The sequence below is a fragment of the Gasterosteus aculeatus genome, chromosome 1 (assembly GCF_964276395.1).
Source record: "Gasterosteus aculeatus chromosome 1, fGasAcu3.hap1.1, whole genome shotgun sequence".
NCBI lineage: Eukaryota > Metazoa > Chordata > Actinopteri > Perciformes > Gasterosteidae > Gasterosteus > Gasterosteus aculeatus.
Window position 1 is genome coordinate 18,643,057 of NC_135688.1, and position 576,716 is coordinate 19,219,772.

A 576,716-nucleotide genomic window follows, 5' to 3' on the forward strand; every position below is an offset into this window, starting at 1 on the left:
GCCGAGAGTCATATGCTGCCTTTCGTAAATAAACTTTGATTTTGAACGTCGTCTCAGGAGTCGTGCATTTGGGTTCAGGGCTATTGTCCGGTCGTGACACCTTATCCCTACAACCTTATGCTGCATTGACACCAAACGCAAAGCAAATTATTTGCGCAAGTGGATTGCATGCAAAGTTAATGCACAGACGAGAATGGTTGCGTTGCAAGCACATTTTCAGGCGGCGCGGAGGCTGCAAAAGACGCGAAAAAACAAAAGAAGCACATCAAATATTTTTCGCCAAAGTTTAAATATTTAAACAGGTGCTTCGCAGCTGAGATTGAACTCCTGTAAATGAGTTGGTGTCTAACCGAGAGGCGGTGGCAGGCAACAGGTCAGAAAACTGGCTACTGGCCTGAAGTAGGAAGCGGCAGTCATCCAGACGCACTTCCTGGAGCGGCGACAGTTGATGTCATGAACCCAAACACTCCGGCGTTTATGTAATTTCCAAAAACAAATAACGAGCAAAAATAGACGTTATTGCCATGGTGGATAGCGGACTCAGCCGGCTATAATACAGCATTAGCGATCCAAACTTATCTTAAATTGCTATTATAAGTCTGGAAATGAGGGAATAAAATGGTGGAGCAGTAACATGATTTCAAGAAAACCATTTTTCCACTTTGTCCATTATTGTCTATGATGTTCTTCAGAACACCTCGTTATGCATTACAACATAATACATAACTGCCACCTAGTTCTTTTTTTCTTTATTCTAATTCCTCTCTCCACTGTCATTATTCAAATACACAAAGCTGTAAATTACTCTTCTTAGCTTTGACAATAAGTGGTTTTAATGAACCTTTTAAATTCCCTCTTAGTGGTGAGAACGGTTCTCATTATTCAATGAAGGGGGTCAGCTCATTTGGCTAATTGAGTTATTAATCATTAACTTATGTAGACATGCCATCCACCCTTGTGGTAGAAATAAGCGTTGGCCCCAAAATGTAAATTTATTTACAAATGTCTATCTATTCACAAAATAAACAAAAGAAAATAATAATACTTTCGTATTTATAGCGTTTTTCTGGGTACCCAAAGACGCTTTACAATGACAGTCAAGAACAAAACCAGACAAAGAAAAGTAAAAGAAAGGTACAGATAAGAGAAATACAAAAAAAAATAGAACTGGAGAAAACCGGAGAATGACTCATGTAGGGGTTAGCATTTGAAAGCGAGTTTGATGAGGTGGGTTTTGAGGGCTTGTTTGATTGATAAGACGGTGGGAGCCTGGCGTTCCAGGGAGGAGGTGCAGCAGAGAAGGCCCTGTCGCCCCAGGTCCGGCGCTTTGTCCTTACGGTCTTCGGGGTGTTAGCATTGGCGGACCTGAGGCAACGGGTTGGGGCGTGGAGGGAGAGGAGGTCTGAGTGGCAGGTAGGGGCCAAGTTGTTTAGGGCTTTGTAGGTGATGAGTAATGTTTTGAAGTCTATCCTGGATTTTACCAATTGGAGCTAGTGGAGGTTGCATAGGACCGGAAAAAAGACAGATTACCTCTCTTTGTGCTAGGCCAATCCAAATCTGTACACCCTAAGGATTATTGCCCCCTTCCCCCGGAAGTGCGCCGGCCTCCCCTGGTCGCGTCTGAATTATCATGGGTGTGCCATTTTCGGAGCAGAGGCCAAACAACACTCTGGTTGAAAAGGTTTAACCCTGTGCATCAGCACTCTGAACTCGTATCTTATCTCGACCTTCTTTATTCATGACTCTTTTCAATCAAGCAGAAAAAATACCTTCTCCCTAAGCAAAGGTGGAAGGAATTGGTCCTTGGTTAGTGAAACTTTGCAACACTCTCCCTGCCACACGCCTATGTCCACAGTAAACAATGATGAAAGGAAAGCAGCGCTTTCAGGGGGAGTTCCCACTAGACATACAGCATGACTTATCTTGTTGCTGCTTTCTCGGCCAGCTCTCTTTTGAAAAGGGCTTCCTAATCTCAGTTGAGCCCGGCAGCTTAATAAGAAAATAAATGTAATTTCTCTTACCTAGCCTCTTTTCTTCTGCCCTGTACGCTGAATAAAAAACAACAACATTTGTACTCCAATCTTACCTCTCACATCATATTGTGGGACCTCTTAACGTGAATCTGGGTGCTGTCAGACATAAATTTGTTTCCAGCTGTGGGGTAAAGTTTGAGGGTTCATTTTGGGCCCGTAAATCAGGAAATATTGAAGCCAACAGTAAAACCTTTTAAAACTCTCACATGAAAATCTTTCTTTGTTCCTTTTAGCTCTCGCATTGGTAAGTGAATAGTTGTTAATGACTTGGAATTTATAATAGATTGTCTTCCACATAGAGCAGCTGGATTTGTTTTACTACTGCCATGTTTTGAAGCCGACTGGTATGTCAACTTAGCATTAGTGTGGCACTGCAAGAGAGATTTTGTATAGAAATATTCACTTTGTGCTGCCAACGTGTTAGCTTGCTAACATTTGTTTGAGTGAAATTACCCAAATTTAATATTGTTTACAATAGTGAAGACTATTGAAACGCTTTGGATGGGAATGGATCATGGTTGCAGTAATTTGACGATTAAATTAATTAAATAAGTTAAACACATAGTTGTGTTAACAGTGACTTGTGTATCACAAGTCGCCGTTAATTTTGCCCCCACCTGGAGCGAGCCTCCTTAAAAGATAATATTAACTTAAAAAAGTCAGATGTCAGTGGTTTTGAATATCTGCTGATAATATGTTTTCCTACTTGTCTCTGTCTGTCGTTCTGGAGTGAGCTCAAGATTGCTCACGGAAGGTGGGTTTATGAAGCACTTTAGCCAATTGCTGATTAGATAAAACAATGTATGACATACAGTTCAGCCAATATTGGGATAACAGTGATCTTGCCCCACTCTTGCACAGTCTCGTTAAGGCTGTTATCGACAGGCGGATGTCATCCGCCGAAGGAAAGAGCACGGATTTTATTGCCATTCAAACAGATGAAACGACTGACATATATACAGTACATATACTGATTATTATTTGGGATGTATACATATATTTTTAGACTGAATAGCCTTGCTGCGGTGACAAAAATAATATTGTTAAAGTGTTTTACTGCCTTTTTCATGTTGGAATAAATATAAAAATGTAACTGCAACGTTTTGATACCTTAGTTGTTTGGCGATAAATCAACCTTTGAATTTGCTGAAATTGATTCAATTGTCCTACCTAGAACATTTTCCACCAGCCGCCACTGCCTTTTGCTAAATATGAAATTAAATTCAAATTAACTCTTTGTCTGTGTTGATGCTGCTTAGGGGGACTGGCAGAATATGCCAGAAAGCAGTTCACATGTTCTTTGTTTATGACATGTTTAGCTGTAGGATATATCAGTCACCACAATGTCACCAAAAATGGATCCTCATGTGGCCATGTCTGATCTGTTCGGATTTGGGCAAATCAAACTATTTTATTCAAACTATGCATGTGGGGCTGTCATCTGTAATAAATACATTAATAAATCATCAGTACATTTTCCCTTAAAGGAAAGAGGAAGTACAATTACGTTATTCGAACATCAGGATTATTTAAACTGGTTTGACCTGGTGCCAATACATGTTCAGTCAAATGCATCGACCTACTAAAAGACAAGTGATCTGCTGTAGTAATGTAGTTCTTAATTGAATTAAATTTTCTACATTTTGAAAATCTCATTTAAATATTGCATAGAAATGGTTTACACCAGTAAGATGAAAGATAATGTCTAATTTATAAGCGCAACCTTCAAATTTCAGTCACCAAGGGGAATCCTCTTTTAATTACCTAATTAACTAAGAATAGTTGGGTGCCTATATTATGATTCTATATTTTGTCATGCATTGCAGGACATTGCTTTGATGTACATCATGTACATTTCTGTTAACACGTTTGTGCAATATGCACAGTACAATACCAAAGCACATCTGTTCGTTCAGGGTTCTCTAACTTTTTCAGTATATCTTTTGCAAGACGAGTTTCAACATCAGTTTAAAGTTAATGTGTGAATCAGAATCTTTCGACTTCCATCCCGCCTCACAAGGGGGTGATTTTTGCCTGCAGTGTTCAGGAGAGCTGATTGACTTATTGAAAGGGTAATGAATAAAGAACAGAGAGACAGGCCTAGTTGAGCATTCGAGTGTATACAAATCAGCCTTGAGTCAACCTCTATTCACTTGAGGCATTGAAAGTGAACTCCTTGACGTTGTTGTGCTAATGTTCTTCTATCTTTCTGAGGACAGTGTGTTAGACCTTGAGCTGGAGGTCTTAAAAAGTAAGGACATTTTGAAGGGTCTGTACTTTGTCAAAGAAAGTGTTGTGTGGGTTGAATTCTCTAAATTCTGAAATTAAGATCTCCTATGAAATAATAGACACATATTTGCCAGCTTAGCTGTTCACCAGAGAAGACAATTACAAACCACAAATCCCAGCAGGAACCTTGAATAGAAATATCCCCAATGATTCACAAGATATCTCTCACCTAAATTCCTAAAGTTTGTAAACCAGACATTCAGAGTTCTAATCTCTGATGTTGCTAAGGTGCATTGCCCAGAGCGGTTTACTGAGGCTAAATAAATTGAGAGTCTGTCTGAAGTCAACAGAAGTATCTGTGAAGTCTGTTGAGTGTGGTTTTATTTCAATCAGGAAAGACTTCTGAACTATTAACAAAAGCCGTTTAAGTATTAAAAGTGCAAAGTTTGTTGGGGCTTGGACTCCATCCAGCTATACGATAGACAAGGGGCCGGGATACCAAGATAAGATGAGGCATATCCCACATAACCATGTTTATTTTCATGCATGCAAAATAAATCCTTTACTTACGGCCCCTGAAGCGTCCGAGTCGGTGTGTCTTCCTAAGCTTTTGTTAAAGGGCAGAGTTGTTAGGGGAGCATATAGTAGGTGAAGTGAGGTTAACAGTAGGATACAAGTTTAGCAAGAAAAGGATAGAGCAAGGTCTCAATAGACCACAGACAAGGATACAGGGACCAGGAAGACCGCAGGATATAACGAGGGTCTAGCTGGACCACATTAAGGCATGGTGGGATTTCAACAGATCCCGAAGTGAAAGAAAGGGTCTCGAAAGACCGCAGGACGGGATAGGCTGGGTTCGAGGTAGTGTTAGGGTTTCGGAAAGCTCCCAAGGGAGGCCTCACTCCTTTGTTCTCGTCCCGGCCGGAAACGAGGACACGAATGAGTCAATTCGTTTAAATTCAAAAATCAAAAGTTATTTAATAACTGAACAACGTTATAAGGAATGCAATTACAAAGTGAAATACTAAGCGAACAGTGGAATATTTCGCGAAATAGAGAATCCTCTGAGCAAGTCTAAAGTGACTTATCAACGCGGCTGCAGGAGAAATTCTAACAGTCTTTTCCCCGCCATGGTCCTTTGAAAACTCTTGAGGTGTGTCTTCTTTGGTGCATTTGAATGTCATTGGCTTCTTCTTCAGAGTGTCCCCTCCTGGACTGTCCCCTTCACGTCGAGGTGTGAAGCTGCAGCTGTAACCTGAAACCTCTCTGTTCTATCTGTCCCTCACATTCCAATGCCCTCAATGTAGATTCAGTTGGCTTTATGCCTCAATGAGTGAATTTAACAAAGCATACATCGTTTAAGTCTTCATCTTATAACTAGTACACCTTAATTACAACAACCCATCATTAATGATCACCATTCATCACACTTCATCATAAGATCTAAGACAGTTCTTGTGGTTCAATTCTCAAGACATTTGCCTCAGTCGGCTGCCTTACATTAAGTTGTTCATTTATTACCTGACAGGAGAAAAAACTCCCAAAAAACCCTCTTTGGGGATAAAATTGGAAGAAATCCATAAAGAACGGCAATTGGCGTCCGTCCCCAGGTTTTAACATCACATTGTGACAGAATGTTAATGTGTACAGTGTTTATATGATTTAAACGACTATACATTGTGTTTAATTCAAATTGCATTCACTTCATCTAACATGTTAATGTAATAACTAATATCTAACATCACACAACCTATAATTCTAACACTGAACATTATTACACGTACTATAATTTCCTGACTAGGGGTGCACTTCTGGCTTAAATCCCTAACAGTAGACCGCAGACAAGGATAGGTTGTCGTTATTTTAAGCCCGTAGACAAGATAGGTTGTGGTCTTACTAGATGAAGGCTGGAGACTCAACGGAAGGACCTTCTTTTAGAAAAAAAAAGCAACTTATATTACATTTTTGCCCGGGGAGTAATTAGGGTTTAGATGTCTTGCTCAGGGACACTTCGACATGGGGCAGCAGGGGCTCGAACCACCAACCTTGCAGTTCCTGGCGCACCCTCTCTACCCTAATACTCTGGGCTGTACTCTAATAAGGTGTCTTTTTTTTAAGGGGAGAAAATTCCCTTCCGAATAGTGTATGCATCTGAACAAGGATGGGCAGCTGAAGAAATTCAACCTGCCAAAGACAATAATGGTCCACTTCTACACGGGCATCATCGAGTCCATCCTCTGCTCCTCAATCGCCGTCTGGTCATCCGCTCTGCAGAGAGGGTGATCGGCTGCAATCTGCCGTCCCTGCAGGACTTGTTCGCGTCCAGGTCTCTGAAGCGAGCTAAAAAGATCGTAGCCGACCCCTCTCACCCCGGACAAAACCTGTTTGTGCCCCTTCCATCTGGCAGGAGGCTGAGGTCCATCAGGACCAAGACCTCCCGCCACACGAACAGTTTTCCGTCGACAGTCGGGCTCATCAACAGAGCCCGGTCCCCCAGTGACTGACTCTGACATTCCACCGGTCACTCTCTTTCATACTGCACATGTCACTTTACTGTCATTTTTCACTCGTCACTTCGTCATCACTCGTCACTTGTTCGCTAGTGCACTTTATTTTTAAATATTTTTAAACTTTTTAAATATTTTTAATTTTTAACTTAACTTTATTGTCTTATTTTATACTAACCCATAGCCTTATTCTACTAACCCATAGCATTAGCATTTTATTTTATTACTTGTGCACTGCTGTCTTGTCTATCGTTACACTTGTCTACTGTCACGCACGAACCGCCAAGTCAAATTCCTTGTATGTATGACGTATTTTGGCCAAAAATGTTTCCTGATGGGGCGCCTAGCGTCGGGGGGGGGGGGGGGGGGGGGGGGCGTCTCCACCGTCGCTAATGTGCGAGAACAAGCTGGGAATCCCTGATCATCACACCAAATGTTAACTACAAATTTCAGGTGGTTTGAATTCCCTAACATCAGTGCGGTACCATATGAACGCATGCAGTGTTTATGGAAACTGATTTATGCTGAAGGAAACAACAGCCGTGCAAACCTACTCCACGCAAAATGATATGCTTGATAGTAGACCCAGCTAGGCCCTTCCTTATGTGCGGTTTGCTGACTCCATGTAATGCGCTATGTGACCTTGTTTTAAGAAAACGGCAGACCCCTTGATACTTCTCGTGAATGGCATGATAGTCCGTGCCAATGAGCGCCCTCTGTTGATGATGTCCACTACAGCATGGTTGTCGCACATAATGGAGATCCGCTTGCATTTCCCATGCTTACCCCTCAGACGAAGGAGGCAGCTGCCACCAGGGAAAATCTCATACAGCGCTATTTAAGTCTCCAGCTAGCAAAGTAGGCTGGTTAGTACGGTGGCCCTGAAGTGCAAAACATAACGACAAATAGGAAAACACAACGAAATAAACTCCTTACGGAAAGCGTAGGACCTTATAGCAGATAGCAGAGGACGGACCGACTGTCTTTTAACAAGAAATTAGTACAGGGCTCTCAATGCATTGTCAGCTCATTGCAATGCACAGTCATAGGGCTGCAACTAATGATTATTTTGATAATCAATTAATCGGTCGATTATTTCTTCGATTAATCGACGAATCAGATTTTTTTTTAAACGGCATTAAAAAGTTTTAATTTCCAACCCTTTATTCTAAAACAGAACCTCAAATTCGTCAGAACTAGTTCTCTATACTACACTCACAAACACACCCTCATGTTCACTTGAAGCATATTCATTAAATTATTACCATCATTGTAGGGCAAGTTAAGTAAATGCATACAGCTAAAAAACAACCAGGTGCTATGAGATGAATTTAAAATGGCATTTGTAAATAAATGCAGCTTCTTAGTTGATTTAATGGATCACCATGTGTCTCCCTTTACAGGCATAACATCAACTACCATATAACCCACAGTATATGCGCAAGCGCACTGGACTACCATGTATGACAGCATTAAAAAGTACAACACACACAAATATATTTGTCAACAATAACCGATATGGGACAAAGCACAAAATATCAGACAACACATTGAAAAATGAATGGTCCAAAAGAGGCGAGTAAATAAAAACGTGTCTTAGTCTTGTTCTGCTTTACTGCTGTTATTAGCGAGCTAACGCTAGCTTGATCAGCTGGATGACGAGTAAACAGGAGGCTTGTTACGTCCCTCACGTCAAAACAGGACAACGTGGACCGGGACCCCCCACGCTCGCACACCTTAGACGACTAGTCGAACAGACGTCTCTCCCTGCGTCATGTGACTCACAACAACTGCCGGCTGCTCTCTATTTTTATTTTTGCTCTACGCGCATCTCCCCAACTCATTGAGTGAGTAATAATCGCGCGACACAACGAATCGATAATGAAATTCGTTGCCAACGCTTTTAATAATCGATTTTAATTGATTTTATCGGTTCGTTGTTGCAGCCCTACACAGTCACTCATTTCGGTCTCTTGTCACGCACTCCCGCCACACATTCAACTCCTCACGCCAAGGAATCGCGCACAGCTCCACACACGTGCAACCCAACCCACGGCAGCTTGTTACTCCCCTCTAAACGAAGCAGAGGCGCATAACCCTAGAACGTACACCCAGTTAACAGTCAATCAATAACACATTTACATGGTGAGTCAGGTTTATTAATGTGAGAACACGCTGACTCGCTGAACAGGTATTTCCCTAGCGCTGTTCCGATGCTAAACGCTAACACTGTGTTGTCGTCAGTAGCCGCCAGATCCCGTTCTGCAACTCCAGTGAACTTATGCCAATGTACTTAAAGTGACAGTACGCCCTCAGCCTGTAATGCGGGCCATCTAGCAGTCCAAAAACCTTCCTGCCCCCACTTCACCCGGCTACATTTATAACAAAACACCGGTAAAACAGTGGTAGAACACTTTTAAGACACTCGTAAAACGTTGTCATTTCTCTGTAACTTTCTGCTGCAGCTCTCCTGCTGCGCTCACTTCCACCCCTCCCTCACAAGCTCTCGCGCCCTGTTTTATTGATTGCCATAATATCTAGAAAGCGGCATTTCTCAGCTTTCAGAATCCAATTGTGCAAATAGTTTTCGAATCCTCCATGTCAATTTCCGTCGCCGGCGAAAGGCTTCGGATTAAGAGGGTTAAAAGACAGACAGTGCGGCTGTCCAATCAGAAGGGTCCGTCCTCTGCTATCTGCTATAAGGCCCTACCCTTTCCGTAAGAGGTTAATTTTGTTGTCCGTTCCTATTTGTCGTTGTGTTTTGCACTTCAGGGCCACCGTAGGTTAGCCAACCACTGGCCTTGATAGAACCCCCCCCAAAACATACGGATTGAGCGGCATCTGTGAATAGTTGCAGTGAATCGGAGGAATTCACAATGTCGTCGTAAAAGAGCGTTACTCCGTTCCAGTGCTCCAGAGCAGGAGAGCCCAGAACGGTATCCGTCGCTGTTTTTTTTCTTGGCTGCATATTTAGCCAGAGTATACTCTCCACATCGGAAAATGCATACTGAGCTTAACCAGGCCAAGCCTCTAATAACACGTTGCTCTGCTACTTTAAACACCGAAGCACGTTACATCCCGACACTATCTAGCATCACATTGAGGATAGCCGGATAATGCTAAAAGGGCTACAGCTTTGCCTTGACGGGAATGCTGAGCTGCTTCAATCTGCGTGGATGAAGAGGGTTGATTTGCCATGCCGAGTATTAGCCGCGCGAGGTCTGCGATGCTGGGCAATAGCTGGGGAGATGGAAGCCTGGTGCTGGGACCCCACAGCACTCTTCAGTTTATCCAGCCTTCTTCTTGCTGCTGGGGAGTTGCTGCACCTTCTTCTGCAAAGGGCTGCTCGCCGGCTCACGTTGTTAATCTAGCTTCCCTGCGATCGATCGACGTCTCTGAGTGACACGTTGTGTCAGAACCACTAATTCAACATTCACCTTGCGTCTGGTGCTTGCTCAAAATGACAACTGACAGCATTTTGATTTAATGTATTCAGCATCCACGCCCCGAGTGAGGGTACCCAAAAGTGTCTAATACGAACGTCCTGTGTAACCGGCTAGATCTTTTTAAGTTTCTTTCTCGACACTGGTGTAAATTAATCAAAAACAGGATATTTAATGTTTGCAAACAGGAGACAGAGTTGACACACATAGTGTCATGCGCCAAGCCTACTTAAAGGGTTTCATCTTCGGAGCAAGAATATATAGTTGGAAGATAAACATGCTAAAACAGGGAGGGGGTGTGGTAAGCAAGTTGCCTGGAACGAGAGGAAGGTTTATTTTCAAAATAGACCAGGAAATCACGAGACAACCTGATTATATTAAATGAAATGAGCCATCTTTGAGAATCTATCCACCACTGCGAGAACAGTGACGAAGTCCAGCGAGTTCTCAGCCCAGGGTCGACTGGTTGCGGCAGACTCGTCCGTGCATGGGAGGAGGTCTTGTTCCTAGCAGAGACGAGGAATGCCTCCCCATACTCCCAGTCCTTGCTTTCCATGGAAGGCCACCAGAACCTTTGATGGCAAACAAGGTTCTCCTGATCCCTATGAATCACCTGTGTGCGCATAGCAACTGGAAGAAACAGGCGATTAACTGGACAACCACTAGATGTATGGTTCTCACCATCAGCACGCTTCACCTCTGATTCTATCTGCCACATTACCGTTCCTGCCGCACGGTGCAGTGGCAGGATTGGCTCAAGTTTCTTGGCAGTAGGCTCAAGGTCAAACAGACGAGACAGAGCGTCCGGCTTGGTGTTCTGGGACCCCGGCTTTTAAGACAAAATAAAGTCAAAGTGGTTAAAGAACAGAGTACATGTGGCTTGACGAGAGATCAACCTAGCCTTGCGAATATACTCAAGGTTCTTATGGTCAATCCAGACAATAAACGGGTGTTGAGCCCCCTCTAACCTCTGTCTCCACTCTTCTAATGCCAACTTTACAGCGAGCAACTCATGGTTACCAACATCCTAGTTCCGCTCCACCGCTGAAAGTTTCCTGGACAGGACGGCACATGGATGGATCTTGTGGTCTTTGGCAGACCACTGAGAGAGGACCGCCTCCACACAGTTGTTAGAAGCATCCACCTCCACCACAAACTGTCAATTGGGGTCTGGAACCGTGGGGGGCCATGGTAAATATCTCTGTGGTGGTGGGCGTGGTTTTGCTTAGCTGCAGAAGGGACGGAGAAGGGAGAGGTTCGGGGAACGGTGCCAGGAGGAGGCATAATTGGCCTCAGGTGTGTTTAATCAGTGTGTGTGTTTGTCCTGCTTTTAAGTAGGAGAGATCCGGCGACGGCGAGAGAGGGCTTAGCCGACAAGGAAGCCAGAGCCGATCGCGTTACATTTGTTGTAAACGACTGAATAAAATTATACATAATGGACCCAACTGCTGCATGCTTGTCATTCCGAGACCGTAGGACGAACCTGCCACAATCTCCTTGAGCTGAGTGAAAGCCTCCTCTGCTTGGGGAGACCACAGGAACGGAGCTTAAGAGGTGAGAGCATGGAGAGGAGACGCTATGGCGCTGAAGTTTCTGATAAATCGCCTGTAAAAGTTTGCAAAACCCAGGAATGGCTGAACCTTCTTGCAGTTACCAGGTGTAGGCCACAGCACTGACTTTTGCCGGATCCATTTGTATCTTTCCAGGGGCATGACGATGCCCAGAAAAGACACCACATTGACATGAAATTCACTCTCTTCTGCTTTAACATAAAGCTGGTTCTCCGGCAGGCGCTCAGGACCTGGCAGACATGGGTCTTTGTCATGGGAGAAAATCAAGATGTCATCCAGATCGACAAAAACAAACTGGTTAAGAAACTCCCGGAGCACGTCGTTGATCAATGCCTGAAACACCGCAGGAGCGTTGGTTAGGCCGAATGGCATCACAAGGTACTCTTTAATGGCCGGAAGGAGTGTTAAAGCCAGTCTTCCACTCGTCGCCCTTGCTGATGCGACCCAAGTAAGCATTTCGCAGGTCTAGCTTGGTGAAAGTTTTGGCCTGTTGTAGTTGTTCAAAGGCTGACATGAGGGGCAGAGGGTAACGATTCTTAATAGTAATGTAATTTAATGGTCCATAGTCAATACAGGGTCTCAGGAAACCATCCCTTTTCCCCACAAAAAAGAAACCGAAGCCGAAATGTATTCTGTGATAGCTACTTTCTTAGGGCTGAAAATAGAATAAAGTCTCCCCTTTGGAATTGGTGCCCCTGTTAGGGATTTAAGCCAGAAGTGCACCCCTAGTCATGGAATTATAATACATGTAATAATGTTTAGTGTTTGAATTGTAGTTTGTGATGTTAGATATTAGTTATTACATTAACATGTTAGATGAAGTGAATGCAATTTGAATTAAACACAATGTATAGTCGTTTAAATCCTATAAACACTGTACACATTAACATTCTGTCACAATGTGATGTTAAAACCTGGGGACGGATGCTAATTGCCGTCCTTTATGGATATCTCCCAATTTTATCCCCAAAGAGGGTTTTTTGGGAGTTTTTTTCTCCTGTCAGGTAGTAAATGAACAACTTAATGTAAGGCAGCCGACTGAGGCAAATGTCTTGAGAATTGGACCACATGAACTGTCTTAGATCTTCTGATGAAGTGTGATGATCATTAATGATGTGTTGTAATTAAGGTGTACTAGTTATAAGATGAAGACAAACTATGCATGCTTTGTTATATTTACTCATTGAGGCATAAAGCCAAATGTATCTACATTGAATGCATTGGAATGTGAGGGACAGATAGGACAGAGGTTCAGGTTACAGCTGCAGCTTCACACCTCGATGGGAAGGGGACAGTCCAGGAGGGAACACTTTGAAGGAGAAGCCAATGACATTCAAATGCACCAAAGAAGACACACCTCAAGAGTTTTCAAAGGACCAAAGTGGGGAAAGGACTGTTAGAATTTTCCTGCAGCCGCTTTGATAGGTCGCTTTAGACTTGCTCAGAGAATTCTCTATTTCGCAAAATATTTTACTGTTCGCTTTGTATTTCACTTTGTAATTGTATTCCTTATGACGTTGCTTAGTTATCAAATACTTTTTGATTTTTGAATTTAAGCAAGCTGACTTTTGATTCTTCGTTTCCGGCCGGGACGAGAACAAAGGAGTGAGGCCTCCCTCGAGAGCTTTCCGAAACCCTAACACCCCCCGGGGTAAGGTCAATGGGACAGTCGTAAAGGTTGATGGGGTGGTAGAAGTGGCCTTATTCTTGCTGAACACTTCCTTGATCATGATAGAAACTGGGAATGGAGGCGCTGACATGGCTTTGGCCATTTGTCAGCGGCATAATAGCCATCTGCTCAGATGATCAGCTATGATCCAGCACTCATTAAAGATGCTCAAAATAATGGTTTTATCTGATTGCTTAACTTTTGATTCAAACTGAATGATTAGTAATTGACCAGGAGAGACAAGTGACTGATTAGTAATAAACATTTACTAAGAGATGATGTGTTACTGCGTTTCATGAATATTCCTCGATGCTTGAACAGAATAGTGATCAAATGGCCCTGATCAGCAACAATATTTAAATACTTCCAATGAGCCCAGAAACTATTCATTTTTAAAAGCTGAATAGATTTAGCCAGTCTCAATATTTAAATATCTACAGGTGATCTCAAGTGGGCCAGACCATAAAAATCATATAGGGGAGGGTCCTGCTTAGACTGCGACTCCCAATGGACTTTTTAGGAATAGCAGCTACTTTTATAGAAATGCAATACATGTCTTTCTGTAATTCTCACAATAGCAAAGTCATCTGGTGGGCCAGACCCAACCCGCGGGCCTTGACTTTGATACCTGTGTTAAGAGGGAGGGGAAACCTAGTGATCGACCTTACCATTTTCTAAACTCTGACTTTAAACTACCGGTCTACAAGTTTCACACATGGGGCCAAAATTAAAAAACTGGGAATACGTTGAGGGCTGGGGGCCATGCGCATGGGCAGTCCAGTTGCAGTCAAACACGGAGAGGACTGACTGGAGCACGGGCTGCTCAGCAAGAATACCGTGACAGCAACCATCTGTAAGTGCTTTGGGGTGTTCTTTTATGACAGTAACTAGAGAAGGCTACGTGACATGATATTTTCTCGCAGACTGGAGATAATTGTACCAAGGCCAACTCCCACCCGCGGGCCTTGAGTTTGACATGTCTGTGGTAGACAAACCCCACTTGTTATTTTGCATCATATTTAATGTGTGTACGTTAAAACTGTTTTTAGTAAGGAGATATGCATACATGCCACATGTAACATGCTGTCCCAGCAAGGGAATGGAATGGTTTGTTTTTAAATGCTGAAAATAAGTCTAATGCTTCTCCAATACGTCCAGCAAACAAGGGCTCAATGTGACATGGCCTTTACCACATAGAACTTTAATTCAAGGATTTACAAAGACTAGCTGATATATTTAAGTGCCCAAATATATCAGATGAAGCACATTTTACTTTAACAAAGCCATGCTTTTACAAAAAAAAAAAGATTTTGAGATTACAAACAATAATAATTGACCTTCAATATTCTCATGTAATAATTTATTATTTCTAAATGTTTTATTTAATATTCACCTGAAAATTTTTGTTTGCAATGATTTTAATATGTTCATGTTGAGCGAGTGAGAACGATTGACTCTTACACAGGCACTGAGGTTAGCTTTGGGGGCCTTTGGGGAAAAAAGCAGGAAGAATGTTACACTTGACAGTTGACAGACGTTGACAGACACAAAACCAAAAAACCGCTCTCGGCAGACTCGATTTCACCTATACTGAGACTTGGACTATGCCTGAGGTCGACTGGTTGTCCGGCTCTCCCTCTTATACCCTGGTGATTGCAGATCTGGTGCAGGTGCGTGATTACGAGGACAGTGACAGGTGTGTGCAAAGGCCAGCCTTCTCCTGTGTCCAGAGGAGGGAACTCTGACAATAGCTAAATGGCAAACAAAATAAGACCTAAAATGCCAATATGATTTCTACCTCAGAGAAAATAGGTAATATTGTGAGACACTATCTAGTCTTCTATGTCCTTAACATGCCATTGGTGCTCAGGGTTAATTCAGCTCTGATGGTAATTTGATAGAACAAGTTGAAGCTCTGACCTTTACATCTTAATTTGATTTATTTAATTAATCTCGGAGCACTCAAGAAGATTTGCGCGTCATTAGTCGCAGACGTTGACAAATGATGGCGCTCCTAGGCTTTCTTTCACTACTTGTCTTCGTGTCTATCCATCTGTTGTATATCTTTAATTTGTCTTTATCTTCCGGTTTCATTCTTGCTTTCTGATCTTCCACCTTTCTTATCTGAGTGAGTGAGTTTGCTCAGCAAAGGCAAGCACGCAGTCAGTAATTGAGATCTACTGTATAATGCTGCATTCACACCAGAAGAAAAGTAAATTATTTGCGCGATTAAATGCAAAATCAATGCACAAATGGTTGCGGATGAAGCACATTTTCAACTGGCAGCACAAATGACCTGAAAGACGCAAAGCGTAAGACGCGATGCAAATTTGCCTATTCGCCCGCAGTAGCGCTGCAAATTGCAGTCATCCTGACGCACTGTGGAGGAGTCGGTGAAATATTCACCGAGCTGTTTGCAGTGACATATGATGTTATAACCCCAAACACGATGGCATGTGTTGTTCCACAACAAGTACAGGGCAGAAAGTCGTTATTTCTATGGTGGATAGCGGAAATGATAACGGTCTTTACGCAAACAAGCCACTGAGATAAACCACGCCCCCTTTCCGGCACGAATTAAGCGGGACGGTCACAAATGTCTCTCTTGCTTTGGTAAATTTAAAACTATTATCCTGCAACTGCTGTTCTTAAAGAGCAGTTATTGCCCCATAAACATAATGTTTCGCGGGCCTACTGTGTTTATGAGCTTGAAGCACTAAGAGTTGCCCCACAGGAAATTAAATTGACCATCAGTTAATTGCAATAACAATAATTCTGCTAGAATTCTCTTCAAGGTTGTCTGAGAGAAGGGATGAAACCAAATTACAAAATTGTTATTCTTGTTCCTTTAGGTGAATTTGAAGATCTTCCTAATATCTTGTAGAAACTGGGTAACACAATGCACAACTCAAGATCAATGCATGTGTCCATGGCTAATGTGTATGTTTTTGTAAAATTGTTGTGTTTCTCAAGAAAAATCTGATAACAGATAAACCTACCATAATTACAAGGTTAGTGATTTGTAAATACATATCCGGGACCGAGGTCATATCTTATTTGCAACAAAAGGCAATCTGACTAGTATCTTTTTAATATTAAGGAGCAACGATAGTTTTCTCAGAACACAGGATATAAAATGACACCAGATTGCCCTAATTTCTCCATTTAGATTCTCTTTCCCTGGTTTGGTCATCCCCCTCATTCGTATTCTCAGTATGTCTGTCTCTGCTTTTTCTCTCTCAGTTTCTGCCGGCCTCTTTCATTTAGTCTCCTATCTCACTCCATCTACTCACTTCCCTTCATCTTTCCCCATCGCTCTCAGCTTCCCTGATCTCCTCTCTTCTTTCTATCCAACACCTGTTCACTGTCTCTTTCTCCACCATCGTCCCCCAGGTCTTATATTTCCAGCCTCTCTCTATTGTTAAATGTTCTTTCTTTTTGGTCCTTGCTTTTTTGCTCTAATCTCATCTTTTTTTTTAAGTACTTTATTTCCGATGTATTTGTATTATTGTTTTATCTCATCTCATATAGTCCTTGGGTATTTCATGCCATTTGATATCATATTGCTTGTAATTATGTTTCTATTTGCTATTTTAGTCCTGGTTCAACCATTTGTTTTGCAAAGTGCTGATTAAAAAATCTCTTCACATTCAGGAGTAATACCTAATTTCTGTTCACTTTCGTTCCATGACATTTTTTATTACTTTACAGTCCTAATCAAGCTTGCTTTTCGTTCCTATAGTTATATTTGTACGTCGAGTTGTATTTCTTTTCCTGTCTATTTGTGCTAAAGCCTCCACTATCCGTCACACTTTTTTGTTTATCTGTCACAGCTTTCATTATAAATAAGGTTTTAAAATGTATCTGCTTCCTCATTTGTATCAGGTTTGGTGTACACAAAGATTCAATTTGGCTCAAATCTATCAAGAAAGAAAACCCAGAAGGGAATACGACTGCAGCCTGCATCTTCCAGGTGGAAAGGCAATTCATACAGTGTCAATAATTAGGAAAGGTTTCACCTAGGTAAAGGCAGAAAATCATCACCACCAAGCCATGAACAGAAATATATTTTTTTGGTAGATGGGTGGTCAGGAACACTTGCAATAGCTGCTCACAGGCCTAATATTGAACAACTTTATTACTTAATTAATATTACTTAACTTAATTGTATCACGTTTTCTGAATAGCTTAACCGTGGCTCTCCAAACTTTGTTGATCCAACTGATTAGCATCAATAACACCGAGCCCGGGGCAGAGATCTGGCACTCTTCCTCTATTCTTCCAACCAACTATTCATCCTCCATTCTGCCTCTTTTCGCTGGTATCCCTCTTGGACACTTGGCACTACCATCCGTCTTTTCTTCCTTCATCTACAATCTGGCAAAATACATCCTCTCGGTCTTGTCATCCCCTTGTACCCAGATTTTCTCCATAGAGAGAAGTAAAAATGAGAGAGGGAGAGAGAGATACAGAGAAAAAAGAGAAATTAAGCAGATGTCTATTTTCAATTTAGAGAGTAATAAGCGCTTAGAAGCCTCACCACACACACATAGTCTCACTGTGGAGATTTTGCTGCAGGGCCCGTTTCTACAGTGCTAAGAGACAACAACACCGGGCTACCTTTCTGTACAGTATCCCAAATTATCTCTCCCTCTTGTCTTCTCTCATGCCAACCGTGCTCTTTTATTATTCTCTCCTTCCTGCCCCTCCAATGTATTTCTCTAATCTTCTCGATGCATCTTTTGCATTCTCACTTCTTCACAAGTAGATATTTTGGCCCATAGTTCACATTCTGTACCGAGGCGGTATAGACGACAAACATGGCGTTTATAGGAGGAAAGGCATGTTGGAACTATATCTTGACAATAAATAGAGTGAATCCTATTCCTTAAAATAACTTCAAAAAGCGTTAACTTGAAGTACTCTGTATAGTCTGAAGAGGTGTGTATTTAGTTTGTGACGGAAGATGTAACGACTCGGTCCTGAGGGCTATTGGACGAAACCAGGATAAGGGACTACGCCGGGATATTCAAGTTGTCCTGGATGAATGTAGCTTTGACTGCACGAAAGCAGGGTAAAGTAAACCTAGTCAAGTAACCAAGGCGATTTATTCTTTGCAGCTAGCCTGCTCCAGACCAGGCTAGGTAGTTGCGCAGGCTCTCTGTCCGCTGGTGGACGAAACTGCAGTACGCAGTGAACAATTGTAAATGGGCTGAAATGTGCCGCGGACCGCTACCGGCCCGTGGGCCGTGTGGTACCGGGCCGCACCACAGACAGAATTTGTTTTTTTTCTGAAAAATGTTTCATTTTGAAAATTGACCGGCTTTTCTAATTATGTGTGCTAGTCCCTCTGACATATTCACCACGCGTCACCAGGTGTTTGTTTTCACGTTTACAATAGTCCTCTTACTGTGCACGGCAATTTCGCCCACTAGCGAACACAGAACGCGCGACTACTACACCCCCCCCCCCCCCCCCCCCCGTCGGTCGTTCCGCCCGCAACGACTACTACCCCTCCCGTTATTCCGCCGGACCTTCTCGACCGGTCCGTATGGAGTTACTGTATCTTAAATAATTACATCGACACATTTCTTTTTTTTGACCACATGTCTGTCCGGCCACCCCCCCGCCCGTCCATTGTTGCAGCACTAAATGCCAAGCAACAAGTAAACAACAAACTTCTTCTGGTTTTCTATCTGGAGGTAGCGTTGTGAGTCAGACAAACTGGACCAGATCCCCCTGCCTGGTTAAAAACTATAGGACGCCTAAATAGGCCAAAAGGAAAGTGTTGTAGCCGCAACAGTTTAAAGATCCCACTTAACAAAAACAGCTGTCTGCTAGTGACAATTCAGTCGACCTTTTGACCTTATTTACATTACATGTCATTTAGCTGACGCTTTTATCCAAAGCGACTTACATCACATTTTTAACCCGTGGCTTTTTACATTTTTGCCCGGGGAGCAATTGGGGGTTAGGTGTTAGGGGTCATACTTGAAAAGTGCTATACAAGTAAAGTCCATTTACTGTCAGCACGATGATATTGGTTTCCAAAGTGCCGTCCTCACCATCTCGCATCTTTTTTTGTTCACTTCAGAGTGAAACCGGCACACAGTATTGTATACAAATTGTTGGATTACAGGAAAGCATGTCCAGGCTAAAGAAACTAAAAGGGGGGGGGGAACCAATAGGGAGGAGGAGCTGTTTGTATACAAAGGAATATGACAATTAATTGTAGGAGGAAAAGTGAAAGAATTAAGCACTAAGTAAGAAGCTGAGGAGGGGCTAAAATTGATGTGAAAGACAAGGTGAAGACAAAGGAAAGGACAAAGAGCGGCATCAGTGTCATGTTGGGAGGAATAGTCAGGTGCTTATCAGGTTTTATGTAAGCAACAAGAATGCATACACACATAAGACCTATAAATATAGAAAAACAACATCCCACAGAGGGATGCGACCTGTGGATTCAAAACCAGCAGGTTGAGAAAACTACAAAGAGACACAAGGAAGTCCTCCATCAGAAAGAGATCAACACCACGGAGACAAGGGGCGAGGGGTGGTGGGGGGTCGGGGGAAATAGAGGCCAGCAGCTGTCATAACAACCTCTTCTCAAATGCCAACACTTTGGCGATGCTTCTCTGTGCCTGATACTCACACACAAGGGCCTCTCAATCATTAGTATGAGACAAACCATGATTTCAATTAACTCCATTATGAACCCATTTCGATCATGGGAAGGGACATGTGGCAAACAGGTCAAATAATCACAGTACTTGCATGCAGGAGGAAGCACTTATTTTGTCACTGATCAGTGAGTGAAAAGTCACTTTTAATGGCTTAATTTTCAAAGTATAAGTGTGTACAATATCTTAGTGAGGCTGTGACGGTTTTACAGATAGAACGAAAAGGATGCCATATATTTTGAAATAAGTTTCAGACACCCCGAAATTACAAGTGAAAAAATTATGTGGAAAGCTAGACCATTTTGCCAAATTTCTGCAACTCAAAATACTTCAATAGATTGTATGGCCGTCTCGTGCTTTTATGCATGCTCCTAACGAGACGACTGACTGTGTGTTCTGCGATATCCTCCCAGATCTGTCTAATGCTGCGGTCACACCAAAAGTGAAGCGAATTATTCGCGTGAGTAGAATCCATGCAAAGTCAATGCAGAGACACCTGTGGAGGAAGCGATTTTTCAATAGGCGGCAAGGAGGATGCAAAAGACGTGGCACGGGGGACGTGAAAAAGAAATTCACCTGACGCGGTTTTGCAAAAGCCAATCAGCGTTGAGATATTCCACTTGTCATCACCTCTATCCTGCTGCCGTTTATTTCCATGGTGGATAGAGGAAATGATAATTGTCTTTACGGAGATAAGCCACTCCCCCTTTCCGGCGAGAATGACGCAAATTAACTACCGTAAATTCCGGAATATAGAGCGCACCTGAATATAAGATGCACCACCTAAATTTAGAACGAAAAAATGTGTACATATATAAGCCACACCTCTCCACGCGGCAGAAAATTGACTACTGACGCAACACATCTACTCAAACGTCTCACCATTGATTCATTAATGGCAAGTTTACGTACAGCCGCTCTGTTTCGTTCTCTGACAGCCTGATTTGTTGCCCGTAACTTACACCTGACTGCGTTCTTCCTGAAATCTACAACCATCTACACTGTCTTTAGAGCGTTGAGCTCCAGGTTGTCCTGGCTGCACCACGACAACAGATGGTCAGACTCCCACCTGTAGGCGGACTCATCCCCACCGGAGATCAGTCCAATGAGGGTGGTGTCATCCGCAAACTTCAGGAGCTTGATGGACTGGTGACTGGAGGCGCAGGTGTTGGTGTACAGGGAGAAGAGCAGAGTGGAGTGAACGCAGCCTCGGGGGGAGCCGGTGCTGAGCTCCCAACTGGACAAGGACGTGTCAGGTGACCAAAACAACAGATTTTATATACGGAAACCCTGCAAAGAATCATTCTCTTTCCTGCAGACTACGGTCAGCAACTGATTGACACACCATAACTTTAGTCTTAACTTTGCTGGAAGGTCAAAGACTTTATTTTGCTCTCTCTCCCGACCACTGGGGTTTTCCGCTAAGGAGCTTGATTTGCTCAAATAACAGCAAAAACGTCCTGACTGAACCTATCACATAGTACGTTTCTGTGCAGATTATAGAGTGTATTATATGAACTTTAATATGACCAGACGGAACGGCCCTCAACCCAAATGCACAACCCTGAGACGATGTTCAAAATCAAAGTTTATTAACAAAAGGCAGCAAACGAACATCACTCTTGGTAGAGGAAAAAAAAACCTATACTAAATCTAAGAACAAAAAAGGATGTAGAAAATAAACACTTGGCTGATAGAGGAATCAACAAAGCGAGCCTGAACAAGGTAATAAACATAGAAAGACTTGACAGTGGACATTGGTACGCGCATGTTCTCTGTGACGGGGGGGGGGACAAGACGAACTTGCATATACAGGCACAGGTGGAACCAATCGGGGCAGGACGGACAATCGGACCGGCACACTGGGGGGAATGAGCAAGAGGAAGGTTAGTTTTCAAAATGAAACATGATTTTTTTTTTTCTTCCGTGTCATACTACTACTGTCATCCCTGCGCTCGCTAGCCCTTAGTGTGACAGTTGTCACTACAGTTTTCCCCCTTTTGGTATTTTTCCTTAGTTCTCTAGCATCCTCCCCCATTTTCCCCTCTTTAATTCAATCACACACACATAATTGTTTGTTTAGATAGTAGGTTTATAATTGTCATAGGGATTGTTTGTTACAGACTGACCAACAGATTGGTAATTCAATAAACTCTTAATACCTTAAAGAATGTTTTGTGTTTACTTGTAAGGTGATGACAATCGGTGTCTATATAGTCCGGTTCTCTACCTTAAAAGCTTTGAAATCCTCCGTTAGCCAGAGTGGTTCCATGTTATTTATTTTGTGAATTCTTAGAATTTTTAATAATCACTATCAATGTCAAGCTCCACACGTTCCACTCTTGCTATTAACCAAATACTCCTCACCTTAACATTGTTATCGAACTAGTGACAGCTCTAATTCCGTCTACTCCCCTTTTCAGCTAAACGCGCACACACACACACACAGCACTGATTTACTAACCACAGTGAGAGTGGAGAACAATCCATATCTGTCTCATTGTATCAAGTCCTCTATCTGTGACCGAGTGGGCTTCAGGGTGTGTGCAATATAGATGTATAATGTGTGTGTCTCTGCATGAGCAAAGCTCTTGAATTGCCATCTGAAAGGTGACCTCCTTACAGAAAAAAAGTACTACAAACTCGACATAAGAAGATGATTTTTTTTTTTACCCTTCTGAAGATAATTGCATTTATTATAGTTATTAATCACTTAGTATCACTTTTTTGAAGCATCAATTTAAAACTAAAATCTTTGAAATGCATAGCTGTAACCAAGAAAATATTTATGTTTAGTAGGGCTGTCAACATTAACGCGTTTAATGCAATTAATGTGGCCAAGAACAATCTGATATTTTACCTCGGTACACAAAGTTGACCCGGAAAATTAAACCACCGTTAGATTGAAGAAAGCAAGATAGAAACATTAGCGGATGATTTGAGAGAGCTTTTTGCATTGAAGTAAAACAAACTGAGGCACGACGTACAGCGGAGAACTGTGTGGAGGAATTCCTCCATGTGTCAAACAGAAGGGGGGTGAGTGGCAAATGGACTACTTAAAGTGCCGCTATGCTACTTTCCTCTCAACATCTATGTTACCCTGCATGGCCCACAGTCTGCAGAGGATCACTGCTGTGTCCCTAAAAGAAAGTCGTTTGAAAAACGTCCTGGCTAAATGTGGGGAGATTGTCGGCACTTCAACCTACCTCCAGGAACAAATCTACTTTGTGCAAGTCCGTGTAAGGTCCCCCAAAAAATATCCAAAAGGATTACATGACGATTGGGGTTCATAGTTTCATATCAACATTGGTTTTATTACAAGTAAACCCAGTCCAGCCAACAGATTTATACAGAAGTTGCCCTGAATGTACAGCTAATACAGATACCAGATACAAATTGATATAAAAAAAACAACAACAAGCCTCTCATCTGCCGTCTTGCACGGCACCCCCTCCCCCCCGTATCGTCCACTCCACTGTGCAGCCCCCCCGCCATACCGTTCGCGCACCCCGGTCGCCCGCCCCCATGCAACACCCCCCCTCCCCTGCCGGTCGGATCATCATCGCCACCCTTCATATCATTTTAATGGTCTGGCCTGCCTTTGATCAAAGTGGGCAGCATCTGGCCCAAACCTGAAGTGAGTTTGACATCGCTAGTCTACTTAATCCTGTCCATTATCCCATTTGCCTAACTAACTACTCCAAAGATTCACAGCCATTTAAATTCCAAAGCATTAACGTGACACACTGTGGACTTTGATTCTTCTCATCTCTCCAACAAGAGCAGAGCTAACAAAGACCGATGTCGCAGGGAGCACTAACAAATGAACCGTTTGTGTGTGGGTGAGAGAGGGAGCGATTAAGCAGTGTCTTATGTTGTTAGGAGTACTGTGTGAAGGCAAGGTGATTCCTCTTCTCTCTTACCTCATTATTCTCTTGTCTCAGTCAGCCAAATATCTGCCCTGCTCAAACACGGGACACACAGATGAGGTAGGCTAATCCTCTGTTACTCTCACAAACATACACTTGTTGTCGACTTGTCACCCAGGCACACAAAAGAATACACAGCAAATAGTGGTGGTTATTAGTAGTTATAAAATAGTCTCTGCTTGGTTGGATTTTTGTTTTTTACTTAGGTGTCTTATAGGAATCTAACTATTTCATCGTCATGGACATTGACATTTCTAGGCCGTGTTGGGCTGGAGTTAAGGAGGTGAGTTTAGCATGACATGAAACTGAAATGGCTTATCTTTAAAAATAAAAATATTTTGCCAGTATTGATAATAGAATAATGTAGAAATAATAGAATAGAATTTGTGGATTCATGCCAGTGTTCTGATTCTTTGTGTCACTGTTCTCCTATATTGTCCTGATCTATTCATCCTTAAGTGGTGTCCAATTTGCAGATGTATGTTTTGGTTTGATTGTCAAAGCGGGAGTAAAAAAGTATTATGGATGCCGAAATGAATTTAAAAGAATAGCTGAAAATAGGGGGGGGGAGCAGCGGTAGAGCTGAAAGGGAGGGGGAAGGGATAACCTGTCTGAGTTACCACATAATCAACAAGTTGCTCAAAGTTTAAATGATGTCTGTAGCTGGAAGATTTGAAAGTTAAAGAAGTTTTAAGAGGATTTGAAAATAAACTCCATTGGAAAACCCATGTTAAAAATTCATTTAGCTGACTCTTTTATCCAAAGCGACGTTACAATGAGTGCATTCAAACATAGGGATACAAACTCAGAAGAACAAGAAACAACACTGCATGAAAAGTGGGATTTTCGGCAGTATGTGGCACTGTAAATTGTCGTGGAATTTCAGGTTTGCGGCAATTTGCGGGCAACGCCGAAAACTGCCGTAAATTGTGAGAAATTGATGAGGGCAGTTGTCCCCCCCATGACCCCCCTCCTCCTATTTCTAGGGGAGGCTTTGACATGTAAATGAAAATGCTGTGAGCTAAACAAATGCAAATCAGGGTCGCAGAGGGAGTTTTAGCCCAGGTGACATTTTTTTAAAAGGTAAGAAAATCTCTGGTACAAATAGATCAGGCTCAGTAGCCTAATTTTACACTCTTACATTTTGGCTTGAATTGATTTATTTAATTCAAATATGCTAGATTACTGTGTACGCCATTAGCAATGGCAAATGTTATGTAAAAAAGATACACAAAATAACTTCTTTAAAAAATTAGTTTTAATCAAGATAAAATGAGCATTCCATGCAAACAACATTTGAATCAGCATGAGGGGTCTGCAGAGATCACAGTCTCCTAGAGCTCAACTACAGTGCATAGTGGCAGGACTACAGTGACCTTTTCTTTGGTCTTGCTTAAATGCACAGAGGATGTATTAACCACACATCTTCTAGCAATGCGCTCAACTGGCAGAAATGATGCTGGGTATGACGTGTCTGTTCCCTGCAAGCCCCAAACTTCTATTGGCTTTCCATAAAAATGTCTGTCCGGGTGGAGATGAAGCCAGGAAACTTGTGCAAGAACATGTTTCAATGCCGTACCCTTTGACCCAACATTAACAACTATAAACTGCTTTATAATGGCTGGTCGCAGTTCTGCTAGAGGGTCAAGGACGGGTTCCTCAAAACTGTTAGTGTTTCCACACCACTTAGCATGAACATATGCTGACCTTTCTATCGATTAAGTTACATTCATATAGGTTACCCGTTTACATGTCATGGCAAAACATTCAACCTCAGTGACACAAGGGTACATCTGATGATACATTGTCAACATTGCATGTCTGTCAGACTTATCCAAGAGTGTCTGGTGGAATGGAGAAACAGGCACCGCTATACAGTTTTCTAGGGAAAGTCGTTCACTGCTTTACATAAAGCATATCAGCTGTTTCAAAGTCCCAACCATTTGTCTTCCTAAAATACTGGTCCTTCCGTATAACAATAACCTCGTATGTGATTGGAGGACCCTTAGACTCCTCGTCCAATCACGTGTGAGGGCATAGGCATGACTGATACAGCAGTACTTGGAAGACGAGCATACGAACAGACACGTGTGTTACTATATTCAGAAGAACTGTATCTCCAGTTCCTTTGTTTGGTTTTTGCTGGTTCGTGAATAATGGCGGGACGACGTCTCACGTTCAACTCGCCTTCAACTCCTCTCCGCGGTCACCAACTTTCGGCCAGTCCGCAGACAGACGAGAAGAAGCTGCTGAAAGCTCTCAGTGGATCGTCTCGTCAACTCCAACAACAAACTGCCGATATCAACGAGCGGTTCGCTCCACTGGAGCGTTCGGGACTCTGCGGGTTTCTGTCCATGGAGGAGAGGAACCGACTCAAAGAAGAGGAGACGGGCGCACAATCCCACGATAGCGGTAAGAATACGTTCGATGACTGCAAGCTAAGCTAAAAGTAGCGTAGCCTCAAGCTAAGCGTAGCCTAGTAGCCTTACAAGTGAGCAGAAACAGCTTTATTAAAGTCTATTTTCTTTGCCGTGTCGTTTACAGGAAGCGGTGCGCCGTCTTCTCAACTCCGAGACGAATTACAGGCGCTACGGACCGGAGCAAGGGTCAGATTTAAAGAATATGCTTTCATTCTGCGGTATAAGGGAATATATACGTATTGTTACCATAGGATGGATACCGATCATAACTGAACATTTTGTTTTCACAGACTAATCTCGCCTCATAAAGAGGCGGTGACCTCGTATTTCCTCCGGGAAAAGTCCAGATTTTAACGACGTCATTGTGTGTAAGTGACACTGTTTACTGTTTCTCCTTCCTTGTTAAATGTTACTGTGACTTGCGTTTGATTTTTTTTTTGTATTCATACCACACTCATTTAATTGTTTTCCAGCCGCCTGTGAGACGTATTGTGAGACGGGACGCAGGAGCTTCAGGTTTTCCAGCCGGAACACTCAATGCGGAGTTCAGCGCGGAGTCCAGCGAGAAGAAAGAGGGTCAGAGTTTATTTGCTGACTTGTTTCAGGTGCATTGATCGATGTGTTGTGTCCGTACGCATCGCACAGTACTGATTCATTGTTGTTTTTACAGCTGCTGGAATCGAGACAAAGTGTGCTGACTGATGACGAGGTGGAACTCTGGAACTCCGCCACCGTAGAGCTCACGTCGGACGGAGGGGACGGCGTTGTTGGCGGGGTCTCGGGGTGGATTGTACGGTCGCCACACGCACACGAGCCGCCTGCACAAGAGACCTGCCTCGGAAAACACAGCGCCAGTGACTGTCTACAACCCCGAGGAGGCAAACGGACAGTTTACTGAGCTGTAGTTTTTAAACCGCCGTTACCCAAGTGTGGGCAGATCCTCACTTTGTATGTAGTCATTGTTTGTGTGTTGTTAATAAAGCTCTTTCTTTGCATAAACATGTGGCAAATGTTCATTTTCTCTATAAATTCATTGATGTCCTGGTTGGTATCCTAATAATAGTGTAGTAGCCGCATAGGATAACCATGAAATGAATATACAGCATAATGAATATATAAATAAAATGAGGCGGGTGACCAATAGCGACAGATCTGCCAACCAATCACGAGTGATTGAAAGTTGTTTTTATCCAATCATGAACAAGAAAACTCAAGCCTGGTCTGCCCACGTGTGGTTTTGCTGCCAATCACGAGTGATTTTATTTGTTAGTAAGTTGTGGTTTCATCCAATAAGGAGTAAGGATATTCAAGCCCGCTCGGCCACCCGCGGTTTCGCTGCATTCATATGCTAATTCGGGCCATTCGCACCTCCGCCAGCTCTCCGCCTACGTCATGGTTCGTTTCCGACAATTTGTGGCACAGACAAACGCGACGTGCGCGGGTTGCAAATTGTCGGAAATTAGGGAGATTTCCGGGCGTTTACGGGGACGAAAATCTCACTTTTCACGCAGTGCAAGAAAGTGCAATTTCCAATTTTCTATAGATGAGTGGCGTTATAAGTACAATTTAAGGGCTACAATTAGTCTTTTAGTCGAGGTAGAGTCTGAAGACGTGTGTCTTTAGTTTGCGGCGGAAGAAGGATCTCTGCGGTCCTGGTGTCATCAGAGAGCTCGTTCCACCATTTTGGAGCAAGGACAGCAAAGAGACGTGATCTCGTTGAGTGTTTTGCTCTCAGTAAGGGAGGGACAAGCAGTTTTGCAGATGCGGAGAGTGTGGGTCGGGATGTAGGGTTTGACCATGTCCTGGATGTAAGCTCGACCCGAACCATTCACAGCATGGTATGTGAGCAGCAATGTTTTGAACTGGATGCGGGCGGCCACCGGTAGCCAGGGAAGAGAGCGGAGGAGTGGAGTAGTGTGGGAGAATTTTGGAAGGTGAAAGACCAGTCGAGCTGCTGCAGTAGTCCAGGTGGGAGATGACAAGAGCCTGAATCAGTACCTGCTCTTCCTTCTGAGTGAGAAGGGGACGTATTCTCCTGATGTTGTAGAGCGTGTATCAACAGGATCGTGTTGTCACAGTGATGTTGGGAGTCAGGGAAAGTTGGCTGTCGAGTGTGACGCCGAGGTTCCTAGCAGTCAAAGTGGGCGTTAGCACAGAGTTGCAAAAGTTGACCGTCATGTCCTGGGTCGGAGAATCTTTTCCCGGAAAGAGAAGTAGTTCAGTCTTGATGAAAATTTTGATTTGTAAACATGATCACTACAGTAATTTCTTCATGCTGAATCGGACATCCACTGAGAGATGTCAGACAGACAGGCAGAGATCCGTGCCGCCACCTGGGTGTCCGAGTGAGGGAAGGAGAGAATTAGTTGGGTGTCATCGGCATAGCTGGGGTAGGAGAAGCCATGCGAGCAAATGAGAGCGCCGAGAGAGAGTTGGTGTAGAGCAAGAAGAGGAGGGGACCCAGGACAGAACCCTGAGGAACTCATCCTCGACACAGATCCTCGCCAGATTACCCGGTAGGTGCCGGTGTCGAGGTAGGACGAGAGAAGGGAGAGAGCAGAGCCTGTGACACCAAGTTCCTGAAGGGAGGAAATAAGGATCTGGTGGTTGACTGTGTCAAATGCAGCGGAGAGGTCTAGAAGAATTCAATTCAATTCATTTTATTTTGTATAGCCCAAAATCGCAAATTACAAATTTGCCTCAGAGGGCTACAGTCTGTACACATACAACATCGTCTGTCCCGAAACCCACCATCGGCACAGGAAAAACTCCCCAAAAAATTAAAAAACCCTTCCAAGAGGGAAAAAAAGGGAAGAAACCTTAGGGAGGATGTCAGAGGAGGGATCCCACTCCTGGGATGGACAGACTACAATGGATGCCATGTGCACAGAATGAACAATGTATAATACATGCAATTCCTATGACAGAAATAATTCAAGTAATTGTGAGTAGTAAGCCAGGCGCACAGCAGGACCACTGCAGGGGCAATCACCATCAGATAGAACCACCATCTACAGAAGCCTGTGGGGAGGGAGAGCACAGAGACTTTAGGAGAGGGTAATATTGGTTTACGAGTACAGAAATATGATTAATATCTAAAATAATAATGATGATGGCCGCAGTAGGCGTCAGCAGGACCACGGCAGGTGTCAGGACCGGGGTCCAGAAGGAACTACGATCTACAGAGACCTGCTAGGGGAGAAAGCACACAAAAAAAACTCCCGGAAAGAAGCTGAATTAGTCATGTGCATTAATAAAACGTGAATTATGGTAGAACGAGAGCGTGAGAGAGGAGCTTGGTATGTCCTAAGAAGTCTCCCGGCAGTCTAAGAATATAGCAGCTTAACTAAGGGCTGGTCCGGGCTAACCTGAGCCAGCCCTAACTATAGGCAGAATCAAAGAGGAAAGTTTTAAGTTTTACTTTAAAAAAGCTGACCAAATCTGTCCCCCGGACTGAAAGTGGAACCTGGTTCCACAAAAGAGGAGCTTAATAACTGAAGGCTCTGGCCCCCAGCCTACTTTTTAAAACGATAGGTACAACAAGTAACCCAGCATCTATGGAGCGCAGGTGTTACAAGCTCTTTAAGATACGATCAGGTGAGGAGAAGTACCTTAAAATCTATTCTTGATTTAACAGGGAGACAGTGCAGAGAAGTTAATACAGGAGTGATATGATCCCTTTTCCTAGTTCTTGTTAATACACGTGCTGCAGCATTCTGAATCAACTGGAGAGGCTTAAGAGATTTACAAGAGGAGCCCGATAACAAAGAATTACAGTAGTCCAGTCTGGAAGTGACAAACGCACAAACTAATTTTTCTGCATCACTTTGAGACAGGAAGTTCCTGATTTTTGATATGTTACGTAGAAAAAGAATGAGGACAGTGGACAGAGAGGCGGCTCTAGCAGTGTGGAGTTGCTCTGAGACAGCAAGCAGAGCAGTCTCTGGAATGACCTGCCTTGAAGCCTGACTGCTTGGGGTCAAGGAGGTTGTTTAAAGATTGCACGTTCAAGAGTTTTGGACAAAAAGGGAAGAAGAGAGACTGGTCTGTAGTTGTTTTCTTCAGGAGAGGGTTAACTCTTACCTCCTTCAGAGAATTGGGAAAACAGCCAGATAATAGAGTATTGTTGATGAGACAGGTGAGGAACGGAAGAAGGGCAGGAGCGATAGATTGTAGAAGATGCGATGGAATCAAGAGGGCAGGTAGTTGGACGGGCAGACGTTACTAGGGTAAGAATTTGGTTAGGAGACGGGTGTGAAAGAGGAAAGCGAGGTCAATAGAGGTGAAGTCAGTGGGATGCAAGTAGTAGGAGGTGGGTTTGAGAAAGAGGAGCATATGTCAGCTATTTTGTTGGTAAAGTAGTTGACAAAGTCTCCTGAAAGAAGGGTGGAGGGGGAGGAGGACTAGGGGGTTCGAGGAGGTTGGAGAAGATCGAAAAGAGTTTTTTGGCGTTAGAAAATGAAGATTCAATTCTGGATTGGTAGAAAGAGCTTTTGGCAGCAGAGATAGAAGCAGAAAAAGAGGAGAGAAGAGATTGAAATTCAAGCAGGTCATCAGGTTATTTATATTTACGCCATCTCCTTTCTGATGCTCGCATGGTGGCTCTCATGGCACGCACCCGTTGAGACAGCCACAGAGCTGGAGGGGATTTGCCAGTCCGTCGTGTCGTTTATTAATGACATTTATTATTTACCCACATTTATTTCTACCCTGTTCTTTATGGGGTCCTGTCTGTATCTAGCTTTAAGTGATCTCAAGTTAACCTCATACACACACTTGTTTCTAGTCCATCCTTCATGGGGCCCTGCATTTCATTCAAACTTTACAGTGCAGCCAGAAATAGGTTGACTGATAAGAACCGCACCAACTGTTGGCTCCTACCCGGTCATTTACCCCCTTACTCGCCTAATCAGTTTATTCTGTAGACCTGTCACACTCACCTGTCTACTCTACTCACTCCCTTCAGTATCTAAACCCCACTCACTCGCTGCCAGATCGTTCTCTGCACTTATGCCACACCTTCCTGCACTTTCTCTTGGACATAGTTCCCGGTGCCGGCCCTGCCTGTCTTGAAATACCCCGTCTCGCGCCTGCCCCGACCACGACTTTTCCTAGTGACTGTAAACTGTTTGGTTGCAAAAATAAAATACTCTGTTGGGAACTACAACTGCTGTCTGTCGTACTGCATCTGGGTTTGTATCTCATTTAAAATTAACCTCACACACGTTTCTAGTATATCCCTTATGAGGCCCCTATTGTTTTAATCTCAGTTTAAGTTACCTTACATAACCTTTTTTTGGAAACTAAACCCAATTTAATCTTTCACTTTCTGAGTTGTTCTGGTATGTTTAAATTGAGTAATTTGAAATTCCTTATATTTGTTGTAAAATATGTTAGACTTCTAAGATAGAGCCTGCCAATGCACTTCGCTTAAAAGGTATGTGATGGCAGAAAATGTTTTTATATGAGCTAACCTTTATAACAAAACTTCATTAATTACTGCTGTGGCAGTAGAGAGACGTTCCCTTCAGATCTGACTTCACATGAGGGATCCAACTGAGAAAGCCGTAGCGCAGGTAAATGCCTGACACTTTCATCACAGAATGTGTACACTATGTAGTTCTATTCTCACGATAGGATGGTGTCAATGTTTTTTATAACGCAGCTTACTCACAGGGTTACTTGGCTGTCTTCAGATTGAGGAATCCCACTTAATCTGACACACAGATCTTCTCTTTCAGCGATGGAGCAAGTATAAAACACATAAAAACGCTTGTTTCTTGTCAACCCTTATTGGGGCCACATGTTTTATTGAAACTATATAAGTTACTAGATTTACTTATTTTAACAATACATTTCAGATAGAAAGCATAAAACGTATGAAGGCATTTCCTTCTGACTGTTCTAAAGCATTGTGAAAGCTGATTTTCGTTCACGGAAAACACATCTGTGTAAATGGAATTCCGTTGAATTACATTTATTGATATCATTATATATCATGATATTTAGTGGACGATGGAGCATGGATGTAACGTGGCATGTATGTAAAATTTGTACAAAGCTTTTTTTTAAATACTCGTCAGACCGGTAGAGACAGATTCAAAATAACTGAATCTGTGTATCCATGATCTTAACTCTTAAAAAGAAAACGATCAATTCAAACGTTGCATAAATAAGTGCATTATCACTTTGTATAAGTTACAGGGAAAGTCCAGGACTCAAACGCAGACTTCACTAACAAAAAAAAGCCTGAGGGGAAACCGCAAACCAAGAACAAGCACGAACAAAACCTTGCAGATATGGGATATACAGGAAAATAGGCTATGATGAGTATCCAGTTACAATGTGTGTACGGTTACTGTTGCAGCCTGGTGTCATTTACTGGCCATTTAATGAAGGGAAACTGCTCTGGGCTTCAGCGCAGTGTGTCAGAGGTTACCTTGGATTTATCAACGTGTGTTTCCTGCTGTCTTCCGTTCAATCCAGAGACATGACAGATAAAAAACATAATTGTTCATTATTACGAAATTAGGTGGTACAATAAATTCTTCAGAGACTTTGGCAATCAATGGACGTTGTCTGAGAAACATAAGCAGCAACATAAGCCAATTGGCATCAGCTGGATGGAGAGATCATCACTTTGGAAGGGGATGTGACCCTGGGCCATCACAACAGTGATGTCAGAGTGATATTGGTCAATATTGAAGGATGAAAGCACTTTGCAGAAATGTGGTGACGATCCTTGCTAGAGGCTGAGCTGTGGCTTCAAATGCGACGCTTTTTGCTACAAAAAGAGTCTAAAAATACTACTCATTCAGCAATGCTGTGTAGCTGTCATCGTTTTTTCCAAACATCAAGGGGTGTAATGATGTGAGACAAAAAATAACACAAAAGGCTTCTTCAGTGTGAGTGTGCTTGCATATCTGAGCTCCCTTAGCACACAGGCACCTCTCACCTAAGACGACAGCTCCACAAAATGTGGAATAACGGGCAAATTTGAGGCATCTTGGTTCATCCAATCAGATCCAATTTAGCATGAAACACGATTAGCAGCTCAAAACTGCCGATAAGGCTCTGATGATTCAAATGAGAAATGATTCATTGGCATACAAATTTTAAAGGCCAGGGGAAACTGAAAATGTTCTTTGATTTTTATTGCACAAATGTGATGGCATCTTGGCAGTTAAAGATGGTGTGGATTATTGTAGGCAAAAACTAGCAACACATCATTTATTCAAACCAAAAGAAAAACTAGAAGACTTAAAAGGATCCCCTTCAAAACTCTTAAATGACTAACACGACATAGGGTTGTAATGACTTTTAGCAGAGAATCTTCCTCATACATAATCTACACTGTCATTTTTGATATCTAATGCACATTTAGACTCAAAATAATTTTTCGGGCTTTCTTTTTTATAGACCATTATGTTATTCAATCTGTTACCTTTCAAGAGGACTGATATAAGGTCCTTTACATTTCCGTTTAGACTTTTGTCAGGTGTTTCTTTCTAGTGTATAAATATTCTGAAGAAAAAATGTACTTCCATTATTATGTCATAATATAATCAGTGGCATAAAATAATCCAAAAATTACAATAATGATTATTGCATTTAATATTGGTGCAATATATGGCACAACAGAAAATAGTTATTGTGACAGCCCTAATGTCCAATGTTTATATTTTGCCGTAATTTAACCCATTTCTGCATTCGTCATCAATACATTCAGCAATAGCTAAATAGCGAATGTATGATGTAAGACCGCGACCGGAACCTCCGCAAACCGGGCTCCCTATCTGATTCCCTGTTCCCTGCCCTTCACTATTATGGAAGTAATCACTGAAATGCTTTTAAGATTCCATTTTCTTTACAACCTTTATTTTACTTCCATACTCACAGTCACATCTGTTTACAAGAGTGAATGTCACACATGCATACATATGGAAGCCTATTTCCGCCACAAAAAAAGGGTTAGAAAGTCGAAATTATGATGTAAAAAGTAGAACTGTCAATAGATTTAAAAAAAGGACTAATTAATCACACATTTTGATATTCATTAATAGAAATTAATGATGTTGTTGTTGTTTATAATGAATGTTTGTTTTCTTCTAAAGACTAAATCTTAAAAGTAATGAGTGATCACATTTTTTGTTTTTGTTTAATTGTTAATGTCATTAGACACACATTAGATCATCTTGGAGGCAGAATTCCACGAGGTGGAACATGTTAAACTAGGGACTCTTCGTGCTGTCGCACTTTGCTCTCAACTCTCCATCATTTAACAGCTGTGTTTTAACTGCCAACAATCTCCTCACATTGAGCCAGAATGTCTTCAAACCACGGTCTTTTAGGGACACAGAGGTGGGGGATGGAAAAAAAAAATCTTTGAGTAACCCTGGTGCATGACTTGTATATGTGTCAACTCTGTCTCCCTTTTGCAAGCATTAAATATCCTGTTTTGATAATTTTACACCAAATTCTATTTATCTTAGTGTAAGGGACTGTGTAATGTTAAGTGTTTTGCGTTTGAGTACGTCCTTCAGTGTTGGCCATCGTGGGGGTTGAGGAGTGAAGGTGGGCCGTGGGCTGAACGTGTCTGGTCTACTGACTTAGGTCATACATTATCGCATCATCCACAAATCCGGGACGAAGTGTTAAACCGCCTTGTCCAGCGCACGCTCGTTACTAAGCGACAAAAACACGTGACAGGTGGAGGCTTTTGATAAAACTTGAGGAGACCTGCTCAGTGCAAGGCAAGGATGTGGTGCCACATACATGTAGGAAAACAAAAAATAAAAAAAAAATGGTAATGAAATAGATTGTGCAAGTTCTTGCAAGGAGACCAAATGCTGTTTACATGCAGGTATGGGGACTATTTTACTCTAGGCTACTGAAATATATGGTGGCTCTCAGTGCAAATCACAACGGCACATAGGAAAACACATTAACTTCTTACAGAAAGGGTAGAGCCTATCTAGCAGAGGACGGACCCTTCTGATTGGACAGATGCACTGACTATCTTTTAACAGGAAATGACCCAAGTCTCTCAAGTGTCACGCAATTCGGTCTCTCATCACGCACTTCCGCCACACATCCAATTCCTCATTCGGACTCTGATCCCCGAGCCGTGTCGGCCGTAGCGCCCACGGCACACCCGCCCCTTATATTTACAACACCTAAATATAATCAAACAACAAAACACAGGTAAAACATCGCCCTCCGTGACTTTCTGCTGTGGCTCTCCGGCTGCTCTCACTTCCACCCCTCCCTCACAGGCTCTCCCGCCACTGATTTCTTGATTGCCATAATATCTAGAAAGCGTCATTTCTCAGCTTTCAGAATCCGTTAGAATATCGCGGTTGTGCAAATAGTTAAGGAGTCACGGTAATTTGAATCCTCCATGTCACTTTCCGTCGCTGGCGAAAGGCTTCGGACTAAGAGGGTTAAAAGACAGTCAGTCCGTCTGTCCAATCAGAAGGGTCAGTCCTCTGCTAGATAGGCCCTACCCTTTCCGTAAGAAGTTAATGTTGTTATGTTTTCCTATTTGCCGTTATGATTTGCACTTCAGAGCCACCGTAGAAATGCGATGCACAATGCTTCGTGCTAACACTATTTTGTGCCGAAAGGCAGCTATTTACTTACTATTTTATGTAATTATGCTGGCAACCATGTTATAAAAGCAATAAGGTACTTGAGGCAGGACTATATCTTCAATAATGTAGCAGTTCAGGGGTGTTGTTAGGCCCGGCAAATTACATCCTCCTGTACCTTATTACTTTGGGTGAAATACAATTAAAGCTATTCTACCTATCTCATAAACGGGAATAAATGGTGTCCTCATGGATTGGGTGTTCTATTTTCTTAGAGCTTGTGTTACGGGTCTCGGGCACGATGACCACAATAACAAAGAGATTTATCTCTGTAAAATAAAAGGCAGAGTCTGAAGAGCAAGAATCACAGCACCACTGTCTCTTTCTCCAGATGACATCTCTTCAATTTATTCAACACATATACAATTTACAACAACTAGTGCATTTTTGGGTTCATTAAACACGTATTAAGTCACATCAGGAGTCAGGAGCAATACTTGAAGGGAAATACATTAAACTAGCGCTGGCGAACTCTCGCGATAGCAACGTAAACTCACCCGAGACTACGAGCGCAATGTGGCTCGGCTTTCCCGCGTTTACTTTGTCGCGGCTCAATAAACTTTTATAAACTACGTCATAAGACACATAAAGCATCACACTACTACCGTACGTTGCTTACCGAACCAATACGAAGCTTAAGGTTGTCATTTATTGCAAGTTTTAACCACGTACAAACTTGTAAAATAAAAGGCAGAGTCTGAAGAGCAAGAATCACAGCACTTTCTCTTTCTCCAGATGAGATCTAAAGGGGGCAAGAAGTCCGCCCGCAAATAGGCACCTGGGAATGGCCGACTACAGTGCCAAAGGTTCCGCTTAACAATATCTCTGCTTTACTTATCAAAAGTCTCTTACCCATTAATAACAAATGTGGTTACACATATTTGGGTGTACCACACGCTACCCAACAACAAAAGTGGCTCCTGACACTTGTACAGTACTTTTTCAACTGCCTTTTGCTGGTCTGGGCTCAGATGACTTAGGTCGACTGGGGGTAACCAGGACTCAGCAGGGGGATTGGAGGGAGCAGTGGTTTTGCTTACCTCGATTGCAGTCACTGCTATCTGTGGTGGGCTTATTTGCGGATTGCTCCAGCATGTCAGTTTCAATAACTTTGGCCACATGTTGGATGGTACCTAGGGCTGTTCTCTTGGGTAGGATTACCTCGTGCTTTGAGTGGTTGGAAATGTGGATTTTCACAAAGGGTCTTTGGGAGTTGTTTATTTCTAAAATCCCATCTTCTACACTTAGGTGTCTCAAAGCCATGTTCACTTCGGCTGGTTCCTAAAGTACAAGGGGGTCAGCGGGGTCAAAGTTCTGCTGCACTTTGAGCTTGTGTTGGCTTGTGGCGAGTAACTTGGCCCAATCGTCTCTGGTGCTCATTCTCGTCACTGATTATCTTTGTGACCTCACTAAGAATCTCTTCATCTGTGACATTACTGTTCGAGGTGAGGGGTTTTACTCTTTGTCGCAGGTCTGCGTGTTTAACTCCCAGGCCTTGATAGATTGTGTGAAGGAAAACTTCCTGAATAGTTCTTGGGTCATAGGAAATGTCCGTGTTGGCATGCTTTGTCTGAAAGATAAGTTTCTGTTTGAGTCAGAACATGCGATATAAAAACTGCTGGGGTGACTCTTGTTCGGACTGTCTAGCACACATTAACTCCTGGAACATCTCAGTTGTTGCCTTTTCTCCCAGGTGGGATCTCAGAAAGCCCTGAAGTTCGGGAAGAGACAGTTCATCTTTGAGCATGAGCATGTCCCTGAAGGTGCCAGGTTTGACAATTCTTAGCACACCTATCACAATTTCCGCTTGTGTGAATCCTTCTTTTATCCCCTCATTAATCTGCTTTGTGAGACTGTTGCAACTGAGCTCAGAAATGCTGTCTCCAATTTGCCAATTTACTTTGAATTCTCTTCGAGACAGATAAGCAAGGTCTTTGAGGGTGACTGGTCTCTCTGGACACAGTTGTGAAAAACTTTGACGACCTGGTGTAGCTGTATGATCGTGGCGCTATAGTCTCACAGAGTCTTATTCTCTCACCCAGTGTCTCATATGCTTTCCTCAACTCCTCTACTGATTCGGTTTCTGTGTTTACATTAGTTTTCGTCTGACTGTCTAGTTGATTGTCAGTTGTTGATGGGTCTGGTAACATATCAGATGGGTGTGGACTGGGTAGGTTTGGTGTTGCACGTTGTATAATGGGGCCACTTGTTTGGATTACTTGGCTAATCAGATCATCCAGCGTTAGCATTTGACTCATTCCCTCATCTTCGAGTTGCAGCAGAGTTTGGGATTGCAAGTACGAAGTGACATAGTCCATACAGCCCTCTTTATCTCCCTCACTAAACTGTACTGTGTCCCCGTCTTCTGTTGCAAGGTTCTTTGCTAACTCAAAGAGGTCTCTGTGGAAGAGTGTGAACAAGCGTTCTCTGATACTCCATACCACTTCCTTCCGTGTCGACATGTTGCTTGTGTAGTTTGTGGTGTTGAACGTTGTATAATGGCTCTGTAGTGACTGACATGCGCTTTGCTTCACTTACGATAGTGCAGTTCCACTTTGAGACAAAGATCCTTTCGGACTTTGACCTTTCTCCTTGGACACTCACTAGTTGACTTGGCTGACGCAGCGGCCTGGTCACTGTCGCGTTCTGGTATCACTGGATCTTTCCTCAATGACTGAAGAGGAGGGATCCCAGACGAGTCCCCACAGTTTGTTACGGGTCTCGGGTACGATGACCACAATAACAGAGAGATTTATCTCTGTAAAATAAAAGGCAGAGTCTGAAGAGCAAGAATCACAGCACCAATGTCTCTTTCTCCAGATGACATCTAAGGGGGAAGGAAGTCCGTCCGCAAATTGGCACCTGGGAACGGCCGACTACAGTGCCAAAGGTTCTCTTCTTTACTTATCAAAAGTCTCCCATTAATTCCAAATGTGGTTACACATATTTGGGTGTACCACACTTGTCGTTATGTTTTTAGATGAAGCAAAACCAGTACTTTGTAAAAGAGAAATACATGTATACTAATTATATTTGAATACCCAAAACAAGCAGTTCAACGTGGAGTTGAAGAATTCATGTCAACCCTCTACATCCATAATACATATAAACACCATAGACCAGAATGACATGGCAATGAAACAAAAAATGAAATGAGATGCAATCAAGACTTAAGCTTCTTCTCATTTGGAGCGGCAAACTCCTCTGTATCAGCAAGAAAACAGACAGGAAGTATCATACTAGAAATGATGATAGAGAGGGAAAACAAAGCTGAGAATTGATCAGGAAGAGAAAACGATCATTGGGATTATTGGCACCTGCTAAATTAATCTATGAATACCAAAGCTTTGACCATATTTCACTCTTACCCCTCCACACGGTCTGCAGCTGAGCACTGCACAAGCTATTTATGAGTGTGTGACGGAAATGAACGGATCTACTTACAGAGGAGAGGGTTTTGTGACGATGGTGAGAACCACTGCATCTGTCAAACTGGTGACCTATTGAGGGCTGTGTAACTCCCGCTCACGTAGATTGTTCTGATATCAAGTTGGCAGCGATGAGTCAGTGCTTTCCACCTCTTGCTATTCAAGGTCTCGCAAACCACTAAGCGTGGCAGAATTGCTAGCTCTGGTGTAAGGGGCCAACTGACCTATGGAAGGCAGTGGACTTTTGTACATGGAAACCCCTTTTGGTGATCCATCTATGCTTTTTAGAATCATTGTCCTACTCCATTGTTCAAATATCTAGGCTGAGATTTTAGCACTCAGACCAATGTGCTTTAGCTTAGACTCAACAATGAAGAATTACTGGGTTCATCAACTTCAAATATGAAACAACAATTTGTTATATTTTCAAAATGTGTGGGTAAGCTATAACGCTGTTGTTTCCACTGAGGTAAGCTGGTCTGTACAGACAAACAAAGATTGTTACTTTCTACCGTTAATCACACAGGTACACTCCTGAACTCAGGTACAGGTACTCACAGATTTACACATATCATCACACACATACACACGTTTACATCTCTCCGCATGCACACGCTCAATCAGATAACTACAGCTTAAATTTGTTTTTATCTGCGCTTGGAGATGAGAAGGCGGGCAGAGGGATACGGATGGCTGGGCGGCAGCGTGGATGAGAGCAAAGGGAAGAAGGAAAGTGAGGAAAGAACGGGTTGACAGTTGAGTGTATACATTATTCATACGGAAATAAATGCTTCGTTGGTAATCGTGGTGACATCACCATCCATCAGCCTGCCCTCCTCCTCCTATGCATCCGTGTGTGTGCTTATGCCTGTAGTGGTGCGCATATGTGTTTGTTCTGATTTGGCTCCATCAATTGAATCTCATTTTTCTGGAACATTTTTCACTGTCTTCTATCCATTCTATTTATACAATTTACGCAGTAGTCAGAGGGGATCTTAATTCTTGTTTTTTTTGGACTACATGCATTCTTCAGTCCCTTGTTGTTCTTATCTCCAGTTTTTAACGAGGGACCAAATCATCCAATCCATCCATCTGCAGGTCCATCCCTCCAAACGTTTTTCATTTATGAGAGATATCATTTTATTGCCTTTTTATATTTGGCAATTCGTTTCAACCATGAGACCCTCAGTTTCCTTATTGGACTGTTTTATATTTGATATTTCTCCTCTTTTTGTTACAGATACTCACTAATGAAACTAAACACACACTCCATGAAGCCATTGCCTTAAAGGTGCCCGGGGAGCAACCAGGAGTTAAGTGTCTTGCTAAGGCTTGCTTACTTTGACTTTGACATGGAGCAGCCGGAGTTCGAACTGCCTACCCTGCGGTTCCCGGAACACCCTCTCTTTCCACTCCATGCGCCACAGTCCCTCCTGCATCTACATCTTTCAATCTCAGCCATTCTTGTTTTTGCCATGCATATCAGTACTTTGATTCAATATTGCTATTGTAAAGATATTACCTTTTCTTTTAATCAAATTGAAGACCATTACAGATATTACGGTGAATTTGATAACTCTACATCATACACATCCTTTGTAATACACCTGCATCCCTCATAGATTAAGTACATCTGTTCTTGCACTAAGCCCTTGGAATTTCAATTTAAGCTACTTCATTATGTAATTATTTTCTTTACGGTCAAACCGCTTCCTTCCTTCTATATGACCCTCTCATTCTCCCCATCATCCATCCAAACAACTATGGTTATCTTGTTCAAATCTACGCAATTACTGCCCTTCTCATCGTGTAATTTAACCTCTCTCATTGATTCCTTCTTTCCCACTTTATTTCTCCATATAAGATGAATATTGACAGCAGCAGCCCAGTCCTTCCTCCCTGTGAATGAACCGACCTTTAATGGATGTTTCAGGGCCGTGATATTGTCTGGCTCCACTTTATGTCTATTTCTTTCTCCTCTGACACAGTGTAATGTTGCCTCAGTGTCGTATTGGCAGAAATTCTTTCTCTCTGTACGGACAGGCAGACCGGTGATGCAATATGTTGGAATCATCTATTTCCCTTCGCTAAACTGTCCTACACCTTTCTTTGTGGAGGGTGTAACATTGCCTTGGCTGTTGTTTGGTTGCAGATGGATGTACCAAGGTGTTTGTACGAAGCACCTGGATCAGTTTTCCTGAATATCTGTTTTGAGTGGATTATCCTTATCTCAGTGTCTCTAAGTGCCTCAGTTTGCAATGTGGTGGTAGAACAAATTTGGGCCTTTAACGATCAACAAGAAAACAAGGAACCGTGACGAACAGCCCTGTTACAGCTATAGGGTTACACACCTGCAGGGCATGGGTCTTGAAATCCTTCATTTCCCTGTTTTCACATCCTGCAGTCATTTTTACTGTAGCCGGAGTCAAGTGACAGATGACGGACAGAAAGCATTTTTTTTTGTTCAAGTCTAATTTCAAAATGAGATGATATATGTGGCAGCCGTAGTAAATCAATGCAACTTCAGTACAATATATTGTACTATGGACTGTTTCCATTCACATCTAATTTTAAAAAAGAGAATTTGTCTTGTGAATGTGATTTGGAAGTTGGCTTACAAAGGAGATTTTGAAGGGCATCATTTTGAAAATCATCATCAAAATGGCCGGATTCTTTCTGAGTGGCAAATGGAGGTGGCCTGGATTGAACCTGTGAATTTGAACACTGTTGACGCTAGGTGTAAATGTAGCAAAAGGGTTAGGGTTATTATTATTGCATTTAAAATGCTTAGAAAGGACAAAATGTAAAGAAAAGGCATCATGGGTCGACTCCTACATTGTCTGTTTCAATTTCATGCCCCTGCTAAGTTTCCTTCAACAGCCTGACCGTCAAAATATAAAAGTAGATCATTTTCTCTCAGCTCTTATAAGTTATAAAATTACTTTGCATTGGAGTAACCTTACAGCTACTCTTCGTCTTCCATCAGGGACTGAAAATAAATGCATTGAGCTTTAGCAAACCTCCACTTTACTTTCTCTAATTGCCCTTTCCACAGAAGAAAAAATTCTCCGTCTTGTCGCTCCTCTTTCCCTGGCACTCCTGTCTTCTATAATAAGTCTATAAACGTAGGTATATTGTTAAGCCATTGACGCGCTGACATTTTTACTTTAACAAAGCATTTGTGAGTACCTAATTTCCGTCCTGCTCACCTATTGTATACCTGTCCATAAGTAAGTAGTTTATAATGTGTGCACCGACTTACATCTTCTTACACATGTAATGCAAAGTGCTGATGTATTGATGCTGAAAATCTCCCATCATACATCTGTGTGCTGCATTCTTAAACATGTCTTGAATCTAAAAAATAGATTAGAGCCTGCTGTTGAGCAGAAGAGAAAAGCCTCATCGTGTTTTAATTACCTCTAGGCTTCTGCTCCAACAATGGCACACCCATGACAAAAGGTGTAGTAACTCTGGAACTACTTTGTCTGTTATAGAAGATTTTGCACAGACAATCGGTAAATAAGAATAAAGGCTCTGAGTCAAATGTCTTTTTCAGTTTATTACCCTGCAAGGGAAAAAAGGTCTCAACAGCTACGTGCTCAGAAGACTGCCAAGAACCTTTCTCAGTCCACAACAGGGCTAGGCAGTTCTTATACCTACAGGTGGCCTCCAAACCAACTTGTGGTGTCTCTACAGCCAGGAGGCATTTTATCAGTGTGTGACACTCCAGGTCAGTTATTTTTCATGGCCACACCATCCCAGCATTTGCGATCTATAACCTTGTTCGTTCAATGAAACATTTTGAAGGGTTACATACATTTTTGCCATTACATGTCTTTTCATGGTTGTGTTTGGAGCATTTTCAGACCGATAAGTGAATAACGTAGCTAAGTCTAATGACATTACCATGATGTTACAAGAGCTTCCATGTCTCCACATATACATCTAGGCTCCATAAACTTAACTTGTTTGTGTGAGCTGAGGGGGGTGAAGGGCTGCACCATTCAACGCTTCCTGCTGCTTAGTTTAATAAGGTGTCACTGGAGGCAAAAAATCTCATGCATCCATTAAAGCTTCCCCCGCCCCACAGTTGGCCATTAGGTAAACTAGCTTAGTGTGTTTGTTATTACCCTTCCTGAATCAAGTCAAATGACATAGCACAATAAGCCCAGATGCCAACCTCCAGTTCCACCAAACCAATAAGAAAGAGTATTACAATTCTCTCTACTAACCAGCAGTGGCTGAGTCGATCAAAACAGCATGATGTTTATTTAATTAATTGTTCAATGAGAGTCAAATAGACCACAAAGCGTGTTTCTGTCACAAGCTTTCGATGATCAACAAGTCACTGCCGCTGGGGGGCAAGTTTCCATCAGTACCTGGACAAGCCCTGTGTAGCCCTGGAGGCCACAAGGACCTGGACTTAAAAGCCGACTCGATGCAAGGTAGTCAGGTTAAAAAAAGAAAAACTAATTTCCCTGTTAATTTACAGTAATCTATTGGCAGCCACATTTCCTGATAATAATACTGAAAAAACACAGTACAGTGCTGTATAGAAACAGACATTATATATTATTTTACTTTTCCTACCGTGATGCCCATGAACAGTTAATTGCTGTGAATGTTTTACAGTATGGCACTGTTATAATTTAATGATTTAAAAAAACAAAAAACCTTAGAATTGCTAACATGAAAATGACAAACAAGAAATAGCCTTTCAATATTATACTTTTATTAAAGTTAAAGCAATGTTCATTACAACAAATGCAAACATATTCAACAACAAAAAAACAATTGAAACACTGAACACATTCAACAATCTACAACCAAGACAAAGCCTGAACTGAACACAATTTTAAAGTGTTGCCGAGGGAGGAGAGGTAGCACACTGCATCCTGGTGTTCTTTTTTCCAATGTCCTGTGTGGAAATAAGCAGATGGCCACGTAAAGCCCCACTCAAAGTCCAAGAGGGTTTTTTTTATCAGCGTGGCCACATTGGGATTGACAGTTGCTGCCTTCTTCTGGACCAGCTTCTCTGTCCTTTGTCCCTCTTTCTGGGTTCAGCCCAAGGAAGCGCTAAAATGTAATAAAAGCAAAGGCATAATAGGTGTTGTATTTGCACTTAGTACTGAAGCCTTATGAAATACTTTTCATTAAAATGACCTATGTGTCTACTAATGAGAAAATATTATTCTCATCTAACAGAGTCCAGCACTTTGTTACAAGGCGGGGTGGCAGGAAGAAGGACTCAAATGCAGAGTTTTTAACAAGTACTTTCATAATGCAAAATCAAAATTCCTGGTGGCAAGACGCAGCCAGGACAGGGACCAGGAACGACATTCATTGACGCAACCAGGACAAGAGACGCACATTGCTTAAATAGACTGGAAAGGTGCAGTTGATTGTTTCCACCTGTGTCCAATCAGGGACACAGCAGACAATTGCAGGGGATGACGAGGCAGGAAGTGAAGCTAACCCAGGCACACAAGAGGCATGAAAATACAAAATAAAACAGGAAATAAACGCAAACCGTGACAAAACCCACTCCTCAGGGGACAGCCCCAAGATCCAAAAGGGCGGGCGGGACAGTCAGAGAGCAGGGGCGGGAGGGAGAGGGCCAGGGGACGAGGGTCGGGCAGTCCGGGGAACTGTGGCGGACGACCCGGATGGCAACGGGGCGCCGGCCATAGGAGACAGAGCCTTGGAGCCGGGACCGGAGTCGGGGTCAGGCATCGTGGAGCGGGAAGACGCTGCGGGTTCTGAGGGACAAAAAAGTCCTTGTATGGTCGCGTCATTCGGTCACAAGGTGGGGTGCCAGGAAGCTGGACTCAAATGCAAAAAGACTTTGAAAAATCGATCTTGCTTCAATGCAAACTGGTGGGTAAAGCACAGGAGGTTGTGTCATCTCTTTCATTGGAGGAGAGCTTGCAGAATGATGTGCTCAAGGAGGCTATATTGAATATATGAAGCCTACAGACTATGGTTTCGAAGTTCAGGCACCATAAAGACTAGTGAGCAAACTTCGTCAAGGATCATTTTGAGTCCCTTCGACAATGATGCTCTAAGACTTCAAGGTCAAGGGTACTTTACCAGAGAAGGCGTATTCTTAAATAAACAGAAGGTGACGTCTGTGTAAAAAGCGGCAGTCTTAGCTGATGATTTTGTCATCATGCATAAGCATGCACTGCATGAAAAGTGAGATTTTCGTCCCCGTAAACGCCCAGAAATCTCCCTAATTTTCGACAATTTCCGACAATTTGCGACCCGCGCACGTCGCGTTTGTCTGTGCCACAAATTGTCGGAAACGAACCATGACGTAGGTGGAGAGCTGGCGAAGGTGCGAATGGCCCGAATTAGCATATGAATGCAGCGAAACCGCGGGTGGCCGAGCCGAGCGGGCTTAAATATCCTTACTCCTTATTGGATGAAACCACAACTTACTAACTAATAAAGTCACTCGTGATTGGCAGCAAAACCACACGTGGGCTGACCAGGCTCGAGTTTCCTTGTTCATGATTGGATGAAACCACATCTTTCAACCACTCGTGATTGGTTGGCAGATCTGTCGCTATTGGTCACCCGCCTCATTTTATTTATATATATTTATATATTCATATTATGATGTATATTCATTTCATGGTTATCCTATGTAGGCTACTACACTATTATTAGGATACCAACCAGGACATCAATGAATTAATAGGGAAAAAGAACATTTGCCACATGTTTATGCAAAGAAAGAGCTTTATTAACAACACACAAACAATAACTACATACAAAGTGAGGATCTGCCCACACTTGGGTAACGGCGGTTTAAAAACTACAGCTCAGTAAACTGTCCGTTTGCCTCCTCGGGGTTGTAGACCGTCACTGGCACCGTGTTTTCCGAGGCGCCTCGTGTGCGTGTGGCGACCGTACAATCCACCCCGAGACCCCGCCAACAACGCCGTCCCCTCCGTCCGACGTGAGCTCCACGGTGGCGGAGTTCCAGAGTTCTACCTCGTCATCAGCCAGCACTTTGTCTCGATTCCAGCAGCTGTAAAAACAACAATGAATCAGTACTGTGTGATGCGTACGGACACAACACATCGATCAATGCACCTGAAACAAGTCAGCAAATAAACTCTGATCGTCTTTCTTCTCGCTCGACTCCGCGCTGAATCCTTCGCAGCTTCCGCTCGCAATGAGTGTTCCGCCTGAACCTGAAGCTCCTGCGTCCCGCCTCAAAATACGTCTCACAGGCGGCTGGAAAACAATTAAATGAGTGTGGTATGAATTAAAAAAAATCAAACGCAAGTCACAGTAACATTTAACAAGGAAGGATAAACAGTAAACAGTGTCACTTACACACAATGACGTCGTCTAAATCTGGACTTTTCCCAGAGCAAATACGAGGTCACCGCCTCATTATGAGGCGAGATTAGTCTGTGAAAACAAAATGTACAGTTATGATCGGTATCTATACGTATATATTTCCTTATAGCGCAGAATGAAAGCATCTTCTTTAAATCTTACCCTTGCTCCGGTTCGTGGCGCCTGTAATTTGTTTCGGCGTTGTGAAGACGGCGCACCGCTTCCTGTAAACGACACAGCAAAGAAAACACACTTTAATAAAGCGGTTTCTGCTCACTTGTAAGGCTACTAGGCTACTCTTAGCTTAGCTTGAGGCTACGCTACTTTTAGCTTAGCTTGCAGTCATCGAACGTATTCTTACCGCTATCTTGGGATTGTGCGCCCGTCTCCTCTTCTTTGAGTCAGTTCCTCTCCTCTATGGACAGAAACCTGAGAGTCCCGAACCCTCCAGTGGAGCAAACCGCTCGTTGATATCGGCAGTTTGTTGTTGGAGTTGACGAGACGATCCACTGAGAGCATTCAGCAGTTTCTTCTCGTCTGTCTGCGGACTGGCCGAAAGTTGGTGACCGCGGAGAGGAGTTGAAGGCGAGTTGAACGCGAGACGTCGTCCCGCCATTATTCACGAACCAGCAAAAACCAAACAAAGGAACTGGAGATACAGTTCTTCTGAATATAGTAACACACACTGTTTGTATGCTCGTCTTGCAAGTACTGCTGTATCAGTCATGCCTATGACCTCACACGTGATTGGACGAGGAGTCTAAGGGTCCTCCAATCACATACGAGGTTATTGTTATACGGAAGGACCAGTATTTTAGGAAGACAATTGGTTGGGACTTTGTCGTGCAATGAAACAGCTGATATGCTTTATGTAAAGCATTGTTTTGGTGTCAGCAGAACGACTTTCGCTAGAAAACTGTACAGTGGTGCCTCTTTCTCCATTCCACCAGACAATCTTGAGTCTGACATACATGCAATGTTGACAATGTATCATCAGATGTACCCTTGTGTCACTGAGGTTGAATGTTTTGCCATGACATGTAAACGGGTAACATATATGAATGTAACTTACTCAATCGATAGATGCAGAGCATAAAGGTGGTGGAGCATCCAAGTGGTGTGGAAACACTAACAGTTTTGAGGAACCCGTCCTTGACCCTCTAGCAGAACTACGACCAGCCATTATAAAGCAGATTATAGTTGTTAATGTTGGGTCAAAGGGTACGGCATTTAAACATGTTCTTGCACAAGTTTCCTGGCTTCATCCCCACCCGGACAGACATTTTTATGGAAAGCCAATAGAAGTTTGGGGCTTGCAGGGAACAGACACGTCATACCCAGCATCATTTCTGCCAGTTGAGCGTATTGCAAGAAGATGTGTGGTTAATACATCCTCTGTGCATTTAAGCAAGACCAAAGAAAAGGTCACTGTAGTCCTGCCACTATGCACTGTAGTTGAGCTCTAGGAGACTGTGATCTCTGCAGACCCCTCATTCTGATTCAAATGTTGTTTGCATGGAATGCTCATTTTACCTTGATTAAAACTCATCTTTTAACGAAGTTATTTTGTGTATCTTTTTTACATAACATTTGCCATTGCTAATGGCGTACACAGTAATCTAGCATATTTCAATTAAATAAATCAATTCAAGCTTAAATGTAAGCGTCTATAATTAGGCTACTGAGCCTGATCTATTTGTACCAGAGATTTTCTTACCTTTTAAAAAAATGTCACCTGGGCTAAAACTCCCTCTGCGACCCAGATTTGCATTTGTATAGCTCACAGCATTTGCATTTACATGTCAAAGCCTCCCCTAGAATTAGGAGGAGGCGGGTCATGGGGGGACAACTGCCAAGGGAGGCCCACGTCAATTTCTGACAATTTCCGGCAGTTTTCGGCGTTGCCCGCAAATTGCCGTAAACCTGAAATTGAACGACAATTTACAGTGCCGCATACTGCCGAAAATCCCACTTTTCATGCAGTGTTGTCAACTGCGATAGGAGCCATATTTATTACCGGACAGACATAAAAACACATCCATGCGTTCGGTAGAGTCTTGGGTCCCGCACAAGTGTCCTATTTTTTAGATAGCTGTTATAGTTTTGCGCTGGTGGTCATTTGTTTGAGGTGTGGATTCTGTGTAACTCTCTGTGTTGTCTCTGCCCTTTGCAGCAGCTCGTTAATAAGCCCAGGTGCGCCGTTGCCGTGGTTACTCGCACACACATGCTGCAGTATCTCTTTCTGTGACTCACAGCTGCTCCTATGACCTGATTAGTGGAGTCACATGACGCAGCTATGCTTTCTGTCAACAAACTAACATGATAAGGACATTCGCCCCCCCCTCCACCCTGACCTCTTCTCACTGTTAATCATTCACTCAGTCAGTCTCTGTCTAATTCTCCTCCCCTCTCCCTCCGTATCTCTTCCTCACCACCCCTCCCTTCCTCACCCTCTCACCCTCCCTCCCTCTATCTACACCCCCCCACCCCACCCAATCCAATAGGTGCGCCGTTGCCGTGGTTACTGGCACACACGCTGCAGTATCTCTGTTTGTGATTCACAGCTGCTCCTATTACCTCATTAGTGGAGTCACATGACGCAGCTATGCTTTCTGTCAACAGACCAATATGATAAAGAAGCTCGCCTCCCCCACCCTGACCTCTTCTCACTGTTAATCACTCACTCAGTCAGTCTGTCTATTTTCTCCCCCTCTATCTCTTCCTCACCACCCCTCCCTTCCTCACCCTCTCACCCTCCCTCTCTCTATCTACACCCCCCCACCCCACCCAATCCAATAATATCAACAAAAAAAGCCCCATGGAGGGAATTCTTACTGTTTGTGATGAGGCCTATTAATAAAAAACTTCTTAGTTTGAATAACAAACATTCAGTCTCCCAACCCCCCCTCACCCAATTCCATCATTACAAAATAAAAGCCTCAATGATTATCTGTACCTTAACCATGAAGCTCAGAATGAAGCGGTTTCGTTGAAATACGTATTGCTCTTTCAAATACTACAACCACTACGAATATTACTAGTACTTCTAGTACTACAACTGATACTTCTACTACCATACTACTAGTATTTCTACTGCTATTAACACTACAACTACTACTTATGTTATTACAAATACTACTATGGCTAATAGTATTAGTATTCCAGCTGTTTCTACTGCTATTGATACTAAACCGACTTCTACTACTAGTACTACTAATACCACAATTACAACTATAACTAATACTACTACTAATATTACTACAAACAATTTTAAACCTCTTTTTATTCATTACATTACATGTCATTTAGCTGACGCTTTTATCCAAAGCGACGTACAATAAGTGCATTCAACCATTCATCTCAGCTTTTGTTATTTCTGTACTTTTTAAAATTCAATTAAGCTCCTGCAACTTCTGTATTTTTTAGAAAATCTATTGAAATTCAGCTTTCCCACTTCCTGTATTTTCAGCAGTTTTTTAAAATAATTTCTGCTTTTCCTATGCCTCTATTAACAGCAATATTTTAGTTTTCATTTCTGAATTTTCAGCAAATCTATTGGAATTCCTTTCAACTTCTCCCATTTCTGTATTTTCAGCAATTTCAAATTAATTTCAGCTTTTCTAATATCTGTAATTTCAGCGAATGTATTCAAATTCCCGCAATTTCAGCAATTTTCTGCTTTCAGCATTTTGCATTCCAACGCATTTTCAGCAGGAAATGCATTTACTAGTTTTAGTTAGTTTTGTAAAGACACAATACAGTTGTACTGCCTTGAGCAGGGGGACACGTCTGGCACTGCAGGATTTGAGTCCCTGGCAGCGTAGTGTGTTACTGATGGTAGCCTTTGTTACTTTGGTCCCAGTTCTCTGCAGGTCATTCGCTAGGTCCCCCCGTGTGGTTCTGGGATTTTTTCTCACCATTCTTGTGATCATTTTGACCCCACGGGGTGAGATCTTGCGTGGAGCCCCGGCTCGAGGGAGATTATCAGTGGTCTTGTATGTCTTCCATTTTCTTATAATTGCTCCCACAGTTGATTTCTTCACACCAAGCTGTTTACCTATTGCAGATTCAGTCTTCCCAGCCTGGTGCAGGTCTGCAATTTGGTTTCTGGTGTCCTTTGACAGCTCTTTGGTTTTGGCCATAGTGGAGTTTGGACTGTGACTGTTTGAGGTTGTGGACAGGTGTCTTTTATACTGATAATAAGTTCAAACCGGTGCCAATAATACAGGTAACGAGTGGAGGACAGAGGAGCCTCTTAAAGAAGAAGTTACAGGTCTTTGAGAGCCAGACATTTTGCTTGTTTGTAGGTGACCAAATACTTATTTCCCACCATAATTTACCAATAAATTCATTAAAAATCCTACAATGGAATTTTCTGGATTTTTTTTTCTCATTTTGTCTCTTATAGTTGAAGTGTACCTATGATGAAAATTACAGGCCTCTCTCATCTTTTTAAGTGGGAGAACTTGCACAATGGCTTACTAAATACTTTTTGCCCCACTGTACATATATATATAGAAACAAATCAGCAGCTTCCTGCCTCAAAGTGACTGAAAAATGAGTTAATGCGTTTGTTCTAGACTAGATAACTGCAGTTTTTTATTATCGAGCTGTCTTTTGAGCCTTTTCAGTTGATTCAGAATGCTGCAGCATGTGTATTAGCAACTAAGAAAAAGGATCTTATAACTCCTGTATAAGCTATTTTGGACTGGCTCCCTGTTAAATTAAGAATATGATTTAAAGTACTTCTCCTCACCTACAAAGCACTTGCTGGTCAAGCACAGTCTTATCTCAAGGAGCTTTCAATACCAAATTGCCTCACTAGAGAGCTGCTCTCCATAAATGCAGGATTTCTTGTTGTTCCTGGAGTCTTGAAAAGTAGGATGGGAGCCAGACCTGTCAGTTATCAAGCGCCTCTTTTGTTGCACCAGGTTTCACTTTCAGTCCAGGGGGCTGACAGATTTTGCAATTTGATAATGCTTATAGTTAGGGCTGACTCCGGTTTGCCCGCCCTTAGATAAGTTACTATGGGCCAGGACTGCCGCTGAGCTTCTCTTCTCTCTATCCTTCAAAAATAATTCATATGTCATTAACCCACACCACTAATTCAACCTCTTCTCCTGAGTTTTTGTGCTTTCTCGCCTCACAGGTTTCCATGAATCAGCGTTATATTTGATCTGTGGTTCTGCCCCCAGACATTGTAATGTTGACACGTACCGCTTCTGTAATATTATATATTACTGTTATTAATTTCATTACTATTACTGGTGTTTGACGGTGGTTAAATCTCTTGACGGTTACATCTGGATGGTGTTAGCTCCTGCATACATCCTGCCTTACACCTGGCTTACTATCAATATTTGAATCATATACATTGAATGTATTGTACATCTTTTATGCTGGTTATTCTGTACACATGACATGCATTGTCATTGCAGCATATGTATCTTGTTAATACATGTGCTGCAACGTTCTGAATCAACAGGAGGCTTAAGAGACTTAAAATCCCAATATAGTATTTTCCCTTGTTGTTGTGTGAAACTACTGGTAACAAAAACATCTGTTTGAAAAAATGTTATATTAATACATTTGACATATAAAAAGGCGACCATTTAAAGGTGTTGAGGTTAGGGTGAGGGGCAAGGGAACGCCAATAACTGTCCTCACAATGATAGGAGCCCAAGGTTGTGTGTTTTGTCCATATGAGAGAAAGTTGTCCAAATAGACAACGTAGTTCCAGAATTATTACACTTTTTATCGTCAGTGTGCCATTTGTGGAGCAGAGTCTAGTGCGCATAGAGCTGATAAGGTTTAAGTTGGTGCAAGACCTTGGCCACAGACCTGAACATTTTTATAGCTGGCTGCAAGAAAATGGTTCTATTAAAAAGAAAAAGATTACATTGTAAACCACTGAGTGTGGGGTTCTCGACTTCTGCATTGGATTGTTAATCTGCATCCTCGCCCCGACCGGAGACGAACAGTTAAAGAATCAACTGGCCCGAGATTAAAAATCTAAAAAGATTTAATAACTAACAGAAGTAATACAGTTACAAAGTGAAATGCAATGTGAATAGAATCATATTTTGCGAAATAGAGAACTCTTAGTCCAAGTCTAATGCAGCCAATAAAGCTAGCTCCTGAAGAATTCTAACGCTGCTCTTCATGTCTCTGTCTTTTGAAAGCTCCCAGGGTGTGTCCTTTGTGTGCAACCGAATGTGATTGGCTGCACATTCAAACGTGGTTCCTCCCAATTGGTCTCTCTATACCTCTTCAACTGTAATTTGAAACCTCTCTTTCCCTCAACATTCTGACGTTCAATGAATATACCTTTGGCCTAAAGCTTCATTGCGTAAACATAACATGCATAATATTGATATTATTAAAGTGTACTAGCTATTAGATCATAACACATCTTAAATCATCACATTTTAACCATTAGTCCAAAATCAAAATATTTGCCTCACATGGCAGTGCTACATCGTATTGCTCATAAACAGCCTAACAGGAGAAGAAACTTCCAAAAGACCCTCTTTGGAGAGAATATGTGGAAGAAATCCATCAGGGAAGGCTCTAGCGTCTTTCCCCTAAGCTCTAACTTTGGTTTAGCGACAAAATAACATTGTAGCAGGATGTTAGGTGTATAGTAATTCAATTACTATGAATAGTGTTTAATTCAAATTGCAGTTCTAACATACTAATGTAATAACTAATATCTAATAACACACAAACTGCAATTCTAACACTAACAACATTATCACACATATTATAATTTCCACCTGTAGTGGCCATTTCTCCTACAAATCTTTAAATCAAAAGGCCACTGGCTGCACCTACTATTTGTTTTTGTCACGCAGCAAGAGAGTGTGTTGTCCAGGCAATCGGTTCCTTTTGTTCAGATTTTATTTACAAAGAAGGCAACAAACACATACAATTGGCTTGGCTGCCTTCCTATGCAGTGCTCTGCCTCGCTGTCTCACTGGTAAAAAAACTGTCACCCAGGTGCATGCTGGTCCTATACCTGGCTATGCCCTTAAATAACCCCCATGTGCCCACAGTATTATCCAATTAATTACTGATCCAATTACCCAAACAATTAACCAAACTACACATAATTAGTGACAAAATGATTAAACCCAATACAAAAAGCTAACTAAATAGTAGCTCCCACACCACTGCTAAGTATGCTCTTCTGCATAAATTCCTAACATTTTAACACCAGCATTTTTCAAAAACATCTTTATAGTGCAAAAGGAAGGAAGTTACTATTTAGTTCTAGCCCTTTCCCCTTGGGAAGGAAATAATCCTAAGAAAGACATCATACACAACACCAGCAGTAGCTTCATTAGGTCTACATACATATTTGTGATCTGCGTTAAAACGAGGAATCCATGGTGTGCACAGTGATAAACGTATATACACTCCTGTTACAATGCCAGTTCTTGTGATGTAAAAAAACACATGTCAGTGTTTCCCACTGTTTATGTGACCTATAATGTAAACAATAAAAGAAAGAAAAAATCTAAAACTAAAAAGGTGTGCACACCCTCTCATAAATGGGAATGTGGCTGTGTTCAGAATTAATCAATCATATTTAAACTCATGTTAAATAACAGTGAATGCAGATTTTACTAACATTTTCTTGGTTGCATCTTACAGCAAAAGCCATGGTCTGTAGACAGCTTCCAAAGCATCAGATAGATCTCACTGTAGTTTCAAGTGGTTACAAGACTTGGACTTGGATATTCAATGCGGCACAGTTAAGCCAGGCATCATCAAGTGGAGAAAATCTGGCACAATAGTGACATTACCAACAACTGGACATACCTCCAATATTGATGAAAATACAAGAAAACTGGTTAGGGAAGCATCCAAGAGGCCTACAGCAACATTTAAAGGAGGTAGCATGGATTTCTGGCAAGTAATGGCTGTGTAACAATCGCCCGTATCCTTCATAGGTTATAAGAAAAACAACCAAGACGAGCTAAATTTTGCAAACGCATGAGAGAAAATGTGTTATGGTCTGATGAAACCAAGGTTGAACTTTTTGACCATAATTCCAAAAGGTATGGTTGGCGTGAAAACAACACTGCATCAGTGTGAGGGGGCTGTATCATGCTTCAGACTCTTTTTTTCCAGATGGAACCGGGGCCTTAGTCAAGAAGGAGGGGATTATGAATAGATCCAAATATCAGTCCATTTTGCCACAAAACCTTTAGGCTTCCGTTGGAAGTTTGACAGATGAACTTCACTTTTCAGCACAACAACAACCCAAAGCATACATCCAAATCAACAAAAGCATGACTTTACCAGAAGACGTTTAAGACCTGAAACCAATTGAACATCTGTGGGGTGATCTGAGGAGCGGTGTGCGCAGGAGATGCCCTTGCAATCTGACACATTTGGAGGGGAAGAGTGTCAAGATGTGCCATGCGTATAGACTCCTACCCCAAAAGACTGATTGCTGTAATAAAATAAAATAGTGCTTAAAAGAAAAGGTGTGCATATTCATGCAACGAGGTTATTGTAAGTTTTTCATTTTCCCTTACGTTCACATTAAAAGGTGGAAACAGTTCTGACATAATGTCTTGTCTCATTTTTTTTTAAACATCACACAACATGGCAAATTAACCGTGTGTAGATATTTATCCACTGTATATCCATTTCTAATACCATTTTAATAATGTCGATGTAATAATGGGACAAAAAATGTTTTCTTGCCTTGTATATGAATACATTAACATTTTAACCCATAGACACCAGGAAACTGTTAATGATATTTAAGTAGGAGGCCTAACGCCATTGTTCACATTTTATCACGTTATGCCTTTTTTATTACTTTGTTTTTTAATTAAATGAGTTTAATATCACAACTTTGTTTACTTAACATGAAACAGTATTGCATCTACTAAGACGCCCTACATCAATTTGAAGATCAAACTGGTAATGTTGGCAAATAATAATCCATGTGAAAGTGTAAAACAAGCTGCAGTATTGGTTATAGCCTCTTTAGCTTATTTGCTGTCATTACTTATGTTTATTCTTTCTAAGAATAGTAGTTAGTAGTCTATTATGAATGCAAATAATTTCCTACATTTCATAAATTCTGCTGCAGCTCCAATTGAATGATATGTGTGTATTCACATAACAAATCAGTCTTTGCCTCTACGTGACACAGTCAACTGTTCCAAGACCCCCTTTCGGAATGAAATTCACTGAAGCACGCAAAGTATTCTTTTCAGGTTTGCCCCAGCATTTCATCTTTTGAGTACTGAATCTGTCTCTCCTTGTTTTTTATTCTCTCTTCATCCTTTTATCCCTCTGTCATATTTGCTCTTTATTCCCACTTTTTTTGTCTAGCTCTCAGCCAAATTGGAGTTTTATAGAACTGCGGCTTCAACAAAGTATATTATATTTAAAGTTTATTATTAGGTTAACTGAAAGCGCTTTGCTACAGCTTCGTCATTGTTATGAAAAAGTACTACTTTTTAAACTACTTATTGCATGGCTTATAAATATAATTTATGTACTTTGAGAGGGCATTTGTCTGCCAGTATGATGACTTGCATCTTTCAGAACTCAGAACAAGAATTCCAATTGGTACGGCTTTATATTTCTGCTGTTCAATTATTGGCACACATGCTTGGTTTCTGTTGTAGAATGCATTTTTGAACGCTAATAATCTTTTTAAACCAAAATCAAAATCCTTTTGATTAGTCCACTTTAGCTAGTTACGCGTTATTCATTTTTTAAAGTTTTATTGAATCAATTTATTTTGTTGATCCTATAAAGAAAATAATGAAAGATACGGAAAGTCCAGCCTGATCCCCAAAACCTGTGTATGTATACGAAATGTATACGAAAATCTTGAACGTACAAATTCGTAGTGATACATACAAAATAAATACGGACTGCAACTGATGACGATCACCCTATTCAAAGTGAATGGGGACCTGCACCCCGTAAACACACTTTGTGAAGTCTAACGATGTAAAATAAACGTGTTATGATTGCATTTTTAACGAGAAATCAATGTTAAATTGTAAGAATACAATATTAACCCTAACCCCCTCAAAAAATCCAACATGGCGGACAGACGTTCACTCAAGAATCCAACATGGTCCGCCATGTTGTTCACTCAAGGGGCGTGGTTAACCACCGCCAGTTCGTATGTATTGTTACGAATTTGTATGTTCAAGATTTTCGTTTTTACAAATAGGTTTTGGAGATCACGTTGGAAAGTCCCAGTACTTGTAGTGACTCTTGTTCATTCAAGCCTTCTGAACCTCGACAACCGCAGGGGATCTGATTCAAGTCACTGCAGGAAATTAGTCAAGAAAATATAAATTATATATGTATCAGTGCAAGGCAATTGTTTAGCTCAGAGAACAAATTACTAAGTACTTTACAAAAGATGAACCAGCTTAAAATAGAATAAAAGCTGCAGTGCAGTTCATGAAATAATGTAAAAAAACATCCACTTCATTCTGAATCTGGTATAATTAAAAGGTAAAACGAATAAGAAAATGATTTTGTCTTAATTTGAAGCAGCTGAGAGTCTCAGCAGACCTGTAGCTTTCTGGGAGTTTGTTTCAGATATGTGGAGCAGAAAAACAGAATGCTGCTCCGTGTTTGGTTTTCACTCTGGAAACAGAAAAGAGACCCGTCAGAGACGACCTGAGGGGTTGGGATGGTTTGTAATGTCGCCGCAGGACAGATATGTATTTTATTTGTGAGTGTTTTATGAACCAACAGCAGTGTGAGCAATCAGGACTGAGACTCCTCTATTTCAAACGTCATTGAATCGCTCCTCAGAAATAAACCTACATTAGTGACAGTCTACTCTGACAGTCTGTGTGTTAATTCTGTTTAAGGACAATAACGCTTTTCATTTACATGTTTTCATGTCGTCATAACTAAACCAGTATGGCTTTTTTTTTAGCAGTTTATTAGTTTCAGTGTATAATGCGGCATTCACAGCAGTCTGTTCAATGAAGAGACGTCTTCAAGCTTCAATTAACGAGCAGACAATATTGTGAGGACAGCAGAAAACACTTTACAGAGCCAAGACATTCAAATATTGTCTCCACGGAAAGTGACCAGCCACTGTGTCGGTGTCGTTATTGGTTTATCCACCAAAGGAACATTTTATAGAAGCAGATAGAGGGCCAAAGTTAAAGTAAGATGACAGGGAGCGTCAGATAAAGATTGTTTTTCATCTTTGTTATTGATAAACTAATCATGCTGCCTGGCCAAATCAAAGCCTAATTTCAGAGCCTGTTTATTCTTGCCTGTAGGAAATCAATAGCACAATATGATATTCTGTCTCTCTTTCTCCTTCTCATCTATAATAGTGATAATATATCAATCATTGAGCTTCACCCAGTGAATTATCTGTGTTGAATTGTCCTTCTCTTTACGTATGTCCGTTTTTCTCCACTCTCGGGTTCGTCTTCATCACGATATCTTACTTTTTGTTGTGTTTTTCCGTTTCAGCCACACTTTGGATGACAGCTTGGTGGTGTCAGCTTGTCAATATTGGTCCATTACACTGAAAAAAATGTACCATTTACTTAATAAAACCTAGGAAAGTTTTTGCACTTAGAAAGTGAAGTAAATTCTACAAGGACGGTCATCAAGTAAATCATACTTGCAGGATATAAGTTACTTTTACTAGCAAACCTAAGGTAATTTACTGATTATTAATATGGACATTGAATTTTACTCTGTCCTTCTTTGTAAGTTTTACTCAGACTCTGACTGCTTCAAACAGAAAAATCTCACCTAAAAATCAATGGCTTTTCAAGGTTATTTGAAATACCTTTTTTAATTTTTATTTATAGATTATACGTAAGTAACATTTACACAACATTTTACATAATTTTCTGCAGTTTAGATTGCCTAAATTTGTTCTCAATGTTTTTGTGTACTGAAACAATTACTAAAAAAATAAAATTAGGCAATTGTTTAATTCAACACCTTTATTTAAAAAAAATGTATATTTTTCAATAAAATGTTTTCCAAAAGGTTTGCAAACACCAAGACAGCACTCACATCTGTGACCCTTAGACAATGGCCCCACAACCCACCAGTTGAGAACCTTTGGTTTATTTTGGAAATTATTCTTTTCTCCTTCCTTCCTTGACCCGGAGACAGCACGCTTTAATACAGTGCAAGAATATAAATAACCATTAAAACCAGAACATAGACAACTGGCCACATAAACAAATGTGCCATTTTTTTCTTTTAGTGCCCCCTTTGAAAAAAACAACTCTTGGGTCAAACATGCTGTGAGGGGTCAGGACTTCGACTCAGGTGCAGAGCAATAAGGCAACAGAGAATTCTTTCAAGGTTTGGAATCTTTTACTAGGTGAGTAAACTAATGCAAAACAAAGGGGGCACAGGCAAAGGCGGAATCCACACGCTCTTGTAGAAAACAAAAAGGAAGAGAGCCTGGCAACAAAGTAGAAACAAGATTACAAAAACAGCACTGGGAATTTAACAACAAACATGTACCTCTAGGAACGACAAAAGATAACCTGACACAGACAAGTGGGGAACTGAGGCTTAAATACAGGTGGGGGTGATTACAAACTAAACTCAGCTGTGGGGGGAAACTAGATACAGGAAGTGCCGTGGTTACAAAAATAAAACAGGAAGTTAATCTTCAGTCTCTTCGAGTAGTCACAGTACCCCCCCCTCTAGGGGCGTCTCCAGACGACCCAGCGTGCTCGGGAAAGCGTCGATTGAAATCCCTGATGAGGGATGGGTCCATGATGTTGCCCGCCGGTTCCCACGACCTCTCCTCTGGGCCGTACCCCTCCCAGTCCACTAAGTACTGACAGCCCCTACCCCGCCGTCGGACTGCCAACAGTCACTTCACGGTATACACGGGGCCCCCGTCGACGAGTCGGGGGGGCGGAGGGGGTCTGGAGGATGGGACCAGTGGGCTCTCCTTGACTGGCTTGACACGGGAAACATGGAACGTGGGGTGAATTCTCATGGTTCTGGGGAGGCGAAGACGGACGGCTGCCGGGTTGATCACCTTGATTATTGGATAAGGGCCAATGTACTTCTGGGCCAACTTGCGGGACTCCACCCGAAGAGGTAAGTCCTTTGTAGACAGCCAGACCCTTTGTCCAGTTCGGTAACGGGGAGCGGGACTCCGATGCTGGTTTGCCCGCCTCTGGTACTGCGCCGACGCGCGAAGTAGGGCGCACCTCGCTCTTTTCCAGGTGAGGTGGCATCTGCGGACAAGGGCATGGGCCGAGGGAACCGAAACCTCCCCCTCCAGGTTGGGGAAGAGTGGGGGCTGATAGCCATACACGCACTGGAAGGGCGAAAAACCTGTGGCAGAAACGGGTAAAGAGTTATGGGCATATTCAATCCAGATGAGATGCTTACTCCATGCCTTGGGGTTCTGCGAGACTATGCAGCGCAACCCAGTCTCCATCTCCTGGTTGTATCGCTCTGTCTGGCCATTGGACTGGGGGTGATACCCAGATGATAGGCTGGCCGTGGCCCCAACCAGAGAGCAGAACTCCTTCCAAAAGTGCGACGTGAATTGCGGGCCCCGGTCAGAAACAACGTCCTGCGGGAGACCATGTAGCCGAAAAACGTTAGACAGGAGAGCCTCTGCCGTCTCCTTGGCGGAGGGTAATTTTCTCAGGGGGATGAAGTGAGCCATCTTAGAAAACCGGTCAATGACTGAGAGGACGACTGTATTACCTTCAGAGGCTGGGAGACCAGAGACGAAATCAATGGAGATGTGGGACCATGGCCGCCGGGGGGTGGGGAGAGGCCGGAGTAAGCCAGCTGGTGGACGACGTGAGGGTTTGCTCTGGGAGCAGACAGGGCATGCAGCAACATACTCCCTCACCTCCATCATCATGGCAGGCCACCAGAACCGTTGTTGAAGAAAGCTCAGGGTTCGGCCGCTGCCCGGGTGGCAGGTAAGTTGAGAGGTATGTCCCCAGTGAATGACCCGGGACCGCAGGGACTTGGGAACAAATAGGCGGTTAGGTGGGCAACCCTTGGGGACTCTTACCCTCTTGAGAGCTCCCTTAACCTCTTCCTCGACTCCCCATGTCACTGCCCCAACTGTGCAAAAAGGGGGCAAGATGGTGGACGGTGCAGTCAATGGAGCGTCTGGGTCGAATAGTCTTGAAAGGGCATCCGGTTTTGTGTTCTTAGATCCTGGACGGTAAGAAAGAGAGAAGTTGAAACGGGTGAAGAATAAGGCCCACCTGGCTTGTCGGGAGTTGAGTCGCTTAGCTGATCTGATGTACTCCAGGTTCCTGTGGTCGGTCCAGACCAAAAACGGATGTTCTGTCCCCTCGAGCCAGTGCCTCCACTCCTCTAGGGCCAGCTTGATTGCTAGTAGTTCTCGATTGCCCACATCATAGTTTCTCTCTGCGGGCGACAATTTCCTGGAAAAGAACGCACATGGATGAACCTTATTGTCGACCGCAGAGCGTTGGGACAGTACTGCTCCCACCCCAAGATCAGAGGCATCGACTTCGACAATGAATTGAAGCTTGGGGTCAGCATGAGTCAGGATTGGGGCGGAACAGAATAGCTTCTTCAGGCCCTGGAAGGCCTGTTCCGTGGCCGGGGTCCACTGAAAGCTAGTTGCCGTGGACGTGAGAGCATGGAGAGGGGCGGCTATGGAGCTATAATTCCGGATGAAACGTCTATAAAAGTTAGCAAACCCCAGGAATCTCTGCAGTTGCTTGCGGGTTCCGGGCTGGGGCCACTCTGCTACAGCACTAACCTTTGCAGGGTCCATCCGCACACTTCCTGACAACACAATAAAACCCAGGAATGACACCTCTGGGGCATGAAATACACACTTTTCTGCCTTGACAAAGAGCTGATTCTCGAGCAGTCTTTGGAGAACCTGGCGGACGTGTTGAGTATGCTCCTGCTCTGACCTGGAAAAGATCAGAATATCATCCAGGTAGACAAACACAAATCTGTTTAGCAAGTCCCGGAGTACATCGTTCACTAAGGCCTGGAACACCGCAGGGGCATTAGTCAGACCAAAAGGCATGACCAGGTACTCGTAGTGTCCGCTGGTCGTGTTGAATGCAGTCTTCCATTCGTCCCCTTGCCTAATACGCACAAGGTGGTATGCATTCCTGAGGTCGAGTTTGCTGAATATGGTTGCGCCTTGTAACAGCTCAAAAGCAGAGGAAATTAAAGGGAGGGGGTACCTGTTTTTGGTGGTTATTTCATTAAGACCCCTGTAATCTATACAGGGGCGTAGGGATTTGTCCTTCTCAACGAAAAAGAATCCAGCTCCAGCTGGAGAGGACGACGGCCGGATGATGCCGGCAGCCAAGGAGCTCTGGATGTAGGTCTCCATGGCCTCTTGCTCCGGTGCAGACAGGGAGTAGAGACGGCCTCTCGGAGGTGAAGTGCCTGGTAAGAGGTCAATACCACAATCATAGGGACGGTGCGGTGGCAGGGAAGTAGCGCGAGCCTTGTTGAAGACCTCCTTTAAGTCCTCGTAGGCGGGGGGAACAGAAGTAATGTCGGGAAACTCTGAAACAATGTTAATAATAGGTTTCGGAGAGGCTGCAGCAGAGGTTAGGCAGGTGGCATGGCATTGATTTCCCCAACCCAAAATTAACCCAGACGACCAGTCAATATGGGGGTTGTGTTCCTTTAACCAAGGATTACCCAGAATCAGGACAGCTTGCGGTGAATGGATGAGGTGGAATGATATTTGTTCAGAGTGATTACCTGATAGTAGAAGGCCCACAGGCTGGGTGCGGTGAGTAACCCGGAACAGTAGTCTCCCGTCCAGCGCGTTCGCCACCAGAGGGTGAGGAAGGGGCTCTGTAGTCAGCCCTAGTTCCTTTGCCAAACTGTGGTCCATAAAACTAGCGTCAGCCCCAGAGTCTATGAAGGCCGACAGACTTACTGACTGGGTCGCGGTGAACACCCGGGCACGGGTAAGAGGTCTGGATCCAGGAGGTTCGGACGTGGCGAGGCTCACCAGTAACCTCCGGTCTACTGATGAGCCCTGTCTTTTGCTGGGCAATGGGCCAGGATGTGGCCAGGTTGTCCGCAGTAAAAGCAGCTCCCCTCTTTGAACCGGCGCTGTCGCTCGCCCGGAGACAGACGAGTGTGTCCCACCTGCATCGGCTCCACAGAGAGAGCATGCGCTGGCGCACCGCCTCGGGATGCTGTAACCTCGGGGTGGTGTTCTCCTTGGGCAGGGGGATGGACAACGTTAGAGGAGCGTTCCTTGCTTCTCTCCATGAGTCTATTATCCAACCGTACCGCCAGGTCCACAAGGGAGTCCAGGTCCTCTGGGAGGTCCAGAGGGGCTAGCTGATCCTTGATGTTGTCCGCTAGGCCATGGTGGAAGACGTCGGCAAGCGCGTGGTTTTTCCATCTGCTCTCTGCTGCTAAAGTGCGAAACTCAATAGCATAGTCCAGTACTCTTGTCTTGCCCTGCCGAAGACTAAGAAGAGCCCTTGAGCTCTTGCGGCCGGGGGTTCCATGGTCAAAAACCCTTGTAAGGGCTGAAGAAAAATCTGCATAGGACTGGCAGACCGGTGACTGTTTGGTCCATTCGGCCGTGGCCCATTCCCGAGCTCGGCCGGTCAGGTGGGTAATGACCGACGCCACCCTTGCCCTCTCCGTGACGTAGCATGAAGGATTAAGTTCAAACAGTAGCAAGCAATTTGTCAGAAAAGAGCGGCAGGTGCCTGGGTTTCCATCGTACCTCTTGATCTGGATCCCTCTGGGCTCGTGGATGGGAAAGCGCGTCTCAGCGGTCGGCCCCTCCCGTGAAGGTGGGCCCGAGGCGTCGGTTCGCTCTGGGTCAGCAGCCCCTACCACTCCCTGTGCCTGGTGTGAGAGTGAGCTGATCATGTCCTCCAGGGATGACTGGAAACGCCCCTGATTGGCATGAAGCTCCTGCATGGAGGCGGCGAGGGAGTTTAGTAGGTGCTCGTGGTGGTGGAGCCGTTGGCCCTGGTTCTGGATCACGGCTTGAAGTGGCTCTGCTGAGTCTGTCATGGTCAGGTTATGCTGTGAGGGGTCAGGACTTCGACTCAGGTGCAGAGCAATAAGGCAACAGAGAATTCTTTCAAGGTTTGGAATCTTTTACTAGGTGAGTAAACTAATGCAAAACAAAGGGGGCACAGGCAAAGGCGGAATCCACACGCTCTTGTAGAAAACAAAAAGGAAGAGAGCCTGGCAACAAAGTAGAAACAAGATTACAAAAACAGCACTGGGAATTTAACAACAAACATGTACCTCTAGGAACGACAAAAGATAACCTGACACAGACAAGTGGGGAACTGAGGCTTAAATACAGGTGGGGGTGATTACAAACTAAAATCAGCTGTGGGGGGAAACTAGATACAGGAAGTGCCGTGGTTACAAAAATAAAACAGGAAGTTAATCTTCAGTCTCTTCGAGTAGTCACACATGTAGACTCAAGCTATAAGCTTGTTTTGCAGGGACAGGATCTTCGGGGACAGCTTAAGGACATCAAGCTCTAGAAGAAGCTTTTGGAACACTTCAAAAGTGTACTTTATTTTTGGGGGGTAACTCAAGTTCATGGCATAAATGATGGCCATCAGCAGGAGACAGGCCTTTGCAACACTTCCACCGTTGTCAAATAGCTGCCTCTCTACTGATACCCTGTAAAATATATATGGATCCATGTTCAGGTGCATAGTACAGATTATTTTTTTCATTCAAGTTACCAAAAACATCAATATTTCGATAACAGCTGAAGTTTGCTTTTACACTCACAAACTGTAGTAAATCAGGCCTTATGGACATCATGTACCACTCTAGTGATTCCTGAACTTTATTTCCTGCCTCTCATTATTGAAAACACTGAATAATACTGTTGTAAGGGAGAGGAACAACCTCGTGGGAGGGACAAAAAAAGTGATGTAGTTCTGACACTGTATACTTAATAATAATTATAGTATAAAAATAATAAGTATCTATAAGTTTGCAGTTGCATACCTACATCTGACGTTTATAACAAACCAAACCGTTTAAGAATCGGTTAAAAATGTATGGTTATTTAAAAAGTGCATGTTTCACTACGTAAACCAACCAACCAACACAACGTAAAAAAACAAAATAAAAATTGTGACAATTAACCTAATAAATACTACTATACCAAAAAATCATTTTTTTCAGTGTACCTCAATAACTATTGGGTTTAAATTTCAAAATATCCTGTATTTATCCCCAGGGAATTAATCCCAATGTCTTTGGTAAAAACCTGACTTTCTGTAGTGCCACCAGCTGTCAAGATCCCGGAGACAGGAAGACTGAAACGCAGATTTAGCATCAAAAAATACTTTATTACCCTAATCCAAATGCTTAGAGGCAATTGGAGACCAAGAAGAAAATGCAAACCAGACAAACTCTCCAACATGACACACCCACATAGACAAAAAAACTTACAAAGAGACAAGGAATACATGGTTTAAAAACACTAGAAATGTGCTGGTGAACACAGGAGAAAACAATCAGGGACAGGGCAGACAATCACACTCACAGGGTGTCATGTAATATATTATATGAAGCTTAGGCGAAAATTCAGTCAGGAAGACTGGACAGGCTGTGCCGTTCCCTGGTTGCCTTCTCTCTCCCTAGGGGCGCACGGCCAGCTGATTAGGGGCGGGGTCGGGTAGTATCAGACGGGTGTCGTTACCGTAAACCAATCGCATTGGGGCAGGCAACCGTTAAAAACTGTTCTCCTCTCTTGTGCTGTCAGTTGTCATTTCAGCACGCTCCAAAGGTGACCCGCCACCATCCCTGACACCTCCAATCTACAGCAGAACCTGGCATAGCAGGAGAGTTATGCAACTTGGGCTCTACCACCACCACCACCAGTGTCTGGACTCCCAAGGGGAGGGATATGCCTCGTCTCGGCTCGAGATCCCGGCCCCGGGTCTATCCTGCGGCAGGATGGAGTCCAAGCCCCAAACAACTTGTAATATCATATTATACCTGTTATAATAAAGCATTGTTCAAATTTCAACAAGTCTCTCCGGATTGAAATATATTAAGTTCTTTTTTTTCCCTCGGGCATCCATAATGCAACGGTTAACCTGCACTCAACGCCGGGTTTTCTTTGTCCTAAGTAACGTTCATTAATGCATGCACGTTATTCACCACACGGTCTCATGCAAATGTTTAGTCTCATGCCAATCTTTAGTTCTATCAGTATGGTGTGCTATACAACCACTCTCAATTTTTCCTCAAACGATTGAGAATGGTAGTGGAAGATTTTCTCATGCAATCGGGAATCAGTTATAAAGTCTCTAAGTCTATAAAGTTGTATTTTCTGTTTATTTCTTGCAAGGAAGAAGAGGTCTGCAACAGCTATACAATCGATAGGAAGCAGCGAGCTTCTTCTTATTGTTTGAGATCAACACAAATATATTTATACATCGACAGGGTTAACATTTTAGCATAACAAGATTTTGTTAAGCTAAAAGGATGGAGGCAGGCAAGGAGGATGGAGGAAGACCCGAAGGAAGACTCAAGGTGCTTACAACAGACATTATGGTAGTATTATATTTTTACCATTACATTCCACTCTTTTGATTACATAAAAATCACACAATATGCCTAATCTAACACATCATGATTTGTATATCTAGACACCCTTTTTTAAACCTGTACCTGGCACAGAACAGGAATGTGGACGTGTTTATACATACAGGACTATCAAAGTAAAGGCATGTTGAAGAGCGCATAATAGTGTGCTCATCCCTTTTCATCATCATTTATTGCAATAATTGTTTCATCTTTCTAAAGCTGTAGCACAGTAAAAATAATGTTTCCCTCTGAGATGTAGTGGGCAAGAAAGTATAAGTACTTCAGCATTGTTGACACGGGCGTGTGGCGGAGCCAAATGCAGCACAACGGCACGGAGTGTTCGGTTAACGCTTTATTTGAACACGGCCTCACAGCAGACGTTCGGGCACAATGAGAGGCAGAGCAGAGTGCGGTCCTCAGGATCGGGGAGGAGATGCCGGGAGACAGCTGGTGCGATCGCTGGGCCGGTCGGGGATCCGGAGCACAAGGGCAGAAGCGCCGGGCAGTCCAAGGGGCAGGCAACAGAAACCCGAGGCGCTCAGGCAGGACTCGTGGTCGGGGACAGAAGGCTGACGTGCTCACCGGGGCGGAGACAGACGAACGGGTCGGGAACAGGCAGGGTCGAAACCGGGAGATCAGTCCGAGGTAGAGTGCTGGAGAGACTTGCATGACGCGAAGAACAATCTGGCAATGACAGGCTTTTGAGAATCTCAAATGGGCCAGTGAACTTCTGGGCCAGTTTCTTGGAGTCGTCGCGAAGGGGAAGGTCCTGGGTCGATAACAAGACCTTCTGGCCCACCCGGTAAGTGGGCGCAGTGGAGCGTCGGCGGTTAGCAGAGGCGGAGTATCTAGTCACCGACCGCTGGAGGTTGGCCCTGGCGCGCCGACATTGGCGGATGAAGGTCTGTACGGCTGGGCAGGAGACCTCCCTCTCCAGGGCTGGGAACAGGGGTGGTTGGTACCCATGGGCGCACTGGAATGGGGAGAGGCCGGTGGACGATCTGACCAGTGTATTGTGGGCGTACTCCACCCACATTAGTTGTTTGGACCAGGTCGACGGGTGGCTGGAGACCATACACCGGAGAGACACCTCCATCTCCTGGTTCTTCCGCTCCGTCTGGCCATTGGACTGGGGGTGGAACCCCGAGGACAGGCTGGCCGTGGCCCCGATGAGGGTGCAGAACTCTTTCCAAAAGACCGAGGTGAACTGTGGTCCCCGGTCTGAGACCACGTCCACAGGGAGACCATGGAGTCTAAACACGTCGCGAAGGACCACCTCCGCAGTTTCTTTGGCCGACGGCAACTTGGGCAAGGAGATAAAATGCGCCATCTTGCTGAACCGGTCCACCACCGTGAGGATGGCGGTGTGCCCTTGAGATGGTGGTAGGCCGGTTACAAAGTCCAGGGATACGTGGGACCAGGGGCGATGAGGGACGGGAAGCGGGTGCAGGAGTCCAGCCGGAGCCTGGTTGGAGGACTTGTTCCGGTTACAGACGGGGCAGGCTTTTACAAACTCCTGGACGTCTTGGTTCAGGGACTCCCGCCAGAACCAGCGCCGGCGAAATTCTCTGGTTTGCTGGATCCCTGGGTGGCAGGTGAGGTGGGTACTGTGACCCCACTGGAGCACCTCAGACCGGAGTTGCCTTGGGACATAGAGTCGGTTGGGTGGGCAGGCGCTGGGACCCGGCTGCTCCTCCAGAGCTGCCTGGACCCTCTCCTCGACTCCCCAGGTGATGGCAGCCGCCAGGCGAGCCGGGGGAAGGATGGTGTCCGCCTCTGTAGTACCCTCCTCCTCCCCCTTCAGAAATAGGCGAGACAGGGCATCGGGCTTGATGTTGCGGCTACCTGGTCGATAGGAGAGGGTGAAATTGAAACGGGTGAGGAAGAGTGACCAGCGGGCCTGCCTGGAATTTAGTCTTCTGGCCGTCCTGATGTACTCCAGGTTCTTGTGGTCGGTCCACACCAGGAACGGCTGTTTGGCCCCCTCCAGCCAGTGCCGCCACTCCTCCAGAGCCGCCTTCACTGCCAGGAGCTCTCGGTTGCCGATATCGTAGTTTCTTTCTGCGGGGTTCAGACGCCGAGAGAAGAAGGCGCAGGGGTGGAGTTTCTGGTCGTCGGCGGCCCGCTGCGACAGGACGGCCCCTACGCCAACATCCGAGGCATCCACCTCCACTACAAATTGCCTTTCTGGGTCGGGCATGCGCAGGATGGGGGCGGAGGTGAAGCGGCTCTTCAGGGTCTGGAAGGCGGAGTCGGCCGCAGGTGACCATCGGAAAGGGACCTTGGGGGAGGTGAGAGCCGTGAGAGGGGCTGCCACCGTGCTGTACCCTCGGATGAAGCGGCGATAGAAGTTCGCGAACCCCAGGAACCGTTGTAGCTGTTTTCGAGATTCTGGCACCGGCCAGGCAGTGACAGAGGCTACTTTAGCCGGATCCATGCGGATGTCCCCCTGACCGATAATGTACCCAAGGAAGGACACGGAGGGGGCATGGAACTCGCACTTCTCGGCCTTGACGAAGAGCGAGTTTTATAAGAGTCTTCGGAGGACCGCCTGGACGTGGTGGATGTGGTCCTCCATGGATCTGGAAAACACTAGGATGTCGTCCAGGTATACAAAGACAAACTTGTCAAGACAGCTGGGGCGTTGGTGAGGCCAAAGGGCATGACCAGATACTCGTAGTGGCCGGTGGGCGTATTGAAAGCTGTCTTCCACTCGTCCCCTTCTCGGATGCGGACCAGGTGATACGCGTTTCGAAGGTCCAGTTTGGTGAAAACAGTGGCCCCCTCCAGGAGTTCAAACGCTGAGGAGATGAGGGGGAGCTGGTATCGGTTCTTTACCGTGATGTCATTGAGGCCCCGATAGTCTATGCAGGGTCTCAACGTTTTGTCCTTCTTCTGGACAAAAAAGAACCCAGCCCCAGCCGGGGACGAGGAGGGACGGATGATGCCGGCGGACAGAGAGTCGTTGATGTAATCCTCCATTGCCTTTCTCTCTGGGGCCGAGATGGAGTAGAGGCGGCCCCGGGGAGGGCGGCCCCGGGGAGGGCTAGTGCCAGGGAGGAGGTCGTGCCATTGACCTAGTCATATGGCCGGTGCGGAGGCAAGGAGGTAGCCTTTGACTTGCTGAAGACCTCTTTGAAATCGTGGTACTCAGCCGGGACGCCCGCCAGGTCCGGGGCTGAAGTGGGGCAGGATGGGGGCTGGGGGACGAGGGCTTGTTTCAGGCAGACTTGATGACAGGCTGTGCTCCACCCCAGGATGGACCCTGTCGCCCAGTCGATGTGTGGGTTATGACGGCGAAGCCAGGGGAACCCCAGGAGGAGCGGGATCCGAGTTGAGTCCAGGATGTGAAAAGAAAGACTCATGGTGGTTCCCGGAGAGCAGCATCTGGACAGGGACAGTCTGGTGGGTCACCATTCCGAGGGCGTGACCATCCAGGGCATTGGCGGGCACGGGCTGAGGCAGAGGCACTCTCTCAATCCCCAACTGCCGGGCTAACTCGCTATTGATAATGGATACGTCGGCCCCTGAGTCAATGAACACCGCCAGGGTGTGGGAACCCCCTGGCACCAGCAGGCGGCAGCGGCAGATTGGTCTCTTGATGGGGGACAGTTTGGAAGGAGGGCTCACCGGTGCGTCCCCAATCACTGGTGAGCCTTGGCTTTTCCCGGGCACTTGGAGACAAAGTGTCCCTCTCCCCCACAGTACATGCACAGATTCCGTCTGCGCCGGCGCTGGCGCTCCATGGTTGACAGGGTGGTCCGGCTGAGTTGCATGGGTTCCGGGTCCTCCACCAGGGGTCCAGGTTGAAGGGATGAAGCCTGGTGTGGCGGACTGCTGCGGCGGGGTTGGAGGCGTCCAGCCCCTCCCTGCCGCCTCTCCTCCTGCCGGGCAAGGATGCGTCGGTCAACTCGCCGTGTAAGCTCTATGAGCTCATCCAGGGAGGTGGGTAGGTCGAAGGACACCAGCTCGTCCTTTACATAGTCCTCCAGGCCCCGCAGGTAGGCGTCGCACGGTGTTCCACCTGCTCTGGCGGGCTCGGGTGCGAAAATCTATGGCGTAATCTGCCACCGCACGGTCTCCCTGGTGGAGGTTCAGGAGACCGCCGGCGGCATCTGGGCCTAGAGCTGGTGGGCCGAAAACCTTTCGGACCTCGGCGGCGAAGGACTGGAATGACCTGCAGACGGGGGTCTGGCGTTCCCATTCCGCCGTTCCCCACAGACGGGCCTTCCCAGTGAGGTGATTAATGGCGAAGGCCACCCGGGCTTCCTCGGAGGCGAAGGTGTGGGGCTGCAGGGCGAAGAGGATGGAGCAGTTGGTCAGGAAGGGAGAGCAGGTCTCTGGGTCTCCGCCGTAGCGCTCTGGAGCTCCTATCCGGGGTTCGAAGGCGGGGCCGGGTGGAGTCGGCGGAGATACAGCTGCGGGAGGTGCAGCTGGAGGGCTCTGTGATTCCATCTGGGAGATCCTTAGTGTGAGCTGCTGGATCTGGGCGACCAGGGCGGTTAACGTCTGCTCCTGAGCGGCGCTGGCCTGTTGGCTGGCGGCTGTCGCCTGGCGCACCTCAGCCAGGGTGGATGTGAGGAGCGCCTCGTGCTGCACGAGGGCGCCCTCGACTCTCTCCAAGCGCTGCTGTGGTGAACCGGTGTGCGCTGGCTCCATCTTGTGGCCAGATTGTACTGACACGGGCGTGTGGCGGAGCCAAATGCAGCACAACGGCACGGAGTGTTCGGTTAACGCTTTATTTGAACACGGCCTCACAGCAGGCGTTCGGGCACAATGAGAGGCAGAGCAGAGTGCGGTCCTCAGGATCGGGGAGGAGATGCCGGGAGACAGCTGGTGCGATCGCTGGGCCGGTCGGGGATCCGGAGCACAAGGGCAGAAGCGCCGGGCAGTCCAAGGCGCACAGGCAGGACTCGTGGTCGGGGACAGAAGGCTGACGTGCTCACCGGGGCGGAGACAGACGAACGGGTCGGGAACAGGCAGGGTCGAAACCGGGAGATCAGTCCGAGGTAGAGTGCTGGAGAGACTTGCATGACGCGAAGAACAATCTGGCAATGACAGGCTGGGTGTGCAGTGCTTATGTAGCGGGGCTGATTGTGAATGCGAAGCAGGTGTGGAAGGCAGGAGAGTGACTGATTGTGGATGCGGGGCAGGTGTGGACGATCGAGCTGGCAGGTGAGTGTGACAATTGTACATTTCAGCACACTCCATCAATGCTAACTTTGTCAGGAGGTTGGGTGGGGAAAAAGGCACGACTCAAACGCAGAGTTTAGCAGAGAACAAAAAGGGACTTTAGTCAAAAAACTCAAACTCAAAACTCCAAAAAGGCACCAACGAGGTCAGGGAACAGGAGACAGGAACATGGACAAGGACATGGGCTTCTGACAAGTAACAACAAGGAACAATGACGCGACAAGTAACAAGAGACACACATGGCTTAAATACACTAGGGAGGACAGGTGATTGGATACAGTTGGGAACAATCATGACATAACAATCACAGGGAAACACAGGACAAGGCAGGAAGTGACGTGACCCAGGGAGAACAGAGGCACGAAACTACAAAATAAAACCAGACATGAACCCAAACCGTGACAGAACTCCCCCCTCAAGGGCCAAATTCTAGGTGGCCCTAACCTGACAGGAACAGACAAGGGGCGGGAGGGAGGCAAAACAGAGACGAAGGTCGGGCCACCCGGGGGACTCCGGCGGGCTTCTTGCGGGGGGTCAGTCGGCCGGAGAGCCTCTGGGGGTCGGTCCGTTGGGCCGTCAGGAGTCTGGCTCCGGGGCGCCGACTGCGGAGCGCGTGAGGACGCCGGGGTCACCTGCTGGGGGCGCAGGAAGTCTTGGGGCCGGGACTGGCCGAGTCGGGGCCTGGAGTCTTGGGGCCGGAACCGGGGTCGAGGCCTGGAGTCCTGGGGCCAGATCAGGAGGCCGCTGCGGCCCAGCGCGGGACGTGATACGCTGCGGCCCAGCGGGGTCGAGGGATTGCTGCGGCTCAGCGGGGTTGGGAGGTCGCTGCGGCCCAGCGCGGAAGTCTGTGCGCTGCGGCCGATCCGCCAGGAACCCCAGGGAGGACCTTTCCCCCATTACGGGTGGCCCACGGGAGACTGCATCGACCGCCCATAGCCAGACGGGTTCCCCTGAACTCTTCCCGGGGAAAAAACCCTGCTGAGACCTTAAAAGGTTGCGTCATTGTGTCAGGAAGGTATGCTGGGGAAAAAGGCAGGAATCAAACGCAGAGTTTAACAGAGAACAAAAAGGGACTTTATTAGTCCAAAAACTCCAAACTCCAAGATTGCACAAACGAGGTCAGGGAGCAGGAGACAGGAACATGGACAAGGACACGGACATGGGCTTCTGACAAGTAACAACAAGGAACAATGATGCGACAAGTGACAAGAGACACACATGGCTTAAATACACTAGGGAGGTGCAGGTGATTGGACACAGCTGGGAACAATCATGACATGACAGACAATCACAGGGGAAGACAGGACAAGGCAAGATGTGACGTGACCGAGGGAGAACAGAGGCAAGGAACTACAAAATAAAACCAGACATGAACCCAAACCGTAACAAACTTAACGTTCAATCAATGTAAGAATAAGAACAAATAAACAATCCTTATTTTTAGAAACAAGCTAATTTGGCAAGCTTATAGCAGTGACAGGTTAGACAAATACTCTGCATTTTGTATCTGCTTAGGGTTTCTAAGAGGTTAATGTGGCTTAGTTCAAAATGTGATTCATGTTTTTTGTAATATTGGAGTACAATGCTGTGACAAACTGAAGCCTGGGTTGTAAATTGAATAGAGAAGGCGACTTTCCTGTTGCCTCCAGTGGTGCCCAAATCCTCCATGTTCACTCTCACTGTCAGCAGGCAGGCAACCGCAGTGGTTTATCTGTCCATTTCAAGTCCTCACTTCTCCCCTGATTACGTATTACTAATGGGTGGGAAGCAACGTAGCAACTTCTTCTGGTTGGCTGAAAATATAGCCCATAATTAGCATCAACCAATTAGTCTGACTAGTCTTGTGCTATTGACAGACATGATCACAAGCACACTTAGTGCTACTTTGTTTTAATGAGCCTTTCTTTATTAAATAAAATAATTCAATAAACACTGAGGGTTCTTGTTTGCTCTGGAAGTGGGAAGGTAAAAAAGAGAGAGAGCGGCTGCATTAAAAACAGAGCTCTATTCATCATTACTGGAGTGCCGCCTTAACATTGTAAAGCATCCATCAGCAGCCGTCTAATGAGCATTAGGCCACTTCATCAGCTTCACGACAATCTGCCTTCTCATTCATCTCAGAACAGGAGGCCTGTCTGTTAACATCACCTCTGATAAACAACCTCACTCATAGTCACACACGCAAGCACACACGCGCAGACACTAGATTTATCAACACACTCAAACCCAAACTGACAATTAATGATGACACGTATCTCACGTAGTCTCACCAGTTGATGGAATCTGTGAGAATGTCCAGGGAAAATGTTTTATATATTTATTAGGATAATATAAATTTACTTTGACATGAGCTTTGATATAATTAAAATTTACTAATACATACATGACATCTTAAGTTTTTTCATGATTCATTGTTGACAGAGTTCAAGGTATTATATAGGTAGTTTTGTGTTTATCTTTTTATAACTCCATAAATGAGAATAGTCAACAGACTTAAAAATGTGTATATATATATATATATATATATGCCCCGGGTTTTTCACTATGAAACTTTCCTATTTGACTTGATTGTCAAATTGATACAATTTGACAATTATTTTCTGAAAATCTATGTATAAAAATGCACACAAGGTGTTATCTAATAGTAACTTTGTGTGAATGTAGGAGAAATCGATGGACTGTAAAGCAAACAACCAAATATGTAGATGTTTTTCTTTGCGCTAGTCTGAAAGAAGTCATTTCAAGCCAAATCTCCGAAACTTTGACAAATGCATTTAAGATAACATTTTTGGTTTGGTGTTGGTCAGTTCTGATCTCCATAGCTCTACCTGCTGCTACCTCCGCTGTTGCTGTTCAAATCTCACACTGAAAGTCTTTGCTTCCATCCCTCTGTTTCCCTCCTTTTCAGTGCCAGACATTCTGTTAATGTCTCGCTCTCTCACCCTCCCAATTATCCACTGGCCGTCTTTGAGGATCTTTCCTGACGCTACAAATGAGGAATTACCCGTTGCCAAGTAGCCTGCTTAATGTTACCTGGCATCTATACTGCTCAGAAAATGGGGCACCATAGTCCCTTTATCTTCCTATCATCCAGATCAATTACCTTAAGAATGAAGCACGGTTGAGTTATAAAAAACATCCCAATGTCAAGGATGCGTGGGAAGGCAGGACTCAAATGCAGAGTTCTTAAACAAAAGAGACTTTAATAGTCAAAAAGGCAAAACGCAAAAGGCCAAGGGGGAAAAACACACACAGGAACCAGGGGAAAAACTGCAGCCAGGAACTACGAACATCCAGGACCATAGACAATGACGTAAACTAGTGACAAGAGACACATACTGCTTAAATACACTCGGGAGGTGCAGGTGATTGGACACAGGTGGAAACAATCAGACAATCACAGGGGATGACCGGACAAGGCAGGAAGTGAAGTTACCCAGGGAGACAAGAAGCAGAAAACTAAAAAAATAAGACAGGAAATAAAACCACACCGTGACACCCTTTCTACCCGAGTAGAAAGCGTTGTGAACAACTTCCCGCTCCAAATTCAGTGACTGGAGTAGCGAGTCATTTTCAGAAAACTTAAATCATCCGTGAATTAGACTTTTTGTTTTGTAATTCAGATGAATCACAAAAAATATAAACAAATAAAGAAACCCATTTTCTCTGCTTACAAACATAATGTAATGGATCTTCTGCTGTTTTTGTGTCCCTGTTGTGACTAATGGTTTTCCGCCTTCAAACGACCAATTAATCTGAAGAGAAGCTGATAACGTGGGAGACTGAGGGAGTCGGAGAGACTCGTTGTGTTACTGCTACTTAGAGCCACAAGAGACCAGTTAAGTGTGTGTGTGTGTGTGTGTGTGTGTGTGTGTGTGTGTGTGTGCGCGCGCGCATTCATGTGTGGCAATAGTTGACCTATCCTGTTTGAAGCAGAAACGTAGGGACTCCAGACTTCTAGAAAGGACTGCAGAACACACATAGACACACGATGTGGCATGTTGGCAGTAGTACAGAGGATTGAGGATCAGTGTTTGATCCACACTGACCTTTAGTTTGGATCAAAGTTACCTCTCCCCTCCTGCTGATCCATGTATGCATATCCCTCTTCTCCTCGATCCATCAGCATCCTGCTTATCTTGCTCTCATTTCAATCAGTTCAATAAAAGAAGACAGTGATGATTTAGATAATATAATGACTTGGCTGAATTAGCTTTTTCAAAAAACATACATGGGAAAGTTTCCTCAAAATGTTTTTGACATAACATATAACGTGTCCTACGAAGCTTCCCATATTTCTATAGTGAGTTAAGCTTAAAATAAGGACAGCCAGCATACTGCAACCCTGCCAGAGCTGCAGTGATAATGTTCCTCACAGACACTGTGGCAAACCAGGGGATGTGGAGGCAAGATTTCCGAATCAGATAGACAGACACATTAGTCCAATGACAAAAATGATCCTTTTATTTGATAACGTAGGGGAAAGGGTCTAGGGTCGGAAAACAACAAAATACTCCTCCCGGTCGGGGTCTTAGATCCTTAACGAATTGTCTTGGGGAAACCCAGAGATAGGGCCCGAAGGGGCAGAATGCTAGCCCTGGTTTGCCACAGCCCCTTGTTGATGCATTTGTTTGTTTTAAAATATCACAGATCACTGAGAAGCTTCACTTTTCTATGTTCATTGCTGCAGAGATATGTTATGTCTCCTGTACATGCATGTTGGGATTGATAACATTCTATGTAATATTATAAATTCATCAGTCTCAAACCCAAATTATTATTAGTATAGATTTTCAGATGTGTTGAGAAATGAAATAAAGTCTATGTGACCAGAGTTATTCTGGTTGAACATGTGCTTCTGATTGACCCCAGATGGTCAATTCTTGTGCATATGAAGACCTAGGTCCAGCATGCCTTCTGTGTGAACAGCATCATATATGGATGTATGTAGGTCTTGCATGTGTCTGTGTTCTCTCTGAGTAGTCTCTGGACAAATGGACTTGAACAGAGGTTAACATCTGTTTAGCTTAGTCTCCAGGAGGCCAGAGAAGCATCTACAATGCCAGACATTTTGTGTCTGTCTCTCTATAGTACATATTATGCACAAAAGAAACTCACAGCAAGACAGACTTACAGGTGCGCAAACATGCAATTTGCACACACAGAGCAGCCTCCAAACAACCCTGTTAGTAATCAGGGTGTCTCCTTATTTAGTCTTCTGAGACTTTTGATTTACTTAAAATGTGTATTTTAGAATTTGGAACAAAAAGCATTATTAAATAACTTAAATAATAATTTGGTGGATGATACCTCTTTGACAAATTCAACGTGCACAGAGAAAACCTGATAAATTGCCTGCAGAGGAACAGAGGTGGGTCTTTGGGTGAGTGGACAAACAACGAGGCCATTACACACTACTGTCTGACGTGTGCCAGCAATTAATGAGAATTAATGGGAAATATAAGTAGCTGCTTTCAGGGAGTCAGTGTAGGAACAACACATTTTTGTCCAAGGCCCAAACTTCTGTAACAATCTGCTGTGAGACTAAAGAGGGTCAATATCAGTTTTGTTCCAGGTGTAATATCTAATATATAACTATCTTTAGAGTGCAAATCTAGTGCAGTGGTTCATGACATGTTATGCCCCAGACAGCAGTGGACTCCAGGCCGGATCCGCAGTCAGCCCGCCAGATCCAGCCTGGAGTCCGCTCTGGTTTTGGCCATACGCACCGTATCCGCCCCGCCTACTAAAATATCATCGTCAAAGGGGGGACCTGCTGAGGACACGATTTGGGTACAGTTGCATGTGTCCTAGATTTCGGCGGCCTGTTACGGGCCTGCAATATTTGAATTGGGGAAAACGCGGCAGGCACAAAACAGGCAGCCTGGAGGAGCGGGTTTCCCCATGCTTAGTAGATGTAGGGTCTCTTTGTTGTGCGCATTGTGCTGTGCTGAAAGAGGAAGGTAAAGTTGCATGCAGATCTCATTGTGTTGTATGAGTCACTTTGGCTACAGCTATGCTGTGCGTAGGTAAAGCTAACCCTGGCAAGTACTTTGTGTAAGCTTGTCTTCAATGTGTACAACAAGCCCATTTCTGTTTAATCACATTTTACTGCACGCCTCTGTTTTCAAGCACTAAGTTAATTCACATACTCCTGCCAATAGAGCATTGTTAAGTATTGATTTCTAAAGTTAAACAGAAAGTTGTATTTCTGTGACTGACACTGGTCGTTTTTTTCTCTTAATAATTCAGGCTGTTCTACTTTATTGAGTTCATCAGGAACCAAACCGTAGCAGTGGTGCTACAGAGGTGATAGAAGATAGAATGATGGTGACTGACTTTGGCCTTGTTACAGGGGGGACAGAAGAGTGGACAGGGCCTCGTTACAGGGGGGGACCGAAGAATGGATAGGGCTGTCCAAAATGCAGAGGAACTGGCCCTAATTTATCTTGTTTATAATTATGAGGGGAAAAACATTTGAATTTATTCTGTTAAATTCTGTTATTTTGACTTTAGGTCATTACTTCGAAGTAAGACAAAGGATGACAAAATATACAGTATTGCACACATCCACTCTACAGCAGGAAGAGGCAATTCCTAATAAAGAGAAAGCCAAAGCCGGTGTGAGTAAGAGCTGCCCTGTGAGGCGGGGGACTTAAAATCTAATAAAACATAAGATACATTTATAAAAAAAAAGGTACCAGCAACGCCAGAAAAGTTGCAGAGTCTAGGTCTCCATAAAAACAGGTTATTTTTCACCAGAGGAAGAACAGCATGGATCACAAGACTTAAAAGCATGGTTTAAAAGGAGGATTTTATTTTTAACTAAAAACCCATAAATAACTACAATTGTATTAAAAGTCCAGCTGGAACAAAGTGCTAAAAAAGATTAAGGCAGTTTGATGGCATTTTTTTTTTAAACATTCTATTGCATATTAGATATAATATTACTGTTTTTAATCTATTTTAGAGTTCCTCCCTGGAAACCATCAAAGGACATGACACAAATCATGTCACATAGGCTGCTCAGTGGGGATGTTGAGAAGAGCATTGAAGAACAATCCGGTACAGATTCAAGCCGGACATGGGCCGGATCTTCATCTTGGATGCTGATGCATCAAGACTGCCCCAAGCCCATCTGCAGCCATATCATGTCTCACCGACTGACTTAAGGAGATAAAGGCATGGATGAACAACTTTCTCCAGCTAAACAGTTCCAAAACCGAAGCCCTTTTTGTTGGCACTCCACGCCAGTCATCCTCCATCCAAATGACTGTGCAAACATCATTCTATCATCTCAAAAGCATCTTCAAACTCTGCCCCACTTTGACCCCGTCAGATACAGAGAAGCTTGTCCATGCCTTTATCACCTCAAGACTGGACTACTGTTATTCACTTTCAACTGGAATCACTGACAAAAATATCCTGGAACTACAATACATCCAAAACAGCGCTGCCAGGATCCTGATGAGAGTCCAGAAATATGAACACATAGCACTCATCGTAGGATGGACACTCACTACACTGGCTGCCTGTCTCCTTCTGGATTGACAACAAAATTCTACTACTCAGTCATGAATAAAATGTATTATTATGAGCCCGCCCCGGATCCTTTTTGCATATCAGTTCCGGAGTTTATGATACCGCCAGAGCGGCGCGGCTTGCTTTTGCTATCTGGGGTTTCTTTAAGGATGTCTTTAAACAGTTTGGGTTGTTTGTATGTTGTATGTATACAAGCAGGGCTGTAGTGGAGGGTAAACACACGTAAACGCCGTTTACGCACCTCTGGAATTTTGGAAATAGCGTTTAAGCACCTCTAAATAGCGTTTACCCACCTCTAAGTGGCGTTTACGCACCTCAAAGTTACCTGCGCCTTGTATTCTTCCGTTGGAATAAACCGAAATAAACTTGGTGTAATTTTAAAACAGCTAAGACTACGTTTCCTATTGTTGAACATTTAAACGCCGTAGTCTGAATCATTTTCATCTGCGCTGTATTACGGTCTGTGAGCATCCAATCAGTGCCTTGCGGCTGCAGCAGCGACACCAATCAGGATCCAGGAGGTATGTAAACACTTGTGGATTAGCCCAGTGGTCCCCAACCTTTTTTACCTCACGGACCGGTTTCATGTCAGACAATATTTCGCGGACCGGTCGAGAAGGTCCGACGGGGGGGGGGTGTAGTAGTCGTTGCGGGCGGAACGGCCGACGGGGGGGTAGTAGTCGTGCGCTCTGTGTTCGCTGGTCGTGCACGGTAAAAGGACAAGAAAAACGCCAGTGACGCGCGCACATGATTAGGAGAAAATCCGGTCAATTTTCAAAATAAAATATATAAGCTTTCTGTGGTGCGGCCCGGTACCAAACAGCCCACGGACCGGTACCGGTCCGGTGGTTGGGGACCACTGGATTAGCCTGCCTGCCTACCTGTTCGGAATGGATTACCGCAATGGATATCAGGCGATATTTGAAGAGACCATCGAGTGCTCCCACTCCCACAGATGCCCGCAAAAGGCCTCAAGTACAAAGTAAGACTGAAGAAGATGAATTCACGTTTTCAAACGTTGTTTTGGTTCGCACAACATCGCATTAAGACAGGGACAAACGCTATTAATAACATGCTTTCAAATACGATGATGCAGGTAACAAGCCAGCCTTCCCGGTCCCATCTAAATAGGCCTAATAAAATGAGTAATTATCCTCACGCATATTGCTGCAGATTAGGCTAATTCATTGGAAAATTGTCGACAGATTATGTGCAAGACAGTTAGACATAGCTAAGAGAAATGCTAAGTGAAATGTTTTAGTTTAGCTATAGAATCTTCCATTTTCGCGGTCAAGGACAAATATATTAGTTTTTTACTTTCATGATGACAGCCTGCTCTCGCATAAAAAACGTGAGCGGGGAGCAAAACTGTTGCTTCACTGAATAGGCCTATATGCTTAATCAATTATTTGAAGTCATGAAAGGTGTAGAGTAGCCTGTAAGCGAAATAGACTGTAAACATATATTAGAAAACAAGTCAGTTCTCAATGTGAAAAAAAAACATGCTGTATAGGCTATTTATGATGACATAGGTAGTACATGAGTGTTCCTTTAACTTATGTTGTCAGTGTTATTGACAGGCTGCTTAACTGGTGTTCTCAGCCCCACAACTCTTAAATTCAACATATTTTTTCAGGCAGTGATAGGACAGGTAATGATGCAGAGAGCACAGGGAGAGGAGAAACACCAGGTCGAATAGAGAGAGGAGAAGCACAGAGGAGCCATGAACCCCGGCTCCTCTGTGCAAGGCAGGACCTGACGTGGAGGACAAGGAGGCCCTCTGGGCACTACTGTAAAAGGGAGACTCCATATGTAGATAGTTCTTAATCTGCAATTGTCTTGTTGTGTTGTGTTGACATACTTTTCTTTACTGTTTTCTTAAATTTAATAAACTACAAACTACTAACACATTTATTCACTGTCATTGATTGTATATGACTTTTACTGATAAGATAATGCAATATAGCCAGGACAACTTTACAGAGTCGCGACGCTTTGTGTTGCGTTGCTTCGCATCGCGTCGAGGTCTGTATGATCACAAAAGTTTACCCACCTCTAATTTTACCACTACAGCACTGTATACAAGTTATACTAGGGATACCAAAACGGTGGACCCTGGTTTGGGCGAAAAGATATGTTCTTTTTTCCTTTTCTTAAAATAAAGAAACGTTTAGTTCTGATATAATTGATTCTAATCTCTTAAAGAGCCGAGATTGAAATTATTCCCCATCCAGTCGTGTGACGGACACCTAATCCATCTATTTTCATATGAAATAGCAACATTTTGGCTGCCACAATCGGTTACCAGTTTTAACCAAAATGCATCTTCAAAAGCTAAAACATAACATTCAGTGGACAGAACAAACAGTCTAAATCACATATGTCAAACTCGCGAACTTCTGACAGACAAGAGGCTGGTTGTCTTTTTTTTATATCAATTTGTTTTGCACCACACCCTCGTCGGCTGTACCGTTTGCGCCACTGCCACCCCCCGTTGTAACTTCCCCCACAAAGAAAGAGGTTGGATTAAATAAACCTTTAATCAGTGTTGAGGCAAAGTTTTTAATTGTGCACCCTATAACAAAGAGTAGCCTGTGGCGAAGATAGATAGATGCAGTGAGATAGAGGGAGCCAGTGAGACAGAGAGGAAGAATACTGTTTCCTCTGTCTCATCCACATTTTGACATGAATCAGGCTTGGTGGCGGAGATGATTTTTTTCTGAGCCAGGGGTCGGGGTGCTGTGGTGGCTGGACGGACACCAAGATAAGTGTCATGTTGATGTTTATTATGCACATTCCTAAATAAATGTAGTTAAGTTAATAATTACTGTCAGTCCTTCCCTGTCATTTCCACCCCTCACTCCACCTAATCAGTTCATTCTGTAGACCTGCTAGTCACATTCACCCTGTCAGCCCAATCACTTACCTGTCTACTCTACTCACTCCCTTCAGTATCTAAACCCCACTCACTCACTCGCTGCCAGATCGTTCTCTGCACTTATGCCAGACCTTCCTGCATTTTCTCTTGGACATAGTTCCCAGCGGTGTTGGCCCTGCCTGTCTTGGACTACCCCTTCTTGCGCCTGCCCTGGTAATTCCCCCAGTCTTCTGTCCCCGACCACGTCTTTTCCTGGTGACTGTTTGGTTGCATTGAGGAAAATAAAATACTCTGTTGGGAACTACAACTGCTGTCTGCCATATTGCATCTGGGTTCGTTCTTCACCAGTTATAAATTACAGCGCTAAACTACACTTAACAGTCCCTGTAATAAAGTAAAATTATAAATGCAAAATATTATACATTTAAAATACGCACTGCTGAAAGTTTGTAACCCGGCTGGCATGTTTAACTCGGTCGACTCAAAACCAAGCACATCACACCGGCCAGAAGAAACACTCACCATGTCTCACAACACACAAATTGTCAAACGACAACCTATTTCTTGCCTCAAATATATAAAATATATTTTAGGATACTATTGATGTTAAATTGGTCATCCGGTCTCCCTTAGGTTGGCCAAAACAGAGCACCTGCCTGGGAATTCCCTTTTTCCTCTTGACTTAATTACTACAATTTCTTCTTAACTTCCCTGGAGTCAACAAGCGATTAGCGCTTCTCGACAACACTGCAGGCAGCACCTCTGGTGGCCAAGGGATAAGCTCGCACAGAGCGGCCAGGCATTCCTAATGAGCACTACAATGCTGGAGTAGTTACTAGTAACACAGCCTGGTTGTTATTAGTTCTGAGAAATCAATCCGGACTCACATTTTAAGCACAAGATGCATCTTTAATTGCACATGTGTGCTGGGGACTAGAGGTGGATACCCGACCCGAGCCCGTCGGTACCCGTCGGGACCCGATGGGTTGGGCCGGGTCCGGATAAATATTTAGAAAATATAGTCTGGCTCGGACACATCAGCGCGATAAGACATTGAACATTCCATATTTAAAATATCTTAATAAGTAGTGAAGTCAACATCTGCTTCCCATGATGTAGAACCTCGGTTCCCAAACAGCGCTTGTTTGTTTGAGCGAGTATATTTATCTGTTGATGCCGGAGTTTAATAAAGGCAAGCTATTTATAAAAAAAAACCGTTTGTGAATGTGTCATTATTATGAACAGTTGAGGCATCGACTCCGTCGGGCTCAGGTCGTTTTCGGACAAAATAGTTTAAAGGCTGTCGGACTCGGGTCGGACTCGGGCCCAACTCTGTGGGACGCGGGCCGGGCACGGACAGAAAAAGTCGTCCCGATCCATGCTCTACCCGAGACTGATGTACTTTGGCCACATTGTAGTGTGAAAAAACTAAAACATAAAAAGAAATAAAAACCTCATGAATAATTCAGGTCACCTCTTCATGTTATCTTCGTAAAAGTAGCTTACAAAGATATTGTGACTAGATTTAAGTCATAATTCCATCATCCCTGTTTAAAATTCAATGAGCTTCAAAAGTCTTGTAAATTATTTTTAGTTGTTTATAAGAAAACATCATGCTCCTTTTAAATTGGTTAAGCTCTGTGTCCAACTTTAATCCCACAGCTTCCTTTTCCTTCCTTTCTTTCTATTATTTTAAAAGAAAATGCAAAGCTGTTCTACTTGGCCCGTGGGGGAAGGACATCTGTCTTGGAAAAATATCCCCAAATGAATCCCGACTGAGGTGTTCAAGATATAAAAACATTTTGACTGTATACCGATTTTTATCTTGCTGGGGAACGTAGTCCCTTGATTACACAATATATACATATAGTGTAATCAAGGGACTGGCAAACCAGGGGACAAAGGTGACTACACAGCACAGGGGGCGGATCCCCAGGCACAGGTTGGGGGAGGGGATGGAGAGAGTCTTCTCTCCTGTGCAGGTGCTGTAACCACTCGGCACCTGGCACTGGTGACACCTGCAGCTAATTAAAGTGAGCGTTTGTTCACTGAACTGGGAAGCAGAACCTCTCGAGAGGAGCTGTGTCGGATGGGAAGTATTCCAGCGGGCTCACCTCTCTCTTCGGCTCTCCCCACACAGGGGGTAGACATTGATGCCAAAAGTTTTTTTATTTTTATAGTTTGACACCATCCCCCTTCACCCACTTAGAGGATTCCTTTTGTGCCTTGATTACTGAATCTTGCCTCCATGCCCTGGGCCGCTACGGTATGCAAGGCAAGACACAATAGCACCATTGGTAAACTGTCTCTGAGCTATGCAGAATTTGGGCTCTGTTGTGTGATTGATCCAATGTGGCAACAACAATGATGACCAGTGCTTCAAAGTGACAGGGACAGCCAATGTGTTGCCAGCCCTTAGGTCTCTGAGACACACTCTGCGGCTGAGCAAAGGGACCGAGGACCAAACAGAAACACACGAGTGTTTGTGCTGTGTTTTTTTCCTTGAAAAAGGTCCATCATTTCATTTGCACTTATATAGCTATATAAGTGCAAATGAAAAACTATAGTTTAAAATTGTGTCTGTAGGGGGGAACATTTACTCTTCAAGAATCGTGGCACACGGCGCATCATTGCTTTCCACTTTTTGTGAAATGACAAAAAAAAAAAAAAAGTTTTCATTCTTGAACCCTGCATTGACGTATTGTGTCTTTATACATAGTCAGATATTTGCATGGATCATTTTATTATTTGTATTTGATCAAAATCAAGCTGAAATTTAGGTTTTGACCAGAAAACAAGTTTACCTCTTCTCTAATTACTTCAGTAAATGCATTTTATTAGCTTGCAAAGCTCCTTCTGCTGAACTACAGCTACCAGCTGCTGGTGACTGATGTGGAGCCGGATGCCACCTACATGACGGGCTCGTTCCACCAATCACTGGCAACAGATTTTCATTCAGAAAGATTTTTCACTCATAACACACTGACCTAAAAAGTACTAGCAACAGGGAGATTTATGAACTTTCAAAGTTTGAACTAATTTTTACAAACAGTATTTTATTATAGAATAAGATTTGTTATTACATTACAGGTTATTTAGCTGACGCTTTTTATCCAAAACGACTTCCATTACATTTTTAACTCGTGGGTTTTTACATTTATGCCCAGGGAGCAGTTAGGGGTTAGGTGTCTTGCTCAGGGACACTTCAACATGGGACATGGAGCAGCTGCGGCTCAAACCGCCAACCTTGCGGTTCCTGGCGGATAGTGTTAGGAGCCCCCTCTCTACTCCATGCACCACGGTCGTCGCCCTTTGCATTTACTAAAGCATACGTATTTAACAAGAATGAATTAGAAATAATTGGTTTTCTTTGAATATGGTACTTTATATAAAAGAAATCCTAAAATTCCACAACAAAAAGAATAATCAACACGTGTGGTCTAATTACTCATTGTAAAGTCCTTTGAAGGTTCTAGTCCTATCTCTCTTGTATTTGGCCAAACATTCTCATAAACAAACATCACATCAGGGGCCTGTTTCAATAAGGAGGTTCAACCAACTCTGAGTTAAAACTTGAACTCTGAGTTGACTTACCCTGAGATGGGAAACTCTGAGTTTTTGGTTACAGAACAGCTGAAATGAGTTAGTTCAATCAACTCTGAGTTGACCTACTCTGAGTTAAGCGCGTGCACCACAACTATAAAAAGCCATTATCAATGGAGCGCAGATATTACGAGTCACCATGGCAACAGCGCCAGTCAAAAAGAGGTCTTCATATTTTTCACCAGCAGAACTGGATGTGCTTATGCAAGCATATGGAGAGTACGAACATATATTTAAAAAAAAAAGCAACACGGCTGCAGCGGCGAAGGACAGAGAGTTAGCTTGGGAGAAAATAGCTGCTCGAGTCAATGCGTAAGTTTACATTTGAATTACTGTTATACAGTGTTGTGTGTAATTAATTTCTATGTAATCTAAAAACTGTAATTTAATTCCGTAATTTAAAGTAAAATCTGATGTAATTGCATTAAATGCTGCATAAACTATAAAGCAATTCTGTATAAAACAATAGTGGATTTAACATCAAATTTTAAAAGATATATTTTTTCAAGAATAATTCATGCAATTGTATAATGTTTATTTGAAAGCATTAAAAGTGCAGTTTCTTGTCTCTCCTTGTATTGTTCAAGTGGTTGAGGTTGATATGGGATTTAGAAAGTAATTAGTAATAAGTAGACCAATACTTTCTAGAGATAGTCATTATTACATTAATCTAATTACACTGTTGAAGAAGCCAGTTGTAGTTAGTAATATAAGTGACTTGCCCAACTGTTATAATATCAGAAGTGAAACTGGAAGAACAGTGTGTTATTCAACCTAATTTTAATTTTCATGTAGGTGCAATCCTGCAGGCATTAAAAGAACATGGCAGCAGCTGAAAATGAAATATAAAAACATAATTCAATCAGGTAAGGCTTGAACATATCATGGTTGTAGTCTACCTGACTTTACAAACATTTGACATATAAATAACTAAATAGCATCCAGTGTCTAGCAGTGCAGCAGGATTTTTGACATGGGTCTAAATGTTCATTCTCATTTGACTACTCAGCCAACAGAAAGAAGGCAGAGGCTCGCAAAACGGGGGGAGGACCTGCACCACCACCTCTGACAAATGCAGAGGAGATGGCCCTGAGCCTGAATGCTGGAAGGCCAATGGCTGAGGGAATTCCTGGAGGGACTTCATCAGAGCCAGTCACTCCAGAAGATTTAAGTGCCTTCATAAAATGTAAGAGGTCTACCTATGTGTTGTGTTTTTATATAGGCTATTTGTGATATTTCCATTTATTTTACTTTGGGGTGGGTTTTTCGTTGGTCCCAACAGATTCTGATGGTAAAATTAGTCTTTTGGAGCCTCCTGTCCCAACAGAACCACAGGCAGTTGTAAGTAGCCTACTCAATACACCAGAAATTATTACAAATAGTGTTATAAAGTGTACTCAAATGCTCATCTTCACAGGATGATGGGGATGAAGAAACAGTTTCTGCTGCCACAGAGATGCCTACAGAGGTAATGTTAATATTATGTGTCTATCAAAAGATCTACACATTCACATTTCTTCACCTTTTTTATGTGGAGTAGCCTATAGAATCTAAGTTTAAATCTAAGTATAAACAGGTATTTTTATCTCTCCCCAGAGTGTGGAAGAACAGCAAGAGGATGGTCCATCAACTTCTGGTGCACAGATGAACACAGTTCAGTGATTTTTTTTTTTCAGTAAATGCCACAGTTTAATATTGTAGAATTTTAGAACTACATGATGTAACTGTAATCTACTGTATTTTCAGTTGCCAGTTAAGGAGTTATATAGACTTCTTCTTATTAAAAAGATAGAAAAAAACAGCAAAGAACTTGTATACTTGGACCGCCAGATCCAAAAGGCAGATCTGGAAATTGAGATTCTGAAACTAAAGCTAGAGGTGAGTGCATGGTCACAGGTGAATTCTAAGTATTGAAAATATATTAAATTCTATTTTTTTTTTATGTTTAGGAAATAAAGAACACCATATAAATTGCTGTGATTTTGTGTTTATTCATTTTTATTTTATTTTGTGGTTGGTTGGTTGTGGTGGTGGATATAATGTGTATTAATCTGTGAAGACATTTCGGCATATCATATCCCAGACTACCCTTCCCTCCTGGAAATCTGCCGGGTTGATGGGGTCTTCCTCTGGGTCTTGTATTTGTAGGGCAGGGTGTTGCTCCCCTCTAATTATGGCAATATTATGGAGAACAACACATGCCACAATAATGACGCAGGCCCTTTCAGGGGTTACCCTGAGGTGACGTAGGCACTGGAAACGTGCTTTCAACAGGCCTATGGTCATCTCCACCCGGGCTCTCGTCCTGCAGTGTGCCACATTGAAGCGGCGCTGGGGGCCTGGTTCAGGTTCTGGGTAAGGGGTAATTAGTGTTGGTCGGCATGGGTAACCCCTATCTCCCAGCAGAAAGCCATCAATCTCTCCTGTAAGAAAGTTCACATTGCTTTAGAGCTGCATAGAAGTTCCCCAGTAAGTGTGTAGTGCATACATTGAAATACATGCATTTACTTACCAGTTTCCAGTCTGTTGCTCAGCGTTGACTCACGATACATTCGTGAGTCATGAACAGAACCGGGCCACTTGGCCTCCACATTTGTAATGAGATGTGCAGCATCACATATGATCTTGACAATGCAAAGAATGAGACATGTTATAGTATTGTGATGTAGTCTTTGACCATTAGAAACAGTAGGCTTTCAGTGTACCTGCACATTAATACTGTGGATGGACCTCCTGTTGACATAGTCCGCTTCATTTTCGGAAGGTGCAATGATGGGAATATGTGTGCCATCAATGCATCCAACCACATTCGGAAATCCTAAAAGGAATTCTATTATTAGTTTACTTCCAGGGGTCGCAGCAATATGCTCTTAACTGAACGTCATTTATCAGGTTAGCCTCATTTAAACCGATTTATACATCACTGACCTGCAATCCTGTGAAACTCCTCTTTGATGGCTCTCACGGGTTTGTGCCCAGGAAACAGCACAAAAATTCGGAGAAAGCGCTTAAGAGCGAGGCACACTTTCCTTACAACTCTGCAAACAGTAGCCTTACTGATATGTTCTGCATCCCCAATGTTATACATAAAACTACCATTTGCAAAGAAACGTAATGCAACGCAAAGCATCTGCTCGGATGTTAGAGCACGGCCGCGATGGCTGATGTTTCTGATGTAAGGATGGATGAGATTATGGATGTATCTTATTGACTGTAAAGAAAAACGGTACCGCTCAAATAAAAATGAATATGGATATGACAAAAAATCCACTCTGGGTCTCAAAATCCTCTCCCGACGTAAATGCAACTCCCTACGGATTAATGCAGCCTCTTCATCCACAGGATCGTCCATAAAAGGACATGCCATTTTATTCACTTGATTTGATGCGCTCTGCGTGACTGAAATGTGCGCAATGAATGAATACCGAAAGAATGAATGAGGTGATTAAATACCACTTCCTCTTTAAAAAAGGGGAGGAGACGAAATAAACTCTGGGTTTCCCGAAGAAAACCTGCTCCCGACCAGGTTAGGTTCACAGAGTAAGTTGCCATGGTAACTGACTCTGAGTATAAGTTACCTCTCTTTCTGAAACAGGCTTGACTTACTCTGCTTTCTCAGGTTTAACATACCTCCCATTCTGAAACAGAAAACTCAGAGTTTCCCTCATTTCAGGGTTAACACACTCAGAGTTTTCACTTAACCTCCTTTCTGAAACAGGCCCCTGGTCCTCTCTGGCAATGCATCTTATAAAGTATCTTCTAGAATGTGTAATCCAACCCTGGCAGTCTTCAGGCGAAATGTCTCCACACCCTTCTCTCTGTTGGCAGTCGATTATGCAGGTCATTCAAAAAGAATGTAAGAAAAGAAATAAGCCTCTCTGTATTGTAGGGGGGCAATGAGTGGTTTGTGCAACAGCAAACCATCATCTCTGGCCTAGGACATCCATGGTTGCTCTCTGTCCAATCACATTTCTTCTCCTGCGTTGTGTTCTTGCCAAGTTGAATCCAGCTTCATCCACAGAGACAAAGGTAAGTTCAACTGGCTTCCATCTCCATTACCCGAGAAATACATTTTACAGTAATTAGTAACATGCATTATGAATTGTTTTCTTGGGGAAAATAATGAACAGAATAAGACGCTGGTAATGGCAGTCCGGAATCCCAGGTACGGTGCAGGTGCTTAGGATCTGAGAGTGAGGGAACAAGCGTGTTTAGGCGTCCAGGTGAGTGCACAGGGGAACACCAACCACCAGGTGCCTAGACCGCAACAACGGGAAACAGAATGTTGGTACAGTCCAATAAAATACACTAATACTTGCAATAACTGATCGGGACTGGCAGTCACACATACAGAACGGGACGAACAGTCCGTCAGCACAACTCATCCCTGATTGGGAAGGGAGCGCCAGGTGGGAGATGCTGATGGAAAACAGCTGGCTCTCACCGCAGTGCTGACGTCACGCCCCAATGAACGCTGGCTGGTGAACACACAGAAACATCCCACACCCAAAAAAAAAACCTCTCCAGACAGACAAAACCAACCCCTCACGAAGGAGGATACCTGACACACAATGCACAACTGCTTCATCCTTATTTCATTATGGCAACTATATGAAAAGTTACTTTCATTATATTCATCTGTAAAAGATTAAATGACAGGACACCGCAAACAGAGTTAACAGTGATAAAGGGCCACGGGGTACCTATGAGAGGCCATCCTTTAAGCAGCAGACCATTGTCACCACGATACACCATGAATGTCTTTCCACAAGACATCACAGCAATTGGAAGGTAGGTTGCTCGGAAGTGTTGAGGGTGTAGTGTTTCCCTCAAACTGCAGAGAAATTTGTGTTGTCTTAAGGGTCGACAATGAACTCCCGAACTAATCATGACTTTTCCATAAATTACTCTAACAATGGAACAATCAAAACATCTCATTCATTCCCACCACTACCTAAGTACTATTTGTCTGTGGGCAATCTTTGAAAACAGTTTGAAAAAAACATTTACATGCCAATAAAAAAAGAAAATCCCCAGAAGTCCACATAAACTTGCATGCTGTCCAACATCTGCTTATTAAAATGGATTGATTGAGGATTTTATGGATTGCCTGCTTGGCAGTTTCAGATTTGTTAATATTCTTATTTACAATCATTAAATTCGGCAGTTCTCACACTGTTTTTTTTTGGCGTGTTTTTAACAATAGATGTATCTGCTGTAGCTTGCAGACCAGTTGGATTTTCGAAATGTCAGGAGATCCTTTAGTGTCCAGTTATCACAAGGAGTTCCATCTAGTAACCAGCATCAAGCTTGTCTCTTAATAAACTGGAGATTTGATTATACTATTACCTTCTGATCACCTTTATCTAGACTCTAATCTATTTATATTTCTAACCCCTTGTGGTTTAACAAACGGTTGGAGCTTTGAAAGGAGAACCACCTGCGTTTCAAGGTTAGCTTTTTCTGCGTCGCATCACACCCAGTATGCCTGTGTAATCTCTCCATTTTGTGAGAACATGTGTGTGTTTGTGGGGGGGTTATTGTCTGTAGATGTCTGGGGAGCAAGCTTACTAAAAAGACCAAACCCCCCCCAAATTATTCAGGGGGCATCTCAGGGTGACTCACTCTCTCCCCGGTGATCGCCACTCTCTCTTTTCCCCCCAGACGAAGCAGTTAGAGATGAGCTGCTGAAATCTCTCTTTAAACCCTGTTGCTCCCAAACAGCAGAACCACGTATGGGAGAAGACGATACACCGTGAATAACTGCTTTGGGAAACTGTAACCCAGCGTACAATATAGCGACTGACAGCGGAAAGACGTCCTGTGGGAGGCTTTAGTACATTTAGGAAGTAATAAAAACAATACTTCCTGGCGGTCCATTTATGCAGACAGCACAGTATTGACTGAAATAAACACATGCCCGTAAAACTGCTAAGCACATTCCAAACAATGCGAATGTGTGTGTTTTGACCCCAAGCCTGCTGTTGCAGCATTTTCAACTTGCAATTACTTCGCTAATAATGTGTCTTTGGACCGTTCTAAAGCTAAAGCTCCCTCTAGCCGTGTGAGGTGTAGCTGGTCAGAGTGTGCATTGTCTGTGTGTGTGTGTGAGGGGGGGAGGAAATGAATGTTTCTCGAGGGAATGGCAATTTCTCTCTCCTCTGCCGAGTTGGGAGCAGGCCGGCTGTGATTGGTTTTCCGACAGCATACCTTCATCATAATAACAACTTCATCCTCGCGCCTCAGTCACACACTTCCTCTTTTTATCTGACCCGCTCTGCATCACCGGCCCCTCTTTTTATAACTCTTTAAATACACAATCTGCAACACACTGCTTTGTCCTTCATCCACTCGGCCTCCCCTCTTCTCCCTCCCAACCGCCCCCCTCTTTTTGTCATTTTAATACTTGCTCCACGTCTTCCTAGTTCCCTTGTTTCCCCCTTAGATCATCTCTCAATCGTCTCTCAATATTTTCACTCACCCACTCCCTTCTTGTTCCTCTCCTTGCTCCATTTTCTTTCTTCTTTTCTTCCTTTCTCTACTTGCTTGCTGTAGTTTTTCTCCTCGTTTCCTCACCCTCTACTTTTTCTCAATATTATCCTTGTTTCCTTTTCCTGTCCTCATTTCCTTCCTCAGGTCTATCTCTCGTCTCCACTTTTTCCTTTCTTCTTGTTTTCTCTTGTTTCATACCTGTAGCCTCCTGCTGTTTCATTAACTAAAAATTAATTTTATTAACAATTTGGTTCATTTGAGGTTTTAGTGTTGTTTCTGCTTACTAAAAACATTAGAACATTGGTCTAATGACTATCCTTTCCTTTTCATCTTATTCATTAGTTTGCTCCTTTCCTCTGCATCTATTTCATTTAATTTTCCCGGTTCTTTTAACCTTATCTTGATTCCCTCTTCCATGGATTTAACCATTTGACCTCTCTCTCCCTCGATTGCTTTCTAACTTATATTTCAGATGTAATTTTTTTTTGTCTTCTAATTTTCTTGTTTTCCATTGTCTTGACTCTCTAAGCAGGGCATGACATTAGTACCCGCCCACCCAAATACGGGTAAAGAAGTCCATCTCACTAGCAACTTCGGCGGGTGGAATTCTATCTATCGTTTCTTTTTTGTATTGTAGTGAAATGGACTGTCCAATGTTTAGTGTTTTGCGTATGAGATAGTATGTTCCTTCAGTATTACTGTGCAAGCAAAAGGACTTCCCACCCTGGGGGTTAAGGGGTGAAGGTGGTTATTAATGTGTCATGAGGGCAATCTCCACACTTGGTTACAGTGGTGGCAGCAGTGGTTCTTGTGCAACGACTATTTAACTTCCTTAGTATAGTTTAGCTGTCTCAGTTTAGCGAGCAGGCTCAATCCACGGCCCTTCAGAAAGATCCAGTTCCACCGGTTCAAGATGTGCTTGGAAATGAAGAGCCGTTTAACACCAGATTAAGCACAGCTGAGGCTGATTAGACCTCATCCCAGCTCCCCCCTCGCTGGGTTCACCCTCTGCAGCTGAGCAACCCCACCCACCACACTGTTATAGGGGACGTACGAGTAGACAGAGTTGTCGTGGTGTCACCCATCGGTTTGTGAAGTGACTTGGAAGACTTGAGAAGAGAATAACCGTATTCTCTGGTTATCACCCTATTTGGACTGTAGATGAGTGAGACACTGTCTCTGGTTAGCCTAGGCCTGAAGCATACCCAGCTTCAATTTGTTTTTTAATATATCATCATTTACTAAATAAACATGCTGTATTAAAGGGCATTTGACTTGATAATGAGACTATAAACTAAATGTTAACTGTAGTAAAAAAATCTACTCATTATCTCATTGACGTCTTTACAAGCTGACTTATTTTTTCAACATTAGGATTTAACCTGGTCAGTTGATCTAATGCGGGTTTGAGATACTTCTGTTTTATCTTATTGAGACGGATTAGCACCTACTGTTGCCCTCATGAGCAGTACAAGCACCACAATATATGCTACTTTATTCAAGGCTGAAATTAGATAAAATATCTGTATTTGACTACTCAGAATTAATTTAGTAAAGTATTGAGTTTAGAGAACTCTGTCAAGCATCGGTCAAGCAAACACTAGACAGTGAACAAAAACACATTCATAACTCACGTGGCTGTGATCGGAATAATTAAGAAGGCAATCTACTTACTCTACTTTTAATCATCCAAAATATACTATCAAGGAAAGTAACAATTTTCAAAAATTGCTCAAAAAAAGGAAGGAATTGCTCAAATGTGTACATAACAGGTCTATGCATGATACTAGCCATTTTGAGAAAAAACTTTCAGCTTATTTTTTGTCCAACACATTTCAAAACTAGTCAATAAGCAGTTGCTGTCATTGACATTGATGCTGAAGTCAGCCGACTGGGAGTGCTGTTCCGTTTAAAGCTCACAGTGCTAACTACAGATTACAGATACAGACTACTTTTATATAACTTAATATGTTCTTAATGGCAATCCACTTTGCTATATGACTTTCACTACTAAAAGGGGGTGAAATGCGTGTTCCAAGCCTCCCTGTGATGGAAAAGGTCTTCTGGAGAACGGCTGAACAGTAATCTGAGAGGCAGACACACCAGAGATGCATCACAACTCGAAAAACAAGGCATCTGCCAGAGGCTCGCACTCTATCACTGCACTAAACAAGAAATGTATTAATAAAACAGAAACTGTTTGCTGATTCAATCTGTGTGGATCAACTCAAATGAAATAAATGAGTGGCATCCGCTACTTCCTCCAATGTACCCTTGCAGTATTATTACTCAGGGATTTAGCAGATGATGTCCTCCTCTTGAGTGACTTGTAATGAATGAACAAGTAGGTTTGGGGTGTCTTCCCCAAGAACACTCACAGGCAAAACTTTTCCTGTCAGGAAATCCACGGAATCCGTAGTTTGTTCATTGGTGCCTCACAACTGAATTAAATATCCATCATGTCAGAGTCAAAACAAGCCATATGACGGCTTCAAGCACAACCCATATGTTTCCTGGGCATTTAATCAACAAGTATGGCTGCCATAAGAGGGGCTCTCAAGTCATGGTACCCTGCCAGCCAAATAAGTCTTAATATAAATAAAAAGGATTGGGCTCCTTTGGTTATTTTCTTAAAGTGCGTTGCGTGAGCAAAGACCATTTCAGATTATTTAGGGTGGCTAAGGTCATGACAGCCTGACTGAGCCTCGGCCTGTTTAGCTACATACAAAGATATATCATTTTCCCAGATATATCATTTTAAAGATTGGGTCTTCTCCAGTCCTCATTATTTTAACGACCTTGAGCTTTGATTCTGGAAGGTACAACCCTCATCACTGACTCATACTTATCCATACTCTCCTCTGTATTGCTCCGTATCTTTTTTGCTGTCTTTCTGATGCTGCGGGTCTCCCTCTCTCTTTCTCTCTCTCTGTCTCAGACTCTTTGCTGCTCTTGTCGCGACCTCCAGTTTTGGAACCACTGGACTAGAGGACCATTAGTTTTTACTCCCATGTAGTTCTTTCTGGCAGTGAAGTGAAGTTGTCAAGGAACTTCACATTCACCTGGGGCCTCATTTATAAAACCTTGCATAAGATTTGCGCCTTCTGGCGTACGGATGAAACATAGGACGTGCGTACGCACAGAAATATTCAGACTTATAAAACCGTGCGCACGCACCTCCTACACAGTTTTCCCTAAATAAATCACAATCAATTCTAAATGCAGCGCAGTTTTTGCGGCTTCGTGTCACGCCCATAGTTGCCCATATATAGTCTGTGGAACGGCCACAAATTAATATTCATCGATTCGATTGCGAAATCATGACAAACACTGAGAGGAAAACGAAGAAACGTAACTTCACTCAGTGTGAAGTCGAAATGATCATTGGGAGGTGGAAAGGAGAAGTAAAATGTTTTTTGGAGGGCACAGTATGGACATTACTAATGCCAAAAAGGCACTTGAGAGGCGAAAGGTTGCAGAGCAACGCTGCAGCCTCACAACCTCGGACCGTGGCCGAAATAAAGAAAAAATGGTCTGACATCAAAGTGGATGCAAAAAAGCGTTTAGCGCGCCATCGCCAAGGTGTGCACGATTTTGCACACTTTTTCAGGAGTAGACAATAACCTCCCTCCAGTGCAGTCGAGGCAGCAACATCTGCCCTTAAACAAGCCGATGGTGCGCTGCACTACAGCGCGAATCCTTCCATGTGCCACATCTTCTAAGAGCGCAAGATCAGCCATTTCGCGTCATTACGCATTGTGACGGCATCGTGGCATTTTATTACCGTCCGTCTGATTGCATCTGACAAGCAACAGCTGTGTTTTGAGGATGAATTGCATAACAAGCCAATATTATTGCAGAACATATTTCACTGTTCTTTTTGAAAATGTGTTAATTTGTATTTCTGTTTGTTTTATGCTGCAGATCGATCAAACGGGTGTTTGTGTTATTTTTGAGAGGCAGTATTGGCATTTCTCTTACACAACAGTCTAGTTTTACAGTTTCACACACGTTCGCGTGTTTCTTGCATTTGCCGACGGTTCTCATTTCACCCGTTTTTGTGCGTACGCATGGGTCCGAGCTTGCGTGAAGGACCGCACATTTTTCCGTCAAGTTTGCTTTTATAAATACCAATTATTGTGTAGAGAGCGGCGTACGCCTTCTTTTGTGCGTACGCAACGTTTATAAATGAGGCCCCTGGAGAATCACCTCTGAATGCTTTGAAGAACCTCCTTAGATTTTCTTGCTTGCACTTTCCTCTTTACTTGGGTTATATTACTCCATTCATTTCCCTGTTTTTGTTGTACATAATGGGGTAATCCCAAATGAGGTACGTCGGCACCAAATAGCAGTATCACCACAATTACAGGATCACCATCTCAGGCTTTGAGGAAATGTCAAAAAAGTCAAAATTGCCTCTGCTTGAGCTCACCCGGTCGATCAGTGTTGTCAGACCTAAAATTCCTGGTTTAATTTCATTCATTTTGGATGGTTATTGGTAATTTGAATCAAGGGCAAGCTTCTACATAGCTCTCTGCTACCTGACGTGACCCCAGCTGATGAGAAAGGTATAGTGATAGGCCGCAGCCTGCAATATTAGCAACATGGTTAGGTTTGTGCCACTATGAAAACAGTAAATCTACAGTTTGAAAATTATTCCCTAGAATCCAATTATTTTTGTGTATTTTTTCTTTTTAATGTTCCCGCTTTATTTGGCATACTCACTGATCATTGCTGTTACTTTCAGAGGCAGTGGGCAGAATCTTCAGGAATAATTCAATTGTTTATGTGATCAATAAAACCAAAGTCCATTGTATGGGATTGCTTTGCGTCACGGTTTGGGTTTACGTCCTGTCTTATTTTGTAGTTTCATGCGTCTTGTGAACCTGAGTTAGATTCACTTCCTGCCTTGTTGTCCCTTGCGATTGCCCATGATTGTTTCCACCTGTGTCCAATCACCTGCACCTTCCCAGTGTACTTAAGCAATGTGTGTCTCTTGTCACGTCATTGTATGCTGTTTGTGAATGCGTTTCATGAAGTCTTCCAAGTACCTTGTATGTGTTACTCTGAATCCCGCTCCTTTGTTTTGTGAGTTCCGGGTCCCCGTCTTGTCTGCGTCTTGCTCCCAGGCATTTTGGGGATTTTGACTATTAAAGTCCTTTTTTTGGGGGGGGAATTCTGTCTGAGTCCTGTTTCCTGCCACGCCACCCCGCCGTCATGACACTTTACAATTTAAAATAGCCTCCCCATGTTGGAGACACTTAAAATGTTTTTTCTTGGGCAATATTACTTAGGGAAAACAATGTATTTGACGTCTCACACAGAGACACATGGTGTTGGCTAATCAGAATGATTTGTGAGGCAGTATAAGGTTTCTTGGGAACTCATGTTGTGAAGTTTTATTGCTTAGTAAACAAAGTGTTCTCTCCCATCTCCTACAATCATGAATAACAACACTTTCTTTGATGTGAGAAAGGTGACCAGTGGGGAGCTGGTCCCATCCCCGCTTAGTATGCGTGTTATGTAAGACTGTAATTCAAAGCCGAAACCTTAATGCATGAGTTGTGTCAATTCTGCTCCTACTTGCAAGTATTTCATAAATGTCCTGTTTAATAACAATCATTTTATTTATAAGTCATTTTTTTCTAATTTTACCGGTTTCCATGAAGGTATCTCAACCTTTTCATTTAAGGATGCTTTTTACACAACAAACTATTTAGGTTAAACAATTTTAAATCCTTTTTTCACACTTTATTGGTTTGAGACTTTTATGTATTTGTATATTTACCTGAATACAATCAAAGCTGTAAATAGTGTCACACGTGGAAACGTAAATCACTATACTTTAATGACTTGTAGGGACAAACACTGCCTCCAGGGAAAAAATCTAATCGGTTTCTCTTTAAACCTAACAAGTAGAGTTTCAATCTTGTGAAATAAAACGGTTAAAAAAAAGTTAAAGCGGCGTCTACATGCAGGATATCGTGCTTATCATCGCTGCCGTATCTCAATATCATTGATTTATGTTCTGAGACAGCCGACCAGAAGTGTTGATTCACACCATCTGGCTCTGAGTCAGGACGCAAACTGGCTGATTAAAGGACACAATTACCGTAGGGCAGGTTTGGTCGAGTCCCCCGGCGGGGATTGAATGAAGCACCTGGTCAATAGCACACTGGGGAGCTGCCTCGTACAGCCTGACAGGAGGGAGAACGAGTGACAGGTGAAAGATTTCATTTGCTGTAAACCGGAGGATTGACCGAGCCGTGCACTTCACTGAATAAGTGGTGTCTTCCAATGGTGTCACCAATGCAGACATTGTGCAGGAGACGGTTGTTGGTATGAAACGATGCAACGGTATAACAGAGACTTCACCTCCGGGAAAAACATGTAAATGAATCAGAGCTGCTTCAAAACTGTGCGCGCCATTTTGCAGCCACTCAACTCTTCCTGACAATAGATACAATTTACAGCGAAAGAATCACATTGGAGAAAGCAAATGTATTATGTAATGTTTTCATTTTTTATGGTTGTCAGTTTATTCCATAGTGTCTGACTGTGATCTTTTGGATGGGTTTTGTGATGGACTGGATGTAGAAACGAGTAGTAGCACCATTTCACAACCACTTAAAAGTTCCAGAACCGATGCTTTAAACCAGACAATTTGGACTTAGTTCCACATAGGACAAAAACAGCCTACTCTGTGCTTGAACCACCCATCCAACCTAACGCCTCCCTCAGTGGATTTTCTCGCTCTTTATTCTATGCCAGTTACTCTAACCTTCTACAAATGACAGTCTGCCTTCATGTCCCTTAAGTTGAAAGCTTACTCATACAGATGTTTAAGTGTGCCTCTGTGTGTCTACAGCACCCGCTGAGGGGCACTGATAATGCGTCTGTATTTGACGAGCCGGGAGTAAAATGGGTTTGAAGCATTTGCCCACCGAGATGTGCTGGTCTCCACCTTTTTTAATTAAAACAGCAGCAGCTCATCACAGGCGCATCATCCTCCCGTTAAACCGATCAGTCTCTCTGGAAGGATTTAGTCCGGACTTGTTGGTTGCCAGCAGACTGATAACTGACAGTTAAATTGATTTGCTGTCAGTTTGGTTTCTTCAACAAATACACTGCTGGTCTGCCATCTCTAGGTTTTCAAGATACAAACTGTTTTATTTCGCTGCTCTTCCTGAAAGCAACACTCACTCTCTGCTCTGCTTGTCTTCATTACAAATTCATATTTGAAGGTAAATTGCCACCGTAGTTTTCACTATCTGGCTGGTGGGTGAGAGGATTGCGGAGTATAACAGAGGGTACCCTGTTGGTGTGTGTGGCCTCAAAGCAAGCATAGGTCTCTACTAGAGATACAAAACCATGACAACACTGTTGCCCTTACATTTATCACTCCCAGCTGCTGTTTGTTTGTGTGTGTGTGTGTGTTTGGTTTATAACTCTCCCGTTTCCAGTAGCAGGGTGTGTGTGTCTGATAAATTAAACAAAGATTGTCTCAGTCTTTGTTCATCGCCTTTTCACCCTCTCGGTTCCTACGAGGGCCAGCAGATTCAACCTGGGCCTTATTGATACCAACTCTGTCTCTCTGTCTCTGTCCTCCTCCGCGGGACTCACTTTGAGATTAACATCCTTGTTCTCATTCTGCATTACATGTTTTATGTCCACGTCCTTCATGACACAAGAATTTCTTCTGTTTGTTTGTTTATATCATTTTTCTGATTCCATCTGTGATGCAGGAGAAGGTTTTCTAAAGTTTGTCTTGAGCTACTATCAAAATGAAATAGAAGTTAAGAAAGTGAGCTGCAAGCAGTAATAGAAAGCCAGATATATCTGGCACCACGTTGATCATAACTTTTTCTTTCAGACGACAGGAAACAGAACAGGGGATATTTCTGCTGAAGGGACAGACTTTTTAGAAGATGCTGCTAATGGTCTTTGTGATGTAGCCTCTAAACTCACTTACAATATGAAACAGTGTTCTAAAGAAATTCAACATTTTGTATTCACTCAACTCTTCCTGACAATTGGGAAATATTTGCAACCCATGCTTCTCTGATTGCAAACATATACATTTCCTTTTGCAAATATGTAACACTTTTTGATTTAGAAATTTAAATAGAAGCCACAAGGTTTATTTGAAAATACTTTACAGGTTTTCAAATTTGGGCCCACAGAGAGGCACTGCAACAAGCACAAACGCTTAAAAACCCCATGGGAAAGTGAGTTGGGCAAAACAGCTGATGAGCTGGTGTGTGGGCAACCAGGCTGACACATTATTAAACACACACATCAAGCTCTTGCTTCCGTTTCCACTGTTAAATGAAAATTATAATTCCATCATAATTAAGTCTTGCCAGTGTCCATTCCATCCACATTTACCAGCCTAAAAAGTCTGTGGTAGATTAGCTTCATGTGATTGGCAGCATCATTTCTAAATAATTTGAGTGGGGAGGCAACCTGTGTCTTTTCACAAACACACTCGGGAGAAAACAAACATGCAATTTCAATCCTACCCAAGCTGGTCAACATCAGACTTAAAAAGATTACTTAAACGGAATATGGTTAAACTAAATCCTATTGTTACGCTTCAAGCCAAGACTGCATGTTAAATGCAGGAAGGATCTAATGTGAAAGTAATTTGCTGTGTAGCCCCATCCCCTCGAAGGATGTGTCTGTTAGCTTTTGAGGATCAGTGTCACGGTTGATGGAAATTCCTGTCTCCTTTTTTGTTTAAAGTCCATTTTGTTGAACGCCTCATTGGGTTTGTGACATTAATAGCCACACACTGGACATTTTTAGTGACTTGTTTTGCAGAAAACAATAACATCTGATTTACATAAACGTCATTCTGCTGGGTCATAATAATTTATAAGAGGACTATTTCAGCAGAAAGTAGTTCCATTGAAAACTGTCTCAAGTGTGTTCTGCATCTATTATTTAAAGTATTAAAACCAGATCTAACATTAACTTTATACAACTTAAATCTTTGATAATGGATAAATACCACAATAGACAATGTGATTCTATTCTAAACACACTTCAAGCGTCAAGTGAATTGTGCTGAATGATTTCCACCACCGGCAAATTTTTTGTACCTGACATCTCCTCGACTCGTGGTGTTGCCGATTTTGTAGAAAGTGACAGTTCATTTATTGACAGGATGAACAGTTGCTCGGGTGAAAGTTAATGCATTGGTTAACGCTGCTCATGAGTGCACCTTCAAAGATCATGTAAACATTCTATCATCCATTATTAAAGAATGAATTATAGTAACAGTACATTTTTCTGGCTGGTTAGTCGCCATACTTGGGTTTTATATAAATCAGAACGAATTAAATTAAATGAAGAGACTTGACTGGAACTGTATAGATCAATGATCAAAATGACCACGCTATAATGTCCTTATGGCAGGGGGATTGAACTAAGATGTAAAGTTAGAGAAAATTTCTACAAGCAAAGGTCTGGAAGATCTTAATGTGACTCTTTAGTGTGATTTAAAGTTGTATCAATATCTGCATTTAATCCATGCACGACTGATGAATCAAATGAAGTCAGTTCGATTAAAATGGTTCTGCCTTTCAAAATAAATAAAAAGTGGGAATAATAATAAGTACATGTTCAAATACTTCAATTCTGAATTTTTTTATTTTCTGTTTCACATTTGGGCTTGACAGTCTCAGCCAATTAAAAACAATAAATACAAGTAATAAACTAACATAAACCCATACAATTTATAGGCTAGATTATAATATGTCCATTACCCACACATTAGACTCCAACACCTTGTTTATCTCAGAGTTGAAAGCAGGGTAGCTGTCATAATGGACTGACAGCTCCAGTACACAGACACAAGTAGGGGCCACAGGTCTCCTCTGAATACCTTGAATCTGACTGAAGCCAATCATTATTTATTTTCCCAGGAATAGATCTAGTTGTGCAGAACCTGAGGAACAAACACGGATGCTGCTATACTCAAAATATGTGGTTAGGTACTTCTGAATGTCCTTCTGGTGGACATTCAATGTATCTGGGAGAGACTTAACACCCTTTCTCACCGTCAGTTGCAAGGTCCTGACGGAGTACTTTTGCCCATTGTTCAATGACATAGGCAGGCTCTTGTACCAGCCTTTTGTGGGCGAGCTCCTGAATGATTGTATTGCAAGTGCTGGCTGTTAGAATCTTTCTGCAGCTGTGTATATCAAGAATCTCAATTAGTTCTTCTTGATTGACGTTGTCAAAATCTGATTTTCATGATTCAAACACAGTACGCAACGACAGCTTGCTCTAATATGACAGGTGAGATCTTCACAGGTAGAAGACATTTTGTCGCTAGCCCATCCAAAAGCAATTATTCAACCTAAATTCTCCCACTATCGGTGCCCAAAACCATACCTTAGAAAAGGCACTTTAAGAGCATTTCCTATACAGCATTGGCCGTAGAATTTACTCCCGAAAGGCAAAATCTCACAACACCGTCATCATTGTACCCATCTCAGGTGTTCCATCTGGCAGTACAAGCTGGATTTTGATGTCAACATTTTGAAAGTCCAGAAAAATGTGCCACCAGCTCTAGCAGTACATGCCATCTGTGAACAACCAACATTCTTTTCTGTCTCTCACTGGACGGAATGGTTTGTGGTGAAACAGGCAACGTATCTTCTAAAATCCTTATTTTCAGATAAGTCACCTACAAAACCAAGTTGCGGCTCTCAATAACATCCAGGCTACCAACTTGCGAAACATTTTGTACGAATGTCAACTGTCATTGTCCAACTGTAATAACATTGTCAACTATAACCTTTTGATCTAATTCAAACACTAAGGGCCTCACACCATTTCACCTGTCTGGAAAGCGCAGGCCGATTTGCTTCCTGAATCAAATCCCCTTTCTGATCAGCCTTTTGAAAAGTTCCTCATTTGGCTCTCACTTGCTTGCTTGATACTAATGATTTAAATCCACTGCAATTGCAACACAGTTAGCATTAACTGTGATGTATCTACAGTACAAACCTGTCAGTCCATTTTCTGTTACTACAAGAACGTTTTTTAGACAGTACACAGCCTGTTTTCAAAAGTACATTTTGATAGTTACGCTGATTTTTTTACTTTAACGTTTAAATGACTGTATATACAGTACAGGACTTATCATTGTGATTTTCAAAAGGAATTGGTTAATCACTGTAATGTTTGTGAATACACAGTATATTACTGTGAAATAGTTTTAGAGTAGCCTACTACTTACAATCACAGTAAATAACTGGATTTCACAGCAGTTTTACAGTGTAGTTTAAAGTAGCTATCAGCAGCCCTTGGTAAGCACAGATCTGCTTGGCTAACTAGCAAAGCTAACTTAGGTTAGTTGTATTGATGTGTATTATATGTTACATCCATTCACCCATTATCAATTTTGGTATGCCACCAGTTTTTGGAGAGAAACTTGACATGTCAGTTCAGTGAAGACTGCTTTCAGTAATAACGTGTTTGGTATCAAGTACATGTGATTGGATCAGATATCATGGAATGTCACTAGTACGGGTATTGAATACAAAATATCCCTTCCCAGTCACAAATACTCCACAAATATGTACAGTATCTTGCCAGTCAATCCACTCTTGCATTCACACCCATTTTTTCCTTGCTGTCATTGTCTGGTGCTCTGCGAAGTTATTTTATTAGCTGGTCACATCTGTCCAGCAGCGCTGCGACACACCTGCATAGGCCACCGTGCTGCTGTCTCTTTTTAAACATGATTTTCTCTCTGCTTTCAGTATGTTGCTGTTACATGTGGCCCTCCACTTCCCAATCAAGACTTTATTTTATTTTTATTTATTTTATCATGTATATTGCTGCTTCTGCTCAGGAGAGACACTCTTTGATTACTAATCTACTCTGCAGTGCCGTTAGCTCTAGACCTTGCAGTGCCATTCAAGCTCAAGGTTGATCCGAGCGGAGCTTGAGCGCTACAGAAACCCTCTTTTGGCATTCATCACGTGGGCTGTTGCTGAGCAAAAGTGTAGCACAATAGAAATAATCCATGGATGTTTTCCGTTTTTACAGATCACAACCTTATTGTGTTCCTTAATCTGATGGATAGCGGTGTGGCCATACCTTGGGATTGGAAACACATCAAGTACAGATACTTGTCAGTGGTAATAATCTTCAAACTATGCCGCACTAACACACATCTCTGTTTCGGTTGCGTCAGTCTGCGTTTCTACAGGTATCTCAATATTCATACCGTTGATTGTGACAAGACCATCTAAGTTTAATATAGCACGTTTTGCTTAGCTTGTTAATATCCTGTCGTTCTAGAGTTAGTGCACCTGTCCCTCATTTCCCTAATGAGCCGCTCAGTATGTATACGTATCCAAAGAGCTTCTCTCACTTTCCAGAGTATGCGTATGCTACTCAGATAGGGCGTTCCAGCCCTTCTTCTCTTTGCTCACAATTACTACCTGTTTTTTTTATACTTATTTTGCTTATGTAGCTTCAAAATATATATTTTTTACATATAATATTATAAACATATTGGTTATTTCTGAATAAATTAAATTAAATCATCGAATCAAATTTCAATTTATAAACCATTTTAAATTACATTTATTATGACGCTAATACATTTTTTTGTCAGTCACGGTCACTATAGCAGATGCCATAGCAAGCCATGAGCCTCTATACGCTCATATCTTGTCTCTTCATCCAGCGTCTGGGTGGAGGTCTGACTCATGCTTCCATATTTGAGCCTGATTCCAAATTGGAAGATGGTGTTTACCTCCCACATGATGAAGATGGGAGTTGAGAAGTCTCCCGCAGGTGTGAGAGACATCCCCTACTATCTTTAGGAAGCTCCTTTGCATTTAAGGACACCCTGTTGGCTCTCTTCTTTCTTGTGGAATCCATTTCAGTTGTGAGAAGAGAAAGTTCCCTCTGAGATCACTGATAAAACAAAGTCACCCAGATAAACATTTTTCCGAAAAACATTCAATGTTACGTTATGACCTAATTATCTCAAAAGATTTAAAAATTTAGCTTTCTGAAGATGTTTTGTTCAAATTTCCAATCCAATCTGTTTTATTTATAAAGCACAGTTTAAAGGAACACAAAGGTTCCCAAAGTGCTGTACAATAAAATCGAATAAATAAATAAATTGACTGTCCTCCCCAGATAAAATATCTGTGCACATAAAATCAACAACATACCTTGTGTTAAAAGCCAAAGAAAAGAGGTGCGTTTTAAGAAGAGTTTTAAAATTAGACAATGAGGAGGCCTGTCTAATGTGCAGCGGCATTTTGTACAATGGTTTTGGAGCTGCAACAGAAAATGCTCGGTCCCCTCTGAGCTTCAGCCTCGTTTTTGGAACCCTCAGGAGCAGCTGGTCAGCTGACCTGAGAGATCGGCTGGGTGTGTAGGGGTGAAGAAGTTCAGAGAGGTACGACGGGGCAAGACCATTTAGAGATTTAAAGAGCAAATAAAATAAATTCCGGAATGCACGGGTAGCCAGTGGAGGGAAACTAAAATCGCTGAAATGTGCTCAAACTTCCTTGTGCCTTCCCTGTTATAAGGCGTGCAGCTGCATTTTACACCAGTTGAAGACGTGCAATGGAGGACCCGTATAAAGTGTGTTGCAGTAATCCAGCCGAGTGGTCTTTATAAATAACGCTGTGTATATGGTTCGATTTAAATCAAAATATGTTAATTCTATAACAAAACCCAGTGTTGTCACAGTGTGAGTTACAAACAAAAGTATTCAACTGAAGTTTTCCAGTGGCCAAACCCATCAGGCTGGCGTTGCCCAGTCCAGTGTTACATTACATTACAACGTCAGTCAGCAGCGGCAAAACTACAATTTCAGCTTTTATCAAGGCGGATACTTACACACAGTCTTGTTTCAACCACTGCAAATGTCATCATACAGAGAGAGAGAGAGAGATGCATCCTAAATGAAAAGAGGACGTTGCAGGTAATAAGAAGCTATGAGACTTAAGTCAGTAAAACAGAAGAGAAAGAATGAGCAATGAAAGGAGAGGGAAAGCCCAGATAAGCGGAGCGTATCACGAAACCGGCGTAATTACCTATCATCCTCCGCTGTAATGGTTCTCTTATCATCTGACGCTTTGGAGAGGGGGAAACTTTAGAAACTCATCCGTTTTTCTCATTCATATCTTTTCTGCACCCCAGCTCTGTCTGCAGCAGGTCAGGAGAAGGGGGATTAAACTGTTGCGAGGGAAAAAGGAGACTAGTGACCTAAAAGGTCAAGAGGAGGACAGGGAGGAAGTGGCCAAATATGGTCACAGCATGGGAGAATGGAGAACCTGAGGTAGGGACAGAGAGACGGTTAGATGAAGAAATAGAGAGGAAGAGACAATTCGCAGCTTACGGGGTCTTGAAAATGTCAGGAAATTAAAACAGGTGTGCTTTGAAGGACAAACTACAGCCCTGTGGCGCCGCTCTGGAGGATTAAGGAGGCCTTGCCGCACCCCAGGCCCAGATAGACTTTATTGTCCCGAAGGAAATTTGTCCAGGAAACATCGTACCAGGTAGCCCAGATCCGGCTTAAGCTCGGCACACCAACTCGGCTGAGACTCGGGATGAATGACGCCCCAGAATCCGGCGTGCAACACTACCGTCACTGGGCGATAATCGAAAATAACCAGGGCCAGCATCGGCCCAAACCCGCCACTACTAAATAAACGCCTCGGCCCGGGTCCAGTTGTCAACTTTTTCATTGTCCTGTTGTCGACCAACCGTGGGTCCGGTTGCGGACAAGGCTGAGACTCTGTATGAATGACCCCCCAGAATCTACTGAATCTATTCTTTTACTCAAGTTATTAAACAAAAACATTTTGAGCATCCTTGCAACCACAAAGAAACAAATGACAAATACGATACAATAAATATTGTCATAATACATTGTATACAAAACAGACCAATGTTACAGTGAATTTGTAGAAAGGGTTAAATTAAATTAAGACTCAAACTGCCAAACAAGACCAGAGACAAGTTTTTCTTGGTCCAATATTCAGCCTGTACTGATGAGACTTCAGTTTTACTTGTCGTGGTTGGAAAAGTACAGGTGTAAATAATTAACTGCATGAGGGCAGAATATAGCATTTAGCATATAGCATAAGGTTGCTCGCTCACTGTGGGTCTTTCTTAGAAAAATGTTACTCAACACCCGAGTAAAATTATTACGCGGGACCTTGAAAGTAGCAGACAGAATTGACACACATACAAGTGTGCATCAAGGCTACTCAAAGGTTTTCTTCTCCGGTGATAGTTCAAGTAGCACATACACATACTAAAGAAAAGGGAGGTCTGCACAAGATCTTGGACTGGTATTGAAATAGCAAAGAGTCTTCTTAATCACTAGAGGTCACTTTGTTGTGGGAGAATATAAACCTTTACACTATGCGTTCAATGAGACTATCTGGACATTGACACACAAATCACCTTGACCGTTAGTTGAACCCGGAAAAATGTAAAAATATTTTAAATAATGAAACATTATTTAAGATTTTCCAACAGTGGTTCCCAAGAATGCTTCCAGGTTCTAAAGAGACAGGGCCTGACCGTGCCATTGGAGAGTAATAATACTCTAACAATTAAAAACGCATAAAAATCTCTAATTGGTGATCTACAGCCATCCAGCTACCATAGAACATAGACAAAAGATTTAAAAAAAATAACATTCTGAAACAAACTCAATAGAAACACAACAAATGATTCAAGCCATCTTTAACTTTGGTTTGAGGAAAAGGAACCCTAACCCATTTAACTCATAATGCTAGATGTGAAAAAAATGTTATGATCTTCTTGAAGCCACTACTACACCCCATAATGATTAACTGTACTTTTGCCACCAATTAATTCTTCAATCAAAATGAATAGAAAGAAAATCAGAATAATTGGTTATTCTAGCCGATCTGTTCCAACAGTCAACAAATATAGTTTGTTGAAATAAACTCTTAATTAAGAGTGGGAGGAATTTCTCTGATTATCATGTATAAAGTTTGTTAAAATAGCCAATTTCTTCCCCCCTCCAGAAAAACATTTCTGGACTGTTGTGGTAAAAGATGAAGAAGTTATTTATCTTTTAGCATTTAAAGGATTCTTGAAATAAGAAAAGTCCTTTGGCTGGATTTGATGATCCTCCTTGAGGCATCCTTTACATTCAGCAAAAGAAGGATCCTGAGATACACCCTTCCCTACTCAGCTATACTCAGTGTAACTACTAATACCTGTGCCTTTCCTACCATGACACGTCAAAAGGTCTGCTGTGAAAGAGATTGTTTGTGTAGCCGTGACATATGGAGTGGCGTAAATGGAGAGAGATAGTAGAATATGAAAGGAGGGGATAGGAACAAGAGAAAATAGGTAGTAAGGAACAAACAGAGGGAAACAAAAAGAGAGTGAAGGGAATGGAACAAGGCATGTGATACAAATTGGATTAAGTGGATAGTGCTACAGCAGCAGTAATAATAATAATTGGGTTTATATACCGCTTTTCTAAATGTCTCAAAGACGCTTTAACATAGTCGAAGGGGGGATGGTGAGAGGCAGACAGGCAGGAGACAAGACACGAGGGGCGACATATACGGGCCGATCACATACAACTACATAGACTGAAGGGTAGGGGAAGGGAGGGAGGGGGCTACGGGTAAGCAGATGAGAAAACATGTGTTTTGAGGCGGGACTGGAATGTGGTGATGGAGTCGGAGTCTCACTCTGAGAATGGGGAGTGAGTTCCAGAGCTTGGGAGCTGCCCTGGAGAATGCTCTGTCCCCAAAGCCGTGGAGTTTGGATGTGGGGGTGAAAAGTAGTCTGGCCGAGGTGGATCTGAGGGACCGATGAGGTTGGTAGGGGGAAAGGAGTTCAGAGAGATAGGGAGGTGCAAGTTGGTTGAGGGCTTTGTAGGTGAGGGTCAAGATTTTGTAGGAGATCCGGTGGGAGACGGGGAGCCAGTGGAGGTCTTTCAGGACTGGGGTGATATTGTGCCATGATTTGGTGTGGGTGAGTAGTCGTGCAGCTGCATTCTGGACCTGTAATTTATTCATGGATGTGTTGCTGATGCCATAGAGGAGTGAGTTGCAATAGTCAAGACGGGAGGAAATGAAAGCGTGGATGAGTTTCTCTGCTGTAGGGGGTGTGAGAGACGGACGGATTTTTGCGATGTTGCGTAGGTGGAAGAAGGATATTTTGACCAGTTGACGGATGTGTGGCTCAAGGGAGAGGGTGGAGTCGAATATTACGCCAAGGTTGCGTGCCTGGGGGGAGGGGGAAACAGAGATGCCATCGATGTTGAGTGTGAGGTTGTTGGTTTTGGTGAGGGTAGATTTGGAGCCGATGAGGAGGAGTTGTGTTTTGTCGCTGTTGAGTTTGAGAGAGTTCTGTTGCATCCAGGCTTTAATTGCAGAGAGGCAGGCGTTGATGTGGGAGAGTGGTGGGTTGTGAGGGGTGTTGGTGCTGAGGTAGATCTGAGTGTCGTCAGCATAGCAGTGGAAGTCCAGGTTGAAGTGACGAAGGGAATAAGTAGATTATGAACAGGAGTGGACCTTGTACAGAGCCTTGGGGGACACCTTGTGTAACTGTGGATGTGGCAGAGGAGTTTTTGTGAAGGGAGATGAAGTGAGATCTGTTCGTGAGGTATGACTGGAGCCAGCTAAGTGCAGTACCTTCAATACTGATGGCTTGGAGTCTGGTGAACAGGATAGTGTGACTCACGGTGTCGAAGGCTGCACTTAGGTCCAGGAGGATGAGGATGTTGAGGGCTCCGGTGTCTGTAGAGGTGAGGAGGTTATTGAGGACTTGGAGGAGTGCAGTTTCTGTGCTGTGTAGGGGGCGAAAGCCAGATTGAAGGGGTTCAAACAGTTTATTGGAATGTAGGTGGGATTGAAGCTGGGTGGAGACAAGGCGTTCAAGGGTTTTGGAGAGGAAGGGGAGGTTGGAAATAGAGCGGTAGTGATTAAGACAGGAGGGGTCTAGGCCAGGTTTCTTGAGTATGGGGGTGACAGCAGCTTTTTTAAAGGCTGAGGGGACAGTGAGGAGTTAAAGAGGTCGGTGAGGTAGGGGCATAGCACAGGGAGGCAGGACTTCAGCAGGGTGGTGGGGAGGGGGTCCAGGGAGCAGGTGGTGGGCTTGTATGTGCTGATGAGTTTGGCAATGGTTGCCGAGTCAACAGGGTCGAACCGGGAGAGGCGGTGTAGGGGAGGAGGGGACAAGGGGTCCAGCAGGATGGAGAAAAAGGGGCTTGGTGTGGTTGCTGCTGGGTCAGACACAGGGAGCAGTGAATTATTGATCGTGGTGATTTTGTCACTGAAGAACTGAAGAAATGAGTTACATAGATCAGGCGAGGGGTCAGTGAGGGTATTGGCTCGAGCCTTGAGGAGAGTGTTGACAGTGGAGAAGAGTGTTCGGGGGTTGCGGGTGGGGTCATTGATGATGTTGGAGAAGTAGTGAGATTTGGCAGCAGTAATGGCGTCTTTGTAGATGATGAGGTGAGATTTGTAGGCTTCAAGGTGAACGGTGAGTGAAGATTTTCTCCAGAGGCGTTTGAGTTGGCGGCTGGTCTGTTTGAGTTTTCTGAGGTGGGGTTTGAACCAGGGGGAGGAGGTGTTGAATGAAACAGTTTTGGTTCTCAGGGGGGCCAGTGCGTTGAGGGAGGCAGACAGGGTGGCGTTGAGGTGGTTGGTGAGGTCATCGGGCGAGGTGGGGGGTGGGTCCAGGTAGAGGGTAGCAGATAGCAGGTCAGAGAGATGGAGGGGATCAATGGATTTGACGTCGCGGAATGAGATGAATCTGGGGAGTTTCAGACGGGGTGATGGGGAAGGCATCGTGAAATGGATGAGTTTGTGATCAGATAGGGCAAAGGGGGAAGATTGAATGTTCAGAACCGGGACGATGGCAGAACAGACGAGATCCAGAATATGGCCTTTATTATGTGTGGGGAAGGTGATGTGTTGGGTGAGGTTGAAGTTGTCCAGTAGAGCAGAGAAATCCGAGGCATGTTTACAGGTGGGGGAGTCCATGTGGATGTTGAAGTCGCCCACTAGAAGTAGGGGTAGCGGGGAAGATGAAGCTAGGATAAGGAGTTCAGACAGATCGGAGATGAAGGATGAATTTGGTGGCTGGTAAGTGAGAATAACTGTGTTGGAGCGGGTTTTGAAGGCGAGGAATTCGAATTAAGTGACTGTGGGCAAAGTGAGTTCGATGGTCCTGAAGTTTTTGTTGAATATGACAGCGAGGCCCCCCTCCACGCCGGGAGGGGCGGGGTTTGCAGAGATAGCCGAAATTGGGGGGGGATGCTTGGTTGAGGGAGAAGTAGTTGTTGGGTTGTTGCCAGGTTTCAGTGAGCAGGAGGAAGTCCAGTGAATTGTCCAGGATGAGTTCATGGAGAATGGGGGCTTTATTGTTGAGGGATCGGGTGTTGAGGAGGGCAAAGTTGGCATGGCAAGAGGGTGGTAGGATAGGGGCAGGCTGGAGAGATCTGAGGATGTCCAGGTTAGCAGCGCGTGTGGTCGTGGGGTGTCGGGGTGTTGCAGTTGAGCGGGGACAGAAGCAGTGTAGTCCAGTCCGGGTTTTCTGTGCAGCCTGATGGTGCGTTCAGTCCTATGAGAGCCAGTGGGAAGCATTCTGATGACGTGGGACCGGTGTGACAGAGCGTGCAGGTGACCAGATGGATGGAATGAAATGTCCGTGCTGTAAGAAAACAAACTTGTGACGAGAACTTCTGTGGATGTAACGGGGTCGACGTAGAAGTCCGAGTTGTCTGATGATTGGGATGCAGGATGGAATGAAGTAGTTGACGAGTTGGACCAGTTGCAGAGTTGAATATTTGATCATGGTGCCGAGCGAAGGGACTGGAAGCTCCGTGATAGCTAACAGCTAGCCGAAGAGGCGAGAGTCCGGTCGAGGAATCCAGGTGGGTTCGGGAACCAGGAGAGAGGGTGTCCCGAGGTGCAGCGACTGTCCAGTGGTAGTCACATCAAACGCAAACAAACAAACAGACAAGGAAAACGGTAGCAGACGGACGGACGGGCGGAGAAGCGGCGAACAGAACAGCGCCAGCGTCCTCTCCACGCTGTGGATAGCAACACATGCAAACACGTCCACCGTCTCAAACACGGGACAGTAGTTAGCGTGTTCCATTATTCATGTGGTGGTTGGGTCATATTGAGGTTTTCATGAGCACTACTTCTTCTAGACAGGTGGGTTTAATATTGGTCTCCTGGGTACTGCCATCTCTGAAATGTAAAACTTCCATTCAACAATACTGTCAATTCCTGTGTTTTTTCCCCAGGCTGAGAGATTTTTTACACGGTCAGTCCATATGCTTATTCTTTTCCTTTTTTTCGTATCAGAAATCAGTTCAATGTGTCAAGACATGGTAAGGCAATTTTATTTGTATACCATATTTCAACAACAAGGCAATTCAAAGTACTTCATATAAAAACATCTAAGCATAAAGCAAGCAGATTTACAAATAGTTAAGAACATTGATTTAAACATGAAAGAAAGTTGAAACATTTTTTTAAAGGCGTTAAACTAAAAATAGAATAAAATCTGCAGTTCATGAATTTCTGTAAGAATTCCAAAATGCAGAAAGAATGCAGTCAATTAAAAGGCAGCAGCAAGTGAAGGTGGAGGTGCCAAATTATGCAGATTGGCATTCCATCGGTTTCCCTTCTCACCCATTATTTATTGTCAGCAGCTGCTAGTCCTGCACGCCAAACTAACAGGGAAGCCAGAGGAGCCACACGCTAAAGGCAGTATCCTGACGTACTTTGGTTATTTATAAATCTGGGCCTTGTTCTCTTGCCAGCCTCATGTCCTCCGCTCGTCTGTTTGGTTTTGACTTTTGCTCATTCTTCACAAGTACACAAGTACGGGACAACATTCAAGTACACTTGAACTTTCTATTTTAGCTGACAGTGTTTGCGTTTGCCATGGGCTCATCAGAAAGCATTCACTGCAGGCGTTTCCACCCACTTCTCAATACTCGATTTTTACAGTCACTGACACAGACTTCACTCGTAGAGGAATTCAAAGAGGTGTACACCTTCACTTAAAAAGGAGACCGTTGGCGTTTTTGTTACTTGGTAATTGGATCAGTCACTGTAATAATAATGAGTAATCCACTAGCAGTAATCCTGTTAGTTAATTTAGCTTTATTTAATCGGGAACCCTCATTGCGATCTGGTAGCAACCCGTGGCTCGGGAAAGTGAAGCCAATGGGGAAGTGTCCTTCACCTGCATTCCCCCTAATAACCAGCAGTGGGCGAAGAGGGGGTCGAAGTGTGCATTCCTCTACACCTGTTTGCCTGCTGAGGTTCCTTTGGATGTCCTTCTGATTGGACAACACAAACCTCTGTGATGTGTATTAACATTTCTTTCATAACTTTCTTGCTCTTTTCGGGAGTAGGAAACTCACCCTTTTCAGCTGAATTGAGTCATTGAATTCTCTGACTGCTTATGGCTCATGTTTGATGATTTTTGGTATTCTGCTATATGATTTTTCATAATAATGTTAGTTAGTAATAAACACTTCATCACAAACTAGTTTGAAATACTTTTGATTTCTCTCAAGGACATTATCAAAAACGTATAATGCTCAACGTTCAACATTCATAAAACATGAAGCAAGCAGCAAATAATATCCAATGGTATCTGCAAAATAAACAATGTTTCAAGGTATAATTTAGAGATGATATAGACTTCTGTTCCATATAAAAAATGTTTGAACATTGAGATTTAAAAATAATAATAATAATTAATAACAATAATAATAATTTTGCTCTTTTGACAAAAGAGCCCTTTAATGTTAGTAAGGAAAAAAGGGTCCCAGTCGGATTCAGACCAAGCACATTGTGTCTGTTTAGTGATTGAGTGAGGAAGTTCTTAACTCTTCTCATTTCAGGTTGAAATAGGCCACACACAGAATAGCCATATAGAATCTTTTCTGCTGTCTGCCCACTTTAAAGTTCACGAAGGACATGATTGCAAGCTTTCCTGGTGGCCAGTCAGCTTCTATGCCACTTATCCTTTTAACAGGGTCAATCCCAGCCAATACACAGACACGGGGAGAACATGCAGACTTGATAAAGTGTAGGTGATTTTAAGGTTTTCAGTTACTTTTATGTTCTCCCCAATTGAGGCAAACTACACCTACATTTTACTCGTGACGAACCCAGGACCTTTTTGCTGTGAGGCGACAGTGCTAACCATCATACCACCCTGCTGCCCCCTGGATGGTGACGTCATACAAAATTAGAAGATTTTTGTCAGGAAAAACACCAGATATTATTTCACACTAATTGAAGTGGTCACAATTTGTGGATTGTAGATAGTTTAATGAAGAATAACAAGAAAAGGGAAGGAAATAACAAGCTACAAAGTCCAATGAGATGACAACTGCACTGCTTAATTAAAATACATATTTTTTGAAACTTCAAAATAACACTTATTTCCACCATATGGTCACTTTTATTTGGCATCTGTCCTTCAATTCTGCTTGTATTATGCAGCGTGAATGCATTTTAATTAAATTTTACAATCAGCTGGTACGTCATCCTTCCTACCAACAGTGCTGGTCTTCAGGTACTTGAAAGAAACAGATGTTGCATCTTTAAGAACAGAGATCGCACTGAATAAAATGTATTCTTGCTCTGTCAGTCAGATTTAATAGAATATTGTTCTGTTGTAATGGAGGAGCTCGCCTGGCCGATTGTTTGGGAGGCCAGCGTTGGAATGAATGTTCAAGTTAAACATATCAATAACCAGATCAAACTGACACTTGTGATTCCACATTGGTAGCACACGTTCCTGTGAGTTGAGAAATCCACATCCATATGTGTAAAAATAAAAAATAAAAAATTGTACGACACAAAATTAAAGTTGTGGATGTGTAATACCACCAAAAGTCTGAAGAGTACAAAAAAGTGGTGGCCCTTAGAGGGAGAATAAAAAAAGGGCCGACGAGTGTTCCGAGGAATTTAAAGGTTTTCACCCTTTCCACCGTAGTCTCACAATGTAAAGAAGCGTGTGCTGCACTTCTTGCTACTTGGGTCAATGATCATCTCCTTGGTCTTGTCTGTGTTACGGGAGAGCTTATTATTTTGACACCAGTGCCACAAGTTCCCGCACCTCTCTTCGCAGAAAAAAAGGCAACAGGAAACAGTCACATGATGGCGGGGGGGCGCACCCGTGCACTCTGTTCTGGTATCACTCAGAAGGGTAACTTGCCGCTTGCGCAACTAGAAGGCAGGCAGACAGGCTTGACTGTGTGACACCCGTGGCTCGACACAGGAGTTGGTAAGTTCACAGCTGATCTCCGAGGAACGAGGTGGCAGACTTCTTTGGCTAGGTGAAACCAGTGGCTGGACGGCAAGAGTGTAGCAGAGAGAAGACAGGAGCTGGGTTTGTTTAAGGGACAGACTGACAGCTGGGACGAGGAAAGCTGGAGTATTGATGACGGGAGATGAGACAAGGCTGTGCCCCACCAGTGATCATTCCAATGGCCGTAGTATTATCAGCAAACTTGATGATACTAGTGTTTTCCTGGGAGGCCACACAGACGTATTCGAAGAGGGTGTACAGCAGGGGACTCAGTACAGAGCCCTGGAACCATATGCATATGAGAGGTGGCATAGAAGGTATTCGGCTCATCTGCAAGTGTGGGTTGGCCGGTTGTAATGCCCCTCCACTGTTGGTATCCTGTGATGTGTTTCAGGCGTGCAACATGCTCTGTGAATGTCACGTTGTGGTTTTATTTCCTGCCTTATTTTGTAGTTTTCTGCTTCGTGTCTCCCTGGGTAACTTCACTTTCTGCCTGGTCCTGTCATCCCCTGTGATTGTCTGATTGTTTCCACCTGTGTCCAATCACCTGCACCTCCCTAGTGTATTTAAGCAGTGTGTGTCTCTTGTCACTTGTCGTGTCATTGTCTATCGTCCAGGATGTTCCTCGCTCCTGCCTGCCTTTTTGCCCCCTGTTCCTGTGTGTGTTTTTGCCCGTTGGCCTTTTGCTTTTTTGAATTTTGACTATTAAAGTCTTTATTGCTTTAAACTCTGCATTTGAGTCCTGCCTTCCCCGCGTCCCCTGACAGTGAATCTGCAGTGGATTAGAATCCCTCCAGCTTCAGTCTGTATTCTCTCTTAGCTCTTCTGATGGATCACCTCAGGTCATATCTGGTCTTCTTGTAATCACATGTGTCAGTGTTATGTCTACAGAGGCCAAAAAAGATCTGTTTCATCATTGTCAGGTAACTTCATGATGGAATCAGAACTTGCAAGTTATTGATTGAACTGCCATCATTTCCTCCACAACAAAAAAAGTTACTTTTTGAGACTGTTCATTTTAACAAACACGTTTGCCTTTCAGTATCTTAACCCCCAAAACGGCGGATCAGAAAATAATAAAATCATGTCCGTTCAAACAAACAATCAAGTTTGTTTATCCAACTACGGACTACACATTGAAGTGTCATGTGGTTAGATTTTCATTTATTTATAAAAGGAAAAGAGAACTACAGACCTTTTTTCTGTCATTGAGGCAATCCATCTGGGAGCAAGCCAGCAGGAGCTTTTTAATAAGGAAGGCAAGAAAACGGTGTTTAGATTCAGATGGCATCTGTGTGAGATGATTTCTCAGAGGGCGACTGAGGAGATGTCTAAGTCAAATGTATTGCTTGTTAGCCAAATTAGAAATTTGCTGAAGTGCGGGTACTTTAGTTTTACTGGGCTGTCCTCATGGCAGATTACTTGAACTGTAATTAGACAAGTGGAGACGAACAAAGGAAAACAAAATGATATTACTGAGAATCACTTTTCTTGCTATGACAGGGTTCGTATTCGACATTGATATATTATGGTAAAATTGATTAAACGATTGTGGCTTGGTCTGTTAGAGCAAACTATGATGAATTTCATATTAAATTCATCATATTTTGCTCTATCGTAAGATAGGCATCCACTACTGGGTCTGATGTTTCAGTTAGAACTGGCGATCAGAATTCATAAGCCTGACCTCCTGACCTTTTTATTGTTGCCCACATCTGTAGTTTTGTTTAGTTCGTCAAGAGTGGGGGTGCAGGCGAGTCCAACGCTGCTCCAGTTTTGGGTTTTTCTACCTGATTTTTCTACCAAATTCACAATTTAACCTACATTTTAGTTTAATGTAATTACCGTACCATGGCCACCATACATGGACATTGTCATCTCTTTTATTTATTTATACTGCAACGCCTCGCTTTGGTTGCTGTTTACCTGTTGCACCTGCTCTCACCTGCTACCGTCTACTCCCTGGACAACTAGCTGGCTAGCTTTCAGTCTCTCGCTAGCAGGGCGACTACCGACGAGCCAGCAAGCTCCTTGCTGAATACTCTAACTCGCTCTTGCTACTGCTATCCAGGGGGGTTGCCTGGTTAGCCTCTCAGCTGTCCTTGTGCAGTCTGACTGCTGCTTTTCCAGCTAGCTGTTGGCTAACCGCCCTCTGGTCAGCATCTAGCTAACGTTGTCAGCTGACTGAACAGCTTCCATTGATCACCTGTCTGCTGTGGATCATCCTGACGTGCCCGTTTACAATTCCTGTCAACAAATCTGTCGCCAGCGGCAGGCTTACATCCTCCCGGCTGGTATGGTTTTGCAATACTCCACCTCGCAACACCTCAAAGTCAACAACTTCTCTGCTCCTCCCTTCATCTCAGCCATCAAAACACTAGAGTAGAGAGGCTGCGCTGGGAACCACAAGGTTGGTGGTTCAAAACCCCAGCTGTTCCATGTCCCATGTCCCAGCTGCTTACTATTATTAGAATTGTACGATCCTGCTATCGGTTCTTTTGTTGGGAGAATAACAGGAGTCAATCAGGGCCACTGATAGAGCAGGTTGTTATTTTATGGCCAGCTAATTATGGCCTCAATCTTCACATATCATTATTGTTGGAATGCATTTAGCAAAAGTATTGTTCTTCGAATCTTTATTCCGCCTTCTTCTATTTCTTCCGTCGCACCTTTCAACTCCTTCACACTTTCAGCTATTAAAACCGTTCCAATATTAAAATATTCATCTCCTTTCCGGCTTTCCAGCTATGACTTTTCAGCTTTCTACCTCTTAAGCTTGAATTTATATAAATCAGTAATCATGAATATTTCTTCTAATGGTTTTCCAATGGAGATCGTGTTCAAATCCTCTTAAAAGTCTCAACTATTTTATGAAAAAAACTACTTGTTGATATCTATTCTACTTTTTTCATAATCACTGTTGATGTTTCACTAGTTCTTCGCTCCGTTGCGTTTCTTAGAGTGAGACCTGGAGATGCTAGAGTGTGGGGCAGCGTCAGAATCTGGTTAAAAAAATATGGAACTTCGGTCCTCAGAGCCAAAGTATATACTTTTGAGGCTTCATTTTTAGCTTAACATGATGGCATGGTTGTGCTGCTTGTAGTCATGTGGCTATGGAATCCCAGAGTTCTTTAGTTTTGGCCTACGGAGACCAACAGTCACACAACCTCTGCTAAAAGCCACATAGGCTCCAATACAAATCTGCCAACATATCTCTCAAAAAATCCAGAAGGTACACGTTTTGTAAACTGCGACAGGAGCCGTATTTATTACCGGACAGACATAAAAAAAAAACCTCCCTGCGTAACAACGTTGTATTTTTTATATAGCTGTTATAGTTTTGCGCTGGTGGACACTTTCACAGTTTGAGGTGTGGATTCTCGCTGTCCTGTCTCTGCCCTTTGCAGCAGCTCGTTAATGAGCCCAGGTGCGCCATTGCCGTGGTTACTCGCACACACGCTGCAGTATCTCTGTCTGTGACTCACAGCTGCTCCTATTACCTCATTAGTGGAGTCACATGAAGCAGCTATGCTTTCTGTTAACAGACCATGATGATAAAGACACTCGCCCCCCCCTCCACCCTGACCTCTTCTCACTGTTAATCACTCACTCAGTCAGTCTGTCTGTCTAATTCTTCTCCCCTCTCCCTCTCTATCTCTTCCTCACCACCCTTATTTTTTAGATAGCTGTTTTGCGCTAGAGGGCACTTGTTTGAGGTGTGGATTCTGTGTAACTCGCTGTCCTGTCTGTCCTTTTGAGCAGGTGCTCCGTTACCGTGGATACCAGCACACACGCTGCAGTTTGTCAGTTGGTCAGTTTGTGTCACACAGCTGATCCATAATAGTTGATTAGTGGAGTCACAGAACACAGATATGCTTTCCCTCTCTCTTTCTTCCTCCTTCTCTTTCTTTCTCCTCCACTCTTTCCATTTCCCCCCTCTCCCTTCCTCACTATTCCACCCTTCCTCCTACTCTTTTCCCCTCTTTCTTTCTCTCCTTTCTCCCTTCCTCCTCTTTTTCCATTCCTCCCCTCTTTCTTTCCCCCCTCTCCCTTCCTCCCCCTCTTTCCATTCCTCCCTCTCTTCCCCCTCCCTTCCTCAGCCTCTTTCTTTCTCCCCCTTTCTCTTCCTTCCTCCTCCCCTCTTTCTTCCTCATCTTTCTTTCTTCTCTTCTCCTTCCATTCTTCCCTCTCCTTTTCTCACCATTCCACCCTTCCTCACCCTCTTTCCATTCCTCCCTCTTCCTCTCTTTCGTTCTCCTCCTCTTTTCTCTTCCTCCTCTGCTTTCTTTCTCTCCCTCTTTCCCCCCTCTCCCTTCCTTACCCTCTTTTTATCCTCTTTTCATCCCTGCCCTCTTTCTTCCTTCCTCCTCCTCTCTTTTGTTCTCCTATTTCCATTCTTCCCCTCTTTCTTCCTCCTCATTATTTCTTCTTCTCTCCTGCCATCCCCCCCTCTCCTTTTTTTTAACCATTCCACCCTTCCTCACCCTCTCTTTCTCCGTTCCTCCCTCTCCCTTCCTCACTTTCTCTCCCTTTCTCTCTCTTCCTTCATCCCTCTCTTTCACCTTTGCTCTCTCTAGTGTGCTCTCTCCTTCTACCTTCCCCAATGCCTTTTAAAAGTAACATTAAACAGTAACATTTTAAAATATAACCCCCATGGAGGGAATTTTACTATAGTGTTTGTGATGAGGTCTATCGAATAATAGTTTGAAGGACTAACATTCTGCCCCCCCACACCCAACAACTACTAATATCACTAGTACAACTAGTAGTGCTACTTCAACTAATACTGCTACTACCATTACTAATACTACTACTAGTATTTCAACTGGTATTAATACTAAATGACTCTTACTAATACTAATAGTAGTTGTACTAAAAATACTATTTCTACCAGTAGCAGTGACTCGGCAACTGATATTACTACTCTTACTACTATAAGAAAACATACTACCAGTATTTATACTGCTATTAATACCACAACTACTACTCATTTTACTACAAATACTACAATGACTAACAGTTTAGTACTACAAATGATACAACTAGTAGTACTACTAACACTATTTTTCTACTGCTATTGATACTAAAACTACTACTTATTCTAATAATATATTATTACTGCAAAAATTACAATTGCTACTAATATTACTTTAGTAGTATTATTATATAGTAGTATTATATTTTTTAAGACTCAACTCAGCTTTTGTCATTTCTGAATTTTCAGCAATATTTAAATTTATAAATTAATTTTTTTCTTGTATTTTTTATTCCAATATTTTTTTAGTCCATTTCAGATTCTTCCATTTCTGTATTTCCACCAATTTCTTGTAATTTATTTAAGCTTTTCTCAACTGTGTATTTTCAGCAAATCTATTGAATCTATTGAATTTCAGCTTTTCTGATGTCTGTACTTTCATCAATTTTTGATATTCTTTCTTCTATAGTTGTTTCATTTCTTTAGTTTCAGCAAATCTGTGGAAATTCCTTTCCGCTTCTCCCATTTCTGTATTTTCAGCAATTTCAAATTAATTTCAGCTTTTCTAATATCTGTATTTTCAGCAAATGTATAAAAATTCCCTTCAACTTTCTTCAGCAGGAAATGCATTTTCTAGTTACAAATATTAATTGTTTTGGGAGAAAAATAAAAACCTGGGAAATACATAGCACTAAAGTGAATAACATGATAATGAACCATCCGTCCTCTTGAACGCCCCTGAAAAGATAGATAGATGCTTTTTTTTTTATAGATGCTTTACTTTACTCCAGTGGGTAATTTCCTTGTTTGGTTTTTCATTCCATGAAATCAGCTGCTGGAGTGGTTTTGTGAAGTTTGGTGCGGACCCTACATTCCAAACCGCACACTCTGCTCTACATCTGCCAAACTGCTTGTTCCTCCCTCACTGAGAGTAAAACACTTGACAAGATCACAACTCTTTGCTGTCCTGGTTCCTAAATGGTGGAATGAGCTCTCTGATGACACCAGGACCGCAGACCTCAAAAAAACTGATCAAACAGTGTGTCTGTCTGTTGGAGGTATTTAGGGTGGGAGGCTCAACAATAACATTGTTTCATCATGTTTACAATCCAACGCATACGTATGTTTAATCTATGCATTTGTTGTAACATGTGTCCATGTAGGTCAGAGATTATCCACTGAGTGTGTGCGTGTGTTATTTAGAGAAACATTAGAGAGATTTGGTCTACCCATCTTTTTCATATATCCCATTACCAGCTGGTGGAATCCAAAGTATGTGTGTGTGTGTGTGTGTGTGTATGTGTGTGCGTTTGAGACAGGGAGAATCTTTAAGACTCAACATGCGTTCTTGTCTAGACTTGTGTTCTCGTGGACTCGTGAAATGTCATCAGTCGCAGCCCGAGTACTGTGAGGTGTAGTTAACGGGACCGCCAGAGCTCTCCAGCAGCGGGCGGTCGGCCTCATCTCGGCCCGCAGAGAGCAGCCTGTTTTAGGGAAGTCTTCTGTGAAATGCTCTGCTGGTTTTCACGTCTCAGCGACTGTTATACATGAGCCAGAACTATACTATAACTATAAGAGTGAGTGTTCATATCTTCTAGTCTGTTGTCAGAGACTGTTTTTTGTTCACCGCTAATGTTAAGTATGTTGGAGGGCAAGTTTAGATTCATGACTACACGTTTTTATTAAACTTTACCATATTGTCAGTGTGCAGGCTTGTAATGTTCTGAACATTCTCTCTCACTTGTTTTATAGTGTGTGTGCATACCAGGCTCTCAATATTCCGCACACCCATGGCTTTTATCACAGAGTCACAACTCATCCATCACGGCTAATCACTTGTCCTCCATTGTCATGTTTCTGCTCACACTCTCTCATGTGAGGCGGTATCGGTGTCACACTGAGAGATGCGCAGCACGTTTCCACTTAACACATAGCGACGCAATATCCAGCATTCAGCCCACGCACAATGCCCCCCCCGACTGAACTAATTCTAATTCATGGCCAGGCTGGTGACAGCAGCCAACCCATCACCCTCATGCTACCCTAAAACGCTTTCTTTCCTTGCCCTCTTTGTTTGTTATGTTTACTATTCCTGTGTGGCCCCAATGAAGGTGGTCCGAGTCGTCCTTTCACTGCGATTCAAAAAAATGGCACCCCCCCGAAGTAGTAATCCTAGGAGAAACACTGTTAATACAGTAATATTTGTGTTGTATATAGTAAACTATGCAAACTACGTATGAGTAAACTTTTGTTTTTCAGAAAGTTTTTCACAAGTTATAGTTATCATCTCTCTCCGTCCACACATCAAGCATCAATCTACACTCATAAAACAACAACTAGCAATTGTTGATCTGATAAAGGTTTTCTAATTGATCTGACTCAAAAACAAAGCTTTGCCATAAACAACTAACAAAAAACGTGTCAGGCCAAACAAACCTGACGTTGCCCTAAAAAGTATTTTCAGTTCACAAGCATTTATGAGTTGAGCCCCATTTTTTTTATTTTACGAAAACTTTTTACGACTGCGCGCATGCGCCTTGGTGTCTTGTACGTGATTTCTGAGTTGGAGTCGGCACTAAAAGCGGGCGTGGTGGTCGGACATCTTGTGTGAAGGCAAATTTAACTGAGCCGAAGAGATTCTCAAACTACTTGTCAACCTGAAGTTTCCCCTAATCAGGTAAGTGTTATTTTTACTAGACAGCCAATGTTCTCTGTACAGTTCTATGTCAAAAGAGCTACCAACGTTAGCTTTGTTACCGCGACATGCAGTTTCTGCAATATGCATTTAAGTCACCGTTGCATCTTAAAAAGAGATTCATAGAACTTGTGGCAATGTCAGTTCAAAACAGGGACATACATTCAGTGTTTTAACTATTCAAGTTCATTTTTAATATTCCGCTATAAGTTAAGGGAATGTACACGCTCGCACGCAGTCATCTTTGCCTGTAAAGTGAAAATGCGTGGAATTCTAAATTCCAGTTCACAAAAAATCTCCTCAGCACCTCAAAATCTGTCCTTCATTGTAAATACCAGTAGATCAGGGTAACTGCCATGGTAAGTTTAGTTTTCCTGCAGTATAATACTTTCAGAAGATATGTGGAAGTGTCCGTTGCCAGTTCACAAGAGGAGCTGACATATTAGTAGAATGTCAGTGTGTCTTTTAACTGCGCTAGTTCATTGTGGTTTGAGCCCATGGAAAACGTGCTCTTGTGCAGCCACTTAGTATGTTGAGGTAGTGTTGTAATGTGAAACAAATCTGTTTGAAGTCTGTGTACATAACGCCAAACTGACCTTATTAATATATGCCACTGAAAGCCTCACAAGAATGTCCTAATTAGGGGGACGAGATAATTTAAGTTGACAGAAGTTTTTTTTTGTGTATCTACAATATCTATCAATCTTTAAAACGCAAAACATAATCAACAATGTATTGATGGTTAATGAGAGAAAAATTGATTTTCAGATGGATGACGAGATGTGATGGTTAGACAGATGGATAGATGGAAGCTGACAGGCCGTATGGGTGTGTCTTTTCTGTTGGAAACCCTCGCGCAGCCTCCCGTACACACTGCACAGCCCCCTCCCTTCCACCACCAGTCATGCAGCCAAGTGCACCTACAAGCTGCCTCCAATCAGCGAGGAAAACCCGCTGAAATCTCTCCTGCACGAAGTCAAACCTGAACCGTCTGCCACTGAAAGACGGGATCGTGGACGTAGCGGGCGGAACACCCTACAAAGTAGGACCGCTGTCGGACAGAGTGACGCGGCCGAGCCTCGGTGCGGATTACTGCGTCCTCCCAACGGGTGGCGATTCTTCTCTTTTTCTCTCCAAAAACCGGCGAGTTTCGGTATGCACAAGCGTGCACGCTCTCACGGGGAGTTGTAAGTAGAGCTTCAGTCGTTGCCACGCCATCGTTATTGGCCACGCCACGCCATGCAATTATTTTACCATCCTAAATAATCATTTCCAGGACTCCTCGGTGGATTATTATCAGAGTTGTTTGTCAGTCTTGCGAGTTATAATTGCTGACGGAGGACGGAGCTAGACACCGCCCTGACCCGCTTCGAGTCTGCCGGACCCGGATTGCATATTCTTTCTAGGTTTCGGACAGGTGCCAGACCCCCCGCGCGCTGACGGGGGGAAGCCGCGCGCATTACGGGAATATCTTTTTTTTTTGGACGGGGTTATAGGGGAATCGAAATAGTTTTATTTGGCCCAATCTGGACGGATAGCTGCACATTCTGGAGGACCCCCCCCCCCCCCGTTCAAATTCCGCAGACTGATGCTCGGATATTTGAAACGTAATTTGCACTCAAGGACACCCTGCGCATCGGTGGGTGTAGTTTCTTATTTGGGGTTTAGAGCGATCACGCGCGATATATATTAACGTTAATGTGTGTTTTTAAATGGGAATTGAGATGCGCATCCTCCACCCGCCCCCATCGTTTGTGGATGTGCACTTGAACGCTTGTCGTGGGTCTGCACAGTGAGGACCACCGGCACCTGGATGGCCGGTTCGCCCTCTTTTCCTCTCTCTGCTGCCCGAATGCGCGCACGTCTATGCCGGTAATTCCGCCTCTCCTGCTGCCACCCAGTCCCAACACACACAAACACACGCACGCACACGCAAACACAGTCCCGTCTATTGAGCTCCCAGCAAAACTACCAATAGAGCTTCCTTCTGCTCGTATGTGCACGGGAAAGGAGTCGCGCGGTAGAGGAGCGCAGGAGTTGGGATAAGCAGCCGAACCTGATCACCTTTTTTCTTTTCTTTTTAACGCCTGTCAAGGGGCTTCTCGTTGTGATTTAAAACTCATCTGCTAGCGGACGGAGAGGAGGAAGAGGAAGATAAAGGGATTCTGGTGAAAAAGACGCAAACTGAGAGGAGAGAAGGTGGAGAGATCGATGAAGGTAAGGCTCATTGAACGCAGGGTGTGTGAGATGGCGACCGAGCTCTGCTATGCAGTTGCTTTTTTCCTCTTTGCCAAAGGGATGCCACGCTCGCTGCAGTGCCAACAGGAGTTTTATTCTTAGTGTCCAGGAAATGAATCATCTCTGTAATCTGATTAGTGCTCGGACTTAATCCCGCTCCCTCTCTGACTGCTCTTCTGTTTTTTTCTGTTTGTGCCAGTGCGCTGGCACTGTTGGTGGACTCTTCCATCCTCTCAGGCGGGTGATTTATTTAAAGCTTTCCAAAAACACGTAGCGCACAGCCCCTCGCATGCGGTGTTCCTCTCTGCTGCTTCAGACAGTGGAAGACTTCGTTGTTATTTTTCATTTTACTTCTGTACTGCGATGCTTTTTTTTCTTGGCTTTGCTGACAGCCCCCGCTGTTCCTCTATGGGAATGTGTGCGTGCGCGCATCAGGCCAATGCGCGCGCATCTACGGGGGCGTCCGTTCACGCGCTTTGGTTGAAGCGCAGTAATATAACCCATTCCAGAGGGATCTCTCTCTCTCTCTCTCTCTCTCTCTCTGTTTCTAAAGCTGCCTCATCATGCCGCTCCAGTTGACTGGCGTTACAGCCACATCTATTATGCAGGAGGCTTGGAGATGAGAACACCAGAGAGGAGAGGGTGGGGGGGACCATCCCCTATCTCCCAACAGAGGATGCCTAAAAATAAAAGAGAAAGGCAGAGGAGATGATGTGGGAGAAGAGGGGTAGTTGGTAAATACAAGTATTTGGACAAGCTGCTTGTGGATTGTGAATAGATTCAAACAAGTTGACCATCATTCAGGACCATGGGAAGCTACTTAAAGACAGCCTAGAGTCCAAAGAGCAGTCTAACAATGTAAAGCGTGCCGGTAACGAGGTTAGCCAATGTTTCTGATGGGATGGAGTGAATGGATGTGGTTTGAGATCTCTAGCAATGTTGTTGAACCACAGTGAGCTCTGGGTGGTTTCAGAACCATGGAGAGCACTTACAGTTGAAAAGTGGACTGGTCTACAGGCCTGGGGCAGCTCCTTAGACGTCTTCGGGTTCCCAGGCACATTGTAATAGAAAGTGGCTTCACTGCGTGTTGAGGTACATTTACGCTCGACGGATGTAAACACAGCAGAAAATCTCAGTTCCATTGGTCCGTGTTTGAGCTTCCCTATATAATGAGATGAAATGAGCTAGAAGGTTGTGTTCTGCAGGTCCAACTCTCAACATGTCGTCAACAACCTGGCCTGCTGAAGTGTTCTTGAGCCAGACATCAGAATTACTTCCACTTTCACCCGTTACTGTTAGTCCGCTGACCCCGACCTCTGACCTTGAGAAGAGAATACCGATAGTACATTCCATTAAATATGTAACTCTTGTTAATGTAGTTTCAGTCCACGGATATAACCATATCCATATGATCTATAATTGATTTTTAAAATCACAATTTGATTGCAAAGATCTTTTGGAACCCCACAAGAATAAAAGCTTTTGCAGTTTAGTGCTTCTTCTGCTTTGTTGTTACATATTTTGATTTATACGTAATTCTTTCAATAATTAACCGTGCAGTTTTTTGTTGCATCTATAATTTGCTACTGGTTTTATTATATTGAAATATAATAATATTAATAGAAATATCAACAATGCAGGCCTCAACAGTAACTTCATGGTGGTGTGGTTGCCATGCATTAGCTGTTTGTTACAAAAACTGGGATTATGATCTTCATTTAATCACCATATATTTTAAATAATTGGGAAATGCCACAGTCACATCAACTTTATAAAAATATAAATGAAAGAAATACATTTTATTGGATATAGCAAAATTGTAGTGCAACAAATATTGAACTAAACTTGTGTTTTGTTTACTGTCTAAATATTTAGACATATAATATACCACTAAATAAGTGGACATTAAACGGGACAATAAAGTGGTTGCCAAAATTTCTCAAAATGGTTACCGATGGTTGCTCTTTCTGTTGAGCCCTAAAATTACAAAGTTTTTACTACTTTTAATTTATGAGGCTGAAATACATTTGTGATCTTAAGAGGGAGCAGGATTTGGGGAAAAGGAGGGGCGTCTGTGCTTTTGGCAGTCTTTGTTGATTCTTTCCGGCCTGCTCTGGCAAAGGCCTACTCACACAGTAAACAAGAGACAGGCTTGCTTATACAAGCAAACTGGCAGACAGGTTGGCACGGACAGAGAATGAAGCCAGGAGAGAATCCACCTGGTGCTTGATTGTGATAAAAGGAGGAAATGTGTTAATGCGACTGGAGTGACGCGTTGTTTTGTGGCGACGATCATCCTATGAACAGCATTACCGAGTCCTTCACTTCCCATTAGCAGAGAGAGACTGCATCTCACCTTCACACTTTTTCTCAGCATCCCGCTCTGATTTGTTTTCCACCCTCCTCTACCTGTGGCACATTTTGTTGGCTGCCTTTCCCATTTCAGACAAACATGGGAAAGACTCAACTGCCCTCAAGCGCGAGTCGTATGCATCTAACTGAGTAGAAGCTGAAAATGTGATTAATGGAAAAGACTTTGCATCCTTGAAGTCAGTTCTACCTCTGAATCCGTTTTGGAACGTGCTGAAAGGAAACAAACATCTGACTACTCCATACAGTGTACACTAAGAAGTCATCAGGACATTCCCCATTTGTTTGATTAGTGCCATTTTGAAGCCTTCGGTTTGGGGGTTTTCCGTCCCCATTTTGAAATACAGCCGTTGCCAGTTTGGCTTATTTTCAACAAATTTATGCAATCTTTTCAAGCCAGCATGCAGAAATACGTGTTTTTTGAACAGTTTGATGTGCAATGCAGTTGTTAGATGTTTTGTTTGGTGGAGTAGACCTTCAGATAAATTCCAGAAGCGGTACTTGTTACACATAAATGCTTGTTATGTAACAACGCCCCCGCTCGAGCGACAGATGAGCAGGTAAGAGGCCGTAACAAATATCCAGATCATAATGTGTGATTTACATTCCCGTGGAAACTCGCATCTTGTCTGGTAAAATAATTAATCTGTGGCTTAAACTCCCTCTGCCTGGAGCTACACACTCAATCCCGCCATCCATTGACCATCTGTTTCTTCATCCATCTGTCCATCAAAACCAGCTCACTGGCCTTGCCTGCATTCTTTTTTATTTTCAGAGATTCTCAGATTGGCTGTGGGGAGATGTGTTGTAGCTCTGCAGCTTTCTACTGAAAACATTCCCTTCAAATGAAATGCTACAGTGGTTGACTGAACTTCTTTCTTTGGTCCCCAGGTGGTCCTTCTTATCAGCAAAATGTAATTTCCTTTGCAGTGCTGCACACTTTGTTGGCATGTGTTTTATTTTTTACTCAGTTGGGGTGAAATTACAAACTACGAACAGTAGAACTGCTACTTTCATTTAGAGTTTTCCCAAAAGCAAAGAGAACGATGGAAAATGTGTTTACCTTAATCCCTTCCCATTTTACAACATCTTTATAACACTAAAAGGTGTTGACTTATACTGATGAAGATGATAAAGTAATGACTATAATAGTAGCTGAAAACTAAACTAAACCGGTGTGTGGCTATTCATTCTCTCGGTGATCTAAATGGTTGTCAGTAGTTGGTGGCTTTTACCTGGTGCAGTAATATTCACTTACTCCCACACATGACACAAATACTGTTATAAAGTGTTCATTTATTTATGGCCCTCCTAATTTTCACTCCTCCTCCTCATGTCCTTTCTATAGTTTATTTTAGTAAATTGTTTAGTGATAAAGGCTTTTCTAAAGAGAGCACAGGCATGTGACCTACATTTGTGCCCAAAATAAGGGAGTGCAGTTCTTTTGCTTTGTCGGACTAATGGAACAATTAACAGTGCTGTAAAATGATAGAGACCGAGGACCCAAAAGCTATTGTGAAAAAAAAGTAATAAAAGTTATGATATTTACATAAATTCTAGTTATTTAGTTAATAACCCCAAACAAAATGGTGTTTTGCTCAGATTGGAACATGGAGGTGTCCATGCTGGCAGTTAACAGCTGCTAACGATGTTAATCTGATCTCAGTTCGGTCAGGAAGCTTAAACAGCTGATTGGAAGAGAACTCTCCCAGACATGTTTGAGGAGTGCTCCAAACTTCAGCAACAATTAACGGTTTCATAAATAAAGCTTTCTTGTCTTTTTTTTCTTTGTCAAATAAGGAATCCCTTTCCCTCGCGCAGTAAAGATCCAGTCTGAATGCAATAAAACAGCTCAGAGCAGATAACGTGCAACCAGAGGGTCATTTCTTCTCTTCCGCTGGCCACCGGAGTGAGCCTTCACGTCCAATCTGACAGCAGAGGTATTAATGAGAAAAATGGTAAATCGTGTCAAGTTTAAATTGAATGTGAGCCTGCGTGATGCCCTATGAGGGCCAAAAGTGTGCGGACACATGACAGGCACAACTCCAGTGTAAATTCAATATGGGTGTCAGCATGCTAATCTCAGCAGGACACCGATGTAATGCTCATCACGTCTCGCTGTGTCGTTCCGTTTCCACTGTAGATCAATCTACTTTATCCATCTCCATCTTTTCTCCTCTCCACACTTCTCCCTCTTTTTCTCTTTGTTGCTTGATTTATTCCTCCGTCCGTCCGTCTCTCTCTCTGCCTCTCTTTTTCAAGTTGAAGGTCATATCTGACAGCTCCCTGATGGATGGTGTAGTATGACGAAAGGGAACCGAACACAGTAGCACTCAGTTTTTGTTGTCGATTGGTTGTTTTGAGCCGGGGCGGAGTGGGGAACCACACCTGTAAAAATGATGAGCAGCTGATGGAGTGTGTGTGTGCACCTATGTGTGTGATTGTTGTAATTAGTCCAATGAATATTTAATTTATAAAGAACTTGATCATTTGAGGTTTGCAACCTTTCAAGGGGGGCACCCCCCCATTCAAAAACTGATATAATAAGCTGCTGTCCACCATGAGATCTCAGAGCAACATAGATTTCAATTTAAATACAATTTTTAAGGTTTATGTTCTAGGAGGTCTGTCCCCCCCCATGAATGTCTCGTACTCCTTCACAATTCGTGGCCTGGTCTGATTTGCTCCAGCATCAAGCTTTGCCTTGAGGTTCAACTGCACAGTTGGAGGCGGAGATCAGATTAACAGATCTGTTATCATACAACCTGACAGGGGCCATGGATCCCGCTTTCTCCACCCTTGTATCCAAAGATGCTCTGCCTTTCTTGGCAAGACTTTTCTCATCGTCAAGGAGACAGCCAGTTATTGCTGCGAAGTGTTACTGTAAAGTAGATCTGTTGCTGAAGAAGATCAAGCACCAGTGCGGCTTTGATGTTTTGGTTTAATCGCAGAGTTTCACACAGCTTGACCACAACGTCACCTCCCATGCCAAGTACGACCTTTTTACTTTTTAGACCACAAAATCACAGAGGGAAATGGAATGGCTCCATATTTTCAATCACAAGGGGGGGGGCTTGCTCCTGACATACTGCCTTGTTGGGCTGTGCGTCCCTCTGAAAGACACTATTTGCTCATCAGTAGAGTTGTGCTCTTCTGGGGTGATGTCAAGGCATTGTTTGCGAAACATAACAAGCTACGGTTGGATCTTCCAGCACTTATCCTGTTAGTGTTATCAATGAAGTGTAGTGATGCCAGAAGGGTCTGGAAACAGTTGCGTGACATGTTTTTAGCCACCATGCCACACCTTGTTTTCCCCAGTAGGCACAATTTACCGGCAGCTGGCACAGAACCATGCGCAGATACTGATCAATATTTGCAGCTCCCTAACAGTGGTGTTAACATTGCTGTAATGTGCAGAGTTTTGTACACTGTACAAATTTGTTAGCTCCTTTAGTAAGTCCATGATTTCTTCTGTTCTAAACTTCCTGAAATACTCCAGGGGAGTTTGAACATTGTCTGGTGGTGGGACACGCTGACCTTTTAAAAGTTCACTTAAGGGCTTCAAAAGGTTTCTTTCTCCAAGAACAGTTTTTTTCTTTTGGCAGTTGTATTTCTAGAGACATTGGCGCTGCTGACGGCTGGAAGTCATGGAATAGTCATGGTAAAACGTTTACAGTTAAACGCGGTAGTAATCTACATCATGCAGAAGCAGTTTGTAATTATTGTCACAAACGGGGACAGTGGAAGGTCGACTGTTAATGGTTGAAACATCAGCCCATTGGTACATAGTTCCAATTTTAAAGGTTTGCCAACATATATTGCAAATGAAAAGTATACGTAGTATACATATAAATAAATAGATAGATATTCAGCATTTTTAAAATAGGTAAGGGGCACCCCTGATGTAATTAATATTACAAAAAAAAAGTTATTTTTGTTTACCTTTGTTTTAATAGGCTTTGAATTGAACAATATCAAATATATTAACTAAATATCACTGAGTTATACTTATTAACTGATTAACTATCATGTTTATTTCTCTTATTGAGGCATACGTGTCAGGTTTTTGTGACAATTCTAAGGTTAAATTCCTGGTTTGATGGATTTATCATAATTTGATATTTGATTTATTTCATATTCATTTGTTCAATAAATGCCTTCACAATAGGTTCAATATAATTAAGGACAGGTTAAGTAAGCATCAGAATTCTTAAATTAGAGTCAATCTTACCTTAAGCAGTGAAAAACTAGATTTTAAATTTAGCTTGTTGGTCAGATCCATCAGCCCAGCACAGACATCTGCGGGGTGTGGCAATGGGAACACAAAATCACCTGACCCGTCACATGGCCAACCACATTTAGCTTCTGGTGCAGCCATGTTTATGTGCCCTGTGGCTCTGCTGCTGGCCTGCTTCTTGGGAGTCAGAGGGAGCTTCTCAAAGGCCAAAAAAGTTGGCGTGTGTGTCTGTCAGTCCCCTGTTCGATTAAGATACTTGTGATTTTACAGGCCAAAACACAGAGCGTTGCACAGCCGTAAGTGTTTGCAAGGCAGATGGAGGTTGCTTTAAGGTGAAGCCTCTGTAGATTTACCCTCCATTTCACTGTCCATCGAGCACAGTGAGAGTGGTAAACCAGCGCCCTTTGTTCCACTGAAACCTTCTGGTGCTCCACTCGTTTTTGTGCGTCTATTTCAGGGAAGTTAATGGGTCAACAAAGTCTAAATCAAGTGTCAGTATCACTCAAACATGTTTATTTCTGTTAACATAATAAACAATGTTAGGCTCCTTATGATTATATTATGAAACCAACAATTAAACATTGGTTTCACAAAGTAACTTGTTAATCAAAAGTGTCTTTTTGTGATACATTCAGTCACAGATGATTATTGTTGTGTGAAATAGCCTTTGCTTAAGGGTCGATGCGTTATTAATTAGTCCTATGATGTTAGTGAGGAGGTGTGAAGTGAGTGATGTGGCCTACCTCTGCTAAAAATTGCATATTGATATTGAGTTTTAGTTCTTCAGTATGCTATCATAACATTTGTGGCTTTCACTGTTTAAAGCTTAACCTAAGTTGATTCATTCAGGGATTTCATAAGGCTTTTTGATTCACTAAGCAGGCTTAATATGGGTCTTGATTTGATGAAATGCAATTGAACCCCATCCCCGACTGAGCTTCCTCCCCCCTCTCCTCCCCTTTCTAACAGAACCCAGCAGGTGTTAAATAACATGCCATGATAGCAACCTAAAAATACCACCAGACATTTTCCTCTCGCTTTCTGGCCGTCTCCTTGTCTTTTGTTTTTATTTATAACACCCCTTTTCCCCCACTCTTCTTCTTAACCCCCCCTTCCCATCTTCTTTATCCCCAGTGTAAACGCTGCCTGTTATTCAGCTGTGATGCAGCTCAGCCTTCCTGCTGAGACAGCAAATGGGGTGACTTTATTATTTATTTATTGTTAACTAGATGCACAACTCGCCGGGCTTACCTCAAAGTATAGGATGGACGGATATCAAAGGAAGAGGCAGGGGAGGAGAGAAAAGCAGAATTAAAGAGAGAGAGAGAGAGAAAGTATAGATGGCAGCCAATTACATGGCTCGGCTTAGTGTGAACAGTGAGACAGGGTGCTGTCAGTGGCGAGTTAAAAATAGACACTATATGTTGGGGTTTGTGTGTGTGTGTGTGAGAGAGAGAGAGAGAGAGAGAGAGAGAGAGATTGGTTCATCTATTTTCTCCTGTGTATTTGTGTTTGTGGGTTCTGCACGTGCATCTGAACGTGTGTCCCACATTTTATCCATTTGCATTGTTTGTCGTTAATTAATTTTGCATTGGATTTTATAGGTATATAGTGTGCGTGTGTGTGTGTGTGTGTGAGTGTAGGTTTGTGTCCTTGCAGCGCAGTGTAGAGGGGCATTAGGGAGCAAACATTGCTTACTTAATTGATTGAGTTCTCTTCCTCGTTAGAATGGGTATAAAGACCTCACACACACAACAGTGTCTCATCTCCCTACTCCCTGCTGTTCCCTGGTATAATGGTAGGAGAAACACTGGCCTACCCAGAAAACTATATAGAGGACTGCATGAAGGGCTCTCTAGAGGGATACTAAGAGGACTATATAGAGAACTACATAGAAGACAAGAGGACTAGAGGTCTACATATAAGTAGATATGCTCTGATGTAAAGGGAAAACACATTTTTGGACACTACTTTGTTTTTCTCAGCGTTATTTGCTTCTGCACAATAAATGACAGCTGTTCATCTGTATTTAATGTAGACTTGTAATAATACTATTTCTTTGTTAACAATATGGATTGCCTTTGTGTTCATTTTAATTAATCCCCTGTGAGCTTTTTTGTCTATGGCTTTTACTGGTTTGCGCTCCCGCTGTCCATGTGGGTATAATAAACGTATCTCAGCAACTTAAAAAAATCCTTTGAGCACTGTTCTGTTGCGCTGCCCTGTTCACATTAGATACTATTTCATGCTTCGAGTTTTGTGCTCTCTTCCATTGTCCACTGTCACCTGAAAGCAATGCATGATATTATGATATGATATTTTTACTCACTTAGTTGCCTATCTGGTAAAAAGAAGGCCATTTTTTGCACACCCTCTACACACATACAAGGGAGCTGAATGTCATGTTTGATGTAATGAGTTTCATGGGTGAATGTCTCCATGTAAGGGTGGGTCATTAAATGGAGACGGTGGGATAAGAGCTAATCTGTCACACGCAGACAGCAGTGATTGCTAGAAGGGGAGGAGGAGAGAAACAATGGAAGCAAAGAATGAAAGAAGGGAGGGTGAGTGAGAGGGATGGAGGGAGGGAGGAGGAGGAGGAGGCAGGCCAGATGTTTGGCAGTTTTTGTCTTCAACAAACCATCTTTGACGCAGGACACGGATTCTGGTTTGCCACGGACATTTATTAGTTAATGACATACATATTATGGGGGACAGTTAGGTGGGAAGAGGTTGTTGTGATATGATATTTCATGTTTTCAGGGCATCATAACAAATGATTTACCCACATTCGTTTTGTACAACTGACCCTTTGCTAAGTCCCGCCCTCAAACCGAGAGGCCAACCTCAACTCTCGGAAGTCTTGACTAAATTCCGTCAACCAGGCGCTCTCATGCAATGGCTTCAGATTATCTTGGCTTTCAGGCTGGTTTTGTGGATTTGGAGCTTCTCATGGTTCCACTTTGTGTAACAGGGATGCTCATTACCTAGAGAAGGCTAAAGGAGACATACCTTATAAAACATTTATACATACCGGAGGTGTCAAGTAACGAAGTACAAATACTTCGTTACTGTACTTACTTTTTCAAATTTTGGGTATCTATACTTTACTGGAGTATTTATTTTTCAGACGACTTTTTACTTCTACTCCTTACATTTCCACCCAAATATCTGTACTTTCTACTCCTTACATTTTAAAAACAGCCTCGTTACTTCCGGCTTGTCGTAGTTCAAAAACACAAACACAAAAACCCCCATCTAGATAAATGGCGCTATGCGGACAGAGTGCATTTGATTGTGTTTGGATGAGAAGTATAAACATTTAGCATCCAGACACCCGATTGGTTTTCTCTACGATGCGCCGGCAGATCAGAGCGACACCGGGTGGGAAAAGTGGTCGGTGGAAAGTTGGTATTTAGCGTCATGGACCCTCCTCCTCTTCCTCACACAGATTCCATGTAACGTTAAATGAGTATCTTTATGACCGTGGGTTTGTCCTAAATGTTTTATTTGTTGTCTGGAACAACACAGCGACTTTGCAAGTAGTGCAGCGTATTAAATAACGTGATGCGTGTCTTAATGCGGCTTTGCAAATGAACACAAAGGGATTCTGTATTTGCTCATGAAGCCTGAACATACTATTTGGCCAATGTTTTGATAACGGACCGCTGCCAGTTCAGTGTTTCCCATCATTATAAACAGGGTTGTGCCCCCCCCCCATGACGTAGTAAACCTGGGGGAGACACTGCAGTCTACCTAATCAATGCGAACAACGTGTGTGTGACTGGTGTCACTGGAAAATGGGTTGTGGTTTTATCTGTTTTAGTTAGATACATTTGTTGTTTTGTTGTGTCTCTGAGTATCTTCATGTTTCCATCATCCCAACGGCAGGTCACGTGATCTGCAGGCACCTTCTGATCATATTGTAACGGACTGACGTTTTGTGTGAGCGAGGTTACGCATTAAGAGTTTGTCCTTCATGGAATTTGAAGATACCATCAGCAGAGCACAATGGCACATTATTTATATATATTATATTATTATTCCCCTTTGTCCCATGTATGCACCACTCACACGACTAATTGCTCATATGTACAGTTGTGGTCAAAAGTTTACATACACTTGTAAAGAAAATAATGTCATGGCTCGCTTGAGTTTCCAGTTATTTCTACAACTGCTAGAGTGATTGGAACAGATACTTCAAAAAAAAATACTTTGTCACAAAAAACATTCATGAAGTTTGGTTCTTTTATGACTTTATTATGAGTTAACAGAAAAAGTGACAAAATCAGCTCCAATGGTAAGGTCAAAGGAGCTCAGCATGGATCTGAAAAAGCAAATCATTGACTTGAACAAGTCAGGAAAGTCACTTGGAGCCATTTCAAGGTCCCAAGAGCAACCGTGCAAGCAATTGTTTGTAAGTATAAAGTGCATGACACTGTTTTGTCACTGCCACGATCAGGAAGAAAACGCAAGCTATCACCTGCTGCTGAGAGAAAGTTGGTAAGGAGGGTGAAGAGTCAACTGAGAACCACCAAAAAGCAGATCTGCCAAGAATTAGAAGCTGCTGGAACACAGGTGTCAGTGTCCACAGTCAAGCGTGTTTTGCATCTCCGTGGACTGAGAGGCTGCTGTGCAAGAAGGAAGCTCTTGCTCCAAAATCGGCACCTTGAGGCTCGACTGAAGTTTTCTGCTGATCACATGGGCAAATTTAAGATTTTCTGGAGGAAAGTTCTGTGGTCAGACGAAACAAAAATCGAGCTGTTTGGCCACAATGCCCAGCAATATGCTTGGAGGAGAAAAGGTGATGCCTTTAACCCAAAGAACACCATGCTTACCGCCAAGCACAGTGGTGGTAGTATTATGCTGTGGGGCTGTTTTGCTGCCAATGGAACTGGTGCTTTACAGAGAGTAAATGGGATAATGAAGAAGGAGGATTACCTTCAAATTCTTCGAGACAACCTGAAATCATCAGCCCGGTTGGGCGCAGTTGGGTGTTCAAACAGGACAATGACCCCAAAAACATCAAAAGTGGTAATAGAATGACTAAATCTGGCTAGAATTAGGATTTTAGAATTTAGAATGACTTAAATCCCATTGAGAACATGTGGACAATGCTGAAGAAACAAGTCCATGTCAGAAAGACATCAAATTTAGAGTCAAGAGGAGTGGTCAAAGATTCAAAGAGAAGCTTGCCAGAAGCTTGTGGATGTCTGCCAAAAGTGCCTAATTGAAGTGAAAATGGCCACGGGACATGTAACCAAATATTAGCACTGCTGTGTGTATATTTTTGACCCAGCAGATTTTGTCACTTTTTCTATTAACCCATCATAAAGTCATAAAAGAACCGAACTTCATAAATGTTTTTTATGACAAAGAAGTATCTGTTCCAATTACTGAACAGAATTGTAGAAATAACTGGAAACTCAAGAGAGCCATGACATTATGTTCTTTACAAGTGTAAGTAAACTTTTGACCACAACTGTACCTGGCAAATAAATGTTAGCATATCCTCATCTAGCGCTAGCCCTACATTAGCTAGCCACTGAAGGTATACTGGATGTATAAACAGGCACCCTATTGTTTTTGTAATGATTCACACCGATGAACCGTATTTTTTATTAATCATAACAAATACTCAATTGTTATGAATTCTGAAAGATGGAAGGTAGAGATGTTTAAAAAATAAAATAGTATTTATTTATCTCCAGTTTTGTATTTTGTGTTTGTGGGATGACTAAAGGGTGCAAAATAGTGCATTAAAGAGAATAAGGTAAACATGTTAGGTTTGTGTTGAAGAAGGTGTATGTTTATGTCAACTAGAAACACACAAAACATGATTTACTCCTATCATGCGGTATAGAATTTCATGACCAAGCATTAAACCTATGTTGTTCGGTTTTAATATAAATTGAATTGTAAATTATTTGAAAAGTAATTGTGATTGTCAATGTGTTCTGTATTTGTGGCAGACGAGACAATGATATTAACGTAGACTAAACTTTAAAAACAAAACACCACTTAAAAGATACAAGAGAACTCCTCCTGACCAATATTTGTCGGAAAATGTTGGATGCTAAATAAACAAGTAACATGACAGTGCTTTGAAAGACCCTTAATGCTCATAACTTCTTTCAGAGAGGTCGGAGAATATGTGTGTTTTCTCTGTTTCTGGATCTCTTTACTTCAGGGCTCCTATAAATGTCCATTCAACCAGCGTGCTGTGAAGTCCTAATGGCAGATGGTATTTTGAATGCTGTCTCCCTGGTGACTGACATGACCTCCTCTGCAGTGCACTACCATCCACATACAGTTACATGAATCTGTTTCAGGGAACACGCTTGAATTGATATTACTGTCACTGCTCATGCATGTTTAATTCCCAGAGGCTTAAGCTTACCTAATTCAAATCAATAATTAAAATGAATATAATTCTAAAATGCTATTTGCTATGTGTATGCAATTGTCCACTGCCAGGGCATAAACGTTTCATCTGATTGTTAAAGAAAAACAAGTAACCCTCCACAATCATAACACTGTAATAGGCAAGTCAACTTTTCTTTTTTTTTTTTTTTTAAATGAAAAGATACAAACATAAAACATCCATATATCCATCTATCTATACACAATCTGTGTTAAGTAGTTAAGTGGTCCAGTTAAAATAACTTATATAGATTGATATATACCCCTCTACCGACTATACCTTGACTTAGTAGTTGACATTTCAGGATTTCTTGATTGTTGTTGTTCTGGGTCTGTACCCTCTTGGTTGAATGCACTTATTGTAAGTTGCTTTGGGTAAAAGCGTCAGCTAAATAAAATGTAATATTATTGTAAAATGATTCAACATGAGTGGAGGTCAGTTTACTGGTGAGTTCCTCCCAGATGTCCTCGTAGAAAGGACGGTCCAACAGACCGTACAACTCCATTCTCGATTTCACGGAGCTCACACAAAAATAGATTCCGTCCTCTCCGGGAGGGGGATTAAACCTGCCGATCTCTTGTAATACTCTTGAAAATGGTACTGTTGCTGAGCCCAACCGTGCTGATAGGAGCCTTGGTTAATATGCTCATCGTAAAAAAGGCAAGTGAAACATTTTTTTGTTTTTCATTCTGGTAATGTCTCTTTTAGCCATGGTGCCGTTACAACCCAAGCTAAAAAAACATAAATGGGAGACCAAAGAGTTAAAACTGACAAATAACTAGCATTATTTCCAAGCATAACATGAACAAAACGAAACAGACAAGTATTGTCAGTAATCAGTAATGTCAATATGTGTTCATGTCTGACAATCATAGGGCTCAACCTGAACCGCAGCAGTGCCAGGCGATTACACACAACACGGAGGGGTCATCATAGTACGATGTTTAAATGTCAATGCCAGGTTTTCCTGGCCCAAACAAATAGCTGTTTACGACATTAAAACACATTTTGATGAACATCAGGATAAACTCCTAAAATGGCAGTAACACATGCTGGTCTAACTGTACAAACACAATCTAAATTAAGAAACACATTTTTAAATTAGAGATAGGACCCACTATCTTTTCTGCACATCTTTTGAGTGAAAGAACAAACAATCATACATGAGGTAATCACAATGCGATGTAGTGTGATTCTGTTCTTACACAAACTCTTCTTTGCACTGTCACTAGGGATCTTATTGATATACTTTGTTTTTTCATTTTATTATTTTAGGGTATCTGTGGAATGGTGACTGGGTAATGGGATACAATACATTTCCTATTCACTTAATTTCTTGGTTTGGTATGCATAATATTAACATCATAATTTACCCAATTTACTTCAAATAATATTGTGAATTTAAACATTAATGGTCTTAATAACCCAATTAAACAATTTGCTGATCTAAATGTGGTCTTTCAGTACCAAATCACTAATTTTGGTCCTTTGTTTTGAGACCACTCTCAACCTGGTTAAATCCATAGAAATAGATATCCCAGAAAGCAAATTTTGCCTTACCACGGATGTTAGAAGACCTAGTTTTTTCTAATAACCAGTTCAAACAATCTAAACTGTGCTTTGGCCCAATTATATAATTTATATTATTACATTACATGTCATTTAGCAGACGCTTTTATTCAAAGCGACTAAGTGCATTCAACCATAGGGATTATCAACATAGGGCATTGTCGAAAAGAAAGAAAACCATCCCAATTTTTAATAACTGATTACTAACTGGAGGGATCCCATTTTCTTCAACAACATGGTTAAGCAAAAATGTACATCAATTGGTGTTCTGGTCACCCGGATGTAAACAAATTGACCCCGAAAAACGGAACCTCTGCTGGCTGCAGTCAGTTAGATCAGAAAGCAAGACTCATTTAAAGTAAAACAAACAGGCACGACATACAACCGGATGAATTGTGCAGAGGAATTCCTCCAGGTGTCAAACAGAGGCGGGGTGAGTGGCAAATGGACAACTTAAAGCACTGTTACAATCATCATAAAGCTGACATAAAACAGCTCCTATAGGGTTTCAGTTTGCTGCTTTAAATGAGAGTTTGAGATGTTCAACTGGGAAATTAGTAACTCTCATTTAGTCACTCACCTAGATGGTGAAAGGCTACATGGCATGTGAGTGTATCGATATACGAGGACGAGGGTAGAGAGGTTTAAACGGCACTCATCAGGATGCTGTCTTTAATCATTCATGACTCACCTTTTCTATACTCATTACTGAAGATTTTATTATCCCCTTTTATAGTTGAAATCATGTCGAGAGGCATGGCTGCAGGTAGAAACTTTTAGATGTGTGTGGCTCTTGCATGCATGCCTTGGTGAATTGAGTCACAGTCCACGCACAGTCCTTTTTGCACCACCTATGCACACAGAAGATCGGCATGATTGCTTTATACTGGCCTAGAAAGTCTATTCCAGTCCAGTGGTACTAGACAACTTTGGTTCGGTTGAACATACTCCACCGCGTTCATTGGCCAGGATCTGCAACATGTGATTGCTAAGGTGCAAAACATGTGGCCGGAATGGAAAGATAATCTTCACTTCAAGTTCTGAGTTCTAAAGTTAGATAGCGGTTGGCGGCCAGTGACACAGTCCTTCATTGATAAGAAACATGGCTAATGGCTAATTTTAACAGAGGTTCCATTGTGTGACATTACGAATTGTTCATTCTCCATTAAAAAAAAAATACAATTGCTTGAAGAGAGCTAATCGTTAGCTGTATAACGACCTTGGGCTAACTCTTAAGCAGCTTCTAAGAAGTGATTAATTGGACTGGGTATTATTGGACTTATCAATACTCTAATATCAATATTTTGTAAGAAATACAAGATAAGAAGTTCCAAAATCAATTAACATAGTGATTAGCTTTAATTTATTCTTGTGGCATAGTTTACTCAATCTGTATTGGACAAGTTGTATAGTGTTGCCACACATTGGATCTCTCTGCCTTAAGCTGGAGTCGATGCGTATCTCAAAGGCAAGACTTCGTTCCTCGGGCAAAGATCCGCTGAGAGAGAGAGAGAGAGAGAGAGGAGGTCTTACCCCTTGATCCGTCTTGAATGAGGCATATTGTCTTGGTTATTGCCCATCTATCCCTCTATCATCAAAGTTGTGCTAAACCTCTCAGTATCTTCTCGTCATCCAGGCATACCTCGCCACGGCCATGTTGTTTTCCTTTTCCCCTTGTTCCTCTCCTGATCCCCACCCCCCCTTTCTCTCTCCAATTTTCCCAACATCATCCACGTTCCCTTTGGCCTATTCACTTTGAACTCCATCTTCCCCTGTCACTTGCCCATAGTGTCCTCCAGCTCTGCACACCACCTTCATCCAGCTCAAAGCTATAATCCCCCAAGCATTCCTCCCGTCATCCGTCAGCCTTTCATTTCTGCTGGCCTTAGCTTGTCTGACCATTTGACTCTTGGCCTTCTTTTTTGCTTCTCATCTCTCCTCCTCCACCCCTTCCCTCTTTGACATCAGCCTGTTATCTCTCTCTCTCTTTCTAGTTCATGCTCCCTCTCAGTGTCTTCCACGTCTCATTTACCCCCTTTAATATCTCAGCGTTTTACCCTGACCCATTGGTTACCTCCTCATGGCCGCGTCTCCTCATCTTTCCCTCTGGTCCTGCCCTCATCTTCACCTTCAATAAGTACTAATGCCATCCTGCTCTCCTCTCCACCTCGTATCACTACTGTTAGAGTCATCGTGGTTGTCATTACAAGAGAGGTTAAAGATCTTCCCATCGCTCTGGATGTCATCACTACACAATCATACTTGTTTCTACCAGAATTAACCAACCGCGTGGGGTTAATGACTCTGTAAGCTTATGTCTGTACAGGTCCATGATGCGTTTGTTGAACACGATGTAGTCTCAGTAGTAATTCCTCATCCGTCCTGCACGGCAGCGTGGGCAGACATAGCCCGGCTGTTTGGGCTGATATCATCCGTCCCTTTCTAGAAATAATTCTCAGACTGTGAAAGGCCAAATGCGGGCTGACCCCATTACAACAACCTTAAAATCATTGTGAAGTGGCCTGACGCTGATCTAAAAGACAAGCTCACTTCTCTTTGACTAATGACTCCGGACTGACAGGCAGCCAGTTGGCTCCAAAACAGTAAATTTAGAACTTCTGACATCATTTACAACCTCAGTAAACATTGTAAACATTAGTTTATGGTGTGAATGGCTAGTTGCACATCTTCATAAACACAGCATGATGTTCATTTAGTGAATTATGGTCCATTTTGAGTCAAATAGATCATAAAACACAGTATGCTTTAGGACAGTGGTCCCCAACCTTTTTTACCTCACGGACCGGTTTCATGTCGGGACAATATTTGTCCGCAGTCCGGTGGTTGGGGACCACTGCTTTAGGACACGGCTGCGGTGACGTCCAAAATGTAAAACTCAAGCCTATAAAACAATAAGGGTTTTTATGGTGACTACATCCATGTCCTAATCACATTGAACTAAATGTTCTTAATTAACTCCAGCAATATTCAGAAAAACATACTACTAAAATCACCATACATTATTAATTCGTCTCATCTACTGTGTGCAGTAGGAATGTGTCAGGAAAGCATTTGAATAATGGTCAGGACAGCAAAGAGTGCGCTTTTGTAACTGGATGTCAGGTCTCCCGGCGGTCCCCTGGTTTCTTTAAACGTTTTTGTAGCCAAAGCCTGAACCAAATAAAACCATAGTGATGAATTTGGATGAGAAAATAGCCAGACGATTTGCACATGAACACATCTGTTTATTTTTGTTTCCAGCCCTGATATCTTTTGGTCGACTTGCCACAGTTTTGTAAGCTTCAGATTCAGTCAAAGCCAGTCTTCAAGCACATCAAGGGCAGCCTTAATTTCACAATCTGTTTATTGACTCATCTGGGGTCGATAGCTGCTCAGCTGCTTACTTTCTAACTAATCGCTCCCTAAGTAGTGCAGACATCAACAGCATTTTAATCAAGGAAGGAAACGTAAAATGCCAGATTTTTTTCTTTGATTTATCAATAATTTGTTACAAACTCCTGTCTTGAGAGTGGGACTTTGGAAATTAGGAAGGGTAGTCTTTGTCAGAATGTTAAAATGCAGCTGTAAAACAAACAAGCGTTCCTACAACAGCCTGTGAAGAAAAGATGCATCCATCCACAGACTGTCCACAGGACCAGGGGGCCCAATACGTCGATCGTGAAGGCAGTGCTGGTAGATCACGTCCTTTTCGGACACCCTGTTCACCACGCATGCGCCGCCACCCACAGGAAAACTTGGTAGTGTTAATTAGCAATCCTTGCTTACTAAAGAACATACCTATTTCATTCAAAAGCAACCCTGGCTCAATCCAATCAGTCATCGTTCTTTATTTTCTCATTTTAGTTGGTTCAGTTTGTTGGTGGTGTTTCTATGGACTGAGATTTGTGTCATAACTGACGTCATAAAATGTCTCGGGGTTTCCCTGAATTCCCCCCCAGCGGTGTCGGCCGTTGAGTAATTCTTTTGTTTTTGTGTAATTTAATTTCTTATATTGTATTTATTTTCAGCGTAGTGATATTTGTATTGCCAGCTCGAATTATTGTTAGGGGGGTGTATTTGGTGGACCCAAATGCACACGCACAGCAGCCTTGGATTTGCAGCCAAAATTATTTTATTTTCCACAAAAAAACAAACAAGGTGAATAAGGGACACAGAAAGCGCTCCTCTGGCTCAACTGGAGTCGGGAGGGAAACTCCACCGACGTCTTGCGGTCTGGGGCGGATCAAGCTGGGTCTGGTGTGGAAACCCGAGGCCCGACACCATACTCACAGTCCAACTCACAAACAGGTCACGTGTACTCCGTGGTACTCTGTGGGTCTGATACAAAAAAACAAACAAAAACATGCAAAACTGATTAGCTGCTATATCTCAGTCTCAACGGCACCTGAGACCAGCTTGGGTACTGGGTACGACGAATTCCCCGGAATGAGCCACAGCTGAGCACGTGGGAGAGGGGTGGGGCCGGAGGCGGAACACACGGTTGGAAACTCTAGGTGGAAAAACAAAACAAGCAAAACAAAAGCACAGACGGGGGGAAAACTGTTAAGAAAATCGGGTCCCTAACACAATGATTGTGAAAAATGTAAATAAATTAAATTGTTGTCTGGCTGATGTACTTTTTTCAGGTGTTTTTACATTTAACTTGTGGCACATGTTTTAAAATTTAAAAATGGTACCATTAAGCCATTTTCAAAATATGACTAATGTGGCAGCAGCTGTTGTGGAACTTTCACGTAGGCAGACATACAATACAATACACTAGCCTGCTAAAAAAATGTATGACAGCAAAAAAATGTGACACACTTCATTTGTTCAAAAGACATAGTAATGCTATGCTGTCACGCTCATCCTGGTGAAATGAGTAACATTTAGTTGCTCTGATTGGTTTTAAGTCTATTAACTTTTTTCCAGAAGCATTTTAGTATACGCATGTTGATAATACACCTTCAAAAATGGAAACTCATCCCAGACCAACTTGCGGATACGATTTGGTCTTTTGGCATCAAGCTGCTAGACAGCCTTTTCATTGTTCCTCCCTTCTGGCAGCTGCTGATTGGTTGGGTTTTCTGGTACACTCCCATCACCGGCTTTAAGAGAGACGCAGAACTGAATTGATTTTTCCATGTTGAAATGCACAGCACATATCAATTGCCTATATCACCATCCAGGGAGAGCGATATTATAGACGGACAGTTTAACAAGAGCAATATAAGCGGATACTGTATTAGAAATCATTATGACATTTGTGTACCATCGCTCGGCCATAAAAATGCTAATGTTGTTTCTCTGCCAGTAGGGGAGGTGGCTGAAGTATAAGACGGAGTGCTGCTGTTCTTATTAGATAAAATCAATGTCATTACCCTCCTTGCTGTGTAGCTGCTGTGCTAAGAAGGCTTTCACCGCCCTCTGGCTCCGCTCATGGAAGTGTACCCATGGTTTTTGTGTAGATTTGTATGGTGTACAATGACTAAAGTCAATGGGACAAATAAGACGTCTTATGTCATTATGGCAGACATTAAGATTTGCAGGCCATTTTTGAGTACAGGACGCAACATTTGGATACTGACTATGACTATGATACATTTTCTTCAGTATTCTTGCAGTAACTGGCGTGTCTGTAAGGCTGCAGGGCTGAAGGAGGTTTTCTAAAGCTGTAAAGTCGTTGTTATTTGTGTATTAGAAATGCCTTCTTAATCGTATTAGATGAGAGTTTCCACCAGGGTTTAGTTCACTTTCTATTCGATCATGCCAATGAGTGGATTAGGATTTCATGGCCAAAAGTCCAAGGAAAATTGTGCTTTCTTACAAAGGAATGATGAAAGAGATAAGATATATAGGTATGTAGGAATTAGTCCTTTTACAGAATATCAGTTGACAAAAACATCAATTTGTATGATTAAATACACACCAATTTAAACTGCTGCACATCTCATGTCTGTTTTCCATCTTCCATTCATTCGCAAGAAAGCATAATTCTCCTTCGACTTTTGGCATTAAATGAAAACCTAATCCACTCATTGTGTCAAGCTTCTCAATATTGAGGATTTGCAGCTTTTTGGCTTCATATCACAGTATACTAGGATGGTGATAATTGATATAATGGAGGAATATTGGTCAAATACAACAGCACTTTAAAAGTAAAATAACAGAGAAAGTAACACAGACCGGTCGCCTCTTCACCCTTGAAGATGTGCTCCCGGGGAGAATGAGACAACCCATGAAGGATATGTATATCTTGTATAGGAGTGAAAGCAGGGGTGGGGGGTCAGGTTGGTCAAACTGTCTGTACTCCCACATAGTCGCTAGTTGAGACAAAGCAGACATGCTCAATGGTCTCACTTTCACCAACAAAGAGCGCTTCCACATCCTGGCATAAGGCTTGAGTTCAGATATAGGTTGGTTGAACTCTGCATATAAAAGTAGCAGACATGAGAATATGATAATGTACATATTTCCTGTCACAACATATATCTTATATACTTAATAATGAAGGAAATAATTGAAAATAATGCCAGCTGTCCAATTATAGTTTTTTGTCTTTAGCTGAATTTCCTTTTGTTTCCTTTTGCTAATTACTGGACTGGAAGAGATATCCAGCTCCTCATCGACCTTGTTGCTGTATATTAAAACAATTAGTTACCAACGGTTCTAAAAGTAAAATAAGCTCCTCGTTTATTGTCCATCAGATCTGCACAGTGACAGATGAACGTTTGAGTAATGGATGAGCAACGGAAACCACTCACCACAACACCTCCGCCGTCGTAATGTTCACCTCATACAGAGGTTCTTGTGTTGCCTCGGTGAACCTTCATCATTAAACAATGCGCTATTTTACAACAAACACTGCGTTTTCTACAGCTGTGTCGAGGCAAACAACGAGTTTTTAAGATGCCCCTCCGACGCCCCCGTGCACGCACACGCCCTCTTTTGGCACACACTAACATGTGACCCCTTGACCCCTTGCGGGAAGAACAGAGAACACCTCCCACACACCGTCAGAGTATTCAATTACATATGTTTCGCACTACAGAGTGAACGGCGTGTCCACGAATACCCTCGCCACACACCCACGCGCTCTCATGATCTCCTCTTCGACCCCTCCTCTGCCTCCCCTCACGCTCTGCTTACGTCTTCCCTCCTCTCGCGGCCTGCCAGTGAAAATGGTTACTGAAGTGAGAGGAGGAGAAGGGAGCAATGAGACTCTCCTCTACGCACACACATTAGATGAGAGGTGACAACCGCCTTGCATGCTTTGAGACATCCTTGCCTTTCCATCTTCCTTCCTCCATCGTCCACGCCGATTTGCCCAGGGCTCTTCCCCAGGTCATTCATGGATTTATCTACAATAGGACATTGAGAGGACTTAAAGTGTGTGCGTAACGGAAGCATACCAACCTTGTTATCCAGTGTAGGTGATTGATAAGGCTTTATGTGTTTATCTAATGGCATTTTAACCAGGTGCAAGCGCCTGCTCTCCTCCACCCCCTTTGAGCACTCACCCTGTGAGAGGGTTTGATGCATCACCTTCCTGCAAGGCATCGCTTGTTTTGCTTTAGTAATAATTGAAAAGAGAAAGGAATGAGATCGAGAGAGGCTTGTTCCCTTAACATTTTTTATTGTTTTGGAATCACTCAGTTAACACATTTATTTTAATGACCATCAATTTAACAAAAATAAAAAAAAGACAAAAACACATCCAAACGAACAATTGGACTTCCTAATTTGTTTTGGTGTCAACCCTTTCTCATCTTGAATTACGATCCCATACGACTAACTGCTCTGTCAATAAGTATTTGAGTGTAACATTTTTTTTCTCCTAGACTGCAGTTGCAGTTTAAGAGAGTATGAAACAAAAAATGAAACTGCCACTTAACAAATTGATTATATTGCATGCAAAAATCATGGTCTGAAATGATTGGATGTGAGCGAAAGAAGAAATACACAAATAATAATAAAAATATTTGGATCACATGTGATGCAAACACAGGCCCCTGAAACTGTATTTGTTCTAAATCCAAAGAGAATATATTCTAGTACCAACTAAATTGCACACAAAACTTGATTCAAAATGCAGTTTTTGTAACGGTTCTGGCGCACAGCAGAGAAAAACACAGGAGACGAGGTGAGGTAGTGGACAAGGTCTTTTACTTTTAAGTGGAGGTGAACGAATCGGACAGGGAGCGGGCAGAAATCCAAAATTGGAGAACAGGCAAAGTCATAAACCACAGAAAATAACACTTGAGGGAAAGACTAAAAAGCACTGGGCACCTGGGCAGGGGGAAGAACATGGGACGGGTAATTGAACGCAGGTGTAGTGAATCAGATATCAAGATGGAAATGAGGACAGGAACTGAAATGACAGTAGAGGTTAGTGACATAAAACACACAAAGAATTAACAGGGCGTGACGTGATATTTTTTTCCAATAGCAGGTGATCTACCGGCCCGCGGGCCTTGAGTTTGATAGTTAGTGTGAGTCTGAGTTAGTGTCTCTCAAAAAAAAAACTATGTAATTTATTTTAAAGTCTATAATGAGTCTATAATTGTGTCACATGTCAAAGGAGATATTTGTGATGAGTCCTTAAATAAAAAGAAAAATGAAACTGGCTGGATAAGTATATAATTGGGTTTAATTTAAGTGGTGTTCTTTTCTTCGCGTTCTATAATTCTTCCCAGCAGAAAACTCTTTGCTTTTGAATGTTTTCTGCACCAACGGAGCCTTAAATCCCCTCTGCATAATAAAAGCCCACTGGCACCATCTGCACCACCAGTCTGGACCACTTCATTGAAGACGATTAAAACAATATCTGACTGTACATACAAATGAACACAAAATGAAAGCTATCCAACTTTGAATGGCATTTCTGTGTGATAGAACAGAATTCATTTTAATAGAACCACTTCCCCTCAACCACCTATACATCAATTTCTTTTGATATTTTTTACAGGTTTTAGGGAGTGTCAGGTTTTCAAGTGAGTTCACATATCCTGGGTCAAAGTTACTTTTTGTTTTGTCCTTCTTTGCAGTAAAGCACGAGGAGGCCCCTGGGAAACAGTTCACGGACCAGAAATAGAAAATTCTAAACAGCGTGTCATATGTCTCCATGAAGTCCAGATCCACAGAGTCCCCACACACTAATTATGCCTTAAAGCCAGGGACAAAGTGCTCCAGTCATTTACTGAGAGAAGTGGTGAAATTAGAAAACACCAAAACAGTGTTGCTTTTTGGGCTTTCATGTTTAGTTTAGCAGCTCATGTCAGGTCTCTGAAGCTTAATTAAGACGCTTTGACTTCAGCTAATTAAAGAGACGCACCTCATCTCAAGAGCCAACGGGATTTGTGGCTTCTCTAAACCAATCTCCTGGAAGTTTGTGTTTTAGTTTTCCTAATTACACTGTGATGGGAGATTGCCGTCTGCACTATGGTCCTTGGCACTGTGTTGTCCCCTGTGTTTCCCCTACAATTACATAGGGGGTGACGCCCCTCAAGCAGCACCTCTGCCTCTTCAAGAATGTGTTGAAAGGTTTTCTTACGTTGACAATTATCTTGCTCACGGCCATATTCCTGTATCTTATAGTAGTTATCAGGGTTAAAATGCACCTTAATGTTATCATACAATGAGTCCATACACCAATTGACCATAAGAAGGTTTCATTAGCCCCGGCGCCTCCATCTCAAAAGCATTAACAGAACAGTATGATGGATAAACAACCTACTCAGTCTCTGGAGTCTTTAAGCAGGCAGCAGTTGGTGATTTTCCAGTGGTCGTTTAGCATATGTGGCTACTATATTTAGTTAAACGTGCCCTTGAAAACAATAACAATAAAGCGATTCCTCGTTGCAGGCTCCAAGTAGCAGGCGTGCACAGTAGTGGAATATTAAGTGTTTTTATTTGACCTTTTAAATGAGCAGCATGGTCTCCTGAGATCATAATCCCTTTTGGGGAAATAAATGGTTGCACATGCAGAATATGAGCTGGCAGGGAACAGTAAAATATATTAAGGCCAACAGATACGATGAATATTAAAATTTCTCATTGGAAAGCTAAAGATTAAGAAGTTAAAGTTCAAGCTGAACAAAGTAGATGGGCACTCATTACTACCTACTCTTGTGTATTTATGACGTTGACTTTGTCCATAGTTTTGGTCAATCCATACCTTAATATGGTGTTTCTTCAACATTGTGGCAACTGTTTGTGTTTGGTAATTTCCTGTTTCGATATGCACCACGCCAGCTCCTTAAGGAAGAACTTGTCTGGTCTGCACCAAACGTTGTCCTCTGTGCTTCAAAAGAACCAATGCTTTGGTTGTTTCCTGTACATTGGCATGCCAGTGGGATGGATTGATCAGTGAATGAGGGCTTGACTAATCAATAGACAACTTGACAGCTAGACAGCTTAGAGAGTTAAAAGTCAATTTAACTCTCTGAAATGTTCTGTGTATAGTCAACTCAATTTCCCAACAACAAAAATTGTGGCTAATGAATTCGCTGAGTGGGTAGTAACTTTGAAAACAACTACAACGTTACCCTGCGCGGCACACAGTCTGCAGAGGACCACCACTGTGTCCCTAAAAGACCAGGGTTTGGAAAACATTCTGGCTAAATGTGAGAGATTGTTGGCACTTCAAACACAGCCGTTAAATTATGGAGAGTTGAGAGCAAAGTGCAGGAGGACAGAAGGAAGAGTCGCTAGTTCAACAGGTTCCAACAAGTGGAATTCTGCCTCCAAGATGATCAAATGTGTAGTTTTGTGTTTTAAAATAACATTAACAATTAAACAACAGGGTCTAAAATACACCCTTTCTAAAGTGATTGTTTTTTTTAAATATTATATTCAGTCTTTAGAAGAAAAACATTCATTAAACGAGATTAATGAATTTCAAAATGTGCGATTATTTTATTTTTTTAATCTAATGACAGCCCTAATCTTAATGATTTACCAACCCTGCACTTGGAAAATGCAACATATACTCAAAAAGCCCGCCATCGCTCTCATTTTCCTCTTGTTACATAGTCTTTCAGACTAAACTTTAAAAAGTCTTAAAAAAGAAGTTAAAATAAACATTAAGTGCCACCACGGCAGTGCACAAGTTTTGATACAAAACCATGACAATTTGCTCCTTTTTCACCTGAGGAAGGAACAGACCCTTTGTGAGACCCTTCCAGCTCCCTTCCCACTCGCTTGATGTGTGATTTAGCAGTTTCATGCGTTCCCCATGCGTTCCCCTTCAAGAATAGGTGGAATAAAAATGTTCCGTGGGTCGTGTTGCTGATGAGACCAGCCTAAAAGATGAGGCAATGACGCTACCTGATGTATTAAAAAGGGACTCCGAGGGGTCACGGCCACTCGTCTTTAAGTGTTTAACTCAGAGTGACCATGTGGCAATTAATCTTGCCAGTACACCGTTGCAAATTTCAATAACATTTAGTAAATATTGAATGGTTCATTTTCAAATCAATGTCACACGATTTCAGAAGGAGCTCCATCAGCATTGTTATTTCCAAGTGTCCACGTCTGAAAACACAACACTGAATCTCTGGATCTAACCTGCCCTCTCTCTACACACCACTAATCAAATTTGGCTTCCTGTTCCTTTTACCAATTCTCCAATTACGCCACTGTAGTGGAACCGCAGCTGAGTCGGCTGGAATAGTACACACCAAGAGTGTGTGAGGCAGAGAGTTTTGTTCGTTTTTTTCTTTTTTCAAGGAAATGTCTTTTGTATTGTCGGAATGTGCATGCGCGTATGCAGTACAAGGCGAATGGTAAATTTGGAGAATGTAGTGTTCCTCTTTCGTCTTACCTTTTCATCTCTTCCCTCCTCTGCTTCAGGACTTGTTGGTCATTGCCTGGTTTCTTAATTCCTTTACACGTCGAACACCTTCCTTTCTCCTCCCCAGAGATCTTTCTTTACTCCTCCCTTTCCATATCTACTTCTCCAGGCTGTTCCCACTAAGCAGGACACATCTGCAAGCTTAATCTGATTCTGGAAGAAGCTCTGTCCACACCAAAGCCTCTGAACAATAGCTCACCTCTTTGCTTTTTAGAAGATGATGTGTTGATCACAGCCAACATCTGTTACTCAAAGGAACACACAGACTCTTCTTTGTTCATAGCTCATTGGAGCTGCTTTAAGCTCCCCTCCTGCTCTTTGTAAATCGACAATGTTGTGTTTTTAAAATGTTAAAATGTACTGTAAACGCATAGATGTGTCACGGGGGGAAGCTCTTGAGGAGGACTCGGACGCAGAGTTGAAGTTCAAGCGGACGCTTTTATTGTAAAAAAAAAAAACCCACAGGGAAGTCCCTGAGAACAAAAAACTTTTCCGAAGAGCGATAAACGGGGAAATGCTCTCGCAAAAGTGAGAGAGCTGAATAGTTACCAAAAGAGAAAACAAAATCTCTCTTACAGAGGAAATAACAAAACAATCAATCAAAAAAAGGCTCTAAACTACATCAAGGAGCTGTGGAGCCAAAAACGGCCCAAAGCCAACTAAGGAGACCACAAGGTGGCTAGATACAAACAAAACTGTGACCTGGGCTTAATGCTTTCCTGAGGCGGGTGTGCAAGGCGAAAGGACTTGACACACTGGCACAGGACAAGGGGAGACGCAGACTATAAGTACACATGAGGGAAGTGTGGGAACAGGTGGACACGATCAGGAATCAGGGAAGACCACCAGACTGGTGACACATGAGGGAGGGCAAGGAACCTGGAACGAGATAAATAAAAAATAAAACAAAAGTCATAAAAGAAACGTGGAGACAGGACAAAAACCCACCTTGACATAAAGGTGTGATAAGATGAGATTTATGCATTCGTGTCACTTTAAAAACAACAAAATATTTTCATAGTATATAGGTGGAGGCTCCAAATAAGGCTAGTTGGCTTTTGCCTCTTCCTGCACAGTGATATTGCTTCCTGTCATGTCTGTTTACTTATTCTTTTGCATTACCTGAATTGTGCAAATGAAAAAAATTCAAAAAGCTCAATAGATCCATGGTACAGAAACTTGGTTGTGACTAATAGAACTATTAGTTGCCTCAGCATTACAATACGCAGACGAGACAGAGAGGTAGAGGGAGTCCAATATAGATGAAGAGAGCACCACACAACGTCAAGTGGAACCGCTTGATTTAGTCCTTTTGTCTCTTTTTGTAGGCAAAGTGAGCACAGTGATTGGGAAGGCAGTATTTTCCACTCATCCGATTACTGTTATGCTCTCCCTCTCTCTCCAAAGTTTTTCTTCTTCTTTTAAATCAAATTCTCTCTCTAATTATTATCATTACTGCTTTTTCATGTCTCAGTTCTTGGAATCCTCATCTCCAATTAAAATGTCCAACAGGAGGAATGTATGCTCTCATACACACAGGTGTGCACACACACACACACACTCTCCAAATGACTGCAGTCTCTTTGGGCTAATTACAGCCGAGGGCGCTGAGATACCAGAGAATGGAACGTGTCCACCGTGTCCATCACTAAGCATTCTACTTTTTATTCTAATAGTGTATTCTAATAAGAACAACACTGAAATGAGCTAAGCTAGAGTGCACTTAAGGGGCAGGATGCTCACATATACACACACATACCTACATATAGACAGCACAACCTTACACTCTGTAGTACACAGTACTTGAGACCTCTTCTTGTGTATTTTATGTAGCAACTCTTCCTGCTGTCCTTGTTCAGTTTGCTGTGCTCTCAACTCTCCAGCATTTGACCGGCTGTGTTTGAAGTGCCCAAAAACCTCCCGACTTTTAGCCTGGACGTTTTCCAAACCACTTTCTTTTAGGGCTACATTGTTGGTCCTCTGCAGACCGTGTGCCGTGCAGGGTAGATTTTGCGATGGAAGTAGCCCAGCAGCTAGCTTAATCTAGCAGTGCGTAAAGTGGTTCGTTTGCCACTCATCCCCCTTCGTGGAGTATTTCCTCTGCAGAGTTCTTCGCTGTATGTATGTTTATTTTACTTCCAACGCAAAAACCTTCAACTAACGTTAACCGTCACGGTCTCTCTTGTCTGACTGCAGCCAGCGGGCGTTTCATTTCTGGGGTCAACTTGTTGTTTACGTTGCAACAAAGTTGCATTAACGGCATTAAAATATTTCATTGCATTAATTTCGGCCCCATTAATCGCATAGATTGACACGTTCATGACAGCCCTAATGATTAATGTTATAAAATGCTGATAAAGAATATTCCATTGGAAATTGTAGTTCCCTTGTAGTTTAAATTTCATCATCATACCCAGAACAAAGTCAAAGTGACTGAAAGACACTGAACACAGGTTCATATTACATTACATGTCATTTAGCTGACGCTCATACGTGCACATGCATAGTTTTTCTGCACAAAAAATACTTAACACAAACCCAAGCACCAAATCACATGAGCAGTGACCTTCTGTCATTGTGCACCACAAAAACACACACACACACACACACACACACACACCACTGATTGTGTGTCTGTGCTGCAGAAATTATCTAGCCCAGTTTTTCTATTAGAGGAGCAGCTGACTAATCCCTGTTTTTGTCTGTTTTTGTCCATGTCTGTGTGTGCGCGTCTCCAGTGTGTACTGCTTATTTTCTTTACTGTTTGCTGTAAATGTTGTGAAGCAGCAGAGCCAGATATTTGTAAACCACTCCGGGAAATGTAATGAATATTGCCCCATGGTCTCGGTCCAAATCACTAAAAAAAACACCACAAGGAAGCAGGAGAGAAAACACTGGCAGGGGTTGGAAAGGATGCTCCTGTCCCTATATTTAATAAACCAATTGGGAATTAACAAGAACTCTGGTTTCAGCAATGCCTTGATTGGTCGGTACAGAATATGTTTCTCCACGTCAATGGCACCATTAAATATACAGAAACAGCATAGAAACTGACATTCTATCCAAGTGCTGCTGCAACATCCATGACCACTCATTACTTCACATAAAACAGCACAAACAACCAGTTTAATGATTTACTGCTTTCAATTTCGTGACAGAGAGCAAAAACCCAAAGCCAGGATTCAGAATCTCCAGATGCCCCAAGTGAGGCGTAAGATTTAGTATCTGGTGATTAAAATGTGATGTAACACTGAAGCCAAGTCTCTTAACACCAATCGAAAGCATATTTTCACCTTGATCATATGCCTGTTTATCGTGTCAGTCTCCCAAGACGCTTGGTAGGTGTGTGTAAAGGGGACTTCTTTTCATGCGCATATCAACAGTGTTTTAATAAACCCGACCAAAATGTTATGGAATTCTCAGATATGTGAGATATTGTATGTGGATTTATAACATCATCCGGAGGCGCAAGTATTCACTCTAACGCGCGAGTCACACACCGGCTGAAGAAATCTGGCTCACAGCAGTCTTAACAAGGAAATACCAACAGATCTGCTGCCCTTTTAATTGGAAAAGTTGTTGTGGAAAAAGAAACTTTCAACACTGACAGGTCTTTTTGACCGAGTGTCGCTTTAGAGTGGTAATTCTAGTTGTTTAGAAATCTCCTGATTTGCATTCCTGGGCTCTCATTTGCATTGAACCATGTCGTAGCTCTGACTTGACATGATGATACAGTAAACTTACCACAATTTACTGTTTGTAAACTTGTTTAAACACACACTTTAAAATTGCTTTTCTCAGCGCTTTTACTGTATTTTTACTTTGAGCAATTTTTAGGTAATTTCCCAAAAATCCAACTGACCATCCAAATAAAATGAGGATGAGAGAAGGGTGAATTGATCCTCTCCTCCCATCATAATGCCAGCGCACTTGTGCTCCCTGATTAAAACATCCAATAACTGAGCCAAACAGATTGTGTGTTGCAGCCCACATGGGTCTAAGTCACGGCAGACTAATCTGTTGAAAATGGCTCCGTGCATGTACAACTTCATTTAAACCTCATGGGGAATTTACACAAGACCCAACTAATGCACATGTGATTTATTATTTAAGCAATAAAGGTACGAAAGGCTGTACTTTATCGTCCAATAATGGAACACTCCAGGGCCGGTAAATAGCTGCCTTTCAGCATAAAATAGTTGTAGCCACCAAACGTTGTGTATCTCATTTCAGTAGTCAAGAGAAAAAAATAGTCCCTGTACGTGCGCGTAGACAGTATTGGTTCCCACAAACAAAGATCTTAATTGTATCCTATATTGGTTTATTTAGCGAATACAGTATGTTAGTATTCAGTTTTTAAATGTGAATTATTTAACTCCCCCTTTATTGTCACAGTAACTGTCAGGGTCGGGTAGAAAGGCAGGACTCAAACGCAGACTTTAAAGCAAAAAAGACTTTAATAGTCATAAACTCCAACAAAGCAAAAGGCCAACGGGCAAAAAAAACACCGGGGGGGGAAACACCGCTGGCAGGAACGAGGACCATCCAGGACAAACGACAATGACGCCACAAGTGACAAACAACACACACTGCTAAAATACACTAGGGAGGTGCAGGTGATTGGACACAGGTGGAAACAATCCGACAATCACAGGGGATGATAGGACCAGGCAGGAAGTGAAGTTACCCGGGGACACGAGTGGCAGAAAACTACAGAATAAGACAGGAAGTGAACCACACCGTGACAGTAACACACATGTTCTTTAACCAAGGACTGTTCCATTCATATTCTAGTAGCACGGCTGAGGTACTAGCTTAAAAACAGGTTATTAAGGGGAAATGTTGAATCATCTAGAATTAAGTGCAACATACATTAATAAACATGGAGCCAGTATGAATATGGCTTCTTGTGACCACTGAGGCTTAACATTGTTGACGTTATTATTGGACACCAAAGAAGTTTCTAAAAAGTCCACATCCCTCTGACATAAAATCGGAAAGTTATTTTTACAAGTATCATCCTGTGGGGCAGTTGGACAGTTTCCTTGTCGTTTAATTTTCCCAGTTTGCTAATCTTGCAAACGGAATGCATGTCGCTGGCTCTGTCCCCCCAGGGATCTAAACGTGAAGCTGATGTTTTCTTTTCAGTCATCTGTCCCTTGGGTTGATCGGGTTATCCACGCAGAAACTCTGTGTTTCCAAAATAGTTTCGCCAAAAAAAAGTGTTGATTCAAGACCCTTAATTGCATTAGTCGTGTGATTGTGAGAACACATGACGTACCATAATGTGTTTTGTCTGTCGAGCTGAGCATGACCCAATGGGAATATTAAAAAAGTGATATATATGATGAAGAAATGATAGACGCAATTTGCTTTTTTTGGCACATTTGAGCACATTTGAGTGTTATGTGCGCTTCACTCGGACCTGAATCACACACTCCGGTTCGTACGCAGGACACTTCAAGTTGTTATTATAACAACTGGCCGTGATTCAGTTGATACACGGTCAGAGACACACATGACCTTTGTTTCTAGATCAGTGGTCAGCCACGTGTGGGGGGGTAATGGAGATGTTTACAGTATTAAAGCAGTGGAACCTGGAGGACTGATGCGCGTGCACAGGTTGCTCATGGTTGTTTCTCCCATGGGAAATCCATCACTGCTCAGAGTTGGTTGACATGCAAACAGTTTGAGTCCGAAGCTTGGGAGGCACAACATGAAAGAATATTTTTCCCTGGATCTTGCTTCATATCTCTCCTCTGCTATCTTCATTTTTTGGAGAGTACAGAGAGTTTCCCTTATAGTGATTATTGCGGTTAGTTTGCAGACTGTTCAGACAAATCATCAATCTTGACACCTTATAATCATACAATGGTTCCAAATGTCTTAGGAAAGGTTTGCTTGTTACTTTTTAGGAAGTTTCCTAACAGTGTTAGAAGAACTTAAATCGTGTTCTGTCTTAGTCAGTTATTCAAGCAATAATTTGTACCCACAGAGGTAGTGACCTTGCGTGCAACACTGAACCGATATCGTGTTCCATGCATTGGGTTTTTAACCCTTCTGTACAGGGGCGGCACGGTGGCGTGGTGGTTAGCACTGTTGCCTCACAGCAAGAAGGTCCTGGGTTCGATTCCGCCCAGTGGCCTTTCTGTGTGGAGTCTGCATGTTCTCCCCGTGTCTGCGTGGGTTCTCTCCGGGTTCTCCGGCTTCCTCCCACAGTCCAAAGACATGCTCTGGGGATCAGGTCAATTGGGGACTTTAAATTGCCCGTAGATGTGTGAATGTGAGTGTGAATGGTTGTGTGTCTCTGTGTCGCCCTGCGATTGGCTGGCGACCAATCCAGGATGTACCCTGTCTATCGCCCGAAGTTGGCTGGGATGGACTCCAGCCCCCCCGCGACCCTGTGTGCAGGATAAGCGGTTTGACGATGGATGGATGGATGGACCCTTCTGTACAGAAAGTAAAGATGATTGTACGATAGTCCACATTGCTCGGTTTTAGTATGTGTTATTTAAAGTTCAACCCAGAGACAGGCCTCTGAGCAGAAACTTGAAGCACAATCTTTTGTATCTGCTTCAACTTTGTTCCTACTTGCAAGCATCCAATATCCAGTTTAATGATTTTACAACTGGTCTTGACTAATCTGTTTCTAACACCAAGGGATCAGTCACTGCTGTGTCCAGACAACAGAACTACTTGGTTTGGTCTGGGAAACGATGGTGGTTTGGTTTGAAGTCACTGAGGAAACGCCCTGTGTTGCAGCCTTTTGAAACGTCTAGGTGAGGCCGTAACACAGGCGAGCACCTTGTTTGCTGGGGTCAAGATGGGAAAGGATCAACCATAACGTATTGCATGACTTAGTCCCAGTTCTTTAATGAACGCGTTCCAGCATGATAAACAAATGACCTCAGGGTCTCAAAGGCCAAAACAAGAAACATAACTCCCCTGCTACCTAGGAAATAAGAGTCCACATTACCTACTTGAAATGAACAGAAACAATACTGTGCTCCCTATCTAGCAACAAAACAGGAGAAAACCCTAACCCTAACCCAGAGAACCCCTTACAAAAATTGCTGACTGTGTGTCTCGGCCACTTGGCGACACAGCCAACCTGGCGAGTGAAAGAAGAGAGTTGTGAATGGCCAAGGAGGAGTTAATATAGGCGTCGCTAATCGGCTGATCACAGTTTCACTCATCAGCGGATGGAGAGGCGCGGCCGGTGTGAAACACTCCTAGAGCTTTCTCCTAAAACACAAAGAGACATCATCAAGTCAAGGGATGTAACACCCTTACTTGAGGGGATTTATTAGCAGGAATGGAATACAAAATTCAATTAAGTGTATACTGATAAGCAATGCATTAGTGTACACTAGTTCTTTTTTCCCAGCTTGGGGTTATCCCTTTTAATTTTTACCGTTACCTAAAGATAACCAAGTTTCTTCATTTCTAGTTCTAGAATTGCGAAACTGTAGTAACAGTGGAAAAAAATGTTTAGTCCATAACGATGTCCGACGTGTGCTGCTCCTCAGGTATTGTTGCTATTTCAGGGTGGTTTCTGTGAGGCAAACAGCATTACCACGGTTCTGTGCTTGGCGGCTTGTGCTCTGCGAAATGGAGTAGAGGGGGCGGAGGTGGTGTCAGTTGGTTGAAATCTGTAATTACACAGCCTGATGTCAGAAAATCCTGTCTTGAATCTCTGAAGGCTGCTTCCCCTCCATTTGATTTTGGACTCGGGAAAGGTTTTCAGCTCGCCACTAGCTAACGCAAGAAGGCCAACACTTGGCCGTCTCTGTGCTTTTCCATTTGCATTTACTCCACACAGACACGGCACTCACCCACACACTCCAGAGCTGACAGAGCGCCTTTAATGTGAATGTGACCCAGTAAAATGAAATAAAAGAGGCCTTTGGAGGGAAGAGCAGAGACGAGGAGCGGATCCTCCGCTGCCACCGTTCTGCTGATTTGCCACCATCTCTTTTTTATCTCTCACTACGGACCTATTCCTCCTTGTCCACCTCATGTCCTGCCTCTCTCTTCTTCTTCCGTCTTCCATTAATATAAAACTAACATGATTTACCTTATAATTATAAAGAAAATTGCTAAATTTTTAGAATAAACCTTAATACTACTCATGTAACTATTGATTGTTTTTCCTTTAAAATCTAATCTGAAATTGACCAAAAGTAATCTCGTGAAGGATTTTGAAGGAAATTGGCTCATGTATGGTATTTTGAGAGGCTTTAATTTTGAAATGGTACATCAGAATGTCCTGCTTATCTCTAAGTGACACCTTGGGGATGCTATCAACTTGAAGTCATAGTTTGCTTTTAAATCTAATCTGAAATTGACCAAAGTAGACTCGTGAAAAAGTTTGGTTTTAGTGTCATCTTGACCTGTTCACCACTTACATCATTTCCTACGGAATCTTTCTAGCAATAGCAGCACATATAATATTTAAGAGTCAGAGTGTAAAGTAGATTTAGCATGGGTGTCTGCTCGTAAAATGCCACCTTAAAACGCACAGTGAGCCCCATGTAATAACAATGTACGAGTGATTTAGCAGAAACCTGTGATCTTAGAATAAGAAAAGGTTTTAGTTGACTGATCTGAGTCTTAGGGGTCAAGTGCAATTACTCTACTGTAACATTTTTCATTGATTCATTATATTTTTGTTACTTTGCAGCAATTATTAGTTGGCCGAGCCAATATAAATTACACTTCGTAATTATGTTGACATTATCATTTTTTAATCTGCAGGTCAAATCAAAAGCTAATATGATTTCAAATACATTCAAAAGCGTAATGAAATCACCATTAAGCTGCACGGATCCAGATGGATTGATGATGAATAATTGATCATGCAATCATTAAGCAATGTCTACAATATGACAATTGATTTACATTTCAATAAACAGTACATGCTATTGTAGAACATAGCAATACAATATCAAAAATAAGTTCTTAAATTAGTTGATCACCTCCCACTGCAGTCATTGACAGCCTTGCAGTGGAAGGATGATGTTGTAATTATGGAACCATTTCTTATCAGTCGTTATTGTTCCCAAGTACTTAAGTAGGTTATTTATTTCTGCTCCTGAAGATCTTTTTTTATAATTGTTTGGTATGGATGAGTGAAACAGGACTTCATTATGGCCCATGTGTGGAACACTAGCTGAATCAGACTTGGAGTACTCGTAAAGGCCTATATTACCCCAAAAGAAGTAGGATAAGTATATCCTAAGAATACCGAAACGTCATTGTGTGGGTATTCTTAATGTTTACCCACTTCACCCTCTACCTGCTCCCGTCTTCCTTCGTTGTCCTCCTCCATCATTGTGACCACCCGCACAAATCTGTACGCTGCCCCAAGCCCCCTGCCCCTAACACTCCAGTCCATTTCAAGAAGAAGGGTACTGTTGTGTGAACAACAAAGTGACTGAATGACTTAGTGGGAACCTGCACGGAGCCCGAGTGGTGTTAAGCGATGAAGGTTTAACGCTAGTTTTTTACCTCGCTAAATCATTTTGGAAAATCTGGTGATTCTGGATGAGGGGGTGTCGATATCAGCCTCTTTACCTGCTCCATCTCTCTGCTCTCATTTCCTCTTTAACCCAACCTCACCTGTCGTTTACCGTCCCTTCGTTCTTCCACTCCTATCGTCTGTGTCATCACATCTACTGCCTTCAATCATTCTTGCAACTGTGTTCAGTTTCAGTACCTCAGGGCAGGACACCATTGTGCTGTCTTCTTTCCCATGTCTCCGCTACTCGCCTCTCAACCTGTCCTGTTTGTTTTCATTGTCCCTGCCGTAGCCTTCGACAACTGATGTTCAACCCCCACGTATTTTCTTTGCCCTCTCTGCTCTCTGTCACCTCCCGTCAGCTGAAGGAAGGAAAGCCAGGGGGGCAGTCGAAGAGTCGAGGATCCTGCAAGTGAAAAAACACTGAGAAAAGGTTTTAGATCGAAGATGCAAGGATTGGAGAATAGAGTTTTAGGAGGATGCAAAGAGGGAAGGTCAAAGGAGGTCAACAAGAACCGAGAGGAAGCACAGACAAAGGGATGAAAACGAGCCACAGACAGGAAGTGAGGAACACCAAAAATAGAAACCTGAGAAGGAGGACAACAAAGTATAGGCACTATGGCCAGAAACCTCTGATAAAAGGGAATTTATATAAACTTTATAGTTGATTTGTGGTCATGGTCTACAGTTACCACATGGTAAAATCTATTTTAGCATACTCCTGTGTAACTCGGGCTGTTCTTATCTACGATCACAGCTATACCTACAAAAGATGTCCCACAAATAAATTTCATATGTACACATCATGAATGGTTGGATGGGTCTAATGGAAGCTTGTCCTTCACTTGTCGCTTGTTCCCCTGAAACATGGCGTCATATCCATACTTTAAGTAACGCTACTTAGTTATTTTAACCAGGACTTTTTTTTTAATCCACCTTGACTTTACTGTGAAGACAGAAGATGTTGAAGAGACTGTATGCATGTAATTGAGTGGAAATCAATAGATTTTGTTTAAGATATGTTACTCTTTCACAAAGTGTCTTTTGAATTGTTTCATTATGTGAGATTCAAAGACTTTAAAAAATGAGTACTGAAGTACTGAATCATTTCTAATTTTAGTGCAAAATTTCACTCAGCGTGTACTTCATCAATGACGTATCAATATATCATTTCATCACTATTCCATGAAAGGATAATATATTGTTATTACATTTATTGCCTGTGCCTAAACAGCAATGGTAGAAGCTATTTTTGTATTTGTCTGGCATTTAAGTTGTATACATTGTCAAAATGACAGTTAATTGACAATTTAAATGTTAAGGAGCAGTTATTCATTTTCTGTTACTGACATTTAAATGTCGTGTTAGTGACTATATTAATTTGAGTAATTTTCACGAGGGCTTATTAAAGAAAGTGCTTGAAGGCACCGCAAGTGAGAATGAAGACGGCGGCACAAAAACAGAAAATAAAAATACATGAGGCAAAGCAAGCGGGGAGATGAGAGGACAAATGGCCATTGATTCGGCTCAGTGACTGCCGATGGGGGCGGCTCCCTGGGTAACAGCTGCTTTCTGCAAGGCTGCTCATATTACCCAGAGGGCCGCAGAGCGGAAGCCTGTGCCGTCTCCTCTGTTCTCGGGTTGAAATAAAAAACAGTATATACAGTACGTCATGGAAAATCTGGAAAAGTCATAGAAAAAATAAAATCCCCAAAGTTTTGGACAAGTCATGGAAATTTGTTATATTTGTATGTTCATGTGGTTCATTTAAGATCTGTTTGAAATAATTCATATGGTTTTAAAAGCGAGCCGCTCAAAATATAAGCAGGACGCTCTCATACTCCCAGTGCAGATAATTCACACCGTGGTTGTGTGAACGCACCTTAACTGAAAAGTTCGGTGGCCATAAAAACAGTAGCGCAGAGATCATCCACTGTGCCGGGAAGTGTAGATTTAACCATAGTTAGCGACATATGAGTTACGACAAACAAAGACCTGCAACGAGCACGAGTTGTAAACCGAGTGTGATGGCGTCCCTTCGGTCTTGTTTGTCATTGAGCCGTATTGGGCTGCAGACACGTGACTTCATTTTCTTAAGCGAATGGCAGGAGAACTTTTGATTCTTTTCGTTTCGTCTTTATTTTACGCAAGTTAATATACAATTAATAAATTCTGTCACGGTAGATAAACTCAACTTAATATTTGGTACAGAAACCTTTTTTTGCAATTACAGACATCATACATTCCCTGTAGTTATTTACCAGGTTTGCACACACTGCAGCAGGGTACCACTCCTCCATACAGACAGATCTTTCAGGTTTATTGGCTGTCGCTGGGCAACACAGACTTCCGCTCCCTCCAAAGATTTTCTATTGGGTCCAGGTCTGGAGACTGGCTGAGCCTCTCCAGAACCTTGCTGCTTACTGAGCCACTCCTTAGTTGCCCTGGCTGTGGGTTTCGGGTCGTTGTCATGCTGGAAGACCCGGCCAAGACCAATCTAGCCAGCCCAGCCTTGGAGGTCTACAATTTTATCCCTGATGTCCTTACACCGGTCTCTGGTCTTGGCCATTGTGGAGAGGTTGGAGTCTTTTTGATTCTGTTTGAGTGTGTGGACAGGTGTCTTTTATACATGCAACTAGGTGCAGTTAATACGGGTAATGAGTGGAGAACAGGAGGGCTAAAGACAAACTAACAGGTCTGTGAGGTCTTACTGGTTGGTACGTGATCAAATACTTATGTCATGCAATAAACTGCAAAATATTTTTTTCAAACATGTGATTATCTGGATTTGTTTTAGATTCCGTCACTCACAGTTGAAGAGTACCTATGATAAAAATGACAGACTTCTATATGCTTTATAAGTGGGAAAACCTGCAAAATCGGCAGGGTATCAAATACTTGTTCTCCCCACTGAATATGTACATATATACTTCATCCACAACTGTACCCCACGGGAGTTATTTGCTTGACTACAAGCGTAAGTGCATGTTGAATTTTCAGCAACCCTTTCAGCCACGTCCTCCGTCCGTGTCCCCTCTCCTTCTCCTCAGATCAAATGATATCAGCTCTACTTTTTCCTGTCCTCCATCCTTCACTTGTCCTCTCTCCTGTCTTATCCAGTGTAGCATGGGACAAATGGGGCCTGTCTCCACCTCTACTCTACTATCCTCTTATACTCCTTCATTTACATTTCTTCTATTTTTTCCAGTCCTCTTCTCTGTCCTCCTTTCTTGTCCTTTGTGGTATTATCTCCTTTAGCGCCTGCTTGTCTGTCCTTCGTCTTATCTTTTAACTTTGCCTCCCCTTTTTGCCTTCTCTTCTCTTCGCTTCATCCATCCGTTTCTTTCCATACCAATTTTCAGCACTTTAATAACATTCATTTTAACATACCCCTATTGGTTTTTTTCATTACATTTAGTTTTAAACTATTTTTATACGGTTTATGTTTTCTGTCACACACCAATTCCCCAGTCGAATTAGTTTTGTGTGCAAACATGCTTGGCAATAAACTGTTTCTATTTGAATTCTAACCAACAAACTCAAATCATTTGGAACATTATTTTAGCACATTTCTTTACCCCTCACTAGTAAGAAGTGTGGAGATGTACAACTGAAACCATGAGTGGATTTACATAAACAATGGTAGCGATTCTCAAATGATTTGTTTAAAAAAGTACATAGTTTGTCATTCAAACATTAGACATATAATGTGTTTCTCTCTTTTTACCATCACAAACTGAACACGTTTGGGTGTTTCTACAGTTGATCTCATTAAAAAAAAAAAAAGCATCTCCATATTTTTTTACACAAAAGGATCATTTACCAAGCTCCAAAACATTTGGGAAAATAATTGTTTTCCTGACACCCACTAAATGTCTTGTAGCTCCAAGCGCGCATCACAGCTTGTTTTGTTTTCCACTCAAAGGGGGGGTAATTTTTTGCCTGAGTGCAGCTCCAGATTCAGGTAAGGGGGGAGAAGAGGAGATGTGGTACGGATCTTAGCAGCAGATGGATTAAGCTGGATGAGGCTTAGCTACTGTACGGATGCCTACAGTTCTGGATTTCTTCTACTTAACCGATTAACAACACAAATAAATAAAAACTCAGTCACAAATGGCCTCGAACTCTTTGACCCTCAGAACCCAGAGACAGTCTCAGGTCTTAGTTACACAGAACGATTCGAGTAGAGGTCATTAGAGGCACCTTAAAATAAATTCTTGGTAGGTGATGGGATGAACCGACTGTCAATCCAACTCTTTCAGAGATAACTTCTGTTATATATAATTTTGCTCTCCTTGCAATACAGAGATATCAATACCAGATCTGATATAGCTAACGTGAGAGCCAAAAGCTTAACAAAAGTTACACAATATGTATTCATTGATTACATAATTCATGGAAAGTGGATTATCAGTTCATGTTATCCTACAACCCTCATGGACTTGCTGACATAATCCAGTAAATAGTTACAGGTGAGAGACTGTAAAGCATATGTGTCAAACTCATTTTAGGTAAGGGGCCACAAACTACCTATAGTTGAATAATTGATGATCACTTTGGTGGTATGTTAACTAACTACCAATAGACTGCTTAAAACTATAATTGTTCAGAATGTGTAGGTTTACTAGTTAATAAGAACAATGTAATTGTTCAAAAAATCAATATGTTATGTTTAAAAATATCTTGCCATGTAAAATGTGTCAACTCAAATTTTAGAATGCAGATGGTTGAAATCTAACTCACATTTCTAGTTGTGGTCAGACAGAAGAAGACAAAATGACTTACTGATGAGGAGTACTATAATTTCAATAATTTCCTGCACTGTGTCCTGTGGACATTTTCTGTTTAACTACAGCCTCCTAAAATGAGGTGAGGCTGTGCTCTGTTGTAGTTCATTTTAAGGGAGGAAAGCGCATGGGTGACCCATTTTCTCTACACTGGTTTCCTTTTAGAAGTTCACCTTGAATCCTTCTTGTGACTGCCAACGCTCCGCCCTTTGTTCTCTCCCCGCTCTCGTCTTTGTACCATATGATGGGAACACCGGGGCTGAGCAGGTCAACACGAGACAATGCTGTTGTTGCCTTGATCTTCTCACGGGTAGATTAGAACACGTCTCCTTTCCCGAGTGAAACAGGAGCGCCGTGTCCCGTGTTGATCCTCCCGTACGGAGTAACTCAATCAGCCAAAAGTAGAGACCTTTACAAGGACACCGGAAACAGAAAAAGTATTTACACCAGTGGCGATGCAAATATGTGACAGTGAATTCAATTTTTGCCTTTGTCAAAGTTGAAAGAATTAATAAAGTGTGTCACCTTGGTCTAGACCACGGTATCTTTGAGTTACTAAGGTGTATGTTGCGTATGCCTGACGCATCTGTTTTGCACCATGCAAGCTTTCAATCTTTTGTGCAAAAGTCCAAAAAAAAAGAAATTCTACTTTATTTTCGCATCCCATTTGAAAGTCATCTTGCTTAAGAAGAAGAATATATATAGTAAAAAGGCCCTGAGGTTGAGAACCAGACAAGCTGTACGGTATGTGGCTATAGGATGAAATGAAAATGAATAAAAATGCACCATTTTAATATTAAATGAACGAAAAGGATACAAATTGTATTTCAGCGATATTGATTCGATACCAATGGAGGAGGAGAAACAACCAACCTTATGGCACATTGAGCTAAAATCTGTGAGGCGGCGCCGTCTTAAATGTCTTGTTTCTCCCTGTCTGCAGCTTCACTAGCATGAGATGCTTATTGATCACATGTTTTAAATCTAAATGTGACACGCGCCATTAGTTACCAAGAAACCCTTTTGAATCTCTCAGCTCCTCATCCAGCCTCTGCTGTCTTCTTTCATATCTTGGAAAAATAAAACTATTCATCATTCGTTGTTCCCTGTGGATGCTCCCACTCACACACACACACACACACGCACACACACACACACACACACACACACACACATCTCCTGCACTGTGGTGCGCAGCAGTAGCCGGGCGGTTCATGCGATGACCCCAGAACCTCCCGTACTAAACACGGAGAGACGGCCGGCTGTGATGAGTGAACAGATCTAGTCAAAGAAAGAATTGTGGCGATAGTGGTGTTTTTTTTGCCACTCCCGGTTTCACAGTTCCTTATGAAAATAATAAAAGCATGCTACTGTTTGTTGTCTGTCTCTCTGTGTCAGCCCCGGGATAGACTGGCACTGTCTGGCGTGAATCCTGCCTTCACCCGATATGTACAGTCGAAGCCTTGGAGGTGGTCCTCAATCCTTTTCTATGAAAGTAAGACCGTTGTCTCAGGCAAAGACAAATAATTCTTGATTAATGCATTTTACAACTTTTAGGATCTCGTGATCACATATACGGTTCATCCTGAAGAGATCTCTTTGCCAGGTCCATGGATAAAAATATTTGAAGGGCCTCCTGGCGTCACTCAGGGCCACCGAGACTACTGTTGATGATCAGTAACATTTTTACCAAAACAAACAAAAAATAGTTTTGTTGCTTATTTTATTTGTTTCGAAATTTCATTTTTTTTAAATTTTGTAACAACTTCATCACACCATGCTTTTACTAAAACCAGCCAGGTGGTTTTGTTGTGTCTATTATTTTTTGGTTCCATTTACTATGCTAATCCTGTTTTTCATACTGTTTCGAGAGAGAGATGCAGTTAAAATGGACATGGGGCCGTAAAAACATTCCTCTTTTAACTAATACGCTTTGAGTTAATTGACTGTGTAGTAAAGGCAACTTTGTTAAAGCTGTGGATACTCCCTACATATGAGGGTAGCATGTGTCCCTGGGAAATAACTGAATGCACATATTTGGCTTTATTTTGCGTTTATTCATGTGTCACATTTTGCAAGACATTGGGGGGGGTGGAGTTTGGGCAATTTTCATCAAATAACCAGAAGAATTATCCCCAAAGATACAGTGTCACACTGTTCAAGGATTCATAGCCTTATCACTCTCATTCATGCAGAATAAATCAAGGAATCCTTTATAAACAACATTGTACATTCAATCCCTAAAGCGGGATCACTTATTTATAGTGACTACGGCAGTGAAGAGAGACACCACCCACAGAACAGACAATCTATTCATTGTTTTCATCTGAACTTTGATTTAGTGTCACACATACGCTGTATGCAGCTCACGTACTGCCATCATTTATACAGTGCAGCGTATTACATTTATTTTCCAGGTTGAAAGAGAGAGTATCAAAACCAAAATAATGTATTATGTAATAAACCACAGATTTGATTCTACTCTCATTTCTCCTGTAATGTCTGCATTATTACTGTATCCAGAGATATTCATGAAGCCAGAGAGCAAACTAATGGATAGATGGATAGTTCAAGGACTGCAGATGCGTGGGCATTATTCAGATAGTAAAAGGATTTACAGAGGCCCATCTTTACAAAGTGAAACTGTGATTTACCAAACACTTTTTGTATGAACAACACCTTCATTTCGACTGTGTGTTTTGCATGTGTGTGTGTGTGTGTGTGTGCAGTCCCAGACCTCTCAGTGGTCCTCTGCCAGTTGTTTGTGTGCACACTATGTTGAGCCCCAATTCAATCTAGACTGAGCTTCTATTCCTGATAGCCGCTCGCTGCTCAGAGAGCCAACCGAATGTGATCCGGCCTCCGGCTGTCTCTGATCTGCTCCATGCACACACACATGCACGTGTACAACCACATAGGAACGCTTGAATGCATGGGTCTGAGTCACACACGCACATACATACAGAGTCGGACACTAATATATATTCATACCCACTCCAAGAGTGGCATATGCGTAGAAAGATGAAGAGTGTGTCTGTGTGTGTGTGCATGTGAGAGAGAACGACAAAGTAAAAAAAGACATTGAAAGAGAAAGCTTTGGAGCTCGAAAGCGGGCTGGTCAGAGAGACAATTTCCAATTTGAAGTCCTTTGAATCATTCATGAAGATGAGAAGGCAGAAATCAACACAGAATCAATCGGACACGGCCACACACACACTCATGAATGCATGGGTAACCTTAAGACACACCCAAGGCAGACACCACTTACCCTGACACCCACACACAAAAGGGACACACACACACATACACACTCACAGAGGGCACTCAGACCAACCAACACAGACACGTTCCATTCTCTCCCACTGCAGCGCTGTTGTGGGGACACTGCGGCCGGGGGTGGGTGTCAGCAGACCGCCTGTCATGGAGGCCCAGTGTTGGCTGACGGAGAGAGACAATGGAATTTACTTCCCAAGTCAGGGAGAGGGGGAGAAAGTAGGAGGGTGTCAACAGTCATAGACAGGAGGCGATGAAGAGAAGAAGGATGCTGTGAGAGATAAAAGGGAAGCGGCAGAGAGGAGCCACCGAGCGTTCAGTGAAGTTTGTGTGTGTGTTGAATCTGTACATTTTTTACTTGTCCAGGCTGGAAGACCGTGTGAGGAACAAGAGGATGGGGCAACCCTGGGCACATGGTGGCATTATTAGGGATACCACAGCAACAATACCCCATGTTATAGAAAATGCAGTAACACAGAACATCATTGCATTGACTTCTTCCTTCAACATTGACCTTGAGCATTGTTCACAGTTTTCTTGTGCAGATCACTTTCATCTAAACCGGTTTGGGCAAATCGCATAAACAGTTGGCTTGTTCGCAACCTGCCTGATTATCTGCCTGCTCAGGGATAAAGAAATTTACATCAAAATGTATTGAGCTATATAACGTACACAACGCTTTGGTGAACCCCAAAAAAAGGAAGAACAGTCACAGAATGTGTTTATCGAGCGGACAGGACTGCGGAATGCGGGAACAGAAAAGGTGGAGGAGTGTGTACATACCTAAACAATGGCTGGTGCACATCTACAGACATTTTAAGAGCACACTGCTCCCCGGACATAGAATATCTGGCTCTAAAAAGCAGACTGAGTTTACTGCTATCTTAATCACAGCTGTTTACATACCACCACATGCTAACGCTAAGTTAGCCCTGGAGGAGTTGCGTGACGCCATCAACAGCCAGCTGAATGCACACCCAGAGGGAGCTGTGATCATACTTTACAAAAATGTAAAGCTTTTAACCACAACCAGAAACATTCTTGATCAGATGTATTATTATTTACCTTGGCCTTTCAGACCACATCTCACTGAAAATGACCCCATTGTATAAAACCCTAATGTCATTGATGGAATTAATTAGATACTTTCTTCAAAACACTGGCTATCCACTAGCCCAGACAGCATACTGGCATGATTAGCATGTTAGCATTGATGCTAGCTTGATATTCTAAAATCACTATAAGAACTTTGAGTATTTTAATACAAAATGACTCAAATACAAATTGCAATACTCAAGTGTATGTATTTCAAATACAAGTAAGAAATACTGTCCATCTCTGTGCTTGCTCATGATCGGGGGTGACTTTAGCCCAGTGGGAGAGTAGGGTCATCCTTCAATCAGGGGATCGGTGGTTTGACCCCAAGCTCGGGTCCATGCCCAACTCCTTGGGCAACTCACACAACTCCAAATAGCTCCCTTGAGCAGTGCCTGCGCCGAGTGAATGGTTGTGAATGTTAGTACTTAAGGGGGCCCATCATCGTGTGAATGACCACATGGATTGTTAAAGTCCATTTACCATTGACCACAGTTCTTGAGCCCATACCATGGGTTTGTTTGAGCATTCATCTCTGCTACTGCTCACCATAAGTGGTCTTTCTCAATATTTCATACTCTGCCAGTTGCACCGTGGATGCATTTCCATTTGTGCGTCCCCCATGGAAGATAAAAGGATTTTCCATTAACATTGTTTCATGCTGAGCCACATGGGAAAAGAGCACATCTACTTTTACACAGAACCTGGAAGATTTCATTTTCAGGAACTGCCTGACACCGGGCAGTAATACTGCCGGCTTTCATCAGTGGGTCATGGCCTCAATAACCATTGTGTTACCTCATTCGGAGATAGATAATGGCTTAACCAAAATGTATTTAAATAGAAATCTCAATTAAATGTATTTTAAAAGCATCAGAATGTACTACACCTGTGTTGTGATCACTGATTTAATGGGGAAGTGCGCTTAATGTAGAAGCGGGTGTTTGGAGGGGCTGTGTGGGTCATTCAACAAGTTCATTGTAGATATTTTTACACCTATTCACATATTAAACTGATATTATAATTGCATGATTAAGTCATTCTGTTTAAATACTCACGTTGCTTTAGAGCATGGAAGTCGAAGCATTTTGACCTGACCTGCCACCATCGTTACAGTTATATATTTGAGTTTTGCTTTTTTGGAGCTACTAAAGCTAAGTTCCCAACAGAGCAACTCCACCTTGAGACTAAACACGGTGAGGTCAGAGAGGGGTGGGGGTAGTGAGCCAAGAGGAGGAAGCAGCTAATAAGAGGCCTAATGATCCAACACGATCCTGTCTCCCTAGTATCGCCATTCGACCTCTGCAGCTCATCCAGAATGCAGCAGCTCGACTGGTCTTTAACCCTCTGAAATTATCCCACACTACTCCACTCCTCCACTCTCTTCACTGGCTACCGGTGGCTGCCCGCATCCAGTTCAAAACATTGGTGCTCACGTACCATGCTGTGAATGGATCGGGTCCAGTCTACATCCAGGACATGGTCAAACCCCACACCCCAACCCCACACTGCTTGTTCCTCCTCACTGAGAGCAAAACACTAGACTAGATCTCGACTCTTTACTGTCCTTGCTCCGAAATGGTGGAACGAGCTCTCTGATGACATCAGGACCGCAGAGAGCCTTCACATCTTCTGGCGCAAACTAAAGACAAACCTCTTCTGACTCTACCTTGACGAAAAACACTAAACAAATTTTTGTACTTTAATTGTACTTATGATGGCTTGTATCTATAGCTTGTTGTAAATCTGCTTATTTGATGAAATTTAACTTTCTTGTTCTTTTGAGTCTGTATTGAAAGTCGCTTTGGATGAAAGTGTCAGCTAAATCACATGTAATGTAATGTATTACATTGCAACTTTTATGTCGAGATAGGTCGGTTCTTGGAGAAATCAACCAGTTATCTATGTTTAGAGTTTCAAATCTGCCAGAATCTGTCAAAATGTAACCTATTTTATTCTTGAACCAGTGCTGAAAATACAATAATAACCATATCTTTACATAGTATCCACACTTTAAACCGTAATAATTTAGCTTGATGCCATGCTTGGTGAGTATTAGCGTGGTAATTCATGCCTCAGCATTCTCTTGTGTGCTTCTTTACTTATACTTATACACTGTCATAACCACAAAACACTTTCCCTGCCGCATGCCATTAGCCCATATACTAATTTTTAAAAAGGAAACTACACAATAATAGACTATTAGTGCTCCCTTGAATCCGTACCTCCCTCCAGCACATCTCCCTTACTTAGCATCAAAGTGTTCTTGAACTTTTCATAGTCCTCCCTGCTTGTTTTCCGACATCATATTTAAAAAGGGCCTTGACATTAGAGAATTTATACTATTCATATCAGTGAATGCTTGTTCAGACGGAGTAATGTTGACAGATCTGATTAAATCAGAAAACCATGAAGACTGCTACCTTTACAATGATTTCCAGCTGTGGATGCTCTGACATGATGGCTATGTCACAGAAAATGAGTGCGTTTACAGTCCTACTAATGTCATCATTCTTAACAGATGTCAAATTATGTCAGTTAATGTTTTATGTCTTTTAGCTGTCGTCACTGGCTTGTCTTGTTCAGTAAAAAAACAACCAGATTTGATTTATAATGATATATTGTAGAATATTTTAGCAAATCTTGACATTATTTCATTGATTCATCTGAAAATAATTTTATAGAAGGCAAAGGTAATTTACTTAAGAGAAATTAATCGATTAAAGAACTTGCTTGCTTGAATATCGCTCAATAATATTTTGTGTTGAAACAAAAACCTTTTTTGGCCTTTCATTATCATATCACATAATGGTTACCTGACCATCCTAAAAGGCAATTTCAATGGGACCAAATATGTTGTTATCTAGTGACTTGACGGATGGGGTTCTTAACCTTTTTGACGCTGGGGCTAGGGCTGCGGTGTACCAGTTCGAACGGTATAACATTTCCGTACGGTATGAATCTCGTACTGTTCATACCGGTGTTACGATAACAACTGACGTTGGTCTTCGGCAAGTTTTTTTTTAGGCGTCATCACAGAGCGCCTTGCGGCCGGCGCTACTTGTTTTATGTGTGTTGAGATTGAATCATGGTTATAACTTTATAACAACAATGATTAACCAACAAACACTCTTCAACGGGGTAAAACACCACAACACAGCTTTTGACACATAAACAATTTGTAACACATAATTGTATATTTATAAAAATTACCCCGCCGAACCCGTTGCTGGGTACAGCTCACAACAACAAGTAACCGTTGCTAAATGAAAACACGGAAAAAAGCAAAACAGGAAGAACAAGAGACCAGAAATGCACCAACACAACTTGTGCCCAAGAAAAGAGCGGTGTTTGTTTGGAGAGTTTTTGGTGTTGGAAAATCTGACGTAAGTTAGCTCAGAAAACGATTTATTGCAAAGTCTGTTGAGTCTCTGGTGGCAACACCAGCAGCCACAACAAGCTAACACGCTAACTAGCTAACGAGCTAACTCGCTTAAACGCTAACAAGTTGCTAGCAAGCAGAGGCCAACAGTTGTTTGGATGGCAAACAGCTGTTTGCAGCCACAACAAGCTAACACGCTAACTCGCAAACACGATAACAAGATAACTCGCCAGTTATAAGCTAATTCGCCGGCCAGTTGCGAGCAAGTTGGCCAGCGGGCGGCCCGGTCAATAAATTAATGTGTTTACTTGACAAAGGAATACCGTGATATACCGGGATATCGTCAGAATCTTTCTTAATACCCTGATATCGATTTTTGGCCATACCGTGCAGCCCTACCTGGAGCCCATTACAATATTAATTGTAATGGGCTCCAGTAATTGATTTGTTTCTACTAATTGAGCTCACTCTTGGTTTGCTTTGTATTCAATAACTAAATCCAATCGGCATAGCTTGACAAGCAAAAACCTTCAAATGAAGGACATAATAGAATGTGACATTGATATATAATATCATGTTTGACTGTTTATTTAAGGAGAATAAACCTTCTATTTTGCTTTGGAATCTGGCGGTGACATTACTTTAGCACGGCCCCACCCTAGCTGGCCGTAGGACCCCCCTCCCGGTGATGCTACAATGGCTGATTGCCAAATTTAATTTAATTTACATTTATCAGTCTTTGAAACCGAAATAACATAATGAGAACCATTGTTCTCATCATGTATCTTATCTTCATTATATGAATATCTTCATTTTGAAGGATGTTCTCTCTTTTTTTGTGAAGCCATCATTCTTGCACACCCACACACACTCACACACGCGTTGAGTTCCCTGTGTGGTTTTACTAATGCTATCTTGAGATCAAAGCAGCGGGGCTGGCTTTTAAAACTCAAGTGGTCCAATTTTATTCAGAGGCAGAGAGCCTGAGCAGGCTAATCCACACAGTCTGATGAGATTTCAGCCGCAATAATTTATGGAAGGAATAGGTAAAGAAGGCGGCGGGGTGAAAAATGAGAAGAAGAAAAGGAGAAGGAGGAGGAGAGGGAATGAGTTAGGAAAGGGTGACAAGGGAGATGGAGAGAAGAAGGGGAAGTTGGACAAGTGAAATAAATGGGGACAGAAAAGGAGCTCTCTATTTATAACGGGTTGATTTACATTATGCTCATTTTGTAATCCCTCTCAGAATCTTCCTCTTGTCTCCTGGGATCACACTCCATCTCCCCTCTGTCCTTCTCCTCGTGTTTTTGAGTAATCTTTCACATACAGAGGCATGTATATGGGACAAAACACATCCCTGTAATTTATCCTTATTCCTTCTCCTCCTCCGCCAAGACATCCATTTGTCAGCTGCCTCCTCATCTTTAAAACGCATCCGTTTTCTGTTTTTGATGTTGCTTCATTGCAAAAGGAGGCAATTTGCCAAAAAAATTGAAAAAGATTAAATGGGAGTTGATGTCGTGATGACTCAGGGGGTTCAACTATATTTTCACACCATCAGATCTGACTCATGATTTCCTCAGCTTGTCATCTCCCTCTCTGCCATTACTCTCTCTAATGGCTGTAATAAAAATGTTTGAGAGATTGTTTGAAGACATGCAGTGTAATTTATTTTTAAGCTTATGTTTGAATACAGCAATTCTGGGATATTATTTTTATTCTATTTTAAAGCTGGATTAACTTCTCCCTCTGTGCTGACCTGAACATGTTTTTTTCCCCGTTTGCTTTATTAAATGACCATTTGACCAGGTGTCAGTTACTGACTTTTATTTCATAAAGATAATATTTGTGAGTTTTTTTTATAGTCTACCGTTGGATTTGAGAGCTACAGAAATAAAGGAAGTTACAAAAAAAAATAGACCACTATTATTCGCGTTTTATTTCATTGTGCGATAGAAAACCAAGGTTAAAAAGTAAAAAGGTTTTCAAAATTTTACTTTAATGGTTTATGAAACTGCTAGATTCTGCTAGAAGGTAATAAGGCAAAGACATGTCTGATGTATTGCTCACTGAAGTTGTCGCGGAAATTATTTACATTTGTACAGTAAATCCTTTTTCTTCTTTTTCAGTTATCAGGAATATCTGAGCTGGCAACCGGATGACTCAAAGGTAAGTTAATGACTATATCATTTTATGTAAATATTTCCAAACAAACTATTTGAACTTGTCTGGCTTTGGGTCAGAACAGTTTAACTGTGAAAAATCAGAAGAATCAGAAGAAACACGTGCAGGCTTCTAATACAATCTTTGTCTGCACATACAAGGGGGGAAGTCTGCCTCAAATGGAAAATAAGATTTTGACATGTGGATGTTGGATGTTGGAGAAATGTTTTGAAAGGGAAATGTCATAAAGTGACAATTACCAAAGCAACAAAGCATAATTGTTCAATGGGCTCAAGTGAGGGAGCATTTTAGGGTCGGGCTCGCCGGGTGCAGATTAGCTGGACAATCAAGCAGGCTCGGGCGATTTAAGACACAGGTTTTTACATATGACTGCCGTCAGTCCTACGTCGGTCTGAATAATCGAACGCTTAACACATCCGATTAGAGTGGAAATTATCTGGGGGTGGAATGGCAGTAATGACGCAGCATCCTCTATCAATGGATCCACCGCAGTCTGCTATCTTTTAGATAAAGTGCAGCAATTCATCCGCACGGCTGTGGGATTGAAACAGACCACAGATAAGGAGCAGGGTGTCCTTTGCAAAACAACTCGCCGCAGGTTAAATACTGACTTTTTAAGACAAGTTGATGCAGTGAAATCCCACTTGAGGGGGAGATACTCATTGTGGCAGTTTAGCCAATTACAGCTGTGACTGAGTTTTACAAACAAAACTCACATAACATATGTTGATTTAACAGTGACATTGTGGAACTTATTCAACTGCCTTGATTGATAGCATGCGTTATTTCATTAGTTCAGGTACATTGTTTGTTTTTGCAATAGTTAGTAAGCAGCTGTGCGTGAATAAAATACCGGATATTGGGCCAATACTTACTCAATATAATAGCTGGATTGGGCCACGTCAGGCATCAGGGAACAAATTTCAACATAATTGCGATACCTATTAATTCTGAATTAAGTTGCTGATCCACTACGGCTTCAAGAGAATGAAGCATGAGGTATATCAATCAAACACTGGAATCGAGTTGGTACCAAAAATCAGGTAACTGGACTGAAAGCCTTTGATAGGTGAATGTGGTATGTTTTGCCTAAAGCTACCCTCTTTTGAAGATGGATGTCTACTTTGAAATTTACCCTCTATCCCTCACACTCTCAGAAATCAACCTGGACCGTCGCTGTTCAGAGTGTAAGACCGCTGGCCAAGCCCCGGTATCTGATTAGCAGTGAGAACGTGTTGGGGAGGCTGTTATTAACAGTCTACCCAATAATCTACTGGCACTGCAGGATGCTCGGAGTTAAAATGTATGAAACAGAGCAAGCAGCAGCTCATCAGTGTACCAACTTGGCTCGATGCCGCATCGGGATGATGTTCTTCTTCAGTCACATCTACATTGTAAGTCAGGCATGTCGGACACATCTGTGTCAGCTAAATATGGCGCTGCTGTTGTAATTGTGATTAATGTGATTATTATTAATGAGCTACTGTCCCTTCTGTTTTTAGAAGAGCATGAAGGACTTAATTTGACAAGTACATCTCGCACGCAAATGGAGTTTGCATCTTACTTTACCGACATCAACCGCAGTTGTTTTGGCTTGACTCTTAGTTCACATTAAAAGACAATGGAAGAGCTTGTACCATGATTGTAATGATGGATGTTCAGTACCCTGAATTTATGCACCTAAATCACTGCAGTAAAATGATTGCTTTGTATTTCTGACTAGCTTCACTACAGCATGACAAATGCTCAGTTTAGTAGTGGAAAAGGTCGGGTTGTTGCAACGAAGGCACACTATACTCTGTATATAGTTGTACTGAGCTCTGTGGCGTTAAGGGTTTTACAACAATCCAATGCCGAGCCGTGATCCTATGATGGAAGGCAGCTGGGTAGACCAGGCAGGTGTTGAGGAAGAAGTGTAATGAGGGGAATACCCACAAGCACACAGGCGGTACGGCCAGGTTGTGATATCCATTATGCCCTCATTTTGCCTAACTAATGAACAGCATATTTTCTCCTTATAGTCAAATGATTTTGTGCCAGTATATTGACATCAGCAAAAGTGAATATCTCAACATCCCCTATAGTTTCTGTTTCAAAAAGCCTTGCAGCCTCTTTCTGTAGACTGTCAATTATTTTATTTAAAGGATATTGGCGCCCTTCTGAAAAGGTCATCATCTTGCATAGGTCCTTCAACCCTTTTGCTTTCTAAAATATCTATAAATGGCATTCTTTAAGGCCATTATGATTGTTTGGGTATATATGAAAATGAAACAGCAGTAGTGAGGGGATGTTTCCTGCGTGAGAAGCACAGCCACTGGCTGCTCAGGCCCGTTGGTCCACACGACCACATGACTACAGTGGCTCATCAGTCACCGGGCAGTCAAACCTGTTCATGATTCAGCAGCCAGCGAGTTCAAACTCTGCTGCTTGATGAGTGTCAAAACACAACCCCTCTGCTTCTAAATAAAACAGCTGAAGGAAGAAATAGAGCATCTCTTTTCTGCCACCACTAAGGTCCTTAAGCTCACCTCCCCCACTCTCTGTGCCGCTAACCCAACTTCAAACACTGTTTATATGAGCAACGGTAAGTAAAGCATCCTCGTCACACGTCGCCTTTCTTTCTTTCCAACCCTGGACTTGACCGTATGTACCCCGTAAGCGCCCACACCGTTCATTTATATGCATGTGCGGGATGTGGTGGGCAGGCGTAGGTGTCCATGTATATGTGCTTAAAGAATGGTCGATATATACTCACAAATGTGCTTACTATGTGTTTGAGTGTTTTGACGACTATCACTTTCTGCCATGTTATGAGCAGAGTAGCTTCAGCTCAGACAGATGCCAAAGGGTGTGTATTAAAGACACCGCTTGTGAAAGAAAAGGAGCTAAATAGGGTGCTTGAGAAATTGATGAGAACTGAGCCTCATATGAGACAGTGTGGAGGAGACTAAATCGCTCCACTCTCAAATCCGTCCATTTCATCCTGCATTGACAGCAATGCGAAAGATTCATTTCAAAGAATGGCGGGAGCTCTCTCAGGCTCGCTCAACCTGCAATTCATCAAGTTAATTTTTGTAAACAAGGTTGTTACAATGGAGATTTTTTTTTTTGTAGTTTATCCTTGTATGTAAAATGCTCCCAGACTACACAGTTCACAGGTAACAATCCTTCTGGTCAACATACAAGCAATGATTGAGAAGCAAGCCTGAAACATGAACATATACATTCATCCAACGGCAGCTGGAGTCCTTGAACATTTGTGCTTATAGATGCGGTCGTGAGGGGAGGGAAACAATTTATTCACAGTTAAGTTGCTTAGTGGGACCAGAGGGAAATACTTAAAGAGGAAACAGATGGATGATATGCTGCTCCATTGCAGCGATACGTAAGTACCAAATTGGGCTCTGCTCTTGCCTACGAGTAGTTGATTTATTCATTTAGCACTGTATTACAGTTTGTTTACAAAGGCCTTCATAGAAAGTGAAGAAACTAATCAAACCTCCTGAAATAAAAAACAAAAAAAAGGTTTTCTGAAGTACCACATTTACTCTACAGCCACTTAATGGTTTCCTCTTTTTGAAATTTACACTGACTCATATTATACTAGTTATATTATACTAAAACGTTGGTAAAGCGACTCTTCCAAGTGGACATACAGAAATAGCATTAGATAGCAGACCTGTTCACCTGCAAAGTAAACTGCCAGCTCGAGCATATGGTAGAATACTATAAAGCAGCTCTTTGTTGGGTTGAACTATTCACTTTGGATTTGGCTATGTTAAAGTTCAAATGTAGCTCAGTTGGAATGTAATAGTGGTGAAGGAAATACTTTGCACCTTTAGCCAGTTTTGACATTATGATAAGATTTACTTGATTGTGCACTGTGGGGAATATAAAACATGTGCAATCTCCTTTAAAACAACCAATAAACAAAATATTATACAGTTCCACACCCAAGGTGAGGAAACAGGAGTGCAGACACTTGTGTTTCTGTTTGCTGCACTTGAGTTACCGTTAGGTCATAGCATTCCTAGGAAGGGTCTAACTAACTGTTGACTTTACCTCGATCAAAGCAGCACCAACCGGTTTGCTTTGATCTCATCATCAAACAGGAAAATTCCCTCAAATTTGGTCGCCAGTGGAAGTTAAGGTTATTGGGTTTGATAAACCCTGATATATTTTCACACTGTAACAAACTAAACTATGTTTCGGTTAAGTTATTTCCTCTTTGTCTCTTGTTCCAAATATATAAATACATTATTTATTGTCAAAGAGATTCCTGTTGTCTTTTTTTGTAGATGATAACAGAAAAGTCTCTCCTGAGACATTTTTCCCTGAATGTGCAGCACATAAATAGCTCAGTTCTCAAGATGAATTGCCTCTTTTCTCGTAACTTTAAAGGGAAACTTCAAGCCTTCAATATTCTCCCTTCATACGATGTTTGGTTGAGTTCCAGTAAGACAGTCCCAGCACTGTTCCCTTGAATGGATTCCAGTGGATTTATTTTAAGTCCATAAAGTTTGTTGTGCTGCCGTTTGAAGTTTGTTTTAAACTCATCCCGGTGTGAGTTGGCAGATGCTGTGTGTTCTTCTTGGGGTAAAGGGACTTTTCCACTTTTTCATTTTTAAAGAGCCAAACCTGTCAATAAAGTATGGTTTCCAATCTAGAACAATAAGACAGCTATAAAACACCCTGATTATGGTTTTTTTCACTTATCAGCATATCATATTGACTTTTCTTCAGGCCATTTGGGCCGCTTATTCTTATAAATAAGCGCCCCAAATGGTGGTTTTACTGAACCATGGAATATAATGTGAAACCAATAACAAGCTAACAAATGCTAAAAAAGCCTCATACAGGCTGCTGACCAACTGCTGGGTAACGGGAATGCTTTTTTGTCTCCTTCCATCGTTCAGCAGGAGACAGTTTGGCCTCAGCTTATTGTGGCGATTGGAGAAGTAGATTGATTGTATCTGGATTACAATTTAATTGAAGTTGTACCAAATCGTCAGGTACCAGCAACGCCACCTTGGGAATTTCACCCAAGGATTAAGCCTTGCCCACACCGTAACAAGACTTCTGAAGACCGAGTAGCATGAGACAAAAAACACACTTTATTCTAAAACACAAATGACATTGAATATAAAATACTAACAAACAAGCCATATATATCAATTAAACAAAGTGTAGGGCTGCGGCTTACCAATGTGATACCGTAGGACCATAAAGCCAACAGATCCGAAGGTACGAGTTGAGCCTCGAGATGGTGGACGTCCGACCGACCGGAAGTGGGAGTTCACTTTGCCGTCAGAGTGGGGGTAAGGGAATCGCCACCGTATTTATGGGAGACCCGGCCCCCGTGATTGGCTGGCGAGGTAATTGAAGGTTTTCAGAAATAGAAGCTCCCTTGTGCTACATCATCAGTTAAAGAAAGAAACTGACCTGAGACAATCTGCACCTCTTGGTCAGTCCACGCTCTGTGCGTGTCGTCTCTCAAGTCATTCTGCAGGTCTCTACCACCATGTTGCAGGAGACATTCTTCCATCCCTTCAGAACCAAACTGAAAGGTTCTGCACAAACTGTTCACAAGAAAAAAGTTATGTAACGTCATAAATATGCATATCTGAGGCTGTGTTTGGACCAACAACAGTGCTGTTGAAAAAGCCCAGAGGAGCATGTTAATACAGGTACATGTGAGATGACTAAATATAAAACACGGTTAGGTGAGATGATGAAGACCCATATCCAAAGGGACATCCAGTACAGGCAGCCAATCCTGTGGATTGAATGCTAAAGAGGGCAAGGATCATTAACTTGATCACGTTTTATAGACAAAGATGCAGTTTGAACTATAGTTTGGCGAAAAAGAAATTCCCACACTGACAATTCTGCTTTAAGAAAAGCAGCAATATACCGAATGGTGGTTGAAAACAAAAGGTCATTGCGATGATTGTTTAAGTTCGGCTGCTGTTTGTGGATGAAAGCCTTTAGCAGGAGCATTAGGAGTATTGGCATTTATTTTTGGCATAGAACAGCAGACGTCATCACATGGAAGCAAGGATGAACTACATTTTTGGAGGTCAGATGTGACCCACAAAATACGTATTGGACTAAAGAATATATATGCAAAAAATGTCTTAGTAGTGTATAAATTATGAACTAATGGCATTTTCATTAGAAAAAGATACAGATCAGGTGAAAAACTAATTTGGAAGCTATTCTAAACCTTCCCTAAAACATTATAAAAATCAATTTACGGTCTCATCGCTAGTTTGACTTGAATACAGCATTATTTTCACTTCATTTACATTGACCATAAATGTCTATGACCTAAACCAGTCGAACACTGACTGTCTACTCAGGGTCCCTTGGGTTCATATAAAGTCATAAATCGTTGAGTCACATTTCAGTGGAATGCATTTGCGATGTGTGTTCTGTGTGGTTGTAATGTTTCAGTGACACCGCACATAGAGTGACGAAATAATTACTGCTCAAAGTGGAAACGGATTCAGCGGAGGCGACGGAAGTGACGTGCGCTAGAAGTGACTCACATGCACATACACAAGACGAAAATGCTGATAGCCTTTTCTTTCATTCCATTGAGCTTATGACAACGTTGCTTTTATCTTCTGTGTCTCTGAAAGGCCCTGATGCTCATGATTATTGTCTTTTTCAATCCAAACCACAATCTCAGCTCGCCGCCTCACTGAGCTTCGGCGTGATTAGCCATTGTTGTAGCGTGTGTGTGCTGGTGTTGGTCTCCATTCTGTTAACAGTGCTATACATCAGTGCAGGACACTCCTGATTATCAGACCATAGAAAAAACACAAGACTGCTCATTTGGTTAAACACAAAAAAACTTTTCTACAAATAATCATTGTTGTCTCTCATGAGCAACAATATGCATCTATATATAAGCATAAATAATATCTCTTTCAGACCAGGAATCAGTAACATTTATTGCCAAAATATGTTAGACATGCAAGGAATTTGACATGGCGGTAGGTAAATAACATCAGACAATAAGACAATGAGACAATGGACAACAAGACAGATCAAATAAAGTGCAGAGATAGACATTGTCTGACATACCACGGATGTTTCCATCATCTCCAATTACATTCATGAAATACGATTTTGTTTTATTTCTTTTCCTGTAAGTGTTCTGGGTTGCTCTGTTATGAGATTGCTTTTATTTGGTCTGGTGTGTCTCCACAAGTTGTGACTATGAAGCGGCTTTTGGCATCAGATCGGCCTTTGGTCCGGACGCTATGCCCGCTGGTTCTTGCCTCACCCTCTCATTGGAAACTGCCTTTGGTGCACCAGGCCTTGTTGAAGGGGTCCCATTGAGCTTCTGGAGCGCTCTTCTCTGATGGTGTTGATATTCAAGACACTTTTTCTGAAATAAACAACCTTTTAATACTAGGGGTTACAGTATCGTAACCTTTTTTATTACTAATATTAACAGAGGCAGCAACAAAAACTGTCGCCTGCAGGACTTTCCCGCTGCCTCAGACAGACGTTAAACCAAAGCTTGTGATTTGATTAAATAGGCTCACTCTAGTACAGTTATTTATATGATTAATAAAAAAGCTACATTTAAATGTCAGTAGGACTAGGATATAGTCCTAAGATTTAGTCCTACTGCCATTAAAATTTGACTTTTTTTTTTTTGTGATTATAGTAATTGTAACCATCCATCTATGTGATTAGAAGTGATGTTTTTTGGGCACCCATTATCGATTTCATCTCCCCCTGTGCCCACCCGTTGCTTTCAGTTTTCACAGAAACACAAATATAAATTGAAGCTGCTGAAGTTGCTGTGCATCCTCGCGCTGCGGCGCCGCTTGTTAGCGGGGCATCAGGTATGCAGTGGATCCCCTGCCTCAGCCCTTATTGCATTCCTCTGGGTTCAACTCGACTCCCTCGGAGAGTCAACACTTTTCTTTGTGCCTTTGATCTTAACAAGCTTTATTTACAACCATGGAAACCTGCAGGGGCTGCGTCTGGGATGGCGGTGCTGTTTATTATTGGACAGAAATAGAGGGACCGGCCTGGCTTGCACCGCTACTGTGTAAAGAGGATTTGGTTTGGGGGGACTGGGTATGAAAATCGGTGCAGACTATTATCTCTGAGCTCATTTTAATGAGTCCAGGCGGGTTTTTTCCCTGCAAAAACAATCATTTTTCACTTGGCGGAAACAATTTGGCATGTTATTGTGTAGGAATACATGTTTGTATGCTGGTGTTGTCGAGGGATTTTAAAAATGAGGGGGAGATGCTGTGTTCCACAATCTGGTTGTTGTAATTAGCATATTTGTAGAATACATTAAAATACAAATGTCCTTTTACAGGGCAATTTTTATTCTTTTAAATGTATTCAATTAATTTACCAATTTAACAGTTCAATAGAAATAGAATGGTCGCTTTGAATATCAGCAGAAAGCTGTTAAACAAAAACATCGAGAGAATTATCTCCGGATTTATGGATCATGAAAATAATTAGTGAGCCCTGAGGGGAAAAGATTAAGGTCGTTCATTTAATAGCCATATAGTAATCTTCTTATAGATCACTAGAATCCCTTTACTTTGACCATAATTTCTTAACGCATGCACTAGTCTTCTCTCTAACACACAGTCTTTGTTGGATCCGGAAGATGTAAATTGTATTTCATTATGAATTAAATTTGCTGCAGCATATCAATTGCGTGGACATTTTTTGATGGGATCCCCGACAGAATTCCTGACAGTCTATTAGCTTCTTGTCTTCTCATCTCTGCAGCTTAGGGGAACATGGGTTGACTGTAAAACAGCCAGCGAGCCACTAATGCGCCCTGAGGAGGCGCAGTGCTCAGGCCTTCCAACAGCCAGCTGCTTATACAATTTATATTCAACACTTGAATCAAATTGACCTTCTGAGGCTAGAACGGAGTACGGTTTCAGTCCATTTGTTATTATTTATGCCATTTTTGCTTCTTCATAGTGATCATCAGAATCAGAATTTCTTTATTGATAGCGTGGAAAATTGGATTATGTTCCACCATAATTATAGTTTGTTCATCTCTAACATAAAAGCTTACATTTCAGTAATCTTGTATTTCACATTTCCACTTCAGGCTACGTATAATTTGTAAATGTCAATGTTGTCTTCTGGATTAAGTCCGTTGATTTAAGTGTTTGATATTTTACTACTTTGCGAACTTTGCCTGCATCTTTTCAATAATTTGTATCCAGCTTAACATTTTATACTGCAATTAAGTATTTCACCCTTTGGGATTAGTAGATTTGTTTTATCTCTCTCAATGGTCAGAGACTCTGTGTGTGTGTGTGGTTGTGTGTCTCTGTGTGTGTGTGTGTGCAGTTATGAAGGCTCGCTGGTTCCTGAAGGATTTCCAAGTCATTTTTTACATTTTTAAGAAAGTCACTTGCTTTTGATGATTTTCTGCAGGGTCAGGGTTAGACACTTGAATGTTCATGTTTCTTTTCATTTTGGTTACTTCGATGGGAACGAAGTCAAAGTACTAGTACAGCTATCACTGTCTCACCTCCTACTAAAGGAGCCCTTTCATTCTTACACTACTGGCTAAAGGAGGCGTATGATGCTAAAAGCAGGGTCTGTCCATTATAAACAGTGGAGGTTGCACATTTTTGGGGTCGACACGTCACTACAGTTGTGCGCTACAGTTATGCAGACTTCCAGTGGACGAACATGTGCACCTCAAAGTAACAGTAAAGGTATTTTCTGAATTAGTATCCTTGCTGCATTATCCGATGAGCTTCCTGAATATACTGACAATGAAAGTGAAGATATAACAATGATAATATATACATACTTTAGAGGCAGCCAGTCAGCCAGGGAGACAGTCAGTCAGTGAATCAGACATTCAGCAGAAGTTGCGATGGGAGCTGGGTGGTTATTTTGGTCTGCTGATAGCCTCTCTCATTATTTCTATCTTTGAGCCCATTTACAGAGCCATGTTTTACATTAGGCTCTGATAGGCTATAATACACACACACATTAAGCATTGAGGGACAATGTGCTGAGAGAGGGATATCAGCTCTATCTCTCTCTCACACACACACAAACACTCACAGACAGCAGCATTGCTGAATCCAAACTCGACTAAACGTAAACTGGGTAGTGCCTGAAATCTAGGCCCCATGATGATCACACACACAGATCTTGTATATATAAAGTCCTCTTCACTTAACTGCCTTCCCTCCCTGTGAGTAATCGGCAGAATGCAAGCTCAAATCATCATCTCTAAAAAATAAATACGTTACAGTAGGAAGGAATTTGCAATCATGAAGCAGTCCCAGTACATATTTATTATGGATACTGCTTACTGTTTCATAAATCGTGTACATCCACTTAATAACAATACAAATTAGATAGGAATTATTGGACATCCCGTCCAAAAAAAGCAATGCTTGGAAATTAGACATGATCCTTGGAGGTCACTTCCTTAATGGTGGGACAGTGTTGATGAGCTGCAGGCGGTGATGAATGAAGCTCTGCAGGTGAGTACAGATGTTTTCAACAAGGCCATTCTTTGAAGTGGGTGCACAAACATGCAAGTCAATTCCGGTTGAAGTTTCTGGCACTCCCAGTAAGACGGGATGAAGAAGAAGAAGAAAAAGAAAACAGAAGACATGAAAGGAGAATAGGAATAGGATATGCTAACAGGAGTTGGAAGAGAAGCAGCAGAGGATTAGCCAGGACCGTGGCTGCATCTTTGCCCGCAAAATAGAGTGAATGCAGCCTTTGAATAGCCGTGATAGGGGCGAGCAGCCACTGGACTTCAGACAGAGAACGGCAGCCAAGTATTGACGCAGCTGGCTGTCAGACGACGCTATGGCTAGCTAGCAGCGCTGGGTCAAATTTCTAATAAAGCCCATTTGGCAAATTAACCAAGGCCAGATTCCTGCTCCAGTTTGCTTTCCTTACAGTTACTCGTATTCTGTCCTAATGGAAGAGCATGGTTTACATGCATGTCTCATTCTCGAAAACCTTTTCGCTCGTCCGAGCCAAAATGAGTCAAGGTAGTAGCCTGTTTTCCATTACCTGCACATCCAGAAGCCCAGCTAACCAGCACTGAATGAACCAACCGTGTTGTTCTTGTTGGGATTTTACTTTTGTTTATTTCCTTAGATATTTCATTAATATCTATATTGTGCAAATCTGAGCTCAGGGGCCTCACTGGTACAGTTTCATTGACATAGGTTTTCTTTGACAAAAGAAGGTTGAGAATATTGTCTGGGCAACAATACTTCAGGTAATTATTGATGACAAAATCAAAAAGCGTAATTGATTCCACAATTCCAAAGACGTTTGCAAACTGCTTTATTGATTAGTCAAGTATCGTCATTAAAAAACGAAATATCTCAAAGCCATTCAGACATGAAGTAAACACAGAGGAAGATGGTGAAATAAAAGATCTGTTTTACCCGCCAAAAGACGCTGGAAGCCTGCCGGTAATATTAGGTGTGATAAAACAAAAATGAAGCTCATAACCCACAGCAACATCTAAAAGTGTGAAAACAACACGGCTGTTCTTATTAAACCTTTACTTATGAGGTGGATTAATTCCTATGTTACTGTTGCCAAGTCACACAACACCAGCAACAACACAGACACTTGAGCTGGAAGGTAGAAAACAAAATACACCCACAGGCCAACTATAATCGTCGAAAAGCTGAAACTACAAATATAGGTACAACTAGAGAGCAGCATTGAGACGCACACATCCCGTAGTCACCTGGAGGGGCTTCACAGCGGTTTACGCCATTTCACATCAGTGACTCGTTTATACTGAGGGAGATTTTCTCATGATGCTACTCCACTTTGTGACACTTGACATCATGCTCGTTGTTACTGCATACAAGGCTAATGGCGATTTGTCATGAAGGCAGTTGCACTAAATGCAGAATAATTCCTTATTAACCCACGTCAATTTTTACAATGTAATCAGGGAGAGGTCAGGTTCGCTCAAAGGCACAACGTATTACCACAAGTCTGTTTATACTCTGTGTGAGGTTAGAAGAAAATCATCTGAAAGAACAATCAAGAAAAAATCTCACAAAGGAGATGACCAGTAGTATCAGCGATGGTTTAGTTGTGAATTATAGTGCTTTTATAGTTGTGAATGGTTTGATTTGGCTATACATTTCTGTATCATTATGCCTGTGGTCCTGTGTTCTGGACCAGTTCCTGGTCACACAGACTTTTTACAAAAATTTAAAAACACGAATGTTTGTTTTACCAAAGATGCAAGTCTGAAAGTGTGTGTCAAATCTGGGGGAAAAAAAGTAAATCGACAGTCAATCAGGTTTTTTCTGTTCAACCAAAGAAACACCAAGAAATATTCAGTTTAAAATTATACAACAGTTTTTAAAAAAGAGTCAAGTGAATCATATAGTGTTTCTCTGCATCTGACCCAGTCCTCTGTCTTTCCTGTTGTGGCGACAAGCAGGGAAAAAGAAACAGAAGGCCCGCCATAGATATCAATATCATATCAGAAACAGGAATGCCAAGCTAACAGCTTCACATGCAGATGTGTGTCTGTGGCTGAAGGCGACGTGCTGTCAGCTCCACTGTCCATCCAGCTGCTCCTGATAACATCTGACACTGTTAATAGGCTTTAAACGCTAACTGACTAAATCTGGCGTCGGTGAGCTTAACGTGTGTGACTATGACAACAGTGTTGAAGCTGACAGACACACACCTCAGTACAGTGTAGCTGTCACACACACAACACACAACACAGTGGAATTAGTCAAAATATTTTGCTGGTTAAGCTCCTTAAATGTTGGTAAATGTTAATGTGAGTTGCGCATGGAAACATTTAGGCGTGTCTCAGCACTTGAGTTTTTAAATGGGATTAGGAATTAATTCAGCTTTTTCAATTCGCTGGCTGCCCTGAAGAACCATTTTAATGATTGGAAGAGACGCTTCAAGGTTATATGATAAAATCTGAGCAAATAATATTCGTGTCACTTTAATCAGACCGTAGTAACTCATCTTCCGACATTCAGAGAAATATTAAATAAAACCATCCTAAAAAAAGGTGAGAGAGCGATATCGTACAGAGCACCTAGAACTTGCTGATGTGGCCTTAGAAGGCCCCTGAAAATGTATCCTACTAGTTAACCACTAGATTTTAGTTGAGAGTTTTGCATTATTAGGGCCTCTTTTTTGACATTTAAATTGCACTGCTTTGAATTTACAAGAAAAAACATGACACAAAGTAGGGGGAGGCACCCAGATGCAGACTCAGACACACAGATGGGATATATATATACACACACATGCACAAACTCAGACAATGGGCTACAATATCAGCAAGACAAGTCTGCCTTCTGATTTATTCAATCGCTGCGATGGAAAGCAATGTTGGAGGTAGATGACAAGCGCGCAATCTAGCTTCTTTCTCATCTCCTTTAAGAGTTTCATGTGGAAGGTATCTGGGAGGTGGTATCTAATTGTGTAGTCTAGAGCTAGCAAAATGTCAGCACCAGTAAAAGCACAGTGTGTTTCAACAAGCTGACAGTCCTCCGCATCAGTGGACATGCCTGTTCAGGTATTGTATATGTGCCTGATGGTATTGGAGAATCTACATAAAGGTCTTTAGGAGTCGCCGTTGTTTTTTTTTTTTTGAACAAACTAATCTGTGTGTCGCACCAGCAGGTTCTTTTTGGTGATTGTGATCCTAGATGGTTTTCACATGAGCTTATTATCTCGTGCAAGGTGAACAGATTACAAAACAGAAGTGTCACACTTGTTCTGGCATGGTATGTGAGAATGTTATGTGGTAATTATACCAACACAGGCACAGATTGCGTATGATTATGCATCAACACACTTGGAATCCATTGTCTTACATTGTAATCGGAGGAACTGCCTCATTTAACCAGAGTTTGAAATGTGAATAGGTATGCATGCCGGCCGGGAAACACGAGGGCAGATGAATCTCTGACAGTCCTTTGAAGATCACCTGGAAATGTGAAAAAGTAGGTATATTAGATTTTAATAGAGAACTTATTTTTCTTCCTATGCTGATAACAGAAAAAGAAAGTTGGTGTATTAACAACGTTTGGGAAACAAACATTATGAAGATTATCGTCAAAAGCTTGTAGAGAAAAAAAGAAAAGACAGAATGGTCCAAAGCTTTAAAACAAGTTAGATGTGCAAAAGTGAATCACTGTGTACACATGTAAATGTCAACAAACTGCACTCCCTCCTTTTAACTTACTAATTACTTTAGACTTTAGACCATTACATAAAATGAGTTTACAGCTGAGCTCAGACTATCATTTGAAAAAAGATGATGATGTTCCACGAATGTGGCAGTGATTAATTGGACCTGGCTGGGCTGATAAGCAGGGCAGCGGCCCGCTGATGAGCCGCTTGTTTCTCGTAATGAGTTTTATTGACATGGGTGGCTCGGTGTAATTATCAGCGCTACTAGACAAACAACTGTCCGGTCTCACATTCGACAACAACGGCAGCAGCATCCTCAGCCAGAGGGCCTCGGCAGGACGGAGAAGAGGCACAGTCAGCGTTCAGCAAAGCTTCTGTGTCCTCCAGGAAATTCTTCATGCTTCTTTTCTTCTTCTTCTGCTTAGATTGGCAGGAAATGTCCGTTGGCTGCATGCTCCACAGAAAGTTGAGAAACTACTCTGGTCTAAAGGCTGAGATGACAGGGTTTTCACTTACGGGGAAATTAGGAAAAGCTCATTCTGTAGGAAATCAAGAGCCAGCTTTCGGTATTAGGCTAATCCCAGAATGCACTTCGGGACAGACCTGAAGGGAGCGTTAAATTAGTTGAATATGTGAATGCGACTAAGATCATTATTTTATATTTAATCAATATTTTTTTTAAAGTGCTTTTTAACAGCAGTATCACGTAACACAGCAGCAGTTAAAATATTTCTTAAATCTCAACTTAAAAATGTATTTCATCAAATAAAATCACCAATGCTATTTGTCACTGCAGGCACCTTCCAAAAACAGCAAGATAAAATGTATAAATCTGTTTTAATTATTTTTCTCTATGTTGACAGCAAAACCCTTCTTATTGTATGAAGGAGCAGCAAAAACACTATTTAGGAGTACTTGTGGTATTTATTATAAATTATTGGTACATTGATATTCATAATGCTTAGTTATGTTTATAAGAAACAGAACATGGGACATGGGAGGATTCAGGTGAGGGGAAGAGTTACAATAATAGCAGTTTGTTCTCACATCATGTGTGTACTTAAAACAGTAGAGGTTATTAATAACGTTGCGTCTATCAACTCCGCCGTCTTGAAGAGATTTAAAATGAAAAGAGATCTCTAACTTTCTCCATTTCTCTGCCAGTTCTTTCCTGTTTGGGTGCATGTGATGTTGCAGCAGTCTTAGACCCGCCCCCAATGCTCTGAGAAGGTTAAAAGTCGTGATGGCGCCTCTTCCAAGCCAATACTGATCAACATCACACCCTCACTGTGACCCATGGTTTGTCTGTATGTTGATTCAAAGCCGATGAGGAGTGACATTAAAACACATTAACTTAAAAAAAAAGATGTTAACGTGCATTAAAAGAGTTGTCGGCATTAATTCGTAAATGTGACCAGCGCTAATACATATAGCAGTCACAAGTTTGGACACATTTTATCATTCAATTCAATGAGAAAGTGTGTGCAAACTGATAGGACAGTGAACGTTTAATCTGACTCGATCAGTTGTTTTCCATCACATTGCAATGCGGTCTGGTCCTTTCAGCTCACTTTTCCAGTTTCCATTTAATCTCTTTTTCCGTTCCACACTCAATATTCAAACTTGACACGTTTTGTTGAGTCAACGAAGGTTTCTGCCAATAACGTGATGCTTATTATGGGGACATGTCAGCTGTTTCCTCATCTCTCTGTTTCGCGGACATTGATCGTTTTATCAGCCGTGTTTTAGAGACAGAGAAAACGCTCACGCCGCAGGTCCCTTATCTGGTATTTCACTCTGAACTAATTGGCTGAATAAGTCCCCGCCTCAAGGCGACAGAATATGACGTGTGAAGATAAGATTACTGCAGACACGGGCCATTTGTCCGGCTCACGAATGGATGCTATGCACACAAATATAATCCGCTGTTTACTGTACGTGAAAGTGCCACTCACTAACTCTTATACTTAAACACACAGAAAACCAAGGCGGAAATGAGTTAACTGATGTAAACAGACCCATTGTGTGCAGGCAGCGTGAAGAGCGGCGCAGTGACCTGCTGCTGCCAATGAGTGATGAAACAGAGAAATATGGGGAAACAGATGTCGTGTTTCTGTTGATGATGAGAGAAACAGAGCTGTTCATCTGCCAGAGCAAAAACCCAACACCTCATCGCCTCTGCTCCAATTGATGTCACAACCTCCAACTGGGGCCAGTTTGCTTTGGTCAATACGCCGATGCAACAACAGTTCATTTACATCCACCTATCTTAGTTTGAGGTTGCGGCCATTTTTGAGCAACCACCTGACCCACATGAATTACTGGTCCACAAAACTGTTGACCTCAGTTGGTAGGTTGGGTGTTGCAACAAAACAGACATTAGATTTTAGGCAACAAAAGCACAGAAATACACAAACACTCATCCATCTTCCCATGTGGACTTAATAATAATCCTGAGGGACTTTCCATTGGCATTGTTTTTTCATGAACGATTTATGTGTCCAAACAAATAGAAAACCCTTTGTGCCAATTTTAAGGCCAGGATTAAAGGTTGGGTAATTTGTTCACATTTTTGCCATTCTAGAAACTGGCATTTCACAAAAGATCTGCCCCGACTGTCTCCCCCTCCCTCTGAGCAACTGCTCTTCTCCTGAAGACCATGAAATTAGAAAAATAAAACAATTGGAGATGTACTAAGGTAATTGCCAATATATCACAGCGAGGACTCTGCATACACTGTTCTCTTTAGAGTGAACAATTAGTTCTGGAAGTTTAGTTGTGCATTTTTAAAAGAACACTCCCGTGAAGAACATTCATTCAGACAGTATATCTGTTGTTGTTAGTGTAACTGCGTCCAGCCGGGAAATAGGATTCAGACGCAGACTCGCTGTTTCCAGATGCAAAAAATGCTTTAATCAAAACACAACACAGGTTTTTTTGAAAACAAGCATTCTCAAGGCCAGCAAAAAAAACACTGTGGCACCCCAGTGAGGGTCACAGAGAAACGGTCACGAGAAACAAGAAAATACTTTACCCAAGCAGAAAACACAGACAAACCAATGAGGAGACAAGGGACACACGTGGCTTTAATACACTGGGAAGGTGCAGGTGATTGGACAGAGGAGGAAACAATCAGGGACACGGCAGACAATCAGAAGGGAAGAAGACACACCACGGCAGGAACTGAAGTTAACCCTGGGACACAGGAGGCAAAGAAATACAAAATAGGACAGGAAATAAACCAAAACCGTAACAGTTAGCGGTTGTGTAAAAGCTGTTATAACACAGATAATGTTCTTGGGGGTTGATCTTCAGCTGGGTACATCCAGTACTGCAATTAGAGGTACTTCACTCCCGCTGGTGCTTTACTTTCTTCAGATATAATGGGAGAAAGCGGAAAAACATGTTAGTTGGAAAATAAATCTTTCAGAGCATCTGAGTACCCTTCCCAAATGGCTTCAATACATTGGCTGCTGATTCATCCTGCAGAAATGAGGCAAGCTCGCTAACGTTTTGCAGTAGATAAATGCCACTTGAACTCCTATGTATGCTGTGACATTTGACGACCCAACAACATCTAAGCCGTTACACGTCTGATATGTGACTGGAAAATGTTCATCGTCATCTCATCCCTTACTACTGTGCAGGGGGATTGTGGTTCCAGTGCCTGGTCCCAGCTCACTCATGTGTTAGTAATGACACGAGCCTTGAGGATTTAACGATGGAATTGATTTCACAGAGCTGAAGCTGGTAGATTTTGCTGTCATCTATTCATTATTTGGTTGAACGTTGGAGCTTTCTTGTTGGAGCAGTTGACAACAGCAACAAACTGTCAGTGTAGTTTGGGTGATTTCTCTAAATATGTAATGTGATACTTCCACTTGATGTGATCCGCAGTCGGACATCCTATCCATGGTACCTGTTCATTCTGAACGACTCCAATACGGACGCAAAACCGAGCCACAACAACTTCCAAAAGGAATATCCTCTATTTATCATGAAAAAATATATGAATGCTTCACACCGTTCGAAATATTACAGTCTTGGCTACAATATTCAGGTATCTATTTGAAAATACTCCAAATACAACTCCAAGTTAGTAATTATGATATGCAAATTAGTCCAGGGGGTTCAGCCAATCGTCACTCTCAGGCTTCATTTTATGCTCCATCTTTTGAGTAGCTAAGGAAGCTGTTTTTTGCTCTTTTTCACCTCGGTTTTGTCGGATCCATGAAATTCAGATTCAAGGTCAAGATTCAATTCAAAAAATTGGTTGAAACGTATCAATTGGCCAACCAGAGCCAGAATGATGCAAACATACTTTAATTTAATGTATCTGCCGAGAGGCCGGCACAAAAGCCTCCTCTAGAGTAGTTTTCACTTCTCTATCCACGTGAAACTTTCTATGATTACTATCCACACACTGGGCTATCATGTAGATTTGTTTTTAGCCTGGTATCTCCATGTTGTATCAGACTTATCGGGCTGTTAGTGATTTTATATCACGCGATTCCCAAAATGTGAAGGTTTTGTGTGTTATGTGTTATTGTGTTGATTCATTTCTTTACCAGTAACATATAAACTGATTCTTACACATCAAAACACTCACAGGGGTTCCCCTTAACTGGACAGGATTTTTCCAGATAGACAAAGTCCCACAAATCGTGACAATACTACGTTTTACTTTGGCCTATTCATTTACATTGCCTTGCAACTACGTCACTAGAAACTAATAAACGGAAGGTCTACATTCTCTGATAGAAGACTATGAAAATATAACGCATACTTCTCGCTAAAAATGCAATCGAAATGCATACAAATGCTGATGCTTTCTTAAAATATTGTTAAAAATTATATAAAATATTTGTTTTATTCACAGATAATAGACAGACAGTCTGCCATTTTCTTTTTTAGCTGAGGGGAAGTTGATAGTCACGTGACCTAGTTGCAACTAAAACGTGGTATTGTCACGCTTTCCCCCCAAAAGCGTGACAATACCACTTTCCACAACGTAGCTATTACACGTTTTGCTGTGAGCCTGGGTTGCAAAAAACAGGCTAGGAGGCTACAGGCTCAATGAATAGGTTTTCACCCTCCTTATGAATTTTGCAGCCGAGAACTAAAATGATAAGCACTCATCCAAGAGGAAGCTATACAAATGGTGGACATGTTGCTAAAAATGGGTTCATGTTTCAAAGGGACATGCTATGTGTGCAAAACTTGTTTCAAAAAATGGATTTGGGGTCGATTTTCATCCTAATTCCCACAGAGCAGGGGAGTAGTGACCAACTTTCACAAACAAAAAATAAATCTATAAAAATATAATATGTTTATTATAAGAAGTATAGAAACAAACCATTAATAACGAAAAATCTAAATAGAGAAATGGCTTTAAAATAGATTCTTTTTACGCTGTCTGGCAGAAGTTTTAACTCAACCTGTTTCCATTGTGAGAGGTACATTTAACAATTTTACTAAATTACAATTACTTTCTAACATAATGCTCATAACTAAGGTAAGGTTTGTTTTGCAGTTAAGCTAAAGTCATATGTTTTAATGAGCTGGGTTGTGCTGGTGTTTCTTTTTCATGAATGTCAGATTGTTCGTGAGGTGTTTGCTAGTTTGACCTTCTTGTTTAGTCTGCGTTCATCCGTGACGAGGTAATCTGTTTTAATGAGTGTAGCTACGGGAGTACCCGGCATATAAAAGGTTAAGGACCCTTGGTCTAATGGACCCGCTAGACCTGCTAATAGACTTTGAATGCCACTCTGGCTCCTTCACCAGCTTACTGGTGATTCAGCTCCTTGTTTACTGACACCGCCCAAATCCCAACACGTCTTCAAATCAGTTTTACAGTCTACGGTGTTTGATTCGTGGTCAGATCGGTTGGCTTCACCACAATGCTAATGAGGCTGTTGTTTTGTCAATGTTTCCTCATTGGAGGGCAAAGCAGATGTACTTTTGTGTTCCATGAATTAATGCTAACCGCACACTGTTTATATTACGTAGTGAGTTGACTTCAGCATGACACTTTAATTCTATCAGATCATAATTGACCCAGTAAGAAAAGGCCATGATTAGTAAGGGCTCACGACTGAATGGATTTTGCTTAGAATGCATCTCAGTGGTAGCGATAAGCATTAAGAATGAATGTCTTCTCGCTGGTCTCCTCATGTGGGTGAATAGGAGGCCATATTCAATTATTAACAGTATCAAATTAAGACTTTCACAATCTGTTAAAAGCTCCTCACAGCAACTTTAATTGGTCCATTAAAATGAAAACCTGTGGGTTTCCTAAGACACTTTCCTTTGCGTGTAAATCATTCTTTATTTTTGTCTCACCCACCTAAATGAATCTTTGTGAATGCTCTGTGTACCTCTGAGCTCACAGCCGAGCGTGGCTTTTGTGGGGATTGTGAGTGTGCATGTGTAGTACTAGGCTAAAAATAAGCCTTTTGTCTTCCTTTGTACAACATGGGGACAACCTTTATCAGCGTCACTTGACATTAATAATTCCAAAGGAAGTACACTGGTGACGGGCGCAAATGGACAACAGAGGCTCTTTACGTTTCTCAGCTCAGCTGGACAGGCTGGTGATTTTAGCAGGAACATTACTGAGACCTCAACTACAGTACTTGAATTCCGGTACAACGGCCAAATAGGACTGTTTCACTTCAACTTAAAATGCACATTATCTGAATAAGAATGGACAGAATGTATGTATGACACTACTCAGCACAACAGACATTGGTGCATTTAAAGGACATAAAGATACACTTAATGATTTCCATTTGTTGTATAAACAATTACCATTTCTTTCAATCTTGGTTAGAACATCAGAAATGCGGTTTTTCTCTCAGCGCTAATACTACCAGGGGATATCCCGTGATTTTTAATAATTCTCAAAACATGCCAATGATTTCAGAAAATCTGCCGCGTCTGTAATTTTCAAAGTTAAAGTGCAAATTGCCTTTGGGTCTCGGCTGGAGACCAAGCCCCCCTAGCATAGCACACACTTATCGAATCATTATAGTGTAATGGGTCGAAATACTTCTCAGACATCTCCAGAAGAGACATTTCCAGTCCAATGGTTCATTAGTATCCAGACAAATACAGTCAATTACTCATAAATGAGGACATGACGAGGTTCCACTCCCTGCTGCTACTCCGTCTCGCTGTCAGTTCGTCAAAGGAGCCCAAACTGTCACTAACTGGGATCTACAATATGTGTTGGAAGGATCAATCCAGGATGTCAAGACTGGAGCAGGTTAAAACAATGAATATATAACATAAGGACTGGAGATCAGAAGATAGTCGACCACCACTTCCGAGAATCGAGACAGAAGGCAATGATATCGAGGAACAACAGAGCTTTGTCTCTATTGACCAATACAATCGTCCTCTACAAGTATCCTCTACTAATGTTACCTCCACTTTAAACAACAGTTTAGAAACACATGCTGTATCTTCTTCCAATTCTACAGGTGAAGACGATCAGCAATACATAATGTTTAACCATGACTAGCTCCAAAGCCTCCAAACCATTGCATGCGAGTGTACCGAGCAGAGGATGTTGTCTGACCTTGGTCTGAGCTAGACAATGCTACGATATTTTCTAGATAGAATCTTCCAAAGCTTTCAGTCACGTCTTGTGGAAACTTTTGCAGAAGAAGTTGCCACATGACAAACATTAAAAATATAATTCATGTAATAACAATTCTATTATCTCCATGCAGAAAAATGTATTATGTACAAAAATATAATTCATTTTAATCATTTCTCACCTCAAGCTTCCGACGTGGTTCTTTTGCCTTATGGATATCAAAGAATCTTTCCTCTATCCATTCATCAAGAAACAAAAACTGTCCTAGAAGATGCACAGTTCAGTTGCAGGATGAACCCATCTCTCAAAAGCAGAACACATCCTGATGGCATGTTAAGACGTACAAAAAGTAAGTGGATGCTCATGGATACTGACAAGATGTGATGGTTACCATTTGAACAGCCTCTCTAATTCATCACCTCAGTTATGGATACGTGTGAGCACACAACAGCTGCACTTTACACCTCCTTGCTTTACATCAGAAGCTGATGTGCCAACATCGTCCTCTCCCTGCTTTTCTTCCCATCCCCGAGCAGAGACATTTCACCCCCCCCGCCCCCCCATTCCCAAGCTGTCACCAGCAAGTAAAGTGAGCAATGCACCGATCGAAACCACAGAGGTGAAATGGCTTTCACTCTTTGGCGTTCCGAAGCGCCACCTGTTCATCTCCGTGTCGCTGAGGCAGGAGTGATGCTCGGTACAACAGGACGGGGGGGGGGGGAATATTACCATCCTCTATTGATCAGCCGCGCTTGACAAACAGTTGCATCGACAGCGCTGGCCCATGGCATGCTGGGTTATTTTATTATATCAGGCGGGAGACAAGACTGGCAGAGAGGATGGAGGGAGGAGGATGAGGAGGAGGAGGAGTGGGGGGGAGGCACAAAGTGGCATGGAAAATTGTCTGTTATGAAGCAATATTAGCCCCCGAGCATTGAGCTTCACACATATTCACTCTCTCTCTCACACACACACTCGCACACACACAATTTCTCTGTCAAACAGCCACTCAGACACAGCGCAGAGGCGCCGGCCCGCCATGCAGAATGTGACAAGCGTGCAGCATCAATAGTATGATGAATAACCTTATTGTCGGGCTCTGCGTCTTCATCCGTAAAACCCCCTTAAATACACGGGATGGACAATTCTAAAAGGGCTGGAAGATTAGAGGGAGAGAGGGGGGGAGGGGGGATTACAAGGGAGCGAAGGACGGGTTGAAACGGCTGCAATGTCTGGAAGACAAATAGTATATATATATATACAGATATACAGATATATTCTGGCTAACACACAACAACTGAAAACATACTCAACAAATACGTTTCAGAGTTGCCAAATTGGCTTCTACAGTATTATGATAAAAACGTACCAGTGTCAGTTCTTACCTGTATTGTAAAGAAGCTTGGGCTGAATCATCCTCTACATTTACTGAATACTTTGAATGGTAATGTCCCCTACAAGGACACATATAAGCATCTTCTGATTTTAGATTGCTGCCCTCAGGTGGTAGGTAGAATGTTCCACATGCTTGCTGATGTAAGGGTGCGGGTGCAGGTTTGAGGATGGTGCATGTCCATTTATGCATTTATGGTTGAATAGTAGGACTTTCAATCCGGAAAGAGACAGGAAGCCTGTGTAGTGAGTCTAGGATGGGTGTTATGTGTTCATATTCTGAGACTCTCATCAGGATCCTGGCACCGCTGTTCTGGATGTATTGTAATTTCTCGATATTCTTGCAAGTGATCCCAGTTAAGTGACAGTTGTCCAGTCTTGAGGAGATAAAGGCACGAACAAGCTTCTCTGCATCTGACAGGGTCCAAATAGGGCTGAGTTTGGAGATGTTTTTCAGATGATAGAAGGAGGTTTGCACAGGTATTTGATATGGTCATTAAAGGTCAGGTGAGGGTCAAGCCTAACTCCCAGATTGGTAACTGTGGAGGAGAGAGGGTATGACCTGACTGTCAACGGTGAGATGGGTAATGGACGATGTCTGAACCTAATGTGGAGGTCCAACAAGGAGGGCTTCGGTTTTGCAACTGTTTAGCTGGAGAAAGTTGTTGCTCATCCATGCCTTTGTCTCCCCAAGACAGGCGGTGAGACATGACATGGCTGCAGAGTGCATGTGTATTCTGGAGGCTCAAAGAAAGCCTTCAGAAGAAAATCAACTTTTTAATAACTAAAAATTATTCTGCGGAATAGATTTCTGTTGTCTTATGTTCCACTTGTACAGTGCATTATTTTATTTTTCTTACATTACATGTAATAATAACATGTAATAAACATGTAATTTAGCTGACGCTTTTATCCAAAGCAACTTACAATACAATTTTTCAAATTGAGTGTGGGGCGGGGGGGTAGGAGAAAGCACTTGACAAGGGGCGCCTGTTGACGTAATAAAAGAAGAGGAAGGCTCTCAACGAGAGAGAAAAGGAATGTCAGCAATCAGAGACAGGACAATGTTGAGGCCTTGATGCGTGATAGAGAGAGCCCTGATACAAACAGACAGCAGAGGGGAGAAGAAAATCTATGAAGTTTTTGTGGAGAATGGGGCATGAGAGGGAAATTACATTGAAAAGCTGGGGAGCAGAGAAAGAGAGAGGCCAGCTCGCTGTAAAAACCCCATCATGTCTGTGTCCATCTCTTATTAATGACTCAGAAAGGCTTTTTACCTCATCCCATGCCTGCTCCGCTGTGTTCTCATTATGGAGGAATGCTAAAGTGGAGGAGTGAGACAGCGCACTCCCAGAGCATTGTTGAGTTTCATAAGCAAAGGTGGAGGCGTCCTGGACCTTTGGAGGCATGTAGCGAAACAGCCGGGAAGGAAATCAAAGAGGCCGCGCCTCAATAAACAGTACACGCAAAGTTCTGTGGAGGGTTCACTACAGGAGCTCAGGTCTCCAGCAGAGATCACAACGTGATAGCCAGGGCTTCACTCGATGTTGTGTACATATATTTAACCAATGCATGCATGAAGGGTCAGTGGACATACACTATAAGATGGTATATTTATTTCTACTGGGGGATATTATGCATTTGTACAAGATCACTCGATCAAGCATCTTGGGGTCTTGTTCATGAGTGAGGTTAGAATAGATCAGGAGATAACAGATGAATTAATATGGCTGCAGCAGTCAAACAGGCCTACATCTCACTGGTCTATGTTCTGACCGTCAATTATGGTCCCAAAATCTGGGTTGTGAGCGAAAGAACGAGGCACTACTCCTTTGTGTTGAAAGGAGTTAGCTGAGTTGGTTTAGACATTTAACTAGAAGGCCTCGAGGGCGCCTTCCACTGGATTTTTTTTGAACACGCCTGGTAGGAGACCCTGGAAAGGGCCTAGGACACAGAAGAGGGATTATATCTCCCAGCTGGTCCGGGAAGGCCACAGGATCCCCCATAAAAAGTCTGGGTGAACTTGCTGGGCCTGTTGCCACCGAGACCCAACCCTGAGTAAGTGGATAAAAATGGATGTATGGATGAATCAATATCAGTCCAAAATTTAAAAAACATTATCAATTTGATTATATTAGGGGTTTGTGATACCAAGTATATCCTCAAGTCTAGCTAAAAGGCTTCATGAGAATGGGGACGGATGGACGCAGGTACAAATGAAAACCTTATGTCTCCAGCCACGGCTTTTGCCGTTGTTGAGAGGTAAGATGCAAGTGAAGCTAACCCAGCTAGCACCTAGATGTTAGACAAGCCGGCCTACTGTTGGCTGGTTGATGTTCAGTCACAAAACGATAACATGGATGAAAAAGGCGGGAGGTCAGTGACTGTTGAGCCCACATCCTCACAGAGACTTGAATTGATCGCTGATGCAGGATCAGGCTGCTCTAAACAGTCGGACAACTAGACAGAAATCAGGACTCCGTTGGAATGAGATGAGGTGGACTATGTTTACATCATGATGTTTGCTGCTCAAACAGTCAAAGATGAGGGTGATAATGTTGCCCTCATGTTGATTTTTAAATGTGTAGATGTTGCCCATATTATCTGACCAGAGAATGTTTTTTGCTCTTTGCATGTCGTATTTGTCTTGTGCTGCAAATGGGTTAAAGGAAAAATCCATTGTTTATTCCCGTATTGCACAATGACAATAATTTTTGAGTCATTGCAAGTTACATTCATATGAAATCATCAACTTAATTGAAGCCCTTAAGGAATTCAGATTAATTTTGCACAGAAAAAAGATTATATTTAATTAACATAATATAATTGCTACAATAATCTACGAAGCTATAAACTAATAATTACCAATTGCTGGAGAACAGGGAAGGTCACTCGTTGATGTTAACACTCTGAGGAGTTGGTTTCCCCTCCTTTATTAAGGACAGTAGACTTCTGATCCACTTAATCCATCTGGTTCAGGATTGGAACACCTTCCTCACTCAGTCCTCTTCCCGGCAGCTTTGCTTTGCCATTAGAATTAAATTCATAAGTTAAGCCTGAGTTGAGGTGACTTAAAGGCCAGCAGCTTATCCTTTGTTTGTGTGGCTTGAAACAGCTTAGTTGTACCTGTCCAGCCCCTGGACATGACACCTATTTGTCAGTGGAGGTCGGCCCAAATTTATCTCTTCATTCCTCGAGGCAGAGCAGAGTCCCATTCTCGGAAACCATTTACATCTGATGCTGCTCTCCAAAAGGCCTGGAAGTGGGGAGAGGGTGAAGCTGCAAATTCTAGATAACGTTATTCAATTTGAACAGAATATCTAGCTAAATGTGGCTTCACAATTGGAAAACGACAACTTGAAGCTAAGCACAGCAACACAGTTATTTTTCTGTGTGAGGGCCTGACTTCAGAGTGTAGATCCTTAGATGTCTAAAATATGTTTGGTAATGAATCAATTAAATATTTTTGTCTATAAAATGTCAAAAGTTAAGCCATAAAATTTGAAAATGTTTAGATCTAGTGTTTCTCCATCCTCAACACTTGTCAATAAGCATCGCTTACTGGTACAAGTACAATTGTAATATTTAGAGTTCTACTCACTGATTTCAGTCATCTTTGTGATGAACTGGTCACTCCAGCGCTGGCTGCCGTCTAGCTGAAAATATGATGGTTGAAACTGACAGGCTAAATGTGAGGACGGAAGTTAAGGTACTGTATCTGACATCAATTAAGGTATCTGACATCAGTAGGCTTCTCTACTTTGATTCCTAGCTAAATCTGATATTCATGATGAAATTAGTATTAATGTAATCAAGTTATTGCCTCTCTCATACAAGCTCTTGTCCTTCATGCCTATTAGACGTCATTCATTGTTTATATGCAGTTATACTTCAGCATAGTATTGCACTGTAACTGGTATAAGACCCTTGTAATCGTGAGCAAGAGGCATGACACACAAGGTTACTTTATCTAACGAACATGATTGTTTTTATCCTATGTAGGTACAAAGAGAGCCAACTCTCGAAACAATTGAGGCTCTCAAATTGTAGATACTGTAGTAGTTCTTCTCAGCAAAGAACAGGAGGCGTTTTTCAATTTTAGTTTGACAGACAGATTCATCCACAGTTCATCCAGTCACCTCCATTTTTATTCTTTTTAAATGTCCTACACTTTTTCAAGCAGCTTCTAATGACATGTTAGTCACAAATCACTTTGAAATAGATCTTGAGGAAACTTTAGGAGGTATTCTTCAGTTATGTAACAGAGACATGCTGTGTATCATCTACATTCAGAGCAGAATAAAGATCATATGTAGTCATCAGTGGCGGCAGGCCATGGAGCCTTGTACGGCCATGCCCAAAAGAGGCATTATATGATATTCATGATATTTATATTTTATATTTGTAATATTTACAATATGGTATATATGATATGCACTCAATATATATATATAAAAATTATTGTACTGAATTGTATGAATAAGAATGGTGTTAAATATTTAAGTATTTGATACCTTTTTTAAAATTGAATCTTACTGGGATGTTTGCAGAAACGAATTTCACCAGCTGTCACTGGTAGTCATGGTAACAGGAGCAATAGGAAGGTTCCAAGTTCCAGTTCTATTTTGCTGCAATATATTTTGGAGTCATATTTCCCCCCTTTTCTGTCCACGCGTTTGAAGGGTAGTTTGATTTTCCGGGTTTATCTCTTAAAGTTATGGATGCAGTTGCTTCAAGCTTTTTGAAAAGGTGGCATGCTGGCCTGTCTGTTTTTCATTCATGTATTTTTTGGCTTTGGTGCACTTCCTGCTGGCTGCACCAGCCACTGTGTGTATATTTCCCCTTTCACTTCTACCATCCACTACAATAGAATGAATAGAACATCACATTTCCCACACAGGCTCATTGGGGGGCAGGAGGTGGAGCTTCTCTGCTGGGTGGTATGAGAATGTGTGATGTGTTTGCCTGGACTCAGTCATGTGTGTGTAATGCTAGAAGTTGGCACAACACACCGTTGGCCTACAGGGGACTTGGACCGAGAATAGAGACTACGCCTGCAACCCCACTGTTGTCCTTCCAACTACTTACTAATCTCCCAGTGAGGCGTGCACCCCCATGGATTTGCATTCCTCATATGTTCTCCACATTTGCTATTTACTTTTTTCTTTGTGGCTCAATATCCGGTTTACTTTCAGGTCATGTAATGTTCTGTGATCTCAGAGTGTGCGGTTGCTCTACGGTAAAGAGCGTCCTTATAATGAAAATACACAGTGCATCTGAACAACTCCAGGCGATCATACCAGCAGCAACATTTCCTTTGTAGTCTATGAAGAGCACGAGCCTGGATTCACGTTCTGATTGAAGAAAGTGCAGTCACACACAAGTTAAATAACACACACAAAATCTCTGTCCTGGAACATGTTCATTTGGAACTGGCTCGTCCAATAAAACACTTTTTACACTAAAATAAAGTCTAGAACAAGCCTAAGTAAAACATAGAATTAACGACAGCAGAAACTCCATGTGGAATAGATGTTGGCACACTTCAATAGAGTAACCATTGCTAATGTCATATGCACAGATCACTGTGGACTATTTTGGTCTTCTATCTTCAGGGGAGATACCAGTGTGTCATGCACACCATCCATCCATCCATCATCAAAGCAGCTTCTCCTTCATACAGGGTTGCAGCGGGGGGCTGGAGTCAATACCAGCTAACATAAGGAAAGTCACAGGGTACTCCCTGAATTCGTCGCCAGCCAATCGCTATGCTGACACAGAGACAAACAACCATTTGTCTCTCGACAAATCCAGGACATTTGTCTCTTGAGTCGAACCCAGGAACTTCTTGCTGTGAGGCGACAGTGCTAATCACCACACCGCCCTTGCGTCATGATCTCATCAATTGTAATATCTCTGGCCATTTCTCTTCTTTCATGATTAATGGATGGAAAACAATCAATTTGTAGAATTGAATTTGACAAGTTTGGGAAGCAAAGTTTACCAGACGGAATAGAAGCAATGGTTTTGTGATTATATGGATGTGTAACTAAACTAGGCCTGTGCTCAATGTTTTCTATAAACCAACACAGCTGTGGGGCTGACAGGTCGATCCATCGGTTTATGTCCATGCCCATGATGTGTCTCAGCAGTACATGACAGCACCAGCTGTTTCATGTTTGTTACTCCAGATGTTGACTGTCAGGAAAGTGCATCCATAATGGGTTTCTGTAACAGACTTTGTTGGCTTGTGCTGCATGGTGTGCCGTAAAACTCCCAAATACGTGTAAAAGAACAGAATGTGACTCTGACTCATGACTTGATTTGATTAGGACGGGTTATTGTGTGGCATCACTTTCTCAATCAACTCTCTACCAGAAAGGATTGCAACACACGTCAGAAGCTCTGCAGGAACATAAAAAAAACAACATGTATTCCCCGTTAAAGAGGCAGTAGTGAACGTTGACGTAAAGTTATTTACTGTCACAATCTTTCCCACCGTGGTGATAACGCTGCTGCTGCAGTGTGAAATCCGAGGAAACTCTGCTGAATGTAAACTGATGTCCAACTGAGAGAGAGCCTCATCATTTCTCTGCTTCCAGACCTCCAAGCCTGCAGCTCACTGCAAGTCATCATACCAGAGTACACACCCCACACTCACACTCACAGCAAGGACAGTCATTTGAGGAACTACTGAAGAGGTCCTGCAGTTTGAGTGTGTGTACGTGTGTGTGTGTGTGTGCACAGTCAATTGCAGTGCTGCGTCAGCTAACAATCACTGAGCTAATTAGCTTCCTTGAATGCAGTGCATGATAAGAGAGGCATGCTGACAACCGAATAGCGGGCGAGAGAGATAGAGCGAGGAAGGACGGCGGAGCAACTACAAAAAGTGGAGAGAAGGGAGAGTGTGAGAAGGGGGATAGAGAAACACAGTTTGCCACTTTTCTTATCAGATATTGTGGGGCGAAATGTGAAAGTAAACTTTTGGCTGGACGAATGCAGTAAATGTCAGCGGCAGCATCGGCCTGAGGCTGACACAGTTGGCAGAAACGATGGCGATGTACGAGGTCAAGGTTTCTGAACAAAAAGTGTCATATCAGCATCAAATCAATGTTACAAAAATGCAGTTAACATTGTGAAAAGATTTGTTGACGTTGTTTGTTGAAATGACAATGGTACAATGGGATAATAATTAACAATCACCCTTATTGGACTTTCTTAAATAACAGTTAGTACGTACGTGTAAGAACGTTCCTAGAGAGGCATAGTCAGGGATTACTTTTCCCAAAGATCTACTGTGTTGCTGACATGAACACCACAGAGCAAGTGCGTTGTATCTTCAAGTAACGACGGACTTCAACCTGAGACATGCGAAGGGGACATAGTCACTGTGAAGGCACTAGTCCGTTTGTGGACTTTTAAAGTGTGGAGTTTCATAGAAATAGAGACCGTTGTCTTCCTGTCCACATGTGTGTGAGCGGGCGAATGAGCTTCACATATCAGCATATCATATCTATGTAGAAGCAGGCATTTACTTATTCCACATGCAGCACTTCACTGAAAACGTTGTGTAATAATTACTTTTATTGTTAATGGTCAGAAAGAAATGATTTTAAAATAAATAGAGTACAAAAATTGTCACGTCCAATATCCTGTGTAACCTGAGTGCAGGTACACAATTTAATTTCAAATGAATGAATCAACCCTAAATCACAAAGAATCTGTGGGGCCAAACTAAGAAGCTAAAGTGAGAGAGCGTGCTACGAGGAGAGGTAAACCACAGTGTTCCCCAACTGAGCCAGAGATGCGCAGTGTTTTCCTCTTCAACCTTCTAGAAACCTTCCTCTCCGCTTGCTCTGTCTAAAGCCATCAGAAATCCAGACCAGCTGCCACAGCTGCAGCAGATGTGCTGGGACAAGTGGACACATGATCCGCGATAATGAGCCACAGCACAGCGAGATAATAACAGAAACCCGAACCCCCTCCTCGCGAACACACACCAACGCCGAACCCCACCTGTATGCACACCTGCTTTGCACACATTACCAAAAACAGGAGGTCAGATACAGCATGTCAGGAAATGCAGTCCACTTGTAATGAAGAGCAGTTGAAAGGGAGACAGAGCAGGAAAGAGAACCAAGATAACGAAGGAAAGAAAGAAAATACGGGGGGCAGAGGTGGACGTTGAAAGAGGCGGTTTTGCTGTCATTTCAAAGACAATAGAGACAGAGAGGGGGAGAGGCGCGGGTCAGGTGGTGTCGGCCTGTGCTCTGATTGGTGATTGGAACGGCAAATTAGTTGTCAAGTACCTTCAAAAGTACAGCAAACAACAGACAGATTTATCGATTCTATGAATCCAGATTAAATCCAGACCGTCACACTTGTAGTTTGAGCTGGCAGCAGCTCTGGCCTCTGTTCGGGATGAATGGATAGAGGAAGGCTCATTTGGTACGTGACTGCTGCGCCTGTCGTTACTCTGTGCAGTACGTTTCAACAACTTGTCAGGAGTCTGGCTCTTTTTTTGCTTCATTACTGTATATCTCTGGCAAATGTTTTGTGTATCTTCGTCTGTATGTTCTTCAACTATGAAGAGGCAATAATAACTGACCCTGTGCCTTGAAAGCAGTTTGGTATCAGATATATGAGGTTTCTTTGTCAGCATAATGGGGAGTTCTATAGAAATAACAAACTAAAAAACGGTGTGGAGTAGGGCTGCACGGTAAACCGGTTCAAAGGTATTAGATGTCCGTACAGTATGAATTCCTCACGGAATATCTGACGTTGCCATTTGGCAGGTGGCAGATTTTATCTTAACACGACATCAAGGAGCACTCAGTGGTTGGAGCTACTTCTCTTACGTATGTTGAGATTGAGTCATGGTTATAACTTTATAACAACAATAAATCCCCCACAACAAACACTCTGAACAGGGTAAAACACCACAACCCAACAGCTTGTGACACAAACAATTTGTAACATATAATTGTACATTTATAAAAATTACCCCGCTGAACTGCATGCTGGGTACAGCTCACAACAAGAAGTAACTCTGTTGCTACATGAAAACACAAAAAAGAGCGATACAGGAGGAACAATGAGGAGGAACCACAGATGCACCAACACAACTTTGCCCGAGAGATGAGCGGTGTCTGTTGGGAAGGTTTTTGGTTTCGGAAAATCCAACGTAAGTTACATTAGATCAGAAAATGATTCATTGCAAAGTCTGTTGATCCTCTGGTGGCAACACTAGCAGAAACAACAAGCTAACACGCTAACTAGCTTACCAACTAACACGCTAACGAGCTAACAAGCTAACTCGCCAGCCAGTTTTAAGTTGGCCAGTGAGAGGCGAACAGCTGGGTAGCCACGGCCCTTTTCGGGGTCAATGAATTAAGGTGTTTATTTGAAAAAGCAATACCGTGATATATAACGTCAGAATCTTTCTTAATATCGTGATATGTATTTTTGTCCATACTGTACAATTCATACGTAAAACCACACTACTAAAAATAATTCCCAATTTGAACTATGGTTGGAGTTTTAAACATGTGGCTAATGTTGTTAATAGAATAGAAATAAGAAATGCAACAAAGCTGCTTTGTTATGTCTCATAATAACATCCGCTTAGTCTAAAATAACTAAAGTTGGTTGATTATTTTACACATAGGACAAGGAAAATAGTTTCCTGGGTCATAGTTCTGTGTTTGTTTGAGATGTCACAGACTTTGATTCAAAATATCTTTGTGATATATCAACCAGCCCATTGTTATTCACGAGTCACCAAGTAGCAATGCTTTACCAACTGGTCCTGACCACCAAATATCAAAAGTGAGATTTATTTGTAGGACCTGAAAAATAAAGGTTGGAAAGCAAAGGGTTTTCAAAGGTCTAGCTAACTCATATGCGTCTCTGTTAGACATCTATCCCATTTTAGATACACATTAACATTGTCCAGCTACTTGATAGACTCTGCAACATGCCGCTTTAACACATGTCTCTCCCAGAAAAGGATACATTTAGCATTTATTTCTGTCTATCTACACTATGTCATTCAGCATTTAGTATTCAAATGTAATCAGAAAGCAGTTTAGTACAAATGTAACTGGATGACTAATGTTCCATCCAGCTTTGGAGCATGAAATGACGAGGGAAGTGCTACTGATGGGTATTAATACCAACCCCGACTTTATGATTCATTGTGCACAGAGTGAACCCACATCACTCATCTTTGTGCCCATGCTGTGTAAAATCACTTTAAGAATACAGGATATCCTGCTGTTCATTGGAAAATATAACAACCCTGGAAAAACGATTAGGACTAGCAAAACCTCTTAATAAGGTCGACAAGAATTACACTTAAACACATATACACCTACAGCCCTAAGGAATAATAATACATTTTATATGAAAACAGAACTTAAATTAACACTTCTTTTAACAGCCTGGGGACAACATTAATTCATATCTAAGAAATGTGTTTCTCCTCTAATTCTCCTCTGTTCATCGAAAAAGGATGGACCAATGCTTATGTAGAAGACTAAAGGCATCAACCCGTCTCCGTGGGACAGCAGAAGACTCGTGGTAATTTCATGAATGGATTGAGCACACGATGCTGCGCGGAAGGACTCCAAATGGTATCTTCTTTCTTTATGAGCCGAAACAGTTTGATCCCTGTTCATAATCATATAAACATACACAGAACATTTCTTTTTCAATATGAACAGACCCTGATGTGTAAAGGCCTTTGTTACTCGTGGAGATTTTGTGGTCACATGACTAATTACTAGACCGTGATTACGATCCATACGAAGCCAATGCTTCAGCCAATGGTGCTCTTGGGCAATGAAAGCAAAGCTTTGCTGTCCGTCAAACAGTCAGCCCTGGTCTCCCGTCGATATTCCATCGTACATACATACATACATACATACACAGACACATATCATTTTATCAATGCTAGTGTTGGCGTTTATTACTTGTCTGCCTCTGTCTGCCTGGACTGATAAGAGGAAACAGGGAGGAAAATTGGTGTGTGTGTGTGTGATGTGTGTGCGTGTTGGGCAGCAGAGGGATTTAACCAGGGATAGGAGATGGATGGGCACCCGGTGACAGTTGGGGGTTGACTTAGCGACCCACAGCCAAATTACTTTCTGGGAAAAATACCGAGCCGAGCTTAAGATAGCTCCATAGTTGCTGGGGCTGGAAGGGAAGAGTGAGAGACATGCGATGAGGGATGTGGAGGTGATGGAGAGAAAGAGGGAAAGGAAAGACGAAATGGATAGAAGGTGAGGGAAAGAAGGAAGGTCAGTAAGGAAGGAGGAGGACATGAATACCTAGGAGAGGGAACAAAAGGAGGAAAGCATTTGGGGATTAATAGACAGACGGTTTGGTTGGAAAGGAGGACAATCAGCAAGGGATCAAGCGGATGAGTATTAAGAGAATACAGAGGGGAAACACAGTGGGAGGGACCACAGAGATTCATGTATTGGTTATACCCAGAAAATTTCCCGATCCTACTGAAGACGGATGTCTCCTTATTCACTCTGGAACACAGCCTGGGTCTGCTCAGTCTCCAGCTCTGACTCCATACTGGAGAACAGTTATTATAGTAAAAGGAGGCTTGGTCCAGAAAGATTTTCTAAAGCTGCCACGGTAATGTAGTTATCAATCTTGACCCGTATAGTGGATCCACACTACTGTCTGTGGGGAAAAAGTTTTTCATTCGTACTGCATTGGCAGTTTGGCAACGGAAGTGACTAAACAAGCTGTCTTGCTAGATGTGTGTGCTATTAGTGAGTGGGTAGAATATATTAGAAAGTGCCCTTATATTTACTGGTCAGACATTAACACCATGTCCTACACTAATAAGAAAGAGCCAGCATTAAAAGTCACATATGTTTCAACCACATGTCAAATTCCATGAGAGGGACTCATCCATTATCCATACCAACCATTTACTTAATTCACTGCCAGCATTTGGTTGAAACTCAACGTTACAGTCACTTTTTAAACTGAAACACAGTTTGCTCTGAAACAGGCCTGATCCTGTCAGCATTCTAGAAAACTTGATCCTGGTTATCAGGAAGAAAGCAGAAATGTAACTTTAATCTGACATTTTGGTTCTGTTAACTGCTTAGTAAGTTAAAAGTTTAATGCTAACTTTAAATGCTAACTTGTCTGGGTGAAAGGCCACTGAAAAAGACAAACTTGCACATTTTGTTTTAAATTACGTCAGCTTTAATGACCATAAAGCAGGGGAACTTTTCAGTTGTTGTGATTTGTTTTTACTGCCAATCACCTGAATGAGGTCACTAGGAAGTTCGGTTTTATAGTTATCCTGGTGCCTATGTTTCCTGAAGGCACCACGGCTGAGGAAGGTTGTCTGTCTTCTTCCTTTTGCTCTCATGACACTACGCCCCTCCCGACTGATGCCAGCCCCCTAAGCGAGATCACGGCCAAAACTCAGAAAAAGAAGAAATACAATCTGAAATTGAAGATCTGAAACTCAAAAATAGATTGGAAACTCCAAATATAAAATCTGTTACCTTTTGTAACAGCACGCCTAGAGTGAAACAAAGTATGACTAACTCTTAGAGCAGTACCCTTCTGCAGTCACGTTAAATCTGGTAACAGATTTCTCAAAGCAGTTGCAATCCTTTCAATTGTATTGAAGCAGGAGTCAACCTCAGATTCCCGTACATTGGCACCTTCAACCTGACATTCCCATTGGATCCACAGAACTCTGGGGAAAAAGGATTAAAACGTTGCTGGGGGAGCCTTGGGTTCAACCATTTCTCCCAGAGGTGTAGCAGGTGCAACCTTATTGTCTGAAACAGAGAAAGCACTTGTTCGAACAAAATAAACCTTATCAAAGGAAACTTCAGCCTTAGACTGGGTCAAATCAAAAGGGACTACAAGGACCTTTAGCTCTGCTATTTTTTCCAATAGTCTGTTTTTCTGTTTTATTTTTTCGAAATTCGCATTTTATGCAGGAACTGCATTTTCTAGTAAAAGTAACATTATTTTACTCCTGTGTGTGTCTTTCCTGTGCTTTTCAAAACACAGTGTTGATACGGTTTGGCTCATAGCTGTTACAATATATATATATAATATAATAATAATACAATCTACTCACAACCCCCTCAGAAAAGGCTACATATTTCTGAGTGCACGTTGATGTGTGGGTTACCTTACTCCTCTTAAGAGTGATTGTTTCTATAGCTGTTTCAATTCAGTGTGTTGCACCCTTGTAGGACCCAGCCTTCGTGGTAGACCTGGGCTGGGTGCTCCAACAACCGCGTAGGCTGAAGCAAACGGTCTCTGAAATGGATCAGTCTGGCCTACGGGGGGAAATTCCTGCTTCCCTCATCAGCTTTACCTGCTCCTGTTGCTGCACTTGATGCTGCACTTTTACAATAGTAAAAGCCTTAAACCAGAAAAACATAAAATACACATAGAGAAGGTAATCCTTTTATTATTTCATTTAATTTAGTTAAGTTAAGTTATGCTTCCTCTCCAGAGGATGGTATATTTCAGGCTTTCAACATTTTCTGGTCATTTTAAATAAATAAATCAGTCAAGCCCTCTCTTTTCAGCTAAAAGTAATCTTGCTATTTTAAGGCAGTGGAACTCAATCAATACTGTCAATAAAAACCACAACAGCAAACACATTTATTTACACATTTTTTTTCTTGCACAGGATACAGCTATTTTAACTGTTGTTTTAACTGTAACATTAAGATATTACATAATATGTCCAAGCTACAGAAGCTGAATCACCACACACATCGTCCTCCCTTCAGCTTGAATTGAATAATTTGGTACATGACGAAATGCAATTGCCAGAATTTGGCACAAAATTATCCAAAAAACAAAACTCTGGAATTCTCACCTAAACCGTAAAAACTCGTCATTCACTTTATCGAAATCGATCTTTGCACCAAGAATTTTTAAATATTGTGTTATTATCTGGTAGAGGTTTGGAGTCTCAATATTACAATCCCAAAGGGATAATCATCCTGAAAGTGCTTTATATTTAAGGTGAGTTTGAAACGTATTTATTTGTGCCGTGTTCCATCTTCATTTGCTCTTAACCTGCGAAATTTACTTCCCTATCTGGATAAAACCTCACATCATTTTTTTGTTATAGGAGATAGGAGACGTTGTTGAGAGAGAAACTATTTTCTATGCAAAACCGATGCGTATCCGATAAGGGGGTAGGGTCTCTCCCTGTGTGTGTCATTACAAGAGCTTCCCTGTGTTTTGTTGATACAACCATGTGAGTGAGCTCTGATACGGTGGCTACAGTCGATAGCAAAAAGGTTGTCACAAAAGCACTGTTGCCCTTTCCTACGCTGATAGCGCTGTCTGCACCGTCAGCCACGAGCCGACTGGTCAGCAGTTGCCATGTTGAGGTAATAATAACAATAATATAAACCTTCTGATATGTTTTAATCCAGTGATACAAATGAGAACCCTGTGCCTTGTTCATGTTTACCAACCCACAGTGCAGTCAAGATGAGCTTCAAGCCTGTGCCATAAATGTTCAGTCCGTTCGACAACCAGGATGCAACTATGTACAGTAGTATTCTTTGAACCAGCAGAAACCTCTCAGTTTTAAAAGAGCATAACAAGATATCTGCTGCTCAGTAAAGTACAATACAGGGAAGACTCTAAGCTAACAAACCTGGGATTTAAACAATGCAGAATTCAACATGCTTAAAACGTCTGTGTGGAAGGAAAGAAATGCATTCATCAACCTCTGTGTTGACAATACGTTTCAGTAACCAAGACTCATTTTCTCCAACAAAAACCCTCTACGTGGCCTTTTTATTACAGATCAACTCACTCACTGATTCCATGATGCGCAGCGCTGCGTGCATGAGCATATGTTCTCTCCAGAGCTTCTTAGGAAGACTTTGCATGTGTGTATTGAATCCGCCTGTGAGTAAATCAGGCCTCTACAAGCAGATCATGTTTCCTTGCATGGGCTGTTGATTAAAGCTGCTGACTAAACAGCACACTTATTGACGTAGAGGGAAAAGAGCTTCCTGGAAACCCAATCTGATGAGGAAGGCGCCTGCTGTGGGTTTAAAAGGCCTGGAGTCCCTTTTAGATGTCTCGGCTATTATCTCTCATATAGCGGCAGGTTTAAGTGATTGAAGATTCATGGGTAGTTGATCCCTAATTATGAAAAAAGAACGATTTTTTGACTCGCTCTCATCCATTCTGACTTACTGTACATCAAAAGCTTCTTAAATGTGGAAGGATTTTTTTTAAATTTCCTTTTTGGTAATGAACTAACTATTTGTTAAACTGTGTTGAATCACAAAGGGTAATGAAACTGATTACTCCAGGCATCATCGTGTCTGCATCACCATGAGAATGAGATCTTCGTGTGTTTTTATATGCAGTTGAGTTTCACTTTTGGCCGTTTACAGTCCTCACTTCACTGGTCTGCCTAACTTTCTTTGAGCACAATTAATAGAATCTTTAGTGTCGCCCCCATCGCCACAACTGCAAATGCTAAACATCAGAAAGGTAAGGACCTGATGGGTGGCCCTGTGAGAATGAATGGATGTACAATGTCTAATTTATGACTTGGTTAGTGAAATAAGTACACAACTGCATATTTGTATCTGCACATTGTCACACGTAACATCTCAATTGTACGAAAAAAAGAAAATGGCTAAATAAGTACCAATATCAATAGAAAATATATTAAAAAAGACACGTATGAATAATAAAACATATGTACTCAAACATATATATTCTAAGATCATGTCGAAGCTCCAATGCGCCAAAGAGAGGCTCTTAAGAATGTAATCAGAGATTAAAACTCTTCTCTCCGAGTAAAAGGGTATTTCCATTTTTTCCTTGACCTTGACAGTTTTGTCGGCAGGATTTCTGTTGTTTGCAGCTCTATTGTTAGAATGTCAGAATGTTCGATTCTGTACCTAAATAAAAACATTGGGGGACTAATTATACTCTAAAATGTGTATACCTGTATAGTGGAGTGTTTTGGAACATGCATCTTTCTACTGTTGTGCTCCTGCGAATGGGCTGAAATAATCACAAAACTGTTTGTGGTGTTTCTTCAGTAAACATATTTACTACAATGAGTTACATACAATTACAATATAGACAATATTAACAGAATAATTGGCATCTCTACATTCATGCATTAATAAAAGGTGGATTCCTGAAATAGCTGCATCACTGACCTAACAGGTTGAACTTAGCTAACAAGCTAATTAGCGCTAACGCCACAAGTGCAGATGAACTTAACACTGCTCTGTATTAACTTATTCCACAAAACTGGACTAGTCAGGGAATCATTCCAACCATTTCATAACTTTAGACTAATATTGATACCCGTAAATGGGAAATGTTGCATATTTGAAAGTAAGTGCTGCTGTAAAAGCAATAGATGAATTCAAAAAGTAATAAGGAAGCAACCACTAAGTTGAGCCATACGGTATAAATACAACACATCACAATCTGCAGTGAGCTATTATTCTTTTAAAACTGCCAAACCACGCAAAATAAGAGATATGGACTCAATCTTATGTTTACTTATTTTTTATTTTAAATGATTTATTATAAATGATAACCGTTGAAATGAAATAGTTCATCCTGAACTGGTTGTCTGCACTTGTCGAGTTGGTTGCTAGGGAATATGCTCTGGTCATCACAGGCTGGCGCTACATTGATTTGCATACATTATTTGGCTATTCCTTTCCATGTTTTGGCATTTATTAATCCCCCACAGTCAAGCGTCACAATGACTTTAATAACTGCCTGTATTAGCTTTAGTTCCAGATTCATGTGAGCGCATATCACACTCTGTCTTTTGTCAAAGTCACAGTTTGCTAATCGCGCGCAGAGGCATTGGTTTGTACTTCTGAAGCCATGATAATCTTTACAACATGATGTTAGACCCCCATGCTGTCCGTTCCTATAGCTTCCTGATCGTCTACTGTTCAATATGGAGGAGAGATTTTTGCATTGGAAGTAAAACAAACAGGCGCGACGTACAGCGGATAACTCTGCAGAGGAATTTCTCCACGTGACAAACAGAAGGGGGTTGGTGGCAAACGGTTTGAAAAACGTTCTGGCTAAATGTGGGGAGATGGCACTTGGCCGTCAAATGAGAAAAAATCTAAAATAGACTTTTTTCTAAAGTGATTACTCGTTAATTTATAAGATTTAGTCTTTAGAAAAAAACAAACACTTTGAATCGTAATTAATCATGATTAATTCATTTTAAAATGTGAGATTAATTAGTTCATTTGTTTTGGTCTATTGACAGCCCTAGTTATTATTTATATGTAACCAGGTAGATCATTTGAGTACCTGATATTTTTTTTTTATTTAATCAGAGCAGTTTTACCTAGATATGCTTTTCAGATATGCTGATTGATGCCACTTAAAAGGTTATTTCTGGGAAATGCAGATTAACAGTTGGGGAAAGGAGAATAAAACCCACCCCCTTCCAGGACGAAGAATTGATGAACAAAGTGAGAAAATATCGGTGTGAGGGAGTGCTAGCTGTTTTACAAATTAATTCAGACCACCAAGTGCAAACTGGTAAAACTGTTTACTGTCCGGTCTGAGACTGCACTTATGCAGCGGGAGGGAGATGTAAGGAAGGATCTTGAAAGGAACCAACTGAAGGCACGATGAGACCATTCAAGGATACTTTTACCATTTCAATTGATAATATTTCAATAAAAGCATAGTCGATGTTGTCGGGGATTTTACTTCAAAATATGTTATTTTCATACGGTTCAAGATAATTGTTGAAATCAAACCATTCAGTGTCTACATTTGCTTTGTGTGTCTTCTAACCTCTACCAACAAACCTAGACCGCGGCCCAATAATAATTTGAATATCCTGCGGACACTACGGGGGTTGTATATCTGAACAACATTCAAAGCCTAACATAAAGACTCTAAAACAGACGGAGAGTGTGCAATTGTTGGGGATCGAGTCAAAATAAACTGTGAGGGGTCAGGACTTCGACTCAGGTGCAGAGCAATAAGGCAACAGAAAATTCTTTCAAGGTTTGGAATCTTTTACTAGGTGAGTAAACTAATGCAAAACAAAGGGGGCACAGGCAAAGGCGGAATCCACACGCTCTTGTAGAAAACAAAAAGGAAGAGAGCCTGGCAACAAAGTAGAAACAAGATTACAAAAACAGCACTGGGAATTTAACAACAAACATGTACCTCTAGGAAGGACAAAAGATAACCTGACACAGACAAGTGGGGGAACTGAGGCTTAAATACAGGTGGGGTGATTGCAAACTAAACTCAGCTGTGGGGGGAAACTAGATACATGAAGTGCCGTGGTTACAAAAATAAAACAGGAAGTTAATCTTCACAGTCTCTTCGAGTCGTCACATAAACTACCATGAGTGTGTTGACATTAACGATAAACTCATCATCCTCCCCTGAGATTGTTTTCCTTCATTGTCATTATTAATATTGTTTTCTACTTTTTTGTAACCGTCCATGTGTTTTTCAAGTAATAGAGATTTGGTAATTTAATTCAGTCGCAGCTAATCATCAGGACGATTTTGTATTTTTATTCTTGTTTTGAAGCTATTACAGCTGCCCTTTTTTGTTTATTTATTTCCACAAATGGTGCTTCAGCTTTGTTGTGGTTTTATCACATTGTTTAATTACCTGACTTGTATCAGGTAACGCAAACTAAATTACCAAAGAGTTAACGATGAACATCCCTGCAGGCCTGAAGCCAATTTGAGTTAATGACTTTTGAAAATGGGATTTCTTTAAATAAAACATATAAACACACATATTACAATGCATACATCCAACTATTTCCTCGTCCACCTACACCCACACAAATCAGAGGAAAATTCCAGCTTCAGGCGGTTTTGTAGGCACAACGTTATCAGCCTGTGTGTGTTTGGTCCTTTGTGAAGAAATGCAACTTCGGTTAGCAGTATCTTGTGTTTCCTCAAACACCTCAGGAGAAACACAAGAGAGCAAATGTGAATAATCAACTGCAGGTTACAATGTGTAGGAGGACATGACGAAGCTAGTGGAGTCTTTTTTTGAGAAAAGTGACTGTCATGCCGCTTACTCACAGCGTATCTTTTTCATCTGCAGGAAACTACATCTCTCTTCTTGTTTGGGTTTTTTTTTCTGTGTGATTGTTGAATGCTGGAGTAAGTGTCAACTTCTCCACCTCTCAGTGATACCTATCAAGGCTTTCTCTTTGCTTATAAAACGTAAAAAAGAACCAGTGAATCATCCTGTACTCACCGGATAGATGTGTACACATTCATCTATCCGGTGAAAAGCTAACTGCATCAATAGCTCAGGGGTCCTACTGGCTAGCAGGCAAAAGACCGGACGCTTCCTACAGCCCGTTTTGTGGTCTAAATGGCTGTACTGGATTCATCTCAGACCTTTTAGACAGCTGTATCTAGCTCACTATTTTCAGAAACCCCCCAGGGAACCTCCTGTCTCCTTTAAGCTGCGTCCACTTCAGTTTAATACAGATCTGTCCTGATTATATAGTCCAAAGGACAGTAGACTGATTGATGCCACTTGAAAGAAAGTGTGGTCCATTCACACTTCTTGGTAAAACTATAGGTACCACTGACTCTGGATCTTCGCTTCGCCCTTTCTCCTTGTCCTGATCGGAAAGTTTGAAGAGAAGCAGAGCGGGCCCAGTTTGGGGGAATGAATAGAAAGAGAGAGGGAGGGATGTGACAGCAGGAAAGAGGCTTAAGGAATACTAATGAATTAATGATGCAACATGTTGACATTTCTTTCTTTCTCCTTCACATCCCTGCCTTCACCCCCACCTCCTCCTCCTCTTCCCTCTGTCTCAGCTCTCCTGCAGGAGGGTGCCCTTGTTGGCTTGTCATTCTGTTGTAACCCTGAGGCCAGTTATGTGACCGGAATGAGAATTCAACATAATAGGAAAGACTCCGAAGGACTTCCTGCATCCCAGAGAAACTCAGGTAGGACGTATGTGATGGAATTCCAGAAGCTTGATGCTCGTATTTTGTGTGTGCATTGCATTCATAATGGTGTCATTCTGATACGAAAGCATCTGGTGAATGTTGAGGGTTTGATTGAGGCTGGGTAGACTTGGTTGTCTTGAAAGTGTGGCAGGTAACGAGCCAGCAATTACATATTTCTAATACAGTAGCTGGTAAATACGGGGGAAATGTTAGTGATTTGACATTTTTCTTTCCGTTTTTTGTAGTAATGGTTACTGAAAAATGATTATACCAGGATGCTGTACTGTTAACAACAATAAGCTGTTTGCAACCATCCATGAAATCTTGCATGTTGCATACTTTCAAGTGGGGGAGTTTGTAAAAATATTATCCACTTTGGTCACATAGGTCCCCCCTTAAGAGGACGCTGCAATTCTGGTTATAACCAGGTACCAAGACCAATTTCTGCAGTTTCCAATTTGCAGTATCTAGTCTACAGTGGTTGCAAAAAGAAGTCAAGTTGTATAGAATTTCTATTATTAGAAAATTACCCTACTTCTCTATCGATTTATTCCCTCAGTAAACATATTTTTGAGTCTTTGGTTTCAATCTCTAGTTTCAACTTGTTTTCAATACAGCATGATGTTAATTTAGTAAATGATTCCATTTGAAGTTAATTAGATCATGTTTTAGGGCACGGTTACTGCATTGACAGGTTGCTCCAGGGGCGTATGTGTCGTTTCTACGCCACTCTCCTGCAGGATGTAAGTATGTTAACTGGTATCTTCTATTGATTGGTTGGAAAAAAAGAGATGGCGACGGCAAAATTGCTTCAAAAAGACACAAAGCAATGGGCGACTCCAAGATGATTACGTCCTCTTCCTACGTCCAGTCTAAACGTAGAACCGAGTTGAGGATTACTGCATCCACTGTGCACACAGCGGGGTATGAGGGTATTATCCGCAAGGGTTGCAATGGGCAGGACCAACCCTACTGACTCATCCACAGCTTATAGAACTGGGTTTTACTCTTGCTGAAAAGTCCTTGTAAAGAATCTGATCTTGTTCAGTACTACAGAAGCGTGCCGAAATAACAGCTGAAAGAGGAAAATCTGGGGTGAAACTGAGACTTTTTCCTCCTTTTGGGTTTTTTAATGCTGCATAGTTTGCATTATGTTATTGTTTCAAGAATACTAGTAGGCTATTGACTTTTCCTATGTTTTAAAGTTATGTTTTTAGCTGATGAAAACACATCTTGTCAGGGATGCGGGGAGCAGGCAGGACTCAAATGCAGAGTTCGATTAACAAAAGAAGACTTTAATAAGCAAAAAGCAAAAGGCCAACGGGCAAAAACACACACAGGAACTGGGGGCAAAAAGGCAGGCAGGAACGAGAGGCAGGCAGGACGATTGACAATGACGCGACAAGTGACAGGAGACACACACACAGCTGAAATACACTAAGGAGGTGCAGGTGATTGGACACAGGTGGAAACAATCAGACAATCACAGACGATGACAGGACAAGGCAGGAAGTGAAGTTACCCAGGGAGACAGGAAGCAGAAAACTACAAAATAATACAGGAAATAAACCACACCGTGACACATCTGTAAATTCAACTTTGAGTCAACGCCAATATCTGGCCAATAGCGAGAAGCATTTTGTTATTTATAAAAACCTGACCAACACATATTTTGGATGTCTATCTGTAAAGATTAAAGGAACTTGTGGAGTGAGCCTTATTTTAAAATGGCATAACTCGGCATCTGTAAATTACAGCAACTGTGCCCTCCAACACTTTATGACTTGAACATAATGAAATTGGAGAAAAAAAACAAAAAACTTAAAGCAATCCCCTTTAAAACATCCCAAATCAAAATAAGTATGTTTGCTTATTTGTTTAAGTAACAAACGTAAATGAAAATACATCAATTTTGACTGCTGGTTTCATGCTGTAAACACTATTGTGTTGTTGCATCACAGGAAATGTAGTTTTTTCTTGCATCCTTAGTAGACAGAGCGTCTTTTGCATCCTCCAACTTTGTAACAAAACATGTGATACATGGCAGGCGGGCTCTTTTAATAATGTAGCGACTAACTTCATATTCAGTGAGTGTGGCCCCAGAGGGGGACGGCTCTGGACTTGTGTCCCTCTCAATGCGGTCTGTCGGGTCCGTCCCACAGTGCAAAGCTCCTGATGTGCTTAGTATTCAGGTGCTGAGAGGGGGGGGCGCTCAGTCAACATGTGTGGCTCGATCATGATTGCACATCTGGTTGACGGAAAAGCAAAACACACACACACACACACACACACACACACACACACACACACACATACTGTCCTCCCATATAGAAATATACAGACGTGCACACATACACGCACACACAGACACACACACACACACACACACACACACACACACACACACAAACCAACACTGCCGCTGCAAATCTAATTGTGTGCCATTTCTTCTGAAATCCGTTCCTTCCGATCTGTAATCTCCATCTGATTGAAGCAGAACCGGCTAGATGAAGGGGTTCAGCTCTCAGCCAATCACTGAGGGAGTGTGTGTGATTGGATCCATTTCAATTTTCTACAGAATTTGTCACGCATATTTATGCACACAGGAAGCGTGCTCATACACTCTCAGTTGGAGCGAACTTCTGCTAAAGTGGCATGCTAAAGACCACTTGATATTAATTCTGCAGGAGATTAAAAAAAAGCAGCAGCAGTATGGAAGCCCAACATCCGCCAACCATCTCAGCAGGTAACATGTATGAGTGGAAGAGGAGGCAATACATTTGTGAAAAAAATGTCATCCATTGGTTTGGGGCCGAAATTTATTAAATCAGAGGTCACTGACTGGCGGTCCGTATCCGCACCCAGAAGCCGTCCCATCCAGACCCGGACCGAAAGCCCAAACAGACGGTAGTGATTCAAAACCTGATGGGGCACTTTTCAATCTACGCAGCTTTGCTAGTTATTACCATAGTGGCTGAAAGCACAGGCCAGTGGCATTCAAGTTAAGCCATCCCACGTGATACCACTCGACCAATTGAGTCTTTGCATTGCAAGCAGGATAATGTCGTCTCACAGTGCAAACAGTTTGGAGGGCTAGCGGCAAATTCCAAACAAAAAGACCGACCCGTGAGACGGAGAAAGCAAGAGACGGGTGAAAAAAATAAGGAACAAATGGCGGTCTTCAGACATTGAGAAAATTGGAAAGCAAAACTAGAGCATTTAATCCAGAATTGACGGGCTCGTTTCCGTTCATACTTCCCACTGGGGCACTAAAGCCTTGTGTCATATGCTTAGAAACTGTTCAAATCCCAGCAGGACAAGCCAGAGCTCAATTCTCCCACTGAGCGAAAAAGTGGGGGAGTGGGATATATACACTATACAACTGTTCAAATGTGTTTTAGATGTATTATTTATAATTGGCTGAGACTGTCAAGTCCAAATGTGAAACAGAAAAGGGGAAATTCAAGCTTTTCTTCCATGTATTTATTTTTTCTGAATTGAAGCACTATTTGAAGATGCACAATTTAATTTAATTATTTTTTTTAAAATGCAGCCTTACTTTTATTTGCAGTCATACATGTATGTATGCAGTTCTTTGTTACGCGACAATACATTTTGTACAGTTTTCTAATCATACTGACCTTTCATTTGTCAGTCGAGTATTGATTACATGCATGTTGATACAATGTTCCGGACCTTTGCTTCTAGAATTTTTTGCTGATTGGGCCTCTTTACATTTTAAACAGCTCCAATATGGAGCAATTTGAATTGACTTTTAGAACTAAGATGTCATAAACATAACAAGTAGTATCATTTGGAGATTGTTCTAGTGGGGAAGCATGTCTGCCCAGTTCCATTGAATACAGTGAATTTGATATCCTTAACTACAGACCCCTTTTCCGTCTGTTTTCCTTGGATTAGACACCCCACTTCTCTGTTCTCCATATGCCTTTCAATATGAGTCATTAAGTTTATGGATATGACTTGGATTGAGATAATCATTTCAAACGGAGCATGATATTTTTGCATCAAGCAATTGATTTTTTTTTTTGTGTAAAGATATTTCACTCAAAATGTTCGCACTCTTTTAAAAAGTGTTAATTGCCGTAAATTTAATGGTAATGCAAACATGGTTCCTTTTTCATTTGGAACCATTTCTTCTTTATTTCAGCGAGTGCGACCTCCAGTTGACACAGCATCACCGGCACTCGGCATCCCCCCCCCCCCATTGTGTGACTCTAGCCGGTTCCTGTAAGTCTGTAGATGATGCTCTGAACGAATGAGCGTCGCCTCTATGGGTCCATGAAACGCATGGGGCAGGATGTAGCCTCGTATGCGATTACTGCAGTGAGCATTATGCTAGTTTACATTCTCCAGATTTCAACAGTTGGAAGTTGGATTCAGGAGTCGATAAGAGATGAGATCAAGAAGACACATTGATGGAGGAAGGCTGCTGCTATGTACTCATGATAAGACACCAAAATGTTGTTGCCTGAGATCCATTGTTTCTATAAACTCAATTTCACGTAATCTTACAGTAATATGTTGATATTGTGGGACACCTTTGATTGTAAATGATAAAGGGTCCTTTCAAACTTAAAAACGCATACAGAAATACGTTTAACTTCTAAAAAATAAAGTTTAGCCCATCTGACTCCAAGCTATCCATAGTGCAGTTGACACAATGCAGAAACCAACAGTGTCCATCAGGCTGTTACCCGCCGTCTCTGGATGAAATACATTGTGTTTCCAAGCTTTCTGATTTCCCATCATTTTGGGAATCTAAGCAGAGAGCTCTCACCATGGAGGCCCCTGTGGAAGCCTGATGAATTGTGTCTACACTGGTGGACGTGGTGCTTTACGCTTCATTCACTCTCTGAGGAGCAGAACTCTCCCGCTGTCTCTTTACGGTGATTCACATCCCTGCCGCTGCTTACAGTCACCGTCATTTATCAAGTAGGCAGTTGATATTTAATCTTTATCTGCACCACAGACAGGTTAGAACAAGAAACAGGTGACCTTTGACTTTCTCTCCACACCTGGCTTTCAGGCCCCATTTCTCTCTGTCCGTCCTAACGTTACATTACATGTCATTTAGCTGGTGCTTTTTATCCAAAGTGGCTTAAATTGCATTTTTAAACCCATGGTTTCTAGATTTTGCCCAGGGAGCAGTTAGGGGTTGGGTGTCTTGCTCAGGGACACTTCGATATGGGACATGGAGCAGCCGGGGTTCAAACCGCCAACCCTGCAGCTCCCGGCCACCCTCTCTACTCCATGCGCCACAATCACTTCCAGTTCGCCTGCCTTTTGCTGCTCGCTGGTAGATTTTATTGCGTTTGATTGAACGTATGCACACGGTCCAAAATCAACTCCAAATGTTCTCCAAAAGAATTTGCCAATTTTTCAAAAAAATCAATAAAAAGTTTCTGAAGTTCTTTGGATGGCAGAGGAAAACCGTAGTAGGTAAAAAATAACGTCTCGTCTCTCATTTGTAATAACCGCTTGATTCCTGTTACCTGCCTTCTTTTTGTATAACCTAAAAAGCAGGCAAAGGGAGACTTTTGTGCAACATTTTTTCTAATGCAAAAGAGAAATATACCATTATCTTGACAGCCCGTGAATATTTTTCTTTATTTTTGTTTGCTGCTAAGGTAACATGTGGCTCACATGACATGTGTCTTCCCATTTAGTCACTTTCCTTTGACAAGTGACCAATTTCCCATCTTGAGAGAACCTCCCAAAGAATAAGAACCAACAATTTCCACTTTTAACATTGACAGGTGCAATACATCACATATTGAGGAATATGTGGGAATTTGTACATAAATTCTGGGTTGAAAATTAATGTAGATTTACGTTCTCTGCAAAGTATCCTGATTACAGTGCATTCAAACAAAGCATGGACTCTAAAAAAGGGTTATAGAGACCTTTTCTTATCCGGGCCACCTTTCAGTATCGTATAATTGCTGGATTATTTTCAAAAGGGCTCCTTGTTTCTTTCCTTTCTTCTTCCCATCCCTCCACCATAATAATACATTCTGATTGTATGGTGCTTTTCAAAGTACCTAGAGACACTTCACATTAAAATCATCAAATATACAAAAGAAAGCTATCCACTAAAAACAAAACGCAGTTCTGAAAAGGGGGGGGTTTGATTTGTGATTTGATCATCTTTCTTTGATCTTCTTCCTCAAGCTTCTGTTAACTTTCTGTGAGCTTCTCACTTCCAGTGCCTTCCAATTGCACTTCCAATTGCTCTCTCTCTCTCTCTTTCTTTCTGCTTGCCCCTGGCAGATGATAATAATATTAATATCAGTAGAGAGTGCTACGGTCAAAGACGCCGATGAATACTAATAATGAGACATGTACTGCTTGGAGAGATAGGAGAGCTTTACACCGCACACATAGCCAGCCTCCTGTGCGCTTCAGTGTTGGATGTAATCTGCACAAAGCTTGTAATACATGTTACACATTTTTATGCATAGACGGTTGGTGTGCATTAATGGGCTTTTGCAAGTTAAACACTGCGCATTCATCTTTTTCAACACACTGTTTGACCCGAACATAAGGTCCCATTTCCACCTCTATGAGCGCGATCTGCGTCTCAACAATGACATCATAATTAGGCTGTTGAATCATACCCTGTAATTAATACACACATTTCTTATCCTGGTTGGTTCCCTTACTCGAGTCAGGGAAAATGTATCCAGGAGGGACACTAGCAGAAAAACACCAGCTGGCTCCCCCCCCCCCCCCCTCCCTGTCGTTTCCGTCTCTTGTTAAGTGATGCATGTGGGCTACCGGATGTGATACAGTGTACACCGTTTGTTACTTATGAATACCTGGAGAAAAAAAGGGGTCTCAGCTGTCTGAGAAGATAAGCTTATCCCATTGTGCAGGCAGCTCTCGCGGGTGGTTATGAAAAAGCGGGTTGTGTATCTTCTGATCCCTCCTCTGAGATGTGATAAGATAAGCCAGTCGTACCGTATCAGTGAGTCAACGGTGTAAAGTGCAGAGGTCACAGTCGTGATTCATCTCTCTCGTTCTGCTAAGCAAATGACTCACTATTTAAACCACCAAAGGTCAGATGCAATCATCGTTGCTTTTGTAGTTCTGTTGCCCCAAAGAAAATAAAAGACTCCAATTGTTGATCTGTCTGATGCAGGTTATAAAATGTATTTTATCTTTTTGGTCCTCTTACCATTATAGAAGCTAGTGTTAGAATCATCATAGCGGCTGCCTTTACACACTCAACCCTCACACACACACACACACACACACACACACACATACACATTCGGTGCGGGTTGGGCGGTTTTAGAGAACCAGACCAGAACCCCTTTAGAGAAGGGGGGCAGCAGAGCTGGATCTTGGTCCGTCCACAGGGGCAGCTGAGCCATGAGGCACAATATATGATTTTGTTTGATTTTTGAGACCAATCCGACCTGGCAGCACCAATGAAAAGCATTAAGATAAACTGCAGATAGTTCCTCTTCCCACTGATGCTCCCATTCATTTCAGAGGCATCAGTGATACATTGACACAGTTTCATAACCTGTTAAAAAGCCCCTCACAGTCATTCTGTCACTAAAAGTTAATCAAGGAAGCTTATAAAAGATACAGAGTACACTCAGCATTGGAGTAAAATGCTGCGTATCCAACGTTCATTCATTTTTGCTTTGTTTCGATTCATCAGATTGATTCAAGAAAACCAGCTTCTGTAATTAGGGAAAATGAGGGGAAAGCTGCTTCTCTATGTGTATTTGAAACAGCGTCATTGTCTTAAAAACAAAAATAGCCTGATAAGGCCTTTATTTGTGCTCAGATACCAGAGACCGGGGTCGTGCAAGTTGTTAGGTGTACAAAACAAAAGTTCAAAAGCAAATCACTGTGCTGGAAGACGCTGAAACTCGCAGAAACCCTGTGGACGTGTCACTAAGAGCTCTGTGTGAAGTACTCATCGCTGTAGTGTGGGGTATTGTAATGAGTGTGTGTGTGTGGTATAAGGCTGTGTACTTTGTGTGTGGGGTTCACCGAGGGGTATTCCTCTCTCTGAGCGTCCGTCTGATTACATGCCGACCCTGAGAGCGGGTGATTCCCTCTCCTGCTGTGTGTTTGCGTCTGTGTAGTCTTTGTGTGTGTGTGTGTGTGTGTGTGTGTGTGCATACATTTGTAGCTGCATTGAACAGGTCAAGCTGTGCATGGTTCCCTCAGCTGATATGGATGTATATTTACCAGGAAGGGCAATTGATAGAAGCTCTCAAGACCAATCTGCATGTCTCCATCTGAAGGAGAGATGGTCCGTCCCTGCATCCCTCTGTTCTTCCATCCTTCCATCCCTCCCACCATCCCTTTGTTCCTGCATTCTTCTATCCATTAATCTCCTGATCTCATCATCCCTCCCTTCTTCCCTTTCATCTAATCTTTTCTTTTTAAATAGAAAACAAGATGACAAATGAGTCAAATGAGTACACCAATTCAGCCCTGATTTCACTGTCTCTGAACAGAAGCCCCAGATAAGACACGGATCAGCTCTATTTTTCCCCCTGCATATCTTTTGGTCCATGTACGTATGTCGGTTGATTATTCCATGGCAAAAGACAACAATTTTTGATAATCAAGGCAATGAGATCAGCCTCTCTGCTGAGCGGCTTGGGGCTTACTTGGAGACAAGAATCTGTTTAGATGAGTTCAATGCAGTGTGGGAGAACACTGCATGGTAAACACATGGAAAGCCAAGGCCAGAGTGCTTCTCCTCACTGGAGGAAAATGTGAAAGGGCAGAGCTCCTCTGCTGCACAGAGCCTTGGCCTCCAACCCTTCGTTACCGCTCCGTCTGTGGTCCTTTTAATACAATTTGTTTAGCCTGTTGGCTGTGAGTCTGTTTTGTTCACATATCATTGGTTTCTCCACACCTGGAGGGAAGAGGTATCTTCAACACATGATTATGTAATTTGATTTCAAACAGACAATATTATAAAGAGGTCAAAGTCAAACTGACCACAGAGTCGATGAATTAAACCTCCATCAGGGCAAACATGGAGGCAAATTCACTTAAATCAGGATGAAACACATTACACAATAGTTGAATCTGATTAATGACTGCGTGCAGCACTTCTCTGAATCATCTTGTTTATTCATCCAAGTGAACAGCATCTACTTCACAATCGCATGTGACAGTTGTGATTACGAAATGATATTATTTTTAAGAGGGAATTATCACCTCCTAGCTGTGATGTTTCACCAAACTCCCACGTGGCTCCTCAGGCTGATGAAATTAACACCTCGCGGCAGGAGACCGCTCTTCTGTGGTCGCGCTCCGTTAGGTGGCGGCAACCCAGTGACGATAATCAGGAATATTTATTGCCAAAATACGTTGGGCATACAAGGAATTTGACATGGTGGACAATAAGACAATGAGACAATGGACAACAAGACAAATAACACAGTGTAGGTAACAGTGTTTCCCTTTTACAACTTCAAGGGGAGGGGGGGGGGGGGGGGTAGTTGATGGGCAAACTAGATATATTCAGAGGTAATTTCAATAGATAGTTGTGAACTGTCCCTTACCAGCTTGCAGTTTGCCATAAAAAGTGTTTGCTTAATAACTTCACCAAAGGAACGCCGCTACACGCCCGGTCTATAGCTTATAGGGGTGAGGAGGGGGAGGGGGGCGCTTGTGCCGTGCGCAGCTAAAAACTTGCAGACTTTTATAACGAGGAGGAGCAACACTGACTTAAATAAATTGAAATAAAAGGTAAAAGCTAGCTAGCTGCTGTAGCTACACAAGCGTTAGGCTATTAGTGTGAATAACGTTTTTCAAACTAGAGCATCTAGAGCAGATTGAAAGTCAGCGCTGAGCTTCAATCACTGCAACCACTGAAAACCAAGCTAGAAATCGAGGTGTAATTACAGTTACAGTTACAAAATCAGTATCAAGGATTAGATGTCTCAACCAGATTTGGAAAAGCTTGTCCATGCATTTGTCTTCAGTAGACTCGACTACTGTTACGGTGTGTTTAGATGTCTTTGTAAAAAGTCAATCAGAAAGCTACATCTGATCCAGAACGCTGCAGCTCGAGTTCTCACTTGGACCAGGAAAGTGGATCACATCGCTCCAGCACATTTCTGATCTGCTGATACCTTATGAACCGCCACGAACCCTTAGGTCGTCTGGGAAGGGTCTACTTCCTGTTCCCTGTGTAAAAACTAAACATGGAGAAGCAGCGTTCAGTTTTTCTGCTCCACATATCTGGAACAAAGTCCCAGAAAGCTGCAGGTCTGCTGAGTCCCTCAGCTCCTTTAAATCCAGATTAAAGACTTGCTGCTGCCTTTAATTGACCATTTCTGCATTTCGGAGTTCTTAAAGAAACTCTTAAACTACATTGCAAATTTTATTCTATTTTAAATATTTTTACGTCTTTTTTATCCTTTCAATGACTGTTTTTCTTTTATGTTTCAATGTATCAATGCTCTTAACTATTTGTAAATCTCCTCCTCGTCCTTTCGGTGTTTTTAATGGTTTTATGTGGAGCACTTTGAATTGCCTTGTTGTTGAAATGTGCTATACAAATAAAATTGCTTTGCCTTTCCCTAGAGGTACGCTAATATATGAAAATGTAACATCTGAAATTGAAAGGACTCGCAAACACACACACACACACACACACACACACACACACACACACACACACACACACACACACCAGTCAGGTCAAAATCATATTTTTAAAAAAAATACAAGTCGGTACCAATATGGTTCTTGGTACCCAACCGTACTTTTGAATGAATTATTTAATTTAGCAAGTTACCGCAATTAATCATAAAGAAATCATGTGATTGATCACGATTAAGAATTGTAGTTGTGGCCCAGCACTGATTTACTGTATATTCATATATATCTGTTACGTGTATTCATATCTAACCCCGTAGTGTCTTTATTTGGATATGCCACCTCCAAATCCATGAAGAAAGTATCCGATTTGACTCATTGTCAGCCGTCTAAAAGCAAACGTGTGACAGCAACACTCCTTTTTTATATATTTTTCACAGTTGTATGCTAGAACGTGTGAAGAAAGGATGACACATTCTCTACTAAAACAGGTACATGAAGACTCAGAGAATATTCCACACACAGGATGTAACGGCATCGATGTGCCAGATGATTTATGTGCTATTTTGAAACCTTCGCTTTTGGCAGGTAAAATGTTTGGTGGGAGGGAAAACAAAATGTGTTTCCTTTCTTGGATGGCGTGCGATTAGAGCACAATGTCCTGTACACACAACCACAGCTGAATGAGCCCGCTGGCACAAAGATCGAAAAACACAATCAATCTGATTGTTGAATGAAAGTTGCTTGGATTTTGGGTCCACATAAGAAGCCATTCAGTGACGGAGATGTTGTCACGAAGAGCATGAGTGCGGTAGCTGAAACTTTACTTGAGGGCAAACTAAAAGAAGAATTTTGTAAAAAAAAAAAAAAAAAAATCAATCTAAAATTTTAAAGAGAACTGACATATTAGCCCAGGATCTACTCGCATCTACTCGCACATCTGGGTACAGTATTCATAAAGCAGGCTGTGTGAAGCTGTAGATGAGTCCTCTGATCTGTCGGACATTGCTCAGCTGTTAGTTCATGTGAGGTTCTTCAACAAGGAGAACAAAGCGTTCTGTGAAGACCTGTTGGGTGTTGGTCTTAAGACCAGTACAAAAGGAGAAGACATTTCTCTGGCCTTAAAGAAGATGTTAACTGAACTGTTACCTGTAAACTCACAGCTTGTCGAGGTCTGAGGAAAGAAGCTCTGTAAATCTTAGGGGGATAATTTCCCCCCTGTTCCAGACCTTTGCACCAGGAAATTCTCTCAATCTGGACTTTTGGGAATTTGAATTGAATACCCCTGATGTAGAGTACAATGATGCAATACATGCAGACACACATAATGTTATCATCCGCATGGCATGATGGAGCAGCTATATTTGATGGTTGGATCTGTATTTATTTTAGTACTGCTTTGTTTTTTTTAGTAGCTGCAGAATGTATTAATTTATGTGTTCCAATACCCATGCTACCAGACTGAAAATACTTGTTGGTATGTTGTAGCACACTTGGACATCCAGGCGTGTATTTTTAAAAGAATTGTTTATTTGTCCTTAAACAGGGTAAGATATGTGCATCAGCGCAAAGCTACAGGTACATTCAACTCTGTCCGGTCTCTTACCTCAAAGCGTGCGTACCCCTTAGCTGACCCCAGTGCCTGTGTGAGCTTAACTCCTTCTTTCTTACCAAATATGTGCATATTACAATCTTAGCAGAAGAACAATGTCAATGCCAGGTGAATGACGACCAATAAGCACATCCAATAATAGATGAATGGGAATACTCGGTATATAAGGGGGTGTCCATTTACAGCTATTGATTCCTTTGGACACAGATGTAAAGGTCAATATGCCAAGAAATACCTGGATACATTCTGGGGCTGGGCGGTGTACCAGTATAAGATTTCTATACGGTATGAATTTCTCACGTACCGCTCATACCGGTGTTAAACCATAACAACTGACGTTGATCTGCGGTAGGTGGTAGAATTTATTTTAACACATCATTGAGGAGCTCCCAGCAATCGGAGGTTATCTGTCTTACGTGTGTTGAGATTGAGTCATGGTTATAACTTTATATCAACACTGAATAACCCACATCAAACACTCTTTAACAGGGTAAAACACCACAGCACAGCTTGTGACACATAAACAATTTGTAACACTAATAATTGTACATTTATAAAAATTACCCTGACGAATTGCATGCTGGGTACAGCTCACAAGAAGTAACTCTGTTGCTACATGAAAACACAGAAAAGAGCGCAACGAGGGACCAGAGATGCACACGACTACACGAGAGAGAAGCTGTGTGTTTGGAGGGTTTTTTGGGGGGAAAATCTGTTGTCAGATCAGAAAACGATTTATAGCAAAGGCTGTCGAGCCTCTGGTGGCAACACTAGCAGCCATAACAAGCTAACTAGCTAACACGCTAACATGCTAACTCGCCGGCCAGCAAGTTGGCCAGCGAACAGCTGTTCGGGTAGCCGCCGGTCCTTTACGGGGTCAAAGAAATAATAATATAATAATAATAATCTTTACCTGAAAAAGCAATACCGTCACATACCAGGGTACTGTCAGAATCTAAATACCGGGATATGGATTTTCGGCCATACAGCTCTAATTTATTCTATGTATTTTACATTTTGAAAGCCAGCAAGCTATTCTGACCCACAAGCAGACCATAAATTTGAGCAAAAAGGGTAAGAGTGCAAGGTTCCATGTCATGAGGAAGTAGTATGTCTAAATGAAATGTATTCTGTACGCAACAGTTTTTACTTTGCAAGCTGCAGTGTGTACTAAAAGTATGAAAGCAGGAACCCAGTTACAGCCTCCTGCTTCCTCCGTTCCACTCAATTAATAAGCACTGTTACAAAAACTCTCCACCATCAGTGGCCCTGAATTGCTTCTAAAATGAACAACTAAAAGCAACACGTTGAAATTACTTTTAAAATGAACTACCAAAGTCAGCGGCCCCAAATTGGCTATATATATCAATTAAAAGTGGCGCTCCTAAATAGCCCTTGAAATGAAGACCGCAAAAACAACGGCAGTGAATTATAATGAACATTAGAGAAGCTTATTTCCTAAGTGCTGTAATGTTTATCAGCTTTTGTGGGTAAAAAGAAATGTCATTTACAGAAAAAATAATCATTAACTGGGGGAGAACTAAAACTACGTTACTTCTACAGACTGTCACAGGGGAATGTTTTACCAAACTAAGTGGGAAAATTCTGCATTCCATCCTCCAAATAACAGATGTTCAGCTTCACATCTGCATCTTATTTTTGCCAATTAGATCGGAATAGTCAAGTTGTACAAGTTTCGTTGAGTGGAAGTCAATAATCTTGTGTAAGCACGTTGGTAGGCAAACAAAACTAATTTTGGAATAATATGCAAAATAGATTCTGAGCTCTCTGTGTTATGTAATCTGGTTTTGTGGTTCACAGAATGAATAACTCATGCCAGGACACATTCATTGTCCACAATCAGTGGGGTGTGACAGACATTAGGCATCATATTCAATCACACTTTCCATGTTATGTCACTGTATTGGGACTAGGGCTGCAACTAACTTATTTTCGTAATTGATTAATCTATCGACTATTGTATATTACTGTTCGATTATTCGACTAATATAACAATTATTTATCATAGTGTAGGAGCGTGGACACAATGAGGCAAGTCTCTCACATATTCACATCCTGCTCCCTTTACATACAAATACAAATAGTAATACAAAATGTAAGTGCAGATATGCGTTTAAAGGGAAGAGAAAGTGCAAAAAGTTTTAAAAAGGAATTCAAATTAGCAAGTCCATGCAAGTGACGAGCATGTCGAAGATGCTCTCCTACACCTGAGGGCTGCATGAGCCTCTGAAGGATGGACTTGTGCACGAGTCTTTGCTTAGCACTAAAAGAGAAAGAGAAAAACATAGAGCCTTGATTATCACATTGTAGGCTATAGTATCACAGTTTATTATGCTAGAGTAGATCTCTCGTAATTGTGTGTGCGTATTTTTTTCCACTATCTTGCGTTAGCAAGCATCCTCCAACATGTGAGTATAAACCTTACGCTAAGTTAACAAAGCTAGATGTGGAGGCTTCAGCATGCTCGCGTTTAAATCCTTGTGCGTTGCCGTAGCGCTGCTGTGGACTGACAAGTCTGTTTTGCGGCTGCTGCTTTGTACTGTTTGGTTTGCTGATGAAATACTCTCAGACTTTTGAAAGTTCACCTTGATAAACTTCTTTGCCTTGGTGCATGTAGTCATAGTAGCGATACTGCCCCCACCACTTGCTGTAGTGCATTGCAATGCCGAATGAAATAGGCCGGTAGCTCTGAATTTTTATATATTAAAATATATATATATATATATATATATATATATAATTATCAGTGTCGTCGATTACGTTGACTAATCGTTGCAGCTCTAATTGATACTAGTTCTTCTTCAACATAACCAACTCCACTTGATTTCCACAAGCCTCTTTTTTTCTGGTGCCACACGCTAAACTGTTACTACAACTGGATGAGGGAATGCTTTGAAAGTGAATTTGGGCCATTTAAGCTGATCGAAGGAGGGGAACAAAAAAACAACTCTCACCTTTACAAAAAAATTGGGAATTATAGAACTGGGGATTTGAAAGAAAGTGCTTTCAGATTCTCTGGAACACTGAATGCCTAAGGTCATACAAATATATATTTTTTTGCAGTGTAGTCAGGATTAGGTCATACCTATGATCATTATTCTATTAAACGGTCTTTGTGCAAGAAAATTGTAAATACAGGCTGGTGTGCATCCTCTTTCGTATGAAAAGACCTGCTTTGCTTACCTTACTTCTTATCTCACGCTCTCTTGATAAATCCGACTGCAGCAGCTCATCTCGGCCACCGGTGTTGACTGATCTCGTTCTCTTCTCATTCTTGTCCAGTTGTCGTAATCCAACATGGCCGCTGCTCACCATCTCATTTACGACATATCCATGCAATTTAAAATTGCTGCATTTCTTTCTGCTGCTCTGGCTCGGAGTGGAACGGCAGGTTGTTTCTTTTGTTCATGTGGCTGGCATGTCGACACGTTAATTTAAAACACACACCTGGTGGAAGAGTTTAATCCAGCAGCTGTGCCTGGCGCTCATGATGCTCAACAAGTGCTCGTAATTAGCGAGAAACAAGACAACTGGGTATTTCTGTCAATTTGTGTGTGTGTTTGCACTTTGACTATGTACTTTGTCAATGTCAACACACACGCATTGATGTCGGTGTGTGTGTGTGTGTGTGTGTGTGTGTGTGTGTGTGTGTGTGTGTAATTTGATCTCACTTGTTATCAGTTGCTGTGTTATTACATTTCAACATGTTGAGTTTCTGTGTTTTGATACTAAAGCAGCGACATCATATAAAGCATTCAGCGAGTAACCGTCTGCTCTGCGTGTGTGTTCACGTTTATGTGTGTGTCACCACCTTTTGGGTGAGCAAAAAGAGGGGATTGTGAATTCAAACCATGAGTGTGTAACATTGCACTGTAACAAATTGCAGTAAATTTACGGTGCATTTCTAACGGTATCTTACAGTATGTCATAATAACTGTAACATACAGTTAAATTTCCATCCCTTGCTTGTGAATAAACGGCCAATGTCATGAATAAACAGTTAAAGCTGTCAATTTACAATAATAGCAGACTACCGTAATTCAACTGCATGTTACATATATTTTATAAAGTGGTGGAACTACACATACAAGTGCAGTGAATCACAATCCATCTACATCTGTTGTAGGTTAATGTATGGAAGCCCATGTCAGCCACTGAATGACAGGTCCCTTTAAGTCACCATAATGAGATAGTATCTCACGAGATACGATGATGACTTTGACTTACAGGACATTACTATACATGCAGCTGTCACTTTTATCCAAAACAGCCATGGTTTGACATAATTTTATGTGGAGTAATTGGGAGTTAGGTGTCTTGCTCAGGGACAATTCGACTTGACACAGCGAGCAGCCAGGATTCAAACCGCCAAACCTTGCGCTGCACAGCAAACCCTCCCTATCCCATGCGCCACCTTCGCTGTCGTTTCAGTGGTTGGAATGTAAAGATTATAAATATTTGTATTATTTAAAGTGTTCATTGCCTAAAAGTAATTTGAGTGTTAATCGTGACCGACTGCTCCTGAACGTGACGTCAGACGCGTAATCTCAGTTCATCCAGAACACCTGTGCAGTTCTACATCGGGGGAGTTTCTCATTGCCTCGTCTCTCCAAGTAACGTTGGTAAGTGTTATTTGCCTAGCATGATTAGCATTCTCTTTCCTTACATCTTGTTGTCTTCCTTTTTTAATATTTTACCAATGACAGTGTTTCTAAATATTTTATTTTGGTTTGTTTAACAGTAGCCACTGGATTAGAAACGCCAGCTGTTTGCTGCTGTAAATTGAAAGTGTTCCATAGCCTATTGTTGCAGTTAGTTTACCTTGTTCCTAATAATTTTATGCGGCATATTTCATGTTTTGTTCTTGGTTACAAACATTTTTGGCTTAAAGGCATCTAATAAACTCCAACCACTATGACTGAAATGTGTTTGGTTGTCTTTCTTTAATTTGTAATGCAAAAGTTTGTTAAAATCCCATGGTAACAAACTGTAATCCAATATACGGCAACATACGGTATATTATGGAAGGGCACTGTAAATAAAACAGTAAGTTACTAGCGTCGACTGCCAGTAAATTGCAGTTAATTCACAGTAAAATGAGTTCAAGTTTACGGTAACATAATGTAAAAACCATTTACAGTATTATACAGTAAAATAAAATAATAAAAAATAGTAAATAAATAAGTAAATAGTAAATAAAATTCCTGGCGTCCTTGCTGCCAATAAGTTACCGTTAATTTACGGCGAAATTTTTTAGAGTGTGCATGCTTGCTCTCTCGTGTGATGTGCAGTGAACCAAAAAGAACATTGAAAACAGCAAATGCGGATGAATATGTACAAATCAATGAAAGACAGGGAAAGGCTGCTTAATCTGTAACGTGTAATGATTTTGTGTTCACTAACTGAAAAAGTCTGATCCTAGTGGCAATAATCCTTTCAGCTCGTCTGAAAGGATTATTTGTACACATCTCGCCATGCTTTTACACGCACGTTGCGAAACAAATACGCCTGAAATGGGCGCAGAAGCGTTATTACATGAGGCCCAGAGTGTGAGAGTGAGAAATTGCCAACATTGTGTTGAGCTCAACATCTCATTGGTGACTCTGGAAACTTGAGTGGCAGAACAATCAGATGCCATTTGGTCTTGTGTTCTCATTTTTTATTGTCTATTCAGGCGAGTTCACAAGCAACATTGTATATCATTTAAAATGTTTTCTATGTGATAACTAGTAAGTCTACTCAAGCCATTATTGAATATTTGAGGCAACTTTGTTGCAGTCCTCGAACAGAAAGCTACGGTCAACACATTCACAGTGTATACTGTTTGTACATTGAAAAAGGGGATGCAGATAAAAGATGTTACGGCTGTTGTTGTGTGGAGGGACCCAGATTTAGACGTAGAGACTAAAAAGATTGGAAGGGGAATACAAACCCACAATTCTCAAATACAGTGGAATGTATCAATCACGGATAGTGTAGGTTCTTAAAAGAAATTAGTGTGAAGATTGTGTTTCCTAAAATGAGTGATTCACCTTTTGACAATAATGCACAAATCTCCGAGAGAACTCTAAACGCAATTATGTAAATTATGTAAAATGAGCAACCGTTGGCTGATGAAATTATGAGACTTTTAAGAGGATGCTCTGTATACTGAAGCACAAAAGATTAACAGAAGTTACTATCCCACCAGCATGTTCTCAAGCCTCCACTCAGCTTTTTCTTACATTTCATCCATTTTGTTTTTTTAAATATTAATACATAGGAATACTCAGGTTACCAGCAATGTAATGTGTGTTCTTGTGACTGATGCAGTGCTTTGTACAAGTGATAGTTGCTACAATAAGTGTGCTTCGGCTGTGACAAATGTCTCTGGATGGCTCTGTGAGCATTGTGAGACGTGTCCTCGTGCTGGCGGATTGCTGCAGCATTAAGTGGCTGGAACAATGAGCTGAACAGTGAGAAGCTGGAAAAGGCCTGCCTGCGGGCTGCCAACATCCCACCTCCATGTCTACGCTGAATCAAACCGGAGCATATGGAGTGCCAACAATACAACACAATGTCATTGAATGAAAAGCACCTGGTGTCTTTGTACTGGATCACAATACATGGGAAAGCATGAATCCACCAGCCAAGCAGATCACTCACTAGTATCCACCGACTGGAATCACGTCACGATGCAAAGCTACAGAAAAGCTCTCTTAACTAATTACCTGTTAAATGAACTGATCAGAATGCTCATTTAAAAGGCTGTGGGTGTGAGGTTCCTACGGACAGGTTCCTTTGTACTGGTGGTTCTCCCTAGGGTGGATAATGAGCACAATTAGAAGCATTCTATCAGTATGAATTTGTTAAATACATGAGCTTTACGTTATCCACGTCAGCCTCGTGAGGTCCAGCTAATTGGCTGCAAACACGCACAAACCCACTAAAAGTGACACAAGACACACTCTAACCCATTCACACTATGACACATACCATAAAGATAGAATATACAGAAAATCACTATCAAACAATTCACCTCTCACTCCTTCCACTCCAGAGAGACAGAGAGCACTTGACTATAAATGGGAGTCCTTCACACTTATGACCACAAGTGTTTCCACCACAAACTGGCGGTTAGCCAGTTTGGTAGCAATACTCCAAAGACACCATCGATTGCTTGCTCTCTCTCTCTCTCTCTCTCTCTCTCTCTCTCTCTCTCTCTCTCTCTCTCTGAGTGACGGAGTGTCTGAGCGTGCAGAGCGTGGAGCTGACAGCGATACCGTTTTCCGCATAGATATTTCTACTAGTTAATGTGGGGAACATAGAGAGTTTGTGTGGACTTCTTTTTTAGAGGTTTGTGTTCCTGCAGTGCGCGTTTTGCAGCTGATCGGCTCGCGCTGGTCGGCGTGTTAAACGCCGCCATGGACCTGACCCGACTGACGCGGGTTTCTCCTGCTCGGTGGAGGACTGCAGCCTGGCCGTGGGGGAGACGGTCGGTCACGGCAGCATAAAGTCCGCCGCCCGCATGAACAACGCGGTTGTGATGTTCATAGACAGCATGGACAAAGCCAACATGGTGGTGGAGAAGGGGATCGTGGTGAATGAGACGTTCGTGCCCTTCCTGCCTCTCGCTACTCCAGCGACCCGAGTCACGGCCTCTAACGCCCCCCCGTTCATCAGGGACACTGCATGAAAAGTGAGATTTTCGTCATTTTCGGAAATCTCCCTAATTTCCGACAATTTCCGACAATTTGCAACCCGCGCACGTCGCGTTTGTCTGTGCCACAAATTGTCGGAAACGAACCATGATGTATGCGGAGAGCTGGCGGAGGTGCGAATGGCCCGAATTAGCATATGAATGCAGCGAAACCGCGGGTGCCCGAGCCGAGCGGGCTTGAATATCCTTACTCCTTATTGGATGAAACCACAACTTACTAACAAATAAAATCACTCGTAATTGGCAGCAAAACCACACCTGGGCAGACCAGCCTTGAGTTTCCTTGTTCATGATTGGATGAAACCACAACTTTCAATCACTCGTGATTGGTTGGCAGATCTGTCGCTATTGGTCACCCGCCTCATTTTATTTATATATTCATATTATGCTGTATATTCATTTCATGGTTATCCTATGTAGGCTACTACCATATTATCAGGATACCAACCAGGACATCAATGAATTTATAGAGAAAATGAACATTTGCCACATGTTTATGCAAAGAAAGAGCTTTATTAACAACACACAAACAACAACTACATACAAAGTGAGGATCTGCCCACACTTGGGTAACGGCGGTTTAAAAACTACAGCTCAGTAAACTGTCCGTTTGCCTCCTCGGGGTTGTAGACCGTCACTGGCGCCGTGTTTTCCGAGGCAGGTCTGTTGTGCAGGCGGCTTGTGTGTGCGGGGCGACCGTACAATCCACCCCGAGACCCCGCCAACAACGCCGTCCCCTCCGTCCGACGTGAGCTCCACGGTGGCGGAGTTCCAGAGTTCCACCTCGTCATCAGCCAGCACACTTTGTCTCGATTCCAGCAGCTGTAAAAACAACAATGAATCAGTACTGTGCGATGCGTACGGACACAACACATCGATCAATGCACCTGAAACAAGTCAGCAAATAAACTCTGACCCTCTTTCTTCTCGCTCGACTCCGCGCTGAATCCTTCGCAATGAGTGTTCCGGCTGAACCTGAAGCTCCTGCGTCCCGTCTCACAATACGTCTCACAGGCGGCTGGAAAACAATTAAATGAGTGTGGTATGAATAAAACAAATCAAACGCAAGTCACAGTAACATTTAACAAGGAAGGATAAACAGTAAACAGTGTCACTTACACACAATGACGTCGTCTAAATCTGGACTTTTCCCGGAGGAAATACGAGGTCACCGCCTCATTATGAGGCGAGATTAGTCTGTGAAAACAAAATGTACAGTTATGATCGGTATCCATCCTATGGTATCCATACGTATATATTCCCTTATAGCGCAGAATGAAAGCATCTTCTTTAAATCTTACCCTTGCTCCGGTTCGTAGCGCCTGTAGTTCGTCTCGGCGTTGTGAAGACGGCGCACCGCTTCCTGTAAACGACACGGCAAAGAAAATACACTTTAATAAAGCTGTTTCTGCTCACTTGTAAGGCTACTAGGCTACTCTTAGCTTAGCTTGAGGCTACGCTACTTTTAGCTTAGCTTGCAGTCATCGAACGTATTCTTACCGCTATCGTGGGATTGTGCGCCCGTCTCCTCTTCTTTGAGTCGGTTCCTCTCCTCCATGGACAGAAACCTGAGAGTCCCGAACGCTCCAGTGGAGCGAGCCGCTTGTTGATATCGGCGGTTTGTTGTTGGAGTTGACGAGACGATCCACTGAGAGCATTCAGCAGCTTCTTCTCGTCTGTCTGCGGACTGGCCGAAAGTTGGTGACCGCGGAGAGGAATTGAAGGCGAGTTGAACGCGAGACGTCGTCCAGCCATTATTCACGAAGCAGCAAAAACCAAACAAAGGAACTGGAGATACAGTTCTTCTGAATATAGTAACACACACGTGTCTGTTTGTATGCTCGTCTTGCAAGTACTGCTGTCTGAGTCATGCCTATGACCTCACACTATGACCTCACACGTGAGGTCATAGGCGAGGAGTCTAAGGGTCCTCCAATCACATACGAGGTTATTGTTATACGGAAGGACCAGTATTTTAGGAAGACAAATGGTTGGGACTTTGAAACAGCTGATATGCTTTATGTAAAGCAGTGTTTTGGTGTCAGCGGAACGACTTTCCCTAGAAAACTGTACAGTGGTGCCTCTTTCTCCATTCCACCAGACAATCTTGAGTCTGACATACATGTAATGTTGACAATGTATCATCAGATGTACCCTTGTGTCACTGAGGTTGAATGTTTTGCCATGACATGTAAACGAGTAACATATATGAATGTAACTTACTCAATCGATAGATGCAGAGCATAAAGGTCAGCATATGTTCATGCTAAGTGGTGTGGAAACACTAACAGTTTTGAGGAACCCGTCCAGGTGAAACCGGTCGAGTCCAGAAGAGTGCGGTGAGTGAAAGGGGGGAATACAGGCTCCAGCTGGTGGAGAGAGGGACTGACAGAGTTAAAGAAGAGACGGGTGGGGCCCAGCGGGTGGGGCAGGCGAGTGACGGAGTGAATGAAGGGACAGGTGAAGCCCAGCAGGTGGGACAGGCAAGCCAGGGAGTGGACAATGGGGCGGGTGGGGCCCAGCAGGCGGGGCAGGCGAGTGACGGAGTGAATGAAGGGGTGAGTGGGGCCCAGCAGGTGGGGCAGGTGAGTGACGGAGTGAATGAAGGGGTGAGTGGGGCCCAGCAGGTGGGGTAGGTGAGTGACGGAGTGAATGAAGGGGTGAGTGGGGCCCAGCAGGTGGGGCAGGCGAGTGATGGAGTGAATGAAGGGACGAGTGGGGCCCAACAGGTGGGGCAGGCGAGTGACTTGAGTAAATGAGAAATCAGACGGGGTCCAGCTTGCGGGTCAAGGGGGTGGAGGGATGGCAAGAGGAGCCGGGAACGGGTTTGGGGACTTACGTTAAAGGGACACTGTCTACAGATAGCGACATGGACATGGAGGGAGAAGATGTTAAAAGTCCCCCGCCTGAAGAGGAAGATGGAGAACAGTGGGGGCTCTCAGGCCAAGAAGGGGTCAGGGAACAGAGGGACAGACGGAGGTGGAGCAGCAGGAGCGGAGTCTTCTGCGGACAGCGTCTCCTCTGGCGGGATGGCCACCAATTGGTACAGCGTGGAAAGGGTGAAACTTTTCCTGAAGACCACCAAGAACATGAAGGCGATAAAGCTGGAGGACTACTTTCCAGATATAGAGATATTTGGTCGTACTGCTCGGGAGGGTGCAAGCAAACAAGGTAGTTCCTGATACACACAGCAGGAGGTCTTCCGGCTGCGAAAGATCGTCCAGAGGATCAATAATGGCAACGAGAGGGCTGCTGGGGACTGAGTAGAGTACCGGCAGAGGTGAGGAGCCAGTGACCAGAGGAACTACCGGTTCGTTGGCGGCGTGGGCGGCCTCGGTGTGCGTCCACGGCCTCTGGTGTGGACTGGCTGAAAGGAGATTTTGTCTTCAGTCATTTTTGTTTGTGTTTGTTTTTATAAGAAAATTAAGGTTTTTCAAAAATCAAATCTCTCTCTCTCTCTCACCTGCCTGGGGGGCACTAACACCACCAGGAGGCCTAATAGCAGAAATAAAAAGGTCTGTAGTGGACTTCTTCTGGTCCGGCCATCACTGGGTTTGTGCAGCAGCTCTCTACCTACCCGTGGCGGAGCGAGGACAGGGTCTCATTGATATACAGTCAAGAATCACATCTTTCAGACTCCGGACTGCACAGAAGCCGCTATATGCCTGTGGCCCTAGCTGGTTGGACACTGCTCGACTGCTGTTGAGGAGAGCCGGACGGTTGGGATACGATAAGCAGCTTTTTCTTCAACAGTCTGAGGGAGTGGACTTGGCCGGGCTGACGCCATTCTCCGTTCTGCAGGCATGGCACGTTTTCAGCATCTCACGCGAAGCTGATGAGACTCTGGGCGTGTGACTGTTGGAGGAGCCCTTGTTCTTCAACAGCTTCAGTCTGCAAGCATGCGAACGGGACTGAGAGAAGCAGGCTGCACCAAATTGGGACACTTGGTGAAGACGGCTTCAACAGCAACAGCCATGGTCGCATTCAGGCAGAACGCCAACATCACGTCTGCTAGGTTGACCAACAAGTTAGTGGAGGAGGTCTGCGATGCGCTGCCACATCACCTGAGAGCAGCCGCAGAAAACTGTGCTCTGGCTGACCAATGGGATGAAGAGAGTGAGTAAGCCCCCCCACCTTGCTCATTGCCCCAGCTGTGGGGGACTGGCAGGGAGGAGGAAGTAAACTGCTGACATTCACAACCTCTCGCCTGGACACCTTTTAGGCGACAGGGAGGAACAGGATCTATGAAATGTGCGTGAAGGTTGTGAACTTGCGCTCTCTCGAGGTGTTGAAGGAGTCGAGGTAGACCAAGTACTTTGGCCTAGGCTCTTCCCCGAAGGGCAGCTGGAGGTGCTTGTATAAACCGCCCATTGAGAAACGGACAGCAGACCTCCAGTGGAGGATTGTGCACGGTGCTATAGCCACAAACCGATACCGGGCACATCGGGGAGGAGTGTGAATTTTGCCATCAGACTGAGACCCTGGAACACTTGTTTGTTCAGTGTTCCCGGCTCTCAGTTCTCTTTGAACTTTTGAAGGGATGGTTTCAGTGCCTTGGAGAGGGTTTTTCTTTTGCCTTATTTATTTTCGTTCCAAAATATTGTAAAAATGAAAAAGCTTCCCACACAATGGTGAACTTTGTCTGGTTCTGCCATATTAGCCATCTGGCTGACACGGAAGAACAGGGCGAGGGGTGCTGGTAGTGAGGACCTGGTGAAGGTCCTGAAGGGCCTCCTGAAAGCCCAAATCAAGGTGGAGCATGCCTATTATCAGACTGTGGAAGACGTAAAGACTTTCAGGGACAGATGAACTACTTGGAGCATTTTATGCTCAGTAGGTGTTGGTGCAAAGCTGGTGATGAACCTTTGAATGCAGATGTTTGTGACGGTTTACTCTCTTTTGTTTTTGCTTGTTGGACTAGTATGTTTATTGTTTTTTTTATGTTTTAGAGTGTGTTCTGGTTTCATTGTAAAAGTGGAATAAAGGATTCTTTAAACCTTAAACTGTTTTTTTCAAAGAACTGGATCCACTAGGCAGACTGAACTTCAGTAAGTTTATTTTAACACACAGGTTGATACTGGGGAGGCTGGATGCTGGAGCTCCAGACGGGAACTGGCGAGGCAGGGAGAAGAGCTGGTCAAGGCGGAGGAGCAGGACACAGTTAAATTAAGTTAATTCCTGGACAGCAGTACCAATAGTTAAGCAACGAAATACTAATCGAAAGAACAGCAGCCGGGAAGCACATTACCTCAAGAGTAACTGACGTACTGGAAGATCAGACCGGGCTTAAATACTGGAGGCGAGTAGAGGAAAGAATCAAGAAGATCAGCAGCAGGTGGCAGGAATTGTTTGAAGATCTCAACTAGACCAGCTGACAATCAGGAGGGGGAGGGGAAAAAACTCAAAAGACAGACAGACCCAACAGAAACCTCTCTCTCTCTCTCTCTTTTCTTGTACCTTTTGGTGTGGGTGTGTGTGTGTGTGTGTGTGTGTGTGTGTGTGTGTGTGTGTGTGTGTGTGTGTGTGTGTGTGTGTGTGTGCGCGTGTGTGCGTGTGTGTGTGTGTGTCAACCTCCTCTGCAATCTCCATCTGATTAACGCAGAACAGAGAGAATGTCGGGTCCACTCCAGGTCAGTCATTAGGATAAGGGTGTGTTTGTCTCTCTGAAGAGGGCTGATGCCTGAGAGAATTATTGCTTGTAATAATAACTTTGTGTTTGTGACAGTGATTACTGAAAATGTCCTCATGACTTTGGGATTCTCAATGATAAAATGTCTATAATTCACTGACAAAATTAGATGTTGATCAACTGACTCTTCAATTGACTATATAATTGGGTAATAGACTGACTGAATGATTGACTGCCTGGAATTACTTTTTAATTGACCGACTTACTAACACGCTGAGTGAGTTACTGGCTTAGAAACTGACCCATTGACCACAGTCACTATCTGGTAACCTTCCACAAAGTACAACATAACATTTTCACGAGGTCGGTTTTGGGGTCAGGGGTGCACATCTGGAAACTTCAGGAACGATTCCTAATACCTGAAAATGAGATAATATTTTTGCATTTTGCAAATGTTCCCTCATCTAACAGTTGAGTTGTTTTTAAATGGGTCTACGGTTGATGTTGAATAAAGGTCTGTGGTTAGCTCAAGCTCAAGATATTTTAATTATTTCTGTAAGACGTGTAATATGAAAACACATCAAATTGCAGGAGAACATACTCACAGCAACAACAGACCATATGCTATTTGGAGTGCTATCAGCAAATACAGACATTACCAAAGGCGGGAATCTGTTATCTGTCGGGTCGGGGTTACAGTTACTCTTCTTCAAACAGGGTTTTCTTCTGCTGAAAAGCGCTTTGGTGTAAAAAACACTTTCAGTTTGTGTACAGTTCATGACGATTCTGCAGCTGTTAGATCTGTTTCTCATCCCAAACTGTGATTTTGCTGACAGTTCCTAGGAAAACTGTATGCTTTCATAACAGCTGGAATTGTCAATAACAATTGAGACAATTCCTGATGTTAAAACTGCATTCTGTTCAACATATTAACATACATGTGAATGAGAAACCCTTCTTATCCCGGTGTAGTTCTGCTAATGTAGATGTATGTAAATGTAGTCGATAGATGTAAAAGTGTTTGCTGGTTACAAACAAGTGATCATGAAGAGAGACGACAGATGATACACATTGCAAATTATATTTTAAAGTGCTTGTTTCAGTTTGTGCTTTTGTTCATATTCAGAAGAGATAAATCCTGAGCTGGAACATTACCGACGGACGGCAGACAGACAGTCTGCTGGCAATAAAATTAGAGGTATTCTCTCTTACTATAACATTGTTAAATAATACAATAGGCTCTGTTTTCACCTAATGGAAGACAACGAGGTTCATGGGAGTGTAAATGACGGTTTTCTTGATGAATGCGAGGTTGACACTATGTATGGAAATCTGATACATTAACCTACAATACTGAACTTTTATAAAGACGCGGATTTCCACCACTTCACATATAATACTGTATAACACTGTTAAATTGGGGTAGTCTGCTGTTATCATTAATTAATGGCATCTGGTGTTAATTTCGACCTTGATAGTTTTACAGGCAAGGGGTGAACATTTAACTATGTGGTACAATTATTATGAAATACTGTCCAGCCACCGTAAATTTATAGTAACTTTTTACAGTGATGACAATGAGGCAAAGTGAGGCCCGTCCTGTGTGATGAGAAGTGAAAACAAAGTGAAAGGAAGCAGAAATGAGATTTAAAGATCTTGATCAGTTTCCTTCTGATAAAAGCAATGGAAAGTGAGAGGAGGCAGTGAAGGCTTTGAGGAGTTTGATCATTATCCGTCATCGCCGAATTCTTCTCCTTCACCGAATCAGACGCTTGATGCTCTGATTAATTATGTTTAAATGAGTCCTCCTGCATGTCAATCACTGTACTTCACGACCACCCCCCCGTCACTTCTGTCACTGATTCACCGCTCACACGCGCACCTCTCTGTGAAGATTATACCTCACCGAGGAGGTTGGGGGTGGGGAGGGGTCTCTTGTCTCTAGTGCCTCTAGTGTCCTTGATGAGCAGGACCCAGCAGCATCTTTCCTTCACTGAGCCCCTACGTGTGGGAACAGAAGGCGGACGTAGATTGTGGATGTAGAGGAGGATGAGGAGAAGGATTTCATTTTACTTCCTCCCTCTCCCCTTTTTTATAATAGGATTTTTTTTTCAGCTCTTTAGCGGAATCCAGTCAGACTTCAAAAGGAGTGGGGGGCAGCACAGCTTATCGACTGGTGTGTGTGTGTGTGTGTGTGTGTGTCTGTGTGTACAAGGTTCAGGATTCAGTTCAAGTTCAAGTGCTCTACATGCATGAATGAGAAAAACTGAACTGTCTGCAGCTTCAGAAAATCTCGCCCAGGCTTGTGATCGCCAGGAAGCGAAAGCTGGGCTCACTGTCTGCCTGATCGGGCCAGAGACACGGCGCAGATGTACCGGGTGGGTGAACCAGCTGTCGACCGCCAAGAACGAGCTCCTCCACACAACTCGCCCCAAAACTTAAGTCGTCTTTTCAAAAGGCGAAGGTGGGATTGAGGAGGATTTATTGGCCGGAGAGCGAGTGTAATATTTGTAAGATTACTGTGTCTCCCATGTGAGTGGGTTGTACTCAGTGTGTGTGTATGTGACCTCCTACACACTTCTACCAGCGCGCTGACTCCACTGGGTTAACCTGTTAACCTGTGCTTCAATCCGCCCGCTGTCCCACCTGCTGAGCAATGAGAAGTTTCTTATGTTGTTGTAAAACTTTTCTTTTTGCCGACGTGCTGCTCAGCAAGTGAGCTGCTGTGTGCGTTTCGTCAGTCAGTCAGTCAGTCAGTCAGTCAGTCAGCTGCTGAGCTGAATCAGAAGCCTGCTGATCCATTCCTCCTCTCTAAAGCCCGTGAAGCAAACGTGTGTGTTTGACTTCATGACTCGGATGCTTCAGTGGCCTGTGCGGTGGATTTAAGTGGTACAGTTTTTTCTGAGGCTCAAAGTTGCTTTTAATTGATTGGTATGTCATACTGGTGCCTCTGTATGAACTATATGAGTAAATGAGAATGCCATCATCATTTCTAGTCATTCTTAACCGTTAATGATATCCGTGGGGTGGAAAGGAGGCAAATCAAGCAGATCCACAGCGAACTAACAGCTGAGACCTCAGCGACACACAGAGCGGATTCCTCCACCAGCTATGAGCGCCCCCCTGTTATAATGGTTGGGGAAACATTATCGCTTTTGTCCTCAGGAGAACAATATCAACACAAAATGAACGTTCTTCACAGTTGTTTTTGTCAGCTAGAGTAAGTAAAATATTTGTATTTATTTGTTCTGCATTTGGCACTTTTCTGTTCTTCCGGTCTCTGCGCTAAGCTTCACCTACAGACATCCTTCCCCATGCGACTTCACTCCTCTGCTGTTGGGGTTTCACTCCGAATCAGCAGCACTGTTTCTAAACGATCAGGCGTTTTCAAGGTGATTGTACAAGCTTACCCACACACACACACACACACACACACGGTTGGTGTACGTGCACAAGGGGCACCTTTGTGACGAGGCGACTATAATTGGATTCCACGGTCGCCCCGGCGCTGAGAATTGATTGGCGACGGAGAGAGAAACTGAAGGATGAATGTGTTGCTGTGTGTTGATGGGGTCAGAAACCTTTTTGCACGTGCATGCAGACACACACACGCACACACCCACACACAGTGATGAATAGAGGCCCAACTGACACTTGTGCACACATACTCACAGGTTACAGGCAGGAGTAATGTTATTCCATTACCACAAACCAGGGCCTTATTAATATTATTACAGGTTGTAGCCATCCACACACGTAGGCCTGTCGCGATATGCAATATATTGACGTGTCACACAATATATGAAAATTATATTCATCTCGTCACCAACATTTTAGTCAATCGCGCTTTCCTCTTGTCTGCTTTCATTCCCGAAAGCGGAGGCGGGGCTTAGGCAGCGCCTCCACACACGCAGAGCGGACACCGACAGGGGAAGGGAAGGCCTGAACCCACGTGTTATGAAGTGTTATTTTTCGTGACATCTACAGACAATTAGGATAAACAAGTCCAAATGGACCGGTCGATTGTCAGCGGGACCGGGCCTCCCCCGTCGCTCTATTTTTTTCACATTCCGATTCGAATGTCTAAATTTCTGACGAATAAAACGTGCTTTGTTCTTTGAAAGAGCGTACTTGTATTATATTGTCATTATGTTATCGGTGGCTGAAAATGGCAAATATAGCGTTTATCGCAAATAATGTTAGTGCAATAATCACACAACACAAATTTGATATTGTGACAGCTCTACACACACAGAAACACAATCGAAACCCACAAACACTTTTAGTGACCAAAAGGGATCCATTCTTTCGCTTTAAAATCCATATTGATTTCTGGCATTATAGCGGAGAATTGTGTGTTATTAATTATTAGGACACACACACATTCAACTTGCGTGCACAGCACTTCTAATGGCCTGAAGCTGCTCATTACATATTTACAAACTGTCTCCCATGTTTTTCATTCTCTGTTCCGTTATCTCCGTTTGTCTCTCTCTCTTACACGCACACACACACACACACACACACACACAGGTTTAATATGAAATGACATGTGAAATCACTCTTTTCATTCACACTTGGATTGTGAAAGACAAAAATCCCTCTTTGTCTAAATGATTAAATCATTTGTGGCTGTGGGCCATTTGGTTGTACTCATGAGGATCTACTTTTGCAAACTGACTTGTAGAGGACTTTTCAGGACGTTTTGTGCAGACCTCACAATGATGTGAGATGTAAATTATTACATATTATACGCCTCCAGCATGGTTTTGCCCTTGTCAGCTTGGTTAGGTTTTGATAAAACTACTTGGGTAGGTTCAGGAAACTGTTGTGGTTTTAGTTAAAATAAGTACACTTGTGGCCTGGTTATGCACACTCTAACCTACGTAATCACTGCTATGTTCTTAATAGTCAATGTTGACTTTCGGTTTCTTGTGTAACAGTGTTGCTCTCCGAACTGATTGTACTTTATTTTTACTGACCACATCCCATTTACTTTTCTTTTTTCCATCCATCCCAATGACCACATACAGCGTCATGTGTAGATCAGGGGTGCCCAATAGGTCCATTGCCAAGGCAGTGCCGGTAGATCGCCTGCCATTGGAAAAAGAAATCACGCCAGAGTTAACATGCATTCACGGTCGGAAAACTTGCTAGTGCCGATTAGCATCCTTGCTTACTCACAGACACGTTTCATTTCATTCAAAAGCCACCCAGACGGACTCCCATCAGGGCAAGACATCGAGTAAAGCGTTGACAAAGAATGGGTGGAACGGATCCCTCACACAGATGAGTTCTTTAATATTGATTTGTTTTGGGCTTTGTTTTACAGCATGCAGTGTTTTTGTGCTGTTTGGTCACGGCTACTACACGCTGGCCCGACTAGCCCTCCTTAACCAGACCATGCATTCATGTTTACAGGAGGTAATAACTAAAGTGCTAAGTACTTGCAAAGTAGAAGTATTCATAGTTCACTAGTTCTTCTTCTTACTGCAGCAGCCGGAGGAGTGGCCTCCTGCTGATCAGTGAACAGATTACAAGTTTTAGGACACCTCTGCCTCGGCTTCACTTGAAAGAAGAATTAAGAAAAGTAATTACGGCTGTTTTTCCAGGTTTGCTGAAATAATCTATGTTGTGCGTCTATTGTGTCAGTGCGACTTTATCCGCCCCGTGATCCTCCTCACAGTGGTTCCATGAATTAGTTCAGATAAGGTTGGTAGAAAAAAGGTTAAAAATCATGTTCACCTCCTGAAGCTTCTCTCTGCAGTGCTGACATTCAAACACAGTCAGAAACGCACACTACAAACTACATTTTGTGTGTTTATGTGTGTGAGCGACTGATATGCAGGCTGAACAAAGCTGCACTGCTACAGAGAGGAGGAGGAGGAGGAGGAGAGTCATCTCAAGCTTATCTCAGCGCAGAGCGATGCACCTGCCGCGGTCGCCAGGTTGCAGGGAGAGTTTCCACGTTGAAGTGATGTTGAGATGGAGTGGATTTTAGGGAGTACATCGGAAACGAATCTCGTAGCCATGTGAAGCTCTTCACACGTGAAATGGTTCGGTCTGATGCAGGCCACAGGATGGCCTGGGAGGCCCGTGGAGGCCCGTGGAGGCCGATGTTGACAGGATATGTAACGGGTACAGAGGTTGATGTAGAACGGGGACGGCTGTCCCATTGGTCATGTTCTATTTAAGGGGAACGGAGTGGACAGGGACATTTCCGAGGCTCAGTTTCTGTGGAGCATGTGTGGAGCACGCTGTGCCTAGACAAGGTTGCCAGTTTCGAATGATCTTAATCCATTGAAAAGGTTGTGCTATGAGCGGGCGGATATAAGTCACCAGGTTGCTTATGAACAGCTGGTGTTATGAGCCTGTTATGGCGGCTTTGCCAGCTTTAAGATAATCCGAGTTTTCAAGGTGTAATCATGTAAGGGTGATTGATCTTGCTGCTGCTCAATGCAAACGTACAACAATTGCAAATCTCCCTGTAGAGACTTTATGTGTTGTTAATCATATGCCGTTATCCTTCTTTATCTCACTTTTGTTTGTCCTGACTTTAGGGCTCACCGTGTATTTTAAGTAAGTTCCAAGCTTTGCATCACCTCACCAACAACGGCTACACCAGAAGTCACCTTTGTGTGTCTGGTGTGTCTTCATGAACGGTTCTCTTGGTGAGGAAATGAAAGATACACGTGTGCCTTGTCCTTCTGTTAAGGATATGTTATTGGTATCCAAACAGCAGAGTATTTAAAGAAATGCGTATTTAGACAATTCATGCTACAAATTGTCGTCTGTCCGAAGCAGATTACACAATTATGTTAATCATTTAACCATATTTCCTTTTGTCCTTTGGTACTCTTGGTCTCTTTCAATTATCTCTCTCTCCTCAGGTTTTTGTGCCCTTTACACTTCTTTCCGAAAGTACATACACCATCTTGTATGTCCATTTAAAGAAATGACCAGTGTGGAGACGGGCTATGAGCATCTGGACTACACAGATGTGGTTTTATGTGGACGATGTCCTGAGGCTGATATTTTGGATGGACTGATTGCTAAACAGTTTGCTGTACACTTCTTTTGGTGAAGGAGAGCGCTTGCCTTCTTTGCCAACTCAATCAAAAGAAAAGAGATTGCTGTTTGAGTGGTCACATGACTGTGGGTCACCTGGGTGAACTTGTGTTGTTTTGAGGCCCCAGGAGCGTATCTGTCTCTAGAGGGAAGGTTTTGCTGAGTATTTGCCATTTGGGATTGATGGACATTGTTTTATCTAAAAGGTAAGGTGTGGCAAAGACAAGTTGTTGTCAGAGAGACACTGGGATCATTCACGTGTTTCAGGAGTTAATGATTCAGCGCCTGAGAGAAAGTTCAGGACAGGTCAGGTTTGTCAATATGTTGTTGTGAAGCCTCACAATGTCTCAGTATCTGTTTCTTAGGTTTTGTTAATTATTTGTGACAACCGTTGCAAAGATGGCTTTAATTGAATTAAATTTAAGGAGATGCTTAAGAGACACGTGCGTGCGTGTGCATAGCCTAATAAAAGCCTGAGCTCATTTAGTGTTGGGGAGGACAGGCTCATCTGTCACGGTGTGGGGTTATTTTATGCTTTATGTTGTATTTCCTGCCTCTCGTGTATCTGGGTGAGCTTCACTCTCTCCCCCGGTGTCTTTTTTTCCCTCACTTGGATTTTTTGCTTGCCCTTAACTTTTGTCCAATCACCTGCACTTTCTTAGGGTATTTAAGCTGCAGCTACTCTCAATTTGTCGACTGCATTCTCATGAGGACGCATTTGTCCACCACATACGTCACTTCAGGATCCGGAACATTTATTAGCTAAATTTGTTGGACATATAAGGAATTTCACATAGCGGGTGATGCGTAGCGTTGGACAGACATTGGACAACAAGACAAAACGTAAAAGTACAATAAATAAAACATATTTCAATTAACAAACAAAAAGTAAGTTATATGTAAGTCGCTTTGGAAAAAAGCATCAGCTAAATGACCTGTAATGTAATGTAATGTAATATATGATATTATAAAATATAATGGAATATGAAATAAAAAATGTTTAAAAAATAAAGGGTTAGGGCAACTATACTGTAAGTGTATGTGAACGTGTTCAAGTGTATTTAAATATGGAGTATGAAGGGAGTGACCGGTAGGAAAAGGGATGTCAGAGTCAGTCAGTGGGGGACCGGGCTGCTGACGGGAAGAAACTGTTCGTGTGGCGGGAGGTCTTGGTCCTGATGGACCTCAGCCTCCTGCCAGATGGAAGGGGCACAAACTGTTTTTGTCCGGGGTGAGAGGGGTCGGCAACAATTTATCTTGCTCGCTTTGGGCTCCTTGAAGCGAACAAGTCCCGGAGGGACGGCAGATTGCAGCCGATCACCCTCTCTGCAGAGCGGATGACATGCTGCAGACTCCCCTAAACGATGGCTGTGTAGAGGTGCACCAACTTTGTCTTTGGTAGGTTGAATTTCTTCAGTAGCCTCAGAAAGTTTATCCTTCCTAGTGATGGAGCTGTGATGGAACTTAAGGTCCAGTAAAACGGAAGGACTCCACACACACAGGGTGGGGGATGGTGGGGCTGCGTTCTTCCCATCAGTCCAATGAGGGTGGTGTCATCCACAAACTTCAGGAGCTTGACGGACTGGTGACTGGAGGTGCAGCTGTTGGTGTACAGGGAGAAGAGCAGACAGAAGAGAACGCAGCCTCAGGGGGGAACCGGCTGCAACTCGGCTGTCCCATTCCGTTGGCCTCCCCGAACGTGGCTCAGAGACACAGTCCTCCGGGCGCCGATTTGGAGGACACATCGGATCTGTCCTTTGCGGACCAGAATATATCCCTTCATGCAGTGCGGGCCAACAGCGATTTAATTTATTCAGGACGGAGGCAGACAAGCCCGCGGCAGGAGAAGCGAGAATTCACTAAGCTAAGTAACAGAATTCCCTTAAATGTCTACCAATAGAAATGTCATTATATAATATATAACATCACATCTTTGTTTCACATCTTAGTTCATAATAATCGTATTATAAAAATATAAAAGTTACGTGACGTTGGTAGTCCATGTGAGTGACGTGAGAACTAACTGCACTAACTGTTCAACTTTTGAAGGTTGACCAATAATATCTTACTGAAGTTGTGACAGTTTTATAGATAAAGTATACTTCATATTATGAACAGAAATTAATCAAAGTGAACTCAAGTAAACATGTTATGAATCTGAAATATCACTTTCTAAGTCAGTAGCGTTGCAAACATTGAGAATAAATATGTTATAATCACACCACAAAACATATATATAACTAACTTTTTCATTTTGTATGTTTCATGGAGCCAAGAGGAAGCAACATGAAGCTGAAGGAAGAACAATGTGTGCTAGCAGCTTGGACATATTCTGTAATGTCTTAAGGTTACAGTTAAAATATGTAAGAAAGAAAATAAAGTCTGTGTATACGCGTTGATGAATGTGTTTTCTGCTGTATTTTTTATTGACACTATTGATTGATTTCCTCTGCCTTAAGATTGCAACATTACTTTTAGCTAAAAGTACACGGCTTAACCGTTTTTAAATTCAATTCAAAATTACCCAAAATGTTCTTCTCTCCGCCTGAAATATATCATGATCCAGAAGGGACCACATCTTCCTCAATTATTACCCTCTCTATCTGTACTTTCATGTTTTTAGGGGGGGGGTTAAGGCCTTTACTAGCGCAGCAGGTTGCTAAGCAACGGGAGCAGCAGAGGAAAGGCTGATGACTCAGGCCAGACCGTCCCAAGGGCCGCTTGAATCTGCCTATGCGGTTGTTGGCGGACGCAGCCCAGGTCGACTGCATGGCTGCGTCCTCCTGAGGATGCAGCCAACCAAATGAGACACAGCTCGTGTGTGTCCTTTGTCTCCTCGTCGGTTCGTCTGCTATCCTGCATGATCCCTGCCCCTCAGTGTAATGGTTTACCGAACTCTTGGTTTTTCCTTTTGACCCAAATTAGGATGCTCCGATGTTTGTTCTGGTCTCATGCCAACTTGCTTCCAGGCAATTTGGTTAAACATTAATTTGTTCTGCCACATACAGGTCAGAAACATAATTTATAGAACAGTTTTAACTTTGATAGTATTGTAATTAAAAGGCAATTAGTTTACTTTTTAGTTGATGGTTTTTGTTTTCCTGGTGGGTATGCCGGGTTTACATGCATATACACAGACTTTGAGTGGCATTCCATTGTTCTAGGAGTAGACTGAAATATTTCTTAAATGTCATCTCCTCTCAACACCCTTTATTATATATGTATATTACTTATTTATATATTGTTGTTTGTGTGATGTGTGGCTTCGTGCACATTGAACACCATGAGGTCAAGAACTATGTTGCCAGATTGGAGTAGTGCTGCCAGCCTGCTGTGCAGTTATGCAGTGCACCGGGTAGTGATGATATCCCTCTAAAATAAGTTATTTGATGCATGATGGCGGAGGCATGGTTTCATTAACAGGGTGAATTTGCCAGGTTGGAGAAACAGATGGAGCAATCAGTTGGAGCGAGGGGGAACGTAAAACAGGTGATTTGATTTTCCAAAGGGCAGAGAGAGTAACGGTTGGTGGGTCAGGGCGAGTTCAGCAAGCTGAAGTGAAAACTACTTTCTGTGTTGCCACTTGAAATGCTATCAGCTGAAGAAGGAGGTTGTTTCCTTCAGAAGGCCCAACAGAGAAGGCATTCACACAGTTGGGAGTTGCCAGGTTAAATTGTTGTAAATTTGACCTCAGAGTTATTTGCCATCAGACATTTGAGAAAAATGTGTAATAAGGAACAGAAAAGGGTTATTTGGAGTATGTTGACAGGTTAGATTGATATCAGTTTGCACTAAAAGACACACCAAGGGAGACACAGACCGACTGATCATCTGGTTTTGCCACATCAGGTTCTGTTAGAGGAGGGTCACCGGGTGCAGAATTGAGGCATCAGCACCGTGTGCAGTTACCGGGATAGATCGGTGTAGAAATGGGATGAAAGAGATACGAAAATCACTATCTACCAATGTCTTTTTTTTATGTTGTCAAGTTGGACTTAGACAATGTCTTTACCAATACACTTGGAACATTTGTTCGTTCCATCGGCAAATGTCGAGAGAAAGGGTTGTTTTTAACTGCCACAATTCAAAATGTAAAATGTGCTTGGGAACACATCATTCATTCATTTAATTGGACACATGGGCACTGGAGCCCGACAGATACGGAAGCCTTGAGGCCTCTACAATGACATTTAGTCCTATAAAAATATAGTTCTGCATATATTGATAACATTAACACTTTCCAGTGGACTTGTTTGGTTCATAAATGTAAAAATAAACAATCAGGACCATTTAAAGGTGATCTTTGCGATTACGAAGTCAGAAAATTGAACTGACTGATTTAGTTTTGAGATTTCACTCCTAATTTCACTGTTGAATAATTTCCAACAGAATTGTATTCTAGCCATTATAGCCATTCATTACATATTCATAGTGTACAGCAGGACACCGTTCCAAGTCACAGAGCATCATATTCATATTTATTGAAGGGTTATGACAGGCTAAGAGTCTTGAGTTTATATGTATCAGTGTAAACATCAGTACAGTATAGGTGTTACATTCTCATAGTGTGGAATACATTTATTTTCAGGATCAGGAATCTACAATAAAAACATAGAGAGAGAGATGTATAGAATATCACCCGCCGATGTGGCTATTAAGAGTGACTGCTTTACCCGCCAAAGCCGGGCAGGTGGGCGGGTCAAGCCCCGTTACGGAGCATGACGTTTGAAATTTTAGAACAAACAAATAAGCCATGAAAGAAGAGCAGGCAGTCATAATGACGGAAGACTTTTATTGAGAAGATTTTATAGGAAATTAAATATGCATTTTACACACTTTCACTTGGCCAAAAAATATATTTAGATATCTGCTCAGGCCAGACCGGTGTCAACATACCTGGACACAGCTGGGTTCCACTTTGACGATTATAATCACCAGAGGTGGAAGGAGTACTGAAAACTCAAGTAAAAGTACTGTTACATTGTTTAAATTGTACTCTATTACAAGTAAAACTAGTGTTAAAATACTTAAGTAAAAGTACAAAGTACTCTTCTCAAAAACTACTCAGAGTACGAATTACTTTTTAACTGATGGATGTTTTATTGCATCGTCAATAGCAGACATTCAATGTATACAATTACAATTCAAAGCACATTTCTCAGACTAACAATATAGAAAAATTACAGGCAATTTTACGGTGGCCGACACGTGCCAACATGTCGGCCACCGTCCAACAGTAAAACGCTGCAAACGCTGCAAGAGAAAAATGCGGTAATCACAAAAACGACCGGAGCACAGGTGATACAAACTTCAAAACACATGCAAGAGAGAAACGCTGCAAGTTCACTCAAAACACAGGAGAACGCAGGATAATATCCAATCACCATTAGAACTGGCCCGCCGGTATATTCTAAATAGCTGCTACCCCTAATCAGTCCAACGGGGGTTGTGCGAATGAGCGCGTGCCACATGACAATGACAACGGACCATCCCCGTCGGCCGAACCACCTGCGCGCCACAGCGATGTGACAGTGGGTTTGCCGCTTCTGGCAAGCTACCCAGAGGAAACGGAAAAAATCCTCACAGCTGCACGGAGATTCAAGTTAATTACTGTTTTTATTGGCGTTATAGAGCGTGGTATTTATTTTCATGGCTGCAGAGCCTCGAGGGACCTTTTGAAAAGGGGGACAGTGTGCAAAGCAGAACGTGGAGCCCAGAGTTGCTGAACTGGCCTGATTTGAGTCGGTGCAGGAGGAAAGGGACTGCCAGCATCATTTTGCTGACAATTCCCAACCAGAAAATGTGCTTAGAAACCCTGGAGTCACCTATTTAGTCTTTTCCAATTCAGTCTGAATTGATCTTTTTATAACTGTGGCAACACAGTTTAGCGAGTGCCAAACTCACCCCCCTCATGTCTCTGTGGGAGACTGGATGCTCAGTCTCTCAGTGGGGGTGAATGAAGGCGGGCCTGACTGGCATTTGGCAATGCAGAGAAGTCCTCACACCATCTGTCTGCGGTAACCAGAGGTTACCATCTTCACTACGTTGGCCTCCTAAATACTTTTACCCTCAGAGTTATGTAAAGCCATGACGAACTTTTTACCTGGAAATTGTATGAACATTGCAACCGACGAGGCTGCTGGGTGTCGCCAGCACCTTTAGCAGTGCACCGCCAGGGGGGAATCGCTCCACCTCTCAGTTCCAATACAGTCCTCTGCTCGCTTAACGGCTGCTGCAGTTTCACACCGATAAGTGAGAGAAATATTATGCACCTTAAGGTAGAGCTATTAAGCTATGACCGCCCTGCAGTGCGGTGAATAAATTACTCTGTTGCTATTGATATCACTTCAAGGGTACTGGCATCTTCATTTTTTGAACCCGCTATTTTTAAATGTTAATTTTACTTTTGGTGATCAACTGTGCTGCGTGTCTTTGATCTTCCCTGATGAGGACACATTGAGTCAGCAATGAGTGGAGAGCCTTTGTCGACAAAGGCACAAATAAAAAGCAATTATTTGTACTGTGCATTAATTGAAGAGTCTAATTTTATGCAATTATGACTTTAATCTGAATTGTAATTGGAAACGTGCGCTTTTACCATTTTCTGCAAAACCATCTAACAGAGAAAATAGATGTGAATCCATCATCGCCAGTGCTTATATCATGTCATCATTTTGTATCTAAAATTAAACCCTGTTCAGAAATGTGTTCGTCTCTGATTACATTTCCCGTATGAAAATCAGAGAAACAAATTTTACAATATCCGAGTGCCATTGACTGGTAACGGATGTCTTCCATCTGTGCTGAGGTTTACCAAGAATGAAACGAAGTAGACTTTAAAAAAAACTGTGAACAAACTTTTTTACGTGATTTTGAACATATAATATTTCACGCTATGCCTCCAATTACTACTAAAAACTATTATTTTATTAGTTGGAATAACTGTCAATTAACTTGGTGACCAATTAGATAATTGATTAATCATTGTTTAGCTGTAGTTTGTTGCCAGAAATTTCTCTGGGCTATAATCAAATATTTCTTCTGTTGTCTGGTTAACTTTATATTTCATACATATAATACATACATAATCTCCCCCCAGTTATGCTTAATAAATAAATGTATAGTTTTTACCATGTGATCGCCGGAATTTTCGTCAAGTAGCTGGTTAAAAAATAAGGTGTGGAACTCACCCAGACTCGACTCTCCTGGATGCATGATTGAGATTGTGTTTCAGATGTTTTCAGTCAGCTCTACCTGTTACTTGTAAAAGTAGAGAGCTACAGTTTTTCATTTGTGATGTTTAAAAAGCAGATTTAATACTAAGCACAGAGCAACACGCTCCTCACTTACTGCCACAGTCTGTCAGGTCGATTCATCAAAGATTACGGGTGAAACCACAGCTGCGTGTCACAGCTACAGGAAGGGATGAGGCCTCTTTTTACCCATAATGCTTTCTTTCTTCAAGTCAGTCAAATCTTATTTTCTGTTACCTCAGTCCGTCTCCGCCTCTCTTCCCTTCTCCTCCCAGCGACGGTTGTTTTTTGGTAATAAAAGAAACACTTCACTTTAGGGACCAAGTTGCCATGCGGCTGCTCTGCCTTCCTCTCGTCTGCCTCCCTTCTTTCTCCCCCGTCAACCTTCTTGCCAATGCTCATCCATTTCTCTTGGTCTCTCTCTTGCAGGCGGTCTTAGTAGACTTTGACGGACAGCTCAGACAGTTTGCCATCAACAAACTTTGAGGACTCTCAAGGCACGTCTTCAGGGTCCTGAGGTCGTGGACGTGCGACCCAGAGTATGCGCAGGTGAACCCGGATGAGCTCCACCTCCGTTTTGCCCCCTGTGAGGAGAGGACGGCTCCCCTGCCCTGATAGAGAGGTAGGCTGCTCTTCAATAACCTTCAACTGTAACACTGCCAGTGACTGTTGTTGTACGCTTTTGGTTTAGTTTGATACATACTTTGCATCTTTTGTCTAACATAATCAAGTCATCATGAACTTTGGTTTAAAGGCATTTAGATTCCGCTTCTGCGTCCTACTTTTGACTGCCTGACCCGTTGGAGCCAAGTTGGGTGTGAATGGGCGAGTCACTGGCCTATAGCAGCAGATATGCAAAGATATTCATGTGTAAAGTGTGGATGTTTCCAGCATAGATGGTAGATCGATAGTGCCATAGATGGCACTTTGGTGAGGTCTGTAAGGTCCCATTGCCAGGACAACCGGCGGAGAAAGATCCTTTTAGTGCCACATTGTAACAGCACTCGTAATTGAAGAGCGGAATAAACTTTTGAGTTTGGCGATAAGAGAGAATCACAATAATTGCATACAAACTGCGTGTGTCAAAGGTTACCATGGTCTTCAGGTCTGCAAATCAACATAATCTATTTTAGGGATAAAGAAATAGTTGGCCTTTGGGTTAAATTCAGTGGACTTTACCTTGGACGTGGAGGACAAATCCCCCCACAGGGATGATCTGGGGGTTATTCCAGAAAGCGGGTTATGTGAAAACTCAGAGTAAGTTAACCCCGAGATCAGGGAAATCCGTTCCAGATAGAGAGGTAACTGAAACTCTGAGTCAATCACCATGGTAACAAACTCTGTGAACGTAACTTGCTCGCTGGCAGGTTTACTATAAGAAACCCAGAGTTTCTACCTGTCTCCTCCCACATGAAGAAAGCTGGTAGACATGGATTGTACATTCCTACCGAATCCAATTGACATCGTAGCCTTGTGATTTGAAATGCTTTACGTCGCGAGAGAGTCTTCCAACCCAGATTAGACGTTTTATCATTTCCAGAGGAATTTCTGTTAGAACGCTACCGCTTTACAGGGAACTAGGAAACATATGGACGACATTTAATTCGTACAGTTCCACATACAGATTTAACAAATCTCACTGTTTGAAGCTGTGCTGTGGGTTGGTGATGCCCAACCATGTTCTTCTCAAGGACAAGAATGTGCTAGTTAGCCATTATCTATGCTCATCACTTCAGTCTACATGTCAATATCCAAATTCCACTCTAGAATGTGAATGGGCAGAGCACTGCCAGTAGATAATATTTAGACACACTTCGGTAGGCCCCTCCGGATCTCACCCTGTGGCAGCAGACAGCGTTTCCTCCTCCTCATTATCATCATCATCCTCCTGTGATGCAGGAACAGACTGTTTCTGAATACTTTTAACTACCATTTGAGGCAAGATCGGAGTATCTGCAGGGTTTACAACTGTGCTGATGACACCATCCACAACTGTTGGATGGGTGGATATATATTATTTAAAAAGTAGGCTACATATATACTAGGGGTGTAACGATTCATTTTAACAACAATTCGAAACGCAATTCATGGTTGCCGATTCGATTCATGGACGATTTAGAACGATTCGATTCAGTGACTTGAAATCGATTCAGTAACTTTACTGGACAGTGCAGGCAAAGTTTCTGAGATCCCTGTTGTTTCTTGTAAGGAAATCAGGTTTAAATTAATTATGGATATTATAAACAAGCAAACAACAATTAATGGCAAATGTATTAACCTTTTATTTGAATCAAGTGCCATTTTCAATGTAAACATTACACAATAATTACACAATGTTTGGATCAATTTACAGAACACCCGATTTTCAACCACATTGTAGGGGCGCATGTCTTTACAGATAAACTTGTTACTGTGATGTTGAGTTTGGTGCTGGCGAGGCCTGAGGTGTCTGCAGAGCTGGAGTTACCTGCTGCTGCTGCAGCGGTAACGCTGCTAGAGGTCCTGACTGTCGGCGTTGTTTAATCCCACGGGGCCTTAGTAGATGGCCGGAAAGATTCGTCGTGTTTCCGTGATTTTTTTATTTGTCTTCTACATATTCTACAAACAGCGACCGACTTATTTAGAACACCTCCGTGTTTGCAAAAGCCCAAATGTTTCCACACGCTGGATCGATAAGTTGGTTTGTAAATGTCTCGCTCGCAGTCGTCTCCTCCACGCTGTGTTTTGTTTTTGTTCAGAGTTTTGCGCGGCTGCCGCTGCGTACTGATGACGTCACAGACAGGCAGACTGAATCCAGTAACGTTTAACGTGTCTAAAACACACATCCATACAGTTTTTGTGCTTAAATCCAATGTGCAGTTTCCAAGTATCGATACAATCGATTATGTACCATTTCAATCGGTTTGTAATCGATTTATGTCGTCCGGAATGCCGATTTGCGGAGCAGAGATCGATTCAGTTGGATCGCAGGAATATAAATCGATTAATCGATTCAGTGAATGAATCGTTACACCCCTAATATATACATACACTACCGTTCAAAAGTTTGGGGTCGCTTAGAAATGTCCTTATTTTTCAAAGAAAAGCACTTTTTTTTCCAATGAAAATAAAATTATTATCAGAAATACACTCTATACATTGTTAATGTGGTAAATGACTATTCTAGATGGATCTGGTTTAAAATGAAATATCTACATCGGTGTATTTCCAGCAACTATAACTCCAGTCTGAAATGGTAAATTGTGTTTGCTAATTGTCTACGTTTCCACAGATTACCTCAACAAATGAACAGCTAGAATGACAAAGGTCTGCAATGCTGTAATTGCTGCAAATGGAGCATTTTTTGACGAAAGCAAAGTTTGAAGAACAAAATGAATATTCCAAATAAGAATCATTTCTAATCTTGTCAATGTCTTGACTATATTTTCTATTAATTTTTCCAACTCATTTGATAAATAAAAGTGTTTTAGTGTTTTCATGGAAAACACAAAATTGTCTGGGTGACCATGAACCTTTGAACAGGAGTGTATATATTAGTTTTATTTTTTTTAAAGAAGCGTATACTTCGCATCTGATGTAGGCACTTGTGTCTTGGGGAGTGTCAGGCTCGGATGAGCTTCCCCCAGGGTTACCATCAGCCACCGGGCGACCACTGTTCAGGCTGAGGGCCACCTCCACCTGTTTTTCGGGCCTCTGCCTTCTCTCTGTTGGCTGAGCAGAACTCAATGTTTCTGTGTTTTTTAATTAGTATTTTAATGAGTGTTGGTGTAAGCTACAGCGTCACATTTTAAATGACTTCGATAGGTATAAAATAAGAATGTGTCTGTAAGTCTAAGTGTTTTGTTTTCTGTTGTCGTGGTGACTCGTGGTATCGGGGCTCCATTGATGATGGCTTTTTATAATCGTCATGCACGCGCTTAACTCAAGGTGAACATACTCCGAGTTGATTGAACTGATGCAGATCAGCTGTTCTGGAACCGGATACTCAGAGTTTCCCATCTCGGAGTTCAGGGATAGACTCAGAGTTTGTTGAACCTCCTATCTGGAATACCCCCCATGGGGGTATTGGCTGTTGTGGGACTGGGGCATTGCTGTTGTCAAATGAATGCTCTCAACTTGGGTGCAAAGGTATAATGGATTATGGTAATGTTTACATAGTTTGTCTTATTGTATTCCAAAAGTAACGATTTGGGTGTTTCTAGTTTGTATTAATTGATTTTTCAGCACCTAAAGCACTTTGGTGATTTGCTGCGTGAATCACTTCTACAGTTTTTCTCAATTACGTGAGCACAATATTGATGGTTTTGTTTTGTATTCCAAAAACATACACACAATTAGCACTCCCACAAACCCAATTAGCAAAACCGCTCAGAAAAATGAAACACTCTTGTAAAAACTATACACTGATTTATTAAAAAACATATTTTGGTATTGTATGAAACACATATTGCCTATGACCTAGTTTGGTTTGTACCAGTTACACACTGCTGTTAAAAACCTAACACTTTTAACAAATCTACTCAGTGTTTAAAGTAGTGTAAGGGAAGTAAACAGAGAAACAAGAATCTTCAGGGCCCTGTTCCTCGTATGTGGTTCGACTAAGTCGATCAAATGTCTGATTATCCAGCTCAAATTACCGAGATGATTGACATCAGGATATCTCGGTTCCTCGAAGGCGGATCGGCGCTCAAACCGTCTCGTTAGTTTGAACCAGATGTCAGTCATCAGGTGTACAGACTATAAAGACCTCCGAAGGTAATTTGCGATATTGTGCGATACAAAATGAAATTAAATGAATCATATAATCATGGCAAAAACTGACAGCGCCCCCCTGCGAGGCTACAAGCCCGACAAAGTTAACATTAAATGCATGTTGGTAAAATGACACGGCTCACTCTGATCAATCAGATTATATTTCTTTAAATGTGCCTGCTGAATGAATGAAATTGATACGAATGAATAGGATATATGGACTGTATCAGCGTATGTATCATGTGTAGATGACCATATAGAAATAGGAGTTTTATTATATGTGTGTGAGTGTGTCTCTGGGAGAGTCATTATATATCCATTGTTCAAAATCTGACATTTGATCAATTGAAGCAGTGAAATGTGGAACGTTCAGAAGTTTATTAAGCAGCAAATAAGCCAACAGAACTTTACGAAGAGCACGACATGTAGCGGCTTTCCTGATTTTCTCTGCATCGCAACACTGTACAGACATGGACATTATGAGAGACAGTGTGTAAGACATGGGAGAGTGTGTGAGACAGTATGAGACAGTGGAGACAGTCCGTGGGACAGTGGATGTTCGGCTGCAGCGTGTGGTTTTCATCACGTAACGTAACGGGGAAATCTTGTAAATAAATGATTCCCTGTCTTCAGCATCTGTAGCGCTCGTACAGGACGTCATCGTGATGCCATAACGGGTCTTAGTGATCTCTGAGAACTGTCTCCCTATAAAACGTTCATCTAACTGATGTTGCTCCTTCATCAATGAGGAAGTGAGCTGCCCTTTTTTTCCGGGGGAGTGATGAACTAATCCAGCAGCTCAGATGAACCTGCGCCGGAGCAGGTTCACGTTTTTCGATGTGTTGCTATGGTGATTTAGACAAACCTGCTTCGGGGAACCGAAAAGCCTGATCTACGTCATCTCATCCTGAAAATGATCCGGCTAACTCAGTTAGCCACGTACGAGGAACAGGGCCCTGGGGTCCGTTTCAAGAAGCGGGTTTAGTGTAAACACCTTCAACGTGGGTCGGAGTTTCCTCTCATTGGTTAGTTTTTCTTGATTGCTTGAGCACGATTTTGATGCTTTAGTTTTGTTTTTCAAAACAGTGCACACAATTAGTACACCCACAAACTCAATTCACAAAACACCTCAGATCCTTTGCAAAATGGACAATACACTAGTTTATCAAAACCACATTTTGTGATATGACACACATGTTGCATATGATTTGTTTCTGTTTGTACCAGTTACACACTGCAGTGTAAGTAAAGTACACAGAGAAAGTGTAAAACATCGCCCACATTTGCACCACTATAAGCACAATGTCTGCTCATACTGTTTGTAAAACAACACACACAGTGATTTGAAACAATCTTTTTCTGTCAACAAGCAGGACACCTGCGTTGTTCTTGAGCTGCAATTAGCCTGGAATGATTATTCTTTGATTTTCTATATTTCAAAACAATTACAGCAGAAATGTTTGAAATTTGCCATCATTCGTGCTTTTATCAGTTTAGCATAAGAAAAGTGTGTTAGCATAAGAAAAATACCCACAGCTTTTTGCTGTTTATGAATGACAAAAGTGTTTGTGGATTTTGAAAAATGCGGTGATTGAATGCATTTTGTCTGAAAGCAATGAAACATTATTCACAGTAAAGTATGTGTACACTTGTGTGTCGCTGAATGTGTGAAGAGTTTTAAAAAGGTGGTTTGAGTAATGAACAATTGTTAGCAATTGAAAAAACTGTAAACCTGATTGGTGTGTCTACAATTAAGCAATGTTGTGTTTGCGCACCTGACGGCTGTGTTTAACCAATTGGCACATGGGTTTGGTAATTTAACAATCAGTGCATTGCAAGGAAGTGACATCTTGATTTACCTCTGTGTGTAATGTATACAACTGTGTTTAGTGTTTTACAAACAGTGTGAGGCTGACTTTGTGCTCACAGTGGTGCAAATCTGGGCCGAGTTTTGCTCCTTGAGTTTACGGATTGAATAACTGTGATACTTTTGATTTTAGTGTGTATTCAATCGTGAAAAAACTATTTCTCTCCGGGAGATAAACAGACAAACATAAAATGATTGTAACGCACTCATGCAGGGATGCTCAGTGTGTCAGGATGAATGGCACTGTTTCATTTTCACTCAACCGATCTGTGAGCCACTGCTACATTTAATCCACAAACACTGCAACACTCCTGCTGTGTGTCCTACCTCCACGTCAAACACCATCCACTCCAGTCGGCCTCTGGGTATAGAAAAAAAGAGAATCATCTCATCAAAACATGCATTAGTCTGACATTGCTGCTTTCTTGTAAGATAAATCATACTTTATAATGAGTTCTTGGTTGGTGAAAGCAGAGAAAGATTTACAAGGCGTACTTAAAAGGTAAACTAAAGGTAAATCTACAGCAGGCTTTATTGGGCTTCATTGGCCCGAGTGGTAAATCACTGACGCTTTTTAATATGATAGAGGAAGAAAACATTCGTGGGTGTGTGTGAGACAGTGACTTTGGCTAATGGACCCCTAATAGCCACATTAGTTTCTTGCTCTGACTAATTTGTTGGAAGAAACTCAAGACTAGAAAATAGTTAGCTCCAGATCTCAGAATACACACACACACACATCAGATCCTGAGACACAACCAACCTGCATGAAAGCCGGCACAGTTTGTTCTCCTTTTTTTCTTCACAAAGCACAGCACTTACACACACACACACACATACTCTTTTTGTTAATTTGGGAGACTTTACAGAAACACAAAGAGTCACGTCTTCCTCTGCCGCCGCTCTGTGTCATCGTGGACGTTCCTGTCAGAGCTGATTTGCAGCTGCCGCACTGATCGTGGTGGAAACGGGCGTTTTCTAATGGTCCAGCATCCGGGTTCACAGCACAATGGGGAGAACAGCCCCAATGTTTACATGCAGGGTAACAAGAAGGACGGACGCAGGCTGAGTGCACTGGTGATGACAGCGGAGGACAGACAACAAGAGGATCAGCTGGTTTACGCCAAGCGCAGGTGTCACCAATTGGAGGATTTATGATTCATTTATATTTTTGGTCTCAACTAAAGTGTTTGGCATTGAGGCAGTTTCACGACAGATGAATTAATCATTTGATAAAAATGTCGATAGATTTGAGCAGTCAGGAAACAAAGTATTATTACTCCTATTGAACCACAGCAAAGTCTGAGCAGAAGTGTTGTATAGCTGAAGCTACTTTGAGCCATCGGGTTGAGTTTCCTTTTTTCCTTCAGACCCTTATATCTTCTGTGGGTGGTTTCAGAGCCAGGGAGCTTTCAGGGGTGAACTCTAATGCGCACATATTACTAAGTCATCGATCGCGAATGAAAAACACTGAGAAACAGCAAGAATTTGAACCCTCCCGTTATGTTTGTTTCTACGGCACAGCAATAATGTTTGTGTGTCAATGTGACCCGGTGCATGAAAAGTTGTCAGAAACCAAAAAGTCCTAATAAATACTTTACTTTTACACCTCTACTAACAAATCAATTATCATTTAGTGGAATGGAGTTATTCACCCCTCCACAGATCCCCATTGAATTAAGAGAACTCACTCGCCTTCAGGAAAAATGCAGACACACGTACGGGGACTATTCTCTCTTGATTACTGAAATGAGATACACAACGTTTGGTGGCTACAGCTATTTTGTGCTGAAAGGCAGCTATTTACTCGTTGGTAACCGTAAACAATACAGTTCCCCTGTTCCCCTCACTCTCTAAATATCTTCTAATACTTGATGATGTTGAAGTATAAAGTCACGTTTAATGGTAAAAGTTATTGTATATATATATGATATGTAATTCTTAGGTAAAGTATTTTACTCACTGTTGTTCCCTCCTCTGTATGTTGAAAGCACTGATCGCATCTGTAAACTGATAATGGGAGCACAGTCAACGTTGGTCCCTGCCCTTCTCCAACTTGTCATGTTTAACATCAGCACCTTCTGCCTACCTGCTGTACCTCTTCTGCTGGCTGTGCACAAAATGTTCACTGCGAGTTGTATGCTAGAACAAAGCTCCACTATGTCAATTATATGGGTGCTTCTTCAGCAATAACACGCAAACGCATCAAGTTTTGATGATGAAGTAGCAAATAAAGCATCCCAAACGGCCTGGCCCCCTCCCCCTACCTGACTCCACTCATCCCTTTACATGAGGTGCCTTCCTCGTCCGCAGTGAAGAAGATGAAGAGACCTTTGGTCCTAATGGACTCCACTAGCGCTCCATCAGCTGCCAGTGTGCTTTGGCCTGCCTAGAGGTCCAATGCTAGAGGATGGGAATCGATTGAACATGCATTTGTGGGGATGTGAGTCTCGGCAATATCGCCGCAGAGATTTACTCCCATTCAGCCACAAGAGCATTAGAGTTTCAGCCACTTAAATGTTTCCGACGGGTCACAAATTGATTCAGAGTTCAGTTATCAGCAGTCCAAACTGACCAGTTTCCTCACGCTGCCAATCCATATTTTGGAGAGAGTGACAGCAGCTGACAGATCTTTTGGGAGTCTTTGTTTTGCCTTGGAATGGATCACTAAAGAGCAGTAAACATCACTAATGGAAGAGGAGGTAACTGCCCCCCTGGTGTGTGTGTGTGTGTGTGTGTGTGTGTGTGTGTGTGTGTGTAGACATGTGAGGCTGTCCCCTGCTGGATCAATACTATCACTCAAATAGTTGAGGGGGCACCAAAAATCATATGTGTAGATGAAGAAATAACAGCTGTTTACTATCTTTTACTGTTAGTTTACACTGCTAAAGGAAAATTAGCTAACAGAGCAAGCTCAATATCGTCCTTTATGGTATTTCTTGTATAGTTAATGTAGGGCTATGTTCTAGTGTGGAGTTATTTGGTAAAACGAAAGGTGGTGTGGGCACAGTGTTGTTTAATAATGCAGGGAAATGTTCAAGAAAAACTGTGCTGCGTGGTAACGGCTTCTTCTTCTTTTGAGCGGCTTCCTGCTTGTGCTCTGTCTTTTTGGGTGTGTCTGTGGGTAAAGTTTTCAGAAGTTGTTGTTTTCTCAGATAAACTAAACAGAGGCTGGTGTACAGGAACCCTGATGTTTTTGATCGTGTGTAATCACAAAGAATGTGTAATGTGCCTGTTGCATCCACACATCCAGCAATTCCACTTCATCCCCTCAGTTTGTTGTCTGTTCAAATCACATCTTTGAAATGTGAGCTATTGTTGAGATCCAAATTGCAGGCTTTGCGAGTGTGTTTTGATGCTTGATTATAGTTTGTATATGAAATTGTATTGTCACACTCGACTTTGACTGACACCCAAGAGAATAAGTACTATCAAACAGCCGCATAAGATACGGTGGGTGATAAGATCTGGCTCACAAAAGTTCCTGTTCAATCCTAACAATTGCGTTCCCGTACGACTCAACTGCCTTCTCTATTACAGATTTTTTTCGCCCCAGATTACAGTGGCAGTTAACAAGGTTAACGTTGCAAATTGAAAAAGAAATACTTTCCGCACCATGCAGTGACTGGTTTTGTTCATACGTATTTTCTAGCTGGGGGTTAGGAAACGCCTCTAAATTAGTGTTCTTTACGACGTTCCACATGACTGACGATATTAGCATTTTTTTTTGTGCATTGCTTTCGGTTTCCTTCTCAATGTTTTCTCTGAGCTCAGATTCCAATTTCCCTTTTTTATTTGCATGGTATTATCTTGTGCTACAGCGACAACTGTAGTGAGCTGCACAATGCATCCGGCTGTGCGGCTGTCTGTCTAATTAGTTCAGCGATTCTCTTAACGACGGCTGGTTTCCGGCCAAAGTGCCGGAGCTTCTAACACCAACGAGTGAGCTGCTCCTGGCGGCTGTTTAGGTGCTCGTTTCCTCCTCGCGTTTTGGTCCGTTGGAGATGTTGCCCATGTTTGGGTTTTATAAATGACTTACTGCCCTTAACTCTGCCAGTCGCCTTTTATTCGTGGTGTAGTAGCTCAATGTGGTTATTTTCTTTCTCTCTCATTAAAGAAAGCAATTTTCAAATATGTATTAGTGCCAGAAGTGATTACGCTTCTCAAGGCAGATGTGTGTGTGTGTGTGTGTGTCCGCTGTTATGTGATTACGTGTCTGCGTCAGTGATAGAAGAAACCCTTGTTTCAAAAATTCATTTTCTTGGCATTAGGTTTATCATTTGATTGACAGTTCACTTTTTAAATAGTTCTATATGCTTTAAAATGGTGTCAACTGAAGTGACACATGAACACATTTTTTTGAAAATGAACAATTTCCAAGTTGTATAAACTTTGTGTGACTTTATGTATTAAAAAAATAATTCATATTTATATTAAAGTGAGCAGAAAGATTTAATTTAACTGGAGTGACCACATTTTAGCCACCAGTCAATGTTTGGGTGGTTAAAATTGAATAGATATGAAGGGTAAACACCTGTAGGCACTGTTTTAAACTCTGCAGGACCCCAGATCACAAGACCAATGCACAGCAGCTATTGGTGTTCAAGGTATGGGAGAGATTGCGTTTGCGGTTAACAAAAAGACCATCTCCTGACTGAGGGTCTCCGGTCTGCAGTGTGAAACTAGGCCGTCCGTGTCCCTGGTCACGGTCCATGATTCAGGAGCTGACATGATCAAGCTTTGCTCAGCCTTCCATTCCACAACCGATGAGAGAGCAAATGGGGAGTTTAGACTGGATAAGTACTCCGGGTGTGTGGCTGCCTCATCAAGCACAATGTAGCAGTTGACTCCGTATCTCTGGATCCGTCTGAACACCACTGAGAGGGGAGCTCTGAACTGGGATTTCCGCCCAACTCTCCCAAATTAGCGGGCATTACTTAATATTAGCAAAAGCCTCGCCGCGCTCTCTCCCGCGGTCTGTGGACGGGACCTATGCTGTGCATGTCAGGGCAATTTATCATTCTACGTCTGTTCTCAAACTAGTTCCAGGGGCCCGGCTGTGTAGCAACGACTGCAGCAAAGACCTCCTGGGGGCACTCGCGAGGTCTGTGCGAGGAAGCTCAGAGGATGCGTTACATGCTAATGTTGTACCCCACTGGAGCCGGAGTGCAATGCCCGGCTTGTATCCGCATCAAGAGAACTTCTTCCTGCCTCCCATCCAGCTGGTGATTCTAAGTGTCTCCTGAAGGTTTTCTCAGTGATGTAAAGACCAGGAGGAGGCGGCCATTTCCTTTGTCTCTTCAGCAAGCAACCTACCAAGAGCCATTTCAATCAGGAGAAACTTTTAACAATGATTTATTAAAACAAGCATACGTCTTAAAAGTGCAAAGTTCGTTGGGGCTTGGACTCCATCCAGCCGTACGACAGACCAGGGCCCGGGATGCCGGGATGAGATGAGGCATATCCCCCCCCCTTTGGGAGAGTTAGTTGCTCCACTCTTTCGATATGCCCGATTCCCCTGCTGATAGGTGTCAGGGGTGGTGGAGGGTTGCGTCTGGGGCTTGCTGAAATAACAACTGACAGCAATAGAGAGGAAAACAGCTTTAAACGTTGACAGCACTGATGCGATTGGTTTACAAACGGTGCCTCCGCCCCCAATCAGCTTATGGCAGCCCCCCATAGACAGAGGGGCCCCTGGGGCAGGCATTAGCTTCTCCAGTCCTGACTGAATTTACGCCTGACTTTTTTTTTTCAATTTCAATTCTTTTGGAAAGTCAATACCAAAGAGGATATGTGTATAAAGATCCAAAATGCTGAAATAGTAAAGCATTACAAAGTCATGGTGTGTGTAATGAAGTTTCAGTAACCTTCATAAGTTCCCTTACATGCTGCTTGCACTCGTTAATAAGCTGCAGTCTAATAAAAACTAATTCTTTCCTTAACAAAACCTCACTTCTGCTTCCACCGTTTATTCCTCTGTGGCTCTTGATAAATGAGGGGAGATTTCAAACTATTGTTCTGCAGACAGCTTGGTGCACATGTACTGTACTGCTGAACATCGGTAATATGACTTAGCGGATATTAGCCCACAGTGTCATTCTGCTTTAGTGGACATAAAATGCCAGGCATAATTTGCCATGGCTGGATTTGATTTTCACAGGAAATATTGTTGGACTGGTTAATTAGTTTCCTTCAAACTTGTTCCATGGACCCACGTCCCACGGTTGATAACACTACGGACGGGCACCAATTTTCCCTTATCATTTAGAAAGAAAATATCCTTTATTAATCCCCATGCGGAAATTATTCTCTGCATTCATTCCATCCTGCACAGTGGGAGCAGTGTGCCACCGTAAAGGCGCCCGGGGAGCAGCTAGGGGTTAGGGACACTTCGACACGGGACCTGGAGCCGCCAGGTTTCGAACCATCAACCATGCGGATACCTGCGCACCCTCTCTGCAAAAGGATACACACAAATTCAAACCCTGTTGGATTAAATAAACATGAAGCAAATATTTCATACATGGAGAAAGGAGACAAACAGCTGCATTACTGAAACACGAATACTTCAGATACAAGAAGCAGCGCTCAGTTTTCTCGTAGACCAGTTTGACTGGATCTTTCGTCTTTGGTTCCTTGTTTTCAAAGGAATGGGAGGTACACATTTTGTAACAGGAAAAATGAAATATTCTTGGTAATTGTGTCTTATTTTATTTATATTTGGCATTTCGGTCTTATTTACCGAATTTCTGTTTAAATAGGATCTTTCCCTCTGAATCCTTCCTGTATGATTATTAGTACAGCCAGTAGTATACAAAATCGGAGAAGAATTGTTGAGATATTGCAAATATTATAGGACTAGTGTGGACAATGTAATAGGGACTGGATCGGAACCTCCTGCTGCTCCGTCTGAAACACTGAGCTAATGTCTGCAACGTTCAGGCACACGCTGAGCATACTCTTCAGCTCTGGGCGGTTTCTCACAGGGAGATGATGCTTTAGTTGATAATGTTGGCAGCAAACCTCAAAGACGCTATTGTTATATGCTTTACAGTGAACACCTTAGCACAGTCCTATAATTATTTTGTCACGGAGGACATTATGAAGCCGAGGTTACACTACTGTAGTTCTATAATTACAGGCGAGCCCTCTGCTGGTTTTAGGGTTAATCCTGTCCTCAATCAGCACAGTACACCCAGTCCATCTGCAGTGCGTGGTCGATAGCAGCGGCGGGCTATGCGTTTTCTACCTGGGCCGCCTTGCTACGTTGATGTAACGTGGTGATGCTTGGGGGGGTCCCGGAATGAGGAGTACACACCAGATCCGTTCGGGAACAGAATGAGCTCCCAGCGTCCACCCTCCTCGTCTGGCGGAGTTTCTCTGTCTCTCCCGCCGGATCGACACTACTGAAATACAGGGAGACAAACACAATCCTTCATTCCCTGCACCTAAGGCCAATTCCGCCTCCACCTGGCAGCATTCCCTGAGCCACTCCCCCTCTCCCTCCCCTCTGCAGCTGAGCCAAACCACGCCCGCCACCACAGTTGAATAACCTAAGAAAGTCATTATGATGCCACAGTTACAGGTTATTATTCGTTCTGTGTAAACACCTCATATGTACATAATACTGTAACATTTATAGTTAAATAGAATGTTACAGGAAGCTCAACACATACAAATATACTAACTTTAGATGAATACGTGCATGGCGGAATGCTGCGTCATTAACATTCAACGCTATTCTACGCTCTACCCGTTTGGGCTTCAGAGTGGCTAAGGACGCTGTCGCTCATTTTAACGCTCGTTTAGTTGGATCTGACAGGAACCGTCAATTCGAAAGAAGTAGATGAAATCACGTGAATTAACAAACCGGATTAACAAACAAAAATCCAGATTCTGACTCCTGTTGATTGTAAGCCGTGAGGTCTGCACGGAAGCCTCCTCTAGAGTAGTTTTCAGTAATTACTGTCCACACACTGGGCTGTCATGTAGAAGTGTAGCCTGGTATCTTCATGTTTTATAGAGCGGTAAGTGATTTTCTGGCAATTCACAAAATATGAATTATATTGATTTATTTCTTCAGCAACATACAAACACATAGGCAATGGAGTTACTGAGCTATTACACTTTTTTCATTGTATGCCATTTTTGGAGCAGAGGCCAAAGGGAAGGAAAGGAACTCACAAGAATCAATCACATTTATTTACAACCAAAAAATCCATCAAAATGCAGTGAAACACTTCTCAAGAGAACGGGCCATGGAAATACTCTTCATATCAGACGGAACGATGTAAATATAATGCAATAAAAACACAAAAACAGTTAGCAAAATGCTGTTCACTATTTAGGTTCATCCTGAACTAAATACTGAGATCTGCTAGCAAGCTTTCTGTTTGACAAAAGTCATGCTGGCCTACTGACCGATAACAATGTACGTTACTGGTGCGCTGTACGTTGATGCAGACGTACTTATGAGGCGACCTCTGTACTACAGGCCCATCAAAGGATACGACCAACACGTCAAACTAAAGATCTGATTGCTGGAACACTATGACAATCAGCAACATTATTCCCATACACTTTATTGTGCAGACTGATTTTTTTTAATAAATTGGCTATAATATTGTGATTCAGTTTAGGCCTGTAGAGAAGGCTTAGCTGACCCTGACATCCCACCACTGGGAAGGAGAGACACATACAGCAACATGGCAGAGGCTCCACAGGTAGAGATAACATTTGTTCTAACTCACACAGGCCCGTCACTGTGTTCTATATTGTGTCTGGGTGGACGGGTCCTTATTGGTCGGCTATGCTTGTGCCCCTTTTCAGTGCGAAAAATACTTGTTCATGACTGTGGGAGAATCCCCAATAGTCTAGTAGAGGGCATTGATTAACAATGCATGACGTTCAGCGGTATAGATTTCCAACCTGATGGGAATTTAAAGGTCAGTTGGCGGGACACTAATCTGTCTATAATAAATCAGTTCAGTGGATTTCTCGTTGCCGTTAATTAAAAGTACATATGATTTGTACTCAATGCAACACAGCTGCTATAGTCAAATGAAAGCAGCCGCACATTGGTTGAGACACACACAGCAACAAAAGTTGAGCTATAGGTGATGGTGATCTGACTGTGTTGTTCAGCGGCCACTTGGGAACCTCCCGTGAATGTTGAAAAAAGAACTGAGATGCATAGATAGTAATATATGCCTTTTTGTTTAGTCAATCTCCCACGTAAAGGAAGGCAAGTAGTTTTGGCTTGTAGAAAATAGGCTGACAATTGAAGCATATTGGGGTAGTCTTTCCTTTTCGGTTTTCTCATCCCGTAGTGGCGGATTATGAACCGATTGGCCAAGTCTCCTTCATTCAAGTATGACGCACTGACTTCATAGTTATTACGCGTATTGTTGTTGATGTTAGGTATCTTTGTTGTTGCTGCGAATCTCTTGGACATTGACTTGGTCTTGGTGGTCATTTTGAGGTCCTTTTGTATTTGCCTTGTTGCTCAATGTCAGGGAGGGTGTTGGGGGGCGCAGATGTTTTCCAGGTGGCACATCGTCATTTCCGGGCGGGCGCTGCTGCTTGAAGTAACTGCTGTCGTCTGTCCCCCTAGTTGAAAGCATGCGCTCACTCATAGAGTGCGACCCCCAGTGGACTTTTTAGGAATAGCAGCTACTTTTTAGAGAAATGCAATTTATGTCTTTTACATGGGCTGCAACACTAGATCCAAGTTTACATCTCAAAGCTTTCTCACAGGGCTTGGTTTAGCTTTGGCTCTCGCAGGGTAAGACGTTGGATACTTCAGCAGGGAACCGCACACAAACCCTCAGTTGATGCTTAAGTTACATTTTCTGTGCTCTTCATTAAATGTGTGTTTACTCCGTTTGAGCTAATGGCTTGCTCCTATTGGTTGAAACCTTTGCAGTCTGTTATCCTCAGGGACCAATCAGAGCCAAACGCTGTCTGGGGAGCACTGGGCTGAATGTACTGATGCACTCTTGTTCGACCCTCGGGGAGATCTTCCTTTTCTGTGGTGGGAAGTCAGTGAAAATGAGGTGTGTGTGTGTGCATGGGCGTGTATGGGTGTTTGTAAGTTCTGTGAACATGGACAGAAGGCCGTGGAGACAAACCGACATCTGTAAATGTGTTTATTCCTTGCCAACAGCAGCTGCTCATTGCTGGTTGGTTAGATAGACACAAAGTGGGTAGAAAGACAGGCTGGCATGTAGGTAGGTATAATATTTAGGTAGAAAAAGGAAAATGGATTTCAATAAATAAAGAGGATGATAGATTGGGAAAAATGTTGCCGGAATAGTTGGTTGGTAGGGAGGGATGGTCGAGGGATAGGAAGGTACGACGCTGGAAAGAGGAAGTGTCAGTGTATAGGCAGAAAGACGGTGGTAGGTGGCAGGTACAAAGACCAAGGACATCTATATACACAATTATTTTTACAATCAACACACAATAAAGGCAGTCGCAAATGGCCAGGTAGTACACAATTTAAACCATAATTTGGTATGGTGTGTAGGTGTCAGTTGCGACAAACACTGGAGGTTGCTGTCAGTCGGCAGGAATACTGGTGGGTATGTGTCAGTAGGTAAAAAGAGGGTAGAGGGCCAGCGCGTAGAAGACTGTAGATGTTTATATATAGAAAGCCTGGTAGGAAGAAAGAAAACATTAGTATATCCAGCCAATTCACAATCTTTTTATTAAGATACACAGTTTTTTTACTTGAAGAGAGTGTTTTTGCTGAAACATAGATTTGAACACAAAAGACACTCAATACAACAATCATCAGCTGCCATGCAAATAGTTGTATGATGATACGTGGCTCATAAGAAATGGGGTGAAAATCATTGGTGCAGTTAGAATACTGCTGGTATAAAAGTTTCAAATGTCTTTTTAAAAGGTTTTACCCCAACGGCCAGCGTCTCTGGTTTCCCTCCCCCCCGTCCCTTGTCTGTTCTGTGCTAGTTTAGGGCCGTCTGAGATTTGGCCCTTGAGGGGGGGGGGGGGGGTACTGTCACGGTGTCGTTCACTTCCTGTCTTATTTTGTAGTTTTCTGCCACTTGTGTCCCCGAATAACTTCACTTCCTGCCTGGTCCTGTCATCCCCTGTGATTGTCGGATGGTTTCCACCTGTGTCCAATCACCTGCACCTCCCGGTGTATTTAAGCAGTGTGTGTTGTTTGTCACTTGTGGCGTCATTGTCAATCGTCCTGGATGTCTCTCGTTCCTGCCTGCCTCCCCCCCCGGTACCTGTATGCGTTTTTGCTCCTTGGCCTTTTTTTGTTGGAGTTTATGGCTATTAAAGTCTTTTTGTTACTCGAACTCTGCATTTGAGTCCTGTCTTCACACGCAACCCCTGACACTTCCCATGTTTTTTCTCAATTTGAGCATGTGCAATTAATGTCTCTACATGTCACCAAAGTAATGTTTGTACACAGTTTTATCACCTGTCCTCACTCCCCATAGTCTGGCTCCTATATTTCACGTATGTTAGTCATAACGCATGTTAGCTAACCTGACATAACGGCGCAGTTAATAAGCGGTAAGGAGGCAGCTGGACTGCAGCCTCCTTCCTGCTTGTCACTGCTGCGGAGGCGGAGTCAGTACCTCTGCCCGCCAACAAGACAAACAGCAATGGGAACTTCATGTTTGTTAGCAGAGCACCAGAAGTTGGTTGATGATTAGCAAGGAGATCAACATTAATTTGTGCGTCATTCATTCACTTCGCTCATGACGTCCACCTGAGTTGGCCTCTTTGACTAAAAGGTGCCCTAAATCGGTTGCGAAAGCTCGCATTTCACAAAATTGCTCATTTGCGCCGATCGCCACCGAGCTAAAAACTGAGATGACAACCAACGGTCGCGCAAAATCTAACTGTTATTTTGATCACCGCACTGATATGGATGCTCAGGTGAATGTAAACAGGTAACATTACATTATGGCTCAATTAAGTACACCTCGTGACTCACTCTCAACCAATCAGAACGCTTGATTTAATCTTCCCTGTATTATAAGATAATATACGATAAGGGATATGAAACATAACCAGTAGTCGCAGGCAGTTGAATGGTGAATTTATGCTACTTTGTTGAATTCATATATCTGTGAATCTGACTTTGAAAGAGTCAGTGCCTCCCAGCCACGAACCTCACTGGTCCACGCAGCCGAAAGACGTCCGTGCCGGAGTTCTTCACATTGCGTCTCCAACGTCTCACAATTAATTCATTAATGGTTTTCGTGCAGCCGCTCTCGAGATGTCTCGCTCTCGAGATGTCTCGCTCTCGAGAGTTAACCCGTAAAAAATGATACATTAGCCGCAGCGTTGTATAAACCGCAGGGTTCAACGCGTGGGACAAAAGTTGCGGCTTATAGTCCGGAATTTACGGTAGTCGCTCTCTGCTGTGTAGGAAAAAAAATGGCGGGAAAAACAATACAAATACATGTCACTCCAATCTCATGGCGTCTGTGCATAGACTTTGTATGAAATCTTGTGGCCTGAAATATTTTTTGTTTTGTTTGGTGTGAACGCACCTTGGGAAACTCTTCATATCAGTCTTTAGGTATTGTCTGTATAAAATCAGCTGAAACTAAGCACGGTTGTGTTTTTGTTTGCTTGGAACGGGCTTGTTATGGAAATTGGGACCTCTTACTAGGGAGAGAAGGCCACTAGCATTGCTGCCACCGGTTGACGACATATTCACACATTTTCTGAAAACACAAAAAACAAATGGTCGAGTAAACATTTGGGCCATCATTGACCTAAGTATAAGTATTGTAAAGTCAATGGAAAAAAATGAATAGAAAACAATTTTTTTTTTTAAATAACTTGAGATTGGAAAAATCTCACGCCACCTTGCTGTCTTAAGAACGGCGTGGAAGTGATCTTCTGGCATTATGATACTGTGGTAATAACAGAAGCTTGAAGCCGAACCCTTATGACATCAGGTCCCCGCCCCGTCTCCGGTGTTGTTTGCAGAGCTGATATTCACTCTCTCAATATGTAAACATGGCAGCAGAGGAGGAGAAGCACTACCAGCGGTTCTGTGTGGGATTTGATGTGTTGTGATGTTAATTACAGCGTCCCATCACTTCCTTCCCTCCAAATGCATCACTTCCCCCCCACAACGCACACTCTCACACACACCTATCCATCGGCTTCTCCCCCCTCGTCTCTCCAGCTATCCCATCTGTTTCCTCCTCTTCTCTGTCTCATTTACTTTCGGTGGAGATGAAGCTGCGGTGTAGATGTCTGTTTACAGCATCCCACCACTGTCAGTCACAGTTCATCATTTTATCATTTCTGTGTCGCTCCATACACCGTCCATCCATCTCTCGCCTTCTGTGTTTATTTGGTTAGTCACTGAGAGGAAGACGCGATATGAGGAGGATTTGAAGCTGACATTGGTCCGATGCCGATTGCAGCGTGCCGTCCTCTCTGTCAGTCCTAATTTATGCTTTCATCCGTTTTACACCCTCTGTTGTCCTCAATGTTGATTCAGTGAGAGGAGGCTGTGAGGAGAGCGTTATCCTTCACTGATGTAATCTCACAATGTTGATTGCAACATCTTACAAAATATTTTACTTTGGAAAAAGCAAAGGTTTACAATGTACATCGTAACATTTTAACATAATGAATAGCTGAATAGCTGTGCATAACCTATTGATTTACTACATTATAAAAGATAAAAAAGCGTTACAGGAAATCAACTTAATGTCCAATTGTTATTGAATAGCTAGATTTCATGAGACTTATTCATATATGGATGAAGCCAGCCTCAAAGATAGGGCCGACGCTGTTACCAACTTGTGTTACCTTGCTCACTCGCTCACTTTACAATTTCTCCAAGGTCACAACGCCAGTTTCACGGTGTTGGAAAGATCTGGGTTACCAAAGGTTTTCACTGATGAAAAGAAACAATGTCAAACTACAGTGTGGAACAATCTCCCTCCCCCTCTCTTTCTGGAGATAGTGTATTTAGCTATTTTTATCCTTATTGAATAAATATAAATGAGCTTCTTAATGAACAGCATAAACTCTTCCTCAGTGCTGGAAGCGAACACTCTCACTGATGCTGCGTCTTACATCGACCGCAACAAGCGAAAGGTGTATTTTCTGCACGACGACAGAGGTGCCCATTTACAAGGGAGTAATGATTGAGTTTACACCGTTTGTAAAGCTCTCTCTGGATGCTCAACAAAATTGATGTCTGGGTAAATTCCCCAGTGAAGTATTACATCAATAGCACATCATTGATGAGACATGAATCAATGTATCGCATTTGTTAGATTACGTTGTCCGTAGGGTTTATTAATTAGCGACAGTGTGAGTCCGGTTGTATGTGGCTCAGCATGATCATATGTGCGTTTATCTTGGCCTTGGGCCGACCACAGATTGTCATTCCCCCGTGGTTCATTAAAGCACACTTTCTGTTTCTGACAGTAAAAGTGGAGTGTCACCGTTTTCCGATTACAGACAAATTGATTATTTTAGCTGTGTGTGACAGGGCACATCCTCGTGAAGCCCCTTACTGTAAATGTGTGTCTGCACTGTGTGAGGATCCGTTTGAGGCAGTGCAGGCTGTTATCGAGGGTCCGTGTTTGGCTTTGTAAAGTTTAAATGAGAGAAGGAAATGTTTTCATCTATAGTTGTATAGTGGCCTTTTTTGATGAATCCCCATTTCAGTCAGAAATAGTCTAAAGAGCATTTGACTGTGACTTAAAATGATGATGATAATGATGATGTTAACAATATGTGCCAAATAGTTATATTTAGTTATGTCGACATATCAACATCCAATCGTATTGGTTTCATGCAAAACAACATTTCTTTACTTGTGTGCGACAGCCTGCAGCCCCCAGACACTGTCGGCCCGTCCGTCCCTCCATCAACCTGCAGCTCCTCTTGATGTGTGTCCCACCTGAGCACAAGGAGTGTCATTTAAATCCCTCGGCGACACTCAGGACCGCGTCGCTGGGGAATGTCACTCAAAGACAATTAGACGTATTTTTACAGAAAGAAATGAGACTGCCAATGCTGAACGTCACTGAGTTCAGCTTTCCGATGGAGACAATTTGTTTTATTGCATCTGTACACGAGGCTAATGGAACGCCGTCAAACACCGACAGCTTCTGCCTTCCCAGACTCGCTCGTCGGCTGACGGTGAATTATCGGTACAATTAGCCGCAATGATTGCTACCCTGATGCACAACAAAGAGAGGTCATCCACGATGTTCGGGCAAGCACTGGTCGTTTCTTTTGTTTCCTTCTCGTCCACGTTTCTGTCGTCGTGCTGGAGATTCTAATCTACAGAGATTCTGTCTAATTAGATTCTGTTAAGAGATGATTCTTTTTTTTCTGTGTCCTGTATCGGGGAGCAATTTTGTTCTTCCTCTTTTTCATCTTATGAGCCAACCTTCTACAGGAGCGCTGTCATTTCTACAAGCGTTATTAATGGCACTTGTATTTTTCATGAAGTGAGTTAGGCCTTCGCCTCCCACCGTCGGGTCATTACAGAGTAGTTGTCACTTTTACCGTACCTCTGAATATTCAGCCACATCTGTTTTAATCTCTGTGTTGATCTTTTTCCCTCATGTTTTTTTGTTTTGTTTTTGTCTTACACAGTCCGAGACAAAAATAACAAACACACATGTGCACTGCACAGACACACGCACATACGTGGCTGTGGCCATCTGTTGATCCGCAGCGGATTAGGCTGCTGGAGGGAGCGGCCGAACCTCTCTCTCTCTCTCTCTCTCTCTCTCTCTCGGCATGGCGGGGTGTCAAAGTGTTTTGCTCCGCCTGCCAAGTATCTCCCTGTCTGCCCACCCCTCCCCCCCATTCCTCCCTCTCCTGTCTCCCAATTTTAACCTCCCTCCATCTCCTTCATCCATTCTACGTATATGTGTCACTCCTCTTTTTCTTCCGAACTGAAAAAATAACAACATCTAACACATTTTTGATTGCAATACGAAGCACTTTCTCCCTGCTGCACACTTTGTTCCTCCTATCATGGGACTGATTGACGTGTGCAGGCTTCACACTGACCCAGCACACACACACACAGCATTAGCGCTGCCTGGGTGGAACTCCCCTGGCTGGTCCCTGTGTCTGTTTGGTAATGAACTGGAGGTGTTCATGGCCAACTCGCCGACCCCCTCAGTTTGTCAGTAGATTGTTTGTGCCGATACGCTTAATAGAGTTCAGAAATGAAGAAGTTCTGACTGAGCAAACATTGAACTCACATGATTGGAAAGCTCTCCTGTTCACAAAAGTAAACACATACAATCATCTCGTTCATTTGTTTGTCTCCAGACAGCATGAAATATGAACAATACTAGTTAAGATAAAGGAACAATTACAAACATATTCCAATGGATACCCAGTTCCTCTCGCCCACTCCCCTTTCCTTTAGTGCCCCTGGTGATTTGTAGCCTTCAACAACCTCTTGTGAACATTTATTTTATTCCTACACTTCTAAAAATTGATTACCTTTTTCTTAGAGTTAAAACATTCCTATATAGTCCTTCTGGCCTGTTCAATGGCATTAGCATAGAAACTCCACACATTTGTAGCAAAAACACACCCGCACACAGAAAAAAGGTTTCTCTCTCTTGCTCCATCTCCTGAAATGCAGCCAGTCTCTTTTGCTTATTTTGGTGTACACAGCATGAATGCACGTGCATGTGAGAGACTGAACAGGACTATGTGCGGCCGTGGGGGTGTATGAGTGTGCACGTGAGTAAGGATGCCATCTGTTAAAGAACTGAGTGCAACAGATCAGTATATTTCCGCAATCCCTCCCCTGCTGTCCTCTGTTGCCCTCCATCTTTTGCCATCCATCTGTATGTTCATATATCTGTGTATCTCTCCATCCCTCTGTCCATCTAATATGTATGCGGTGCTGGGCAACGATTCCATAATAATTCCAACGTCGTGTAATATGCACTTTTTTTTTTTAAGTTCTAATATACTGTATGAACGTGCAATAACCTTTGGCTTGCGTACGTAAACAAATAAGGCTTTTTTTTGTAGTATTCCCTTTTGGTATTTGTTGTCCCAACTGAAACATCAATGTAATGAAATCAAATATAAACCAAAGCTATTTGCCACTAACGTTTTATCAAGTTTCTTTTAGCAAAAAAAGCTGCCCTCCAGAGAAAGGATTATAAAGTTATAACAGGCAAACATTTATGACTCTAAACAGGTACCAGCAGAAACGTTTATCCAAGAGCAGCATAAACAATCTCTGTTTAGTTGTTGTGGTATTTATTACAAATGTATGTTGGTACATTGATATTCATCATGCTTATCTGTGTTATAAGACACAGTACATGTAGGGACCAGGAAGATTCAGGTGAGGGGAGAAGCCTGGGGAGAGAGCGGCATTGCTGCGTTACCTGAATAAAGATTGAGATTAACTAAGAGCAGTTTGTTCTCACGTCATGTGTGTATAGAAAACACGGCGTAGTGGTTATTAATAACTTTGCTTCTATTAACTTAAATTTGAACATGAAAATGTCCACGTGAGAGTTTGCTACATTTCTCCATTTCACTGGTTCGGTTCCTCTCAGCAGTCTTGGCCCCACCTCCGAATGCTGTCATTGGTTGAAACATGTTATGATCTATCTATCTATATATATATATATATATATATATATATATATATATATATATAGGTATACATTTATCTATACATACATACATATCTCTTCATCTTTCAATCCCTCACTCCATCCCTTTAATTAGTCCGTTTCTCTCCCCTCTGAGAGTCTCCCTTCATCCACACCTCCCTGATTTGGCTACAGGCTGTTTTACCTTCAGCTCAGCCACATGAACCAAAAACTGCGGCGTCATCAGCGTATCATCACGTGACACACTGCATTTACATATTTATCCACAACAAGTTACACGCTGCTTGAGGGGGTTTGGATTAGCAATGATGTTGTGGTTGATATCTTTGCAGTTTTAACTCTTTTCTAACTTTTTTTTAATTAGTTGATTTTATCGTGGTGAGGCACCACCACCACCACCACACACCCTCACAGATCGGAAACTTTTGGTAACACACACCCACAGAACCTACTGGATCTTTCAATTCACAGAGATTTATTGGAACAACACAAACTCTGATAAAACAAGCTCTTTTTGGGAAGCAATGTTACGACATTTAAGTTCACTCATTGATTATCCTATTGGGGAAAAACGCCTCCTTTGACTTGACTGTGTCACTGATCATCACTATTCTCCCCTCCCCCTTTCCTGCTCTTGCCAAGTTGACTCTTCCGGTTCCTGGCGGCGTTTTTGTCTCTCAGCCTGCCTTCAAATAAACTACACACACACACACACACACACACACACACATACGGGGCCCTGTGGCCTACCACACTACTCATTTCTTTATCGTTTGCTAATAACATGACGGGAGTGTTGGAGTGTCGAGCTGCGTTCAAAGTGAAGCGAGTTTACTCGCCCGACTACTTGTAGTTAATTCGCCCTTCATCCGTGTCCCATTTGTCACGCTTCATTCGCTCCGGAAAGGGGGAGCGCCTTACCTCTGTAGCTTGTCTTCAGTTTTTTTCAATTCCGCTTTTTTATTAGTAAACCTCTTGCAACGATTATGTGCAAAAAAATCAACTTCGATGCCTTCCGCTCGTCTGTATAGCGAGATTTTGACAAAAGAGACAACTATTAAGGGGAGCAGCGACAGTCAGATGACTCAAAAAGTCTGAGAATATTGTGGACGTCTTTGAGATTACAGCTGGAGCCGTAACAAATCTCCGACATGGCTTGTTGTGTTGACGGCTTATGGCAGCAGGGTGGAGGAGTGAGGAGCCTCAGATAGCTGGAGGATTTAGTGCAGTCCATCCTGCTGATTCATCCCCAACTCCTAAACCCAACCACGGCTTTTATTCTCTGGGTGATCCTGACCCCTTTACCTAAAGGTGGAATCATAAAATAAAAGACAGAAAATCCACCTCAGCATCCGTCTAGAATTGCATTATCATTTCCTCTTTGAGTCTTAGAAATAAAACCAGAGAACTGCTTTAATAGGAATGATGTGTACTGTCCATTGAGAGCTGTATGTGCTTATAGCAATATATATATATATATATATATATATAGGAATTACTTATAGGGTATACAATGTGACAATACCGTCACAGTGGTTTTTATATAAATGCACCATTAATGTTGCCTGAATCAATGCTATCAATACTAATAGATGCCCACACCCTTCTGTAAACTAGTAATATGCAATTATTGGATTGAACAACACAACAGACATTTCAGGGTCTCTGTGCAGAGAATTCAGAATTGTTTCCAAACTACTTTTTTAATGTTCCGCCAAGTCTCAAGATAATGAGAACAATAACGCTGTAAAGATTAGTTTTGAGCTACATGACATTGGGATGATTCTATTTGTTTAACAATGAAGATACTGACCTTGGTAAATAATAGCTCATTAAAACTGGAAGGTAGTGAGCATCCTCTACAGATACTGATAGAGCGCATGCATTTCTATAGTTAGAGGATAATTAGCTTTGAACTGGTTTACAGTACACAACAGTATAATGTGAAACATACATTTGCAGTCAGCGGTCATTGTCACACGGCCCTTGTAGCTGGCACGCCGCTAGAAGAATGCAGGCCTGGTCTGAGCACGGCTAATTAGCCTTTTGTTACATTTCTCAATAAAGATTTTAGGGAGTCTGTATATGTGTCCCTACGGCAATGCTACCTGCCCGATTGGATAATGCCTGGATGTATTTCATGGTAAAAGAATCGGTATAACAGTGGAAAAATGATAAATTAACCGGAGTCTCAGCTGTGCTCCAGCCTCCGTTGTCCTCCCGTCTTCGCTTTGTTCTCCGAAACAGAGGAACTCGCGTGTGGGAGGAAGATGAAGGAGACCTTTGTTTGCGAGCAAGATCGCATCTCTGAGTGTACACATGTGACAGTTAATGCGTCCTCCTTCTGTACTGCTAACAGAATGTAAAACAGAGACAAAGATCACACAGCAGCACAGAGTACATGAACGTCAATTGAGGAAAGATTTTCAGAAAAATGTTGATAAAAAAGAAAAAGAAGCTGCTCTGTGTCACACCGCCATTATCTCACTCTCTCCCGCCTCCGCCTCCAAACCTCTTTATCTACTCCCATTATTCTCTCCCATCACACCTCTCCTTGTTGGCATGGCGTTCTCTATTCATGAAAAGAATGTCTTCTGGTTCTCTACAAAGACACTCGCAATTAATGTTTCCCCTTTTCTCTGCTTTAATGTGCGTCCTTTTCTTTGAACTACCCACACTTCATTTCTTCTGGTTGTCTCCATGCGTCCCTCTCAGTCCTCTGTGTCTCTGGATTCATTGCAGCAAATTCTGCTCTTCTCTTTATGTCCTTCCCACAGCTCCGACTCTCTTGCCCTCCGACCGCGTCTTTGTGTGAATACACTGAAATTCTGTCTTTCAGTATATTATGTGCTTGTTTTGAAGGCCAGCACTGCAAATGTTGGATTTTTTAGTCGGCTGTGTGTTCATGTGTTTGTTTGTGAGAAGTTTTTACTGTTTATACTGTTTATTCTGTTCATGCATTTCACAGGATGCCAATTAAAAAGCATGTCTCCCTCTGTATTACTTGATTGACAATCGCTATCGATCGCTATCGATCGCTATCGCCTACAGTAGGTGAACAGGTTCATTTTACTGCCAATGCGAGTCCTGCATTGTTGACACGGCTACATCTAATCTAACACTGCCAGGCTCCCTCTCCTCGCCAAGGGGATTGTGGGTATTTGATTTGGGCTCTATCTCCATCTGGGCTCCAGCAGGAAAGAGAATTGAAAAGAAGCAGCGAAGCTTCCAATACCTCCGGCATGCTGGGTAGTTCATGCTCCTCCCCGACTTCAGAGAGAGATTCAGGCGTTGGGGGGTGACCAGCGAGTTGTCTTCAGCTTCAGATAAGAAATGGATAGATACACACAAGCCATGGGAAAAGATATACAGTGTGGCAGCAAAACAATAATTCAATCGGAGCTGTTTTTGGCAGGCTGAAACGGTCTTTCATCTGCAGGCCGGGTTAAACAAGAAGCCTAATACTAATTCATCACCTGTCACCTAACTACTGTTCTTATGTAAGCCCACTTCTATAGTTAGTTTGTACTCAATGAAAAGTAAGTGCGTAACTAGGTTTGTGTTTGACCGCATCATGCAACAGGTCACAAACGGTTCATACATCACCATTTTAACCCAAATTTACTACAAATATACTTCATCTTTTCAAAGGCTCTCCCAGTGTTGTAGGAAAAGTGCCAATTTCTTTTTTACATTTCCAACATTCGTTATCCTGCATTAAACCCACTTCATGCATATTCTGCGGTGTGGAGTAATACCTGTGTACGATTGTGTAACGGATGAACTTCTTGTGCCCTTTGTTGCGCAGCCGACATTCGATGTTATCTCCTGCAGTACATTTTCCCTAATCTCATTGCCGATGTTAGTCTCAGGCCTCGGCTTATTCTAATTTGAATATTACAGACTCATAGACGGGAGGTGGAGTAATGGGGGTGGAATTTGCATGCACTGTATAGGTAAAGGAGGGAACGGTGGTACATAAGGAATATAAGCTAGAGCGTGCCAAACATTTTAACCCCAAATATTCTCTTAAGATACATAACCAGGTAGTCTTATTTCTTAATAAAAATGACAACCCCTCAAAATCCATCAGTCCAGGTTGGACCTGAGATATTTACTCGTTGGGCCCATAATGAATCAGACAGGTAACCGGAGGCTTACAGCTACCAAATTGAACCATCGGAAACAAATGAAAAGATCAGCTTGTTTACTGCCCATGCATCTACGAAGATCAACCTCGGTCAGATATGTCTGAGCCAGTGAACCAGCATGAGTACTTTCTAACTACAAGCAGGACGGTGTGATAAAAGGGGAAAGTAGCAAAGATAACACAGCGAAAGGGAAGAGAGAAGAACAAAGTGGGTCAAAGAGCAGTGATGAAAGGGGAGAAAGCACAGAAGGAGGCGAGACGAAGGGATGGAGCGCTGACAGGTGGATTCGATAAAGAGAAAAGAACAGTTGCATGTGAGTCAGAGAGGTGGAGGAGAGGATGGGAGAGGAGAGTTGACGCTCATTGATAGACTGAGACTCTGGTAGGTGAAAGTTCTTCTGTTATCTGTGGAGCTTGGGAGGACCCACACACATTGGCAGACACAGCATCACAATACACACTGTCAAATCAATGAAATGGGCCCAAAGTCTGGTATACATTATAATTGTCTCACTCTTACACAAAAATACACCTAAAAGCCCCGAAACCCCTCACAGATACGCCTTCCTGCATGATGGAGGAGGATATATTATATTTAAATCTAATTTGTGTTTTTTTTTTTCATTGATTACATTAACAGTTTCATTCACACTTAAAATCAGAGATCTCTGGACCAGAGTCCAGTGGGCAGCAGCAGTCAGACAGCCCACCCTATGTGGAAACAGAAAACAATTATAGGCAAACATGGGTTGTAGATGTATTCCCCAAATTGCTGGATGTACACTTTGACTGTACAATTCAGCGTATAATACCTCATTCTGTCAAGTAAAATAAGTGGAGTAAAAGGTACAATATATCTCACCTAAAGGTAGGGACATAGAGGTATGGGGTAGCATAACATTTTGTACCTTAAAAACCTCTGAAATCTTCATACTACCGCTGCCAGGACATAATGTATTGGAAAGGTAAGACTGATTGTCCTCCAAGAATGGTTGTATAGAGATCATCGGGGACATTTCTACTGCTCAGCTACACTTCTGCTGGTTATACGATAAAATTACTTCAGATAAACAAAGGACAGTAGCCGTATTTCCTTTCAAATGTAGATGAAAAATAGATGAATAAATATTTTTGCTACAGTCATTTGGGGGGATATGCCGCTCTTCATGGTCGGTAACAGCATTGAAATTTTTGGTGTGTCAAAATAATTTTCTCAAGGCATTTCCACATCCCATTAAACAACACATCATTGAAAAAAACACCTTTTTTGAAAAATAAACCCTCAATTGCAATGCTCCGTTGACATTTTTTTGAAACAGCTTTTCTCATGTAATACGTCAAATAATGCCTGGAAACAGTGCTTCATCAAATGCAACTATGAAAGTAATCAGCCGAACAGAGGTCTGCCTAAACTGTTGTTGGCTTTGTGAGTGTTCGGTGATATTATTCCTGGAATAGTGTGTGCAATCCGCACACACACACACACACACACACACACACACACACACACACACACACACACACACACACGCGCACACAGAGGAACACAGAGGAAAAAAACACCTCCTTGATTAGGAAAAACCTCAGTAACATTTAAACCTGATAAGTGGACTGTGTTTGATAAATATTGATGAGGGTTTGAGTAGAATTTCCTTGCGGGGGATAAATCATTTCTGTCATTACTTTAGCTCCCCAGCAGTGCGGACTACTGATATGGATCTGTGTGGAGTAAAAAGTTTCTAAAGAAAGTGTCCCCATGTATCCTGAATTAGAGAAAATGCGTACTCAATCACAGAATGTATTGCTTTAGATCTTCAGTGAACTGAAGTAGATTATGACTGTATGATTTGAAATCGGTTCCGTTTCCCCACTCAATAGGAAAAAGACGAGTCTCCCTGATGAAGTGAACTGGATTCTTTAAATGGCTTCACATTCAGGGCCTCATGTTCTAACACTTTTGCACCCACTTCCGGCCTATTTGTTTTGCAACGTGCGCTTAAAAGCGCGGCGACGTATGAACAAACAAACAAACAAGCGCAGACCCTGTCGTGGAAACTGAAAATGGCAAACTGCGCTTGGCTAACGATCCGGCAGGGACTGGATGTCAGATCTCTGCTTAAATACTGTGGTGGTGATGATCAGGACCAGGGGCCTCATTTATAAACGTTGCGTACGCACAAAAGAAGGCGTACGCCGCTCTTGTCAGGGATGGGTGGAGGAAGGCGGGACTCAAGCGCAGACTTCTTAAACAAAAGAGACTTTAATCGTCCAAAAGCAAAAGGCCAACAGGCAAAAACGCACACGAACCAAGGAAAAACCGCCAGGCAGGACCTACGAACATCCAGGACGATATGACACCACAAGTGACAGGAGACACACAGCTTAAATACACTAGGGAGGTGCAGGTGATTGGACACAGGTGGAAACAATCAGACAATCACAGGGGATGACAGGACAAGGCAGGAAGTGAAGTTACCCAGGGAGATAAGAAGCAGAAAACTACAAAATAAGACAGGAAATAAAACCACACCATGACACCTCCCCAAAGTCTCTTCATAACATTCAGTTTTATTCCACTGAAAATTTGCAGGAAAACAAAAAAGGTTTTAACCACTTGGGAAAACGATTCAAACATGCAAACTCCCTTGTGATTTCTAGTTTGAAGGGTCAAGAACCAATGAAACGTCTTTATTGGACAAGGCAAGAGTGAGAAACAGAAGATGTGTTGGTTTTACAATAGAGCTGGATGTCACACTGTCGGCCTAAAAATGCAGGTATGCAGCAACGCTTTTTACACCTTAGGACAGCAAGGCATTTTTTCCTATGACGAGCAACACATACTAGACATCACCAGTTGTTACATGAAGTTAATAACGGAACAAAAAACACACTGTACGTAAGTGCCTTGTTAATGTCCCTCCCTGCTGCCACTGAGACCAACAACCAGGACTTTGTGTCACTTAGTTGTCTTCTCTTAAGCTTGTAGAAGTGAAAACGTCCTGTTGGCATCGATCTTTCATTTGAGCTTTTTGGAGTTTAACTTTCTTCAACTCAAGGTGAGACAGGCGTGGATGGGATGCTAGATGTCTAAAAGGCATAAAGCAAGCACAGAATGCATTAAACCCATTAAGATGAACATTATGAATGATAATTCTGGATGAAATCTGGCCTTGCCTAAAATATAATAAAATATATTATAAAAACGCCATTAGCAGTTATTTTACTTTCTGTCTTTTAAAGTCTGTTAAAAAAAAAGGTTTAATTGGGAAGTTTTATAAGGTCATGGGTCTTTCCAATTATTGTGGAATTTAGTTTTTATCCTACTTTAAGTACATGGCTGCTTCAAACAGCAAAGAAAACTGCTGGTTGCCTAATCCATCTAATCCCCAATTTTTCTCCCAGACACAAAAACATACAAATCAACATTTAAACCTTTAGAATAAACAATTATTTCATGAAAAGTAGATGGATAGTGTTGTTTTTTTTCTCAAAAAAATTGAATCAACCTCTTTCTAATTGTGTAAAGCCATCAAAGCTATTGTATACTATATAACTGTATTATCATCTATTTATATATATTGTTTTCCGCCTGTGAATGAAAATGTCTCATTTATCTTCTTATTTTGGTTGTCCTGTCTGGCTACTGTTCCATTCAGCCTCTAATTGTTCTGATTCATCATGACACTCTTTCTTAATGTTTCGAAAGCATCTCCAGTGAATCAACTGAGACGCTGCGAGAGGTCATTTCAATTTCACTTGTGCAAAACTTTCAGTAGCTACTTCATCACCATCTCAAGTATTTGACCCAAACTGAACGCACAGGCACACAATGCAACTTTATTTTCATTAGAGGAGGCTACTGAACACATGTTTTATTTGATCTCTTTTTGTAGAACGCTACAATAATTAAATAACATACCAGACGGTCTGGAAATACTTATTTGTTTTTATTCAAATGACTAGGATACTTAAATGACTTCTTTCATAAATTTGTTTACGGCACATCATGTAGCGTACCGTAGATCATGTAGGCTACTGTATAGACCATGTAGCTTACGGCAGATCATCTAGCCTACTGTAAACCATCTAGCCCAGTGTTTCTCAACCAGTGTGCCGCGAGAGGCTGTCAGGTGTGCCGTGAAAAAATACATACTGTCACTTCATTGGTGAAAAAAAAAGAGCCAACTTGTGTGTTTGTGTGTGTGTGTCGTCGCGCTGTTGGTGGTATGAAGGCTCAATACTCCCCTCTGCCTGTGGGTGGCGGTACGCAGCGTAATTAATAGGCAGATTTGCTGAGGCGACAATTTAAAAAAGTGAGATTTAAGGCTGGCGCATGCTTCTGCGTCGTTTCAATTCATGGTTCTGCGTATTGCAGAGCAATTCACCGGCAGAACAACAGGCGGAGTAACGTGTTTTTGTTGAAGACAACCTAGAGAGTCACGTCTATTTATTTATTTATCATAGACTTTATTGCCCCGTGCATCGCCACCGCTGCTTTTCATCATCGTATTTTCCTCCACAACTTTGTTCCTCTCGACAGGCAAACCGGCCGGTCTCCCTCCGTGAATCCAACCCGCTTCTACAACCCGCCAATGACGGCTTGTATTAGCGCTCATATTTACGCATTTCTTCCGACAAAAGTTCTTAAATCTGATCCGTTAGAAAAATGGCTCGAAAAACACGCAAGGACGCAAGGAGGTGTGAAAAGCGAGGGGGTCTTGCGTCTGCGTCGCTCTGAAAACGCAGAAGCACAAATCAGGCTTAAGAGATACCTGGGCATAGAGCCTGTCCCATCTTGGCATTAGGATGATGTTAAGTTTAATAAAACACAACAAATAGAACACGCGTTTCCCTGATTTCTAAGAGTATATTATGCTCATGCTGAAACTATGTTTGGGATTGATTTTCATATCATTTCCGGTTGTTGGTGTGCCGTGAGATTTTTTCTGTGTCTTAAGTGTGCCTTGACGCAAAAAAAGGTTGAAAAACACTGATGTAGTCTGCTGTAGACCATGTAGTCTGCTGTAGACCATGTAGCCTGCTGTAGACCATGTAGTCTGCTGTAGACCATGTAGCCTGCTGTAGACCATGTAGCCTGCTGTAGACCATGTAGCCTGCTGTAGACCATGTAGCCTGCTGTAGACCATGTAGCCTGCTGTAGACCATGTAGCCTGCTGTAGACCATGTAGCCTGCTGTAGACCATGTAGCCTGCTGTAGACCATGTAGCCTGCTGTAGACCATGTAGCCTGCTGTAGACCATGTAGTCTGCTGTAGACCATGTAGCCTGCTGTAGATAGTAGACCGTAGCCACAGCTCATTACAGGTCATTTAGCTGACGCTTTTATCCAAAGCGACTTACATTGCATTTATAACCCATGGCTTTTACTTGGCCATTGTTCCCGGCAAGGTTGGCGGTTTAAGCCCCGGCTGCTCATGTAATGTCAGATCATGTAATAGAACCTACTTAAGCCACGTAGTCATGTATTCTACTGCAGGCTATATCAACACGTTCCACAATCTTAATCAGTAGCTGTGTAGTCAACTAAATATTAAGATGGTAATCACTCGGCAGTCAAACCCAGTCTGTTCGATAAAGGTTCAGTTTGACTTATTCACTGACCTCAAATTCACTTTGTTGCTCGTTATACTTCTCTACTGTCTACTGTATTAATTCGACTTCCAGCATCTTGGCCAGTTTACCATTGCTGTATTAAACAGCCTTTTTAAGTCCCTATCAGAATCACCTTTTTGGACAAATTGTGTGAAATTAAAAAGTATTAATAAAGGTAGTGGTGGGCAGAGAGGGCCTGCGAGATTCCTGTCAGTCACCAGGATTGGATTTCCCCGATGTTTTCATCCTGACATTCAAACTCCTCTGAGTTTGTCTCCGTGGCAACGTGGGCCTACTGTGGCTGGGTCATAATGTGCACACATAATGTGCACATCACGTCATTTTGAATCATCCATCCCAAGTATAATCGCTTTGTGCTGTTCATGTTTGAGCTACTTTGGCAATGAACTCGATTTCGAAAAAGTCAGTTAAACATTATGTGTGCTAAATAACCTTTTTATTCTGACAAATGAAACTGTGTTGACTTTGTAGTCTAACTTCACATCCAGCCACTTGCTTTTAAATCTTTTTCTATCCCATTTGTTGAGTCTCTCATCCATCTCTGGACTTTTCCTCTTCTGTCATCTTGGAGTTTAACAGAGTGATTTAGGGCCATGTGCGACCTTCGTCTGCAATTCATCACCTCTGACTCTCTACGTCTCTGTATTGACTGCCCCTAAACTGTAACTGCAGTAGGTGGGTGATGGATTTCAATGAATCATTAATAGAAATGAACACACAGTGACAGCGATGACCTGAGATTCATGGTCTGCTCGCTTTTCTCTCGGTGGTAAAAGGAAGGGAAATTGGAAAGGAGATTTATGTTTGGGCGTCTTATCGTGTACACCTCAGGGCCGTGGATTAGTCTGCTCCTCTGTTCATTTGTGCTGGAGGTGGTTGGGGAGCGGAGTGGCAGAGAGAACTCTCACCTAGGTATGAAAAGAAATGTGTATTGTGGGGGAAGACTTTCTCATTCTCATGGAATCAGTTATAAAGTCTGCTACAGCTATACGTACAGACAGTGGCAGGCTTCTTCTTGATGTTTGAGAGCAACACAGCTCTATTTATACATTCACAGGGATAACACCTTGGTTTTCTTATGCTGAAGGAATGGAGACCGGCCATGAGGTCCCAGACCTGAGGGAAGACTCAGATGCAGTTTTAGGACTAGGCCCGAAGAAATTTGCAGCTTATGCATGAACAGATCAGATTACAGAGAGAGGTACCCTGAGATTCTTTTGCTCAGACAGTTCCCCCCTTGTGTTGTGAACCTTTCTCACAATTAAACTCACGATTAGCTTTAGACATTCATTTAGTAAAACATTATGGCATCATTATATTTTACCATTACAGTATTCATATAGGTTTTCTTCACAGTCTAGAAATACCTTTCAAATTGGTGTGAATGCATGAACAATGTATAATCAAACCCTGATTATTGTTAGTTGTTTGTAATCAATCTGCCCTTTTGAGATTTTTTTTATTAGACTTTTGAAATTGAAAGCAGAGGTCAAAAAACATGTATCATTTTATTTGAGATAGTAATTCTCCAACATGAAGATGCAAAATGAACTTTCAACAACTGACTGGATGTGGGTGGCAGTGTATCACTGTCCATCTTTGTTGCCTCAGAAACGGATGTACTGGAGCATCTGACTGGAAACCTGTCGGTGCCAACCCTCCAATTATTGTATGACCTCTTCGGTGCATTTGTGAGACCTCCACCTCCTGCCGTTCTTTCTCCAGTTAAACAGCATTTACAGCATAACAAGGCTCTGTTGGTTTGTTACTGGGGACATGCATTCCTTCAATCACACACGTTTGTTTCCATGAATGTAAAAAATGTAATCTGAGGCCTGAAATATAGTATGTTTAGTCATTCCTACATTTATTTTGTCTTTAGAAGACAGACAGAGGATACATTGGAAGAGGTTAATGCAAATAGCTGAACAGTTGTGAAATCTCAGAAAAGGACAGAAGGTCAAAAAAAGACAGACATAGATGGATAAAACACATGACGTGGAGGGGAAAGGTGACAAAAACACCTTGTTTTCCCTGGTCCATGACACTGTCGAGAAACGACAGAGGGTGCAAGGAAATACGACGTGAGAAAGAAGATAAAAAGCAGAGTGGAAGAATAAATGGGGGACAGACATGACAAAATGGCCACTTTGATATTCAGCATGTAAACTGAGGACGATTTCAGTCAATCAGCTCAGGAACGCCAGCGCACTTTGCCAAATCACCAATCAGTCAGCCAGGAAATCGCAAATCAAATAGACGCACTCACCCACAGCTCACCTCAGACTGCCTTGTCTGACTGACTGACTGACACGTCTGACTGGCTCTTCTTCTGATTGGTGGATACGAGCTGTCAGCCAAATGGCCTTCAGCCTCACTACAGGTGAAAAATGTCTTACTGTATTGAAGACGCACCCTTACGCTACAACGAGCAAACATGAAAGCACAACACGGTGGCATCGTAACTCCTCCCACAACAAGCTTTCCCTTTTAAAACTATTAAGTTGTGCTTGTGTAGATTTGCCCCTGTTACGTGCAGACATTGTTTTTTCTAAATAAACTCAGGTGATCACAGGAAACCATTTGTTTAGATAAAGCAACACACTTAAGCAGGTTTAGGAATAGATAGTGTTTTAAGTATATTTCGTAAACTAATATGTAACTTATATAAGCGCTGGTATCTGGTTTCACACAGAGAACCGGTCGTCTGGAGGAAACTGAGGCCCGCCTCCTCCCTACATGGACCTCAGAGTTTGACTCCTTTACCAAGCTGCTCTATTTAATGAGAAAAGACTTTCTACCAACGACATAATGTGAGAGACGACAGGATAAAGCTTGCTTACATCCTCACGTTGTCCCCATTTTGAAGAGACGTATGTTGAAGAGGGAAGTAATACTTAAGTAGAATTCAACGCCTCATGGTTGCTGCACTAAAAGGATTACGGATTGACTGCAGCATTAGAGTGTCACTACAGGGCGTCAATACATTCTGTGTTTGACTGATATTGTACTCACTGATTCCGCAGACTTTGCTGCTGCACGTGGTGCATATTTGGAGAGGCTACACGAGACGAGACGCACTTGACTAAAGGGGCCACGTGCCCATCCATTGCACATCTCGCCCCTCACACACCGATGGCACGCCCATCGGGAGCAACGGGTTCCGTCAGTGGCACAGTTTGATCGTGCAATAGCTCTTCCGATTAGTAGAGAAAAGTGTGGTGATGCTGCCTGGTAACCTGTCCGTTGCTTTGCGGCGCGTCTGTCTAGGAGACACATGTGGTACCTGGATTCCTCTTGAAGCTTCATCTCTAGTGTCTCCTTTCTGCTTGTCTCATTTAAGTGACTGAAACATGTCCGATAATGGCTCCCGGCACACAGGCTGGGAGTGTAAGTAGCTCCAATGGAAGAAAGTCTAGGATGCATTACAAGCTCAACATTGGACTTGGACAGTTCAAATCATCTTGAGGTAATAATATTTACCAGTTGCTATGGGCTGGGGTATTGGTTGTGTGGGTTCTGTGTCTTGACTGAAAACCATGTGATATATAATGTATGTCTGGGCCTATGTGTGGGCTTCACGTTAGCAATTTCCATTTTGTAGTATATTCAAATCAATTTTGTGTTTTTAGAAATCGTTTGTCCTAAACCTCCTAAAAGGTCATGCAGAACAAAGCTGGAAAGCCTCTTTCTCATACAGCTGTATACAGCACTTAGTCTGAATTAAAGATTCTGCGGTCTGTACTCCGCCGTGACTGTATGTGAGAGCCTGTGCTGAGAGAAGAGATTATTAGAGACGTAATCGGGCTGAGAGATGACGGTTATTCATAGAACCAGAGTTAGTTGTCATTCTCTAAGGTCAGCTGTCTGTTCCAAAGTTTCTCTCTTTTTTACAGCTCTTCATTGCATCTGTGCTCACATCAGACGTCTGTTCAGTCAGACAAAGAGCAGTCTGGGATTCATTTTTATTCATCTATTATCCACTCACCTTTTCATTGTCTGTCCGTCCCTCAACCATTATAACCACACGTCCATCTAATATTTGTCTGCGTCATACACGTATCCTTTGCCATTAGTGCACTACTCTTTTTTATCTACTAGAATGATCAATCCAACATATATCTGTTAATCCATCTACCCATTCGATAATCTATCACCATCTGTCCACCCATCCATACATGAACACACTAATCCATCACTTCAACCATTGAGTTGATCTTCCATCCGTCTATCCTTCATCCATGGTTCCACCCGCCCTACCATTTATCCACCCAGTCTTCTATTCCAATTGTGATTCTTATCTGACTCTCTCCCTCACACTCAAATATTTACTCATTATCTATTTCACTTTTCATCCTGTAGTCCTCTTTACTTCTGTATCTCTATTTGTTTTCTTCTTCCCCTTTGCTCTTCTTTTTGTGTCTGCCTTGTTTTTTAGTCATACTTAACAGGTATTTAACAGGTTTCATTTTTGTACGTGAGATGTTATTTATCATTTGTTAATATTATTGTTAGTTTTCTATGATTGATCATATCAATACAGTTACAATAACTGTTGACAGCCTGCAAGAATATCTAAATAAAACGTATTGTCCTAAGCACCTTTCATAAAACAAATGTGATGAGATCACATTTCTCATTTCTTCTTCATTTGTTAAAGGGGTTAGTGCTATATGTTGGAAATAAGGAAATATTCTGTAACTAACGGTGTCTTTAAGACTGTGAATGTTCATATTGGAATATTAGTAACACTATAAATGTTATGTGACTTTGAAGCTAACAGATGGTTCTCAGCTGGGTAAGATGTGAGTACTTCATGGAACCCGAGTACTGATCCCATCTGCTCCTGTGCGGTTCCTTTCCTTGTGGCTTCAGCGGTGAAACTGAAAAGAGTGAACCGTCCTAAACTCCCCCTCACCGCGCCAACGTCTTCAGTCATATGGACAGATTTATATTTTGAACATGACGCTGCAGCAAAAAGTAAATCTTTCAACGCGTTTTGCAATTTATTCTGAGAGGGAGGTGAATACCATATATCATCCTGATCATTTGGACCAATTTCCGGCCACACAAAGTGAATAGCTGAAGAGCTCCCGTTGTGGACAAACCCCTCCTGAAGCCCATTTACAGCTGCTCGTAGTAGAAAGCCAGCAGTCCGCAAGTAGCGAACAGTGAACAAAGCCAGACTCTCTTCCATCCCCTTATCTGTCCTCTCATCTTAATAAGAGCAGCATCTCTCCCATGAGGCCGTGCTGTCGGGGTCTGAACCACAGTCTCATTAACCAGATGCACGGGCCTCTGCAGTACAAAGGGCCTCCTCTGGGCGGGCGCTCGGCCCTCATTTCTATCTCCAGCTGAAAGTCAACATCTTGGCCGCGTGCCGCCAGCGATATGGGTAGCCGGCGCCGCGGGAGACAGCGCAGCGGAGGTCCTGCTTTTCCCGGCGCTGAGCCGGAGACGAGGAAAGCACTTGATTGGGATGTCGGAGAGCGAGCGAGACGCAGCAAAGGCCATCAGATCGGATTGGTAGATGCCGCTGTGTTCCTCTAATCTAATCAGATGCTATTCCGATCTGTTCTGTGCAACTCCAAGACGCTGTGGAGGGGAGCTGCCAGATGCAGATTGTGCTGTTTATGAGTTACACTCTCCAGTGGGCTTATTACATGTGACATGGTTTTATGCAACACGGTTCTTGCATACATTACATTTGGTGCAACAACCATATATATATATATATATAATGTATCAATCCAGCTGTACCAGCTAAATCAGTATTGTTTCATAACATACATATATAAACGTACAAAAATACATATACGTTACATACGTTATATAAACTTACAAAATAACCTAGTTTATATAACACACCTTATTGTAGAGTTCAGGATTTTATTCATGAATTACTGCATTGTTGTGTTTTTGTTTTAATAATAATACAATAATCGTTATATACTGTCCTCTTTAAGTTTAGATAATCCTTTTATTGTTTTTTTTTATACTGCGATACTGACCGGTCAGAGATGTCTCCTTCACAACATTTAAGGTGTTGGTACACAACAGGTTCTCTTGATGTCACGGCCAACAGCTAAACAACATTTACAAGAGAGAAATGTTTACACAAGCTTCATTTCAGTCTTTGCTTCCCAAAGAAGTGGAAATGTTTATTTTGGTATTGGACCAAAACGATTTTCATCTTTAAATATTCTCTTCCCCGCTCCAGGCTGCTGCAGATCGCGTCCGGTCAACACTTCACATCTCGGCTCGTTGCTAATTGGCTCCACTTGATAAAGGAATACTGAAACCATCTGAACCAGGTGAGTTTACTCCTTCTTTAAGTAGACTTACTGCTCTCTCTCTTTCTAACATACGCACTGTTTTTTTTTTGTTGGCCTGAGGTGAAAAAAACCTGCACAAACACACTGTCTGCAAACAGACAAATAGGCCGACATCTGTGTGTGATGGGATTGTGTGTTTGTGTTTGCAGTTTTACTGACAGAGCTCCCAAAAAAGGTGTGACAGGCGTGTTGATCTCCAGAGTGTGTATGTGCTTTCTTGTGTTGCAGCCAGCTGTCTGTGATTGCTAGTGTGTGTGTGTGTGTGTGTGCGCGTGTATATCAATGTGTGTTTGTGTTTCTTTGCAGAATAGACAGGTAGGAGTCGTTGTTGAGCTGGTTTTTCACAACCATGTCAATGCAATGGTTCAACAATAGATGACAAAAATGGTCATGCACCCAGACATTCAAGGCCTGAGAAGGCCTAACCTGCATTGACTTTTTGTGGAAACATCACCCCAGTAATCATGCTGAGCGTCCGATAGAACATGAAGGCTTTGTTGCTTGGGGTAAACCCTTCACTCAAATAAATGGGTAAGAATGTACATTTATTATTCTTAGTTGTTTTGTGGTATGGACCTCTTAGTTAAAAACTTTTTGAAAAGGTTAATGCTCAAGTTTTGTTAATTAAAGTTTATCTCCAAATCACAAAAAGAATTTTCAAAATCATGGTGTGACTTGCGACGTGTTGGAGGTATCGTGAGTAGAGATGTCTGCCTCTCCCGATACGTGATATTGCATGCTACTTGCCTTGCGGTGCTCAGAGTGCTAGATTTGTATTGCTCGTTAATATGTTTTACCCCGCCATGCAAAAGATACGGTTGTGTTTCTAGCAACCTGTTAATCACAGGTAAGCCATGCCCCGAAGCCCAGCCTGCTTTATTGTATATTTAGCTGTACATTGGACTTACTTACTAAATATCATTATGCTGTATTCAGAACCATAATCACTCTTGTCAGTGTGTCAAGTAGATGGTTGGAGGAGGCAGGACTCAAACGCAGACTTCTCAAAGCAATAGACTTTAATAGTCAAAAGCAAAAGGCCAAGGGGCAAAAATACACAGGAACCAGGGGAAAAACAGCAGGCAGGAACTACGAACATCCACGACGGTAGACAAGGACATGCGTGGCAAAAGACAATGACACGACAAGTGACACAAGAGACACACGGCTTAAATACACAAGGGAGGTGCAGGTGATTGGACACAGGTGGAAACTATTAGACGATCACAGGGGACAACGGGACAAGGCAGGAAGTGAAGTTACCCGGGGACACAAGTGGCAGAAAACTACAAAATACAACAGGAAGTGAACCACACCGTGACACAGTGCTCACTAAGATCAGGTGTGACGTACAGTCATTATCCAACTTTAAGACTTTTCAGACATCCTGCAAGGAGTTTGCTAGAAGGGACGTGTTAATGTTTACACAGGACTTACAAGTGTCACACATTGAGCGCGACAGTCACGCATTTTGGTCTTAGTTTTGGTCTCAAGTCATACACTCCCGCCACACACCCAATTCCACGCCAACCTTACATCCTGCGTTGCCATGTGCAGCACCTGTTTGTCCACTAGTAGAAGCAAGCCTCCGTCTGCACAGGTACATAAATATTATAATAATACTTGTATGTTATACAGTATGTTATAGCGCTTTTTTAGATACACAAAAGGCAGTTACATAGCGCAAGGACAGACAGAACAAAACCAGACAAAGAAAAAAATATATATATACACACACATATATACACACACATATATATATATACACACACATATACATATATACACATATATACATACATATATATATACACATATATACACATATATATATATATATATATATATATATATATATATATATATACACACACATATATACATATATATACATACATATATATATACATATATATGGTGACAGGTATGACAGGTTTTTTTAAGAAATATTTTTTTCTTCAAAGAAAAGAAAAACAGCCATAATAATTATAAACAGGTGTTTGAAGGTTATCCATCCATCCATCTCTGGCTGACATGTAAGATGGAATTTCATTCTCCATCTTAGACATTTTGTCATGTATAATGTATCACAGAATCCATTTTTCTAAATGTTATTGCTCTTCAGTTGGCTAAACAATCTGAATGCAGAGCCTGCTCCCCAGAGGAGCCGCGCATTCAGACAATATCCACAGATGGCAGTTTGACTACCAATTGCCGAATTCAAAGGACCAAATCAGCCTCCTTATGCTGACTGAGTGACTTCCTGCTTCAAGGAATCTTCCCTTTGTGCGCGGGATCAATGGCACCTAAACAACTCCTTCTGCATTCAATTTGTCTTATCAAGAGTGAAATGACATATATATTTTTTATATATATATATATATATACACATTGCTGACAAAACACAGTACTTTTGAATGGTACTGTATATATATATATGTAATGTCAGCTTATTATATTTATGTGTGTATTAGTGCAGTGCAGAACATGTGCCTGTAACTTTTGGCTTTATGTTTTGTTCAACTTTTCTTTATAAATCGGTCACATTGCACAGAAGCAACATCGGAAAAAGTGACAAACTGAGCATTTTCTCATTCTATCTACAGACGTTAAAAACACCAAAAGTTGCTCCAGGAATAACTCTGTAAAACAAAGTGTCTCGTGTACCTGTGTGCGTGACACAAATACCTTTTGGCTTTTGTTGTCTATTTTCAGCTCTGGTCTTTATGAATCTATTGAGATCCCGTCTCTTGAACATAATGTAGCCACATTACGATATTGTCTTTGCTGCAAAGCTTTTAGAGGGCTTTCAGTTGAACCTGTTTTGAAGTCTGACCGATTTGAGCTCACTGTTAATGGGAAGAAACTCTAAGAACCTAAAACATGTAGACAACGATAATCTTCACCACAGCGTACGACTAAATGAAAGAACAGTGGATAGAGAGAGAAAGAAAGAAAGATTTGATCATTACAATGACGACAATGCAAATGAAGTCTGTTATTAGCGCTGGTGTTTCATCCTGTAGGTTTATATTACATGACTCTTGGGAGAACAATGGAACCGCAAGACTATTTATTATGAAGATAATGTCCAAGGTATTCTCCATCTCCGTATCTTCCCTGCATGTGCATGTGTTAGGAAACAGAGAGGATATGTAGATATGAAGCTGCGCTGATTCATTCAACTCTGAATTTCCCAAGACATTTTTCTCTTTTCAGCCATGCAGGCGGAAAAGAAACAATGGAGATCAGGTCAAATAGTATACTTTTTTTTCATGGCCAAACCAAAGCTGAAAATGATAACGCTGCTTCTGTTTATGATGACAATGTTATCTTGACCATAACCATGAGATGAGGCAGAGCCTATCCACTTAGAATAATGTAGAAAGGAAGTAGCAGTAGCAACACCCAAAATGGGGATTTCACAGGAACCAAACGTAAAAAGGCTTCATGTTCCCTCACCACTCTCCTATTGTTCACGTTAACTGGAGATAAATGTGGCCTTTGTGAGTAACTCAGATCAACAGTCATGTTCAAAGCCTACACTGACATGTGGGTTTTCTTCTAAACTTTTGACAAAGCTTTTATTTTTAAAGCAATTTTATAGAAAATTCACTTTTTTCTTTCCCTTTTGATTCTATGTAATGGCTGAAGGGAAATATTCTGACTTACCTTTTCTTGCCACTACTCATTCATCAGTCCTGCCGCTTGCAGCGATCTGGGTCTCTATAGAGTAAAGACATACACAAGGAAAAGCGCTCGCTATACCAAAAATGAGCACTGCTAGGCTAAGCTAGCTGCTAGGCTACTTCCATCTTAACGCTACCCTGCGCGGCACACAGTCTGCATAGGACCACCACTGTGTCCCTAAAAGACCGCGGTTTGAAAACGTTCTGGCTAAATGTGGGGAGATTGTTTGCACTTCAAACACAGCCGTTAAATGATGGAAAGATGAGATCGAAGTGTCGCTAGTTAAACTAGTTCTACCAGGTGGAATTCTTCCTTCACGATGATCAAATGTGTCTAGTTTTGTGTCTAAAATAACATTAACAATTAAACAACAGGGTTTAAAATACACACTTTCTAAAGTGATTACTCCTTACTTTTAAGATGTCGTCTTTAGAAGACAATTTTCGGATTTCATTCAAAACAACATTCATTAATCACCATTAATCGAGATTAATGAATTTCAAAATGTGCAATTAATTAGGTACATTTTTTTATTCTATTGACAGCCCTAATATTTGACATAAATCATTATGTTAAAAAAAACGTGAGGTTCTGTAATTACTGAAGATAATTTTCACATGAGACAGACACAGTGGTCTCTTGGGTGAGTGTCCAACTCGGTTGCCAATTTAGTGGCAACCGGTAGCCTTTTAGTTTATAACTCATGTGTACGGAGTCTCACTATATGCTTCTTTCATCCAAGTGTCCTTTCAAATTAAACTCACGTCTTCAATGGAAGTTTGGTCCACGTTCAAAGCATGTGACAAAAATCATTGATATGTTGACAGCGTTAAGCGGAGTAGTTATTTAAAAAAAATTAAAACCTTAATTACTAATAATAACTTGTGTCTTTTTCGACCAACTTGTACCTACTGATAGTGTATGAGAACAGATTGTTTAGTTTAGATTTGTGTAGAAAAAGAGCCTAATCTAAAGAGTTGTTTCTACTGATGCTTTGTTTTTTAAGACTCAATACGAGTAGTGATGGATATTCAGTATCTTGCTGAATGGTGGCATTACACCCTTTACTGCAGAGGCAGGGGCATGCACTTGGTGGTTGGGTACAATCCTGTCTTCTATATTGGCAGCATAGTCGGAGTGCAATGAAGTTCAAACGGAGTGCAAATCAAGTAGACAACTGCCGTCACACAGCTGGCTTTCCTACCTTCAGAGCTGCCTACGGACACGTTGGCAGAGCAGCTGTTTCCGTCATTGAGGTTTTCATTTAAAGCTTCTGGCTGAATGACAGCATAACAACTGTTCACACAAAGGAAGACAGCAATCTCAGTGATTGTAATTTATTTTCACGTAGTCCTATCACTTTTGCGTCCCTCTCATATTTCAACCCTTTTGGTCAACTTGGCACAGTCAGGTGTCTCCAGAGGCTGCAGGCTTTCGTTACGCATTTAAGCGACAATGTGCTTCTAACGAGCCTCCGTCGACTGACAAGTGATCACTTCCTCATTGCAGAGGCTCCTATGGGAGTCAGAGTTAGCAGGCCACGCACACATAGTCAAACAGAGAGTAACAACGTTGGAAATATGAACAGAAGAGCTACTCACAGCTGCAAATATTGCGTTGTGGCTTTGAGGGAGACACCTCGAAGAAAACCACAGAGCAAAAACAAGATGAGGGATGTCAAGCCATCTTACTGGCAATTATCTTCTCATGGTTGACTTTGTACAAAGTAACAGTATGTTTCTAATGAGGAGAGAAAGCATTTCTTCGTCCTATGCGTTTGTTTACATGGTGCAGAATGAAGTTGGTAGAATCTATGGCAATAAAACCCGATTGTGACGTGATGATATTCTGGAGTTTAGAAGCAGAATATCCCCCTAAGACTCAAGACTCTGTGGTAGTGACAACTGACAGCACAGATGAGTACAGTGTGGGGAAGCTGGTGAGTCTGAATGAATCACTACGCTGTGATTTGTTGCACTCTAAGATGGAGGTAGAGGACGCCCGAGGAACACTTGTTTGTGTGTGTGTGTGTGTGCGCGTACTTGTGTGCCTCTGTTGTCGTGTTGCTGTGTGTAAAGCATATTAATCCATCAGTGGAAGGTCAGCCGCTCCCGGCCTCCTCGTTGTTGTTTAAGTGAGAACTTTTCCTCTCAGTCAGCACAAACGCACACGCTGGAAGAGAGGAGGATGGTGCGTGCCAGTCGCTACAGGCCCGCACCATCACCTGGACCCTTTTCCAGCAGGATTCACTACACGTCCGAAGCAGACAGCTCACTGCACGCCACCTATTTTTATCCCTTCCTCTTCTTCTCCTCCTCTCTCTACCGCTCCATCTCTTCTCTTGCACCTTTCTGTACCCTGAGCACTACTCTCGTCGTTGCTTTTGATAAGCTCACGCTGTCTTTCAATTTCTTTATCCTTCTTCTTCTTCCTAGAATTCCAAATAATAAGAAATGCCTTTTCTTGTCATAGTCTCCGATTTTTGACCCTTTTTTCCAACTTCTTATTTTCATTCTCCTTTTCCTCATCCCACCTCTACTCCTTTAACTTGCAACAACATCTAATTTTCCTTCCTTATTCTTATTTTCACACTAAATTATCCCACCTTCCTGCCAGCCATTCCTCTCTGAATGTACATGTGCAGATGAACATTGAGTCCTGCGGCCGTTCCTGTTATGAAATCAAAAGCAAGACATATATGCGGTGTGGAAACTGACGTTCTAAAATGGCACTTCCATTACATTGGTTCCTGCTTTAGCGTAAGCTCTTAGGTTACTAATGGCACCTTCTCAAGGACGCACACATGTGAACATGGTAAATGGTCTGTATTTTTATAGCGCTTTTCTAGTCTTCTGACCACTCAAAGCGCCTTTAACACTACATGACATCATTCACCCATTCATACACTGATGACAGAACCATACACAGTGACACCTGCCCATCAGTAACTAACATTCATACACTGTAGTCGCAGCTACAGGAGCAATGTTGGGTTAAGTGTCTTGCCCAAGGACACAACGACATGCAGGTTAGCCGGGCCTGGGATCGAACTGACAACCCCCTGATTGGAGGACGGCCGTGCTCCCCACTCACCCACAGACCGCCATGCGGTTTATCAGTGCAGGCACTTCCATAGCAGCTCAACTCATTACGTCTTCTATTATGGGGACAGACATCTCAAGTCTACACTCCAAATCCAATAAGGTATTAACTTCAGTAGGGACATTTCTCTTTGCTTAACAGATACATGTGAGATGTGAGTATTCCCTCACTTCGATACACACATGAAGAAACACACGTGAGGAGCTTGACTGGATGGATGATGACCTTTATTCTCTAAATCATCCTAAAACATTTCAATTCTACTCTTTAATATTGTTGAATGTAACAGCTTCACCACTGCTTTGGGTCAAACCCTCAAAGGCAATTTGTTGTTACATTTAACGTTGGATGGAAGTTTGTTCTGATTATTTGTCAAAGTTGTGCACATTCTAGCAAAATTTAAATTTGGCATTTCATTTTTGCAAACCACATATATATTGAACGTTTTTTCTACATAAGGAACTGTGCATAGTGCGGTTCTTATTTAGTCACCTATATATTTTCTGTTTCGAAGTCTTAACCCAGTAACCCTAACCCTAAACTTCACCAACCATTCACAACAATATTTTAGTGTTATTTTCCATTTCTGCAAGTGTGATATATATTCATATATATAAATATAAATATCTATATATAGATCATTATTTATCATAATCTCACAGTTAAATTGTTTATCACAATCAAGCATTCTCAATACATTTTTTGTAGTTCATCAGACCATGAGAAACAAAATTCTCTGGTCTGATGAAACAAAGATTGAACTCTTTGGCCTGAATGCCAAGTGTCATGTCTGGAGGAAACCAGGCACTGCTCATCACCTGGCCAATACCATCCCTACAGTGAAGCATGGTGGTGGCAGCATCATGCTGTGGGGATGTTTTTCAGCGGGAGGAACTGGGAGACTAGTCAGGATTGAGGGAAAGATGAATGCAGCAATGTACAGAGACGTCCTCGATGAAAACATGCTCCAAAGCGCTCTGGACCTCAGACTGGGGCGACGGTTCATCTTCCAACAGGACAACGACCTGAAGCACACAGCCAAGATAACAAAGGCAGTGGCTTCAGCACAACTCTGTGAATGTCCTGGAGTGGCCCAGCCAGAGCCCTGACTTGAACCCAATTGAACATCTCTGGAGAGATCTGAAAATGGCTGTGCACCATCCAACCTGATGGAACTTGAGAGGTTCTGCAAAGAAAAACGGGAGAAACTGCCCAGAAATTGGTGTGCCACGCTTGTGGAATCATACCCAAGAAGACTTGAGGCTGTAATTGCTGCCAAAGGTGCTTCAACAAAGTATTGAGCAAAGGCTGTGAACACTTCTTTATTAACAGATTTGCAAAAAAAACAGTATTCACTTTGTCATTATAGGTTGTTGCGTGTAGAATGTTGAGGAAAATAATGAATTTAATCCATTTTGGAATAAGGATGTAACATAACAAAATGTGGAAAAAGTGAAGCGCTGTGAATACTTTCCAGATGCACTGTACCAACTACTCAGGTTTGATTCAGGTTTTTATTTTTCACATGATTTTATTTTCACATGATTCATTTTTTATGGTGGTCATTGATCTGCGGCAGTGTAAGAAAGCGAAAACTTATATTGGGATTAACAGCAAGTACGATCAATGTGTTTTCATGTCGGACTAATTATTGCATGTTTAAATTAAAGATGTGTGTGTGCGTTAAGTGCTTTGAGAGGGACGGAATAAGAACGCGTTGATATAAAGAGAGGTCTTTATGATACTAAAGTTACTGTTTAATGTTTTTGTCGTTTTACATGTTTTGACATTCTGCTAAAAGAGGTTTATGTTTTTTATGCATGGGGTTGTTTGGATTTATAAAAACACTTCTACTTCATGATAAATCATTAATAAGAAAGGAAATATTTAAGCTGCTTAAAAATCCCTGATCATAAACCCCAAATCTCCAGGTATTCCTTCCTTAACTGGGTCTGCTTTTACCATTAATATCCAGTGGTTGTCTCCTGCTTTGTTAAATGATACTACTGGGTGCTGTCTTGGGTTCGCAGTGTTGTTAAATGCATCCCCACTTTAGCGAGAGTGTGTTTCCCCAGCCTGCTTTTACCTTTATGGATCAAGTAATGAAACAATGTGTTCTTATAAAGGAAGTTCCCACACATCTTATGTGTGCACTCTATTATGTTTACTTGAATTACACGGGGAAAAAATGATCTTTTCTACTACATTTACGTTTCAGTATGAAATGCAAACCCAGTCTTTGAGAAAATAGCTGCCGCTTTCAACCCATTTGAGAGTACAGAATGTGGAGTGATTTTGTAGGAGAGAGGGCTGGTTTGTAGGAGTTTTATGATGTGTGCCAGTAAATGATCGGTTATTGATGGGGCACTCTCACCGGTGTGATGCCGCAGTTGCAATTGAGAGACGACCTGTATTGACACGGTTGTTTCACAAGTGGCCAGTGAGCAAGAAAACTTGAAACCAATCAAAAGCTAAATCTTTGGTTGGCTGGTAGTCGGTGGGCCCCCAGATGGCATTTTGTCCAATAGATTTCCCCTCTGTGGCAACGCAGACTTGTTCCTGCATTCATAAGAAAATCCTCCTCGGACTACAGAACAGGAAACAGAGCCCTTCTGCTTCTACATGTGAATATTAATGGCTTGCCTCTTTGCAAGCGGGACTGTGTGAGTTGTTCTGTGCGCATGTGTGTGTGTGCTGTCCGTCGCTTCCTGTATATTTGTCCAGGGGTTTGTTGTGCTGGTGTCATTCTGCATCTTTGTTGAGCTGACGGAGCGATGGGGTTGGCAGACATACAACCCTGCCTGGTGCTGCCGCTGGTGGACTGGCCCTGCCTCAACAAGCATGTGTGCTTCCGTAGGAGTGTGTGGTTGTGTGCGTATGTTCACTGTCCCACATATCTACAGACAAACACACAAGTAGACAGGTGGAGAGGCAGGTAAGAAGACAGATAGACATGCAGGTAGGATGACAGATGGTATGTATGATAATCTAGCCGTGTTAATGGAACCATGACAGTTAGGGACAGTTACGTCTTTAGAAATATCAGTTTTGTTAGATGTTTAAATTTTCATTTGGATTCTGACATCATTCAACGAATCAAATGCTCAAATGAGAAAAGAAAATCAAATCTGTCAAGCCTATTTCATTAGTTGGATTAGGATAATGATGATGATCATGTATGGGCCAGGGACTTTGGGGGGGGGGCACTTGAAGGCATGTTGGATCAGTGTAGCCTTCTAGAGGACTTTCTATGCAGATTAAGTGACATTTCGAGCCAGTGCTGCATATACTGTATGTATCCACATTGGGGGAAAAAACTTTCACCGGCCACGATTTTTATGGCGGATGATTTATTAAACCTCAAACCACAAACTCTTGCTGGTCTCTCCAACATTGCCAACCTTATTATTATTGTAAGCAGGACATGTTGTCTGATCTTGTTTGTTTGAGCTCCCTTAACAATATTTACATTCGCCCCATCGTTAACTGATATTGACCCACCAAATATGATTCTCAAATTACATTTCAACTTTTGTCTCTTGCCCATGTCCAAACTAAGAAGATGCACCTCCCATACTACATCGTTCCTTTCCGTGATCATGTGATCTCTTTAGTTGGATGTGTCGACCACTTTGTTTAAAGAAAAAGACGGCTGGAGACACTGATCTCAAGTCTGCGAGTTCAGGGGTAGAACGAAGAAACAATGAGGATGAGTGAACTCTCTTGTTCCACCATCATTGCATCATTAGCGTGCCGCCGCTTTGACAAAGAGCCTCCGAGGTGTCGCTTGTTCACGTTGAAGAAAACCAGCAGGCCTCAGCACCTTTTGGTAATATAGCGACGCAGCGTGGCCATACCTTTGATGAATAGCCTCATCACATACCTTTATTAAAAGCCCCGGTGTGTGTGTGCCTGTCTTTGATTAACAGCCGCTGTGCTGTATGTACATTTGGGCTGGATAAAAGGCCCATTGTGTGCACACCTCGAATGATCCAGTGGTTGTCTCCTGCTTTGTTAAGTGATCTACTGGGTGCTGTCTTCAGTTTGCAGCGTTGTTAAATGCATCCCCACCAGTCTGCTTTTACCTTTTATGTATCAATAAATCAAGCATGTACCGAGTTCCCACACATCTTTTCGGTTCACTCTGTTATGTTCAACAGAAACAAAACAAATCACATCCCGGTTTTGCTTCAATAATATTTCGGCAGGGTCTAAACCTCTGGTTCTGACCGGGAAGAGTCCTAGAACTTGTATTCTCTCTGCTGACCAACTGGGGGCGTATTACCTGTGTTTGCAAAAATAAGTCATATTGAAATGCAAGAAAATGACTCTAATTATCAAGTTGCTTTCCCGTGCTCCAAATAAGGTTGTGCAGTTTCCCCACTTTAAAAGGAGATTCCTTGGAAACTGGATTTCACTCAATAACGGACACATTCCTTTTCTTTTCCTTTCTTCTTTTATTTTAGTAGCTTCCACACTTTTCCACATTCTATGTCTTATTCTATGTGGTGTCGTCCCAGGTGAAAAACCTGAAATGCCCAAAACAGAACTCATCCTCAATATGTTAAATCAAAGAACACAAGCACCTTTTGATAGTCCGCGCTCAACCCATATTCCAAAGAACCCCCAAGTGATAGTTTCACACGCATAATGAGTGACAAACAATCTATTCCATCACAAACATTCGGCTCCACCATCACCGCTCAACTGATCACCAGTTAATGACGCGACCACACACAAGGGGTCGATCTGCACAGCAGTGGGTCGCAGCCGTGAGAGGCTAATGCTCGCTCCACGTGCATCCAGATCCCTGACACTACAAAGTCCCTTTCTCGACCCACAGACCACCGCCCCACCGGCTGCCGTACAGGGACCTCGATCTCGTCTCGTGCACCGCGCGGTCAGGGATCGCTTTCTAAAAGTTGGTCCGACCAACACCGAATCTCGTCTCTGTTAGCTGTTCTCATTCCCTAGCGCATTATTGCTCACCTATCAGGTATTTTTCTGGAAAATAGCTCCGCCCCCTTTCCTTCCATTTGCCTGTGTTTCCTCCTATCAATTTACCTACTGTCCTTCTCTATACCTATTCTTTGAGAAAAGCGCTTGTTTGACTTGTTTGACAAACTAATTCTCTCTTGATCTATTCCCTCAGTAAAAAAATTGCCCACAAAGAAGCGTATGTCTTAGTGTGGTCTTGCTGCTTCTACCAGAGGTGTATACGTCGCTCCTCCAAATTCCAAAGATGGTCACTTCCTTTACTGCATGCAAAAAGATGGTGACTACAAAAAATGTAACATTTAGCATAGCAGTCCTTAAACCAATTGGCTACTGTGTCCATTTCTTTAATACAGTCTATGGTTAATTCAACAGAAGTATTTGTACGACAAGAAAGGTTTCCCTCAAAACATAATTCATAATGCACTTTTGTAATATGGGGACTTTTTATTGAGGCTGCATTGGATATCCACACGTGTTTGATTATTTTCCAGATTTCTAATCTATTGTCTTTGACGTCATAACCAGTCTCATGTAGACACACATATTTAGCAGGTTTCTCTTCTCTCCAAGTGTGTACTTAATACCAAAAGCCCAGTGCAAGTGTTCGTCCTGGCCTCTGCCAGTCCTCCTCAGCGGCCCACTTGGCGTCCGTGAAGCCTCCGTCCTCATTAGACTGCCGATGGTGTGAACAAAGCTCACAGCAAACTGAAAAGCCCCGTGTGTGGGACGGAGTGTGCTGTTAATTACCCAAGGGCATTCGGACCCACACACACACACTGTGTTGTTCTCATTGTAGAGGCTGCCCTTTTATTTTGTAGTAGGCTATCATTTCCCAAGTTTTTACTTGTTGTGTTCTTCAACGAGGATTATGTGTCAACGCCAGGAGAACAGCCGCTGAATAATTCAAATGAAGATGATTAAGCCAACACTTTATTTTGAGTGGGGAGAAAGCTGATCATCAATGTTGTTTTTCTTTTATATTAGTGCACGTTGGTTTCCTGTGAGTTTAGTCTCTATTGTTCTTGCCACTGTCTATGAATGGAAGCATAGTCAAAGCTCTTTATTGTCAACTGTGCGGAAAAAGTTCTGACATGAGGCTAAAAGAAACACACCTTTCTTTCTCTCGTCTTGCAAATGTTTTATTTATGAAATCGCATGTGTGCATAATGACAGTGTGTGCTGCGTGAGGGTTTGGCTGCTGGACTGCAACTCCTGCCAGCAGAAGCAACGAGCACAGAGCCGGGGAAGGATGGCGCACTCACATGCACGTTCAGCTCTGCAGCTTCTCTCCCTTAGAACATGCCACGACTTAATGCGTCTCACTCACTCCTCTCGCCGACCACACACTTCTTCTGCTCCCTGCACACCAGCAACACGCTCATTTCACTGGAACTAAATACCTACATGTCGCAGCAACTTTTCTTTTTCCTCTTTCCGTCCATCTTTCTCACTTGGAAAGTAAAAAATATAATGCCCATAAAAGACTGTTTTCAATGGAATGAGGTAATGTGTGAACGTTACAAGCTTTACATCTGCAGCAGCCTGTATCAGTGTGTTGGGACACGGCATGTAATTTAAAAGAATATATACATTACATATATAGAGTCACAACTTTGTTTTCTGCATTATTTGAACGTAGATACTTGAATTCAATCAAATGAACGAATTTAGCATTCATTTTCTGTGAAAAAAATATAATATATGCAAGCCTTTCAAATGGAGTGAATGTTGACGAGGCGGCTACAATCACCACAACAATACCAACGGTCCATTATGTGGCTCAAAGTCGTTCTTCCCTTTGGAAGAAAATCCCTGAGTGTGTACGCCAACCCCATTAGCGTCCCTCTGAAGGGTCCCGACCCGTGTTTGGAAAGGACAGATCTATATGGACGCACACACAAATCCATCCATAAAATCAACAACACTTGAGAATGTACAAGTAATGTACTTACTTCTGTATGAAATAAGTATTACGCACTAATCACACACACAATGAATCTCCTCTAAGTGATTTGGCGAAGGTAAAGGCACACACTCCTCATCAGGACTCCTAACTGCACACAGTAATTACCACTGTGCACTAACCACAATGGGCCTGGGATGATGATGAATGAACAATAATGGAGTCTGGAGGATGTGTGCATGTGTGAGTAAGACTTCTGTTTAATCACAGCGTGCTTTGAGCCCTCCCCCCCCCCCCGGTACGTGACTACATGCCCTTTGTAAAGCTTGTTAGCACGTTGTCGTGAAGCAACTCCTTCCTCAGGTATAGTGAGTCTGCAATCAACACATCAGCGAGGGGAGGAGAGGGGGGGAGGGGGGGGTCTGTTCTCAACTTGTTTTTTCTTGTTTCTAGGACATTGTGTAATACGGTTTGAATGCAGCTCTCGCTGGTTACTGCAATTTATTCTGGTAACACATTTTAAAAAGTGTCATCTCCCGTGTTTGTTTTACGTCATGTTCTAAATGTTTTCTGTGTATTACTTTTGTCTGTGGAACTCAGGAAGGAGTCAGCTAACGGGCATCCAGTAAATACACAATATGCAAGACACTCAAACCGACTAAAAAGTACTCGCCACATGGTTTCATTTAAAGTCCAGGGAGGTCATACCATTTTGCTGCTGGAGCTATAGCAATACCCTTTTTTATATAGAATATATTAAATATATGAGTAGATTGAGAAGAGATTATTTGGAAAATGGGATTTTACTGAACTGGCGACTGCTAAATGGACTGTACTTGTTTAACAACCAGCTTGTGTTAAAGTCAGCAGCTTCTTTCTGAAAACATAAATATACAATGTGGGACAATGTTGAGCCATTAACCCATGCAAAATTAAGACGGCACATCGCATCCTGTTATGGTGCATTACAGTGGAGCAGCAATGCTACTTAGTGTCACAGTGGATCCTGTTAGGCAGTAAAACTGTTTTAAAATTGAACATTAATTGAAGAGATGGTTGCACTTATTATGCATTTGCAAACCATTACCTCAGAAAAGCCGTCCTGTTGGAGCTAAAAGGAGAATAATTCCCTGCCCAACCCATGCAAACCGTTTGGTACTAGGAACTAAATATGATAAATAATAAACTACAACTTCTATTTAGTCTGTGTTTAAAACACAAACCTTTGTCCTGATGTGCTGAGGGTCCTGGTGGAACAGATATTGAGCGGTTGAACTTGTTTTACATCTATTAAAACACTGTTCTCCAATTTAAATGCATCTCGACTTGTCATGCATTTGCAAAGTAATTGCTAATCAGGTGAAGAATGGAGAATTAATTCAAAACAACAGACCTGAGTCATTTCAATAAATTAACTTCCAGCTGCTAAAATCCATAGCCGATGTTTGTTGTTCTTGCTCATGACTAAAAGTTTGACTTTCTTAGGACGGCCATTCATCAACAATGTTAATAATGTATTTTGTCGCAAAGGAGCAGAACATTCATACATTTGATCCTCAGAACTTATTCTATCTTGTCAATGCTGTCAATGCACAGCCTTTGAAGATGGACAGTGCCAGGGTGACCTCCGAGGTCAAAGGGAGACCAAATCTGACGCGTTGACAGTGTTAGTGGGTGTGGCTGCTCTGTTGAGGGGATCTGCGCCCCCTCTTCTGGCCAAATTCCAACGAGCGGATCCCAACACTGCCAGCGCAACACGATGCCGACCTGCGGGATCAAACGCACCTAACTGTACGCAACTGTTTTGTTTTTGAGAGCTGAAATGTACAATTGAAAACACTTTTACGACTAACATATTAACCCTAATCCTAATATTTGGGATTGTGATTGTAATTATTGCATTGAGTGGAAGAGGTTTTGTTGATTTACATTGACCACAATTGTCATTCAGTGGAGGCTCAGACCGATCAGAGAGATGCAGAGCAGAGCGATGCTGAAGTATCCATACTAATGGGTTTGCTGTGTAGCCCACTGTCGAGGATTTAGTATGCAGAAGGCAGAACACACTGACTGAGGGTGCGCTGTGGAGGACATTAGATGAAGTAGACTTCACTCACTGCTTCTAACCGTCCTCGTGATAATCAATGGGCCATGGGAAACAGTCCGCGTGCGTCCTCCCAGGGTGCACTGAGCGGTGAGAGATCAGCGAGGTCACAGGGGCTCCGATGGAGATGTCGAGGTGGAGTCTTAACCGAGGGACCTGGGATCCATCCATGATGAGTAATGGGAGTCAACAGGCTGAAAGGGCTTTTTAATTGGAGAGCGGGCAATGGGCTGCGTAAGTTTCAAGTGTTACTGTCTATCAAGGTGTAGGAAAAAGTCTATGGTTCGCTTAGTGTGAGTGTATATATATATATATGCATGAGCTGGGAATAGAGTGTGTGTGTGACCTCTGTTTCCCCTTGTCCTGTCAGCTCTGTCCTCCCCCTCTGCCAACTTGGATTTCTACAGATACATAAGTAGAGCTGCACACTGTGTGCATGTCTGTGAATGTGTTGCTTCGGGGCCTCGCTGTTCAAACACAGCTGTCCCTCTCACTCCAATTTACACTGCTGATCACAAATCACAAAGATGCGCGCACACACACACACAGACACACACACTCTCTCTCTCACATTTGGGGCATTTGGCTTGTTACTGTAACCTTTAATAGCTCCCTCTCTGAGAGAGTAAAACACAACATGTTACGGCATTCCGTTAAGGCGCTTTGTAAAAGCAGCCCGCTTTTGCCAATTGGACATGAATGACACAACAATGTCCGATTCATTCCGCGTGTCTTTAGCGGCTAGCAGCGTAAAAGCGCCGGTGGTGGATGTGTCCCGATCTGAGCGCGTGGTGTTAGGGAGCCTTGTTGGGTCAAACAGACACAGGACTTTCAACCAGGAGATAGTTTTTCTTTCTTTTTTGTGAAGTTTGTAATATGCTCTTTTATTTTTTTTTTACCTTACTTTTTTTGTAAGATACTTTTAAAATAGCTTTTCAAAACAACAAATACCTCTCACATATTATTACACTAATGAACCATGCCAGTGTAGTGGTAACGGGAGGAAAGAACAGCCCACTCAGAGGGGTACGTAGATGAGTCACTGCCTGATAACACCAGGCACCATGAAAGGCCTGACGCTTCAGCTCAGTACATCTCTCTCAAACCTTCAGTTGCAGATGGATTACTACCAAAATGTGTATCTTCATATCACTGAAGTTCTTCATTATTATACCTCTGTTTTGCTTCATACCTATAACATGTTTTTTTTAATTTTTCCGTCTTTTAATGAGTATTATTTTTTGCTTTTTATATTGTTTTTATCCACCAGGCGTAAGATTGTTTGTTCATTTGTCTGTGTGTGTATATGTGATCCATCCACAGCTAATGCTACCATACCCTTCAGCCCTTCAGCTTCATGACCTCCATTCCTTAACCTGCTTCATTAGCCAAAAGTTGCAGAGGCTAAAACAAAGCTTGACCTAGTGTACTACACAACACATTTTGGCCTTTCTGCGACTCCAACATTGTAGTTGAATCTGCAGACTCATTCAGGGAGTTCGGGGGGGCTCTTGAGTGAGATCCAACTCTTGGAAGGGTAGACGGTGCTCTCTCCTTAAAAGCAGCTTTCTAGTCTTCAGCCTGATTCCCTTCCAAAGGGACAGCGGCAACGTCACGTGACGAGTGGTAAATCAATGGTGGAGCAGTTAATCATTGCCATGTGTCCCCTGGACTACTTTAATTGCTTCATCCTTTCCAAACAACCATCTCGTTCAGGAGACCGCAGGACAAACACTAAAAAGTCTGTCGACATTTTGTCTAGTCTAGTTTCTGTCACACGCGCTCTGCCAGTTCAAAGCAGTGCCAGCGGGATCCCCAGAGCGACAGAGGTAGACTTTTTATAATATTGACCAATGGTTGGTGATTGAAGAGCTGGGACTTTAAACAGTGTTGGTTTCTCTTCACTCACTCTCATGTTGGAAACGTAACGTTATCAGCGCCACCGCTAACCTGCAGGAAGCCCCCCGCTGTGATACTTCACCTAACGTCGTATTTACGAAACCTTTCATCGGGTAATCAGCGCCTTTCTCCGCCCGCCATAGCGCACATTGCGAGCATTTGAACAGACCCCCTTCTCTCTTTCTATCATGGATCAGCCAAAGTCAAAACAGCGGAAACAAAAATTCAGTGACTACGAAGTTGATGTGTTATTTGGGCATTAGTGGGGGGGGAAACACATGTATTGCCCGGTGCGCTGTAGCAAACCGTTGGACTTGGATCACTGCGGTCATTGCACCAGGAGGCATATGCGAGGAAACCCGCATTCTGGTTTACTCCTGCTCTGAAGAGGTGGAGAATTTTCAACGCAAATCGGAGGTCCGCTTTCACGGGGGCTTTCAGTTTACTTGACGTGCAGTCTGCGCTTTTACCTCAGTGCGGCTTGTTTGTTCATGAGGTGCCGTGCTTCTACGTGCACGCTGCGAAACAAATACGCCTGAAATGGGCGCAAAAGGCCCTCAGTGACTCCAATAACCTATGAAACCCACATTTTTGGCAAGCATCTTATTTATTCAGTCACCGTCTTTCTCGCACACATAGCCATGATGTGTGTGTGTGTGTGTGTGTGTCCACTGGGCATTACAATTCACCTGCAGGGTTGGTTCCAGTCTGGGCACCACTTGCCCACTGGGAAAACCCCCCAAACACACACACACACACGCACGTCTTTGGGCATTTCTGCAAAAACAGGCTGGCTCCCTAAAAAAACACAAATATGCATGAATACATTCATACGCTCCAAATTTAGGCAGGCGATGCGCAGATTACACACTCAAACAAACAAACACACACGCACAGCGTTTTCCACGTCAGTGAAGTAGAAGAGATTGGAAGGTGAGAACAGCAATGAGGAGCTAATGCAGAACAGAGAGAGAGAGAGAGAGAATCTAAATGAAAATGGAGAAAGTAGGGTGAAGGAGGAGAGGAGCAGGGACGGATCAGTGAGGTGGAAGTCACAGCTCTGGGGCGGTGGAGGAAGGGAGGGAGGGAGGGAGGGGGGTGTTGGCATTCTCATCTTAAATTCCACCTCAGCAGACACTTCTTCTAAACAAGCTTAATTTTGAAACAGCCGTCAGCTCACTTTACCCTGCATCACTCGCCAACTCGATTGAAAACCTCAAAACTCAAGTCTTAGTGATACAGACATGGCAGCAGAATGCTCTTAACTAAGGATTCAAAATAAAACTTAGAAGGATTTTATTTTTGTGTGAATGGTGAAATAGCAGGAACTAAAAGTAGAGGTAAACACTGTTGAGTCCATCGCGGCACATCACAGCCAGTTTGATTTCGAAGCATTGTTGTATGGATTAGAATCTTTCTTTCACAGTCAATCCATATCTCCGTCTTTATTTTGCAAGTCCGTCCTCTCATCCTTTTACGAGTCAATACTCGTTGAGCCACGGAGTAGTAAATAAACATCTATCAAATAACAACTGTCATTGACAGCAAGACGTCTTGTTTTTACTCATCTGACAGCTGCAAATAATACACATCGGATTAAGATTTGACTTTAGGATATACATTTATTGAAACTTCCCCTGCTCAGTCATGACACAAACAAAGAACCCATCTTCATTTTCCTTTCTTAATTTCATCCACACCCTCAGTGATTATTTATTTACGTCCTTTGGAAAGAAGACTTTGCAACAATGCTGACCTCTTTAATCAGCCATGGAGAGATAAAAGCCAACATTGCAATAACTCATACAGTGATGAGTGCTAATTATAACCAGTTATGAATCTGAATGTCATTTGCAAATCAATGGCATCAGGGGGGTTTGAGTGGAGGTGGCATGCATAAAGAATATCCAAACTCAAAAAGAATGCATACAAAATCAGATGCATGGGCTGTGCCTTTATGTATTTTCCCAATAGCCATGTCGCCTGCATCTCATTCATAAGGTGTATGTGGGCTAATCAGTCCTGTCTTTTACAGGCGTCTGACGTCAATGGGATGTGAATGGATTTGTTATGAGCAGCTTTCTCAAAATAGGATTTTCCAAATAATAAAGGATACATTTTGCTTACTTTAACAGGACGTGTGTATGATAGTTCTGTCACAGATCATAAAATCTACTATTTGGCTCATATTATACATCAGAGTCCTGACTCGGATCACCAAAAAAGAAATAAGGGAGCAAATATGATCCAGTTTTCTTTTGCTGCGGATACTAATTGATGATCATCGGTGAACGATGAACCATATTGACCGATACAGAACGCTTTATTGTTTGATTATAGCAGCTGTTCAAAATAATTTCGACCATTGTGAAGCCTGTAAACTCTCCCCCTCCGACCAGACGGAGGTTTGCAGGGTTTTCCCCTCGACTGCTTCCTGTCTCCGCCCTCTGATTCTTCTGAACCAACTGATTTGTGATGTTTTGTTCCGGTTCATTTGGGCTGTCTGTATCTTTTAATGTAACTTTCTCCTCAAACCCCTTAAAAAGCCAGCTGATGCTGGTTCCTTCCCATCCTCAAGCTGAATTCCTCATCTGCAACACAACATGTTTCAAATGAAAGGCTTCACCTCAGCAGGTTCTGAATATGAATCCTTGGCCACATGTTCCCACACACACACACGCTTTTCAGGAGTTTATCAGAATCAGCATTTTTGCTTCATCTTTTTTTCTATTTCTCGTTCTGCTTAGGTCTCACTATTCTAAAATAGATGTGAAAAATAATCTCATTAAAACATCTCATTTGGGAAACATCAACTGACACTTAGAAATGTAGAGTGGACTGAAGAAAGACATTTCAAGTTCAAAGAGATGGGTTTATTCTGTTTTTTTAGAGAGAACATGTAAAGGTTGAGGAAACTGAGAAGTTTCAAAGAACTAACAAGCTTTTTTGAGACCTGATTATATCATTTTCAAACCACTTCACAGGGTTACTGACCCACTTCGTATTTCGTAGCAGAAGCTAGGAGCTGCATATACATTCCATCAAATGAATGCACACGTTAGTCCCACATGTTAAGCATAAGCCAGCAAGTATTTGCACAAATGTATAATGTTATTTGTCATTATGCCTTTTGCAAACATACTATGTGACGTGTCAAAGTAGGAGCTGGATGTGAGCTTTGCTCATTTGCGTGCACAATCCGGGCTGAAATGTTCCGGTCACTGTGTGTCCTCATTAATGTTGCCTTCACTGGTCTGCACCTCTATGGGCTGGACTCCTTCCCTGTTCTTCAGAATCCCAGTTATGTGGAGACAGAGAGTTAAAACCTACTAAAGTCCTTACAGAGTGAACCAAATCCCCTGGAAACACAAGTACGGTGAAGGTTAGGAAGGGCGGCAGGTATGACGGTAATGCAAGAGAAGAAGAAACAATGAGAATAAAAGTTGATGTTTTCCATTGACCGAGCCGAAGGAGAAAGGTGGAGGATATGATGAGTTGTCAACACCAACAACCCAGCCCTCAGAGACTATTACCCACCATCTCTCTTTTACCCTCCTCTTATTCTCTTTTATTCAAGTATCTTGTACAAAAACAAGCAACTTTGTAACAAGCTCTCGGTCCTGGACCTCTTTCACTTTCTCTATCCTTTCTTTTTTGATCAACCTGCCTCATGCCGTACAAATGTCCTCAGCGGCAAACCAACAGTTTGGATGGATGAATGGACACGCATCTGAACCGATGGTTGGATGGATAAATAGATGCCGTGGTTGAGTGGAGATGGATGGTAATTTAACTGGATGACTGGATGGAAGGACATTTTAATAGATGGACGGAGGTGGATTGGTGAATATTTGGATGGATGAATGAATAAATGGACACTGGGCTAAAAGGCTTTTCTCACGTTTGTCCACCATCTTAGAAAAAATCAAAAACTAAAAAGCCATTGTTGAGTAAAACTGTGGCGTGGGATTGTAATTTCCATATGAAATAAATTTTAAATAAAAATAACGTTAACTGCCTCGAGGAACTGTAAAGATTTGTACACTCCTCTCTAACATCTTCCCAGCTACAAATACTAGATTAGCTAGAGGCTTAATCTGGTTTTATACAATTCTTCGGATGTATGAAAACATAAAATGAACTAATAGATAAAGATAACTCATCAGACTAAAGCCTCTTTGGTCCATCTACCAATGACACGGATGGGTATACGGTAGTTACTTTACTGCCCAGTGCATCTCATACATTCACTAAAAGGTGCCTTGTTTGTTTGTTTCAGATACAAAAGGCAGCAAAACGTGCGTCAGTTAGGTTCAGGCAACAAAACCATTTACTAAGGTTTAGGAAAAACATTAAGCCCGGGTTGAGAACACTTTAAGACATGGTCCCGAAAGTGTTTTTAACCAACCCGTTTTACCTGCGTTCCCACCGTAGGTGATTCCTCGCAAATGTTGTACAATGTCACTTGTTGAGAGAAAATCGTATTCAGATGGAGGCTCTGACATAGCAGTCAGTACAGTACATGACCTACACACACACACACACACACACACACAATAAAGCACTGTTCTCATGGCATAGTTTGGATGGAATTATTCAAGAAGTAATTTGTATAGTGCGTAACATGTAGGGTTGCATGTTACACTACAACATTTACTATTTTCCTTGGTAGACATTCAGTCAGTAAGTGAACCTCCTCCAAAGACTTCATTGATCCCAGGATCATTGAAGTCATTAAATGGACTCTACTTTTAAAGTTCTTTTACCCTACATGTCATTATTCACCCATTCACACCCTGATGACCGGAGCTGGCATACACAGTGCTACCTGCCCATCAGTAACTCACATTCACACCATTCACACAGCGTTGTCACAGCTACAGGAGCAATGTTGGGGTCCAAGGACACATCGACAATCCTCTGATGCGAGGACGACCTTGCTCTCCACACCCACAGCCGTCCCTCATTAGAACATCTCAAGTGTGTGGCCTCTGCCGAGTCAACTCCTCCCATCTCCGCTCATGCAAGGAGACATTTTCAGAGAATCCGGGGATATACTTTTGTTTCTCATCCTAATTTGATTCTTCTGCGGTCTTAATGATGAGCTTCCATCACAAGATGAAGATTCTGCCAGCTTGCTGAGGGGTAAGTTGTCCCTCAGGGTGAGTTATAGTCACCAGCAAATAGGATAGCTACATGGTCAGGTAGCGTGACAAAGGTTCTTTCTCCATTATTTAACCTCCCTTGGCAACAGCTGATCCACTTGAATTGGATCAACTGCAGAGGAGTCCCTCCCTCTGCTTCTTTTCAGCAGTCAGGGAAGTGTGATGGACTCATTTAGCCACAGGAAAAAATAGTCACATTACTATACAGGTGCTACATGAATATAGGTGCTACATGATATCCCAGAAGCCCCTTGAATTGCTTCGACAAAGGTGCTTGTAGCACTTTGCACACTAGATTAGAGAGAACATATTCCATCTGAATCTATATAAAATTGGACAACATTCTTCATTTCCCTTTTCATGGGGAGAGAATCCTGCAACCTTCGTTCACTAAAGTAGATTAAGTTATCAGCGTGGGTCCCTGGAAAGAAGAACTAGCATTTTCTGTTGTGAAAATGTGTGTACCAATCGCACAATTCCCCCTCAGCAGGGTGAAAGGTCTCAGAAAAAGATTGTGATGAGTCAAAGACAGTGGCAGTGGACCCTGAGTTCTGACTACATAAATGGAAGGTGGATAAAACGATATACTGCATGTGTGTCCCTTTGTGTTTCCCAGATCATCACTTTCCTGGTGGGATGGAGAGCCGGTGAAAAAGCATTTTGACAATGTGACAGCAAACTCTGTGGATCAGAACTGACATGAATGGAATTACTGCCAAATGTCAGCCTCTCCATTTAAATGGTCTTGCCTGCCGGATCCTATTGGGAGAGAAACGTGGTCAATGGCGATGACGTAACAGTCTCGCCATCTTATGGGGATAGAAACGTGGTCAATGGCGATGACGTAACAGTTTCTCCATCAAAAATATTCTCAGTCTAGCATAGAAAACAACCTCCCACAGCGGCACACATTTACTCCTCGGAGATGTCCGGTGCTCCGACCTTTTGAAATGTAACATATTTCAGGTTCTGGTCCCTTAATTAAACACTTAAAAAATGCTTCCCCATTTATTAAAAGGAGAGACGTATTTTAGCATTTATCCCAACTCAACCAATAGCAATAGCAGAAGAACAACTATACCTGTTACAACATGTATTTTCTTTCGTCCATTTCTATTAAGGTTTCGGCAAATTTAGTTTGATCACGGTGGACATTTTTTCGAGATAAGATTTCCCAAAATTTGTACTTTGAAAATTGTGAGTTTGAACTTGATTAGCGTGTTGAAAAAGCTTTCCACGTCCTCTCGAAGCCTCCGATTTGAACGGAGGTTGCTTGCGTTATAGTAATCCTCTTTCTCTGTAAATCTTCACTTTGTTTTTCCCTCAGCTCCGGTTAAACTCATTAAATCGTTGCTCGACCTTCCTCTATCCATCTGCGAGGTTGGCAAACAGCAACAATGCTGTCCTTTTTAGTTTTGTGATTGAAATAGAAAAGACCATTTTACCAGCAAGGCAATCAAGCAGTTTTGTTCAATAATACCGTCAGCCTGTTAACTGCAGCTCTCATCACTGTCAGAGACGGTTTGCATCTCAATAGTTCATTAATACCTCCGGGCCTGACATTACGTGGGGACAGCATTGTGCATCATGTACGTATCATCTGAACAAGTGATATCTGAGACAATGACATGTTTGTCACACTCTCAACACGGCCCAAAACATACTTTGCATAAGATCAACAAATAAAAAAATGCCAACTGAAGGCCAGTCAGATTCACTGTAACTTTAACTCCACTGTGACAATGACAGATTGGTGCTGCTGCTCCTGTGGTGCCCGTCTGCAGAAGGTTATTACTTATCGCTAAGGCTACACAAGCTTGGCGAAGGTCAGGAAGGGCGGCAGGTATGACGGTAATGCAAGAGTTAGGCTGCATAGTTATTTGAACAAAAAGAGATGATCAAAGTGTTTATTAATGATTTGTATTATTAATAAACACTAATGAAGAGTACGTGCATTTTGAAATTTCTCTATTCCACATTCCTTGTGCACAACCATATATTGAAGCCTTTTGGTAATCGGATGCACTTTGAGAGGTCGATGCTAAATGTGTTTAAAGTTCAAATATTATACATTTTGAGTGCAGTGGCAAGGTGTAAAATGTGAGCTGAGTGCAATGCCCAAGGCAGCGCTACCAAGAGGTTCACATCAGAGAGTCTTTGAGTGCACTGTGATGCTCAGCTAGCGTAGCATGCGCAGCACGTTAGCAGGGCATGAAGGAACAGAGAGGAAGTGCTGGTCCGTCTCACGTTCTACGTCTCTACGAGATTCCTCTGCCTCTCTCTGAGTTAAGTTTACCTTTACAGAGGTTTTTTTCTTTTTTTGGGTGTGTAATATTAGAATCCATCAGCTTCTGGAATGAGAAGACATTTCGCAAACCAAACATAATTTTCCAGGCCATCATAAGAAGGTGCTTTAATTTGCATTGCATTGGTTGTTTAAAGGCTTTTGCACCATTTTGCAAAGAACAAGCCAAACTGACTTCACCGTGCAAACAAAATGGCAGTGATAGTGATTCATTCGAATGTGGCACAGTTTAAGGACACTCATACCAACACTCCATGTTCGTCACACTCTCACCACTGCCGGAAAAATACTTTGCATAAGATCAACGAATAAAAAAATGCAAACTGAAAGCCAGTCACATTCACTTTAACTCCACTGTGACAATGACAGATTGGTGCTGCTGCTCCTGTGGTGCCCGTCTGCAGAAGGTTATTACTTCTCGCTAAGGCTACATCTGCTCCAACTAAAAAACTGCATAGTTATTTGGACAAAAAGAGATGATCAAAGTGGACCATTACCAAAGAAAAACTCCTTAATGGAAGCTTCATTACAGTTTTGGCTACTGAGATATTTGCAGATTCACAGAGGAAGTTAAAGTTGGCACACTCAGGTCTTGAAGATGTAAATGTTTTCTCCAGCAGTATGTGTCAGATGGTGTGCATTATGACTATGTATGGTCATGTCGTGATAGCCTACCCTAACATTCCATTTCAATGTTGGATCTAATCATTTTGGAAAACATTGAAATTTAAGTTTAAATAAACAATTGAATGAAATAGTTTAAATGATTGTCGTTTGCTCATTCCTATTGAAGATCCCAAAAGAGATGGATCCTTTCCCTGCATGCAAAGAGGGAAGACAGAGACATTTTGTTGTCAGCATGCTTGTCATTTCTTTTTTCCTCCAACTCACTTTATTAAACAACCTTAGTGATAAAGTCTTATGAGGCTACATTCACTGACACCTACTTTCGTCAACCTATGTTACCATTCACAGATATTACTTTGTTCTGGTGGTGCATACATGATGCACAATGCAGTTCCATCCTCCCACGGTCAGGCTCTGAGGTATTAATGAACTATTGAGCTGCAAAGCGTCTCTGACAGCGATGAGCGCTGCAGTCTGAGGCTGTTATTGAACAAAAGTGGTTGAAAGCCTTGCTGGTAAAATATACTTTTCTATTTCAATCACAAAACTAAAAAGGACAGCATTGTTGCTATTTGCCAACCTCGCAGATTGCTGGTAAAATGGACTTTTCTGTTTCAATCACATAACAAAAAAAGAAAGTATACCTGTTTGTTGACCTCGCAGATCAGCAGGTCAAAGTTGGTTAACGATGAACTCTGTTCAAGGCCAACCAGCTCAATACGGGGAGGTTGGGCATGGGTATGTATTGTTTTTTTGGAATAGATAATAGGGAGCACATGTAACCTGAGTCAATTTCCATGTATGAAGGAGCATACATGGAAAATAAAGCTGATTCTGATTCAGATCCTGATCCTGATACTTGTTTGTAAAATGGGATCGCTTTATTCAAAGGAGGAATTTTTCAGAGGGGGAATGAACTTCTAAATCATGAAATATTTGGTCAATTTCACCATCAACCTTCAGTGCTGATATTGTGAATAGCTCAATAGCCAAATGGCCGTGTGGGATCAAGGTTGGATGGTGTCAGGGTTGCGGGTGGGAGGCAGGACTCAGACGCAGAGTTTTCCAATACAAAAAGACTTTAATAGTCAAAAGGTCCAAAATCCAAGGGGCAAAAACACTCAGGCATGAAACTATGGGCATCCAAGACAAAGACAGGACATGCGTGGCTAAAGACAATGACGCGACAAGTGACACAGGAGACACACGGCTTAAATACACAAGGGAGGTGCAGGTGATTGGACACAGGTGGAAACTATTAGACGATCACAGGGGATGACGGGACAAGGCAGGAAGTGAAGTTACCCGGGGACACGAGTGGCAGAAAACTACAAAATACAACAGGAAGTGAAACCACACCGTGACAGTACCCCCCCCTCAAGGACCGACTTCCAGGCGGCTCACACTAGAGCAAAACAAGGGGTGGGGGGGCAGGGAAACCAGAGACGTTGGTCGGACCACCCGGGAAACTCTGGCGGGCGGCCCGGCGGGTGGCCAGACGAGCGGGGAGCCTCTGGGGGTCGGCCCGGCGGGCGGTCACCAAGCCGGCTCCGGAGCGGCGACTGCAGGGCACGGAACGTCTCTAGAATGGCAGGCTCGGGGACACGGGAAACCTCCGGGGTCGGCGGCGGCAGCTCGGGGACACGGAACACCTCCGCGGTTGTCGCCGTCGGCGGCTCGGGGACACGGAACACCTCCGCGGTTGTCGCCGTCGGCGGCTCGGGGACACGGAACACCTCCGCGGTTGTCGCCGTCGGCTCGGGGACACGGAACACCTCCGCGGTTGTCGCCGTCGGCTCGGGGACACGGAACACCTCCGCGGTTGTCGCCGTCGGCTCGGGGACACGGAACACCTCCGCGGTTGTCGCCGTCGGCTCGGGGACACGGAACACCTCCGCGGTTGTCGCCGTCGGCTCGGGGACACGGAACACCTCCGCGGTTGTCGCCGTCGGCTCGGGGACACGGAACACCTCCGCGGTTGTCGCCGTCGGCTCGGGGACACGGAACACCTCCGCGGTAGTCGGCTCCAGCTCGGGGACACGGAACACCTCCGCGGTAGTCGGCTCCAGCTCGGGGACACGGAACACCTCCGCGGTAGTCGGCTCCAGCTCGGGGACACGGAACACCTCCGCGGTAGTCGGCTCCAGCTCGGGGACACGGAACACCTCCGCGGTAGTCGGCTCCAGCTCGGGGACACGGAACACCTCTGTAGTCGTCTCCAGCTCGGGGACACGGAACACCTCCGTAGTCGTCTCCAGCTCGGGGACACGGAACACCTCCGTAGTCGTCTCCAGCTCGGGGACACGGAACACCTCCGTAGTCGTCTCCAGCTCGGGGACACGGAACACCTCCGTAGTCGGCTCCAGCTCGGGGACACGGAACACCTCCGTAGTCGGCTCCAGCTCGGGGACACGGAACACCTCCGTAGTCGGCTCCAGCTCGGGGACACGGAACACCTCCGTAGTCGGCTCCAGCTCGGGGACACGGAACACCTCCGTAGTCGGCTCCAGCTCGGGGACACGGAACACCTCCGTAGTCGGCTCCAGCTCGGGGACACGGAACACCTCCGTAGTCGGCTCCAGCTCGGGGACACGGAACACCTCCGTAGTCGGCTCCAGCTCGGGGACACGGAACACCTCCGTAGTCGGCTCCAGCTCGGGGACACGGAACACCTCCGTAGTCGGCTCCAGCTCGGGGACACGGAACACCTCCGTAGTCGGCTCCAGCTCGGGGACACGGAACACCTCCGTAGTCGGCTCCAGCTCGGGGACACGGAACACCTCCGCAGTCGGCGGCGGCTCAGCCCCCCCCATAACCCACCCCATAGCCCCCCCCTCAAGGGCCGGATCCCAGACGGCCCTCAAATCACCAACGGGAGGGTGGGAGAGGACCATGGGATGGGAGGGAGGGAGCCTGAGTCTCTGAGCGGGGACTGGGGGCGTCGGGGCCATGAGTCTCGGAGCGGGGACTGGCCGAGTCGGGGGCATGAGTCTCGGAGCGGGGACTGGCCGAGTCGGGGGCATGGAACGTGGGGCCGGTACTGGCCGGGTCGGGGGCATGGAACGTGGGGCCGGTACTGGTCGGGTCGGGGGCATGGAACGTGGGGCCGGTACTGGTCGGGTCGGGGGCATGGAACGTGGGGCCGGTACTGGTCGGGTCGGGGGCATGGAACGTGGGGCCGGTACTGGTCGGGTCGGGGGCATGGAACGTGGGGCCGGTACTGGTCGGGTCGGGGGCATGGAACGTGGGGCCGGTACTGGTCGGGTCGGGGGCATGGAACGTGGGGCCGGTACTGGTCGGGTCGGGGGCATGGAACGTGGCGCCGGAACTGGTCGGGTCGGGGGCATGGAACGTGGCGCCGGAACTGGTCGGGTCGGGGGCATGGAACGTGGCGCCGGAACTGGTCGGGTCGGGGGCATGGAACGTGGCGCCGGAACTGGTCGGGTCGGGGGCATGGAACGTGGCGCCGGAACTGGTCGGGTCGGGGGCATGGAACGTGGTGCTGGTACCGGGGGCATGGATCGTGGCGCTGGCTCGGGGACATGGATCGTGGCACTGGCTCGGGGGTCGGGGGCATGGATCGTGGCACTGGCTCGGGGGTCGGGGGCATGGATCGTGGCACTGGCTCGGGGGTCGGGGGCATGGATCGTGGCACTGGCTCGGGGGTCGGGGGCATGGATCGTGGCACTGGCTCGGGGGTCATGGGCTTGGGTCGGGAGGCCGGGACGGGAATCTGCTGCGGCCCAGCGCGGGACATCTTGCGCTGCGGCCGAGCGGGGTCGGAACGTCGCTGCGGCCCAGCGTTGGACATTGTGCGCTGCGACCGAGCGGGGTCGGGAAGTCGCTGCGGCCCAGCGCTGGACACTGTGCGCTGCGGCCGAGCGTGGGGAGCATAGGTGGCCTGTAGTCGGACCGCAAGGTCCATTACCCGCTCCCAGTGCGAATCGCCGCCAGACGACCACGAAATGGTCTCCTCCTCTGGAGACCATGTGGGGGGCGGCGGATGGTGACCCAGATGCCTACTGAGGGCTCCAGATGGGGAGACGGAGTAGTACAAGTACCCAGCTGGAACCCCCGGGAGGACCGTTCCCCCACTACGGGCAGCCCGCTGGAGACTCCGTGGACCGCCCATTGCCAGACAGGTTCCCCTGAACTCGTCCAAGGGAAAAAACTCTGCTGAGTCCTTTCTTGGTCGCGTCATTCTGTCACGGGATGCGGGTGGGAGGCAGGACTCAGACGCAGAGTTTTCCAATACAAAAAGACTTTAATAGTCAAAAGGTCCAAAATCCAAGGGGCAAAAACACTCAGGCATGAAACTATGGGCATCCAAGACAAAGACAGGACATGCGTGGCTAAAGACAATGACGCGACAAGTGACACAGGAGACACACGGCTTAAATACACAAGGGAGGTGCAGGTGATTGGACACAGGTGGAAACTATTAGACGATCACAGGGGATGACGGGACAAGGCAGGAAGTGAAGTTACCCGGGGACACGAGTGGCAGAAAACTACAAAATACAACAGGAAGTGAAACCACACCGTGACAGATGGTTCAAAGAAACACAAGACTCTGATCTACTAGGTTGCTGTTCTGTTTGACACAAAGTCCTTTCACTCATTAGTTGTCTTTTTACGTAACTTCTTTAACTAACAATAGTTATTTGGAAGGTTATTTTGAAATAACACTTCCAAATAACTTACTGACATTTTGCCCCAGAGGTGTCGAACCTGATAGTGTCATAGTTTGGAGCATGGGGGGATTTAATGAGATGGGCTGCTATCCTTTCCTAGACACGTTGCGTCCTCAGAGCCGGGACAGGACAGATGTTTACTGACTATTTTCAACGCACAGAAGGGGACAGAAGAGTAGGAGAGTTTCTAAATCTTAAGGCACCGTCTGTGTGAGTAAGTTCAAGTTAAAATGACTTTACTCAGGAAAGGGGGAACAGCTGAAGATTGCAGTAGAATGACATTTATGCTGTTGGACTCCCTGCTTGGCTGATATGTTTCAATTGAAAGCACTCAGAGTGGGAGGGCTGAGCATGCCATCTATACACGCAAACTACTTTATATAAGCTGACATTTTCCCTCACAATTACTCCCGAGCTCCCGCCCACACAGATATTCAATTATTCGTTTTATCATGTTTAATATGCAGGTATTTGTTTTAAACTGACCATTTCATTATGTGGAAGTTACCAAGATGATCAATGTGAATCCCAGTCATTTAATTAAAACTCCAAAGGGAAAGATGTTTCATCAAACATATGTACTGCCAAACGTTTTAGCTATCATGTATTTTACATTACTTTACTCCCCTACTGAATTCCACGGGCAACATACAACATGAAAAATAAAAACATATAAAATAAATTGATCATAGAAATCCCAACTAGTGCTACCTTAAAGGACAATACATTTTAAATGTGTAGCTAAAGCAATGGAAAATATGCAAATGTTCAGCCACGGCAGTTCAAAGTTGAACTTGAAAGCAGGTCTCCAAACTCCGACGGACCTAAGTCATAAAACGTAACAGCAAATGATTCAGATTCAGTCTTTGACATCCCACTGACTGTTGGCTTTCGGGAGGTCTGGGGGCCCACGGGAGGCCGCCTTGAGGCGATTCATCAGCGCTGTGCTGCAGCTCAACGCCCTGCAGGGCTCTGCGACGGCTTGCTGTGGTTCCTTTACTCACGCTGCGTAGCCCTTGACTCATTATCTTTGCGACAGCTGTTGTTGACCTTGCCTCCTGCGTGGACCACGGCCCAGTGGTCCAGGGTCCTCAGGCTGATGTTGGCAACAACAAACCCTACGAGGCCCTGAGGAAATAGCGGTTGTACAGCCCCTGTGTGTCGGCCCACCTGTTCCCACTGACATTTTCTCTCTCCTTTTCTCTCCTTGGTACAGTGTTTCTTTTCTTTTTCCAATCAATGTCAACTGAGAGGAAAATGCAAAAGAAACGCAAAATAAAAAACCAACATGTGAAAAGATACATCAATCCTCAACAGCATGCTGAAAAATCAAAACCAGTATAAAAAGGTAAAAGCAATAAATACAAACACATAAATAATGAGGTGAAGTGGAGTCCAATCTTGTTCAAATGATCTCTCTGTTAAGACCCTCTCCACGCTGTCCGCCCCCTCTCTCATCTCTCTCTCATCATCTCGTGGTGCTGAGTACAGGATGGACTGCAGGAGGGTTCAGGTGTCATCTCTCCTGCCGCCTTTTCCCCCCTGTTGTTCGTCTTCCTCCTCCGAGGGAAAAGCTCCCTACAAGAGACGCACACGAGTAAACATGAAACATGCGTGTGCACATATATTTGTAGTCATACAGTGCACAGCGCCGATAAGCGCTGCCGTTGGTGAAGAGGTTTCCAATGTTCAATAGTAGTGTTAAATTTATCTGAATGAGCATTTGTGCAGTGTAAAAAAATTACTGCACACAACCCAAAAACAAGGATTTAAGGTAAGAAGCAGGAGGTTGATGATATGTGAGAACTAGTGGATATGTGGCTTATTTTCTCATGAATCGAGTTTTACCATAATCTATTGTATGCTTAGCCTACATTGTTCTTTAATATGTACCAGAGCTGTAAACTGTGACATGAAAGTATTTCTCCAGCATTAAACAGCAGTCCGTTTTAATACACCTAACCCTAAACACACATAGTGACAATCCTAGTCAGCTATGACTGGGTGACATTGTCTTGCCATCAACACTGGACTAAATATGTTGTAAAAGTGCTGAAATCTGCTGGAGCTTTCATCCATGGAGAGGCTTCTCCTCACCATCCTTACGTTTTTTTCTAACAGTAGATATATTTTGAGCAACATTTTCACCAGTAAAAGCTCTCAGTCAGAGATGTGTGCCTACTCAAGTGAGCAACAAACGTGAAATTGCGCCCCTGGTCTAGATTAAAATCTCCTGACAGTTAGCTAGCTGCACAGCTGGCAGTGTATGCCAGACATTCCACTCCCCCCAGCAATGTTTACCAGCTTCCTGTGGGTAAATCCAAGGCCTTCCAGGCCCGAGCACCATCGTCCCTCCAGCAGGTTCTCAGTGTAACCTCAGGACTTCTAACCAGATGGAAGGGCCTGGAGAGCTTCTGGAGCTCTGGACTTCCAGCATGCATACTGACTTAACTAATTGTTAATCTTATTTTAAACACAAAAATACACACTCATCATGGAGGCAGAATTCCACCTAGTGACTAGCAACGAACTAGCGACTCTTCTTGCTGTCCTTGTGCACATTTAACGGCTCTGTTTGAAATGCAAACAATCTCCCCACATTTAGCCAGAACGTCTTCAAACCACGGCCTTCTAGGGACACAGTGGTGGTCCTCTGCAGACTGTGTGCCGTGCAGGGTAGGTAGATGTTGAGATGGAAGTAGCATAGCAGCTAGCTTGGCTTAGCCTAGCAGTGATTTAAGTGGTCCGTTTGCCCCTCACCCCCCTTCTGTTTGACACGTGGAGTAATTCCTCTGCACAGATTTCCGCTGTATGTCGCGCCTCTGTTTGTTTTACTTCCAATGCAAGAAGCTCTCTTTCATCTTAGAGAGTTACAATAGTTGAGGCGTGAGATGACAAGAGCCTGAATCAGTACCTGCGCCCCCTTCTGAGTGAGAAGGGAACGTATTCTCCTGATGTTGTAGAGCGTGTATTTACAGGATCATGTTGTTGCTGTATTGTTGGGAGTCAGAGAGAGTTGGCTGTCAAGTATCACACCGAGGTTCCTGGCAGTCGAAGTCGGCGTTAACACAGAGTTGCCAAAGTTAACCGTCAGGTCCTGTGTAGGACAATCTTTTCCCGGGAATAGAAGTAGTTCAGTCTTGTCGGGGTTGATTTTCAGATGGTGGGCGGACATCCACTGGGAGATGTCAGTCAGACAGGCAGAGATCCGAGCCGCCACCTGAGTGTTCGAGTGAGGGAAGGAGAGAATTTCTTGGGTGTCATCAGCATAGCTGTGGTAGAAGAAGGCATGCGAGCCGAGAGAGTTGGTGTAGAGAGAGAAGAGGAGGGGACCAAGGACGGAACCCTGGGGAACTCCAGTAGTAAGAGAAATCCGATCAGTTATTATTAGTAGCGGTGACGAAAAGGAAGAACTTATATGTTTCACAGTGAAAAAGTAAATAAACAGGTTGTTGTAAGATTTCCTGGGTATTCTTTTAGATATTTAAAAATATACTAAGCTGATAAGAGTATGGCTTTGGAAATCTTTCTGAAAGGCTTACTGACATAATGAACTGGAATAATTCCCAGATGTAGCCATTTATGACAATCAGACCAGCCAGTATACTTCATAATATAGTAAATGAATTGGACACCATTTGGAAAGATCCAGACAGATTTTATTATAGTGGTATCTCTTCAAATGACAAGGAACATATTCATGAAGCCTTCTTGACAGGTTTTTGTGTTAGAAGATGAAAGCTTACCATTATTTTCCGAGTTTGACACAAACAATCAGCCAACTTCACATGCCATGAAGTCAATTTTAAAGAGCTGTGGGTGCATTGTGTTTCAGTTCCGGTGAGAATAACCCTGATTGTGACACCTCCTCTACCTTCTTCCTACACTCGTTGCACTTTGTATTGTGTTTTATTCTTCAAAGATTGAGATGGAACTACCATATAACTACTCAGTGTTTGTGATTATAGCAGTTCATGGGAAGTACGTGAGTTGTAAGGTATAGCAGAGGCGTTGTTATGTTGAGATGAAAAGCAGAAAGCTCATGATATGTAGCTTTGTGTGAGCTAAAATATGCTTCAGTGGAAAAAAACATTAAAGACAGACGATATGCAGCAGAGGCTGCTGTCAGAAACCAAAGGAAATTCAGAAATTTCGAAGCAATATGATTTCACCACATTGCCTCAGTGTTTTAGCTGCCTGACCATATTTTCTTTTTCTTACCCACTTCCCCTTCCCCTAACCGTAACCACATCAGAGGTGGAGTGGGCACTCGGCACATGGCCAGCTCACGTGGACATCTGAGCCGGCGGTGTCCAACGACACAAAGGGAACGGCAGCGAGACACTACAGAAAGTACACCGCTAATGTACTCGAACAAAGTCGCTCCGTTTCCCTTTTCTCTGTCAGTCACTCGTCCTCTTCGTCGTCCCGCTCCGCTGTCTTTCCCTGCCATCTTCTTCCTCCTCCTCGGCCTCGCTCTTCCTCTTGCTCCTCCGTTCTGCCGCCGCTGCAGTTTCACATTGACTTGATAATCCTGTTGTCAACAACAGACGGCCGCCTGTGTTTGAAGACACAGCAGTGAGCATGCTTATCTGTGGCGCGCGTGTGTGTGTCGTGCATAAATGCTTATATGCATTTGTATGTATGGTTGCTTGCGCTTGTGTTTGTGTGTGTGTGTATTCAAACTTCAATAAAACCTTTCAGTAGGACAGCCTGTCTGCTTAAGCCGCAGCATTGCAGTCATTCGCTTCGTTGAGCTTCATGCTCACCAAAGTCCTGCCTGATGGTGTAAAGACAAGGACCAAGCAGAAAAATGTCTCCTTGAAAACATCGTCAGTGGAGAATTATTGATTTGTTTTTAACAATCTTTTCCTTAACCTAAACCTGACTAAGAGGCTTTGTGCCTAAACCTAAAGGAGTTCCCTTTGATATGTTGCTGGTTTTTGCAGAAAAACATAGAAAATGGAGGAGGATCTTTCCTCAGAATTCCATAATTAATTAATATTCATTCACTTATTTTGGCACCGGAAAGGGTGTGTGGCTTATCTCTGTTGTTTGGCTCCTTCAAAACAGTTATTATTTCCGCTAGCCACCTTTGAAATAACCCCTATTTCTGCTCTACACTTGTTGTGGAAATTCCAAAAACGTCAGACCCGTCGCAGCACACAGGTCCAAATTTGCATTTGGTGTGAACGCATAAGTCAACACATTCTAGCACCTCGCCCGTGTGTTGGACCAAAATAGATTTGTCCGTGACTCCTCTCATTCCTCAATGAAAAAAAAAAAAACATTCTAAATATTAAATTATTCCAGATGATAACGAGAATAGTTATTGTCTGATTTCATAGATACTTTAAAAATGATGTGTTGAATATTATGGTGAATGATCGATGGACTGTACTGACCACTCAAAGCTCTCTGGGAATACATGTCATCATTCACCCATTCATTCACGAATAGGGTTGACTGTCTTTCCCATGGACACATCAGTGGAGCAGGAGATCAAACAACCAATCATCCAACAGAAGGGTAACCCTGCTCTCCACTGATCCACAGTGGCCATATATCAGTTTTTAGCATTTCTATTTGTTTTCATCCAACATTGAGCATTTGGGAATGAGACTGAAACCCACTCACATTACCATTAGAATCAAGGCTGGCGCACACTTCTGCTTCTGCGTCGTTGCGTCAACGCACTCGTTTCAATTCATGGTTCTAAAAGTCTTGCGTGTGTTGCAGAGCAATTCACCTCCAGAACAACAGGTGGAGCAACGTGTTTTGTTGAAGACGACCTAGAGAGTCACGTCTTTATGTGTGGAAGTTGTTGGGTTGTTTATTTATTTATCATAGACTTTATTGCCCCGTGCATCGGCCAATGACGGCTTGTATAAGCGGTCATATTTACGCATTTATTCTGACAAAAGTTCTTCAATCTGATCCGTTCTCTCGTAAACATTCTTCGTTTTAATAATGGCGGTATCGGGCTATGAAAGCGGAAATGTGAGACTCCGTAAAGTTAGTTAGCAGACCAATCGCAGCCTTGTGCGCTGCGGGAGGTCGAAAGCCTAGAAAAAAAGGAGGTGTGACAAGGGACGCAAGGGGGTCTTGTGTCTGCGTCCCTCTGAAGACGCAGAAGCATAAACTAGGCTTCAGAATTAGCCAGCTAAGAGCTGATTGGTGTTACAAATGTTTCATCTCCGCCGTGCTGTCTTCATTCATAGATTATGTCAAATAATTCAAGATTGACTGGATTCAAGACATCCACACACACCGAAAGGGAGAGAGAGAGAGAGAGCATTACTGAGAGAATCCTGAAAATCACACAGACACAGCAGTGATACTCGGGACTTAATTAAACAAGGTCAGATCACAACAAACACGGTCAAATAATAAGTCTCCTATAAAATTCTCACACACACACACACACACACCCTGGAAATCAGTCCATAGTCCCACTGAGGCAGCGATGAGATAAAGTGATCAAACTGATGACTCTGATTGCCTTCACTCAGCCATGACACACATACACGCACACACACACACACACACACACACACACACACACAGTTGGAAGTGCACAATTTTCACAACCCCCGGCCCCCTTGAGTCACTTCAGCGACAATCTGAAATCTTTCAAATGAGCCTTTTCAACCGAGTAGTTAGTTTGCAAGGCAAACTGAGGGCAAACAACCAATTCCCCGCAGTCAGGAACTGGCACAGGTATGTGTTTGTGTGTGCGATTGTGTGCGCGCATTCATGCATGCGAGACCCCCGCTGTGCGACTGAACCTCTGTTTGATTGGGATGGTGACTGGCAGCAGTAATGGTGCAGCAGTTTGTCAGTAGATGAGCCGGGACTCTGTAATGGGGTGATGATGTCACCACAGGGGTCCCTGGAGGGCATGCTGGGAAAAGGGGAACATCTATCTACGATGTTCAGACGCTGCTGTACCAATGATGATATTTGCTGTTATTGCCAGCATTTTTAACTGAGCGTTATTGAATTGGCATGTTACATAAACGACCTCTTTCTCTGTCGCTAAATGTATAATCGAGTCCTCAGATATATTCAAATGTCATTTACCATTTATGGACTCCCTGCATCTGCAAAAAAAGGCTTGACTGGAATGCAGTACGTCCTTGGCCCCTGCAGTGCTACGACGTGTCATTTGCCCATGATGGTTAGAACTTTAAATGAGTTGCAGTCAGGTGCTACCAACCTGCGTTCTCCCCCTGCCCCCCCCCCCCCCCCCCCCCCAGGAGATATAAATAAAAACTTGACACTGTGTGCAAGTCGTCAAGGCCTTTTTTGGTTTTGGTTTTTGCCATCACATCTTTCGCGGCTCCATTAGAGGCCGCACACACCGAATCGCCTGCAATCCTGTGATCAAACAGGAGAAAATGCACAATGAGCTTTCTGAACAAAAGCCAGAAATCAATGATTTGGAGAAGTGCAATGCGCGTGATCAAAGTCTTATTAAATTGAATTTTTATGAAAGGCAAGCCTGATTTGTGTTTGACTTTGATCCTACGCAGCCCTTTGAGGGCCCCTAGCGAGCCGCTGGACGGCGATTGATAGCGGCTGCAGCGGCATTAATATGAATGGCAACGCTCGGATTCATCACCGCCGAGAGAAATGAGCAGCGACTATGACGGGCGCGGTGTGACGCCGCATGTGTATCCACAGTGTGTCCCTCCTTAAAAAGCCGCGTCAAAAGCCCTAGATAATAACGACTTTTAACAGGGAAGAGTGAGATAAAATGTTTCATCTTACAAGACTGATCATTTCAGCATGAATTCTTCAAACTAACCTTGAGACGTATAAGGTCACTGACTCTTTGTTGGTGAAGCTACCTAAAAAGACCGTACTCACATCTGTAGTGGCTGAACGTCTGCATATTTTGGCAATGCTTTATAGCTTAGTTCTCTTCACTTAAAAGTTCATAAGCATCATATATGGATTTAACATGTTGTTGTATGTAGTAAATCTGTCTTCATGCTCGTAAACGTAATTAGGTCTAATTAAGCAGGGGAGATGGACTGTTAACTGACCATTATTATTTACAATGTACAAAGTAAAGTTACATAACAGTAACACGTGTAGTAAACTAATAATGGCATGAAATGGGTAAATCTATGTAATCCGATGCAAAGTGATCCATCAGTCATTCCTTGCATTGCATCCATGTCCCTCAATGCTGCAGATCCCAGCTGCTGTGTCCTCAGTGGCGAGGAGCAGGAGTGGCTGCTTAGCTTGAGAAGAAGGCTGGTCATGGCGATTGCATGCGTTGTGTAAACTCCCTTTCATATCACAGTATTTTAATGTAGTTCAAGCTGCCTGCTGACAGTCTGTATCTCACGACAGTGTTGACTCGGCTCACCTCAAAGTTGGACCAGCTCGATGCCAAAACGTTGTGCAGCGGAATGGATCGAGTGGTCTGCCTGAGACAGTGTTCTTGGCAGAGTGGACCTATGAGGGACTAGCGGTGGCCAATCCCCTGAGCCCAAACAGCACAGGTTTGCGTCTATGAGTAAGCTGTGTCGTTGGCAGAAACCACAAGGTATTTATACCTTGAGGGGAAAATGGCTGATTCAGAGAAAAGGCAACACATATAGATATTTTTTATTCATTTATTTCTGTAGAAGATTGTTTGCCACACCGCTGTAAAATAATTCATCAGGTCTGAAATGCCTCGTGGGATTTAAATGCCGTTGGTGCTGCGTTAAGCCACCGCCGTGTTTGCTTTAATGCCCTGGCATTGAATTAAACATTTCATAATTGCAGCGGCAGCAAATTTGAGAAACAATAATAAACAGACCCATCAGCGGCGAGTGATTGGGAGTGTGACAGTATTAAATGTTTAAGATTCTCCCGGTGGCTTAAATGGCGCCTCCGGTATTGATTGCAGCTAACGGTTGAAAGTGCAAAGCCGACAGTTTAGTAATAAGCGTGACAGCGACGACTGTACAGATGTAATGACGTTTGATTTTAAACGACTATCTACGTGACAAGACAGCCCTGCCGGTGTGTGCCTAATCCATTTACACGCCTCTGGTAGAAATGACAGTGATTGATGTTAATTGGAGCAGCACATTCTTTTCCTGCCTGTTTCTCTGCTGCACTCACCAAGATGCACAACTCACATCCAGGTGTTCAGCTCTGTGAGCTGATGACTTCACTAGTTTCATCAACATATTCTCAATGAGAGCAGGTCACTTAATTGACTCTATAACTGCTGCCTGCGTGTAAGGCAGGGGTCATCAGAATGATCTTCACTTAATGGATGGATGCTTCGGAGGAAAACCCTTTGTGCTTCACTGAGTGCCTCCAGTTACCCGCGGCGATGATTGCTCTGCTGGACTTATAGTTTCAAATTAACCACTTGTTCTTTCAATCTATTATTGAACTCATAGTCCTTCCACAGAGCAGTTTGGTGGCTGACAGCTAAAGATGTGCCTCGTTCTTCACTGCTTGCTCAGATTAAAGGGCTCGGCTTTACAAATGTGTGTTTGCATTTCATTGCCATCATTCAGCGTTTCCTTTACCTTCACCCAACTGCTGCTAACAATAGCCATGTGTGACTACCACTGCATGGCTCCCGACTGTCGGGATTTACATATACTCTTAATGAACTATTATTTGGAAATTTAATGTTATCTATTTATTCGGTTAATGCAGATTAACAAAGTTTCTACTGTGTCGGTTTGAGTCGTTCTCTTTTGAGTCCAGTTCTTTGGTACTAATTGAAATGATAACGAATCTGTTTTCTTATCAACATAATCATTGGCTTGAACATGCTTGGAACAATAGCTTTAACAATTTAAGCGAGTCACGTTACCTTCGATTCCATTAAGAAGGCCACAAAAAAAAAGATAAATTTACTACTGAAAAATATTGCCTTTTTTAAGTCCTTGTGTGTTACAACCTAATTCATTTGCTTATGTTTTACTTTGATGCATGCCATGAAAAAAACATGGTCTGTTATTGCTCATTATTCTACTGTTTATTATCAGTGGCTATAATAGTTTTAAAAAGGTTAAATCAATCAATTCATTCGTTTGATGCCACTTGAAACTGCGCCTGTTTATCTCAGGCAATTTGCCTTCTCTTGTCATTATTTACTGGAAGTTGGCTAAGATTGGTAATCATTTGTAAACATTTTAAAGATTGAACTAGGTGGATTATCATACTTTTGAATGGCATGCTGTTCCAAACCAAACCTCTGGCAAGGATCCTCAGACTTGACGCATTTGAGTGGTTCTACTGTGGCTACTGTTGGCTTGTCAAAGAAATGTCACTCCCTGTGTGCGTTATTCTGAGCGGGGTGCATAAGCGCAGGCTTTTAGCATCTCAAGCATCTCTCTAAGAGGATTAGCAAACATGAAAGCTGATAATGCGGCATGTTTGGGCCAACACCACCCACACAGACAGCGCATACAAACGGGAAAGCAAGCACCTTAACAACGGGTCCAGGCCAACGCGTCATTGGCACATTGCGTCAAACTGTGTAATCCTCAGGTTTTTGTGTCTTCTGGAACTTCCGTGCCGAGATTTCTGCAGAACGGCATGTGTACGAATGTCAATACACGGTCTGCATGAATATGAATGAACCGCACCCACTTCCTCCAGTACTGCGCCATTGTCGGCAGCCGGCCCTGAGTCGTGGATGCCAGTTATCCCCGAGCCGACTGAAGCGGAGCAAAAGATGCACACGAGTTTAGCTCGGTTTCATAGCTCCCGCTGTAATGTAATGTCTGGTTGATGAGAACCAACATTCTTGGTTCTCGTCAAGTTGGCGCCTATTTAGTGTTAACGGCCGCGGGAACACTGAGCCTGGCTGGCATGATGTAATGATTTTGTGACGTAGATTATATATTTTTTAAAGGAATATAGAGGTATGTGCCCATGAAAGATGAAAGATTTTGGTGACCGTTGGAAATAATGAGATAAATCCACCCACATTAATTTAGTCTCTGTGAGATACAATTGCCTACATTTTGAATCTTTAAAGAATCACACTCATAACAGGAAATAACATGCTGCTTTTAGTACCCTAATATGAAATAAAATCAAGCTTTTTTCAAAATCCATGACTTGACCTTTACCTAACCTTGCCCGTGTGCATGTATATATACATGATTTTACTTTCACTAACGTTTCAGGATGATGAGAATAAAACGTAATAAACATTTGCTGTTGCTTTTGAATTCTAAAAAAATCTAGGTTATAAATGTAATGAGATATGAAAATAACCTAAACAAGGTGAGAGGATGAAGGTGCTGTGGTATGTCCAATGCACAGAAGCATGTGATGGTGACGGTGTAATAGCCGGGGTTGTGTTGATTTATGCTGCAGCAGCAGAGCTCATTGTGATATTCACAGTGTGATAAATAAGAAGTTGTCATATTCTATTTCTCTCTGGGGTTCGCTCTCTGTTTCAGTTGCAGTCTCACAAAGCTCGTTTTAGCCTCACTTGTCACCCCCCCTCATGTAGGTGTGTGTGTGCTTGTGCGTCGGGGTGCTTGCGCAAAATGCTTGTTTGCATGCGTTTCTATTTCTAAAGTTGCAGTACAACATCCCCACCAACTGGATGAAAAATGCAACTTGCCTCATATAAAGTCTCCTATTCCATGGCTGGATTGGACAAAAAAGGACTTGAACTGGAATAACTGGATTTTTGGATAGCTCCATCACTGGAACCAGAAGTACTGTCCGGTCTGCCACCACACCTTCATCCATCCACCACCAAGAGAACCCTCACATCGGACGTCACAGTGCGCCTGGAGTCCCTTCGACTTGACTTTGGTTGTGCACAGAAGGGTGGTAGGACACTTTTTTATGGACGATACTCCTTCTTTTATACGTTTTTTCCTGATCAAACTTATTCCTGAGATCTCAGAGGTTTTCTTTATTTTTTTATATGACCTGCTTGGACATTCTTTTGATGTGTGGAATCGTGCATTTGCTGCAGAAATGATTGTCTAATTGTGTTATAAATAAAGCTGTTGTGTTAAGCGTAATTTGTGGTGGACATTTCCTGTTACCAATTGAATACTCGCCAGTCTCCTCATCGAACCTGGATTGAATTGAATATCCCCCTATATTCTGTATATTCTGTCTCTAAGCGACAGTTGCAGAGGGGTTACAAGGGGTTAAGAAAAGAAAACCGCGTGTTTATGGAATCCAACCCCCCTTTCACTAAACTACATAGTTCTGATGCGACGGGAGACGCATTTTAGTGAGGTCAGTCTGCAGCGGCAAAATCACAATTTCTTCAAAGATGGAATACAAAGAAGCGTCTTCGATGCCTTCGTCCACGTGTTGTTAAACTGCTGAGTCATGCAGACAGACTTAACGGTTCCTCACATGATCTCTGTTTCTCGTTTCCTCGGCCAAATGATACGTCACTGTAAGGAATTGTGGGACAAATTCATCTCCTTTTGTAAAGGATGATCCAGTGATTCCTATGCTAAAGGAGCCAAAATAAGGAAGGATTGTAGCTCTTTCCTTAGCAGAATTAAACCAGCTCTCATCATGGCGGCCACTTCCGGGTCCTTTCGAACCTTTCTCCCCCCCCTCAGCCAATCACACCTCCTCTCATCAGACTCCTGCCGCACTTCTTTTTTACTCCTCCTGTTCTCTGAAAAAAGCTCATTCCCCCTTCTTTAATTTGTTTATTTTCCCAATGTATTGGGTCATCTTCTTCATTCTTACCTCTGCATCCTCTCCTCATCTTAGACGTGGTAGTCTTTCACCCTTCTTTGCTTTATGCTAATTCTCCCGCCCGCCTCCTTGCTGTTTATCTCAGTCTATAAACTGACGTGTCAGCTGAAATAATTAGCTGACAACTCCTCTGTGTGTTAGTGGTTTCTGGCGTGAGCCTCCTGGTGTTGTTTGGGGTTTCGTGTGGCCCCTTTATGCTCGACAGAGTCGACGCGATGTGTTCTCTCTTCTTCAAGCAGTAAACAATCTCTTATTGGTCGACCCGCTCACCTTGCTCGACAGCTTAACAGTTGTCGGTTCCTGTGGTACAACCTGCATCCGTGCTCGTCTCGATTACTGTTCCCGTGGGCTTCTGGGAAAGGAAGGTGGCGTTGCCAGTGTTGGTCCCAGGATGTACAGTGAATGTCCGGCTGCCGCAGATGTGTTGCTTCACACGCAAGCTGTGCAGAGAACCACCAATCACAAGGCTGGCCAGCGTGATACCCTCGATAAACAGATCACCCTCTCCTGTCTAAAAGGATCAACACAGACTAGAGGGTCTCTGAAGGAGATGGAAAGGATCCATAGTGACCAGTGCTGTAATTTGGGTAAAAGGAGCAGCTTAAAAACACGTCTGGCTTCCTATAAATTCTTCACATGAATAATATTTGCTAACATTTCATTTGGAATTCTTCACAATAAGAGACTCTGGTTATTTTGGTACTTTAAAGCTTTCCGCAAAGGAGCGCTGGCCTTGAAGTGAGAGGTGCTTTAAGTTGAGCGGACAGAGCCGAGGGCAACTAGATGGAGCTGCTTTGCATTTTACTCGCGTTGAGCTGACCTGACTGATCCAATTGAATCTGTTCCCAGAGCAGTGCGGTTTGTTAGACGACGGGCATCACATTATATCTAAATCCCGCTGTGAAATGATAATGTATAATTAATATAGTAAAGAATAATGAAAGGGATAGACACTCAGCGTGGTCACATGGCGAATAACTGGCTTAGTCGGACTGAAATCGAATTATCCGTTTCATGTAAACACCTTTGTCCGACTATGTGCGGTCCGACTACGATCCGACTAACACCCCTGGATAACTCCATCCGATCCAGTTGATAGTTTGACTATTGCGGCATGTATGAATCGGATGAGGAACTGGACTTTGCGTCTTTGCGCATGCTTGAGATCCCGACGGCGTCTTCTCTCCGTTATCAAATCAGCCAACAGCGCCATTCGCATTCGCTGCACTCCTATTAGCATCATGCACAGATAGTAGAGGGATGTAGCTTCACCTTGATAAAGAAGGTAGTTATTACCAAATCTCAGAAAGTTTGAAGTAGTGCCTCTGACAAAACACACTGGATTAAATCAAATCGAATGTAAAGTAAAAGTATTGAATTTTTGGGGGGCAAAACATTCCTGCTGCTTAAATCTAGTTTGGTTAAGTTTTATGGAAGTTATTGTATGTTTTGACAACCAATGACTCTGATCTACCCCACCACGGAAATATGGGTAGTAACTCAACCCCTGGCAAGTAGGAAAGTTAACACTATATTTATTTTTGTTAAGTTGCCTCAGTGACATTACAATTTATATTTATTTTATTGTGAAAGGTAAGAACGGGAGGAGTGAAGCTGAGCTGCCGTTGACAAAGCTCCGAGTTATATTTCATTAGCTTCATAACTCGTAACTTGGCTGTAAAACTAATGTATGCAAATATGATTTCTCCCGGCAGACAGATTTTCAACGGGAATCACTGTTATTAAACAACACAGTCTTTATACTTTGTAGGGAGTTTTGATGAGTGGTGTTTGTGTGACCTCGCAGAGATCCCCCTCCCGGAAGCCTTGCGTTCACCTTGAGCCTGACTCAACTGGAAATATTCATTTGAGGACTCCTGATTGCCCGTGGGTCCTCCCATCCCATCATCTGCACACTCCTCAATCACCCATTGATCATTTCCACTGAAATCTCATTGCATTACATCTCTGCGCACAACTTCCTGTTCTGTATTCAGCTCTGCAAGTTAAAGTTAAGGCGCAGTTTGAATATTTCAGCCTTGTAAATAAAAGAGCGTGCCTCTTTTCCTCCGCTGTTATTCGCAATTGACTTTCCTCCACTCACTCAGCGTTGAATTCAAGGGACCTTTTTAGAAAGCGTGCACATGTTGGAGTGTGCACACATGCATGCATGCGTGTGTGTGTGTGTGTGTTGCCGTGCATTCCTTTTGCATTTGTGTTTACGTTTTTCTCACTGTGTGAATGTCTTTGGGGCTCCGCTGAGCCCAGCACACAAACTCAATGGAGAGAAATCAATGTAAATGTAAATGTATGGCTTTGTTGCCTTTTCTGGGGAAGTTAAGTCGCATTTTCATGCGCATAAACATCTATGAAATAGATGAAGTGAGGCAGGTAATCATGCAGAGGATTAGTTGGGTTCTTTACGGTTATTGTTAATGTTGTAATCATGAGTGCAGCGAGCATAATTGATCATGTAAGCGGCCTATTGTTTATTTTCCCTTTCCAAGCACATCTTATTCTGCAGGATTCAAAAACAACAACTGCTTCAACAACAAACTCTTTGACTTCAACCTCCCATCCTTCATCCAGTGGTCCTTTCCTTCATCCCCCTCTGATTATTATAATGATCTTTACCTGGAAACTCGGGGTCTGAAAAGTCCTGGAAAGCATTGAAAGAAAGCCTTTCTAAATTGTTATAAGCTGCAAGACAAAGTTGATGAAAAAGAAAAGAAAATGTCTAGATAGCCGCAGTAAATTCACATATTCATCTCACACACGTTATCTCACATACCGTGTGGATTTATCTTCACATGTTTTGATTAGTGTTAAATCATTGTCTGTTTTGAAAAGTAATTCCTGGGAGGTGAAAACTCAGTTTAAGAGCTGCATGAACTGACCTCTGCTGTCACTTCTCTTCCTGTGTCGCAGCAGGAGAGCAGACATGGACGACGTCTCCTTGCTGGTCCGCCCGCTTCTCCTGCTCTTCCTCCTCCTCTTCGTCCTGTCCTCCCTCCCCTCCGGCTCTGCCATGCTGTGTCCCAAGAGGTGCACCTGCCAGAACCTGCTGCCGTCCTACACCGTGCTGTGTGCCAAGACGGGCCTCCTCTTCGTCCCGCCCAACATTGACCGGCAGACTGCCGAGCTCAGGCTGATGGACAACTTCATCACAACGCTGAGGCACCGCGACTTCGCCAACATGTCCAGCCTGGTCAGAGCTCCCCTCTCATAAAGGCCTTTGCAATTGACTTTGATTTGCATGCCTAGTTTCTGCCAGACAGGTTGACACGGACGTTATCAAACTGCGCTCTGCTACAACCTACTGTTGTCAACCAGTACAAAAATAAATATTCTGGCTTTAAGTGACGTACTTTTATATAAAAGCTAAATGATGGGACTGAAGTTCTTTACTGTGATTGTGGCTCTTGAATGAGCTGCTTACAGAACGTATATGACTCACAGTCATGTACGCTGAACCAGTGATAAAAAGTCAGTCGGTCACTAATGGTTAAATCAGAACAAACCAAAGCGTCAGAGAGATATTGGGGGAAGAAAACCGCTTGACCATGCGGGGAAAGGACCTCTTTCATTTCTCTTTATCTTCTCTGAGTGACGCGACATTAAGGGTCGCCAGGTTGCCGCTGGCAACCAATTAAAGAAACTGGCAACTTATTCTTGTTCATTGGTTGCCATCAATGAGAAATACGTCTAACGCCCCCGTGATGTGGTGTTGGAGACACATCTGTGAAAGTAAAAAGGATGGACGAGATGTTGTAAAAACATAAAACCGAATTCTTCTGGATTCCTGTTTAGGTGAAGAACGTGACAACTACTGCAACTCTGGTGATTTCTATACTTGCAATCAAGGATGTTAACTGATAATAAACTAAATTTCAATTATATAAAGTATTAAAGTAGTAGTATAAAATACATACAACAAAGAGGTGACTTTGGTTACTATAATACGGTCTTGTACAGCACATCATATTCTTGAATATGTCAGATTAACTGGGAAACAATAATATCAACAACAACAGAACAGGCTGTGTCCACGCTTGATGCTTCAATGCACATTAATATTAATAGTAGCTGCTAACAGCCAGAGACATTTTGTGATAGACACATCTTATAATATATTCTTCGCAATAGAACCGCAGTTATTTTGTTATTTCAAAGCTTTCTGCAAAGGAGCGGTGGCATTGAAGTGACAGGTGCTCTATTTTGTTATATTTAGGCTTATTTTTTAGAGGAGGAAAACTAAGGAAGGTTGAGCAAAGAGTTAAAAATATCTAGAATGAACTGAACCCCACAGATAAAACATGATGGCATAATTTGATTTTCAAGGCATTCTCATTGAAAGAGAACATCTCTCATTGCAGTGAGGATCATGTAAAGTCACAGAAAACACTTTTCATGTTTATTCCACACTAAACGCAGAAAACATAAAGAACATCTGCTCCTTCCAACACAACATATTGACTGAGGTGAAATCCGTGATGTCTGATCTGTATTTCATCAATTAATCGCACTATAATCATGTTACGGAGGTGGAAGGGCTTCGCCGCGCGCAGCAGCACAAAAACAAAGTACCGACTTCGGCGATATTCAACCGCCAAATAGTGGCGCAGCGGGGTACTTCCTTCAGATGCAACAGGTTTCCTCTTCAGTAAGATCACAGCACAGATGATGTTTACTCACACGTGGGAAATGAGGTTTTAATTACTCGTCGGTGAGCGAAACACGGTTGTTTAGAAATGCGTGTGTGTTTTTTCGGGGTTAATAGAAAGTATTTCCGCATCTATGTATTCCATTAACGGTGGAAGTATTCAGCAGCCTGCAAACTACCGACATCAGCAATGTGTTTTCTAATCCAACTAGTATTTATTAATGAAACTTAGCCTTACTTTTAATCTACTGTAATTCCACATTTGAAACAACCTACTGTACCTTTTAGACTAATTATTAACATCGTTGATAACGAATGGTGACAGGATGTCTTGGTGTTTAAAGGCATCCAGGAACCTGACTGCTAGTTTAATCCCCACTAGCGTACATCCTGCCGAGCCGTTGTGAAGTGAAACATCCAACCTATAGCATCACCTGTATCACCTGCTAACCCTGACCTGTGACCTTCATGAGAGAGAAGTGGGAAACTTAAGTGGTAACTTCTTCACACTGAGAGATCCGCAATGACAAAGACTATCCAGTAGTTTAGTTGACATGTGTCCCTTTATCTCCAGATCCACCTGACGCTGAGCAGAAACACCATCAGTCAGATCCGGCCGTATGCCTTCGCTGACCTCCAGGACCTCCACGCTCTCCACCTGGACGCCAACCGCCTCACCAGCCTGGACGACTCCCACTTCCAGGGCCTGGTGAACCTGCGGCACCTCATCCTGGCCAACAACCAGCTGCACAGCATATCAGAGGGAGCCTTCCAGGTAGAGAACACTCTCTACAATCGCTGTTTAGCTTTCTTAATGCAAATAACGACACTACAGAAGCTTCTGCTGAAGTTTTTGTGAGTGAGATTTGTGCGTATCTGTCACGGCTAACGTCTGATATCGATGAACCAGGCTTTCAACTAACTTCAATGTAAAAGCCGCCTGCGTCAATACTGGCAGACCTCTGTTCCGGTTTTGTGTACCTCTGTTTCGGTGTTGTGTTCCTCTATTTTTGTCTCGTGTACGTCTTATCCTGGTTGTGTACGTCTTTTCACGCCCCTTGTGCCTCTGTTCACGTGGCATGTTCGCCCGTTCATGTCTCGCGCAAATCTAAAAATACGTGTGTGTCATTGCAATTCCTTACCCTCAGTAAACATCACCTTTAACTGGAAAGCGTTAGGAAATTGAACGGGTCATAATTCCTGTTCCAATATTAATTTCCTGTGAAAACTACTTCATTCGTGGAGATTTACCACCATAATGGCAGTCAAAGAGACCTGCTTTAGGGTCAGTGTGCTCTGTTATCAGCAGAGCTGCCTGCGTTCTATCCAAGCAGCATGCATGAATGTTATTAATTGCAATTTATTTCTTATTAGGTCCACTGTCGTAGATTAAACTAACATCCTACACAGCTTATTTTGGACCTGCACATCACAAGTTCTATGTGTTCTTCACTCACACTTTCCCACCAGCAACATGTTGCCTGCACTGTCTGGCCGACCGTCTCATCGGCAGGTTCAGATTTCCCCGTCTTCTCACCGTTCATCAATAAAGTCAAGGAGCTTCAGAAGTTAATATTTCAATTGGCAGATTAAAAAACATTTACAAGCTATGACTCATATAACACTCCTTTTCAAAGGCACTAACAAACAAACAAGCTATTCAGTTGTTTGGACAGGAGGACGGTTGGTAGGAGGACTCGTGTCCTCGTGACAAAGCCTGAGGATTCGTTCCCCCACAAACTGAACATTAACCAGACTCACTTTTAATCATTTCCTTTTTGGGCCAATTAGGAGACATTTTCTGCTCACAGAGCTCTTTGTACTCCTGACAACTCTAATAAACGTTTTTTTGTCATTAAGAAAACAATAAGGCAGAGACTTTGTAATGAGAGCCGAGGCATTGTGACATTCAGAAATTGTCCCGAATGTGTGAATTATGAGAGCAATTACAGCCACGACAACAACACTTTGGCTGATCAACAGGCTGTAACAGGCTGTGTGTTTTTGTTCACTGTTATGTGCGCTCACTCGTGGTATTTCAACGATGCAATCATTGTGAGACTTGTGTGCAGGCAATTAGGTTTTGAGTGCACAACATTGATCAGGGTAATTGATCTCCATTTCTGTGTCTCTCTGATATTCCCTGTCCTCCCCTTCTTCTCCAGTATTTGTCTTTATTTCTTCCTCTCTTTAAGAGGAAGAGATAAAGACTACTTTTTATCTCCATCCACCCATCCAACCATCTCCTCTTGTATCCCTCTCTCTTAACATTGCCGCCTCCTCTTTCTCTCTTGCTTTGCCCTGAAGTACTTTCCATCACGATCCATTTTCTCCCGTTTTAATTATGATAGAAATAATGATATTAAAGACCAGACTGTCCTCAAAGGTGGCCATGATGCTGAAGCTATTGAGGATGTTGCAAAAGGACTTCTACACTTTCTCTCCCAACGTAGGACTTCCTGGAGACTCTGGAAGACTTGGATCTGAGCTACAATAACATGGTGGACATCCCCTGGGACACCATCTCCCTGCTGGTCAGCGTCAACACCCTCAGCCTCGACCATAACCTCATAGAGAGCGTCCCAGAGGGAATCTTCTCCAACCTGCACAAACTGGCCAGGTCAGGACCTTGTGACGACACTTTGCTGCACCAGCAGACATTCTGTGTTCAACAGAAAGCGTTCAACAGGTCCAAAGAGAGCCGTTTGTATTTAGGGTCTTACTGCTTTTTTAAGCCTTCAAATTAAGATGTTATTGCAGGTCATGACATGATCGAAAAAAACAATCTACCGCTTCTGTGGATATGGACCTGAATTGTGTGTTTTTGACGCTGAGAAAGTCAAAAATGGCGGTTGAAAGTTACTAAGGAGGCTTATACATGATCTACACATTGAATGCATCCACATGACTGGGAAAAACTCTGTGAAGTTTTTAATATCTAAAAACACCACTGTTTGGGTAGTAGGGGAGGTTGATGAGTCCAACAACAGCACGAGGTGGTTTTATGGTTGTGGTTATTTTGCCTACTACGACTTTTTTTGAAGGTTTTCCTAAACCGAATTACGTTGTTAATTCCTATCGCTGCCCACCAACCCAACAGAGTGCCCAAAGATTTTTATCTGCTATATATCTTACTGCGTTGTGTTGCACAGACAGAGACCATGTCACCCGGTGGGTGCAGTAAACATGCAGTACTGCTCCGAGGTGCAATAGAACATACAGCTAGAGAAGAAACGGATAGCTCGATGGGTGTTTATGGCCAGCTTTAACTCAGAGTCCTACATCACGCGTAATGTGAGATGCAGCCTCAGCCACTTTCAGCAAAACCCTGTGCACACTCGCTTCTCAGAGAGGAGCCGAGACACAGCAGAACATTTAGCAGCTAAAGAGACAGGTGTTTTCTCTCTTTCATTCCTCAGAATATAGGAATCTGTTCTCTGATTAACACAGTTGTTGATAAGCTGTTGTTTTTTTGAATTGTTTACCCGAGGTGGTTAGTCATTGCATGTTTAAATTAAGGTTAACGGGATACATTGTATGTCTCTGAACTGGGGTTGTATGAGAGACTTTTCCATAGTCAGTGTATAATGTTCTTATATCCATCTATTCCCATCTCAAGGTCACTAGACAAAAAAACTCACATGTTGTGTTTCTCCAATCTGGTAATAAGCTCCCTAAGGATAAGTACCTCGTGCAAGCACACCTAGAAACAACCATCCCTTTAAAGTTGGAAAATCCCCTAAATCTGAGTATGGGATTTCCTTCTGACAACATGAACCTCATTTAATTATAACAGTGTGCACATTAAGGAATGTTTAATTTTCAGAAGATTCCCTTATATAGTTTTATTACAACTATCGGTTATTTAAAATGATATTATGAGGTGGTGTAAACTAGCAAAATGTGCTTGAGAAATACTCTAAAACCCCAGGAGTTTTGGAAGATGAATGAATGAAGAAAGAAGGAGTCATTTGCATAATAAATGTAATAATTTTTACTGGAAGAAAATTCAGAGAACTACAATCGATTCTGCAAATCAACTCTAAATGTTCCAGGGACAAAAATAGTCTAATGCATCCAGAATAAAAGACTCATCAAAGGGCTTCAGTGCTTCTGTCTTCTGGGAGTACAGCTCCTTTAAAGGGAATTCTTTGTTTTGACTGAAACACAAGAATCATCAAATTATAATTTGTTCAAATATATTTGTTCCAATGATGAGCAGCTTTTTCATTTCACTGATTCTCAAAGCAATTAGACGACAGACTCAGACCTTTAGGCAGGAAACAACTGAGCCAAAAATCACAGAGAAATTCCCTCCATGGCCGGAGCGGCTCACAGCAGCTCTCTGCGCTCTCAGCCAGGTGGGAGAGACCCAGTAAGGCCGCTGCTGCACTGCTGCTGCACTGCAGCTCCACTGGAGCAGCTGGAGGGCCGGCAGCTTGCCTGAGGGCACATCCAAAGTAGATGATGGTAAATACCGTAGCCTTTGCTGACCGAATGGGGATTTTTGATCTTAGATTGCAACTCAAAGAAGCACATCTTTTGTTTTTAAAAGTGGTTTCACAAATTCATAATCAAAAGAAAAATTGTAAGCTTAACTAAATTAAAAGAACAATCTTTTATCAGGGTATGGCATTAATTAAATCACACTTCTCTGATATTGATCTGGTGAGTAGCAGAGGTGGTTGTTAAGTATTTAAGTAGTTTCAGCTGCATTGGTGTTGATGGAACACCATAACAGAGAGGAGATTCCAGGAGACACGCCGTTGATCTAGGAGAGCTGGACAGGAGCTCAACCCATCAGCAGGACTGATATCTGCTGCTTTGTGCAAGGAGGAACAGGTTGAGCACTGCTCGAGCCCCAGAGAATGACGCCCAGCAGGCCACTGGCGTGAATGTCTCTGACCGAACAATCAGAAACAGACTTCATGATGATCGACGTCCTGCAGTGTGACCTGTGCTCGTAGCTCAGCACTGTGGAGCTCAATTGCCATTTGCTATAGAACACCAGAGTTTGGCAGGACCGCCACTGGCACCCTGAGCACCTGTGATAGACGTGAAAGGGCCTGGAGAAGCCAAGGAGAACGCTACATCGTTCAACATGACCGGTTTGGTGGTTTGACAGTGATGGTCAGGGGAGGCACATCCATGGAGGGACCACAGACCTCTACAGGCCAGAGCAGGGGTCCCCAACCACCGGTAACCGGCCGCAGAGAAAGATGAAAAAGAGAACTGTAATTTGTTTTTCTGAAAAACATTTTATTTTGAAAATTGATGGGATTCTCTTCAAATTACACGGCAATTGTTCCTCTTGACACATTTCCCAAGTGTTACCCAAGCGTTTTTTTGCCATGCGCAGCAAATGTCAGTAAAAAACATCCTGAATACCAACTCTATTTCTGCCGTTTCCTCCAAAATGGCAGCTCACAAGCGCTTCATTCATCCGTCTCTCAGCATCGCAACTCATCTGACTAGCTGCAAGATTCTGCATGTAACAATTTCTATTGGACGACGAATCTTTGTGAAAAATGGGGACTTTTGTCTTATCCACTGCGGTCTGTTACTGCTTTGATTTCAAGTCAAGTCAAGTCAAGTCATTTTATTTTGTATAGCCCAGAATCGCAAATTACAAATTTGCCTCAGAGGGCTTTACAGTCTGTACACATACGACATCCTCTGCCCCGAAACCCACCATCGGCACAGGAAAAACTCCCCAAAAAATGAAAAAACCCTTACAAGAGGGAAAAAAAGGGAAGAAACCTTAGGGAGAACGTCAGAGGAGGGATCCCACTCCCGGGATGGACAGACTACAATGGATGCCATGTGTACAGAATGAACAATGTATAATACATGCAATTCCTATGACAGAAATGATTCAAGTAATTGTGAGTAGTAAGCCAGGCGCCAATTGTGAGTAGTAAGCCAGGACCACTGCAGAGGCAACCACCATCAGATAGAACCACCATCCACAGAATCCTGTGGGGAGGGAGAGCACAGAGATTTTAGGAGAGGGTAATGTCGGTTTATGAGTAAAGTAATATTATTAATATCTAAAATAATGATGATGATGATGATGATGATGGCAGCAGCAGGCGTCAGCATGGCCACGGTAGGTGTCAGGACCAGGGTCCCGAAGGAACCACGATCTATGGACCTGATAGGGGCGAAAGCACAAAAAAAACTCCCGGAAAGAAGCTGAATTAGTCATGTGCATTAATAAAACTTGAATTATGGTAGAACGAGAGCGTGAGAGAGGAGCTCGGTGTGTCCTAAGAATTCCCCCGGCATTCTAAGCCTATAGCAGCTTAACTAAGGGCTGGTCCGGACTAACCTGAGCCAGCCCTAACTATAGGCAGAATCAAAGAGGAACGTTTTAAGTTTTACTTTAAAAGAGCTGACCGAATCTGCCCCCCGGACTGAAAGTGGAACCTGGTTCCACAAAAGAGGAGCTTGATAACTGAAGGCTCTGGCCCCCAGCCTACTTTTTAAAACCATAGGAACAACAAGTAACCCAGCATCTATGGAGCGCAGTTGCCTTGTAGGGCAATACGGTGTTACAAGCTCTTGAAGATACAACGGTGCCTCACCAGCAAGTGCCTTGTAGGTGAGGAGAAGTACCTTAAAATCTATTCTTGATTTAACAGGGAGCCAGTGCAGAGAAGTTAATACAGGAGTGATATGATCCCTTTTCTTAGTTCTTGTTAATACACGTGCTGCAGCATTCTGAATCAGCTGGAGAGGCTTAAGAGATTTATAAGAGCAGCCTGATAACAAAGAATTACAGTAGTCCAGTCTGGAAGTGACAAACGCATGAACTAATTTTTCTGCATCACTTTGAGACAGGAAGTTCCTGATTTTTGATATGTTACGTAGATGGAAATAGGCAGTCCTTGAAGTCTTCTTTATATGCGAGTTGAAGGTCATATCCTGGTCGAAGAGAACTCCCAGATTCCTGACGGTGCTGCTGGGTACCAGAGCAATTCCATCCATAAAAACTGTATCACGCGACAGCTGGCTTCGAAGGCGCTCTGGGCCTATCAGGATAACTTCCGTTTTTTCTGAGTTTAGCATCAGGAAGTTGCCAGTCATCCAAGTTTTGATGTCTCCAAGACATTCTTGGAGTCTAACTAACTGGTCCGTCTCTTTTGGCTTGATCGACAGATACAGTTGAGTATCGTCTGCATAACAATGGAAGTTTATGCGGTGTTTCCTGATAAGATCGCCCAAAGGAAGCATAGATTTCCTCCCAGATTTCCTCTCTGGGTTGTATTTGAATGATTCTTATAAAAAAGATAAACAATACAGGTAGCCAGAATTTATCAGAGAAGTAAAAAAAGGACGATGTCGTTGTTGATTTGCCATCGAGGTGGTTTCCACGGTGCGGCGACCTCAACAAATACATTTGACGTAAACATCCTTGAAACTGATACATTTTTGATCCCTTTTTTTGAGGAAAAAAACTGTTGTTGAGCTAATGTAGGTCCAATGTTTAAATGTTTCCAAATCATTTAGCCACATCTCTTCACCCTCACCGGTTGTTCAGGGAAATCCAAAGTACAACCTAAACTGGACCCCCATGTTCCCATGTTCAATTCATTTTGGATTTGTATAGCCAAAAATCATGAATTACAAATTCTCCTCAGTGGGCTTTACAGTCTGTACACATAAGACGTCCTATGACCCGAAAACACTCGTCAAAATACACGTCGGCACAGGAAAAAACTCAACGCAAAAATGAAGAAACAAAACTTTGACATCGACAGAAAGATTGAAAAAGAGGCTGCTTTTTTACAAAGAAGATACAGTCGACACCAACTTCTTACGGTCTGCTGGTGCAAATTCAAGAAAGGTTATGCGCTACGAGCATCACAAACCAGGAGGTGGTCAAAGGTCAGCGACCACGAGTCAGTGGGTGGCCACGGGTCGACCGGTGATACCGCCCTGAATAAAAGAGAGGTGACAGCCACATTGAATATTTTTTCCCTTTTTTTTACTGTTTCTGTGGAGCTCTTCTAGTTAGGCATTTTGTGTTTCTACAAGTAAAGCCTGTTGTTATTACACATGGGTGCACGTGTGCGCAAAATGATTTGGCCCTTCTGGCAGAAAACGACATTTGAACCCAATTAGCAGAAATCCATTTCAATTTGCGTCCTGACTACAAGGCTGGGATATGAACAGAGCGAAAGCAGCCAGGTTCTTGATTAATAGTCATGCATTTATTCAAATTGCTCTAATGGGTTATTTCTGCCCTAGAGAAACAAAACCCCATGGCCAAGCTGGTGTTACTCAGCATTTGTCTTCGTGCACAGGTCAGCTTTTCAATCACACACTCTCTCTCACACACACACACACAGTTGAAACCTGAATACACACCAAAGGCTGCTGCGTGTGAAATAACATACATGAAAATGTAAAAATACAGCATACTGCTGTCAACAGCTATTAACTTTACATAAAGTCATAGCCATCGTTGAATATTTCTGCAGGGACTGAGGCGGTTTGTTGCTGACGACGGTGAATGTTTGATCGGCCACGTTATGACCAGTCATCAGTTTAAATGTTTTGGACGGCAAAATTACTGTTCAATTCCCAGAGATGGTGCAGGGGCAGAATGACAAAGATGCAATCGCGCTGCCTATATTGCATGCTGAGCATGAGAAGGACTGTTTGTTGTAATTACTTGATGTCCATGGAATTGCATTCTGGTATATTTTAATACACAGATCTGTGCCTCTTCCACAGCTAAGTTTTCCTTCTAATATGAGGAGTGCCCTGATCTTTATTTTGACATTGAGCTTGAATGATATTTCAAGTGCTATTAATTGGTCATGTGGGGGCAAATGACAATGTTGAGTCCTGCACTTGCTGGCAGCTTTTTGGCCAAAGGAGCCCATTCCAACCAGTCGGAGAGAGAATTAAAAATGATTGTCTGGTTGACTTGATCAAACGAATGGCCAAGAAGAAAAACAGAAATGAGAAAAAGCAAACCAACAAGTAAAGTTCAGAGGGCACACGCAGAAGCCGTCCCAGTGCGGTATCTTTTTTTTCATTGTAAGCCAACAAACACTGCAAAACTAATTGGTGAGCGCGTGAAAGCAGTCCGCACACGCTGCTTTGTCTCATCTGCGTATCATATCAGCGGCATGCACTGTATATCATCTGTCTTACACATTCTGGGTGGAGAATATAGACCGCCGCCCCCTGCGGGTGGGGAGAGTTGTTTACTCATACGCACCTGATAATGTTGGAGCTTGATCTTTGCAAACAGTCGGCCTCTGGTGCGTCAGATCTTTGAGGTCGGTTTGCTGCTCATTAATAATTCTATTTTGGTTTGAGGCGATTTTTCACCACCACATCCTGGAACTACAGCATTACTTTTATGAGCCGAGGATCAAATACTATAATAATCAAACTTTGTCGACTGCCAAACATGATAATTATTCAATAATCACAATTTAATTCAAGTACATTTGAAACGCTGCAACAGACTTCATTTTATGGCAAATCAACTCTCAGCGAAAGATGGATTTAAAATGAGCCATCCCTGAATAGAAGGAAGGTTTTTTCTTAAATTATATTTGTTCTGAGTGGGTTGATAAAATAATAAGGCTTTTTATGACTGATAGCGGATACTTCCGATAAAATCTCTGTTCAGTTTGCACATTTCTTTTTATCAGGTCTATTTAGGGATGATTCAGACCCATACGGGATGTGTGAAAGCTTTAAACCACTCAAATACCCACTACATGCATGTGAATATAGTGAAAATGTCAAAAAAGGTGCTGTTAGTGTGATTGAGGTGTGTGAATGAAAGGTAAAGAAATGATTGAGTTGATTTATTTTTACATGACTGTTATTCAACATTACCGCAGTTACCTGCTTTTCAGACCTTTTAAAAAGAATGGCAGGAACCATCAGGATACTTTTATGGTTCCTTTCTTTAACTCTTTAGCTCTGAGGGACGTTTAAAGTTATCAGCGTCATACTATAAACTAATCAAGAACATATTGATGTTGCACACAAATTAAACCGCAGAACTTGGGTTACAAATACATGTGCACCATATTTACATGCTCCAAACACAACCCATAAACACCCAATAACTGTGGACCAAATATCATAGCTCATGGGATGAGAATTGGACACGTAGGTAGCAGAAACATTCGTAGCTCAGCGCTACTTTGGGCTAAACACAAAATCGCACAATCTCTAAAGAAAGAAGACAGTCCACAGATTCAGCAGGTATGCAGATCTGCAGCTCACCCCTCCTTGCAAGACCCTCAGCGTACCAAAGCCAAAGTACATCAAGAACAGAAATGGTTCAACAGACGATAGTTGTAAAATGTTCCTTAACTGAGCAGTTTGCGATTAAAAGTCTTTACTAGGGGCAAAAAAATGCTGAGCACTCTCTTGGGGCTTCTCGCTATTATGTGTCATCACTTTATCAAAATCAACCTTTGCATGATGAATGTTCTTGTATTGTGCTGTGATCTGGTAGAGGTTTGGAGCCATAACATTATCATTCAAAATGGGAAATCATCCTGAAAGTGTTTTTTTTAAAGCAAACTTAAAACGTTTTCTTTTGTGCAGTACCACCATAAACACCCACACCAACCTCTGCAACCATAAAGTCTATTGATATTTACACATCTGCACAAAGTCCCACAAGTGTTCCCTTTATTATGACTCCCAGATTTTTCAAATATTCCTTGTGGTTGCAGAGATATTTTTATCATGAGCAGGGGCATAAAAAATGGCTTGTGTTGCGATATGTGCTGGCAGACCCAAATGCCTCGCCGGGAACGCTTGGTTCTCAAGAGGATCCCCAACTAAACTTCACCAAAAAACACCAAACCGACAACCTGACTTTTGTCTTCAGCGTAGAAGGTTTCTATTTACATTCAATGCATCATGCGGAATGTAAACATCCTGCTTTTGCTTTTCCAGAATAGAAAAAATATTGAGGACATGAGCTTATTGTCCTCAACTGAGCTGATTAGCAGGCAAGCCGGAGTCTTTAGTCCACTTCTCTTTTCGGTGAGGTTCTAAAAAGTCTAAATCTCCAAATGTCTTTTCAAAATACTTTTTTGAAATATTCTTATATTGATAAATGTTCATGTTTTAATTTAGCCATAACTCTAGAGTCTCTACCTAATACCTGCCATGAATAATGATATATTCAAAATAGATCAAACTGGCAGATTTAACACAGAGGCGACTGTGGGTGAGTGGGGAGCACGGTCGTCCTCCAATCAGAGGGTTGTTGGTTCGATCCCAGGCTCTGTTAGCCCGCATGTCGATGTGTCCTTGGGGAAGACACTTAACCCAACATTGTTCCTGTAGCTGCGACTGCAGTGTATGAATGTTAGTTACTGATGGGCAGGTGTCACTGTGTATGGTTCTCCTGTCATCAGTGTATGAATGGGTGAATGATGTCATGTCGTGTTAAAGCGCTTTGAGTGGTCAGAAGACTAGAAAAGCGCTATAAAAGTACAGACCATTTACCATTTAACATCCACTCTAGCCACCTTTATCAAAAAGGTTTTGTCATTGTCTAGACAATCAACAATTACCCTCAACAAAAGTTGTTGACCGATTACTTGTCTCTGTCACCAGATTGGACATGACCTCCAACAAGCTGAAGAAGATTCCCCCCGACCCGCTGTTCCTGCGGATCCCGGTATATGCCAAGATGAAGGGCTCTCCTCTCACAGCGCTGGTGTTGAGCTTCGGGGGGAACCCCCTGCACTGTAACTGTGAGCTGGTCTGGCTCCGCCGACTGACCAGAGAGGACGACCTGGAGACCTGCGCTTCCCCTAAAGAGCTGGCCGGAAAATACTTCTGGACTATTAAAGAGGTTGGTTGAAGTACAGTAGCTGCATTAATATCATTTCATAAAACAACATTATCCCCCACCTTAAAGTTCATTAAATAACCATCATCAGTCCAACTTATTACAAGATTGTGGGTATTCAGGGATACTGAATTATTATATACATTACTTTTAGGTAAAGGGATTCAAATACAGATTATTGAAAATGATAGAAATACAAACAACAATTAATAACTTTTATGCTCTGCTTTAATACATATTTTTTAGCATTTAGCCATGAATGATGAAAACTCCATCATTAAAATCTTTCGCAATCCCACTCCTCACTCCTCCGCTGACCCAGAAGTACCATAACCACAGTTTTATCTTTTTTTTTTTTTATCCAATATAAAACAACATGTGATGCTTCATTCGGAACTTTAATAGAAGCTTTGAATTTCATAGAAAAAGATATTTGGTACAGTTCTACTCAATAGATTTTCATTTGGTCTGCTGTGATAAACAGCGATGAGTATGTAATCAAAGGTCATCACAATTGAATCCGGTAGGTCCTTCACGTGGAACTGTGTGAGTTTTGCCTCAGAATCCATTAAAGCCTGCAGCTAAATGTCTGAAATTTCCTCCCTGTATAGATGCACAATCACTGTCGCTCTCAAGCACACCCGAGCAGATGATTGGTGTCACAGAGGAGTGAAGTTTCTAGTAAAAGGGTTGTTGAGTGTTGAGTATATGCAACAGGCCTCAGGTGCATTGCCTTGGCATTGTGTACCATTTAGTTATAACACTGTATGTGTTAGAAGACACAGAAGGGGAGGCTCGGGTTAATGTCCCAGCAAATAGCCAAGATCAGGTTCAAGACGACTGACAGTGGTTTAAAAGTAAAACACCTAGCTTTATTTATTTGGTGGTTTCTTCATCAAGAGCAGTGCACAGCAATGAACATCACTGCAGCTTTTCATTAGAAGTCCCTGTAGACGTGTTACAAAGGCAAACCCAGAGGGCCATTAATAAACTGGGTTTGAAATAAATCAAATAGTAGTAGACCCTTACAGTTCTTGTGTTCTGCCGGGACGATGCTCTCACACGGTGTAATTTGAACCCACTGTCAAACACATAAAAACATTTACTTCTTGTGGAAATACAGAAATAAAAAGAAATCATGAGCATGATCCGTGCAGCAGGATAAGATATAGATAAAACAGCCTTTACTTATTGGACCAGGAAAGCTGCGCAGTCAGCTCAAGCACATGAATTAGGCAGGAATGAGGCTAAAACCTCAGTCAATGAATAAAGTAGGCAGGTACACTTGCAGGGTTGGGCGACAGTAAAATGGCACAGGGACATAATTTAAATATAATGAGGAGATGTACAATCAGGGGCGGCAAAACGGACCAACGCAGGAAGTGAATTGATCTGAAATTAGAGGAGAGCTGCAATGAAGGGAATAGAGGAAATATAATAACAAAGAAACTTAACAAGACGAGACATGCCAAACGCAGGTTAGTAAGAGCACCAAGCCAAACCAGTGCAAACCTGCAGTTGCTTCAAATGGAGTCTGGATGGGGTTACACTAAAGGTCGAGGAGCCCCTGTCATTCCCCCGGCTGGGGCGCTACTTATGTACGGGTGCACGGCTTTACTGATACTGATACTTAACATAAGGAAGCTCTGCAGTTCAAGGCGTTACCCTAAAGAGGAGGACAATACGGTGATGCCTCACCTGGAGATCCCTCTTCAGTGATAAGTGGAGGGGTCCCATGAGATACAAATGGGATTAATTGGTATCATCTCTTAAAGGTTGATGTACAGACCTTTGCCTCACCTCGAGTAATAGTGCTGGGCCTTGTCGGATCACTATAAGAGGATTAGCCTTGTAGTGCGATCCAGAGACCCCCGTGTCACCTAAGTGTCTGGACAAATTAACACTCGGAGAGTTAATAGCCTCTTTCCCGCTGCAAGGACGAGTGGGCCTCCAATGCATCAATCAGCAGTCAGACATTAGGTGTTCCTGCTTTCAAATCGATGATTTGTTTCCTCTGACGGAAACGGAAGCTCCGAAATCCGAAAGGTTGAATCCTCATCGAAATGGAAAGGAGAGTTGATTCTGGTTGGTAATCAACGACAAACCAGCAATCAAGACCAGATGAGCACTTGATACACTCCTTCACACACTCCTACTTCCACAAACTCAGATCAGGGAGCAGTACGGTTCAATCGCTGCCCTTTATCCCCTTTCAGCGTCACAGTAGCAATTGAGGGTTAGAATACAAGAACGACAGGCACTGGTGCTTTATTTGAAGCTACAGCCCAGCAGTCCTCGGGTCGCAAGTCTTTTCTGCTGGTTAGTCCCAAAAAGGGTTCTTGCACTGAGTGGTAGGACTGATGAGTAATCCCTGGTATGCCTTGGCAACCCCTGCATGGCCTCGCAATAATACTCCACCAGGGTTTTAGCTGGCTTTATATTGGCTTAGGTACCAGTGGGTGGTTTTAAATATCGCAAGGGCTGAGATCACTTAATCTTCATTGCACACAATATAAATCCTCCTTAGAGTCTGCTGTTAGAAGAAGTCATAGGCTCTGTGCACAGAAGATGGTCTTTTCTTGAATATTTTATCTTACTTGTTGGTTCATGGATTTTGAATCTGTGTAAGTCAACCAAATAACCACTAATCTTTTTATTACTGCAGCTTTATTGCAGCTGTTTGTAATAGAGGTTTGTGGAGTGAACAACACATTCCATGTAATTCTTTAAAGCGATTCAAATATGGTGACACAGACATTTTGCCTGATCTCCATCAACAGGACGAGTTTGTTTGCGAGCCACCGATGATAACTCGCCACACCTCCAAGATGTTTGTGATGGAGGGTCAGGAGGTCAGCCTTCGCTGCAAGTCCATCGGAGATCCTGAGCCGTCCACGCACTGGGTCAGTCCCGATGGAAAGCTGATCGGCAACACCACCAGAACCGTCTGCTACGAGAACGGCTCGCTGGACATCCTCAAGGCCTCCGTCAAGGTAGACATGTGGTTTCAACCCCATGGACTTGGGTCATGCTTGTGTGTGGATTGGTGCCAAATGTGTTGGTCAACTTTCTCTGCTTTCAACATGGGCCAGATGGCCCCTAGGGGGTTGAATCGGTTGGTTTTTAACTATTTGCTTGAGAGTCCACTGATCCTAATAGGATGTGTTTAAGGGTCACATTTCAAAGTTTCTTTGTAAAGATTAAAATGCAGAAAAAAAACGACTAACTGTGCAGAGGAATTCCTCCACGTGTCAAACATCAGGCGGGTGAGTTGCAAACGGACCACTTAAAGCACTGCTATGCTAAGCCAGCTGCTAGGCTAAACTAGCTGGAGGAGTTGCTAATTCAACATGTTACACCCGGTGGAATTCTTCTTCCAAGATGATTAAATGTTAAAAGTTGTAAAACTAAACAAAAAAAATAAACGTTTTCTAAAGTGAATACGCATTACTTGTAAAATTTAGTCTTTGGAAAAAAAACAAACGACAACAACATTCATTTACCGCCATTAATCGAGATTAATGAATTTCAAATGTGCGATTAATTTATTTAATTTATCTATTGACAGCCCTAATTCTTTTAATAAACAGCTAAAAATCGTACCAATGTTATACTTTTTATTTATAGAGCCCCCACGGTACTCAAAGATGCTTTACAGATATTTAAAATCATCATTAAGAGCTACACATAAAAATAAAAAACTTAATTAATTAAGTTAAGTAATTAATTAAAAGCAGTTTTGAAGAGGTGAGTTTTGATTTCTGATTCGAACAATAAAAGTTTATTGCAGTCTCGATGTGACGAGGGAGGGGGCAGCTATGGACACAGCTCTGTCTTCCCATGTCTGTCTCGGAATCTCAGAGAACAAACCTGTCACGCTTTGGGTTCACGTATTGTTTTATTTTGTAGTTTCATGCCTCTGGTGCTCCTGGGTAACTTCACTTCCTGCCTTGTCCCGTCATCCCCTGTGATTGTCTGCCGTGTCATGATGTTTCCACCTGTGTCCAATCACCTGCACCTTCCCATTGTATTTAAGCCATGTGTGTCTCTTGTGCCTTCTCGTGTCATAGTTGAATGTACTGAGTGTTGCTCGTGGTTCTCTTGGTGTATTGTCGTCCGGTCCCCGCCTGCGTTTTTGCCCCGTTGGCATTTTTTTGATTTTGCCGAATAAAGTATTTTTGTTTTTCAAACTCTGCGTCTGGGCCCTGCCTTCCCCGTTCCTGACAAAACCAGGACTATAAAGCTTTCTGGCAGCTTGGTTTTGAAAATGTTCTGATCTCTGTACAGTCAGTAGGGAAACCGCTTCATGAAATGCCTTTGTGATCTCTGTATCCAAATCACATTGGCAAGGCATGAAGGTCTGAGTGATGCACACCACAAAAACACGTGGACATTAAAGTTAATGAGTTTTTCCAATGATTGACCAATGCCTTGGACAATGTGTGTAATGGGTATTAAACTTTATTATTAATATCTCTTCCCATTTTTAATTACAATACAGCATATGAGCTGTGTATAAATTACATAAAAAATTGAGACAAAATATATATGAATAGTTTTTTTTTTTTTTTACAATTTCAGTTAATATTAGCATTTAATTGGTTAGCTGTCAGTTTGCTACCAAAACAATCTTTTTGTTTTACTATTGATATTTGTTCAATTTTTTTTTTCTCAAATATTTAAAGTTACATTTTGTGTCTTTTCCTCCCAATGACCTCTAGGATTCTGGAAAGTTCACGTGCATAGCGTCCAATGCGGCCGGGGAGGCCACCGCTCCTGTTGAGTTGGTGGTCAACCCCTCACCACACTTTGACCCAAAACTGGACCCCGACCCCGGGCCTTCGGACATCCCCACATCCATCAAGTCCAACGCCAGCGGTGGTCAGTCGCGCTCCGATCAGCAGAGGGTCAGCGTGTCGGATCTAACGTCCGGCTCTGCAACCATCAGATGGCCGCCGCAGAACCACATACCAGGAGTCCGCATGTACCAGATCCAGTACAACAGCTCCTCAGACGACATCCTCATATACAGGTAAGAGAGAGGGGTCGAGAGGGGCCGAGTGGGGCTGCCGGGGTTCACAAAGCTTGTTTGTTCTGATCTGCATGTTTTTGTCAAGAATCTTTAACACACGTGTTCAGCTCGAGGATCAGTCCGAATGTAAGACAGCTTCAGCATTTGATACAGAGCAAGAAAACAAACCACTGAAACCAGTGGATCAGGATTAAAGCTTTGAGAAACCGAGACCCTCGTCAAACCCATTGTGCTGTCAGCTGCTTCCAGACATACTGGTGGAGGTACATCATGAACATCACATGTTAAACCACAACTTTTTTGAGGGTAATCCATCAATTGTGGTAAAGAGTGTAAATGACACTGAATTATGGGGAGAAACAGAGTTGTGCTTTTTTCTTCAGGAACATTTATTATAGAAATCCAGTTACTGCCTGGTGGCTGACAAGCTTGGATGCTTTGATAGATGTATACATTATTTTTCTATTAACATCCTATGGATTTAAATCCAGGTAAATGTCATTTTCCACTGAGTCTCGCCGTAACTCACGGGTTCTCTATCATCCAGGGTCCAGCTCTCCATTAAAGCTTTACAATGTTCACACTGTTGGAAATATTGAAATCTGTATTTATTCACTATTACATCCATTTTGCAGACGTCATCTTAGATGGGGTTCTAAAACTACATGCTAACATGCTTGGAACTTTTTATGCACAAACAAGAAGTCTGGGTTGGTTTCTGTAACAATTGCCTGTGCAGTAATTCTTATTCTTTCTTTGTATATCCGGCGCTGTGCAGGCAGCTACCTAAATACAACCTGCGCCTAACGCTCTCTGTAGCAGCAGATCAGTTCCACATATGGCAGTCTTGTTGGAGGTCACTACAGGAACTGTGCAAACAGCTGAAAGTGTTTACAACATCTGTTTGGTTATTCTTGTTTAAAAAAATGAAATCATTTTCGGTATAAGATTAGAGATGTCCTAAGTACATCCGTCAGTGTACCATCAAGAAAACTGCTTGAGTTGACCACAAACATGTGAGTGCCTGCTGAGTTGACCGCAGTGTGGTAGGAGACCGTTTCATGTTTTGTCCGGCCGTATTACATTTTTTTAAATTAAAAAAAAAGCTCAGCGAACAACGAAATCAACTAATTTCCTCTGACTTTAGGAAACAAATGGTTTGTTTTATCTTATTAAACATTTTATAGTTTCAAAGGAAAAATTGGGAATTAGTATCTTTTTCGACCATAATAATGAGCATAGCACATTTCATTTCCGAAGTAGATATCCTAAAAATAATTAAAAAAGTAATAGCCCTAAATCTGTAACTACTGTATCTGGTGTTGATAAAAGGCTGAGTCAGAGCTCAGGCATCTGCTTGCAAAAGTCAGGACACCCAGCCGGGTTCAGGTGGCAGATGATGGCAGACAGAACATTGAGATTCATAAAATGTAGTTATTTTATGCTACTTAAAACAAAGACAAAAAATGCTTAAAGGGGAAAGAGTGTATGCAGTAATTAGTCATTGCATTCTGCAGCAAAACCACAGATACTCTCAGAAAACATGACATGTTCATGCAGTGCAAATTAGGAAATTGTAAATCAGATGATGTGATAATCCACAATGTATATATTATTGCATTTTTTTCCAGAGGTAAATGAGCAGTAAAACTTATTTTTGGTTTGTCACCAAACCCTAAATCCTCCAGGTAACAGCAGAATTTGCACATTCTCATCACCAGATGTGGATTTCTAAGCATATTTCAGACTCAAGCTGCCAAGTGGCTGACTGGGGACCCTCGATCAGCCCGTCCTACTGAGTGACCGCTGGATGGTCCCATTAGCCACTTCAGCCAGCTCCGTAACCTAGCAACGCTATTCAGGATGCATATTTGAGTGTTATTACCAAGCATTTGAAGGGCTGACAGGTGACAGTTTGAAATGTGTCCAAAGGCTCAATCCTCAGTTTGACCAAAGTCAAAGTCCCTCAAGTGACCGTTCGAGTGGAGAGAACACCTGGTCAAGTGCACAGCGTTCGTTGGACTGTTTCGCGTTGAACTGTGTGGGTGATCTGATGATTTTACCATAATTACTTTTTATATCCACCCATGAGTGTGCACTTACTGCTGGGTTGTGTTAACAAACAGCCAGGAGTCAGCGGTGTAGGTTATTTTTGACAATTGCTGTTTGTTTGTTTGTTTCACCATACACATTGAGTTTGAGGCTACACTTAAACTCAATGTGTTAAAAGAGGTGGAACCACACAAGGAAACACCGTCTTCCCTTTCATTTAGGCGTGGGTTGGTGCATTCAGGACGCCGAGGGAGAAATGCAGCAATCTGCATAAAAAAATTGGCAGCAGAATCCACCTTTAGTGAAATGATACGAAACGTCACGGTGTACGACTCAACCGCGACAAAACAAGAGACGCTAATCCCACACAGCAGCTTGGTGCCATCAAGTGACACTCACTCACGGCAGCACTCCACTGGATGTGCTTTAAATGCAGCAGAAGTGACCTAAAGCCCTCCCACAGCTGAAGGAGTTATGACTATTGTCCGCATGCAGCAAAGGAGGAGCCACTTAAACGTTGTTGAGATACAGCTTTCTTCTGGGAGTCCACTGTTTCTTCTGAACGAGGAGTGATGTGCAACCATGTGCAACTTTGAGAAGGAAAATATTTAATGCCAGATGAGGAGTCATTCCTTAACCCAACTAGTTTCTTTTGTGCTGAAAACTAACCAAACCGTAACCACCTGGTTCCTCGCGTCATGTCATTTCAATGGTGGCCTCAAACTCTTTCACAACTACAATGATAACCAATCAGAATATTTTTGTTTCACCATCTCTGCAATTCATGTTCATGATGTCTAAAAGAAAGTATACAAAAACATATTCCTGCCATTAATTATGTGTTGTGTATAACTACACTGACTTGTTAACACTGTAGTTGGCATAGTGGCCAAAACTGACTATTACGGAGGATAAAGATCAACAAAACCAAATGTTGATAAAAGTAAAAAATTAAAGTGGTGCATGAAGGAGAACTAAAGCAGGTAAATGAGTTAACATTTTTTTTAACTTAGTTATGGTGAGATGTCTAAGATAAAGCCTTTATTTACCCCAAATATTGAGATAATGTGTTGTTCTACGAAATGAAATATATCAGGACCAGATACAGATTTTTTTTGGTCTAAAAACACATTGGTTTAAGATAATCTTGCCGAACAAAACAAGTGTGATGAATGTATGTTTGTCACAGAAATACCGTAGTAATCTAAAAGTCCAGTGTAAAAATCCTATTGGGTTGTTGCCAGCTGGACGCCAACTACCTGGTACATATATGTGTGTTATCCCTGCCCCCGGCTTTGTCATTTCACTTGTTTCACAACTGTTTGTTACATATACATATATACATATTGTTGTTCATATGTATGCTTCATTTACATTAATGTGATTTATCATTCATCAAAACAGAAAAAGGCTTTATATTATTAGTATTTCAACACAGAAAGATGAGCTTGGATTGATGTCTGCACCAGTGTGAAATCAAACAGAAAGTGAGCTATGTAGTTATTTATTTCAGTGTATTTACAGTAGGTACTCTCTTCTTCATTCACTCTCCTTTGGCCGCCTTCAGGCACAGAGATGCAGCCTCTCGTGCTTCCAAGATCTTTGAAGTTTTCATTGTCCGGGATGGAAAACCGGAGCTCTCGAAGTGAAACAAGATTGCTCCCTCCATTCTTACCCCGGCCGCTGTTGTTCCCTTGAGCCCGGTGTTTACACCAAATGTTTCTCCAGCGGATTGAGAATGGATGGGTAGTGATGTGGAGAGGGGAGTCAAGAAAACAGATCAACTAAAGGAGTCACGAGATAGCGATCTTTCAGAAACACCAACATTTTGGGCAAATCTCAAAACCCTGATTAAATTCCATCTCTGGTCCGAAACACTGTCCCTGCTGGCCACCGCACACGCTCTCAAATTATAAACAGGGAGTCAACTTCTTCTGGCCTTCCTTCCCTGTAAAAGAGCACCGGAGCAGTGCTTGAACATTGGACTCCAGAGTGGCACAATTTCATTTCATTGGAGCTCTGTGGCGGAGGTACAGCGTTGGCCTCTCCACTGCACACTGTGATGGAGGACACTCGCTACGCCCACTCTGCCCTCTCTGCTCCGCCTCTGCAGTCTGGAGCCCGGTTTGCAGACACTCTGCAGTCAGAGCGGCTCCTCGTCATCACATACTGAGACAAGCGCTGTACTCTGCACCGCAGCACATCCATTATTGTAATTACCGAGCAAAGGATAGTTTGCTATCATTTCTTTTTTTCTTGAGGTTGTGCCGGTGTGCTTATTTACAGCATGGCGAGTTCCACATTAAGTTTATATGCCTGGACCTCACACAAATAACCTCTTAGAGGCGCTACTGATTATCACTAATTAAACAGCCACTACATGGAAGAGCATGTCCATCTTGCACAAATATACTGATATTCACTAGAAGGAACTGTAATCCACTGAATAAAACAGCTTACAGTCACAGTACAGTAAGTATTGCCCAGACACACTGCCAGAAGCTGCTCTGGGTCAACACGATTCTGTAGTTGGTCGTCAGCCTGCACAAACTTAGTTTGACATTAAAAGGTGTTCTCAAAATTGGCATCGCTGCAGGTAAAAATTGTACATTATACTTCACATTTGGTTGATGTTTATTTATGAGCATCTTCTTTTACATCGATGCAACACAAGACGGGGAGCATTTGCTGTAGTAGTAGATATAAAAGCCCCAGCATGTACATTTTTGCTGCTTTCATTATTGTAGGTAAAGGTGGCAAATGTTTGCCTTTTTCTTAGACATTCTTAGATATTCTTCGATATTCTTCTCAGAGACATGATACTTTTGACCAAAGCATGTCTCACGTATAATATGTTATCTTGGTTATGTTTTTTAATTTGTTTTCCTACGAAAATCCAGCAACATGTGACAATTTCCGCTCCTAATAGGCATTCTGCTCTTTTAAACTAATTTAGTTTGATTCCTATTTTCCTTAGGAAAATAATATAGTGTGCTCAGAATAACCTTGACAGATAAATTAAATATTTGCATTTCACACGAGGCAAAAGCAAAGATCTCCTCAGTGAAATATGTGTAATTTTCTTTGTTCATCGATCCCATTCTGCCCATCCTGTGTGGCTTTTTTCAGATTTTTATCCATCCAGGTTGATGATTATGTGGACGCAAACATGGATTTGTGGGTAAGCCTACGAACGCTGTGTGAGAACAGTCTGCTGCACAACATGTGCAAGTTTGATTGTAGTAGACCTCAATCACAATCTTCAAGAAGAGAGTCTGCAGCAGACCTTTCTAAGCCTGAATGAGAGGACTGTGCCCCTCCTGCATTCTCAGAGCAGTGAAGGAGGAATCTGCTTCTGCAGGACTGAGTCCATCATTAGAACAAGAAGACAGAGACTGACCAGCATCTAGTGCGGTGCCTTACACGGACAACAAAGTAAGAACATGCCGTATCGGCAAAAGTATTGCAGGCTGTAAAAACGTCACTTTTACCCCACGCTGTTCTATAAGTGCCCATGCAGTCAGCCTCCCAGCAAGCGTCTTGTCCAAACCGTGCATCTTTATCTTTTGAGGAAAAGTCGAACGAGCCGACCCGCTGTTATTCCCCGGCTCGCTTCAAACGCCATTTGGGAGCCGTCCAATACTGCTGAACTGCATTAACTGTGTGAACTGAGCAGCCAGTCAGCACAACAGCAGCTCTGTGTTCATCACGGAGGTTGTTTAGGGCTGGCTAGAAGCGAGGAGGGGTTTTGCTCCTTCATTTTCCCAGCTGCTGAGATCCAGTCCAAACCCCCTCTAAGCTTTAGGTCGCCGCTTCCCTATCATAATGGTGTGACAAATCGGGTAATGAGATTCACACAAGTTCAGTGACCAACTTTCCTCTCCCCAGTACAGTCTTTTGGAATCTCGTGTGGTGTGTCCATTATTTTATAGTCGTATGTGATTGGCTGCACACTCAAACGTGGTTCCGCCCAGGTTGGTCATCGTGATGTTCCTTCCCACCTGGCTCAATCTGATGGCCGAATCTGAAATCCCTCGCTGACCTGAACAAAGTGTTTCTATTACCTGAACTTAACAATACACAGCTTCAAGTCCCGCCCCTCTAACTCAGCCTGGCCAATCGTAGTATCATCTTTCTCGGACGACCAGCTTTGCGGCCATTAGTGATGGGAAGTTCGGATCTTTTTACCGACTCGGTTCTTTGAATCTCGTTCAGTAAAATGAACGAATCTTTCTTCGAGTCCTTTGTTGCCGGGGTGGTAAGATATTACCAACCATTTTACCGACTCGGTTCTTTGAATCTCGTTCAGTAAAATGAACTAATCTTTTTTTGAGTGGACTCGTTACTCTCGAGTCCTTGTAAGGATTCGTTCAAAATGACACATCACTAGCGCCCATGGAGGATTGGCCCACAGGAGGCGAGTCTGTGAAGCAGTTCGGCCGCTTGCTGATTAATGATATGAATGTGTGATCTACAATTTTTTACCATCAGCCTGATGATGACGCGCAAGTTTTTGGTCAAACCATTTCGGGTACACATTGTAGCAGACCAAAGTCTGCAGACTTGTTTTCTTTCCACCTGGCAAAAAAGAAGGCGGGGAAAGGAAGGCTATGAAATTGGACAGATCTTTAGTTGGAGGAGCAATAAACTGCCAGAGGCTGAGAGAGGAGTGAGAGGAAAAAGGACAACTAAAACTTCTGGTTTCTGGGCCTCAGGTGCCCTACGAAAGCGATAAATAAAAGGAGCTGCTCGACACTGGAAAGACCTTTGGACTGCGCTGGACTACGGTGGGCTTCCTCGCCGTCGTTGATCAGGACAGATAATTAATAAATAATTAGAAATATAATTAGGAATAACGTAAACCTGTCTGCCGCCCAATGTATTTTTCAGATTAACAGCAGGGACAAGTACACGAGTGAGGGACATGTCTGATAAAATAAGAAGACACAAGAACACCAAGGAACACGTGGATGCCTCAAACTGGATGCCTCGTATTTGACATAGTAAACATGGCCCCCCCAGCTGCACATAGGACTGCCGTGAGGAGACACAGGGGATAAAAAACACAGTCAGATAAGATAATTATCATTGTAAGATAATTGGGGCTTTTGAGTTGGCCTTGCGTGGGCATGACGAGGCTGACTTATTGTAACACCGTAGTGTCTTTAGGGGATTGGTGGGTGTTGTTGCCTCCACAGGACGAGCTGTAGGAGCGCATGCACCAGAGAGGATCACATTCCGGTAAATAGTAAATGGACTGTACTTGTATAGCGCTTTTTTTGTCTTCCGACCACTCAAAGCGCTTTAACACTACATGACATCATTCACCCATTCATACACTGATGACAGGAGAACCATACACAGTGACACCTGCCATCAGAACTAACATTCACACACTGTAGTCGCAGCTACAGGAGCAATATTGGGTTAAGTGTCTTGCCCATGGACACGTCGACATGCGGGTTAGCAGAGCCTGGGATCAAACCCACAACCCTCTGATTGGAGGACGACCGTGCTCCCCACTCACCCACAGTCGCCCACAGAAGTGGAGAGCGCAGATTTAAGCAGAGAAGACGACTAAATATTATATGATTATATATATATATATATATTACTGTATATACATACATTGGGGAGGAAAAGTATTTGATACACTGCCGATTTTGAAGGTTTTCCACTTACAAAGTAAAGGTAGTGCATGTAACTGCCAAATAATTGCCAAATATTTATTTTATCATATTCTTTAAATCATACAGTGTGATTTTCTGGATTTGTTTTAGATTCCGTCTCTCACAGTTGAAAGAGTACCTATGATAAAAATGAGACTCCCACTGTACATGCTTTGTAAGTGGGGAAACCTGCAAAATCAACAGTGTATCAAATACTTGTTCTCCCCTCTGTTTATTATCCTGACTGGCCTGTGAGGGTGACAACAAAGATTGTTATCACCTCAGTTTCATGCACTCTGGTCTCCATCAAAATGTGATGCACAGTCAGAAAGGTCCTGAATCAAACCGTCGAGAACAAATCAGCATTTCTCTCGACCTCCCCTCTGTGTTGGAGGGGAGGGGAAGGAGAGGAAGTTTCATTTTTACAATGTGCCGTCCTTCTTTTTCAGTTTTGCCTCTGGGCAAGAATAACCTGACCAGCTTTATCCTTCAGCTCTCTCTCTCTCTCTGTCTCTTACTCACTCTTGCACGCACACTAAGGATTATGGGTCCAAGGAGAGATCCACCTCTGTGAGCACCAGGAAATTAATCTATTGATTCCCCCTCCTTTCAATATTCTCTTCCACTCTCTTTTGGTCCAGAATTGGAATATGTGTGTCTGCATGAAAGGCTTTATGAAGCTGTGTGTGTGCGTGCGTGCGTGCGTATATTCAAAATTGTGAGTATGCCGGTTTTCTAATCACCATCCTGCCTCTAAGGAGGGAGATTAAAGAAGAGAGAGAGGCAGAATGGGGTAGTAGAAAGGCGGAGATGAGGGAGGGTGGCTTGATGCTGAGAGGGGTTTTTCTTTGACTCGATATATGGGGGGTAGTGAATGGGACTGAAATTGTGAAATGAGGATGAGGCATCAGCTTCTTCTTCTACGACCCTCATTTTCATATCACCCAATCAGTGCACAGAGCTCTTAGAAAGTCACTGTTCTCTCATCCCTCGCTCCATCACCTAGTATGTCCCTCCTGTCCCTCCCTGTCAATTTTTTTGTTCCTCCTGTCTCTTCTCCACCTCCATCAGCCAAATGTCACGTTTGTCCCGCTGCGTCTCCACTGGGTAAAACCTTGGGTACAGAAGTTGACAGCTGGCTTTTAGGCCGAGATCAAATCAAAAGGTTCTCTCCTGTGCTCAGACTCCGAGCTCGGCTCTCAGTCACTGCTCCAGACGGCAGGGGGGCAGATCTTACAGCGGTTTTCCGTGTCAGCTTGAGACTTTAGGAATCATTGGCTCTAGAATGGGGATGTCACACATTCCAACGGTTCCAACGGATATACAATGAATTTAACCTGTAGATGTCCACTTTACTAACAGTTGTGCCATGAGGCGATGATGAAAAAAATAAGACATTTTTGGTCCAGTTTGTTCGTAAGTTAGTAGACTTAGAAAAACACTACCAGCCCTTTTTTCCATTAGTGTGTGTGAAAGGTGGATCAGGGGCCGAGATATAACTCACTTCATTTTAGGGAATTGTGGCCTCAGTCCGTGCTTTCTTCTACTTGGAGAGTATGTTGTTGTTACTTTACATTTCTTTATTACCAGAAGGAGGGATTTTGTCATTCATGAGTGCTGCAAGTGAACACATACATTCCCACAAAGTGGGGACTTGAGTCTCCGTACAAAGGTTTGTGAGGCACAGGTGTGGTGGATGGAATAAAACCGCTATTTTTTGTGAGATCTGAGTCATCCGGTATACAGACGCTGTACCTGACACCATTATCTTGTGACCTCACTCCCCTACCTCAGTCACTTGTTCACCTCCCCTTCACCAAACACACCCACGCGTGTGTGTAGCTCCTCTAGGCCACGCTGACCTTTTCTCACTAACGATGGCCTCGCTCCTCTCTGCCGCCCGTCTCCCTTTTCATCTTTCTCTTTGTCCGACTCACTCTCTGCATTACAAGTCCTGCCAGTGTCCCTCTGGCTGTGTTCCCATTCAGGCTCCTAACGCTGAAACAACATCTAAAAAAAAAAATCCATTGAGTGAAATGTAGTTCATGCCTTTGTTTTGCTCTGTAGGCCTCGTATCATTCTCTTCACTCCTCTTTGTTGTATAAAGATGTTCATTAAAGTCAGAATGTCTCTTTTGTTCTGGAATCACTGATGAGAGTCAGACAATCCTGTAATTCCTACTAGAACCATCAGGCCGCCTTAATACTTTAAGGGTCAGCTCACTCATATTACAACAATGTGAAGGTGGACCCCAATTCACCAGGTTTTTAAAAGCCTCCTAAACGTCAGCTTCCACCTCAGCCATCAGGTTGGTCTCGCTCAGCATTCGAAGCTCGACAGAAAAAAACGTTTTGTCCAAATAATTTTACACTCCACGTTATCATGAACGAGGAAGTATAAAGGAAGCAGGTGCTTCCATCGGGTAGGAAGCGGATGGGTCCAACAAAACGATCTTTCTCCCAGGAAGCCGTTTATCTGCCATTTAGCTCGGGTAATGCAGCACTTCCCAAGTTATTTTGACCCACTATACGATATTTTCCCCAACCCAACTGAGTGGTTTCCTGTGAAAATGGAACCCCAACCAAAGCTAAAACTACCTTGTCTGCAGGGCTCAAAATCACTTCATTTAAATGCTGCGGTTTAGTGTACTTAGTAATACATTTGATATTGATCTGAGCATGAATGGAATTGATTATTGGCAAAAAAATTGTATTCTGAAAGATTCTTTTTTTGTTTTGTTACATACTATCAGTATTTATGCAGCTAAAGTTAACGTCTTTAATGTTCAAGCTCAGAAGTCAGTCACTGCTCAGACAGATTGTTTCTGCGGGAAAAAGCTTTTCTCTTTCTGCTGGTCTTGTTTTGTTTAATCTGTTACATGCAAACATTTCATTCTGTGGTGAGTTACTGTATCTATGAGACATGGTAATACGTGTGTGCCCCAACTGGTTCCATGCTTCTTTTTTATAATTAGTATTCTATTTGTCTCTTCATCTAAGCAAGGCTGCTTTCTTGTACTCCCTCCACTCATCCTACTCGCCATCCTCCATTCAACTTGTTTAGTTTGTTTTCCTCTGCAACGCTCTTTCTGTCCTTGTATATATCCAGAGGATGTGAGAATATGAAACTGAGGATATGTAGCGAGGAACTCTCACCCTGACCTTGTGTAAATTAGAAATGCATATTTTATACCTCCAGTGGAATCTCCATAAAAGCACCTTTCCAGGAATAAAATGTTTTATTTGGTCATTAAACGGGTTCCCCTGCTGTTGTATCATGGGATTATTGATGGGCTTTTCTCTCTGCTTCTCTCTCGGGTCAGTGTCTTCAGATAAGAACAAAGAATTTTTTTATTCAACAGGCCCTTCTTGGCATGCTCCCAGAAGATAATGTTTCACACGTTTATCTCTGAATGCTTGTTTGATGTCATGTATTGTGTCTGTTTATGTAGTCTTGTGTGATCATCAGATCAAGACATTTGTTCTGTCAGTTTTTTGCCATCTGCATGAAATCCTTTACTTTATAACATCACATGTTATTATCATACAAGCAGTACTATTATATTTAATCATTTGAATGTATTTGATATATATATTAGGGCTGGGCACGTTAACGCGTTATAAATGTGTTAAAGTAGCAATCCATCAACGCCGACAATGATTTCCTCATGCGTTAATGGCATTTTCTTTTTGTTAATTGTGCACATTAACAGAGGAAATGGCATTTATCGCGTGATGTATTAAGGGGATTTAACGGTTTTAAAGTATCTCCTTACCTTTCGAGCCAAATACTGTTTTAATTATGCAAGTCAAAATTGCCTTAACCAGAGTCTGTAAAAAGATACGCCGAGGAATTAGCCGTGCGCTGGCATTGGCCCGACACGGCAGATGTCGTTGTACACGTCGTTGTATAGCTGCTGTGAGAAGATAACAATACTTTACTGCAGCATAGCTTTTTGGGGGAAAGGAATTGAATTCATAGTTAAATTCCCACAAGCTGCTGTAACAACATCAATAGCTACTTTCCTCCAGATAAAAAAAATAAATAAATCACATAACATCTGCCATCCACTGCTAGACCGAAAAACAGCATGTATAGCGCTAATATTTTACATAATGTTTTCACATCTTGTTAAATAATATCAAAAATAAAAGCAACTCACCCGCTTTACTTAATTAAATCACCCTGTACACCTATCACGAAAAAACATTAAAATAACATAAAAAAACATAAAACTATTTCTGTAGTAAATAATACAATCTCAACATTATATTGAACACATCCCATATTTAAGTCCACATAAGGGGCGTGAATGTTAACTCGTTTTGAACCAGCCACCATTTAGTCTTTTAATATTAATGACTGTTTTACAAATGGCTATACTTTTACTAATTTTCTGGTTCTTCACCTAACAACAAACAAGAGTATTCACAGTAAAAGGATCCGGCACGAGAGTCTTATTTAAGATTTGAAGGACTGAATATACTTGAAATAGAATTAAGCATGAATGAAAATGCAGCTCAAGATTGAGAAAACCACAATACTGGAGTAAATATCTATATGAGAAAGGCTGTCATTTTTCATGTGAGAACAGGATTCCAGTACTAATCACCTTAAAGTTAATGAGCAAAGGAGCAAGGATTGACTAGCCAAGCTGTATGGGGGCGTTTCCAGAAGCAAATCAAAACACATTTCTCTCAGTTCAGCGCTCTGTCATTTAATAATGGAGCATAAGGTGAATGGGAACTTACAGCCATTTCACACTGCAACCCAAGTTATGTGTTGGATTAGTGCCGGCCCTTGAGCGAAATCCTGAGTCGCTCGCTTTTATACAGCTGTGGCCACTGCATTATTCACAAAGCTGTCATGGCCAGACAGAGAGGCAACACTTGAGGTCATGCTCCTCCCTAAGTCCTATGTGGCATTTGACGTTTTTCATGTCATTTTGAGGGTTGCATTATTCACACAATGAAATGACACACACTGCCATGCTGACGTAGTTAAACTGCTTTTAGCTCCCATCTTTCCCAGATTTTCTATCATGCAGGATTGTAACTTTTTCAATGGCCAATGCAAGGGTAATATAAAATAGAATATAAAGGATGACCTTCACTGTCTGTCCGCTCCAACTGCCACTACACATTTCGTTTTAGTACGTTGTAACTCAGCCTGCTTACGAATACACCAAGAAGCTGAGTTAGGCGTTCAAGACCTTTCATACAGCTTTGGGAAGCACAAGTAAATGTGATAGACGTAACAAAACGTCAAGTTTATTTTTTAAAGCCGGCAAAATTTGAAAAGCAGGACTATGCAAGAGCCTTTGATCCTAAAGAAGCAACTAACAGGAAGTGGTTTGAGGGCCTAGCTGGAATTGTTCACTCCAAAAGAAAAATAGATTTCATAGATATGGATAAAAAAAAATGTATTTCATCTAAGAAAGAAAAATTCAGTACACTTGGTGGAATAACAAACCATGAACCTCCAGTTATTGTAGTTTGTGTTTGATTAACTTGTAGTCCAGAAGCCCAAGTTGGTTATTCTTTCGGATTTGACAAAGACATCATACAAGTGCTTAGGCATGCTGAGTCGCACTACCACACCATGTGTAATAATGCAACGGTCAAAATGAGGAATTCCCCATTGACAAACCTTTTTGGGGGATGAGCGAAAAAGCATATTTCATTAACAAAATATAACAGACTTTATTAGTAAAAGTATTAACCTTGTTAAGTTGTACTCCTGCTGGTGCTTCACAAACATCTAACTAACTGAAAACAAAAGTGACCAAGTTATGGAGCTACTCTACCAGTTCTCCCTGTGTATCATTTGTCCTTCCGCTCAGTTTTTCTTTTCGAGGTTTAACTTGTAGATTTGCTCTTAGCATGAAATGAGCACAATCTCCTAACAGCCGGTTTGTGGTGGCGGCAATTAAAAGCATTCAAATAATGTGCCGCTAGTTTCGCTTGACTCGTAGTGGCTGAGACATAAGTTACCTCAGCAACCACACAGGCAACAAATAGTTTGTTGTGTGTGTGTGTGTGTGTGTGTGTGTGTGTGTGTGTGTGTGTGTGTGTGTGTGTGTGTGTGTGTGTGTGTGCAAAAGAGAGGGAGATACTGGAGCCTTTATTCCACCATTGCTGTGACCCAGAACTCTGCTACACTTATAGACCAGACCTCCATAATACCTGGTGTGTCTCTCTTTATTGCATAGAAAGACACAACCACATACACACACACACGCCCTGTGGGTGGGGCTCAGCCTTATAATTCCATTTCTTGTCTCGTCACCTCCAGTGTTGATAAATAGGTACGGCCTACAGCGGCTGACACCTGAATAATATATAGCCCACACACACACACACACACACACACACACACACACACGCATATAGGTCATGCACACATCCAGAGCTACAGCACACACAAAGGACACACACAAACCTGCAGGGAAACACAAGCGTCGAGAGAATACAGGTGTCCACACATATACAAAGACATGAAGGAGCTCTTAGATGTGTGGTGGATTGCAGGCAGAGGGCACGGGGTTGGTGATGGAGGGCAGCGGACCCCTAGAGGTCGCCAGCACCGTGAATCTGATTACTCAACACGTTTAAAGCTTCAGAAAACAGTATTAACAGACACAGCGCCGGGCCTTTGGCTGCAGCTTGACTACTAGCAGATGTCTGTGGACAGTTTTGTAATTGAATCTCACTTTTGTACAATATCCTCCAAATATATGAATGTGTGTAAAAAAAATTCTTCCTCTTAAACCAGGACATGGCATTATGTCCAGCAAGACTCCTGCATGTTTGTTTTCTTCCACCTGAGTGTGTGTGTGTGTGTGTCACACGGTGGATGAGTGGGTCCTTGGGTGGCCTTGTTCACGATAACATCCCTCAGAACACTCTGTCTTTGTTCTCTTTTTATCGCAGTTTTTCTACAAGCCGTTCCCTCGTCTTTTCCCCAGTACAATGTGAGCTCAAATTAGTTAAGGAATCAGGGCTGACGCGTGATCCTCTTAACGTTGGCACGGCTAAAGCCCTCCCTGCTGGTTTTCAACCTGAACAGCCACACAGCGGCTTTATTCCGAATTCTAAAGGCTGATACCTCGTTTCCTGTCATGGTGAAGACGGACCCGACTGATAATTACCATACTAGCGTTCTGACAATGGAGACGCCGTCCATCTTATTTGAATCGTTCCATAAAGCACCATCCCACGCGTAGGTTGACAATGATAATAGCCGAAACACGAGTAGAGCAGAGAGCTGCAGGTGCGTCTCCCCCCCCCGAAGATCATCATTTTTAATCTGACATTAAACATGTCCTATTGTGATGCTGGCAGGTCCTTCACTCACCGTCCATATGGAGTCTTGTTTTCAACAATGAGAGATGTGTCGTACACAGCCAGGGGACCAGAGTGGAACAGGAACAATGTGCTGCTCGAGGTCGATTTATTTGGATCAATTGTTGACTCTCGTCTCCTCTCTTGTGTGTTTGTCCTTTCTGTCTGTGTCGTGTCTTATCTTCCCCTCCTTCCTCTGCCTCCTCAGCTGCGACACATCTATATTTTCACACCCCCAACTCCTTTTCCAAATGTCTTTTTCTCACCTCGTACCCCCCTCATCACTTCTCTCCTCAGTGCCTTCTCCTTTGTCGGCCTTCATTCACGTCATTCACCATCTTCTCATAGGCTCTTTAATCCCACTCTACCTCGTTCCTTTTCATTCTCAAGTTGAAATTGAAATTGCGGCAGCGTCCCAAGTTGCCTCATCTCTTCTGCTCCGTGTCGCTTTCTTCTGTGGGTGTATTCTCTCAACTTCTGTGGTGGAAGATTTTGCACAGACAATCGTTAAGTAAGAATCAAAGGCTCTGAGTCAAGTATGTCTTTTCTCCGTTTATTTCCTTGCAAGGGAAAAAGGGTCACAACAGCTACGTGGTCAGTAGACTGTCAAGAACCTCCTTTTCTTCCCAACACATCGAGGCAGTTCTTATACCTAAACTTAGATTTCGGTGGCGTCAACAGAAACCGTTAACCATCTTGTTGAGTCTCTACAGCCAGGGTACTGGGAACACCTTGTCCATGTGAGACACATCAGTTCTTTGACCGCGTCCTTGCTCTCCCAACATGCTAAAACAAAGGTGGTCATAGACATAACAAACACTTTGTTCCGTCTCTACAGCTATGCCGCTGGAAACATCTAATCCAAGTGGGAGACATCAGTTCGTATGTCAGGGCCTTTGTGACCTAAGCACTTGCAACTAATAAACTGGTTATACAAATGAAGCATCTAAAAGGGTCACATATCATTTTCCCATTACATTCCACTCTTTTGATTACATAATAATCACAAACTATGCAATCAATTTAGATTGACTACTCTAAAAATTCACTAGCTGATATCTACCACATCAAATATCACAAAACATGAACATCTGGACATCGCTCACAAAACTTTTCCTGCCACAGAACAAAAACTCCCTAAAAAAACCCTCCGAAATGGGAAAATAGGAAGAAATCTGTTAGGAGAGGATAAAGACTGGAAACCTTCTCACAGGATTTGAGCGTTACACCCCAGATGTCATGTGTACAGTATTGAAATAAAAAAGAAATGAGAACATGTTTAAATCACAATACCAGAACTTGATCCCCTTTCACACAATACACATATAGAATATTGTGGAAAGGTCATTATATCAATCATATTTACGTTACATACTAATAAATGCAGGGATAAAAGCTGTTTTTGTGAGAATGTTATTTCTCATTGTTTTAGCAAGCTACTGTGAAACAAAAAACATGTAGAACACCAGGAATGCACACAGACAGTGTGTCACTATGTCACTATGCGTACGTGTCGAAGTCGTAAGTGTTCAGCTCGTCAAGGGAGTCCGAGTCACTGTTGGGGTTATCGTCAGAGTCGTTCCATGATAAGAGAGAACCACTCTTTAGATAGCTGATTACAAAATCTCAAAAACCGTAGTGACACAAACGACTACTGTGTCTATGTGGAGGGGTCCTGGCCGTGTTCTTCTTCTTGTGTTGGTCCGCAGGTACACGTTGGGATGTGGAGTCTGCCAACCTTCTTTCTTGTGAGGCACCCGCGTTGTAGACAGTCAACACAGATCACAATGCACTGTGTGTCTGTCGGTCAACTGCCCGTCCGTGGTCACTGGATCGGTGGTGTCGGTTGATTGACACTTGTTGTGGAGGTAGGGTCGCCTGAGCCCACTGCTGGTACTGGATCTGGAACCTTCTTGCAATGGGATGCGTGGACCCAAGTTGCTCTTTCAGCTACCTTGACCGCTGTTTGGGTGACCAGGAGAATCTGGAATGGACCCTGCCACCGTTTAGCTTTCCAACTTTTCCTCCTGAAGTCCTTCACCACCACGAAGTCACCTGGTTGCAGTCGGTGTAGTGGACCCGTTGCTTCTCTTGGAAGTGCAGCTACAACCTGTTTTCTTACATCAGACAAAGTGGAAGACAGTCGAATGCAATAGGTTAACATGTCATTCTCGCACATTGTGGTGGAAGGGAGTGGTGTTCCTGGAGCTTCCACACCTATATGGGGAGGAACTGCGAAAAGGATTTCAAATGGGCTTAGGTTGCTGCGTGTTCGTTTCCTCATCCGCATGTACATCAGAACCAAGGGCAGTGCTTTTGTCCACGGTAGACCTGTGTCTGTGCAACATTTGGCCAGTTTTGTTTTCAATGTTCCATTTTCTCTCTCTACCGCTCCTCCACTAGCTGGGTGGTATGCGCAGTGTGTTTTTAAGTCAATACCCAGGTATGCACTTAATTCTGTGATTGCTTGGTTGACAAAATGTGAACCATTGTCGCTAGAAATTTTGCTTGGGATTCCCCAGCGGGGAATGATCTCTGAAATCAAGGCTTTAGCCACTGTGGAGGCTGTCTGCTTACTGGAGGGAAACACCTCAACCCATTTGGACCACATGTCTACCATTACAAGACAGTGTTTCTTACCTTCCGATGGGGAGAGTTCCACAAAATCCATCATTACATGTTCAAACGGTCTTGCGTAAGCTGCAAAGCCTTTTGTGAACCATGTTGCATCAATGATACTTAACATTCCCCCTTTTGACACATGGTCTAACCCATGAGTCAATTTCGCATAGTGAGGGAAGAAATGTTTAGGTAAGCATGGATTACCATTCGGACCATACCAGATGCCGTCTATGAATTTGGAGCCTGAGGAGGACCAAAAACGTCTCTCATCTGAAGTAGAGAGGGACTGCACGGCTGCAAGAGAGGAGGGAAGAGAACACATGGCAGGAACTGGGCGTGATGGTTTGGGAAGAGGACGTCTAGCAGCCGCTTTTGCAGCTAAGTCTGCTCGCTCATTCCCCTTTGCGATGTCGCCTGTGCCGGATGTGTGCGCTGCACATTTACAAACGGCAATAGCTGTGGGCAACAAAATGGCATCCAATAGTTCTGCTATCAGAGTGTGGTGTAACACTGGTTTGCCATCCGATTTGAGAAAATTTCTGTGTCTCCACAGCGCGCCGAAATCATGAACCACGCCAAAAGCGTATCTGGAATCAGTGTGAATGGTTGTCGTTTTATCCTTAGCTAGTTTACAAGCTTCTGTTAGTGCGATTAATTCTGCTGCTTGGGCTGAGAGGTGACATGGAAGAGGGCCGGAACACAGAACAGTTGAGTCTGAAACCACAGAGAAACCCACAAGATTAGAACCAGTCAGGGGATCCCGTGAAGCAGATCCGTCAACATACATTACTATGTCACTGTTGAGCAGAGGTGTGTCTGCGAGGTCTGGTCGAGGTGTGCACTGAGCTTCCAGCTCAGCCAAACAATTATGCTCCTCTCCATCCTCCGGAGTGGGGAGAAGAGATGCAGGATTGAGGACATTGCAGCGTTTTACTGTAACATTCGGCATGTCTAGGAGACATGTGTGATATCGAAGGTAACGCGCTGCAGATAAATGAGACGACTTCTGTTCGAGAAGAATCAGTGAAACCGAATGTGGAACCAATAATGTTAGCGTAGCATAGCCTACAATGTCACGAGAGGCTGTAAGAGCCTTTTCAGCAGCTGCCACAGCTCGAAGGCACTGTGGTAAGCCTGCTGCTACCGGATCGAGTTTTGCAGAGAAATAAGCGACTGGTCGTAGTTTATCGCCATGGGATTGTAGGAGCACTGATGTCATACATCCAGAACGTTCGGCAACGGTTTGTGTGAACGGTTTGTGAGGATCAGGAAGACCCAAAGTCGGAGGAACTTGTAACGCGCATTTCATGTCCGTGAAAGCTTGAGAGGCTGCAGGGAGCCACTGAATTTTATCATGCGCGCTGAGATTTTTCCCATGTATCAATGCGGACAGAGGTTGCTCGAGTTGGGAGTAATTTGGAATAAATGACCTACAGTAGGAACACATTCCCAAAAATGACATCATCTGTTTCTTGGTTTGTGGTTTTGGAAGTGTTACAATTGAGGCGATGCGTTTTGGTGATAGTGTCTTCCCTTCACCGGAAATGTTATGGCCTAGGAAATGAACGTTTTGTGAAACAAACTGTAGTTTGGATAGGCTGGCCTTGTGTCCTTCCGCTGCTAAGTGTTGAAGCAATTTGAGTGTGTCCTGTTCACACTGCTTTTGTGTTGGAGCTGCAATTAAACAGTCATCAACATACTGCAAAAGAGCTGTTCCTGGAGACAAAGTGAGGCTCTCCAAACTTTCCCTGAGTGCCTCGTTGTAGATCGTAGGTGATTCTGTGTAGCCCTGACACAAGCGTGTGAAAGTGTAAGGCTTGCCATTGAAATTAAACGCAAACCAAAACTGACTGTCAATGTCCACAGGGACACTGAAAAAAGCATTTGAGAGGTCAACCACGGAAAACCATCGAGCATCAGGTGGAACCTGTGCCATAATGGTGTAAGGGTTGGGAACATTTGGGGCTCGTGCGTGGACGGCTGCATTAACTGCTTTTAGGTCCTGCACGAAGCGCCACTCAGTTGGTTTGCCTGCATCTCTGATCTTTTTAACTGGAAAAATAGGTGTTCTTACCGGCGAGTCAGGACATGGAACAATGACTCCGGCCTTTAAGAGGGAGTTGAACACCGGTGTTATACCGTCAATGGCCTCTTGGCGCAGTGGGTATTGATGTTTGTGGGGACGGAAGTCTGATCGAGGAGTGATGACCACAGGTTGACATTTTTTGATGAGTCCCACGTCATATTTATGCGCTGCCCACAAGGTGTCTGGAACAGAACTGAGGGCAGGAGAAATAGAGGAGACATTAGTTAAAAATGTATCAGTGTGTGTGTCAGAAAATATGTTATTTTCATCCATGACATAAACAGATCTGAGAGCAGGTGTGCAAAATGCGAATGGCTGTTTAAAGAAGCCTGTCGACGGAGAGCGCATCACAAGTGGATCTGGTGTAGCCTCCCAATCTGCCAATGCCTCGCACGCTGCGACAAAAGGTCCCAAATCTCTCCATTGGTCTGTTGCTGCTTTAGACAAGGAGATGTGTGGGAAAGAAGAGTCCACATCAAAGAGGTGCTGCTGAGAGGGGGTGAGAGAAACGGACACAGCACATTTAAGTGTGGACCAAAACAATGTCATACATGCAATTTGATCATTCAGATCCTGTAGAAATAATGCATCATATTGCTTATCTGGCCCATGTGACACATGAGCTGTGCAGTGGAGATATGAAGCATCCATGCACTCTGCCTCAGGCTGGACGCGTGATGCTGCCAGGTGGGACAGTTCTGATTGTGAGTCAACCGGAAGCCACCACTGGTACACAAACATTGGATCACTTATAACTGTATTTGCCATCTGGTCAATGGCTCTGCTTCTCACCACTTGCAACCCTGTAGGAGTGGAGATGAGGCTAATGCCGAAAGAACACATGAGGTCTCTGCCCATTAGATTAATGGGACAGCAAGAGGACAGCAAAAAGGAATGTTTTACTGTGATGTCTGGTTCAGGGTCAGTTGAGTCAGTGTGTGTACTGGTCATAGGTGCCGTAAATCTCTCTACAATAGTCATCCCTGAAGCTCCTTGTGAGAAAACCTGTTTTCCACTAAGTTTCTGACCTGGAAAATACTTCTGTTGTATTACAGAATGTGTAGCCCCCGAATCAACCAAAAACGATAAAAGTTTCCCTTGAATTTTCACCATAGTGGTGGGCATATTTTCAAATGATTTTCCTGAAAACTTTGCATATGTGTGTTTAAGTGAAAGCTTTTGTTGTGTTCTCAATTGCTCTGTGATGTCCACGAGAGCTTGTTGTTGCTCCGGTGTGTGTGTGTGAGTGTGCGTGTGCGTGCAGGGAGTTAGTGCAGAAAGCGTTTCTTCATTGCAGGCTGCGGTGTGTGTGTGTTTTACTTCCCTTATCATGTGAGGCCTCAGCGTGGTTGCCGTCTCCCCCTCACATGCAGCCTCCTCCCCCTCCGCCTCACGTCAATCGGAATGTGCGTTGCCACCCCTTCCTCGTCTGGCCAGTCCACGCCCCCATCCTCTACGAGGTGCATTTTGTGGACATTCTCTGTGCCAATGTCCCTGTTCGCCACAGCGGAAACACGTATCATAGTCATTGGGTGGAGACAGCTGTGATCCCTCCTGGTTCCAGGAGGAGCGTCCCCTCGTCATATCCCGACCACGCCCCCTGAATCCGCCCCGTTGGTTGGGATCCCGTGGGCGGTCGTTTCTGGCAAGTTGAGTGACAGCTTGGAGCATAGTCAGTTGGGCGAGTTCAATCTGACGTGACCGCCTTTTCCCCTCGTGGTCAGTTCTCTCCATGTCCATGGATTGCGCATGCGCAGCATGTTTCTTTACATCCGCGAGTCGCGAGTCTTCCCGAGTGCTGTATTGGCGGGAGATGAGCCATTGCAGCTCTAATGTCCGTATCAGTCCAAGGCCGGAAAACAAGTATGGGACCTGAGTGTCCTGGTACTTGAATCATTGGGGTTTGGAGCACAGATTTTGCATCCGGGGGAACTCCCTCTGGGTCGAAAGAGGGGGAAACAACATCTGATGTAGATGGTTGCTCTGCAATCAGTTTGTTGATGGCAGAAGTGTCCCCTCCGGTTGCTCCTGGAGAGCGAGAGCGAGTGAGGAGAGCAGCCTGTCTCTTTTCCTCCTCTTCGCCGAGGAGTCGTTCCTGTGCTGCTTTCACTGCCGCTTCCTTTTCCTCCCTCTGCCGGGTGTAGTGAACTTTGATATGTGCTCCTGCAGATGGAGGTTGCTGGTTCGCAGATGAAGCAGGGTACGGTGGTGGGCATGTGTTGAGGAGAGGGCCGCCAGCCCCTGTGAGACTCGGATACAAGGGAGAAGAAGCACATCGGTCATTTTGTTCAATAACATTTGGATCTGGTTTTTCAACCAATGTGGTTTTTGCGCATGTCAATTCTTTAGCCATTTGTTTCCTTTCTCTACATTCACATTCATCCTCCCACCATTTTAACCATTTACTTTGTTTCTCAATGTTCTCCAAGTCTTTGCCTTTTATCACCCTCTGAGTTTTTATACCCTTCTCTTTTGCCTCTAAGCCTGTTCGTAACATGTTCAGTTTTATTCTACTGAAAGAACCATTTGCAGGGAACCCAAAATCTTTTGACCACTCGGGCAAAAACTCTAGAGATTGATCTCCATATTTCCTTCTCATCAGATCCACAATGGGTCCCTCCGGAGAACCCATTTCCTTTTTACCTTTACCGTGTACACCACCCATCTTTCAGGCGTGGTGAAGTATACTTTTTATTACTTAAAATATAGTCGTCACTATAAGTCTTGATTTTCTTTTACGTAGGAAAAATACAAGTTAAAACCCAACCAGAACTATTGGTTAATAAATATAGGTCAAGGGCGCAAATATCTGTTTTCAGATTACTGTCCGAAAACCCCGATATTGTTCCTGTCTTCCTGTTAGGTCAAGGGCTGAGATTTTGCGATTCCAGTGAACTCTCAAAATCCCTCCTATCTTCCCCTTCGGTCAAGGGTCACAATTGTCAATTGCCCCTGTCTTCCCCTTTGGTCAAGGGTCACAATTATGCGTTTTCAGAGTGTTAGTCTGAATACAATCGTAATACGCAAATTGCTCCCTGTCTTCCCCCTTTTGGTCAAGGGTCACAATAATGCGATTTTCAGATAGTTAGTCTGAATACAATCGTAAATGTGCACATTGCTCCCTGTCTTCCTCAGTAAAAAGTTGGATGCTGATGAACCGGAAATACTGTACAATTACTCTTATAATTTTATACACATTTTTCAAATAACCGGATAAAAAGACAAGTTATCATCATTAGAAGCCCAATCAAATAACCGAAATTTGGATTTTCTAAGAAGAGAGAAAAAAAATCCTAAAGTACTAAATACCCGTCTTTGTAATCTGTTATCACCCGTTATAATTCAGGAAGCCCCGTTTGAAAATCAGAATATCAACTTCTTACCCGATTCGTGTGAAAATCTTCCTCATCGGATCGTGTTGAAGCCAATCAGGTCTCTTTTGGTCACCGGTCCCCTCTCTCTGAGTGTGATGAGGTATAGGGCAGAATCACGTTTGGTGGATCCTGAAGTGGCCCCTTCCCGGACGTCCTCGGAGTCCCGACGGAGCTTCAAACGATCCCACTTCTGACACCAAATTGTGGTGGAAGATTTTGCACAGACAATCGTTAAGTAAGAATCAAAGGCTCTGAGTCAAGTATGTCTTTTCTCCGTTTATTTCCTTGCAAGGGAAAAAGGGTCACAACAGCTACGTGGTCAGTAGACTGTCAAGAACCTCCTTTTCTTCCCAACACATCGAGGCAGTTCTTATACCTAAACTTAGATTTCGGTGGCGTCAACAGAAACCGTTAACCATCTTGTTGAGTCTCTACAGCCAGGGTACTGGGAACACCTTGTCCATGTGAGACACATCAGTTCTTTGACCGCGTCCTTGCTCTCCCAACATGCTAAAACAAAGGTGGTCATAGACATAACAAACACTTTGTTCCGTCTCTACAGCTATGCCGCTGGAAACATCTAATCCAAGTGGGAGACATCAGTTCGTATGTCAGGGCCTTTGTGACCTAAGCACTTGCAACTAATAAACTGGTTATACAAATGAAGCATCTAAAAGGGTCACATATCATTTTCCCATTACACTTCAGTTTTCTACAACAAATTCAATCTTAAACCGAACCATTTTATTAATACTAAACATGTCCACATGAGGGTTATCAGATATTGATTAGATAGGAATCGACGGAGACAGAACGATAAGGGACAGAAGCAGGTTTAGTTTTCACGGTTCATTTTGAATGAGAAGGATGCAAACAACATTAAAGTCATTTTTACCCTTTTTTTTATTAAAATTGGTTGGATTTTTAGTCAATATTAACCTCTTCAAGTAGTGGAGTAATGCCACTCATGTCATGCTCATAACAGAAGATCAATCAAACGTGGCGCCCTTGAAATAGACTTGGAACATTAGTAAAAAACGTAAGCGATTTGGCAGAAGTGCACATAGGGTGCAGGTTGGCAGGTGTCAGAGTTCCAGGCTCCTCTGCCTGAGAGGCCCGGTTGTCTGAACGTGGCTGCGAGTACAAGTAACACTCAAAAGTTGTTCTGAAAGTTTGGACAACAGCAGAGGGAAAATTCCATCCCACACAACAATAGAATAGGTCTTTTCCACAATTTGGTACTCGTGAAGTTATTGCACGGCTCAAGGACTGAATTGCTTGGGCATTTGTAGGAGACGTATTTCTCAGTGCCTCCGTCGGTCGCGTTCCGTGCACAGCGGCAGGGCTCTCCGCCCTCCTCCCCCGGCTCGGAATAATTGCAGTAGTCACAAAGAGAAAACATAGACTTCTGCTCCTGTAGTTAAGCTCCATGGCTGTAATTACTGGAACATTAATAATGTACTCTCAGGACAGAACAAGAAAAACGTGCACGAGATAAGTGCTACGAGGAATTCATCGGACCTCTGCAGTCTGTGCTTCCTCGGCTGCAGTCAGAGCAGACAAACCCCTCCGCCTCGACAGGAAACCTGCCCGCTCAGCGGGTGGCGGGTCCGAGCATGCGTGATTCATTTCCACCAGTTAAGAAACACTTATCTAAGCTATATGGTCCAATTGCAGATGGCTCCAGACTTCTTGACCATGACCTTTGTCTCCTACAGATGATGGCGTCCTCACGGCGTCGGTCACAGCGTCGTTGTTTTGTCACAAACCCGACCATCATGTTTTTGTGTGTGTTCCTCTCATTCAGGATGATCCCAGCCAACCACAAGTACTTCCTGCTGAGCGACCTAGCGTCATCGCGGGAGTACGAGCTGTGTGTCCTGGCCGTCTACGATGACGGCATCACCGCTCTGACCGGCACCAAGCTGGTGGGCTGCGTGTCCTTCTCCACGGAGACGGAGTACGGCCGCTGCCACTCCATACGAGACCAGGTAAGTGCGTTACTCACCGAGCAGCGACAAACAAATGTATTTTCCCAAACCTCCCAATTTGGTAATGGAGACAGTGTTCGATAGTGTCGTCCCTATTATCGTGGTGCTTGAAGAGTCTTTCACACAGTGCTCAGCGGTTTATGTTTTACTGAGGTTTCATTTAGTCTTTCTTCAGTTATTGAGAGTTTAAAAAAAACAAAGCAAATCTCTCTAAATAAGACATTCCAATTGTTTTAGTATTTTTTATTTTAGTTATTTAAATTGAAGCTTTCTGTAATCACGCCAAATGGGAACGTTGTAATGTTGTAATTTCATAGATGGTTAAATATGCATTTTTATGGAACGGCAGTTTACTGAAGTTTTATCTATTCTGAGCCTGTTGTTCAGAATAAACTTGTGTTTCTTTGGTCAAGGACGGACTTAAATAGCTCTCAATAGCTTTAATTAAGGTAAAGCGTGTTGGTTTTGGGTCATTCTTTTAGTCTGTTTGATTTTTGGATGTTATGGTGTTGATAAATCATCTCAGTGAGAGGCGAGGTTGCACTGTATGATCTGCCCACTGGTCTAACTATCCCTCTGGATTTACTTGTCCAGTTCCTGGGAGGTACCATGATCATCATCATCGGAGGGATCATCGTTGCCTCTGTCCTTGTCTTCATCTTCATCCTCCTGATGAAGTACAAGCTGCACAGTAACCACTACAAGCAGAAAGCCGCCGCGCGCCACGCCAACGTCTGCTCCCAGACCAACGGAGGAGGGGGAGGAGGAGGAGCCAACGCCCTGCCACCATCCTCCTCCTCGGCAGGCCAGGGTAAGTGGAGGACAAACGGGGGGGGAACCAAATATGTGACTTGTCTTAACGATGCCCCTCCTTCTCTTCGTCCTCTAGGTGGAGGCACTAATAAAAACTCCCAACCGTCATCGTCCACAGAGGGGATGGGAGGAGCTTCGCTTCGAGGGACGACCGTAGTAGACTTAAATCCCACCCACGACGATGACGTCATCTCCCAATAACACACAAGATTCTGTCAGTCAAAAACACAACTCACCAATCTCTGAGCCCAAACCAATACTCCATCGCCGCGCCCACTTTTTCTTTTCTTCTTTTTGTTGGCGTCTCAAGCCGAACTCCGCTTAACGCCGAGGAGACACTCTTTTCATTGGTGAGTAGCTGCTTGCGGGCGAGTACGAGGTGGGGGAAGGGAGGATGACCAGTGATATTCAACAGCAGCAGAATATCAGCACCTGTAGGGTCAGGTGATGTGGTCCGGCCCACTGTTCTGGTCATCAGCGTGTGCTCGCAGACACTTAACAAGCACCTTGCAATTTTTTTTTGATGCTGCTGCTGCCATTAGTAATGAATTCAGTTAAATAGGGTACACAGCAGTGCAGAGAGCGAGAACGCGAGAGGGAGAGTTTCATTTGAAGTTTGTTTGAAATTGAAATCTGAAGCAGACGGGCACTGAGAGAGGAAGGGACAGAGAGGGTCGGCAGTGGGCAGCTTCAGTAAACCATGCGCACAAAGTTCATTGAACCTGCGCCGCTGAGAGCCGTCTGATCATTCCTCCATCAGAAAAACACGCTTTAATGAACAGTCCCTCACCCGGCGCGCACACACACACACACACACAGTCTGTGTGGGTGTTGCTGGTACGCAGGTTGAATACAATAGGCACTCACCATTAAATCTATCTATGCATCACACACACAGATGTATCTTGTACCAATCACCTATAGAACTTGTGAGGAATAAATCACCATGACATCGATACCTAGGAGATTAACTCATACCTACATCACAGATAGTAGTCATTGAATCCATTTATTATCCATTATTTAGGAAGTATCTCTACTGGTATTTGCTTCATTAATTTGAATGAAGCGTAGCCACTTGTGCCCAAGTAGTAATACTGTAAATGCCACTAGTTTCTGAGCCATTGTGTTTTTGAATTTCAAAATCATGCCTCCATTTGTATTATTTGTGGTTTGAGACTACAATACTCATGAGCCACCATTGCTGTGAAGAAGCCACTCGTAGACATGAATCGGAGCTTATGAATCCACTGCATTGTTTCAAAAGCTGAAGCCCATTTTGAAGGTGAATTTATCTCATCATCGTCACCATTATCATCACCACAATAGTGCTCAAAGAAGAGCAGGTCTTTTATCATATTCACTCCCAGAGCTGGGCGACCCTGTGGCCTTTTGTTGTTGCCAAAACCATTTACCTCACCTCACGTTATTAACACACGAGAGAAAATTGGGTCACCAGATTGTTTATAATTCTCAGGCCTTGTAAAATCTTTAATCGGACAGTAAGTAGAATGGGGATGATGCTTGTGATTTGACATTAGTAATACTAAGCTGAGTCTCGAGGTAACTTTGGGAATACAACCTCTAACGTAACCAGTAGTGTGAGTAAATTCACAGCTCTGCCCAAACTTGAGTTTCCTTGATTTTTCGGGGAGCACGAGGAGAAGTTCTGTGTAGGAATTTAAATGTTTACTGGGTTGATACTTGAAATCACTTCAAAGCGGGAATGTGACTATTCAGAGTCCCCCTCCCCCATAGACAAACACATTATCTCCACTACTTCTTCTGCCTCCTTGTTTTGATGCATTCCTTCTCTTCTTCTTTCATAACTCACCTCAAAGTGGTTTTGTTTGTCTGTTCTGCTCTGCCACGGCTCTTCTCTTTATCTTCTGATACTTTGTAAATGGTGAGGTGTACAAATAACTCAAAGCTCTGGAGAACTTTCTTCCCCATTCACACAATCGATGAGCTGTTTATCTTTCCTTTATCTCTGTTAATTGTTTTGTCCAATGTGGCGCTGTCGGATCCCCTCCTGTTGAAGTGAACAGGCAAGACGGGTCCTTTGTGCCTGTGGTTCCGATGTGCCCTGTGCGAGTTGACGAAGGGGTTTTAAAGCCGTCTTTGGTTCTATTCTTCTCTGTACTGGCCTGCCTCGTTTCCAGTGCATTGTAACATCAACCTTGCCTGCTGTTTAAAATGATGTTGACACTTGTATGCCGTTCCACGTCTTCTTAATGATCTTCTTCTTGTGAGCTCAATGATGAGAGAGATCTCGGCTCGCATGTGATCCGCTCTCTCCTGCGCAGCGTCCTTGTGCTTGTTACCAGCTGTGCTTATTAATACCCAGATGATGTACAGTCAGGGCTGGGCAGTATGGCCCAACAATTCGGATCACAGTATTTTGTAAGATTCCGACGTGATGATTCTCAGCAGAAAACCGATAGATTGCCTAGAGAATGTGTCCTTACCCCAAGTGAAGGAGTTGAAGTACCTCGGTGTCGAGAGTGAGGGGTAAGATGGAGTGTGAGTTTGGCCGGAGAATTGGAGCATCTGGGGCTGTACTGCACTCGCTTTACCGCACCGTTGTGCACACCGAAAAACAGTTCCTGAAGGCAAAGCTTTCAATCTACCGGTCAATCTTGGTTTCTACCCTAACCCTATGGTCATGAAGGATGGATCCTGACCAAACGAACCATGTCACTGGTACAAACGTCCAACAGGGGTTTCCTTGAGAGGGTGGCTGGCCTTTCCCTTAGAGATAGAGTGAGATGCTCAGGCATCCGTGAGGAGCTTTGAGTAGAGCCGCTGCTCCTTTGCGTTGAAAGGAGTCAGTTGAGGTGGTTTGGGCATCTGGTAAGGATGCCACCTGAGCGCCTCCCTAAAGAGGTACAGACAGCTGGGAAGAGGCCCCAGGGAAGACCGAGGACTAGGTGAAGATTATATTTCCACACTGGCGTGGGAACGCCTTGGGATCCCCCAGTCAGAGCTGGTAGGTGTGGCCTGGGAAAGGCAAGTTTGGGGTCCCCTGCTGGAACTGTTACCCCCGCCACTCGACCCCTGACAAGAGGTTGAAGATGAGATGTACAGTTAGTGTCGGGCAATATGGCCAAAAATTAATATCACAGGATTTTTTAAGATTCTGACAGTATCCTGGTATATATCACAAAGCTCTTATGCACCCCATTGCTGAGAAGAAGAGAGATCGTGCTGTGTTCTATGGACGGTCCCTCACCCCATCTACTCCTGCTCTGCCATGGCATGGGTCGAATGGAGCAAGATGGAAATGTCCCAGAATGATGGTCATGTGTGAATTGTAAAAAAACAAAAACATATTGTCCCACCTTTCCTACCAATGAAAAACAAAGTTTGTTGTGGATGTGTAACAGATGTGTTTAGGGCATGGAAGTAGTCGACTCAGGTACTGATCTTTTCATCATTTATTTGCTACTGCAGAAGACAATAAAACACAGACATGGCCTTCTGGTCTCCGCACATCAGCTCCCTACACACAGGGTCTTCAACAGAGAAACGCTACTGTGAAGGAAAAACGGGACTACCGCAAAATCTAAATTATAGCTTGTCAAAGATCCAAATTGTGACAAAAAGGGGAGAACAACCCCAAGTGAACAAAATAAATAACAGTGACAACTGCAAAAATTCAGCATTAAAACAAAAGAAAACACATACCTGCAGAAGACAATAAAACACAGACGTTGCCTTCTGGTCTCCGCACATCAGCTCCCTACACACAGGGTCTATAGCGAGTACAAACGGCGCGAAATTAAACAATGACCAAACGTATACTTTTATCACCACTCCATCGTCTAGAATAATGACGCACCACAGCTGAGAACCGTGGTCATGTTACCCACACTAATGGTAGCTGATGTTAACAGTTATATTTAAGAACATAGCGAAATAGTGCGACGTCGTTTTTCTCTCAACTTACCTTCAACAGAGTAACGCTACTGTGAAGGAAAAACGGGACAACGGAAGCCTAGGAGGCGCAGGAGAGATGAATCGCAATTTCCGCAAATTTGACTCATCAAAATAAAATTCACACACACGCTCAACAAGATTGTTGAATAATAACCAAAAATAAGATACAATACATTGAAAATGACAGTGTATTTCTAACTCCGTTACAGATGCACACACGCACACACAAACGCACATGCAGAACTACACTTTTTCTTCTAATGGAAACAATCTCAGCAGCCCCCGCTGGCTTTAGACTGTTTCTGTGGGTTTGACATCTACCATGAGCACAGACACACAAACCTGCTTTCTGTCCAACACATGAACTGAGAGAGATTGTTGGTCATTATGACTCACTGCTCCTCAAAATGCTGCGAGTATCCTCTCCTAGTAGACACACACATACACACAACAAGGTTGGCCGGTTCTTTTTGAAACCTGTTTGTGACGCACGTCTCCCATATAGGGGGAAAAAACAGAACCACTTACAACAAGAATATCCTGTACTCATCACGAACAAATATTAGAATCTTGTCTACAATCTTCACTTTGAAAATGCTCCGAACACAACTGCAGCAAGTTGGTAAATATGTTATGCAAATTTGTCCAGATAATTGGTACACGGTGGTGCATCTTTGTTTTTTTTATTGAAGCTAGAAGCTAGAAGGTCTTGAGCGTCATTTTACGCAGGGGTTTTCCGTTGTCCTGACAGAAACAATAATTGTGTCAGGATGCGGTGAAGGCAGGACTCAAACGCAGACTTTCAAAAAACAAAAAGACTTTAATAGGCAAAATCCAAAAGGGGCCAAGGTGCAAAAATACAGACGGGAACCAGGAACATCCAAAACATTCAACAATGACGCGACAAGTGACAAGAGACACTAGGGAGGCGCAGGTGATTGGACACAGGTGGAAACAATCAGACAATCACAGGGGATGACAGGACAAGGCAGGAAGTGAAGTTACCCAGAAAACTACAAAATAAGACATGAAACAAACCCAAACCGTGACAAATTGTCCAGATAGACAAAGTAGTTTCAGAGTTAATACACTTTTTATCATGGTATGTAGAGGCCACAAAAATGGGCTTGGTCGCAAAGAGGTATGGTCAAACCAAAAACTTAGTTCATGGTAAACAATGCTGATATAGGCAACAAGTATCTTATTACCTTCCTCACTTCACCTCACCATTAGTCCGTTGAAGAGAACTGGATACATAGCATCAGTCGCTCAGTGGCGCAAAAGAGTTCAACCTGTGGGTATAGAATGCCTCGCCGGCAATAGGCCCATCGAGCGGGAACACTCGCGTTCCCTCTTGTGTAAGGAAGTAACTCAACAATCTGACTGTGTCATTTGTGAATTTCAGAACTTTTACATGAAGGCTAGTAGGTGGTCAAAGTCCACCAGCAAATATGACATCCACGCCAGCGCTGATGCGTCAAGGTCCTGGGTGTGCAAATCAAACACACCCACAGTGCCTTACAAGTGTATTCACCCCCTTGGACTTCTCTACATGTTGTCATGGTATAACCAAATTAAAATTGACTTCATTGTGATTTTATGTAATGGACCGAAACAAAATATTCCTTCATCTGGAAGTCGGGGAGAGTCTACGTGGATTTCCAAATAATTTCCAATTAAAAATCTGTTAATGTGTTATGTGTATATTTATTCACCCCCTTTACTGTAACAACAAAGATCTGGTGCGACCAATTGCCTTCACAAGTCCCATTTGCAAGTCACGTAATTAGTAAATAGGGTTCACTTGTCTGCAGTTTAATCTCAGTATGAATACTGCTGTTCTCCATTCCTAAACAAAGATGAAGACTTAGGAGCTCCTAAATCGTTAATGGATAAAGTTATAGCTGCAAGTAAGTATATGGTTGTAAGTATAAAGCCATCTTAGGTTATAAAAATATATGCCAAGCTTTGAACATTTCACAGAGCACCATAAATCCATCTTCAAAAGATTTTAAGAATATGGCACAACCAAAAACCTACCAAGAGAAGGCCGTCCACCCAAGCTGACAAGGAGAAAATTATTTAGAGAAGAGACCAAGAGACCCATCGTGACTCTGGAGGAGCTGCAAAGAGCCACAGCTGAGGTGGAAAAATCTGTTCACTGGACAAATTATTAATCGTGTAATCAACAAACCTGGCCTTTATGGAGTTGCGAGAAGAAAGCCACTGTTGAAAGTAAACCATAAGAAATCCTGTTTGGAAGGTTACCACAATGCATGTGGGAGACACAGCAAACGTGAAAGGAGGTGCTAAAAGAATAGCAAAAAGTCTTTCAGTCTAATTGAACTACAGTTTGTAACTGTACACAATGGAGACAAAAGCACAAGGGGGTGAATACTTTAATTGTAATATTACTTGACTTTTACATGATTTTTGCATGATTATGTGGCGAATGCGAGGAGAAAAACCTGCGTTGTGCGCAAGATTAATCCCATTTGTGCTTGTGGACGTTGCCTTCGTACTTTTCAGACTTACGGTATTCATGCTAATTAAGTGTTTAAACTTGCAAATTGAATAGCCGGGCAAAAAAAAGATCCGTGGTTGTAGAGATGTCTCTGTCAATGTAAACGTCTTCTTGGGCTGCAACCTTTTGGTCATTAAGTTTCATAGCCCAGCTCTCTGAACTCAACGTCAACACAGGAAGTAATGTGTTTTTTACAGAGCTCGGCAGGAAAGGTGTGACCGATTTCTTATTCCGCGGAACAAGATCGGTACAGGCTGTCAGTAATAAGTAAATGTAGTAGTAATTTGATATCTAGTATGCTTATGTAAAAAACACTTAAAATATAATAATGTCTTCCAGGCCTGATTCGGAGTGAATATTTTGGAGGTGTAAAGGTTCCACAGCACATAAAGGAAACATGAAGAAAGGCCACACACGGTACTGAAATATGAACCCCAACTTAACACCTCCTGGCTCCCTCCAATACGATCCTGGCACCCAACCGCGAGCACCACAGAGACAGGGAGGAGAGACAAAGACAAACTCAGGCTGATAGCATCACCAAGCACCCCCATAAGCCACAAGGCATCAGTGTGCTTTTATTATCCGAAGTCTGGCACTGTGACCAAAGTGTAAGCGACTGCCACAGAGCTCCCACGTGGGGCAACAGGCTGCGAGCCCCACGCTGAGCCACAGTGACACCCAGTGGTGACACGTGCAGTAGCTTATTTTTCATTTGTTTACCAGTGAAAAACGCAATGAAGAGAACAAATCTAAAAAAAGATATCGTGCTATTAAATTAAAAAGCCTTCAAGTGATGGGTAACCAAGTATTACTGAAATGAACATCGGCATTGTGTCATTATTACATATTTCAAAAAGCCAGCGAGAGTTGGCGGCTTCTAATCCAATTGTAAACCCATGTGCCCCTTTCTATCACAATATACAGCACCAGTCAACACTTTCTCATTGAATTGAAAGAGAAATTGTGTTCAAATGTTTGACTGGTATTGTACATAAGACTCCTTCCTGTGTTGGAGCTGAATGGTATTAGACACAGCTGTGTGCTCCCAAATGAGCACACTGGAAACTAATGTATGCAATACAACTTCTTCTTTAGGTTTAGGAAAACTGTTTTGTTTAAGCTAAAAAAACAACAGAATGGCCCTTTCTGATTTAAACAGGATGTCTGTGACAAATAACGTCTCCTGGCTGAACGATCACTGGTTGTTGGATTTGTCCGGGTTCACCCCCTCCCTAATTCCATAGAATATCACCTAGAATGTAATCTCCTCAGGTATAGCTAATAATGATGGATGAAACCAGCCTCAAAATGCACATATAAAAACAAAAATTAAAACAAAAATAGGTAAAGGTTTTAACGAGATACAACTACACTGAGTAGCTTTGCAGGAAGTTTGTCGACTGAGATGAATGTTTAAAACATCGTCATCATTTTGCCTTTCCTTAGGATAGTGGTTCCAAACTTTTTGTATCAGGGTCCCCTTTGTGAATTGTAAGACCCCCCCAAAAAGGAAAAAATAAATGGGGTTGTTCCTTCTTGGTTTTTAATTAATTGCATTATAATATTAAACAATTTTTTTTATTTATTTATAAAAAAGTACATATATCACTTTACTCTTCCGTGTTTGATTAGATTTTGTAAAGGTATTTCTACATGTAACTTACATTTACATTTAAATTTAAAAATATTATAAGTTGAAGTTGGCAACAGTGCAAATATTATATATATATAATATATTTCATTTTTTGTCTTTTTTGCTGTCTTTCTGATGCTGTGTGTCTCTCTCTCTTCTCTCCCTCACTCTTTGCCTTTTTGCTGCGCTTGTCTACCTGTAACCTGAGCCGCTCTGGGGGTCGCGGTTCAAGCGCAACGGATGTCAAGTCCTCATGTCGGTTTCGCTTTCGTTTTTTTTTTTTTTTTTTTACCATGGCTGTATGTTAGGGTTGGCGATGAGGCTGGAATCCCCCCACCGTGCCGCCCCTGGGTCTAAGAACCACTGCTTTATGGTCAAGTTGCTCTGAGATCTTCACATTGTGCTCGCCATTAAATTACTTAAAAACACTTTTTTGACGTTTTTTTTCCATGAAGAATAGCAGCTGCCGATGGCACCACAAACTGCGTGTCATCTGCACATGGCCCAATCTGCAAAATATATTGCTCTAGTGAGATTACAGAGTGGAGAAAAAGCAAATGTCGACACTTCAGGCCCTGAATGAATACGTGAAACAGCGTTTGGGATTTCGGTCCCAATTTGTCAGTATGAATGTGAATGTGAAGGTGCTAATCATTTTACTGTGGCTATCCAAGCTGATATCTGTGCAGGTACATTTCATCTGTAGCCCTCCAAAATCTACCACGTCGGCAGGCCGCAAAAGCATAATTGTGAACACTCAACAGAAGAAAGGGTCTGTAAGGTTTAAAGTCTACACCGCTGCTCCCTAAAGCAATCTTGTGAATGCACACCAAGAGAATGAAGTGAAACTTCAGCTCAGGCTCGGCTGTTTTCCCGATACCTGTTTTCACAGGGAGGCATTTGAATAAAAATTGCCGAATAACATTGCCGCTGGCATCTCAAAAACCCTTTGACTAAAATGAAATAAAACAAAGCCAAACTCAATTCAATCTCCATCTGAAAGGGAGTGTGGAAAGGAGGCAGCGAGGCAGAGCAGGACAGACGGGCGGATTGTGAGGGAGAGAGCTATCCAGAGACAGAGAGAGCAACAGAAGGGGGGAGGATTATGGACTTGTGTTTAGTTGGTGAGACGTAGACACAGCAAGGCAAACGGAGAAGAAGCACAGATGAGTCACTGAGCCTGGAGACTCGGTTATTGACGAGCAGAGATGGAGGGACAAAGAGAGGTGAAGAGAAAATGAACATTGAGGGGGAGGTGGTGGAAGGTGGGATTGGGGGAGATTGGATGTGAAAAAAATGAGCTGAAGTCTGCAGATAGAAAGTTAATGCCCAGCTATATAGCTCACTGAGTCTCTAAATAGATGCTTTTATTCGTTATGTTTTTATTGATTATTGTCCATATCTTATTAGAATATGTTACAATTTGCTGCTTTCTCTTTCTCCAACTCTCTAGATTGACTAAACAGTCTGTGACTGTTTTAAGTGTGTAGGTCAAAGAAAGGAATGAAATCATTGAGCCGGGTGAGGGAAGGAAAACGATCGGAATATCCTAATTCAAGTCACGCATATGTGAAATAAGATTTGGATATTCTTTCAAATGTGTTTATTGACTTGGTTGCATAGATAGTGGTACCTATACACATTGCACATATATATTAGAATCATAGTAGAATTCACTGTTTAATCAGATCCATGTTTTGCTAAAACAATTGTATGTATCAAAAGCACATTTTGATGTGCATTTGACGGAGACGCCTGCAAAAAAAATATGGGGATGGATGGGGTGAGAGAAAAGGGGGGAGAAAATGAGAGAGAGAGCTGCCATTAGCTGGCCTGCAGTTTGTCTGCCTCTAAGTGCTCTGTAAATATCGCCTTGCCTTAGTAAACAACATTACTGCTCTTTATTGGGCCATATTTTAATGGCCTGATACCCCACAGTATGCAGATTGGTGTCGCTCCATTATGTAAGCTCTCCCTCCCATTATGTAAGCAGTCTCCTCCCCTCCTCCCTTTTTCTCCCTTACTCCTTCGTCACTTTCTCCTTTTTCATCTCCTCTCGGTCATTGCTTGCAGCTTTAAACATCATCATCCTCTGTCTCTGCATCATAGCACATGATTAATTGAATGACTTTGTATTAATATCCTTGCTGAATATTTAGTTTGGGGGTTTTATTTCCAAATTTCCCCATGAAGAATACAGGACCTGATGGATGAATGGTGGTTAAAGGAGGATTGTTCAAAACACTGAAGATTTTTTAATTTCATAAAAATGTTAATTTTAAATAATTTCCCTCACAAAGTAGCCCACTTAATTAAGTATAGAGTGTACCATCTGATTGTCTATAGCTTTTTAAAACATTTGTTTGAAGTATGGTAAGAAATATGCAAATGTATATCCTTTAATGATTCATTATTTCGTTTACTTTTATTCTCAGTCTCACAGTTCTTTGTAGCAGCTGACCACTTACAGATCCTTCGGCTGCCCTGCAGCTTTAAAATGTATTAATTTATGTCAGTTTATCATTTATTTATAATAAATCTGTACACACTTTTCTTGTACAGGGGGAAAACAAAGCACTAACAGCCAAATCGTAATGATTATTAACATAAAGATCTTTTGTTTTTTTCTAGGATGAGTTGTAGTGAAGGAAAGGACTCTGCGGCTCTCCTCCCTGCTACTAGTGAATCTGTTATGGCATTCACTGAACATTGAGGGCCCCCTGTTGGCAAAATTAGAAATTGAAATCTCAACAGTTGGCTAAGAAGTCAATGAGTCATCTGCTCTGAAAAACAACTTTCTAAAACCATGCAGACACTGCAAGGTGCTTTTCTGATTATGGGCAAGGTTAGAGAGGATATTTGCACTCTTTTTTTGGAAGATGTTGCACGTGCGTATAGGTTCAATAACAATAAGCCGATACCGAATGAGCATGCACAAGAACTCTACATGAGCTGAGGAAAAGCTAGTCCACTTCCAAACAAACAGAAATAAGACAATTCCAGTCATAGGATCATGTACTCAGTTAATGTGAAAGGCAGGAACATGAAAGTCACCAATTAATATTAAGGTTTCACAAACCTGACTGTTCATGAAATATGATGCACTATACTCCCTCTCTTTTCTCTTCCCAGTGGGTTTCACGGTCACGTCCTTCTATTGAGCCCCGATGATCAGGTATTCGACCCAGACACACACGCCCAACCCCTCACACCACTTCAGAACCAGATGGGATACAAGGATTGTGTGGGAAGCCGGAGGAGGAAAAGCAGCCTTCCTGACGACAGCAGAAGAGTTCAGCCACCGTTGGATTCGGGTCTGGCTCCGGGCTTTGAACCCGGCTCGGGATCGGTGCTTAACTGAAGCTTGGAACCTTGAATCAGAGGAGTCGGAAGGGAATATGTTCTGGAATCTCTTCTGTTTTTTGAAGGAAGTATCCAATGATCTGATGGGGCTCTTATCGGTCTAGCAGGGATTTTTGGCATTTGACACTTAATGTTGCTCTGGGAACACACTGAAGGGATTTCTGGATTACTGACGATACCCTTTATCACATTCTTCCAGGATCTTTTTGCTTGTGGTTTATTGATGGTTCGGTGGCACCGCACCTCTCTCTCCCCCCAGCGTACAGTCAAATGCCAAAGGGTTTCTTCAGTATCATGAGAGCATCACAAGAGAAATGGGAGAATATGCAGACTCCCAAAAGCACACCTCTCTATTATCAAAGAGAATATTAATGTTGGGCCTTGGATTAAAAATACAAGCACATTGTCAAGTGTCTTGTCTCAAACCATCAACAACAAACTGTCAAACTACCGAATTTCTCTGGCACTTTAAACATATGTCTTCACGTACTCTCTCTATCTCGTTTTCATAAACAACTGAAAAGTATACTCTCCAGTATTACCAATCTAACTCTTCTGGCTCCGAATGACTTAAGTGTCAAAATAATCAGTGTGTTTGCGTCCATGGGGGACTGGTTCTCTCTCTGTTTGAGTATTAAAAAAGAAAACCTTAGTGTCCCGAGAAAGGAGCCACCAGGAACTCCCAAGCCAAGCTTGAAGCAATGATTTCTGGCTCTGCGTTTGACACTGGAAAGAAACTGTACCTGTAAGAAACACTGGCGCTTGAGTTAAATGTATTAAGCGGTTTTAAAAGATGGACCAGCAGAACTTACACTGTCCCGTCCACTCCCTCCCCCCTTTGCTCCCCTTTGCAGTTTGACAGTGTCTGTGTTTGTATGTGACATACACCTTACAGTCTTCGATGGTTTGATACCCATGATTTACTTTGAATATTACGAAACAAATGACCACAATAAGGAGAAAAAAACCACAGCAACATGCAAGATGGGGATTTTATGCTTTCATAGATACTATTATGTGGATTTATAATGAAATAAAAAGGTATTTTTCTTGGAAAAAAGTCTATAAGTCTGTGTTATTCAGATCTTAACCAGATTTTAGCCGTCCTTGTCTTTGGCCAATTCCCTTTATTTATTTGGTGACTAGTATTCAAAACAAACATCCAGTGGTCCAGTGGTGGGAAAATTAGAGGCAAAGTAGTTTTTCTCACAACAGGATATTTGTTTTACACTATCATGTTGATTGTTTCTTAAAGAAAATTCCTCGTACCTTCTTGAGAATAACACACTGAAAAACTGATTACGACGTTACGAGGTGTGCTTAATTGGTGAGTTTCATTTTTTTTTCCGAAAAATTGGAATATTACCATGCGAAAAAAAGAGAACAGGGTTGATGTTTCTGACCTTTAGATTTGGATAAAAAACCCACTACATGAAAAACAAACGTCATACACAGGCAAATTATTTTGTGTCTTAATTTTGTACCTCAATAAAGCTCCAAATTAGTTATGCATATCTGCGTATCATCATCATCCCTCTTTCAAATGTGGATGTCAGCATGTCGGGAATAAGAAAAGCTCATGTTCCGATTTGACACATTAGTTATGAGCTTTTAATTAGTCCTTTGGTGATATCTGAGTCCTTGTGCCTTAGAATATATTCTGAATATCACTTGTTTGTCACTAAGAGTGTTAAATATATCTCATGCATATATACATGTTTTTTGTTTAAACAGACTTCTATTTATTTTACCATAATAAAAAAAACTAGACGGCCTGTCATTACGCAAGGCTCTTTCTACACGGCCGATTATGGTGATTGACACCTCATTGGAATTGTTATGCTATAGATTTGAGCCATTTCCCTGAGATTGACGACACTGTTAGCCAACCAGGATCAGCAGATTGTCTTCATGGGGATTGTCAGGCTGGCAAACGCGTAACCTCTGAACCTTCCAACAGAGAACAAAAGCTTTGGAAGCCCCAAGAGTGCTCATACTAACAGGAAGTTACAGTCCCATATTAGTGTTGTTTGGCTGCTAGCAAACACTTTCATGGAAAACTGCTAAGTTAAGGGACATTTTCCAACTATCTTTTGACAAAATGATTTCTCTTGTTGATTTGTACTTTGGCTCTGGTACTTATTTACAGAATATGGTGGTGCAATGAGGTATTACACTGGATGGTGCGTTCAGTGTAACTTGGATTTCGAAAGTCTCTCGGTCAATATAAGTGGTGCTATCAAGTATTACATGCATTTCAGTTGACTATATTACATTGAATACAATCATAGCTGTCTATTGGTATTATTCTATTGATACAGTTAGTATTACACTATTCTCATTTTTTATTGATTATCTTTCAGAATCATAACTCAGCAGAATATATAGAATAATAAAGTCACATTCTCCTCCCATGATCATTTTTATCATCAATCACAATTAGTGACAAATTGTACAGTGCATCCATATTCCAGGTGACTTTTGCACAGATGGGGGGAAAGGGGTGAAGGGAGTAACAGTGGCAATACACATACTGCAAACGTAACTGTACAGTTGACCTCAGAATCCCTGAAGGTTGTTTTATACTAAATAAAAACCTGACAGGAAAGAGACCAATGAGACACTTGGAGTCATTTAATATGAAATATCTATGAGACAATTAAGGGAAAAAAAGATATAATGGTAAAAGTACAATTGTACATTGTTATGAATTGATCTTGCCTCCTATTATATTATTTTTAAGGTGTATTTATATTTCATTCATATTCTTTATCCTTTGCATTACTCCACCACTGAGGATAACTGTAACCTTATCTCACCTGACAGACTAGAGGGTCAGACTGAGATATTAAAAGGTGACCTCAGATGGACGCTCTCTGGTTTGAACGTTGGGTGAGAGCTGAGCTTTCCTTCGGGTGGAGAATTCTTCCTCCTGGCTTACCAAGTTGTCTCCACCACCGAGGTAATCCAGCTCCAAGTTGTCTGTGTCCTCTGGGTTTGGCATCTTTGCTTGCCTTGCCTGGAGAGTAGAAAAGAAAGGAGAGGTCTATGAGTTAGTTAATAAACATTAACATGAATCCAACATATTGTAGCAATCAAATACATTGATGGAGAAGACGTTATCTTTCAGTCCGCAATTCACACAGTCAGCTTCCCACAGCAGCTCTCCTAAGCCGGGCACCGGTTCACTGACAGCACCTTTCATGCTGATACGACAGCGCAGGCACCAGCCAATCAGATCGCGTTTATGCTCACGTCTAAAGAGCGCAAAGCTCAAAAATAAAAGATGGCGGACCAAACTCTGTAGAATAGAATAGGTTGCTCTCGCCATTAGTTTGGGGGACCTTGGCCTGATCTAAACAGTTCTATTAGTTTATGCCGTGAGCTTGGTTATCTCAAATTCAAAGCATGTAGCTACCATATATTTTCACAAGCTGATAAAAACATTAAGGAAGGCTGACATTACCAATACCACGAATGGTAACTTTAGTACGTTTATATCCTTTAATCATAAAAAAATTGGGAGCGCTCATTTTATCATGACAACAACATAGTAACTATTTTCTGTTTCTTTGTGGTCGCTCTGTTTGTTCTTACTCTCATATCAGTGAGAAACTGCATTTCTGCCACAGACTATTCTGCTGATGTTTCAAATTAACAGCTTAATAGGAGAGAGACAGGTGAGCTACTGGAAAGCTTTGGATATGAAACCTCAGTGTTTAGGTTGCTGAAAAAGATGTACTTTTTATTTTCCCTGCAGTATGAAATTAATATCAAACTGTGATCCCGGAGTAAACTGAACACTTGTATTTTTGGATATCACATTTCTATCCCACTGCCTCTGATTTGCACAGTACCTTGCAGTAGCAATATGGCACAGCACTGGACGCTACAAACAGCACCACAACGAATAGTCTGATGAGCAGATGAGCTACAGAGGCTGAAACAGAAACACAATGATGACATCAGTTCACACAGGAGCTGAAGCTGCTTTATTTGAGTCATGTTCAGCTTTTAGCCCTGGTATTGTTGTAAAATAGACAGTGTGCAGCAGTTCTTCAACAGTGTTAACCTTAAGGATTCTCCTCCAAACACTATCTATCTAGTGTGCACATGTTTTTCTTTAACATTGTATGATATGTATTTTTAACTAATGAAACGTCCACATTGAAATCTATTGAGCATTGATGGCAACATGACAAGTTTTTTAAAAAGTAACCACTGCTGGAAGTTTTGCCCTTAAATGCTGCAATCACTTTTCCTCATCCCTGTCTAGCAATATGTGAACGTGTTTGATCCAGAGCAGGTGGCAGGCTCAGCTCTGGCTGGAGGACCAGAGACACGTCCACTTGTGCTGCAGCTCACACGCCATGGAGAGTGCGAGTTATTAGCCGTGGTACTGAAGAGTGAAGGGGAAAGGCAGCATGTGAAGTGAGTTACATGCTGTTTAATGGGCTGCAGCTGAGCAGCTCATGACATGTCTTTCTGGAAATATAATCTTAGCAGTGCACTTTGGATCACATGTTTGTAAGTGAAGCAAGAAAGCTTTTGTGGCTCTTGTTCAGAGTCTCTGGCTCATGTACTTTGCAGCTGCTGTGTGTCACATATGGCTTATTTGATTCTATAGAAACAACTTCTATATCAACTTATGAATTTACAATACAAAGGGTGCTCCATCACCGAATTACAAAATCTAATTGCATATAGTTACATATTGACATAGTTGAAACAAAGCAAATATTGCACAACAAACAGCAATTGCGGATCCTTCATCACGTACCTGAGAAAGTGAGACGGAGCGGCTGGCTCTCAGATGACAAGTTATGGGAGAACACATGGAGGTGATAAACACAGCGGTACTCCCCTTGGTGGGTGGGGTCAGCAGCAGTAAACTGGAAGTGGGCAGAGTGATTGACAGCAGCCAGGGTGAAGCTTTCCAATGCAGCAGATGTTTTCCAAATAAGCTGGAAGGAGCCTCCTGGCTGCTGCGGCAGGATGGAGCAGCTGATGGTGTACTCGGAGCCAATGAGAACCTCAAATCCCTTCTGCATGGCGTTGGATACCCTGTCAGTGTGGGTGGCCAAGGAGATGTTTGGCTGAACCAGAAAATCTGGAGACAAATAAATGAAAGGATATTATCCCATGTTTTTATGTTCAAGTGAAAACAATGTGGACACCCATTTCTCACCAACTTTTCACCCTCAAAGTATGTCCACCTACTGGAATTAAATAGTATAACATGTCATAACGGGTATCATGCATTTAGGGTTTTGAGGGTCACCCTAATTAGCGGTTTAATTAGCTGCATCTCAAACATATTAAGTATCTTTTTGCTTCAATGCTGCGGAGCTATTTGGAGAAACTGGAGTGAGCAGCCAGCGCTGTCACGTAAGTCTACAGGTATTGATAACATTACTGTCGACTAATCTTTAGCAAACATAAATGTCGTTGTGAATTAAGAATTAAACAATTCTGTGCAATGCAACTAAAAGACATGGAAGTCTATTTAAAACTGTAGCTTTTTTTTGCTCCTAAATCATACAGGACGTAAGAAAACCCCTAAACTACACATTACTATATAATACACAAGTGGAATCTAGATCAGCCTGGAATGCTTGTTAATATATTCATTCATTTATGCTTTAACCAACTGTTTAAACTAGGTTTCTTTTAACCTAGATTGTGACTTTACCTTCATGAGATTTCATGTTTGTTGTTTATTATTGTTATTGAGGGGGGGTGGGGTACCTCGCTAAACCCTAATCCTGCTAATCCTGCTAATCCAGACCACTGGTTTGTCAGTTATTGTGTCTTTCTGAAATCTCGTGAAAGGTGATTGATTCCTGTTAAAATTGCAGCCATTTGTAGTGTTACCTGAGCAGGTGACCTCCAGATTGGCATAGGAAGAGCCAGGCTGTATGAATGAACACTCCCTGAGCATGGAATCATGCTCACAGGATAGTTGGACATGCCATGCATTTAGTTGGGACATTTCTTTTGTTTCAATTGAAAGGACAGCGCCACAGGCCAACTGTCCACACACTAGAGCAGCAGACTCCAAGTCCCACTGATTCTCGTCCACCGGCCTCCATTCTCCCTCGTGCTTCATCTCAAGTCTACCAATACAGCGGTGGGATCCGTCAACCAATCTGATTTCATCAGGTTCTGTTCGGAAAGACGAACGTTATTAAACAAGAGGGAAAGTGGCTGGCTTAGAATTAAGTTTAACCAAAATCCAACTGCAGCTCCTCTACCTGAGCAGGTGAGTCCAACAGCGTTGCCAGGTGAGCAGGTGCTACCAGCCGAGCTTCCACAGCCCAGGAGAGCAGACTCGTTGCCTCCACACCGGAACTCCTTGGTCCACATTGGAGTCTTACCGTCTCCATAGAGCGCCCCCTGGAGGAAGGAAGGGGCCCCACAGCCAAGCTCCCTACAGACCACCTCTGCATCTTGCTGGTCAAAGTCCTTGTCACACACAGAGGACCACGACTGATTGGACTGGTCAGACTGGTCAGACTTCACCTCCAGTCTGCCTGAACAGAGACTGGTCCCATTCACCAACCTGACGGATTCTTAAGAAAGACCAAGATACTGTAGCTTGAATGCTACCTAGTTTGTACATTTCTTTGGATAAAATATGTAGAATGTAAATGTAAGCAAACGAATGCAGAAATTATCAAAGTAGCTAAAGTACACAATTTGGTGTGTTTTGTTACCTGAGCAATTTATCTCCATGAATGAAAGCACCCGATACGCCGACGATAAACACTCCCTAACTGCGGAGTTGGGCTGTAAACAAGCTGATCCAAAGATCCACATGTATTCCTTAATGCCTATTGTCTTCTTCCTTGTTGAAACAGCAGAGCCGCAGTCCAGTTTTCCACACAATATGTCTGTCTTCTTCAGATTCCACTGCGTTACATCGTGCACTTTTCTCCATTCTCCCTGTGTTTTCATCTCTAAGTCCCCAGCACAGCGACTGGATCCTCCCACCAACCTGACGGCATTGGGCTCTGAGCGATTAGAAGTAATAGTTAGAAATAGATGACGTCACATTTTCAGACCCAGATTATGCATGCTGGCAACACATGGCGTTTGGCTAAAACTTTTTAGATGGGTCAAAAGATTTAATCATTATTTTGTATGGTTGCCTATGAAAATCAATATGCCAACAGCAGGACTATGGTTTTACAGAATTCAGAGACAATCAAAACCGTTTGGGTTTTGGTGTCTAACAAGTAAATTGGTGACTTTCCCCATAATGCATCTTCTGTTTGTGTTTTTATCAGCCGTCATCACTACCGGTAACCACGGAAACATCTGTGGAGATGCACCAGTTAACACAGCTACTCATCAAACCCATACGAGGGCAGCAGTGATGTCTGAAAGCTATTCATCGTTTATTACCGCTGGATTGATAAAAAATGCTCACGCCTCGCAAGGGTCTATTAAAATAAAAACTCATATCAAAGTTACAGCTCCCTTGCCTGAGCAGGTGAGTCCAACAGCTTTGCCAGAAGAGCAGGTGCTACTGGCTGAGCTGTCGCCGTCTCCATAGAGCGCCCCCTGGAGGACAGAAGGGGCCCCACAGCCAAGATCCCTACAGACCACCTCTGCATCCTGCTGGTCAAAGTCATCTTCACACACTGAGGACCACGAACGGTTGGACTGGTCAGACTTACGCTCTAGTCTGCCTGAACAGAGACTGGTCCCATTCACCAGTCTGACCGAGTCTAATGAAGACAAAAACATGCAGTCAGAGTATTTGTTTTTAGAAGTATGGAGGATGTGAAGTTATGATCCTCCAGCAACAAACCTACCTCTGAGCTTTCAGTGAATGTGTGTGTTTGGGTTGTGGCTGCTGGTGTGGTTACCTGAGCACTCGATTGTTGGAAGGGATAAAAGATCCATGTGCCTCTTCAGGAAAGGGAGGAATGACGAAATCTGAAGAGCCGAACCACAGTCCAGATTTTTACAAATCATGGCTGCAAATTGAAGGTCCCAATTGTAGTCATCAACTTTCCTCCGATCTTCATAGCGTAGCTGACCATTACAGCGACTGGATCCTCCCGACAAGCTCACATCAGTCATCTCTGGATAAAATTAAAATAGTAATTAGTTGAATTATATCATGTATAATTGTCTTTTGTATATGTCTATCTGTATACCTTCAAAATTATCTCTTTTTTCTGTTTGGAGACCTGGGAGGACTCCTAAAGGGAAAGCAATGACAAGAAAAAAAGAAATCAAAGGGTGATCACAGGTCGGCAAGAAAAGTCGCTGTGAAAGCATTAATTCAAAGTTTATTATGGAGGAATTATGACACAAACAAGCCATTAACACTTTGAGAGCTTACAAATTCATGGTTGACTCTTCATTCTCAAAGTACTGTATTCTTTTATCGGGGGCCAAATGTCTTTTTTTGTGCTTTCTTACAACAATATCCAACAACCCCAATATATTCAATTAAACAAAAAGTAAGTAATTACCTCTGTTTTTACTCCTTTAAAAGAAAACCATGTGGACTCACAGGTTTGTGGTATCGTATTTGAGGTTGTAAGAGTCCTGGTGACTCGTTTAAAGGCACAGTGTCTGAATACGGGCGGTGTGCATTTCTCCTTGGAGTTTTAATACTTCACAGTATTTATACAGCACCTTTAAATTGCTTTATATAAATAAATAGAAGATATGCTACTACTTTAACGCATGTGTTGTGTACATTTCATAGACCAAAACCAGCATTTGCATGCAGTTATAAAGTCATGGTAAGCAAAAGCCAAACAAAGCAACATCTCAATTACAATACAGTAACTATTCCAATCACCGCCATAGCCTGAGATTAGAGGTTATTGAGGTCCACAATTTGGAGGTGAGATGATTCTTTGAAATTGACATCACTGATTGTCATCAGTTGATCTCACTATGCCAAAGGCATAAAAAGGTACATAAACACAGCACAGCTCCTCTCAGCTTTCTGTGTCTCAAATAAGGGTCTTTAAAGAAGAGTCCTACCTGAGCTCCAGAGGAACAGGAACACAACCAGCACTCTCTGGTCCATGTCCCACTCTGTGTGTCGGTCACTGGCTCCCCTCCCTGCTCTCTGTCTTTTTATAGTTCAACCCCATTTTTTTTTTTTGCTAATTCCCAGTCAGAATTTTTTTTTTATGTTAGACTTTTAACAAGATCTTTAACTGGACACGATTCATGACGAGCACAGATGCGCATACAGATGTTGAATAATACATTTTATTATCCTGTCAATTTTTTTTGAAAAAGATTAAACTTTTTTACTTCTAGATAGGTAATTTCTCAAGTTCAAAAAGGTATCAATGATCATAATCTTGACACTTTCTTCAACGATACAGACGTTTGCTAAAGTTCTGATGGAAATCATATGAAAATTTAATAATTGTGCTCACTGTATTTTTTGAAGAAATCAGATTAGTTTGTAAAACTGCTGACCATGCATAAACTGCAGGGCACTACACATTTTGTGTGATGCTTTATTAGTGGAAGCTGACCACCAAATCCGGTGAAGTATTTGATTCTTAATGTAATCAGTGCCATAAGATCAATAAGCCTGTTTACCTGCAAGGTCTTTGACTTGAAGGGAAGAAAGGCAGCTTTGGCAAGAATCATTTTCTCAGTAATTCTCAGTATTTCTCAGGGGTCCGTTTCAAGAAGCGGATTTAGTGAATACGGAGTTTGTTAAACTGAAGCCTATTGAAACTCAACAGTTACATTATTAGATTGCATGTCATTTAGCTGCCGCTTTTATCCAAAGTGACAAGTGACAATTTGTCATTTTTCCTTGTGTACTACGTTTTCGTTTGATATTTCACAAATACATATCAAAACACAGACTTTACCCAAAGAAAGTTTTGTTTGTGTCCACATTGAAAAAAGTAGTTTCGTCACATTTTTTTTTCTTTTGTTTCTAATTCAAATGTTACCCACTTTTCAAAGAGTTCAAAACTCTTATAAAAATGATGATGAGTGTCGTTTACTTGAATGTGAACATCATTTTGTAGATGTGGTTATCTGCTGATCAACCCCATGTACATCTGATCTGCAGTTTCCTGTCCATCTTTTAATCTGCTCATGAGGCCTTGTGTGTTATCTCTCTTTGCAGGAAGCTTTTCACTGAGTCTGGTGGATATATACTTTAAATTGCTCAACTTCAAATCCTGCCTGTCTTGTCTGTTTATTTAACTTTTCTTTCATTCATTTCATTCATTTTCTGGAGGCAAGATCTCCAGAATCCCCGTTTTTGGATCATTCTGTGTTATACTGTGCCCTTTGCATTTTGTTATGTGCCAAACTGTTTATTTTCCAAGAGAAGATTTGGGGGGTAGAAAATTAAGATTTAATTGTGGATTGGTAGAAAGAGCTTTTAGCAGCAGAGATATAAGCAGAAAACGAGGAGAGAAGAGATTGAAACACAAGCAGGTCATCAGGTCGTTTATATTTACGCCATCTCCTTTCCGATGCTCGCATGGTGGCTCTCATGGCACGCACCGGTTGAGACGGATTTTCCAGTCCGTCGTGTCGTAAGAGGGCAGAGAGAGTCTAGAGAGGAGGAAAGAGTTGAGAGGAGAGTCTCAGCAGCAGCGTTCGGATGCAAGAGTGAGAAGGAGTCGGTGGAAGGGAGAGCTGATAGAACAGAGGATGCTAGGGAGGAGGGAGAGAGGGAGCGAATGTTGCGACGAACAGGTACGGAGTCAGTCAATGGGGCAGGGTCGTTAGTTATAGTGAGTGGGAGAGAGTAAGAAGTGGTCAGACACATGAAGTGGAGTTACAGAGAGGTTAGTGGTAGAGCAGTTTCTAGTGAAGATGTAGTCAAGGTGATTGTCGGCTTTGTGAGTAGGAGGAGAGGGACTGAGTGACAGAGCGAAAGAAGAAAGTAGGTGTACGAGGTCAGATGACTTCTCTGTCTGGATGTTGAAGTCACCCAGGAGGACCATTTTCAGGGAAATTGAACAGGAGAATGTCCAGTTCTTCCAAGAAATGACCCAAGGAGCCTGGCGGGTGGTAAAGGAAAACTATATTTAATTGTACAGGGTGAGTAACTGTTACAGCGTGGAATTCAACAGACAGTGAGGTGGACGGTGGAAGAGGGTAGAGAGAAAAGCTCCATTTGGGTGAAATGAGTAGACCTGTGCCACCACCCCTGCCAGTGGGCCTGGGTGTGTGGCTGAAGGAGAAGGCGGAGGAGCGAGCGGCTGGGGTGGATGTGTTCTCAGGTGTGATCCAGGTCTCGGTGAGAGTGAGGAAGTCAAGCGACTGCTGGATAGCAACGCCTGAGAGTCGCTGACTGCCAGTTCTAGAGGCCTCCTGTGACGAGGTGCTGGACATGTGTGGAGCGGGTGGGATAGGTGAGAGGAGAGGTTACGATAGAGAGCAGATCTAGCCCGAGGCCTGTAGTATCTGCGGGAAGAGATTCAAACAGGCACGGGTAAAGGGGTCAAACAAATTATTAAAACTAGCAGAAGAAGGCGCCGCATTCAGCCACCCTGAAGACTCCACGAAAGACCCCCTAGTCTATGTCCTGCTCGTCTTGACTCCCACGAAAGACTCCCTCGTCTTTGTCCAGCTCGTCTTCGTGCTGCGAGGCTATGCAAATGCTGAAGCGAACACTTCAGCTCAACTCCTAGTTAAGTACTCCTTCGTTAGTGGAAGTCGGCTACGGCTGCGCTGACGACTCCCCCGTCGTTTAGCAGACAAAAGGTCGATTGGCCTCGGCAGAAACTCCTCAAAATGCAAAACAACAATCGCCTGACACCCTAATCAGTGAACAATCACCATGTGGTGTTTTAACAAACAGGGTTTAAGGTTTCAATGTATGGTTATGGCTGTGTATGGTTAATTGTAATTTAAATGTGATTTGATCTGCCTCTGAGCCTTTGCATGTGCCCTAGCCATCATTATTGCTGTTTAAAAGTGACATAACTGGAATTTATTGAAACGTTGTTGCAGTGTTTCAGGGCATTTTAGTTTGTTTGTTCCGATTCTGCAAGATTCAACAGCCATCTAATTATTAGATAACAATACCACAAATGAGCAGACTGTTCTTTCATTGGTCCAATTTTATTGCATTTTTGAATGGCTGTTTCTTTTTCTTTCTTTCTTTTTTAATTGACGAAGGGCTAAGCCCAATTGAATGTATTTTAGGACTGGAATTAAATGTCACTCATTTACTGTAATCAGTGATTGTCTAAACTGCTTCTCATGGTACATTCACTCCAAACGCACCGCAGGACTCTCAGAGTACACTTGTGGTCAATTTGCGTGTATCGTGTATTCGTGCCCAACGCAACGGAGAGGCGCGTGGCTTATCACCCTGAAACAGTTCAACTTTCCGCCATTGTTTTTCCTCCGCATCAACCCTGGAAGACATAGCGACTCTGTACGTCTTGTGTTAGTCCTACTCATGTCGTGTTTTTGTACTAAATAGCATCCGTAGGCGCAGACAGCTCGGTGAATTTCACCGACTTCAGGAACTGCGTCTGGATGACTGCCGCTTCCAGCGGTACATGATGCTAGCCGTTAGCTCGGCTTGGGCACCTGACCCCACTTCCGTCGCATCACACTTCCATGCCGAGGGAACTGTCCCATGACGAGACACCGTATGCTCAAGCACATCCAAAGGGCTCTCTTAAGAGTCACACACACGTTATCATTGAGCAAATGTGAGTGTGTTGTTAACAATACAATTACCCTACACTTCATTGTACTATATTTATTGCAGTGATGAGATCCTGTAAAAAGGCACATATGGTTGTATTCTGTTTGGTCCGGGAAAGACATCACACTTTTAACAATCGCAATAAAGGTACGAGGATGTATCGTACCCCTCGGGATACCGGTGTCTGCAAGGTGTCCGTGACGACGGGGAGCCTATCGGCGCTGATAGGCTATCGCGCCGCAGCGTCATGGCGTTTTGTTGCCAAAGATGGAATATTTCAACTTTCGTGTTTGCTGTGTTTGACCTCAATCGCGTCCCTCCAGGGTCATTGGTCTGTGTGTGGCGTAATGGTTTCTTGTCCTGTTAGCAACGCCAAGTGTGGCGTAATGGTTTCTTATCCTGCCGACATCGCCACTTGGGATAGGCCCAAGACCTATTAAAGCACACAGGTTCGTTCCACTCAGTAGGCAAGGGCTCGTGCACACGAGGAAGACCACCACCACCCACACCACCACCAGCCTACAGCCGCTAGGAAGGATAACCAAAAAAAGAAGGTTACAAGAGAATTAAACCAAAAATGTACAACACGAAACAAAAAAAGAAAATAATTCACATAAAAATCGTCCTAATCAAACAATTCACGTAACCCAAACAAGAAAATAAGGGAAACAAACCAAAAGAAATACAAACCAAAGGATTAACTACTCAGTTAGTCAGCTACAATCAAAGAACTACAGAGGTCCAAGTCTGGTGCCGGCAATAGACACGCTAGGTACGTCGCAGCGGAGACCAAACTGTGCACTTAGCAGCATTTAACAGTGCAGACAGTTACCGACAAGATTACATGTAGCAGCAGACTAAGTTGTCAAAGCAGCAGTCAAAGCAGTCAAAGCAGCAGGCAAAGCAGCAGGCAAAGCAGTCAAAGCAGCAGTGGCCCCAATCAACTGATGGTGCTGTCACATCAATCACCACCTATGGATTTCGAGAGAGAACACTTACCACCGGTTGAGAGGACCAAAGAGCAAACAGGAGCACGGAGCACTCTGTCGCCACTCTGCGCCGACAGACACCTGACCCGGAAATGATGCATCAGTGGGGCGCGAGAAGGGGGGCAGCCTTTATATACTACCGCCGCCCTAGTGGTCGGCAGGCACAGTTAACTGTAGCAGGACAATCCTATTTCCATACTGCTACATTCTACCCCCCAGTTCTTGCATCGACGCCCCGACAATGGACAAATCAATGCACGTGCTATGAATTAGCACCAAGGTCGAAAAAATGCAGAGACTGAATTAGACACGACAGGGGGAGGATTAGCAACAGCCACTTCTCCCACTGGCCGTGGAAGATGGTGAACATTGTTATGGTTGCCGGCAGTTGACCGTGTGGTCCGACGTGGGGCCACGTAGCTGGGGCCAGAACAGCCATCTGGAGAGGCCACCCGAAGTGTCGATGCTCCAACAGGTGGAATCGTCGGCAAGCTACCCCAAGGAGAATCCGGGTCGGATGACACTAGCACTTCGTGTAGAGGTAGAGGGTTCAAAGTCGATCTGTTGCAGGGCAAAGCAGAAGGGCGCACAGGGGGAGATTGTTCAAGAACCCACAAGCCATCCTCGTATGACGGCTCATCCGCAGCGGGTGGCTCCTCCACCACCAGGTTGCAAGGAGGGGCACCGTCAAGGGGGTTAACTCCGACCACCGCCTTCAGCATGTTGCGGTGAACCTGCCTGACCTTTGTCGGGTCATCTACTGGCACAATGGTGTACACTGGACCACCTTCCCTGGGTGCCCTCAACACTCGATACCTCACAGAGCTCCACCGGTCCCGGGTCTTATGGGGCCCCCTTGCACTGAAGTCACGCAAGAACACCAACTGACCCTCACCCAGTGGCAGGTCCTTAACATGTCTATCATGGGTTTGCTTCCTGCGGTCGGCCGCATGTTGCAAGCGTTCCCTTGCACCTTCAAATGCCACCCGTAGTCGAGCCCGATGCTCCTGAACCCACTCGTGGACTGTTCCACCAACTGGACTCTCAACTCTACCCAACAAGAAATCCACCGGAAGCCTAGGGTCCTGCCCAAACGTTAGGAAAAAGGGGGATTCTCCAGTAGCTTGATGGGGTGTGGTGTTATAACAGAATGACACCTGGGGCAAGCATGCATCCCGCTTTCGAGACACAGGCAGTGTGCTCAGCAAGTTTTGGAGGGTTCGGTTGAACCGCTCACACTGACCATTCCCAGCTGGATGGTATGGGGTAGTACGGGTTTTTACAACGCCGTACAAACCAAAGCTGTTGAATGAGGGAACTTTCGAAGTTACGGTCCTGGTCAGAATGCAACCGGGCAGGGACACCGAACTTGTAAAACCACTCTGCCACCAAAACCTTAGCCACCGTAGGGGCGCGTTGATCTCTGGTGGGTATGGCTATTGTATACTTACTGAAGACATCTGTCACCAGGACATATCACCAAGACATTTTCCACCCCATTCAGGGCAGGCTCTAAAGCAGTGTAGTCTATGGCAAGGACTTCGTCAGGGCGGGACGCCAACAGATGTCCCATGTAGCTGCGAGCGGTTGGGTGTACATCTTTAGCAGTTTGACACCTCTCACATGTCTGACACCACTGGACCACATCCGAAGACATGCCAGGCCAATAACACCGAGACCGGAGGAGCGCCAGCGTCCGCTCTACTCCCTGATGACCATGTTCTTGGTGGACTTGGGTCAAAACCTCACTTTTCAGTGTACCAGGGAGCAACAGCTGAAGCACAGCCTCCGCACCATCGGAGCGGAACATCTGGCGATAAAGGAGTCCATCCTTCTCGACCAGACGGTCCCACTGTCGAAGGAGAGACAGCGTGGGCCGGGACAACCGTGCCCTTTCTTCAGGACTGGGACGCCGCTTTGGGTCCCAAAATTCCAACAGCTCCTGGATAACAGGATCAGCCCGCTGAAAGGCACACATCTCAGAGGGGGTGTGTTGTGGCAATGCTACAATGGCAGCTTGGGTCACCTCTATCGGTCTCGACCTCAAGGCTTGCTGCAAAGGCTGAGGTATTGCAGTACCAGGGAGCATCACTTGGATATCCTGAGGACCTGGGGGATGCTGACGGAAGAGCGCATCAGCATTTTTGTTACTCCTCCCGGATCGATACTTCAATTCAAAGTCGAATGAGGCAAGCTGGGCTGCCCATCGCTGCTCAGTAGCAGCCAATTTAGCAGAGGACAGGTGACTAAGGAGATTGTTGTCAGTATAAACCACACACTTATTGCCCAACAAGTACTCCCTAAATTTATCGGTCATGGCCCCCTTGAGGGCCAAAAACTCAAGCTTAATGGAGCTGTAGTTCAACATGTTTCTTTCGGTGGGCCTCAAGCCTCGACTAGCGTAGGCTATCGGTCTTACCTTTCCCGATTGCTCTTGGGAGAGCACAGCTCCCAAACCGCCATGACTCGCGTCAACCTCCAGAATGAAGGGGAGGGGAAAATCTGCATAAGCCAGAACCGGTGCAGTGGTGAGCTTAGCTTTCAGTGCTTGGAAGCTCCGTTGACAGTCATCAGTCCAACACCCGATGAACCCACGCTCAGACCCCTTACCATTCTTAGCATGGTCGACCTCAGCCACAACCTTGTGCAAGGGGGCTGCCAACTCAGCAAAGCCCTCCACAAACCGCCGGTAATAACTGCCGAAACCAAGAAAAGACCGCAGCTCCGAGGCGGTAGTGGGAATCGGCCAATTGGCTACCACTTCAATTTTCCTCGGATCGGTAGAGACACCTTCGCCAGAAATCACATGGCCCGCCAGAAAGTAAAGGACCTCCTTCTGAAAGAATGAACATTTACTTAGCTTGGCCTTGAGGCCCTCGGTTTGAAGTCGGCTTAGCACTACTTACATCGTAAACGATGTAGTTAGCAGACCAATCGCAGCCTTGTAAGCTGCGGGAGGCTTGCGTCGCACGCAAGGAGGTGTGAAAAGACACGCAAGGGACACGCAGATGCAAGGGACTCTTGCGTCTGCGTTTCCTTGCGTCGCTCTGAAAACGTAGAAGCATAAACTACACTTAAGACCGCATTGGGACACGGCCAGAGCCCAGTTTAGACATGCGGAGAGGACGTGCAGGAAAATATATATATTGTAGGATATCAACAAACTGTTAACCCACTTTCCGTAGTTATGTAATCAATAAAGAAATGAGAACGATGTAATGCCAATGTATAACTGTAATTCTAAAACAAATCAATTGAGTAACGATGCTTAAATATTATATTAAATGTAATGTGATCAGCTAATGCATGCAATATGTAATATAACCATCTACATTGACCGAGAGACATTGAACGCAGCATTCAGTGCAATATCACATTGCACCACTTCAAATAGTCACCTTGAACGCACCAGAAGACGTTGTGTGCTCAGAGGCGTGGACACCCAATCCCCATAGAAGAACACTTGTTAGACCAATAGTATAGTTAGCACACCTTTTTTGATTGTCTATATATGTACCTGTATGTCCCCTCGGATTTGTGGGTGAAACCAGTAGGCAGTTAACTACGTTGTAGTCAAAGGACTTGAAAGACTATTCAAGTCTTTTTGTTTTGAAATTTTGCGTTTCAGTCCTGCCTTCCCCGCCCCCCTGACAACGCACTCAAAACAGTTCAGTTTCTTCATTTTTAATATATATATAGCACATATATATATATATATATATATATATATATCTATATATATATATATATATATATATATTGCGCAGATATCTTATTTACAAATGTTACTGGGTATATTCCATGTTTGAAAAACAGAAATAGACACATATTGACTATTTGTAAAATGTATTTTCAACTATTTATTGTATTTTTTTTTGCTCAGGTTTGCGAAACCGTAATATTAATTGGTGACTTCAAGTTTCATGTTCTTGCCTTTCACACCAACATCTTCCAAAAAAAGAGTGCAAATATCCTCTCCCACCTTGTCCAGAATCAGAAAAGCCCTCTGTCATTGGTCAGACGCTGGGGAGGATGATTTTTGTCGGGATGTCACACTACTGTCAACAGCCGAGCAATGTGTATTACCATTTCATTGCTAATATACATGGGCCGTAGATTTTCACTGCGTTCATGTTGTCAATTAATTGTTGACAATCATTAATTAATTAATTAATTAATTGTTGCACAATCTTACCAAGTCAAATTCCTTGTATGAGCAGGACTCAGAACCGAAATTAAACAGTTTTGAATCTGGTTCAGTTTATTAAGAGTCTTGGCTGCTCGTTTAAAGAATATTAATGTTAGGCCTTGGATTAAAAATACAAGCACATTGTCAAGCGTCTCAAACCATCAACAACAACAAACTGTCAAACTTCCGAATTTCTCTGGAACTTTAAACATATGTCTTCACGTACTCTATCTCGTTTTCATAAACAACTGCAAAGGTTGTACGAGTCTTGGTGGCTCGTTTAAAGGCACAGTGTCTGAATAGGGGCAATGTGTATTTCTCCTTGGAGTTTTAATACTTCACAGTATTTATACAGCACCTTTTAAATTGCGTTATATAATAAAATAGAAGATCTGCTACTACTTTAACGCATGCTTGAGCAGGACCCAATATCAAGTTTATCCCCCCCCAAAAAAGGTAGAACTCATAAATACATTATTTAATTCATAAAAGGAACTCTTGACTTCCTTGATTACCTTTTAGGTTTTGAATCAAACAGTGATCGTTTGGTTTCTTGGTTTCTGACTCAGAGGGCCTCTGTTCCGGATCCTCCCAGGTCACTTCTCAGCCCAGGCCGTCGAGGCATGCAAACTCTCAGAGGGCAAAACAGTCAACATTTACCGGACTGTACATTTTTGTTGAATACAGCTATCGCAGCTCACACATCTAACACTGTAATCTAGCATCTCTAAAGGAAACGCCAGAGAAGACAGCACCGCTGCTGCTCAGCTTCCTCTTGACACACCACAGCCTACAACCAGCATGCAATCCTCTACGGAGACGCCTTTGGTCCTCCTCTGAGACGCCTTTGGTCCTCCTCAGGGTCCAAATTTACGAATTACATTTGGAATGGTCCTAACTGCAAACCCTGCCTACCAAAACATGTTTTCCTCGCTCTATGCTCCGCAATGAAACAGCGCCACTCTGGGACTTTCACCCAGAGAGTACCACAAATAAATGACTGTTCTTATTCGTTCAAAAAAGGGGAGCAGAGAGGTGAATTTCTAGTTTTGAATAGTGTCCAGTTTTATTTATAAGTAAAAGGTCAGATTGGTTAGATAACGGTCTCAGTTTAAAAATATGGCTTTTATCACAAAAATATCTTTATGCAAAAAAATTATGTCACTATACTGCAGTGTTTTTACCAGCACAAGGTGATTGTCTCAGGGAGGTCTAAAGGAGTGGGAGAGTGAAGGGAGAAGGGGCCACCACCAGGTACCAGAAAGGAAAAGTCACTCTCTCACACACACACACACACGCGTGTCAAACTTGCGGGCCAAATTCGGCCCGCCGGATGACTTTGCTATTGTGAGAATTACAGAAAGGTCTCGTGTTTTTTATATATTTATTCGTCTCTGTAATCGTTGATTCAACACCAGATTTAGCACACATAGATCAGCTCACATTTGTTTTTCGTTTTGTCAGTGCAGATGGAAGAGTAGTGGAAAGATTTCCACTTGAGCCAGTTTGAGCCCACCCACAGCCACACAGGTGCAAGCCTAGCTGAATCTGTGTTTGAAATGGTGCGAGGCTGGGGTTAGACTTGTCAAACTGTCGTGGTCAGACGTTTTAGTAATGCTAGCAATATGTGGCAAATACAGCAGGCTCCTGGCGCACTAATTCATTATACACCGTGTGCTGCCCATTCGCTGAACCTCGTGGGTCTTAACTGCGTTGATAATTGCTGTGAGGAGGGTAACTCCTTATTTGAACTGTTGCAGTCCCTGTATACATTTTGCAGCGCATCAACACATCGCTGGAATACAGTTTTCCATAACAGCGAACAGCGATCAGATTACATTACACTCTAAAATCCCTCAGCAGCACTCGATGGAGTTGCAGAGCAGACTCCACAAAAGCTCTCAATGAAAATGAAAAGGCAATCAGAGATATTTTAGCCAAAATAGCTTCAGACTGTGATGAGAAAACACAAACCAAACTCGGAGCTGCTGCATTGGTCACTAAACTTGATAAACTTGAGACAGTAATAATGAATGTTGTGGGACCGGGTACTGCAGAGATTTAAGGCAACAAGTGACTCCAAAGAAGCGATATAGATTTAGCTACTGTTCTTGGCCTTTCGCGGTCACTGCATTCATGCTGGCGCTCTACGAGAACAGTTTGCAGAGCTCGAAGAATCCGCACGCACGCACAGACGGCACTTCTTGGGTTGGCCGTGAGTCCTGCCCCCTCCCCCGAAAGGACCCCCAGTACAGCCCGCAACCGGCTCACGTGAGTCTCCCACTCGTCACTGTGGATCACGATGTCGTCCAAATAGGCAGCTGCAGACCATTGGTGGGGCCAGAGAATCTTGTCCATTAACCGCTAGAATGTAGCTGGGGCTCCAGTAGCCTTTGGTGAGGTCCAAGGTGGAGATGAAACAGGCCGTCCCCAGCCGGTCAATCAGTTCATCCACCCTGGGCATAGGATAGGCATCAAACTGGGAGACGTCATTGAGTCTACGGAAGTCATTACAGAAGCGGTAAGAACCATCCGGCTTGGGCACCAGTACCACTGGGCTGGACCTGGCACTGTGGGACTCCTCAATGACCCCCAGCTCTCTCCGTTGGGTAGTCTGTAGCCTCCCTTGACACGAGGTCTTGGTATGCCCTCTGGGCGTCCCCAGTCAGAAAAGGCGCCAGAATGTGCGCCCAAAAGTCTTCCGGCCAGCCTTCACGTTCTGCCGTTCGTAAGTAGACCTTGAGGAAGGCCTCCACTTAGTCTCCAGGGGTCTGTTATCGCGTAAAAGAACCTTTGGCGGTATCCTTCAAATGGAATACAACAAACATGTATACATCAATTAGATGTGGAATCTACTGTAATAGTTTTCCTACATTACGAGTACACTTTGGCGTTGATGTAGGAGTTGTGACATTTGCATGGGTTTGTTCCTTTTGCTATTTGTCGACAAATACAGAGAATATCGCTACTAATCGGCCCAAAATCTAGAAACAGGCACTCCAAACGGCTTGTTCTTTTAACAATCATGTTTTTATTGTCAGGGTTTGGTTGTTGGGAACATCACATCACCCGGTGTTACACAGTTGACCGTCTATTGTGGGTAAGCAGAAGGATCACTCGGTGACCATCCCCACTGAATACAGAGAACGTACACTGATGTGTGTGCGCGTGTGTGTGTACGCACAACACATCTTTCATCAACTGTTATTTGGTAAAGAATCCAGACATTGAAGTCTCCCGTGTGTTTTCCAGAAACGCTGTGCTCGCCATGGTGTCGGCTTATTGTGGGGTCATAGTTAGCTGGATCTTATTCCGCCTTTAAATCCATGTTATTTAATTTAACTTGTAAAGCTCACTACTTTCCGCTGGTCACAGTTTGGTGTGAGCTCCAGAACCCGACTGGCTGGAGACGGCAAAAACGTCCAACAACATTTGGGCGGTCGTAAAAGTTCCAGCTTGAAATATCCATTAATAAACACCAAACAATTTAAACATGCTTTCCTTCCCCCACTGCATGATGGACTGTTTTCCTCATAGCAGCAACATCTCAATGCCATTTTAAAAGCAGTTAACAGCTGTACAATTGCAACAAAATATACAATCGGGTCAAAATGGTTTGTTGTAGCGTTTGTTAAAAGTAGTCGTTGCATTTTCTTTCTGCTGCAGTGCCCTTGACCAGCGATTACACCAACAGTCACACGTAACAAGTACTATGTTCTTTTCCTCTCGGTGCACTCAACAAAATACAAATACACTGGGTAAAAAGGGGACACGGTTTCAGCAGCTTCAGACGCCTCCTTTGATCAGGACGAGATTCAGGCACATCCCTCATTGAGCTGGTGACCTACGACCCCACTTGGCGACACCCTGTCCTTTTCTGTAGCTCGAGATTTCAGTCTCTTGTCAAGACTTTATCAACCAGGTGTATGTTTCAATCCCAGAGGGCTCCGCCGCACTCGGTTGATTTGGAACCCTCCGTCTCAGAAGTGTGCGGTGGGCTGGGGGGGGTTGTGCGTCGCCAGCTGCCCACTGCTGGACTTGTCCCTCAGCATGGTCATTGCCGTGTTGGAGAAGTCCCTCAGGATGTCCACGGTCTCCCTCTGCAGCAGGAGAGACTCCTGCACAAACTCCTGCTGGCTCTCCACCAGCAGCTGGACGGACTGAGCCAGGATCTCCAGAGACTGGGACACCGAGGTCAGCAGCATCCTGCTGGCCCGCTGCTGCTGGAGGCCCTGGGAGGCCATCTGCGCCACGTGGTCCCGGGCCCTGCGGGAGGACGCTCCGGCCGGGAGCGGGTCGGACAGGTTGGGGCTCGAGGTGGAGACGGAGGGGCGGCCCGCAAGTGGGGGCAAGGAAGAGGGAGAGGGCTCATGGGAGTTTGAAATGGAGGTCGCAGTGGAGGCGGAGGGAGAGGAGGATGCGGCAGCGTGGAGAGCGAAAGCACCAGGAAGTGAGGAGGAACGAGCGGGGAGGGAGCTGGAGGTCAGGTAGGAGCTCGGCAGGGAATGCGGGGGGGGAAGGGCAGCAGAAGACGAGGCGGGGTCCGAATCGGAGGAGGAGGGCAGGGGGGGGGCGTGGTTCTGGCTGTTGTTCCGGGAGTAGGTGTGGACCGGCTTCATCCTCAGCAGGGTGTTGTCAGGCAGGGGATCCAGGGAGGTCGAGGAAGGTGGGGGCAGAGAGGACGGGTAGGCGGAGAACACGGAGTCGTTGTTTTCTTCAAGGTCCATGGTACCGTCTGGTGGATCAGACGGGACATTCAGTCATTCAACAAGACACTACACACGGAGCTTCATAAGTGGCTAAATATGGACGTTTCCATCGCAGCAAATCGCCCGACTGACATTATTTGGATTGACTGACCACATATTGGAAATCAAAATGTGTTTTATTCTCATATTACAAATGAATAAAGTGGGATTGGGAATTTTTGTTGTGAAGTGGAGGGTGAAAGAAAGGCATTTTCAACACACAAACTGCTTACGGTTCAATTTAGAACGCTGTATATTTAAATGAAAACTGATTTTATTTGTATTATTATGGACTTTAATCTGAATCAACAACGTAAAGAGATGGGTCGATCCTTTGGGGCGAATTGTAGGTGATTACTACTACCGTTTTCTACTATTGAAAACACCAGCTGCTTAAAAGTACAGTCTCACCTCCATCGTCAGCCAGGTCAAAATCAGAGGAGGAGTGGAAGGTGTCGCCTGCAAAACACAGTCACGCAGCAGTTAGAAATGTTTTGATGCCAAAAGGTAGAAAACATCAAATCCTGACAGTCATATGGAAGAAAAGAAATTCAACATGCATTAAATCACACTGCCCAAACCCCCAGTTCAGTTTGAGCTCACTCTAGCGCCCACGGTTGTCCATGATGTTATGACGTTGGATCTCTTTTCATCCCCTGGGACAGACTCCTAATCCAGCTCTACTCACCACCAGGTTCTTTCTCCGGAGAGGAGAGAGGAGAAAGGTCGTAGGAGACTCCTCCGGGTATAGAATGAGAAGTGTCCGTCAAGCTGAGGTAGGAGTAGGAGGAAGGGTTGTTGTAAAATCTGGAAAAATCTTCATCTTCGCCAAAGTCCAGATCACTGTCGCCACCTGAGGACGGACAGACGGAAACAAGTTCATTCATTACAAACATTTGGTGTGTAATTCACTCCTCTCCACTCTCAGATGGTCTTGGTTAGCAACGCAGCGGTGCATCATAAACATGATCATAGGTTTCATTCAGTCGTCACAAAGTAAACCCGTCGACCTATTCAGCAATTTTCACAAGCCACTCATGTACCAAAAAAAACAAATACACAAAATCGGGAGGATATTATTAACTTTGGTCAGCACATAAACTCTTGTGAGAGCTGATGTTTGCAATCACACCACCTGACACTTTTTCAAAAGGCTAAATATCGTTAAATATATGACGTTAGATGAGGAAACATTGTGTACATTATAGAAATATAACCTCATCTTGATGTTCACAACTCAAACAAGGTGGGGAGAGACAAACATGTTCCAAACATAGGCGGAGCTCGTAAGGAGTCATCTTTACTATCCCCTCCACCCCGATAAAGGGTAAGTAGGGTGCCTCTGAAGCTGTGATCAAAGACATTTATTCTCCTACGCCGTCGACTCACCTCCTCGAGGGCTCATCATCAGTATCTTATTGACCATCCTCTCCACGGGGCCCAGGTTCTTCTTCCGCACGTTGTTCCCGTAGGAGCCCCGGAGGGCGATGGCGCGCCGCTTTCCATCACATTTGAGGTCCGCCCACTTCTTCATGATCTGACGCACCTGTGGAAAAAAAGAAACCTCCTGTAAGAAGTATTTCACTGGAAGCTTGTATTTCTAGCATCTCGAATAACGCTTTGTCTTTTATTAAGCAAAAATACACTCAGGTTCATTATCATATTGTTGTCAATTTTTGGGTTGTGGAAATCGCTATGAGCTCTCGCTAATGTCATTTAATTTTGTTAGGGGCAAAATGATTATCTGATAAATCAAAAAAGTAGAAATGTTAATCTTTCATGCTTTGGTGTCCAACCTCTCATTCTTCTTCACCAAAAATAGTAATATCTTAAAAATTAAAAATATTTTGCGCTTTCTTTAGTGAATCATATGGAACATTTTTCCTCGAAATCCTTCAATAAATAATCTTAAAAACAATCAGGAGGAAAATTCCGTCCTCGATTGAGTTTACGTTAATTAAACTTGTTCCAAATGGATAACTTGTTGTTTGACAGTTTCTACTAAAAAAAACTGAAAGGTGTCTGAGAATATACCGTTCAAAATCGCAAAAAAAAAAAAGATAATTAGCCGTGAATGGTCCTAACGTGACTAAAATCAGATTGCGCTCAGGAGAACAAACCTCTCTGCGGTTTTCTCCCAGGCTGTTTATCTGGTCGGTGATTTCAGACCACGTCTGTTTCTTAGCTTCAGCCGACACCCCCTGGTTGAACTTCTCTACAGGGGGAGACCACATCATCATCATCATCAGTCCTGGTCACGTTTCTCACTCCTACCTTTTAGGTTACATTGCTGCTAAAACATCTCACATGCACTGTTAATTGTGCATTTGCAAGTGGAGTGAGCCGGTTGTCAACGCAGACATGGATCTGTCAAACTAAACAACACGTCTACAGTCTGGACAGCTGCCGTGACACAAACATGTCACTTGTGTTATTAATCTCAAATTATCATCCTCTATAATTCACTTTAGACATAATAATACATAATTAAGGAAGTACTATCATACTGTATATTATAGTCTTCTATAGTTTTATTGTATTGCATCACTTGATTAAATTGAATTGATTGAATTTTAAATCATTACAGGCCCGGGAACAAAGTCATCTAAAGTTGTACATGTACATTTTCCTTGTGTCAGTCAACAAAACAATCACCATCTCCTTTATCAGCACATACTGTGGCTAAGGCGCTTTCTAAACACACACACACACACACACACACACACACACACACACACTCACTGAGGATGATGTATCTGTTCCTCTTCACCGCCTCCAGCAGCAGTTTGACCTCACTGAAGGAAAACCTCGGTTTGAGTCTCGACCCCCCTCTTACTCCTCCTGCCTTCAACTCCTCATTGTCCTCGCGCCAAGAGGCCGACATGGTTCCACCTTGGCCTCGTGCACTCCTCCTCCTCTTCCTCCTCCCCACCAGAACTATGTCACCTACTCCGATTCCCACAACTGTCTGCTCCGGATCCACCTGCCAGCGCAGACAGACTGCGCAGGGCCTGCAACCAATGAGAGACAGGGGAGACGGAGGGGAGGAAAACAGCAAGAGGGGAGAAAAAAAGTGAAACACTTGAGTAACTCGAGGTTCGGCCAAATACCAGCTCTTATTCTGAAACTCATGTCAGATCTTTCAATCTACTTTATTATTATTACCTTGATTTTTAATGCTAGCTATATATATATATATATATATATATATATTACACTAAGTAGGGGATGTGGATTTTGACCAACCAAAACATCCCCTCTCAAGAAAGAAGGACGTGCAGAGGTAGTATATAAAAGGTACTGTAATATTCAGATGTAAGCGGATGAATAGCCTCAACTACCCGTATTAACTATATATATCCAAACAATACACAAAGCCATTTTTTGCATAAATATTATGCAACAATTATGCACAAAAATCCTCGTACACACTAACGCGTGTTCTTCATTAGATGAATAGCATTGCCATCAGGGTCGGGTACCAAAACCCAGTGCAAATATGGCGCATCCTTCCGGTGCCTGAGCCGCTTGAAATACTTTTTTTTACACTACTCCGTCCTGGTCAGGGCTGTAGTGGTAAAATTAAAGATGGGTAAACTATGGAGTTTGTGATCACAGACCTCGAGGCAAAGCAACGTAAAGAGCAAGTGCGAGAGGATATTTACTCGTGCTTCTGAAAGAATTTGTTTTATTAAGCCTATTTAGATTACGACCGCATCATCGTGTTTAAAAGCACGTCATTAATAGCGTTTGTCCCTCTTTTAATACCATGTTGTGTGAACCAAAACAACGTTTGAAAACGAGAATTGATCTTCAGGCTACATTCTGAATGCTTTTAACTTGTAGAAAGTCATGTTTGAATTTGAATCAGAGTACACAGAGAACACTGCATCACTTCAACCTGACTAACCCATAGCCTTATTCTACTAACCCATAGCCTTATTCTACTAACCCATAGCATTAGCATTTCATTTTATTTTATTACTTGTTGTCTACTGTCTACTGTCACGCACCAACCGCCAAGACCAATTCCTTATATGTATGACATATTTTGGCAATAAATGTTTCCTGATTCCTGGCGACTGAAAGGAAATACAGAGACAAAGATCTCAGCTGAATAAGAACAGAAGAAATCTGGGAAATTTCCTTCGGCAAAGCTCATCTTCAACCCCCCCCCCCCCCCCCAAAAAACAGAAGGTTCTTCTTTAAGCTAAACAAGATTGCAAATGGCTTGAAAAATCTGTTCACAGGCCGAGCAAACGAAATTGGATGGAGGGACAGCTACAGTTCCTCGTCCTAGAGGAACTTATACATATGCAGGTAAAGGGAAAGTTTCTATCTGTGAACGTATCAGTCACCCCATACTGCTATTTTTATGTTGAAAACCTCCAATAAAAAATAGTTATCAAATTAAATACATTTGCCCACTTAACTGTGTCCGCCTGTTGAAGCTACATTAATGTAACGTTTGAGGCATTATTTTAAACATGTTGTTTTCTTAGGCACGCGCCTGTGTAGCGGTGATGCGTGGAGTCAAAATGCGTAGGAAACGAGCAAGTCAGTAATAATTAGGAGGAACTTGTGAATCAACGTTGCGTTTGCGCTGACCACGTGGTCCGTCTCAGCCAATGAGCGCGGGTCTCCTCGTGTCTTTGTTGAGCTCGTGCCTGGCGGATCGCGCACAAGCAGCCGTGACCGATTCCTCCATCGCTCTATGCTAACGTACCGCCACGCAGCGCCGAAGCGGCGACACGGGATCCACGTCGAGTTTCGGTAAACATACGAGGATTTATCGAGGACCGTAACCGCGTGTTCTGCTCGTGGGCCGAGCTCGATTCGGACATGTCCGCCGGCCCCGTTGCTACGCGGCGGTTCTTCTCATCGCAGCGATCACTGTCGGTCTCTGCTGCGGTCTGTTCACGGCAATCCTTCGCGCCGTGAGGTGCTAAAACGCGCTGAAAATGTTGAGAATAGTTACCGGGGGGAAATGGCGTTGTTCTCTCTCTCCCCTCCTTCCTCCGTCGCTTCTCCCGAAAGTTCGGAGTGTCGAGAAAAGCCGAACTGCGCAGACTCCGAATTTTTTTTTTCTCCCTTGAACGCGCAACATTTTGCAGCTTGCTGCGCGCCCCCAGCTGCCCCAGTTACAGCGTGCACCAATCACTACCATTCTCAATGAAATACGCACACATTCTACGCAAAGAACACTATTGTTTATATTTCATTGGAGAAACTTTTGGGAAATTGTCCTTTGGGTGCAGAGTATCCACTTAGACAACCCTTGACCCAATCAAGGGCCTGCTATTATTCAGAACTTTGGATTGTAGCACGCTACTACAATGCACACGCTCTAGTTACGCCATTGAGCATAATGATCTACAACCAGCTGTGTGGTTATCAAGTCAGCAGCTTCATTGTGACAGAATATTAATAATAACCACACTAATAACTAGGAACGTTTTAAAGTAAACACACCACACAAAAGTATCTTAATTCCAGCAGAAAGGTCACGCCACGTCACATGTAGGTCAAACCCGAATGTTTCTGAACGTCCAAAGCAGCTGCTGAAACAATGTGAGCCCATTGGCTTTAATGAAAAATACATTGAACAAAGCACAAAATCAGAATCGGTCAATGCTGTGACTCATAAGTTCTGATGGTCACCAAAAACATCATCGTCATTTCACCACCATTTTATATCAATGTGGAAAGAAGATGGAGAGGCCAAGAAGAAGGGCAGGTTCCATGCTCGTCCTCTTGGTGTCGCCAGAGATCTTCCCCTCGGAGAGAATACGTGTTTCTGTCTCCCAGGCAATACCCAGCAGTGCCTGCAGAGGGCGCCATCACGCACGTGTTTCACCCTCTATCGAGCGTTTCTAGATAGAGTGAGGGGGATGTGCAGGTGAATACACAGAAGGAGGATCTTTGTGGAGATGTGGACATATATCCTGGACATGGTTATCAGAGCTTTTATTTCTTTTTTTTAATTATCTCCTCGCTCTTCGGCGGGGTCGTTTTTCTTGTGGAAGTACTTCTTGATCTAACTCGACTCTACTCTCTGCTGCTGGTGCAGTGACCCAGTTTGGCCTACAGGCATTATTGAAGCTCCGTATAATATAACTCTGCTAAGTGACCACAGAGGCCACCTCACAGGGGAAAACTTAAGCGACGCCCTGTTGTTATATCAATAAAAGAATCACATGACACGTCAAATTATTTTGTCATGCCCGTGTCAAACTCACAACTGAGAATCGGTCCAATTGAAAAAAACGCAGCAATAATGTCACACAAAAGAAAACACTACTAAAAAACACCGGGTGTAGAGCAGAGAGTAAGGGCAGCAGCACTTTGCCAAAGCATGCGCAAGCATCGGCTAATTGCTAGAAGGGCGAATGAGTAGAAGAAGAGTTAAATAAAAGCGCGCTCCTTCTATCGTTTGATGAGGTTGTTGGCCTTCTGGTTGGCAGCGTCGATTCGGGACACGTTGAGTATAGCCTGCAGGGAGAGAAAAAAGAAAAAGAACAGTTTGTGATGGTGTTCCCATTGTTTGTGGCCCGCTGAGATGTTTCCTAAAACTTGCTAAGTGGACGTATGTGCCCGGCAGGACCTTTCCCTGTATGCGCTCGATCTGGACGTTCTGTGTGTCTATCTCGTTGCCCATGTCCAGGGCCATGCTCTTCAGATTCCCAATGATGCTGCCGACATGAACCAGGTTCTCCTCCATCTCGTCCTCCCGGGCATCGTTAGTCACCCTGGAATAGATCAGAGTAAATATCGTGTGTGTGTGTGTGTGTGTGTGGTTACGTCTTGTGTTTGACTGCTGCTGTGTGACTAACGGCTGGTGGTATTACATTACACAGCTGCCTCTCCTAACACAACAGACACCATAAGCATTCATCTCTCTCTCTCTCTCCACCTTCGTATGTGTCCTCCGCTCATGATCATTTGTTCCCTCTCATCCACCACTCGAGACGACGGTGGCTGATTGGACACGACGCCGTCCTGACCAGATCCTCCGCCCCAAACTGCCTTGTACGCCCCGCTTTCCTCAAAGGCCTTCAGTCTAAGTGAGAGAGAAAGAGAATGTACAATTTACTATCACTTTTTTAATGTGATGCCCCTGGGACCACTCTCCACCCACACTGGTCTCAGAGCTGCAGTACAGACTTTTACTATTCTATTGTGATACAAGCTTTAGTGGAGTAGTATCTTTAAGGCCATGCATGCGCGGAACCTGTCCATTGTGGGTACATCAGTGGTCCGTTCGTACAGTAGAGACGACAAACATGCTGTAAGATGATATCCAAGCGGCTGAAAATCAATACAGCAACGCAGGTGGGCCACAAAAGGAAGCTAGAGCAGGGAAAGGGTGTGCTGGAAAGGTCTGACACCACCTACTTATCACAGGAGCAGAGGCCACAGCACTTGCCCAGGTCCGTCAGGTTCTTCTCTGCCTCCTTCATATCGGAGTTGATCTGATCCAAGCCCTCCTCTATGCGCTCCAACTGCTCTATGAGAGGAGAGGGAGGAGGGGGGAGGAAAGGCAGAATAAAGGTGGACACCGAGAAGGAGTGGAGGGGCGAGCGCTGGTTGCATCCCTACCTCGGGGCCCAGTTCCATCACCTTTTATAACTCAGTAAACCCAACTGCAAAACAGTGTTTAATTCTTGGAAAGAATGATAATGAATTACGTTTTTGAAAATATTTGAGTGCAGATATTGAAGTGTGTGTATGCATTAATCTACTGATTTAGTCTATTTTAACTTGCCCCAAATCATTGTCCCCTTACTTTATTCCCTTTTTTCTCTGTGTGTCTCCATGTCCTTAAACCTCCCCCAGAGGTAATTGTGAAAATTGTGAAATTCAGAAAAGTCTAAAAATACAGAAATATCTGAGAGCAGAAGGCTTTGGATCTTGGAACTTCAGCCCATATTGATGAAATAAAGAACATCATTAAAGAACCTGTACATCGTCTGGATCGTTACTTATGGAGTTACTTTGATGACAACAGTTATGTTTTGTTAAAAGACAGCTTTTCCAACTTGGCGTGATCAAAATGTGTCATTCTTTGTTTATTTCAAATTTCAAATTCTACATATGGGTCGATAGATGGGTAGGAAGGTGGGTGGATGGCTAACATAACATTGGTGTTCTCATTATGAAAGCAAATTCACAATAAAAACTCTTATTCAAGCTAATTTAATGGAACTGGGCATCAGTGAGTTGTTTTCAGGCCACCAGTTGGGTCGAGGTGCGCTTCCTACTTCCTGAAAGGCCTGATGCACAGACCACAGCACTGGTTCTTCTCGGCCTCCCTCATGTCCCTGCTGATGGACTCCCTTCCTCAATGCACTCCAACTGCTCTGTGAGGAACACAGGTTTCATGGCACTGGGTCTATGCTGCCGATGGTTTCAACCCACAGGGGGGTTCAGGAGGACACGTTCACCTACTGCTCACAGTCCCCATACATGAAAGCTCACGTTTTGTCCATGAGTGGTCTCACGTTCCAGACAACACTGTCTTAGGAATCATTCGTTGGACTCACTGCTGAGATGTCTAGAAGCTAACTTGTCTGAGAATAATGAATCTGTATATGTGACAACAATAACAATCCAACTCTTTGCCCTGCTTCCTGTTTTATGAAGCTAGCAGAGATTCAAGGTCTACTGATCTTTGCAATTTGAAGCAAAAGTGAAATATCAGAGCACAAGTGTAAAACAGAGGGGTTTTTTTAACTCACAGATGAGAGAGTGAACTAGTCTTAACAAAGGAGAATTTAGAGAGGGAGCTAGTTGAACTAATTACCTCCTTGTTCATCCAGCATAACCACAGCTCTGATCCCGGCGTCTTTACTCTGCAGGAAGGAGCACAGAGAGTCACATGATTACAGATTCCACATCCAGCTGTCATGATCCAGCAGCCACACCGTGAAAAGCAGCTTGCTGATGGACCACATCTGGGTGTTTCCTCCTGTGGACACATCATGTATGGAATCATACATAAGGAGGATACATTACATGGTGCTCTGTCTCTATGAGGTTTCATCGCTGTAAGCCGCCCATGTTCTTTATTTCCAAATATTTATCTATAAGTGTGTAGTGTGTGTGTGTGCGTGTGTGTGTGTGTGTGTGTGTGTGTGTGTGTGTGTGTGTGTGTGTGTGTGTGTGTGCGTGTGCGTGTGCACCTCCTCAACCAGTTGCATCATCCGCCTTGTGCTCTCCAGGGACTGAAAGACAAACAGAATGGATGCTTCAACATACAGCCCACTCAAAATGCAGTCAAACATTGGCAACTTTTCTACAGGCAATTATATAATTCAGCTACTATAAATAATGAATTCACCATTTAAATTATCCAAAGGAAATTCCTCTATTTATCTATCTATAAAATCTTTTATCTTGCCCTTTCCTCGTAAGTTGTATCAAGGCCTACAGTATTTTTCCTTCCCAGGAAATGACGGCCCGACAAAATAAGGTATATCCTAAAAACATTCTGGTTAGTGTCTACCATTCCCAAACTGATTGACGGGTCTTTAACATTTTCTCAGTTATCTTTTACTTTTATTTTTAGTAGTAAGTGCGGATTCGGTTTGTATATCAAACCTTTATAATGATATACATGTTGTTTGTATACTGTAGAGTCATTATATGCAGATTGGACTTTCAACTGCTGTTTTCACCTGAATTTTAAGAAACTCAACACACAGCAAACATAATGACTCGGGATTACGCTGTAATCTCCCACATAGACAATTCCTCTCCAGTCTTTCCGGCCCTTGCTGTGTGTCTATGTGTCTATGTGTGTGTGAGTGTATTGTGGAAATATCATATTAATCCCTGGGGTGTTCCCCACCGAGGTGTCACAAGGCTTTGACCGGCAGTGGCCTTCAAACCCAGCGGTGTGTGTGAGTGTTCAGCACCGCCCCTCGCCGAGTGCATGAGCTCATCCATGGCTGATGTCTCCTCCACAGATGGTAGCACTGGGAGACCAGTTGTTTCTATGGCAACCAGGTGAGCCAGGTGCCTTACAGGGACTCTCCCCGCAGACAGAGCAGAGTTCTCTGTCACACACGACTTGTTGTGAGAAACCAGAAATTCTCATGAACAACAATACACATCAACATGGTTTTTACGTATATCATGCCAAACCCCAAGACAGAGACTCAAAGGTTTGACCATGTTGACGTCTGAAACTGTTTTCATGAGCACATTAGATTTGATCAGGCCAGTAGCAGACGACACAGAGAGTCCAGTTAGGAGGAACACTTTACCGAGTGGATGCTCGATAAACGGAACAATTATACTACTGTGATATATAGTCTCTGTCCCTTCGATTATCATGATCTATTTTTGCGCCCAGACGTTGATGTAATTGCCATAATTCTCTGTGTGTTGAAAGGTTTATGACAGTTAGACACTACAGCTACTGTCCTCAGTCACTCAACATGAGAAACTAATATTATTAAAAAGATATTTGTAGGTAGACGTTACAATTAACTTTGAAAGGGTTATATGAAATAACGGACGACGTCGTGATAGCAACCTGTCAATCACACCTCCTAAACGTAACCCTAAGCCTGCTTTATTGACTATGTCACTCATAAGGGGACCATTTATCAATAACCCCTTAGGTAGATAATCCGCTTTTAATGATAAACGTCTTTAAGTTCAATTTCTAAAGAAAAACCCTCTGCCGTTGCTGCTTTTCTTCCTTGTTTAACATAATAAAACCTGTAACTATGTGATTTGGGCTGTCGGTTGAATAAAACAAGGTACTTGTTGCAGAAAGTAACCTCAGGCTCTGGGAACCCTTTTCATTCTTTTTTGACTATTTGAAAAATATGTTGACTGTTGACAGTAAAAAGTGAACATGTTGATTGTCGCAGGGCTGGAGAAGCTGAAAAATAAACATATCTATGTTTTGGATAGAAGATATATATTTTTGTCAAAGGGGGAAGACAAAAGCCACATAATGAGCTGGGCTCCCTTCATCATGAGGAAAACGTTAATAAATGAAATAAGCGGCTTTTCGAGGCAGCTTCGGAGGGCAGCCTGAGATGTTCTAGAAAAGTGTCCATTCCTCACCTCATCCGTGACCTGGTTGGCTCTCCTCTGCAGCTCCTGCTGCTCTGACAGGATGGGCGCGTCGGACGCCATGTTGGCCGTCCCTACGTCTATGTGTGTATGTGTGTGTGTGTTCAATCCCGGGTGACCAGATTAGGCGGCAGCATCAGGTGGATTTGGCACCTGGAGAGCAGAGTGACACTGTGATTATTTATAATGACTGTCAACAGAGTGGAGCACAAAGATGGGACGCAGGTCTCATCTAAAAACATTCACTTTGTTTCACCAGGATAGTCCCCTCCACACATCACAAGAACAATACAACGACAAAAACTGTTGCTCAGGTATACCAGTGTCCAAATGTTCTTTTCTACTTGAAGCCTATTGATTTCTGTCCTGTGTGGTGGCACCATATTACTGCAGACTGCACTTACAAGAGGGGTATCATTACCACGGATTCATTCAGTTGGGTTCCCCTCTTCACCCCCGCCCACTGCAGCTTCTCCGCACACCCACTGTTCTTTTCAGACATTATGTTATCAGCCTTCTAATTAGGCCCGACCACTAATCACCACCTGCTGCAATACAGAAGAGGAAGGAGGGGCAGCGGAGAAGGAGAAGAGAGGCGCTTGATGCTCTTTGGTGCAAATTAGAATCCCGCAAAAACAGAGAAGGAACTCTAACCCCAAAATAGGGACTGTTGTGGACTGTTTAGCTAATCACGTAATTAAACTAATGAAAACGCTCACCTTCACCCCAGAGTCCAGATCTTTGATATCTACTTTTTTTTCTATAAAGTTGGTTCTCTCTAGGAACTATTTCCAAATTGATCTTCGTCCTGCTGATTTTTTGAGCATCTGACAGAAGTTTTGCACGTTTCTGAATGACAACAGAGACAAAATGAAGCATGACGCAAACACCACAACTGAAGCCCAACACAGGAGAATTTGTTGCAGTGTCTAAAGACAACAGTAATAGTTGGTGGAATAATACATCGCAATATAAAGAATCTACAAACAACTTCGCACTGAGTTGCAGCCATCCATACATCCATTGTCAAACCGCTTATCCTGCACTCAGGGTCGCGGGGGGGCTGGAGTCCATCCCAGCCAACTTCGGGCGATAGACAGGGTACATCCTGGATTGGTCGCCAGCCAATCGCAGGGCAACACAGAGACACACAACCATTCACACTCACATTCACACATCTACGGGCAATTTAGAGTCCCCAATTAACCTGATCCCCAGAGCATGTCTTTGGACTGTGGGAGGAAGCCGGAGAACCCGGAGAGAACCCACGCAGACACGGGGAGAACATGCAGACTCCACACAGAAAGGCCACTGGGCGGAATCGAACCCAGGACCTTCTTGCTGTGAGGCAACGGTGCTAACCACCACACCACCGTGCCGCCCGCACTGAGTTGCAGCAAATGTTTCAATGTTTGCTCCCTTTATTGTCAAAGCATTCTTGTAAAATAGTGCGATACAATAAACCAAGGTTTATGTGAAAATTGCTTTATGGCCTACTGAAAATGACAAATTACAAAAGGTGCGTTATGTGTTTGTTGAAATCAGTGTCAAATACTCTACTACTCTATATGTGATTGCAAATTGCATTCCTCCTTATATTTCACTGCATGTCGCTATAGCAGAGCCCCCCCATCTTGTCAGGCATCACGGCCCAGAGTCAACAGTAAGACAGGTCGACATCCTATAGTAAACAACGCAGCCTTCCTGCCACCTGCTGCACACTGTGACCTCACATTTACGCTGCCCCGCCCCCCCTTCTCCACCCCTCCCCCCGATGAATTGCGCTGTTTGCTCGTTGAACACCACTAGATTGTTTATATATTTCATCTTCATTTTCATCTCTAAGTGGAGGCTTTGACTATTAACAGAGATCCCAATGGGAATCTACTCCTACTCATGAACATTCAGATTACATTTAATTGCAAGTAATGTATGTTTCAAATATGAATAATGCATTAAATTAAAGGAAAAGAGATTATGATTGATAGAAGTTGAAGAGCGATGCACGATGTGGTATTTATCTTAAAAAGAAGAAATTTAAAAAATAAAAGGGCGTAAAAGGGCAGATGTGTTTCTGTGATATTAAACACTGGAAGAAAACTTTTATACCTAATAATTAATTTATGCTCATTAGTTAATGAACTCATCTAGTCTGACTTTGCCTGGCATGACAGTGTTGAAACCCTCAAACTATATATCAACCCCTCGCTGCGTTTTTAAAATTCCCACTCAACTCATATTGAGGCTTTTTATCGATTCACCAATTTGAGTTGAAGTGAACTGAGACGGCAGTAGGATATATATGTACTGCATGTATGTATGTGTGTATATATATATATGGTCTTTGAATAGAGTCTGCTCAGATGGAATAATAAGGACATAGATCAGGCCTCCTACCTTTCACAGGCTCGTCTTTGGATTCTCTTGTTGGTTGTCCAGATCGTTCTATGTAAAACATCCGCAGAAACCTGTTGTTCCCGTTGAAACCTGTATCTGTTTCCCTCCCCAGCACCTCCTCTGCTCTGCACCGCCCCTCCTCCAGCACCGGCCGGCCCCGCCCCCTCACCAAACGCACCACAGCGTCGGTACACTAAGCTCCAAGTCAGAGCGTCATGGGGGATATAAAACATCAACATAGAAAGTAATAAATACTAAATACCCACACAGACACACTATTGTGTGCGGTGTAATCTGATATAAATACATAAATAAGATAAGCCTTCTATACATAATAAAGGCCAGATATGAAACAAATGACCTCACAAAATCATGTTACTCAAATTACTTATAAATTAAACCGGACTATGTTCATATTATGACTGAAAGCAAAGGGATGATCATTTCTCTGATTTCACTAGTTCAACTACATTTACAATCTTTTAATGTCAATAGGCAAAAATGTAAAAAGCCATGGGTTAAAAATGTAATGTAAGTCGCTTTGGATAAAAGTGTCAGCTAAATGACCTGTAATGTGATAATGTAACAGACACAAACAAAATCAAAAGAAAAAGAAGAAATTGCGACCGTGTAAATTTATGTTGCGACCCTCCTGAAATGAACCCCCCAGGTAAGAAATGGCGCTAAACTGTGACACCAGAGAGATGGAGATGACCAATGTGTGCAGTTTTGTGTTTAAAATACGTACAATTAAAAAACTGTCTAAAATACACGCTTTCTAAAGTTTAAGATTTAGACTTTAGAAGAAAGCAAACCTTTAATTGCAATTAATGAATTTCAAAATGTGAGATTAATTACTTAATTTGTCCATTGACAGCACTAGATTTGTTTTAACCTGGAATCCCATTTCTGCTATATTAACAGTAAATTATGAAAAGCCTGTTAAAAATGAACAGAAAAAGCTTTGGACCGTACGTATGATTCGTGACGTCCACAAAGGCTGAACTGAGAAAAAAACACACACAACAAAAGCATAAAAATCCAGACCAAGTAGTCAGACTCACAAACTAACTGTAAAAACACGGAATTGTCAGTTGTGTCAATTTATTTGTTTCATGATAAAAAAATCAAGACCATCTAAAACTTTTACATTAAAATCTGAATATAGATATCCGGAAGATGGGGGTGGTGTGGCACCACCGCCTGGCGGCAGCGTGATGGTGCGTCAGCAGCATCAGCAGCATCAGCTCTGCTTTGGTCGCTTGCACTTTGGTCCAAGTGGGATTTTTCTACTTCTGTTTAACTCTGACATTTTGGTCCCGTTACCATGATAACGAAGGGGTTTTCACACACACATGAGTGTAATGAGAGGGAGGAAGGGAGGGATGAGATGAAGGAAGAGAAGAGGGTTTTGTTGAAGGAGCTTCCCTCCAACGCTTCACGAGTACATCGTCAGCTGAAGCCACTGAGAGACAGAAAGAGACAAAGTGTTAGTGCCAAAGTAGCTCTGCAACGTCCAATATGATTTGATCCCCAGAGGTTTATCACTCAATGGGCAACAAGTAGCATTTCCAGTGTTCCAGTATGTTGCTCCTTTACTCCAGTGAAAGTACTAATTCCACACTGTAAACATACTCCACTGCAAGGAAAGTACGTCTTCAGTAAAATGATACATTGAGCAATAGAATATTCCATGTCTTACAATTATATATGAAGTTTCTGGATTAATACCAGTGACTCCATTAGTGTGCAAGTTGCTTTTCACGTCTTTTAATTCCTGTATACACTCCGGGCTCGTTTAATCTACAACAATACATCATATTCTATAAGCTCATCACATGTGTGTTTGTAGTAGCGCTGTCCTGTAAGAACCACATATATCTGATGCATTTTCAATCTGATCCAAGACATTTTTTAAAGAGTTTATTTAGCTGAAGTCAGGAGGATTTTCTCAACACTAGTGTACGTATATTCAGATCACTGCTAAATAGATTGTACTATATTCCACTTATAGCACTACATGTGATGATTCTCCCATTAACACTGCACCATGTATGGAACTCCCATCAGTATCTAACGTTCACACCCCTAGTCACAGCTACCGTGCACTTCGTCCTTTTTAGCAAAAATATTGAAGTAGTACAATTGTATATAAGTACATTGTATATTTTATACAAGTAGTACAATGTATCAAGGTACAATATTCCCCTCTGAGATGTGGTGGAGTACCAGAGTAAAGGCATCTGAAGTACTGCTTATATTTAGTTCTGGTCATTTCCACAAAAAATCTAATCTTACTTTTATACTTTCAGGTCTATTTTCTATTCGAGTCTCACTAAAAGTTATTCTTACTGGCCGGCCTCCATAATCCAGATAACAGAAGACGACATATATTAACATAATATTAACGTTGAAACAATCAGATTGTTCCCTTTAACAGTCACAGACATTTTGGGAGTTTGAAAAAGAAAAATGGTCTTTTTTTTTTTTGACAGTTGATATTCTCCTAAAACATGCCAGAAGTGAACATCGGTCAGAAGGTAGATGGTTGAGCTCAGTGCTCTCTGTGGTAAAGTTAATAGTACACGTTGTCTATCAGAAAGAATCAGATATGAATAAAGACAATTATCCCAAAGAAAGATGTTGTACAGCTGCTGCACTACAAAGTGCTTAGAAAACCCTAAACACAAATTATGATTAGATTGATTATTGCACTTCTCATAATATCTGTGTGGTCATCCTAAATAAAACCATTGCTTATATTTGAATACCTGACAGTATCTCATAGATAATGTTTACTCTACTACACCACAACGATGCAGAGGGTTATGCTGTCTTGTTGTTGTTATGAAGGGATTATTATGATAATTACAATAGTACATTTGATCATAATTTAATCAAATTGAGATTTGAGATGCACCCTTTGTACCACGACTGGTGCACTAACATTTCCCTTGGGATGGTTAAAGTAAATCTTGATTTATAATAATTGATTAAAAGAAAAGTAGTGAAGTTTGAAGAGTTTATTACCTCCTTGATGTCCAGGTCGATGGTGCCCTTGTTTTCCTTATCCAAGGTCTTAAAGGCTCCTGCACAACACACACACACACACATTTATCAACTACAATAGCTGATTAGCCTAATTAAGACTTATTCATCTTTAATTAAAATTGAAAAACCTAAAATAAAGAGTCAGCAGTCGACCGATTTAATTCCTATCATTTAATTTATGTTGAAATAATACATAGCATTTTATAAAATCCATATTATAAGGAAGGATCAATTATATTTATTATCCGAAGAAAAAGCAGGAAAAAACTATTTTCCTTTCTTTGGACATTTTATTTAAACATTCAGGCCCATTGATCAAGGTAGGAGGTGTGAAATGCTCCCAACTTGAAACAAACTGTCAGAATCTTTTATTAAATTATTTTTATTGAAAAGACATACAGTATTTGTGGTTCATTTTGTAAAGAAATGTGTATAAAAAAAAAACTCACTGCACATGGCGTCGAGTCGCACCAGGCAACCAATGAAGTTGTCAAAGTCCATGCTGCCGTGCTCATCGCTATAGCGACGGATAATCAGCTTGTACAGCTGGTCATTAAGAGGGAAACCTGCAAACACACAGTTAGTTGTGTAAACCGTACACTTGGTTCACACTGATTCCTGGTTCTTTAAACAAATACACACACACACACGCACACGCACAAAAACAAACACACACATTTTCTCACCTGCAGCATTGAAGGCCTTTGGAAGTTCATCAGCGGATATTGTACCGGAACTATCTGCATCGTACTTTAAATAGACAGCCTGAAGACGGTAAACAACAAACACATAATCAACTCGGTGGAACCACACAAACTGCTTCAGCTCTAAAAAATAAAAAAAATAAAAAAGAGTAAAAGAAGAATACAAACAGACCTGCCATTTCTTGATGTTGTTCCACATGTATTTGAATTCGTGGAAGCCCAGTTTACCCGTGCTGTCACTCTGAAGGGAGGCGGGTCAAAGGTCTTTACCTTCTAGTTAGGACATAGCTCTGCAAACCCAACTAAAGATACAATTACTTCCGCTACTTCTACTGCTACTAGTGCTGCTACTACTGTTGCTACTGCTGCAACAACTGCTGCAAGTACTGCTGTTATTGCTCCTTCTACAGAAAGTGGTATTGCTAAGTGCCACTACTGGTACTACAAGGATACGTCCATGACAGCGACCATGCTCCTGCAGGACTCGATGCTGAAACCGTCCGTCTTCAGGCCTCCATCTGAACACATTTACAGACAAACATTCACAGAGTCAATCTTCAAATTAAAATGGTCAGCAAGGAACACTGGAGAGAACCCAACGTCTCAGAAGGTAAAACAATTAGAATTGCCAGTTAGAAGAATGCAGTAAGAAACCGACAAGGAGACTCACGCTTGCCAAGCACTTTGTTGAGGATGTTCATCAGCTCAACGGGGCTCACCTCCATGTCCTGTTGAAACACACACACACACACACACACACACACACACACACACACACACACACACACTTTAGAAACAGGGTGTTCGTGCTTGGGTTTCCAAAGAGGAAACCCCACAAACTAAGTGAGTCACAGCAGATCTGAGTGTGACTCAAACCAAACTCAAGCTGTTTCCTTTTATTTCCTTTGATATTTTTCCAGCTTCTGACTCACTGCTGAAAAAAAGCAAAACGCCTCAAAACAACGCTTAAATATTCCCCTTGTTTCCAAATACGGTGAGGCAACGCCATGCTGTCCCTCGTTGGTCAAGGAATGTCTCAACTCATTCCTAAAATACTTATCTGTGTGGTGAAACTGTACAGATTCATTTGGATGCATTTGTTTTTACATGATCGGAAATAATTTACTATAGGGAATAAAACCAGGGTGAAAGATTTAACTGAGTAGCTGAATATCCTGCCCAAGTTGTGTGGGAGCTAGTAAACAGCTGTTTTGGAATTGTTTCGTTGTTAACACTCGTTCACTTATGCTTTCTTTCTTCAGGAATTCAAGGTAACAGCTGAGCCGTCACAGCGGCCTGTTCACTTCATACAGATACTTTACTACAATCCTCTTCACCCTCTTCATCATCCGCCTTATAGCTGCTGTTGCTTTAGAAGGATTTGCCCACTGACACTGGGCGGAGTTCTGGTCTAACTGGTGCACAAATGCCTCTGATGAGTCAGAAAAAACCTCAGACACACATTATATGAACACACACGCGCACGCCCCTCAGGCTCGGGTTCCACCCTGCCAGACAATGGCAGGAATGCAGAGAAAGAGCTCTCTTTCCAACACTTCCTGGAGCCGAGGACACAGTGAATGAAGTCTCTGTTTATCTCTGTTCTGATGTCCAGCTGATATGTTCACATTTGGTCATGAGCGTCGCTCTGCCTCCTCCCTCATTGTCCCAATATGCCGCTCTGAACCAAAGAGGGGACTGTATTATTTATTATTGTACTATTCAAATACACAAAAAGTGACCCACGAAAGATTTGCATCAGGATAAACCAGCACTGAGGTCATCAAATTGTGTGTTTTAATTGACTAATTATATTTACAGAAGTATAAATTCCTTGTTCTCATCTCTCTGATTTGATTTCACAAGGCTGAAAATCCAATTTGTTGTTAATGCGGCATTATAAGGCTTCCTGAAAAGGTTCCTCCATCCCTGACTAACGTCAAAGTCATCTCATGTCATCTCTGTTGATATGAATGCTCTGTTTAGGCCGTACAAACCGAAAGGAAATAAAACCTGTCCGATTTCCTTGGTAAGTAGTTAATTGTTTAAAAAGGATTCAGGCTTTATTGACGCTTCTTGTTTCTATCGTCATTGCGATATGCTCAATTTTTACAATTAGTTGAAAAGGGTTCAGTAGAAAATAACTTTCTTTTGTTATTGGCGCCCTTTTGTGTTCTGTATAATGTTTTTCGGGATGAAGTTCAGTAAAAAAAATATAATTCAACACAACATTACAGACAGTTTGCAATGTGCACAAAAAACAGGTGTGAAACAGACCGGTTTTGGATGTTGATGAACAAGATAAAGTGAGTAAAAGAGAGCGAGGAGGGCAGCAGCAGGGTGGAGTTTGGAATGCAGCAGGCAGGTAGGTGTGGTGAGAGGACGAAGGATCAGGTGAGAGGAGGGAGAACTGTGTCACCGACACACACGAGTCTTCACTAAACCTGCCGAGTAGCTAAAACCTTTGACTTGGGTACTGAAATGGCAACAAAGGCTTTGGCTCAAAGAAAACCAGAAACTCCTGAAACAGGGCGCAGCGAAACGTATGAGAGACAGGCGGAGGTGTCGCAAGTCACTACGATGAAATGTAAAGTCTGCACACACGTTTACGATCACGAGCGTTGTTTCAAATCCTACACACTGTCCAAGAAAAACAACTTCATTACCATCTGCTGATGAAGTAGAGCATCTTCACGACCATTATTCAACTTTAGGGACCAGTTATGCAGAAATTTCCAATAAAGGGATGTTTGATTGAAGGAGGTTATCAGTACCATTTTCAAAATGAGCATGAAAGTGTCATTAATATACCTGACTTTTGCTTAGAGGTCGACAATATTTGGTAAAACATTTGCGTGTTCCTGTCATTTTCTAAGCCACCATAGAGCTGGCAAAGGGAGGGCGGGGGGAAGAGGGGGGGAACTTGATTACAAAGGGCTCACCTCTCCGGCCAGCTGTTGGAAAACTCTCCGGAATTGTTTCTCCTCGTCATTTTCATGAGATTCGGCAAAGTTCAGAGGTCTGCGAGGAGGAGGCTGCGAACACACACACACACACACACACACACACACACACACAAAGAGCTAGTGTTAGGCAGAGGAATGAGTGTTTGTTTGCTCTTCCACTGGGAGAAGTGAAGGTGGAATTAAACCTCCTGAATCTATACAGAGTTTCACAGTTAAGAGGTGTTTTTCTATGAGGACACTATCAGATTTCCATCTGATTTTAGAATCTTAGAAAAAATGTCATCAGATACTGCCAACATTCTTTAAAAACAGCTTTCAGACATTTGACTTTACCAAAGAATACTTGGAACATTTATTCATAACTACAATACCGATATCAGATTACAACTGTGGACAAATCATTTGAATCTCTGGGTGGAAATGATAATAATGATCATCATCACCAGTTTGTGAACTTTATTCCAGATGTTCCAATATTCAAATGAGTATTAAATAATAGTAAATTAGCATTTGTGTTTGAGGAGGATTTGTGAGAATCGGGTGGAGCTTCTGCTGCTTCATGAGGTGTGACACTTACAGGGTCTGAGGACTGAAACTGAGCCGGGTCGATGTTGCTGACAGAGCAAAAAAAAGAGAGGAGAGGAGTCAGAGAGCAGCTGTGACAAGACCAGTCAGTGCAACCAGTACACAGACAGTTACAGGGTTAGCCTAGCTTAGCACAAAGACTGAAAGCAATATGGAAACAGTCAGCTAGAAAAAAAAAATTTTGTTTGCTCACCTCACAACATCGATGATGCCTTTGACTAAATTCCGTGCAAAAAACATTTTGCCGTGTGTCTGAAAAAGAGCGACATAAAGAAAAGGTTAGGAATAAAATCAGGGACAAAGTTATTCACGCAACAAGATGTAAACACATATAAACTATAAAAAGGAAAATAACATGACATCAGCCAATGGCAGTTGTGTTAATGAATGGGGTCACGGGTCAGTTATATCAGAAGAATAGTTGTCTTGTTGATTTGTTGTTTACTGCGAGGCTGACTAACTTACATGATAAATATAAATATAAGGAATGTCCTGATGCCCTCCGGTACTTCTTTAAGCTTCTGCTTCTTCACGTTTCAGAGCAGAGAAATGTTTTACTTTCACGGTTACTGATCAATTTGCATTTGATTTTGCATATCAAAATATAAAATAGAACCATACAATATGATATATTGTTATACACTTCATTACCCAACAGTGTATTTAGTTCGTTATCAATTCATTCAGAAAATTACATTGAATAACTAAGGTTATTCCTTCAACAATCATCAAAATAGTTGCCATTGCTTTTTTCAGTTACCAAACAAATTCCTGGAGCGTTAATATATAGTTATTAAACGCGTCATATCTCTATTACTGTTTATGCATCAGTACAAATCATTGTACTGATGCATAAACAGTATATGCGCTATGCATAATAAATACGTTTACTTTTTCGGTATAATGAAGTAACTTACGCCCTGTGACTCAGCTGCTTTACTACACGTTGCTGTGTCAACAGCTGAATTCGTTGAAGTGGCCTTCACTGACGCTCCTTAAGTCAAGTAAAGTACAGCTAGCTCATTTGTTCCACTGCGTGGTTCATTTTTAATATACTTTTCCAACACTGGAGACAGGATCAAACAATATGCAAAGCTTGTATCTTCACATGACCTGTACGGTGTCAAGTTTCAGCACAGGACTCACACGCACACACAAAGCAGAAGAAACGCTTCCTGAAACCAGCAAACACAACTCGCTGTTCCTCCAGAATACATCGAGTCTGTATTTAAACTAAATATGCGACTAAAACGTGAAGGGAAAGGCATGTCATTACTTACTGCGACTGAGGGTTCCGCTAAGAGGGAGCGAGAGGACACACACTGAGAGAGAGGGAGGACACACACTGAGAGAGAGAGAGAGGCTGACCGGCAGAGAGAGAGATGAGGGCGATCCCACTTCCACAGGCAGACAAACCAGCTGAGCGAAAAGATCCAAGTTCTTTTTCAATGCATCACCAACCCGGCCAACCCCCACCCTACACGCCCACAAACACACGCACACACACACAGGGAGAATCGGCCGCCAGGTCCTAATGTCCACAGAATCGGACATTCAAACAACAACAAAAAAAGAACCCAGAGAGAAAACAATAACTGGGGTAAACTCAGACACAGAGGAATTACAAGCTGCTATGACGGTGTTGGCTCATGAAGGAGAGGCATGTCTGTCTCGAGACGAAGCTTACTTATGATTTTACTGTTTTATTTGCACTCTATACGTTTGCTCCATTTCCCACTTTGTTTTAACTTCAGTATACAAATCTTTCTCGGGGGACAATAGATCTTGCGTTAGATATTTTTTCATGAAAAACATGAAATCAAGTTGTTGGAAGTCCTGTATTTTTGTAAAAAAATTAAAATAATGGCTAACTGTTATGAAGACATAAGTGCAATACTTCCTCTTGTTAGTTTGATAAGAACAACAACGCCCTTGTTGTTTTAGGACTCTTTAAACATGAAAGTTATGAACGTTTTTTAAACAGGTTTTTGTCTTCAGTAGCAACAAATGGGAGTGACTCCGATTATATCAAATCCATCTACGGAGATCTACGGAGATGATTTAGTCTGTCCTCACTCTGATTGTGTAAAACACACATTAATCGGTTACACCTATATACGTATTAAAACATGCACACAGATAGGATAATGAACCCGAAATTAATAACTGAGGATTTTCTTTATCTTTCGAAGCCGCAGTAGATATCAGTCAGTTCGTTAGCCAGGCGGAGGTCGTTCATGGAGTGGGGGCTTTGTCCAGTAGCGGCTGGCCAATAGTGGGCGTTGCCCCTCCTTAGGCCGCCAAAAAAAGAAAAAAAGCTAATATTACATTTTTGAAAATTTCAATATTTGTGTTTTCCAAATATGGAATGTTTCAATTAATATTTGAGGGCGGATCTGACAATCACTTTAGCCAATTGTTGAGTAAAAAAAAAAGTGACATACAATTTGGCCAATCAGCGTCCTTAAATAGACTCAGCCTGAGGCAACATTGGTTTTGCCCTAAGTTTGCACGTTTTGGTCAAGGTATCGCCAGGCGGATGACATTCTGGAGAAGAGCACGGATTTTATCGCCATTCAAGTGGACGAGAAAACTGACAACTGATATACAGTAAATATTATAACACAATGTCCAACATTTGTTACATATATATTGTGACCTCACACTGGGCCAGGTGGTAGATGGGTGCTACTTCCCCTTTAAGGATCAGCAGCCACTCTACAATATGGCTGCCAAGGAAGAAACCAGAGCTCCCAGAAGGCCTCATGACTCACCACGGTGAAGGTGTTTAGGCCACCTGATTGAGACCAAGGAAGGAAGGAAGGAAGCCGGACGAGCAGGAGGAGAGCAGACGTTTTCCCTACCTAGAACATTTTCCACTGGCAGTTGTTAGCAGAGAACTGGTGTTGGAGCCGTTTGGCGTCTCTGACCTGTGTTTGGACTCTTTAATCAAGTCCTCACTTCTAAACATCCCAGTCCGTACAGTCCAGACACGCCTGTAGATCTGCCTTAGCCTCACTGGTCCCCTGCTTTGATTTTCGGCTTACAGAGTTTTAATTTCTCCCTGTATGCAGGAATCAGATGGATTAAAGCCTGGTCAGAGTGTCCCAGTGCAGCACGAGGGATGCTGTGATAGGCCCTGTTTAGGGTTGGGCTGAGTAGCAGTGGTCCAGAGTGTTCTTCTCTCTGGTGAAGCATTTAACTAACCGCCTGTATTTGGGAAGTTCATGGATGAGGTTTCCTTTGTCAAAGTCCCCAAGGAAACGGTTGGTCCGTTCCACCCAGACAGTATCGATATCAAGTCTATGGACCACTTACTAAATGATCCGCCTAACTGGCACCAGCATTCCTGTGTGCTGTAGTACTCGTGAACCGAAGGAAATCTGTTCATGACTACTGTTTAATGCAAAGACCCTGAACTGTTAAAAAATACTAGACACTACTGTTCATGTTGTTCATTCTGTACACATGAAATCCATTGTCCTCTGACGTCTAAGGTTTCTTCCCTTTTTTCCCCATGTTAGGACCATAGGATGTTGCATGTTTACAGACTGTAAAGCCCTCTGAGGCAAATTGGTTAATTGTGATTTTGGGCTATACAAAATAAAACGAATTGAACTGCATCTTCTCATGAATAGTGAAAAATGCATATTCATTTTATTTTGTCTCTTAGGGTCAGTCCTTATCTTCATCACACTAACAGCCAGAGAAAAACGTTCCTCAATCAATGAACCAAAAGTTATACACAAACTATCTTTACAACATCAATTATATTTTGAAATGCCACGCATGCAAAAGATCAATATGAAGACACAAAGGTCAAAGGGTCAATGAGTTTCTGCCATAAATGTAAGTAAGGAAACTTGAACGTTCATCCTAAACACACACTACAAAATCTCCCACGTGGTCAACAGAAGGCAGAAATGTCCCTTCGGCTGTATTGAAATGCAGCTTCCTTTATCACGTTACTCGCTGCTCCGAGTACTCACAAAGCCTTTTGATACGATGATGCTGCTGTTCTCTACATCGAGTCATCACTGTACATTTGTATCTGTTTTATAACTTTAAAAACAACACAAGTGTTGGAAGTGAAAATGAGTGATGATTCTAAATCTGTTGCAGTTTCTCTGACTCTGATGAGTAGATGATCAGGTGTGTTGTCCTCCACCTGGATACGATGTGCTTCACCTTGAAGGACGGGCACCGCTTTACCCAGACCAGGATATTATGGGATATCAGGCATGACCGAACCGACCAGCAGAAACCTTTACCCACGCCTTTTAAGGCCCCACTCAGCAGAGGTGCTCGTTCTGATGTGAAGAGAGAAAGAACTGGTAGAGATTCCTCCATGTCCAGAGCTGTGGCGGCTGGATAACTACCTTCTGACAGTCGTGTTGACTTCCCATTTGTCTGGTTATTCATATCTCTTAAATCAAAACAAACAGATTAAAAAAATGAATTGAATCATTTTGATATAATAACATACATATTAATAGTAATCATGTTCATTGCTTTGAAGTGGTCACAATGAGAGAGACCTTTATTAGTTCCACAGCTGAGACATTGGCAGGATTACAGCAGCAGACGGGACAGCGCAACAGGAGACAAAAACAAAACGTGTCAAAGGTCCCCAGAAGCGCTGTCACCAATTGTAAAAAGTTGTTAAAATATGTTTTCTCGTATTGAGATCAAATCGGCGTTGATGCTGCCCCCCGGTGGCCACTATGGGGCACTACAACAATGTATGTCAACACCAGGGCGTTCGTCCACATTCGGTTAATTCTTTCAAGCTAAAGAAATTACTACCGAACGAAAATAAAAAATTGATCATATTAACGCTAGCTGTTTTATTGTGCTAGAAACTAGAACACCGCGTTCATCTGTGGGAATAATACAGATAATCGTTTTATTTTTGAAATGCATAACAACAACATATTGAAAAAAATTGCATTCAAACTTCCGGCGACCCCTGAAGGCATCATTGCTCGTTGCCAACGTCACCCGGAACCAGGAAATGTCGAGCTTGTTGTGAGTCGTCGCGTTGGTTTTAACTGTTTCTTTTTCCTTTTCTATCCTGGGTCACAAATGTCGACCTCCGCCGGACCAGCTCTTTGGTCCTCGGTGCTGCTGCTGGTGCTGGTCGGGACTGTCGGTGCCGTGTCCGAACGGGGGACGTGGACCCTGAACATCGACAGCGTGAGTCTCCTGTTCGCTGTGTGGTCGGTGTTGTTGGTGATGTAGAAGCAGAGCAGGTTAGCTTAGCTGCTAACTAGTTAAACAGGATGGAGAGATATGGAGAGAGTTAAAAAGGTGATTGAGTATTTGGTTCAGGTGGTGTTGTTACAAGTCACATGTTACATTTATTATTTTCATTTATTTCTGCCACCCCTGAATGTGCATTATGATACTAGTGTTAGTGGATTCATGGGAATTTATTAATTTGTGATAATTCATTTTAAACTATTTAACTAGATGATTGATCAATTGCTTTTGGCATAATTTAAACATTATCTGGTTCCTGCTTTTTTCATCTTATGGATGAATGAAACAAAAGAACTAATTGCCATTTGAATCAATATTTGAAATCAATAATACATTATATACACCCACTAAGTCTGATCAGGTGTTTTGTTTGTTTGTTCCAGGAAACTCTGAAGAACCAGAACTACTTCTTCTACACTAAAACTCTGTTCAACAGCAGCTCCATTTATCTCAAGGGTAAGTGCATGCGTTCTCCGTCCAGCTCACGCTTCTTTTTATCGTGCCTGCGATCGGTGTGTTTCGCATTGCTTAGCACAAAGAATGGCGGCGAACCCTGGAGTGAAGTCGAGGACACAGCACGTATCTCCAGCATGCTGAAAATCTGTCAGAGGTTTACTGTAGTTATACTGAGTTGCATCTGCAGCAACAACCACAGTTTTTTTTGCAGTTGCAATTTTGTTGCAATTGTAGCACTTAAATTGTACTTGTAGTGGTTCTTATCTATAGCAAGTTGTAAATCGGCTTATTTGATGAAATTGCACTTTCTTGTTTCTTGTTCTCCTGGGTTCGGAGATCCTGACAGTTTGTACCCTTATGGTTGAAATGCACTTATTATAAGTCTCTTTGGATAAAATCGTCAGCTAAATGTCATGTAATGTAACTAGATTGTCCCCGTCCCCGTCCCCCCCTTCTTGTTTTTAGTGGTGTCAGAGACCTGCAACGGGTCACCACCTGTCGAGCTCGACGTTTCCTGGTATCTGAGGAGCTCGCACTGCTACAATGAAGTCTTCAGCCTGGACGTGAGAGTCGCTCTGTTCTTCTTGTCTGTTCTTCACTTCTGTTTGTTCTCTCTCTTCTGACTGGTTTTAGTCTGTTTTTAGGTGCCGTAGTAACACCGGTATACATTTAAACAGCATACCCACAAATAAGAACCTAGGACACATTAAGTTGTTTAAGGTATTATATTTGTAAAATGTTTTATTTTGTATTTCCAGGGGCCAAAAAAGACATTTTAATCTTGATGTATTTGTTAAGCTAATGTTTGTTACTTATCAAGCTGATATTTTCACAGAATATACTCAAGTCATCCTGAAAGTTACAGTACAGACAATATGTCAACTATTGAAAACATTACTTTCAAACTTATAGCGAAAAGCAATAAAAGCCAGGTTGCGTTATCTCGGAGGATTTCACCTAAAAATCCCCCTTTTTTAGCATTTTAAAGATCAAACCATACTTAATAATGAGCAAAGTAGAGAGAGATAATAATTGGTTGCAACCCAAGTTCAATGCAGTATTAATCAATGCATAATCCATAATCATAATCATGTCCCATAGAATAATAGGACATGTATCGTTTTTAATTTGCATGATCAGTTGAAATCGGCTTTATTGACTTTGTCCTCATTGATGGCATTGATGACAGCTTTGGGTCCATCTCCCATCACATGGATAATGTGAGTTACCCTAAAGTGGCTCACTGTACAACGACTCAGTCAGTCATTTGACACACAGTCTTTTTAAACAATTGTGTGGCTACGGCTTAAAAAGACGTTTGGCTACTGATCGCTGCAGCCTGCCGTCTCCGTCGTGTCTCACGGTTTGATGGCCTCCAGGCGACGCGCGCAGCAGATTACTTCAGCTCGACGGGGGTCGATCAAGTAGGAGGAAGTGGATATCATGTTGATCATCAATATCCTGCCATCACCTGCAAGCCAGCCATGAACCTCGAGGTGACACACACTCGCACATCGCTTCACACTGCAAACACACAATCATTCATGATGACGTCCTGAGTGAGTGTGTGTGCTGCTGGCGTTTTGAAGTGGCTGCGTTTGTTTCACAGTTCGGCCTGGAACCGGACGATCTTGAGATGAAAATGCGGCTGAGGCAGGTGAGACGTTTCAGCGCGAGCAGGCTATGAACTATGAACCCTGTTAACGGTACTCGGTCCGGTCTAATTGATTAAAGGAAAACTTTGTGCAGTCATCTTTTAACAATCGTTCAGTTTATTATCATTAAATGTTTTTTCTCCTTTTCTTTTTATCAGCCAAATACAGCAGTTGAGAGGAGCGATGCCACTACGAAGTCGAAGGTGTGCACATCCAACAAAGTCCGCCCGCAGTACAGCCAGTCAATACAATAGAGTGCTACACCACAGGAGAACATGCCGTGGGTTCCTTGATGAGGCCATGCACAGGTTATCAGCCAGCATGGAGCTGAACCAACAGCAGAGCTCCAGTAAACATTGATCTACTGATTTCTGCAGTTTGAAGAGCAGAGCAGGAAAAGGAAAAAGCACCTGAGATTCAGGAGAGCACAGCTAGAGGAGAACGTGCACCAACGCTCAATACCAGAGAGAACGTTCACTGGATTGCACCCTGCAGTAGAATATGTTGTAGTGTCTCTTATTTGCCATGTTTTTACATTACATTTTATTTACTATTTATAACGCACTCTTCATTAACATTCTGTCGATCTCCGTCTCTCAGGTTGCAGCAGTGAAGAAAAGGGATTCCCCCAAAGGAGGCGCAGCTTCACCCCCCCCCAAAGGAGGCGCAGCTTCACCCACCCCCAAAGGAGCCAGGGTATCAGCAAAACTCAATAATGAATTCAGAAGTAGTGTATTGTGCACTTTCATTTGAGCAAAAACGTAACAATAAGGTGCTTTTGAACAGCAGCATTTCCTTTTATACAGAACAAAAAACTAAATAGCCATAAATAATAATAATAATAATAATGTAATCTAATAATAATAATGCCCATATTTATTGCAAATAAACCACAAAGTAACCACAAAAACCTCAACTCCATTGTACAGTCTTCTTCTAACAATCGTTCACTGTGTTAAAGAACATTTACATTAGTCATTAGTCTGAGCAGCAGTATAAACTGTAAATAAGAAGTGGAGACAGTCATCGGGATGTTTTAAAGCTAATTTGCTGATGCCATGTTGTTGTTGTTGTTTGCAATAATGTGGTCATATTTGGCCTGAACGTGACAGAAAAACTGATACAGAAAAACTCTGTATAGAGCTGGTAGTGACCTGTCAATCACAAGGTAGACCCGCCTCAAAGAAAAGTTAATATGATGCATTTTGATCTACTGAGTCTAAATGGACTTTAATTTCCTAAAATAACATCAAGCTGTATTGAGGAATACTTGGGAGGGGCAAAAAATAAGAGACTGAGACATGTCAGCTCTCAGGCTCTGATTTTTTGCCCTTGTTCAATTGAGTCAAAAAGCCGTACAGTGGGGTTCTCTATGGTATCCGGACCCCTCCTCAGACTGCCACTTGCTAAAGTCAATAAACTCCAGCACTCTTATCTTCCCCCTGCCAGTGTTTCAGCAGTGTATGTCTTTTTATAAGTGTGGTAAAAATGTCCCCTGAATGCATGCTGCATAAGCAGTTGCTCACTGTGCCGATGGAGTTATTGATGGATTGCCTGTCTCGCTCAGGTGCCTGCGGCTGCTTCTTCCTTGGATGTGGTGGCAAAAACCTGGGAGGACGGACCCTACATGTTCATCCTGAGAATCAAAGAAAAGAGCAAACCCCATGAACCTGTTAACCCCCCCACACCCTGGACTCTACAATGTCAGTATCACACACACACACACACACACACACACACACACACACACACACACACACACACACACACACACACACACACACACACACACACATCACCAATCCACCCAACAGTGTAATGTAGCTCCTGTTAACCATTAACGTTAGTAATTTCCTGTCACTACAATTTAGAAAGCTGATAATGTTGTTTGGAAATAGTTCCTGATACCAGATGATAGATTTGTTTGCACAATCGTCCTGCAGGTTTTTAGTGATGTTGCTGTCTGCCGCTGGATTCTGACATTTAAAATGATAGTTAATCTCATCTCATTGCACACTGTCACTGGTTAAGTTGGACAGATTAATGGTTGAAGAGTGACTTCTTTTCATTATTTTTTAAATTTCATTCCACTGAATAACTATTCAGTTGCTGCTAACTATTTTGTGCACCGTGCAGTTGATTTGTGTTTTAATGTTGTAGAGCAGTGCTGCAAAGGGGCAGACAGTACCGAGAGCAAACGGACCAAATTCAAATCTGTATTATTTACACAGCGGACCATTGGGAGTCGGCTCTGAATGAGGCCGCTTGTTCCCCTCTGGTGTCCCCATGTCTGGAGTCTGAATACAGAGCAGTTGATCCGATGGCCTCTGTTTGTGTTTGCAGTGCAGATACGCATGACGGGTCCTTATGAGTACTTATCAGCTGCTGAGTGGCCCATGATGATGGTAAGGAGACACACGCACGCGGGACAGAGTAAACCCCCCTCGCCCATGTGGGATACCTCCGCCCTGGTGGGATGGGTGTGATGTATGATGTTGTCTCCAGTTCTACATGGCCATGTGCATCGTGTACGTGCTGATGGCCGTGCTGTGGCTGGCTCTGCTGGCTCGCCACTGGAGGGATCTGCTCAGGATCCAGTTCTGGATCGGGGGAGTCATCTTCCTGGGCATGTTGGAGAAGGCCGTCTACTACGCCGAGTTCCAGAGCATCCGCTACGACGGCCTGTCGGGTGAGTGAAGACGGGGGTGGGGGGTGAAGACACAGGGGTCTATGTGACTGGCTGAGGGGGGGGGGGCCTTAGGCTGACCCTGTGTCCTCCTGCAGTCCCGGGGGCCGTGGCGTTTGCTGAGGTGCTCTCTGCGGTGAAGAGGACTCTGGCCAGGATTCTGGTTATCATCGCCAGTCTGGGGTACGGCATCGTCAAGTAAGTTGGGAGGTTTTCTAATATTTTAATCATTTTAATAACTTGATTAAAAGATTTTGTATACACTTTTCTCTCTAATCCTTTTTAACTTTCATTTTTATATGAGACAATGACTTTACTTTCATAGAATATGTGTGTGTGTGCGCCCCCCCCCCCCCCCCCACTCCTCCCCCCACCAGACCCAGACTGGGGGCTTTACTCCACCGAGTCGTCGGAGTCGGTTTGCTCTACCTGATCTTCTCCAGCATTGAGGGGATCCTACGCATCAACGCTGTGAGCCCCCCCCCCCCCCCCCCCATCCCTGTCTCCCCAAACACCCAATCCCCTCTCACCCCACGTGTCTTAACTATCTGTCCCCCCAGGATCGAGGCAACCACTCCAGCGGTATGTTAATGTGTGACATATCGCTGGCCTTCATTGACTCCTGTGTTGTCTGGTGGATATCCTTTCACATGTGCCAACCAACACCGCAGCACTTCATTCACTTCCATTTTTAATTATATAATAGTATTAATATGAAATAACAATATATGATACTAACTAAACGGTCAGATAAAAGTTGGGATGATAACATAGTATTCCGTTTTTCTCATCTGATCTAAATCTCATCTTATTGTAGTGTGTATTGTAGTGTATCCATTTAAAGGGACGCCCATGAGTCTTCCTGGAGTGTAGAATGGGCAAATTCTGCAAACATTGTCCTAAAATATATGAACAAAATCAGGCAGCAAGTCATTGCATCTATTGATTTCCCTTTGTGTCCTACGTGAGTAGGAATGCATTCAGCGTCCAGGACCCTCTCTGGTTTGCTTGTGGTGTTTTTGGTTGGGTGGGTACCACCGCATCCGACTATCACAACCCCCCTCCTCCCTCACGCCCTCCACCCAGTCCAGCCATTTGAGCTGCACGCAACGAGCCGTGTGTGTTTACTGAGGGTGGTGCGCTGTGTCTGCATGTCTGTTCTCCACCCTTTACACCATCTCTCCCTTTGACTCCCTCTGTTTGCTTCCCAACACCTCTTCATCTTCCTCCTCATCCTCTAAATAGGCATTCACCCTTTCTTGCTCTCCGTACTCTCCCTCTTCTTCTCTGCTATTCTTTTCACCGTTTCTTCTTCTGATCTTTTACTTTTCCCGTAGGCTGAAGGTGACGTAGTCCTCCTGGCTGCTATTCCTCTGGCTGTGCTCGACTCCACCCTCTGCTGGTGGATATCTGTGACTGCAGCTTCCCCTTTTAGTAAAACGGTTTCTACCTCTCTCTCTCTCTCTCTCTCTTTGCCTTTCTCTCTTTTTCTGCTTCATCTCTGCTTATATATATTATGTGTCCTGCAAAATCCCCTCTACTAATACAAAGTAATTAACCAAAATATAGAAGAATTTGTTACAGCTTTGGCTGTATTTCTATTTCCAGTTTCTATAAATAACAATAAAAAATCTTAGAATGCATGTAAAACTTTAGAAACTGTTGGTCTTATGCTATCTCATCCCCCATGCAAATTCAAGGGTTAGACCTCAATTGTTTTCATTAGGAGACGGTCGTTCAGGGTGGTAGAAGTGTTTCTGAAACCTGTGGACAATGTTCCTTCACTGTGTGCGCACATCTTTGTGAGTCTGGCTCAGACGATGAAGCTGCTAAAGCTGAGGAGGAACGTTGTGAAGCTCTCCCTCTACAGACACTTCACCAACACGCTCATCTTCGCTGTCATAAGTACGAAGAAGCACTCTGTTGGTCTTCCATGTTTGAAACGCACACTTCAAGTCTTTCAAGCTTGTATTCGTTTTTTTCCAGTGTCTGCCATCTTCTTCCTTTGGTCCACCAAGACCTTCAGGACGTCTAAGTGTCTGTCTGTGAGTAGATGAACCCTCTCTGCCTAAATGAAGTCATGATGAACCGTAACGTCCTGACCTCATCCACAATTCTGCCCTTTATCTTCTCTCCTGAATCTATTGCACCCTCATTTTATTTCCTGTCAAGGAAGGTTTCTTGTTGTACAAAACCTTTTAGTTGCCTAAAAATCCCATAAAACATTTATCACGACGCAATATGCGAATATTGTAGGAAAACCAACAACATTTTGCCGTTGTGCCAACAGTTCATTGAAGAAACACTTTTCTGCAGAAAATTAGCAGTATTCAATGTTGCAGGGTTGATCTAATTTGACTTCAGTCGCAGTGATTTATCAAAGTCCACTGTGATTTTTATGAATTTCTCATGATAGTTTTATAAACTATTTTTTCCCTTAACCCAACAGTTCCCTTGTTGTTTCCATTAGTACCCAAGCTTGGATGCAAAAGTGTGTATCTCCACCATCAGATGCTTTTGCCATCCATGCACAGTTCAGGAGTGTTACAACACCTTTCCGTCATCATTTTTCTAAAGTCCAATTTGTATTGATTCTAAGGAAGATGTTTAGGCCAGTGGAGAAGTACAGGTTCTCTCTCTCTCTACAGGACTGGAAGGAGCTGTGGATAGAAGACGCTTTCTGGCGCTTCCTGTTCTCCATCATCCTATTGGTCATCATGTTCCTCTGGCGACCCTCGGCCAATAACCAGAGGTAACGTCCATTTTTGTTCACACCTTTTCTCCTTTGAACTGTAAAGTTAAGTTAGTGTTTTGTTTGTTTGACAGGTATGCCTTCAGTCCTCTGTTGGATGAAGAGAGTGAGGAAGAGGAGAAGGAGCCCACGATGAACGAGGCTTTCGGTTAGAAACCTTCCTCCTCTTCACCCTTCCACCTTTCCTCCCTCACCTGTTGCCTCCTTATATATTACTTTGCTGTGTTATTTTTGTCTCACCTCAGTAGCATTGATGATTGATAGTTGATTTAGTTATTTTGTTAGTTAGTTGAGATTAAATGTTCAACATCCATGTAAATGTAAATGAGTTCATTTTTTAGCAGATAAGAGTTAACCAGTTATAATTCAATTATGAATGAAACGTCTTTAACTAGATGTCTGAACTAAATTGGCATGGAAAATTCTGTATGTGAGTTGATTATATCCATGTGTTGTTTTTTTCTTCATCTTGTTTTTTACTTTGGTGCATCTCCAGAGGGGATGAAAATGAGGGGCACGAAAAATGAGACCAACGGCACGGCCCAGGCCATCAAGGTGGTGAGTGAGATCAGCAGCAGCTGCCATTTTCAATTTAATAGTATTTTCCTTTTTAGCAGAGGTGTCAAAAGTATTCACATTCATTACTCAAGTAGAAGTACAGGTACTAGGGTTTAAAAAGACTCTTGTAGAAGTTGAAGTATCGACTCAAGCTCTTTACTTAAGTAAAAGTATAAAAGTACTGGTTTCAAAACTACTTAAAGTAAAAAAGTAATGTAAGAAAGTCCATTAAGAACAAACTCTTAATGCGTAACCTCGCTCACACAAAACGTCAATCCGTTACAATGTGATCAGAAGGTGCCTGCAGATCACGTGAACTGCCGTTGGGATGGTGGAAACATGGAGATACTCAGAGACACAACAACAAAACAACAAATGTATCTAATTAACTTAAACAGATAAAACCACAACCCATTTTCCAGTGACACGAGTCACACAGGTAGACTGCAGTGTCTCCCCCAGGTTCACTACGTCATGGGGGGGGTGAGTTTTTACGGGATGGGAGGGGGCACCCCTGTTTATAATGATGGGAAACACTGAACTGGCAGCGGTCCGTTATCAAAACATTGGCCAAATAGTATGTTCAGGCTTCATCTGCAAATACAGAATCCCTTTGTGTTCATTTCTCAAGCCGCATTAAGACACACATCACTTTATTTAATACGCTACTTGCAAGTCGCTGAGTTGTGCCAGACTCTCAATAAAACATTTGGGACAAACCCACGGTCATGAAGATACTCATTTAACGTTACATGGAATCTGCGTGAAGAGGAGGAGGAAGAGGAAGAGGAAGAGGCTCCGTGTCGCTAAATACCAACTTTCCACCGACCACTTTTCCCACCCGGTGTCGCTCCGATCTGCCGGCGCATCGCGGAGGAAACCAATCGGGTGTCTGGATGCTAAATGTTTATACTTCTCATCTAAACACAATCAAATGCACTCTGTCCGCATAGCGACATTTATCTAGATGGGGGTTTTTGTGTTTGTGTTTTTGAACTACGACAAGCCGGAAGTAACGAGGCTGTTTTTAAAATGTAAGGAGTAGAAAGTACAGATATTTGGGTGGAAATGTAAGGAGTAGAAGTAAAAAGTCGTCTGAAAAATAAATACTCCAGTAAAGTAAAGATACCCAAAACATCTACTTAAGTACAGTACAAGTATTTGTACTTCGTATCTTGACACCTCTGCTTTTTAGTTGTTGTGAAGTGAGATGTATCAATTGGGCTTTGGTACAAGAAGTTGGTTTAAGGTTTTGTGAGGATTAAGACTTCCTATGATACCATTTTTGTCATTGCAGGTAGGGCTGTCACGATAACTCATTTTTGTTGTTCAATATCTTGCATTAGTTGTGATAAACAATATTATTGTAATTTTCAGACCATTGTATGCCACTGATTACATAATGACGACATTCAAACGTCATACTAAAACACACATCGCTAGATAGAGCGATACACAACTCGCAGTATTTACAACTGTGTGTGTGTGTGTGTGTGTGTGTGTGTGTGTGTGTGTGTGCGCGCGCAATTTTCAGACCTTTTTATGCCACCGATAACATAATAACTATAACAGCATAGTAAACTATTTTCAAGGAACAAAGAATATTTTATTTGTCAGAATAGTTAAACATTAGAATCTGAACGGCGTTCCTCCCGCCCAAAGAGGCGAGCAAGCAGTCCGGAGGAACGGACAGTAGTTCAGGTTGAAAGACCGGGCGGATGGCTGTTGTTTTGGGTGAGAGTTTAGCTTAGTTGGGTTCACTGATTCTCTTCGCCTGACGGTGTCCGCTCTGTGTCCGCTTTCACAAGGAAAACGGACGGAGGCAGCACCATCAACTTAAATGTTGGTGACGTTCATTTATATGTAAAATGAATATCGCAACACCAAAAATGATTGCACTCAATTTCAGATAGTGTGCGATATGTCATTTTATCGCATATTGCGACAGGCCAAGGTACACCTCAGTGATTCAGCAGGCTCTTTTAAACAGCTCATTCTCATCGTACATTAATATTCCACACGATCGAGTTACCAAAGTGTTGAATCATTTTCATTAACCTGAGATAGTCAAAGTTTCTAGCTTCAAGAACAATACGTTCTTCTTATGACTTCCTAATGCCAGCTGACTGTTTTTTTTTCAGGATGAGGATCTGAAATGGGTGGAAGAGAATGTCCCTTCATCTATAGCGGATGTGTAAGTCCTCATCAGCAAGATGTCTACATGTTGACACTGATTTTAACGTAAAAATGAATATTCAAATCTTCTGCTTTCCCTTTCTGTCCCACAGTGCCCTGCCCCCCCTGCTGGACTCTGATGAGGTAAGTCGTCTTGCATTTTTTTTTTAATCTGTCCTCAAGATTTGGACGTGTCTGCAAAAAAGACACGCTAACACTGGTGGTTTATAATATTCGTCGTTCTGTCAGCAGCAGAAGGTGGCAAACTATCGATGCAGAGAGTAGCTGTTGCCGTGTTACGTCACATGTGTGATCGTTCGCGGTGCTTCTATTAATGATAAAACAGAAAGATGGTGAACATTTAGGAAAGCCTTTTTTGATATTAAACACAAATCCGGCTGAATCTCTTTAATATATTCAACATCCTTTTTTTACGTTGACCCTTTTTTCCTACCATTTTCCAAATTATTTACTTTTTTATCTCCAAGCTGAACTGTTCTTTATATTTTTTTTAAAATGATCCATCAATCAACAAAGTGCTTGGATTCAAAATCTTATGTAAGCTGCTGAATTACACTAAGAGATATTAAAATCCATAGACGCTATGGGGTATTTCCTTTATGGTGTTTAGGGAAGGTGGGGGAAAGACATCTGGTCTCTGGTCTCTTTCTGGTCTGATCTCTTAAAATGCGTCCTTCACTTTATTAAAATTTTGCAAAAAGAATGTTAACATATTGTGCTATGATCTGGCAGACTGATTGGATAACCATAATATTATAATTCCAAAAGGTAAATCAAGCTAAAAAGTGCTTTTTATTTAAGGCAAACTTAAAATCTTTTTTTTGGGTGCATCTTCATTTTGTTTATATCCTGGGCAGTGTTTCCCACACCATTATAACAGGGGGGCGCCCCCTGAAGTTGTAAACCAAGGGGAAACACCGATGGGTATGCCATTTTCGAGCAGTGGCCTGAACAATGTCTTCCCCTCCTTCTTCCAGCCTCTTTCTTGACAAAACTATTTCTTTGACCTTTCTTTTGAACAACAGAGGGCAACATTATGGAGGCCTCCCAGGAGAAACTAATAAGGCCCATCATTATTACTAAGTGTGATGTTGTGTTTTCTGTTGCAGGAAACCTTGACCACAAAGTTTGAGATGTCCAAAATGGAGTGAAAACCGAAGAGGAATGACGACGGGACGGGAGAGTGTTTGTAGAACAGAAGGATGACTAATGCAGATGTTGGTGTGCGGGGTGGATCCCAGAAAAGGAGTGGTGGCTCTCTGTGTGTGTGACTTTATGAGCTTTGTAAGCCTTGATTATACATACGCTGGGAGTAGAATCCATCACAACTGCACAAAGTTCTCCTTTTATTTTAATGGCCTGTTCGTGTTTATATTTCTATAGATGTGTATACATATATATTTGCATTTTTTTTCTTTTGACATGTTCAATCTGTTAAGGATCTCTGCTACAGAGTGGGTTGTTTGTCTGCTTTTTTTCTCTTGGGTTTTGGGTTTGTTTTTCCAGCTTTGGTTCCAGTGTATTTGTATTTAAACCATTAAAACTGTTTACGTTCGGATCATTTAATCCAGACTGCATTTGACGATTATATTTTCTTTAATGTTTTTTGCTTTGCCAATGTAGTTATTTCTGCAAAAGCAAAAAAGGACTGATTTGCTGCATCAATTCAAATGTAGGACATTCAACGAAGAAAGTTATATAGTAATACGCAGAGCGTAAGTAGTAATATGGCAAAGATGAAAAAAAGAAGGCGATTTTTTTCAGAGAGGACTTCAGATCAGACATACGTTTGTTTCAGAGACCACTTGAGAAAAAGAATGACCAACGTGCAGCAAAAAGACACCATGCCAGAGAAAATGGAAGTCAATTCCAAGGTTGTTGATCCTCCAATGAACTTTTACCTACGTTCACTGGAGGAACAAGTACGGGTTGAGCTTAAGGACAGCCGGGCAAAGCTCACCCAAACCAAATCTGTGGGGAGAGTTCTCCAGATCGACGAGGACAGATTGCAACAGTTCCTCGATCTTCTCCAAGAACATAAGAATGGAGATGTACACAAGGAGATGTGTAGCCTGAAAGCACAGCTAAAACAGGCCAGAAGCAAGATCCCAACTTCTCTGGATGGTGCTGAGAAACCGACATCCATTATCAAGATGCAGCCCGTACAGTTGCAGATAAAGGGAGAAAAAGAGTCCATTGAATTGGAAAGTCAACTGGAAATTGAGAGGACTCAAACAAAGGAGCTATGCATTCAATTGACAACATTGACAGAAGCTCTCAAAAACCAGGATGAGGCAGCAATCGCAATAAATGAGAGATTCCAGGACTTCGATGACATCCAGATCACCAATTGGAAACTGGAGGCAAACAGGATGGCTGCGGCCCTGAAAGCAGCAGAGAACCAACTCCAATCTGAGAGGATGAAGGTAGACAAAGAGGCCCTTCAAAATGACCCGTACGCTAAGACCTGTGCTGCAATGAAATCGTTTACAGCAGCTAAAACTAACCTGAAGTTGAAAAATGACCTGGAAATTGAGAGGGCTCAAACAAAGAAGCAGCACATGGAACTGACAAAGTTGTCAGAAGCTGCATTAAAAAAGATGACGGAAGATTTCAAGGCTTTTCATATGGACAGAATGAGGCAACAGAGAGCGGAAACAGAGAAGATGGCAGCTTCCCTGAAATTAGCACTGGGTGAGAACGTCCCCACTCAGCAGGTGACGACCAAGCAGAATGAGATGGAGCTGCACAAGGACTGCAAACGTAATCAGGCCAAACAGACGAAGGCTATCATAGAGCTCACAGCTGCTCTGAAGAAGTCTGAGCAGGACCAGAAGAATGCACATCATCAGTGGCAGCAGGAGAAGTCTTCCCTGACCTGCCAGCTAGAAAAAGAGAAAGTTGAGACCATCAAGAACACGGAAGTTACCGATAGTCTGTTGGAAACCTTCCGTCAGCAAACGACCTCCCTCAAGACACAGATGAATTCCTCACGGGGAGAAACTCTTCACAAGCTGCAGACGCAAGACAAGATCAACAGAAAACTCACAGCTGCTCTGAAGAAAACGCTTGAAGATCAGCTGGAGAGTGAACATTTGAAATGGAAGCAGGAGAAAGAATGCCTGCAGTCTGCCATGTTGGAAAACTCCTTTGACCAAAACAATGAAAAAGGGAAGAACAAAGACCTCTTGGCCGCTGTGGAGAAAGCTGAGCAGCAGCTGGAGGGTCGCACCATTGAGTGGGAGCAGGAGAGGACTTCCTTCAAAGCCAGGCTGGAAAAAACATGCCAGGACCTTGAACATGCCCAGCTGAGGAACATCACTGCTGTTCTTGCAATGGAGAAGGAGGCTGTGGAGATGTTTGAAAGAAACCAGGCATCCCACAACCAGCTGGAGGAACAGAGAGCAGAGACTAACAAGGTCACAAGAGCTCTGAAAGAAACTGAAGATCTGCTAGAAAAGCAAAGCTTCAGCTTTCAGCAACTGACATTACAGCTTGAAACATCCTGTGCCACCAAGCTGGAGGTGCAGCAGGAGGACCACAACAACCTCCTAGCTGCTCTGCGGAAGAAGTTTGAAGATGACAGAGAGAGTGAATGTCTCCAATGGCACGAGAAGAATTCTTTCCTCACTCAGACCATCACCTTATCAGGGTGGAGAGGTTTGCGTGTCCCAGTGAACCTGAGGGCTGTGTTGTCTGGAGCCTGGTGCTCCTGGAGGGTTTCCCCTGGCAAAGAGGTCTCAGGCGAGGGACCAGACCAAGAATGGTTCAAAAAGACTCAACAAAACAAGATAGAGGAGGGTGGAGGTGAAGGGCTCGACGGCGAGCGATACACCTTTACTCTCCCCTCCCCGTGGGCTCGCCGGGTAGGGGGTGCGCTGCTGCATGGGCCGTCAGTGTCAGTGGGGGGTCTAGACGGACCAGGCCCGGGCCGATGCTGCCTCTGGGGGAGGTGGCGAACCTCCACACAGCCGGTAGATAAAGCTCTCGTTCCCTCGTGATTGTTGGCCGTGTCCCTAATTGTTCCCCGTCTAATCACCTGCGTCTCCTCCGTGTATTTATCCATGTCCCTCGTCTGGCGTTGGTTTGTTTGAGTGCTGTTCGTAATCCTGTTCCCGCTTTCCCTGCTTGCTCCTGTAGGTATTTTGTATCCTTAGTTAATTAAAAGTGATTTACTAAGAATACCAAAATGCCAAAGAGCGAGCGGGAACAAGATGAAGCCAGAAGAAGATAACGGCAACGTCACCACCCAACCAAAAAATGACAAACAAACCATGACGAGAGAGCAAAAGACATGACGAGAGAGACAATGGTTTAAACACACCGAGGAGGTGCAGGTGATTGGACACAGGAGGAAATAATTCGGTACAAGGCAACAATCATTAGAGGGGTTGAAAACACAAGCTAACCCAGGGACACGTTATGAACATTAATATACCAACACACCTTTCTGGCCCTGACCGTAAGTGACTTACAAACATCCTTTTAATCGTACTTCCTATTCAAAGAGCAGACACTACGGTGTGTCAGGGCTTGATGTCACCATTGTACCTGCTTCACTACAATAGCTGGTCCAACTGGCGTCATAGGCTTCATCTGAACGTCCCTCCCACAGTTTCATTAAATGTTATGTTTCAGTGTTTCAAACTGCTCAATGGTGCTTCCAGCAGATCAGATCTATGTATGCACCAACACACACGACACAACACAAGATGCCTATCCAGCTACCAATGTGTGGATTTCTGTCCCTTGAAGGACAGCTGGCGACCATACTGGGTTTTAAACATAAGGAACCTTTTCCATTACCCACACACGTAACAACACACACACACGTAACAACCAGAATTTAACATCTTTAGTGACCGTTCTCTGTAAATCGCAGGTCGATTGATTAAAAGAGCACAAGACAAGACTCAGTGAACCATAAAACATTATATAAACACATAAGACGCTAGAACAAACTGCTCTTAGTGATAACATTAACTCCGTTATCCCCCCAACTGCATACAGGCCAGACTCTCACCATGTCCTGTTCTTATGAACATCAATGTACCAACACACATTTATAGCAAATACACAGCGAGCAGCTCACGTTACCGGAAGTCGCTGCGTCTGCCCGCATCCGCCCGTAGTTATTAGTTATGAACTTCAGATATCACATTCTAAGTCAGTAACGTTACAGAATAAATACACAAAAAAGTGAACTTGCTTTGCTCTTTTTGTGGTGTGATTATAAACTAACTTTACAATTAGTTGTGTTTTATGGAGCCAGAAGCATCAAGCTGAAGGAGAACGATGTGTGTGTGTTGACATTAAGCTATCGTAGCGTGGACATGGGGGGGGTTGAAATAGCTTGAATCCTATGCAAGAAAGAAAGAAAAAAAATCCTTCCATACAAGTTAATAAATGTGTTTGCTGTTGTGGTTTTTATTGCCAACATTGATGGAATCTCTTCTGCCTTAAGATTGCAATATTACTTTAAGCTGAAAGTAATTATGAATTAGTAAAGTATTATACGGGAGGTATCAATTGATTTAATTTGAATTTAAAATAACCGGAAAATGTTCTTCTTTCTGGCTGAAATGCTCCAGAGGAGAAGCGTATCTTCCTAAATCAATTGAAATATGAATAACTTTACTCTGACTCTGCGTCGTTGCGTCGACGCACTCGTTTCAACTCATGGTTCTAAAAGTCTTGCGTGTGTTGCAGAGCAATTCACCTCCAGAACAACAGGCGGAGTAACGTGTTTTTGTTGAAGACGACCTAGAGAGTCACGTCTATTTATTTGTTTATTGCCCCGTGCATCGCCACTGCTGATTTTCATCGCGGACACATTTGTCCCGTATTTTCCACCACAACTTTGTGCACCTCTTGACCGGCAAACCGGCGTTTGCAGAGATCCCCCTCCGTGAATCCAACCCGCTTCTACAACCCGCCAATGACGGCTTGTATAAGCGGTCATATTTAATCATTTCTTCCGACAAAAGTTCTCAAATCTGCTCCGTTCTCTCGTAAACATTCTTCGTTTTAATAATGGCGGTATCGGGCTATGACAAAGGAAATGTGAGACTCCGTAAATGATGTAGTTAGCAGACCAATCGCAGCCTTGTGCGCTGCAGGAGGCTTGCGTCGAAAGCGACGCAAGCCTAGAAAAATGGGTCGAGACACGCAAGGACGCAAGGAGGTGTGAAAAGGCACGCAAGGGGCTCTTGCGTCTGCGTCGCTCTGAAAATGCAGAAGCATAAACTAGGCTTAAGGCAAGCAGGAAGTCGCCTGTAGGCCAGACGGTCCCATTTTCAGAGACGGCTCGGTTCATTACATTACATGTAATTTAGCTGATCCAAAGCGACGTACAATAAGTGCATTCAACCATAGGGATACAAATGTCAGACATATAATGGCAATAAATGTTTCCTGATTCTTTGTGTGTGGAAGTCGTTGGTTTGTTTATTTATTTATCATAGACTTCATTGACCCGTGCGTCGCCATTCTCAGAGCAGTTTGCTCCCCCCTGCCAGGCCGGACTGACCTGACAGTTCACCGAATCGAGATTCCCCCGGGGGTGACGATAAGGTCACAGCCCTACAGGATGCCCGAACACAAAAGAAAAGTGGTTCAGGGGAAATTGGCTGCGATGTTGTAGATGGGGATAATAGAAGAGTCCAACAGCGCCTGGTGTAGCCCCATCGTTCTTGTGGCTAAGAAAGATGGGTCAGTACAGTTCTGTGCGGACTATCGCAGGGTGAATGACGTGTCACGATTTGATGTCTACCCAATGCCCCGGGTCGACGAACTCCTGGACCGGCAGGGCACTGCCTTCACTGTTTCTTTACAACCCTGGATTTGAATTAGTGCTATTGGCCAAGAAAAAAATCTGCTTTCTCCACTCCGTATGGGTTGTACCAATTTACTACGCTTCAATTTGGCTTGTTTAGTGCCCCGGCCACGTTTCAGCGCCTCATGGATCGAGTGCTGCGTCCCACCACTGCATATGCTGCCACCTACTTGGATGATGTCATTATCCACAGCACCACCTGGGCGGGACATGTGCGGCGGGTGGGCGCAGTGCTGGAGTCTCTGAGACGGGCGGGGCTCACCGCCAACCCTGCAGTTGGACGGATGGAGGTAGTGTATTTGGGGTACCACTTGGGGGGCGGGCCACCTGTCACGACCTGCCCAGAGGCGGTATCAGAGACTGTGGGGAACCACTCCTCTACACCCCTTACTTTTCTATTCCCTTTACTCTGCAGACCGACGTATCGGACATGGGTCTGGGGGGCGTTTTGTCGATGAAAAGCATCAACTGAGAGGGTTGTGGCATCATGAGTGACAGTTAACAAATAAGGCGGAAAGCCGTGTCTCGCCTATATCTGTGATCGACGTGTAGCGGTCCGGATTCGGAGGCCCCGGCGACGCGACTCCATGAGCCGGGCGCCATAATCAGCTGTTCCTGCGGCCGCGGTCAGGGTGTGCGTGTATGTGCCTCGTTATCTGTCATTTAATCATTTCTTCAGAGGATAGCTGAAGCTTTCAAAAGTTCAGAACAAACCTGATTATGTGAAATTATATTTGATTTAACACATTTTTAAATATTTCAAGTTAAAATCGGCTCAAACAATCACACCAGTAGCGGCTGGTGGATTTTCTTTTGGTAGGGCCAGCCAATCAGTTTCAGTAAACATCCCAGTATGATTTAATGCAAAAAAAGGTATCAAACACACAGTATTACTTTGCAGTTAAATATTTAACATTTATTTCAACAGTTTAACATAATAAGGACATCTTATTCAAACAATTCCGTTTTAATTGATATATAAAACAATATTCAGAATATGATAACTATGATATCGTAACTATTCTAAAGATCCGATATAAATATGTTATATTAAAGGATAAATATATTAAAGGATAAATATATTAAAGTCTCTACAGAAGTGCCGTATGTGTGGCTTCCCTTTCAGGCCGGTCCGTTGTCTGATTGTGAGGTTTGGCTGATCTGGGTCCAGCTGTTTTACCTCTAGTTTCTCTGGCAAAGTTTTTTTCTCGTACCAAGTTCGGGTCGGGTCTTCTTGGAAGGACACGGCCGGTGGTCGCTCCTGTTATGTTGTTAAACGGCGCGTCGGAGACTCGCTCTGCCGAGACCTCAGCGTAGGGCGGCGAAGGGCCAGCCCAAATCTCAATGTATTTTAGGACGCTGAAATTATAATGTCACTCATTAACTTCATCAGTGATTGGCTAACTGCTTCTTAGAGCCGCCGCTTTGGGACCCAGCTGAGACAACAGAGAGGATGTGCAGGAAAAGCATATATTTAGCTTGCTGATAATTAACACATAAATAAGGATAATTTATACAACAGCAACAACTTCTTGAACATTGCGGTACATAAAGATTAAGATTAAACCTTAATTAGGACCCGATATCTAAAAGATAATCTATTGATTCATACAAAGAGGCAACGAGCACAGCAACATTAAAACACACCTAGCTGAGCTCTTTCAGACTTCCATCTGCAACACCACAAGTCCCACACAGCTGTGGACTCCCCAGAGTCCAGACCACCTCAGGTACCCCTTACCTGCTCCACCTGCATCTACATGCACATGTGTGACATCCTGTACAGACTGAACTATGTGGTGGGCAGAGAGGAAGGTTCTCCACCAGGAAGAGAATCTCCCTCCTGCAGAGAACACAAAGACACTGAGGAACCAGAACCAGACCTGGACATGAACCCAGGATAAAGAGGTTCAGTGAATGTGGTGCTGAAGGTGTGGAGGTGAATCAGTGTATCAGAAGAGACTCTGTAGAAGGACAAAGAGCCAGCAGGACAGTCCACATACACCGCTACTCTACCGGAGGAGGAGGAGGAGGAGGAGGAGGAGGTGATGCGTGTTACTGTCTTATTGTGATGGACATAGTAATCTTCATCGGAGCATCTCAGACTCCATGACTGATCAGTCTCTCCAAACAAACAGTCTGAACTGAATCCTTTCCTCTTGATTCCTCTGTAACTCACTGACACGTGAACTCTTCCTCTCCACTCAACCTCCCAGTAACAGCGACCAGTCAGACCAGTTCTACACAGCAGCTGAGGAAAGTTGTCAAATCTGTCTGGATGTTTAGGATATGACTGATACTCCACCACATATGTCACCTTCCTGTTGTTGTCAGACAGTTTGAGTTTTCCGTTTACTGTGTTTGTGTCGATTGTGAGTTCACAGGAATCTGATGAGAGAACAAGACACAACACAGCTGCAGTTGTTAATCATGTGTTCATCGATTGACACGTTGATGATGACATGACAGAGGTGAATGAGTGATGTCACAGTGTGAAGACGGTTGAATCTGTATGAATGAAACTCAAAGCACACTTACACTTCCTCAGACCTGGTCTCAACCATCGAACTCCAGCAGGCTCCACCCTGAAAGTAGGAGGGGGGTCAGAGACATGGACAATACATGACTTTCATACACACATCTCTGTCCTTCATGTCCACATGGACCACCTATTCTTCTTCCACTTCAGTGGAGCTTCTTCTGATTGGCTGATGACCACAGCTCATTATGTTCACGTATTCATCATCTATTAATAGACACTGTCTCTCACATTGTCCCACACACCGTCTCTCATACTGTCTCTCACAGTCTCTCACCTCGCCTTCTGCCAGCAGGCACATTTAAAGAAATATAATCTTTGATTAGAGTGATGAGGCACAAAATAAGTCAATACATTTAACGTCTTTGCGATACTAGGCTTGTAGACCTCGCAGGGGTCAGTGTTAGTTTTTGCCATGATCTTATGATTCAATTAATTTTATTTTCTATAGCACAAAATCACAAATTTGTCTCAGAGGGCTTTACAGTCTGTACACATGTGACATCCTCTGTCCCGAAACCATCACACCGCTACAGGAAAAAAATGGGGAGCATAAAGGGAAGAAACCTTTAGAGAGACAGAGGAGGATCCCCCCCGGGATGGAGAGACTGCGACGGATGTACAGAATGAACAAGGTAAAAGATGAACAATACGTTCAATTCTTCCAACAGAAATGATTAAAATACTCATATGCATGTATCATCATCTCCTGCTCGTCTTCCTGTGAGTTTATTTGCCGTTTAAAAATCCTGGTTTTGGTGATCGAGTCTTCCACCTTCTGACGTAGGACGATTGTGCTGATGACATCTGGTTCAAACTAATGAGACTGTTTGAGCGTGGATCCGCCTTTGAGGAACCAAGATAGCCTGATGTCAATGATCTCGTTCATTTGAGCTGGATAACGGGACATTTGATCGACTTAGTTGAACTACGTACGAGGAACAGGGCCCTGGAGTCTGTGTGTGTCACAAATCCCTAGACTGCATCCAGTGGCGTTCAGTCAGGGTAAAAATAAAACATAAACAAATAAAGTTGTATATCTATTTTGACTGTTTATTTTTATAAATAAATATGCAATATGTGTGTTATTGCAATTGTCTAGATGTTACAATGACGAATGTGGCCGTTATGCATAGTCAAATACAAAGAAATGGTAGAATAAGCAATGCTTTTACCGTCCATTCATTGCGGACAAGTGAAAAACCTGCATACGCACTTCGATCCCCTATTCTTCAACATGTACGGTAATGTAATTTTTGTCTGTTTGTCATCTGGTCACTAACTCTACATTTCCCGGTACTTTCTGCAGTGGTCTGGGTAGACAACCTGATCTTGTGTGAACTAAAGGGTTGGTTGGTTTTGCAGTGATTTGCCGTGTGCACAGGTGTGCAGTGCTGTGTGATTTAAGCAGGTTTGACCGCCGTGTGGTGCATGAATCATTCAGGTGTCGCTCAGAGCGTGTAATGTGTCAAAGTTCATATTGGGCCGGATTAGACTTGTATTTAATAAATATTGTTAAACTTTATTTGCTTCCGTTTCTTATATCCATAAGTTAACATATCCTTAAGGACACATTTATTGACCGCATACGTCACGTCGGCTGCAACTCGGCTGTATCCTTTGCAGCCCAACATCCACCGATATCCACCGATATGAATGTCATAATATAGTATATATGTGTTTCTAAATTCACATAAGACGTGATATCACACTGCTCTTAGTGTTAACATTAAATCCCCCCATACAGCCCCTGACCCAGACTCTCACCTGAGCCCGTCCTGGGTCCATGTACTTTTCTTATGAACATCAATGTACCAACACACATTTATAACAAAGGCACAACAAGCAGCTCGTCTGTAGTTATTAGTGAAAAGTCACTTTAATTACTTAACTTTCACACTTTAGAGGCTGACTAATATCTTACTGACGCTGAGACGGTTTTATATATACTTTATACTTCATATTATGAACAGAAATGGATCAAAGTGAGCTCAGATAGACAAGTTATGAACCTGAAATATTACTTTCTAAGTCAGTAACGTTATAGAACAAATACACAAAGAACTTGAACTTGCTTTGCTGCTTTTGTTTTGTGTTTGATGATAAACTAACTTTACATCTAGTTGTGTTTTATGGAGCAGGAGGAAGAAGCATCGAGCTGAAGGAGAACCATGTGTGTGGTGACATTCGGCTTCTGTAGCGTGGACATATTCTGTAATATCTTAAGCTACAGTTAAAATAGCTCGTATCTAATGCAAGGGAAAAAAAATACAAGTTAATGAATGTGTTTGCTGTTGTGTTTTTTTTATTGATTATCTTCCCTATCTTTACTTTATACGTTTTGAGGGTTTAAAGGCTTTTACTGTCAAGCGCAGCAGGTCGCTAGGCAACGGGAGCAGCAGAGGTAAGCAGGAAGTCCCCCTGGAGGACGTCCCATTTCAGAGACCGCTCATTTCAGCCTATGCAGTTGCTGAGGACTAGACCAGGTCTACCGCGAAGGCTGCTGAAGGCTGGAGGCTGCAAGAATGTAGCCCAATGAATTTAGACACAGCTACTGTGTCATCCGATGGATGGAAGGCCACTATTCTCTCTCTTAGCTCTTCTTTTGGTCTCCACCACCTCCTGAATATCTCTGTCTCTAGCTGCTAAATGCTCCTCTATGTTCCCCAGCTGGTCTCTGACTCAGTGTGTCTGCTGGTTGCTGCTCAGCAGGTGGTGAACTATGGCTTCATCACAGCTTGTTGGATGAAAACAGCTGCTGTTGGAAACACTGAGACTGAACCAGACAGGAAATGAGCTGCACATCCAAAGATAGGAGCTAAAAGAGGCTAAGCAGCTATGTAGGGCTGTAGTGATGGAGACTATTCTCTGTAGGTTCATCTCCACCACACGACTCCTCACCATCCCATAGTCAGCAGAGGTGCAGTCAATGTAGAAGTATTGATTGTTGGATGTTTTGGTCCTGACTTCTTGTGTTTGTGTAATAATGACTGTTGTCTCTCTGAAGTAAAGGAGAAAGTCACTGAAATCACTACTGCACTACAACCCCTCTGATGGAAGAGGTCGGGGGGTGGTTGGAGCTACATCATATCAACCCACCATGAGGGCCGATACACCACTGTCCTCTCTTATGAGGTGGAAACAAGACCAGAGAAATAAGCCTTTCATGATCTTCCTCCCTTTTAAGGCTCAACCTGGCTACTGTTTCCTCACCACTCACTACTTTCCTCACTTAATACTCTGTATTAATGGTCTGATGTGGGACACAAACAGTTTGGTGAGTCTCTGGTAGTTTTAGGTCAGCTTGGTGTGTCAGGGTCATATTAACCAGACTGTCAGCCTTGTGTGTCAGAGAAAAGGTTTCCAGCTCCACCTCCTCTACCAGACTGATTGTCTCTGGCTGCATCAGGTCTCTTCATACCTGAGAGTTTCCAGTCTCCAGTGTGGATCCTCCAGTACAGCAGACAGTAGCATCACTCCTGACTCTCCTGGATGATTGTATCTCAGGTCCAGCTCTCTCAGATGGGAGGGGTTGGAGCTCAGAGCTGAGGCCAGAGAAGCACAGCCTTCTTCTGTGATCTGACAGCCTGACAGCCTGCAAACACACAAAACAACAAAAAGGTCACGCGATCTGAGGGATCTTTAGGGCTGGAAGGTCACTGCAGGACTGAAACACAGTCGGCTAGTGAGAGATGATATTACCATTGTTTTTGACTGGTTTCAAGTCCCAACCAAACATCCACTAATGTCCATCAACAATCAGATAACATCACTGTTAACTATGATTGATCTCCAATATTTCTATTTGTAACATTTTATTGAAAATAAAGTCTAACAAATGTTTATGGAAATATTTAGAAATATATACATATATTTAAATTATACAAGCAGAAAGAATCTTATGAAAGTCAGAAATGTACCATTGATGTAAATAAAGACACTAAGTGGATTAATTGAATTCTGACCTGAGAGTCTCCAGGTCACAGTGTGGACTCTCCAGTCCAGCCGCCAGCAACTTCACTCCTGAATCCTGCAGGTCGTTGTTACTCAGATCCAGCTCTCCCAGACTAGAGGACTGTAATCTGACAACTGAGGACAGAGCTTCACAGCTTCTCTCTGAGAGTTGACAGTCGCTCAGTCTGAAGAAACAACAATCAACAAAAGGAAAATTATCATTAGTGTTAAAATGAAATCCTCTTTGATAATGAGTTTGAACTAAATTAATTCAGTAAGAGCAAAGAAAATTTCTTCAGTGAAAGTGTTTTTGATGTACTTTAAACAAGAGGAAGAAATCCGTTAATTTTGCTCTAATGTTTACAGTAATTACTGTATTAATGTCAGGGTGAGGTAGGGATAATTAATGTTGTTTATTAGATTAAAATAAAAAGTTAGGATTCTCTATCCTCTATCTGACTTGTTTTAAAGAAAGAGAAAACAAAATGAGTGTAAAAGAGAAATTAATCTTCATCTTCTGATTTCATGTTTTTTAAGTTTAAATAAACAACCATAAAACTGTCAGCAGATTGTCACTGTAGAGACACACAATAACGTCTTGAGTCTCTTTCCCACCCCTGCTTTTCTCCTTTTCATTCATTAATTATATCACATTTAACATTCTAAAGCCTAAATAAGAGTAACGACAGGATGAACCTGTGATGTTTTATTGCCAAAGAACATTGTGTTTCAGACTGTATATTTTTTTAGGCTAATTTCTAATAAATTTGTTGTGTCTACAAGATTCTTCTGTTGTCATGGAAATACAAACATAAATTCACAAAAAGGGCTTTTAGTCCTCAGTTTTGTCTCTGGGATTAGTTCATCTGGTTCCATAGTTCTGGTTTATTTCCTGGTAAAAATTGTTCATCAAATCTGAAATCTTGAAGAACAAATTCATAGATTGAGAAAGATAGATCCTTTTTACACTGCATGGGGCTTATAGTTTAGAGACACATTTAAATCATTGTAGACAAACTTAATCTGACCTGAGAGTCTTCAGGGCACAGTGTGAACTCTCCAGTCCAGCAGACAGCAGCTTCACTCCTGAATCCTCCAGGACATTGGTACTTAGATCCAGCTCTCTCAGACTAGATGACTGGTAGTTAAGAACTGAGGACAGAGCTTCACAGCTTTCCTCTGAGAGGTTACAGCCACTCAGTCTGAAGAGACAACGATGAAGAAAATATGAACAATAAGTAGAAAAGATGGCATCATATGCACATTCTGATGTATGAATCTAACTCTCTCTGAACTTACAGAGCTTTGTTGGAGGCTTTGACCACTGGCAGCAGCCTACGAAGAGCCTCCCCTGAAGCAGAGTATTTCTTCAGGTCAAACACCTCCAGATCTTCTTCCGATGACAGTAAGATGAAGACCAGAGCTGACCACTGAGCAGGAGACAGTATATATCTGGAGATGTGTCCTGATCTAAGGTACTTTTGGATCTCATCTACTAGAGAATCATCATTTAGTTCATTGAGACAGTGGAACAGGTTGATGCTTTTCTCCGGAGACACATTCTCATTTATCTTCTTCTTGATGTACTGGACAGCCTGATTGGTGTGTGAGGGACTTCTTGTCTGTGTCAGCAGACCTCGTAGGAGAGTCTGATTGGTCTCCAGGGAAAGACCCAGGAGGAAGCGGAGGAACAAGTCCAGGTGTCCATTAGGACTCTGTAAGGCCTCGTCCACAGCACTCTGGTAGAGACGCATTTGTTTAAGATCGGCTTTAAAGCGTTTAGACACCAGAGAGGTTGTTTGTTCTTTTGACAGCAAATTGACATCAAAGGTGATGAAGGTCAGGTGGACATGAAGTGCAGCCAGAAACTCCTGAACACTCAGATGGACAAAGCAGAACATCTTGTCCTGGTACAGTCCACTCTCCTCTCTAAAGATCTGAGTGAACACTCCTGAGTACACTGAGGCTGCTCTGATATTGATGCCACACTCTGTCAGGTCGGATTCATAGAAGATTAGGTTGCCTTTCTGCAGCTGATCAAAGGCCAGTTTTCCGAGAGACTCAATCATCTTCTTGCTTTCTGGACTCCACTGTTGATCCGTCTCAGCTCCGCCATCGTACTTGACATTCTTCGTTTTGAACTGAACCACCAGGAAGTGGATGTACATCTCAGTCAGGGTCTTGGGCAGCTCTCCTCCCTCTCTGATCTTTAACACCTGCTCCAGAACTGTAGCAGTGATCCAGCAGAAAACTGGGATGTGGCACATGATGTGAAGGCTTCGTGAGGTCTTGATGTGAGAGATGATCCTTTTGGCCTGCTCCTCATCTCTGAACCTCTTCCTGAAGTACTCCTCCTTCTGGGGGTCGTTGAAGCCTCTGACCTCTGTCACCATGCCAACACACTCAGGAGGGATCTGATTGGCTGCTGCATGTCGTGTGGTTATCCAGAGGCGAGCAGAGGGAAGCAACTTCCCCCTGATGAGGTTTGTGAGGAGCACATTCACTGAGGCGGACTCTGTGACATCAGTCAGGATCTCATTGTTGCAGAAGTCCAGCGAAGGTCGAAACTCATCCAGACCGTCAAAGATGAACACAACCTGGAACTTTTCAAAGCTGCAAATTCCTGCTCCTTTAGTTTCACTGAAGAAGTGATGAACAAGTTCCACCAAGCTGAACTTCTTATCTCTTAGCACATTCAGCTCTTTGAAGGTGAATGGAAATGTGAACTGAATGTCCTGGTGGTCTTTGTCTTCAGCCCAGTCCAGAGTGAACTTCTGTGTTAAGACTGTTTTCCCAATGCCAGCCACTCCCCTAGTCATCAGTGTTCTGATTGGTTCCTCTCCTCCAACTGAGGCTTTAAAGAGGTTTTCTTGTCTGATGGTTGTTTCTGGTCTGGGTGGTTTCCATGATGCTGTTTCTGTCTGTCTGACCTCATGTTCTTTATTGACCTCTGCAGTCCCTCCCTCTGTGATGTAGAGCTCTGTGTAGATCTCATTCAGAAGGGATGGCTTTCCTGCTTTAGCGATCCCCTCAAACACACACCGGAACTTTTTCTTCAGGTTGGATTTGAGTTCACGTTGACAGTTGTCAATAAGCTCTGAATGAACAAAAAACCACAAATCAGATAATGCTTTACTTTAATGGTATAATATTTCCCTTGGATTAAGCTATTGGTTGTATTTTGCTGCATGACTATCTGAAGCTCCCCAGAAACCTGACTGTGAGAACTATGACCATGGAAATAACTGAAGTTTGCAATAATTAGACGGTAGTACGAAAAGTCTCTTCACCTTGACCTCTATCTCCTCCCACCGGATTCGGTTTGCCTGAAAGAAGACGTTTTCTGTGATTACTTGGTGCATTTGTAGTGTGATAATATCTGGTAAATACAGTCAAACCTACACGCTTAATGCGGAATAGTTCCTTATATTGGGTGAACACCAATAATGACACTCAAATTGACTGTTAACTTTGGCAGCTATTTTCGATTTAGTCTTAGTCTTCAGACGAAAATGCATGTCAGTTTTAGTCACATTTAATCATTTTGATCCTTCTTAGTTTTAGTCTAGTTTTCGTCGACGAAAACTAATTATATTTTAGTCTAGTTTTAGTCACATTTATTAGCCATATTAAACTTTTTTTCTTCCCTTCTCAGCCCCAGAGACTCCATGTGTTGTGTCTCCAACTGCATAATAGTCTAGCTTGCAGTACTTGGTTGTCAATGGTTGTCCATTAGATATCCCTCCTAGGACAGGTCTATAGCAGGGGTGGGCACACTTTTTGACTCGCGGGCCACAATGGGTTGTAAAATTAGACGGAGGAGCCGGGCCAAGAACAGGTGGTGTGTTTGTGTGAGCTAATATAAATGTGAAAAATCATTACATGAAAGGACTTGACTTTTAACAAGTAGCAAAGCATTTATTATTTAACAAATTGGCAAGGGTGTAAAGCTCTGCCAACTTCATGAGGACCAGGGACCTAAACGCAACACTTTGTTGTCTTTGTCTGTTTACTTGCAATGCTTTCGCAAGACCCCTTAACTTAAACTGGACCCCCACTTTTCATTCAACAGTCTTTTCTTTCTCTTTGTCTCTTTGTTTATTTTCTGGTTTCATGACCAGTTCTTCTCTCTTGTGTCCTGCGGGTTTTCCTCCACCTGCTGCGCCGCCACGTTCTTCACCTGCACTGCGCACTTCTATCAAAAGGATCCACCTGTCACTTGTGTTGGCGCCTCTATGTTGCTTAGTAACGAACGTACGGTGGCCGAGACGGTTTAACACCGTCTTCTCACGATGTGGCGCGTGAACTATAGTTGAAATGCGTGAACCTGCAATGAGTTTATTATGTTAGACGTGTTTGGAGAAGCCTGTGACGGAGCGTCTCATCCACCGAGGAAACGTCTGTTAGGTGCATGCGAATTTAGGGGGGAAAAGTATTCGTCAACCACCAACATTTTCGTTTCGCCTCGTTAACGAAAATTGGAATATATTTAGTCATAGTTTTTATTTTTTAAGATCCCTTTTCGTCACGAAAAAGTCATTAACGAACATTTTTCGTCATAGTTTTCGTCGACGAGATTAACACTGCACTCAATTCATAGTTTGGTTTTGGATCCCTCCACTCAGGGTGGTGGCCTGCTATTATTATTATTAACATTTATTAAGAAGTGAAGTAAGTAGTGTTCATACTTGCATGTGACCAAACATGCTTCTAATGAGACACACAACATTACACAGCAGACAGAGAGCAGACAATCCAAACGGCACATGAAGCACATCCATCACAGGGGGAGGGGCTTAAGAGGAGCCCCACCCTCCTGGAATGAGGAGGATTTATGAGGCACATTCCTCATCTTTACTTCTGTCGTATCTTTATTATAAGCATCTGATGTCTTTGTTCCTCTTTTTAATAACTTACCCGTATAGTTCTTTTTGGATAAATTTTCAGCCAGATCGTTCATTTGCATCGTTTTCAAAACGCTCACGGCCACCTGAACCGAGTCTTTGGCGTAGCACCGCACCATCAGGTCCACCGTGTCCATCTGGTCTGCTTTCTCCAGGTCACAGGGTCGGATTGATCTGGGGTCTTGCGGGATTGAATAGTTCCGCAGGTGCCACTTGAACCGTTTGAAGTCCTCATCCTGCAGATGCTCTAAAATGTTGAGGATGTCCACCTGCATCTGTCCTTTTTAAAGACACCCAAATAAATATCAATCTAGAGAACAATTACTACTCTGCATTTAAAAAACAAACAGTAGCAAGATGTATCTCTCTCCTCTCTCCGCTCTCTCCTCCGCCTTCTCCTTCAGCCACACTCCCAGGCCCACTGGTAGGGGTGGTGGCACAGGTCTACTCATTTCACCCAAATGGAGCTTTTCTCTCTACCCTCTACCACCATCCACCCCATTGTCCTTTGAATTCCATGCTGTAACAATCACTCACCCGGTACAATTAACCATCATTGTCCTCTACCGTCCGCCAGGCTCCTTAGGTCATTTCTTGGAAGAACTGGACATTCTCCTGTCTAATTTCCCCGAAAATGGACCTCCGCTCATCCTCCTGGGTGACTTCAACATCCAGACAGAGAAGTCATCTGACCTCTTACACCTACTTTCTTCCTTCGCTCTGTCACTCAGTCCCTCTCCTCCTACTCACAAAGCCGGCAATCACCTTGACTACATCTTTACTAGAAACTGCTCTACCACTAACCTCTCTGTAACTCCACTTCATGTGTCTGATCACTTCTTCATCTCTTACTCCCTTCCACTCTCTATAACTAACAAACCTCCCTCATTGACTAACTCTATACCAGCTCATCGCAATATTCGCTCCCTCTCTCCCTCCTCGCTGGCATCCTCTGTTCTATCAGCCCTCCCTTCAACTGACTCCTTCTCACTCTTGCATCCGAACGCTGCTGCAGAGACTCTCCTCTCAACTCTTTCCTCCTCTCTAGACTCTCTCTGCCCTCTTACGACACGACGGACTGGCAAATCCCCTCCGGCTCCATGGCTGTCTCAACCGGTCCGTGCCATGAGAGCCACCATGCGAGCATCGGAAAGGAGATGGCGTAAATATAAACGACCTGACGATCTGCTTGAATTTCAATCTCTCCTCTCCTCGTTTTCTGCTTCTATCTCTGCTGCCAAAACCTCTTTCTACCAATCCAAAATCGAATCCTCATTCTCTAACCCCAAAAAACTCTTCTCGATCTTCTCCAATCTCCTTGAACCCCCTACCCCTCCTCCCACCTCCCCCCTTCTTCCGGGAGACTTTGTCAACTACTTCACCAAGAAAATAGCTGACATACGCTCCTCCTTCTCAAACCCACCTCCTACTTCTCGCGTCCCACTGACGTCACCTCTTTCGCCCTCACTTTCCTCTTTCACCGCCCTCTCTCCTAACCAAATTCTTACCCTAGTAACCTCTGCCCGTCCGACCACCTGCCCTCTTGACCCCATTCCATCACATCTTCTACAATCTATCGCACCTGACCTTCTTCCGTTCCTCACCTTTCTCATCAACAACGCTCTGTCATCTGGCTGTTTTCCCAATTCTCTGAAGGAGGCAAGAGTCAACCCTCTCCTGAAGAAACCCACCCTCAACCCTTCTGAAGAAAACAACTACAGACCGGTCTCTCTTCTTCCCTTTTTGTCCAAAACCCTTGAACGTGCTATCTTTAATCAACTCTCCTCTTATACTCCTCCTCTCCTACAATTGAAATATATAAGACCTCAAATACGAATCAGTATATATGTGAACTCGTTCTCTGTGGACTTTGGCATTCCTGCATGTTATCCGTCAAATTTTCTGGTCAGCTTTACCACACATTGAACTAGTGGAAATAATTGCTCATTCGCATCTTATTGTATGTGCAGTGAGGAATCTATAAGCTGTTTTTCTTCTCAACTGAGTCGTAGCAGCTGTTCGGCTAGAGCCTGGTTATAGCGGCCATCTTAATTCCGTCCCCGTTGATGTTATTACCACTACAGTCACAGTCTGCGTTTGGGCCGTGAGCTTGACGCGTAATGATTCTTCATAGACAGCAACTTAGTTTTAAAAAGATTTACTTCACAAAAACTTAGTTACAAGAAACATTTAGTGCTCGACTTGGCACAACGGTTAAAAAACTGTATTGCTCTGCAGACTGATGAACCTCGACTGGAGAACATAGGCTATGACGTCATCAGCAATGAAACTGAAAGGAGCTATGACACTTTTTATAAGACAATAAACACATCTTATTAAGGCTCTTACACTGGTGATCAAAGAGAGAAAGACTGAACACTAAAGAAAATACAAACACATTCAAACACTCACAAAGTAACTAAATGTGTTTATAGCAGATGAAGAAATGAACATAAAGCTTTGTGGACTTAAAGGACTGAATCAGGTGACAGGTGAGAGCAAATAGAGCGTCTCTCTGGTGCGTTTCAGTGCAGGAACAAAGGCTCAGGTGAGCTCTCCGGTCCCAGCTGGGTCCTAGTGCCCCTCCGACTGCTACCTTCCCCTCCTCATCAGTAACAGTCCTCACAGAGCCCAGATCAGACTGAGCTCCTCTTCTTCATCACAGTGTCATCATTCAGACTAACAGCAGCTTCTCTCTGCCTGCTCACACAGGCGCCATCTTGTTTCCTAGCTTTAAACAATCACACGTTCACAACCATCAATGATGTAGATCAACCAATCACAGCTCCACTTACTGAGGTTGTAGACATGATCTTCCTCAGTGTGCAGCTCTCTTCTGTCCTCAGCAGGTCCATGTAGAAAAGGACCTCCGTGCTTCAATTCAGCTTCCATCAGACGGAGTGAAGTGACGCAGGTTGTTGTCCTTCGACAGAGAGGGTGTGTCCTCATGTCACCATCAAAGTCCACAGTCTGACTGGTCAACTGAGTGTCAGTTTGAGCTGTGTTCACTGGGTCAAAGGTCCTTGTGAACAGAATCCTTCTCACTGCTCAAACAAGAGTCTTTCAGGATCAAAACCAGCATCTGTGGAACAGCCCTTTACCTCTAAAGAGTTGCTCTGACAACAGACTGGATGCTCTAGTTTGGACCAGATAGTTTAGAGGACCCGCCCTCTTTGTCACCTGGTCTTCTCAATGTAGACTAGTAGGGAACACGTGATGAAGCAGAAACCTTTGTGGTTGATCTGGTTGAACCTGTTGTGGCGGTACAACTTACCCACGTATCAGTCTGAAGCTGCGTGCCAAATCATTTACCTTTATGCAAACGGCAGCTTCCTCACAAAGTACATGTTGTTACGTGCAGTATTCTACTTCCTCATCACATGGCAGCTTGAACCCTCTGGCTCATATATCTGCTGTGCAAATGATTGTGGATAAGAACAGCCATAAAGAAGCCTGATTACATAGAGTAAAATGTAATTTCTCCAGCAACCCCTCAAGGGGGAAAAAACACCAGTACTGTGAAAATAAGCTGCAGAAAAGTCAAGAAAAGATGTATTAATATTTTCAGCATAATTTTCTCTTCTTGTTCTTTGGATATTTTTATTTTTGTTTTGTGTTATCAAGTCATTTTATACTTTCTATGGAATTATATGCATACACACACACACGCACGCGCACACACACACACACACACACACACACATATGAATATATATAAATGATCACCATCTCTCTCTCTCATCTCTCACCATCGAGCACATTAATCGAGCTGCTAGGGAAAGTGTCTCCTTCCGCACGTCACCACATCGGAGTTTCGTTCACGATGACATTAATGGTGGGAAGTAATTATGTATATAATGCAAAGCGGAATGATGTCATCACGGAGTACTACGAGCCTCAATTACTACATACGGAACTTGAAGTACTGTTTCTCCTAAAGTCCACATCTCGCTGAGAACGGTCATAATACCCGGATGTGACTCGCACCGCTCATTATGTCAGACTGTTGTTTGTTCACCAGTAATGTTTGTTTGAGGGTAGAGTTTAGATTCATAACTTCATGTTTTAGATGAACTTTAACGTCTTGTCTTTATGCAGGCTTGTTGTTGGAATGCGTTAAAGTATTCCAAGTATTGTTCTTCAAATCTTTATTCAAGTTATTATTGTTGGAATGCATTCCAAGTAATGTTCTTCTAATCTTTATAGTTGGAATGCGTTAAAGCATTACAAGTATTGTTCTATTATTGTTCTAGAGTATTGGAATTCTTCAGCATTTAAAATGTTTCTGGTTGGACTCATGTGAGTATGGAATCACACAGACATTTACTTTTGGCCCGAGTAGCCGAAGAGTGAGACAAAGTCTGTCTCAAGCCCCATAGGCTCCAATACAAATCTGGTGACATATTTCTCAAAAAAACAGGAGGTACATGTTTTGTAAACTGCCGCTATAGCCGTATTTATTACCGGACAGACATATATAAACTACATGGACACATTCGGTAGAGTCTTGGGTCCCTCAAAATCACCTTATTTTTTAGATAATCTTTATAGTTTTGCATTAGAAGACACTTGTTTGAGGTGTGGATTCTATAAAAAAAAACTATTAGTTTTTATACTGCTTTTAATACTTCAACTACTACTAATATTAGTACTACTAGTAGTACTACTACCAATGAAAATACTATTACTATCAATAATAGTATTTCTACTACTATTAATACTACAACTACTACTGTTACTACAAATACTACTATGACTAATAGTATTAATACTACAGCTGATTATACTAGTACTACTACTAACACTAAATGGTAAATGGACTGTACTTGTATAGCGCTTTTCTAGTCTTCTGACCACTCAAAGCGCTTTAACACTACATGACATCATTCGCCCATTAACACCCACACTCACACACACAATTTCACCGTAAATTAACGGTATTTTACTGGCAGCTAGGACGCCAGGAATTTACCGTTATTTTACAGTATAATACCGTAAATGTTTTTACACTATGTTACCGTAAAATGGATTACTGTATGTTACTGTAAAATTGAACGAATTTGACTGAATTAACTATAATTTACTGCCAGTCGACGCTAGTAACTTACTGTTTTATTTACAGTGCCCTACCGTTATTTACGATATGTTGTCGTATATTGGATTACAGTTTGTTACCATACGATTACTGTTTTTGTGTAACAAAATGTTACTGTTTACTTATAACCGTATACTTTTGCATTTAATTCCCCACAAATTAAAGAAAGACAACCAAACTCATTTTGGTCATAGTGGTTGGAGTTTATTAGATACATTTAGGACAAACATGTTAGGCATTTGTAACCAAGAACAAAACATAAAATATGCCGCATGTATACAATAAAAAAAAAAAGAATCATAATATCATTAGGAACAAGGTAAACTTACTGCAACAATACGCTATGGAACACTTTCAATTGACCGCAGCAAACGAATGGCGTCCTTAATCCAGTGCCTCTGTAAAACAAACCAAAATGAAATATTTAGAAACACTGTCATTGGTTAAATATTAAAATTACAAAGTTGAGGAAGACAACAAGATGTAAGGAAGGAGAATGTTAATCATGCTAGGTAAATAACACTTACCAACGTTACTTGGAGAGACGAGGCAATGAGAAACTCCTCCGATGTAGAACTGCACAGGTGTTCTGGATGAACTGAGATTACCCGTCTGACGTCACGTTCAGGAGCAGTCAGTCACGATTAACACTCAAATTACTTTTAGGCAATGAACACTTTGAATAATACAAATATTTATCATCTTTACATTCCAACCACTGAAACGACAGCGAAGGCGGCGCATGGGATAGGGAAGGTGTGCTGTGCAGCACAAGGTTGGCAGTTCGAATCCTGGCTGCTCCCTATGCCAAGTTGAAGTGTCACTGAGCAAGACACCTAACCCCCAATTACTCCACATAAAATTATGTCAAACCATGGCTGTTTTGGATAAAAGTGACAACTGCATGTATAGTAATGTCCTGTAAGTCAAAGTCATCATCGTATCTCATGAGATACTATCTCATTATGGTGACTTACAGGACCTGTCTTTCAGTGGCTGACATGGGCTTCCATACATTAACCTACAACAGATGTAGATGGATTGTGAATCACTGCACTTGTATGTGTAGTTCCACCACTTCATAAAATATATGTAACATGCAGTTGAATTACGGTAGTCTGCTATTATTGTAAATTGACAGCTTTAACTGTTTATTCATGACATTGGCCGTTAATTTAAAAGCAAGGGATGGAAATTTAACTATGTTACTGTTATTATGACATACTGTAAGATACCGTTAGAAATGCACCGTAAATTTACAGAAATTTGTTACAGTGCATTCATACACTGATGACATGAGAACCATACACAGTGACACCTGCACAACAGTACCTAACATTCACACACTGTAGTCGCAGCTACAGGAGCAATGTTGGGTTAAGTGTCTTCCCCAAGGACACATCGACATGCGGGTTAGCAGAGCCTGGGATCGAACCGACAACCCTCTGATTGGAGGACGACCGTGCTCCCCCACTCACCCACAGTCGCCCAAAACCACTTCTAGTTTTACTACTGTTATTGATACTAAAACTACTATTACTTATTCTACTGCCAGTACAACTAGTACCAGAATTACAACTATAACTAATACTACTACTTATATTACTACAAAAAATAAAAATTAATTTCAGCTTCTCCCATTTCTTTTTTTGATCTTTTTGTTCTTAGATTTAGCATAGAGAATTTTTCCTCTACCAAGAATGATTTTCAGTTACTGCCTTTTTGTTAATAAACTTTGATTTCAAACCTCGTCTCCGGAGTTGTGAATTTGGGTTCAGGGCTACTGTCCGGTTGTGACAATAGTAGTCTCTGGCTCCAGTTTATTCTGGCTCTTGTGCGTAGAATATTACTGGGTCACACTACTATAACAAAAAGTACTAGTATTTATGTTGCTATTAATACTACAACTATCACTAATTTTACTACACATACTACTATGACTAATAGTATCATGTCTGTATTTTCGGCAATTCTTTGATATTTTATATATTCTTTGAAGAACAGAAGTAAAAACTTTTCTCACTTCTGTTTTTTCAACAATTTATAATTCATTTTAGCTTTTAGCTTTCCACATTCCAATGTATTTTCTGCAGAAAATGCATTTGCTAGTCCAGTTATAAATTCAACCCCATGGTTTACATTATATACATCCTGCTATCATATCGGTCCACAGGGACCTACTATTAGCTTTTTCCAAAAACACAAATTAAAACCAAAACCAAGGATATGAAGTCATTGGGAACCATCAGATTGATTGAGATGTGTTGAAGCCACTGTGATATATGACCATACCGACTCGGTCCGGTCAAATGTAAATTCCCACAGGAATTTTGGGGTAAAATTTCAATAGGTTTCACATTTTGGCTGCACAACGTGCTGGAAAATCTATTGTCGTACTTTGTGTGTTGATTGAAAGCTACCCAGAGAGTATGAGAGATGCAGAAAAGAGTATCTGCATCAACTTTTCTGTTCTGCTATGTATTTACCGTTCCACTGTGCTGAACTCTAACATCATCTCTGCCTAAGAGGTGCTTAAACTAGAGCCTGAATAATATGCTCTAATAATAGCAGCTCCACTACTTTACTAATCACTTCACATATTTAAATCTGATGATGTAATTCAATGGAAGCGTACAGATGAGTGGTGTCAGCCAAGCACAAATCGTGTGAGTGTATATTTTTAGCAGCTGGTGTCTTTATGGTATAATCCTGACATGTGATCCATCTGTTCTGTTTTGTGTGTGTGTCTGTGTGTAACCCATTGAAGGACCTGTCTAAAAATGCGAGTGACCGCTAAGACATATTCAGTGGCCCGACAGGTTCTCAGTCTTCCATTCAAAGCTGCTTTTACTTCTGTGAGGAAGCTCTGTTAGTCTGGATTTCCTCAATGTTCATTTACCCTCCCACACAAATATCACCCATTAAACCGTTTTTATTATCAGTTTTCCTGTGTGTGTAGCGCTACTGTGCTCTGGCTTTACGGCTGTAATAACATAATCCCAGAGATTTGGCCTGACAGCAAGACAGTATGCTGCCTATTTCAACTGACAGTAGGGAATTATTGTCTTCACACACTTCACAGACTGCTAGACATGTGTTACTATGGCGGCTGTGGGTTTCAACATGTGGCCCGTGGACCCTCTAATGGACGCTGACAGTGAGGAAAATGAAGTAGATAGAGTTGGAAGAAAGGACAAGGAAATGTGTATGGTTTACCTTTTTATAGAACAGATCCATTTAAAGTCTTTCATTGCGTATTTTTCTACTGCACTACTGCAATTGTTTCATGCTGCGCAACTTATTGCTACTTGTCGTTGTGCTAGTAATTATTTTGTATTTTAAATTATCTTATTGTTAATCGTAGCGTTGAATAAAAGTACTTTGTACTTGTCCTACTCTCTGGTAATTCTACAGTATATAGAGAATGTCAACAAATTCTAAATTGAACTACATAATAACCTATAAATAAATGAAATAAACACCAACACTGTACATATGACCCAATTTGAATAATATAAGGAAAGTTAACAATTTTCTTAGACTGAACATGTTAGAGAGTCCCCCCAATGCACTCTCTAGCCCAGCTAAGAACTGAAAGCAAACTGGGAGACAAATGAGCTGGCTGATTTAAAAAAAATTTTTTAAAAAAAAGGAAAAAAGCTATTCATTTTTTACAAACATAAGTCAAAGCCCCTTTGTCAAGCTAGTGACACAAGGGAACTTTCCTTCCAGCAAGAGCAGGGCGGCTTAACGGAAAAAAGACCTTTGAGGGCAGAGCCAGACTCAAGAATTCTCTACAAAGGAACCCGTCCCAGTCAGGTAACCAATCTCCATCCCGCAACCTACCTGTTACGCCGCTGGGGCCACAAGGGTTTAGACTCAAAAGCAGACTCAAGGCGTAGTAGTCAGAGGCAAAAATAGTCTTTACTTCAGGCAGGGGTTCGGTACACGGGTAGTCAGACAGAGAAGGTGGATCAATTCAAATCGGCAGGCAAAGGTTGACGGAGGGACGGAAAAGGGTCAAAACACGGGAAGGCGCTCTCAGGAGAATTGCGGGTAAACTCATTGGGAACAAAGAGACAAACTGGCACAGAACAAGCTGTTGGCACAAAGTAAATACACATCAGAACGAGACACAGGTGGAAACAATAAGGGCGGGGCTTGCAATCACAGAGGGCGGTGGCACACAGGGAGGAGGTGTCTGAAACGAGAGGGAAAGGTGAGTGACAGAAACACAACAGAAAACAACATGTGACCTTATGCCCCAGTCTGGGTGTTACACTACCATGGTGTCTGTAGAGAAAACTTTAAGTTTCAGAGAAGTAAAACATGGGACCATGATTGTACAGGAAGGGCATTTTCCAAATGCGTGCCAACAGGAAGTTGAACAAAGTTAACCAAACAAATGTAATGACAATCCCTTCATCCCGAGACTAGCACTCTAGCATTTGTTACATTTCTATCACTATTGCTGTTTCTGTTTGTATATATTATATCCAATGCTGCAGCTATCTTTATTAGTAAACATTTGCTAACATTAATTGGTTCAGCTCTATTTTTATTATTATTATTATTGGATTTCAATATATTGGTCATTCTGTAAACCAACAATCTATTCCACCCCTTATCTGTGACTCTGTGACTCTCCCTCCGGTTTCTTCCTTAAGGCTTTGGGCCTTTTTCCTTTTCCCATGTTGGTGTCACAGTACCGATTGTAAGGCCCTTTCAGGCAAATCTCGGATTTGTAAATGATCAAATACCATTAAGAAATACAACAAAAAGTAGCTGTGCACTATACATATGGCATATGCTATGAATCAATCTTCAAATCATTTGGAACAGTTTTCAGATATGAAACAAATGACTTTGCTTTGGGCCTGGGTTGGAAATTAATTAGTTCATCACTGTGCTCATATATCTGTACATATATTCTTGGATATGTTTATATTTGAATTGTACAGCCGTCGTTGTGTTGTTTAGACTTACACCTGTTTTTCTTTTTCTTGTTGTCCTTGTTTTATCTCTTTCTTGTTCATCCTTGAGAGTAAAATTCTACGTATGCGGAAGCCTTGATCAAACCATGATGAACAGCCCCAGTGCACCAAGTATGTCTTCAAGGCTGCCTACATACATTCTGCCAGACAGTGAATAGTGTTTAACCTTAGCTGCAGGTTCTTTATCGTCTACTTAAATCCCTGTGGTAATTAACTATTAAACCTTCTAAAATGTGCGTAATTAAAAGGCTGATGGCCGTGGAGTATTTTTCTGAATGTGAGAAAATACAGTGGAGTGCCGGCATATGGACGTCCACGCCTGTCTATGAGAGACACCAGCAGCCTGCTGCCAGATGACACATGCAGATCTACTTTAATACAAGGAAATCCTGTATTATTACGCCTATTACGTTAGGTTAGATTATCGATACACTGATTAATGAACATCCCCCACTTTGCCCGGTCCCTCCAACCAAGCCATCGGCACACACTTCAATTATGCGGATAAAAATAGAAGACCCCACAATGACTTGCAATTTAGTTGTTAGATTTTAATCTTTATTGTACTATTTTTTTTCTTGACAATTTGCTAGCGGACATGTGAAAACTTTAACCAACAAAACATCATCATTATTATTATCTTTTTTAATTACAGCATATTGCCAGACTTCGAAAACAGTGAGTGTTTTTAAAAAATAAAAAAGAGAATAAAGAGAATTCAAACAAAACAGGAAAAAAAACATTTTGACTTGAATATTTGATGGTGTATTTTTTGTCTTTTTTAATTCATTTACACAATTTTTAACAGTCTAAAAACATTGAACACACAGAGCTGAAGACATTTCAGTGTTGGTTGGGAAGTGGCAGTCCTCAGGGCAGTTTATATACTGTAGCAACATGGTCCTGCTGTACTGTCAAATATCTAGTGGGGCATATGGGGGGGGGGGGGGAGGGGTTCGGAGGGGGACTACAAACCAAAATGGCCGTCAATACAAAACTAGTCTTCTTTTTTTCCTTTTTTTGTTCTTTAAATCCACCAATCAGGATTTGGTAGAGACAGAGAGCAGAGTTAAGTAGCTTGCAGAGTCGGAAAATAGGGCAGTGGGGGGGGCTCGATTTCTTTTTCTTTTTTTACATTTCTGCTTTTTTCTTTTCTCTCGTAGACAATATAAAATCTCACAAAAAGCAAAGAAAAGAATAAAAACACTGAATGTACATGTTTGTTTGTATGTATGTAGGTTTGCATGTATCGGATGGACGGGATGGATGAAACGATGAATGGAGGGATGAAAAGAAGGGCTTGAATTATTGCTCTCTGAGTCATTATTATTTTCACTCGTCATCTACATAAATTGCATCTTTCTCATTCTCTCAATCTCTCTCTTTCTCTCTTTCTCACCATGGTGGTCTGGTGACACGTGATTACTCCGTTTATTTGGTAGGAAGAAGGAGGGATGAAGGGAGCGAGGAGGAGGAGGGGAAGGAAGGAGAAGGAGTTGAGGGGGCGGGGGGCGGGGGGCTCAGAGCTCCTTGCTCAGCGAATCCCGGGCAGTTCTAATCCTCTTTGTGTGGCCTCACACGTTTCCCGCCTTTTTGTCTGGTAAATGATAACAGAAGAGATTGAAAAATGTATTAAAAAATAGGTCTTGAAAAAAGGATAATAATAATAAACAGTCACATAAAAAAGGGTTATATGTTGTATGTGCTTTTAGTGGTTTAGTACAGATGTTGGCCTAGTGTTGGGTTAGTTATTTATTCTTAAGGATGTACACAAAGCAAGCAACAACAACAACAACAAATAGTTATAATGAAGGATCATCATCATCATTGTTTGATAACCAGCAGGAAGACGCAGTCTCCCATTTTCCCTCAAAGACTCTTGAGAAATGACCTGACCGTTGCTTATCGTCTGGGGGACAAGCAAGACACCTGACCCCTTACTGCTCCCCGGGCAAAATGTAAAACCATGCGTTAAAAATGCAATGTAAGTCGCTTTGGATAAAAGCGTCAGCTAAATAACATGTAATGTACATTTCTGTGTTTCTGTTGCTTCATCCCAGAGGGAAAGGGAGGGGGGTGAAGGACCTAGTTAATCTGGCTTGTTGAAGAGGCTCCGCGACACTGATTTGGCCCACTAATCCGTTGACTGACTCAACTCTATTGATGTCTGCTAAACCAGCTTTTTGCTTCCACTGCAGACAAAGAACTAACTATCTAAGCTACGCTAGTTAAAGCCGCCAGTTTCTGCAATGCATGGGCTACGTTCATGGTTGCACAATTGGTTTGGTTTGGGAAACTAAACTTCTTGATTGTGGTTAGCAGAACGGTCATGTTGTATAAAATAATATGGTAAACATGGTAAATAAGCAGCATAATTTTGCTCATTGCAAATTTTAAACATTTGAGGTAAAATTGTAAGCAGGTTATTCCTGTAAAGCATTTCCTGAGACAATTATTATTTGGGTGTTGCTGCTGCCAGCGTTCAGTCAGCGTAAACATGGAAGACGACTTGAAAGAAAACGTACACATTCAGATCTCTTACAACTGAAATGGGTGAGCAATAGTTTCTGTCAAGACTATCAGCATCGCTTGGAAGTCCTTCATTTGACTTAAAGAAGAAAATATATATACAACCATACAAAATTGTATGACGTCATTTTTTATTGTTAAATAATTTCCACCCAAAATGGATGGTGCATGGGCCAATAAGCACTATTCTCTGCCATACTGTGGAAGAACAATCACTTCTGTAAATATGCATACGTAAAAAAATTAGTTTGAGGTGACATACTTTTAAATCACTTGATTTAAAAACTCCAATAAAGATAACACGGTGCTTAATAAAGAAATAATTAAGAAATGTGGCAGAAAAAGCAAGCAAAAATGGCTGAACCTTAAACCAGCCAAAGTCTGTTGTTTAAGATGATCTCACCCAAATTGAGGGGACTAATACTAAATTGTAATCACACTGTATTGTTTACCCTCTAACAAATAGAATAAATATCTGTATAAAATGTCTCTTCGGAAGACAAATAAATAGCTGGTGTCGAATTTGTTTTTTGCTTGTGTCAGTGTTGGATATGAAGTCCATGTTTATTTGACCCTTCTATCAAAAGCCGTCTACATTACATTACAGGTCATTTAGCTGATGCTTTTATCCAAAGCGACTTACATTACACTTTAAACCCATGGCTTTTTTACATTTTGCCCGGGGAGCAATTAGGGGTTGGGTGTCTTGCTCAGGGACACTTGAGACATGGGGCAGATATCACAAATCACCCAATTTCGCAAATCACTTAAAAGACAGAGCCAAACGCTAGGTGGTGGAGTTCAGTCTTCAGAGAGACGCGGGGCTCTCCACAAACATCCGTGGACGGCATGAGATCAAAGCGAGGGGGCAGCTGGACATGGAGCCTTACACTGCACTTGAATGGAAAGGGAGGCAGGGACTGATAAATAATGGAGGGGGTAACAGCAACTTCTGGTTCACTTCACCTCCTCGCTCCCAGGTGGGAGTGCGTCGAGCGGTAAAACGAGAAGTGAAGCGTCTCTGGTACTCGATCCTGGTATTCCCTTACACCAACGCTAAATCAAATTAATAGCTCTAGATCCTGGCTGCACCACATAAAAGTGGAGAATCAAACCAAAATGGATGTTCGCAGGCGACAATTCTCACTCACCACCCAGTTATGACCTCAATAATTTAGATTGTAGACTGTCCATGAACTTGACGTAATATATAATGACATTAGTAGTTGATAGAGTAAAAGGGATGCTTCTCTGTCTTTACCAAATCTCTTTCTCTCATCTATCAAATGCGCGCTGGACATTTACAGGTGAACAAAGACTTATTTATCACGTACAATTTGATTCAAACAAATTTCGTGGTGAACCGCTGCATTGTTGCATAATACAATCCCCCAAGTGATGTTGTTCTGCACCTAAAGAGGCTTTACTTATGTGTGGCTAAAATACAGTTCATTATTTCAGGAAATACCCTTTGGAGCTAAAGTAAGGATGTGGTTAGCCTAGCTTAGCACAAGCCAGCTAGCTAGCCTGGCTCTCCAAATTTTAAAATAATACCCCCACCAACGTCCATAAAGATGACTAAGCCACATGTCCACTGAGAACTTCCAGGTTACTTTACTTCTGGCACCTCGGACCAAAAGGTTTTCTTTGAGTAACAGACTTAAGAACTGACAATATCAAGGCAAAGAACACTGGGCCGTCTTCCTTCATAGTATTTACTGATATAATGTTATATATATATGTTATAATATAATATCTTTCTCCACAAAAGATCATTATTTGGGTGTTTATTAGTTATGTATTTGTGCAATAGAAAGTAAATAACCTCCCTCTCATCCACAGCACCACCATGCAGTCTATTTATGTTTTCCATGTTTTTAAATTTTTTTTAGGATTCTCCGACAGAAAAGTCTGACTTGACTTTTATCGTAATGCGACATTGAAATGATCTCATAACAGAATACAGGCTCTCGACTGGAGGTTAAAAGGTTCCTAGCCCCTGTGGAAGGTTTGAGCAATTGTTAAGGGGCTTTAGTGAGCTTAAGAGATGTTGGAATTTGTATTTTTATATTACTTTGGACGGAGCCAGTCTCCGAGTATGCTAGGCTTACCACATCCTTTCCTCGCACTTCTATTTAACCACAGACATACAATTGATATTTGTGAAACAAGTGTATAAGTGTGTTTCCCTATAACACGTGGGTGTATGTGCATACTAACCCATGCTCATGTGTGTGACTTTACATTTGCTACAATTCAAGTATTGACATGAACAGTGTGCTTCCACATACGTGAGATAGCGTGTGCGTTGGCGTTACTATGTGTGATTGATGTTGCCGTCGTAGCACCCGTTGAGGCCGTTGTCCACGCTCAGCTCCCTCTCTAACTGGTCGGCTGCGGCCGACATCGCGTTCTCAACAATGGCCACCGCTGCCTCTCGCAGATCCCTCTTCCTCATCTCCTCCTCATCTTCCTCCCCCTGCCTCTCTCCCTGGTCACCCGAATCTGCGCCATCGTGGACACCTCCGTTTTTTGGAGACTCCGCCTCCCCCCCTTCCCCCTGGTCCTCCTCCTCCCTGCTAACGGCTAGTGCTAGCTCAGGCTCTTGACCGCTGCTTTTGGTTTGTTTACTGGTACCGTTTGTTAGTGCTGCTGCTTGTGGTTGTTGTCTGTTGTTAGTATCTCCTTCTTTGCAGCTGCTGCTGTTGTTTTGTGTCTCATCAGCGTCCCGCTCGGCGTGCTCTAACTCACCGCTGTTCACGGCTGTGGCATTGATGATCTTGGCGTTGGTCTCCTCTTTCGCTGCCTCTTTGCTCTTCTTCACAGGGCTGTCCGCCGTCTTCTTCTCGTCCTCCTGGTGATTGTGTTCGGCGTTTTCTTCCCCTGTGCCGTTGGAGCAGCCGTTGTCGCCGTTGGTCACCGGGGCTTCAGCTGGCAGCTTCTCCACCTCCTTTGGCGCTTCCCCGTCAGTCTCCGCCGCCGGCGTCTTCTGCTCCCCTGCATCGTTGTCAGTGGTCTCCTGGGCCACTGGGTCAGCTTCACCATCAGCAGCTCCTTTCTCCGCCGCCTCATCTCCCTCTCCTCCCTCCGCGGCCTCCCCCTCCTCGTCCTCCTTGGCGCCCTCACCCATGTCCACACTTGTGGACTTGCCCTTTCGCAGGATGAAGTTCTTCAGGGAAACAGCGCGGCCAAAATGTGAGCGCTTGGCCTTGGCTGACTTGCCTTCTTCTGCTGCTCCGTCCTCACCTGCTGGGGAGAAGATAGTTCAGGGTCAAAGCTCGCTTACAACTAATGAGGTTTTCATTGATCACCTGGGAAATATCAGCCTAATGGTCAATCACAAATGATTAAGTGAGTTTATGGTTTCTAACAAGCATACTGATTAGCATACTGGTAACTACGTTTAAGACTGCCTAATTAACTTTTGGCCACTAAGGGGGGAAGAAATAAATCTAGATATAGGGACACCTGTCATGTGCTTATTACATTGGTATGGATGAAGATCAACTGATGAATACAAATGTACCCCACTTTTAGCTACCCTCTTCCTCACCAGCCAAAAAGTATTTAAAAGAAAAAAATCAGGCAGAAATCAGAATAATAATTTGCAATACACCAACTCTGTGGTTTGAACTTTGAAGCACCTCATTTGTTCATTTCCTGCCTCACATTTCCTATGGCAGCGATTCCCAAACTTTGATGATGTGGGAACATTCAAGGCCGGCCACCCCGAATGGGTCCTAGCTTCGTTGTTTTCAATTAATTACATTATAATAAATAAACAGTATAAAACATTAGTTTTTCCATCTAAAATAAGTACATATTATCTCACCTTTAGCCTGCAGTGTGTGTGTGTGTGTGTGTGCCTGAGTGTTTGGGTTGTTGATGAAGTTCTACTTCTGTACATTTTTCTATTTGCAGTTTGTACTGTTGACTGAAGCCAGTGACTAGAATTTAATATAAAATGTTAAAATGACATTGTTAATTACCCCCCCATAGTCAGCAAACCACTAACTGCTGTCCGTGCTCCCTGTGCGGTGTCAGACTTTCAATGTTTGAATGGTGTTAATATAATAATAATAATAATAATAATAATAAACAATAAGTGTTGTCTTGAGACCATTTATGGTGTAAAGGTTAGCTACACACTGATCTGTAGATTCATTTGAGATTTATTGGATAATTTATACCATTTGGGCCTCAAACGGGTCCTTTTTAATGAACTCTGAGAGGTTTAGAGGAGAATAATGTCTTTGGCGAATCTGCTTACAACCCAAAGATGTCTGAAATGGGGTTTGAGTACAATGGTTTTGGTACAAGGTAACAACTTGTGTCATCTAACCTGTGGCGGCAGCTGTAGTCGCCTCCTCCTCCCCAGAGGGGGCGCACTCAGTGTTGGCGCGTTTGGACTTGGGGATGACGCGCTTCTTGAAGGAGGTCCAGATCTCGTTGGCGTGTTGCGTCACCGTCACACCTCCCGCCGCTGTTGCCTTTTCCTCCTCTCCTCCCTCTGCCTTTTCCTCCCCTTCCTCTGTCTTAACCTCCTCTGCTCCTACCTCTGCATTAGCCTCCTCTCCTCCTTCTTCTCCTTCCGCCGCCTCTTCTGGCTTTGCGTTGTCCGCAGAGTCTTTGTCGGAACCCTTGGCCTTGCCGCTGATGCCGACCATGGACGTGTCCCTCTTCAGGCCCTGGAAAGTCCAGGAGCGTTTCAGCTTCCACCTCTTTTGTCCCGACTCCTTGGAGTCCAGCGTGGAGGAGTCTCCGCCTCCCTCTCCTCCTTCAGCTGCCTCCTCCTTAACATCCTCCACGCCTCCTCCGCTCTTCTTGTGGGCCTTCTGAGCCATGAGCTTCTTGAAGGAGTGCCAGCGTTTCATGTGCTTGGTGGCTGCCGAGGAGGACGATGCTTTCTGCTCTCCCTCTGCGCCTCCTTCTGCACCTCCCTCTGCTCCTCCCTCTGCTCCTCCCGCTGCTGCTCCCTCCTCAACGGCGGAGTCTGCAGTGGCGTTGAGTGCCTCCGGATCTTCCAGCCGGTCCAGGGACTTGGATCGCACCTTGACTTGTTTCTGGGGTTCTGCGCCGTCCTTCTTCTCAGTGCTGCGGTGGGAGAAAATTCTCGCCACCGGCTTCCGGATTAAGTCTCGAACTGTGGACTCGGCCTCCGTCGGTTTGCCCTTCTCTGCTTTCTTCTCTTCCTCCTTCTCTCCGTTTTCTGGAGCTTTCTCTATCGCTGCATCTCCTTCTGCCCCTCCCTCTGCTCCGCCCTCAGCTGCTGCACCCTCCTCACCTCCTTTCTCCCCCTCTTTCTCCCCTGCTTCGGTTGCATTCTCCTCTCCTCCTCCTCCTCCAGCAGCTGTGCTTTGGTCTTTCTTCTTCCTTCCTCCCATCACCTTTCCCAGGCCGCTCTTGTTGAGGAAGGAGCCCAAGAACGAGGTCTTGGGCTCAGTAGAGGAGGCGTTTTCCAAACTCGGAGGAGAAGCTTCCTCCCCGCCGGCTGCTGCCTCTCCCTCCTCGGCTCCCGTCACCGCCGCTGTGTCGTTATTCACTGTCTCTTTGTTATCGACAACTTCGCTGGTAACAGCGGCGCCATCTTTATCGACGACTTCGCTGTTGACAATCTCTGGCTTTGCGTTGTTGGCATCCTCAGCCTGCTGCTCGGCCTCAGCTGCTTGCTGGTTGCTCTCTGGGATTTTCCCGTCTTCCTGGACCACCGGCGCCGCGCTAGCCTCTGTCGCCGCCATTTCGGAAAAGGAAAAGTCTGCTGGCAACAAAATCAAAAAGTGTGTTCTTTCCTTCCGTCCCTGGCCTTCTGCCCTCCTCTGCCTCTCTTTTCCTGGTTTTTCGTTCCTCCCGCTGTGGTGGCGCTCTCAGGTCATGGAGAGCACGCTGGAGAACAGTAATGAGGAGGAAAGATACTCAGCATCCTACTAGTCCTCCAAAGTCCTGCAGAGAAATGAGGGAAGAGAAGAGGGGCGGAGAGAGGAAGAAGCGCAGATGGTTAATAGCCTGAATCAACACCATAGACACTCAATTAGTCCAGTCTAGACTGTGCATTGAATGGGGATTGAAGTGTAACAAAATAGAGAATCTCAGAGGGAAATGCAATGTGATTATGGTGTTTCCTATTCAATCACACTCCCCAAATCCATGCCCTGCGTGGTCTCCTCTACGGGCAACACAGTGCTTTTGCTTTTTTAAATTACACGGCCCAAGAGGTTTTTGAAGATGCAGAATTTGCTCAACACAGCAGCAATAAAAAGCTCTTGCTTCTAAGCCTCATTACGTATTCCGCTCTGAGCTTGACGTTTAATTTTCATCCCCCGCTGTTTCAAAACCACAGATGGACGGCCCCGAGTTGGTAATATCTAACTTAAAGACTGGAACGTTTTTTTCAGACTCTTCTTCCTCAGTATACCTCTACAAAATCATATCTTTTAAGTTCATCACGTCATCAGGCTTGATTTCCTAAATTTGGCAAAGGTCCTCTAAAGCAACGGCACCCAACCTTTTTTGCCTCACTGACTGGTTTAATGCTAAAGGTGGTAGTAGACGTTGTGCACAGCAAACGTGTCAAGGCTTTTCACAGGATTTGTGGACAAAAATGCGTCCTCCTCTAAACGCTGCTGCTTGGTTGTAACACCTTTACAGAATTTAAAGAATGAATTAGCAGATCAATGAGTTGTGAGTCACACGCTGATGCTTTTCTGCTGTGTGAAACTGTGGAGGTTCCAGACGTTTAGTGCACAGTCACACACCCGAGAAGGTGAGTGAGTGAGTCACACTGCAGGAGGCCGAGAGATGCAGACAGTGAGGCACTCTGGGAGAGAAACAATCCCTCGGGGGAGAGACCCAGGGGAGAGCGAGGGAGGGAAAAACACAGCCAGACAAGGAGAACGGGAGAGGTGTAAACACATACATCACATGCTCTGGATAATCTCGCTATGTTGTTGCCACAACTGACTGACTGACTGACCGACTGGATGGCTCACTGGTCTCACAGGCTGCCTGCAGTATTTACCGATTCATCCGCTGACTGGCTATTTCACACAGCTCAATCTGATAAATCCTTCAGAAAACACCGAAATAAAACTGGAATCGGCGCCTCGGGCAACCCGCCAGGTTGCAGGTTACATAAATGGTTTTCCAAATCATTTGATTTATTAGTCAAACCAGCCTTCATGGATCATATTTCGTTGTTTCTGCTACCTGAAACCACACTGCCAACTTGTTGCTGAGAAGGGCTGTGTTTTATTAACTTCATGGCAAGCAGCATGTTAATAGCACGGCAGCAGAGTAAACACAGCTCGCCAACTGTAACGGACGAATGGTCAGTGGCTTCCTTCTCCTGAATAAATGCTGCGGTCTGTTAGCTCGCATGTACACCAATCATTATTATGGCTGCTAGTAGCCTGTATAATTGCTAGTAGCTAGAAGATACGAATGAGACGTTGACATAAGAGCGCTACACACTCTTGCTACACAATCAGTCTATATTGGAATCCAAACATTATTCAGCAGGTGCAAAGAAATGGGCATTTATTAAACACCTGCAGATGCCGGTTTGTTTTGTTGCGGAACGGAATGCTGAATTGAGTCTCAGAGTTCTTTGGACGGCGGGGGGGGGGTCCTCTATCCCACATCCATGATTACACGGGTGTGCAGAAGCGAGAAAGTAGGTGTGACGCTTCCCCCAACTATTATTAAGTGACCTTTCTCTTTCCACCAAACCTCCGAATGTGCGCGTATAAATCTTCTGTTGGTCAGATGAGACTATATCAACTAAATATTATCAAACACACCCCCGGCCATTAAATCCAGGATTCTACCCGAGGGGGATGATCGAACACCTTGAGTCCCAACAAAAACGATTAACCGTAGATGCACTGGTTTTAAGTCATTAAAAACGCGTACCGGATTAATTCAACAGCATTACATTACAGGTCATTTAGCAGACGCTTTTATCCAAAGCGACTTACATTACACTTTAAACCCATGGCTTTTTCACATTTTTGCCCCGGGAGCAATTAGGGGTTAGGTGTCTTGCTCAGGGACACTTCGACATGGAACATGGGGCAGCCTGGAATCGAACCATCAACCTTGTGCTTCCCAGCACACCTTCTCTAACCCCTGCGCCACAACGACCCATGCAAAGACTAAGGAATAAAAATCCTCAAAATTGCAGCTTCAAAACAAAGTTATGGTAACACGCAAGTTTCTCCTGGAGAAACAGCTGCTTCTCTAAGCTGTTTGAGGTACGTTCAGCCACACGAGACGAAGCTCCACCGCGGGCGTCTTTGTTTTGGTTTGTCTTTATTTTGGGTTGATTCTATTTGTTCATGTTGGGTGATTACGCTGCTGCACAAGCAGAGGAGCATCAGCGTGGTGGATGTGAGGCTGAAGCCCTGAGGTGTTGGAACGGCATCAGAAAGAGGAGGACGACAAAATGGAGGGACGGGGGGGTCGGGGGACGGGGAGGGGGCTCATGATGGGAGGAGGAGGAGTGGTGCAGACGTGGGCTCATTGCAAATCGTCACTGGTACAGTTGCTCTGTCTGCCTCTCATTCCTCAGCTCCGTCTGCCTTTGTCTCCGTCCTTTCTCTGCGCGTCTTGCTTTCGCTCGTCTCTACGTCTTTCTCCGTCTGCCTCGTTTGACCTACCTTTTCTGTATCTCATTCCATCACTGCTGAGTCTCTTTCTTTTCTTTACCCGTTGCCTATTCATCTCTTTGGATTTCTTTCATTCCCTCTCTGTTGTTTTTGGTTTCCCTCTTCTTTCTACCGTTTTGTTATCATTTTTGTCCTACTCGCCTATATACCCCAAACATGGCCTTTTGCCTCGCTACTAGTCTTTATCAGTCTTTCTGTTTTTTACCTTTCTGTCTGACTGACTCTCTTCAGCCCAAAATCCATCATGTTTGATGATTTGATCAAAGCAGAGAGGAAAGACCATAAAATGTTCCCTTAACCGTAAAAGAGCGTTAAAGACACATGTCATAAGACTTTAACAGATTGAAACCAGGTCCAACCTGTGGCGCCACCTACAGGCAAGGACAGATATTGGGCTGTGTGTAAAAACTCATATTCTACTAGTGTAACTTGCTAGCTGGGGAATAATATGCTGCTGCAGTAAAGATGATGTCCAGTAGGGTAACCATATTTTATTTGTCCAAAAATGAAAAGTTCTTTCTTTGGTTCATATTATGTATAACTGTATGTTTGATCATTGTTTACACTGGTGTTTAATGCTAGAACAGTTTAGTGAGAAAAATGCTGCTTTTGCACCTTAACATAGGAACACTCATAATACAGGCCCCTCTAAAAGGGAACTCTGTCAAGCTTACCATAAAACATATGTAGAGTTGTTTTAGTGGGTTCTGCAGGAATGAGTCCTAGAACCACGATATGAGTCAGCACTTTGCACCTTCGGTTCCCTCGTCTCTAAGTAAATATTTCATTCAGGGAATTTTTCGTTAGTTGGCCTGAAATAAGGCCTGTGGTTCACACAGGCTTTAGATACTCTAACATTCTGTTATTTAATATATTAAGCATCTGTACACCCAATTTAATTTCACTTCAAAAGCCATTAAAGAAGGGATATTTTCCTAAACACAACATGTATAATAATTATTTTTCTCAGTTCTTTTTTATGTGATTTTTTTTCCATGTATTCTAAAAAATTAGAATCTCAAAATCGTTAACACAGGTCGAACTGGATTTGACATAACTTGTCAATGTTCAGCAACATTCAAGGGGATGCAACCCGAGACAACACCATGAACCTTCTTCCAACCAGCGGTGCGTCACATTAAGATTGTTTAAAAAAAAAGCCAACATGTGGTGTGATCACAGATACACTTACAAAGGAAGAAGCGGCAGGAGGTCAGTGGTTCATATGTAAATGACTGGTTCAGTGCATGTGTGATACAAACTGAGGGACAAGAGACCCTCCGCCTCTTTGTTGGGACCACAAGTTGATTTGTATTTCTATATCTGTTTCCTAGAAGCAAAGGTCATCCACTAATTTGCAACTGTAAATGCATTTGGTAAAAAAAACAAATAACTACAAAACGGTGTCTGACGATGAACATTCTTCATTTTTTAACAATATCTGCTTGTAGTAACAATGAGGACGATTTATGTAGCCATGTTCATGTAACTTCTCAGTATTGTTTGGGTTGTGAAAAGACGACGCGCTTCGGTCACTCTGGCCGTGTTCCTTCTTCTAATCAGACCATGCAGTCTGCACTAGAAATATCACCATGTTTCCGCACACAACATGTACTTGAGTGTCGACGGTTTAGCTCTCAGTCAGAGCAGGTGGTACGTACTCCCATCGTTGGAAAAGACACGGTTTAAATGTTACATGATAACAAGCGAGTCAGTGGAGTGCAGTCGCATACACAAAAATGCACTAAACGCGACACGAAAAGAAGGAAACCTGGAATAATAATTTTTTTCTCTGCAGTTTAAGAACCGTGGGGAACTACTGAGCACACACACTGACACATGTCTCCTGAGTGAAAGTATTCTCACAGCAACGCTCCCTGAGTAGGATTTCTCGCCTGTTGTATCCAAAAACGTAACTTTAAATACCGGCAAGTAACTTGCTGACTGAATGGAAAAAACGTTGCCGTGGTTTGCAGAAACGTGCAATGCTAACCTTTTTTTGCCTGACCGCCGGTCGGCTGCAGGTGATGCAAGGGTCAGATTATCAGCGTTACGACGGAAGGCCGTCTGTGGTTAGCGCAGGCCGGCATGCTACAAACTTCCTCTGTTACGTATGTACGGACCCGTCTCCCCCCTTCAGTCTTAATTCTTCACTAGACAGGTAATAATGTCTTCATGCACTTCTTTTCACACATGCTCTTCAATATTTATGATAGAAGGTTTCAACGTTCTGGAGGAAAAAAGCTATTGCTACCAAGGAGTTTGCCACTAAGTGAAGTCCTTCAACGCCCCCATGGGTGCGTTTCCAGCTGCATGTCCTTTCACTCTCTTTTGGCAATCTAATCCTCCAGTTAATGCAGCTATAATGGGGGGTCAATGGGGAGGGGGCGGAATGGCCCATCACGGTTCCCCCTACACACTTTGATGACAGCCCTCACCATCACACATTCTGCATATCAGCACGTACTCAACCCTGTGCGTTCACAGACAAACACAGGGCTCAGTTTCACGCTTTGTGGTGTAGACGTGTGATCTGGATACGGAAACGGCCTCCTCTCACGGTGAGATGGGAGCAGCTTCAGGTAGTTTAGACCCCATGCAGACGGACTATAGTTTGCCTGAACCCGGTGAACCCCGTCTCCGGATAGCCCTATTGTGCAGACGAACGCACTGTATCCGTACTCCCTCGAATCGGGCGTCCAAAGTGAGTAAACTTGAAATACGATTGCTGTTGGTGTTCGTCTGCACGCTATCCGCATACCTAATCGGATTGCCCCACGCGATTGCATCACATGATTGCATGCAATCCAACCCAGTCGTCGTCTTCTTCGTCTTCTTCTGTGGAGTTTTCGTTTGTATACGCCGCGCACCTTAAAGCGCCACCAACAGGCGTGGGAGATGTACTACAGCGGAGTCAATCGCATTCACTGGGTGTCACACAATACGCCCACATCATAGTTTATTTTTCATCTTCCCTGCATGTTCACTAACTCTCCTGTCATTTCAGATCCTCCCACCTCGTCACCTGATTTCCTGCACCTGGTTCTCCTCACCCTCACCTGTGGTGCCTCCCCTCGTCAGTCACTCACTATTTAAGCCCGTCACATTCTGTTGCTCCCTGCCAGATTGTCTTGTGTGCATGCCAAGTTTTCCAGCGGTTTTCCAATTACTGATATCCCGTCCTGACCTAGCCTGCCTTCTCTTGACCACGAACTCTTCGCCTGCGCGCTTTCTGGATTTGTTTGCCTGTCGGATTGCCATCCTGTTTCTGAACCCTGCCTGTCCCCGTTTACGGATTTCCTGCCTGCCCTTCTGGATTTGTTTGCCCATTGGACTGCTATCCCGGTTTTGACCCTGCCTGTATCAGTAAAGAACTTTTGATTGGATTCTGCCTCGGAGCTGTTGTGCTTTTGGGTCCCTATACCTGTAATCGTTACACTGGGTTCATGTGCACGAGATTTAAAAAGTGGGTAGGTGTGAAAAATGAACCCGGTTCAGGCAAACTAGAGTCTGCATGGGGTCTTAATAGCCGTACCCATGTCACATGATGCAAAGTAGGCAAATAAAAAATATCTAGGATGCCGCAAAACAAATAAAGAATATTCGGCACAAAATTGAATTTGAGGCAACAACTTTATATTATTCTTATTCTTTATGCTCAACGTTCCCTGCCATCGACTCCGTACATCTTGCATGGAGATTTAAGTGCTTTGAAATTAAATCTAATGCTGACTCCAGCGTTGGTTTGTTTTAACTACAATTCCAATTTAGGGAAAAAAGATGCTGTTTTACTCATTTCAGTCCAAACTGACACGTGACAGGGATGCACGTAACACAATTTGAACACGCAAACAAACCATGTCCTGACCAGATTATACTGTATATAAAAGTAACGGTCAATATATTAATTTGATACGCAATAAATAAATGAGTAACTGATTAAGGTGAAGCGTTCGAGTGTCAAATTCCATCTCATTCTTCATCAGCATTCACTTGGAGAATGTTTTGGTGAGAAGGAAATAAACTATATTCTTTAAGGGCACTGGAGGACTTTCGAATATAAATGTATTTAAATTATAATGTAGCAATAATGGCACAAAAAAAAGTCCACTGAAGGTGACATTTCAGGTGATGCATTGAGCTGGGAACACCCGGTGTTCTTTATTACGTTTTGTAATAAAAAACCATTAGTCGTATTGAATGAAATCAGGCCGGCAGGAGAACTGCTGTGCTCCGGTCAGAGAGTTCACACTTTGCGGCGCTGTCTCTGATAAAGAGCTGGTAGACGTTCAGCCTCTCGCTGCACACTCAGCTGCTGTGAGAATTGAACTTGTGACCTCTCAGACACAGGCCAAGTGGAACAGAACCTGAGACGACAGCCAGTCGCATTCATTTGTGCGGTTTACAGACTGAGCAGCATTACATCTGGTCCCTCACAGCACCCTGAGGTCCTGTGATCAGATAAAAGGGGGGAGCTTCTCAGGACTACGACGTCCAATCATCATGATTCACTACATGTGGCTCAATCTCACTCTAATAAGCATATGCATTTGATATGCATTTGAACTCAAAAATGTGTTAAACAATATTTTGTAAAATAATGGTAAGTACAAATACATCCTTATGGTATCCATGCTGGTTATTAAAGGTCAGCCTGCTGGGTCAGCAGCCTCTTCTGCCTTAATGTAACCATATCCCAAAGGAATTAGTATGTTTAAAAAAAAGTTATGGTCAGATTATATTAAGGGTTCCGCGTGCTCCATATGGGCTCTATGAGTAATCCTGTGGAGACCGAAAAGAAAAGCCTGAGAGAGACGTTCAAACCTCGGCTCGCTTTCTTTTCCACACACCACACACCAATCTGCTTCAAGAACGTGTCAGTTTTCCCTACTCCACTTTTGCAACGACGGGGAACGGGGTGTTTGGGGGTTGGGTTAGCTGATGAGCTGCTGAATCTTAGCAGCCAGTGTTCATTGTGCATCTTCAAGGAGGGGCCGTTGGAAGTCTGCACCTTTATCCCTGTTTGTACCATCCCTTGTGTTGCTGCAGATAGGCCTTGGATACGGTGGGATTCCTCCATTAGGGGGATACGACTGTAGTCCACATTTGATTGGTCATTCTCCGTCACGTTGGAGAAATACATCTGACACATCTGAGCAACAGAGCTATTACAACCGGATGGTTGAGTGAAGATCCAGCTCACTGTTGCATCCAAAACGCTTCAGTCTTCTATTTAGAATGATATAAATCTATTGATGCTGAAAACATCCCTGCAGGAATTTAAACCAAAAGCCTCCTTTACTTTCACAGCTAAACAACAAAATCCCAGATACAAATCACTATGCAAAATCCAATCAATTGCTCATTGGACCGAGGCCAAACTGTCAAATGCTAAATTTCACGGAGAGCTGCTCCAAAGGTTTTAGAGAAATCCCCCTCTCAGGCAGACAAACCGATCTTACAGCAGCTCCTGCTGATTTGGAGGATTGAATGTGCAGTGTAATTCTCATACAGCAGCTGGCCGGGTAACGATATCTCTGACAATGCTTTCTGCACAGTTGCCTCGAAGCAGCAGAGGCCTCTCATCGCTGCTGCTAATTTAAGCGCCAACTGTTCTCTAACAACTAGTTATTTTCCTTCCTGATGTGCATGAAAATGGTCATTAGGAAACGTGACAAATTTGTGAATGATTGCTTTGGGCGTCATGTGGCCTTCAGCACAGCCCTTACTACACCCCTAAAAAACTCAACAAGTTCAAGGGGAAATAAGGTCAGAATCAGTTTGATGGCCTTCAGGTAAAAGGTGTCCTTTCTGGACAGGGCACACACTGTAGTCCAACTGTAAATCAAAGCATTCAAGCTTTCAAGCTTTTAGAGCAAAAACAAATGCTTCCAATTGAACGATCCAGACCCGTATAGCGTTTTTAAACAGTGACGACGTAGGTAACACTACGGAAGTAATGGTGGGCTGCTATAACTTTTGCAAATGCATAACCACCAACGATAGCAAGCGCAAGCTAAGGCGCCGTGTGCTATTAGTAGGTAGAATGCAGTGGCATGACTCGATGTCTAGTGCCCCTATATACATATATCGGAGGAGAAATCACACATACCATTTATGTAAGTTATAATGAGCAACTACAGAAGCATTCATATGGAAGTTATCAGTTAACAACTCAAACGTGAAACATTAGAGTAAAGCATCTGCTCTGAATACACCATGTTCTGCCTTTCCGTGTTCATCTCATTGCAAACTGAGTATTGTTGGCTTTTGGACTGCTGGTCGGAGAAAAAAAGATTAGGCCTGTCACAATATGCAATAAAATGACATATTGCACACTGTCTGAAATCGCGTGCAATAATTGTTGGTGCTGCGATATACATTTTACATATAAATGAACGTCACCAACATTTAAGTTGATGGCGCACACAGGCACAGAGCGGACACCGACACGTGAAGCGAAGCAGTGAACCCAACTAAGCTAACTAAGCTAAACTCTCACCCAAAACAACAGCCATCCGCCCGGTCTTTCAACCTGAACTACTGTCGGTTCCTCCGGACTGCTCGTTCGCCTCTTTGGCCTGCCGACTGTTAGCGGCACCGAGCCGCTCCGTCTCTCCCTGCAGCCGCGGAGCGCGTCGCCCATATCTGGTTTTGTTCGACCAACAGTCCAAAACCTCAACATATTATTTTTAACAATAGCACATTTTCACACTAGGCCATCTGGAACCACAGAAAATTGGACATCTCTGCTTCTTGAACAAATACGTCTTGTCAAAAGTAACACGTAACTCATCTTATTGGCAGTTCCTTATATCCTGCTGCTGTTATAGACTTCAAAATCACTTCACAAGGTGCAACTTCTTTGACCCAAACAAAGATAGCTGCCAGAAATGAAAGCTGCTTTCCTTTGTCTGGTTACTCGTCTTTTTCGTATGATGATTTAATTAGATCCGAGGCATCCGAAATGGACTATAAAATGTTCACATGGAGCGTGAATAAAGCAGCCCGACGTGACGTGATCCGCATCGCCGAGATCCAGCCAGATGAAATGCTGTTGTTGTTGTTGTTGTTGTTGCTGTGGATTAAAGCCTGGTGAGTTCCTGCAGCAGATTGCCCTCCAAGGGAAGGGATAGGCCTTTTAGTGTAAAGGTATTAAGCCCGGGTCTAATCCAGAGTTGGGAGAGCAGCCAATTTAAACTGGATTCAGCTCACAGGAGGACACGTCCCTGGTCTCCCTCTCTAGTCTCTAAGGATAAGTTGTGCGCTGTTTTCTGACAGTCTCCCGCTATTATGTCTTTGATGTGTTTAATGTCCACCCCCCTTTGTTTTGCCGTATGGTATTCAGTGAACTGGTGATATTATTGTCAATAAATTATAATAAAAAACAACTGTATTCTGATATATGTTCTTCCTCTGTACCACTGAGCCACACTGTTGCATTAGTTAACACGTTCGTTCAATACTAGAGCCCCAAAACTATCCACCGCACCAAACTATCTACCGCTGAAAATAGTCCACGTCAGTCCTGTGTGTTTGAGATCACTGATGAAACGACAGTATATAAGATTCACATCATGTTAGATGAACCAAACGAGACATCTGCATATAAGGCATTCATGAATAAACTGATAAAAATCTGTAAGTCAAAGTTTTAGAATACCGAAAACATATAGTGTGGACGGGAATAAAAGCATACGTCTAAAAACAATGACCTAGACTTGTCTTTACTAGCAGCTGTGATGCAGTTACATTCTGCATTTTAAAATTGTCCTACTGCCAACATGCAGTTATATCAGCGTATCAGCTCCATGTGGTAGACGTTTGAACTCATGGTTCGCAGCTCTGAGGAGTTTTTTGTGAAGTCCACACATTGTAACGCAGAGGTCTTCAACAGGAGGTACTGCAGGGGGGTTGATTAGACAATTTTTTTTTCCAACAATTTTTTTACCCACAAATTTAAATGTCTTCAGAATCAGAATTGTATTTATTGTCTTTAAATACGCATTACCTTGAATCCAACCTATTGTAGCAAACGGATAAATCGATGGAGAAGACGTTATCTTTCAGTACGCAAAGCAAACAGTCAGCTTCCCACAGCAGCTCTTAAGCTGGGCACCGGTTCACTCACAGCTCCTTTCATGCTGATACGACAGCGCAGGCACCAGCCAATCAGATCGCATCTATGCTCACGTCTAAAGAGCGCAGAACTCAAAAATAAAAGATGGCGGACCAAACTCTGTAGAATAGGGGGTGCTCCATCTCATCATCAGTTTTTAGCGGTCCTTGGCCTGAAAAACGTTGAAGACCTCTGCTGTAAAGGAACAAAAGCACGTACGCTTTCTAGTGCAACAGAGATTTAACCACCAGCAAAGCTACAGAAGAAAGAAGAGGAACAACCACCAAACTAAGGCAGATGAGTGAGACATGTGTTAATTATATTTATTTATATTTATAGAGAGAGGAAGATAGAAGAAGACCTGCAGCGTTGTAATTGCATTTAAGAAAGTCAAACTTTCCAGTAAATGTGGCTGTTTGAGTTTAAAGATGATGACTTTAAATGCAAGCCACACTGGCTACTGTGGTCACGTCGCCGCGCCTAAAGCTAATGAAGCAGTGAATGCAAACAATATTTATAAGGCATGCCAGAGAATAACTCTTAAAAGTAGTTGACAAATGTCGTTTGGAAGGTATTCTTTAGCTTTTGAAAGTCACCAGAATTCAGGAAACAAAGGCTCTAAAACTCTGATTCAAGCACTGCGGTCTGTTTTATTTAAATCCCAGGTCATGCTGGCAGGGCTGCAGGATGATGTAACAAACACCTGCCCAAGTTTCCTTGAGCAACACCGTAAACCTGCAAACCCTAGTCCTCCTACTTTGCTCTGTAGCTGACCTCCACCTCTGACCTCCGACCCCTTAGTCGAGAGGAAAGAGAAAAGAGGATTTCCCTGCAGGGAGCAATAAAGTTTCAAATGACATGGCACTTGATTTAAGCCTGTTAAATCCATCAGAGGGATTGGAAGAGGCTGCACGCAACATGCTCACACAGGTTTACGTGTACAGCGAGCAGCTGAGAGCAGGACGACCCATCGGCCCGCACACCTTCCCAGGAGGAAAACACGTACACGACCAGGGGCCAACCAGCCACATTCTGAGTGCTTTCTGCTGCTTTAGCCAACAGGTTTCAAGTCGTACTCTAAATCTAAATCTAAATCTAAATCTATCTGTGAGTCCCGGCTACAAGGGAACTGCGCAACTAACAAACACAGGGAGGTTTTCCATACACAAACCACTGTTGAATATTTATATATATATATATATATCCTTAATATATCATTAAAAACACATGGGCCTCATCCTAGTAAATACATGTATTTACATTATAGAATAATATGAGTGAAGTGTCATAAAAGAGCAGATCTGATCCACAACATGTGAACATTTATCCATTCACACGCTGAACAAGAAGCCATGCAAGGTGCCCCTTTCCATCAGGATGCAAAATAATCTACCATCCCGAGGATCCATCAGCCGGTCTTCTGAAAAGTATGTACGACGAGTGTGACGAGTTCACAGCCACAGATCCATTCAGATGGAAGCTGAACATGGAGGTCGACATAAATTAACTTGGCTTGAGGAGGGCACCAGAAGCAGTGGTGGTGCGGCCTGCAGCGAGCTGCCATGCAAGGCGGCCATTTTGAATCAGTGGTGTGACCAGCGCAATCACTTACACCACCCTGCAAAACTATCCAACACAGACACATTTTCAATTGTTTTTTTCCTTTATATTCCTATCTTTAGTTATGCCACCATGCTAATCACCAAGTAAAATTCATTTTTACCAATTATACTTCTCACTGAGATTAATGAGAAAACCCTGTTATGATGAACACCATAAATATATTACCAGTGTTTCCCCTACCATTATATCGGGGGGAGGGATGCGCCCCACTGATATAATGGTAGGAGAATGGTTTAAAACAATTACAAACCAAACCAGTAAAGCCTCACAAGGCACCAGATGCTTCATCTTTGTTAACTGTGCTCATGGCCAGGTACCATGACAAGACAGATATTTCAGATGGCATGTTTGGGTTTAACACTCAACACACGCCGTTAAAATGTCAGACCATCCTCCTTTATCTCTTTTACACCCACCTATATTTTACATATTCTTAAACCTCAACAACCCACATGCAGCGTTTTATATGTTAACACTGTGTCAGGATTGCGGTGGAACTTCTAGGATCTGAGCGAGGATCATCAGATGTTCAGGTTTCACTGTTTGGGCCCTCAACTCTCACCCAGATCAGGGTTTCTCATGGTCCTGCCAATCACCCATCAGTTCATCCACCTCCATCACACCACTGGCATTCCTCACAACAAGCACTCATTTTAAAGACGCATTTTGTGTTTTGTTTTTTCCGCCTCGCTGTCCATAGTGGCATCATTATAAGAGCCTATTATGGCGTCACAGAGGCCAACTCACAGACTAAATGCCTTGTTTCTGTTCGCCATGGGAATCGTCTATAGAGCCGCGACTCCCTCCTTCAACAGAGCAGCCCCTTCATCGCGCTGTCCTCCTCCTCCTCCTCCTCCACTCATCCTCAGCGCTTTCCTCTCCCTCAGACACAGACAAGCCTTTATCTGCCCATCATGTGCTCGCTCTCGCTTTCTCTCTCTTCTCCAGGCTGACCCTGTTTTCCACAGCGAACAGGCACGCCGGTTCGGATTTAGGGGGGAAACACACACACATGCAGCGTTAGGGGGAAGAGACTGATTTGGAAAGCCAGCTAAATATTTTATCCATGGCCACGCTATCTGTCTGTGAAGCTTAATACCGATTTGATGTTATCTCCTAAGTCTTGCAGCAGAGGGTTTTTTTTTACATATTTTATTTCCCATCAAGTAATCTCTTCTGTGCACCAGGTCATCCTGTTGTCTTTTCCAGCTCACTGGCTGGGAGGAGTGTAGAAGTTGGACTGTAAACGACCAGCGATTGATTTCTCAAGAGAGAAAAATATTTAAAGGTGCACCAAACTATTACTTTTGATACAAAACAATCTGTTGATTATTATTCTTCGGAATATTTCTCTCAATGTCTTCAAAAAGATTCCATCATAGTTTCCCCGAAAATTATGTTCGGTTTCATCATGTGAAATAAGTGAAAGCTGCAAATTGGAACCCAAAAGATTCCGGTTGAAACAAGCTGCATTTCCACATAGCGCACACTTCTAAAACTCACTAAACTGGGATGAGAAACCATTTCTGGCAACAAAAGACAAGGTTGGGTTCTCCACACTGATGTAAAGTGCAGCACAGCTTCTTTCTTCAACAGTCTAAGCTCGTGTTTTCAGTCAGCCAGAACATATTACTGAGCTTTGTTCACTGTTTTAAGGCTTTATTTGAGTCTGTGGTCTTATAATCTATAAGTTTTTTGAAATCCCAAGTAGTCTCAATTACAGGAGGATGTGCACAAAATGATCAAGAATACGTTTTTCAACCAATAAATGGATGTAAATTAACAGATTAGAAGATAGAGGTACCAAAATGGAAATAAAACGAGTTCAATAATTGGATACTGTTAATTGTTCTTTCAGCCCGGCGAATATTGGTTATGTTAAGATGAAGAAAATACATATTCATCCCAAAAGACGCTGACAGCAGAAACACCGGATGAGTCATGTGAGTTTGGACCTCACAACTTGTTTGCCAAAGACCAACTTTAAACCCATAAGATGACATCACACAGCCAAGTGCTCTCCTTCATTTCTCCTCAGTCCCAGAAACTACTTTGCGCAGACTGGAAGTCCGCTGGAGCTGCATGATCCATCACAGTGAACACCGTAATGGCGGAATTATGACACTGTAATCTCCTGATGGATGACAGACTTTCACCATGTGTCAGCCTTCAATGGGACTCGGCGACGGAGTGCGTTTCAGCGGATGTTTGCATATTGAAAAGCCGAGAAATCAGTGTGAATCCAGATGGTTTGCGCAAGTCAACGGGCTGAATATTTAGACACCATTATGCAGCGACTCCTGCTGTGCCTAATGCATGAAACAAGGATGCCCTCGACTAACACCATGAACAGTTGTTACACCTTCATGAAGGAAAACATTAACCTTCAGCTAAGAGCTTCAGGGGGTTAATGGGTGTGAGCGTTGTTTAGGCTCAGCCGGAGACTGCATTGATCACAAGTCTGGGGAAAAGGCAAAGGTGGCTGCACACCATTACATTCCGATAACACTGCACGGACACGAGGTGAATTGTTTCTACACGCTGGTTTAATGTGGAATTTGAAAAAAAAACCATGATGTGCATGTGATGTGAAAAGAGCAGAGTGAATTGTATATTGTATATGCTGTATATTAGTGAGCACAGTGGACACCATGTTCCACGTCTAAACAACCATTCCCCTCCATCTACCTGACGGGATTCTTTGCGATTAGCTGGTGTGCACGCGGCCAACGGCAAATGACCCGCCCACTTCCTCCTCCTCCTCACCAGCTTGGTGATTAGCTCGTGTCCACAAGACTTTCATGTTTCTCTCATCTTTTCCCTCCAGTTCTTCTTCCTCTTCTTTTCTCCATTCTTCATCCGCTTGCTGTCAGCCACCTGTTCATTCATCTTCTTTTATGTGTCCTCCTTCACTTCCTCTTCATATATTTTCTGTCTCTCTCTCTCTCTCTCCTACTCCTTTCAATTAGATGAACGTTTCCGATTCCAATTTGCCGTCCTCTGAACTCCTTGTCTTAAATATCTTGTCCTGATGTTGTCACCTGTTCTTTTTCATTTCTAAAATACTTGTACTCCATATTGATATGCTCTTCAGCTTCTCTCTTTTCTTCTTCCCCTAATCTAACACGATTATTCCCAGTTTACTTGATTATCCCCTCATTTCTACTTTCAAATGTCCACATTTCTCCATTTAGCATCCTTGTTGCTTACTTTCCTTTTATTCTGCCTGGTTTACTGCTCTTAACCCCTCTACTTTATTCTACTTGTAATATTTTCTGTCTCTTGTTGTATTTCTTGTCATGCCATCCTGTCCCACAACATTTCCTGTTCTTTCTTTCCCTTTCATCCATCCTCCTCTCGTGTTCCTCTTTATATTATCCCCTAATATATTATCCGCTATATTATATTGTTCTTACATTCCAGTATTCTTCTTCTCCTTTTTCCTTTATTCGTCTATTTTGTATATTTTATGTCCACTGAACTGTTCAAAAGATATAGGACATCAAACGGTCATTCACAGACCAAGTATCCGGAACCTCAGTGATTTTACTGATGTTCAGGATCGAAAAGACCCCACAGGAGTCAGACTTCATCTTATGGACAAACTCACATAAAACTCCAAATTCAAATGTACTTTACTGTTCCAGGCTCAGAAATAATGTGGCATTGTGTTCTATAATTCAGACCTATATTCAATGTTGGGGTATGTTTTGAAGCCACAGTCTGTCTACATATATTTTAGGTTTGCACTGTAAAGGGTGTGTTAATAAATGTACTTTTCACTGGTGGACACCCACAAGTTGAGGCAGCTGTATAAATACGACAAATAAGATGATAATAATATTTGTAATTCCGAATATTTGACAATTACTAGATCATTAAACAATAACATCTGCAGCAGTTCAATTTATTCATGGATTATTACTGCATAAACGTCTTCTTCTCCCTCCTCTCAGCCTGCATTTTTTCTCCCCCTTACTTAAGAATCACCTCCTCCTCCTATTTGCCCCTCTAAAATCCCCCTCTTCCCATTTCTTCCCCTCTCCTCCTTTTGTTCCCTGAACGCGGCCGCTGCTTTGGAGCGCGAGACACACGCAGACGATTTTGAAGCTTTTCTTCTTCTTCTATTTTTTTTTTATATCCGTCAAAGCTGGTGTGCGCGCGCGGTGGACGAGGAGCATAATTCTAATGAGAAAGAGGGATGGAGGCGCGTTCCCGAGGCGGAGGGGAGGAGGTGGGGGGAGGGGGGGGGGCAGTCAGCCATTCAGCCGCGCGCATGCTCGAAACAGCAGGTGCCCGCTAAAGGGAAAAAAACTCATTTGCATTGCTGATGAGCTCCTTTGAGCCTCCTCCCCCTCTATTTTTGGGGGCAAAAAGCGACATGTTTTTATTCGGTAAAAACAATTTATTTTTTATAATATAGAACAGATTTTGCCGTTATGATAAAAAACAATCTTGATGGAATGTTGTAGAAATACAACGGGAGAAATAAACTGTAGCAACATAATATTTAACCATAACAGTGACTTTCATTTGGGTTGAGGAGCCGATTTCAAAGTGTTTAAAGCTTCAGCTCTACAGAGAACAATAGAGGCCGAGTGACACCAGAACGTCCGTTAAACGATCCATTAATCAGCCAATCGAGAGGGAATAATCGATAGTGATAAAAGAGCAGCGAGTGAAGGGGTTCACAGAGGGCTCCGACATCAACAGCAACAGAGATTCATAGAGAGGGAGAGAGAGAGACACACACATTGAATTCCTCATTGAGCAAAACAAGTGAAGCGCCAAATTCCCAACAAGCAGCTCCCTTGTCTATTGTGGGGGGAGAAAGGAGGCTTGCACACTCCTCCCTTTAAACCTCCATTCCCCCTCAGATCAAAGATACTGCAGCAGTCAGTGGTAACGGTGATTACAATAATATGGCACAATAATAGGAATAGTTAGTTCCAAAATAAGAATCCCGCATCCCTGCTTTTTCCGCGCTGACCTCGTTTGCGTCGCGCACATGGACGATGCGATTTGAGTCCGTCTGTCGCCATGTGCGTGCGCTCTCACACGCCCCCCCCCCCCCCCCCCCAACCCCCACACACACACACACTTCTCATTGTGCACGCGCATTCATTCGGAATCAGTTGATTTTATTAATTGTAAATAAATCCCCCATGTTGATGCTGAATGTACAACTTCATGGTCCTTTGAAGTTGGGAGCTTTCCCGCAGACAAAATGCACGCGCGCACACAGGAGCAGATGACACCTTCACATGTCAGACGCGCCGTTGTGTGTTGATCATCTAACCATATGTGTCTGCCAGCGAATACTATGCAAGAAGACCACAGAGCCGCTAAATCACCGGCTCTTATGAGGTTACATGTCTGAGCTATAAAGGCGACGCCACAAAGCGCTCGGTGGAGCCTACATTTGATTTGTTGCTTCATATTTTTGAAAGAACGGCAAATAGGGGACGCGCGCGCAGCAGGCGGACGGTCCGAGCGGAGATGGGCTGTGTGATTGACTGCAGCGTCCCATTGACATGTTTATAGTTCTAAATGGCCCCTTCCCCTTCGCGACAGAAGCCACCGGATCAATTATTGTAGTTTGGGCACAAACCAGCGCGCGCGGCGTCGCCAGACAACAACCCCGCTTCATTGTCTCCTCGCGCCCACCGGAGACCCTCCAACCAAGGCAAGACACAAACAAGACCCTCTGGCAGCCAAACCTCGCCACTCCCACGACCACCTGCTCCATATGGCCGTTAGCGGTTAATTACCCGCCGGATTATCGCCATTAAACGCACTCACGCGACCTGTAGCCTCGAAACGGAGCGAGGGAGACGCTTAAGTTAAGGAGATGAGGAGAAGAAAAACATGGAGAGGAGATGAAGGCAAACAACGCGGAGAGGATGAGAGCAGAGAACACAGGGAATAGACGAACAAACCTCCTTTCCTGCGCGTAAATCCGTTTCCAAGCGCGTGGAGAGAAAGGTAATAAGCTTGATGTGTTAGACGGAAAAAGACGCTGCTGGGCTAAATCCTACCAGCCATCCTCTCTCTCTCTCTCTCTCTCTCTCTCTCTCTCTCTGTGGTGTATGTGGGTCTCACTCTATGTGGGTCTCTCTCTCTCTCTCTCTCTCTCTCTCTCTCTCTCTCTCTCTCTCTGTATCTCTTTCTCACTCGGCCAATTGTGAGGGATGAAATTGGCGCGAGGGGTCTCGTAGCCCCCCCCGCCACACTCACACGCATCCGCGGACACGCAGGACGCCTTCTACCCCTCTTCGTCCCCTATGGTTGCCCATAGCAACTATGAAGACCACCACCAGCCCCGCCCCTCATCAGCCCCACCCCCCACCGCCCTAAATTTCATCCCCCAGTTAAGAGGGTTTAGAGAAAATGATCTTCTCGGGGGTTCATTTGGGCGCTAAAGCCGCTGTGAACAGAACGCGCGAGCTTTTCAGATATACAAATAAATACAAATGAATGAGAAAGAAATGAGCTGGAGAGAGAGAGAGAGTCTGCGCGCCAACAGCTTACAACTCTCCCCTATGGTGGCCGCTCCATTCACGATCCAGCCATTGTTTTGTACCCAAGTGTGATTTTGTGTGCGCGCGCGCGCGTGTGTGTGAAGGCAGGAGAACAATGGGGGCAAACCATAAAGAGCAAAGAGAGGGAGGGGTATGCCCCCTTCTTTCAAATATCAACCCCGTCAGTGGGAACTGAGAGAGGCGCTGCGAGCCACTGAGCCGGCTGAATTCAGAAACGCACATGTTCCCGGGATGCGGCGCGCTGCTGCACTTTCTCCGTGAGTGACGTGATGAGAGAGAAAGTATTTTACATGCAAATGCATGTCGGCAAATGAATTGTTCCGTTTCACCTCTAATGTACATGTGCTGCTGCTGCTGCTGCTACGAATAAAGCAACCAAAGGGCAGAAAAGAGTAACAAGGCATAGACTCCTGGTGAGTCTGATAAGGACGCTGATTGGCTAAATTATATGTCAACATTTTTTTATTTAACCAGCAATTGGCTAAAGTGCTTCTTTGACACGCCTTCTGCAGGCATTCTTGAGATTGCTCCAAGCGGCAGCTAGAACGCGCAGATTACAGGCAGGGACAGGAAAAGCATATACTTTGCGCAGATATCATATTTTACAAATATTATTGGGGACATTTAATAATTCAAAAACACAAATATCGACATTTTATAAACCATAACATTATCTTGTTTTGGGGCTCAAGGAGGAGGGGCCCGCTTTGTCACTCATGTTAAATGTCACTGAACACTAAGCTGTTAACATGCATTTATGATTATTAAATTAAATTTAACAATGACTTAGTCATTTTGGTGGATATATCTAGTGTTTTTTACGAGCTGCAATCAGATCGCTCATAAAAATATGCAAAAGAGAAAAACTAAATATTCCGTCGGAAGCATACTTTGTCGCTCCGCCGTCACCACAGCTTGAGGATACTGTTGAGTTTTTAAGCTGCTGTTATAGTTATTTCAAGTGCTTCATCTGCATCATCTCTACTGACCAGCGAGGGGCCATCTTCTGGTTATTATATAGACGTCTATGAGAAAATGACTCGCTTGATTTATTACTTCAGTAAACATTGTAAGCATAAGTTTATGGTCTGACTCTTTTGGTTGAGTTATTTCTCAATAGAGCATGATGTCTATTTAGTAAATTATAGTAGTGACAGCGCAATAACAGGTATTAGACACTTGTTCTACACAGTCTATGGGAGGCACATTGCATGGTAGCCCCTGCCATTAGTGTATGAATGGTTGTGAATGGGCTGGATAGTGACATATACAGTGGTGTTATAATAAAAGTTGCTTTAAGATGTACCATTAAGTGCCATCACAGAATACTAAGTGGGGAGTGGAAGTGGGTTATCAAATTATGAAAGTTTACATTGATGGTGACCAGCTGCTCTTGGTCCCCCGTAAAGGTTAAACACAAAGAGACGCAAAAACAAAAAATAAAGATATGCAAAATGACCTAAAAAAGACACAATAACAGTAAATAAAATGAATCAATTCCATTCTAAATGACTGGAAAGGGACATTAAATGTGCTGTTAATATAACTGTGAGGAAAGTACCAAACTACCTAGGTTGTTTTCGCTGTGGGGATACCAGGGTTTCTTCTTTGGAAGAAAATGAGTAAAAATGAATTAAGCCCATCCAATTTCTATTGTAAAGAAAACATAAAATCATCTGCAGGCCGTTAAAAATATCTCAGATATGGCAAGTCAGGTGGATTTTAGTGCATTTTGCCATAAACCATTATATTAAGAAGTATAGAAAAGAAATAAACTCCAGCTGTAATTGAGTGTCAGGAGTGCTGAGTCAGGCTCGTTTTTGCTCCACATCACCGCTCCAGATCCCTCCATATGTTCACCTAATGAGGCTTTGAGACTAGGAGCACAGTGTACACACACCGAAGAACTGAGGAAATGGCTTGTGACTAAAAATCCCCCCAAAATGTTCACAGCAATCAATCTCTGAGTATATAATGAATTTTTCTGAAATATCACATTAAGATCATTGATAAATAGCAATTGGTTTATGGTCCTAAATCATCAAGTAGTCTGCTGGAACAGGGCTGTTTTCTTAGATCTGTGGTGGTCAGATAAACAGCTATCCGTTCTGAGAAAATTACTTAAATAAAGTCCTCGAGCTGTTTATATATTTGTAATGAAGTTGGTTTGTTGAGGTCGAGGTTTGTGCTTGTATTGTTGTGGGTCAGAAAGAGTAAAGAAAAGCATGCCTTTAAAGATTTTGTAAAGATTGGTTAAACTTGTGTTAATAATTGTGAAAGAAGATTCCTGGAAGGACTGATCAAAGATGAAGCAGCAGTAACAGTGATGTGCTGTCATTGAGAAGTGAATCTCCAAGAATCATCAACAGTTTTCTCACCCATGCTGCTACTACTTATTGTCATATTCTGTGTCCGGGAATATGTAACATATGTAACACGTAATGGGTAGACTGGATTTACAGATTGCTGTTGAACAACTTCTAGTGTCTAGCTGAGTCACTAGAGGGCATCCAGTGTGGTGTTATAGATAGTCAAATTGTGTATTCATATAATCAGCATTTGATTAGGACCTCTGGTTGACTTGAATGTCATATTGTTTCTTATATCTGGACCGGCATCATCAAACGGAGGATTGAGTGACAGTGCCCTTGGCAGGTATGTTTTCCACTACAAACATCTCTAAACCAGGAATAAAACATTTGTTTGCGCTTGGCAACTAATACAATTTTTAATCCTGCCAAAAAGACATTTGTGCGATTAATCGCAGATATGTGGGTTTAGTGTTGCTGCTTTGTCTAAGCAGCAGACCAATATCTGCTTAGGGGGAGGTAGCCATACGTTTAAGATGAGCATGGAAAAAAGCGGAAAAAAACTAACTCCATGCCCAATGAGGACTGTGAATTTTGCCCCGTGCTGCAGTCAGTTAGATCAAAGACACCCAGACGGTAGTTGGAGATGCTTTTTGCATTTTTGCAAGTAAAACAAACGGAGGTGTGAAATACAGCGCAGAACTGTGGAGAAGAATTCCTCCATGTGTCAAACAGAATGGGGGATTGGTGGCAAAAGGACAACTTCATGCACTGCAACGTTAAGGTAGCTGGTAGGCTAAGCTCGCTGCTAGGCTACTGCCATCTCAACATGTAGGTTAAGTTACCCTCCGCGGCACACAGTCTGAGTTCCACCACTGCTGCACTAAAAGACTGGTGTGGAAATCCTGGCTGAATGTTTGGAGATTGTTGGCACTTGAAACACAGCCCGTCAAATGATGGAGAGTTGAGAGCACAGAAAAGTGCACGAGGACAGCAGGAAGAGTCGCTAGTTCAACATGTTGCACCTGGTGGAATTCTGCCTTGAAGATGAGCAAATGTGTGTAGTTTTGTGTAAAAAATACATAAATATAAATAAAGAAAAAATACAATCAAACAACAGTGAACCTGCAACTTACTCACCTGGTGGCCTCAGCACTGCCACCCACTGGAGACTGGAAATGGGATGGTGCAAGGCAGGTTCACCAAACGGCTGATCATGCTGGTCTGTTTCTCAAAACTTGGGCAGTACCAAACGCCTCTGGGTAATACACTGACTATGTGTAAAGATTATAAAGCCCTCTGAGGGAAACTTGATTATTTTGGGCTATAAATGAATCCAATTGAACTTCCTCAAACCACCCCACTCCAAACCACCCAAACTATGTCTGATTAGTCAAATAACCTATTAAGAAAACTAGGGAATGTTTGAAATTGTTAATTCAAGGAAGAACTTTTCCAGAAGATTATTTGTTTACTTCTTTTAGCCTCATGTTAGTAATAACAAAATGCTTTGTTGATAATGTATTGTATTCCTTTGATAACCACTTTTAGTAAACGTCCTCATAAATTATTATCACATTTAACGATGTTCTAGTAGAACCCCAAATTACTGACCGAGGATGTGTTATGATAAATAGACTTTTCTAGTCTTTTGACCACTTAAAGCAATGTCAACACTATGTCATCACTCACAGTTTAGGTTGTTTCCATGCTATTGCCATGGACATGGATATGGACAGCCAGAGACAGGGAGTGCCAATCCTCTGACTGCTCTTCCACTGAGCCACAGATACCCCTATTAATATGTTAGACTCTATAATGTAATCTGTTGTTCTAAAGTTATCCTCTTCGGGCAGAATATTGTAGCTTTACTCATCTTCTCATCAATGCTCAAACCATCATATCAGCACCAAATGTGATTTTATGAAGTTACTCCAGCTATGCTCGCCCAGTAGCCCACTCACAGTGGAAAACAGAAAATCCTATGGTCTTGTAGTTTAAAACAAGCTAATTAGTGGGCTGTTGAAGGCTAATTAAGCTCCACAGCTGTAAGTGGCTGTATTTGCACGAACACACATACACACACACGCACATTTACATGCGCATACACACTATACCTTTAGGGGAAAGTGACAAACATGCCGTCATGATTTAATCTCTAATTCCCTCTGAAATCTCTATCCCCCTCGTTCCCTCATTTTCCAATCCTTCTACCTACACCTCTGCATTTACTTCATCCCCACTTCCAAAAAGTCTCTAGCATCCCATCTCACTGTCCTACCTCCATACCTCAACCTCACTCCACTGCTGCTTTCCTTCTTTTATTTCTCCATCATTTAATTTCTTCAAAACATCCTTTATGTTTCTGCTGGAGTAGAAACATGCATCTGTGCAAAGATCCTACTGTCTATTGTCTCAGTATCCAGCTATATGTCCGTCTGTCCAATAAAGACACATGCAAACAAGTGGAGGAATAACAAACATCTTAACACACTTGCACAAGCACAAAAAACCAACACACTCACAGTCCAATGTCGTCTGGATGTCACCAGACACAGAGATGTCTAGAGAGAGTCCTCTGCCTCTGGTTTGAGCAGCGTGTGCGTGTCTCTGTATAAACAGGGACACAGACAGAGGAAAAAAACAGCAGAAAAAGGAAAGCGGCTGGTAAAAAAACACAGACGGAAGGTAAGACAGAGGGAGCAATGAGACAGACAAGGTGTCAGACAGCGGAATCAACCGAGCAGAGAGAGAGGGAGAGGGAGAGGGGGGCATGGATAGAGGGAGAAAGAGGGGGTAACGTGTACCCACACAGAGAGTTTGCCTGAGGACACAGTGACCAGACTTGCCGTGCCTTGCTAAAGCCGGGGCTGGTGGGTAATAAATAACCATCGGAGGGATATCAGACAGAGGAAAAGAGCTGAATATACCAGAAAACCGATCGACATAGATAGCGAGAGAAAAAAAGATGTTTGACAGGCTTGCTAAATGGTGGTAGTGTTAAAGAGTAATATGTGGAATATTTTATATTTGGGGGCGACTGTGGGTGAGTGGGGGAGCACGGTCGTCCTCCAATCAGAGGGTTGTCGGTTCGATCCCAGGCTCTGCTAACCCGCATGTCGTTGTGTCCTTGGGCAAGAAACTTAACCCAACATTGCTCCTGTAGCTTTGACTACAGTGTGTGAATGGTAGTTACTGATGGGCAGGTGTCACTGTGTGTGGTTCTCCTGTCATCAGTGTATGAATGGGTGAATGATGTCATGTAGTGTTAAAGTGCTATGAGTGGTCAGAAGACTAGAAAAGCGCTATACAAGTACAGTCCATTTCGCGATACTGATTGTTTTATACTACTGAATGGTGTTACTTTGATAGCTGGGGCAAAGGGCAAAATTTAAAGTAAATGGAGTTGTGCGTATTAAATTCTGAGGATTGGCAATTGGTTTGTGCCAGTTTGCCTTTTAAATGGTGTTTTTTAATTTAAGGACTAGTAAATGATGTTGCATGGGAAGAAAAGCAAATGCTGTTTACATTGGGCTTGTTGTCAGAACTTTGCTGTTGAGATTTATAAATAGTATGCCATTGGTATGGCTGTGGATAATAAAAGCAGACTCTGGGGTTGTGGATAGTAAACGGTCTTGCATTGGTAGCGACAGTAAAAGCTGCGGGGAGTAGAAACTAGTGCCTGAGGGATGCATGGTTTATATCATAGACACGCACAATGGTATTGAAAATTGTTAATTTGAGTGGTGCTGTGGTCGGTAAATTGGTTAATAAATAGTTTTGTGGATGCTAATTGCTTCAGGAATGGAGTTGGAATGTGGTTAAGAAATGAAAGACAGTATTTCTAAATGATCCCTGTAGTATATAGGATGGTCTTTAAGATAGTAAATGAGGCTTAGGGACCTTTGAAAAAGAGATATCATTTGGTATTAGGGGGTCATAAACGGTGATTGACAGTCTAATGAATATAGAGGACAGTAGTTGGTGTTGAGGTAATAAGATTCATGAATGGCAAATGGACTGCAGATGGACTGTGAGAACCACTCAAATCGCTTTAGTGCTAAATCTCGTCATTCACCCATTCATACACTGATGACATAATGCCGTATAGTAACAGTACAGTTGGATAACTATTTGAAAATCCGCCTCATTTACAAATATTTGACCTGATTTCGCTGAGATGTCCTGCAAAAAAATGACTTTGACTAATGAGGCAAAATGCAAGGGTGGCTGGATACCAGGGAAATCGGCTTAAGTTTCCCCCAGACACTGTTCTATATCTTCTATATATGTTATGGTGGCATCAAATGAATTGAGTTTAAGGATAGTATATTAATATATGATATGATATCTTTTTTCTCTCCGCACGGAGGAGAACATACTAAGATATTAAAAATAAGAAAAGTTTGGGAGATTTGAAAGGATTACATTATGTGAATGGAGTAGGACATGCTATGCTGTGTGTGTGTGCATGCACCTACACACACACACACACACACACACACACAGAAGCAGATGGATTTGTGGGGGATTTCACTGTGAAGTCATCTATGTTATCTTAGCTCAGCACTGAGCAGGCAGCTGTGAATTATCAGAACGGACAAACACACACACACACGAAGGGTTCTTCCCTCCCACTCATGCTATCGCCACGCATTAGGGCAAACACCTCTTGAGCTTCACGTGAATATGTGTGTGAGTATTGAGCATGTGTGTTAGCGGGCATCATAGATACTCACACAATTGAATGGTCTGTATAATTTATACAAAATTGTTAAATTTTTGATTTGAATGAAACCTTGTTTATTGATGCCCTCTCAAATCCATATGAACCTGGGCCCTGTTCCTCGTACGTGGCTAACTGAGTTAGCCGGATCATTTTCAGGATGAGATGACGTAGATCAGGCTTTTCGGTTCCCCAAAGCAGGTTTGTCTAAATCACCATAGCAACACATCGAAAAACGTGAACCCGCTCCGGCGCAGGTTCATCTGAGCTGCTGGATTAGTTCATCACTCCCCCGGAAAAAAAGGGCAGCTCTCTTCCTCATTGATGAAGGAGCGACATCAGTTAGATGAACGTTTTATAGGGAGACAGTTCTCAGAGATCACTAAGACCCGTTACAAGGAATCATTTATTTACAAGAAGATTTCCCCGTTACGTTACGTGATGAACACCACACGCTGCAGCCGAGCGTCCACTGTCCCATACACTGTCTCCCACTGTCTCTCATACTATCTCACATACTGTCTCCCACACTCTCTGATGTTTCACACACTGTCTGACACACGATTTGATCACTTTTTGATCACAAAAGAACCAAACTTCATGTTTTTTGTGACAAAGAAGTATCTGTTCCAATCCCTCTCAGAGAAAAATCAGACTTGTAAAAATAACGGGAAACTCAAGAGAGCCATGACATTATGTTCTTTACAAGTGTATGTAAACTTTTTACCACTATACTGATTCTTCCATACACCTTCACACACATATAAAACTGCTAGTTCTATTTGGTCATCTACACATACATATGATACATAAGGTGATACAGTACATATATCCTATTCATTCGTATCAATTAGATTGTTTGGGCTTGTTCTCATCTACATATTCTGAAAGAGAATCATTATTCTCATTGGATGATGATGCATCCACGAAGCCTCCTGCAAGCAGACACATTTAAAGAAAGTGATGAGGCACTTACATTTTCCCAACACTTGCCATGATTATTTGATTATTTTGTAAAGCACAAAATCACAAATTAGCCTCAGAGGTCTTTACAGTCTGTACACATGAGACATCCTCTCTGCAGAAACCCTCACATCAGCAGGAAGGAGGAAGTTAGGAAAAACGCCCCAAACAATAAAAAAGCCTTCGATGGGGAGAATAAAGGGAAGAAACCTTTAGTGAGACAGAGGAGGATCCTCCCCGGGACGGACAGACTGCGATGGACATACAGAATGAACAACGTAAAAGATGTACATTAGGCTCAATTTATCCAACACAAATTACATGAATTCATGATTATCCCCTGCTCGTCAGCGGTGGAAAAAAAGACACTCTTCCTTTGAGTTTATCCGTTAAAAATCCTGGTTTCAGTGACTCTGGACTCTGGACTCTTCTGCCTTCTGATGTAAGAATGAATGCCTGATTATCCTGATGACTGACATCTGGTTCAAACTAACAAGACTGTTTGAGCGCCGATCCGCCTTCGAGGAACCGAGATAGCCTGATGTCAATCATCTCGTCAATTTGAGCTGGATAATGGGACATTTGATCGACTTAGTTGAACGACGTACGAGGAACAGGGCCTTGGGAAACAATATTATTATACAGTCTGATCGGCAACCCTTTCCATCACCTCCTCAAATAGGTGGAGGTGGATGGCTCCAACAACTAGAAACCATTCAGCTAGTCGTCCATAATTAGTTAGTTTGTTTTTAACCTAAACCTAAGTATTCTTGTTTCCTAATGCTGTGTTCACACCAAACATGAAACAAATGTTTTGCGCCGCCCCAAAAGCTCTAAAAGCGGCAGGAAGTCGCGGGGGATCATTTCTGGTCAATTCGCATGAGTTGCATCATTTGCCTTTGACGCGACAGAGAGAGGGGGACGTTGCTCATCACCTTAAAAATAGTTGAACCTTCCACCATTATTTTTTCTGGAAGACATAGCGAATCTGTACCTGTTATGGAAGTCCTACTTACGTAAAACCACCAAACGCTGTTGTGTCATATGTATCTATGTATGTATGTATAAGGATACATTGCCCCCCTGAAATTGGAGATCAATACACACACACACACGTCAAATTTATCGACAATTTATATCCCGAGAGAAACTAAAAGTAAACGTTTTGTCCCTTCAGTCCATACACACATGAGTCCCTGGTGTTGTGAGTCGTTTGTCACTCACTAAAGAGAGTCATGTAAACATCTACCATGTTTTTCCCCTCTACTTATCCCATTGGTTCTGTTGCCTATTCTAGATTTCCTGTGAAGACGGATGTAACAAGCACATATTTGCCGGCTGTTGGGAAACAGTAAAAACCAACCATGATTTGGGTAAAAAACGGTTGGACAACAAAGTTAGGTATTAGAATTTTTTTAATTCGAATGCACAATATTTAAGACAATATACTGGATACCTTTTTATATCTGACTTGCACATCGTTTAAAATGCTAGATCTAGAAGCAGGAAAATCCCTTCTACCTCTTCTCTCTTAAACTTCCAGTTTACCTTAAAAAAGCTACTTGGACCTCAGCCTTTTGCCATTTCTTGAGGTCAAATAATTACGAAACTAAAAGCACGCAACCAAGTTGTGTGGAGGTGGTGTACACATTAGGTCACCACTGTTTGTTACATCCATACATTCTAAGTAGGTTTAATTACATTCTAAATGTGATTGGTTGGGGATGTGGCAAGGCTCAGGAAAAGATTTAAATAAATGTTTGTCAAAAAAAAAGTAACAAAACTAAGCCTTAATAAGTCACCTTTCACTTGGTTACACATTGGGCATGAGCAGAGGTCCCTTGTGTGAGGGTCTGTGTTAGTTTAACCATTCAGTGACCTACGCTCTTAGTTGACTTTATTTTACACATTAGACACTTTTATATATTTCAATACAGTTACTGCTGATGTGCATGAAACTTGCCAGTATTAAGTTTTGGTGTTTCATTTTGAAAACAGTTTTGAAAACTCTGCTGCGGATATAAAGGGTTTTGCTGATGGCGGAGTAAAAGTAAGAGTTCATAGATTTTGAAAAATGTGGTAATTAAATGGATTTTCTGTTTCAGTTTTGTCCACACAGACTTCTCTTTCACTATGTGAAGAATTTGGACAATGACTTGATGTTTGACTAACATGTTAGAAATAGAAAAAACGTATACATACATAAAATATAGCCTTTGTGTGCCTCTCCATGCTTAGCTACGGCGAGTTAGCAAGTGTACGTTTGAGAGCATGCTTACTGACATATGTACAGTAAATGGTTCCAAAACATTTTCATGTATCTGTGTGTGTTCTTGAGAGAACATTTGTATGTCATGGGTTAGGAGAAGTGTGTGTGTGTGTGTGTGTGTGAGTGATCTCAGCGATACCCGTCAAATTAATTTCCTGCTCATCCATCCCTGCTTGCCTATTTTTGGACGTATGCTGTGTCTCATGCAACAGGCTACAGGGACCGGTGACCAATCAGGACACATTTCAGGACACATTTCAGGACGCCCATGTTGGCAGCAAGTGGCTGATTGGTTGAGGCGAGCGGGCTATAAGCAGTGGAGTTTAGCTGGGATTAACTTTGATATCTAATCAATGTTGACTGATGGAATAACCATGGAGGCCGAGTTAGGAGGAGTAGGAGGAGAGAAAGAAAGTGAATGAAAAAAGGAGACGTAAGTTAGGAGAAAAGAGAATTTGGAAAAGGATGTAAGACAAAAGGAGGTGAAAGCCTGTGCAAATTGTAAAGGGCGTGTGTGGGATACAGAGAATAAGTCAAGCTGGAAGGAACATAAAATAGCATGAAAACAATGTGCATTACAAGGGGAGAGATAGAGAAAGAGGGTGTGAAAATATTGGGGAAAAGGAGGAGGACGGGTGGGTGGAAAGAAAAAAGTTGCGGAAGAAGACAAATGGGAGGACAGAAGAAGTAAAAGGAAAAGAAAGACGACAAAGAGTGGGAGGCAAGCAGGGAGAGAGAGATTAAATCAAAAAGAGGACTGAGATGGAGCTTGAGGGGAAATAGTAGGAGGCATTAAAGGTGGGTAATTAGAGGCAAGAGGGCAATGAGATGAGGAGGAAGGAAGTGAAGCGTGAACTAAAAGCATGATGAGGAGTAAAAACATGGAGATGAGTTTGACGAGGGGGAAATGTGACAGGAGGCGGAGGGGAGGAAGAGGAGAAGCGAAGAGGAGGACGGAAGGAAAACATGGTGGATGTCGTGGGCTATTTGGGATTTGTGTTATTGGGCTGTATAATTTAAAGTTACTTGTCAAAAAAATGTAGGAAAAGAAGTCCTTGGGAGAGGAGACGAGACGAGGAGTAGGACCGGTAACAGATTAGGAACAATAACAAGAGAAGGAAGAAAAAGGAAGAAGTAGGAAGACAATGGAGGAGACATCAGTACAGGTAAAAACAAGCAAGAAGAGGAAGGAGGAAGAATGAAAGACGAAGAGAAGTGAAAGAAGCATGATGCGAAGGAAGAGTGGGCCAAAGAGGGGGAGGGGGTCCTTTTACTGATCTGATGTGTGGCTATGTGTGTGTGATTAGTCATACGCACACACCCATGCACACACAAACACAGAGACACACAAACACACACAAACAGATAATATATGAAAAGCTGCACACCTGGAGGAGGGACTGTAGTGGACACAAACATTTACTTCAATCAAACCTGTATCTAAAATGAAAACCCTGTTTATGTGTGGCACATTTTTTTGAATTCCAAACAGATTTATTCTTGAGATGTTAAAGCAGTAACCGCATTGTTTTTTTTGTTTTGTACCCGGTGATGGCATCACAGCAACCAACCTGTTCTCACACCCAACTCTTCGGCTTTGGATACATTGGTCAGCAGGCCACTGTGGCTCGTGGATTCCCAAATCTACAAGCCAACAGATAACCATGAATTCAGACTGGTGCGTCAGCCCTGTTTGACACCGAGGCACTCTATAGCATCTGTACAAGAAGCACCGGACTTTCGATTAAATCCCACATAAACCCATTTGTATCATTAGTAGAAGCTCAGAGCAACTAGTGAAAAGAAGGACAAAGTCCTCAAACAGCAGGTGGAAGAGGAGGATGGATGAAGTAATCCCAGGATCTCACCCACTTTCGAACCAATTCAGCGTCAATTTTTTTGGTGATTTAAGTACGTCCGTAACGGAACCTAAACAAAGGTCTTTTCTTTCCCAGCCTAAACCTAACCTTCATCTTGTTTCCTGTGACGATGATTTTTATTTTGTTTATTTGAAGTTTATTTAGAAAAGACCAGGTTTTCATATAATTGCAAAAAATTGGTTCATACAAGCCATTGAGGAAATGGGGGCAAAAATAAATGTCCTAACATAAACTCATAACACTATAAAAATAGTAAGTTTAAGAAACTTATATTGAAATACTTATAATAATAGTATAATTATAATATTTATATTATATATTGAAATACTAATAATTGAAATAATTAATTAATTAAAGTAATGTTCAGGCATCTTAACAACATATTTAGAAAAATATTGTTGTTTGGGTCAAAAATCCATGTAAGTACCCAAGTTATATTACAAAAACATCATCACTGATTTCTTGTTTTTACACGGAAATCTAACTGTGTTTCTCCAGCTGAAAGATCGCTTCACCTGTCGTACTGATGAGCCCATTATTCTACGCTGTCTCTTAATTGTGTACCAAATGGTCCGTTTCTGTACAGTTATTCTTAATGCTCGTCATCGGTGTCACCAGGTTTGAGCCACGTGAAATTGGATGAAACTTTGCTCCGCCTGTTTCTGCTGGGAGCCAACCAGGACCAACCAGGGTCAGACTGGGTCAGACTGGGTCAGACTGGGGGAAAAAAGTAGCCCAGGAGTTACTGTCAAACATTGAATAAAATGATAATGACACTTCGGGGTAGGTATAGTTTGCTAGATGAATACGCTCTGTCATATGTGTAACTACAGAGCACACAACAAAGAAACTGGAATTGGAGGGTAGAATTAGTATGAACTATATTGTAGAAATGAACAGAACAGATGATGCAATCTGGGTGTGAACATCAGCGGTATGCTGGATGTGTGATTTTGTGTGTGTGTGTGTGTGTGCGGAGATCTTTCCTCTAGACATCTCTCTTTTTCACTCTGAGCTTTTCAGTTCCACCTTTAAAGGATTTAAACTTTGGTGCCGGTTCCGTGCTGCTCGCGCTCCAAAGCGGCTCCATCGAGTGACAAAAGAGTTGAGTAGGATAGATCGGTGGTGTCAAACTCAATCACAAACCGGACCAAAGTAAAAGAATTCCATAAATATCAAGACACACAATACATACGATAGCAGAACTCCATACATTGCCCTCTTCATGACTCACCTGCGATCGCTCGCTCGCGCGCTTGGCAGCGCCGCCTCCTTCTACACCAGAGAAGTCGCTCGATTTTTTGCGAGTAGCTTTCGCAGGGCCTTCTGGGACTTTTATCAGCCGTGTGCGCCCTATTGACCGGCGGGCCAGTTATGAGAGACACATATATTTACCGGAGGGCTGGATATCATTTTACCACGTTGGACACCTAAAACAAAGTTAGACTGATGGAAGAGATGAGATGAGTAAAGAAGATGGAAACCATGACTGTGAATACAGCTTGCGAGGAGTAGTAAAAATATCAGTCAGTGATAAAAATAAATTTGACGTGTTATGTGAAGCCCAGAATTTAGGGCTGGCGATGTCAGACGGGGGGCCGGTTGGTGGGCTGTGAGCTGTGGCTGGGTGAAAACATCATGTATCTATGATAGCCACTGTTTTATTCTGGTCAAGGGTCAGTCAACTACAGGCAATTTGTATAAAAATGGAGAAAAATACTTTTCTAAAAAGCACTGCAGGGATTTAGTATTGAATTTCATATACAATTAGTCTCAGGATTTGCATTAAAAAGATGTAAACATCTCCACAGCAAAGGCAGAAGAATCCTTAATTGACTTTAACTCAAAATAATTTATTGGGACATAGGATATGTTAACTGCGTTGTAATATACAGTATTTACTCTGCAGTGCATTCATGACTCTCATGACTATCAATCAAAAGGGACTTGGATTGCATTCATCTTCTTTCCAATTCCAAATTAATTAATTAAATTAATTAAAACAGAAAAGTGTGTAAATCATAGTTTCATAATAGCTGTCCAAAATGTTTCTTCTTATAGTCATTCTGGGAATCTACCCATTCAGTACCATTTCCGAGTCATTTTTCCATTGCGTGTTATTTCCTTCAGCCACGTAATACACTGAACCGTACTTTATTCCATTAAAACTCATTGGACTGAATTTAGAAGGGAGGTAAGGAGATAAAGACAGAGAGGGAGTGAGAACGGAATAGAAAGAGGGATTCATGAGGAAGAAACAGACAAAGTATTGTGCTGACACATCCTGTCTAGTGAGAACGAGCCGGAGAGTTTGAACATCGTGGAGTGTGATACCCTCTAGTTCTCCCTGGCCCTCTTCTTACATCCATTTGGAGGACTGCTCTCTTCAAGCCACATTAATCTGTGTAATTAGATTTGAGGCTAGTTACACCTCCTATTCCTCTCCCCATCTTTTCCTTCCTCCTTTTCTTTCACATTAGCTACTAATGTCTCCCAATTTTCCATCCTCTTTGTATCTTCCTCAATACCCCCTTTTCTTCTCCCCCCCATTCATTTCAATGTCCTTATCTTTCTCTATCAATTGCAGGACCTCAGGGGACTCTGTTTGATTATTGCTGTTACAAAGAAACAAGAAACAAGAGTCAGAGTCTAATGCTACAGAGATGATTGCTAATGTCAGCATGTTAACACAATGCTACTCAGCGCCTACACTATTTTCCACATTCAGCATCCTAGTTCATTGTGTTAGCATAAGTAGAGCCAAACACAAAATGCCGGCAGGGGAGATGGGAATGTGATGAATTTCCGTGCTAGTTTGTCATAAAGAAAAGTATTGTACACATTCAAATGGTGACGTGATGAGCAACAATGAACTCATCCAGAGTTTTACCTGTTTTTTTGTTTTTTTGGGGGCGGAGTTTTTCCTGTGCTGATGTGAGAGTTTCGGGACAGAGAATAAAATAGATTGAATTAAATTGTCTGAATCAAAGGTTAGAATATTTTTTCCTTGTACAATTATAAAAATATTTGTTTTCTTTTAGGTTTTCAGCAATCATCCTTGAAGAGTGTCCCTCTCAACGTGCTTCTCCAAATCGCTCGCAATTGATTTGAAATGGTTTTGAAAAATAATACTGTGTTGCCAAATGCTAACTTCTGCTAAATAGCTAATGTAGAAATATATATATATATATATATATATATATATATATATATATATATATATATACATATATTTGTTTATGACCGGTTTGATTATGAACTTGTATTTATTTATGGATACATTAATCAATTCATTTCCATTTTTGTTTCACCATGTATTGATTTATTTATACATTAAATTATTTGTTTATGTACGCATTTATTTATTAATTAATTTATACTAGTATGTAAGTAAGTCACAGTCCATCACATTACATTATATTACATGTCATTTAGCTGACGCTTTTATCCAAAGCGACTTAAAATAAGTGCATTCAACCATAGGGTATAAAGTCAGAAGAACAAGAAACAAGAAAGTGCAATTTCCTCAAATAAGCCAATTTACAAATTGGTATAGATGAGTGGCGTTATAAGTACAATTTAAGTGCTACAATTTGTTAGTCTTTTATTCGAGGTAGAGTCTGAAGAGGTGTGTCTTTAGTTTGCGGCGGAAGATGTGAAGGCTCTCTGTGGTCCTGGTGTCTTCAGAGAGCTCGTTCCACCATTTCAGAGCAAGGACAGCGAAGAGTCGAGATCTAGTCAAGTGTTTTGCTCTCAGTGAGGGAGGGACGAGCAGTTTTGCAGATGCAGAGCGGAGAGTGTGGGTCAGGATGTAGGGTTTGACCATGTCCTGGATGTAAGCTGGACCCGATCCATTTATAGTATGGTACGTGAGCACCAATGTTTTGAACTGGATGCGGGCAGCCACCGATAGCCAGTGAAGAGAGCGGAGGAGTGGAGTAGAGTGGGAGAATTTCGGAAGGTTAAAGACCAGTCGAGCTGCTGCATTCTGGATGAGCTGCAAAGGTCGAATGGCGGTAGCAGGGAGACCTACCAGGAGGGAGTTGCAGTAGTCCCGGAGTGAGATGACAAGAGCCTTAATCCGTACCTGGGCAGCCTTCTGAGTGAGAAGAGGACGTATTCTCCTGATGTTGTAGAGCTTGTATCTACAGGATCATGTTGTCGCAGTAATGTTGGGAGTCAGGGAAAGTTGGCTGTCGAGTGTGACGCTGAGGTTCCTAGCGGTTAAAGTGGGCTGAAGATGACGTTGGGTCCTGGGTCGGAGAATCTTTTCCCGGAAAGAGAAGTAGTTCAGTCTTGTCGGGGTTGATTTTCAGATGGTGGGCGGACATCGACTAGTTAGACAGGCAGAGATCCGCGCCGCCACCTGGGTGTCCGAGGGAGGGAAGGAGAGAATTAGTTGGGTGTCATCGGCATAGCTGTGGTAGGAGAAGCCATGCGATTGAATGACAGCGCCGAGAGAGTTGGTGTAGAGCGAGAAAAGAAGGGGACCCAGGACGGAACCCTGAGGAACTCCAGTAGTAAGAGGACAAGGTTCCGACACAGATCTTCTGCCAGGTTACCCGGTAGGTGCGGCCGTCGAGGTAGGACGAGAGGAGGGAAAGAGCAGAGCCTGAGACACCAAGTTCCTGAAGGGAGGGAATAAGAACCTGGTCTTTGACTGTGTCAAATGCAGCAGAGAGGTCCAAAAGGATGAGCACAGAGGAGATTGCTCTGAGACAGCAAGGAGAGCAGTCTCTGTGGAATGGCCTGCATTGAAGCCTGACTGGTGGGGGTCAAAGAGGTTGTTACGGTGGAGATAGGAGGAGAGTTGGTCAAAGATCGCACGTTCAAGAGTTTTGGACAAAAAGGGAAGAAGAGAGAGCGCTCTGTAGTTGTTTTCTTCAGAAGGGTTGAGGGTAGGTTTCTTCAGGAGAGGGTTAATTCTTGCCTCCTTCAGAGAATTGGGAAAACAGCCAGCTAACAGAGTATTAATGATGAGACAGGTGAGGAAAGGAAGAAGGTCAGGTGCAATAGATTGTAGAAGATATGATGGAATGGGGTCAAGAGGTCAGGTGATCGGACGGGCAGAGGTTACTAGGGTAAGAATTTGGTTTGAAGACAGGGGGGTGAAAGAGGAAGGTGAGGGCGATAGAGGTGAAGCCAGGTGGATGCAAGAAGTAGGAGGTGAGTTCTCACTCCTCCATTAAAAAAAAACTCTGCACAAGAAAAAAACTCCGCACAGGAATAGACTATAGTCTTATAGTGCAGCGACTAGACACTTTAGACAATGGTGCTCCCATAAAGCACCATTGTGAATGAAGCTAACATGATGCTAACAATGTACAAGAATGAGCACAATATGGAGCGGCTGTGGAACCAACACACAGTGACACAAGCACTAGTCACTCTCTCTGCTCTGAGCCTTCCCTTACCCGTCCCTCTGCTCCCAGTCTCTCCCTCTCAATAATCCCATTATGTGTTGCAATGACCTGTCAGTGTCATTCAGTGTCGTTGTCATGCCGACCTCCCTCCACATGACTTGCCCCTGGGCTCTCTGCCAATGGGAATCCTCCATGCTGATTAGCCGGCAGTGATCTCCTTTGGTGGAGCCCCGCCCACGCCAGGGGAGGTGCAGAGGCAGGGTGTTGAGGTGGGGGGTGATGGGCATGTGGAGGACACCTTCTGGCGGCCCTGGTTTAGGGTCACGGCGGTAAAGGATGCGGCTTGTGTAAAACCTGCGCGAGAGTCCATTGTCATTAGTTTGCATGTCTACGTTCTTACAGTCTTGGTAATGTTATATCTTTATACTTCATGTTCTGTTCGGTGTAACATGTTTTTGCTTTTGATTAAGGTTCCAATTATAATAATGTCATGATCAAGTTGCCAGGAGAACCGGGAACTGAACTCCCCACCTAATGCCCGCGCTTCAAATATAGGGAAGCCAAATTTAAAAAGGCAAAATTTGTGTCTGACACAGTTTCATTACCATCTATGTGTGAAAATCTCTACCTTGCTCACTTCCGAATTGCAATCCTTTTTGAGGTATTGTAACCAGAGTTGCTCCGATTTAAAGAAAAAACATGTTAAAATGTATATCTAACTATTGTCTGTATCTGAAGGGACCAGATCTTTTTATTACTGATCCCTTGCCCTGGTTTTAGGCCAACTGACCAATTAGTGTGACATGTGAGCGGTTATGGATCCCAAACTTATGAATTCAGCTTTTTTATCCCCAGGTATAAGTTTCCTTTTCAAATACTTTGCTTTATGACTGTTCATTTTTAAACTTTATGTCTTGCCTTTATTAGGAGAATTAACGTTATTTTTGAGATTGTGGTTTTGTTTTGTTTTGTTTGTCGTCTGCCAGCAATATTACAGAAAACCAAATTGTCCTATTTTCCTGAAACTTGTTGGAAGGATATCAAAGGAAAACCACACGTTTGAGCGGACTGGTTTGGAGGGAGTCTGCACTCTCCGAGAACCATTTAGTTGTTTTTCCGAGGTGCATCACTCATGATAGGCCTTTTCACTATGGATATAGTGTTTTAGCCTTTAGTAGCTGGATATCCCCTCTTAAAAAGTCTGTGTATCAGTGTTTACCACTGTTGTGGCGATGTGTCTTCCATATCCAGTCTAACTTGTGACTTCTTTTGTTGCTTGTCCTTGTGCATGGGCAACCAAATTTATTTTCTTGTGGGGATTATTGAATTAACTAATCTAATCTATAATCTAATCCAATCCAAAACCCGACCAGGATAGTAGTTTTGAATGCTTTTTCTCCATTTCGTCAGTCACTGACCGAGGGCTAAACCTTTTTAAAGAAATAATCCCACCTTTGTATGCCAATGCTATGCATTACAATAGACTGAGACATAGATGCTGTATTTTTGTAGTTCCCTGGACAAACAGATTTTTCCATTGGATTTTAGATTGTTGCTCAAGATAAAACACTTACAATTGGCAGGAGTAAAAAGCTGTTATGTTCAGCGAATTACATCACAAACAGCGTTGGCCAATTTATTTGCTGTGCTTTATTTGCGTCTTTTGCGTCATTTGTGCCGCCTGTTGAAAATTTGCTTCATTCGCAGCCATTTGCGTCTGTAGAGGCTAAACCTACGCTTTAAGCCACTGAGGCATTTTGTCCGGAAACCTTAGTCGACGCGCCGCTGTTTGTCACGAATGAATGACAGTCCTTGTAGCCTTTGTGTTGTTTAGTCCATTTATTTTCCAACTTACTCCTGTCACAGATTTATAATACATCCACCCGGAGAGTTACATGATACTACCCAGCGTGCGGTCAAAAACTGTTTTGCTATTCCGGCTGGAAACACCTGCCGAGCCCCCAATGGTTCCTACCCTATATAGGCTGACCCGCCCATCAATCAGCTCCTTACATACATCATAAATCGGCTCTTATAGCGTCTATGCTTTGGCTTTGCATCGAATCTACTTGTGCGAATACTCCGCTTCACTTTTGGTGTGAACGTAACATTAGAGATAAGGTAAGGAGCTCGGACATCTGGAGGGAACTTGGAATTGAGGCGCTACGCCTTCTTGTCGAAATCAGTCAGTTGAGGTAGTTCAGGCATCTGACTACGAGGTTTTTCCCTACTGAAGGTTTTCTGAAATCTGGGTCAACCTGCTGCCAGCGCGACCAACCTCGGATAAGCAGAGGAAAAGGGATGAATAGGTGGATAATTATTGAGCCGTAATAGAAGGTGACTGAGAAATACAATTTCGAAGATTGCTTTTCTGTAATTGCTTGGATATGACAATAAATACGGTGAAACTTGAAGTAGCCTGTCACAACTGGAGACACTCTTGACCACTAAAATCAGCTAAATTCGGTGCAAAAGTGGATGGATTTTAGTGGAAAGATTTGATGGTATTTTCTTTCCGAGTTGTGGTTTAACCTGACTTAGTGTCCTCTCATATCTTTATCCTACGCGCCTGTAAACTCTCCTCCTTAGATCACTAAAGAACTTGAGTGGATATGTTCAATACTACAGTGCCGTTGTCTGTTGATCTGCACTAAACTCATTGGCTATAACACTCTTGCTTAGGGCTGAAGCTTAGCTGACAACAATGGTATAGGTACGCTTGTGTTGGAAAAATAGCAATAATATTCCACCATACTCGGTATTACTTACAGAAGGTCTGTGCTCTCTCACACAGAAGCACTTGTGTTCTGGGTCATCTGATAATCAAGATGTTTGTTTGTCAATGTTTATATCTTGTGGTGTCAAAGCTGATTGTCTACATCGAAGATTAATTACCATTTTTGCCCAGAGCGCCCTCTGTTTTAGCATGTGTAACGCATTACAGGAGGCAGGAGTCGCCCCTTGCGCAGAGCGCAGATTTAATTAACAAAGGGAGTAGGCTAGTCATATCCAGTAAACAGGCAGGAGGTCAAAATCCAGGAGCAGGTACATAGGCGAAGGTACCGACAAGGATCAGGCAGGAGGCAACGAGATCTGGAACAAACAAGGAGTCTTCAACAAGAGGCCAAACAGGAGATCAGAATAACGCTCAGATTGTGACGGTAAACTACAAGACTTCGCAAGGAACGCAAAGGAATCAGGGGAATATATACAGACCACCTTGATGGGTAACCAGACACAGGTGTTTAGGGATAAGTAGGGAATTGCCGTCCTTGGATGGATATGGATTTCTCCCACTTATCTCCCCAAAGAGGGTTTTTGGGGAGTTTTTTTCTCCTGTAGTAGATGAGCAACTGAATGCAAGACAGCCGATTGAGGCGAATGTCTTGAGTATTGGACCACATGAACTGTATTAGATCTTGTGATGTAGTGTGATGACCTATGGTCATTTATGATGTGTTGTAATTAAAGTGTACTAGTTATACGATGAAGACAAACTATGCATGCTTTGTTATACTCACTCATTGAGGCATAAAGCCATATGTATCTACATTGAATGTCTTGGAATGTGAGGGACAGATAGGACAAAGAAGGTCTCAGGTTACAGCTGCAGCTTCACACCTCGGCGTAAAGGGGACAATCCAGGAGGAGACACGTTTGAAGGAGTAGCCAATGACATTGAAATGCACCCAAGAAGACACACCCCAGTAGTTTTCAAATTCACGAAATATTTCACTGTACGCATTGTATTTCACTTTGTAATCGTATTCCTTATCACTTTGTTTAGTTATTAAATACTTTTTGATTTTTAAATTTGAACAAATTGACTCTTTTGATTCATCGTTTCCTGCCGGGACGAGAACAAAGGAGTGAGGCTTCCCTCGAGGGCTTTCCGAACCCTTAACAACGTGCAGGAAAAGCATATATTTTGCGCAGATATCTTAATTTACAAATATTACCGGGTATATAATCCACGTTTCAAAAACACAAATACACAAATATTGACTATTTGTAAAATGCATTTTTAATTTAATAAACAACAAGAATTAAAAAAAATTTGGTCGCTCATGGTGGGGCCACGCCCCGTTGCCCTCTATGGACCAGCAGCCACTCATTTGGCAAGTAACATTACTTCTGTGAGTGACGCCATTTTAACACAAAGAATTAAAATTAATGAAGTCACATTTCAAATTTTTGTAAGGGGATACAATTCATAGGGACAATTTCGCGTATATTTCAAACCTTATGTTTGAAGTAGCTGTGTATTTAGACAGGTAGTGAGAGTGATTTGTCCTCTTTATCCTCACAAACAAGCTTCAAAGCATAACATTTAATGTGCTGAAATCTGAATGTTGACAACTGCTCTCTCATAAACTCATTTAGGACAGTCTGAATTTCAGGGCCATCGTCTAAACTCAGTTATCCCGACTACGGTCAGATAATTCAAGTCAGGCTACCCACCCTCACATAATAAAGGATCCTGTCAGATTAAAACCGTTCTGTGAGGAAAAAGCCACAACTGTTACTGACAAACATGGACATACCCACGGAATACACTAAATGATGTATTGATTCATATACATTTACGCCAATATTATTAACGTACAATTACGCAGTTAGGTCATGGGACATTTGGAGTTACAAGTTAGTCACGCACCAGCAGTGAGCATGGCCATTCATATAGATAATCTCTTTACTGTCAGTTGGCTGATGCTAATTGCGTTAGCTGCTGTCAACAGGTATTTGGTTACAAAGGACGCCCCTCTAACCCACTTACCAGACAGATTTGGTTTTCCATAGATACAAAAATGATGGTGACGTTCATGGCCCAGCAATAACAGCCACCAAAAATGATTAAAAATCCATTTCTGGATTAGTGTTTTCCTTATTTTTATTTTATTCTTATTTTTTATCCATTAGTGTCTAAGACTTCTTTAAATTAAACAAAAACAAACACAATATTTTACCTACTGGAGGAACACATAGTAGTAATAATACATAATAGTTTAGAGGAAATAAGTAGTCTTGAGTCCACAATAGGAAATGAAGATAAAAAAAAAATAACAAAATGTAACTGACGTTCTCACCTGATATTTTAGAACGGTAGTATTTTACCCCTATTGTACACAAACCTATACCTCATCTGAGTGCCTGAGGTCTTTTGTTTGTGGTTTGTTAGTTTCACAAGCCTGTGATCATCATAGTGGTCACATAGCTCCTTTTGTCAAGTGATATCAAGTAAAAACAAGTGTTCTCACTTGCTATTATGGGGTCTGACATCATCAAACAATAAGATAATTGAGGTCATTCATTCCACAAGTACAGGTACACCAAATTATGCAAACCCACGTTGTTTAGCTTTGAAATATTCAACTTCACCACTTTTAATGAAGATGAAAGTTTTTACAGTTTATACTCACCATCTTTCTGTTCCCTTTCAGTCAGAACTAACACTTTTTGCATTCGAGGGCACAAAGCGACGCAAACGTTCTACAAATGCTACAATTACTTGCCGCTGTGTTACTGCTCAACTCAAAAGCTTTGCTGCCAATGATGTGCAACAAGTCAAATGTATCCTGATAATGTTCAGGCCAAAAGGAACAACATGAGGGCTATTAAAAGTGTGCTGTTCTTCGACTCCCTCTCTCTTCAGACTGAGTACAGGGATTAATTCTACACTTCGGCTCCTACTCTTACTGAGATCTGTCCCACTGAGACGGACCTACTGCTGAGGGTTCAATGCACACACTTACACACACACACACACACACACACACACGCACACACACACACACGCACACGCACACACGCACACACACACAGCAATTATCTCAGAGTGTGAACTCTATATTCATTTCAACTGGGACATTAAGGTTGACAAAACTGGCCTGAAAACACAGTTTTCTCCTCCTCCATAGTTTACTTTTTCTCTTCATCTCGCAGAGCGATCTGATCCGACAGGAGGCGGCTTTAAGTGTGTTAAACTGGTCCATGAGTGTGTATGATGCATCTGTGTGTTTACTTCTGTGACAACACTGGGTTTTGTTCTACCAAAGTTGTGGTTTTATTTGTATTTGGGTACATACATATATTTGTTTAGCTTTTAATTGAGCTAAACATTTTGTTATTCGCGAGCCCGTTTTTATGCTGGAAAATACACTTTTGCAGCATCAGTAACCTGAATGCCAAAGCAGCAGACTGAAATGAAAAGAATTTCACAATTAAACTCAATGTTTTGCGGTGTCCATATGCAATTCGCTAAAGGTTGGAACCATTGGAAATTCTCAAAACACAGTGGGCATTGCCAAAAACTAGCACAGTATATGAGAAATCAGCAATAAGGTATGAGAGGCTGTACTTTACCGTCCAATAATGTTCAGGGGTGTTGTTAAGCCCGACGCGCAGAGGGTCAATGTGAACAGGTACTGTACATTATCGCTCAATAATGCACTCCCCGTGACTCACTCTCAACCAATCAGAACGCTGGATTTCATCTACCTGTGTTAAAAATCTGTAATAAGGCCTGTCTATCTTTCTCACCTTGTGCTCAGTGTACACAACTATTGAATTATTATACTTTTAGGAGATATGGTGAAGCTGCTGTTGAAATGGCAGCTTTTTTCTGCTATAAGAGCGGTGGGAGAGAACCAAAACAGCGTAGTTGTGAGCTGGACATACATATCATTTTCTATATCAGTTGTTGCTGGTTAAAAACTATAACACTTTCTCGCGGCCGTAATTTTTACTTGTCATAGTTGGAAAAGCACAGGTGCTTTTCCATCGTTGCCGTGATTTACGGCAACAATGAAATTGGTGCATAAATGCAGGTAGGCCACTACTGAACTCAAATGACTGAACACCAAAAGTGTAAAACTGTATGTATTGCAGATGTATTTTTGCAGAAACACGGAAAAGGCATATAGGACGGTGACTGTTTGATGAGCAAGAAATGAGGGTCAGTTCATCTCACAGTGACATCGCAGGTGTCTAACAATGCTGCCTTTGCGCTGTCTTTACAAAATTCCTGCTAATTAACACATAAGCACTAAATACAAATAAGACTCATAGACCCAGTAACAACAGGTTTGAGTGAGTGTACGACCCCCAGCTGCCGGAAAAAAAACAGTGGCCCACAGTTTTTGATGTGTTTCTCTAACAACTAACAAGACCATGAGTACACTGGCCAAGTACCCCTCGGTTGCTGCTCTGTTGCTCACTTTTTTTGTGTATTTTTGGATGGTGTTGTTAGCTAATTGCTAAAGCTAACAGCTACCTAACCGCTAGCAGTAACGGACAGCGCACACTGTGCTGTACGCCACCACCACTCAGTCACTGCTAAGCGGCCAGACTGCATGAGTTTCTCATTATTTTGGCAGGATTTGTCTTCGGGCCCACATGGCCTTTTGTTATTTTATACGAATTAAGCCGGTTACAGCCAACCTTCAATCGTTGTAATTATTATTAGACCGTACAGCACTGTATATTGTAGACACAGTTTATAGTATTATTTTGCTTTTACCGTTTGTTGCGACTGTAGTGGCTATTGAGTTATTTGAAGAAAACCAACCTTAATGTCACGCTTTTTGTCCCTCTTTATTCTACAAAATGAGTATGCATCCATCAAACTTTACGTTTTAAGGCAACACATATCCTCCAGGATCACGGCCATAGTTTTCAAACGTAATAATTACTGAGCCATCTTTAGGCAACTAAGCTACATGGTTAGGTTAAGTAATGTATCAAGGTTTGACCTAAGAAATAACAATGTTTATTATGCTATTATTCAATTCATCAAACATAATTTGAAATGTATGTGTTAAATGCATGACTGAAATGCCACCTGGAAGAAAATACCTTTCCTTCAATGTGTAAAGAACAATGCAGTTCCGTTGTACGCAAGATAATCTTTAGGAGACCAGACTGCCTTTTTAATACCTCCCCTTACAGCATTCGGCAACTCTCATCTACTTTTGAGGAGAGCCACAGTGCCTCTCAAACAAGCATAGTGTACACTATCCTTGTGTGTTCAAGATAGACTATCCATCGTGTGAGCATGTTTTCACATGAGCAGCATTTTGCATGTGTGTGTATCTGTGTTTGAATGTTCTAAACTCCTAATGTGCGTGTGTACATGTAACCTTTGCTCCAGTGCTCTGTATAATGTGTTTGTGCCTGTATAAGTAATTGCTTGGTGTCTATGGTCCCTGGAGTGCACGCCACTAGTCAATAGAGGACATTATGTTGTGAGTTTACCCATAATGCCCCAGGGGACTGGCAGTTGAGTGAGCTCATTGTGGTTTAACTGGTGTACTGAGTGGCCACTTGGGGAAAGAGTCATAGAGAGATAGTCATTTACGTGTACTGTGTACGTTGAGTGGTCGAGATTCACTTCACATGTGATTGTGATTATATGTGTTTGCATCCAAAGACAAAGAAAAGTAGGTCTAATCAAAATGTTGAGCGGATGGAATCTATGCAGCCATAGCTGTATAACAACACAGGGAGGGGAAGAAGAAGACTGGGCAGGATTTAAAAGAAGAGAATTTGATTTGTGTCCATTGCTGTATTATTTTTGTCACAACTTCTCCAGTTGGAACCCAAATGCAGACTATGCGAGGTAGATGGTGACAGGGTGAGTATTTATTGAACAAGGGGGAGTGGTATTTCCAACGTCCAGACAGGTGAATTCCGGTGATGTCGTGATGTGAGGGAGAGGTTCAGGTTGCCAGGCGGGAGTGACCGGAATCCAGGGTGAATGAACCAAAGACGGAGGTAAAAGCAATAGGTAAGTATACAACCACTACAAAGAGTGAACAGAGATTGATTCGCTGTTGAGGCTGACACGCAAGCACACATACGAATATGGCTAACGCTCCGGCAGGGACTGGATGTCAGGTCTCGGCTTAAAATACTGTTGTGACGATGGGACCAGATGTGTGGATTGGGCACAGGTGGGAGCAGGCACCGGTGATCCTGGTTCTCCTGCCTTGTCGTCGTTGCTCGGCAACCGGAACAAATAGACAGACAAACAGGAAAACATACTCAGGGAGCTGGGGTCGTGAACATTTTTCCTAGTGCCATTGCTCCGTACTGTGTATGTACTGACCACCCATAGTCTACATTGTGAACTGACTATTTGACCTGAATGGGTTCTAGCCACTGCTTGAAGTGGTGGCCAATAATGGCGCGTTTCCACCGAGCGGTACAGTGCGGTACAGGTCGGGTCGGTACCCTTTTATTGTTGGAATGCATTAACGATGCATTCCAAGTATTGTTCTTCGAATCTTTATTTCTTCATCTTCAACTTCTTCTATTTCTTCCGCGCCACCTTTCAACTCCTTCACACTTTCAGCTATTAAAACCGTTCAAATATTAAAATGTTCAGCTCCTTTCTGGCTTGAGGGCTATGACTTTTCAGCTTTCTACCTCTTATGCTTGAATTTATATAAATCAATAATCATTAATATTTTAACATGGTTTTCAAATGGAGTTTGCTTTCAAATCCTCCTAAACTTCTTCAACTTTCAGATTTTTCAGCTTCGCAAATCTTTCAGCTACAGACACCATTTCAACTTTCAAATGTTGACACAAGTCTTAACTATTTTATGAAATAAACTGCTTCTTGATATCTATTGTACTTTTTTCATAATCACTGATTATGTTTCACTAGTTCTTCGCTCCGTTTCTGACTTTTACATGAGTGTGTATTGCGTCTGCTAGAGGGGGACCTCGACGGCTAGAGTGTGGGGCATCGCAGGAATCTGGTAAAAAAAATATGGAACTTCTGTCCTTGCAGCCAAAGTATACACTCTAGAGGCTTCATTTCTTCAGATTAATGAGGGTATGGTTGTGCTGATTGGATTAATGTGTTCATGGAATCCCAGAGTTCTTTAGTTTTGGCGCAAGGAGTGTTTGAGTGACACAACCTCTGCCAAAAGCCCCATAGGCTCCAATACAAATCTGCCGACATATTTCTCACAAAAATCCACAAGGTACACGTTTTGTCAACGGCCATAGGAGCCGTATTTATTACCGGACAGACATAAAAACACATCCACGCGTTCGGTAGAGTCTTGGGTCTCATACAAACGCCGTATTTTTTAGATAGCTGTTATAGTTTTGCGCTGGTTCTCATTTGTTTGAGGTGTGGATTCTGTGTAACTCGCTGTCCTGTGTCTGCCCTCTTGCAGCCGCACAGGTGCGTCGTTGTCGTGGTTACGAGCACTCACATGCTGCAGGATCTGTCTGTGACTCACAGCTGCTCCTATGGCCTGATTAGTGGAGTCACATGACGCAGCTATGCTTTCTGTCAACAGACCAATATGATAAAGACACTAGCCCCCCTCCCCCCTCCACCCTGACCTCTACTTACTGTTAATCACTCTCAGTCAGTCAGTCTGTCTAATTCTCCTCCCCTCTCCCTCTCTTCCTCACCACCATTCCCTTCCTCACCCTCTCACCCTCCCTCCCTCTATCTACACCCCCCCACCCCACCCAATCCAATAGGTGCGCCGTTGCCGTGGTTACTCGTAAACACGCTGCAGTATCTCTGTGTGTGACTCACAGCTGCTCCAATGACGTGATTAGTGGAGTCACATGACGCAGCTATGCTTTCTGTCAACAGACCAATATGATAAAGACACTAGCCCCCCCTCCCCCCTCCCCCCTGACCTCTACTTACTGTTAATCACTCTCAGTCAGTCAGTCAGTCTAATTCTCCTCCCCTCTCCCTCTCTTCCTCACCACCATTCCCTTCCTCACCCTCTCACCCTCCCTCCCTCTATCTACACCCCCCCACCCCACCCAATGCAATAGGTGCGCCGTTGCCGTGGTTACTCGTAAACACGCTGCAGTATCTCTGTGTGTGACTCACAGCTGCTCCTTGTGACCTGATTAGTGGAGTCACATGACGCAGCTATGCTTTCTGTCAACAGACCAATATGATAAAGACACTGGCCCCCCCTCCCCCCTCCACCCTGACCTCTTCTCACTGTTAATCACTCAGTCAGTCAGTATGTCTGTCTATTTCTCCTCCCCTCTCTCTCCCTCTATCTCTTCCTCACCACCCCTCCCTTCCTCACCCTCTCACCCTCCCTCCCTCTATCTACACCCCCCCAACCCACCCAATCCAATAATTTCAAAATAAAAGCCACATGGAGGGAATTTTTACTGTAATGTTTGTGATGAGGCCTATTAATTAAAAACTTCTTAGTTTGAATAACAAACATTCTGTCTCCCACTACGAATATTACTCGTACTTCTAGTACTACAACTGATACTTCTACTACCATACTACTAGTATTTCTACTGCTATTAATACTACAACTACTACTAATGTTATTACAAATACGACTATGGCTAATAGTATTACAGCTGTTTCTACTGCTATTGATACTAAACCTACTATTACTGCTAGTACTACCAATACCACAATTATAACTAATACTACTACTAATATTACTACAAACAATTTTAAACAAATTTAAGCTCCTGCAACTTCTGTTTTTAGAAAATCTATTGAAATTCAGCTTCCCCACTTCCTGTATTTTCAGCAGTTCTTTAAAATAATTTCAGCTATTCTTATGCCTCTATCAACAGCAATTTTTCAATATTCATTTCTGTATTTTTTTGCAATATTTCAAATTTATTTCAGCTGTTTTCATTTCTGCTTTTTCAGCAAATCTATTGAAATTCCTTTCAGCTTCTCCCATTTCTGTATTTTCAGCAATTTCAAATTCATTTCAGCTTTTCTAATATCTATAATTTCAGCAAATGTATTCAAATTCCCTTCAACTTTCTGTATTTTCAGCTATTTTAAAAAGTTCATTTCAGCTTTCAGCTTTTTGCATTCCAACGCATTTTCAGCAGGAAATGCATTTTCTAGTTTGTGTCTCCCCTTAAAACTGTACATGTTTATTACATTCTTAATTTTTTTACTTTTCTATTAACTTAAATGTCACATTATTTGTGCCATTTTTATTACTATAGATACTGATAAATCTCATAAATCAAGAATCTTACCGTTAATAAAAATGCATTCGGTGTAATACAGCTATGTAATTAATAAAGACATGCATGCAGTCTACTTAATGGCAGATAAAAACTAGCTACATCGAACGCACCAGGAGATGTCACAGGCCCAGAGGCGTGGACACTGCTTTCCACACCTATTTCTGATCTGTATATATACATGTATGTGACCTTTGTTTGAGATGTGTTGGTTAAAGTGAGAGACAGTGAACTACCTTGTAGTTCCTTCTTATGTCCTGAGTTACTTCGTTTTTACTTCAATCCCTTCAGAAAACCTCCTATAATGCAGCAGGGTATGACATTCTACGCCGCAGTCTCCTTTGTTAACCAAAGTTCTCCTTTGGTTAACATTTCTACACTAGGAATAGACTGGATCGCCAGCAATGTGGTCGCCGCAGTACACAAGGATCGAGGCCCCAAACTCTCAACTTGCAATTTACCTTACAGTTGTTTTATAATTTGCATAACAAGCACATTTAAGAAAAAGATAATTTTACAAAAAAAAACGTACTTTAACACATTAAGCAGTTTAGTGCGGAAGAAACCTAAAACCTAATCATAGCCATGTGGAAGGTCCATCCTGAAAAGAGACTGCATCCATGTTGTTGGTTTCAATGTTTGTTTCAACCGGCCAAATTTTGTTGGTCAAAAGTGTGACCAAATAGTGGTTATCGTGTGGTCTCTACATCAACTTTCTGTTTTGAGCTAAAGCTTCAGGACCAAACCTCTAACTGAAAGTCATCAAAGTTGCTAACCATACAACTACAGTATAGCTACAACACGCTACACAAAGCTTGAGTGCAGAAGAAAAGAAAACCCTCAAAAAGGGACTTTCAATTGATTACTTAAAAGATCAGCACAAGGGAGACAAGTCTCAATCCAAAGTATCTGCCTGCTCTCGTCTCCACATAGAGGACCGAGGTGGCAGAGATTTCCATCAGACTGAGTGATTGGGCCAGAGGGGGCAGTGAGTCGGGTCTGTCCTAATCCACTGAGGCTCTGAAGCAGGCTTCAGATCCAAATGTGGTCTCCATCAGGTGCACAGACTGATACAAACACGATTTATATACAGGAACAACAGCATCGTCCTCCACCTTATGTGCAGAAGGTTCAATTATGAGAGTTTCAAGTTCGTCTGAGTCTGACACAGTTTTTACTTTTCAGAGCTAATGACTAAAGTGCGGACCACCTCCACTTCACAACTCCTATCTACTGTAAATATCCAGGAGAGTAAAAGAAGAAATTTAAACATAAATCGTAAAGCAACATAACTAAGAAGTGGACGAAGTGCTAAATAAATGCAATTGACATTGATGACATGGTATGAATTGTGTCCTCTCCCACCCGTGGGGTGATGACATCCCACACCTTGTTTTTTAGTCTCTCAGTTCTCTCTGAGGAGGTCTGATTGTCTTTCTCTGTCTCAGCCTCTCGAAAACACTTGTGGGAAATGTATCCAGGGATAACAAGTATGTCGGGCTTTTTGAGAGAAAAGAGTAATAAAAAGTAGGTTTATTTGATGCTGTAGAGATAAAGAACACTACTACAAAGCAGGGCATCTCTCTGTCCATCCATCTGCCAGATACAAGATTTACTGACGTCACAACCAAAGTCTGTATCACAAACAGGTGCAATGGCGGCCCACCTCCCCCTACAAACACTGTGGGAGCCGAGCGTACCAACGCTACCACCAAACTCTTCTTCACTTCCTTCCAGCATTACCGGGGCCACGAGGAAAGAAATTTAACGAATATGCAAAATGTAAAACCGCCATTCGTTATAAGTCTTTTTCCGAATAGTAAGAAACTTACAAACCAGGTTGTGGGGTATTAAGGGAAGAAGACTTTTTAGAGGTTAAAATCATAGTAATCTGGTGAATCCAGTTTGGTATTGATTGCTTTAAACCATCATTTTAAATAATTACGTAGTAAAATCGTCATGTTTGTAGCTGCCAGATAGAGCAAGTCAGTTTTACTGCCCCAAACACTCTCTTGCCACTGTCAGGTCCCCCTTCAGCTCTACGTATTATGTCAGTGTGTAATGTGTGTTTACTTGGCAGTGAACCAGACTCCTTCACACAGCAGCCGGTTGGTCAGTCAGTTCTGTCACTGCTGGCTCCGATCCAACGGCCTTAGCCAGCGGAACATCCCGGCTCCCATCCTGCGCGCACGCGCATGTGCACACACAAACACACGCAAGCACACATCCCATTCTATAGAGGAGCAGGTAATGTGCATGTCCATCCTTGTGGATTGCTATGTTTTTTTTGCCAGATGACTATTATTAGCCCCTTGGCAGATTTATCTGCATAAAGCTCCCAGGATAGTGATTAGTGTTGGTATTTTAAGGGAGCTGAAGCTCGCTAAAGTTAGCCCCGTTCTTATCACCTGCAGCAACAAATACACGGTGATCAGTGTGATGTTCTTTTACATTATAATGTAAATATAATGTAATATTGACTTCTCATGTTTTCTGAGAAGCTGTAACATTTAGATCTATATTTGAACATACAAGTCCTGGTTGCTAAATAAAACTGAGAAGACGGACCTGTGGCCAAATGGTTCTCATTTCCAAAGCCAACAGTTCTGACTGAGCTAACAGTGTTAACCTAGAGGGGCGAGTGGAGGGTGAAGGATACTCCTCCACAACAGCAACATGGGTCAGAGCGCAGTTATAAGCTGTAACTATGAGTGCAATGCAGAGCGCAGCCATGAGCTGGTCTGTGGGGCATGCTAATGTGTATGTGCACTAAAAGGCATTTGCGCGTTACCCCAGATATGTAAATAAAGCATAGAGAACAGACATCGACTCCGGGGTCTTTAAGGTGAAGCCAATGAAGAAGTGTCTTAAACATGCATTCTTTCTAATGGCCATTAGGGGACTACTGTAGTTAAATTACATGCAAAATAATTAAGATTGTATAGCAGTCTTGTAAATGAAAATGAATTAAAATGAAAACCAACCCTGCTTATCACTTTATTTGTCTTCCACAGTAAAGATTATACACAACAGTTTATGTTCTCAGTCTCTAGTTTCAAGACTTCTTTGATCCTATATGATGTTCATTTATTAGATTATGGTCCATTTAGAGTCAAAGAGAACAAACAAGGTATGTTTTGGGAATCTTTTGGGGACGTTTTACATTACACAATAATGACTATTTTTTGTCTTAGTTTTTAATATATACACACATAGTAATGATTCAGTGTTAGTGTCGATCTGCAGAAACAATATAGTAAGCTTGTGAGTACTTTCTTTCATGCTCAAACAAGGTATTATTATTTTCTGGAATTCTTTTCCATAAATGAATCCCCTGCTTAATGAGATGAATCATGATCTGTTTCTAAGCGTATGTGTATATGTGTGTTTGTAAATTTTTGGGACACTGAAATGCAGAGAATGTGTTTGGGACGATAAGACTAAAATTGAGGGTTTTAAGGACGCTGAAACCTCAACAATATGGCCGACAATTTACACGGTTCATTAGTTCTAAAGATCAAGGAGTGTGTGTCCAGCCTGGAGCCCCACACGGAGCAAAGCCGCACACACACACGCACACACACACACACACACACACACACTCGCAAACACAAAGAATCCTCCTTACACACTCATCTATGGGGTCAGATCAGTCTCAATAATTGCAAATGCGCACAGAGCGACTCACAAATGTATTCGATTTACAAATGCACACAGAAGGATTTACAAGTAAATGCAGTGTGACCCGCAGATATGATTCGTAATCCGCAAATAACAAAAACATTTGTGAATTTTTCCGTACGCTTTTGTGAGTCGCTCTGTGCGCATTTGCAATTATTGAGACTGATCTGACCCCATCCACGCAGCCAGCCATGTTATATTTTAACCAGGAATCAGGAACAATTATTGCCAAAATATGTTGGACATACAAGGAATTTGACTTGGCGGTTGGTGTATAACATCAGACAGAAGACAATGATCAGAAGAAAGACTAACTGCATTATATATTAGTTAAAGCAAAGGTTGTATCTGACATCAATTTTCTTCTAATTTTACTAAAGACCTGTGTCTTTTAATCTGATTAACCGGTATGGGTTGCTGATAGACTTTAATCAAATCAATGCAGAAATTTAGTTTGCGTCTCATTTTCTATTCTGGTAAAGCTGCAAAGTATAGTGTGTTTTTAGAAATTCAGTTCATTCTAGATATTTAAATTGAAACAGAATTTCAACACAATGTTGCCATAATCTGAAGAGAAGAGAACTTTGAGAAACCAGCAGAAAGCAGAGATGGAACGTTACTATATCCTGGAGGATTTGTCTCTCCCCTAAAAAGCATATGTGTGTTCTTCATAAAGACGCAGTAAAGTATCCTGAATCCCCTAACACAGCAGCGTCACAACTGGAATGTAACTGGAATATGTTCTCCCTGTGTCTTCGCTCCATCAGTTATTTACGTTTCCTATTTACGAATTCAAAATATGAATTACAGACGTACAGTGGATTGGCATGATTTCTTATCAGATAGTTTGTCATAAATAGACGGAGATATTATCAATATTTCTGACTCCCCCATCCACAAAATGACTGTTTGTGTAACAATGACCTTGATTTTGCATTCCATCTTATGGCCAGCAGGGGGCGACTCCTTGAGTTACGAAAACAAGACTCATTGTATAGAAATCTATGACAAAAGTGACTTCTCACTTGATTTACGACGTATGTAAACATGTTCAACCTGGGTTTAGCATCTCAATCTCTAGTATTAAGTCTTTTGATGCAGCTTGATGTTCATTTTGTAAATGATGGCGCCTTTTAGAGTTAAATAGATCATAGAGCTGTGCGTGCTTTAGGGCAACCCTTCTGTGATTCTGTGAAAAGTTGCTGTGGCTACCGGGCCGTATAAGGTGTCTCTCCCTCAACCCTCCGAATTCCAAACACTGTAAATTCAGTTTATCGGTCGAAAAGAACACCATGGAAACAGCTGTGATCGTCTAGTCTGATGTCTAGAGACAAGTAGAAAACCTTTCACCACAGTGGAAAATGAAAGAATGCGATTCAATTGACCCACAGTGTCCCCTTGGTAGAAAAGAAATAATAGGATGCCTACAGAGATACTGTGACTAGTTCATACAATCCACAAAGTAAATTCAATTAGACTTATTAAACTCAGCTGCTGATGTATCATCCATCCATCCATCCATCATCAAACCGCTTATCCTGCACACAGGGTCGCGGGGGGGCTGGAGTCCATCCCAGCCAACTTCGGGCGAGAGACAGGGTACACCCTGGATTGGTCGCCAGCCAATCGCAGGGCTACACAGAGACATACAACCATTCACACTCACATTCATACACTTACGGGCATTTTAGAGTCCCCAATTAACCTGATCCGCAGAGCATGTCTTTGGACTGTGGGAGGAAGCCGGAGAACCCGGAGAGAACCCACGCAGACACGGGAAGAACATGCAGAAAGGCCACTGGGCGGAGTTGAACCCCTTCTTGCTGTGAGGCGACAGTGCTAACCACCACTCCACCGTGCCGCCCCTGATGTATCATGTTTAAACTAAATTGGTAAGTAAAATGACTAATTTAATTTCTAAACATTAATCAATGTTACAATCCACTGATTCAATTTTGTAACATGTGGTCCTTTTCCTATATTTAATCTTTATTGATTGTACTTGTTTATTAGGGCCTGAGCCGACTGAAAGTCGGGCAAAGCCCTATTGTGTTTCCAAGAATTTTTTTTTTTCTTTCACCACTTCAATCGCAGTTTTGAGATTTTTGGATTTGTGGGTATGAAAAAATGGCTCTCTAGCTCCCCCTTTACATGTTTTATTTTGCTCAGTACAACACAGGTGTTCTGCAAAGACACATTCAATGTGTTGAGTTCGCAAAATATATCTGCTAGACTTTACTTAAAGTTAATACTTGGAGCAGAAGTGGTGAGATTAGCTCACGTTCTTTTCCTTGACTGAATGGAGGTGATCCTACATATTCATTTCCCTTTTGCAGGTCTTTGTACAGCAAGGTACGTAGCCTATGGTGAGAGATTTCCGTTTATGAAGCCACAGACCTGCATTTAAATCCCATCCCCGACATTGATTTTTTTTTGTCTTTTTGACAACGTGTCCGGCTGACTGCTGCCCCCCCCCAACATGCAAGGGGAGGCTAAGGCCCACTAATCGCTGCTTGCAGCTTTAATTAAACTTATATTCATTTTATTCCTCACTTATGCATTTTTGGGTGTTTCTGGGTCAAGATTGTAGTTCGTAGGTAAATATTTTCCGTATAAACAATTCAATCATTTGATTTGTTTGTATATTAAAAGAGATATCACTATACACCATCACAGGAGCTCCAACGCATCCCGCATTGACACTTAATTGATTAATACCGTATTTTGAAGCCCTACATTTAATACATTGTTCAATTATATTTTGACCTACAAGCTTTTGGTCTAACGGCTGAAGCTGAGTGCCATTGCTCCCCTTTACCTTTCACACAAGTTCATGGGTTTCTAATTTTTAGTTCCAATTATCGTCAAATTACTTCATATCAATTAAAAGTTAATAGTACAAGGACAATCTGCCAGTGACCTGTGTGATGAAAAGTGAAATACTTTTTATTGAGTCATTAGGGCTCGTCTGCAATGAAAAATAAGGTTCATTCTAGAATTGTGAAATCAAATAACACCACTGTTTGCCAATCTAGAGATGATGAGAAATGAATTTAAAGTTTTAAGTGCTTCATTCTAGAACTTGCTCATGTCTCCGTGTTAGAGTGTCGACTTGCAGATTCCTTGGCTAACAGAATGATTTGCCCTCTAACTAAATTTGAGGCATTTTGCGGACTGTGGGGAAACAATTATGTCCATTCATGCGCTGGACTTTCTCCTCCCTGACAACTGTCCTGTTACACGATCCGACAAAGACACGAAAAACACGCAATACACAATTCAAAGAGACAGAAGAGGGGGGACAACATATGCTCTCTTCACTGACTACCGGTGGCCGCCCCCATCCAGTTCAAAACATTGGTGCTCACGTACCATGCTGTGAATGGATCGGGTCCAGCTTACATCCAGGACCTGGTCAAACCCTACATCCCAACCCGCACTCTCCGCTCTGCATCTGCAAAACTGCTTGTCCCTCCCTCACTGAGAGCAAAACACTCGACTAGATCTCGACTCTTCGCTGTCCTTGCGCCGAAATGGTGGAACGAGCTCTCTGAAGACACCAGGACCACAGAGAGCCTTCACATCTTCCGCCGCAAACTAAAGACACACCTCTTCAGACTCTACCTCGACTAAAAGACTAACAAATTGTAGCACTTCAATTGTACTTATAACACCACTTAGCTATAGCAAATTGTAAATTGGCTTATTTGAGGAAAATGCACTTTCTTGTTTCTTGTTCTCCTGAGTTTGTACCCTATGGTTGAATGCACTTATTGTACGTCGCTTTGGATAAAAGCGTCAGCTAAATGACATGTGATGTAATGTGTGCGGTTTCTTGTTTGGAAATATTGTGTACGAAAACAGTGACAAATTTAGGTCTTTAGGTCTTTAAAGTCATGTTACAAGCACATGTATTTACCGTTTTAATTTTTTTTTTAATTTTAGGAAGAAAATTACACACCTAACCCTTTTATTTGATGAGGTGGAAATCAGTCCATGTGTCACACCTGTATGTCAAGTTGCGTTTTTGTCCTGTCTCCAGTTGTTTTTTGACTTCCTGTTTTATTTTGGAAACTAACTCCCTCTCGTTTCAGGTCCCTTGCCCTTCCTCATGTGTCACCAGTCTGATTGTCTCCCCTGATTCCTGATTGTGTCCACCTGTTCCCACAACTCCCTCATGGGTACTTATAGTCTGCGTCGCCCCTTGTCCTGTGCCAGTGTGTCTTGTTGTTTTGCCCTGCACACCAGCCCTCACGTCACGAGTCAAGTCAAGTCCGATAACGTTTGTCACGTCCTTTTGATCCCTGTTACATTTCCTCGTTTAAGAGAGATTTTGAGTTTTTGCCTTTTGAATTTTGATCTCAACCTTTTTTCCTCATTAAGAGAGATTTTGAGTTTTTTTCCTTTTGAACTTTGATCGCGACCTTTGTTTCCTCGTTAAGAGAGATTTTCAGTTTTTTCTTGTTATTAATAAAAAGCAATATCAGCTGAACCCTCTGCGTCCGAGTCCTCCTCCTTCCTGCCTGACAGTACACACTGGCCAGAATGGACTCGGCAGAGAAGGACCAGCTGACGGAGGCGCTGCGCGCTCAAGCATCAAGACTGGCGCAGCATGAAGACCTTGTTGCTGACCTCGATCGAGGGGTTCGGGGACTTGCTCAAAGCCAGGAGGGGTTTAAGACTGCCATGACCACGCAGGTGGGACTCCTAAACAGTCAGGTAGAACAAATTCTCACCTTGCTCTCCAGGAACCCCGCGGCTTCTCCCGAACAACCCCCCACGCCGTCTGAGCCCCCTCCCGTAGCCAAACCAGCAGATGCGTGCACGAGCCTGGCACCTCCGGAACGATAATCCGGAACCATCGGACAAAGTAGGTCCTTCATCATTGAATGTGAAATGCACTTCGAGCACTCTCCGATGCACTTTCCCACAGAACGGTCCAAGGTTGCCTTCATGATGTCCCATCTCACGGGAAGGGCCAAGGCATGGGCCACCGCTGAGTGGGCTAGGAGTTCGGCAGTTTGCTCATCACCAAAGAAGTTTGCCGACGCTCTCAGACTTGTTTTTGACCCTGTGGCAACAGACCGAGAAAGGGCTCGTGAGCTCAGTCAGATAAAGCAAGGTGGACAGTCCGTTTGTGAATACGCCATACGTTTTCGCACCCTGGCGATGGAGAGTGGGTGGAACACCACGTCCCTCTACGATGTTTTTCTGAGAGGGCTCTCCGACCAGATCCAGGACCTCTTGGTCCCATTGGACCTGCCTCTGGACCTCGATTCCCTCATCGCCCTCGCCATCCGCACCGACAACCGCCTACAGGAACGGAGGCGGCAGCGTGGGCCCAGAGGGACACCCGCTGCACCTGGCTCTTCCCCGACGCTCTGGGGCGCCGCATCGCGTCAAACCTCCCCTGAGCGACTCTCAAGAACCCGTGCCGGAGGCGAGGAGGAGCCCATGCAGATGGGGAGGGCCCGGCTCTCTCAAGAGGAACGACAGCGACGCTACCAGGAGGGCAGATGCTTTTACTGCGGCGAGCGTGGCCACCTCATCACCGCCTGTCCAGTAAAGGCCAACCAGTCGGTGAGTCAAGTCGCCGAAGTAACTCCTACTCCACGCCGATTGACCACAGTGAGGATTAAGCACCGGGATAAGAACCTAGAGCTGGGGGTATTGATTGACTCAGGGGCAGATGAGAGCCTAATCGACTGGGGGTTAGCACAAAGACTGGGGCTTCGGGTTGACCCATTGAGTAAACCGGTTAAAGCGAGCGCACTTAATGGAAGTGCATTGTTCACTATAACCCATGTTACAGAACCGGTGGAGCTTCGCATCACCAATCACTGGGAGCGCATACAGCTGTATTTAATACACTCACCTCTGCACCATCTCATCCTCGGGTTCCCATGGTTAATTCATCACAACCCACACATAAACTGGCGCACCGGGGACATTATGGTATGGGGGGAGGGTTGTAGGACCCAATGTCGGGAATCATGCCCCCAAGGGAAGAACCCCACGCTAAACCGTGTCGTCACTCACCCTGTCACAGACTCGGAGATCACCAATCTGACTCAAGTTCCAAGCTGCTACCACCACCTCGCTGAGGTTTTTAGTAAGAGCAAGGCCACAGCTCTACCACCTCATCGCCCGTTCGACTGCGCCATTGACCTTCTGCCCGGCTCCACCATCCCGAAGGGCCGTCTTTACTCTGTTTCCGGGCCCGAGAGGCAGGCCATGAAGGACTACATCGAATCCTCCCTGAGGGCGGGGTTGATCCGACCTTCCTCGTCCCCAGCAGGGGCAGGTTTTTTCTTTGTGGGAAAGAAGGATGGAACCCTTCGCCCCTGCATTGACTACAGCCCGCTTAACGACATAACCGTTAAGAACAGATACCCTCTACCTCTCATGACCTCAGTATTCGACCAGCTTCAACAGGTGCAGATTTTTACCAAACTGGACTTGCGCAACGCCTATCACCTGGTTCGCATTAGGGAAGGGGATGAGTGGAAAACGGCATTCAACACGCCGTCTGGACATTATGAATACCTGGTCATGCCCTTTGGTCTCACAAACGCCCCAGCAGTTTTTCAAGCGATGATAAACGATGTGTTAAGAGACTTTTTAGACCAGTATGTGTATTTAGATGACATTCTGATTTATTCCCCCGACCTAAACACCCATAGGAACCATGTTGAACTCGTCCTGCAACGTCTCTTAGACAACGGGTTATATGTGAAGGCGGAAAAGAGTGAATTTCATGCCGATACTGTCGCCTTCCTGGGCTTTATCGTAGCCCCTGGGAGGGTTCAGATGGATCCGGCTAAAGTAAGCGCGGTAGTAGAGTGGCCAACTCCTGATAGCCGCAAGAAGGTACAGCAATTTCTCGGTTTTGCTAACTTTTACAGGCGGTTTATCAGAGGCTTCAGCGCGACAGCAGCCCCGCTCCATGCTCTTACCTCCCCGCAGGTGGCGTTTCACTGGTCCGCCGAGGCAGACGCAGCCTTCCAGGAGCTTAAGCGGCGCTTCACTACAGCACCCATCCTCACGCTCCCTGATCCGGCTCGCCAGTTTGTGGTGGAGGTGGACGCCTCCAATAATGGGATCGGGGCCATTCTCTCCCAGCGAGCAGAGTCTGACAACAAGCTTCATCCTTGTGCCTTCCTGTCGCGACGACTGACTGCAGCGGAGCGGAACTACGACGTGGGAGATCGTGAGCTGCTGGCAGTGAAGGCGGCGCTGGAGGAGTGGCGGCACTGGCTCGAGGGGGCACAGCACCCTTTTTTGGTTTGGACAGACCACAAGAACCTGCAGTACATCAAGAAGGCCAAGCGTTTGAATTCCCGTCAAGCCCGCTGGTCCTTGTTTTTTAACCGTTTTGATTTTTCCCTTTCCTACAGACCGGGATCAAGAAATACCAAGCCTGACGCCTTATCCCGTCTTTTCAGCCCGGAGCCCGTGGCCAGGGAACCTGAGCCCATCCTCCCACTACACTGTGTGGTTGGAGCGGTTACCTGGCCTATAGAGACCAAGGTGAAGCAGGCCAACGGTGAGACCCCCCCACCTCGTGGGTGCCCAGATAATCGTCTGTTTGTCCCTATTAATCTGCGCCCACAGGTGATCCACTGGGCTCACTCGTCTTTGCTCACCTGCCATCCGGGCGTACGTCGGACCATGTTCGCCATCACGCAGAGGTTCTGGTGGCCGTCCATGGAGCCGGAGGTCAGGGAGTACGTTGAGGCATGCTCCGTCTGCGCCAGGAACAAGAACTCCTCCAGAGCCCGCGCAGGCTTGCTACAGCCGCTGCCCATCCCGTCCCGGCCGTGGGCAGAGATCTCGATGGATTTTGTCACGGGGCTACCGACCTCCAAGGGGAACACCACGGTGTTGACCGTGGTGGATAGATTTTCAAAGATGGCACACTTCCTAGCCCTACCCAAGCTGCCCACCGCTAAAGAGACCGCTATCTGCATGATGAACAACGTGTTTAGGATCCACGGGTTCCCCAGAGACATTGTGTCCGATAGGGGGCCCCAGTTTGTCTCGCGGTTCTGGCAGGAGTTCTGTAAGCTCATCGGAGCCACAGCTAGCCTCACATCGGGGTACCATCCCGAGGCCAACGGACAGACGGAGCGCCTCAATCAACAACTGGAAACCAGCCTCCGGTGCCTGGTGGCCCAGAGCCCTGCGTCATGGAGCGAACACCTGACGTGGGTAGAGTACGCCCATAACTCCCTTCCCACCTCCGCCACTGGCATGTCTCCCTTCCATTGCGTTTTTGGTTACCAACCCCCTGTGTTTTCCGAGTCCGAACCAGAGGTGTCTGTGCCCTCCGCCCAGGCCTTGGTCCGCCGCTGCCGCCGCATCTGGGCAGCGGCACGCCAGACGCTGATCAGACAAGGGGACAGAGTTAAGAAAGCAGCGGACCGCAGGAGGAGACCGGCCCCAGTGTACCAGCCCGGCCAGCGAGTATGGCTCTCAGCCAAGGACCTACCCTTGCAGGTCGAATCACGAAAGCTGGCCCCTCGCTTTGTCGGCCCGTTCCCCATCTCGAGGATTATCAATCCAGCAGCTGTGCGCCTCCGTCTGCCCCGGTCCCTGAGGGTACACCCAACTTTTCATGTCAGCAAAATCAAACCAGCGAAGGAGAGCGCAATGGTGCCAAACCCCAAGCCACCCCCACCCCCTCGAATGGTCGAGGGGGGGCCGGTCTACACGGTGAGGAAACTGCTGGCGGTACGTAAGCGGGGACGGGGCAGGCAGTTCCTCGTGGACTGGGAGGGCTACGGCCCAGAGGAACGACAATGGGTCTCGTCTAGCTTCATAGTGGACCCGGATCTCATTCGAGATTTTTATAGAGCACACCCGGACATTCCAAGGCCGCCTGGTATTCGGCCTTGAGGGGGGGGTAATGTCACACCTGTATGTCAAGTTGCGTTTTTGTCCTGTCTCCAGTTGTTTTTTGACTTCCTGTTTTATTTTGGAAACTAACTCCCTCTCGTTTCAGGTCCCTTGCCCTTCCTCATGTGTCACCAGTCTGATTGTCTCCCCTGATTCCTGATTGTGTCCACCTGTTCCCACAACTCCCTCATGGGTACTTATAGTCTGCGTCGCCCCTTGTCCTGTGCCAGTGTGTCTTGTTGTTTTGCCCTGCACACCAGCCCTCACGTCACGAGTCAAGTCAAGTCCGATAACGTTTGTCACGTCCTTTTGATCCCTGTTACATTTCCTCGTTTAAGAGAGATTTTGAGTTTTTGCCTTTTGAATTTTGATCTCAACCTTTTTTCCTCATTAAGAGAGATTTTGAGTTTTTTTCCTTTTGAACTTTGATCGCGACCTTTGTTTCCTCGTTAAGAGAGATTTTCAGTTATTAATAAAAAGCAATATCAGCTGAACCCTCTGCGTCCGAGTCCTCCTCCTTCCTGCCTGACACCATGGCTTAAATTAAGAATTTAAAGTCAATAAAAATAATTGATCTCAATGATCTGTTTGCTGTAAAGGAAATTTTAAATTATCTTCCACCTTTTAATGAGATATGACCAATCTTTATCCAGCTGCAGGCCTGCCAACATTCTGAACAGATGGAGCCTTTTCATTAGCTGAACACACACACACACACACACAGGGAATAAAAAGACAGCAGAGAAGGAACAAAATAAAAAATATTAGCTGTTGAGTCCTTTCACAAGAAACCTCGATGCTGCTCGCACTAAAAACAAAAAATCTCTCTGAAGCACACTAATGCAAAATTCTTCATGTGCGTAAGAAAAACTGTCAAATGAACACAATACCACATTCACACACAGACACACGCATACACACACTTTTTAGTACAGAGAGATCAGAGGTAGAGAAACACAGAGATGATGAGACAGCTGCATGACAAAAACACAGGCAAATGTACACAACCATTTGTGGTCTGATAAACATTAAATTAAGAGAAATCAAATCAAATGACAAAAAGATGAAATGACACATGAATGGTTTGTCTACTGTGATTGGTTTGAAGTGGACGTTTAGTCCGAGTTCAAGGCTAGCGCATCGCCAAAAAAAAAAAGTAAAGCGTTTCACATATTTTGTTTTGTTGTTTTGTTACTTTAACTCCTGCTGAGAGAACAAACATTTCAAGTATCATTATTGCATCTATAGACTTTATTGTGATGAAGATTTTGTCTTCAGAGTAAACAAACAAGCAGAAGTTCTAATGAAAACAAAAATCATATTTCTCCCTGTATTAGTTTGTTTTACTGTATTTTTGGTGTTTCCTTTAAACTTAACTCATGCAAAGAAATAAAATTGACCACCATTGCTACGCTGATGACACCCAAATCTATGTAGTGCTATTACCAAACGACTATCGCCCCATAGATCTTCTGTGCCAGTGCATTGAGCAAATCAAAGACTGGATGTGTCAAAATGTCCTACAACTAAATGAAGACAAAACTGAGATCATTGTATTTGGTGCTAAAAAAGAAAGGTTTAAAGTAACCCAACACCTTCACTCTCTGTCCCTGAAAACGTCAAATAAAGCCAGAAATCTGGGGGTTATTATGGATTCAGATTTACACTTGGAGAGTCACATCAAATCAGTAACAAAATCGACCTACTACCACCTCAAAAATGTAGCACGACTTAGAGGGCTCATGTCAGCTCAAGACTTAGAAACACTTGAACATGCCTTTATAACTAGTAGGCTAGACTATTGTAATGGTCTCCTTGCAGGTCTTTCAAAAAAAACTGTCAGGCAGCTCCAGCTTGTTCAGAACGCTGCTGCTAGAGTTCTAACAAAGACCAAAAAATGTGAGCACATTACACCAATTCTTAAATCCTTACATTGGCTCCCAGTATGTCAGAGAATTAATTTCAAAATCCTACTGCTCACATATAAATCACTACATGGTTTAGGGCCAAAGTATATCACTGATATGCTTCCACTACATAAGCCTACAAGATCACTAAGATCTTCTGACACCAATCTGTTAGTGATTCCCAGAGTAAATACAAATCATGGGAAAGCATCATTTAGTTACTACGCAACAAACAGCTGGAATAAACTTCCTGAAGATTTAAGACTTGCCCCAACTCTGACCACGTTTAAAACAAGACTGAAAACTTTTATGTTCAGCTTCGCCTTCTGCTAAATTATACAACAACAACAACAATTTAAATAAGATTTTAATTCATAATTTTATTTGCTGTTTTTAATTGTCTTTTAATTCCTGCATTTTATTTCACTTTATTGTATGAAATGTTATGATGTGAAGCACTTTGAGTCTGCCTTGTGTATGAAAAGTGCTATACAAATAAAATTGCCTTGCCTTGCCTTGCCTTAAACCTCAATTAAACCTGCTTGAACGTGCGTTCACCCGACACCCAACGTACATTTCCCCCACTTTTCAAAACTCTCTCACAGACAGAAGTACAAGCAAACACAAAAACAATCTTTTCCCAGTAGGATTTCTGTCTATAGATGATGCATATGGATGGTCAGACACACAGATACAGGCTGGTCCTATGCGTTGTGTATTAGCGGTCTCACTGATCGCAGTTCTCAGGACACGCGTTCCAGCTCTCAAACCTGCAAAACTAGAGTAAGACACTACTCTATTTACTACTGTGACTCTACTGTGCATGCATGCGTGCGTGCTGAGTGCCATACAGGGATGTGTGTGTAAGAATACGTGTTCAAGATTTGGAGCCTGGTCGGGGTTATCAAAAATTCAGCCGAATAACTTCTCTCGTTCTGGAAAATTTATTTGTCAGATCACAGGTCAAGTATCAGCGCTGCGTTTGCAAAGGCAGGAGCAGTTCAGGCAGCACACAGGCCGTAAGAACAACTAACATCAGCAAGAACATCATGTTTTATAACCCTCGAAAGACAGAGAAGGAAAGATTTCTATTGGCCCTAAACTGGCGTAGAGGAGGACCTTCCACCTCCCGCATCTAAGATCCGGTCACATCCAATGTCCAGACTCCTGACTTAACGTAAACATCGTAAACAGAGTGTGTATGTTGAATAGTGTTGGTGTGTCCCTAACCACCCTTGGCTGGTAAATCTTCTAGTTGACCCGCAGACCTTAGATTCCTCAGCCAGGACAGAAACTGACTCCCCATCCTGTCAGACTCGTGTCTGCCTGCTTGGCAGATCCTGCTTACCCCCTTACCTAACTCTTAAATCAAGACAAGACAGCAAACCCCCAACTAAGCCCATGAAAATAACTTTTGATTATCATGTGGGAACGGGAGCGTTGTTGGAGTTCATGGATTGAGCAGCGGTTGGGTTGTTTTGGTGTAGGCTGGCCCACAGCAGCCAGTTTCCTTCTTAAAATAGGTGAAGTTGACTAAATTTGGACTGAAAAAGGCAAAAACATATTTATCCTCCACGTGGAAATGTTCTGTCCAACAAAGGAATAGCTAAAGAAACTTGTTTTCTGGTTCCCTGTTTCTTTGAGGAAAATAAACTCATTCAAACATTGAATGCATGAGATAAAAAAGAAAGCTCTCAGTTTGGACTTCCAGAAAGGGAACAAATCCATGTCTGTTTCGCTCCACTTCCCACATGATCTTTCTTCTACATTCAGACCAAAGTACCGCAACATGGACAAGATATTTCATACATTTCCTTTTATTGGTCATATTGAAATACATGTACAAAAGCATAAACATTTGACTTGATGCAATATCTGTTTCTGAAACAATAACAAACTAAAAGTTCAATCTTTCTAGACTTAGAAGTTCTCTTTTCTATGATTTTGCCAAACACACAACGTCTTCATCATCCTGCAGCCACTGACACAAAATTGGACGGTAATGTCATCCTCTTCAAATGAAACCTTTTAGGAAACCTGGGCAGACGTTTTCCCCTGAGACATTTGAGTTGTATGAAGCTGCTCCAACAAACAAGAGAATCGACTCAACAACCGTGTCATCCTAAAAAGAAGAAATGTCCATGGATAAAATGACAAAAAGACAACCGGCTTAGACTCACGGTGGGGAGGCGCTCGCTGTCCAAAGCAAAGCTCAATTCACAAACCGCTGTTTTCCACACATCTGGGACATAATGGCTACCTGAAACTCTCCCGTCCTCCCTGACCCCACATGCTACACCAGGCAGCAGCGTCCGGCATCACGGCCGTCGAACAAGTCAAACTGTGTACCGTCATGTTTGTGTTTCACTGCCTGTGATCCCTGTGTACTGCAGTGTGTGTGTGTGTTTCTGCATTATTGTCTTCATTTGCCCTCGTCGTTCTCTGATGTTGACATTGGTGGGATTTACACATGTCAAAGTTTCTTCTCAAGGACTCAAGAACTGCTCATATTATTTCCTTTATAAATTAGTCAAAATCCCACAGCGATAGTAAATACAAAATGGCTTCTGTGTCTTTGAGGGGGGGAAACTATTGCTGGAAATAATTCATCATGCTTTTATTTTGGTCACAGTGAAATTATCTGTGGGGAAGAAAAATGTCAAATGAGCAGTTTGGCTTCAATAAATAGATATTTGTCTTGACATTAAGGGATCATTTTTCCGCTGACTGTTTAAGTCTTCAAGCAATTAATTGAAAACAAAAGCAGCCTGGAAAAAGAGTAAACATAGTTCATACACACTTTTGTTTGTCTGAGAAAAGGCCAAAAGTGATGTATAAATAGGTGATGGATGCATTAAAAAAAAAAAAAATCCATTTTGTCATTTTGCAAAACATCTTAATGAATTATAAATACAAGTGCTGTCAGTGTAACAAGGCAGCCAGTGATTGAAATCACGTAGGACATTCTTCATAATTTGGACATGAATCATCAAACAAAGTGTTACAATATCACAGACAGCAGTTGAAATTGTAACCTGTGCAAGCAAGGCAACCCATCTTCTAATACAACAATTATTTTCTGCTTCATTAAATATTTTTGGTAATGCAAGGCACAGAGGCTTTCTGGCTACGACTATTGGCTTCATCTCTCCACATCTCTAATGCTATGATGTTATGAGTCCTTTTCTTTTGAGAATGAATGACTTTTCAGCGGTCATGAGGGTCTCAGGGTGGTCTTCATGTAGGCGGGGGTCCGTTGACGTACCTTAGAGCCAGGTGGAAGCCCCGAGGCGCCCTGCTGCTGCAGTGATACGCCGGCTCCACGATGAGCCAGATCAGACCGGCCAGCAGAGCCAGAGCTGCAGCCAGGAGGAGGCAGAGGGGGGCCGGGGGGGGCAGGGCAGAGGGAGGCCTGCTGCTGGGGGTCACACTGTGGAGTGGGAACAGTGTCAGGGGGGAGCCTCTAGGTTTGGAGACAAACTCTGTAGCAGCATTAAAAGTCCATCAGTTACTGGAGAAAAATATCTAAAAAAAGCACACCTCAAGTCATCAAACCAACAATTGGAACAAAGATTCCTCAAGTCACCGATGATCTACTGTACATATTAGAAGTAAAATTAACTTTAAATTCTTTAGAACTGTGTGTCTAAATATTTGTCCCTTTTCTTCCGTTGGATCATTGTATTTCTGCCAACAAAACCTCAGGTTTTGTCTCTTTTCCTTGATTTTAGCAAAAAGTCCATCTTTTAAAAGTAAAATTTTTCATGGTGGTTCCTAAAGACCGTTAGAATTAAGTAAGAGAGCGCTTTGTTGAACAGCATTGTCCATTATTATAGGAAATAAAATGGTAATCCTTAATTTTACAGGTTTGTAATTTAATGATGATTCACAGTTAGCTGGAAAGAATTATGTAACAGGTTACAAGGCAAAGAGACAAAGTTCCGGGGCAGTTATGTAGCGGTTTCCTCTTTGTTACCGCTTGTAGTTGGAGCTGGCTCAGCCTGGACCAGCCCTTAGATGAACTACAGGCCCAGACTGCCGGGGGGCTTCCTAGGACAGACCCTGTCGCTCTCCTTGTATAACTCACATCTCATTGCACACAACTAATTCTCCTTCTTGCCTCACAGGATTCCATGGATCTGTGTGAATGCTGTTCCTGCCTCATGCCACGGCCCTGCAGTGGTCCTGCCTGGCTTACTACTCACAACGTTTCTGTTTTAGGAATTGAATGTATTGTAAATCTTTTACATTGTTCATTATGTACACATGACATCCATTACAGTGTGTCCATCCTTGAAGGGTTTTATGGGGAGTTTTCCCTGTGCCGATGTGAGGGTTTCGGGACAGAGGAGGCTGCATGTGTAGACAAATATGCGATTTTGGGCTCTACAAAATAAAATGAATTTAACTATTTGAGTTGCTACAAAAAACAATTGATTAATCTGTCTGAAACTAAAAACTTGGAACTGTGAAAAGTTCATATTTATATATTCAGCAGTAATCATTGAGTAGTGAGGAGAGAGCGGCACAAACACACCAACTGACAAACACTAGTTGCCCCAATCAAAGACGCATTTGTTTCCTGCTGACCCTACTGTGCTCTTCTCTAACAGTTGTATCTTCATGCACATAGAGCACACTGTTTTGCTTATGTCTGTGGTTTAGAAATCCCCAGAAATGCAGCTGGTGTGCATCTTTTATCGCTCTGATCTGAGAACATCTAGTCTCTGACCTTTGTTTGGAGAGACGACGCTCAACTTCCTCCCAACAGGGCTGCTCCTCTTCAGCCTGCAGGACAGAGAACCTCTGTTGATCCAGCAATACTTACCTTCATAGCAAACCTTAGAGAACATCAGCTCAGAAATCCGCCCACACACGCACACTTAATCCCCCCAAGAGGAAATATCTTATTACCAGTATGTATTTAAAAGGCTGCCATGTGTTTTATTTTCCACCAGTCGACATTACTTGTGGATCCTTTCATTAGAGTGAACTGGTGAAACCCTCTGGCTGTCTGAACACTGTATATCACGTGTTGGGATAACAAGCCTCTTTCAAGGAAAGCTGCACCTACAAACACATCGAATTTATCTGCTTCATCATTCAAGGGACAAGATAGCCGACTGACCCCAGTGACTTACCTTTACGCTCTGTTCCGGTGATCCGCATTGGAGCTTCACCCAATGAGAGGAGGAATTTAGGTCATGTGATGGCGAAGGAGTGGGCCCAGAAAAGAGTTGTGTGTTCTTGACATGAAAAGCCAGCTGGTTGGGTGCTACTCTGTGGTGACACTGACACACATCAATTAAATACAATTAGACAAAGTCTGATACAGATGATGAAATCTAATAATTGGTGACCGTTTCATACTATGTGTATGTGCAAAGATATATACACTCACTCACATATTATATATACAAATATATATATATATATATATATATATATATATATATATAATGTGTGTTTGTCTGTCTATCTATTTATACATGTTTAAATATTAGATATCATTTTAAAATCAGTTGTTTGATCTTCTCTTCTTAGCAATAAAAAAAATTGTCCCCAAGAGGTGATGGAGCAAATTTTAAAAGGTGGACGTAGAGCCAGAGCTTGTTTAGCTCTCAGTCAGAGCTTGTAGCCAAAAACTCCAGATACTTTTCTTTGCTACTTCAAAATTTAAGCTTGCAAGTGGATTTCTCCCACAATTAGTTTCATGCTCGCTCAATGGTTTTGGCAATAATGAACCGCAGTTAGAAAATGCCAACGCTATTACACACAAAGATACGTTCAATCAGACCTGCATTTTGCAAATGTGTGCACAAAATCGCTCTAATTACCAGACACACAATTTGACAAACTTATTATTGACAAACTTATTTTCAAACTTGTCTTCCTCCCTCCCTCTGTCCGGTCATCTGCAAAAGGTTGTACGCCAGACAGAGGAAACAGGGATTACAGAAGGAGGAAGGAAAGAGGAAGGGAAAAGAAAGATTATTTGTTTTTCCCCTGTTTCTGTGACAAGTTAAAACGCAGCCAGATCCAATGCATAAATCAAGAGCCGCCGTGAAGCGGCGGGCGAGAGGAGAAGAGGGGAGTAAATAGGAGCCAAATTCACCGGTAATGAGAGAGGGGGAGAAGAGTGATGGAGACGGAAACCTGAGAGAGGCTGAGAGAGAGACAACACAGAAGAGGAGGGATCATAGAGGACCGTTATTCAGGAATCTTTGTGAATGACTGACATGAAGACAGACGATAATGAATATTGATGGAGCTTCCCATGAGAGACATTCCTCTGTGTGTGCTGGAAATTGTCTTTACAAGAGTTAGATGTCATTTGTTTAGCAACATTATTTAAAACACAGGGGCTGACGTGTGAGAATAAATTACATTTACATAACTTTGAAATGTTTGTGTCATACTTCCAAACAGAACTTGAATATAACGCTGCATACAAGAGACATTTTCTTCCTGATGAGCATCCACCAATCACTTGTGGAACAAGCACTATATTATACAACGGGAGATCCCTGCTGCTGCAAGACATTCTTTAAAAATGACGGGCCTGTGTTCCTTAAAGCACCTTTCCTGAGCACTTAGAGAAGTCAACATTCTCTTATGAAGGCTGCCACTTTGATTCGTATAACCCTAATCAATAAACCTTTCACTCATTTATGCCCCTTCTCAAAAAGACTAGTAAATACACCGGAACCGCTCTCCCTCCCCACACATTTCCAATGAATAACGGGTGTGAAAAGCTGCATGAAAATGAACTCACAATGACAATACTACCACACTGATGTTTAGCAGGTGTGTCCCATGCTCACCATCTGCAAGCCTCAGCTTAAATATGTTCAGTAACTACAAGATCCAGGTCAACACTTTCGGTATGTGGGTGTAGGAGTCTAGATCATTTAAAGTAAATAGTTTAGTTTCGGGACCACTCCTGACCTATTTATTTCCCTCTAGCTTGCTTGTCAAAAATGCTGTTGTCAATAAACCTGCCAAACAGCTTGAGAAAATCAACGCAGCAGAAAGAAAAGTGCGTGATGTGATGAATCGGTATGATGGGGCGGGCGATTCTGTTTGCATTAGTCAGGATCTGAATCCCCTCAGATTGAGACTGGCAGAGTAAAGGTGGGTCCCTACGAGCTCAGTCATTGGCCCTGCGAGTAGAGAGTGTGAGGACATGAGCATGTCTCAGGAGTCCGGTCAGGCGTCCTTACATGCACAGATTATGTTCATGTGACGCCATGTGCTGAATGTTAATGCTGAAGAAAACAAGAGGCAGAAACAATAATGCCAGTGTTGTTGGATTGTACCAGCCGGGACAGGCACGCTGGTGTTGAGTCTGTATGTGTCATCTCGGCTAAATGGAGTTCGGAGGACACCTACTGCAGCAGGTCAGGTTAGTTGAGTTTATAAGTGAAAATGAAGGGCGTGTGATCCAAGCGGGACAGGAGCAGTGAGGGGTTGTGGACTGGGTAAGGTGTCAAGAACCGATTATGGGGCCATTGTGCCCTCTCGTGAGACATGATTTAATATTAGTGTAAACTAAAATATGAAAAAAGGAAACATGAAGAAAATGAACCAAAATAACATTAAAAAAATGTGACTGGGGAAATGCGTATCAAAAAATGAATTCATACAGGTGACTTCACCCACCTCCACGTCAGTCTGAACTGCTTTTGAAGAGGAAGTTGTACTCCCTGGAGGGGCGGGGCCCTGGACACCGAGCCACGCCCTCACACGCCTGCCGTCAAAGCCAACTGATTCACCATCCAGTTTGTCAGGAGTCGAGGTCGCCCACAGTTCTCCGTTTGGCCGAATTTCGCCCCCCTGGGTGGCTACAGGCGAGGGGACGCTGGGGTGGGTTTGGCCAAGCCATCTCTGCAATTCCAGCACAGATAACAGATGATTTACACAAAAGAGTTTAGGAAAATAGGCGTTTTGCTTTCGGACCGCATGAAGATGTAGTAAAAAACAAAGTTATGAAAGCAGTATGATCATGATTTGATTCACGCCTACAAAACGTTCTCCTGAATGACGTGTTAGAAAAAAATGATGCCTCCTTTTGATAAAAGGTTGGTTTTAGTTCATTCAGAATTCATGCGGCATACTGAAATCACACCTTTAAACTTCCGATAAGTACATAAGAAAAAAGAAAAACCAGAAGGGTGACAAGAGTCATGCCACCGTTTTTGTTTTTTTGTCCTTGTTGCAGCTGCAGCGGATTCAGTTTTACGTACCTCGGTTTTTTCTAGTTGGGTTTTGGGACTCACCAACAGTGCAACATTGTGTGAGGATTGGGCAGAAAGGCAGCGAGGCGAGGGAGGGGGGGGGGGATGCAGACTTGCAAAGGAGGATACTCAAATGCCTGCAAAGTGTTCTGCTCTTATGAGATTCCCCCCAAAAAACATGGATGCTGTCCTTTTTCCTCTGTTCTTCAGTTTCCCTCTGCCACTCTAGTGGAGAGGCTCACTCACACTTCTGCCTCTTGCCAAAATAAAGCCACATCCTTTGGGAGTCATCAATAAATGAGCTAAAGAGGAGGTGAACTGTTGTAACCAGCCGACACATAGTGGAGACCATTTTTAGATTGCTAGTGAACATTAGTGACTGTGTGTGTGTGTGTGTGTGTGTGTGTGTGAGTGTGAGAGAGAGAGAGAGTCACAGACAGACAAAGCCTCTGGGCCATGCAGCATCTGGGTCAGAGCACAACAGAAATTAGAAGAAAAACACCACGTGGTTTTGTTCATTAGGACCAATGTGGCTTCTTCTTCTTCTCAGTTGGGATTTTACACATTAATAAATACATTGGAATTAGGTCAAATGATTTTAGCACCTCTTGCTAATCAAAACCTTTTAGACACAAGAGAGTAACCAATGGAAATGTGCATGAATTGTTCCTGTGTGTGAACTGGTTTGTACCGGTCGAACGGACGATGGGAACACGACACCACAGAAGCACAGAGATGCATTTTTCATATGAAAGTCATATAATCTGGACTAATCTTTTATTCCATAAGCGGTTCACGTTGCAGAGAGTGGGAGGAGCTTAGCTGCTCCCTTGTGTCCTTCCAACGGGTTAAAGGAGCGATCGTGTGGCTGAACTTACCATTCGCACTTTACCAAATTTAATTTTCTTTAAAAAAATATTCAGCTAATATTTATTGGGGAGTTGAGAAACTACAAAATATTCCATTATATTCAATTTCCTCTCAAACCCAATTATCAATACCAAATTGTTGGCAATTAATTGAATAGTTAACGACTCATTGATTAATCCATTATCGTTGCAGCTCTAGAGCATTATGACTAATATAATCTGAGTTCATGTTCTGAGAAAGCAGTGTCAAAATAAATAGCAAAAACACATTTTCTCCTTTCTTGTGTCAACATTCTAATTAGATGTTTATTTATTCTTTTATTCATATTTGATCAGCAATGTTGGAGTCAATGGCTGCTTCAACTGTCGTCACTCACCAGATCTGCTTCCTGATTGGTGATGTCATTGCCATCATCAAGAGAGTCGACCAAGCTGAGGTAGCTCAACCTCTTCACACCATCGTCGTGAGAAAGAGCTGCACACACACGCACACGCGCACACGTCGAGAAATAAGAATACCAAGAGTCAAGAACTCTATTGTGTCTGGAAATGCTGCGTCACTTCCTACCCGCGCTGGCACTGAAATACAAGGAGTCGGCTTCGTCGTGGGAGACAGAATGTCCGATATCGACGGAGGGGTCCCACTCCAGCCCCAGGTGCTCATGGGTGGGAGAGCTAGGGGACGGAGGAGGAGGAGGACGAAGTCGAACTGAGGAGAAGGTGGGGTAAGCTACTTGATGGATGGAGAAAGGGTTTGATCTTTGTTGAATTCACTATTGATAGTAGCCCTGTAATGAGATGTTTGTTATGGCGGCTCACATTTTGGGCGGTTTGGAAAAGCAGGGAGGTCGAGGTCGGCCATGTCAAGTGCTCCCTCTTCCTCTAATAGAGTCTCTGAAGGACAACCAGAGTCTGTAGCCTGAGACAGAATCCAGTCATCCTCAAACACCTAGAGGAGGAGGAGGAGGAGGAGGAAGGGCAGAGGCAAACGAATGTACGGTGGTTTTGCGCCTTTCTTTAATTGCTAGTAGTAATACCAGTCCTACATACACTGAAACATTTAAGTACTACTGGTAAACTTGATGTAGAACTACTCATGTTGGAGTTTATTCCTATTCATAGCGAAGCAGTGATTACTGGTGAATTTAACACTATGGAGCAGCAAGCTTCAGAATGAATTATTCAACTACACTTGTGTGTGCGTGTGTGTGTGTGTGTGTGTGTGTGTGTGTGTGTGTACCAGTCTCATGCTAAGCAGTCGCGTGTGTGTCTGTGCGATGTTGCTGTAGACAAGGCTGCAGCTCCGCAGCAGCTCCAGCAGGCGACCCTCCACCTGCCGAGCATCAGTCGCTTCGCTGCTCTGGATCAAGGCCTCGCCGCGCTGCAGCAGGACGTTCACACGGCGCGAGTTCTCACACACACTCTGCTGGAAGGACTACACGCACACACACGCACACGCACACACACACACATTACAATATACAGCAGGGGGGAAATAGATCATGCATTTGGTTGTTTAACACCCACCTCTAGGTGCCTCAACTTTTCGCAGGTGTTTCCTGTCAGGTGATCCACCTTGGTCAGACGGACGTCAAGCTCAGCCAACCAGAGAGCAAGCTCCTCCCTCTCTGCTTCAAATCCCTCCCACTCTGAGACAAGGACCTGACAGGGAGGGAAAGACAGATTCTCCGTCTGCATATCCTTTTGCTCAGACAGTTTGAAAATAGTTCAATGTTTCTTTTACAAAAGTCTTTATAAAAAAATAAAAGATAAAAAAAAATTCCTTTATAAAAGGTAGTAATATTATCATTAATACTTTGAGGAGGAACCCTGACCTTCAATCGTCCAGTGATGGATTCCAGTTTGGTGTTCACGTTGTCCCATCGTTGCCCACAATCCCTAACTGACCCCAGAAGCCGGGCCTGCATGGCGCCCTGAAACAGCCGAGTCAGCGTTCTGTTCCTCTGGGTCATACGGTCCAACTGAACGAGCCGAGACCTGGCCTCGCATCGCAGCCTCTGAACACAGTGAAATCAGGTTTACATGTTTCATTGTATATCGGATACGGCAAAAGTATCTGCACATCTAAAGTGTCTAAGTGTGTAACACTACACTGCTCTGTTCTGATCTTAAGAACTATATAGCCCATTTGCACCATATCTTGTGAAACAAAAACAAGCATAATTCATAGTTAAGATATTACATCTTGCTTAGATTTCAGCGGAGAATGTAAATAGTCCTGCAGTACTGCAGACTAGCCTCCAATTCTACAGCTTGTAATGAGTCACACAAATGTGCAAACCGTAAAACAGTGTTGTTGCATACTCTAACACAAAGTGGTGTTCAGTCTATCAAACAGAACCACAGAATAGAGCAAACCGCAGAGGATGGGGATCTCACCACCTTTCTAGCACCAGAGCTGCATCCCTGACCACTTTGCCGTGGAACAGGAGGGGAGGCGGTGACCTAGAGTGGCCAAGGGGCCCTACCTTCTGCCACAGAGCCACACAGAACTGGGGGACTGGCTGGGGCGTCATCATCCGAGTCATTTCTGGATGATCCGCCGACAAGCGGTGACCTCAGATTGACACACAACTGCCCCCTTGACTCACTCTCTCCAAAAGGGGAGCAATGGGGTGAAGTCTTCTGGGCCCCAGAACGGCAGCTACGCTCCGTCCCCACCCAGTCAGTGGTCATCCAGTCATAATAAATCGCTGTTGCTCCTTAGTAACCAAATTGTCCATGCACAACGAAAAAATGACTCCCATGAATATTTCGCATCAAAACTATTTATACCAGCGGTGATGCAAATTTACCACAGCTGCAACATTTCTTAATAAAAGAGGATTAAAGAGATTCCCACAAAAGTATTCAGGACCAAATTAACAGTAAAATTGAAAACATTCATATTTTTACATTTAATTTAGAGTCAACGGTCTTCATATTTCCTTTAATGCCAAATAATTTCCCTTTAGGGATAAAGAAAACATTTGGGTTCAAATATGAACCAACTAATTCTATCTTTTGTTTAATTTTATATAATTTTATAACTTTACCTCAAACTTTCTGATTTCTTCCCTGGCAGTGGCGTAGGCAACATGGGTGGGGGGAGGGGCACCGACTGCCTGCTCAGCGACCAGTAGCCAGGCGTCCAGTTGGGCGTGTGATGTCATAAACTCCTGCCAAAGGACCCACCGCCTCTCCAGTCTGGAAGGAAAGAGCAAGTGAAACAAGTTGAAAGACACCCAGCCTGCAGAAACAAACTCAAAGAATGGAGGTTAGAAAGGTGTGCGGGTGTGTGTGGCGCTCTGCGAGGCACTGAAAAAAGGAAAAAAACATCAATCCACACCAACAAATTGGCCAGAACTGAGTGATGCTTTGAGCTCTTGTTTTAAGTGACACGTCGACAAACCACCGGGTGGGCAGACATCATGGAAATACCAGTTACGATTATGTAAGCATGTGCTCTTTCAAATACATTTCCATTGGAGCTGTATCTTTTTGTAAGCCTATTTTTCACTTTCTAAAAACCATGAAAAGTGATGTACTGTGCAGTGGCAGATTAATTGACCTTCCAACATGGATAGTAAACCTCAGTAACATTAAACCACAGACCATTCTCCATGATAAAAAAGTAACAACACGAACACGTGCAAACAATGAAGGACACTCACTGTCCACATCCCTCAGGTTCTTCCTCCCCAATTAGTTCCAGGGGATATGGAGGGGGGAGTGAAGGAGAATCGGACCGATCCACAAACCCCTCCATACCCCTCTCATCACCAATGTGCTCTAAAGGCGACGCGTCGGGTGGGTCTCCAGGCATCCTGGCATCACGTGACCGCTACCTGCTGAGAAACAAGGCGTAGAGGATCAATTAGACTTTTTAAAGTTCGATTTAGATTTATGGAAAAAAAAACTGATTTTCAGAATATGGATTGTCAATTTTTGTTAAAATTCCGATCACATTTCAAGCGAGCAGCACACACTGGATTCAAATGCTAAGGAAGTATACATGTAAAACAGTAATATGGCAAGAGACAAAATGCAATTTTGTTCTTGTAATTACTTCCATGATCATATATCACACCCACTTGGTGCTTAAAGAGACAGACTCACACACACATGCAGGCAGAGATCAACGTCTCGCATACACACACACACACACACTATTTACAGTTACAGTTGTGAAGGATATGAAGCACCTGCCTATATGATATCCATTATAACTTACAAAAATACTTACTTACTGCTCTTTTTGTGTTGGAATAAATTAGTAATGGTAGAAATGCCTGTTTGATACCTTAACTGTTAATTATACTGGGATGTTTGCTGAAATCGATTATACGGCCCTACCTAGAAAATGTTCTCCCAGTCGCCGCTGCGTTCAAAGGAAGATCAATCCAAAACAGGACCGGTGGGACTGAGAGCTTTTGAAAAATCAATGACTGAGGGGCAGTAAAGCGGAGAAGAGACACTTCCTGTCTCCTCCAAGTCCCTCTGTAATTCATTCATTCAAAATAACCAAATACACACAGAAACACTGGTGTCGTCGACATGTATAGTACAATTTATTTGAGGGGAGAGAACGGTTCAACCCGCTGAGACCAACCAGACGGAGACTCACTGCTGATGAGGACACGTTCGCTTGTTGTCTTTACAACAATAAGAAAATGTTATCTGGATAAAAAGTAGAGAAATGACACTGCTATGATTCTGCAATTAACGGCAATCATATGTAAAATGATTTGAAAAGATGAGTCACACAAGGCAAACTCAAAGGAGACGAGTTTGCACAACGTCTGGGCGTCTCGTGGAAGCTGTGGGTGGAGCAGGCAGGGGAGATTTAGGATACCGGCAAACAACAGAGTCGGCTAGATATTATATAATGCATACATGTCAAGGTACTACATTTAGCTGGGCAAGAATACAGAAGAGACAGCGATTAGGTCTCAGACGTTTCACTAAGGCTGAGCTAAATGCAGCCAAATGAAAAGGGGAAATGTTTTGTGCTGCAGTCATTTCACAGTTGAGCGAGGAGCGAGTCCAAAGGAGGCGGATGCCGCGTTCACTTGTGATTACTACGCTGTCTCTTCAGTCAACTAGTTCAGTGTCGCCCCATTAACATGCAGACTTCCAACTTTCCTTTCCTACATCCTTCCTTTTCTGCTTTTATCGGTCTTCTCTGTGTGCATCCACCTGAGAACTTCCAGCCTCATAAATTCTCCACCCTAGAGGAGACTAAGCAGACCAAGGCATAATCTTTCAAACACTTGCTATTGCGCACAAACGTACATTCACTGTGTGTATGAACACCTGAGTACACGTGTGTGTCACAAGGTTTTTCTGCAACATAAATGTTGTTTACTACCAGTATATAGGACTTTAGGAACGACGTGGCAACAGGAGATATTTTTAATCCACTTAGCTCAGAAAACCCTTTGGCTAAAAATTGCATATTTGACTAATGGTAAATATGATGCAACAGAATGTTACAACAAGAATTCTATCTCACTTTCTAACCTCGTCATTGTCTCCTAATCACGATCACAACAAGACGCCACTGTCAGCTTAAAGCAGCAAGTAAAATAGCAGATGGGTTCAGAGGGCCAGTGAAACGTATTCTTGCAGCCTGTAGTGTCCAAGAATAAGGAGCTGAAGGACTACACGCATTGTTGTGAATAACCTATGCAGACGCATTTCTTTTATTCATTCACAGACACAAATACCAAAGAAACAGTTCAGCTCCAGACCAGATGTGCAGCTGCTGCTCAGGGCTAAAACAAACTTACAGGTTACAGGACCACGCGGCACGCAATCAATGCATTGGAACTAAGTTCAAATGTAGCTTCATTAAACCCAAGAAAGCAAAGTATTCACACGACAGAGTGAATCCAAAGCCATCTAGTCTACAAGAAGCAAAGAAATGACCAACTCTGAATGCAGATCACACACACCGTTAATATAACTACATTTCACAGCCCCCCCACACACACACACACACACACACACACACACACACACAAAGTAATCCTTTAACCAAACAAGGTGATGTGTCAAAAATCACTAGATGAGCCAGACAGGACAAACAAAAAGAATGTCCTCCAGTTGGACAAATAAGCTGGCAGAGAAGTATGATAGATTCCTCATCACCCAATATTATTACCGTTTGTGCGCGTGTCAGATTTACGTTTTTTTAAAACAAACCAAAATTGCTCAATTTCATTTTATTTGTATTGTAAGAATCCTTGAGGTCCAATTACTCTGTATCCAACATTAATGAGAGAAAAGGTCCAACCTGAGGTCCACAGGAACCCTAGTATTTGCCTGAAGGGTTAGGTGGAATGTGGCTAAAGTGTCAAAATTGCGGTTTACAAAATGAAACCTTTTTCATTATTCTAAATTATAAGACATAACCATATCCGCCACTTTCTTACCATAGAGATATTCTGTCCTTTTCTATCATCATTTAAAAAGTATTTTCTGTTTCTCTTAATTCGGATACACAATATAACAGGGTCAGATGTTGGTCATTCCACTGTCTCTACATCCTCTTTCAACAGGAAGTAGAATTGGGGAAATCAAAAGACAAACATCATCAAATCTTCAAAAAGATAAAAACTGAAGAACAATTTTCATTAAAGGATTAAACTTCTCATGGTGGAACTATATTGGCCATATGCAGGGTAGGGTACAGTGCTTAACAGAAGTTCCTCTGTACTTCTGCTTTAATTGATTGAATCAAAGGTCTTGCTATTACTACCTATAAAAGGTCAAAAAGTGATAGTGGCCTGATTTTACGTTCTAGAAATCTGCTAGTGTTTTATCTGTTTACCCTGTTTGCTAAGGTTTCTATTTGATACCAACATATTTTTCTACATTATATATATATATATATATATATATATATATATATAAATCTCTGTATCTTAAAGTCTCTGTTTAAGAGACAGTTTGCAAATTGCTAATCTGTTTAAGAAAAACAGATGAGCGACCAATCAGTTGGGACTCTCATCTTCTCTATTAAGACTCCTCCTGGCTGAGATGTCGA

The 576,716-nt window shown here is 42.8% G+C and overlaps 11 protein-coding genes, 2 long non-coding RNA genes and 1 pseudogene across 29 annotated transcripts in view; 4 read left to right on the forward strand and 10 right to left on the reverse strand.

Moving 5' to 3' along the window:
- The first annotated feature begins 66,801 nt into the window (after positions 1–66,801).
- Positions 66,802–71,693, forward strand: LOC144383071 (uncharacterized). Its single transcript, XR_013450525.1, has 2 exons — positions 66,802–67,150; positions 71,438–71,693. It is a non-coding gene; the product is annotated as an uncharacterized LOC144383071 (long non-coding RNA).
- Positions 71,694–85,745: 14,052 nt separating this feature from the next.
- On the forward strand, positions 85,746–87,696 carry LOC120810310 (uncharacterized). 2 transcript variants are annotated; one of them, XM_078098347.1, is made up of 7 exons: positions 85,746–86,033; positions 86,517–86,587; positions 86,731–86,907; positions 87,004–87,062; positions 87,139–87,189; positions 87,318–87,374; positions 87,468–87,696. In XM_078098347.1, the coding sequence occupies exons 1-7, from the start codon at positions 85,861–85,863 to the stop codon at positions 87,633–87,635; spliced, it is 756 nt and encodes a 251-aa protein (XP_077954473.1). In that variant the 5' UTR covers positions 85,746–85,860; the 3' UTR covers positions 87,636–87,696. The 2 variants fall into 2 exon arrangements, with proteins under 2 accessions (XP_077954473.1, XP_077954515.1); XM_078098389.1 differs by having other exon boundaries at positions 87,318–87,600.
- An 18,814-nt stretch (positions 87,697–106,510) lies between these two features.
- LOC144388749 (uncharacterized) lies at positions 106,511–112,367 on the reverse strand (annotated as a pseudogene).
- Positions 112,368–124,123: 11,756 nt separating this feature from the next.
- LOC120833097 (leucine-rich repeat and fibronectin type III domain-containing protein 1-like protein) lies at positions 124,124–402,847 on the forward strand. 2 transcript variants are annotated; one of them, XM_040200055.2, is made up of 16 exons: positions 124,124–124,410; positions 125,319–125,440; positions 176,099–176,138; positions 219,213–219,344; positions 259,670–259,862; positions 299,502–299,595; positions 345,755–346,034; positions 348,064–348,264; positions 349,943–350,109; positions 359,106–359,346; positions 362,124–362,336; positions 364,065–364,375; positions 389,329–389,512; positions 390,107–390,323; positions 390,402–390,675; positions 401,557–402,847. In XM_040200055.2, the coding sequence occupies exons 7-15, from the start codon at positions 345,768–345,770 to the stop codon at positions 390,524–390,526; spliced, it is 1,926 nt and encodes a 641-aa protein (XP_040055989.1). In that variant the 5' UTR covers positions 124,124–124,410; positions 125,319–125,440; positions 176,099–176,138; positions 219,213–219,344; positions 259,670–259,862; positions 299,502–299,595; positions 345,755–345,767; the 3' UTR covers positions 390,527–390,675; positions 401,557–402,847. The 2 variants fall into 2 exon arrangements, with proteins under 2 accessions (XP_040055989.1, XP_040056151.1); XM_040200217.2 differs by lacking the exon at positions 124,124–124,410 and having other exon boundaries at positions 125,203–125,440; positions 345,758–346,034.
- Positions 239,784–241,169, reverse strand: LOC144388913 (uncharacterized). Of its 3 annotated transcripts, XR_013453173.1 has the most exons (5): positions 240,791–241,169; positions 240,592–240,653; positions 240,410–240,487; positions 240,207–240,308; positions 239,784–240,112 (listed from the first exon to the last, which is right to left on the reverse strand). XR_013453173.1 is itself a non-coding variant. In XM_078091971.1 (4 exons), exons 1-4 carry the CDS (start codon positions 241,043–241,045, stop codon positions 240,299–240,301), a joined length of 405 nt encoding a protein of 134 aa, XP_077948097.1. In that variant the 5' UTR covers positions 241,046–241,169; the 3' UTR covers positions 239,784–240,298. The 3 variants fall into 3 exon arrangements, 1 of the variants encoding a protein (XP_077948097.1); XM_078091971.1 differs by having other exon boundaries at positions 239,784–240,308; XR_013453182.1 differs by lacking the exons at positions 240,592–240,653; positions 240,791–241,169 and having other exon boundaries at positions 240,410–240,534.
- LOC144404597 (uncharacterized) lies at positions 379,979–386,280 on the reverse strand. Its single transcript, XR_013466543.1, has 3 exons — positions 384,499–386,280; positions 384,136–384,340; positions 379,979–381,556 (listed from the first exon to the last, which is right to left on the reverse strand). It is a non-coding gene; the product is annotated as an uncharacterized LOC144404597 (long non-coding RNA).
- A 1,343-nt stretch (positions 402,848–404,190) lies between the features above and the next one.
- LOC120829726 (scavenger receptor cysteine-rich type 1 protein M130-like) lies at positions 404,191–410,871 on the reverse strand. Of its 3 annotated transcripts, none has more exons than XM_078098510.1 (10): positions 410,800–410,871; positions 409,956–410,000; positions 409,662–409,880; positions 409,275–409,520; positions 408,504–408,800; positions 408,042–408,359; positions 407,662–407,952; positions 406,568–406,897; positions 405,645–405,727; positions 404,191–404,806 (listed from the first exon to the last, which is right to left on the reverse strand). In XM_078098510.1, exons 1-10 carry the CDS (start codon positions 410,843–410,845, stop codon positions 404,636–404,638), a joined length of 2,046 nt encoding a protein of 681 aa, XP_077954636.1. In that variant the 5' UTR covers positions 410,846–410,871; the 3' UTR covers positions 404,191–404,635. The 3 variants fall into 3 exon arrangements, 2 of the variants coding, with proteins under 2 accessions (XP_077954636.1, XP_077954637.1); XR_013466507.1 differs by having other exon boundaries at positions 404,407–404,806; positions 405,645–406,186; XM_078098511.1 differs by lacking the exon at positions 405,645–405,727.
- An 11,790-nt stretch (positions 410,872–422,661) lies between these two features.
- Positions 422,662–429,568, reverse strand: LOC120833609 (uncharacterized). 2 transcript variants are annotated; one of them, XM_040201095.2, is made up of 7 exons: positions 429,377–429,568; positions 427,141–427,409; positions 426,519–426,613; positions 425,788–425,944; positions 425,087–425,251; positions 424,810–424,857; positions 422,662–424,385 (listed from the first exon to the last, which is right to left on the reverse strand). In XM_040201095.2, the coding sequence occupies exons 2-7, from the start codon at positions 427,280–427,282 to the stop codon at positions 423,631–423,633; spliced, it is 1,362 nt and encodes a 453-aa protein (XP_040057029.1). In that variant the 5' UTR covers positions 427,283–427,409; positions 429,377–429,568; the 3' UTR covers positions 422,662–423,630. The 2 variants fall into 2 exon arrangements, with proteins under 2 accessions (XP_040057029.1, XP_077954480.1); XM_078098354.1 differs by lacking the exon at positions 426,519–426,613 and having other exon boundaries at positions 429,377–429,496.
- A 402-nt stretch (positions 429,569–429,970) lies between these two features.
- LOC120834225 (synaptosomal-associated protein 25) lies at positions 429,971–438,020 on the reverse strand. Of its 3 annotated transcripts, none has more exons than XM_040202164.2 (8): positions 437,887–438,020; positions 435,481–435,642; positions 433,581–433,622; positions 433,202–433,250; positions 431,794–431,905; positions 431,312–431,458; positions 431,003–431,147; positions 429,971–430,890 (listed from the first exon to the last, which is right to left on the reverse strand). In XM_040202164.2, exons 2-8 carry the CDS (start codon positions 435,550–435,552, stop codon positions 430,825–430,827), a joined length of 633 nt encoding a protein of 210 aa, XP_040058098.2. In that variant the 5' UTR covers positions 435,553–435,642; positions 437,887–438,020; the 3' UTR covers positions 429,971–430,824. The 3 variants fall into 3 exon arrangements, with proteins under 3 accessions (XP_040058098.2, XP_077954481.1, XP_077954482.1); XM_078098355.1 differs by having other exon boundaries at positions 435,481–435,660; positions 437,887–438,007; XM_078098356.1 differs by lacking the exon at positions 437,887–438,020 and adding an exon at positions 436,209–436,228.
- Positions 438,021–438,973: 953 nt separating this feature from the next.
- capns1b (calpain, small subunit 1 b) lies at positions 438,974–447,436 on the reverse strand. 4 transcript variants are annotated; one of them, XM_040201702.2, is made up of 11 exons: positions 446,473–447,436; positions 445,386–445,444; positions 445,185–445,221; positions 444,584–444,676; positions 442,312–442,369; positions 442,095–442,159; positions 441,814–441,882; positions 441,624–441,702; positions 441,387–441,503; positions 440,917–440,975; positions 438,974–439,351 (listed from the first exon to the last, which is right to left on the reverse strand). In XM_040201702.2, exons 2-11 carry the CDS (start codon positions 445,430–445,432, stop codon positions 439,325–439,327), a joined length of 651 nt encoding a protein of 216 aa, XP_040057636.2. In that variant the 5' UTR covers positions 445,433–445,444; positions 446,473–447,436; the 3' UTR covers positions 438,974–439,324. The 4 variants fall into 4 exon arrangements, with proteins under 4 accessions (XP_040057636.2, XP_040057803.2, XP_040057887.2 ...); XM_040201869.2 differs by having other exon boundaries at positions 446,561–446,735; XM_040201953.2 differs by having other exon boundaries at positions 446,110–446,479.
- Positions 447,437–449,100: 1,664 nt separating this feature from the next.
- On the forward strand, positions 449,101–462,323 carry LOC120832817 (transmembrane protein 87A). 2 transcript variants are annotated; one of them, XR_013466609.1, is made up of 21 exons: positions 449,101–450,388; positions 450,838–450,910; positions 451,376–451,473; positions 452,290–452,406; positions 452,520–452,567; positions 452,724–452,768; positions 453,166–453,261; positions 454,133–454,268; positions 454,909–454,970; positions 455,071–455,254; positions 455,350–455,449; positions 455,629–455,722; positions 455,812–455,889; positions 457,048–457,156; positions 457,238–457,296; positions 457,428–458,003; positions 458,078–458,151; positions 458,500–458,561; positions 460,703–460,755; positions 460,850–460,880; positions 461,867–462,323. XR_013466609.1 is itself a non-coding variant. In XM_040199474.2 (21 exons), exons 1-21 carry the CDS (start codon positions 450,110–450,112, stop codon positions 461,906–461,908), a joined length of 1,944 nt encoding a protein of 647 aa, XP_040055408.2. In that variant the 5' UTR covers positions 449,101–450,109; the 3' UTR covers positions 461,909–462,323. The 2 variants fall into 2 exon arrangements, 1 of the variants encoding a protein (XP_040055408.2); XM_040199474.2 differs by having other exon boundaries at positions 457,900–458,003.
- Positions 462,324–468,482: 6,159 nt separating this feature from the next.
- On the reverse strand, positions 468,483–482,127 carry LOC120834507 (protein NLRC3-like). Its single transcript, XM_078098513.1, has 9 exons — positions 481,785–482,127; positions 479,003–479,269; positions 477,376–477,411; positions 475,385–477,182; positions 475,114–475,287; positions 474,097–474,270; positions 473,553–473,726; positions 470,131–470,177; positions 468,483–469,980 (listed from the first exon to the last, which is right to left on the reverse strand). The coding sequence occupies exons 1-9, from the start codon at positions 481,936–481,938 to the stop codon at positions 469,385–469,387; spliced, it is 3,420 nt and encodes a 1,139-aa protein (XP_077954639.1). The 5' UTR covers positions 481,939–482,127; the 3' UTR covers positions 468,483–469,384.
- Positions 482,128–489,614: 7,487 nt separating this feature from the next.
- On the reverse strand, positions 489,615–516,198 carry LOC120833348 (uncharacterized). 2 transcript variants are annotated; one of them, XM_040200508.2, is made up of 4 exons: positions 515,952–516,198; positions 495,950–497,547; positions 494,359–494,853; positions 489,615–490,675 (listed from the first exon to the last, which is right to left on the reverse strand). In XM_040200508.2, exons 2-4 carry the CDS (start codon positions 497,343–497,345, stop codon positions 490,653–490,655), a joined length of 1,914 nt encoding a protein of 637 aa, XP_040056442.2. In that variant the 5' UTR covers positions 497,346–497,547; positions 515,952–516,198; the 3' UTR covers positions 489,615–490,652. The 2 variants fall into 2 exon arrangements, with proteins under 2 accessions (XP_040056442.2, XP_040056361.2); XM_040200427.2 differs by having other exon boundaries at positions 494,359–494,856.
- Positions 516,199–562,360: 46,162 nt separating this feature from the next.
- LOC120833471 (nesprin-2) overlaps positions 562,361–576,716 on the reverse strand; it is a 20,035-nt gene continuing 5,679 nt past the window's right edge. The window contains exons 2-13 of one of the 3 annotated variants that reach the window (XM_040200699.2): positions 573,340–573,513; positions 572,722–572,872; positions 571,501–571,683; positions 571,193–571,327; positions 570,906–571,100; positions 570,485–570,614; positions 570,234–570,395; positions 570,043–570,140; positions 568,222–568,446; positions 565,701–565,850; positions 565,292–565,347; positions 562,361–563,989 (exon numbers count right to left, since the gene is read on the reverse strand). In XM_040200699.2, the coding sequence (XP_040056633.2) occupies positions 563,797–563,989; positions 565,292–565,347; positions 565,701–565,850; positions 568,222–568,446; positions 570,043–570,140; positions 570,234–570,395; positions 570,485–570,614; positions 570,906–571,100; positions 571,193–571,327; positions 571,501–571,683; positions 572,722–572,872; positions 573,340–573,491 (1,830 nt within the window). In that variant the 5' untranslated portion in view covers positions 573,492–573,513 and the 3' untranslated portion in view covers positions 562,361–563,796. Of the gene's footprint in view, positions 563,990–565,291; positions 565,348–565,700; positions 565,851–568,221; positions 568,447–570,042; positions 570,141–570,233; positions 570,396–570,484; positions 570,615–570,905; positions 571,101–571,192; positions 571,328–571,500; positions 571,684–572,721; positions 572,873–573,339; positions 573,517–576,716 lie in introns of all 3 variants that reach the window. The other 2 variants (XM_040200788.2, XM_040200615.2) reach the window with 2 other exon arrangements.

What these genes read in the sequence shown, in the direction of transcription:
- LOC120810310 (XM_078098347.1), top strand. Translation starts at nt 85,861, where the DNA reads ATGGCAACAGCGCCAGTCAAAAAGAGGTCTTCATATTTTTCACCAGCA. An exon ending in ATAGCTGCTCGAGTCAATGC is followed by an intron (nt 86,034 to 86,516) that starts GTAAGTTTACAT and finishes ATTTTCATGTAG; the next exon opens with GTGCAATCCTGCAGGCATTA. An exon ending in TTTAAGTGCCTTCATAAAAT is followed by an intron (nt 86,908 to 87,003) that starts GTAAGAGGTCTA and finishes TGGTCCCAACAG; the next exon opens with ATTCTGATGGTAAAATTAGT.
- LOC144388913 (XM_078091971.1), bottom strand. Translation starts at nt 241,045, where the DNA reads ATGGCTGGACGACGTCTCGCGTTCAACTCGCCTTCAATTCCTCTCCGC. An exon ending in CGCACAATCCCACGATAGCG is followed by an intron (nt 240,654 to 240,790) that starts GTAAGAATACGT and finishes TGTCGTTTACAG; the next exon opens with GAAGCGGTGCGCCGTCTTCA. An exon ending in CGCTACGAACCGGAGCAAGG is followed by an intron (nt 240,488 to 240,591) that starts GTAAGATTTAAA and finishes TTGTTTTCACAG; the next exon opens with ACTAATCTCGCCTCATAATG.
- LOC120833097 (XM_040200055.2), top strand. Translation starts at nt 345,768, where the DNA reads ATGGACGACGTCTCCTTGCTGGTCCGCCCGCTTCTCCTGCTCTTCCTC. An exon ending in AACCTGCACAAACTGGCCAG is followed by an intron (nt 350,110 to 359,105) that starts GTCAGGACCTTG and finishes CTCTGTCACCAG; the next exon opens with ATTGGACATGACCTCCAACA. An exon ending in GACGACATCCTCATATACAG is followed by an intron (nt 364,376 to 389,328) that starts GTAAGAGAGAGG and finishes CCTCTCATTCAG; the next exon opens with GATGATCCCAGCCAACCACA.
- LOC120829726 (XM_078098510.1), bottom strand. Translation starts at nt 410,845, where the DNA reads ATGGACCAGAGAGTGCTGGTTGTGTTCCTGTTCCTCTGGAGCTCAG. An exon ending in TGTTGGACTCACCTGCTCAG is followed by an intron (nt 408,801 to 409,274) that starts GCAAGGGAGCTG and finishes CTAATCGCTCAG; the next exon opens with AGCCCAATGCCGTCAGGTTG. An exon ending in TGCCATATTGCTACTGCAAG is followed by an intron (nt 404,807 to 405,644) that starts GTACTGTGCAAA and finishes TCTACTCTCCAG; the next exon opens with GCAAGGCAAGCAAAGATGCC.
- LOC120833609 (XM_040201095.2), bottom strand. Translation starts at nt 427,282, where the DNA reads ATGTCGGCCTCTTGGCGCGAGGACAATGAGGAGTTGAAGGCAGGAGGA. An exon ending in GAACAGATACATCATCCTCA is followed by an intron (nt 426,614 to 427,140) that starts GTGAGTGTGTGT and finishes CTCCCCCTGTAG; the next exon opens with AGAAGTTCAACCAGGGGGTG. An exon ending in TGACCTGGCTGACGATGGAG is followed by an intron (nt 424,386 to 424,809) that starts GTGAGACTGTAC and finishes CTGATCCACCAG; the next exon opens with ACGGTACCATGGACCTTGAA.
- LOC120834225 (XM_040202164.2), bottom strand. Translation starts at nt 435,552, where the DNA reads ATGGCGTCCGACGCGCCCATCCTGTCAGAGCAGCAGGAGCTGCAGAGG. An exon ending in CCAACCAGGTCACGGATGAG is followed by an intron (nt 433,623 to 435,480) that starts GTGAGGAATGGA and finishes TTTGTCTTTCAG; the next exon opens with TCCCTGGAGAGCACAAGGCG. An exon ending in GGCCTCTGCTCCTGTGATAA is followed by an intron (nt 431,459 to 431,793) that starts GTAGGTGGTGTC and finishes TCTCTCACTTAG; the next exon opens with ACTGAAGGCCTTTGAGGAAA.
- capns1b (XM_040201702.2), bottom strand. Translation starts at nt 445,432, where the DNA reads ATGTTTTTTGCACGGAATTTAGTCAAAGGCATCATCGATGTTGTGAG. An exon ending in AGTTTCAGTCCTCAGACCCT is followed by an intron (nt 444,677 to 445,184) that starts GTAAGTGTCACA and finishes GTGTGTTCGCAG; the next exon opens with CCTCCTCCTCGCAGACCTCT. An exon ending in TCGACCTGGACATCAAGGAG is followed by an intron (nt 439,352 to 440,916) that starts GTAATAAACTCT and finishes TCTGTCTCTCAG; the next exon opens with TGGCTTCAGCTGACGATGTA.
- LOC120832817 (XM_040199474.2), top strand. Translation starts at nt 450,110, where the DNA reads ATGCATAACAACAACATATTGAAAAAAATTGCATTCAAACTTCCGGCG. An exon ending in AGCCAGCCATGAACCTCGAG is followed by an intron (nt 452,407 to 452,519) that starts GTGACACACACT and finishes TTTGTTTCACAG; the next exon opens with TTCGGCCTGGAACCGGACGA. An exon ending in CACGATGAACGAGGCTTTCG is followed by an intron (nt 458,152 to 458,499) that starts GTTAGAAACCTT and finishes GTGCATCTCCAG; the next exon opens with AGGGGATGAAAATGAGGGGC.
- LOC120834507 (XM_078098513.1), bottom strand. Translation starts at nt 481,938, where the DNA reads ATGAGGACACACCCTCTCTGTCGAAGGACAACAACCTGCGTCACTTCA. An exon ending in TGTGACCTGGAGACTCTCAG is followed by an intron (nt 473,727 to 474,096) that starts GTCAGAATTCAA and finishes GTGTGTTTGCAG; the next exon opens with GCTGTCAGGCTGTCAGATCA. An exon ending in TGGAGACTGGAAACTCTCAG is followed by an intron (nt 470,178 to 473,552) that starts GTATGAAGAGAC and finishes TCCTACTTTCAG; the next exon opens with GGTGGAGCCTGCTGGAGTTC.
- LOC120833348 (XM_040200427.2), bottom strand. Translation starts at nt 497,345, where the DNA reads ATGGCGGCGACAGAGGCTAGCGCGGCGCCGGTGGTCCAGGAAGACGGG. An exon ending in GACTACAGCTGCCGCCACAG is followed by an intron (nt 494,857 to 495,949) that starts GTTAGATGACAC and finishes TCTTCTCCCCAG; the next exon opens with CAGGTGAGGACGGAGCAGCA. An exon ending in TGCCACAGCCGTGAACAGCG is followed by an intron (nt 490,676 to 494,358) that starts GTGAGTTAGAGC and finishes ATCATTTACCAG; the next exon opens with ACAAAAAGGCGGGAAACGTG.